This window comes from Arvicola amphibius, chromosome 13 (assembly GCF_903992535.2).
Source record: "Arvicola amphibius chromosome 13, mArvAmp1.2, whole genome shotgun sequence".
In the NCBI taxonomy this organism is placed as follows: domain Eukaryota; kingdom Metazoa; phylum Chordata; class Mammalia; order Rodentia; family Cricetidae; genus Arvicola; species Arvicola amphibius.
In genome coordinates, this window is record NC_052059.1 from 1,904,033 (window position 1) to 2,343,755 (window position 439,723).

Here is a 439,723-nt window from a genome sequence, read left to right on the forward strand (position 1 = left end):
TCCTGGCAAGGGTGCATTTTCCAGCAAGTGGAGAGAATCGAGGCTTGATAAAAAAAAAAAAAATATGTGGTGTGTTTACAAAAATAAAAATAGGGCACGGGGTAAGCAAATCCCACAAGCATCCCAGCATCCATGGACATCTCCTTTTGTCTGCGGGCCTCTGAACGGTGTCTACTGAGAGCTCTTGTAGCATGATGCACACACACAGAAGAATGAATGCATTGTGTGTTCACCTATTGTGTTCTCACACATATAGGTATACACTGTGAGACAGGAGACGCCAAATACTAACAAACTGTTGGCCCCAAGAACACAAAAATCTTGATATTTTTCATAAAGGAATGAAAAATGGGAAAGAGGAGTTGTGAGAAAAATGCATGGAATACATTGTCTCTGTATCTTAGACCAAAATAATATTGATATTAATAATTTTATTTTTTCCAAGTTCTAGGGCCAATATTATCTATATCACAGGATTACAATTTAACAAGATCATCTACAGGATATTAAGTTGAAGGTCATTTTTGATTCTGCTTTCTCAGCTACTCCTGAGTTGGGTGACCCCTGACCCATGAAAGACCACATGTGTACTCTGGGAAACCCTCGTCTCTAAAACCCTCCTAGAACAAAAGTCTCGAGCGCTGTAATGTAGAAGAAGAGGAAGCTGTGAAAACCCTAACCAAAGCTGTAACTGTTAAATAACATTAAGAATGGTGAGAGTCAAGATCCCAGAAGACAAAGCTCTCCTGTGGCTTCATTTCTTTTCATTTTTATAAATGCTGTAGTTAAGATAATTTTTAAAAAATCTCAATATAATATATGTGCCCACCAGTAGTTTAGTGACAAGAATATAAATAGTTTTGTACTTCTCAGAATGGGGGTGAAAAGGCCATCAACCACAGAGCCACCCCCCCCCCTCAACTGGGTGACAGTAATTGTGGTTTTGGAAAAAGAGGGGAATTAATTGTCCTTGCCTCATCTCCTCTTTTGATAGAAGTGTTTTAATGCTATAAAACAAAACAAAAACAAATAGACCAAAAAACAAAACAAGGGAAAAAACCATGAGGCTGTAGCTTACAGGAGCATATTCAATTATTTCAAAGATTGTTATCCTTTGGGCTTCCAGGCAAACCCGGAGGTTGAATACCGACAAGCCAGCAGTTTTCCAATAAAGTGCAGTATTATTGCAGTAGACTTTGTAATACAATTTATGCTGTCATTCATAAATAACAATGCCATATGTCAACCATATTGCTTACACAAGTAAAACCATCAGCGTGTCACTATTTGATTTATCTCAACAGCTTCTTCAAATGTTGAAGAGTAGATGCTGGAGGGGGTGTTTAGTGGGGGAACAACGCCCAAATTTTGAAATAAATAAGTGCATTGAAGCTTCTGCCTGCTTCTTTATCTGGCTTCCAAGGGTAAGAAACCGAGAAAAGTCCATCCAGGCCTAAAAAATAAAAATTAGGTTTTTATGTGAATCTTGCCCATGTAAAAGCATTTTGTGGTTCTTACTTGGACCTTCTGAGTGTATTTTAGGACACAAGCAATGTGTTTCTCAAGAAATTCCCAATCCTAGTGGTCAAATAATGGTCAAAGGCCTTTCTCAAACAACCCCTATCACTGACTGTAAAATAATTTTAAACCAAATGGGAATATTTGACCACAGGCAGATTTCACACAACTTATCTCTAGCACTGTAAAAGTAAGCTGGTCTTTTTTTTTTTTTCAACAGTTTGTCAATGCAAAGGTCAAGTGGATACAGGATGGGGCCAGTTTTTCACTATCCGAAGGATTCAGACGAGACACACCCCTCCACCCCCACCCAATCCAGCGTGAACACAGTCGTGACTTTTGTCTTCGCATCTCCGTCTTGCCCTCGAATGTGTGACAGGGATCATCAACCTTAGAATAAAGAACGTTTTTTTGGCTACCGCTCGCACCACACGTGTCCGTGGAGCCTGAAGATTCTGTATGAGTTTAGAAAAGCGGGAAAGAGGCGATCCTCAAAGAGATGCTCAGAGGGCCGCGAATTGCCACCAGACGATCTTGAGCACCAAGGTTTCTGAGAGCAGTCGTAGCCCCCCCACCCCCTTGCCAGACCAATCTCCAGCGATGAGGACGCGAGTGGAGAATCTGGTTCTTATCCGGAGAAGTCGGAGCGGGCGTGGCCAGGAGAGTCGACTTTAGACCTTGCTGCCTTGGAAGCCTAGTGAACCTGACTTGGGAAAAACCCTTCAACCCACTAGTCGCCATCTCTTCCTGCCCTAATAGAGCTCCGCTACCATGAAGATTTACTGGTCCGTTTGCCCTTCTGGCTTCGGCTTGTAGAAAACTTTCTGGGTGAACTACAACCACTATCTTCACGCCTGTTAGCAATTCCCAATCTGCGTGGGTTAATCACCCCTTGGCATTCCCGCCCGGCTTCACCCGTCCTTCTCCACCAGTTCTGTGTGCCCATTCGCCCTTGAACCCGCCTCTGGTTCAACCCAAAAGGCCCTAGACTGCAAATCGGCTCCGCACTGAGCCCTTCCGCTAGGAGGCCGCCTCTCAGAAACCACGCGGGACTGACGAGTCGTAAAGCAATTGCAGGGGCAATAAAAAGACATCTCGGTGGGTCTCCCCAGTTCCTTTCTTGTCCACCCCACCGTCCCCCAAGTGCCCGCCCGCCTGGAGAAACAATCAAACAAAAGCTCAAAAGCCAGGAAATGTCCAATTCACTTCCCTTAGAGTTTATTAATTGCCCACACCCATCGTAGGAAACTTGACTGTGTTAAGTGAGGCTCGGAAGGCACCTGGAGCTGGGAGACGCAGCCCTCCCTCCCGACAGCGGGAAGCCTGCCGCAACATCCCCAGGCGCCAAGTTCTGTGGCCTTTAGGCAGCTAAGCTGCAGCGTGGCCGTCGAGTTCCGGCCAGCTGGGAGTTGTCTGCGCCTTCTACCTCCCCGCGCCTTTGTTTGGGGGGCTAGAGGGCTGGGGTTACTGGAACAAACGTGAGGTCTGTAAATTTACTGCCGTCAGAGCCCCGGTTGCCTCCAGCATCGGTGTTTCCAAGGCTTACTGTATCTCTGTCTTCATACAAGGACCTCTTGCAGCGGAAAGTGCAGACCAGGGCTTGAGTTTTGGGAAGTGGCCCCGAAGACCAGTTCCACCATCAGAATAGAGTAACAGTCCACAGAAAGGGAAGGAATTATCATGAATACATCTATTACTCCCTGCTTTGGAAACCAGTACATTATTTTCTTCAATGCTCTGAAAATTGTTGTTTATTTAGGAAGTGTGACACAGTTATTGCGTTCTTAGAAAGTAGGGATTTAAAGGGGTTTGGGGTTGGCTCCCAAACAGCTTGAAAAAGAAACAGCGCACCTGGGGTCAGGCAGGTCATCACAATAACAAAAAGCGCGTCTACAAAATAAAAGGCCCTTTTATAAAGCAAGGCAATCCCGGAAATCCACAGCGAGCCTTCCTGATGACCAAGTAGCTAGGCCTATTCTCAGGTTTAATTGGCAGGCGGTTTATTGGCTCCTTATTGGTGTTGATTGAAATTTTGTTCCCCAGCCCTTTCTTTCAAGAATTAGCATCTCAAATCGATTTACCTGAGTCAATTATCTTTTTAGGGTCTGGGTTTGGTCATAAATTTGAATATTCATTAAACTCACTTTAAATAAATATTCCCTTCCCAGTCACCACCCAGACTTCTGTTATTTCCAAAGAAAGTGTTTTCTTTTTTCTTTTTCCTTCCTTCCTTCCTTCCTTCCTTCCTTCCTTTCTTTCTTCCTTTCTTTCTTTCTTTCTTTCTAGGTCTCCCATAAAAAGGAATTGATCAGGGAGCTATATTTGAATTAAGACATATTAAATCGATGACAGATACATATCATGCTGTGTTTAACAAGAGTTGTACAAGGAGGCGGGTTCCAGATTCCACACGGCTCTGCTGTAGCATTATCCACATTTTTACAGCCTTTCCTTCATGCCTCCATCCATTAAACCATTAAATTTCAGCAATTCAATAAAAACAAAGCAGTTATAATCTTGACGAAAAGCCATTTTGAAGGGGGTGGAGGCACCTATTTTATTGCACAATAAAATTGCTCAAAGGTCCATATCATATAAACTAGGTTGTGCTTATTTTCTTTATTCACTTTTTTGGGGGTTTTGCTTGTTTTTTGCTGATAACCTGCATTAGCAGCAGCGCGCTCTGAGCTGTCATTACTGCCAGTATGGACATTCATTGCCAAGAGGTTGAAATAAAAGGAAAATAATTTGAAATCTCCTTCAAGGAAATGAAGGCAGTGGTAATAATTCCCAACGCGGGATTTCCCTTATACGCCATCTATACAGATGGCACCGTTCTTCACCAACCTTTCCATGGTTGGCTCAGGATATTTAAGTGTCTGAAACAACTCATCATAGAAGTCTCCACCCCAAATACAGATGTGGATTTGATTATTGTCACTGTGTGTGTTTCTGCTCATGCTCTTCGCCTTTTCCCCAGATTTAAATTTCATTTAAGCTCAAAGAAGAAGGCATTTAGAATGTGATGGCATGATTGTCTTAGTTTGGTTGTCAGCTTTATAAGAGAAATGGCATTCCTAAGGTTCATAGGGAGGCTCCTGCAGCATGGTTCACACCGATGTCAATGGTGCTAGCAAATCAACTCTGGAAATAATACTTACTTCTTTTGAGGGCCAAGATCTGATGACAGCTTTTGGGGGGTTGATCTTTACTCCAACTGCAAATGAATTAAGCTTGAGCATGGTTGCTTATGTTCCTGCCCCCTACCTCCCACCCACCCCACTCTCCACCTCGGGATGTGGGGGGCTATCATATTCGACTCCTTATTACTACTTTATAGATGATTTTATTGAAAGGATCAAAATATTTTCACTCTAGTTTGAGCATTTTAGGACAGCACAAAGAATACTTTATTCAAATAAAAAACAAATGACACTTTGGAAGATTGAAACGCCCTAAAGGGGGGTGTCTCACATTTCTCCACCCCTCCAATGATGCAGGGACCTCTTATATTTTTCAAAAAGGTTTGGTGGCAAACATCCAAAGGGATAGCATTTGCTAAAAACCAGGGCGTGGGATCCTAGGTTTTTTTACTTTCAAGTATGGCATTTCGATTTAACAAGGAGGCAGCTTATTCTATTAATAAATAAATAGGCAAGATACTTACTGATTTTTTAAATAATTTATTTGGTCTATTCCAACTTGTGGTCCTTCTGGAGAAACTGAGTCACATTCTGGGCAGGAAGGAGACATTCTGCTTAAAGGATGTCTTTTATTTAATGGCTTAGGAGAAACGTTATTTGGCCCTCTCTGCCACGGTATCTCTGGGAGGCAAAAGTTAACGTCGCCTCCCCGCTCTATATTCCCATCTCACCGTCCCTCAGGGAGATACAGTTGGAAGTAGCAGATCTAGAACCCATGACCAGTGAGATTACATCCCGAGTCCGTTTCTTTGAACCATATTGGAGCTAAAATAGTCTAAGCAAAACTGTACCTTTGGGGGACGAGTTATTATATATTATTTTTACTTTGGTATTTTCCCAAGTTCCATCAAATTGTTTTGCAACCAATTACGTTTACTAATCGTTCTTATTCTGCCTCCAGTCTATACCCCACGTGGGCCCAGAGGAAGACGAGGTCCATATAAGAAGTTTCTGGCATTGCTACAGATACCATGGCAGGATGGTCACTCGGTCCAGAGATCAGCCGGGGATAATCCAAGAGAGAAGATAGAAAGTGTTCGGGTACTACCATCCTCAGATCCTTCCCCACCCCCACTCCAGTCGCTTTACCCCTGGTCGGGAGGTCCCTGGACCCCTCGCAATCGGATGCACTCTGGCCCGGAGCTAACAGACGCTCTACACCAGGCGCGTCGACCAAACATTCTGAGGGGACCGAGTACGCAGGCCAAGCGCAAACTTTCTGCTAGTGGAACTTGGGCGCCAGGGGTGGGGGGGTGGACCCGCATGCAGAGCTACTGGAGAGGAGGGGGCGCGAAGCGAAAGCGCAGGCGGTCTCGAGCACGGGGGCGGTTCCCCGCTGGGCCCAGAGCCTGAACCGGAGCCAATCGCGCAGCCGAGACAGCTGCCAATCACACGGCTCCCTCCAATCCCACCCGTGCCATTTCCAAAAACTCGGTCCCACTGTGCAGCTCAAATGTGGTGTTCACTCTGCCAATCGCTGGAGGATAGAAAGGGGACAAGAATAAGCAGTTAGGAGGCCAGGATACAAGAAGTTAAAGAGCGCCTAATATATACATGTTTTTGAAGGCGGACGGAGGGGAAAAAAGTGCCCCCAGCGAGGGTCTATGGGCCTGATTGTATAGTTATGATGGAGCCCCCTTTGAGCAAGAGGAACCCTCCAGCGCTGAGATTAGTGGATCTGGCATCGGCTCAGGCCCAACAGCTTCAGAATATGACAGGATTCCCGGTGCTGGCCGGCCCGCCCGCCCACTCCCAACTCCGCGCCGTCGCCGCGCATCTCCACCCGCGGGACCCAGACACTGACCCCGGCGCGGCCAGCACTGCGCTCGGACCCGAGCACATGGCACAGGCCAGTGGGCACGGCCCCAGCCCTCCCGCTCAGGCGCTCCAGGGACAGCCCCAGGCTCCCGCGCCCTCCGCCCGCTCCGCGGCCTCAGGGGCGCACCCGGGCGCCCGAACCCACCCCGACGGCGGGGGCAGCGGTGGCGCGCAGGCCTCGGCGCCCCCGCCTCCAGCCCCTCCTCTTCCTCCCTCCCAGTCCCCCTCTCCCCCTCCCCCGCCTCCTCCTTCTGCCCTCTCGGGCTACGCCGCCACCAACAGTGGCGGCGGCGGCAGCAGCGGCAAAGGCCACAGCAGGGACTTCGTCCTCCGGAGGGACCTTTCCGCCACGGCCCCCGCGGCGGCCATGCACGGGGCCCCGCTCGGAGGGGAGCAACGGTCCGGCAGCAGCTCCCCCCAGCATCCGACCCCGCCTCCCCACCCAGCCGGGATGTTCATCTCGGCCAGCGGCACCTACGCGGGCCGGGACGGTGGCGGCCCCGCGCTCTTTCCCGCGCTGCACGACTCTCCGGGGGCTCCTGGCGGTCACCCGCTCAACGGCCAGATGCGCCTGGGGCTGGCGGCCGCTGCTGCCGCTGCGGCCGAGCTGTACGGCCGCGCGGAGCCACCCTTCGCTCCGCGCTCAGGGGACGCGCACTACGGGGCGGTGGCAGCCGCCGCGGCCGCTGCCCTGCACGGCTACGGAGCCGTGAACTTAAACCTGAACCTGGCTGCGGCCGCGGCAGCCGCGGCGGCTGCGGGGCCCGGGCCCCACCTGCAGCACCACGCGCCGCCCCCGGCGCCACCGCCAGCGCCCGCTCCGCACCCGCACCACCCCCACCTCCCAGGGGCGGCCGGGGCCTTCCTGCGCTACATGCGGCAGCCAATCAAGCGGGAGCTCATCTGCAAGTGGCTGGACCCGGAGGAGCTGGCCGGGCCGCCGCCCGCGGTCAGCGGTGCCAAGCCCTGCTCCAAAACTTTCGGCACCATGCACGAGCTGGTGAACCACGTCACTGTGGAGCACGTGGGCGGCCCGGAGCAGAGCAGCCACGTCTGCTTCTGGGAGGACTGTCCACGCGAGGGCAAGCCCTTCAAGGCCAAGTACAAGCTCATCAACCACATCCGCGTGCACACCGGCGAGAAGCCCTTCCCCTGCCCGTTCCCGGGCTGCGGCAAGGTCTTCGCGCGCTCCGAGAACCTCAAGATCCACAAGCGCACTCATACAGGTGGGTGTTTGTCCCCGGCCTAGCCGCCGCCGCCGCCGCCTGCGCCGCCTCCTCGCCGCTGCTTTGCCTTCTGATCGCTTTCATTTTTCCCTCCTTCTGCTGCTTCTCCACATACGTATAACCCGGACATGTGACTTCTTTTTTTTTTCTCTCCCCCTCCCCCCCCCTTTTTTTTCTATGAATAAGTAATTCGATAGCACACACAGGCTCCGCGCTGGCCTCTCTCTTGGCGGAGTCTCCAGCGCGCACGCAGCCCCTGCGCCGGGACCGGCAAAGCGCTCCAGCCGCCACCGCCTCCGCCGCCGCCCGGGAGCAGCAGCAGCAGCAGAAGGAAGGCGCCCAAGACGGTCCGCAGCCCCCACGCGCCCAGCCCCGGGAGGTCCGGAGGCCCATGGGGAAGGGACCTCTGACTGGGGTCGCCCGGTGGCACCTTCCTTCCTCACGGGACGCAGGTCTCGAGCGACCGCTGCGTTGCCGAAATATGGCGTGGGAGGGGCGCGTAGAATTTGCGGTTTGGGGGCTGATCAATACGGTCTCACCCGGGAATCAAGGGTCCCGGTGCCACCGGGTCCAGTTGAGGAAGGCCTGAGGGAAAGAGTACAGCACCCTGGGACCTTAGGAGGCATCCAGCCATTCACACGCTCCTCACGGGAGCGCATCTCACACCAGTTCACACATTTCTGACTTCGTGCATACACTCCTGTGACACCACGACCTCCCTCACACGCACAGCCTCACTCAACACTTCATTTACACACCCGCACACACGTTCCGCCGGCCCTACCTAGAGTGTGTTGGGGCACTGGAGAAGTTGGCTTTTGTCCTTATAAAGAAGGTTTTGGCACCAGTGAGGGTGGTTTCCTGGGTCGGTAAGGCCTACCCCTCTGTGGAACTTGGGGAAAACTCTCAGAACCATGAGGATCCTCCTCCCATTGCAACCCACGTCGTGGCTCTGATGTTGAAGGCTGGGGCGTGGGACTAGAATGCACAGTCGTGCCAAGCGAAAGCGCTGTGGAGCGCGGGTGTAGTCAAGATTTATATGAGAGACAATATTACTCCTCCGAGGACACTTAGGTAACCCGAGTTTACATTCAGTAATCATTTGACTGATTTATCGGCGCATCTGGGACGAAGAGGCAGCCCGAAACATGGGCCCTTATGTAAGACCTACCGGCCTGAGGCCTTGAGGTCTTTATGAGAGCATCCTGGTTCGCAGCTCCAGGCCTTGCTTTTGCAGCCCTACACCTTGCAGGCCTCCCTGTGACTCGCAGGACCAGAAGGAGGATAGGATCGTCTAGAAGTACATTTTCCCTCGAGGCCTCTTTCCTCGCCCCCCCCCCCCTTCCCTTTCCGTAACTGGGATCAATTCTCCTTAATGACTTTTCCAAACGGAAACTTCCCACGAGACTCTCGTAAAAGCAACCAGGCCAGCTAAGGCAGCAGAATGCAAACACTTCCCCCACGCAGCCAGGGCTAAAGGGAACTTCAAAATGCTGTGCAGAAAGAAGGCTTTGGGCCCTCTCCACTTTCCCAGGCCGTGAGAGGCACAGTGGACCTTACCCTGGAGGCTGCTGGCAGCTGACCAAGGAGAAACTGACTGACAGACTCCCATCGTGGCTTTGGGTTCCCACAGGATAGGCTGCCCTCTGACCCTATCCGTGGCAGCAAGTGGTGGGATTTTCTTGCTGGTTACACGTAGTAGGATGATCACATTGCTTGTTCCCACTCCCAGAGGCTGCATGGACCCTTGCAGGTAGAGCTGGTGGGGCGCCCCTCGAGAGGGATGGATCCTGGCACCGCCAGATTCGGTTGTTTGGCTGTCCCCGGGCTTTCTGAGCCAATGGGCATTGTATCAAGAGATAGACCATCTCTACTTCCTTTCCTCGCTGCTACACTGCCTTCCCTTGTGGGGTTATCTGGGATCCCAGAACAGATGGATCAAAGGATTAATCCCTAGGCCACTCCTGAAGGTCTGTTTCCTGACCCACGTGCCGTACAGCTGCAGTTATAACCTGTGTCTGGCCGGTGTCTAGAGAGAGCTGGCAAGATCTAGGCAATATCTACAGAGCTCTTTGCTACAAGCGCCAAATCTCCAAAACTCTGTATAGTTCAATTTTGACATGACCCCTCTGTCAGCGTCTGTGACGGAAACACTGGGGTCGCCCAGCCCTTCTGGTTAGGCACTCCCAAGCCCCTAAGCAACATTGGCTGTTAAATTGTATCTGACTTCTTTTTCTTCCTCTCTCCAGCCCCTGTCCTTTATTCGCTAGCCTCTTCCTTCTTTCCACCCCCATCTCCTTCACTGAGTCCTGCTGCTTTTTCTCCAGTGGAATGGAGGAACCAGCAATATTCAACACTTGTTTTCCCACTGTAGGCTGCTCAGAAAAGTGAGAATTTTGAAAAGTGGTGTATTTGCTTGGAATGCATAAAACCACTTAACCCTTCATATTGAAGGGCTGCTTATATGTGTATATATACAATATATAACACATAGTATATATTTAAAGGATGATCTGTTAAATGGGGCTTACCTTGAACTTACAGTGTAATACAGAAATCCTGACAAATCCATGTTCTGATAGGAAGGGATTAATTAATCTGTAGAGAATTTTAAAGGTTGTGATTATCATTGTGAGTTGTGTATCCCTTCGATGGTGAGTTAATGTAGGAGGTACATTTCAAGAATAACTAATTTCCTTTTTAAACAGTATTCTGGAAAGTTATATTTTAGGCACCTAAATACTTTCAGCTGTATTATACTCTGGCATTGGGGCAGTTACCATTGGTGGAATATGAAAGAAAAAAGACCTCATTGAAATACTGGTATGGAGAAAATAAGATAATTACCCACAGAGGTTTATCTACTGTTATGCCTTTTTAAATATATTATCCAAAACAAAGAACATTTTCCTATGTTCTATGCTGGTTTTTTTGTTTTGTTTTGTTTTTTTAAAATCCTCTCAATGGAAAAATAGTATTAAAAACAGTATTATGGGATGACTTATTAATTTGGTGCCTGAATACATCAAGCTCATAAATACTGAGGTCAGAGGGAAGCTCAATTATAATATGACCTGTTGTCATCTTCTCTTTTTCATAAACACCAAGGTGGTTTGGCTAAATTTCCCTAGTTACAGCTTACTAAACAGTGTTGCTTTCTGGACATGTGGCCTATGTTTAAAGAGTTGTGTTTTGGGGGCTGATGGGTAAATTAAAAGAGGTGATAGGTCAAAGGACCTTGTTTTTTGTTTTTTTTTTTTTTTAAAAAAAATGGTTTTGCTTATTAAGGAGTGAAAAAAACTTGTCAGGTTAAGTGTCCTTAGGGCACAGGGTGGAGGCGTGTTTACTAGTGTCTGCTCCTTACACACCTTAAAGTTATAGGGGTTGTTGGTGGAACGCAGACACCAGTGGCCTGACCTCTGCCTAACCAACTTTGTAAAATCTCAGGATAAGATTGTGTGTTTCACAGGTGTCATTATTTCCAAAGAGAAGTGTGTTTAGTTTTTCTCCTTTCCTTTCCCACCAGTGAATCTAGGGAGAGTCTCAATAATATGCCATTATCATCCCTCTATGCCCCCAAGCTACTGTAAATTAGTATATATATATATATATGTGTGTGTGTGTGTGTGTGTGTGTGTGTGTGTGTTTTTCTTTTCCTGTGATTCTCATTTATAACCATTGTTTTGGAAATATGGTTTCATTGGTGTTTATCTTAACAGGGAATCTTCCACTTATGTTCAGACCTTGAGGGAGTATGTGTGTGTGTGTGTGTGTGGTGTGTGTGTGGTGTGTGTGTGTGTGTGGTGTGTGTGTGTGTCCTTGAGGGAGTGTGTGTGTGTGGTGTGTGTGTGTGTGTGTGTGTGTGTGTGTGTGGTGTGTGTGTGTGTGGTGGCCTTCAGAGGCACACACACCCTCGACTTCACATTTCACTCTGACCCTTCTGGTGCTCCCCAAATCCAAGCAAAGCCTCCAGGCCAGTGGACACAGGCCAGTCCTGGCAGTGTCTGGAGTACCGCAGTTAGGAATAAAGCTGGGAGTTGCTCTTGGGGCAAGGGGGACAGGGATGTACCCCTACCTCTGTTCTAAGATTGCATCAAATGAGAGGTCTCTGGGAAGCCATTGTTAAACTCTCCTGTGTTTCCTTACAGGGGAAAAGCCTTTCAAATGTGAATTTGACGGCTGCGACAGGAAGTTTGCCAACAGCAGTGATCGGAAGAAGCACTCCCATGTCCACACCAGCGACAAGCCGTACTACTGTAAGATTCGAGGGTGTGATAAATCCTATACCCACCCGAGCTCTCTGAGGAAGCACATGAAGATTCACTGCAAGTCCCCCCCACCTTCTCCAGGAGCCCTTGGCTACTCATCAGTGGGGACTCCAGTGGGTGACACTTTGTCCCCTGTGCTGGACCCAACCAGGAGTCGATCCAGCACTCTGTCCCCTCAGGTGACCAACCTCAATGAGTGGTATGTTTGCCAGGCCAGTGGGGCCCCCAGCCACCTCCACACACCTTCCAGCAACGGAACCACCTCTGAGTCTGAAGACGAGGAAATGTACGGGAATCCTGAAGTCGTGCGGACGATACATTAGAATGATTATAATAAGTGAGATAGTAAGTGGGAGTCCTTGGACCGTATCCTAACCTGAGACAATGCGGAGCCTGAGACAAGCTGGTGACTCAGACTTGCAACCGGGTCTAATTAGCCCTATTTATTCAGTATGAAACCCTATGGTGTTTATACATTTAATTAATTTAATTAAGATATTTGGGTTTTTTTTCCCTCTTTCTCCTTAAAAAAAAGAAAAAGAAAAAGAAAACAGGACTGGAGATGCAATTCAGTGCTAGAGTGCTTGCCTAGCATGCATAAGGCCCTGGGTTCACTCTCTAGCACTGAGAAAAAAAAGAAGTAAACAAATAAAAAGCAACCAAGCTGGACTTGCCCATCGCAGTAGGACAGACCTGGAGGCAGAGTCTAGTAGGGAAAATTAGTGGAGAAATTGAGATACACTACCAATACAGTGTGTGTGTGTGTGTGTGTGTGTGTGTGTGTGTGTGTGTGTGTGTGTGGAGTATACTATTAAGCAAGAGAAAAAAGAACATTAAGTCAGACCTTAACACATCAACCAGGCTCTCTCCGTGTTCCGGAGTGCCTCTCAGATGCCTTTGACACCATAATGAGGGCTGCTTTTGAGCCTTCTAGAGACCTGATTCTGCAAAGGCCTCTTGATTGTAAAACACACTTGCTGCACTGACAACAGATCCGGGACTGTGCCTGTATCCAAAAGTCTTTGTATAAAAAACAAACAAAAACAAAACTTTAATTTCTAATATTTATCATTTTAATTCCTATGCTTTTATTACCAATCTCACCGTGACATGATATTTTTATACAGGATTGTTCCTTCAGTATCTTTCCTTGTGTGATTTCAAAAAAAAAAATGAATGAAACCGAAAAACAAGCCAAGTACAGCCACCTTGATCTATCTCCCTCTATCATGCTACTGTGATTGTTCAAGCAGAAATAGAGAAGAGGAGCTGCTGAGACAGACAACTGGGAAACTGTGATCTTTTGTAAACTAGAAGTAATCCAAGTGCTTTCTTTTCCCTCTGCTGGGCTGTGTTTTGTTTTTAAATTGGGAATTTCAGATGCTGCCTCTCGCTGCATCCTAACCTGTTGGGTAATAAGTCATGAGTTATGTTTGACCATGAGTATTTTTGGGGGGTGCCAGCATGCACAGTTAAGGCTGAGGAGGTGTTACGGCTGCATTCTGCCTATTTTTTTTTAAAGGTTTTTTTTCTCTAGACAGGCCAACTATCTTTTTATACTACTGTGTCAACCTTTCTTAAAAGTTATTTTTAATGCATTTTCCACATGTGCCATGAGCACTAAACCCTCTTCCATCTGAAAATGACAACGTGAAATGTATGATTTCCATTGCAAGAGGAGGGGCTCCTATACACATTAGGTTTTTTAAAAGGGTTTATAGTTACCACCAAACACTGATGAGTGTGTGACCTTTGCCAGAGCTGTCAGGCCAGGATACAAAGGGTCAAGGACCTAGGACAATAACTCTTGGTCAATTTGTGTTCAGTTGGTACAACACATCTCCTGTGCAAACTGTAGCCCAGCAGAAACATCACACACATATACTAAAGAGCACTAATTTACCCTCAGAGACCTTGAAGACACCCCCTCTTCCCCAGGATTTGTAGAAATCTGTTTTGTGTGCTGTGAGTGGTTGATGTAGTCTTGTCATTGTTAATAAGTGTCTGTGAATACTTTTATTTGTACAGGTTTTTTAATTAATTTATTTTTAAAGATCCTTTTCTTTTTCTGGAAGAGTTCAAAGCACACCAAAGAAATATATTATACATTTTGGTGAAAGATTGTCATTTATGATCCATGGTTTATTTAAGAAAAAAAAAGAAAAGGAAAGTGGGAAAATATAAAATATATTTTTAAGCTTACTTGAATGGACAAGGTAATGTGAAAACCCAAGACTCTTCCTGCATGTCGTTTTGCCTCGTGTTGATGAGATTATAGTTTATAGATATATTACTAGGACAATGCATGGTGCTGTTATGTGGACACCTTTCAATGTTTGTCTTCAGATTGTTACAGTAAATACAACACATGCAGACCCTCCTCGACAAAGAGAAAGACCTACAACTTGAATATAAAATAATTCTACATTTTAAAAGCTTATTTGATTTTTTTCCCCGTTATTCACTTTCAAAGTCCTTTCAAATAGAAAAAAAATAAGGTATGAACTTGGGTGGGATAACTTATGTACTGTAAATTTGTTAGGACAAAATATTCCTGATGTATGAGTTGTTTTATTTATACAACTTTTTCCCATGGTAGTTTGCACTATTCTTTACCATGCTACAGGTTTATTTATTATGAAACAAAGGAATGTGTATTTTATGTATTTTGCCATGCATAGGTTAACTCTGCCACAGATTTATTGGTTCCTGATGCACCGAAAATAAAAACCTTAAAAGTGTGTACGTCCATTAGAGAGAAGGCAAGCGTGGTGGTTGAATGACAAAGGTAATAAAGGTATTCTTCCTATGGATTGCTCCATTTGACCCAGTGACAATATCTCTATCATTCTTTTAAAACAGAACAGTCCCTATGGTAGTGAACAGTGCCCTTCCCTGGTCTCTTATCAGCCCCTGAAGGGGTGGGGGAGAGGAAGCAGCCTGGCTTACTTACAGTTTAATCTAGAGCAGTGGTTCTCAACCTTCCTAATGCTGTGACCCTTTAATACAGTCCCTCATGTTGTGGTGACCTCAACCACAAAATTATTTTTGTTGCTACTTCATAACTGTAGTGTTACTACTGTTATGAATCAAAATGTAAATATTTGTGTTTTCTGTTGGTCTTGGCAACCCCTGTGGAAGGGGTCACAACCCACAGGTTGAAAACCACTGATCTAGAAATCCCAAGAAATCTATGAAAACAAATTCCTGCAGGTTACAAGCACAGATCTCGGGGCCAGTTCCAGTTGTTAAAATCAGGAGTGCTCTTTGGTGCGTAGCTTCCATTTTAAAAGGAAGAAAAGAGACAATTTTGAGAACAAAATAAAGTGGGCAGTGAGAAACTTTCAGACATAAGGGAGATGACAGCAAACCGCTCAGGAACGATTTATAATTATGGAATGGAACTGACTAGTGGATACCAAATCAGCTCATAGCAGGTCATGGGGCTAGGGTGAGGAGAAGATAAAATTACAATTTTAGTTTATTTTGGGGGGTGTATCTTGAGCTCAGCATTTTAGGGCAGGTGTTAAGCAATTCTTTCATGGCAACAAAATATTCCAGCGGCTCAAATTGATATGTTTGGCAATGCATGCTAGCAAGCCTGGCTGTTTACTTGTTTCTGTGTTCACTACTACAAAACAGATAAAAGGCAAGTATTTAAAAAACAATTGGTAGTCCCATCAATAAGCCTTTCTCCAAAAGGTTATAGTGGCTTTTCAAAGTCAGGTCTGTTAAATGTAGGAAAGGTGAAACAGGTTGCCAAGAGTTGTTTTAAGCCCGATGACAATAACCAGCACACGAATGGGAAAACTTACAGCTCTCTAATGAAGTTTCTTGTGAAAAGAAGGGGGACACAAAGCCACCAAGACATGAATCATTCATGGGAAATATAAAAGATAAAAGATATCTGACAGAGAGCAGAGCCTTGTATAGAGTGTATAAAACAAGTTTCCCCTTCTTATTTTCTGCTTTAAAACGCACAATCTCCCACTCCCAGTGTCCTCTGTCCAGTCTATAGAGTTAAAATTGACCACTGCTCGTCCTGAGCCACTTCAAAGTAATTTAGTCCAGAACGGAAGGCTTGGCGCTTGGACAATCTTCATGGTGTGTTAAGATTTCTATGGCAATTGGCAAGCAAGACGTTCCCATCTGAATATGTCTCAAAGAAAGCCACTTACTGACACTAAGTTGGCTATCATCAAAGACTTCATCTTCCCTCTGCAAAAAAAAAAAAAAAAAAAAAAAAAAAAAAAAAAAAAAAGTGGCCTTTGCAAACACTAAATCGGTCACCTTTGTTTCCCAGGCCAGGAGGCTCCTCAAACACATGGTTCTTCCTCGTTTATATATTTCTCCTATTCAGATGTTCCTTAGTAAAATGAATGCCAGGAAAGGCTAAGGTGCTTAGAAAGAGCTTACAGGGTGGGAATTATATTCTCTTGAGTTGGAGGTGGCCACACAAGTGCCCTGGGGCCTGAAAACCTTGCAAGCTGGGTCCAACTGTCTGCCCACTGAATAGTTAGATTACAGTCTCATAATTGGTGTATTTCATTTTGTGGGAGCTTTTGGAGTCTTGTGCTTTTCTGAGTCATCTGGATCTGTGCTGTGACTTGAGGGTGGCTGGCCACCACTAATGCTTGGAACTACGTCAGAGGAGGGGCAGGAGAGATGATTGCATTTCTCAAGTGGTCACCTTAAATCAGAGAAAAGGAAACCAACCCATCACTAGGCAGACAAAACAACCCACAGATTTAAGGATCCATCCATCTGCCGGTGGTTTACCCACACACCACCCGTGACCTCAAGGACCTTCCAGGTCTGGAAGGACGAAGGAGAACCTCAGAGAAAGCACCCTGGGGTGGCCAGCACACTTCCCCTCCCTGTGAACAAAACCTCTTAGAGACCTCACGCCCACGCAGGAACATCTCAGAGCACACATTCACACACCACCTAAGAGCCTAATCAGGCGGGGAGAAGTTCAAAGGCATGTTCTTTGAAATTCAAACTAGTGTTTTTATGGTACATCCACAGAGAGAGTCAGAATTACTATGGCAATGGGCAGGGCCATGAGAGTCGCTGGCAGGCTGTCCACAGCAATTTGAGACACTCTATTAAGATACAGTTGCAGTGACCCTTACCTTCATGGCCAGTTAGTTCAGTCAATTCTCACCTCATCAGAAACACATGGGCAAAGATTATAAATATATGATATATATGTGCATATCATATATATTAGCTTTTTTGTTGTTAACGATGATTCCCCTATAGAACCTCCTGGCCTGAAAGAAAGGAGAAAGAATGGAGAGAGGAGAGAAAGCGCAGTGGGGGTGGGGTAGTGATGTCACAGAGTGCGGGGGGGGGGGGGAGAGGCAGGGGCGCCTGATCCCCAGTACCTCTTCGTTCTATCCCCACCTAAGCACTTTTATTTGCAGAGCGATTGTTCTTTGTTTATTTAATACAAGTACTGTGTGAATAGTGAAAAATAAACACGATGAAAAATAACCAAACAGATGATTCCTCGGAGTGAAAAAGCCCGGACTTAATAAAAGTGCGAAGCAGTCACCGCTCAATGAGAAACGCTTTGAAGTGGAACTTATTATAAGAGGGATACTTCAGGGTTGCCTTAACGACGCCGCTGAATCGAAAGCGCTCGCCTTTGTCAGCGATTTGTTCTCCTTTGCTGGGGTGCCCAGAGAAATTACTTACATGGGCTGCCTTAACATGCGGCCTGCAAATCAGTAACTTTGCAGCTCAGACTTGCAGACGCCACTGGGCCACCGACAAAAAGAAGTCAGAGGGGAAATGCACCAACCTTTCAGGCCGTGGCTCTGGGGATGGGGCTCATGGGCCGTGTTGGGACGGCAGATAAGAAGTTGTTTTACAACCAGGCCCCCCCACTCTAGCTCCCTGTCCCTCACTGGGAGCAGGTCCTGGGGCCTCTGTCCCTAGGTGATCCAGGCTCCTGCGGCTCCCGGGCCCTCCAGCGAGGGGCGCTCTTGGGTACGCGGGCCCAGCGCCGTATTTTCCCAGCAGTAAGGGCCATATTTAATAAGGGTCGTTTATCACCCAGGCGCTTTGAAGGGTCGCCTCCAGCCCTGTGCCCATTAGAAAGGCGGAGGTGACATTTAAACTCCGTTTTCAAGGATCGCGGGGAGATTTCATTGAAAAGGCAAACTCGTTTGTCTTAGGAGCCTGGAAACAACCCCCTTCTCCCTCCTTTTGACCACATGGCATAACTCAAAAACAATAGTTCAAAAGTGAAATGGCATCGTGGTGTTCACTGGGAGACAGGCCCCCATCTAGCACCAGAGAAAGGGGTAGTCCTCAAGACAATGTGCTTTTTGTGTCCAACTCTGTCACGAGGATTGTGCTGTTTGCTTTGGAGGCTGCGCCTGTTATACTGGCCTGAAAGTGCTTGTGTTAAACAAGAGTTATGAGTCATCCAAAACAACAAACATTTTGATTTTCTTTGCCTAAAGGGCTTTCCCTGGCTATGGGCACCGTGAAAAAATAATGTCCTTGCTGAGAAAGGAGCACCAGTAGATGCATTACAAGTGGGCGCGTTAAATATTGAATGACACAGGGCAGGAGCTTGTCGAGGGGCACTCAGCCTTAAAGTCTTCCTTCAACTTTGTCTTTGGTGGCGGCTGAACTATTTAAGATGGTATTAATTAAGGCAGCTTCGGAGGCTGTGGAGCCCAGCGGCCCCTGGGCCACGCTCTGTCAATGGGCCTGTGTCCCCAGGCTCTGCTTAGGGGTTGGCTGAAATGTCACTTCTCATTTGCAGGCTGAAGAGAAGTGACCATCCTACATTGAGGGCCTAGGGAACGCCGTCAGCAGCTGTGGTTAAAAGAGTTTAGGGTCTGGGGTGAAGGGAGGGGAGACGGGGACAAAATCCAAGCAGCTGTTCAGAAAGAGGAGGAGGGTGAACCCCGTGCCCTCTTTGGGCACAAGAGCCACTTGGGTCTCGCAGGGTTTGGATACCCCTACTTTTTAAATCCTTCCTGGGTGGGGGAAATTAAAACACCAGCCTTGAAAAAAAAATCCAGTAACCATTCTGGCTCCTATAAAGAAAGACAAAAGCTTGGTGCAAACAGGTTTCTTAACTAGGCCTTCCTGTTCCCTCTACATCCCTTTAACAGGTCACAAATAAATAAAGGCCCCAGCACCCCAACCAAGGTTCTGCAGGTGGAGAAACTGACGTCTCAAGGAAAGCTGTGAAATCATCTCCATCAGTGCTCTCTGAGGAATGAAGGCCGAGACCAAAGGCCCAAACAGAAGCCAGGTTCTTTTTAAGCTGGGCCCACACCCAAACCCAAAGAGAAATTTATTTCAGCGTCTGGAAATTTCTAGAAAGGAGAAAAGAAAAAAATGGGGAAGGGGAGGAAAGAAGACTATGGGCAACTGATTGTGAGATAATTGAATCCATGCTTCAAGAATAGGTTGAGTACGGCTTCTCAAAAGAGAGAGACAAGAGTTGGCTGGCTGGAGAGGCCAGGGCATGCGGGTACATGGACTTTTGCAGCCTGAAGCGTTCTCCTCCTTCCCCTATCTCAGGGTGTGTAGTGCCATCTGGGCTCAGGCCTTCCCTTTCACGGCAAGGCCCCTGGCAGGTGGAAGGATGCGGTCATTCTTTCCTGTCTGGGCCTGAGTGATTTGGACTCTTGCTGTCGTTCAGAGGAGCTTAGTATCCTTAACTGGAGATCTATTTGCAGCGTTTGATTTTTCCATCTTGGATGTGCTCCCTCCATCCACTCCGAGGGCTCTGTCTGACCTTTTGGATAAGGAAGGTCGCATTTCCCACCAAGAGCCCCTGCTGCAAAAACCAGAAGGAGCCTGTACCCTTTCACCGCTAGAAGGGCTGTGCTCTGAGGAAAGGGAGAGAACGGGAGAACTTAATCGCCCTAAAAAGCAGGCCTAGGCTTTCCAATCCTTTGGGACGAGGAGGTAACACTGGGGCAAAGGTCTGTCTGATTGGGTCAGGGCTGGGATAGGGGGTGGGGTAGAGGTGTCTCTTGTACAAAACTGAGGACCGAGGCTGCTAGGCCTGAGCTCCTATCCCAATGACATTTTTTTTTTTTTTTTGCACTTTTACTCATTTTTCTACTTTGGTCTCTCTACTTCTATAAAACAGGTTCCAAGGCCGGGTAAGGAACGAAAAAAGGTGGCCTTTTGACATGAAACACACCCAAGCACAACTCACACACACACACCAGCCTCGCCCCCCGTCAGTGCACTGGGCACTCACTTGGGTTCCAGGCGCCGTGCCAAGAGCGCGCGGGCACCCTGCATGGCACACTGGCTGAAGTTCCTGAAAGAAGTGGCGGGGGTGGGGTAAGGAAGGAGGGGTGGGCGGCAGTGAAGGCAGCCGACTGCTGGCGGAGCGTACAAGTTCTGTGCTCAACTTCGCCGCTCTTAAAGAGACCCGGGATCCCTCTGGAAAGGCCCTCGGGAGCCGGCGGCAGGGCTGGGAGAGGCGTGGGTAAGCTGGTCTGCGCGGGGTGCGGACGGTGGGACACGAGGGCGCGGCAGGAGGAGGGCGCGAGGGTGCCCGCGGCCAGCCCAGCGCTCGGAGAAAGTCAGCCCGGAGCAGCTGTGACTTCACCTATTAGCCCCGATGTCTTTCGGAGGAGCCTGGTGGAGTTAAACAGCCCACAATGGGCGCTCTGGGGCGCCTCCAGCCTGACCTCCACCCGGGTTTAATAGTTTCATAGGAACGTCATTAAATCAATTACTTAGTGAGCACATCATCATTTATTTGTAATTAGCAGCGAGGAACGCGTTCTCTCCCCCAGCCCGCGGCCCGGGTCCCAGCGGGGTTGGCGAGTTGTGCAAGCACTTTTGTTTGCTTGAGTGTTGACTCCCGGCATTATTCGGCCGGGGTAATCTTTACATCTTAATCTAGCATTCAGGGGGCGAAGGGAAAACAAACAGGGCGCAGGCCGGAGGCCAGCCCTGCATTCCCAGCCTTGTCCCATAATTCAGCCTTTGCAGGATGCGCGGGCCACACTTCTGCAGCCTCCTCTCCTCTCCCAGGGGGCAGGAAGAGGAAGGAGGCAGACCAGAGGAACCCGGGAGGAAAGTGGCCACGGGAGAGGAGAACCAGAGGCCTGCAAAGCTAGTCCAAAAGGAAATCGGCCGGACTTGTGCACGTGTGCGGGCGGCGCTGGAGGGGGAACCCGTGCGTGTGTGCACGTGTGCTTTTGAGCGTGCGGGCAGGTTGTGCGTGGCATTCTATGCAACTGGGCACAGAGAGATGGGACTGCGAGCCGGAGCAGAGGTGCCGGCCTGGCAGTGCTTGGAGACAGCTCGCTGGGTGTCGCCGTAGCAAAAGTGTTATGATTTGGAGGCCGCAGCCCCAGACGCAGCTTGGTCACGGCTTCCAAATGAAGTGGGGGTAAGGTTAGCGAAGACAGGGGATGCCATGAAAGTCAGACCAGAACCTGCGCGTGCGAAGAGACGCGAGGAGCGGCCCAGTGAGGAGTCGTGTTCCCTTTCACTACACACAACAACTCTGGCCAAGTACCGGGCCGTCTAAGCAGTTCCGGCTGCTAGAGCCAGGATGGTAAGCGACACGCCCCTGCATCCTTGCCGCAGTCCCGCACTCGGATCCAAGTTGGATCGCTCAACTTCTGTAAAGGATTCCAGCTCAGGAAATGGAGGAGGCCCCGGGAGCCAGGGGTCACTGACAATCGGGCTGGATTCCCAAAGTGTGAATAACCATAGTTAGGGAAAGGCCCCTTGGCACACACACTTCATCCGTACAGCTATCTGTGCGAGTGCTTGGAGAAGATGTGGTGGCTAGTGGCCTCTGGGCATCTTTCTGGCCAGTTATCTAGGTACTCGCTCTGGGAACATGAGTTTTCTTAATTTCTATACTAGTGGACTGGTTCGTTTAGGATGCTGTGTGGGATAGCTGTTGTCCTGACAGGCATATTTCAGAATTTAGAGAGCTGTTACTCTGACCGGCTCAAGGAGAGCCTAGGCTTCAAGGGTCATTCTGGAGCAGGGGTACAGAGTTACTCCGGGCCTTTCTGCTCTGCTAGCTGTCTGGGTAGACACACGTGTGAGACTGTTAACACTCTCTGCACAATGGCTCACCTTGATAGAGACCCTGTCCTAGAGCCAATAACAAGGTTTTGGCTCCTAGGCGGCTCCTATTTCAGTTTCCTCTCCTGGCTTTCCCCTCCTTTCCTCTGGTTTCATACTTATGTTCCTCTTACCAATCTTTTTTTTTTTCTTTCCTCTTCTTTTCTTTCCTAAGTTGACTCAGATCATGCTGCTCTCTACCTCAGACCCTCAGGAATTCTTTGCCTGTTGGACACAGCATGAGCAAAGGCCAGGGGGCTGCTGGGATCCTGTTTCAAATGGGCTTTCCTCCAGCCTCCCTGGATGGCTGAGACTTACTGGGTTGTTGGACTGCTGAGGACCAACCTGTTATCTGGGAACCCAGCTCAACCTGGCAAACAGAAATCCATCCAGCTGTCAATCATCTGGAAGAAGAAGGTTTTAAAATATAAAAAGCATGTTTTCACTTTGCACGCTTCTCTACTCAGATGCATCTAGGCCTAAGCACTGTGGCCAGACTTCCAGAATTACCAGGAAAGATAAGTGGGCAGCAAAACAGGACTTTCTTGAAACTCCCTAGAACTCCAGCATGGCAACACGAAGTCTCCAAGTATGTTGTGCATTCTTCTGCTCCAGTGTGTGAAACATGTTTGAGTATAAAATGTACATATCAAGTCACACACATACACACACACACACACACACACACACAGCATATGTAAGTCAAATTGTTGGGGTAGTAAGATCAGGAGTTCAAGGGTAGCTGGGACTAGCTGAAACCTTGTCTCTAAAAATAAGAATAAAAGTAATAAAGGAGAAGGTCATTCTGTACAACCTAGGCTGACCTTAAATATCAGGCACCCAGGAGCTGAGATTGTGGGTGTGTTCCTGTAACCCCTGGAAACCTTTATATATATATAATGTATTTTATATTCATTTGGTGCTTTGCCTGCATGTATGTCGTGTAAGGGTGTCAGGTCCCCTGGAACTGTGAGTTACAGACAGGTGTAACCTGCAATGTGGGTGCTGGGAATTGAACCCAGGTCCTCTGGAAGAGCAGTCAGTGTTCTTAACTGTTGAGGCATCTATCCAGCACCCCCCCCCCCCCCCCACACACACACACCTTTTTGAAGATTGGTTTTCATGTATTCCTGGTTGGCCTCAAACTGACCACATTAGGGCAACGTTGAACTTATGATCCTTTGCTTTCAGACGTCCACCAACACTTCCAGTTTATTAGGCCCTGGGGATTGAATTTAGGACTTCATGCTTGGAAGGCAAAGCTGCTTTCTTCTTCTTCTTCTTCTTCTTCTTCTTCTTCTTCTTCTTCTTCTTCTTCTTCTTCTTCTTCTTCCTCCTCCTCCTCCTCCTCCTCCTCCTCCTCCTTCTCCTCCTCCTCCTTCTCTTCCTTCTCCTCTTCTCTTCCTCCTTTCTCCTCTTTTTTCTTTTCTTCTCTTCCTCCTCCTCCTCTTCCTCCTCCTCCTATTCCTCCTCCTCCTCCTCCTCCTCCTCCTCCTCCTCCTCCTCCACCTTATTCCTCTTTTTGGTTTTTCAAGACAGGGTTTCTCTCTGTAGCTTTGGAGCCTGTTCTGGAACTTGCTCTGTAGACCAGGTTGACCTCAAACTCACTCAGGTCCACCTGCCTCTCAAGTGCTGGGATCAAAGATGTGTGCCACCGCTGCCCAGCCCTGCCCAGCAAGGAAGTCAAGGATTCTAATGTCCAAGCTACAAACCAGCTCCAAGAAACTGTTGGTTTTTGTTTATTTTGTTTGTTTAATTTTTTTGTTGTTTAATTCTAACCTTGCAGAAGAGCAGGGCCCACACATTCTGGATCTGACTAGACTTAGGATAGCCTTGAATGAAGCAGGACGGAAAAAGACTACATCTAAAATTAAATTAAATTGAAATGTAATTCACCCTTCGTCTGTCTTCCTACTCTCCACCCCCTCTCCAGCCTCCTACGCTGTTTAATAAAGCAGCATCCTTTGGAGAAAGGAAGGCAAATCTGGGAAGCATTTTACAAACTGGCAGGGAATTTGGTGCAGTCGTTGGTTTAGAAAATCCGATGCTGCCTGTGAGGTTTCCTTGGTGACAGTCACATTGTGGATCTCTCTTTGGGATCCAAGTCCTACAGTGTTGAACTTGTGGTCCAGCTCTCTTCTGTGACATTCTAGTCTGACTCCACTTTTATGGGGCAACCCTATGCTGTCCCACTGGGTGGCCCCATCAGTGGGAGCCCCCCCCCCCCCCCCGTGAGCATCTTTCAGTCCTTCCCCCTCATTTCCCTTGGATCCTTACCATTGGGTGCCTTGGCCTCCAAACAATGAGGCATCATCCTGACAGACTGCCACTTCCTCCAGAGGCTGATAGTCTCTGGCTTTGGATCTCATCCTCCTGCCTAGTACAGAGTAGAGCTGGTACTGACATCTTTTAAAGTTCAAAGCCAGGCCAACACTTGCGCAACTGGACCCTAGATTCTAGGTGATGTGGTTTTGGTTAATGACATATACACAAAGGTTTAGGGATAGTTAGTCTCCTCTACGGATGGAGGCAAAGCAGCTTTGGCTTATTTGGTTATTACATCAACTAATCTTAAGGGGCCAGGATTAAGAAACCTGCAGCCAGAGAAATAACTGACCTGCTAGGATGAGAAACTTCTAGATGGGCTCAGGCCTCAGACCCTGAGGTTTCAGTGGCTCCCTACTTAAACCTGAGGGGAGGAATGAAGAATGGCTCCAGGAAAGCATTTCTGGGAGGCAGTGAGGCAGGAGACAAGCAGTTCCAGGCAAACCCCTGCCCTTGAGCTGAGGCTATCCATCCCTCCCTCCCTGCTCTCCGTCCTACTGCAGGCATCAACACTAGGTCCTTTATAAATCTTTTATATTTATTCTAAGAAAGCAGGGCACTGGAGTGATCCAGAGACTTTGGAAATGTGTCTTCAAAGAGCTCAGGGTCTTCGCTCTACAAGGAGACTGTAATATGTGTGTGTGTTCAACACCCTCCTCCCATTGAGTGGAGCAGGAAAGTTGGGAAAACACATCATAAGAAGGGTCATTCTTGGGTTCCTTAAATTATTTTTGAGATTGCAACGAGATTTTATTTATTCACTAAGCCTTTATTTTTGTCTTTATTTCTGTGCATATGTGTGGTGGGGGATATGTGCACCTGAGCACCTGAGTGCAGATGTTCTCAGAGGTCACAGGCCCTAGAACTGGAGTTACACATTGTGTGTGTGTAAATAAATATACATTAGCATTTACTTGTTTGTTGTGTGCGAACCTGTATCTAGACATGCGTGCCATAGTGTGGGGAAATCAGAGGACAACTTGTCTTACTTCCATTGTGTGGGTTCTGGGGCTCAAGCTCAGGTCATCAGGTACCTCCTGAGCCATTTTACCAGCTCCTGAAATTAGGTTTTAATGTGATGGTTTCCGTGGACCACCTGAATCCATTTCAGTTATTTTCTCTTGTGTAGTTCAATAGCATTGAATATATTCACAGGGCTTTGAACTCATCACCACCCTCTATATTAGCAACTTTTCTGTTGGAGGCAGGGTTTTACTCTATAGCTCAGGTTGGCCTTGAACTTCGGATCTCCCTCCTTCTGCCTCTAGAGTGTTTAGTTACAGGCCTGTGCTACCACACCTGGTTTAAACAGTGATGGAGATTGAACCCAGCTTCATGCACGCTATGCAAATGCCACTAACTGAGCTACCACCCTCAGCTCCCTCAACAGCTTCTTCATATTTTGGCTGAATCACTGCAGTTTTGAAGCAGTGCTCCCCACTATCATCCTGCTTTCTTTCTGTCCCAGTTTCAGTCCTTTAGGGAGTTCATACAATGTGTCTCCTTTCTGGAGGGATCTGATACAATGTGTCTCCTTTCTCCGCTGGCTTATTTCACTTAACACAATGCCCTCCTCTCATCCATGTTATAGCACGCATCAGCACCTTGATCTTTTCAAAGAATTTTTCTTTAAAAATTTGTTTTGTTTGTATGTGAGCATAGGTTTGTATGTGAGCATAGGGTTGTGAGCATAGAGCTGTGTGTGAGCATAGGGTTGTGTGTGAGCATAGGGTTATGTTGAGCATAGGGTTGTGTGTGAGCATAGGGTTGTGTTGAGCATAGGGTTGTGTTGAGCATAGGGTTGTGTTGAGCATGGAATTGTATGTTAGCATAGGGTTTTGTGTGAGCATAGGGTTGTGTGGGAGCAGAGGGTTGTATGTGAGCATAGGGTTGTGTGTGAGCAGAGGGGTGTGTTGAGCATAGCGTTGTATGTGAGGATAGGGTTGTGTGTGAGCATAGAGCTGTATGGGAGCATAGACTATATGTGAGCATAGGGTTGTGTGTGAGCATAGGGTTGTGTTGATCATAGGGTTTTATGTGAGCATAGGTTTGTATGTGAGCATAGGTTTTTGTGTGACCATAGGGTTGTGTGTGAGCATAGAGCTGTATATGAGCATAGGATTGTGTGGGTGCATAGGCTTATATGTGAGCTAAGGCATGTGAGAGGAGGTCAGAGGACAACCTGAGGATATCAGTTCTCTTTATTCATTTTATTTGGTTCTGGGATCTAATCAAGTCATCAGGCTTAGCAACATGGACCTTTACCTGGTGAGCCATCTGCTTTTGGCTGTTGATGTTGTTATTAATGACTGAATAGTCTTCTATCACATGGATATCATCAGCTGTTGTTCTCTATAGTGTCAGGATTAAGGATGTGTGCCAACACACCTGACTGATATTTATATTGTTGTCAGGAACTCCACTCAAAGTGCTTGTTTTTTAAAGAAAGTAAATTGTGACATAGGAACACAAGTACCTAAAGGAGCAACCAAGTAAGCTTGCAGAATTATGCTGCCCAAAGTGGAAACAGCCCAAGTACTTATAACCAAAAGAACAATAGAGCAGATGGATCTCTGTGAGTTTGAGGACAGCCTACATTGTGAGTTCCAGGACAGCCAGAGCTACGTAGGGAAACGCTGTCTCAGATAGATAGAAAGAAAGAAAGGAAGAAAGAAAGAAAGAAAGAAAGAAAGAAAGAAAGAAAGAAACATAGATACATAGATAGATACATAGATGGATACATAGGGAAACAATGTCTCAGATAGATAGAAAGATAGATAGATAGATAGATAGATAGATAGATAGATGATAGATAGATAGATAGATAGATAGATAGATAGATGATAGATACAGAGAGAGAGAGAGAGAGAGAGAGAGAGAGATAGGTAGACAGACAGGAAGGAAGGAAGGAAGGAAGGAAGGAAGGAAGGAAGGAAGGAAGGAAGGAAGGAAGGAAGGAAAGAAAAGGAAAAGAATATAAATAGTATGTAAGTACCAGATTTCTCACTTGGATCTGGTTTTCCAAGGTCAGCAAGTGCAACTAGAATTCAAAGGTGGGAAAAATATCAACTTCCAGTCCTGTGGCAATCCCATCTTCATGTGTATGAATGAGTGGTGTGTGTGTGTGTGTGTGTGTGTGTGTGTGTGTGTGTCCAGACCTACCAGCCTCTCTGCTTTAGAGGAGCTATTAACACATTAATATTATCAATGGCAGGCAGCGTGTTAGCCATTAGGGATTTATGAAAACATCTGAAGCGAGTCGTTTTGGAGCGCTGATTTGTTTTATGGTAGTTTGACATTTTATGACAGGTTCTTTTGCCAACAAAATGAGTGCATAAGAATCATATGCAGCTCCCTAGACGGAGACTGCTGCCCTGTCTGCCCTGCGAATTTGTGTTCCAGATCCCTGGGGACAGTTCTGTGATTTGCAGACAACTACTGACCCTTTGCTGAAGGGCCAGTCCTGGAATAAGATAGGAGTGTGCCGCAACCCCCTGCCTTCTCCAGTCATTCCCCTCAGTCTGAGAGCACCGATTCAAAAGCCAGAAAATCTGAACACTTCCCTGGCTGTTGCCCACTCCCTTGTCCCTTGTCCTCCCTCTTTCCTTCTGATTTCCCTTCTGATTTCCCAAGTTTCCTTTTGTTGTTGTTGTTCATGGTTTAAGACAGGGTCTCTATAGCCCAAGATGACCTGACCTTCACTGTGTGGCCCAGACAGGTCTCAAATTTGTGATCATTCTCCTGCTGGAGTGCTGGGATTATAAGGGATAATAATGGACTACCAAGTCCATCTTAATTGTGAGCATTCGTAGGCACAAATTCTCTGTTTGGGGCTGAAGCAGTTTGAACCTTCTCTAGAAGAGGCCCAAGAACGGGTCACTGGAGGAAAGGGAAAGTGTGAGCCCCAGCAACCTCGTGACTGGCTAGCTCTCGCTTCAAACATGCACTCTACACCATGACTCCTGCCCCCCCATCCACCAAAGAGGAAGATCAGCAAGGGTGGTTTACAGGGAAGAACACTCCCATTGACCTGCTTGACTGGGATTTGTGTAGCCTCCCCAAGTGTCCACCTCTGGGACCTGAGATGGTTTTGGAAAGTTTCCTCTTAACCTTCTCAGGAAGCAGGGTTTGTAATATTTCACAGCAGCTGTTTAGTATTTCCCTACCTAGTTATTAAACAGAAAGGGAGTAAATTAAAATGGCAAAGTAAAATGAAATAAAAGGCGTCTTTTCTTTCCGTAAAGAGACAGCACCTAATTAAGAAATACTTGAATCCCACAAAAATGCAGACTCTCAGGGGTGACATAAAACTTCTCCTTTTTAAATCAGAAACAAAACCTAGAAAATTAGGGACAGACCCAAGAGGTAGTCCTTTAAAACAAAAAGCTCCCTCCTGTTGGGACTTCTGACTTTTTTTCTCCATTCCTTTTAACCTCTCCTGGTTAGTCCTGGGTGAGTACTAAACACAAACAAGTTTGAAGTTTTCTGAGCTGTTCCCATCTAAGCAACCAGCCAGCTCATCCTCACTGCTAGGCCGATAGCTTTTCTTCCTACTTGTCAGAGCCACTTCATAGTGGAATCCCTGCTTCTCTCCTTCTTTCTTGCTGCTCTGTCCCTCCACCCAAGGCCTTGGCCCCTTCAGGCTCTAGGGCGTTCTCCTACTGAACTGTATTCCCAGCACCCTACACAATTTCCCCCAACTTCACACTGCAGAGGCAGAAATGGAGGTCCCCAGGTTCCAGCTTCTTAGGGTAAACAGTCAGAGAAAACCAGTTTTCCTTTTCAAGAATAAGGAGAAGCTTGTTTGCTGGCTTCTCCTTTGAAGATGGAGCCTGCATTTGGCTTTGGTTTCTACAGAGCAGAGCAGGCTCCCCTGAAGTGAGGGACTGAAGCAAAGCCTGGGGTCTCTTGCTGTGAAGCTGGCTGAGTGGGTCCTAGGTTCGGGATCCAGACCTTGAGCCCAATACTACCTTTTCTTCTCTAAAACTTGTAGGTAGAGCAGACTGCCAACATACCTGATCTCCTTTCATAAACATTTTGAAATACAAGTATTTCTGAGTAAAGCTTTGGGTAGGATTTCTAGGAAAGAGTTCACAGTACTAAAAATAATCAGATATCCACATATTTTGTACCTATAAGGGGGATTTCTTCTGCCTTCAGGATGTTTAGCAGGGGCCTTGGCCCCATGTATCTGCGCCAGGGACAGCCTGACTCTCTTCTACACCGAGATAATCAAAAGTATCACCAGGCACTGCCAATGTCCTCTGAAGGGCAAAATCACTGCCAATCAAAGACTCTGAGCGGGAGGCTTGCACATTATCAGAGCACTATTTGCAATCGTGGAATGTACGGGCCAACCTGGGAGCCCATCAACAGAGGGATGCATACAGACAATGAGGTCTGTGTACACAACGGAACCTCAATCAGCCATAACTCACAAAATGTCATTTGTAAGGAAATGGTTGCAACTGGAGATGTTATCATTAGGCAAATCAAGTGAACCTCGGAAGGACAACTACTGTGTGTTTTCTATTATTGTGGATGCTAGGTCTTATAGATCCGAACTGAAAGCAAAACTGAAACCAGGGGGACAAACGAATCAAGGGGAAGCTGTAGAAGGAGAGGGGAGGGAGCATGGGATGAAAGTACAGTCAAAGTATAATATATATTTGTATGACAATGTCCTTATACAGCCCAGTACTATGTGTAATGAATACAGGAAGGGAGGGAGGGAGGGAGGGAGGGAGGGAGGGAGGGAGGGAGGGAGGGAGGGAGGGAGAAAGAGACAGCTGACTCTGAGTGAGGACCAGAGATAGCTAATGTGACGAGAGATCAAATGAGCTAGAGAACACTTACACAAACCACAGTACCATGACATCAGTCAGCAGCACTGGAGCAAGTGTAGGACAGAAAGTCATGAGTGCCAAGACAGGAGGGTATAAAAGTCCAGAGACCCAGGAGAGGGTAAGGCTGGAGTTGTAGGCTTGGAGACCTTCATTAGGCATCAACAATGACAAGTTGGAGATCATGTAGGGATGTTATGTGACCAGGCAAGAGAAGGAAACTAGAACACAATCCTAAAGACATTTGAGGAGGAAGAGAATGAGCTGGAGAAGGACTTGGAAGGACTTCTCTGTGAGCTGGGCAGTAGACAAGGTGATGTTAAGACGTCAGGCTGTGCCAAGAAGAGTGAGTAGTCCTGGGGGCCTTCTCACGGAAAGCATTCAGCGTCCATAGATAGACAGTGTCTGTGTGCAGGGGAGCATGGATGGTTGGCCAAGGGGTGAAGTCAGAAAAGAAAATGATGCAGAAAATATCAGGAGGATGTCTGTGCTGGAGAGGCAGACTACAAGACTTTTGTCCCAACAGAAGCCCAAGGAGCACATTTTTAGGATGGTCCAACTGATCTGGAGGCAGGAGGAGAGACAGGGGCATAAGAGATTAGGGGAGCTGAGGTGAAAGCAGTGTAAAAAGAATAAAGTCCCAGGGCTGGAGAGATGGCTCAGTGGTTAAGAACACTGGCTGCTTTTCCAGAAAACCTAGGTTCAATTTCCAGCACCCACATGGCAGTTCACACCTACCTGCACTTCTGTTCCAGGATATCCAACACCCTCACACAGACACACATACAAGCAAAAATACCAATGTACATAAAATACAAATAAATTTTTTTAAAAATATAAAGTCCCCACATTAAGTGGAACCAGAGCCCATGTTGAGGGGGCTATGGGTTAAAATATTTTTCCTTCTTTTCCTGAGGTGAGATCACATTTAGCTGCATCAAACTCATCCTGTACCTGAGGATGACTCTGAATCCCTAATTCACCTGCCTGCACCTCCCAAGTACTGGAGTCACTTCATGGTAGACCAGTTCTCCACCAACTGAGCTACATCCTTAGCTTACTTTTTTTTTTATTGGAGTAAAAGTTTAGAACACAAATCTGCATCTTATCTGCACAATTCACTAGCATTGATTATTTTTGTAACATTGCACAATCACACTGCACGATTACCAAAACTTTGTGTGTGCATGTGTGTGCATGTGCGTGTATGCATATGTAAGTGTGTATGTGTGTGTGCGTGTGCATGTGTGTGCATGTACTTGTGTGTGTGTGTGTGTGTGTGTGGTGGGGGGTCATGAGGAGTCAGACCCAGGACAGTTCATGCTACCAATGAGATACATACCCACTCCTTTTGAGACAATGTCTCATGAAGTTACCCAGGTTGGCCTGACTTAGGTACCTTAGGTAGGACTTGAACTCATAATCCCTCTGACTCAGCCTCCGAAGGCAGGCCTTTTTTTCCATTTAAAACAAAAACTCTGGGGGCTGGAGATATGACTCAGAGGTTAAGAGCACTGGCTGCTCTTCCAGAGGTCCTGAGTTCAATTCCCAGCAACCACATGGTGGCTCACAACCATCTGTACTGAGATCTGACACCCTCCTCTAGTGTGCGGGCATACATCACAACAGAATGTTGTATACATAATAAATAAATAAATCTTAAAAAAAAAAAACCCACAAAAACTCTGTGACCAGTAAACAGCAATTTTTCCCAGCTCTCCTAACCCCTCCATCCAGAGGCTGATTTTAATAAGAGCAGAATTCTTCATCCCCAGTAAGAGGGAAGGGGTCCAGACTTCAGAAAGAGGCAAAGATCAGCGGCAATGTTTTGTCAATGGGAAGAAGAGAGTAGGAGCAGTCTGTGTGATGGTTTAGGATTATCTCCGAGAAGCCTAGGGTGGGGAAGAGAAGGCGTATGGAAGGGGACCCGGAGACGGCGTGACATGGTAATTTAGAGAGTATTAAAGTAAAACAAAGCTAGGAAAATTCTCAGGATTGATGGCCAAAGTCCAAAGCTCACTTACGATCTGTACATTTGAAATTAAAATGAGATTAGACAATAATGATGAAATTTAAAAATGTGAGGAGTTGGGGATGTAGGCCAGTTGGTGGTGTGCTTACCTAGCTCTCAGGAAGCCCTGGGTTCTATCCACAACACAGCATGTTCTGGGGGATATGGAGGATACCACTCAGGAGGTGGAGGATACCACTCAGGGGTGGAGGATACCACTCAGGGGTGGAGGATACCACTCAGGGGTGGAGGATACCACTCAGGGGTGGAGGATACCACTCAGGGGGTGGAGGATACCACTCAGGAGGTGGAGGATACCACTCGGGGGTGGAGGATACCACTCAGGAAGTGGAAGATACCACTCAGGAGGTGGAGGAGGCAGAAGGATCAATAGGTCAAGATCATCTTCAGCTACATAGTGAGTTAAAGTCCAGCCTAAGCCACGTGATATTCCATCTCAAAAAATATGATAAAATTATCTAATTTATCATTTAACTGTGTGTATGTGTGTTTGTGTAGGTCAGAGGTGAACACTGAGTGTTTTTTTCTAAATTGTTGTTAGCCTTATATTTTTAAAACAGGGTTTCTCAATGAACCTGGAGCTGGCCATTTTTTTCTGCTAAGCTGGCTGACTGGCAACCCCCTGGTATCCTCCCCCAAGACTGGGGCTACAAAGTACCTGCTACTATGGCTGGCTTTGTACCTAGGTCCTGGGGATCCAAACTCAGGTCCTCAAGCTTATGCAGCAAGAACTTTACCCACTGAGTCATTTTCCTAGCCCCATCTTAGCCCTTTTCAAGCAGACAATTCAACAGAATTGAAAACATTCATTCTCCAGAGCTAATCCCACATCAAAGACTATAACCAACAAACACAGTCCCTGGAAACTCCAGACTATGGGGTTTCCTCCAGAAATGTTTAGAGACTGATAGTGTGGTGTACAGTTACATGGAACTGGCAGGGGAGAAGGAAGGAAGGTATTGAGGAGCACCACATCTGGTTGCAATGGTGAACTACACACAACTCCACAGGCAAGCAGAAGTCTGAGAGGTCACTCAATGGTGACTCAGTGGTGTCTTTGGAATCCCAAAGATACTGTCTCCTCTCCCATGATTCCACAGGCAGCAGGAGTGACAACTCATTTTAAGTTAATAATTATTATGGTTCCCTATTGCTCCAGAACTCTCTACTGAATGTTCTACAGAAGGGTTTAAAATGGCCCCTTGGGTCTTCTTCCTCCTCCAAGCCATAGGCATGCAAAAACCATGTAGTTCCCTACAATCCCTGCACACCCTGCACCTAATTAGGTAAGAGAAGAGGCATATGGTGGTATACATGGGGAAAGAGGTGCACTTTCTATGAATAGCAGAGCGATGTGAACAGACAGGCTGGCAGATGATTACGCTCGATCTGATCACACAATATGGGCAGCCGCATTGTGTGAAAACCTGCAAAGCTTCAGGAACTTGCTAACGTCCTCCTTGCTTTCTGCTTCCCAGCCCCTGCTTCCCTTGCAAAGCTCAAGCTGAGGTGGGGGCTTCTCTTCACCACTCTGGGCTCTGCCCTGAAGTTTCCTCCTGGGAGCTTTTCATCACCCTGATCCATCTTTGGTAAGGCCAGCTAGTCCTTTTGAAGTAAAATGTTTTATTATTTACTATCCTTAGTTTCTTAAATTTTTAAAAAATTATCTTCCTTTTCTCTCTCTTCCCACCCCCTTCTCCTTCATGTGTGTGCCTGTGTGAAAACACACAGTGTAAACATGGAGGTCAGAGGACAATTTCAGGAACCAGTTCTCCTTCCATCCTGTGGATCCTAGGAATTGAATTCTGATCCTCAGATCTAGGGGCAAGAGACTTTGCCTGTGGAGCCCAGCCTGATCTGTTTGTTTGCTTTTGAGAACAGAATCTCTTGTAGCAGGCTGACTTTGAACTTGCTATGTAGCTGAGAATGACTCCTGCCCCAGCTACCCGAGTACTACCCAAGTACAGGCACGGACCACTATGCCTGTCTAAAATCACCCATTTTGCACAATAGGCTACTTTGTTGTGGGAACTCACCCTTTGTGTTGCGGTATCTGACTTCATGTGTGCATATGTGCATGTGTGTGCCTGTGTGCATGGGTGCCTTGTTGAATTACAAATTCGATTCTTAAAAGATACTCTGACACCATGCCACATGAGTACACTTTTTATTTTATTTTATTTTATTTTTTGGTTTTTCAAGACAGAGTTTCTCTGTGGCTTTGGAGCCTGTCCTGGAACTAGCTCTTGTAGACCAGGCTGGCCTCGAACTCACAGAGATCCGTCTGCCTCTGCCTCCCGAGTGCTGGGATTAAAGGCGTGCGCCACCACTGCCCGGCTGTGAGTACACTTTTGAAGAAACTATGACTCCATCTATTTTCCAAAGCACAGATGCCCTTGATAAGGAGACAGACATAGGGAAGGGATTTCTCTCTTAAGGATAAAGCTGAGGCCAGGCCTCTCTTGTGTTATAAAATACAAGATAATCAATTAATTGTAAGGAAACCTAAGCTCTTACAGCACCATGCTTTCAGTAATACTTTAGGAGACCCAGGAGGTCATCAGAAAAGCAGTTGCTTTGATGTCTAGAGCTAGAGGGCACTCAGTAGCACCTGGAATTGTGTACTGTATGTCGAGTTGTGTTTAACTTGAATTAATATTGCCACATGTGGCTGGTGGCCATATTGAATGGTACAGCTTTTGCTCATTGGTACAACTTACTAATGAACTACAAGTTTTTTCTTGCTTTTCTGTTTTGGCTTCTCAAGACAGGGTTTCTCTGTAGCTTTGGAGCCTGTCCTGGAACTCACTCTGTAGACCAGGCTGGCCTCATACTCACAGAGATCCACCTGCCTCTGCCTCCTGAGTGCTGGGATTAAAAGCATGTGCCACTTGCCGTCTGGCCAAACTTTTTCAATTAAGGTAATTTTAATTAAATCTACTCTGTGCCAGATTACTCCACTGTTTCTGGCTGTAATTAGTGAATAACTGAGTGACCCTGACTGTACATGTAGGGTTTATGTTTCTCCCTCAGCAAGAAGCTCTACAGTGGGCAGTGGAGGGCTAGATCAATGGCAAGAGAGGTTTTTGGGAGATGTTTGGTTTTCAAGTTCTGTTGTCATCCTGAGCAGTAGTTTTATCTTCACAGTTGTGAGATGGTTCAGTTAAATTAATTTAATTAAATTCTATCAGAAAGAGGAAGTAAGAAACATGGAAAAGCTGGAGATAGCTCTGTGTGAATGCTTGCCGAGTGTGCCAGGGACCCTGGGTTTGACTCCCAGTGTTACAGAGATAAACAAAGGTGATAAACAAAGGCAGAGAACCGGGCCGAACAGAGCACACCTGCACACATCATACCCCTCCAATCCTACAGCCCAACGTCTAGGAATTAATTCCAAATGGTAGCAGGCATAAATACAAAGTGATTTATGCACAATATTATACACATGGCATGATTTATGGTAATTAAAACCCAGAAATAACTCAAACACTTGTCAATAAGGGACTGTTTAGATAATCTATAATCCAGTTATACAGTCACATATCAAGCAGCAGCGAGGAAGCTCTGTGTGTTGGATTGCCAAGAATCAGGATTATTTAAAAATAAGAATAAGTAACACGGGGGGTGGTGCCATACAACTGTGACTTGGGACGTGGAAGCAAGGAGACCAGGAGTCTAAGGTCATCCTTGACCCACGTAGCAACCTCGAGGCCAGCCGGTGCTGTGTGAGATCCTGTCTCCAAAATAGTAAGTAGTAACAGTGAGAACAGAAAGACGCTGTTACAGAGTTACAAGGTTGCTACACATCTTTCCATGGAAGAGAGAAATGGAAGCACACAGACACACACTTATCAACTGTTGAAGGGCAACTAACAGCAAAGGCATTTTCTTTTAAAGGAGATGGGGAAGGGAGGTGGGTGTGGGAGTTACAGGTAGAAATGAGGCAAAGCCTTAGAAAAACACAGAACGGCAGCCTCACCTGGACTTTCCTCATCTGTTGAGGAGAGCTGGGTCACAGGCTTCTCCCCAGAAGCAAGGAGTGGAGCCATGTTACTCGAGGCACCTGACCATCTGAACACAGACTGAATGGAGCATCTAAGGAGGAGGGGAAGGGACTGGCCATGGAGCAGGCATAAAGCACATGGGTTCACTATGGGCCCTACCAGCAGAGGAGGGGAGAGGGGCTCATGAGACCCGGGAAGGCTGGCACTGTCCGCTGTTCTGCAAACACTGCTCTCAGCTCCCATGAAAGAGGCCTCTGTGTTGCCAGTCAACAGGGAGGGGTCTGTGTCTGGGTCCTTTCTGTATATGGGAGGAAACCCAGTGACTGGCAGGTAAGACAGGTAGATGCAAGCCCTCGGTGGGTCTGAACAACCGCCTGACCTCTGCATTCTGCTACCACCTGACAAATAGCTCAGCACAGTCACTTATAAAAAAGTGCTTAGACACGGGTGGTGGTGGCGCACGCCTTTAATCCCAGCACTTGGGAGGCAGAGGCTGGTGGATCTCTGTGAGTTCGAGGCCAGCCTGGCCTACAAGAACTAGTTCCAGGACAGGCACCAAAGCTACATAGAAACCCTGTCTCAAAAATTTAAAAAAAAAGTGCTTAGTCATTTGATAGATTTGCAAGGTAGAAGCCAACAGATGAATGGATGGGCAAAACACATTTACATTTGTAGGGATTATTCATCTGCTAGAGAGGAATTCTGACTCCCTGTGACACTACTGAAAAACCCTGAGGATGCACTGCTAGTATATAAACCAGTCACAAAAGGGTCACGGCTCCCTGATTCTGCTTCTCTGGGGGACCTAGACTAAAGTCACAGAGGCAGGGAGTAAAGTGGCAGGGACAGGAATGGAAACTATTGTTTAGTGCTATAGAATGGAATAGCGGAATGGAAACTGTTGGTTACAGTTGCAGAATGGAATAGCGGAATGGTTACAGCTGTACTGATGGAAGGTTGTGTGGGGGGGGACATTGTCCTAAAAAAAGATAGCAGGGGTCATTGCCCTAAGGATGTTTGCGGAGAACCCACCCCACACCCCAACTATCTTGAGAACTATCTGTTAACGGAACCCGCCCCTTATTCCAACTATCTTGGAAAATGTTAATGGAATCACATGTTTCGGCTTACACCAGGGGTGCTGACTGATGACCTTCACTACCCTGGCAAAAGTTCCTACCCCTACCCCCACCCCATGCAAAGTTCCTCATTCAAGGGCTATATAAGCTGTAACCTTCACCCTAATAAAGGAGACCTTGACAAATAGAATCTTGCTTGGTCTCCTTCCTCTCTTCAGCCCATGTTCTTACAGGTAGCGCCCCTTCAGAGGACCCTGAATAGCTGACCCTGCCGGCGGGGTTACAGAAGGTGGGGATGGCTGTACAGAGTCAAGAATGTGAGCAGGAGAACTTAGCATTGAAAACAATTAACATGCTGTCCTAGTGTGCTTTATTATGCTTTTTAATTTAAAAAAATCATTTCTATTATTGTGTATCTACATAACAGGTTGTTAGGGGATGCTCTGTGCAGGCTATGGTACAAACATGGAGGACAGGTAACAACTGTGGAGTCAGGTTCTCTTCCTTTGTCTTTTTGTGGGTTCTGGGAACACTCAAATTTCAAACCATAACAATGCACATGAAATAATTAGGGTCATAAGATGGCTCAGTAACTGAGGGGCTTGCGGCCAATGTTGCTGACTTGAGTTTAACCCCTACAGAAGGAGAGAGCTGATTTCCCAAAAGTTATTATCTGACTCTACACGCACACCATGACACACTTACACATATACATGTAATAAACAAATATGAAAATAAACAAGATGAAATGTTAATAAAGAAGTCTTCATTAAGTAACTTTCTGGGTTTCAGACAGCATTCCAATAAGCCAGACAGAATGTTTGATCATTTTGCCTACAGTTGGTGACAGAAAGGAGAGTAAGGGGAACAGCATGGTTTAGACTCAGATCCTCCCCTAGCGCTTCAGTTTGGCAAAAGGGAAATCAGTTTCTTGAGTTACCAGGCACAGAAGTTGTGTATTGGCCGAGGAATCTGTGCAACTCTGTAGAGTGACCTGTTGGTCTCTGGCCGGACTTAACCTGCAACCACCAGGCTCCTGACTCTAAGCTGTTTGCCCTCTAAGACAAAGAGTGTCTTTTCTAAGTAGTTAACATAAATTCCACACATTTTGGTCCTTTTCTGCTTTGTTTTATGAGGCATCCAAAAGAGTCAGAAACGAAGAAAGGAAGAAAGGGGTGGCTAACGCCTAGCCATCACTTGAAAGTATGTTTTTGTCCTCAGAGAGTTTTTAATACGGTATATTGAAGAGCTGTCAGGAAGATGAAAAAAAGCAAAGACTTTTGATATTTAGTTTGAAACAAAGTGGAGAGACATGAGATTCGAATCTAACGAAGGGAAGAATTTCAAAAGAGAAACTGTGCCACATTTCCTGGTTTTGACTCTCACATATCAAACAAAGCCCAACTCAGATAATTGCTGCTGGCCTGTTGTCTCAGTGACACCAGGGAACATATGTTGACGCCAGAATTCTTCTGAGGCCCCTGTTACCTTTTGGTGTGCTTGCACAGTGCTCAGGGGACCTTGACCTCGCTTGGATGAGGTCAAGGGTATTTTCTGTATCCTCAAGTTGAGCTGTGTGCTTGGTATTCTAAACTTTCTTTGATAACATTCAGTCCTGGCCAGGCCTGTACACGTGATTCTAGCTGGAGAGCTGGGTAGAGCTGGGTGGCATACACCGAAAGAAATACAGTTTCTACTTAGGCACAAAGAACTCTCCTTTTGGCAAAGGAAGTAAGGTGATGAACTGGGAACCACACTAGACAGTACTGATTTTTCTATTAGAAAACAATGAAATAGTTTTCCTTGTGAAAAGCATACAGAATGAGTGGCATTTAGGCTAGGATATGAAGGATCAATAAAATCAGCAATGCAGGAAGATGGCTTAGTCAATAAAGCACTTGCTGGGAAAGACCTGAGTTTGGATCCCAAGTGTTCTGTAGATGCTGGACACAGGAGTAGATATTGCTAGGTCTAGCAGGTGGTATCAAGTGGTATTCATCAGCCAGTTAGCCCAGCTGAGAATGAGGTACAGACTCAGTGTCTCAGTTACTCTTCCATTGCTGTGACAAGATACTATCATCATCAAGGTAACTTATATGGAAAAATGATTGGGCTTATGGTTTCAGAAGGTTAGATTCCATGATGGAAGAGGAAAGGCATGGCAGCAGGAACAGCCGATCCACACAAAGTGTGGATCACATCTTTATGTACAAGTAGGAGGCAGGGGGGGAGAGAGAGAGAGAGAGAGAGAGAGAGAGAGAGAGAGAGAGAGAGAGAGAGCACACTGGGGGCGGTGGAAGCCGTCTTCAGGGACCTCCTTTAACAATGTCCACCTAATAACCCTTCCCAAACAGTTCCACCAACTGGGGACCAATTATTCAGACACATGAGCCTGGGGAGGGGAGCTTTCTTATTCAATTATAGTGAAAGACCCTGTCTCAAGAAAAACAATGTGAAGAGCAATTGAGGAGGACACACAACACTGACCCCTGACTGCCATATCACAGACATGAGAGCAGTCATGGGCAAGAATCAGGGAACAGTCCGGGCCCAAGAAGCACATGTAAGAATCCTGGGTTTGTGGATAGGACCACTGCATGGAGATGCAGGATGAGAGCTTTGGTAGGATGAAGAGCTAGGAGCATCTACGCGTGAGGGACACCTGCTGGTTAAGGTACCAAGGGAATGGTTAGTGATGCTCAGTATGCACGGTGACTATAGCAAGGTCCAACTGAGTGGGACAGCTTGTGTCTGCCCATCGGCTTCGCGGTTAAATGATTGTACTAGACTATATACCAAGTACTGTATGCATTTTACCTCATCTCCACAACTGCTCCATGAGGTACATCCTGGTTTTTACTCCCGTTTTACAGGTAAGGAAACTAAGGCACAGAAGTTGGCTTGTATAGGTATGAAGTAGTAGCACTGAGACTTTTAAAGAATTTTTGTTTTGTTTTGTTTCGTTTTAAGATAGAGTTTCTTTGTAACTGAACTGCCTGTCCTGGAACTCGCTCTGTAGACAGACTGACCTTAAATTCACAGAGATCTGTCTGCTTCTGCCTCCCAAGTGCAGGGATTAAAGGTGTGCGGTACCTCTGCCCAGGAGGAATATTTAAGACTTTTTTTTTTTTTTTTTTAGCATAGTGCCTTTAGTCCTAGAACTTGGGAGGCATAGGCAGATGGATCTCTGTGAGTTTCGGGCCAGCCTGGTCTATGTACTGCATTTTGACCCTGTCTCAAAAAATATTTATGTGTTTCTCTGTGTATTTACACTTCTGTCTATGCTCACAAAGGACAGAGGAGAACATTAGATACACCAGCATTGGAGGTGGCTGTGAGCCATCTGATATAGGTGCTAGGAACTGAACTTGGATACTCTGGAAGAAGACTTTAAAATAGTTTAAAAAACTAATAATAAACTCATCTTTTAAATAAATAAGATTTAAAAGCACTTATATATTTATAGTGTTGAATGCAATGGTTTATGTAAAGCAGCCGGCACTCCCCTCAGCCTTCAGGAGACACTGATCTCTCTTTCTTTGCCTCCTTCCACCTCTAGGCATTTCTTTAAAAAATAAATCTACTCTTATTATTTCTAAGTGTGTGTATCTCTGTGTGGCGGTGTGTGCATATGAGTGTAGGTGACCTCGAGGGGGTCCTCTGCAAAAGCAGCATGCAGAGCTCTGAACTGCTGAGACAGCTCTTCTGTCCCATCTCCAGACATTTCTATCCAAGCACAGTGGAGATTCTTCACAGGACAGCCATTCTTTTGCAACATCCAGGCCACAGCCATCTATGGCCAGAGCTGCTTATTTTTATTTATAGAGCCATTGCTAGTGACCACACCCTTTATTTAGGACTGCTTTCTTAGAAGGGGTATAATGATACACATCTATAATCCCAGAATTTGGGAGGCAGAGGCAAGGGGATCATTCATGAGTTCAAGGTCTACACAGTGAGTTCTATAGCGGCTAGGCCTACATAGTGGGATCATGTATAAAAAAGAAAAAAAGAAGAAAATAAAGAGAGAAAAGAAAACTTCAAAAAAAGAAAACTTCACTTTCATTATGCTAAAAACAAAAAAACCCCTCATAACTGACCATTTTGAGGTATTTATTTCACTAGAGTTGACTGCATTCAGAATGTTATAACAAAGATCTCTAACCCTGCCAGGCAGAGGTGGCACACAGCTTTCATTCCAGCTCTCAGGAGGTAGAGGCAGGCGGATCTCTGTGAGTTCAAGGCCAGCCTGGTCTACAGAGCTAGTTCCAGGCAGCTAGGGCTGTTACACAGAGAAACCCTGTCTTGAAAAACCAAGTAATAATAATAATAATAATAATAATAATAATAATAATAATAATAATAAAATAGAAACGTTTTTAAAAGATGTCTAGCCCCTAGGACATGTTGCACTCTATCCCTCACACCTCTGAAACCAGAACTTCTCTCTCCACTCGCTCCATAGCTCTCAGGTCCTCATTTGATTTTTCAAAAGACAATTTGGTGTCCTTGAAAGGCTAACTCTGCTCCCTGCTAACCTTATCTAGCAAGGTGTGTTTGAGTTTATACTATATTAGAGGCTGATCAGAATTGCTCTGCACTTTAAATTTAAAAACATAGTGCATGGGTACGTGACTGGAGCGTCCTGGGTATGAGCACCTGAGTACAGTGCCCCAGGGAACCAGAAAAAGGTGTTGGGCCCTGGAGCTGGAGTTAGAGGTGGTTGTCAGCCACTGCCAACCAAGCTCAGTTCTCTGCCAGAGCAGTGGGTTCTCTTAGATGTTGAGCCATCTCTCCAGCTCCTTTTCCTCTACACCAAATGTGTGACAATGATTAATACCCATCTTGAGTGCTTGCTGTCTGCTGGGCTTTATATACACACACGTGTGCCGAGTGCTCTGTTCTGTCATTTCTTTTGTTCCCGAACAGCTCCACTAGTGAGGAACTCTGCTACTGTCCCCATTTCACAGAGGGGGAAACAAAGGCATAGCTTAGGCAGCTTGGCCACAGAAGGGGTGGAGCCAGAACCATCAGTTCTGTCTGACTCTAAGATCCACACTCTCATCGGAAGTGGACTTCCTGTCGCTTCAACCCTTTGGGTTTTAGTGATTTATTTTCTTCATGTTCACCATCATTTCCAAACAAGCAGCACCTTTTACCTCTTCCTCCCATTCCCCAAACACCTGCCTGGCTCCTGTCTTCAGAATTTATGATGGTGGGTAGATGGGATGACATCTGGGTGACCTCCCACAGTGAGCTTGCCAAGGTTTCCTCTTCCAAACCAAATAGTGAGATCAAGCCCATTAGGGGGTGTCATTTTCTCACCCCTCCAAAAGCAGTTCGGTTGTTTCTGCTTGTCAGACACTTCTGTGGGTCTTTGCTAAGCCCCCATCCGTCATTGAGGCGTGTCAGTAAGTAAAAGGATTTACAGTGTTCCAGCAGCTGCCGAGTTACAGGCACATGCTCCGAACATGGTAGCGGCAGGACCTGCGCAGGGGGCCCAACAGACATCCAAGTTCCCCCAAATTAAGTCCAGGCCCCAAGACCAGAGAGGATTTTGGGAAAGAAGCTATTGTTCTATATTCAGAAGTGATCTGCCCCAGCTCAGCCGCTACCCTGGAGAAGCGAGGAAGGGACGGCATGTGCGTGGAGATGGCAGGCGCATAAACAGTTTTCTTGCTGAGGTATGGCCTTCTCTGCTCAACACAGAGCCCATCTGTCCAACGGTGTTTGAAATAACACCGCCGGACGGCCAGAAAGGAGTGTCCATTGTCACATGCACTTTTGTACAGCAGGCAGTCCACACAGGTCCCTGTAATTCAAATCAAAACAGCCTCTTCTGTGACAGAGAGGTGGGGAGAGAATGTGGCAGTTTGTGATTTCACCGACAGGGAGGATTGTTTTTCTAAGAATTTCTGCCAGTGGCTGTGGAGGACTCTTTGTGCATCTACGGGAGATCTCAAAATTTAGGCAGCTATCGGATTCCAAATTAAACACCTAGCTGCTGCTGCCTGCTTGCTGGAAAAGCAGTCGGTCCTACTGCTCTGTGCTCAAGAAAGCCTGGGATTTGATTGTCTTCTCTGCCTTCCTGTGGACATTCTCCTAAAAAGTTTGTCCAAGATCACAGACAAGACATCGGGGAGCAGCTGAGAGCTCAGGGAGTAGCTGCTCAAGATTCACAAATGAGGGTGGGGAGACGGGTGTGTGGATAAAGTGCAAACATGGGGAGCTGAGTTAGGAGTTGCAGCACCCACATAAGAAAAAGTGCCAGACAGGTAGAGATAGGAGGAGTCCTAGGGTTCTCTTGTCAGCTTGTCAAGGATGGGGAGCCCCAAGTTCAGGGAGACACCCTCAACAGGGAAGGGCGCTTGCCGCCTGATAACCTGGGATCATCCATCGGGTCTACACAGTCGAAGGAGAGAATCTACTCCTGAAAGTTGTCTTTTGCCATCCACACGACCACCACTGCACATGTGAAACCACCTACATACATACACGTGCCCACATATATTCACATATACAAGTAAATAAATAAACAAAATTTTTTAAGTGGTGGATGGTGATAGAGAAAGATACCCAGCATTAACTTTTGGCCTCCATGGGCACACATACATGTGCATACACATCCATACACCACACAGGCACACACATCCTTAAAAACAACTCAGAAGTGGTTGGTGTTGAGCCTCTAGTCTCAGATATCCTGGTGCAGATTATGACAACCTAGGCACATGGAGACTTCCTATTCCTACATGGAGTTTGTAGCTGGTCTTTTGCTATTTGTTTTTCTGAGATGAGCACCAAATGAATTATAACAAGCAAGGTCTCCTTTTTCAGAAACATGAACCTTAGCATCCTCATGGGAAAAAGAACAAAGATGGTGCCATCAGGACTTAGGCTCATGAATAATTTCTTATGGTCTGGTGTTGGAACTCAGCATGAGCTGTGAATCAGGAGGTCCATTCCCTACCCTGAATCCCTTCTATGACTGCAGAGGAGAATTCAGCATTTCATGCTTTAAAAATACAGAAAATAATTTCAAAACAAGACTGAGGTATAGTTCAGTTGGTCGAGCACTTGCCCAGAATACCAAAAAACCTGAAAACCTGAGTTTGATGCCCAGCAGTGAAGAAATGGGGCTTGGGGTGCACACCTATACCAACAGTCTGGAAGTAGAGACACTCAGAAATTCAAAGTCTTTCTCTGCTACAATGTAGCTTTGAGGCTATCTTGAGATACAAGAGACTTTCTCTCATAAAAGAAAAAGTTAAAAAGTAGTGATATGACTGTCTCCTTGAAGATTGCTAGAGATTATTTATGTCCTCAGAAAGACGTGATCCTGAGTGCCACTGAGTAAGTATCAGTTTCTTCAGTCAGGCTGACATCAAACTTCCCTCTGGATAGTCATGGAAGCTGAGGTTAGGGAAGAAGCATGAAGAGCAGAATGATGGGTAGGGCAGAAAAGAAGCACGTCCTTGTGGGCTGGAGAGATGGCTCAGGGGTAAAGAGCACTGACTGCTCTTTCAGAGGACCTGGGTTCAATTCCCAGCACCCACATGGCAGTTCACAACTGTCTGTAATTCCAGTTCCAGGAGACTTGACACCCATGGCCGAATAACAATACACATAAAGAAAAAAAAAAGAATCTTTCCTCTCTATTTTCCAACATCTCTATACCAGGATGTACAGAGAAAATGATGGCAGCTCTTAGCAAGAGAAGCCTGAAGCCCCTGCCATTCCTCTCACACTCAAGGCTATGGGGATCAGAGGCTCTTGGATACCCCATTCCTGTACACTCCCTTCAAATCTTTCATACAGTCGATGTGAATACACTGTGAAAGATGGAGATCATGGTGTCCTTTGAAAATCTGATAGGAGAAAATTCAAGGGTACACACAGAGACTTTTTGTCTCTATACTCCAAGGGTGAACATGAGTGCCCAATCCACCTCTGGTCTTCAGGATGATAAAATGCCTACATTAGATCAGAAGATTAATAAAAGAAAAGGATCAGGGAAGAAGTGAAGGCAAAGTCATCTGAATAAATCTAGCCACCAGGGTTAAAAAAATTCACGTGAAGGGTCTTTCACAGACTGTTTCTATAACCATCTGGGCTTGGAAACAGTTCAAATGCTGGGGATCCAGCTGAAAATACCCAAGTCAAAAAATTAGATCCAAAGAGTGGAGCAAATTGTGCTGGCCGAGCAGATTGCCAAGCTCCATGTTGTTTACTTTTTACAAAGTTTTGATGTTAACTTGGTCAGGATGATTATTTGATAAAGTCAGTTCAACTGTAAATTTAATTTCTGAGTCCCTCCATTCCAAACACATTCCAAAGAGAACCTCCTCTCATCCCTAGAATGTGCCTGGTGGAACGGGAAGAGTGCAGACCTTTGCTGTTCTAAGGATGTCCATGTTTTAGAGTTAATTAAAGGCTTGGGCCTTTAATTGCCTCTAAGGATGAGTGCCTGGTTCAGAGTCAGGTCTAATGAACTTGACTTCATTATAAATCCCAGACATACTTTCAAAATACCTGGATTACTAAAATAGCATGTACCCAGAACAAGATGAGGATAAAGGCCTTTCCAATCACTTCCGAACCAAAATAAAAATCAGATCTCAAAAGACTCAGCGGTGACAGAGGGACAGCACTGGGACTTCCTTGAAGAAAATGGGACCTCTGTGAATTTACTCTCAAGCCTCGCATCTTATGAAAGCTCTGTCTTGGTGAAAAACATAGCCTGGAGGCCAGTTGCCAGTTTTGTCAATGACCTGCCGGGTTGCTATATGTTTAAACTATTTCATAACAGATTACTTACCAACAGGAACAGAATGCCTTGGCACAGAATACCACCTTTGAGGGAGCTAATTCCACATTTCCCAATTATTTCTATGTCCTCCTAGCTCATATAGGTTTTCTTAAAGTCTATTAGCAAAACAGGGGAGCTAGATGTAGGCACTATTATGTTGCTCTCTGGTGTCTGCCAACCCCAAAGAAAGACCTAGACCTCAGAAAGGTGTGAGGTACAGAAGGAACAGAGAATGACGCCATGTCAGGGGAAAGAGAGATGGATGAAAGTCAGGGGCTGAAGGAAGAAGATGAATGAAGTAGTAGTCCACTTCTGTCAGCTCTCTTTCTCCCTTGACCAATGGGTGCTGCCCAACCAATTTTGGCTCATGGAGGCAAGTCATCCTCTGGGCTGTTCTTCTGGTTTATCTGAAATCCTCAAACACCTGTGATGGGAACCAGTAGTACCATCGAAGGCTGAACGTGGCATTCATTTTGAGGAAACCAGTGATGGCCAACTCTGTTCCCACCTTTCAGGTTAGCAGAATGGGGGAAACTCTCGTGGGATTTGGGTAGGGAATAAAGCCATTCTCCTGAGGGGAAGGGAGTGTCTCTTCGTAACTGCGGTGGTGCTAACAGCTCTGGCATTGTAAAGGAGAATTTTGTTTGTTTGCTCCTAGAAGCTCTTTGCACTAGGAGCAGAGGGCATTAAAGATGTTGACCCTTGGAAGCCCCATTAAGAAGATTTGTCTATCAGAAGGGGGAGAGAAAAGGGAGCAGGATTTATCAGCTCTACAGTTACTTGTCTAAGGGTGCTCCTGTTCCTATGAGGCTAGGATTTCCATCTCCCTAGAGATTTATATCACAAATGTATCAGATCTGTCAAGTCTTGATCATCGAGAGGATGCTCCATGAGTCCTGGGTGTAGGGGCTTGGAGGTGGCATGGCATAATGACAACAGTGCCATTGGTGTCTGAAACACCTCTTGACCTAAAAGAGGAGCTGTGCCCTCTCACCTTGTTGACATATCAGCCTACTCTGGCAGTACCCTGGCTACACCATGGGGTGTGGGTAGTTCATCCAGTCTATTAAATCTGGAGTTTTCCAATGTTCTGTCACTGACATTTTTGGGGGGTGGGTGGGGAGGTGGTAGTGGTGCTGGAGATCAAACCTGGAGGCTTAGTAAGGCAAGTGTCCTGCTGATACTCAAGGTCAAAGACAGAGTAGGTCGAGACTCTTATCCAGTGTTTTCTATGCTCTTGTCATTGTGAAAGAAAGAGGTCACAAAGCAAGGAATTAAGAGCAGGTTATTCCAGGGTCAAAGCGTGGGTTTGTAGGGTGAATGAAGGACTCTGAAGAGAGAGTGCCCAGGGATAGCTTTTTTTCTTTTTAAGAAAACTTTCCTTTCATTCACAAATTACCGCAGGCAGGGAAATAAGTGGAGAATTTCTGGAATGGGGAGGGGTTCCCATTTTTTTGTCATTCCCTGGAACTTCCAGGGGCAAAGAATGGATTCAGATCCATGACAGGAGGCAGCAAATTTGCAAGACTAATGAACTTTGCCATTATAATGAAGTGAAGGGTGGTGAGAGGTGATCTCAGTCAGCTGTGTGGGTCTCAGCTGGTTTGGGGTAGTCCTCTAGAGTTTCTCTGTGCCCTGGCTGTCCTGGAACTCCACTCTATAGACAAAGCTGGCCCCAAATTTAAAGAGATCTGCCTGCCTCTGTCTCCCAAGTGCTGGGATTAAAGGTGTGAGCCTCTACCACCCAGCTTATTTTTAAATGAACAGAAGGAGTACAGGTAGGAAATGAGAGAAAAGAAGAGACTGTTACCTTGTTCTCTTTTCCCCTTCTCTCTGACCATGTCAGAAAAGCATGTCTTAGAGTTGCAAAAACTATACCAGACCAGATTAGGTAAGAGATGAAAGGAAAACAAGTCAGAATACATTTCAGATACAACTAGTTCATAGATTTTTAAAGCTACTTTAATCTATTTAATTTTTTATTGTTTTTATTGAGCTATACATTTTTCTTCACTCCCCTTCCTTCCTCTTCTCTCCTCTCCTGCCCTTTCCCATGACCCTTATGCTCCCAGTTTACTCAGGAGATCTTGTCTTTTTCTCCTTCCTATGTAGATCCATGTGTGTCTCTCTTAGGGTCCTCTTTGTTGTCTAGGTTCTCTGGGGTTGTGGCCTGTAGGCTGGTTTTTCTTTGCTTTATGTCTAAAAGCCACTTATGTGTGAACACATATTTGTCTTTCTGGGTCTGGGTTACCTCACTCAATATGGTTTTTTTATAGATCCATCCATTTGCCTGCACATTTCAAGATGTCACTGTTTTCTTTCCGCTGAGTAATACTCCACTGTATAAATGTACCACATTTTCTTTATCCATTCTTCAGTTGAGGGGCATCTAAGTGCCCCACTGGGCACTTCTTACTTTTATCCCAGGTATCGTCCTCACAGGTGAGACTGGACCAGGCTCACTGATGTGAAAACATAAAGCTGATTCTTAGTGAAAAGGAGCCTCCAAAAGGTGTGATTCCCACGGGGAGGTGTGTGCGTGTGTGTGCGCGCATGCGTAGGTACAAGCACTCCCTTACCCTTCTTCCAGTTAGCCTGTCTTTGAACTTGTGGTCTTTGAGTCTTTCTCCATTTGAACTCTTCTTCCCTAGAGTTCAGTCCATCAGTGGAAACAGTAGTGATTCGGCTTCATCACTGGTCCTGCCTTAACAGGCTTTTTGAGAAAACTGATTGGGTTATAGTCACTGTAGTCAGGTTAGGTTGTTCACACTGACCTCATGCGCTCTCTCTCTCTCTCTTTTTTAAATACAGCCTTTTCTTTTTTTTAAAAAAAAGATTTATTTATTATGTATACAATGTTCTGTTAACATATATACACCAGAAGAGACACCAGATCTCATTATAGATGGTTGTGAGCCACCATGTGGTTGCTGGGAATTGAACTCAGGACCTCTGGAAGAACAGCTAATGCTCTTAACCTCTGAGCCATCTCTCCAGCTCCCATGCTCTGTCTCTTTTTGGTCCCCCCACCTTTGTTTTTTTAAGGCAAAGCTGTTTTATATTAGTGGAGCCACAGAAAAACTTACAAAATGAGAGGGGCTATCAGCTCAGTTTCCAGTTGCTGTGATACAATACTCTGACAAACAGCAACTCAAGGGAGAAAGGACTGAATTCACAATTTCAGGTTACATCCCATTACTGCTGGGGAAGTCAAGGCAACAGGCACTTGAAGCAGCCAGTCACATGACTTCCTCAGTCAAGGGCAGAGAGAGAAAGAATGCATTCCTGCTACTGCTCAGCTCACTTTCTCCACTCATCTATAGTCCAGGACCCAAACACAAGGAAGGGGGCCACCCACAGCGGTCTGGGTCTCCCCACATCAATTAATGAATGTAATTAAAACAGTCCCCTACAGACACGCCCACAGGCCAACCTGACATCCATCATCAGTCCTTCCCAGGTGATTCTAGACTGTGTCAAACTGACAATTAAAACCAACCATCATGAGACAAACTATCCCGGTTGCTGGAAGGAAATGGAAATACTTATGTGTGTGTGGCTGGTGTTGGCTGTGGGAAAGCGTTTACCTGTAATCAGCAAGTTGGGTGAGATGGGAAATGGAGAGCCAGTCTTGGCCGTTCTGAGAGTGTACATCTTCTTATGACATAACCACAGTCCAAAGTCAACTAATACCATTTTGGGTTGCACCTTCTACATTTGTGAAACAAGTAGCTTGGGCCGTTCCATCCTGGTTATTGTGCGGGGTGTCTGGGTTTTTATAAGCCTTGCTGTGCAGGGACAGGCACCAGGGGCAAGAGATGAGTCCTTACAAGGAAAAGCTGGGGGAACTGTGGGGCCTGTGGGCTGGAAAGCCTAAAGTCTTCCTACACCTCTCTGAAGAAGCATATTGATACTCGCCGTGGTCCTTGTATGGTCTCATATCCTGCAGCTCAATGGTCAGCAGGTCCATCCTGGCTGCATCCTTGGAGACTTGCCTCCTTCTGCCTGGTGAAACGGACAGTTTGGCTCTGTAAGAATTGCGTGGAAAGGGCAGTACGTGTCCAGTAAGCTTTCCGCTCTGTGAGCACAGAGTGGAGCCAGGTTTCCAGTTGACGATGGCAGGTTTCCCTTGTTGCCATTACAAGAATTTCTGTCAGTGAAATGCTGGCAACAGTTATATCCAGTGACGCAGGTTTTAATCAGAAAATTTAATTTTGTTCACCATTCATGGAGCGTGCATGGTGAGAAATGTTGCTTACCACATGCACTTCCAGCACTCTGCTCTGTGCAAAAGGCATTTTAATTTATTTCACACCTTTCTTAGCAACAATACCCCGTGCACTTGCTGGCAACAAGCGGCTGGAATTGCTCAAGAAGCCACCGAGGAGGATGCTCTTCAGTTCACTCAGGGATGCTTATTTGGAGCAATTAAAAGAAGAAGCTTTGATAGTGTGTTTGTAAGGCAGATGCTCCGCTGGCCAGGATAGCAGCGCTTATCAGAGAACCCAGTGCTCCGAGCTGTGGTCTCTATAAGGGTTTGCTTCCCTGATTGACAGTTTCTGCCTCAGCTAACTCTGTTTCCCCAGGTGGCTTGTAGCCTTTGGAAGAGTTATCTGTTGTGAAAATGTCCACACATCTTTCACACGAAGAGCATACACGTGTGATAGCCAGCAACAGCAAGGGAGGGGCAGGTCAGACTCTGGTAGGGATTTGTCTCAGTCATTCTTGATCAGAGAACTAAAGTCAGACCCACACCAATTCATGCAGGGAGGAGAATAGGCAGGCACACAGCTAACTGTCCCTGGGAGACCGACAGATGCCGCCTGTGGACAAGTTTGATAGGTCCCAAGGGTGTAAGAACAATTTCTTTAGAACAAGAAGCAGGACCATATGTTGGGGTATTGCCACCAGCTGAGAGCAAGGTAGGGCCTGATCAGAGCAGGAAGCAGTATAGAGGGGGAGGCGGAGTCAGAGGGGAGGCGGAGTCAGAGCGGAGATGGCGTCAGAGAGGAGGCGGAGTCAGAGCGGAGATGGAGTCAGAGAGGAGGTAGAGTCAGAGAGGAGATGGAGTCAGAGAGGAGGTGGAGTCAGAGAGGAGGTAGAGTCAGAGAGGAGATGGAGTCAGAGAGGAGGTGGAGTCAGAGAGGAGGTGGAGTCAGAGAGGAGGTAGAGTCAGAGAGGAGATGGAGTCAGAGAGGAGGTGGAGTCAGAGAGGAGGTGGAGTCAGAGAGGAGGTAGAGTCAGAGAGGAGATGGAGTCAGAGAGGAGGTGGAGTCAGAGCGGAGGTGGAGTCAGAGAGGAGGTAGAGTCAGAGAGGAGATGGAGTCAGAGAGGAGGTGGAGTCAGAGAGGAGGTAGAGTCAGAGAGGAGGTGGAGTGAGAGGGGAGATGGAGTCAGATAGGAGGTAGAGTCAGAGAAAAGGCGGAGTCAGAGAGAAGGCGGAGTCAGAGGGGGGAGGCAGAATCAGAGGGGATGCCAGGACTAGGTTTGGCCAAGAAGCCTATGGAGGCGGGAGTAATGAGCTGCAGAACTGAGCATGTCAAGTGAATGAGGTCTACAAAACACAGCTAGAGAAGACCCTGTTCTCTGTGTGGCTCCGGTCTGCTGGGCCCTCTCTCCATGCTCCTTCTCGTCCTTTCCCGGCAGGCTATGTGATGAAGCGTCCATCCCTTCACCTCCATCCCTTCTCTCCTCACCGCCCTTCACTTCTTCCCAGGTATCTGAATCACTTCACCAAGCTTTCTCCGCATTTGCCCCTGTGTTTGAGAGGAGGCACTGGTGGCTCAAATGGGAGCCTCCACACGCTGTCCTGAACACAGGACCGACTGCAGAACCCTAGTGAGGCTCCTCCTGGGCCTGGAGGGTGCACAGGCAGAGCTGGGGCGGCTCCACTAAGTCATCTACATGCAATGCCATACTGAATCCTGCTCAACCCAAGGAGGATGAGCTGCTTGATCTAAAGGAATGTGTAGGCGTGGGGCGGGGGGTAGGCTGGAGAGATGATTTCATGGGTGTCCTTGGTGTCCTTGCAGAGAACCCAGGTTCACTTTCCAGCATACAACCATCTGTAACCCCAGTTTCAGGGAATGTGATACACTGTTCTGACCTTCATGAGCACCAGGAACATGGTGCACATACTAACATTAAGGCAAAACATTCATACATGAAGTAAAATGAAAATATTATTTAAATACATATTTAATTAATACGTTAATTTTAAATAATATCTAAATATAATTTAAATTATATGAATTTAAATTTAATGTGTTTATATGCATAAATATATCATATATGTATTTTGTAAATATATGTTGTGATATACAATTAAATATATAATATAGATTATTATAAATTATATGTATAAGTATATTATAAATATACTTTCAAAATATATTATATATTTTAATATATAAATTTAAATGTATAATATATACATCATATGATGTAGGCCATGAGGCCAAATCCAGACCTTAGCGGACTACTTCTGAAGCAGCACTCTTCCCGCCACAGGGCGGGCCCTCTGTACAAGCACCTTCTCTCAGGAGTGGGGCATTTAGGGATTCTAGGAGCTGGGCGGCTGACTTGGATAAGAGCAAGTAATTTTTATCGCTGAACCGTCTCTCCCCATTCATTCACCGCTTTGGGGGTGGGGAGGAGAAGGAGGGAGAGAGAAAGAGCGAGAGAGCGAGCCTGTGCCTGTCCTGGGAAGCACAGGCGCGGGGAGGTTCTTTCCTTCTACCATGTGGGTCTAAGGGTCATCAGGCTTGGATGCCAACACCTTTACCCACCAAGCCATCTCACTGGCCCAGAACTCAATGCATTATTAACTCATTCATTCAACAAAAGCTGACCAGGGGCAGGCATCACGCTAGGCGACAGGGACCAAGAAAGAAATGAACTTTCTGCCTCTGGTTGAGTTCCAGCCTCATAAGCATTTGGTACAGAGAAGCGAAGTAGTGCGCGCCCGTCCTGTTCTACTTAATTCTTCCTTACTTAACCCATCACCGCTCTGTCCCCTCGCTACTGCACTGTGTGAAGAAGCCATCCCATCCCTGTGTTCCCTACCCAGGACATTTCAAGTGAGAAGAGCCGGTGGGTGGAGGCCCTACGGCTCCCGCCCTGGGCGGTGGGGCTGTTTCATCTCTGTTCCTCACTTGAGAAGCTGCAGGCATTTGGACATGAGGACAGTGCACACTTGAATTCTGGAATGTCTTTGAAGGCTAGCCTATAACACGCTGCCTGGAAGTGGAAATGATCCTACAAACAGTGAGTCACGGACACCCCGTGTCCCCGGCATGAGAGCCAGGTGTATAAACAGAGCAGCGGTCCTCCACCCTGCAAGGCGCCTAGGAGTCTTTGGGGGACACAGAACGGGGGTCTTGAAGGATTCCTTTCCCTTTCTTTCTTTTCTTTTTTGTTTCTTGGTTGTTTGTTATTGTTGCTTGGTTCTGCCTGGTGTTCTCATCGTCCCACCGGATAAACACTGACACTGAGGCCCAGGAATACTAGCATGCGGGACAAGGTCTCCCAGCATTTCACAGTCGTACATAGCCAAATTCTTGGATACTTCCCTTTTTTTTTTTTTTTTTTTTTTGATGGCCTCCCCAGTGCCCCTCCTTTCAGAGGAGGCTGGCTCTTGGCTAATTTGCATGTTTGTTTTAAGAGATAATGAAGAGTAGAAGGAAGAAATGGAGTAAGATCAAAGTAAGGAAAACTTAAACTGAATCCTGGCTTTCACAGCCAACAGAATTACTGCATAGACAAAAGGGCTCTGGCTTAGCTCAAAACACCTGCCTCCGGGTCAGTAACACATCGCTCTGCAGGCACACAACAGAATCTCAACAGACTGAGTGAAAGTATCTTCTAAAATGTATTTTGAAGGTAATTAAGCTAGGAAAGGAATGGCCAAACGTGTGTGTGTGTGTGTGTGTGTGTGTGTGTGTGTGTGTGTGTAGGGGGAGGGGGCTCTTCTGGCCTAAGGCAAATAACTGTGATCAAAGCTTCCTGCATCTCTTGGGGAGGTCCTGGGCCTCAGGGAACAGCTAGCCCAGGACCAGGCCCTCTGGTCAAAGAGACTAAAGCCCTGGAGAGCCCCTACCCTCTTTTCTTAGTGACCCACAAGTAAGCGGGCAAACCCTGGGGCTACGGGGTGGGGGTGGGGGTGGGGGGTGGCCAGAGAGCAGTGAGAACACGTGTTCCCTGTGCTGTTTACTGAGACACTCCCAGGACCCCCAGCTGTAGAAACCTATGCATGGCCGGAGTCTACTAAGACCCTCAAATCAGACAGATGAGCTCTCAGCCACTGGCTGGCCTCTGCTTTTTATCTGAACTGGCAGCATTCAGTCCCGCTGACTTGATGGCTTCAGTTGAGACACAGGAAGGTTCAGTATTTTGTGTATAGCGTAAGTTTATAAGACAAATAAACACAGAGAATATTAGTTCTGAAGCATGACCACGCCACCAAGGGAGTCACACCTTCTTTTCTGGGAAATTTCTACACCAGTGTGCCTGAATGTGAGGTTCTAGTTCCCTCTCTCTTCAGCCTGGAGTAGAAAGGGGATTGTGTATGAAATTAAAGCTCAGGTCAAGTGAGAGGAATTGTTCAACTCCTCTGTGGCCTCAAACTTTATTACCGAAAGCTCAGGTCTTAATGCTTCCACCACAAAAATCACACTTCATCTCTGGAGGTTCTACAGCTTGGTTTGGTTGTTTGTCTCTCAAATCTGCAAAGCAAAAGCTGATCAGAGTTTTATTTCATGAATCTATGATGAGACTCAGAGATTGATATCTGTAAAAAGACTACCAGATATTTAGGCAGAGGCAGGTAGATCTCTGAGTTCGAGGTCAGCCTGGACTTCAGAATGAGTTTCAGGACAGTCAGGGCTACACGAAGAAACCCTGCCTCAAAAAACAAAACTAACCTAAACTAAACTAAACTAAAAATAAGAATAAGGCCAGGCAGTAGTGGCACACTCCTTTAATCCACAGAGGCAAGTGGATCTCTGTGAGTCAGCCTGGTCAATAAAGTGAGTTCCAAGACAGCCAGCACTGTTTCATAGAGAAACCCTGTCTCAAAAATTAAAAAATTAAAAAAAGAACAAAATAAACTACCATATTTAAACAAGCAAACAACAACAACAACTGGGTATTGTGATGCTGTCTCAGGTTAACCTGAGACTCCTGGGCTCCACTAATGTTCCGGCCTCAGCGTCCTGCACAGCTGGGACTACAGGCACCTGCCCCGTAGCACTAGACAAGTCTCTCTTTAATTTTTGGGTTTCCCAGCTATCTTATTCATCCTGGCCTTGAACTCATGGTGATCCCCCTGCCTCAGTTTCCTGAGTGCTGGGATTATAGGAATATGCGATCACGTCTCATCCAATAGACAATTCTAATATGCAGACAAGGTATACCCAGCCCATTGGTACAGATGACCTCAGAAGCCTTTGTTTGGCCTCCCAGTGCATGGTTTATATAGTTGAAAACTTAAATACAAATACTGAGAAAATCTACTCTACTAAGATTTAAAAAAATTAAAAACTCTTAATCTACTGAACAATCCCTTCTTACAAAATTCAGAGGTCACAAATCTACTTCACTAGTAGGCTTGGACCCAAGTCCAACAAAGTATTTTGGGCAGGTGTTATAAGTCTATAAAAATTACATTTTTCCCCACATTTTAATAAACTCAAGTGGGTTTTAAGTCCACCACAAAACACAGATTTACTTTTTGCCCTTGAGAATCAAAAGGCAGTCAAAGCTTTTGATTTACAGGAGAAAATTTTAGAACTCAAAAGGACCAAAGAGGAATTTGTACACTGAAGACAGATGAGAAGCATTGGGAGGACATGGTTCACAAGCCTGTATAAGCCTCTAATCTCAGCATTTTGGAGCTGAGGTAGGAGGACTGACATTGAGAGTCCAGCTCCAAAGATCAGGCCTCTGTCTCAAAAAAATAAAATAAAATAAAATTAGGGAGAAGATACTAAGTTACTAAGATATTAAGTTACCAAGATACTAAGCTGTTAGTTTGGGATGACAACACCCTGCATGAGCAAGTGAGCAGGGGGGGAGGGAGGGAGAGAGGGAGGAAGAATACAAACCCAGCCTTGAGGTATAGAAGGAAACCTTTAATGGGGGGGGCACATTGTAGAAACTTTAAGGGACAGACAGGGCAGGCCTAACTCCCTAGCAGTGTCTCCCTGGGAAACCAACTCTTGCAATACTGCTCAGCTTTTTTGGAGGTGGATTTTATTTTCTCGGGAAGCCTAGTGCCCACTCCTAGAATGGCAGCGTGCCTCTGTGTGCTTCAACACTGGCTGCAGCAGCAGAGGGTGTGGAGGTAGAAAAACCTAGCCTGCAAAAGGCAGGAAACAGAAATACTGCCTGCGTTTGGGATCTGGATCAGAAATCCCAATCAAAAGTGCACCGTGGCCGACAGAAACATGCATTTCCAAAGATATTTATTTGAAAGTTTGGAAGAAAGCAAAGCTCATGCCCTGGGGGCTCCTGGGAGTATATACAAAATACAATAATTAAATTAAGTCCAGCAGTTAAAATTTCTCATAAAAAGAAAGAGCTGGAGAGCTTCCCAATGGGGAATGCTTGACTTGAAAGAAAGGTTCTACTCCATGGCCCGAAGGTCAACAAACTGGGGCTCCATGAGAATGTATAAAATTTCTTAGAGCCGGTCTTCGCTCTTTGTTTTGTTGAAAGAAAATAAAAGAGTAAAAAGGGACAAGTTTTGAAAATTTGAAAAAAAATGAAGGCGCTGTCCTAAAATCATCGGGATTTTTATGAACGCCACACTGGAGGCTGTGAAAACACGGCCCTTTTCTGAGCACTAATCAGACACACATGCTCTTCAAGAAGGACGCTTCTGAACAAATCTCCTCAGAATACGCACATTTTCAGACTTGCAAATTCAGGTCGAATTCACTTGCCAGTTAATTCTGAACGTATTTGCCTTTAATATTTCAATATTCTCATAAATACATTTCACATCTTGAAATGCCTTACATGATACAAAGACTGGGTGCAGGTGTGTGTGTGTGTGTGTGTTTCATGAAGCAAAGTTATTAGAATGATCTTGTTGGGCTCTATTCTAAAACGAAATATTTATCACAATTTGAAAATGTCTTTTTGGAGGGGAGGGGGGTAAGATAGGGTTTCTCTGTATAACAGCTCTGGCTGTCCTGGAATTCACTTTTTAAGCCAGGTTGGTTTTGAACTCACAGAGATCAGCCTGCCTCTGCCTCCCGAGTTCTGGGATTAAAAGTGTGTGCCATCGCCACCCAGCGAAAATGTCAGTTTTTAAATAATGATCATTTGTTATTGTTTCTGGTACTGTCTTCACCCAAAAGGAATAAAATTAAGATGGAAACCAAATTTCATAAGCTTGATATAAATATATTTATGCCTTAATAAGTAATACATAAATTATATTTTATAGAGATATAGAAGATTTCTATCCAGGGAAGCCTGATCACTTCTGAGCATCTTTCTGGGCTCCTACATATGCATCACACGATGCTCTCAGCCTCTGCTAAAGCATTATGAAGACAGCATGATTGGATTACCACATTAGGAAGAGCAACAATATTTAATTTACTGGATAATTAGTGATCTTATTGTCATTTCGCCTTTGATTCTCAAAGTACGGCATTAGCTGTCCCCGGCACTCAGGGTCTCTCCAGTAAAACGGGCGCAGAGCACAGCTGGTGCCAAGTTCACAGTAAATGCCGGATTGTGGAATGTTCTCTAGGCAGCGGGGACTTCAGCTAGAATTACCTCCAAAATACGAGCTCAGAATTGGGGGCTGGGGTGGGGTTGCCTAATTCTCTTGCTTTCCTCTCCGGCCCTTGGAATTTGTGCTTTTGGAATTCTGAAGGTGGGTGGGCCTTAAGGTAAAATTCTGAGGAAGAAGAGCCAGCCAACTGTGATTTCTCAGAGGGGTGAGGTGGAAGGAAGCCAGAAGACACAAAAAATTTTGAAAGCCTTGGGAGATGAGGTGGCAGGGGTCTGTGAGCCCGGGAGAAGCAAGCACAGCTGTTGTCCTTGGGGTCGGAGTCCTGACACTGTCTCCCAGGACTGTTTTCATAGAAGACACAAGAAGTTCTCTAGCGATTCAGCTCAGCCCTGGTGGTAAATCCTGCAAGGGTGGGGGAACGGTGTGTTTGTAGGGTGACTGTCTCTGCTGTCTGTCTGTTTTCGAATGACAGTTGTTTGAACCGAAATCAGTTCAGATGTCTTTACTGGCCTTGGAGGGAAGCTGTGGTGGGAAGGGAAGCTTCTGCTTCTGTTTGTGTTGCTTCAGGAAGATCCTCGGGGCTGCCTCACACTGCAGATTTGTTGAAGAGATATTTAATGAGGAATTGAGAATCAATCTGTGTCGGGAGTGTGTGGTTTGCTGGAGTGACCTTCAGACTTGTCGTAAGTGTGGTTCTGTCTGCGATACAACCTTGAGCGAGACAACAGTCCCTCGGGGCTCAGTGTCACTAGTCCTGAGGCAGTGCTAGTTTTTTCTATGTGGATGGTGCCCCCTTTCAGCCAGGACTGGTACCGTATGGGCCCCAAGGGCTTCAGTTTCTATGAAATCAGGAGCTTGGACAAAATGATGGAATTTAAGTTTATAGTCAAACATCTCTGGCGTTGTAATTAAGTCCCACAACCTATGAACCAGTCTAGGAGGTTGCTGCAGCCTATGAACCAGTCTAGGAGGTTGCTGCAGCCTATGAACCAGTCTAGGAGGTTGCTGGAGCCTATGAACCAGTCTAGGAGGTTGCTGCAGCCTATGAACCAGTCTAGGAGGTTGCTGCAGCCTATGAACCAGTCTAGGAGGTTGCTACCAGAGCCGTGAGGCTCTCCTGGAATGTGCACAGATGTCAGATCAATGTATTCTTCAGATTCATTAATAGAAATCAAAGCACACCTGTAAACCCATTTCTGGGGAGGAAAGGCAGGAGGATCACTCACCAGCAGTTTAGCAAATTGTGAGCCAGTTGGCTACGTACATGGTTAAACCCTGACTCAAAACAACAACATAAATCCTGTGAACCAATGCCTAGGAAAGAAAGAAGGGTGAAGGATGAAAATGTAGGGAAGGACCCAAGTCAGCCCCACTGAAGTTCGGGAAAATACATAACACATCAGGAAACCTCTGCCCAAACACAGCCCACACACATGCAAATGCAAGGCTGCAGGTCACTCTGGGCCCTACAGCTGTGTGGATGCTGGAGGTGCTGGCAGCTGAAGGCCATGTCTCCTCAGCTGGTCAAATGGGGGAATCCTCAAAGGGCCACTTTCATGGTGTCTCTCTCTGATTGCCATATCTTCATGGCAACACTTGGAACTAATGTTTCCTCTAAGAAAACTGAGGCCCAGAGAGTGTCCAGCCTGAATGTAACGTAACTGATTAGTGAGGAAGCCAGGACCAGAAGTTAAGTGGTGAGGAGAGACTCAAGCCCTGGTTTTAACAAATATACTTTTTATGGAGCTCATACCTGGGGGTGAGGAAGAAGAGCAGGAAAGCGTTTAGAGAGGCATAACAATGTCCACTATGTGTACTGTGTGGGGACAGACATGCCTAAGTCAGTCCTCCAGTAACTGTCCAGTCCAATGTACTGGGAGAGAGGCAGAGGAGAAGGCTGTGGAGGAACTGGAGAACCCTCACAGACAGGCATGTCTGGGAAGGTTAGCTGTCTTGAGGATAACGCCAAGGGAGGTTGGAAACTCATGCAGGAAAATTCGTGCTGTTAGAGAGGCAGGTGTTGCAGCACCTAGTGCGTGGGGGCCAGGGTGCTGGAGCTTGGAGTTCACCGGCAACCCATTGTCTCAGGGGAGCATGGGAGAAGCATCATAGGGCTCCCGTGAAACTCCAGTTCCTGGTAATTCTGTCATGGAGTTTAGACCATTAGTATTTCTCTCTCTCTCTCTCTCTCTCTCTCCTCTCTCTCTCTCTCCTCTCTCTCTCTCCTCTCTCTCTCTCTCTCTCTCTCTCTGTGTGTGTGTGTGTGTGTGTGTGTGTGTGCGTGTGTGCTTGTGTGTGTATACATGGAGGTCTGAAGTTTACTTTATCTGAAGGGTACCTTATCCAGGCAGGGTCTTTCTTGTTTCTGCCTCTATATGATGTATTATACATTAGGCATCCCAACCCCTCTGCCTCGGCTACCCCACCTCTCCTGTTTACCCCTCCTATATACAGCCAAAGGGGTGCTGAGTTAGGTTCCAGGGATCAAACTCGGTTCATCGGTTTTGCTCTAGCAAGCGCGGTTATGAGCTGAGCCATGTACTCATCGCCCCCCTCTACTGAAAAGAAGCCAGCCAGGGCTCACATTGACTTTCCCTTCTTCCCTCCAGGTGCTTAGGAGATGTGAAGCCAGAAGCCCAGAGTGTGAGTTCCCCTGGCGATACTGCTCAGAGCCACCTAAGCCAGAACATTCTTTGTCTTTGTGATGCTATTTGTGTATCTAAATAACAAAAGCAATTTCCTTCATTGTTTAAGAGAAAAGACAAAACAAAACTGGGCTAAATCAGTTATTTGGCATCCTGGAGACTAAAAGTCCTGCTTGCTTCCTCTGCTTCCCGCCTTCAGCAGAGAGTATGACAAACATGACACATACTTGGCCACCCTTGCATTTCTCTCTTTAAACACTACTTCCTTCTCCTGTGTGTGAGTGTGGGCATGTGTGTGTGCGCGCGCGCGTGTGCATGTGTGTGCACGTGAGTATGTGTACATGTGTGTGTGTGCACGCATGTGTGTGCGTGCGCGCGCGTGTGCATGTGTGTGTGCATGTGTGTATGCGTGTGAGCGTGCGTGTGTGTGGTCTCAGAGACAACTTATAAAAGTTCTCTCCTTCCATCATGTAGGTCTCAGGGGCCAAACTCAGTCCTCACACTTGGAGACAAGGATCTTTCCTGCTGAGCCATCTCACCAGTTACTGCTTGCTTTCTGGTCACAAGAGGGAATTTTGTCTACTGGTTTTGTGATTAGTGTGATGATTTTTTGTTTTCTGTGCAGTTCCTCCCATGCCCAAGACTAGGGAACATGTCTGTTTTGTTTTTGTTTTTTTGTATGCTTACAACGATGTAAGAATGAGCTTGCGGAGAGGGACGAGCATGTTGGGGCCTTTAATCCCAGGAGTGGCAGACAGATCTCTATGAGTTTAAGCTCTGCCTGATCTACAAGTTCCAGGCCAGTCAGGGCCACAAACAGACCCTGTTTCATCCCCCCACACACACACACACCCCGCTCCCACCCTCAGCCCCCAGAGTTGACTGAGATCAATGGAGAGCCCACCATGGTCTCTGAGTTCCATTACATAAGGGACCATCAATGTTGTCTTTAACTTAGTGGGCCGCAGTTCTGTCTGTTTACGCCTTCAGGTGGTTCTCAAGTAAAAGGTCACATATAAGATAGACACCTCACTTCGGCCAGTCTCTAGTTGTGGCTGAGCACTGCAGTTCCCTGTGTGCGGTCAGGGAGGAAAAGGAGGCACCAGGCCAGCATTCCCTAGGCAAGTCTGTAGAGCCATGTGCACACCATGGAAGGGCCAACCTCATATCTTAGACGGCAGGTTGGCACGGCTTGACTTTCATGCTGCAGTCTGCCATCTGCGCAGAGGAAGAAAGAGTTTGGGTTGATGGATTTCCAAACGTTTTAAATTCTTTGTTTTTGGTTTTTTTGTGACAGGGTTCCTCTGTGTAGCTTTGGAGCCTGTCCTGGAACTCTCTCTGTAGACCATGCTGGCTTCAAGCTCACAGAGATCTGCCTGATTCTGTCTCCCAGGTGCTGGGATTAAAGGTATGCACCACCACCGCATGGCTACATTTTAAATTCTTAATTCAAACTTCTGTTCTTATAATAACTGTGTTTTAATATATAAACACTATTTTTGGGTGGTTGTTTCTTCCTGGACATCCAACAGACTTATTTTTATTATATTTTATTTTTTGAGACAGGGTCTCACTACGTAGCCCTAGCTGACCTGGTACTCGCAGAGGTTCACCAGCCTCTGCCTCCCAAGTGCTGGGATTAAAGGCTGAGCCACCAAACTCAGCCTACACAGGCATTTTAGCCTGAAGAGAATCTATCAGTGGATAGCCCTGTGACTTTTGGACAGCTGTCTGGCATCCAGTGAACTCAACAGATATTGGCTGAATATTAATTTAGTTGAATGTTCCTGAGGACAGATTCCCCACTAAAAACTTCAGGGGAATATACTAACTCAGCAAAGTTCTGCTTCTCTCTTACCCTGGGGATTAGAATTTGTGGTGTTCTCTCACAGATGTGCAAAGAAATCCAAAGTTGCTGCGTCCAGGGGAATTTTAACCGGAAAGCTGTCTGCTTTGGAGTAAATGTCCCTTTTCCATGATTCAGATCCCGAGTTAGGAATCTGAACGCCTTGACTGAATGGTCGAAAAGGCAGCAGACCTGAATCCTCCCAGGTTCCCTGGCCCACAAATCAGGTCATCTTTAAAAGGAGTAGAACTCAGAACCAGTACAGCAGAACCCAGAGGACTCGCCAGGCATTGGAGGCTCCCCCAGAATTTGTCTTCACCGTGGCCCAGAAACAAGCGTTGGTGTTTTTGACACACCCAGACGACGGGTCCCCAGTACCGGCTATGGGCCCCACGCAGGTGTCCGGCCTGTGTGCGGGGTGCGCAGGGGCCCAGGAGCCCCGAGAGAGACGTTATTGTTACACTGTAACGAGTCTGATTAACACGCTTCTGACACTTTCTCTTAGTTTCTCCGGCTCCTAGCAACCGTGCACAAAGGCGAGGGATTGTCCCTGGCTCCGCGGGGACACGGGGCAGCCTTTGATCTTGTACCATTACAGCCTGGCTGCGTGACAGGCTCGCGGAGTCCGGGAGGCCTGCAGTCCTGGACACTGGGCCACTGGAATCCCCCCACTGCGGCCCGGGCCTGGCCCCGACGGCCACCGCTCCCCCAATTCCCAGTACCGCTACACGCGTGTAACTCATCGCCAAGGGCAGGGCAGCAGCCTCCGAAAGGTGTCCGGAGCCTGCTGGTCTCAGCCCCAGGGCAATGCCCGCACGTTGATCGCAGGCGGTGGGAGGCGCGGGACGGAACACCTACACGTGTATCCTGATCCTAAGCGGCACGCAGGTACCAGGCTCGCCCTACCCTTCCCGTAGGAAGCAGCAAAAGGAATAACCAGCCGATCAGTCACGATGAAAAAAAGAAAGGAAAAAAATAATATAATAATATATAATAACTTACGTACATAAAGGAAGAACACAGTTACATAGTTCCCCTAAATGTAATAACCAGCTTAGATGAAACTGAGTGGATCGCCACAAACTGAGCAGCGGGGAGGACTTCGCTGTCTTTCCAGCGCTTGCTTTGTGTCACTGGCAATTCTTATGGATTTTGAAGGAGTTGTGCCGTCAAATAATTGCTGGAATCTAAACAAACCGTCTCCACTGACGACAAAAGTCATCACCGACAGAAGAGCGAAAAGCTGCTGGGTCCCACTGCGTAAGTTTTACAGGCACTAAGCTGGGTATCCGAAAGTAATTTCCTTTCCAGTTGGGTCGCTTTCTTAGCCCAGGCCTCAGTTTAAAACAGAGTGGGGGGGGGGGGAAAAAGAAGAGCTAGGCTTTAGCATTTCAATGTTAGGGTCAGGTAATTACTTCCCCTAAATTGCAAAGTGAAGACCTTGCAGGGGGCGCCCCCGGGAGATAGGTCGTTGTTCCCAAATCCTGCATTTACAGACCCGTCCTGTGACCTCCGCCAGTATTAATATTCACAAGTTCCCGTGGAAAAAAATCTTATGACCGGTTTTGTTCCTTCCATTGCTTTTCTAACACTAGAGGGTAAAAATAAAAACCCAGAGGATTCAGATTGCAAAATAAATGTAAGCTCTAAAAGCAGAATGTCCTGAAAAAAAGAAAAGAAAAGAAGAAGGGAGGGGGTGGAGAGCCGGTATTCTTTCCTCTCCCTGTGGCAACTTAGAAAATTCCACAGTCTCTAAAGAAAGTCAGTTTTCCCTAACTCCCACAAAACTATTGAAAGCAAGGTGTTCCAGGCGATAATGACTTCTATTTTAGAGAGCGGAACACCGCATGGTTGGTTCTATTGACCCAGCAAAATATGCCAAGCAACAAGAGACTTTCAAATTCAAACTATAGGCGGTGAAGTCTTCATTCCCCGGACACAATTTCCCGGCTATTCCCGGCTTGTCTCTCGAGCAGTGGGAGCCAGCGCGGCCGGCCGGGTGGACAACTGAAGGCTCGAGAAACTCCCTAACGTGTGTCCTAGCCCGGGCCTCATCCGGCGGGAATTCCCCTCACCCTTTCAATAAAACATGACTGTACAGATACAATCCTCTATACATTAAAATGAGTTTGTCACAGATTGTCATTAAGACCTCAGTAAAACAATGAAGACATTATTGGGTACTCCCCCCTCCCCCGGGCAAGGTATTAAAGGAATAAAGCAATCTACACCACACGGGTCCTATTGAGATTAATGGAAAAATTATGCAAAAAAATCGCAATTTCATTTTCCCGTGACGAGGCTTTGCGTCGATCCAGTCAGTCTTGCTTCGCACCTGATGATTTATTAAACTAATCTGCGGCGATCAACCGCTGATGTTCTCAGCTCAATCTTGTCCTGGCTCATTTTCTAAGTAATTGTTTCTCATTAGTTCTGATAATGTTTTAATAGTGTTATCCATAATTTAGCCCCCTAGAATTAATAACAAGGGGGGGAGCAATAGGGCAAAGTGGCTGTCATGAGTGACAGAAAAATATAAACAGGTATGCTTCTTTTTAATTAATCTGATGAGCAGCCAAGTCCCCTTCCTGTGTGCCCTTCCCAGCACAGAAGATGAAGGCCCACTTCATTTCCCAGGGTTTAGAGAACTCCCTCAGCCTTGGCTGCATTTCTGCAAGCCCTGCTCTGTCACCTACTCATGGTACCAGGGATGTGGGTGGAAGAACCGGGGAATCTGCCTCTTAGCTTCTTTATGTTTTAAGATTCTATCTCTCAGGGAATGAGGTTCTGTGGGACTCCGGTAGACACTAACCTCTCTTCTAGGGCCCTTGTTAGGGTATCTGCTCAGAGAACTGGCAATTGGCCCACATCTTTATCTCCTGTGGGCCTCAGTCTTGTGATCCTACCCCAGATGGGATCTCTTGGTTACAAAGATGATCAACCTCATGTCTGAGAAGGCTTTGCCAAGTAGGTGGTTTTGAGCTGGGTATGGTGGTGCAAGGCTATAATCTCAGTACTTAGGAGGATGATGCAGGGGGAGACCTGTGAGTTTGAGGCTAGTCCAGGATACATATCAAGATTCAGAATCAAAATCAAAACCAGAACCAAACGAAGTGCTTTTGTATGAACAAGGAAGTTGGTGATAAGGACTCAGAGATAATCCAACACAGCAGAGACCTAGCAGTCCATGGCCCTGTTGCTGTGGACTGGGAGGACTCACGAGGCCCAGCTCTTAGCACCACTTTGAAAGATCGCTTTCTTTGAGGACTCTACGGCTTCTACCATATACAGGTGGGGCTTCCTCGGAGGGAGGCCCTTGCTTGTGGAGGCTTGGGGGCTGAGGCATTGCTGAGTGGAGGCCAGGACATGTACCCTCCAATCCTTTTACAGCCAAAGGCTATCTGAACCAGTGCTGTTTCTGACACCAGTATGTGTGTGTGCACGTGTGTGTGTGTGCGCGCTTGTGTTGACAGGTATATCAAGGCCCTCCAGTCTCTGCTGGCTTGTGAACAGTCTTTCTAAGTCTTTGTTTTAAGGGAGAAGCGTGGACCCCCATGGTTCTAGCTTACTCTGTGTACACTTGACTTCATGATTCCAGATGCAGCATGGGGAGTTGGGGATGCTCCTCACCCAGAAATGCTGTCCACTGCCCCTGTCCGCTGTCCTGAAGCACCATCTGCCGGACGACAGCTCCTTCTTTCCACTTTCTGGGGTAGCAAGAGGTGGCCCAGGTGAGGCATGATGACTTCTTAACAAGGGGCTTCATAGGGTAGGGGAGACACAGGGTCCAGAGCAGGCAGGCCTCATCTCTGTTTACAAACTAGCCCCTCAGGGTTCCTGCTTGTGAATATTCACGTCTCAAGAACATGTTTCTCCAGATCTATCAGGTCTGCATCTGGTTCAGCCACATGCCAGTCAGAGCGTGGTCTTCCCCTTCCTACCTGGCAACTGGGGTTGATGGTGGTGGCAATGGTTTCTGGCCTGGCATTGCTGTGATGGTATGGCATTCACCTCCGAGGGTGAAAAGCAGACCCCGATGGGGCACCAGAAGGGCCTAAGGAGGGGGGAGAAAAACGAAAGTGGAAAAACAACTGTTTTCTATTTACAAATTTAAATAAACAGAACAGCCTTCCCCCGCGGTGTTTGTCTAAGAGGAGCAGCCACGCCGCTGAGTAGGTCATGAAAAGGTTGGTGTGGAGTTTTAAACTTCCCATTCTGCTAATTTCTTAAAGAACAGGAGTCCAGAGTCTCCGCACAAAAGCTCATGATTTTAATGAGGAAGAGAAACAAAATCTCCGCTTGTTGGTGTTTCAAACTTCATTGGCGTCCTCTGGCAGGCACAAGTTGATCCTCTGAGGCTTCAATACCCTTTCGCCTCCAGTGGAAGGGTACCGTGCTGAATAGGGAACAATGGCTGGTTGTTATGTTTGTTTACCCTTCCCCCAAGCTGGGTTAACCTCTTCAAAACAGCTTTCCTAAGCCCGTTAACCACACCACCCATATGACCCACAGCCTCATCTCTAATGTGATGCAAATCTCAGGGGGCCATATGCACCGGCCTGTGGCTTTGTGTCCTCTGGACGTACAAGTTTATGGCTGAGGGAGTCCTATCTTGGCCCTACGTTTACAGGGGGGGGAAATGGCCTCAATGGCAAACAGTTAAGCAGGAAGATAAAGGGGAGAATGAACGGTCTTGTTTTCCCTGCATTCATTTTTTTTTAATTGCCAGTAACTGTTGACCTCAAGTATTCGCTCAAGATGAGAGCATTCGGGGTCACCATATGGATAGAACATTTGAGGGGGCAGTGGCTCCCCCTGGAATCAGTTCTGAAAGTTGATTTTTTTTAGAAACTGTCTTTTATAAACCGACATGATACCTGACATTTTCAATGTTATCTTTGTCATTTTATCTGATTACTCAGAGTGCTGATAATCTTGATTTTGATATTATTCTTTAAGAACTTAGCCTCAAAGTTATCTGTGGCGTCCACTGTACAAATGCATAATATTGGAGATATTTCCTAATAAAAGAAGAATGGGGGAGAGTATACACAGACCAGAATACCTGTTTCATTGAGGACTTAACTTCTCCCCACCCATCCTTCCTCCCCATGAAACAATAAACCCATATTTATAACACATTAATAGACAACAGTAAAGCCATGAACTTAGATTCCAAGGGAAGAAAATTTATTGTTAGAAAAACTGGTCAGTAAGACACAGGAGGAGGGCGGGAGTCATGACGAACATGAACTGTAAATGAAACAAGGTTTCATTTGATCGGGCATGCTAGCACGCTGCCCTGGGTACCGCGACCCACTGTATCCATTCAGCCCGCCTGAGGAGGGCTTCATTTAACAGATCATTTTTCCTTGATGGATGTGGCAAGCGTAACAATGTTGTGGGCCTGCTTCAGTAATGGCATGTCGATCATACTTCCTCGGAAAGTAAAGGCTCCCTGGAAAACAGAATACAAACTTCCTGAAAGAATGCTCGAAAATTATAGGCTTCTTTTCTTGCGTGCACTCTTGTATGGCGAGAACATTTTAGATACCACCTGAGTGATGCTGACTTTCCTGCCCAGCTTTTGAGAAAAACCAGAGCAAATTGCAGGGGACAGATTTCTTTTTATCCTCCTACAGAGGCAAGGAAGTGGGAAAAAAAAATCCTTCAGCATTTTAACAGAGAGGAAAAAAAAAAAAAAAACACACCAGACACAAAACATGGCAAACTGTTCCTGTCACTCTTAAAAAAAAAAAAAAAAAAAAAATCAAACAGAAAACAGCTGTGGAAGAAAAATTTAAATATTTCCTTATTTCATTTTGAAATATTGTGTGGGACTCTGAAGCAGGGTATGCGCTCTGGTGAGTGATTACTGTTTATAAAAAGTCCATTATCAGCTTAATGTATGCTTCCTTCTCACCAGACTCAGTGAAGCTGTTATTCCAGGGTGAGGAGAAAATAGGAGGTTGACTCTAGTGAACCAAACGAGGCCATGCTGCTGGGCCGCATCAATGACAAAGCGGGCACTCTCTGTTGGCCACACGGGGAGGTGCCTCTGCCCCCCCAACCTCTGCGCACCCCCATATTGCAAATTCTTTACTTCTTAAACCTTCTGTAAACACCCACTCAATGTGGTGTGTGATAGGAGTCCTGTTCTAAGTTAGGACACTGGGGCCTACAGTAGTGAACCTTCCAAAGTTACATGACTGGGAAGGGTTAGGGTTACAGGTAGCCCCAAGCCACCCAACTTCAAGTCTTCACTGGAATCAACAGGACAATTCACCAGACAGAACGCAGCACCCAGATCCTGCTGCGTCACAAGTATCAGTGTTTCCGTTGGCTTTGAGTTTTGTTGTTTCTCCCTAACACAGGCTACCCTTCGATTCGCGGCAATCTTCCTGCTTTGGTCTTGGGAGGGATAGCATTACAGGTATGAGCTACCAAATCTGGTTTTATGTCCTTTGTGTGTTGGTTTTGAGACAGGGTCTCATCATGTAGCCCCAGCCTAGAACTTGTTATGTAGACAGAGCTGGCTTTGAACTCAGAACAGTTCTCTCTGCCTCCTGAGTGCTGGGAGTAAATGCATGGGCTACTGTGCCTGGTTTTTTTCAATAGGTTTTTAAAAATTGTCTTTGAAGTGCTAGAGATGAAACTCAGACCCTTCTAGTCAATGGCTCTACCCCTGAACCACACCAGTCCAGTCTGGTCACTTGTTCTCAAGGATGTGCCAAGAGAGACAGCAGGTGCCTCTGGAGATCTGGAGGTGGAGCCATCCTAACCCTCGAGAGTTCATTTGTATATAGCACAGCTCATTCCCTGTTTCATAAGGCAAAGTACAGCTTGTCAATAGTCGGCGTTGCCCTTGCTGTTCCTTCCTGCACAGGACTTCTGGGACGGACATGCTGGGAACAGCCATGAGGGTTCTGAGAGAGGCACAAAGGGTGTACTCATAGGAAGGAAGTAAACAACTCGTAGCAGACAATCCTTGGTGATAAGCTTCAGATTTTACCTTCCAATAGAGAGAGATTTAAAAGCCTACATAACAAGAATTTTTCCAGGAATGTCTGACCCTCTTAGCCTCAGAATAATGAACCCGACTCTTAGGCACATCTGTGTGACATAAATCCTGTATTTGGGTCACTTTCTGATTCTCTCTCTTTTACCATTTTTACCTTCAATTGGCCTTTGGCCCGGTCCATATACCCGAGAGCTAATTTGGGCCATCTAGGACCATGATGAATTTCATGAATCTGGGTGGGGAGGTTCCCCAGGTTAGCATTCCACGGAGATCAGGGCTTGGGTCCCATGCTGTTTTACAAGGCAATAGTCTAGTTTTCCCATTGGAGAAAATGGGGACACACAAAGGCCTCTTGGAGCACCGCCCACAAGTGGATTATGGCCCCTGTAAAACAGTACATCTGTCCTTCCAAGGTTTAGCCAACAGGCTGAAGAGAGAACGTTAGCATAGATGCACATGAAATAAAACAAACAAAAGAATGATGAGCCCTGGATCAAAAGAGATGTCTTTTGGACCACGTCTCCTGAAATTGTATCGCCTTCTAGATAAGCACACTGGAGATGAGAAATACTTCCAGCAGTTTTTCAAGAGAGAAAGAACATTTCTTTCTTTTGTGGAGGCATATCTGGTTTGATTTCTTTTATTATAGGGGGAAAACAAGATGTAGCATCCTTGTTCTCTTTCCTTTATCACTGCAAATTGAGGACTTCAGTGTCCAGAAATGTAGGAACTGGCAAGAAAATCCACATGCCTTCATACATCAATTCATAATATGCCTGTTGTTATTGCTATTGTTTTATAATATATATAGGTTTATCTGAACAATGTAAACAGTCTGGTGGTAAGGACTTTTTTTTTTTTAAATGCAACTGGTCAAAAAGCTATGTCGATTTTCAGGGGCAGTTTGAAGATGATGGAGAAGTTTCCATTTCACTGGCTGATGCTTTTTTTGGAAAATTGACATCCCATTTCAAAAAATGTGAGAAACATCTATCATCTTGAAGATTTAGGTTACAATTTTGTTTTAAGAGCCTTTAAGGCACCAGAGATGTGGCTCAGTGATGAAGAAGAAGCTTCTGCGGAGGACAGAGTTTGATTCCCAGCACCCGTATGGTGCTTCACAATGTCGGTAACTCTAGTTCCAGGGGGCCCAAAACCTTCTGGCCTCTGCAGGTACTGCATTCGCAGCAGGCACACACATCCATGGAGGCAAACAGGGTTTCTCTGTGAGGTTTTGGAGCCTGTCCTGGAACTAGATATGGCCTCAAACTCACAGAGATCCGCCTGCTTCTGCCTCCCGAGTGTTGGGATTAAAGGTGTGCGCCACCACAGCCTGGCGAGGAAATCATTCTTACACATAAAAGTAAATAAATCCTTTTAAAATGCTTTTAAACAAGACTGTGCTTGTAACCAAATACTTTAAGAACCACACTGACAAGATAAGAACAGCTATAATCTTTCGAACAGTTACTAATCCCTGAGCCACAGCTGCAGCTTTGCGTACTTTGCTTCATAAATACCGCCCACAACAGCAGTTAGGAGGAGATACTATCATTCATCCTGTGAAAAATAGATTTTGGAGGCTGAGAAAGAGGCTTGGTCTGTAAAGTGCTTGTTTCATAAGCAGAGGATCTGAGTGCAATCTCCAACACTCGGGAAAGAGGTCAACAAAGCTGCAAGTACCTGTAATTCCAGCAATGGGGAGGCCGAGACGAGTGGACCCCTGGGGAAGGCAGGCCAGTCAGTCTAGCTGAAATGGTTCAGCACTCCAGGATCCACAAGACATCCCGTCTCAAACACTAAGGTAGAGAGCAATAGAAGACACCTGTCGGGGACCTCAGGCCTTGATGGGCAACAGCACAAACACTTTAAAACCTTTTCCGCTTCATTTTGGTTGAAAGCGTACACTAGAAAAACAACCTGATACAGTCGGACACATTACCAACACCCACAGTACTGTGCTATAGCGCTCCGGATCTATTTTGCAAAATTAAAATTGTACCCAGCAAGCAACTCCCCTTTGCCCCCAGCCTTGTTGCCCTGCTTCCCCGACCTCTGTTCCCAAGACTTTTTTTTTTTTTTTTTTTTTTTTTTTATCCATTCTCACCCTATAATATAACTGAAGAACCTGGTACAAATCCATCCTGGAGCTTATTAGGATAGAATGAAAACAAAACATGTTTGTTTTCTAAAGATTTATTTTAAATTACATACATGTGTGTACACCTGTGTGTGGGTCTATGCTCAGGAGTACAGGTACTCATGGAACTAGGAAGACGGTACTGGAGCCCTTCGAGCTAGGGTTATAGGTGGTTGTGAGCTGCCTGACGTGGGTTCTGGAAACCAGAACTCAGGCTCTCTGCAAGAGCAGTGTACACTCTCAACCAGTGACCCACCTCTCTAGCCTCAAAACATGTTTACCTGATTCAAATCTTGTGTGTTCTTAAAAGCCTTTGGATTGAAAAATGTGCTAAGCATGTTCGGTGATTAGCCGAATCAGACTCTCACACAAATAACCAGTCTGATGTGGCTGTGTTATTTGTGTTGGAGGGGGTGTGTTAAATTACAGTTTCCAGGCTCAGTACACAGGGTTAGGATGCTGAAAGCCTGGAGGTTGGCCAGGGATTGTGTCGCAATTCCAATGCACTCCTGAGTTTGCGACCTTGAGTTTTTGCTGAAGTGACCAGGTTGTAAGTAGAAGCTTACAAAGTGTGAGACCCCTCGTGACCCCGTGACCTCTTACAACGTGTCCTCGTGGTGCTCAGCCATGGGCTTTTCTCAGGCCAGTCATTAGTCACCGATCATCCATCCATTGTGGGCAGAGTAGCCTGTGCCAGGCCCTGGGGAACAGGAGGGGAAAGACTGCACCCCTACCTTCTATGAGCTTCCAGTCCTGGGAGCAGAGAAGCAGTCAATGCCTCATGTTGGAAGGCGCAGAGATCTATGGATCTACAGTGGCTTTTCCCCAGGCGGCACCGTCCTCACCAAGTTGCACGCTCCATAGCTATGAGGCTGTGCATTCAGCGATCATCGCACACATCCCATGACAGCGGCCCTAGGACTCAAACCCTGCAGACCTTCATTCTAGAGGGACTGATGGCATCATCCATCCTTGTAGATCCCCAGTCAGTGGCTTGGCACTTATTGCATACAGGTCTGCGATTTAGAGTCCAGAAGTGGGTGGGGGCTGACATCATGGTAGAGTTCCTGTCATCTGTATGGTGTGTGTGTGTGGGGGGTAGATCTTGTGACTCGCTGAAGTCATTCCTGTGAGAAAAGGGCACTAAGCGCTGGGGATGTAGCTCAACAGTGAAGCAGTACCCTCCACTACCCTAGCATATGAGATCCCCAGCACCACAACCCAGAGTGGCCCTGAAGTTACAGGAACCACCTCCTTGACTGAAGCCTTTCAGGATGGATGTTTCCTTGGGGAAGTGGTGGGATGGGTTGCATCTATGGGAAGGGATCAATTTCTGGCACTCAGCACCTGTACTTTTTGGTATGTTTTTTCTCCTCTAGAGCACTAACAGACCAGTTTGCTAGACACTGACGCTATTACTCTCTCTTCTTCTGCACCAAGGTGGAACCTGGCCTCAGGCACTTGGAGGCAAGTCCTCTGACTTAGAGCTACATACCCAGCTCATGAATGGGAGGAAACAAAAAAAGGAGGGAGAGAGGGGGAAGGGGAGAAGAGAGGAGAGAGAGAGAAAGAGAGAGAGAGAGAGAGAGAGAGAGAGAGAGAGATTGAGATTGTGTTTGTGTGTCCCCTTGTCATAGTTATTTGTGAGCTAGAGAGGGAAGGGACAACAGGGGTTTAGTGGGATGAGAAGAAACTCAAGTCCTACTGGTTGTCACTGGGCCTTTATTTTATTCTTTATTTTGGACAACAGGGAGGGCCTGCGGTTGTTTGAGCGAACTTTGCTACTGTACATGATCGCTGGGTCCATAAGTCACTCTGACACACGCAGTGAGGGTCCATACCAACTGGTCTCAGGAACCCGGAATCTTGCCTCTCTCCCTGTCAAACTGTGTGGGACCCTGGTTCACCTCAGGTCCTTTACTATTTGGTGTAGTGAGAGCCTACAGCATGCGTGGTGTAGTTAGGTGGGGGATTTGCTACAGCAGGGAATAAGGTGTATGTGTCCCTGACCTCATGAAGCTTTCACCTAATGCAAGAAAAGGCATTAAATGACCATCTATAGGAACGATAAAACACAAACGGTATATGTACATCCAATAGGAAAGCAGGTACAATGGGGAAGCACACTCAACAGGGAACTTGGTAAAAGATCTGGTGTCTCTTTGGTAAGTACACTCAAGTAGAGACATGAAGGATATTAACAATTATTGGAGGGGGGCAAGAAAAAAGTAACCAGGGCACAGGGCAGTCAGTTCCCCAGTGGGACCCAGAGCTGGGTTACCCATGGGACAACAGAAAATGAAGTTAGAAACTATCTGCAAGTTTCATTTTCCACCTGTGATCATCCCCGGGTTTGGAAACATTCACTGGCTAGCTGACCAATACCTAAGTCTCCAGCAGGACAATGGCTGACCTCAAAACTTTAATGTTGACGTGAAGTGAGGTTAACTAGTGTCAATGACTTAACCATTCAAGGGAAATCAAGTACATCCCTTTTGTGGTACTTAAGGGTCAAGGAAATCAGAGAGAAGGCACCATCAAAATGGGGGCAGTTCAGGCAAGAGAGAGCTTTGAGGAACAGGTGGGATTTTTATTTTTGTTTTAGTTTGTTTCTATTTTTATTTCGTTGAGACAGGGTGGAACTCATTCTGTAGACCAGGCTGGCCTCAAACTCAGAAATCTGCCTGCCTCTTCCTCTGCCTCTGAGTTGAGACTAAAGGGTGTACTGCTAACCCTGGTAAGGAGCAGCTGGGTTTGTTTGTGTTGTGTTTTGGAACAGGTGTTTGTTAAAAGTCAAGTTTCGAAGGTCAGTTGTCAGATGGCTGTGTGGAGGGATTTGGGGAAATGGCAGACTACACATTCAGAAGCAGGCGAGGGGTCAGAATTCTCTGCTGTGCAGGAGCCCCACATCTCTGGTCACCAGAGACTCCTCAGGCAAGGCAAAGGAAAGGTCCCAAGGATCACGGATCAGCGGTGCAGTCCTGGAACCTCAGGCCTTTGAAAGAGCACAGTGTAGGATACAAATGGCTGAAGGCTTCTTTAGGGTCTGAGGAAAGGGGACAAATGTCCAAATTCAAGTGGTCCAGATGAGAGGTCATGGTTCTGATAACTCACTAGCTGATGGGCTTGTCTGGGACAAAACTCCTGATCCTGCAGATGCCGGGGGCTGGTGATGCTCTGTCCTAGGTGCCTGCATCACCAATACCTGTTCTTTCTGGGACCATGGGGAGGAGGGTAACCTTTTTTCCTGTGAGCCCTACTCCCCCAATCAGGAACCTAACCACTGGATAGCTAAGGGCTGGCTGCTCAACAGGACCCTCAGGAACAGGCTCCCTGGTTTTTGTCCCCCTGGCTAGCACTAGGAGAGGCAATGGGAAGATTCCCTTAGCAACTGCATTAGCTACCATACCAATACATTCGAGTAAACCGCATCCCCAGCAAATCCCACAGCCAAACCTGGAGGACGGCAATATTATTAGAAAGATCCATCACCAAAAAAGATTTTTTTCCTTTTTTGTTTTACTGTTATTGTTGGTATAGAAATTTGAACCAGGCCCATACACGCTAAGTGTTCTCCCACTGTGTGACACTTCTGGTTCCAAGAGTGTTCATTTTGACTGTCCCTTTTCCACTTTGTTTTGTTTTTTGAAACAGAGTTTCTTTGTGTAGCCTTGGCTGTCCTGGAACTCACCATGTAGATCAGGCTGGCCTCGAACTCAGATCTGCCTGCCTCTGCCTCCTAAGGGCTAGGATGGAAGGGATGTATCACCAGACCAGGTTGATGGTATTTTTATGCTTTTACAAAATGTTTTCTGTATTTGAGACAAAGTCTTGCTATGTTTACCAGGTTGGCCTCAGATCCAGAGCAAACCTCTTCCTCAGGGCTCTTTTCTAAGTCATTTCTAATTTGCAATGTGATGAAGGTATCATTTCAAGTTTTAATTTTAACTTTAAATCTTACTTATTACTCTCTCTCTCTGTGTGTGTGTGTGTGTGTGTGTGTGTGTGTGTGTGTGTGAATTCAGACAGGTGACCTTCCACCCAGCCTCTGATAGGCAATCCATCTAAATGGTGCTAAGTGTATAACAGATCTGATGGAGGTCAGCTGTCGCCTGACTGGGAATGCAGGAGAACCTGGGTGGTGGCAACTTGCTGAGCACCTCGGGAAGGTCCTTCAGCTTCTGACGAAGCTAAGCTCAGAGAGGCTTTAAGAGCCCAGCTCCCACAGTTTTCCAAGTTAAAGCCTGGAGAAGGCCCCCCAGCCTTTCCATCCCTTCTCTATTGCTCCATGGCTTTCAAAATTCATAGCAAAGAACCACGGATGTGAAACAGAACACAGGTGTGTGATCTCTACACAGCTCTAGTCAGACCTTGCTTTCAAGGGTACTGGGCATGTGCACCACAGAGCCCCTCTAGGGACTACCTCCAAACAGAGAGAGAACATGATCCATGGTAGACACACTCCGGTTGTAATCCTTAGTCTGTTGCTGTCATTCACAGGAAAAAAGGTTGTGATTTTGTGGGGTTTCCCTTAAGGCCACTTGTTGTAGAGGTTTGGGTCTGCGCTTGAATCCGCAGGTACCTGATCTCCGTGCACGATCTCCCACAAACGCAGGTACTGTAACAGACTCGAGTCTTCATCTCTAAATCGTGCCCATAAGGTTGCAAAGATTAAAGAAAGCCTACAGTGGCCTTACAGGCTCTCTGCCAGTGATATGACTCAGGGGTTAAGAGCACTGGCTGCTCTCTAAGAGATCCTGGGTTCAGTTCCCGGTACCCACATGGCAGTTCACAGCTGTCTACATCTGTAGTATCATGGGACCCAAATCACTCTTCTGGTGGGCAGCAGAGAAGAAGACAAATCACTCATTGCATAAAATAAATAAATCTTTAAAAAAAGAAATAAGGAAAAGAAACTAGAGTCAGGAGGGCTAGTTCTTTGACAGAGCATCAGTTGGAAGACAGATAGATTTACAAGAATTTAGAAAGGTAGAGAAAATGCTCACTGATTCCCAGAATCAGAACAATGGCCAACGGTCAAAACGGGTTAAATTCTAAGAATCTGGAAGGGAACGAGCAGGGGATGAGTGGACAGAGTGAGCTCACAGTTAGTTTTGTAAAGAAGAAGCGTGAAATTACTCAGTTCTCACCCTGTGCAGAAAATGAAAAAAATCTGTGTGTCATCCTGGGTAAGATCAACTCAGGTCCTCACTGGCAGGTTTAGGAGTCAGAGAAGTAAGGATTCTGGAAGGCGGCTTTGGAAGGCGCTAGGTTAGAAAGGTTGAAGCAAATGTGCAGGGGAGCTGAGGTGAGCATGACCTGAGGCTCCGGGACGCTGGTAAAACCCTGCACTCCCAGCACTCTGGAGGTGGAGGCAGGAGGACCAGAGTTCAGGGTCATCCTCAGCTAATTAGTGAGTAACCAGGCAATCAACCAAACCATACTTCATGTCAAAATAAGCCACAGCTGCTGATCCCAGTTAGTAAATGCCACGATACCCCAATGTTTGGCTAAGATCAATAATGTTAAGGTCTTAGGTTTATTCTCTTTTTGAAATCTGATATAAATGGGCTACCATGAACTAAAAAATAATTTAAGATTATTAGAATACTAATGTCTTTTTTAAAGTACAGCAGATGGGGAAATAGTCTTTTAATTTTTCTAGACGACCACAAGAAGTCAATATTGTGGATACTGTGGTGGCCACATCAGTACTCAGGGGATCATTTGAGTTTGAAGCCATCCTGTTCTTCATAGTGAGGTCTAGGTCAGATGGGGATAAACAAAAAAGCCCTGTCTCAAAGGCAAAAACAAAACCCAGCAATTTATTTTCAGCACAGTTGAAAATTTGTAAGAAGCTGGCTCAATAGTGTTTCCTAAGCGTGTTTTAAGCACCCATTTCCGTCTAGCAAGCCACAGGGAGACGTGGAGGCAGCAGACAGAATTCTTGGCTCTCTAGGAAGGTGAGACTCTTCCACGTTTCCTCCATCAAGTCCTACTAAAGTAGAAAAGACAGAGAATTCTGGAAATGCTTGACTTAGATTTTTACTAAAATAAAATGTCATTTGTTAGCTTTTAACATAAACAAGAACAACAACATATCTCCATAAAACACCAAAAGCCAGGGCTGGAGAGACGGTACGTCAGCTAAGACCCCTTAAGTGCTCTTGCAGAGGACCAAGTCTGGCTTCCAGTGTCCACACCAGGCAGCTCACAAGTACCTGTAACTCCAGCTCCAGGGTACCTGGAACCTCTAACCCTCGTGGGCACTGAGCTCACACACACACATAATGAAAAGTAAACCTAAAAGCACCAATAGTTTAGAGAATTCCTTGGACTTCTCTTCTATAGTCAGTTAAAAGATTGAGACGACGATGGTGTATGCAGGTAGAGGGGTGAGACATGAAGTAAGATTTTCAAAAAGGAGGAAGTGAGGAAGGGCAGTGATGAGAGGAAGGGCGAAGACCACACAGACGGCATGTCTACAGAGCTAGCGTCTAAGAGGGAGAAAGAGGGCAGACACTCGAGGAGCAAAATGGCCCTTTCCTGGCCCTGTGTATCCTTGCTGGGAGTGCAGCATCTGAGTGATGAAACCCTGGGTGGCACGAGGCTCCTCCAGCCTTACTGTGACCCTCTCCAATCTACCCTGGGCGTATGGAATAGGTTAGAGTGAACTGAGCCAATCAAAAGCCTTCCAGGGCAGGGTGGATGGACAGGACAGGGTCAGGACAGGCCTGGGAGGAAAGGGGCAGAACCACGTGGGGTCTGATAGCAGGGAGAGTGGGGTGACCACCTGCAGTCCACTTCTTCCTTGTTGGTTCTTGTTTCAAGATCAGAAGGCGCTTGTCTGTGCAGAATTCTGAACTGCCCCTATGAATCCTTTTAAGAGTCTATCTGGGGGTTGAGGAGACTCAGGAGGAGGCGCAGTGGGTGAAGTCTTTCTGCACAAGTATGAGGAGCTGAATCCAGATCCTGAGCACCCATGTAAAAGCTGGGTGCTGTGAGCTGTGGTATCCCCAGGGCTGGGGAGATAGAGCTGTGAAGACAGGAGTCGGGGTAGGGGTGTCTGCTGTGTCTGCTGGCCATCTAGCTAGCCTAGCAAAAGGGCAAACTCCAGGCTCAGTGAGAGAAGACCTCTCAAAAACTAAGGTAGAGAATAAGAGAGGACGATGCCTGATACTGACCCCTGACCTCGACACATGCGCACACCAGTGTGCACAGCAGCACAATACCCACGCACAGACAGGCAGACATCACACACACAGCATGCACACACACATATAAATCACCTCCAGTCTGTCATTCATGCGAGTGTTCACTGTTACCCAGAAGAAAACATATTTGCACTATTTTATTGAAGAACGGGGGTCACAGCTTTATAACCACATTGGATATGAGTGATTTCCAAACAGATCTGACTATAAGATATATTTAAGAAAGTGTTCAGATGTGGGAAGATATAAATACAGAGTAAAGCTATTTGGATTATAGTACCTTTAAGAATTAGCTTTAACGAATCATATTAAAGATGAAGTCAACAAGTTAAAGTTACCAGACAACCTATGCAAAATGAAAACAAACTAAAACTAACAAAATAAAAATCCCCCTATCCCTTCGTGCTGGACTGGCCCTTTGCCTTTAAAAACAAGGCGAGTTAAGAGCAGCATGGGAATTCGACTACCGTGGTTTGGTGTGTTTTTCTTTTTTTAATTGTAACTTAGTGTGTACCAAATTTGCCGCAAGCCATTGGTACACTCAGATTTCCTAGGGCTGGGCTTTTTGGAGTGGATATTACGGCATATAGCTCTGGAAACTCTAAATGAACAGGGACACAAAGGGAAAAGCAGTTACCGGGAATCGCAGGAGTACGTTTCCGCCCCATCTTTCATTCTGACCCGGATTCACTGAGCACTACTCGGATTGTTGTTCAGAAATAGACGGCAAAGGCTGTGGGTGGTGGGATGGGTGGCTGGGCGGCAATGGGGACACACTGTCATCTATTAGCGGTTCAGTTCTTTCAGCCGACAAAGACAACAAGCCAATCTTTAGATGGTTTATTTGATCTGTGTGAAAGAGTGGCCGTGGCTTTCTGGCACTTGAACAAGCAGGAACTGTATTTTTGGGTGGAGTGATTTCTCCCGAGTTCTCATCTGGACCGGACTGTGTTTCTTTTGTAAAGCTCCGCATTCGGAAACATCAAGGAAAGGTGCAGCGGCGGACCTAAGGAAAGCACTTCTTTCCGTAGTTGGGAGGGGATGATTTGGTGCAGCTGGCTGCTTTTGAGATAAAAAGGAACCAACCAACTTCTCCTTTCTGCTCTAATAAGAGAGTTCTTGTAGCTGATATCCCCGCATAGGAAGTGTTTACGAATGTCGGCTCAAGAGTCTGCGCTACTGCGCCTTCCTGAGCGAAACAGGAACGTTCCAGTTCTGTGTCATATTTACGATCCTCACGTCACTGCTGACCTCGCCTTTGACCTTTATAATTGTTAATGGGATCTAGATCCTGAATGAGAGCGCCCCCCCCCCCCCCATTGGTGCTTAGTCAGCTCGTGACGCTGTCATGAATGAAGACTGCTAAAAATGTTCAAACAAAATCCTTCCAAGCTGACCTGATGCACTCAGGGCCATGACGGATTAAAGAGAAAGAGGGATCGCTGGAAAACTGAATCAAACTCAGGGCTGCAGCCAGACACCGCAAGAATATGTCTGTTCTAACAAAGAACATCAAAAGCTCATCCTAAGTACATATTTTGCTAGTCCTCCGTACCTTTCCACACTAGAAAGAAGCGCAACTCTTATGCTAAGGTTTCTTTTGGCCGTACTTGCTCCGGCAGTACGTATACTAAAACTGTAAAGATACAGAGATTAGCATTGCCCTTGCGCAAATTCCTGAAGCATCCCATATTTTTAAAAGTTCAAAAGATTTCCTTTGATCGGTGATCATTTCAGAAAAGCAATGGGCTGTTTCTTCGAGCTGTCATTTTTGTCTAGTAAGCAATGAACAAGAAGAAAGACTTAGCAGCAACATTGAACGAATACATATGTGGTAGGTACCTAATTCTGTGTAATTAACAGCTTCTGAAATCCCAACAGTAACTAAGGATTTGAGAAGTTTCCATTGTAATTATCCAGTGTTCACATTATGTAAAATTCTTACTGGATTAAAAACAGAAAACAAGAAAACCATGTTTCTTCATTAAGCCAACACTAACTCCAGTTCCGAATGAAGAATTTCCAAATATTTAAAAAACCACCACTATGAAAAAGTCATTGATTTTATATAAGCATTTGATAAAGATTTTAGATATATATAAGAATAATTTTAAAGAAAATCCTTTATACATTCCAAGCAAATCATATGAAAATGATTTATGGCAGCTGAAGTATTTTACCAGGTATTACCAGAAGAACTACCGTGCAGTTGTCTCTCAGAATGCATTTTTCTGGAAGGAAGGGGGCATCTGTCTGGTTAATAATGGAGGTGAACACGTCAGTTAAATGACAAATATTTTACTTCCTGAGAATTAAAACAGAAATAGAGTTTATGCTGAAAGAGCTTTCCCTAACAGATCCGAATAAGAGAGACCAAGCTACAGTTCCAAATATCAGTCTCTTGCTCCCGATCTTATTACCAGGGGGGCTCTGTCAGGTAAGGGTACTCAGTGTACCTGTCGAACACTAAGAGACAAGGCGGGTGAAGTATCATTGTGTTTCTAAGGCAAACTGTTTCCCCATGTTCTCATTATAAGCGCATGAGAGTTGATTTCCACAGAACTTCTAACAGAAAAGAACCCTGAGTGACCAAAACCTGAGCCCCAACAACTCACCTACTCAGGACACAGCCTTCCCGTGGTGGCTGCCATTTAGAGACAGGAAGAAAAAGTAGGACTTTCGCTATCATCACTTTAGAAAACATAAGTGACCCGGTATGAACTGCCAACCCCAGCCACGCTTCCGTCTCCAAGCAGAAAGGACGCAATTGAAGGCCAGGGGTGGGAGAAGAGGCAAAGCTACATCACATTGCCTTCTTGGACCCTTTCTCCTTAGAGGAATTAATTAAATGAAATTTTCATCAGAGGAGAGGGACAGGGCCTCAGGGAAAATTCATGAACACCTCACCAGGATGCAAGCCATCTATTTCCCATCCTTGGGAGTCATCTGTGCTTTGGACAAAATATCCGGGGGTTCGTATTTTTCATAAATGGCACACATTGGAACTAAAACAGATTAGATGTTTGTTGGAGGTGATATTTCCTACAACTGGGCGCTTATTTATCTAAGATCTCTGCCAAAAGAACCCACGCGATTTAAACCGCAAGAACCCGTCAAGATCCAGAGGCGCCTACCTGTGATCCCTGCGTTTGAGGCCAGCCGGTTTACAGGCATGGTGAAAGAATCGTGCTAACCGGATAAAATAACCATATGTCCCTACTGGAGGCTCCATTACTTGAGTCATTTAAACCTCGCTGGACAAAAAGCACCAGGCCCATTTGCTGTAGGAAACAACCCTCCACAAAGTGGACAGAGAAGAAATGACCTAATAGGTAATGCCCTCTGCTCCAATTTCTATGGTTCTGTGTTAAGAAAAGCTGGCCTGCCACATATGTGAAAGCTTATGCCCCAATTATACCCCAACAAGAGGGCCACTGCTTATTTGAAGAATGAAAAGAAAACAGCCCAGAACTTAACATTTACATCACCATTATCAAAGTCTTGGGCAATTTTCCCTAAGGAATAATATTTTCAAAATATAATGGAAAAGAGGGATTGCCGTCTTCATTTGGGAGCCTAACTGACGGGAAAGGGGGGGTTTCTGGTCTGACTTTTGTTTGGGAGCTAGTGAAGTGAAGTGAAGTGTTTGCAAGGCCAGGCATCTACTTTCAGTAGGGTTCAGGTGGAACAACTCATAGAGGCAGAGCCAGCCCACACTGGATCTGTGTGCCATCTCAAGGCAACACGTTCTGCCTCAGTTTCCCGTTTCAATAAGCAGTGATCGCTTGCACATTGCCAGCTGGTATGAGGCAGAACTGAGGGAAGTGTGTGTCCATGTGTGCGCGTGTGTGTGCGCGTGTGTACGTGTGTGAGTGTGTGCGCGTGTGAACAGGCAGATGTGTGGGAGAGATGTGGATGGAGTTGTTTGTATGTGTCAGTGAAGGAGTAACAAGGATTTTCTTTCTATGTAACTATGCTCATTTCCAGGCAAGCTTCATTTTTGGGTTGAAATGTATAAACGGAAATAAAGTACAATGTCAACTTAAAATTAATTTTTCTGTGAAATGCAGAATTTTTTTTGATGGTCATCATTGATATGAAATTTTAAAAAATGCTATGTGTCATTAAATTGGTGTAATGTCCAAATGGAATTGTTCCTAGATTCTAGATCCTAGAACTTCAGGCTTTGTATATTAAGTGTGAATCTGTATGAATGTGGGGGGGGGGGCGGGCATATGCCTGTTCATGGTTGAAGGCAGACATCTATAGGCAATGACCTACTTAATATTGTTACCCACTTGAACAAGTGTTGCGATGTTCAGGTGTCCTTGGTGCCAGGGAACGTGCAAAGGGCACTTCTCACATGACTGTCACAGGTCCACCACTGAAAACCAGCTTTTGCTTCTCCTCTGCTGTCTTTCTATGTTTATTTGTTTATTTATTTATTTATTTATTTATTCATTCATTCATTCATTTAACACTCAGAACTTTCACATTCTTTCTCTCCTAAGCAATTTTGTACGGGAGGCAAGACAACGCCATTCCTTACAGAAGGCTCGGGCTGAGGTGAGAGATTAGATTATCTCTAGGATAGTTTTATAAATGCAACCCCCCCCATCTCTCTGAAAAAGAGGCAAACGGTATTACTGCAAATAACCTTTAAGATAATTAACCGGCAATGCTGCAATAGCATAAAACCTTCCTTCAGGCGACACCTAATTTAAGTGTTACTGGCACAAAGTGGGGACAGATTGCGCATTACCACCGCAATATTTACATAGCAGAAACCCACAGAGCGGGAAACGCAGGCTCAATGAAGCACTAAATTAGAACAACCGCACTCAGTGTTAATTTGCCTTCCATTCTTTCCAAACCTCAGGTCCAGAAATCAGTACAAATCCATCTACCCCTCCCACCCTAAATGACTAAACCTGAGGAGACAGTAGTACTTCTTTTTTCTAGTCCCCCCCCCATTATAATAACGTGAAATTTATTTCTTTGCTCGCCGAGAGCCATGTGGCCAAACTGTGTTTATCTCGTTACGATGCACTCTCACCTTGGTCTGAGATTCTTTTCATACAAGCGCTGCTCAATAGACTGCACAGGAGAAACTAACAAGACTTAACTTTTTCTAAGGCTGCCAACACAGCGTACAGACAAGATACGGATTACTGAGATATTTAGGGAAAGGGGTAGGTATCCGCCTTCAGGGATTTTTCTCAATGATAAATCTTATTTCCATCTCACATTTCCCCTTCCTTCTGCCACACGCAATGACTTCTCCTTAAACACTCATAGGTACTACTTTTCCTCATCCCTGTATTTTAAACTCCAGCATCACCGAGGCACTGACAAAACATTTACCTTTCCCAGTTGCTGGTGCTCTTTGAAGGCAGCGATCAGCTCTTCAGCCCACTGAATTTTTTCCAGGGTCGGAGTAAATTGTTCTTGCACCACCGCGATCTGGTTAGGGTGGATCACCTGTTTACCTGCAAGGAGAGGAACCGCACTGGAGGCTCGGGGACAAACCAAGTGTGCCCAGCTTGGGACATCCCTGGATGCCTCACAGAGTGGGTGCTGGAGAATGGAAACAGTACAAAATAAAACCCACAATCAGACAAGCTTTTCCAGAAAACCACGTAAGAACAAATACCAGTATGGGGGTAACAACAAAATAGATTTATAGAAGTGCCACTATGTAGTAGAAAAATCTCTTATTTTAGTTACAGGTGGCTGGACGAGGCAGCTTGTTGAATAACTACTTTGCCTGCGATTTTTAACTGGAGAATATATCTGTAAATTATCCATTATTTTGAGTAGAATGAAATTAAATGAGAATTCTCTCGAACTGTATAAGGTGTCTCTTCTGCTTGTTTGGGAGGATTGTGTTGCTTCCTATAGTTCTTATACCAACAAGGTGTCAATTGTTAAGCTTCTCCACAGATGTTATGACTATATTAATACCAAACACTACCTTATGATAATCTGTGTAATTTTCTTTCTGAGCATGTCATTTTTAACATGTGCATTTTAATGAAAATATATCTAGAGTTGTAAAATAAGAGGCAGATTTGAATACTGTGGCATCTAGATAATTTTAAAAATTTTTAAATAATAAGACTACAGAAAATTTAGCTTCCAAAAATATATTCAGAGCTTCCCTTTTTTTCTTATAGTACGTGAGTTGGTTTGTCTTCAAATTACAAGAAATCATATCTATGTAGAAATACCTTCAAAAAAATCTCTGATTCTTTTTGAAGTTTAAGGATTTTAAATAAAAGCATCATCTATATACAAGTCTCAAAGGATTCTATGCAATTATAACACTGTTAATAAAAAACCCTCAATTTAACAATTGGGGAAGTATGCTATTTAATCAGGTCATTAATAAAATGCAATATAATTTAATGTCACAGTGATGAGATTATGCTGCATTACATGATAAAGTTATGAACACAAATTGCCTCTTTAAAACTGATGTACATGTAATGGCTGCTAACTGTATCTCTTGCCACATTAATTTGCTTTGCTTTTGAAACAATTGTTTCAATATTTAACCACTACAAATTACAGCCCAGATGTTTTATAAGAAACCAGTTTCTGTTACTACCCTTATTCTGTGGAGTAAAGGAACAATGTAAAAATAGTAAAACAGGGATTTTTTTTCTTTTGTGATAATGTTTCAATAGTCAATAGATAATATGTTTCAGGCCCTGGCAGAGTTGAAACATTCCATTTTACCGTTTCATTCCTGCCTGTCAGTGTCAAAGAAAAATGTTAGGCACCTATGCAAATAAAGGTACTTCAAACTATTGGAAGACTAATTTTTGGAGACAAAATAACAGGAGCTACAAATTTGAACTCTTTTCAAATAGTAGGTATTCATTCCACATTTAATTAATTTAATAGTTGTAATAATATTATTTAAAAAGCTTGTCAGTGCCCAGTAGTCATTTCCTAATTGTTAGCCCGGGATTTTATAATTTATGTACATAATTTACACTGCTGTGCAAAAAGGCGGATTTCACGGAAACTTTTGGGACAGGCACTGTAACATGAAGAGCAAACAACCAGCTCGCTAGATTCTCATGAAATCTCCCAACAGCTGTGAAGTACCTATATTTGAATAAGAGGCCACTGTGAAGCTCTATGCTGGGTTTTACAGTGTACGTACACTGGCATGCCAAGGCTGCTTTCGTCACTGCATACATTCCGATGACCGATAGCGGGCTTTACTGCCGTGTGGGAACGAAGCAAATATTTTATCCAGAAGGCTTGTTATTGACAAGGTACCAAGAGGGTGCAAAATTGGACGGCATTAAAATTTATGACCGTGAGATCCTTTTTACAGGGACCACTTGATAGATCTTGCTTTAAATCAATACCTGTCAAGTCTTTTAGGTAACTGTATGATGGTGTCATTTCTGTCTTCTACAAAAGAGGCAAAAAAAGAAACAAAAAAAGAAAACGAGAAAAAGAAAACCTATATTGCTTTTCATATTTATAATCTTGCCTCACAGCATGTAGTACCATAGTAACTGCAATGGCTGAGGGAGTAGGGAGGGCATTCTCCCGAGTTTTAGTTTGGGTGTCTTTTTATTACTTAAAAAAAAAAATCCTAAAGTTAACAGCTATGTCAACGGATTGATTTTAGATCAGTCAATGTGAGTGGGGATCCCACGCGTAACGACAGCAAAATACAAACTATAGCCCACTGTTTGGTGTGATGGTAACTTCTTTTGGAGGGAGGAAATGGGAGAAATGATATAGTTTTATTACATTCTCCTAAAATAAAACTAAATATGTGTATGGACACGTTTATATTTTTGTTTTGAAGTACAGACAACCTGGCCTGTACCAGTGTTACATTACATGACACTGCCATTGATTTTTAAGTCCTTTGACCACCTGCTTCAGACAAATACTGTACAGTTGCTGACAGTATTTCATCTTCTCCCTCCTCCCTTTCATCTTCTGTTTCTTCTTTCCCTTCCTTACACAAGGCTTAAGGTATCACAACAAAATCCTCAAACCATACTCTAAGATAATGAGCAGCATAAAATACTCAGTGAGGGTGTAAGTCTTAAAAAAATGCTATACATAGTCTCTTCTGACTACCTTTTATTAGTATGTAGAAATATAGTTGTGGCAACAAAGCTTTTCTCTCAAAATCAGTAAGTATGTGCAGCGTGTGGCCCCCAGCTTACAGCTTCTGTCACTTGGATGCACAATGGGCACGGTGCCCTCGGTGCCTCCCTGCACCCTGGCATCCATCTTCCTGTGATTTAATGCTCCCCGTTGGGCAGAAACAATAGTGCCAGGTCCATAAGTTCTTCGTGCTGAGCTGGGCACAGTCTAGACATTTAAACCGGATTTGAAATAGCTTGTCTTTTGAGATTGAATTGGGGACCAATTTAATTCAGTTCTGTATCTTGAGAAACCTTTGAGCCCCAGAGGAAGCTGGAAAAACATCAACCCAAGAACATGAAGGTCTGGTGGCTGAGGCCAGGGCGCTCTTTCCTATGGAATTAGCTCCCACTTCAGAGCAACATCTGGCTGCCTGGCAGCTAATGCCACATGTTATAGGCCAACAACATCAGGGTCTATTAGGTAGATTTCATGGAGTTCTTTTTCAGCTTTCCCATTTGGGCCTCATCCTAACTGGCCACTGGAAGAAGGCAAGGACAGGCATGCCCCGTGTGCTGATTAGCAGGAGGATTCCCCCCCCCCTCTCGGTCTATATTAAATATAAGGAGAAATTACTAACAGCTGAAATCATTGGACAACATTTCTATGCATGGGATCATATGCTCTTAAGCTTAAAAAATTAGGCATTCAGGTTTATTTTAGTGCTCTGCTAGATACAAAAACAGATGTCAGGATTATTTTATTTTAAGTCTTTCCATTTTGTTTCAGGATAAGAGATCCTCTGCTAATATACCTTTTTCATTTCAAGGTATGTTGTGAGACTTTCAGCTAAATTCTGACTAGGTATAGTACCTTCTGGTACTATATCTTTAAAAGGGAATAACATCCTTTCCTCCCCTCCTTCCCACCTTCCTTCCTTTCCTCCTCCTCCTCCTTGCTGGGTATATTTATAGCTATCAATCTTAGCACTTTCACCATAAGGATAAACAAGAGAAAGAGAGAATACTGGGGTGTGTGTGTGTGTGTGTGTGTGTGTGGTGTGTGTGTGTGTGTGTGTGTGTGTAACACTCATGTGCATGTTTGCATGCAACTGCACAGGATTATTTATGCATAAGAATTCTACTAAGGTTTCCAAAAGACAGAGTTCTGTTTGCAAAACGTGATTTTCAGTTGTTCCTTGGCCTCCTGGGGGACAGGAGGGATGAGCACACCGATGACCGTCAGTGCCTGTACCACGCAGGCCTGTGAGAGACTCACGGACCCGGTGCCAGCCAGTACCCGTAGACGTTGGCAGGTACACAGACTTTAGGAAAAGGGCTTTAAGTGTCCTGATACTTTTTAAAAATAAGCTATAAGTAAAAATCAAATCATAGGCAATATCATCAATTAAAAATGAAATAATACTTTAACTATTTTAGGAACATTTTCTTATGTTGCGTCAATCTAAATTTCTGACCGTTATTCACTCTAAAACCCTCCCATAATAGCCTCATCCCTGGCCTGGGTCAGCTCAAACTACACTGAAATGCTTAGTAAGATGTGGGGGAGTAACAAATGCAAAGAAAAAATTGAAACGAGTGTTGTGTTTTATAATTTGGAGAGAGAGAGAGAGCGAGAGCCACCCACCAACCCAGGTAGTAATTATGTGACTTCTGCTCTGTGCACCATCTCCTGTTACAGGTCATGCGGTGAGCAGACGTCTCTTTTTCCTGGGATGCCTGCTAATGTACACACTTAAGACAGCACCAGGCATCATACCAGTGAAGCCCATAGCGGCGGCCTCTCTTGACTGCTTGAGAAGCCCATCTCCATCCCGGAAGTCAATGTACACAAGATCTATGGCTTGTAGGCCAAAGGCCTTCGCTATGACGACAATCTTCTGCCGGGCATAGAGGATGTCTTGGGTGTCCTTGTTGCTTGTTGCACCTGTAAGTGGGACATGCATAGAAAAGTGAGACCTTGCCCTTGGAAGCAAAACCAGACACACGTACTATAGGAACCAGGTTATAAAGGCGTGTGCATTTCCCTGGGACTGCATCCCAGAAAAGCAATTATTAAAACGCACAGGAAGACAGGTGTATGGGGAAGGAATGTTGAATGGCGCACGTGTCTAGTGAACTGGCACACTTTTCAATATAATCACTTGTACATGCGCCGGGGAAAGGCCCCTCCTCCGTACCCGGAGGTGGAAGCGGGGTCACGGCGACCTGATTCTCCTCCTCTGTGTTATCACTTGGAGAGTGTCAGGCCAAACGCAAAACTACACGTATCTGGGAGGCCACGTGTGGGGAAATGGCTCACTTCTTAGGAATGGCATGTCTTGTCACATTTGTCCTCAAAGACGTCCTGAGCCCGCGCTCTGGGGTTTGGTTGGAGCACTTGGGAAATGAGAAATACTCTCCTTTTGGGAGAGGCAGAAAGTGCCTGTCTACCTCTTGTAGCACACTTAGCTACGGGGCACAAGAAGAGTCTCCTGAGAAGATCTGTGTCAACATAAAATTTTCTTTTTCACCCTGAGGGGACGGAGTGTGTCACTGCTTAAAGTCAGGCTACAATACTAGGAAAAGTGTCCCCAGAACCCTGGGACGTGGGTCTGAAGATGCCTTCTGTAATGTTGGCCTCCAGTCTCCAACAGTGGAAATGCCCAGAGAAGAGTATAGCACTCAAGGGGGGAAACACATCACTGGGCAATGGCAGGGCCAGGAAATGTTTAACAATAAATGTTCTGAAATATATGCTAAGGCAAATTTATAATCTATCTTAAAAAATATTTGCCTGCTACATTTAATGTAGAAGACACTGTATTGGGGCCAACGGGACAGCACTTCAGCATTCTGCTTGGAGGCCCAGATCCTGAACTGACGTGAGGACAAAATGTTTAACCCAGCATCGGACTGTTGTTGCTAGTAGAAGCCAAGTAGACCCCTCATGTTCCTGAGCATGCTTGAGGCTGCAAGGGGCTTTTATTAGTTACTTTATAAATGAGCGGACATAATGACGCAGGACTCTGGGAGCAGGAAATAGAGCCCTAAATTATCGGGAAGTGGTGGTCAGTGAGTTGTCATGAAAAGCCATGGTCAGGACTGGGAAACATGCATTGTTATGCAAATGTCCCTTCGTGAGGGGGCAAAGAAAAAAATTACACACACACACACACACACACACACACAGAGGGTAGGGTGGGGTGGGGTTAGGGGAGAGAGAGAGAGAGATCTTCAACACCTATGCTGGCTCGGAAATCTTCTCCTCCGAAAACGACTGCATCTAGGAACAGACCCACTTGAGGCCCAACCTTCAGGGTCTCTTCACACACTGCCTGGAAAGGAACACAACACAGTCTCAGAGGCTGGGAGCCAGTGTACCAGTGATACAAAGGATCTGGATGTTAACACAGTTTGGCTGAAACAAACTGAGCCCTTCCCCAAAGCTTTAGTGTGCCCCGGATAAGTACCTCATACACATTTGCTTTGCCTGGTGTTTACGTTAATATAGCCATCACTATTTATTACATAGCTAGAATGCTCAAATTAGAGGCCACCCAATTTTCTAGATTACTTGGAGTGAACTTTTTTTTTAGCTTCTATTATAAGTAATTTATGTTTCTCCAGAATTTGTTTTTGCTTTAAGTGACAATTAAATAGTAAACATAAAGCCACGGGGGGGGGGGGGGGGAAGAATTTTTGAAATCCATCTAATTGAATTATTTGCATTAGGGTCAAGTAAAATGGTTTCAGGCTTAAAGTCAGGCAGTGCAAAAACCTACAACTTCGGAGGGGAAATAAAAACGCTACGGGTCACCCAGGGAGTGGAACAAAGCAACTCTGACCGTCCAGATGAAAGTAAAGACGAATCCCGTTCATGGAGGTGGAACTGTGGGTCTTGGGCCTGCGAAGTTGCTAACATTTGTGTGGATGGGAACGGGATGAAGGAAGTGGTGGGGATACTGTTGATTAATTTCAGGCATTGTGGGAGTTCCTAAATACATTACTGAATAAAATGGCAAAATTGTGGTTTGAAATTAAATCACTGTATGTATCTGATTCCAGCTCAGGGATGTTTGTGCTTCTGATTATGTTCTGGGGGTGGTAGGGTGGGCTGTAGCACTCTGTGGTTAGTCATGAGACAGGCGTGAAGCAGCCCCCCCAAAATTTGCACTCGGCCCTCCTGCACGCCCCTGTGGGTCTGTAAAACTCCCCGAGCATCTGCTTGTATGTTCTCCACTGCAGACCATCTAACTTTTATTAGTGATTTTTTTCCCCCCTGCCCTCTGGAGTGGAAGAAAATAAAACAAAACATTAAAACATCAAGGACTAGAAAATCTGGGAAGAGGGTACAGGGGGTTGCTAGACAGTCATTTGAAGGTCAGGTGGACCGGGAGGCACATTCTGGGAAATGATCTAGAGGCCAACAGATCAGGGAGACAGACGAGCTGGCTCTGAGTCTGGTAAGACAGGTAGTTTAATGTAACCACACGGCCACACAGTGGCTGAGAACTGGCTCAGCTCATCTTCTTAAATGTGTGTTAGAAGACACTATGTTTGAAACACGACAAAGTGAAACAAGAGACTATACGTTACTTATATATGTGAACTATAAACAATAATCTTATCTGCCAGAGAGTAAGGATGATTAGTACACTACAGAGAGGCCCGGGCGTTTGAGGATGGATTTAATTCATAAAGGTGACAAAATAAAATATCCATGTACATTTAATCTATACATGTAATAATTCAAAACATAGTTCATTCTGTGATTTATATATATATATATGTATAAACTCCAGGAACACATAAATGTTTTATTTAGATATTTGAGACAGACAAGGCCTTCTTTTTAAACTGGTTTCTTTGTCTTCTAAGATTGACAATCCAAGATAATGTTTGGAGTAGGATAGATAAGACATGGTATAAATACCTTTCTTTGTTTACAAATCTTCAAAAAAATTTTAAGTAGATGTTCAAATAAAAAAAAAAAACAGTTCCCTTTAGGTAATTAAAATAAAATGCTAACTTACATCACCACATTATGGCTTTCTTACCTTGAAATTGAGCAAGCCCATTGCAGTCTCCACAAAGGGGATTAAATTCATTGGCTGTTCAAGTTTTCGGCCTTTTAAGTGGAATGAAAATTTGTCTGAAAACTAAAATCAGAAGTGTCATAGGTGATTAGCGACAAGCACAGAAGTTCAACCCCTGAAATGCAGACACAGGAGCAGGGCTGAAGCCTTTGACCTGAGGAACTAATATCCCAGCCTCCTTCATCCGCACAAAGGAACGGGGAGGGGGGGAAGCAAAAGCAGAGAAACTAAAGGTAACAAAGTTCCCCGGAAACCAGAGGGTGAAATCTCAAACACCACAATCCGCCTTCCTCCAGAGGAAATAATGTGAGGCCTAGGAGTTAGAAGGGAGGAGAGACTCCCGGGTTTAAATGGTTCCCTGGAAAACATATTTACCCAGGACCCCTCACCCTCTCCTCTCCACTAAAGGCAAATGGCAGGCACGGGGGAACAAAGCTTAGAGCTCTACCTGCCCTTCTGTTTTTGTTTCGAACCCAACACCGACACACGTGCGATGTGCAGCGTTTGGCTGCCTTCTACGTACATAAAATCGGTATCATTCGTTATAGTGCCATTACCCTTTGTTCGGGAGGGTTTTCTTCATAATTTTTTTTAAAGCTTACCTAGGAAGACCTTAAAAAGGAAGTTTAATTCTTTGAAGACCAAAGCTTGCCAATTTTTTCCATGAGACCAGTTCACAGCTAGCTCTGTGCTGCCAGTGGGGTAGCCCAAATTCCAAAATCTATCATCTGGAAACATACAAAAGCTCTCTCGCAGATCCCCCACACCCCCCGTTTCAAAAAAGGGGGGGTAGCCCCACAATCTAAATTGTAAATCTATTGTGTCTATCTAGATCTAATAAGATGTGGGAAGATAAAAAAAGAGAGAGAAAGAAACACAGGTATAATAAAGATATTTTTGTAAATAAAGTTGAAAACATATATATCCATTTAAATTTAAGGAATATTCAGCCATTAATGGATATCAAAGGAAAAGGGAATTTTAATCATCTCTCCATTCAGTCTCAGTTGGGTAAATCATATCTAAGAGATTTGCATAAATATAAACCATCAAAGACTTTTCATCTTCAAAGGGGGTTTCAAGACCCTATAAGCTTTGTACTGTAATCATCACAGGTCACCACCCTGCAGGAATAAGGCTGCTATGGCAACATAAAAAACTAATGCTTAAGGCTTAGCATAATATTCTCACTAATAGAAAGGAAACTCATTTTAAAAGCTGGCAGCCTATTTACCAGAGGCAGGATTAAAGGTGTTATTTCCCCTTTACCTGCCCCCTCCTTGCCTGTGCGCCCCCCCCTAAAAAAAACCTAATCACTGGGATCTTTAAAAAGCTTTTCAGCGATTTGCAGTAACTTTACAATTAGGCTAAAATAAATCACAGCTTTCAGTAATGAAGAATGATTCCCATTGCTCGCTGCCCCTCCCTCTGAGCCGGCGTCACCAGCACCTCTCTCCTCAGTAACTTTCAGGGAAGGAACAATCCACTACCACAGCCCGGGGAAAGAGGAGGCTGACGGGATGGGGCAGCCCGTATGGTACTAGATGCTGGGAAAATAAAACATAATTTATGTCACAATTAAACTTGAAAACAAGTAGTGAAATATTGGTGGTTTGAGTGTTAAATACATAGCTATGGGTTTTCTTTTCTCATTAAAAAGAAAAAGAAAAAAAGAAAGAAAAAGAAGAAGAAGAAAGAAAACTCCGAAGGCTACTTGGACCGTTCTCTGGGATAGTCATTATAACTACAAAAATCGTAAAGTTTACAAGTAGGTAAATCTTTTACAAGATATCCCCTGTTCTTAATGAACAAAACCTCTAATGCCTTTTGCTTTATAGCCAATAGGGGCATTTAAAAATAAAATATGCTGGCCCCTCCCCCTTCCTCATCCCCTTCTTTCTTAAAAAATTGCATTAAGTACTAACACAAAAGGTAACTAGTGGAGAAGTTTCAATTAATTTTTTCAAAAGGAGACGATTAAATGTTTCCGGCCTGGTAAAGTGTTCATTTCATCGAGGTGGAGGGGACTGGGGAGGGGGGGAGCGTGAGGAAAAGAAGGGGGAAAATTACAAAGAGATTGGGGAGGAGATGAAGTAGCAGGGCTCAGCAATTCTTTCAGTCCCAGTGCACACCCAATAGCGTGTTGGAAGAATGCACACTGTTGGGATTTGTGGGAGAATTGTCCCGCGACAAAAGAGGCAGAGTTACGCTTGTTACAGCCCAATAAGCCGTGCCAGTCAGACAAGAGCCCACACTAACGACAAAAGGCGAGCAGGCGATTCTCACACAAAAGAAAACAAGCAAGCCGGTCTTTCAGTTGTGCGTCAGGCTTGGGGTTTTACGCTCCGCACACATACAAGCGGAGAGGAAAATAAACAGCCCCGGAGACTTCTGCTAGCTACAAGTCCTATTTCACAGTGCCCCTCACATCCACGGATCTGAAACGGCGACGACAGGAAGCTCGGCTCCAGGTTGGGGAGAACCACCGGTGACGCGGTGTTAATAAGCATTAACGAAGAAGCTAACGGGAAGAGGACTTCGGAGTTCTCCATCAGCTTAACACTTGTCTGGATGGGGTGGGAGCCCTCAGGACATTAATATGCTCTACACCCCTGTCTCTCTAGGTAACTAAGGCTAACTTGGTGAGATCTCTGGTTAACTAAGTAAACACAAGCCCCTGATGAGCAGGTCTTTGAGAGAGCTCCAATGTACAGCTGCCAACACAAATACCATGGCATCTAAATGTGTAACAGTTCTCGGGCTTCAGTAGCTGCGGTCAGAGAGTAAAGGAGAGGATAAATCGACTTTTCATATCTTATATTCAACTAGTAGATCCCAAAATATTATCACTGCAATATGGAACCAATATAAAAATTGAGATAGTTTCCATTTTTCTTTCTCCACTTGGAAAGAATACTAACTTTCTAAACTCAGGCATGTGTGCGTTTCACTCTGAGCTGTGCACACCTCAACTGCACAGGCCACATTTCAAGTGGCAGGTGATCCACGTATTGACAGTAAAGATGAAGCATACCCAGATGGATTAAAAATGTGAGCAGTTGGGGCTGGAGAGATGGCTCAGTGGTTAAGAGCACTGGCTGCTCTTCTGGTGGGTCTGGGTTCAATTCCCAGCACCCACATGGCAGCTCACAACCATCTATAACTTCAGGGGGTCTGACACCTTCATAGATGCATGCATGCAGGCAGGACACCAAAGCTTATTTTTAAAAAATACATTGTTAATTTTTTTTTTAAGTGAGCAGTTTCACCAGGTATGACAGCTACTCACAGTATTACTATGGCTAGGGGCACAGCCTTCAGGATAATATGAGATATGGCTTTGAATGCCCCACCAGCCATTCAGCCTAGTTCATTCCCAAAGGTTCTGCTCCAAGTGGTATAATAAAATGGCATTTTATTCAAGGGGCTTGCAGAATAATAGTAACTCCCTATTCAATACCCCCTCCCCGAATCTCACAATTAAAACAATCATAGCATAATTGAGCCCATTTCAAAGTTTTCTTAAGTAATTTGACATGCCAACCACTTTACATTTCAGGCTTTTATTGGCTGAAAAGTCTGTCATGAAATGCAAACACACCTGACAGTAATTTAAAAAGGGGCGCACCAGAGAGCTGTTCAGGAAATAATATCTGAGCTAATTAAAACCACGAGTTAAAAGCTTCCTGTTTCTTCCTCCAGTTGCCCTAAGGAGTGACCTTTCCTTTTTCTGCTTTGGGTTCTTTGCTTCGCATGCAGCTAGAGGTCCTCACTGCCTGTGATGGCTCCAGAGAGCCTTGGCCAGAACCATCTACATCATGGCTCCCCCAAGCACAAGCCACGCCTGGCTTCCCAGCGGCAGGGTGGATGGATGCTCAGGCAAGTGAGTGTCCAGGAACTGACTTGTGAGGGCTACAGGGGCAGCTGCAGTGACCACAGATCCGGTCAGAAAGCAAAAGCAGTTGTTTCCAAAGGAGAGCCCTTGGGAGAAGCGTGTTGGGGAAAGTGGGATTCTTGGGGAAGGAAATAGTAGATTTACTACCCGCTTTTCACAACTCCTTCTCCTTCTTTCTTGAGTAAAGATCTCATGTAGCCCAGGCTGGCCTCAAACCTGAGGATGACCTTGAACTTCTGATCTTCCTGTCTCTATTTCCTGAGTGCTGGGGTTATATGATTTTAGGTGATGCTGTGTGGTACCTAACCAGGCCTTCTGCATGTTAGGCAAGCACTCTTCCAATGGAGCTACATCCAGCCCCATGTTCTTCTTGTCTCTGGGAGTCTTTCTCTTTTCTCACGGACCTGACACACGACAAGCAAGTGCTCTATGCATGAGTTATAGCGTGAGCTATGTGTGTACTTCTCTAAACCGATGCCATCCCCACCCAGCCCTAGTGAAGACTCCTTCGCTGGCCCTGAGCCACACAGCAAAGCACAGCTTACCCACTGGATTTCTTCGGGACCTTCCACCTTTGGTAGCATCACACTAGAGGGAAGAACTCGGGCCTGCAGGATGGTCTCCAGGTCAGCTTCAGCCAGACCACTGGACACTGAGTTGACTCTCACACACTTTTCTGTTGGGCCCAGGTCAAAGTCTTCGAGAGTTCTTACTATTCTCAGTCGAGCTTCATCCTGTGAACATTGAGAAACATGTACCTAAATGTTAAGGAAGACCCCAGGAACAGTCCCGGAACTCTGATGGACACTGTGATGAGAAGAGAAAACGGTAGTGGAAACAAACCATCCACACTCATAAGGGAGCGAATGATTTCTATGCATCATTCAAGACGGTTGGAACACAAGGGGGATATACCATCGTGCATACTGGCTGTGTACCTCTGAATGGCAGAGCAATGTGCTCATTCGTGTACTTTCTACTTGAGGGGGTAAAATAATTCACTGACTGGGCATGGACTGTGCGCTAACCATGGTTCCAAGTCTTTCCCCCCTTTTCTTCACTTCTAGTCTTAGAAGCTAGATGCCACTGGAGTTGTGGCACTAGCATCTGTCAGGACAGTCGACATGCAAGCCCTTGCACTTCTGCTCCCCGGGTATCACACTTTTTTTTTTTAAAAAAAGGATTCATCTGTGTTATTATTTTTTTTATGTTTTTTTCGTGACCAAGTTTGCATCTTGACATTCAATTAAGAAGGGGTTTACAGGAATCTGACATTCATGAAAAGTTCCCACTAATTCAGAGGGAACCAGTAATATCACTAAGAAATCCTTTCATGGAGTGCTTGACAAACAGACTGTTTTCTTTCATTTGACAGTCTCTTGCTGCAGCTATGAGAAGCTGAAAGTCACATTTGAATTATCCCAAGAAAAACCGTATGAAACCGAATATGTACCAGCTTTGAGCTGGAGGTGAAGACTGTGGGGTGGGTGGGGGCAAAGTGAGAACACACTGAGAGGGAAGGGCTGGTGATGAGAGAAAGGGAGTTCTTAGGGCCATTCTTTACCGCCAATTCTAGTTTCAAAAATAAAGTCCTCCATCTTGCCAACAGCCCTCAACAAATTCTCACTGCCAGAAGGAACACTCATCAAAGGTAGCTTCATTTGGGAAGAATGTTTATTATACCAATAAAACTTTAAAGCATCTAATACTGATGAATGCATTAAAAAAAAGAGGTGCTGGAGCTGGAAGTGTGGCTCAGTGGTTAAGAGCACTCAGTAATCTTGCAGAGGATCCAGGTTTAGTTCCCAGAATCCACTTGGTGGCCGCAGAGGGATACAGTCCGCTGGCCTCCATGGGCACTAGTCACAAACATGGCGCACATATATATACACATACACATATACACACATAAGCAAACATTCAAACACATAAAATTACATAAATCTTTGAAAAAACTGACAATATGTAGCCATTTGAATAGCAACACATATCTTAGAAAAGAGCTCCCCAAAGCATAGATAACCATGAATTATTTGGTGTGCATAGTAAGCATACCTTTAACCCTAGCACTCAGGAGACAGAGGCAAGCAGATCACTGAGTTCAAGGCCAGCTTGGTATACATAGCGAGTTTCATGCTAGCAGAGTTACATGGTAAGAGCCTATTTAAAACAAAAAGTGGTCGAATTATTTAAGCCAACATAAAGTCTAACCCCAAAGAGACAACCCAAGACAGTTGATTTAAACCAGACATAAGAAAGAATAGAAATCAGGAAGGCTTCCAATTGGGGCCTGAGCTAAACAGTGTTATGAGAGTGTAGCTTAGCATTATCAGCACAGGGGAAACAGCACCCAGAACAAATTTAGGATGTCTCTGTGCAAACCTGATTTACAGAGTGTTGGCTGTGCATAGGTAGGCTGGATTTAGGCAAAAGCAAGAGAAAGCATATGAGATGACGCAGCCAATAGTGACTCGAGTCCACACGATGCGTGGCCAGTATTTAATGTTTCAGATTTGTCTTTAATTACATACGCATGTGTTGTAGGACGTATGTACACACAAATGCCCTAAGAGGTAAGTGGCATCAGACTCCCCTGAAGATGGAGTCACGGGCGGCTGTGAACCACACTTGATGAGGGTATGGGAACCAAAGTCAAGGCCTCTTCAAGAGAAGGATGAGCTCTTAACCTCTGAGCCCCTCTCCAGTACCCACCCTTGCCCAAACCGTTGTTTCAGAGTAGAGTCCACTTAGGTACTCCATGTATTGTGGCTGCAGAGGCTAACGGGGATGTACGGATGACCGAGCACAGGAGTCGGCCCAATAGCAGGGTTCGAAGGCTGTCTGTCGTACCAGGAGGGGTTCCTCTGCCTTCAGAAGTGCTTGTTTTCAGATCCATAGCCTCAGAGAACCTAAAAAACCAGATCATGCTGCACACCGTCCAGAGAGTTACTAGGTCTGGATAGTCTGGATTTGCAAACATTCTAACTTCTGGATTCTCACCCTATAACAGGTCAGCCTTGCAGAAGATCCACCAAAACACTGACTGGGAAAATAAAAAGTAATTCTCTAGGTTGTTTAAGGGTAAAAATATTATGCCGTCAAGCTAAGTATGGTGGCGCACTCAGGAAGCTGAGGGAGGAGGATATCAGGTTTTAGGCCAGCCTGGTCTACATTACAAGACCCTGTCTTTAAAAAGAAAAGACTGAACAACATGTCTACCAAACGTGTGTGCTTGATGACGCAGAACCCCTGGCAAATCTCTAAACTGCTTCTCTGGTGTCAAACAGAACTGGACCCTTAAGCTGCATGGTTTTTTTTCCTTTGGATCTGAAGAGAAAGGTTTCTTCAGAGCTCATGTCCCAAGCCTGTTTGTGATTTTTCATCTGAAGTCAGATTGCCATGGTTTCCGCACATTCCGGCTGACTTCGTAAAACTCAATCCTTGTGAAATTGGCTGCAAACGAAGCCTCTAACTCCTGTTTCTAGGCATAATCTGATTAGTCCGCTTCATGTTATAATAATGAGCAGCCAGCACTCGGCATTTTCTTCCTTTTTGTTTTTTTTGGCTCAGAATAAACAGGGCGCTCTTTCCTGGCATGGTGGCGTACCTTTCCAAAGAGAGAGAGGATGGCGTTTGAGGTATATTGCCACACAACACCTTATTAACAGGCTGCTGATTGCTACAATCAACGAGGAGCGGATCCCTCTGGTACGTATCCCAAAAAATATCCAACAACCTTACTGAATTTACACCAACCAACAAGTGTGTGGATTTTTTTATTATTATTTTAATGGTAAAATATGTCACTGTGCTAGTAAATACACCCAAGCCATCTGTTGGGCTGTGAGGAAGGCGGCTTCTAAGAACAATTAGTGGTGTGTTTTCTCTGAGTTCTGTCCACCCGGTGGTAAGGAGAAAGACGTTCTGCGGTGCTCTGTTCGTTTGACTTCTCCGTACCATCTTCACCATTCCCTTCCCTTCACACATCTTTTTCTCCAGCCTTACTCCTCCCACCATCTCCATCTTCAGGTGGGTTAATAAGAGGTCTCCAGGCGCCTGTCACACTCCCTCAGTGGGGTGCTCAGAGTGACTTTCAGACATTTTGAAAGGAAGATGCTTTGTGGAGGAAGAACGCTTCGGGGAGGGAAACCTGGTCTCAGGGAGGCTGAGGAGGGATCACGCTGCAAACGGCACAGCCTCGTTAATGGGTCCTCTCAGAACTGATAAGCTTGAAGGCTGAATGGATCCTGGAAGTGTTCACTTAGTGCCATTGGGTCCTCTGTTTCATGTCTGACTGCAGATTTCACGTGGCTTTCAGACAAGTTGGGATGGAGCGGAATCTTCCAAGGCCCCTGCTCTGAAAAGTGGCCTTCCCAAAGCTCCTGCAACTGGTCGATATTCCGTGCCACAGGCTACTTGGTGCAGTGGACCAGAAGCTAATAAAACTGTCCTTATGCATAAGCCACAGTACTATGTGACCGTGTCTGGGCCAGGAACCAAGGCGTGCTATGATTTCAGATCCTGGATTCCTGTCACCTGGGTAGGAGACACGCTCTGGTGACGTAAGGAAGTGGATAAATCAACCATCCCCAAGACTCCGGCCTCTGAAACTAAGGGAGAAAATCTGCGTGCAGTTGGTTCAGTTGGCACCCATTAGAGCTAATAACTAACCATCCTCGCGAGTTTCTAGCTCAGAACGAGGAGATCTGCAAAGAAAACAACATCCGTCCACTTTTACACTCCAGTGGAAGGGGTGGTCCCTCGCGGCGGGGCGGCACAGTCTCGCCATCTGGAGAATAAATCGAGTGTGAAGTACAGTATAGTTTGGGACCAAGCTCCGTGGCGGCCGCTCAGCAGTCAGTTCATTAGCCCCAAACTTCCAGGGATTAGAGGAGCATCAATTCTACTGTCGGATAGGATGAGACAGACAGGGCACGGGATTCAAGACGCATCGAGACATCCAGGAGCCCCCTTGGGTTTATTTATAGAACCACCGAGTATAAACACACTCAAATACGTGCCTTAAATAACAGCATCATCACAGTTCCCTAACATCTGAATTAACACCTTCCCTCTGCGCTCCCCCTCCTGTCCCCCCCATACACACAAACTGTGAACGTTAAAGTACACCCTTTACCAGACGGGGCAAAGCTTGCCTCCACTAGACGCTGAGATCCGGTAATTAAGAAGTAGGAAGGACCTTCTAGACTCGGGGGAGATGTACAGCCTTTGTAATTAAAAAGCACATATAAAATTAATATTTTCATTCCATAGAGAGAAATGCCATGTCTTACATTCCAAAGCAGTAGGAAATTTTTCTTTTTCTAGATCGACCCCTCTTAACCCGTTTCTACTGCATCTCACTTGTAGTGATGTTACAGGTGTGGACTCTTCCAAGTTTTGAGCATAAGGTCTTGATATCAGCTTCTTTATATTAAAATTGTCAAGGTCAAGTTTAGCTTAAAACAAAACAAAAACATCAAAAAAAAAAAAAAAACCCCAACAACTCTGTGCGAACTGTTCCATTTAAAGACCTCCTTTTTCATCTGCTTTCCAGAGACACAGAGTAAAAAGCGGAAATGCCTGCAACACAACATAGGTCATCGTCAGGAGACCATAGTGCATCTCTTTATAAACATACAGACTTCATCGTCACAGGGGTCACTAAGAGGGATTGTAGTAACTGAACTGAAAAGCATGTTCCTCGATTCTTGCAAGCTGGCAGTGTGTTTCATGAGGCAAGAGACAGTGTGGGCATTTAATACGGCATTAATTGTACAAAATAATGAGTTTTGTTCCAACTTTTCAGAGGTGCACAGGGCATATTTTGACCATATGACTTTCTAGTTCATGGGTTTTTGTTGTTGTTGTTGTGGAAAAGAAATCTTGGGTTGTTTCCTGAAAGGAAAAAAAAAAAAAGGAAGGAAAGAAGGAAGGGAAAAAAAAGAAAACCTTGCATTGATGACATTCTGTGTCTTAACTGGCTTAAAATTTTATGTCTTGACTCATCCTACAGCCTTCTACGTGTCATCCCTATTTACTGTGAAACGACAGATTTTGATACAGGAGAGTTTTTGATGTGTTAATCATGAAAGATACATTAAGACAAGGCTTACGGCAAAAAAAAAATAATTACAAACCATCTTTCAAGAACCAAGAAGGCTCAGGAAGCTTATGGTATGTACTGAAATTTCTCATCTCGGAGATTTAATCAACTCTACAACAGGCAAACACAACATACAAACACAATGAGGACATTCAAAACTCCATAAGAAGAATTAGCATTTCTAACAGAGCCAGCCAGAGAGGCTCTGCGGTCAAAGGTCCCTGCTGCCAAGATGGAGGACGTAAGACTGATCCCCCAAACCAGGTGATGGGCACTGGCTCTGTCAGGTTGTCCTTTGACCTAAGTGGGGTGTGCTCCGCATGCACCCCCCTCCCCACATCATCAAGAGTAAAAGACTTAAAAGTATTTCCAAAAGATACTAGAACCGTGGCTTTGAGTGACACAAGCTTTTACATGTACCTCACGTCAAGGCGTGAAGACTAGACATTTGTGTGTTTTACTGTATATGACTGTCACTAAAAAAACAGAAAACACACAATAAACAAATATCTATCTCCAGTCAATGATAAGCATGTGGTAGGAGAGAGGGAAGAGTGGGGCTGTTTGCAACTTACATGGAAATACATTTTAAAAGATGAGCTGATGACAGACAAGAGGACAGACGAAGACAGGCAGAGCTGTGTGCTAGAGGGAAAACACAGCAGAGAACATTTGGCATTCATTGTATAATCTTTCAAATTTTCTAATGTTCAAAATTCCGGTGATAAAATTGAGAAAAAATATTGTGAAAAGATTTCTAAAATTTCCATATTTGGAAATTTTTAACATAGTCAGTGACTGACTATGTTTGTTAAAAACAAACACAACCTCACAAGTCTCCTTGACATTTGTGTCTATCTGAGTATCCCCACAATAAAATGTTTAAGAATAACAACTTTCACTTTGTTATCTGAGGAAACAATTTGTAGACAACTATTTGTGAGTTTTTGGTGGGTTTGCTTTTTGTTTGGTTTTGGGTGTTGTTGTTTGGTTTCTTTTTTCTTTTTCTTTTTTCTTTTTTTTTGGTTTTTCAAGACAGGGTTTCTCTGCAGCTTTTTTAGAGCCTGTCCTGGAACTAGCTCTTGTAGACCAGGCTGGCCTCGAACTCACAGAGATCCGCCTGCCTCTGCCTCCCGAGTGCTGGGATTAAAGGTGTGTGCCACCACCGCCCGGCTCTTTTTTCTTTTTGAAGATTTAATAAGCACTACATGTATGTCTGGTGTTCTCAGAGGCAAGAAGGTGGCGGCACTGAATTCTTTGCGGCTGGAGTGTGGGTGATCATGGGTCATCAGGATGGTGCTGGGAACCCAATCCAGGTCCTCTGCAAGAGCCACAAGTGTCCCTAACCACTGAACCCTAGTTCCAGTCCCTTGGTAATGCTTTAATGAGGCAAGCTTCATACAATGTAGTTCACCCACTTTTTCTTTCTGCATATTTGCTTTGCTTTGGAACTCAGAGACATAATATAAAACCTTCCGTAAATGGCTTCTTTCATATGTGGTCATGTGTCAGGACTGGCTCGTGCTCCGTCATCTGTCAGCACCTTTTACTGCCAAACAATATCCCATCGTGTTAACACGGCACGTTATACTTAACTATCATCAACTAATGACATTTAGGTTGCTTTCTAATTTGGGGCTGTTATGGGACATGTTCTATGAATACTTGTGAACCCCTCCTTTTTATAATGTTCACATACACTTTTAATTCTCTTGGGTTTGTATTTAAAAGAAATGTGACCCCTGGGTCACATAGTAACCGTACGCTCAGCATTCGGAGGAACCGTCAGCTGGTTCACAAAGTAACCTTACCGATTTAGTAGTCCCATACGGCAGTATATGGCTAGTGATAAGGGCCATAGGATTAGATGTGAAGTAGGGTTTAGCTAGTGGAACAAAACCTGCCACCCATAGGCAGGGATGGCCCTTCCCACAGAGCCCGAGAGGAGCAAGGGAGGCTGGGATTGGGCTTGGAGACTCTTAAAACTAAAAATTTCAATAGCGGCAGCAGAAGGAACATCCCCGAGGAGGGAGCCGGAATGGACAGATGGGATGACTTCAAGAGGACAGGCACTTGCCATGGACGAGCCTGAGAATCTAAGTTCAAGTCTTAGAATCCACAGTGGAAGGAGAAAATGACTCCTGAAAGCTGTGCTCTGACTTCCATGTGGGTGCTGTGACACGCACACGCATGCACACACACTCACACACATGCACATACACACACGCACACACACATACTCACACGCACTCACACACGCACACACTCACACACATGCACATACACACACGCACACACACATACTCACACGCACTCACACACGCACACACTCACACACATGCACATACACACACGCACACACACACAGACACGCACACACACACATACACGCACACACATGGAAACGCACACACACTCTCGCAACACACTCACATGCGTGCACACATACACACACACACACAAAAACCAAGTAGGTGACCCACATATATGAAGGAAGTCAAGGGAGGGGAGCCCTGCCTACTGGCAGAGGGCTGTACAGAGAGACAAACAAGTCTACTAGAGCAGAAGAGAATTAGCTGAAGAGCTAAGAGGACATGAATTCACAGGTGCACCCTAAGGTCGCTCTGGACCAGGTGCCCTGTGTCCAGGACTGCACTTGGGGAGGTCTGTCCTTGGTCAGGGCCCTGCTCAGTCCCACCCACATTGAAGCACCTTCCTTTGGGAGGGTCTGAAGGCCTAGAATGACTCACTGCCATTCACCTACTGTTTGGGGACTCCAGTCCAGCCCACTGACACAGCAGAGTGGGTGGCCAGCCACCTCCCTGAGCACACCTGCTAATTGGTCTCCCTCCACCCGGCCCCTGGCAGACTGAGAAGGTGTCTCTCTTCCCCAACTGGTACAAAGTACCGCTGGAGCCAAGCTGCCCTCTCCCTTTCCTGGTATTTATATTTCACGACTTCTCTGGGTTACAGGAGGTAATTAACTGTTTTGGTTTAAAAGCCCTCCTGCTGGGTCGCAGTCTGCGTGGGAGAATCAAAGTAAACAAGCAAAAGGGAACCGCGTCATCAAAGGCCTCCGCACCTACCTTTCTTCATTATGTGAAGGGAAACGCGGCATTTGCTGCAGGTGCTGCAGATCGCCGGTCGGGGCAGGATCCCCGTGCTTCCGTTCTTTTTCATGGTAAACCAAGAGTGATCGGTTCATAATTTAATGAGGCAGGCTTACCAAGGGTCCAAACACACAGGAGATAACAGGCACATCACCTGTGCCCTGCCTGAACATTTGTAACTGATGCTGGCAACACTTTCTGCCAGGTGACCTCCTCCAGCTACATTGTGGGAGGAGGGTTAAACGTCTCCTCTCCGTGTGCACATCAAGAACCAGTTACTGGGGCTGGGCGCCTGGCTCATTTGGTAGAAGTATTTGCCTAGCATTGCTGAGGTCCTGACTCCAACCTTCACACACTGAGTGTGGTGGGGTTCACGGGTAATCCCAGCTGTCAGGAGGCAGACAGGGAAGGTAGGAAGTTCAAGGTCATCCTAAGCCACACAGCAAGTTTCTTGCCAATTTGCGTTACATGAGATTCTGGGTTTTTGTTTGCTTGCTTGTTTGTTTTAGGGTTCTCTGTGTAGTCCTGGCTGTCCTGGTACTCACTCTGTAAACCCAGCTGGATTCGAACTCACAGACATCCACCTGCCTCTGCCCCCTGAGTGCTGGGATTAAAGATGTGCACCACCACCAACCAGTTTGAGGCCAGCCTGGTCTACAGAGGGAGTTCAGGACAGCCAGGTCTACACAGAAAAAAATCAACCAACCAACCAAATTCTAAAAATTTATTTATTATGATTGTGTGTATGTGCATGATGGGATGGAGCTATTTCTCCCCTTCAACTTTTTAGTCGTTCTGGGGGTTGAACTGAGGTCCCCAGGTTCGTGCAAGTACCTTCACCTACTAAGCCATCTTGCCAGCCCAAAACCAACTTTTTTTTTAATTAAAGTCTAGCTTACTCCTATATAGGAAGACATGATTCTCTACCCATCACCAAGGCTTGGAGGCATACTGGGCCACATTTTTCTCTGGCTGTCCATGGTGGGTTATGAACAAACAATGACATTGGGGTCAGAAAATCCTGTCTCTATGTCAGCCACTTCAGCAACACCTCAAGTGCCAACACAAAGAAACCAGAGTCCATCAGTAGGGAGTTGCAGCACTATACCGGGAGGAGTAAAAACACCCGGCGGCTTGGCACAAGCAGCCTTGCCACAAAGCAAAGCCGGCTAAGCTCACTGCAGTGACTTGCCTCTGACTCCCTCTCTTCCCAGAGCGGAACACCAAGTGACAACAACTTGAGTCTGTTAGTCATTTGTCTTCCTAGCAGCCAGGAAGGAAGAAAATTTGGTCGAGCAACATGGGCATCAGCAGAAGCCACAGGAGAACAGCTATTTCTACCAGTGCGTTAAACTGGACCGTGACTCTCCTGAGCAGCTGCTCACACGGACTAGACTTTAGAGCTAAAAAGAAATTAATAAAAAGACAAAACAAAACAAACAAACAAAAACACTGCCTCCGTCAAACAAACAAACAAAAACTTCCAGACAAGAGAGTGTCTGAGACAGAGTCTCACGTACCCAGACTGATCTCAAGGTTCCTGTGTAACAGAGAGTGACTTTCAACTCCCCGCTTCCACCTCCCGAGAGCTGGGGTATCACAGGTTGAGTATTTCTGAATGTTAGACAAGCACTCATGTTAACCCTGCTTAGCTTGGGGCCTTTGAAACCTGGTCGTGCTGGAGAGCCTTGGATGCCCTGGAATTCACTATGTAGCCCGGACTCAAAACTGTGGCGATCCTTTGCTAACCGACTCTGGAAAATTGGAACTGCGAGCCTACACCACCACACCTAGCTTACTTTGGTCCTTTCACATGACACATGTACAGGCATTTAAACATTTTTACATTTATTTAACGTGCATACTTGTCTGTGTGTGAGCAAGTGTGGGTGCCTTGACATACACATGGTCAGACTCAGGTCATCGGGCATAACAGTGATCCAACTTATCTGCTGAGCCATCTTACCAACCAAATACTTTAAAGAGTCTTACACTCTTCTAGAATAAATTGATAGGTATTTTAAAGGGTTGTACTTTTCCATCTCATTCATTTTTTTCTTAAAATCAACCATGAAAGAGATGAAAAATAACAGGGGGTGGCTGATGGTGATGACCTCAAATCCTTTTGTTCGTTTGCTCGTTTTTGTTTTTCGAGAAAGAATTTCCTCTGCAGTCCTGGCTGTCCTGGAACTCCTCTGTAGATCAGACAGGCCTCAAACTTGAAGATCTGCCTGCCTCTGCCTCTGGGATTAAAGGGGGTGCATCACCCCGTTTTTTTTTTCGAGTATTTCCAGACTGGTCTCTAACTCACCACATGGGGTTATACAGCCAAGGACAAGGATGACCCTGAACTCCTGATCCTCCTCCTCCCTTCATTTCTGCAGCACTGGCTGGAAGAACTTGACCCGATTTAGGAGGAGCTGGGGATCTAGCCCAAACATGCTGGGGCAAGCAGAGAGGGTATCAACTGGGCTACATGCCTGGCTCTCCAAAAATAATTTCTTTATCTATGTTGTATATCGGAGTGGGGGAGCTCGAGTGTGCAACAGCCGGCATGTAGAGGTAAGAAAACAACTTTGGGGAGCTGGTTCTCTCCTTCCATTACATGGATTCCAGGGATCCAACTCAGGCTGTGGTGTGAAGCACCTGAACCCAATGAACCATCTCTCTATATTTGCTTCATTTTTTTTTTTCCGTTAAAGAGGGAAATTTTGTGGTCTGGTCACCACAGAGGGCCGCTCTCTGGGGACCACCTACACAGGCAGCGGCTTTGCTTCCTAGTCTGCAAACGGGTATTGTAGAGGTGGCAGGAGCCACATTACTGAGTGCACCAACTCCCACGCACGGGATCGTCTCTAATTAAACCCCCCGCCCCCGTGAATGCTAACAAAACAATAACGGGCCGGCAGCGCAGTTGGTTCCCCCCTTGCTTTCCACCTTTCCCGTGCCAGCCCTTCTCATCCATTTCTCGGCAGCTTTGCTCCCTCGCTGGTGCCAGCCAGGCAGGCGTACTGCGCAACCACTTGGGTTTTCTTTCCTCTTTCTGCGCCCAGTAAATTTTCATAAAGCGTTTAACGTGCGAACAAGTAGGTTAATTTCCCGAGTGGCGAACTCAGAGCTGGGCACCACTGCCGCGATTTGGCTTCTGAGGCCAGGGCCTCGGCCCCAGCAGCCAGAAACCTTGCCAGATCCTTCTCTGAACAGCCCCAGGTGCGATTTAGCAGAACAGATTGTGCGGACGCTGGATGGCCCGTGTCACAATAAAACGGTATCCTTTCTTCCTGTGAGAAGAAGGTGGAAGCCTCTTGGGCTGGCGGTTCTGCCAGCAGAGGCCCTGGACATGTAGGACAGGGGAAAGGCGTCCCATCTGGCCACACACACCTGGCCTCAAGAACATCAAAGTCCTAACAACATCAGAGGTCCCCACTAGCCCCTGCCATATCGCGTCGTTTTCTCTAACTGTAAGCGGAGCAGGAAACCCAACGGTTTACATTAATATGCAAAAGATGGAATAATCACAAGGAAAACTGCAAACTCTTTGAGACTGGCCTCTAATATACACCTGGCTGGACTCTGCATCACACCTTGATGGGGAGTGACCTGGGAAGAGGACAGTGACTCTGTTTTGACATTTAGGTGTTGGCTCGCCCAGCAACGGCCAGGCTGCTGGAGGAAGGCTCTGTGGAGAGACGCCAGGCTTCACAGCTAGCCGTGCAAAGCTCAGAAATGAGAACAGCCTGTTCCCTGACGAGAGTAACATTAGTGAATCTTAGAAAAGACCAGCCTGGAAGCCAAAGTCCCCAGTGACAGCGACTTTACTCTTAGTGATAAACAACTCATGAATAGAACAGTGGAGTCCCCATGCCCATGGCTCTGGAATAAAACATGCAGATGCTTTTTAACTTATGATAGGGTTCAATCCTTAAACAGATAAGTTAAAAAGGTCAGATACTTGGGAGGCCGAGGCAAGAAGGATGTCAGGAGTTCGAGGTCAGCCTGGGTTATAAAGTGGGGCACTAAACAAGTAGTCTTATGTAAAAAATGCAATTCCTAGCCCTAACCTACAGCCCATCCCATTCCAGGAGCATGGCACGCTGTAGAGTTGGCTGTTTCCTCTGAGGGTCATAAGGCCGACTAGAAACTCTTCTCACTGCCTTCCTAGCAGTCCTGGAGAAGAGTCAGGGCATATTTGGTTATCCACAACCACCTCAAAACAGAGAGGTTCTGGGAACCGAACGCAGGTCATCAGGTGGGGTGGCAACTGCCGAGCCAGTAGTGAACGTACATTTATGCTCATGACACACAGCGATAGCAGCACGGGGCGCTTGCTTGCATCTAGGCAGATCAGAGCGCAGAGGAAGAGGCATGTTCAACTGGCCTCATCTTTGTTTTAAAATTCAGTCTGGGACCTCAGCTTGGAGTAGGATGACGTGCAGGCTGGTGTGGAAGACTGGAAGCTGGAGTTCCATCCTCACCACCACATAACACTGGGCATGGTAGGTTCGTGTGAACTGAGCCTCAGTTGTGAAAATGCCTCCATAAGATCAGGCTGTAGGCAAGACATTTTATTTTAGGCAAGGTAGGGCATTTTACTAATTAGTGGTTGACGTGGGAGGGCCCAGCCCATTGTGGGCAGTGACATTCCTGGGCAGATGGTCCTGGGTTCTATAAGGAAGCAGGCTGAGCATGCCAAGAGGAGCAAGCCAGTAAGCAGCACCCTTTATGGCCTCTGCTTCTGCTCCTGCCTCCAGGCTCCTGCCCTCTTTGAGTTCCTGTCCTGACTTCCTTTCATAATCAACTGCGATATAGAAATATAAGTCAAATAGATCCTTTCTTTCCCCAAGTTGCTTTGGCCAAGGCGGTTCATCACAGCAACAGAAACCCTAACTAAGACAGTGGTTTATGCCTGTAATCCCAGCACTCTGGAAATAGAGACAGGATGATCAGAGATATTCAAGGTCAGCTTCGGCTATATAGAGTAAATTTGAGACCCAGTGTCAAAAAGGGAGGGGGGGGGTAACAACAGAGTTTGATGCAGGTAACGGTAAAGTATTACAGTCAAATGACCTAATACCGGCTGTGTGCAGGATCCATGCATCTATTGGTGCTGATCTGACCTTTAAAGGTGCAAGTATCTTTTTGCCTTCTAGGTTGGCATTTTGAGAAGCCAGAGATTCAATGAGTACTCATCTCGCTTCTGAATCTGTTACCCCTAATTTTTTTACAAAATTATTTATTACATATACAGTGTTCTGCCTACACCCAGTCTTTATTTTTTTGTTTTTCTTTTTTTGTTTGTTTTTTTCGAGACAGGGTTTCCCTGTAGTTTCTAGAGCCTGTCCTGGAACTAGCTCTTGTAGACCAGGCTGGCCTCGAACTCAGAGATCCGCCTGCCTCTGCCTCCCGAGTGCTGGGATTAAAGGCGTGCGCCACCACCGCCCGGCCTTACACCCAGTCTTAAAACAAGAGTAAACATTATAGGTGACAGGGAAGGCAGAGGTTTGTTCAAAAGCATGCAGGTCATCTAGCTTAGAGTAGGCAGCGCATACAGCAGAAACAATGACTCCCAGTCCACCTCTGACTTAAGGTCAGGGAGTTCACACTTGTTTTTGCTCCTCAAGGCCAAATAATAGGACATTTGGCCAAAGGTGTGGTTACTGGATGTTTTGAGAAGGAGGTGATTGTTTGTCCTTTGAACCATGGTAAGGAAGTCTTTTGCCATCCCCTATTTGCTTTGGGTAAAAAGGGCTATAAGAAATACATTTAGGGCTGCTTCAGTATTCACTCAGAGCTTTCCAGAGTTTCTCACTCCACTATTCAGGTGCTGTCCGACAGGCTAACTGATCCCGACAAGATGCTGCCCCAACAAAGTCGAAGGTGAGAGCAATTCTGCGGCAATGGTGTGGATAATCCTTTTGCTCACTGTGAATATGCATTGCTCTCCATGGTTTAATAAAGGGCCAACTGGCCAATGGCTGGGCAGGAAGAGGCTAAGTGTGAGAGCCAGACCGAGAGAACACTGGGGAGAAGACAGGCAGAGTCATTGGCCAGACACAGAGGAAGCAGGAGATGAACATGCCTTGCTGAAAAGGGTGCCACCACATGGAAGAGCATAGACAAGAAGTATGGGTTAAGTTGTAAGAGCTAGTTAGTAACAAGCCTAAGCTATCAGCCAATGATTTATAATTAATGAAAAAGTCTCCGCATCAGTTACTGGGGAGCCAGCAGTCCCAAAGGAAAACCCCACCTACACAGCTCCTGAAGGTTGTCCTGGAACTTCCGCTACACTCACAGTGTAGAAATTATTCCTGCACTCACACACATACACACAGAGAAAAACAGAGACAGAGGAGACAGACAGACAGACAGACAGGAGGCAAATACTTCCACAGATAGAAGTCAGCCATCCAAAAAAAAAAAAAAAATGTTTGCATGCTAAAATTGGATTGTGAAAGAGAAGACCACAATTTGTTGTTACTTAAAAACCACTCATTTGGAAAGAAATGATCCAATGTTGTCATAAACACTGTGACGATAAGCTGCTCAGCCTCCACTGTGAGCTATAAACTGATGCACACCATACTCTGAAACCAAAACAGGGGCTGGAGAGGGGCGGGGCAGTTAAGGGCACCTGCTGCTCCTGTAGAGGACTTAGGCTTGATTTCCATGTTTGGGGCTCACGACTGCCTGGAACTCCAGTTCCAGAGCATTCCACACCTTCTGGCCTTTGCAGGTACCCACATTCATGAGCACACACACATAAATATGTAAAAATAGAATACTTAAAACTGAAATGGAAGGTATGCAGGGAGAGCGATCTTCTAAACATGTGCTGAGAGCTCTGAGAACAGGCAAATATATTCTAAATATGCCACAAGATTGCTCAGTGAAACTGAAACGCCTGAAAGGACAAGGTCGACTAAGAATGGGGCTGGAGTGATTGCTCAGCAGGTAAGACCACCGACTGCTCTTCCAGAGGACCCAGGTTCAATTCCCAGCACCCACTGGTACCTAACAGCCACCTGTAACTCCCAGTTTCAGGAGATTTGGTCTCCTTTCTTTCTAGGCCTCTGAGGAACCAGTCATGCACATGGAACATATATAAACACATTCAGACAAAACACTCATACACACATGCGCACACACACAAAGAAACCCCCCTCCAAAAAAAACCAGTTTTTATTGAGGATCTTGCACAGAAACCAAGTCATCAAAATAAAGTTATTGAAGAAACATTAAAATGAAGCCCCTTATGCTGATAGTGGGGTGGTTCTATGCAAACAAAAGAAACAAAACAAAAAGCTTTTACCAAAAGAGAACCATAAATCTCATATTTGCATTCGATAATATCAGTGTTTTAGAGGTATGTTTTTGTTTTTAGTATTCTTAAGGCCAACTGCGATGCCAATAGGAAAAGAGAGATTTGGAGCTTTGTGGGAAAGCTACCTATCTTCTGATAGGAATATCATAACTATACATCACTCATCTGTATTAGTCTCCCACGGCTGCTATAACACCACCGTGTAAAGACACCTGCTGCCAAGCAGGATGTCCTGAGTTCAATCCTTGGAACCCACGTGGTAGAAAGACAGATCTGACTCCTGCCAGTCGTCCCCTGGCTTCCACAGAAGCATGTGAACACCTTCCCAGCCCACCCCACCCCTAATAAATAAAAGGTAATATTGAAAGTTTTAAAGAACAAGAAATTTACTCTCATGGTTCCGCAGGCCAAAAGTTTGAGCTCTAGGTATTCCCCTCCCCCCAAGAAAACCTCATGCCTTTTCCACAACTGAGCCATCTCTTAAGGCCCCTGGTCTTGAGACCCTGGTCCTTCTGCCTCTATCTTCCAAGCTCTGGGATTATAATAAGCATGTGCCACCATGCACAATAGATCCAGTCATTTTTAAACAAGAAGATAAAGGTCCCAGGGAGATCAACAAAAGACTTGAGGTCATACTGAAGGCACAGCCAGGACTAGAATCCAGGCCAATGGAAGTTCAGCCAAGTGCTTGTTCCATACCATGTGATATGTGGCACAGAAAGGGACACAAAGCCTGACCCTGGTAGACTTGGCATAACTCCTTGGTAATATCCAAGGAGACTGGTAACTCAAAGAATAAGGTTAGTGACTGTTTGAGGGTTTCTATTGATGTGATAGAATATTATGGCCAAAAGCAACTTGGGGAAAAATGGGTTTATTCACCTTACAGCTTAAAAGTCCATCACTGAGAAAAACCATGGCAGGATTTCTGGTCAGGAACCTCTAGGCACTGAAGCAGAAGCCACTAGGTATAGACAGAAGTTTCTGTCCTGCCTGGTCCTGCAGCAGTTCAGTCTTAAACACACAGAGGCTTATATTAATTATAAACTGTTTGGCCTATTAGCTCAGGCTTATTATTAACTAGCTCTTACAACTTAAATTAACCCATAATTCTTATCTGTGTTTAGCCATGTACCTTTTCTCAGTGCAGCATTCTCCTCTTGCTTCCTCTGTGTCTGGGTGGCAACTGACACTCTTTCCTCTTCTCAGAATTCTCTTAGTCTGGTTGCCCTACTTATACTTCCTGCCTGGCTACTGGCCAATCAACGTTTAAACCAATATGAGTGATAAGACTCACAGTGTACAAGAACTTTATGCCACAGCAATTAGGAGTACTACTTACTTTCTCTTGCCTGCTTTCTTATGCACCCCAGGACTACCTGCTCAGGAGTGGTACAGCCCACAGTGAACCGGTTCCTCCCATGTTAATCCTCAATCAAGAAAATGTACCCCTGGGTCAATCTGGTGGGGGTATTTCCTCAGTTGAGTTTCCATCTTCCAAAATGACTTTATCTTGTGCCAACTGGACACAGAACTAGCCAGCACAAGTGATGTTGGCTGAGTGTGAGTTCCCTGCACATGGCTCTCTGAACTCATGACGCTTGAGCACACCAATTAAATAGCACCTCTAACACTGCTGGGCTCTGGGCTGCTGTCACACTCGGGAGCTAACTGGGACCAAGGTTGCTTTGTTCAGCTCCTGATTCTTCACCACACCCTTAGAGGAAAGGAAGAGTAACTGAAACAATTGTCTGACTGTCATCATTTGAAGCCAAAGTACCCCCTGGGCTGGAAAGCCGAGTCTCCTCATCTCCCAGACCTTGACTAATTGGGCAGGTACCCAGCATCCACAACGATAGCCTTAGGAACAAACTTGGTTTTGCTTAAAACTCATCACTGTGTAAGAAATGAAGTGTTATCTCTTAGGAGGAGTAAAGCCACCAGCCACCCACTCGGAGACGAGAGAGGCATTTTCTGGTTGACGCAGAGAGAGAGAAAGACCCAGATGGCGGATCCTTTTGGCATAGACTTCTCTGCTCAGGCTGTCTAATGTGCTTCCTCGCTGAGTTAATTCTGCCTGTATCAGAACCATCACGGAAGTTTGCTTGTTTGTGGGGAAAGACAAAAACAGAAAGGCTTTCCTCTAAAGCAGTCCCACCTTCCTCCTTAGGCATCAGGGTGCCCTGTTGACAAAAAGAGGTAACCAAGGTGACCTGGATCCTCTGGTGTAAAAAGCCTTGAAACCAGGTCCCGTGAAGGAGTCAAGAGAATGCCTTCCTTGAGAACAGGACAGGGGCCTGCTACTTGGGCCAGAACTGATGCCTAATGAAAGGTTCAAACCTTATTTTTAAAACAGGTTTTGGCATGTAGGAGGGAGCATGTTGCATTACTGCTGGCTGCAGAGTAAGTCCCTGGGGCCCACCCTGTCTTCTTTCATGAGGAATCCCTGCCAATCTGGGATCTGTGAACTGCTTCTGCCAGCCAATCTCTAATTTAGCATATGTACAGAGCCAGTTTTTGGACAGCATGACGGAGCCTGGCACCTCTGCAGCTAGCTCTCTGTATCTGCAGCACTTCCAGTGAAACAGGAACAGCTAGCAGGATAGCAACAAACCACAACATGAAAAAGGCTTTCTAAATCCACAGATAAACCCTGGGTATATTTTATATATGTGTGCATGTGTCTGTGTCTCCCTCCTGCTTCCCAACATAAACTTCCCCCATGCCTTCCCTCGTGGTCTTTCATTTAGATTTTTCAATCTGGGATGTACTTAGCCAAAGCCAGCACTGACGAAGATAAAACCCTGCTCCCCACTGAGAACATCTCATTTTTAAAATGTAAAAATGTTGCTCTTTACAGAATAGGGACATTTCCCTCTTAATGAGCTTCAAGATACACCCAAATCGTTTGCAACTAGCAAATGACACCGTTTTGGGGTACTTACCAATAATTCCCATGGGTGAAAAGCCAGTTTGATGAGAGGCCTATGCTAGTGGAATCTATAGGCTGGGGTCAAAATGGGGGCTGCTTCTGAGGGCACAGCTGTCACAGTCATGGGAAAATCATTTGCCTACCCTTTGACATTTGCCATGATCCTCCCCAGAAAACCCGCATCTGTGGTTTGTTTGATGGGCTAGCTGAGAGTGAGGGACAGTTGGACTTTTTCTATGTACATATAAAATACAATCTCTAAGTTAAGGGGAAATAGAACCGTGCCAATTTCTCAAGCTGGTTTCTTCCGAAGCATGCATTTGTCGAATTTGGACTATTCCATGATCTCTGCCCTCTTGTCCAACTGGGCATCACCAGTGCAGAGGAAGTGGACCTTCCCAAGGATGTCACCACCCCAACACCCACAGCTTCTGTTGGGATAATATGTCTGAGCCCTGCATGGATCACTATAAATATTTCACAATTATGGCTGGTGGCGAGCCTCACACGTAACGCAGAAGCCAGGCTTGATGGCTCAGCCCTGGTGTGGCCTCCCCAGGTGGCAGGGGCTGAGAGCAGAGTGGGCAGTGTGGTTGGCAGGGGGGTGGAAGTACCTGCTGCCAGTCATTCTGAGTAGCCCCAAGGCTGATTAGTGACAAAGGCTGTCAGGCTCCTGAGGGGAGGGCCTGGCCAGCTCCTTTCCACAGCAGTTATGACGGGCATGGAGTCCTGAGGCGGAGACCGGGGACTGCGTGTGTTTGTGGCTATACACTTCATCTGTAAGACCACCTGCCTAGTCTCACTGGAGGACTGCCATTAAGGGATGTCTGATGGCACTAGGGTCTCCCACCCCTCAGGGGCTCCACCCAAGCCAGACAGCAAGGCTGGGCAGCAGTGCTGGGGATTAGACGGGATCGATACGTGTGTAGGAATACTGTCACGGACAATTGAAGAGACTCACACATCACCCCGCAGGGAACTGCTATGAACTGAAGTCCATGGTCAATGACTCTCACGGAACCCCAGGTCCTGGCTGGTCTGCCTGGGTGTAGCCTAAGACAAGCTCTGTGACATTGTGATTATTAGCATGGCAGTGACTACAACACATGCTTCTAGGGCTGGTTTCCAAAATAAAAAATAGCTACCTAATGTGGGATTCACCTCTGTATGCTGTGAATGTGTTTTGTTGCCATTGGTTGATAAAGAAGCTGCTTTGGGCCTATGGAAGGGCAAAACAGAGCAAGGAGAAAATTTCAAGCAGAGATAGGGGAAAGAAGGCGGTGGTGTCGGAGAAAGACTCCATGTAGCCGCCAAAGAAAAAAGATGCCTGCCCCGGAGCCTTATGGGTAAACCGTGAGCCTCGTGGTAAAATACAAAATAATAGGAATGGGTTAATTTAAGATGTAAGAGTAGTTAATAAAAAGCCTGAGCTAATGGGCCAAGCAGTTTTTTAATTAATATAGCTTCTGTGTGATTATTTCCAGTCTCGGCTACTGGGAAATGAAAGAGCAGCCTTCACCTACAGAATAGCACACCAACATGAGGCAACTTTGTGACTCTCCAGGCAGTGAGATGTCTCTGTCAATTCTAGAGTTTTGGAAGTTATTTATGATGCACTTCGGTTAACTTAATTAATATTATATCCTCTGGGGTTTGTTTTTGGGGGGTTTCTCATACAGCCAGGGTTGATGTTGAACTATATTTGGAGGATGACCTGATCCTTCTTATTCTATCGAAGGTTTCAGATTCTTCTTCTTCCTTTAAAAGATTTGTTTATTTTATGTATATGAATGTTTTGTCTGCAAGTACACCTACACACCAGATCAGGATCCCACTACAGATGGTTGTGAGCCACCATGTGGTTGCTGGGAATTGAACTCAGGTCCTCTGGAAGAGCAGCTGGTGCTCTTAACTGCTGAGCCATCTCTCCAGCCCCCTAGACTCTTCTTAAGAGAGTGTCTTGCTATGCAATTCAGGCTGTCTGATTCCAAGCGTATACTACCACATCACCACCCCCCACCCTCACACACGCTTGAACCATGAGAAGACCCTTCACTAAAAGTTCTTGTTTGCTGAGCATGAGGACCTGAGTTCAGTTCTCTGGAACCCATGTGGTAGGAGACACTGCTTGTAGATGCCTGCAAGTTGCCCTCTCCTGTGCTGGTTAGCTTTCTGCCAACGTGACATAAGCTAGAGTCCCTTGGGAAGTGGGAGTCTCAAATCTGTAGAGCTCTTCCTTGATTAGTGATTGATATGGCAGGGCCCAGATCACTCAGGGTAGCACCAAACCTGGGCAAGGGATCCTGAATTACATACAAAGGCAGGTTAAGCGAGCACTGAGGGGCAAGCCAGCAATCAGCATTCCCGCATGGCTTCTGCAATCAGCTCCGGTATCCAGGTTTCTGTGTCCAGGTTCCTGCCTCGGCTTCCCGTGCTGACATCTCCTGATGATGGATGGTTGTGTGGAAGTTGAAATGGAAACCTAGAAAGTCTTCCAGAAGTTGCTTTGGTCCTCGTTTTATCGTAGAAACCCTAGCAAGACACCTTCACATGATCTCCATGGCATGGACATGCCTCACACACACTAAACACAGGTCTTTTTTTTTTTTTTTAAAGTACTTCAGTCTTATCAAGCTAAGCAAAAGACAGCAGTTAGGGTGTAATTGAGAGTTCACTTACAGGATTCATCATTCCGGTGATGCAGTTCAATTTTCCCAGCGAAAAGAAAAACATTCAAACCCAGAACTACTATGCGTTGGGTTGAAATGTCTGGGCAGCAGTATTAATGAAGGCCCTCCAGGACAGTGCCACTGGGAGAGACGTGGAGATCTGGGGGACCGGGAGAGATGGCTCAGACATGAGGGGCTAGCATGCAAACAAAGCTGGGAGGCTGAACACTGGGGTGAGGGCAATCTCTTCTTCTCTTCTCTAAACCGACTACTGGTGATCCCACCTACAAAACACCTGTTACTGAAGACAAGAGTCTGGTAGACTGGTACCTGAACTTGGCCAGCCATCACAAGAGCATCCTTCCACATTAGTCAGGATATAACCTTCTCGCTTACGGGTCTGTGGGTATCCCTGCTCCCCACACCAACTGCGGATCTGTAAGGATTTACAGTCCCCACCCCCGCCCAGGAATCCATCTGCATAGAATGCAGATGCTGAGCCCCTGTGGATGGTGAGCAGAAAGGGGGTAAAAGGGACGGAGGGAGTTAGTCCCATCCACCTTAGCGTTCGGTTCAGGTTCTTCTAGGGTGCCTGAGACACCATTTCAACTATAGCCAACAGATAGCAACCTATGCTCCCCCCAATTACGGCCACTCTCTCACCCAGTGCTGTCTTTAAACATTCACCTAGTGTGCCTGTGGGGATGTTACTTCTCAAGGTGGGCTTGAACTCATGAACCAACATCGTGGCATGCTGAACTAACAGCAGTCACAAATATTCACGCCCCAGACTCAGGAAAGTCAATTCCTCCCATTGCTAAGCATCTGACAAATCTCTCTGGTCATCATCGTACATTTATAGAATTAGTTAAACAGGAAATCATTTCTCATAGAGCTCTCATAGAGCAGTAAGAATGCAGGTCTGTGGCAAGAGTTTGTTTAATGTGACCAAGGCCTTGGGTTCTCTTCACAGCACCACCACAGGGCAGGGGGAGAGCTCAGCTAATAATGAGTAATATCTTCATGGTCCCTTACTGACAGAGTACTTTCACATACATTTATCTTTACCCCTGGGAGATTGGTGCTATATGGGCCTCACCGACAGATCAGGGCTCTAAGGGATGAAGAGACGTTCCTGCTGTCAGGCTTTGTCTCCAGCTCCTGGCTGGTCAGCCCACACTCCTCGGCGTCCATTGCTGGTGACCAGCCCCAACCTGAAGTCACACAAATGTGTCCATCCAATAAGCCACTAAAACATTTCTGCTTACGGAAAAGCTCTGTCAAAGGCGATGCCCCTACACATGGCCAGACACCCTCTCTCCCTTTTCTCTTATCTTTCTTGAGTGCAGAGGGTTTTGTTTGAGTCTGTGGGAGGCCTGGGAGGAAGGGAGGGTTGTGAATACATCCCATAACACAAAGACTTCCATTCCAATAAATAATTAGGAAGAAGTTCAAGGCTGCTTCCTCAGCTGATCCTCACCGGGTTAATCTGAGCCAACTCTGGATTAAATACTTCTGCTCAGTGGTTTTGACAGTCTCAGCCAGGCACACCCTGATGAAACTGGAGATGCAGAAAATGGTTTCTGATGGAGTGAGGAGATGAAATAGTTAGGGAGCAAGTCAACCAAGTGCTTGAACTTACCGGTGCAGACTGAGAGAAACAGGAAACAAAAAGAGGCAGGTGCACTCACATGAGTGTGAACACCCATGAATGATGGGGGATGTGTGTGAATGCGTGGGAGAGAGCGTGCATGTATCTAAGTGATGTAAGTGGAAAGGCGGGGCTGGGATGATGCTAATTAATTAGACTTGAAGTTCTTGGCAGCAAGAGGTATGTTTATAAACAGATTTCACTGAAACATACCTTTCCAACTATTGACGATCTTATCTGCCAGAAACAATCTCTGGGATAATTATTCTGTGCTTGCTGCGGTCCAAAAGTGAGGAGAGGGAGACACTAGCTAGTGAATATAACCACCCTCCACTCTACTATATAGCTCTGCACAGAGACAACACTTCCAGAACTCAGCTAATGAAATAAGGCCAACACAAAGCAATTTGTACAGGGGTTGGATGGCAGGGTGTTAGTCAGGGGCTTTGGGGCTGGAATCTCAGAGAAATCAGAGACAGAAGAAACAACAGAATCCTAATCAGTCAGGAATCCTTTACGAAGATAAAATCAATACTTCTGCAGATGAGCCGAATCATCATCCTGGGGCCCTTTGCAAGGAAGAGACTAGAGGGTGTACCCGATTAATGAGCAATCAAGCCATGCAAGGAAAGACATGAGATCCAACAAACAAAAGTTCCAACCCTGAATAAGACCTAAGGACTTCCCTCGATGAAAAGAAGGAAAGCCAACAGCTCAGATCACATCAGAGAAAAGAACTGGAGGAATTTATTGATAATAACGTTTAGCACTGAAAAGAAATGAGCTACAAAGACAGGGTGCGTGGGAGGGAGACACAGAGGAACCTTAAATGTAAAGCTAAAGAAATCACATGAAAATGCATTACATTATCTGATTTTAGCTTGATGACATTTTAGAAAAGACAAAAATTATAGCCCTCAATGGTTGCCATAGGTGAGATTGTTTACATAGTTATGTTATGCAGTGACTATTAATATAACTACATGTTAATATTCAAATATGTGGAGGATGGTGGTAGGGAAAAGGTAAGAGTTCACTTCTCTTCTTACAGAGATGGAAGTCATGAGTATCTTAAGAAACAGGTGATAAATAGCAGCAAGGGCATGCATGAGTTCCCTCTATGAGCACGAAGCTCTTCTGGCTAATTTTATGCAATGAGTGAACTGGGCTAGGGGCCCAGGTAGCTGGCAAAACTTTATTTCTAGGTGTGTCTCTGAAGGAAGCTATGGAAGAGATTAGCATTTCTCTCACCACTGTGGGTGGGCATCACCTAATCTGCTCAAGATGGAGAGCAGATAAAATCTCCTGTGTGTGTGTGTGTGTGTGTGTCCCTGTCTGTCTGTCCATCCGTCCGTCTGTCAGTCCCTGTCTGTATTCAGGCTGTCTGTGTCTGTTTTCAGGGACCAGGCTGACAGTAGATCTTCTTTTTGTTTAAGATTTATGTGTATATATGTGAGTATGTCACATGTATCCAGGTGCCTGAGAAGCCAGAGAGTATCAGATTCCCTGGAGCTGGAGTTACTGAAGACTGTGAGTTTGAGGCCAGCCTGGTCTACAGATCAAGTTCCAAGACAGCCAGGGCTACACAAACCCTATCTTAAAAAAACCAAAACAAAAACAAACAAAAATTCCTAATATTCTCTCAGTTCAAATAGTCTCTCACCCCCACACCCCCATAACATACATTAAAGATAAATAAACATTGAACAGACAAGCTCTACTTCCAAGGATGTTCAATATATTAATACAAGCTGATTCCTTTTTAGGGAATGTATGGTCACAATGAAAACTATGCCTGGGGGGGAAATGGCCACCAAGGATGAAGCAGGTTCTACAGCAACGGCACTGGTGGATTCAGTGCTGACTTGACTGAGGAAGAATAGCAGCTGCCTGCACACCACGGGTCCTTGTCTGCATCGCCGTGTTCCGTGAATCTTTGCCTGAGCATCATCCCATTACCAGTAGGTAAGAGGAAAAGAAAGCCTACCTGTGGCATTCAGACCAGGAAGGCCTGGGCCTTTGATCTTCCTTGGGGCCTGTCTAGTCCAGTCACTGTAATCAAATACCCGAGTCTAGAGAGCTTGGTAATGAAAAACATCAATTTCTCACAGTTTTGGAGGCTGGGAAATCTAAGACCAAAGTGGACCCATTCATTCCCTGGTTCAGGGACTGTGCCTTCCCACTGTGTCCTCACAGAGCAGAGGGGACAGGGAACACTAATAAAATGAGGTTACCTCATTCACAAGGGCTCCACCCTCATGCTATAGCCACCTCTCGAAGGCCACACCTCCAAACGCGGTCACACTGAATATTAGTTTCCAACCCAAGGACTTTTAAAATGCAAACATTCAAAGCACAGCAAGCTCCTAGCCCCAGCACTTCCTGCCCTAGCACAGCCAGCAAAATGAAAGGCACAACCATATTAGAAGTCACTCCTGAAGATGCTGGGTGGGCGGATGTGTATCTATATCTCAGGGAGGCAGAGGCAGGTGGATCTCTGAAAGATTATAGCCAGCTTGCTCTACATAGTAAGCCCCAGGCCAGTTAGAGAGCTCCTGTCAAAAAGAATGAAGATAAAAGTCAAGCATCCTCAAAATCATCTCTTCAGCCAGTCCTCCTCCCCACTTTTGCTTTTTGTAACTGGGTCTCATGTAGCCCAGGATGGCTACAAAGTCACAAAGTAGCCCAGGCTGGCCTTGAGCTCCCGATCTTCTGACAAGTACTAGGATCACAGGAATGTGCCGCCACACCCAGCTTGATATTGGAATTCTTCAAGAAAAAAGTCTTTTTAAAAACTCATTTTAACAATCACTTTTGACATCGTTAAGTTGAAAAGTTAAGAGTGGAAAGAATTGCCTTCTGGGTAGTTAAAATCAAAACAAACCAGTGTGGGCTACTATATATCTTGGGGTGGACCAGGGTAAACTAAAAGGTGGTGGGGACCAACTCTGCTATAATGCTGTGGTTTGAATATTTGTGTCCTTCCCAAATCCATGAGCTGAAACCTCATATCCGGTATGATAGCATTTGGAGGTGTGACCTCTGAGAGGTGACGAGGTCATGAGGGTGGTACACTTATGAATAAAGTCAGTGTCCTTATAAAACAGACCCCAAAGAGTTCTCGGAGCAAGACAAAGAAAATCTCTTTTCTCTGCAAAGCAAAGTATTTAGAATGGGCCGGTGCTAGCAGCTGAAGATGGAAAGGCTTGGGATGCGGGGGTATTGTGGTCCATGGTGACAACCCAAATGCCTACTTGAGCAGTCTGTAGGGCTACCATGTTGTTTCCAAAGAGTGGGAGACAATGGGGGCAGCCCTGTAGCCCAGGTTATTAACAATAAGACATACCATATACTTTCTACATGCCAGGTACCATGTTGGTATTGTATGGACACCTGCTAATTGAATCCTCACACCTCCTGTATATGAAAAGCTTGTCACTATCCCCATTTCACAGAGGCACAGAGACAGAACCTGAGTTTGTCTGGCTGGTTCTTATCCCTTCCCATCAGCCCGTAACACATACTCCCCATGAGCACTGAAGACCTTAGCACCAACAACTGAGGGGACATGGTTTGTGGTCAGCTAACAACGGGCAATAAAAAGCATGCCAGAATTGTACAGCGCTCTGTAATCTGACCTGGCCCCCTAAAGGTCAGGATATTTAGCAAATAGGGGAGAAAAAATATGATCATATTATTCCCCCCCACACACACACACCCTGGGACACTACGTTTTTTAAAAAATACATTTTCATGTAAAATTTTAAGAAACTATGCTGACTTTACCATTCCTAATCCAAAAAGAAGAAACCACAGTCTTCTCTCCTAAGGTATAGACCAGCAAACAGACACACAGTTGGCCCCTTGCATAGAAAATGCATGGGGTCACAATCTGATCAACCTGTTAGGCATGCAGGAAACAGAGATGATGTAGTATGTCCTTCTATATATGTGCTGCTTTTATTGGTTAATGAATAAAGCTGCTTTGGCCTATGGCAGGGCAGCATATAGCCAGGCTGGAAGAGAAATAGAGAGAATAGGAAGAGTCAAAGAGATGCCATGTAGCTACTGAAGGAGAAAGATGCTGGAATCTTTCCAGTAGTCCATGGCCTCATGGTGATACATAGATTAATAGAAATGGGTTAATTTAAGATGTAAGAGTTAGTTAATAAGAAGCCTGAGATAATAGGCCAAACAGTGTTGTAACGAATATAGTTTCTATGTGATTATTTGGGTCTGGGTGGCCAGGAAGCAAGAAAGCAGCCTCTGCTTACAAAATGGCACCCAACATGGGGTGGTATCTTCAAGTCTATTGGGTGAAGGAGTTCCCACAGCCAATTTGTTGGCATACAAAAGAGTTTCACAATAGACCAGAATGAAATATAACAAAGATTTATTTATTTGGGGATAAACCCACAGAAAGAGTAGCGATCCTCAGTCCTCTGTGCACTGGGAATTGGAACTGAATCCAGCAGCCAAGAGGCCCATGCAAGTTTTTCATCTGCATTTATAGCACATGAGACCACACCCAAAGTGGGCCAGTATCTTAAAGGCAATTGGCTCAGCACAGAGCTGAACTGATATCAGGAGAATCTGATGTCATAGCCTTGGCACTACAGGGACTCTCTCCTCCTCTCTGACCCCCCAAGGCAATCACCATCCTTGGGTGTACTAACAGCAGCTATGCAAAGATCCGAGTCATTCTGTAGCTGGTGGCATGAGTCATGGGGCCCCAATTGAGTGGCTTACTTCATCTATCTTTTCACCATTGACATCAGTGGTGATAGGAACTGGGGGGGTCCCCCTTTGAGCTGTCCCTATCCTGCATGTCTAGGTAGAAGGGCAGGCAACAGTCACTCTGTCCAAGACTTATACAAGACTTGCCCACAAATAGCTGGGCATGGTGGCAAACATCTATAATTCCAGCACCTGAGAAACAGAGGTAGGTGGATCAGAGTCTGAGGCCAGCCTGGTCTACTGAACAAATCCCAGAGCAGTCAGGGCTACATCGAGAAAAATCTGCCTCAAAAAAACAAAAACAAAGAAAAAGACTTGCCCACAAGCAATGAATCATGCCCAGGACTTCATCTTTTTGTGTGTGTGAGCACACGTGTGTATGGATGCACTGCATGTGTGTGGAGGATATAAGCCAACGCCTGTGTCTTCTCCTTACATTTTGAGGCTGGGTCTCTCACTGGACCTGTGACTCGCTGATTTGGTTAGATTAGCTGACTGGTAAACTCCAGAGATTTCTCCTGTCTCCTAGCATTGGGATTACATCACCACGCTCAGATATTATTATATAGGTGCTGAGAATGGAACTCAGGTCTCCACATGTGTGTGACAAGCACTTTACTGACTGAGCCCCTCCCATGACAAGCTCCTTCTGATTCTTAAACCCCCAAAGATTATTTTTCCATTGCTAGGGCTCAAACCCATGGCCTCACGGGTGCTAAGCATACACTCTGTCACTAAGCTTCATGAGAAGCCGCAGGCCCAGGCCTTTCTCACCATATAGCATCTCCACTGAAATCTGTACTCAAGACCACAGGAGAAGCCAATTTCTACAATTCTGTAATCCCAAACCTCTGCACATTGGGCTATCAATTATTGCAGCAGTGCAAAGGGCTCTCGTTAGCTGTGGCGTCTCTAATAGATGTAAGTCCTCAAACCTGTAACAACACAACAATATACCATAGGGTTTGGGGAGTCAGAATGGTGTGGAGTTTAGGAAGGTAACTGGAATCTCTTTCATGCCTTCCCTCCCCCAAACCTGGGGCACTACACAGGGATGATAGATCACACCATGAAGTCAGTAACGGCTTCACACACTTCAGCTTGAGTTTTGCCGTCAGGTGCCAAACCTGTGGTACAGAGTTTTGGTTTTCAGAGCTCGTAGGACTTGGGAATAGAAGCTGGAGTACTATGGACTCACATCACTCCAAGAGGTTTGAAAGGACTCATCAGCCAGTGGGGCATCACCACCCTGCCACTGAAAAGGTGGTTCTCCTCTAGAGTTGTCTAGTGGCACTTCTGTTTCTCTATAGGCTTCAGTGAGGCCTGTGGCCTCTCAGTTATATCCCAGATAACAAAACGTAACAGGCCCATGGAAACCTGGGTCTGGCCGAGGGCCTGTCTATGCCAGGGATGTTTCAGAAAGAGTTCCAACTGGACCCCAGGGGGCAGCCCGCATCAAGGGCAGCTGGAAAGCCATGTGGGATGAAGTGTGGCACCTGTGCCCAGGGCGATCAGGAATATCTTAAAACCCGAGTGGAGAGCTCGTGCCCTGGGTTCCCAACAGGCAGCTAATTTCGCCTGCCATTTCTAGTCTTTCTCTGGCTCCAGTTGCTTCTCGGCTTCCTCTTTTGCCTCAGATGGGCAGGCTTCCAGAGCTGTCAGATTTTCTTCTGCCCAAGTTAACAGGGACATTGATTTTGGAGGAAGGGCCTGCCTTCCTCCCACCCGCGTCCTTGCCTGGCTCCTGGCTGAGCCTGGCCACCGCTACGGCATTGTCTGGTTCTATTAGTACTGCCTGGCTGAGGCCTCCCTTCCCAGGTGGCCCTGGTGGCTCTGGCCTCCCTTACTTGGCATGTTGACATGCATTTTTGGTCTCCTAGGGTGAGACTGCTTACCTGGATAATGGGCGCTTGACCCCCTGGATCCCAAAGTGGACTTCTGTACCACAGCAGGTCTTGCATCTGTTTCCACAGCTATCGCCAGGAGGGAGTCATAGCAATGTGACCTTGCTTGGATGACTTGGAGATTGATGGAAATCAAGGCACTTAAGGGGTTCTAATGGCTTTCAACATAGGGATCTTAGGGGGTCTACTGTATCCATGAAAGAAACTCGGTGTTCCTTTCAGAGGTGGAGTGTGACCCTTCCAAATTTTTTTCATCTGGCATAGAATCGTAGGTATTGGTTTCTCTGAAGAATTTTCCCACACTGACAGGAAGTAAAATTTTACAGAAAAAAAAGAAAACTAGAAAGGCCTTCAGAGAATAAGCCCATTGTTGCTGCAGTAGCAGAGAAGGAGATGGGTTTTGAAAAGAGGAAGTCTTCGTCACACGGCACATGTCACCCTCATTCCTCCTCTTTCCTCTCTGCCCACAGTGCCAGTCTGTGCACGCCCACCCCTCTCAGCCAACTCCAACCCACTGTTCTCCCTTTACTGTGACCTTTTGTAGATAGTTTTGCTACAGTAGCCAAGACTGACCTCAAACTCACAGTCCCTCTGCCTCCCAAATGCCAGGATTACAAGTGTGCACGCCACACCTGCTCAGAATGGTCTTTCTACGGTATGTATGCCTGCTGTTTCGGCTTATCTGCTTTATACTACACCTTAGAATACACCTAAAAGTCCTTACTGTGGCTCACGACTCTGTGTCACCCAGCTCCTACCCAGCTCCCGAGCCTCATCTTGCAGCCCCTGAGCACTAGGTACCCCTGAACTTATCCTTGTCATGATGCCTTCTCTGTCCCTGGGCTGCTGAACAAAGTTCTCCCTCCCATCTACTCCTACGTCCCTCTGAAGCCCTTACTACATCTAGCCCAGTCCTCAGACCCTTGTTCAAATGTCACTTGCACAGAACTCTCATCTAGCAGGGGTCCTGCCTTCTGTCTCCATTGCCTTCTGTGTTGGGTCTCCCATCACTATGAAAAACAAGCTACTGCATATGCAATTGGGTGACAATGGACCACTGTCTGTTGCACCAGCCATGAGGTCCTAGAAAGAGAGGTTGGTTGCTTACAGCAGAGACACTTGCACTGACAGCTGCCTGTTGTCACATGGTGGCTGCTCAATCATGTAACGACTTACAGAATGGCTTATTTGCCTACCCGGTATGTCTTTCCCAATAGGGTTACTGCTGTGAAGTGAACTCCTGCTACTGCAGGGTGGAACAGGAATCTCCACTTGCCAGGAAGACCTGGAAGGTTCCTGAGAATCCTGAACACAATAGTCTGGAGCAGAGGGGCGACGTCCCACTGCCTGAAGACAAGTTGTCTTGGTGGCTTCCTCTGGCTTCGTGTTTCTCCCCAAAGCTCCTGTACAATGGCTGACTGGCATGTCTTCCCTGACTTCTCATGTTGGCCAAGACGAACGTGCCACATTGGTGATAATGTCAGTAAACTCTGAGGCTGCCAAGGAATGCAGCAAGTGAGGGCCAAGAGGAAGCCGGCGGGGCCGCAAACACTGGAGCCCTGGAAATCGTCTCATTAAGAGAGGTGCCAGCCGCCACACCCTGGATGGAAGGGCGTAATTGCTGAAAACAGCTAATCACTAACAGCATGACAGCACAGGGTCTATAGTCCTTTTCTCCACTTCAGGATCTGTGCCCCAGCCCCCTTCCCCGGAGGGGAAAAGGTGCCAAAAAAGGAAGCCAGGCACGATGACATGGCTCCTGCCTTTTCACACACAGGGAGTTCCTACCCTTGGGCTTTCCCGAGATACTTTGGGACACATCTCCTTGTTGCTAAGATTGAATTCCAATGCTTCTGTCCAAAGAAAGTACTCCGGGCTCCAGAGAGATGCTCCTGAAATCCAGCTTGGATGAGGATTGTTGTCTGAATGACACTGGCCTTTCCCAAGAAAGCAACCCTGGGCTTTCAGGAGAACATGTGTGGAAACAGAGACCGAACCCTTATTGGGTCCCTCCTGAGTAACTGGCCCACAAAATGAGCAAAAATAAATGCCCTCATAGATTTGCTGGACTTTGTGTGCTGGGAATTGACTGAGGGCTTCCTACACTCAAAGAACTTCCTAGGCAAGTTGTTTTACCACCAAGCCACATTCCCAGCCATTTCTTTGCTAAATCACATTTATTATAAGTATATTTATGGTAATTCACTAAGTAAGTGGATAGCTTCTTCTAGCAAATGTCCAAATATCAAAACAGGAAGTGTCATGGTTCTTCAGGAGATGTGCCTGTTCAAAGTTGGGAAACACAGGGTTGGGGAGACAGCCCAGTGGTCAGAGTGCTCGCTGTGAAGTGGGAATGCCGGAACTCGTAACCCCAGCACCCACAGAAAATGCCAACTAGGCATGGTGGCCACCTGTAACTCCAGCTTTTGGAAGATGAAGATGGGATCCCTAGAACAAACAAACTAGACAAGCTTTTATTGGAGCGGTCTGGGTTCTGCTCTTTTAAGTTAAACATGATACTTAATGTCATAATCGCTGAAAAACAAAGGTTTTCTTGATCCATTTTGTGTATGAGTATGTGTGCATATGCGTACCTCTCTATGTGCAAGTGTGTGCACCTATATATGTACAGACAGAGGCCTCTTTCACTGAACCTAAAGCCCCTCATTCATAATAGACTACATGTGCAGCCAGCTCCTATGATCCATCTGCCTCTATTCCTGGTAATGGGTTTATAGGCATGGTGGCCATACCTGGTTTTCACTATGAATTTGAACTCAAGTCTTCATGCTTCTGCAACAAATGTATTACCCACCATCTCCCAAGCCCTATGTATTCCTTTTTTTAAAGCACTTTGGCAACATTTAAAAAGACCATAAATGGACTGGAAAGATGGCTCAGTGCTTAAGAGCACTTATTGCTCTTCCAGGGGACCCAAGTTCAGTTCCCAGCACCGACATCTAGTAGCTCATGACTATCCATAACCTCCAGGAGATCCTACACTTTCTCCTGGCTTCCACAGGCGCCCACACACATTCACAAACATATACACCTAAGTAAAAATAGGGAAAATTTAAAAAGCCATAAAATGTTTCTACCTACTGATATGGTAATCCCAATCTAATAAATATGTTCTAAAAGAAGTAAGTAGCTAGGCACACTGGCACACACGGGAACTCCAACACTATGAAAGTGGGGGCAGAAGGACAAGGAAGCCAAAGCCATTTCAGCTACATAATGAGTTTCAGGCCAGCCAGGGCTAAAACCATATACACAAAGTCCGTTATTGTGAAATGCATCAAAATTTGTTATCCTACAAATTATAATAAAAACTAGAGGCAGTTTATACACTCCGCGGTTGGAGCGCGGTTAACTAAATGGTTAAAGTCAAAAGATTTGACTTTTATTATACATATGTCAAAATAACAAGGATTTTTGTTTGTTTATTTGTTTGTTTGTTTTCAACACAGGGTTTCTCCGTGTATCTCTGGCTGTCCTTGAACTCACTCTGTAGACCAGGCTGGCCTTGAACCCACCTGTCTCTGCCTCCCTCAGTGCTGGGATTAAAGGCATGCTCCACTACTGCCCCGGATAACAAGGATTTTTGTAGCAATTTAAAAAGTAAAGATACTGGCCAAATGGCTTAGCAGGTAAAGGTACTTGCCGCCAAGTCTGATGATATAAATTCAATCCCACATGGTGGAAGGGAGAAGAACTCCCACAAACTGTTCTTTGACTGCCACATGTATGTCATGGCATATGCATATGTACACGTTAATTAAACGTATTAATTTTTAAATTTAATTAATTTATTTTATATCCCAACCACATTTCCCCCTCCCTCCTCTCCTATCCTTTCCCCCATTTCATTTCCCCAAATGTAAAATTTTTAAGAAGATACACTGTAACAATTCAAACATGTAACCTTTATGAAAATTCACTGTAACCAGTCAAATATGTAACCTTTAAGACGATACACCGTAACCAGTCAAACATGTAACCTTTAAAGATACACTGTAACCAGTCAAACATGTAACCTTTAAGACGATACACTATAACCAGTCAAACATGTAACCTTTAAGGCTACAAGAGGATTGAGACAGCTCAACAGGACTGACTATATCAGAGTAAGTTTTGTGTGAAATTGATGGACAGAGAATGATTTCTTTCCTTTCAAAGGGTTTTAAAAATTGATTACCGAGTGTATTTATGATATGATGGAGGAACATGTGTATGAAAGTTAAAGGAAATGTCATGACGTGTGTTCCCTCTTTCCGACACATGAATCATAGCGGGCCTTGCAACACAGAGACCTTCCCACTAAGCCGACATTTCTGTAAACTTAAACTCTATTTTATGTGTATGGGTGTTTTGCCTATGTGTATGCCTGTGTGCTACAGGTGTGCTAGATGTGCAGGAAGCTCAGAAGAGGGCCTCAGATCCCCTGGGACTGGAGTCTCAGGTGACTGTGAGCAGCCATGTGGGTGCTGGGAATTGAACCCTCGTCCTCTGACCGTCCTCATCCAGTGCTCTTAACTGCGCTGCCATCTCTCCACACTCACCCCCAGCTCTCCTCCAAGGAAATAGTCCTTACTGCTGCTAAAAGCAATGGAAATTATAAACTTTAAGCATCTGACAAGACTTGTCTACAAAAATAAGGGCACCTGCTGGGCTGTTTTGATGATTAAATACGTTAATGGGTGAAAATGCACCTAGGTGTGACCCTGGAGTGCTGGAAGACTTCTCTCCTGGTCCTCTCTTTCTCACCCTCTCCTCCTCCTGGCACCAGCATCCCGAGGGGGCAGGATCAACATTGGGCATGTTGTTGTGCTAGGAGATCAACTTCCTGTCTGGCCCTCGCTCTTTCTCAGCAAGAGTGTTTTCTTTGCTGTTCTTTGTTTTTAACTCATACCTTCAGGAGCTCCACAGGCTCTGGCCACTTGCAGTTCCCAACGCCCTTTAAAATTAACTTGTTCTTTTCTTTTTAGTTAAAACAGTTTTTAAAAGCATTATTAACAGCGCGGCAGTTCTGGAAGACAATAAACACAGAATCAGCAGCAGTCCCAGCACCGGAGTTAAACAGAGTAGTGACTGGAGAGATGGCTCCATTGGTAAGAGCTTGCTGCATCAGTACAAGGACCTGAACTTGCATCCCTGGTACCCAGCTGTAGTGGCACGCAGCTATCATGCCAGCACTGAGGAAACACAGACTAGAGGATCCCTGGGAATCGGTGACCAGTCAGTCTAGCTGAATCCATGAGTTCCAGGTTCAGCGGGTCACCTGATCTCAAAGACTAAGGTGGATGGTGATGGAGGAAGACACTAGACGTCAACCTCTGGCACACATGCTCACACATTTGCACATATTAGTACACATGCAGATGTGTACACACACACATATGCACATACTCATGTACATAGGAACACTCACATTCATATGCATACACACATGTACACGCATACACGCACACACACCTGCACATAGGAGCACTTACAAGCATGCACGCATGCATGCACATGCGCGCACACACACACACACACACATATGACAGTGACTCAGATACTCTGCATTCACAGCAATATTCTTCCAAGTAACCAAAGATGGAAATAACCCAAGTGTGATAGTGAGCTCTCCACTTCTACAGCGACAGAGGACCAATAACCAGCTTTTGTAAGAGGCGAGCTTCATGGTTATAGAAACTCCAGTTCGTGACTGGCACTGGTGCTTTGGCCTGTGTTACGGTAGCTGGTAATGATGGCAGGGTAGGTAAAGCACAATTGCTGACCTATTGCCAGGAAAAAGAGAAGACGAGGAGGGGATGGTACCAGCATTCAGGCACGGCCACCTGCCTGCCCTCTGGAACGGAGCCACAGCAGGACCTGTCATCCTCAGTCACCAAGGTGTAACACTGACCGACTGCCTCTTGTCATCCTCAGTCACCAAGGTGCAACACTGACCGACTGCCTCATGTCAGGAGAAGCAAGCGCCTTCTCTCCCCTCTCCTTTACCTTTTACTCACTCAGAGGCCACCTCTGCACACCCCCCACCCCCACTGAATCTCTCTTGTGGGATCTGTTGTGTGGTATGACTTTGTGGAACCCCTTTGCTCCGTTCCACCAAGGTACCTTCCACCACTAAATTATTACAGATGGGAGTCCCACAGTTCCCTGCCCTTGGCTGAAAATCTTCCGCACATCCCCACCATTCAAAATGTCTAACCCCTCCCCCCCCCAAAACAACCACTCTACAGTCTGAGTCTTTCACACACATCACCAAATGCCCAGGCCCATCTGGGATAAACAGTGAGTTCAAGGTCAGCCTGGATAGCTTAGTGAGACCCCTGTAAAAAGTAAAGAGAAGCTAGGAGGATACAGCTAAGCATGTGAGGCTATAGGTTCATTCCCCAGGACCACACCCATACGTACACAAAAACACCACTAACAGGCTAAACATGACGTTTTACAGACTTTACAACACTTCTTCAAAGCGTATGGTGTTAATAACGGCAACCTTCCTCTGAGCTAATACAGTAACACAGTTTGTCAAGTGCTATACTGACATCTTAGTCGGTCCTTTCTAAGGTGATGCCTTAGGATGAAGGCAGCACATAAATCTTGGGTATGGTAGCTGGTCCAGGAGAAAGACTGTTGGGAGAGTAGCCTTTCAATTTCCTAATCTGCACTGCGGTAGGATCACTCTGGGCTTCAAGGAGAGGTGGCAAAAACAGGTGCAAGGGGAATGTGTGTGGGGGTGGGGACTGAAGCCTGGACACAGCAGGGAAGTAAAGAAAACAGAAGGAAACCAGCAACCTGTACAGGAGTTCAGTGTCAAATCCTAGTCTTTGGGAGCCCTTGGGAGCCCTTGAGAGCCACATGGTCCAACCTCTTGCTGTGGATGCACCCTGCTGTGCTTTGATAGGGGATTCCTTTGCTTCCCATCATGCACTGCTCCCTCTTGGACAGTTTTCATGCCTGAGGAGGCATGAACAAATGTGTGCGCAACCCAGATAGGGTGCCAAGGGCAGAAGAAACAAAGGGTTGCTCACAAGTCTGCATGGTGACCCACGAAGCTGAACTGACTTATTTCTGCAGCACAAATAATAAGAACCCAGCGGTAGATATTAGGATTCAACCTGAAGATCAGAAAAGCAAAGCAGCCAACCACTGGCTCTTACCTCTATCTCAAACTGAAATGGTGATTCTGCCTCCATGAACCCTCAGAATGAGATTGAGCATGAGACCTGTCTCTTTCTGTTTTATATTCCTCTCTAGTGTTGGGATTAAAGACTTGCACCACCACTTCCCAGCCTCTATGGCTAGCTAGTGTGGCTGCTGCTGGGATTAAAGGCGTGTGCAACCACTGCCTGGCCTATATGATTGACTAGTGTGGCTGCTTTGCACTAACAAGCTTTATTTATTAAAACATAAATAAGATATCATATTTCACCTTTTGTCTTAAATAAAAAGAAAGATATAAGAAAAACTATATACAGTAAGTATAATGACTATATACAATATATACAGGCAATATATGCATCAACAATGTCTAGCTCATTTGCATTTGACAAATTCAGAGAAAATACTCCATATCTGTCTTATCTTGGTGAGTCAAAGTCTCGTACCTAATTTTCTTTCTATCATAACTTGCTTTCTGCATTAGGCAAAGAAGGAAAATTATAACTATGGCTAGCTAGTCTTCAACTCCCTCAGAGAACCAAGAAGGAAATAATATTAACTGAGAAAGCAGAAAATGCAAGCAAGCAACTTCCAAAAAAAAATGTGAGAAATGACAGAAACAGCTGGCTGCCTGGACAGCCACCCAAATTTTCTCTTCAATGTTGGAACATCCATCTTCAGCCTACATATCTGACAGATTTTTCTGTGAAGCAGGATGTTGCAGGAGCTCCTTCTGCTCCTTCAGCCAATAGCCGCTGAGATACCAGCCTATTGGGGCGTGGTCTCTCTTTTTAAAAATGCGGCCACTCCCCTCCACTCTCTCTCTAGCTTACGGCTCCGCTTCTGGCGATTTATTAACTTCCCTTCCCAGCATTCTGTTCTGTCTACTCCGCCCACCTAAGGGCTGGCCAATCAAATGGGCCAGGCAGTTTCTGTATTAACCAATGAGAACCCTCCATCAGCAGGATATTTTGAAGGGCTGTCCTTCCTTATCTTGACAATGCTTGGCAATCACTTTCTTTTGTGTCCTGCTTGTCCAGTTAGGACAGCTGACTGTCAGCAGTTGAGGCAAGGACATTTTCTTTTTTTTTTCTTTTTTTTCTATTTTTTTATTTATTTTTTTTTTTTATTTTTTATTTTTTGGTTTTTCGAGACAGGGTTTCCCTGTGGTTTCTAGAGCCTGTCCTGGAACTAGCTCTTGTAGACCAGGCTGGCCTCGAACTCAGAGATCCGCCTGCCTCTGCCTCCCGAGTGCTGGGATTAAAGGCGTGCGCCACCACCGCCTGGCTCAAGGACATTTTCTTGACCAGTGGCTTACATTTGCTACAAAGAAAGTAAACTCCATCTGAAGTTTCTTCAATACCCATCATCTTCTCTGAAGTAGATTGGTGCTGCCGGGAGCAGACATGTCTCATTGTTATAAAAAAAAGAACCTATGTTATTAAAACACCTCAAGTGCCATATTCTGTAGATCTCTGAAGTGTTTGAAGATGACCTATCTATCTAAAATATATGTTTGACCTTGAAAACACACCTAATGTCACTACAAGTTTGATTGTAATAGGTGATTAAACTACTAACCTATAATTCTTAATATCCTAAACAGTTGGTAATAATAATTTTTAAGGACTAGAAATTTGCATTACATTGTTAAATGAGTTATATAGGTACAATACCTTGAACAAGATTAGAAATGTATCTACAGTATGTTCTAACAAAATTAATCTCAATTTTGTATCAATATACAAAATTTGTATACAATATACAAAAGTCCAATCCAATGTAAAACATTTAAAACTAGTGGTTGCTTTTTAAAAGTAGATTCAATAATCTACCCTTTTATACTGTCATATCTATATTCCCCTTTTTGTCTAAAATAAAAAAAAATCACTATATACTTCCAACAGCATGGGTGAGGGCTGCTTACAGGATCGTGTGTGCACTTGTTGGCAGTTACACCACCAAGCACACACCCAACACCCCTAGCAACAAGCAATGCCTCTAAGACAATGGGCAAACACAGGGACGTTAGTAGCGCCAGTCCTGTGACTGTCACCAGTGCATAACCACAGCTGTTGATGTCAAGACAGCCACGGCCACACCATGCACAGGGGACAGTTCCCCCACACCTACTGTGAAGTTAACATTAACTGTCATTTGACAGCTCTAGAGTCCCCTCGCAGACGAGCCTGCGGGCATGATTGGGGTGGCAAGATCCACTGGAGTGTAGGTGGTGCCATTCCATAAGCGCCACTTCCCAGACAGAGAAAACTGGCTGAGAACCAGCTTATATTGCTCTCTGCTAACTGACTACAGAGATACCCCCACCTCAAGCTCCTGCTACCATGACGGACTCTCTCTAGAACTGAGAACCAAAACAAAGCCTGCTTTCCTTAAGTTGCTTGTGTTGGGTATTTTGTCCCAACATCACAAAGCTGAAATTTTATATCCAAGTTCTTTGCTGATGAGAGCTGTTTCCAATTTGCCTGTACAGAACCAGGCTTTTCTTTGAGGATGAGCAGAAAGTTCCATATTTCAGCTGTTCCTTGTCCTCTGGTCTATAGTTAGTATAGAACTCAACTCTAATCTCCAGAAGTGATGGGTTACTCTTGGGTTCTGTCTCAGGGTTTCTATTGCTGTGAAGAAATACCACGACCAAAAAGCAAGCTGGGGAGGAAAGGGTTTATTTGGCTTACACTTCCACATTGCTACCACTGAAGTCAGGGTAGGAACTCAAACAGGGCTGGAACCTGGAGGCGGGAGCTGATGCAGAGGCCATGGAGGTGTGTTGCTTACTGTCTTGCTCCCCATGGCTTGCTCAGCCTGCTTTCTTATAAAACCCAGGACCACCAACACAGGGATGGCATCACCCACAACGGGTTGGGCCCTCTCCCATTGGTCTCTAATTGAGAAAAATGTCTTACAGCTGGATCTCATGGAGGCATTTCCTCAACTAAGGTTCCTTCCTCTCTGACGACTCTAGCTTATATCAAGCTGACTCACAAAACTAGCCACTACAGGTTCCTTTAATCTCACACTATTCTGCAGCTCAGGCTACCATGAAAACCCCAAGACTGTGACTAGAGACATCCCTGTGATGTCCAAACTCAATAGCAAACTATCTGACAATTCATGCACAAATGACCTGAAGGCTAGTTCCTTTGATTGCTGATCATATCAACCCAAGGACCAATCCCCAAGATCAACACATGAAACAGAGAGAAAGAAAAAACAGTTATGGGGTAACTGTGGTGATTGGCGTTAACTGTCAAGTGGCAGAATCTAAAATCACCTAACAGATGGGTCTCTGGGCACTGCTGTGGGGGATTATCTAGACTATGTCCCACCCACTGTGGATAGCACCATTCCATGGGCTGAGATCCTGGACTGTGGAAAAGCAAGAAAATGGGCCAGCCGCACACATTCCATGGCTCTTTGCTTTCTGATTGTGGATACCATGTGACCAGCCCCTGTTACCTAAACTCCCTGCCATTATAGACTGTACCTCAAACTGTAAGACAAAATAAACAAGGTTTTCTTAAGTCACTTGTGTAGATGGAGCGGCAGGGCTGCATCCCACCACCCAGCTAGCTTTACACCCAAAATAATTACATTACATGGAAACTGTATTCATTTAAACACTGTTTGGCCCATTAGTTTTAGCCTCTTATTGGCTAATTTTCACATCTTGACTAACCCATATTTAGTAATCTGTGTAGCACCACGAGGGGGTGGCTTATCAGGAGAGACCTTAACCTGCATCCGGACTCAAAGAGAGGAGAGGCATGGCGACTGCCTGAAGCATCTGCCTTCTTTCTCCCACAATTATGTTCTGTCTACTCTGCCTACCTATGTTCTGACCTATCAGGCCAAGCAGTTTTCTTTATTAATTAACCAATGAAACAACAGATATACAGATGACCCCCCTCCATCACACTTGTTTATTTACTTACTTATTATTTATTTATTGTTTTTTGTTTTTGAGACAAGATTTCTTTGTGTAGCCCTGGCTGTCTTGGAACCTTCTCTGTAGATCAGGCTGGCCTTGAACTCACAGAGATCTGCCTGCCTCTGCCTCCCGAGTGCTGGGGTTAAAGGTGTTCGCCATCACTGCCTGGCTACAGATGCATTTTCATAGTGTGCACATAACTCCAGGTGGATTTTTACTTTCTCCCTTACATAATAGGAAGCACGAGCCTGAGTTCATGCCAGGAAGAAGAATAAGATCCAATGTTATCGATGACGGATAGTAACTGTTGGCAAGAAGGGCTGAGCTGCTCCTGACTGGCCTAGCCAGACTGGGCTTTTGAGCTGGGATGATTTCCCTTAGATGTATTTAATTGCCTGACAGTTGCCTGCAGAGAAGGAAGGAAGATCTTGAGACTTCACCACAATCAGGCCATTCCTATGTCCACTGAGAACAAGCCACGTATCCTGGAAGCACTGGGAATTGGCAACACAGACCAGCCCCTGCCATTGTGGGTCCTCCACTAAAGACAGGCACTGTCACGCATCGTCACAGAGGAGAACATACAAAGGACACACAAAACCTAGATATAGAGAAACAATGGTATGTGAGGTCATGGAAGGCCTTCTGGAAGGGATGCTCCCACTAGGACCCGAGGACGCTGGGCAGAAGAAAGGTCACAGGTGGATCCTGAAGCAGAGAGGGAATGATAAATCTCACATTCCACCTGAGTACTTGGGGTCAGAGACTAATCATTTATTCGGTCATTTCTATGTGCACTCAGTTAAGAAGGAGCTGCCTGCAGCAGAAAGCGATGCACACATATAGCAGTGCATTATCTGTGTTTTAATAAATAAAGCTTGTCTGAAGATCAGAAAGCAAAGCAGCCATACTAGTCAGCCATACAGGCCAGGCAGTGGTGGTGCACACCTTTAATCCCAGGACTCCGGAGACAGAGGCAGAGGACCTCCGTGAGTTCAAGATCACCCTGGGCAACACAGAACTGAAACTGTCTAAAAGAGAAACAGAGCTCACTCAGAGGTGATTCCAGCACTTGGGAATCAAACGCCTTTAATCCCAGCACCAGGGAGGTAGAGACAGGAACGCTATGGCTGGGTGGAGAGACAAGAGGTCACCAGAGTTTGGAGCCTGAGGTTGGAGGAGACCATTGCAGGATCACCCTTTTGGTCTGGAGATTTGGTAGAGGTAAAAGGCCTCTCTAGTGGCTTGGCTGTTTTGCTTTTCTGACATTCGGGTTGAACCCCAATATCTGGATTAAAGGCGTGTGCCACCACTGCCTGGTTCATTTAAAATGGATCTCTGTGAGTTTGAGGCCAGCCTGGTCTGCAAAGCAAGTTCCAGAACAGCCAGAGCTGTTACACAGAGAATCCTTGTCCCAACGAACCCTCCCCCACAGAGATATGTTTTAAAATGAACCTCATAGTGTGAGCTCAGACTCTGAGAGGCCAGCATCTACCAGTGGGGATGAATTGGGGCTACTGACCAGGCCCAGATTTGGTTCCAGGCCTCCCCTGAGAGTAAGGGTGACCGATCCCAAAGTCCCATCTCTGGCTCCCCTTACGCCCTCCCCTTCTCCCCTTATTCCTCAAAGCAGTTACTCCTACTGGGCCTGACATTCTTTTTTAAAAACAGTTGTATTTTATTTTCATGTGTGAGTGCTTGTGTGTGAGCATGGACATGCCACAGCACGTGTGCAGAGGTCAGAGAACAACTTGTAAGGGGCAGGTCTCTTCACCATGTGGGTTCTAGGGAAGGAAGTCAAGTTGTCCAGCTTGGTGCCAGGCGCCTTACCCTCTAAGCTAGCTCACTGGCCCAGGGATCAGGGGAAAACTCCAATGACCATATCCTGCCCATATTTGGGCTCCTTCTCAACAAGGTGGCAAGAAGATAATCCTGGCTGGATTAAGCCTAAAGGAACTTCAATGATTCAGGTGAATATTCCCAAAACCCAGCACCAATCCATGCCGTCAGGTTCAAGGAATACCAGCAGGCCCAGGAACGAATGGCTGCAGGATCATGAGGACCCATCTCTCAGGTGACATCATTGGGAGACTTGAAATTTCCTCTGTTTGCCTTGGCTTATGTCATAATCACGGGTGGAGCTAATTGCTCTGGCTCATAGAATGCAGTGCACTGATTGGCTGTCCTGGGTCCCAGAATCAGGGATGAGGCTGTAGCCCCGTTAAGAAAGTACTTGAATAGTACTCATTGGGTTTTAACACCCAGGCATCACAGAAGAGCGGACATGATAGCCTGTCCTGTAATCCCAACATCTGGGAGATCTCTATGAGTTCAAAGCCAACCTGGTCTGCAAGGAGAGTCCCAGGCCACCCAGGGCTGCATATTAGATCAAGCTCAGGGATGGTTATAGTGGTGCAGGCCTTTAATCCCAACCCCCAGGAGGCAAAGGCAGTCAGATCTGTGTGAGTTCCAGGCCAGCCAGAGCTGCCTAGCAAGATCCTAGCTCAGAAAACAGAAATGCATTCTGGATATGAAACCCCATTGCTAGGGTGCTTGCCTGACATGTACGGAGCCGCGTGTTTTATCCTCAGCATTACAGATAACTGCAATCTCAGTATGGAAAACTATCTGTTACATAGTGACTTTGACAATAGACTGAGATATGCAAGAGTCTGTCAAGAACAAAAAACAAAACCCAGCTAAGAGATTGTGGCAGTATGGATGAAAACAGGGTCCCAGAGGCTCATAGGGAGTGGTACTGCTAAGAAGTGTGGCTTTGTTGGGGGAAGTATGTCACTGGGTGTGGGTGAGATTTTAAATGCTCAAGCCAGGTCCAATGTTACCTCCCTCTTCCTGCTGCCAGCTGATCCTAATGTAAAACTCTCAGCTACCAACTCAGTACCCTGCCTGCCTGCATGCCACCATTCTCCCCACCATGAAAATGGACTAAACCTCTGAACTACAAGCCAGCCCCAACTGAATGTTTCCATTTATGAGAGTTGTCGTGATCATAGCGATAAAACCCTAACTAAGACAGAAACCAAACTTCTCTATCCATTCATATTCTTTCCAGGGGTGTTTTAGCAGAAGCCAGTGACTTAAACCCAAAGACTCTCAGCTGCGTGTTTCTATCACGTTGGGTAGCATCCCTTGGCTGTGTCTTCCACATAAGCAAACACATAAACCTGCACCAGAAAACCAGGGCATCGGTATGATGGCTGATTGAGATTGCCACCTTGGACCATGTGCTGGCTATGCAAAGGATTATCTACCTCGATACCTGTACGATTGACCCCCTATGATTATCTACACCATGGCACATCCTTCCCTGCTTCTGATGCGATTACCTTCCTCGGCGGTGAGGCTGATGCCCACGCAAGAACTTGTAAGCTACACATGTGACTGACCGATGCCCACACAATTATCTAGCACAATGATAGTGCCAGTGATTGATGCCGGTGTGATTATCCGCTAAGAAGATACCCATGCAAACGAAAACTGGCAAGTCTTGAAAGCTCTAATAACAACCCTCAGAGGCATAGGAAAGCCAGTTACGAAGATGAACGGCCACCCATACACCAGCAGGCCTCTGTGTGTACGTTCACATGGTTTTGCACACATATGTGGGTGAGGAGTCCCATTTTCATGCAGTAGTTATTTAAAAGAAAACCCAGGGCTGGGGTAAGATGTTACGTGTCCTTGCTGTCAAGCATGACAACCTCAGTTCGATCCCTGGAACCCACATAGCAGGAGAGAAGCAGCTGCTAAGAGTTGTTCTCTGACTTACGTAAGCACACCTGATTCTGGAGGTGGAAGTTAACCTGTAAGCCCCATCTTCCCAAGGGCAGATGTCCTCCTCAATGCTGGGGGCTGTGTTCTTGGGAAATAACAAGCCAAATATTTTTGCTCCCCTAAACAAGTTTGTTTGCGCCGGAAGTTTTTGACTGGATGTGGGCAGGAGGTAGGTAGGCAGGAAATACGTCAGGATGTCTGCTTGCCCCAGATTGGATCTGATGGAAATACAAAGGCCTTGTGGGTTTTGCCTTTTTAAGCCTCTGCAAAATGTGACTTGTCACCATTTCCTGGGAACCCAGGAATGGACCTGGCCAGAGTCCATCATCCTGGCTGGTATTTAATTAAAACTTGCTTCACATTTGGCTCAAAAATTGTGGAACTGATTTTTGTTGAGAAAATCTCAGATTTAACAGGGGCTGATCAAAGAAAAAGCATTACTAACTTCACTGCAAACAGACCTTCTGTTCACCCTGTGGTATGCATTTCTGTGACTGTTTGGCTCAAGCTGACCAACGCAGACAGACAGACAGTAAGGAATAACTGACAGTAACAATCCTGCCACTGGGAGTGGGGTGCAGGCGCATCTGTCTGCAGGGCCCCACTCCCAACAGCCCAGTCCCAGGAACAGATAAGGCCATATTCACAGCTCACTTCTCAGCCCCCAGTGCCCGCCCCCACCAAGAGAGCACTGGCCTCTGAGTCATGGCAAATACAGCCATTTATCTCCCTTCCTTTCTCCAATTCATTGTTCTTACTGTTGAGAAAAGCATGCAATATCCCCCATAGAATTTAATGTTTCTCTTTGTTATTATTTTAAAAACAAAACAAAAACCCTGCTAATCCATGAAGAGTCTCTTCCCGGGTAATGTTAATTCAGCTGCCTGTTTTATAATAGGATTATGTTTTCCAGGATTTAAAAATCCCACGTGTTAACTACCAAATAGACTTCTACAACTGCCATAAAGGTCTAATTTAATCCCCACTGGCATTAGGGAAATGGCTGAGGTACAATTTATGCCTAACTACACTTAACACCCTACAGCCTCCAATAAATATATAACATTTCTTTTGAAGTTATAAAGGGAAACCGTTCAGTAGGATAACTGGGTCTCATGAGTCCAATCACGCAATATCTCTAAGGCAGAACAAATGTTGTTTACATGCGGCAAGGATTATGGGGAAAGTTTGTTTAACAGATTAATGCATGTTTACCCGTATTTATGCGACCTTCTACATTATGCAAATTCAAGTTAAAATGATCTTCATCTCTTTCATTTGAAAATAATTACAGAGGGAGTCGGCTTACTTGGTCTGTTACCATTTAGTTTAAGAACCTAATTAGCTTAGGATACATTTCAGAATAAACACCGCACCCAACTCAGGCAGAAGGCGAATGCCACATTCTACATTACAAATCAGGAGGGCAGTTTGGTGAGTGGGTGAGAAAGGATGAAGGAGGGGGAAGACCTGAGGGCCAACGACAAGGTTTAACAGATTCCTTTTTGTCTGTTAATTTTTTTTTTTTTTTTTTTTTTTTTTTTTTAATGCATTGGACATGAAAGGTCCTCACAGGCATGTCAAATTTAGGCACAATGAAACAGATGATATATTTCCTCTCAGGTTTGCCCCTTCCTCCCCTCCCCCTTCAGACAGGTGACGATGGGGAAGGTGCTTGAGGAGCCACACGGAAAGGAAAACGCTGGCAAGCGCCCACGCAACGTGAAGGAGGGCAAAATAAGGATGCTGACATGCCATGACTCAAAGAGGACTTAGCACAGGGAAGCTGAGCGTGAATCTCGGGGCCGTCCAACCTCGCAAAGATGCAAATGGCAGTGGAACCCAGAAAACAGTAGGGCTCTGTTTACCCTTTCAGACAGGGTGCAAACTGCTAATCAGGCTCCATTGCTGGGCCGGCCACTTTGTTTATCAATAAACAGGAAGACAGTTAGACTATAATTTTCCTGCCTCGCACTGGTGGCCAAGAGGAAATGCTGGCAGCTTGATAGCGCTGGGTTCCAGTTGCACAGAAACCCAATTATTATTGGACTGATGTATGGGTGTTTGCAAGTAGCACAGGCACGACACACATGTCCACAAAACCATGTGAGACGTATTGGCAGTGATCACTCCTGGTGACGCATGGACTAAGGAGAGCTGTCAAAATAGGCCCGGGCCTCCAAGAGCTCAGCTGCAGGAGCCTTGTTTCAAAACACACACTCACACACATACACACCAGAAGTGAGTTAAGATGGCAGACATGGGAGAATCGTTCATGTGGCAATATAATGCAACACAAACTTTGTTTAATTAAAACCAAACAGCAAAGAGGCAATAAACACAACTCTGAAATGGGAGACTTTATTGGAATATGATGTAATCGCTACCGCATGCTCTGTTACCACGGAATGTCCGTGTGCCGAGTTATTCTAATGTCATCAGAGCTGACATTTCAGGAACAATGTGTTCCTGAAACACATGATCTCAAATCTAAAGTATGCAAAAGATCCTAAACCAAACATAAAACAAAAATGTGGTCTTACACATGTTCCTGTTCAGGCCTTTGAACAGGCCAAACTGTTCCTTCAGTTCTCTTTCATTTGGTCTTTATAAATGCACTTGTGAGAAATGAAGATGAGGTGGTACATGACTTTAATTCCAGATCTCTGTGAGTTCACGGCCAGCCTGGTCTACAAAGCAAGTTCCAGTGTCACACAATGAGACTCTGCCTCAAAAACAAACAATACACACTTTAAACACATGTAAATCGCTAACCAGGCATGAAAATACACAATACAAATGGGACCACAGTCTTCACAAGATGGTGCTTCTGTTAACATTGGATTAACCCATACATGAATAATAATGAAAATACATTGATACATTGATCACACAGAATATTTACCAGATACTTGCTGTGTAACTTTTAGGTAGGAGACACTCTGGCAAATTGTGGGAACACAATGGAATTCTCTTTACAGAGCCAAGAGACTAGAAGGAATACTTTCCTTCTAGTAGACACTGAATAACCCATTACAGATGCATGGGGCTGCTGGATCGTAGCTTGCCTACTTTGTTTTTTTTTTTTTTAAAGACAGGGTCCCATGTAGCCCAAAGCTGGTCTCCAACTTGCTCTCCAGGGAGACCAAGGACGACACTAAAGTACCAGTGACCAAGCAATGGGATAACAAGCATGTACCATCCTGGCTTTATGCAACAGTAGGGACCAAAGGCAGTGCTTTATGTATGTTAAACAAGCAGTTACTGATCCACATCCTCAGCCCTAACCAACCAGTGTTCACTTCAGTTCAGCCCACAGCCACCATCCTGGCTGTCTGAGATGAGAAACACCAGTCCACTGTACTAGGGCATGTGCGTAAGTGAAAATTCAAAGCTCTGCATGGCTCTGTTACTAACCGTATGTTCTGGACTGGGGACTTCCTGGGGACTCGTTAGCTGTGTTACCTTGAACAAGTTTGTGAACCTCTCTGTCTTCTCCTATGCCTGCCTGTCACTGAGAATGATACGAGCTTCTGGGAGAATGGCGTGAGCTGATTGATCCATGCACGACGCTTAGAAACTATGCTAGCAAACAGTACTTGCTGGTTCGCTGGAATCACCCTCCAACAACCTTCAGCACCACGGTCAGCTCCAGAACTCTAGGAGACCTAGGAAACTGCCTTCAGCTTGGGCCTGGGTCTGGGTAAAGGGACCACCACCCTCCAGCTCACTCCAGAAAGGGGATGTGGTAGTGCTTGGAACTCTCCCGAGTCTCAAAGTTGAAGACTAATGACTAATCAATCCCTGAGCCACTCAAATTGACGCCAAGTTGGGGTCTTTCATATCTACCTCAGCTTTGACTGGGGAAAGGATTTTCCTTATTGACTGGCCTTGATCCTTTTCTTTGCAGCCCCTGAAGCATCTAAGTATGCACAATTCCAGAAAAGAGATGCTCTCGACATCACACCCCATTTCCTGCAGACTTCTATCACAATGCAGTGGGGATTAGACCAAGAGGATGAAATGATGCGTGAGCGGCCTATCAGTATTCAAAAGCTAGCTTTCTCTTTCTACCCAGTGAGGCACTAAGCAATTACCCTTAGTGGAGAAACCTGAGGTATCTTTAAGAAACCCATTCTCTCCAGTAGTAATGATGCAAATCTCTAATCCCAGTACTCCAGAGGCAGAGGCAGGTGGATCTCTGCTGTGGAATAATCCTTTTGTATACTCTAAAGATTTGCCACATGAATTAGCTTACTAAAAAGCTGATTGGCCGATAGGAATTTCAGGGCAGAGAGAATGATGGGAAGAAGAAGGACTGAGTCAGGAGACACCAGCCAGATGCCCAGTAAGCAGGATGTGTAGAAAATGAGGTAACAAGCCATGAGCCATGTCGTAGAGGGTAGATAAGAAATATGCATTAATGTAAATGTAAGAGTTAGGTAGTAACAAGCCTGAGCTATAGGCTGAGCATTTATAATTAATGTTAAGTCTCCACGCCGGTTATTTGTGAAGTGGCTTGCAGGACAGAAACTTCCTCCTACAGATCTCTGTTAGTTCAAAGCCAGCCTGGTCTACATAGTTCCCAGATAACCAGGCTATGCAGAAATACCCTGTCTCAAAAAACAAACAAAAAATGATGAAAGGAAGGAAGGAAGAAAGGAAGGAAAGAAGGAAGGAAGGAAGGAAGGAAGGAAGGAAGGAAGGAAGGAAGGAAGCCATTCTATCAAGTCAGTTATCTGGCTCATCTTTCTCCTTTTGGAATGTCCTTTGTGCCTAATCAATAACTCATCCAAGAATATACTGAATTCTGTGAACAGAAATGGCTGTGACCCCAGGGACCCAGTTACTGTCTTCTAGAATTTAAGATCACTAAATAGTAAGCACAACTGCATCATCTGTGGAAGATTTAAAAATGTGTATTTGAAAGAAACAGCAGGACACATCTTTAGTAAAAAGACAGGCTTCCTTTGGATCGATCATTGTCTTGGCACTTGTCCTTGACAAAATACTCCTCATTTCTTTTACCAAAGAAAGCATTTTCCTCACCCTATTATGTCAAACCATAGGGCTGGAGAGAGAGTTCAGCAGGTAAGAGGGCTGGCTGCTCTTCCAAAGGATCCAGATTCAGGTCCCAGCACTAACATGGCAGCTCACAACCACCTGTAACTCTAGTTCTAGAGGATTCAACATCCTCTTCTGGCATCCATGGGTACCAGGAACACAAGTGATGTACAAACACACATGAAGGCAAAAGACCGATATGTGCCAGCAGTGGTGGTGCACGTCTTTAGTTCCAGCACTCAGGAGGCAGAGGCAGACAGATCTCTGTGAGTTGGAGGTCAGCCTGGTCTACAGAGCAAGTTCTAGGACAGGCTCCAGAGCTACACTGAGAAACCCTGTCTTGAAAAAGAGAGAGACCTATACATATAAAAATAAGTTAACTGAATTAAATTAAAATTAAATTAGTAAACTAAACAAATATCTTGGGTCTACTTTGTGAAAATCTGTTATCCTTGTCTCATGGTAAAAAGGAATAAAAAGCAAAGGCTTTAACTAGTACAGTGTGTGTGGGCACATGCATGTGGAGGTCACAGGTTGACATCAGGCGTCCTCAGCTGTTTTCACCTTGGGCTTTGTGATGGGGTCTCACTCTAGAGCTCGTTGGCTAACCAGGCTTGCCATCAAGCCCCAGGTGCCCTCCTGACTCTTCCTCTCCAGGACTGGGGCTCATGCTCAGGCTGCCCATCCAGTCCTGGGTGCCTTCTTTCCCTGCTCATCCCTGCTGTTGCTGCCACAGCTTGTCTCTTCCTGCTCGCCTTGCTCTCCCTCCTCCTTCTTCCAATGTGGGGTGGAACTCAAGTCCCCTCTGTGTGCTGTGGTTAGCATTAATGAATAAAGAAACTGCCGTGGCCTGTTGATAGGGCAGAACTTAGGCAGGCGGAGAAAACTAAACAGAATGCTGGGAGGAGGAAGAGTCATGGATCCACTGGAGACAGATGCTGGGAATTTTACCCAGGAAGCCACTGCCATGCAGCAATACACAGATTAATAGAAATGGCTTAAATTAATATGTAAGAGTTAGCCAATAAGAAGTTAGAGCTAATGGGCCAAACAGTGTTTTAATTAATACAGTTTCTGTGTGGTTATTTTGGGGCTAAGTTAGCCGGGCAGCCAGGACAAACAAGCAACCTGGCTCTCCATGCAACAACCTGCTTTCAAAATCACCTTGCAAACTGAGCCATGTCCCCAGTCCCTTTTCAATCTCAATTTTTTAGCTAAAACTCAGAGATGTGCTTCATTGGCCAGCCCTGGGCTATCAAGTCAGAAGCATGGGATTGTGGGTCATCACCAGTCTTAATTGGATTCCTAGGAATTACAGGAGAAGAATAACTAACTATTTAAGGGCTTCATCTCTTTGTGGAGAGACTGTTGAACTCACTAAGAGATCTCAGAGTATGATGGCTTTTTGGTAAGACACCAGGACTTAAGAACAAACCAGAGCAGGAGGGAAAGAGGGTTGTTTGGTTTTGTTGTTGTTCACAATTATTCCTCGGAGGCAAGATTATTTAAGGTTTATAGGGTATTAACGAATGACTGGAAACACTTGACTGCTTGCATAAAAACCTGCATAGGTTTTTATTTCAGAACCTTTAAGGATCAAAAAGACCTTGCCGAGTTCCTGAGCACAGTTCAGCTTTCCATACTGTTCTGAAAAGACTCCCAGATACCCCAATTGCTATTGAAGAAATCTCCAAAGCTCTTAAATCTTTTAATAAATGCAAGGCACCTGGGAGTGGACCTTCCCTTCCTAATCCACACCACTATTGAAGAGGAGCTGGCTCTCTGTGCCCCTTCGCACGTTTAATGACTCAAACACATCCTCCTGCTTTCTCCCTGTGGGGAGAACACACCTAGCCACTCTCATTTATTCCAGCGAAACTGACAATGCTCAAGAATCTAAAATATAGCCAAATGGATCCATGTTCTTGGACAGAGTGTGTGTGTGTGTGTGTGTGTGTGTGTGTGTGTGTGTGTGTGTGTGTGTGTGTGTACAAGAGAGGAAGGATCGTGAGACTGAATACATATTCTTAGGGTGAAAAAGGGTCTGTCTGGCAATGAAAACCATTATAGAGGAACTCAAGAATTAATTGTTTTATTTAAAATATTTGTTTGTTGGTGTGGGAAGTCCTTCTGTCTATGTGTTGCTTTTATTGGTTAATGAATTAAAAAAAACTGCTTTGGGCCTGTAGCAGGGCAGAACAGAGCTAGGCAGGGGGAACTAAACTGAATGCTGGGAGAAAGAAGGCAGAGTCAGGAGATGCCATGTAGCCTCGCTGGAGAGGGAACCTTGCCTGTAAGCCACAGCCATGTGGTGATACACAGATTAATGGAGATGGGTTAATTTAAGATATAAGTTAGCCAGAAATATGCTTAAGCTATTGGCCAAACAGTATTGCAAATAATAAAGTTCCTGAGTGATTTTTTGGGGGCTGAGCCGCCAGGAATGAATAAAAGGACCTCCTTACAATGATTTATTTATGTGTATGTAGGTAAACCTGTATGACTTTATGTGTGCACTGTGCATACAGGAGTGTGTGACCGGAGTTACAGGCAGCTGTGAGCCTCCCTGTTGATGCTGGGAACTGACTGTGTCCTCTGCAAGAGAAGCAAGTATTTTTAACCACGGAGCCTCTCTCCAGCCCAAGAATTAACTGGCTTTAATTGGTATGTGTGCAAAGTGTAGTGGCGTGCACCTTTAATTCCAGCACTTGGGAGGCAGGAGCAGGCAGATCTTTGCAAGTTCAAGGCCAGCCTGGTCTACACTGCTGGCATTCTAGGACAACCAGAGCTACGTAGTGAGACCCTGTCTCAAAAAAATAAGGTCTGTGCTGACTGGACTCGTAGCTCAATGGTAGGGCACTTGACCAGCATGAGGGTCCCCCAGTTCAGCCCCAGAACTACAAAAGGAAAACAGAAACAAAAGAGCAACAGAAAAGCAAAGCAGCCAAGCCACTAGAAATCTATGAAATCTTCAGACTGAAAGAGAACCAGTTCCTGTCTCATCCAACCTTATATTCCTCTCTAGTACTGGGATTAAATGCATGCACCACCTCCCAGCCTCTATGGCTAACTAGTGTGGCTGCTGGGATTTAAGGTATGTACAAACACTGGCTGGCCTGTATGGCTGACTAATGTGACTGCTTTGCCCTGACCTTCAGGCAAGCTTTATTTATTTAAACACAAATAATATACCGCTATAGGGTTTATTTTGGTTCATGGTCGGAAGGTGTAGTCCTCATGGCGGGGAGGTCACGGTGGTAAGAGCTTGAGGCAGCCGGTTACATGACATCCACAAGAAAGTGACAGAGAGGGACAATGGTGCTTGGCTTTCTTTCTCCTTTCCATGAAGTCCAGGACCCTAGCCCCTACAATGGTGTTGCTCACATTTAGGGTGTGTGTGTGGGGGGGGGAGGTTCTCCCACCTTAATTAGTCCATTCTACAAACCTGCTCACTGACACACCCACAAGTATACCTTCCCTGGGTGACTCCAGACTCAAGACTCCTCAGCCTGTCAAGTTGACAGTCACTATCAGCCGTGGCAGGAACCTTAAACCAGTGTGACCTTGGCTGGCACAGGATAGCTCATGACAAGCAATCACACTGGCAAATGGGTAGACTCTGGGATTACCCACCGGGTCAGGGTATTGGAAGAACCTCTGTGGAAATTCCTGTTTGGGAAAGAGGAATTCTGGAAGAACTCAGTATGGGTACACAGATATGAACCTGCTTTAGGCTTCCAGGGTGCCCTGTTACCCCAGACAGACACACAAAAACCTGAAAGAGTAGCCTGGTGATGTGTTTCCCCAGGGCTGCTGAAGTCCTAATAGGTGATTAGAAGGCAGAACTGATTAATCTCTCGGACTATATCACCACACTTGCTTTTCAAGGCGGAGACCATTCAGTTGGAGCCTCCAGCTCAGCCCTGCCATGATCCTGGAGGTTCCATTCCTCTCTCTCTCTCTCTCTCTCTCTCTCTCTCTCTCTCTCTCTCTCTCTCTCTCTCTCTCTCTCTCTCTGACCTTGTTCCTATAGACTGGAATTTTGAATCACAACTATTTAATCTTTGACAGTATCACCATCAGCCGACACCTCCTCCAAGACAGAGGTCAGGAAACCACATGGCTCCTGTCTGTCACAGCACCTGGTTGAAAATTTTCATACATTTAAATAATTAAATGTAAATACTTAGTAAATCTAAATGACTGTTTAAATCAGTGCTTGGTGAACAGCAGCCCGGTATCGTGACTCTAGTCCTCGGCTCAAGCCTTCTCAGCCACATGCGGTGTCGTGACGATTTCCCAGAGTTCTGTTCACTGGTACTTGGTACTGCTGTCTGTCAAGCAGTGGATTAGACATCCCTGTATCTCCTTACACAGTAAGGAAAGAGGAAGACTGAGCCTTTTCCATCACCCACACTTGAGAAGGTGAGTGAGCCTGAACTGGTAGCACCATTCTTGACATGAAGGAGCTACTTAAGCACAAATTGGATTAGCAGGGCAGGATTAGGGTCTGCTGGGAGGTAGTACACACTCAAATGCTTATCTCTGGAAACTCCTATTGTTTTCAGGATCAGCACAGTCTGTAGAGAACCAGGCAAGTGAAAGTCTATAGAGAAGTGGTCAGTCAACTAGCAAAAATAAATAATAAATGAGATGCAAAATGATATGTTTACACTTCAATAATGCTCAAGAAGATGAATTATATCATAGTTCAGCATGGCAAAACCATAACCAGAAATAAAGCTTTAATACAGATTTTCTTATAAATAAATTCACTAAAAATGGGAACTCAGATGTACATGGATGCACACGTCTGTAGGGATAGAAGTAGGGTCAGGAGTTTAAGATTATTATCAGCTGCGATGAGAGTTCCAGACTAACCTGGGGCTACATGAAATCCTACCTAGAAATAAACTCTATTCTTTCCACCAGGAAGAATATTCAAATAAGAAAAATGATTAATAAATAACTTCAGATTCAGTGGTGGTACACTCCTTCAATCCCAACATTCAGGATGTAGATGGAGCATGTAGACCTCTGTAGTTGGAGCCTAGCCTGGTCTCCATAGAGTTCCAAGACATCTCCATCTCAAAACAAGTGTCTGGCAACCCATTTCTGGGACCCTCTCGCCCTGCAGCAGGAACTTTGCTTGCTTGCCAGAGAGAGAGAGAGAGAGAGAGAGAGAGAAACAAGGCAGAAAATACAGTTGGCAGAAAGCTAGAGAGAGAGAGAGAGAGAAACAAGGCAGAAAATACAGTTGGCAGAAAGCTTGCCCTGCATGCATGAAGCCCTAGATTTGATTCTAACACTGCTAAAAATAAACAAAAACAAAATCCAAGTCTTATCTACCTGCCTTCTGTTTGGGGTGATGGGGAAGTACACAGTAAGAGTATGTTTAGTGGGGTCTATTGGGAATGTACCTCTATTCTGATAATGGATTTGACAAAAATCTAACAGCTTCATGAAGAGACTGGATTTTTGGTTTTGGATGACTGAATAACAATATCCCCAGGATAAATCACAAGCACGGCCCTCAGGATGCCTCAGTTTCCCTGTCTGTAACAGGAATGTGGGTGCGGCGCCTCTTTGAGCTGTCGTGTAATTGACGGTGTCTGGTATTGTGTCAGCACCGCTTAAATATTGGTTAAATAAACTCAAACAGAGGCTCCCAGTGATGGCTTGGCTCTAACCTCTCTAACAGCTCCATAGCAAACTTGTTAGATCTTCATATGGCAAGCTTGTCAAACGCGTAGATGATTTGAGTGTCAGATGATGGAACCAGAATCCAAAACAGCCCTGAGACGCTAGCAATGAAGTGCCGTGCACGAGACAGAGCTAAAACCCCTTTTGTGCTTTTGCTGTGTCTGTGACAAATCAGGGTGACAACAGATACGGAAGGAAAGTTGAGGTACACGCCGCCAGTGGGGAACAAGGTAACGGGGCGCTAAAGTGGGCAGACACGGCGGCAGCCACAGCGGCAATGGATGATATGGTGAACTCCACTCACTTTTACTTTTTATAACGTCCAGGATCCGGGTCAGCTATACCCACAGTGGGCGAGCCTCCCACGCTCACAAGGACCCTCCACAATCAGCCCCAGAAGCTCATTTCCAAACCTCTAGATCCCGGCAAGCTGACCAATCTAACCATCACATCTAGAAAGAATTTTAACAACAAAACAAACACTATCAAACCCTGTGCTGGCTTACCAGGCTTTTCTATGGATTTTTTTGTTTTGTTTTGTTTTCTGATTTTGTTTTTCAAGACAGGGTTTCTCTGTGTGTAGCCCTAGTCATCCTGGAACTCACTCTGTAGATCAGGCTGGCCTCAAACTCAAGAAATCCGCTTACATCTGCCTCCTGGTATTAAAGGCCTGCACCACCAGCGCCTTGGGTTTCTGTGGCTTTTTAAAGGGAGCTCTAGTTTACTCTAAACTCCATTTGTAAAAAAAGTATGGTTAGCAATCAATGCACTATTCAACTGTAATGAGAACGGAGTGTCCAAATAAAGACACCACCAGGTGTTATCTCTGTCATCCACAAGCATGAGGCCCAGCTGTCAACTAAGCACCACCCACATTCCAGAGTCAGTGCTCCCCACCCCCACCCTGCCTTCAGTGACTCAGCCACAACAGCCCCACCATCATTAAAGGTCAATACCACACTTTCCACCTTCTCCCTAGCTGTGTTCCCCTCCGCGCACGCTCCACACCCCAATACAGCCTGCCATCACGACCTGGTCTGTAGCTGTCTCTATCCTGCCCAGAGGAGGCCATTTTGTACCCCTCCCTCTCCCCAGTAAATCTCTTGGATGAGGTCTGTTGTGAGATGTGGTTTTTTTTCAGTATCTCTTGGCCCACATCTCCAAGATCCTCTTTGGTTGCAAATCCTTTCACCAGTCCTCTAGTGAAAAGCAGAGTGTGGTGGCGGGTTTGTAATCCCGGCACTGAGGATGTTATGCCCAGATCACGGAGCCCCCCCCAAAACCAAACCAACTAGGAGACCAAGTCCTGTGTGTAAAAGCAAAGACCCTTTATTCTTACACAAGTTCGCAAACTCGGACCCTCCTGTGTCTAACATGGCAAGATCAGAGAACCCCCAGCTCAGTTGGGGTTGGGTTTTTATATTAGCAAAGGTAGGGGTGAGGGATTTCTAAGGTTCAGGACCCCTGATTGGCTGGCATTTGTCGAGGGGTGTCCTGGTGAAAAGAGATGGGTGTGTGCTGGCAGGTGATCCTGTCTACAATGGTTGGAACGTTAGGAATTTCCTTTGGATGGTCTGTTCCTGGGTGGTGCCTGGGTGGTCTCAGTTTGTGGTCTTTCTTGGAACCAGGTATTGCCTTAGGGAAAACTACTGAGACTCAGGCCTCTGTTGAGCTTGTCATGGCTGGGTCCTACAAGGAGACAGAGATAGGCAGATCCCTGGGACTCCCTTACCAGCCTGCCTCTCTTTGTTTGCTAACCAACAAACTGTCTCAGAAAACCAGGAGGAGCCTACCTGAGGAAGGACACTCAAAGTTGACATCTGCTATCTACACACGTGTGCGCAAGCAAGCATGCATGAAGCTGGGCATAAAAGCACATTGGCGTCCAACTCGGGCATTTGGGAGCCTTCAGCTCCAGTTCCCACACTGCGTGGCAAGGATTCGGCCTTGGGCTCTTGATTGCTTCAGAGCAGTTTCCCAGACTAGCCTGTCCCAGCCCCGCTTGTACGGAGCAAAGGACGTGTGTGTGACTCGGTTTGGCCGAGCGGTTATTGCCCTAGCGACCTACTGGCAGGGAACGGTCATTTCAGGTAAAATTTCTTTTGATTAAAAAAAAAAAAAAAAAAAAAAAATGTCTGACCATATCACCGTTGAAAGCTTCTGCAGTCTATTTAATTGTACTATGGTAGAAATATTACAGGATACATATGATATTCCCATAACTTGGATGTTTATAGGGCTTGCAATTTTTCTCGTATTTGGTTTCTCCCTTACATGGTTTGAAAATAGAAAAATGATAAAGTCCTTACAGAATGAAACCAGGATTCTTAGGTCAGAGGTTGAATGCTTAAGAAAGGGCACAACTGTTTTGAGTAACAACTTTAAGTCGGTCGAGGTATTTGCAAAAACAATTCAGACGGACACCAAGAAAGAGTTTGAAGGTCTCAAGGAAGGGAATAAGGCTTTGTCTGATATGACTCGGTCAAATGAGCAAAATTTAGAAAAACTACAGTCTGATATTAAGGAGAGACTCATTGCTGCGGAGGAGAGAACAGCTGATTTGGATCGTAAACTTCAGTCCCTGTCTGAAACATTATCAGAGAGAATTAAAACTGCTGAATGTGAAAATCGGACTTTGTCTAAAGGATATGACAGATTGGCTGACAGATTGTCAATACAAGAAGGCACAATTCAGGCCATGAAAATTCTATCCAAGGATGAGACACTAACTCTACTGGACAAACTTCATGTTTTGGAATCCTCCATGAAGGCCTTGGAGCATAATTCTGGACAGGAGATCCAGGCCTTACAGAAGGCAATAGTAAGCAGATTAGAAAAGATTGAGGAAATTATAGAACAGGAGCAAACGGTACAAAGGCGAAATTTAACTCCGTCAATGAGTAAAACTCTCCGGGATAATTTCCATAAAGTTCTACCTGCCTTTCCAATAGTAACGTCAGAAAAGGTGACTGGTTCCAAAAACCCTAAAGTCATCAAGGAATATACATGGGAACCCGTCCGTATGAATGATCTCAAAGAAATTAAACAAGCCATTATGAACTTTGGGCTACATTCGTCCTTTGTTAGAGAGATGCTCAAAACTTGGTCTATAAGCAATAAGGCAACGCCTCATGATTGGGTACAATTAGTATCAGCTGTTCTAGAGAGTGGGTCACAATTAAATTGGAAATGCATGTTCAGACAAGAGGCTAAACTTTTAGAACAGCAGGAAAGAGCAAAGGGAATTGAGATCTCCCTAGATCAAATTCTAGGTGAAGGACTTTTCTCCGATCCTCTGGAACAAGCGAATTATGATGAACACACCTTATCCATATGTACTACAGCAGCTTTAAAGGCTTGGGACAGGGTTCAAGACCCAGGACAGAGACTGGAATCATATATCAGAGTTAAACAGGGTCAGAGAGAACCCTTTAGTGATTTTTTACAAAGGCTAACTAAAGCTGTACAGATAGGGATATCTGACCCAGAAGCAAGACGTATAATAATTGAATCTTTGGCTTATGAGAATGCCAATGTGGAGTGTAAAAGGATCCTGGGGCCTTTAAAGATGAGATCAGCGCCCTTGGACGAATGGGTCTTACATACAATGAATGTTGAATCATTTGACTATGGCACTGAAGCATGGGTCGAAGAAGCAATTTCTAATGCAAAAAGGAGGCATCAAGTTACCAAATGTTTTAATTGTGGCAAGATGGGACATATTAAAAGGAATTGCAGACAACGGATTTTCAGAAATAATAATAATAATAATAACAACAACAATAATAATAATAATAACAATAATAATAATAATGCCTCTTCTAGAAATAACAGACGTAGGAGGACTCAGCCTTCAGGTATATGTAGGAGATGTGGAAAAGGCAGACACTGGACAAATGAGTGCAGGTCAACAAGAGATAGACAAGGCAACCTGTTGCCACTGGGAAACTCAATGGGGGGCCTCTCGCAGGCCCCCATGACGAATGTGGTCCAGTCATTTCCGGTTACTGCCGAGAACATGCCTCATCAAGAAAATTAGAAAGCCCCATGCCTGCTGTTAAAAGCAAAAATGGCCTGAAAGATGAGTTACGTGTATTTTGGCAGACTTTTATAAATGAACAAAGACCAAAGTTAAGAGTATGTGTAAATGGCGTTTTTATTACTGGCCTACTGGACACAGGTGCGGATGTAAGTATCATTACTCCAGAATCTTGGCATCCGTATTGGCCTCTTCAGGATGTAAATGTTCAGTTCCTGGGAATTGGAACCCTATCTCAAGTAAAGCAGAGCACGAGATGGGTTGAATGCATAGGGCCAGAAGGACAAATAGGAAAATTAAGGCCATATGTAGCCAATATTGCAGTGAACTTATGGGGCCGTGACTTGTTGCAGCAATGGAATACCCAAATTAACATTCCTGCTGCTTCTAGAGCCTATATCACCGAGGGAAATATTAAAAGATATTACAGAAGGCAGAAACCGGCTGTTCGGGCTGTACAAGAATGCAAAGCAATTGATGGCCCTTCAGAGATACGAACAGCACTGCCTCTAAAATGGTTGACTGAGAAACCAATATGGACAAAGCAATGGCCTTTAGCTGAGGAAAAGTTGCAGGCTTTAGAACAGCTGGTACAAGAGCAATTAGATGCTCGACATATAGAAGAATCTACCAGCCCTTGGAATTCTCCTGTATTTGTTGTTAAGAAAAAATCTGGTAAGTGGAGAATGGTGACAGATCTCAGGGCTATCAATAAGGTTATTCAACCTATGGGCTCTCTGCAATCTGGAATTCCTCTGCCATCTTTATTACCAAAAGGATGGCCTCTCATAGTAATTGATTTAAAGGATTGTTTCTTCACTATACCTTTACAAGAAAAGGACAGAGAAAAGTTTGCCTTCACAGTGCCTACTTATAATAACTCTCAACCTACAAGGAGATACCAGTGGACCGTCCTCCCACAGGGCATGTTGAACTCTCCCACCCTGTGCCAATATTTTGTAAATCAACCATTGCAAATAATACGCAAGCAATTTCCCAAGTCGATAATTTATCATTACATGGATGATATTCTGTTATCTGATTCAAACATGGCTACTTTAGAAAGACTGTTTGAAGAAGTAAAAATACTTTTACCTAAATGGGGATTGCAGATTGCTCCTGAAAAAATTCAGAGAGGAGATTCTGTTAATTATCTAGGTTATAAAATAGGTTTACAAAAAATTAAGACACAAAAAGCACAAATTAGGAGAGATCGGTTACGGACTCTCAATGACTTTCAAAGGTTGTTAGGAGACATTTCCAGCTTACGACCAGCTGTTGGCATAACACCTGATATGATAATTCATTTAAATAAAACCTTGGATGGTGAAAAAGACTTAAACAGTCCCAGAGAATTAACAGCTGAAGCAGAAAAGGAGCTGAGAATGATTGAAGAGAAATTACAAGAGACACATGTGGACAGGGTGAATCCAGAGCTCAGTTGTATTCTCGTCATATTGCCTTCCAAAATTTCTCCTACAGGAATTTTAATGCAGAGAGATGATATTATCTTAGAATGGATCTTTTTACCACATAAACCAAGTAAGAAAATAAAAACTTATGTGGAAAAAGTCTCTGAATTAATTATAAAAGGCAAATTGAGACTTCGTCAACTAGCAGGCATAGACCCAGCAGAAATTATAGTGCCTTTCACTGCTGATGAACTAAAAAAATTGTGGGAAGATAACGAACCATGGCAAAGAGCTTGCGCTAATTTTTTGGGAGAAATCAATAACAACTATCCGAAAAGCAAGAGGCTTAACTTTATAAAGAGAACTTCTTGGATTCTCCCTCGAATCATCCGTGATGCTCCGATAACTGGAGCACGTACATTTTATACTGATGCTAATAAATCAGGGAAAGCAGGTTACAAATCAGAAGATTTGAGTAAGGTGGAACAAAGCCCTTATGATTCTGTCCAGAAGGCAGAATTATATGCCATTCTTATGGTGGTAAGGGATTTTAAAGAACCGCTTAATATAGTTACTGATTCACAATATGCAGAAAGAGTAATCTTACATATTGAAACTGCTGAATTTATACCTGATGATACAGAACTAACCTCATTGTTTATCCAGGTACAAGACATGATCAGGAACAGGCTTTGCCCTATGTATATAACACACATCAGATCCCATACGGGTCTGCCAGGTCCTCTAGCAAAAGGTAATGCAGAAATTGATCAATTGTTGATTGGTAGTGTGCTGCAGGCCTCTGAATTTCATAAAAAACATCATGTCAATAGCAAAGGCTTGAAGAAAGAGTTTTCTATTACATGGCAACAAGCTAAGGAAATTGTAAAGAAATGCCCTACTTGCTCTTTTTATAACCAAACACCACTGCCTGCAGGGGCTAATCCAAAGGGCACTCAAAGGAATGAAATCTGGCAGATGGATGTGTTTCACTTTGCAGAATTTGGCAAATTAAAATATGTACACCACACCATTGACACTTATTCAGGTTTTCAATGGGCAACTGCTTTAAGCTCAGAAAAAGCTGATTCAGTAATCACTCATTTATTAGAAGTTATGGCCATCATGGGTATACCTACACAAATAAAGACGGATAATGGTCCAGCTTATGTTTCTAGGAAAATGAAACAGTTTTTTGCTTATTACAATATTAAGCATGTTACAGGTATACCATACAATCCTACAGGTCAAGCAGTCATAGAAAGATCAAATAGAACTATAAAGGACATGTTAAACAAACAGAAAGGGGTGGAAAATACCCCTAGAAATAGGTTACATAGTGCTTTATTAACCTTGAATTTTCTCAACGCTAATGAGAAGGGGACAACGGCTGCAGAAAGACATTGGATAATGGAAAAGTCTGCTGAATTAAATCAACCAGTTTATTTCAAGGATGTGCTGACCTCGCAGTGGAAGCCAGGAGATGTGCTGCGTTGGGGAAGGGGTTTTGCTCTTGTCTCCACAGGAGAGGAAAAATTGTGGATACCGTCAAAATTAATAAAGGTTCGGTTTGAAGAGAAGAAGCCCCTTGGAAAAGAAAAATAATTCATTCACAAGGATGATGATCATACTGATGGTAAGAAAAGCATATAGGTTGGGGGCAGGGTTCTTTTCTTATCTCCACAGGAAACCACTCATCTTCAAAGAACTTAAGGGACCCTGGATATTTAAATACTGATTCATGGACACTAGTTACAACCTAATATGGATCAACACAGAACCCGAATATGTTTAGTAAGTATAAAACTTTTTTTACATATATACTGTGCCTTTATTTATATGTATATAGAGCTGGTTTTGGAGTTGGACTATGGCTCAGTTCTTCTTCAATTCCAAGCCTGTTTATAAGAGATATCTCAGAGTTTCTGTCTCAGGTCAGGAGCCATGAAATGGGACAGAATAATAATAGTAATAATAATAATAATAATAATAATAATGATGATGATGATGATGATGATGATACTTGATAAACTTTCTTTGCCTTTCCTCATATCTGTCTGTCTTTATTATACCTTTCATCGAATATATATGTCTGTATATGTCTTTGTAGATAATGTTTACCTTTCCTGTAACAAACAACAAATTTTCCTTCAGTAATCTTTGAAGTTTCCAGGATGAAGATGGGGCCCCACAACATCAATTTCACCTGGTTACTATGACGTCATGTTTTTAATAGCGCTAAAATTAGACCTTTTTTTGGTTTTTTTTTTTGGTACCAACTACACAAGACAGTTTCAAATGGTGTACAATTTTGACAACACTTTGGCCGGACCTCCTCAAAACACTCAGAGGCTAGTTACAATTTCCTCGACAAAATGTTATTCTGGGAATTTTACCATCATTTGCTTTCATGGAACCCCCTGAGAAGAACGTCGCCCCCATGTCAGCTAGAAGCAATCTTAGAGGACGACGCCCCCTCTCCCAACAGAGTTTGCCCTCTGGTTTAGGGACATCATTTAGTAGATGGTATAGGGTTGAGGGGATGGGGGAGGTATTATATGGACTCAGGGGTGTTTATGAAAAAAAAAAGGGGGGGGGATTACCTGGTTTGATGGGATGATTAGTATTTGTGAATTATTGTTATTAGAAAATTGCATTGGTGTTGATTCTTGTATATTGAACATTGTATGTGAGTATGCTTCTACCTCTATTGTATGAGAGTATGCTTCTACCTCTGTTTAAAACAATTGTTATATTGAGATATTTATCATATTGCAATGTACATTTCTACCTCTGATATTATTTGTATAATGACATTGTTTACGTTTGGGGATATTGTCCTCATTTATTGCACAGTTGTTTTTCAGGTTTTTTAGATACATAGAAATTATATTTAGTATAGATAGTATAATCTTCGACCTCTTTGAAGAGCTGTAGAACATGGCCTTTAATCTAACCTAGAGTTTGGTACTTATGAGACACAATCACTCCTGGCAACACCACTCTACTCCCGAGAGAATGTTGAGCACCAAAGACACTCCACTGGGAGCTTGTCTTCTTCTTTGGCAGAAGTGGCCTTTAGGCAAAGAAAAAGCCCATACCTCGACCACTGTGCCTCTCCTGAGAGAGAGGCCAGACGCGATGGAGCTCCAGCCCAAGATGGACGTACGCTAGAATCTACCTGGTAAGGCACCACTTTGTGGTGCTATACAGATTATTAGATATGGGTTAGTCAAGATGTGAGTAAGAGGCTGGAAGTAATGGGCCAGGCAGTATTTAAAAGAATACAATTTGTGTGTTGTTATTTCGGGGCATAAGCTAGCTGGTGGCCGAGAGCCGGGCAGGACGAAAAGCAGGCCTGCCCGCAATTCCACACTACAGCACATGCCTTCAACTCCAGCATGGCTCTGTGAGTTTGGGGCCAGCCTGGCCAGTATAAGTTCCAGGACACCCAGGGCTATGTAGTGAGATCTTGTCTCAAACAACAAACATACCCACACATCACACACACACACACACACACACACACACACACACACGCACGCACACACATGCACACGTTTATACAAAAAAGTATAAACGCACGCTGAATGAACGTGGGAGTCAAGATGGCAACTGTGGCTTGCTCATCCCCTCAGGTTTCTAACTGGTAGCTCAACTGTTGCTATCTAGGCACACAATGGCTGAGCGCACAGATACACACACAGATGTAAGGCAGGAAGGAGACACATACTTTCATGAGAGGGACAGAAAAGATCCTCAGGCGGGTCTCAGAGGACAGCCTCAAGACTGGAGAAGAAATATAATTGGAACTTGATCCAGGCTTCCGGGCGCTACTGGGCTGCTGTGCTGGCTGAAATAAACATCCCTCCAATTGCAATTGCTACGGGCTATATCTGACCCATTTCCTGTAGGAAGTCAAGCTACTTGCAGGTACTTTATCTACTTTTCTCCCATAATAATCCCCAGCCCTGACAAAAGGAGATATTGTCAACTCCGTCAACTCCATGGGTTAGATAAGAAATTGAGGCAAAGAAGCACAGCGAATTCCCTGAGGTTACACAGAACTGGAATTACAACCTGGTATCTAATCTGAGCGCACACTACGCGAGTTTTGAGAGGGGTATACTAGAATCACTTTAGAGTCTTAAAAAAAAAAATCTAGTCTATTTACTTAAATCTCTAGGAGAAAGATTAATTGTATTAATTATACACCAAAGACATTGAGTAGACGCTTTAGATTCTACATGTTTATTCTAATCTTTTCCTAAAGACTTGGGAAGTTTGGATTTCATCATTAAGAAGATATGGGAAATTAACTCTTTTTTTTTTAATTAAGGCAAATATTTGTTTGCTAGACTCTCCAAGGAAAGTAATTATTCTGGAAAGCAGTACAGTTCAGACAGGCTCCTTCAGATCATGGGGAGTAAGACGCTACCCCGACAGCAGGAATCCAGATGGCCTAGGGACTCAATAGGTAAACAAAGGGTGGAGAAAGCATGTTTTTAACCAAAGCATTTGCATGCATACATAAATTATTATTATACAGATTTACATATTTCACCTAATTACCAAACAAATGCATGTTCATTACTTGAAATCTTGAAAATAAGCCGGCTCTGGTGGCATGCACCTTTAATCCCAGGATTTGGGAGGCAGAGGCAAGTAGATTTCTGAGGCCAGCCTGGTCTACAGAGTGGGTTCCAGGACAGCCAGGGCAACACAGAAAAACCCATCTCAAAATAAATAAATAAATAGAAAGTTCAGCAAAAAATGGGGAGCTGGAGAGATGGCTCAGCAGTTAAGAGCACTGGCTTCACTTCCAGAGGTCCTGGGTTAAGTTCCCAGCACCCACATGGTGGCTAATAAGTCCTGAAAGATCTGATGCCCTCTTCTGGTTTCTGTGGATACTGCATGCACATGGTGCAGACAAACATGCAGGCAAAACATATATTAAAAAAATAAAAATAAATAAACCAAAAGTATCTACTATTCAACTACCAGGTAAGAAACCTCTGTGCCTAGTCTGGTGTTGCTATTCTGTAATCCCAGGCTTGGGGGGCTGAAGCAGAAAGATTGCAAGTTGGAAGTCAGCTTGGGAAATAATTAGAGCCTGTCTTATAAGTTTTAAAATTAAAACCAGTTTGGTTTTTTTAATGAGGGAAGATCAGAAGCACCCCCATCTACCTGTTTATAAACTAGTCAGGCCAGAAGCCACAAGCAGCTCTGAGTTCTGTGAGCATCTCCTTAAGTAAGTAGGAGAAATAATCACTCATCGGTGGAAAACCACCTTACATGTTCTTGGTCATCTGTCTCAGACAACCTGAGACCAAAATTCAATATAAAGGGCTGGACAGGTGGCTTAGAGGTCAAGAGCACTGGGTGCCCTTTCAGAGGTCCTGAGTTCAATTCCCACCAACCACATGGTGACTCACAACCATGTGTAATGAGATCTGGTGCCCTCTTCTGGCCTGCAGGGTTATATGCATGCAAGCAGAACACTGTATACATAATAAATAAATCTTAAAAAAGGAAGGAAGGAAGGAAGGAAGGAAGGAAGGAAGGAAGGAAGGAAGGAAGGAAGGAAGGAAGAGGAAGGAAGGAAGGAAGGAAGAAAGAAGCCCCTAAGCCAAGCGATGTTACACCTTTGATCTTCAGGAGGCAGAGGCAGGTCAATCTGAGTTTGAGAGCAGTTTGGTTTACAAAGCAAGTTACAGAACAGCCAGGACTGTACAGAGAGATTCTGTCTCTAAATAAATTAATAAATAAAATAACTTTTTAAAAAAGGAAGAAGAAATAAATTTCTTCATTGTATTCAGTTGCTTTGAGAATCTTTTACCATGATTCTAGAAGCATCTAATTTATATAGGTCAACCACTACCACAGAGCAAAATAGATTACCTCTCTATTTATACGTACACCAGTCACAGATACTGAATGTCAAGATTTCAAGATATATTTTGACGAATGTGTCCCTTCTTTCAGATAAGACACGTAAGAGAGAGCTAGAACCAATATAAAGTACTGAGTCCAAATACCCTAACCATCAAGGAAGGCTGAGGTTGACACTTTGTCAACAGCGAATGATGCTGGCTCAAGAGCCCCGAATTCTAGCCCAGCATCCCTCCCTTCGCCGGAAAACCAGGCCAGTACCTTTTTGTTCTCGGCCACTCCATCCTCACAGTCCAGCACCGCACAATCTACTTTCAGGGATGGAATCTTCTTAATTTTCTTCTCGTCATTCCCAGGCACATACAGCACTGCCCTTCGAGGGATATACTTGTGAGTGGACAAGGAGCTATACCCAGGCCTGCAGATACTGGCCACGGTGGATGCCTTCCTGAAAGAGAAGTTACTAGGGTTAGTTCAAAATGGAATTCTGCACTTATACGGGTGCTGGAGAGAAGGCTCAGTGGCTAAGAGCACTGGCTGCTCTTCCAGAGAACCCAGGTTCAACTCCCAGCACCTGCGCACAGCTGCGTGTAAGTCCAGTTCTAGGGGATCTGACATCAGTGCACATAAAATAAAGCTAAATAAATTTTAAAAAATAAATAAATTTGTGAATGAACTCTTTATTCATTCATTCATTTTGGCTTTTTAAAAATATTTAAATTTTTAAATTATGTGTATATGGTGGTGGAATGGGGTAACAGGAGGCCAGAAGAGGTCTTTGGGGTCCCCTGACGCTGAAGGGGGTTGTGAGCCACCAGAATTGATGCTAGGAACTGAATTCAGGCCTCTGCAGGAGCCGCATGCACTCTTAAGTGCGAAGCCATTTCTCTTACCCTATTTTGGCTTTTTTGTTTGTTTTCAAGACAAAATCCCACTATGTAGTTCTGGCTATCCTAAAACTCACTACATAGACCAGGCTGGCCTTGAACTCACAAAGATTCACCTGCCTCTGCCTCTAGAGCTCAGGGATTAAAGGTGTGTGCCAACGTCCCCACCTAATTTTTTGGCTTTTTGAGCTAGGTCTTGTTCAATAGTCTTGGCTCATCACTGTGGTACCCAGGCTGATCTCAAACTCAGGGCAAACCCTGGGGAATCTGAGTCACATACTTACTATATGTTTAGATTCACATACTCAGTTTTCAATATTAAGAATAAGAAACTGTACAAAGAAACAGGAAAATAAGGCCCTGTGTGAAGAAAAAGCAAGCCAGTGGAAGCCAGTTCTGAAAAATTCCTGATGGCAGTTCCATTAGGTACAACTATCATGCTCTGAGGTTTTTGCTGTTCGTTTGTTTTTCCTTGGCAAGCCCTTGTTCTAGAACCCAAATGGGCTTGGGACTCAAGAGCTTCCTGCTTCGCCCTCCAGGTTCTGGGGCTTGCTGTTGCAGCAACAGCATCAACCTCTTTCTCACAGCAGGGATCAAAACACAGCCCCTAATATTTGGAGAATATGGCCCTGTTATGATCTACCCTGAGTCCATCAGGCAGTGTGCAGATCGTTACAAACATATACACAGCTAAGACATGACTGAGAAGTCCACTTGAGGCCTTCAGTGGATTCCAGAATTCCAGGGCTCAGCACAGCGGGTCATGCCTAGAATCCCAGTATTCAAGAGACTGAAACCAGGTTACAGATGCAGTTCAGTGGGTCGAGTGTTTACCTGGCATGCACAAAACCTTAGACTGATTCCCAACAATGCATAAACAAGACATGGTAGTTTACCCCTGCAATCCTACTACCTAGGAAGCGATATTGTCTTGAACTGATCACATATGGCTACATAAGAGGCCAGTCAGGTCTAGAGATTGAAGGAGGGGTGGGGGAGAGGTGGAGAGTCTTGAGTTTGAATCCATCCTAGGACACACACACACACACACACACACACACACACACAAACCCTCCCTTTCAAAACAGAAACAATAAACTGGATTTTGGAGTTCCAAAATATCTAAGCCTTCAAGACTCTACAATGATGCATGCCCATAATTCTAGCACTAGAGAGGCAAAGACAGAAGCATCCCTAGAACTTGCTAGCCAGCTAATCTATTCAAATCTGTGAGCTTCAAGTTCAGTAAGAGACCACCTCTCAAAAAATAAAGCAGACAGCACCCAAGAAGACCCTGACCTCCATGCCCCACCACACAGACACAAGGTTCACCTCTTACTCTCAGAGTTAAGGTAGCACTGTGATTTAAGGTAGCTCTGTGATTTAAGGTAGCACTGTCTTTTTCAACACAACTGTGGGGGAAGGAAGCAAAGAAAGGTAAGGAAAGTCAGAAGTTGTTGGTCCAGGGTTCAAACTTGTGACTAAAAGATGGATAAACCCTGGAGGCTATACTAGCAATATATCGTATACTTCCAACTTATTAAGAGAGTAGATTTTAATTATTCTCATCAAATATGCATTAGCTATGAGAGGTAATGGATGTGCCGATTATTTAAGGTGTAATTGCATAATGCCTATCTACATCAGAGCATTATGGTGTACACTTTCAATCTACAGTATCATCAATTTTGCTTCAATAAAGCTGAAAAATATTTACCAAGATATCCAATGTTAAATGAAGAAACATCTTAGTTATAAGTTATTATTTATTTATTTATTATCTCTGTGTGTGAGTGTGGGAGGGCACAGGCGTAGAAGGAAAACTTTTGGGAGGCGTTTTTCTCCTTCTACCTTTATGTAGTTGTGGAGATCAAACTCAGGCCATCGGGCTCACCCAGCAAGCCCTTTACCCCCTGAGCCATCTCTCTGGTCCCCCTGAGCTGGTGCTTTTAAATGGAAGATAAAACATTATAAATGCATTGTATCTTAACTTAGTAAAATATCCAATGAGAAACACCTAGAATGAAGTTCTATGAAATCTGACTAGGGATTGCTCTAGACTGTAGAGGCAATAAGACTATTACTTTCTGCCTTCGCGTGTTTCCCTTATCTTAAACATTTATCAGAAAGGACGCCACACTCCTTTCTCATTCCTTTTATAACTGGCTGAGAACAAACTAACAAAAGCATTCCAAAAGTTCAGAACGGCAGTAAAACATAGTAGAAAACATAAAGCCAATTGATTTGAAATTCTATTTATCCTAAGGTCCTGACTGACAGAGGCTGAAGGAAAACCAAACATCAGGATGTATACATCAAGTACAAAAGGGACCTCCTGCTGCATTCTCATCCAGGTCCTGAAGACACTGCACGCAGCCCCATGGTGGCCCTTACCAGGTACCTGGTCTAGGTCTCTGCAGTATGGAAAGGCCCCAGGCTACAGTACACTAAGCATTGTGGGTGGTGAGGTGTCCCCAAAGCAACAGCATGTCCAGAGAGGGCTATCCAATAGAATGGCTCATGAAACGGGGACAGGAAGGCTCAAGGCTGGAATACAAAGGGGATGGGGAGGGAGGGAAAGGGTAGGACATGTTTGAAATAAAAAGTGCAGGGGATCTGAGTTTCAGGTTCTACTGTGGACTCTATGATCTCTAGGGGCCTCAGAACACGGCAGTCTTGGCTCCACAGAGTACAGAGGTTCCTGCAAGTCTCCTCTCTCTTTCTCCCCCATCCCTGGCTACTCCCAAATCTGTCCTGTGTTTGAGCTGTGTTCAGCGTGGGTACTGCTATGACCACAACCACAATAGGTGACAAGATCAAACTTACTTTATCTTCCACGCTTGGAGTTACGGCCTCTTCACAGCCAACATGTAAATGTATTCAAGCAATATGCAAAGCATGAGTTGAAAATAATGTGGGAGCCTTATGGTGAGTTCTCTCCACTGAGCTACCCTTTTTGGAGGTGACATTTCAGAGAGAGGCCCCTCCTGGCCTGACTCATCTTCTGCTGTCCTCCCTCCCCTTACCTAGTTACCTATTTCTGTATCTAGGCCCCAGGGGTAGGGGGCTCTCAACCTAAGAATCAATAAAACCACTATGCCTGGGAGCTTTTACAAACTTATCAGATTCAATCAGGAATGTTCGTGCACACCTGTAGCCCCAGCATGAGGATCAGTAGTCCATGCTCAGCCAACCTGGATAGGCTACACGAAGACTCTGTCTTAATAAAAGCATAACAAAAATCATCAACTCAGGGGCTGAGCATGATGGAGGATACATTTAATCCCAGCACACATGAGGGAGGTAGATTTCAGTGAGTCCCAAAGCAACCCAGTCTACATGGAGAGTTCCAGACCAGCCAGAGCTACAAGTGAGGCTCTGTCTCCAAAAACAAAACAAACAAAAGGGTGGTGGTGAGAACACAGGCAATCCCAGCACTCGGAAGGCAGAGGCAGGCGGATCTCTGATTTCAAAGCCAGCCTGGTCTACAGAGTTACTTCCAGGACAACCAGAGCTGTTATATAGAAAAACACTGTCTTTAAAAAATTAAAAACAAAAACCAACAAACCTGTCCAAATAAATCTCCTTTGGAGGAACTCCCAACTCTGCTTCATACTGGCTCATTCTGGAATTTCTTTGGAGGCAAAGTCAAGCATCTGCCTTAACCCTGGAGTTCCCACAGCTACATACAGGTAAGTGGAGTTTCGGGCTGTCTCCTGCACAGACAATCACATCATCGGTGCAGGGTGAGACAACATACAGTTAAGTGTACGTGCTAGGACAGTGTGTGGAAGCCGCCCTGATATAAGAGCTTCTGTTCAACAAACTGAGCCACAGATGAAGGGAAGGCACGTGCCTATAATCCCAGCTCCTAGGAGGAAGAAGGAAGAACATTGCCACTTCAGTGCCGGCCTATGCTACATAGTAAGTTTCAGGCAAATCAGAGTCATATAACAAGGTACTGTCTCAAAAATAATAATTAAAGAAAATAGGGTGGAGGGGGCCTGGGGAGACAGCTCAGCCTGTAGAGTGTGTATCTCCCAGTCACAAGAAGCTGAGTTCAGCCTCCAGAGCGCATGTCAAAATGCCAGGCATGGAGGTGCACCCTTGCCACCCCAGTGCTAGGGAGGCAGGGACCAAAGGGTTCCTGGGAATCACTGTCCATCCAGCGAAGCCTACTTGGTGAGCTCCAGGTCTAGACCGTTTCCAAGGAAACGGAAGGCATTCCTGAGAACAACATCCAAGGCTGTCTTCTAGCTTCTGTGCTTGTGCAACACACATGCATGCATCCTCACACATACTACACATAAAAAACCAAGGGTGGGCATGGAGCCCAGGGGGGTAGAACATTTGCCTAGTGTGTTCAAGACTCTAGTCCCATTCCTAGCACTGATGTGAAACGAAAAAAGCTGAGTTCTCGTCTTGTCCGGCCTGTGTGTTAAGTGACGGTAAGAGCCCGTCAGTCGGTGCGTCTTTTCTACCCTCCACATGACAGCAAAGCTCACCTATTAATTTCCGCTCGGCTTAAGCTATTAATAGCCAGGCATCTACGCCAGCATCTATAATTGAGGCCCCGCTTATGTTCTCACTCCGCTAAGTTCTCAAGTGCCCACGAGAGACTCCATCCCTCCTTTGAAAAGCTGTTTTGGTTACTATGGCAACAGCGCGCAGACCAGGGGGAGTGTTCCGAGGATGGAAGAGCCACACGACAGCTATCTGTCCTCCTACGGGCAGACAAGACCCTTCTCAAGATGTGTATATAAGCCGCAGATAAACGTGTGACTGGTTCAGAAAAGCTGAGAAAATATTCCTAATATAAACCCCTCCCCGTGAACAAAAGAGTACCTCTCTAAGCTCCATTAGGACCAAAATGAAGAAGTCGTGTGTCCAAAGCAGACACATACAGGGTGGTAGTGGGAGACCCACATGGGGTTCCCTTCTGATGCATGTCCCGCGGGCCCTGCCTGGAGGCCTCTCTGGTAATCCATGTGCCAAGCAGGACCTGGAGGGCTGTGTTTCCCTGCTGCTCTACTCTGGGCTGTCAGGGAAGCCCCTAGGAAAGTAGGGTGAAGGGCAGACACAACAAACTGCAGCAGCATACTTTACGTGACGCGTGGTCTCACTACGTAGCCCCGGCCGGCCTCAGAGTCATGTGGACCCTTCTACGTGCTGGGATTACAGGCATGAGTTCTCACACCCGGCTTTAGTAACTACGGTGTGACATCTGAAGCCCCACTTCCTCGGACGACAAGGACACAAAGGGGCAAAGCTAGTTCCTGTGAGTGACCCTGATGCAAGGAGTCTCTGCCTACACAAAAGGAGAAAGGCAACAAATACCACGCCAAGAGTTACACGTGCCCTTTATAGGCATGGAGGAAGCTCGAAGAGACAAGGGATACATAGTCCTGATCTAGAAGATAGCTAGAGAAGTCAGAGTCACAGACAGAGGTGTGCAGCCTGGGCCTTTGAGCCCTGCATTTCAGACGGTTAGGCAGGAGGATGACCAGGTCAAGGCCAGCCTGGGCTATATATTAAAGCCATCTCAACACACACACATAGACACACACACACAGATAAACATACACACACCTAACCCCACACACATATACACACACACACACACAGACATACCTAACCCCACACACATATACACACACAGACATACACACACATAGACATACACACACCTAACCCCCCCACACATACACAGACACATACACACACAGACAGACACACACCTAACCCTACACACATATACACACACACAGACACATACACAGACAGACACACACCTAACCCCACACACATATATACACACACAGACAGACACACACCTAACCCTACACACATATACACACACAGACATACACACAGACAGACACACACCTAACCCTACACACATATACACACACACAGACACATATACAGACAGACACACACCTAACCCCACACACATATATACACACACACAGACACATACACACACAGACAGACACACACCTAACCCTACACACATATACACACACACAGACACATACACAGACAGACACACACCTAACCCCACACACATATATACACACAGAGATACATACACACACAGACAGACACACACCTAACCCCACACACATATATACACACACAGATACATACACACACAGACAGACACACACCTAACCCCCCCCACACACATACACACACACACACACACATACCACAATACGCTGGATAATATAACCCCCACACCCCAGCACACATCCTCCCCACACACTTACATATATCCACACCTACACAGACCATCTACACACACACATCACACACTAAAGCAAACCAAAATCCAGAAAGCAGAAAGGTAGGGGGGAGGAGGAAGAAAGGTATGAACTGTTCGTTAAAGGGTGTGGAGTCTCTGCTTGAGGAAAAACTAAAGTTTAGGAGATGGAGGGTGGACAACAGCAACAGCCGCACATTTAAAATATTCTTAAACCACTGTATGACTAAAAATGGATAGGATGGTTTGTTTTAATGCTCTGTATATTTTATCATAAAAATAAGACAAAGAGCTTCAGGGCTGGGACTACATAACTCAGTAGTAGAGCATTGGTCTAACATTGGTGAGGTCCTGGGTACAGTCTCAGTTATTGCCTAATAACAACAACAATATTAATAGTAGAGATGAGCATGGGGCAAGAACCTATTGTCTGTCCTAGCTACACAAGAGCCTGAGGCAGGAGCCCAGGAATTAAAGTCCCGCCTAGACAATGTAACATCTCAAAAAGAACAGTACCAAATCTGTTTGGCTTGCTTGGTGCATCCACACCCCTTGCCAACACATGCACAGGGCTATTCAAATTCAGCATCAAGCACGAAGATAATAAACACAGCCTGCCAGAGGCCAGCCCTCCTTGAGGAAGGGCTATGGGCTGCACCATCATGGTGACCTTCCAGGAGTACCTCATGGTCTCCCAGGGAGTCCGTCAGGCGTGGCCACAAAGCTCTAGGTGTCCAGGTGAGAGCATGGATTGGGAAAAGCAGCAAGCTGGAGGAACAGGGAAAGCTCCATACAACCGCGCTGATCATGAGTGCATCCCATGGGGATCCAGGCTTGCAGCCTGTCTTTACTAAGGAAAGCATGGGTCGTTTCCAGGGTGGCTCAACATCAGAGAGCTTGGTAGCTCCTCTGAGGGCAAAGAGGAACATCTGTGCAAAGCAAGGGTGAGGGGGGAAGGACAGACCAGCCCAGTGCAAGGAGGCTGAGGAAGTCAAGGGCAGCTGAGAGTAGAGTGGGAGGAGAAGAAAAAGGATGAGGGAGGATGAAGATGGGTGGCAGAAGGGAGGCCTGCTGGGCTGATTGCAAAGTACAAGTCAGGGAGGAAAGGGGAGGTGCTGGAGTAGGGGTGGGGTGAAGAGAGGAGTGTACACTTGAGTGTGTGTGTGTGTGTATGCATGTGAGTGTATGCTTGCATACACTTGAGTGTGCGTGTGTGTATATGTGCATGAGAGTGTACACTTGCATGACTACTTGCTTTATGCTGGGGACTGACAAAAACACATACCATTAGTGGTTACTCTCCTTAATCCTGCACTTCCTTGTTCTTGCTGAGAGAAGGAACAGAATTTTATGTGAGTGGAAAACTGGAAGATTTTGTTTGTTTGTTTTTGTTTTTGTTTGCCCCTGGTGTGACATGGTGTCGAGAGAGAAACATCCTAGTTCAGCATCTATCTCCAGCCCCAGCACTTAGGAACCAGTGGCCGTCAGGTCTCTTGAGTTCGAGACCTGCCCAATCTACATAGAGCAGTCCATGCCAACCAGGGCTACTTAGTGAGATGCTATCTCAATAAAAAAAAAAAAAAGATGGGGCAATCTCACATCTTCACCCGAAATGTGAAGAACACAATACAGGGAGCATCTGTTCTTTCTGGGGCTCCTGAAAACACAAAGGGCCCCAAAAGGATGTCACCCCACCGATGCCTGCCCCTAGAGATGTTTCTGCTTCTGCCTTCCCCAAGCTGGGATTGACAGCATATCCCACCGTGAGCAGCAAGATGTCAGGCCTCAACAGAGCATTGTTAATACCCACGGCGGGTTTTTTGGGACTCAGCCTGAAAGACTAAATGACGGATTCTCAAGGGTCACCCAGTTGCAAAGGAACTGGAGCACAGTTGCATCAGGCATGTCAAAGAGCTTGGCCAATTGTCATTAGAAACCTAAAGGACCTGCCAGTCAAGCTTCCCTTTGTCTCAACAGAGACCATTCACAGCTTTGGATCTGGAAACTCAGGAAGTCACTAAAAGAGATAAAGATTTCCACAACTCGCTCAAGAAGAACGTTCGGAACAGACCTAGCTCAATTGTTCAGTGTTCTGATCACCAAGATCTCATTATAAAACTTAGAGCAGAAGAAGCAGCATTTAGTAGCGAATATTATCAAAAGCCAATGTTGAGTATGGGAAATCATGTTCCCATAGCAACACCAAGGTTATCCACTAGCCAGGAGTGGCAGGCACAACTGTAGTTCACTGAACTGAGAAGCCAGGGAATCACTCTAACCTGGAGTCTAAGTGTTCAAGGCCAGCCTGGGCAACTACTAAGACTTTTCCCCAAAAACCAAAAATGGTAAAAGAACTTGCTGCCCAGCCTAAGGACTTGGTTCCACCCCTGAACCCCTATGGTAGGAGAGAATCAACTCCCTCAAATCGTCCTCTGACCTCTGCATGCTTGACACAGCGTGCATACACACACACACACACACACACACACACACACGTATGTAATCAAATAATTAAAATAAGGAAGTTGAGTAAAATAAACATGTGTGCAGCTGGCACAGGCCTACAATCCCAGCACTTGGGAGACACGGGCTTGAGGTCAAGCCCCTCCACATATCGAATTCCAGGCCAGCAAGGGGCATAAACTCAAACAAACCAAAGCCAAATAAACACACGAATAAATAATAACACCTCCGCTATAGAAATGAGGTGTGGATCAAATTATATCACGTATATAAAGCAATGTATAAAGTAAAAAAAATCAATTAAAAGACATTTTTAAATAAAAATAAATATTCACGAAACTCTTCCTACTTAAGAGATTTCATTAGCACTGAATGTACTGAGGGTAAAAGGAACAGTTAAAGCCAAGAGGGTCGTTTCCTGGGTAATTCAGAACTTTAATGGGGAATAAGCAAATGTATAGTGGTATATTATTTGTATTTTAATAAATAAATCTTGCCTGAAGATCAGAGGCAAAGCCAAAGCCACTAGAGGTCAGGTAATGGTAGACACACACTTTTAATCCTAGGATTTGGGAGACAGAGGCAGATGGATCTCTGTGAGTTCAAGGCTACCATGGGCCTGTAGGCTAAAGATGGGTGCTCCAATGTTACAGAAGACCTTTGGGTGACTCTCCAGGCAGCAAAATGTCTTGGTCAATTCTAGAGTTTTGAAAGTTACTTACAATATACTTCCTGCTTACTTAGGTCATATTATATCCTTGTGGTGTCTTTGATGGAGTTGAAGACTAGATAGTTACAGTTTTCCTTGGTTATGATAAAAAATAAAGTAGATATAAACCTTAGACTCACAAAGATAGATGATAGAGTATTTTTCTTAGTTTGCCAAATGTAAATGGGCTAAATATTATAACTATAATTCTTGCTTGATAACTGTTTTGTACATGTAATTTTACTATGTTAAAGTTAAAACCTTCTTTTTTCATTAGACAGAAAAAGGAAGATGATATGGGATGTCCTTCTGTCTAGTGTACGTGATGCTTTTATTGGTTGATGAATAAATCTGTTTTGACTTAGCAGAGTAAAGCCAGGCAGGAAATTTGAACAGAGATATAGAGAGCGAGTAGGCGGACTCAAGGAGACACCATGTAGATGCCGAAGGCGAAAAATGTCAGAACCTTACCACTAAGTCAAACCTCGTGGCAATACACAGATTAATAGAAATGGATTATTTTAAGATATAAGAGCTAGCTAGGAATATGCCTGAGTCATCAAGTAAACAATGTAATTAATATAGTTTGTTTCTATATATTTGGGTCTACACAGCCAGGAAACAAAAGCACAGTCTCTGTTTACACAAATGTGAGCTACAAAAGTTTGTTTTTAAACTTTTAAGGCCAAAAAGTATGGGGGTCCCCTTTTTCCTCAAGGTCCTCTGACCACCAGTCCACGAGGACAAAGGGACAGAAGCAATGACAGAAAGCATTGATGGCTATGAACACAGAACAGCCTTCCGGGAGAAAAGCTCCAGTGACACAGCTCAACTTTATTTCCGAATATAGAGGATGTGTAGGATTGGTAGCCTGAGCCAACCCTAATTTGCATTAAGCAGCACACTCCTATCATAAGGCTCCTAGTACAAGTCTCCGTTGTCATCTGTGGAAGCACGGTCCAGTCACAGTGTTCCCAGCGGGGGTGGGAGGAGCTTCTGAAGGGTTACACTAGAGATACATGGGCATCCTGGCCTAGAGACATCCTCCAGGTAAGGCTAGGCAGAGAACAGGAAGCCCTTTGCCCAGGCGTGGGGCCAGTCCTCCATGTTACTGGGCTGGGAGAGAGCTGCCAGGCCATGGTAAACTGCAACCTCTGACCAGCAGGGACTCCCAGCCAGAAAGGACAACTGTAGACCTAACAGATGCAGCCATGGGTTCTTCCATTTTTTAAATCTCATGTACCTCAGGTTAGTCTCAAACTCAACAGGCAGCCAAGGATGACTTTAAACTTCTAATCCCCCTGCCTCTGCCTTCCAAGCACTTGGACCACGCTGTGTGCCGCTATGCCCTGTTTATATACAGCGCTTGGGATGGAACCCTGGTCTTCAGGAGTACTGAGCAAGCACTCCGCCAACTAAGCTACGGCAGCCCAGACTGATCCTATCACAGTTCTATGGAGTTCAAAGGCTGCTACATGTGTCAAATTAATGCCTCCCGTGACTGGTTTCTTTGATAGAGAAAAATAATGAAGGCAGAATTCTTTTTCATTCCAGAAAGGGGGGGAAATGGTCCTGCAATTTTGAGAAAATGGTTCTTCCACTTAAAAAAAATAATAATAATAACTGTCATGAAGCTGATCTTGGTTAGTGAAATCTCTGGTTCCTTTTCAGATTGCTCAAAAATTCCTTTCAAGTGTCAATCTCAATGAAAAGGAGGCCAAAAAGCTACATAGTTTTGAATTTTGATATCTTCGCTGGCCACAGTCCCTAGAGAATTCTGGCCTGTAGATTTTTGGGAGGGTATAATATTGTGCACTCACTCTCTGTTTTCCTCTCTCTCCCAACAATTTTTTAGAAAGAATACAGCCTGAGTCTAATTGCTAGACCCATATCACACACACGGAACCCACGAATACAAGCTGAGATCTAAAATCACGTGATACAGCTTTGATTGTGTGGGACCCACAATAAGATTAAGACTGTTTCTTCCTTTGTAATTATTCAGAGCTAAGTGTGATGAAATTAAAATGAAACTTATGGTTGTGAATAAGAAGTATCTTTATAATATAAAGAGACTTTGTTTTGTCTTCAATGTTTAATAGACTACAGGAACTCACTTTCTCCATCTCTGTCTAAGGCAAGGTCTCCTGGAACCTGCTCTAATTTTAAGAACAGCTAAGGGTGTGTGTGTGTGTGTGTGTGCATGTGTGTGTGTATTTATTCAGAATGTGATAATATTCTATAAAGTCTATAAAATAGTGTATAAAGCTATCCTGCATCTTGTCTAATACTGAAACTATCTTCCTTTGGAGTGGCTAATGAAAGGCTAAGAGGTAGTTACTGTTGGGTGACAAGGCTAGACCCTGGAGGTTGGAAAGCCTTTGCTGGTTTTCTCTTTTCCCTTCAGACAGAGTCTCCTGTAGCACAGGGTGGCCTCAAACTCTTTAGCTGAGGATGACCTTGAACTCCTGGTCTTCCTACCCACCACCCCAGTGCTGAGATTATAGGCACGTGCTACCAATCCAGGTTTATGTGACAGTCCTTTCTGCCTATGAGGCAAGCATTCCAGCTGAGCTACATGCCCTGGCCTTGCTGCTCGTTCTCAGGGTACCAAAGTCCCCTCTCCCTGCGTTGTAGAAACTGAAGCAGAACACAGAGGAGACTGTGAGCTACAAAGGAAGAAGCATGAAATACCTATTAGGACCACACTGCTTCCAGCTCCTGCCTGCCTGATAAAGTTCACAATTACTTCAGTGTCTCCTCGTCCTGTTTTTCCATCAAGGCCCTCTCTTTCCCACTTCTTTGGTGTCTTTCATCTCTCTTGCCGACTTCATAATCTCAACCGGCAACTGGATCATCAAGATGGAGGTGTTTCAATGACCAACTGTCTCTCCAAATTAGTCTTACTCTGACCCCAGGTCCTGGTGAGTTTAGCTCCTTTTAAGTCTGGCACGAATGGATCTATAACCCAATCCCTCAGCCATGAGGAACCCTGCAGAATGCCAAAACTGTCACGGGCAAACCGTTCCTTCCCAGGTAGTTTCCATTAGATCTCTGGACGCTACTACAAGTCTGAGCTGCCAAAGGATCTGGAGGACTGTTCTCCCCTACGAGGGCATGGACGCAATTTGCAAATCCCACCACTAAGGAAGCACAAAGCCAGTCTGATCACCATAGGGCAGTATGGGCTACCTAAGTCCTTGTCTCCGGCAGTCAAACAAACATGCAATCGAGCAACCTTTCACACATGTCTTCCCTGACATCTGACATTTTAAAGAAAAACAGAGTCAAGACATACAGCCTACCATAGCTTAGGCAGATTCCTAGCAAAACCAACAGACTTCCATGACAGCCCAAGGGCCCAGGAGAGTGGAAATAATATTCAATTATAAAATACCAATATTTGCACAGTAGTTCCCACTAATTAAGAAAGAAAGATAGACACTGTTTGTTATAAACACCACCGGGTCCAGAACAAACCTGAGAGCTCACCACAGAGCGACACCAAGCAAGCCCTTGAGACAGAACGGCTTTGCAAAGCAGGTCGTCAGGACAGCTGAGAGCCTGCGTTTTTGTCACGCGGCTCTTAATCCTCCTTACGGCACCGACATTTTAATCATTTGTTCTGAGCATCTTCCTCAAACAATTAGCACTAATGAATGACCAGAATACCTTGGATCATATATGTCTAATTGCAGTCAAGAGCCCTTCTTGTCTGCATGTACATTTCAATTTACCTCTGGGGATAATGTTTGTTAATTGTGTTTCTTTATGTGGCAAGGAAGAGAAAGGCTTCTCAGGCAAAAAGGAACCGAGCGTTCCCTCTTTCCCTTTGTTCCCACAAGAAGCTAAAGTCACTTCAAGAGGCACTTAATCCCATCATCCGCGGTTACAATTGCCTTGCAGCATCAATCAAAAGGAATCTCAAGTAAAATGATGCAGCTATATTGTGTAATTAAAAGCAATTCAGGTAGTTATTACTGGGGCCCTTTACAGGTCCAAATACTTAAAATGGCCCTGCAGGGATCCAAAACACCCAAGTGTTTTAAATTTGGTCAGCAACATTCTCTCCCTAGAAAGGGAAAAATATGCAAGAGGGAAAAAAAAAGAAAGGGAAAAAAAGATCAAAATCAAAACAAAAAGCCCACTAACTGTATCTTCTTATCTTCTTCTATTGTGAACTGTAAAAAAAAAAGAGGGAAGAAAAGAATCAAAGACAAAATACCCACAACTCCCAGCTACAAAATAAAACAAACTGGTCAGGAAGGAATGAAACAAAGAAATGTGATGTTTTCCAAATCAAACAGCTGTCTGCACCCAACTTCAGTACTCAAGAAGAAAACATGTGTAATGATGAAAGATTCAAGCTGAGTCTCTTCAACGGGAACATACCACACAGGCTTGATAGATGAAAGTAGAAACGTCCTCAAAATTCAAGTTTATTAAAAAGAGAGAGCAAATTTCTGGTGTATCCATGCCTACTTACAAAAGCAAGAGGGTGACAAACTTTTTTCTTTTTCTTTTCTTTTTTTTTTTTAACTTAGCATAGATTTCTAAACAGATTCAGGTTATTTCCAAAAATAAATTAAACCTAAGCATTTAGATTTTTTTTTTTTTTGGTTTCATAACCAATGAGAGCCACCATATTGACAGAGGTGGAAAACGGGCATAATTCTCTGGCTTTAATGCTCGACTAAGTTACAATGCAGCTCAACAGATGTGAGGCAAGCTGTTGAAATAGCCGCGTCTGGGCTGCAACAGCTTCCTCTTCTATATTCCAAAACTGGGGAAAAGAATGTCCGAGAAAAGTGCTAAGCAAGTACCTTTTGGGGCTGCTGAACAAGGCAGACCCTTTCCAGAAAGACACAAGGACGATCTTGGCAAAAGGCATTCTGGGAGCAGGGGGCAGCCACAAGGCTGCACCTGTGCCTCACAGGGGAGACAATGAAGGCAGCATCCTTAGGTACAATTAGCAGATATTATAACCATGCCCTGAAAACTACTATGTGGGAACACATGAGGGTCCAGCGTGCACATCCGAATCAAAACATGGAAGGATTTAAACACGGGACCAACCTCAGTTTCCAAATAAATTTCCCAGCAACGTAAGTCAGTACAATGCTGCCGACGAGTGTGAAAGCACACCCCAGAAGCTTAGCCTTGGGCTGGGCACGGTGACCAGCCTCGTTAAACCCAGCCCTGTCCAGGCAGAGGCAGAGGCAGAGGCTCTCTGGGTTCCAGATCAGCATGGCTGGTCTACACAGTGAGTTCCAGGCCAGGCAGGACTGGAGTAAGGGCCTTGTCTTGAAAGAAAAAAGAAAGCTCAGCCATACACAAATAACATAAAATGACAGAACAGACTGATTATGTTTCTATTTTTCTTCTCCTTGCCATGCTTTCTCTGAGAACATGACAAACCATACTGTTAGGGACGCTGCTGGTCCGCCTGGTTCTGTGCTGAGGGTTAAGCATGTCCCACCGGACTTAAGCCTTCTAGTTAGTCTGCCATGAGGCAGCCTTCAGATTTCCTCTGGAATCGGGGCAACTGGTTGCTATGTTTTGATGGCCCTTATTCTCTGGCAGGCTGGGGAGTGACACCCTCCCAGGAATGGGGACGAGACAGTGGGTGAGGGAGAGCTGGTGGTCCCTCTGCCTCTCTCCGACCACACTTGCAGGGTAAATCATCTCATGCATGGACAGCGGTAGGTGCGTCTTTGCTACAGTGGTCCCAACTATAGGAACTGCTCCATTGCCTACACCCCCCCACACCACCGGTTGCTTTTAGATTAAGAACTGTAGGTATTTTTCTCTTAGGAAAAGAATGTGAACATCTAAGGAGACATTTTAGGAATACTTGAAACTGAGTTACAGACGAGAGGGGAACACAGATGCACTAGGGAGGAATCACAGTGACCTTTACCACCATTTCCACTGACAGGTGCCTTATCAGTATCGCACACACGTCTTTCCTTTGTCACTCCGGGTCTCTGCACCACCCTCTGTCCCCGATGCTCTCGGGGGAACCCCTCAGGAAAGTGCCCAATACAGGCAGCCAGTAGCAGTCCCGCGACGGGGGGGGGGGGGGGCGGGGGGGGCGGCTTCAATTCCTGCCATAGATCCATGTCTTTCCTTTGTCACTCCGGGTCTCTGCACCACCCTCTGTCCCCGATGCTCTCGGAGAACCCCTCAGGGAAGTGCCCACTACAGGCAGCCAGTAGCAGTCCCGCGACCGGGGGTAGGCGGGGGGCTTCAATTCCTGCCATCGATCCAGCTGCTGCGCATGCTGCTTAAACACCGCCGGATCAAGCGGGAGAGCAGAATGTGGAAATTCAGCTCTAATTCCTGTGATTACAATTTGTCCCAAGCAGCCAACACCTCCAGGGGTAGTCTACAGGCAACCGAGCTACAGATTAAATAAATAAATAAATCTCAGTTTGAAAGTTGCAGAATCTATATACGCGCACCTTCCAGACACGGGTTACTAACGAGCCTTCCACCGAATTTGTGTGGACCAGCACAAATTGTGCAAGGGCAGCACGCAGAACGCACAGGTCAGAGGGGAAAGGACCCAACAGAATCCAGGCAGCAGCAAAGATGTCTTAGACCAGAGGCTCTGAGGGGGATTTTTCTGGCTAGAGACCTCTCCACACCTAAACCAATGAATCTGTGTGGCTTGCAGAACCTATCCCATCTCAGCTTGTACAGGGGAGAGTCGAGCAGGAGAATTGAGTTTGGTTTGTTTGATTTATTTTTTGGCAGGGTCTCTTAGATGAAGGCTGGCTTGAATTCTCTAAGCCAATAAGGATGACCTTGAACTTCGGATCCGCCTGCCTCCTTCCTTTCTTCACCAAATATGAAAATTGGAATGAACGCTTCTGAATCAGACAGCTTCTACAGGGATCACCATAGGCATGTGGGCAGAATGCTAGCCTTCCCAGTCATGACCAAAGGAGATTTCAGTTCTGCCCTGCCAGGAGCCTCTCCAGGAAGTGCGGGTATCCTTCAGGCTTCCGCTGTAGCTTCTAGGGGTGTACCAGCAAGCATGCTCCTTAGACAGCAGGCGGGGTATGCAACACACGCAAACATGACTACATGTTGTCTTTTCTTCCTCATATTCCTGCTTTTTATTTTATTTTTTTAAATTTACTTTGTCTTGCTTTTTTTGAGACAGGATTTGTCTATGTAGCCCTGGCTATCCTGGAACATACTCTATAGACCAGGCTGGCTTCAAACTCAAAAGATCCACCTGCCTCTGCTTCTTGAGTACTGGGATTAAAGGCGTGAGCCACCACCACCCAGCCAGGCTCATTTTTTTAAAAATACCATTTGCTGATAACTTTTTCACCCTTTATTTACTGAGTATTCAAGTGTTGAAAATAAAAGTAACCCTATATTGTAAGAATTTAAGTTGATGTTCTGGTACAGGGTTTGCTCAGCATCGTGCTTGAGGCCCCCGGTTCTGTTTGCAGCACCCCCAAGAAAACACAAGGTTTTAAGGTAGACATGATGGTGCACTCCTATACTGTAGCACACTGGACACTGAGAGGAGCTACAGAACAAGATCCTGTCTCAAAATACAAAAGAGACGAACCAAAAAAAAATGCCATAAATTCTGAGAATAATGTCTCTCTGTGCTGGGTGACGGTGGCACATGCCTTTAATCACAGTGGAGGCAGGAGCATCTCTGAGTTCAAGGTCAGCCTGCTCTAAGGAGTTCCAGAACAGCAAGGACTACACAGAGAAACCCTGTCTCAAAAACAACAAACAAATAAACAAACAAAAAAGTCAAATGTATCTTCCTCAGAGTTAAAATAAAAATTTTAAATTTTATTCATGGGTCAGGCTGCTCTTCCCAAGATCTCAGTTCAATTCCCAGCACCCACATCAGGTAACCCCAGCTCCAGAGGGATCTCACACTTCTGATCTCTGTGGACACCTGTATCATGTGCACATATCCTCTACATATACATAATTAAAATAATAAAAATAAATTTGCCTTCAAGGTTTACACCCAGTTCTAGGTCAGCCAGGGAGACATAGCTAAGTTCCCGTCTCAAACAAACAAGCAATGTCTGTGTTTGTGTGTGTGTGTGTGTGTGTGTGTGTCTGCACATCTGTGTGCCTATATATCTCTCTGTGTACCTCTGTGTATGTCTAGCTATTTCTGTCTCTCTGCCTCTGTGAGCATGTGTCTCTCTGTATGTGTCTCTTTCTGCCTCCAGCTCTCTGTCTCTCTCTGCTCTCTGTGTGCATGTGCTTCTCTCTGCCTCTGTCTGTCCCTCTCTGTGTCTCTCTGTGTATATGTAAGTATGTGTCTCTCTGTGTATATTGTGTGTGTCTGTGTCTCTGCCTCTCTCTGTCTCTGTGTATGTCTCCCTCTATGTCTCTCACTCTGTGTCTCTCTGTTTTTCTCTCATTCTTTATATGTCTCTGTGTGGTCTCTGTGTCTCGTGTCTCTCTCCCTCTCCCTCTCTCTCTCTCTCTCTCTGTCTCTCTGTCTGTCTCTCTCTGTCTCTCTGCTTCTGCCTCTATCTGTCTCTGTCTCTGTCTCTGTCTCTCTCTCTCTCTCACATCACATCAATTCACTGAGCCAGCAGCTTCAGTCTTTTACAGATTGAAACTGAGCGACTCAGAAGTCAACGTCTAATGTCTACTCTCAGCTTTTGGTTTTGGCTGTTCTTGTTTCATGCATACATACAGCACAGAATCAATCTGTTGAGTCTGGATGGCGGCTCTGCCGAGTTTCCTTACACTGAACAAGTTTATCGGCATTGAGGTTTGTTGACTGACTGCACTTCTTGTGAATTGTGAGGACAAATCAGGCATCCCCCAGAGAAACGTCACTTTTCAACAGCCTGGAAACCCTTAACATTCTTCCTGAAACACGTCACAACCACAACCCACACAACTGAAGACAAATGAACACACACACAGACACACACAATGTTTTGATCAACACAACGAAGCTGCAAGGAAACTCTCCCAGGAATAGCTAGTCAATCTACACAATTGATTTGTTCTTCTGAGGAGCCATTCATTTTCCCCATCCCTGACGGAGCTGTTTCCATGAATCATGAAGGTTTAGCTATGAAGATAAAGGGGGATATTTCAATCAGGGAATACCCTTGATGGTTTAATTAAAGAATTTTTGCATCTCACTTACACAGCACTGTGCCTTAAGTACTGCATGGCATTTATTTAAAATGTCCCAAAGGCAATTAAGCCCTTGATTAACAATAAAAATTTCTTCCTTAACTTCATTCTCAATTACCATGAAGCTCATTTTTCATTGCCTGAAACTCACAGCGTACAGTACTCAACGGATTCCACATGCATATAAATCCACAAGCCACACACACACAAACCCACTTTAAAAAGCATCCATACACACAGAAACCCTTTCAAACAGTCAGACCTAGCTGGGCCACAGCTTGTATCTGCGGTCATCTTCGACTTAGAGCCTGAGCACATCTAAGCTGTGATGCTCGCTCTGGTTACGGAGAACCAAGGACTTGAACTCCATTCTTAACTCTGAGGGATCACAGTTTTTTGAGCTCATGGAGGGAGAGGGGTTGATGAGTATTATCCTTGCCCATGGAGCCCCTCAAAGTCTGCCACATAGAAAAAGAAAGACCCTTGAACCTTGTTCTAAGAGGTTAGGGAAAGGGAAAGAAAGAATGGGCCAAAACAAAGTTCTGGAATCTAGTCAGCCTGCGGGTGGTTGAGGTTCAGATGCAGTTTATGAGTTGGTCGTGTTCGTGGACCCGTGTTGAAGTTCAGGGCACAGCTCCGGCTTGGCTGTCAGGGGGTCCTGGTTTCCATCTCCAGCACAGTTCACACACACAAATAACAGAGCTTATCAAGATGACAGCACCCCCCCACACACACACACACAAAACCCCCCGTGTGAGGGTCTCAACACAAGGTTAGTAAGACCAAGCACCTCGCCACACCTGGAAAACCAACACACAGGCGATAGGACTTGTATTCGCCACCGGACCCCTCCCTCTTCTCCAGACCTGAACTGCTGGGGCTTTCTCTGTGAGCTTTTATCAGCCCTAAATTGGTATCTGTGCATATTCATCTACATCTAAAAAGAAAGGAATTTCAAAAGGGCCTTGCCTTTCATTTTAATATTTGACTTTTTTTTTGTTTGGTATTTGATTGACTCAACAGTGAGAACCCAGAAAAACACCTTGAACATCAAACGGTTAACAGGGGGTCAAACAACCTTCCTCGAGCCTAGGATCCACGGTGGGGCTTACGGGGCGGGGAGGGAGCTTCAGGGTCCCAGAGGGGACTTCTCAGAGGCGGCGACTGTGAATTCCGCCTTGGGGGTGGGGTGGGGTGAAGAACAAATTTGTGAGGCTGCACGGGCTGCTGTGAGGTGAGGAACCCAGGTGGGGCCCATCATTTTCATCTCAATTAACACTTCAAGTCCTTTCTCTGCAAATGTTGCTCACACCTCTGAGACCTCTCTGTTTATTTCCTGCACGTGGGGAATTCCCAGGTATAAACACTAGTTGTTTAGCAAAACAGTGCCGCCCAGGGCCCCCACATTTTCTACCAGCAAACCCCTTCCCTCGTTATCTCCTGATAAGATCTGTTTACACTTTTCAAACTATCTTAGCAATGTATGAAACCTAAGGAATTATTCTATTCCAAATGACATTCTTCGTTTCAAAAGACCCTTTAAGACAACAAATATATTGAAAAGACAATTAAATTACATTTTATATTAACTATTATTTATTTAAGTACCTATACTATACTGGGGCAGTGTGTTAAGTGGCTAGTACCTGCGCTACATTAAGGCAAACAAATCTAAATTCTCAATAGTAGTTTTTCAGGTGTGTGCCGCTGCCCCTGGCTTTTCATTTATATATTGACATAATTACATGGAAGAAGGAATAATGATCTCTTATCATCACAGGGTTCATGTAGAGGAATTGGTAAGTGGGAACTGTCTATAAAGATGGTTAAACTTTAGGAATAAAATTGATAGTAAATCCTTCTGAAGTTAAAAAACCATCATCTATCATTTTCAAAGAACTCTTTATTGAGGGCTCAGGATAGCTCAGCATGCAAAGACGTTTTCCACCAAGCCAGACAACTTCAGCTCAATCTGAGACCCACAGGACAGAACCCACACCTGCAGGTTATCCTCCGGCCTAGCACACACACACGGTATTTAGTGAGTCCTTTACTTGCATCAGCTCAATCTTTGCAACAGTCCTATGAAGTTGGTACTGTTATTGTTGCCTGTTGTACGCATGGAGACACTGCTAATTGTATTTGTAAGTTTTCTACCATTCCGTCCTGGAAGGAAGTTGTCTCTCGCACTGCACACACCAACACACCAGCACGTTCTCTTGCACTGTGCAGAGAAACTTCAAACAAACAAGACCCAGGGCTGAGGTGATGAGGAACCTGGGATAGATGGCCTGAAGGAAGCCATGTAAAAAAAAAACAAACAAACAAAACAGCTGTGGCAAAGTACTTGTGTAACCCCAGCATCCCTGCCTGAGGATGAGCAGTAGAGACAGCAGAGACTCGGGTTTGCAGGCTGGCCTGAAGACCCTGCATCAACAAGGTGGAGGACAGACTCCCAAGGTTACCCACATTGTGTGCACTGTGCACCAGTGTCTGCTATATTCTCTCTCTCTCTCTCTCTCTCTCTCTCTCTCTCTCTCTCTCTCTCTCTCTCTCTCTCTCTCTCTCTCTCTCTCTCTCTCTCTCTCTCTCTCTCTCTCTCTCTCTCTCTCTCTCTCTCTCTCTCTCTCTCTCTCTCTCTCTCAAAAAGGTTCAGGTGAAGAACAGAGAGCAAACAGTGACTCTAGTTGTAGCAATTATTTAGAACAAAACTTGGAAAACGTTTTATCTTAAATGACCAGAAGGAGCATTTTAGCTCTTTAGGGCCTGAGAGAAGAGAGTGCTGACTACGGAGAAGTATCGCCCATCAGAGAGGAAGGGTACAGGCGTCCTTTATATACACATTTAGAAGTAAAATTGGTGCAACTTTTGGTAATATTCTATAAGAAAAAAATGAGAATCTACTTTAGGGGATAGTATTTTGTTTAATTGGGGTTCAAAGGTAATGGGCCCATTAAGTCATCCACCTGGACAAAACCATTCTTAGGCTCAGGCTGTATAGGAACAGTTAGGTGTGGGTGTGCAGGGCTGGGGAACGGCTTAGTCCGCCAACCGTTTCGTCTAGCAAGTGCAAGGTCCTGGCTCCAGTCGCTAACACCGCGCACAACAAATAGTAAACCACCTGAACTAGAATACCTGTCTCCAGGTTTAGCCACAGTCAGATGTGTACACCCTGGAGTCCCATTGCAGAGAAAGAGGATGTAGGTGACAGAGGGAGAGGCCCCAGCCACAATCACAGCAACAGAGCAGAAGGGTCAGCGTGGAGGCCTTGAGAACCCCAGCCCAATGCGTGAACCTTGTCAGTGCGCTGTGAGCAACAGGCTTGTAGCCCCCACCCCACTCCACTCTCCCCATTGAGCTGGGAGGTTGGCAGGGGTGGGGTGTGGACGGGGGACACAGCACTGTTCTCACATTCTGTATTTTTAAAACTCGGAGTTTCTCTCACTTTCCTTATCCTTCCGATCCTGATGTCGATACATTTCTTTTGGGGGCAAGTTCTAAGGGATCAGTTTTGTGTTTCTAAGTATAGCACATATTTCATCCTTTTAAAACACAAAACCCAGAAACCGTCTTTTGTGGGCTCCCCGCTCTTTGTGTGATCACAGGGGAGGGGAGGGGAGGGGAGAGGGGAGAGGTGAGGAGGAGGCGGTTGGCGCACAAAGGTCCAGGCTGCATTTGACTACAAAAATGCAGAGCATGGGAGCAGGGCAGAGAAATGAATCCAAAACCCCACAAACACACGAGCTTATTTTCCTTTTAACAGATTAAGGATCGTAGGTCTTCATGCTTACTCAGATGGAACAAGAAAAGATTTTAACCTCTTTGCCTCGTCCCCTTTGAGTCTGAACAAAATAAAAACCCGAGTGCATTGAAAACATCCATTATCATTCTCTTCTTCCCTTCAGGAGCCGCGACAACATCTGGTGAGGGACTCGGGGTTATGTCATAGTCCAGAATAGTCGCGGGGAAGCCACGGCAGAAGCCCGGAACCAGAACACCAGGCGGAAGTTCAGTTTCCCTTCCTTCCTGTGACAACAGGCCTAATGGGGACGGGGCCTGGCCACTGAGGATTAAATTCCAGTTCCAGCTGCTAGGGAGGAAGGGAGCCACACACCCTGCAAACTCACATGTGTCCAACCTATGGCTTTTGAGGGAAAGGACCACCGTTTCCAAATTAGCCCACTGGTCTCTGAGTGAATGTCCACAATGAACTGGGAACAAACAGTGCCCTCAGAAGTAGTTAGACAACACGCAGAACATAGATGTTGGTGGTAAACAAAGTGAGGAAAACCGGCTAAAGGGGAAGTGAACACAGTAAAATGGGAAGAATTCTGAGTGATCAAATTACAAAGAAGGGTTGCTTCCCACCAAGTCTCAGCAGCTTTCCCTCTGCTGAGACAATTTCGGACCAACTCTATGCCTTTCCATGACAGGGTCACGTTCCCAGGAACTATAATTTCTTACTGGTTTCCTTCTCTCTGCTCATTCCCACAGCATAATATATCATTTGGGGTTGTAGGATCTCAAACATCAATAGAAAGGGCTGAGGAGGTGGCTCAGTGGGTAGAGTGGACAAGCGTGAGGACCTGAGTTCAAATCCCCAGAACCCACATAAAAACCAGCCATAGCCATGTGTGCCTGTGACCCCAGTGCTGGGAGATGAAAACAGGTGGACCCTGGGAGCTCCTACAGCGAGGTGGGAAGTGGAGCCAGGAAATTCCCAGAACCCCATGGGCCAGCTAGAATAACAAACAACAAAGAACAGTAAGAACCTCTGTCCACCAGGAAAATACAGATACCTAGGGCTGTCTTCTGACCTCTACTGTTGAACATCCCCACCCCAATAAAAATGTGAGGACCTGATTTCCAGTCCCAAGACTATAGGCAGCAGGGCGGGCAGAGGGGAGGTGGGTGGTGGTGGTGGTGGTGGTGCACGCTTTCAATCCCAACACCTGGGAGGCAGCGGCTAGCAGGCCTCTGTGAGTTTGAAGCCAGCCTGGTCTATAGAATGAGTTCCAGGACAGCAAGGTTATATAGTGAGACCCTGGCTCAAAAAACAAACAAACAAACAAACAAACAAACAGCAGCAATCCCAGTGCTGGGAAGGCAGAATCTGAAGGTTCCCTGGCTCAGTGGCCAGTCTGGTGTAACTGGTGAGTTCCAGGCCAGGGAAAGACCGACCGTCACAAAGACACAAGTTAATGACCGCTGAAGACATGGAAGGTTGTCTTTCTGGGCTCTGCAAGAATATGTAGCCATGGGAACCTCTGTTCAAACAAACCAAAAGACAGACGAACAAAAACTCTACACTCAGGTCCTTCCCTGCAGATGCCTCGCAGAGCCCGGTACTTCAAAAGCTGCCATCACCTCGACCTCCAATGCAGAGGGAGCTAAGGGCCAGATCTCCTTATGGAACTCAAGTATCAGGCCCTGGGGTGCTCCAGCAGGACAGGAGCAGTGCGGTCTGTCACCCTCTGTCCTCGGCTGGACACACAGAGGTAGAGGGACAGTACGGGTCTCGTTGGCACCTTTGGGGGTCTCCCTCCATTGGCACCCAAGAGTCTACGGTCATCCATGTTCCATGCTTTGGACATGTCCTGAGACCCGTTCTGCCCAACACGGCCCCACTGTGCCCTCTCTCCACCCAGCGTCGAGACGCACACAAGGCCTCCTCTTCGGTCATCATCACCTGGCCAATGGCTTGTGATCTGCTCTTCCTGTGAAATCACCTTAAGTTTGGTGTCGACGCTTTGAAGCACCCTTCTCTAGTCACCACCTGTGTTTTCTGTTTCGCTGACGAATAAAAATGGTCCCCACTTCCCCCTTCCCCCAGTGCTAGGATCAAATCCAGAGCCTTGGGAAGACCAGGCAAGTGCTCTACCACCGAGCTACATCTCAGCTCTTGTTTTATTTTGAGACACACTCTCACTATAAAGCTCAGGCCTTGAACTTGAGATGTAGCTGAGGATGACTTTGAACTTCCGATCCTCCCGTCAGGACCTCGTGAATGGTAGGGTGACAGGGGAATACCAGCACGCCTCCTTTACCAGCACATTCTTATTTATGCTCATGATATATGTATGATGTGTGTGTATATATGCACATGTGTCCATGTGCCGTGGCGCCCGTGTGGAGGTCAAAGGACAACCTAGGGTATCTGTCCTCGCACCTTGTGTGCGACAGGGTCTCTCTGTTGTTCACTGCTGCCTGCACTAAGCTGGCGGGGGCTCTGTCTCCCACCTTGTCATAGGATAAGAGATGCATGCTACAATGCCCCATTCTTTGTGGGGTCTGGGGATTCAAACTCAAGCCCTAACATCTGTATAGTGAGGACTCTGCTCACTGAGATATCCCCAACCTGATCTCAACTTTTAGACAAGGCTTTATCGGGTCTATATTTACTTTACCTAATCTATAAATAAGTCTTCCAACTCCTATTTATTTTTCTTTAAATAGTGCAACTTTCCAGTATCTGGCCAATATCAGTGAAAATATAATGAAGTCAAGGCTGCTCCCCTCAGCCTCCATTCCTGCAAGGGAACCCTGGGTAAGGAGTTTTCCCCTTCTGTGTTTTTAGCCTACTGGTGGCCTCCTGAGACCTTTGACTGTGGTCTCTGTGTCCCTCAGCTTCCCTAAAGAACTATCTTTGTCTGTTCTGCTGAGGCTTCTTGAACACCCCCATCTCACCGCATCCATGGCTCGCCACAGCACCCTGGCTTAGCCATGCCTGTCCTGCGAGGAGACCTATCTCAGAGTCTCACTGTCCCAAAGACACTCACGATGAGCAGAGCAACCAAGATGCTTTCTGCCCCCTTTAGCATCCGACAGAGCCAGGCACACCTACCTGAGGACCCATCACTAGCCTCCTCCAGGGCCTTCCAGAACCTCAGCATGCTCTACCTGGTGTTTGCCACAGTGACAGTCACAATGATAGGGACATCAATGTGAGAAAGTGAGGTCCTACAGCCCAGTGTAGAAGTCACTTCTCAGTGCTCCTTGGGTCTGGCTCTGGGGATTAAGTACTTAAAAGAAGACAAGGAGAAGCCCTAGCAGCCCTCAGCCCCACCCCTCCACCCAGCAGCAGGTCCAGTGACAGACAGTATTAACCAGCTAGGCCAATGCTGGCAGCACTAACTGGGGACACCACACCATGACAGCAACGGAGGTGACTTGTGGTGGTAACACACACACCCATCACATGGCAGAAGCTGAAAGCTGGCCCTCCTTTTGCCCTAATGTTAGCAACAGAAGAAACACTTTGCTAACTGAAAGAGGGAAAAAAAAATATTTTCTTTCTGTTTTTTTGAAACAGGGTCTCACGTAGCCCAGACTGACCTCAGACTGACTGTGTTTTAACTTCTGATCTGGCCTTCTTCCTCCTGAATGCTGGGTGTACAGGCATGCACCACAAGCACTTGGTTCTAGATGATGCTGAGGACCGAACCCAGGGCCATGTGCATGTTGGACAATCGCTGTACCGACATTGCCAGCCCTAAAGAGTCTCCCCAGATGACTATGGAGTGCCTCACCGACGAACTAAAGGCTGTCACACTTTCTTTGCTCCTCTTAGGAGGGCGACGATATGTCCTCCTGCTTCTCCTCTTTATGTTCACTTCTGAAGCCCATCAAAGCCAGCTGACACGCAGTCCCCAAACAGATACATGAGTCCAGAGGCACACAGTTCAGCGACCAGGGGTAGCATGCAGAGAAACACACTGACGGCGACTGCCATCCACCAATCCTTGTGTTTTCTTTCCTTAAATGCAACCAATACTCAAACAGGTGGCTAACAAAAGGGGCTGATCTGCAAGGGTGTGGAAGAAAGGCTTCGTAGCTGACCTATAAGCAGAGGGTCTTTGGGCTAAGATTGCATATACATTATCTCCATATGAATAGCTCAGTACATTTGCCGGTCAGCGACAATGTGCCAAGCATATCATAGTGTACAAAGACACCTCTCCCAGCTTTAGAATTCACACTTAGAAAAGACAAAGGAGCCCGCGTCATTCTTCCCAGAGCGGCTTGTTCACAAGGCAGCCTTTCATCCGGCCTTCCAGGAAGGAGGCACTTCAGTGGCCCCTTGCGTTCTGCTCTCCCGGGCTCTGTGAGCAAGGCTGGACAGCTCTTCCAGGATAGGACTGCTCAAAGCAGGCAGAACAAGTGTTTCTAAATAGATTAGAAACTGCTCTATTTGCCTTCTCCTGTAGTGAGAAGGGCTCAGTGATGGGAACGGAATGAGCTTTGGAGGCTACCCATCACAAAACGCAGTGAAAGACACACAGTGGGGCCTGTAATGTCAACGCTAATATGGGAAGACACACAGTGGGGCCTGTAATGTCAACGCTAATATGGGAAGACACACAGTGGGGCCTGTAATGTCAACGCTAATATGGGAAGACACACAGTGGGGCCTGTAATGTCAACGCTAATATGGGAAAACACACAGTGGGGCCTGTAATGTAAACACTAATCTACTCTGCAAATAAAACTGACATGTGTCGTTCCCTGGGAGACGCGTCCAGGGATAGGAGAGCAGTTTTCTAAGCATGGTGCATGTCTATAGTCTCAGCACTTAGAAGGCTGAGAAGGGAAGATTGCTAGGAGTTCCAGGCCAGCCTGGGCTACAGAGTGAGACAGTCTCAAAAGTCAAAGGAGGAAAAGAGAGAGGAGGGTAGAGGAAGGAAAGGCAGAATTCATTCCATTTCCCCTCGCTTTCCGAGATAAGTGACCAGAGGAGTATAGGGCTGGGATTATAAAGGAGAGGTTTTCCACACGTCCCTCTTTTGTCTGAAGAAGACTTGCCATCCCAGAAAAAGTCTGAAGCGTGCTCAATTTGATGGGCTTTCTTTCTTCTCAACAATGACCATGCTGATTTCTTGAAAAAAAAAAGCAGTATTTGGCCACGGGTTGGGGGTGGGGTGGAGGTAAATCTACTAGGGGAAACACTTAAAAATATCTGTGTTGCGGCTCAGTGGTAGAGCATTGTGCCTAAGATCTGTGAGATCCTAGGTTTGATTTCTGAACCCCAAAACAGAAAGTCGGCGGCTATGTCTCAAACCAGCAACTGAGGCAGAGAGCTTCTCTGGTCTGGTGAGGCCTTCAAGGGAGGAACTTCCCAGGGGGATGAAGCTCTGACACGCATAGAGCCTTACAATGATTTGGGGAAAATAGAGGGCACAGAAAAAAAAATTGGGTAACATCCTTGTCTCTCGGGGTGACTGATGGAAATTAGAATGTTAGTAACTGATGTCCTAGGGAAAGGGAGAGGACACGGGAAGGGAGAGAGGTTGCCATGGAGTGTGTACTGTGGGCCAGGACACTTAGGAACTGAACCCTCTTACCCAGCCTGAACTGCAGAGAAAAATGAGCGACCTCCTGAGTTCCCACTACAACACAGCAATGCTTCTGCAGGCTCCTCAGTCAGCATTCCACCTTGGGAAGCTGACCAGTTACAGCTCCCTTACACTCCAAGAACTAAGCCCCCAGACTGAGGCCAAAGCAGGCTGCGCTCTGGCACTCAAGAGTTAACGCTGGTTACTGAATGCTGAAGATACCAAGATACATCTTGTGTACAAATGTCATCCACCTGTAACTGCAAAAAGCCATAACATTAAACTACAGTGAAGCTGACAAAGTCGGCGTTTATAAACAGTATTTGGAAAGTGAATGAGTTCATCTTTTGGTTTTTAATCCAGAAACACTATAAAAAAAAAAAAAAAACAAGAAATCAAATATACAATAGTAAGTTGTTCAAAGTTGTAACTGGCTGTTAAGCATTTAGAAGGACTAGAACAACCATCAGGCTAACACACTCTGAAATGAATTTTTTAAATCTCACATAAAACATGTTGGTGTATAAATCCATGAAAAGCAACCCGAGCTACTTACAACTGAAAACACGCCTCAAATGGCAAAAAGGGCTCCCTCTGTACAGACCCGAGCTCCCTCCTAAGTTCAGATTGCTATTAACCTGTTGCTCCGAGCGCATGTGCAGTGCCTGGATTAACCCGAGCAGAAAGCAACAGCTCTGAAAACAGATCAGGGTATCCAGGGAGTAAGCCGAAAATGAAGGGGGGGATTCACACAACACCACAATGTCTCCCTGGGGGTCGTTCCGGTCCATCAGAACCGAAATCCAACTTTTCAAAGCACCTAAATGTATGGCTACCAAATAGACTTTGCATTTGCAATAAATAAATATACACATTTCCCAAACCAGCTTTTAAAATACAGTAGGCGTGACTGCGTTTTTACACTAAGCACTTTATCCCCCCCCCCCCAACTACCTCTAGATCAAAACAACCAAAGCTAACCAAAGCTAACTGGCTTTCTTCAGAACACCCCTTCATCTCTCTGACAGACTCTCAACAAACAAAAAGGTTGGTAAATAAAAGAGAACAAATGACTATAGCCTGGGGTTCCTACCTGGCCCTGCTCATCCCCAGTCAGCCCCAGCTCCCTCTCAAAAAAATAGTGAAAGTTCACACTTTCCCCCATTGGAGAGTCTTCCCCAGAAACTTACCAAACTGTGAGTCTCTGAGAAAGAGGCTGGTCCAAGGATCTTTCAAATAAAAAGCCAGAAAGGACAAAGCACCGGACTTATTACTCTTGGGTCTTTCCTTCTTTGACAAGACTTTGTTTCTGCCTCTGGGCCAACAGCACCTTCCTAAGTCAGGGTCCCAGATAACAGTCATGTTGGAAGCACAGCCTCTTGCCTGTCAAGGATTAGAGCGCTGTGCTGGACACACTCCTCCTCATCATAGCCAAGTAGGCCCCATAAATGCTAGCACTCAGCAGGGAGCACCCCGGAACTTTAAGCCTCAGCAGCAGCTAAGAAGAGAATATCATACATTTACTGAAATTATCTGTTGCACCAAAGAAGAGAGGGAATTAATCAGAGCTCCCTTTTTCCGCAGTGGTTGATTGAGCTACTCATCCCAATCCCTTTTTAAATAAGACTCTGGTGGAGAATGCCCCTGACAGATATACCCTAGAAAGGTACACAAGAACACTTTTTCTTTTACGACCCATTAAAGACGATTTTGAAAACTGTTCCTGAATATAAGTTCAGGGCAGTGAGACATCACAAACTTTTTTTAAAAAAGTTTTCTTTGACCTTTTATGTTTGTAACTATATACACTCAGTCAATGCTCACCCTGTCACACACACACACACACACACACACGCCCCAAAGTAACAGTAAAGACGGTCTGGATGAAATCCTCAGAGCCACGCTTATCAATGCAGACAGGTGGTAGTTTCTTAAACCAGAAAGTCTGGCCAAGGTAAGTCTGGGAAGCCATTCTTTTTAGCATCTTCTCCTAATCCTGGCTGCCTATGACAAAAGTAACTTCACCGCCTGAATCATTTTCCTCGAAGTGTTTGTTGATTCCACGCTTTGAATAAATATGTAAAAGTACATTTTACCATAGGAAATAAACACACAGGTTTATAACTAAAGACTTGAAAAGCAAGGGCGTGTGGGGGGGGGGGGGAGGGATGAAGGGAGCCAAGGGCTGAGCCTAAATGTAGTATTTTTATTGACTTCTTAGAAACCAAATAACCTGGCATATTAGTGTGTGCATTCTCCGGCAGACATTCAGCCCCATTGTACTGCTCCGAGCAGAATAAAGGGAAACCCTACTGTTTGAAAGCCGGCGGAACATCCCCACAACAGGACACAACTGTTCCCTCATGCATGAATGGGCCGGAGATGAAAGGAGGGATGGGCTTCTGAGGTAGAGCCAAAAACAAAGACAACAAAAGTCCTGACCGCGAGGGAATGACACGACTCAGCGCGGCCAAGGGGGCGGCAGAAAAGAGCGAGACAATGTGGAGGACAGCTAGGTGACACGGGGGAGAATTGAAAAATCTACACAAGTGTCTTTTCTCTCCGCCCTGCGTGAAAAACAATTAAATGGGGGTTCATCTAGCATTAAAAACAAAAACACCGAACCTAGAACCATCCTCACGCTCATTTACGCTCACCCTTTTAACTTTCCATTCAGCAAAGAATTTCCATTTCTGTGACCGTTTACAAGATCCGTGTGTACGGTGGCGCTGCCCAGAGGCCAAGGGATATGAAAATCATGTGCGTACATGGATGGGAATGTGGGCTCCAGGGTCACGTGAGAAATGGGTTCGCGGATAGTTATACAGGGAAACCCAACTAAAATATTTTCTTCTTTCCTCACGTTATAGTAAGATATCTGATATAAATTTGGAGTTGAATTTTACGTGGCAATAGCTACAAACACTTGGGCTTTAAGTCACTTTATTCTCATCCCAGATATTGCCAAGATATTATTGGTTAACAATGCAGAAGAACGAAGGCATTTGTGGTACTTCTCGGGGAATGCAGTCATGGGGATGGACCGAAGAACATAATTACTTTTTGATGTTTCTGTTTTTCTTAAACTGAGGCCCACATGCCCACACTTTACTAACGTTGAGCCTTGCTAAAGAAATACTTGGGGAGAAGATCCTGTTACCCCAATACATTAAAATCCACTGGATTTTTTTTTCTCTGTTAGTCCAGCCTGGGAAAGTCACACCATGCTTTAAATCTCACTCCTAAGCATCACCCCTAGCTTGAAAGATGTGCAATCTCACACAAGACCTAAGAAGCAGTTATTGACCCTGTCAGAACACCTGATTAATGGATAAACGCTGTAATTGATTAGCACAGAAGTGCGAATTAAACCGGAGCAGGGCATCAATAATGGGCCTCCGACGAGGTATTGGACTGAAAATGTAAAACAAGGGCCTGTGGCTCAGTCTCATCAAAGGAACGCTTTTCTTAAACCCTCCCCACCCCCCCAACACACACACACCCAAAAGAAAAAAAAAAGCAGGGGAAGGAAGCTCCGTGTCCTGGTCTCTGTGGTCCTGTAATCCTTCCTTGAGGGAGGAGTGCTGTGGGAAGCTACCAGCACACAATATGGGAAAGTGGCCACCACCTTCAAACACCAAGCCGGGCAGAATGGGGCGGTTAAAGATTCCCACTCAGGAAGCTGACTCACAGGGATGGCCTGGTCAGCCTGGACTCTCCTCGGAGACTATCTCAAAATTAAAAGTCAAGCAAATTCCTGGAGAGGTAGGAAGCAGGGCTCACCGGAATACTGCCTCCCTCTGCATACAGAAGTGGGATTTTAGACATTCACTCATTTGGTTAGTGCTTAGTCCAGACAGGTTTTTCTTCTGCATTATTCTGGACTAGAGAGTGCAAAGATGATCAAGTTTTGTTTGACTTTTTGAAACAGGGTCTCTCTACGTATCCCTGACTGTCCTGGAACTCACTATAGAGACCAGGTTGCACTCAAACCCAGAAATCTGCCTGCCTCTGCTTCCTGAGTGCTGGGATTAAAAGGCGTGCACCACCATGCCTGGCCCATAAATCTTAAGGTAGACTATGCAGACTCACTCCTATCTAGACTATTCAGAAACACTGGACAACCTTAAGTAAAAATAAAACTAAAGGAGTTGGGGAGTGGGCTCAGCAGGTAGAGCACTTAGGGAACAGACAAGAGGACAAGAATTTGCACACCCAGCACCCACATAAAAAGCTGGGTGCAGTAGTGGAAGCCTCTACTCCCTCGTCCCGTCCTGCAGAATTAATGCCAAAGTGAGCCTGTCTCAAAAAAACAAGGTGGCTAGCAATCCAGGAAGAGGTCAGACGTCCGCCTATGACCTTCACACACACACAAATGCCTCCACACCCACGTGCACAATAAAATTAGGGCCAACCAGATGCCTCGCTGGATAAGGTCTGATGCTAAAGTTTCTTCCCAGGGAGACGTAAGCAAGGTATACCTTCCCTCCTATGGTCCCAAACAGGAGTGAGGGACAATCCCACCAACATTTTCTCTGGGCTTTCTATAAATTTACTGGGCTTCCTTATAGAGAGCACGGAGGAGGAACTACTTACTGTCTGAGGGTCAAAAATTCACACCGGAAAGACCAGGCAGAGATGAGAGAATTCTTATAACCACACAGATGGAGTCGCGTCCCCCTGCGTCCCCCTCTCCCCAACCCCCCACCCTTAGGCTTCCCTAGCCATTACACTAGACTCCAGTTCCTGGCCAATGCAACCTGCAATTAGGGCAGATTTGCGTACAACATGTGGTAAGGATACATGTGGATACTCAGGTGAGGTCCTATGACTCTACCCCCACCCAACACCTGCTCCACGAGGGGTAGAAACCATCAGGTACACCCAGCTGGGTGGTCGTTTGCAATCCTGCACAGCTGAACTCCTAGAGATGGCGATTTTCTCACTCTGAACAGCTTTATATGAGGCGCTTGCCACCAAACCTGATGACCTGAGTTCAATCCCAGGAACCCACATGACAGAAAGAGAGAACCAAGTCCCAAAATAGTCCTTTAACTCCCACATGTGTGCCATGGCACTGGCAGGTGTGCTTATGGACTCTCAAACATATTACACACATGTTAATATCAAATAACCATCATTATAATTTAAAAAATAAAGTGTCTCCATGTGTGGCATTGAAGAGGAAAGGAGAACCTGTAAGCACCAGAAACAGTAGAACCCCAGAACTCAGAGAGAAAGCCTCAGACGGCTCTTGGCCCTGGAAACAGAACTAGGCCTGGATGTCAATACCCACTGTGGCAGAAGGTATGAGCATAGGTCCACACAAGGAAAAGGGGGAACTGAATTAAACTGGACCTCCTAAGAAGAAGATATGATACACTGTCCAGAAAAAGCAACCAGAAGAAGCGTGACCATCAAGGAAATCAAAGCAAATCAGGGGAGGGGAAGGGCTTGCTTCAGCTTACACTTCCAGGTCAGAGATCATCACTGAGGGACTCCAGGGCAGGAACTCCAGCAGGATCTGAAGCAGAGATCATGGAGGAATGTGGCTTGCTGGCTGGCGCTCAGGGCCACCTTCCCAAAGACAAAGGCCCTCACAGCATGCTGTACCCTCCCTCGTTGTCGGAACAGCCCAAGAAGGGATCCTGGGAGGGAAATTCTGAGCGCTTGTAAGAAAAGGCCGAGAAAACAAGAATTTTGTGACTTCACAAAACACGGACGTGGTCTAGGAATGTGTTCTCGTGCCCCTCCAGGTGTAGCAGATGGCAGTTCCCTCCAGACTATTTGTTACAACTGGCGACCGTTGTTTCTACGCCTCTAAAGAAATAACACGTTTTTGTCACGTGCAGCTTGTCCTTGTGATTGGACACTTTACTCAAGGGACTCTTCTTAACCCTTGGAGTGGAAACTGTCTGATGCTCTGAATAAAGGTGGTTCTGCATGAGAGCTTAGTCTGCCTCATTTTCAGACTCCACCTACCAGGTCCAAACGCCTCCAGCACAGTAAAGAGCATGTCACCCATCAAGACAATCTCTGCTGATCTGGCAAAGCTTCAGCCAGGTCTCCTTCTGGCCAGCTGACTCCAGGTAGCCAGTAACAACACAGTAACACAGTAACAACAAGTTAGCCAGGGAAAGTGTCAGTTTGATAGCATCTAGAAGCCCCCAGGAGACAAGACTCTGGCTGGCCCCTGAGAGATTACGTAGATTGGGATTGCCTCTGGGCATGTCTGTGGGTGATAACCTCCATCAACAAATGCCCAGAACACTAATCTCCATCATCCTTTGCTTCCTGATCATAAAATAGACGGTGTGTGACACCTGCCTTGGGCCTTGCAAGCATGAGGAGCTGAGTTCAGCACTCTGAACCCTCACTTAAAACGGGATTGTGTTATTTACCTGTAAACTCAGTCCTAAGTAGGGGCAGACAGGAGGAACCCTGGGGAAGGCTGGTCACTCAGCCTAGGCTAATAGATGACCTCCAAGCCAATGAAAGGCCATGTCTCAAAAATGGGGTAAACAGTCTCTTTAATTAATTTACTTTTATGTGTGCGGCTGTTTTGCCTGAATGTATATCTGTGCACCATGTTCATGCCTGGGGAACCACAGGGACTAGAAAAGACATCAGCTCCCTTGGGACAGGAATTACAGACAACTACGAGCTACCCAGTGAACTCTGGGTCCTAAGATCCGGACAAACAGCCAGTCCTCTGAACCCCTGAGCCATCTCTCAGCCCAGATAGTATTTGTTTCGGAGGATGTCGCTGGCATTTATCCTATGACCTTCACACACACACACACACACACACACACACACACCTATGTACACACAGTTATTAACACTAGGAAGAAGGAATGGTAACTACCAAAAAATAGAACATTATCTGAAAATAAGACATTAATTTCTGGGCTGGAGGAGGGCGCAGAGGCTGAGAATGCTTGCTGCTCTTGCAGAGGGCCTGGCTCCCCAACTCGGACACAGCAGTTCACACATCTGTATTACCAGTTCCGGGGCATCTGACAGCCCTCTGTCCCCCTTAGACACCAGGCACACATGCGATACACGTACAGACACGCAAGCAAAACATTCCTGCATATAAAAAAGTAAATTTTTAGAAAACATTAATTTGAGATGAAACCACACAGAAGTTTTAGATTAAAAAAAAAAAAGTCAAATAGCCAGGCAGCACTAGGGAGGCAGAGGCAGGCGGATCTCTGCGAGTTTGAGGCCAGCATAGTCTACAAGAGCTAGTTCCAGGAGAGGCTCCAAAGCTACAGGGAAACCTGTCCCCCAAAGCAAAACAAAAACAAAAAACAAAAAAGTCAAATTACTGAAATTAATAAGCAAAAGAGTAGATCAGACACGAGAAAAGAACCAAGGAAGTACAGAATGAACGTGTGTACGTACATGGGTGCGTGCGTGCGTGAGTGCGTGTGCGTGCGTGTAGGCGTGCATACGGGCACATACCGAGTCAGGAGATGGAAAACTTGAGGCTAAGGAACTAGAATGGCAGCATGAGCCATGGCAGCCAGCGTCAGAGAGCAGCAAGCGCTGAGGACTAAGACTGAACAGGAAAGTATTTAAGCACATCCATGAGCTGCATAAACTTACACATCAACGCCGGTGCAGTAATTCTTTCCATGCAGCTAAACACTCTGTTCCTAAGCAGCAAAACAAGCCGGAACTTAGCAGAATGTTTGCAAAGTACTAAGAAAACAGCCTGTGACCTTGAGTTCCGAATAGAGGGCAAGACGCTAGAGACAGCTCAGGCGGAGTCTACACTGGGCACGTGAGAGGTCCTGGGTTCGAGACCCGGAAAATCAAGATCTAGGAAGTCACAAGAGACTGTATGCTACCAAATTTACTGAATCGAAACTCAACACAGACAGACTCAAACTGAGCCACATGTGGTGCCTACTTGCTGAGGAAAGAAGATTGAGTCAGAGTCCAGCCTGGGCTATACATGAGCCTCTGTCTGCTTGCATACATAAGACCCCAGGTTCAGTGCTTAAATGCCCCAGATGCAGAATAAAAACAGAAAAATCCACAACCCAGACCACAGAGGCATGGGCACCTGCAAGCCCCTAAGTTTTACTAGCGGTCTGATTCTTCCCTCAGGCTCCAGTGCCATGGGCAGTCACTAGCTAGCTTTTTCATTTGGTTCCCATTGTCTTTTCCCAGAGTTTGCTGACGGTCAGTCTTTCAGACAAAAGCCCTAATGCACAGATGTGCACATAGCCTAGAAAGCAACAAGTTCAGAACAGAAATCAGCAGGAGAGGGACCTTAAAAATAAAGCTGATGGGTCTGGGAAGACGGTTTAGTGGGTGAAATGTTTACTGTGTGTAGGAGCAACCCCTACCATGTTAAAGCTGGACATGACCACTCGTACTGCAGGGAAGGAAGGGGAAGGTGGTGGTGATCGGTGCATCCTGGGTGCTCCAGATCAAAGGGTCTCACCATCCAACCTACCTAAATAGGAAGTTTCATGTTCAGTGAGAGGCCCCATACCAAGGTTAGGCTGCAAGATCGTTCCACAGGTGAAGGGACCTGCCAAGCCAAGAACCTGCATTCCACTTCTGGGACCCACAAGGTAGGAAGTTGTTCTCTGACCTCCACATGCGCACTGTGACATACGTATATTTGCATGAGCATGCACACATTCACAATCACACGCGAATAAGTAATGTAATTTAAAAGACTGTTAGGTCAGGCACAGTGGCTCATGACTTTAATCCCAGCACTTGAAAGGCAGAAGCAGGCAGATCTCTGTGAGTCTGAGGTCAGCCTGGTCTACATAGTGAGTTCCAGGACAGCCAGAGCTACATAGTAAGAACCTGTCCTGACAAAACTAGAAACAAACAAATAAATAAATTTTAAAAGAAACAACCAAGGTAGAGAAGCAATTTTGAGGAAAACACCCTAACATTACCTTCTAACCTCTACCCACAATACCCATACCCACACATGGGTTCACACACATACATACACAACACACACACACTAAAATGGAAACAATGGTATAGGGACAGGTTAACATACAAGAAGAATAAAACATTTATTTTATTTAATAATAGTTTTACATGACATAGACGACGTAGAAGCTGTCTTAGTTTGGATTTTCATTGCTGTGAGGAGACACCATGGCCACGGCCACTCTTACAAAGGAAAACATTTAATCGACGTGACTCACTTACAGTGTCAGAAGGTCAGTTATCATTATGATGGGCACACGGCTGTGTGCAGGCAGACATAGTGCTGGAGCTGAGAGTGTTACATCTTGCAGACAACAGGAAGTAGACTGACTGTCACACTGAGGGAAGCTTGAGCAAAAGAGACCTCAAAGCCTGCCCCCACAGTGACACACTCCCTCCAACAGGGCCACACCTCCTAAGAATGCCAATTTCTTTGGGGGCCGTTTTGTTTCAAACCACCACAGGAGACTTCAGAAAGGATCACCCCAAAGATCTTTAAATTGGGGACGCTAGGCTGAGAGAGGTTTCAAGGCTAGAATTTCTGGAAAGGAACAATTAGTTCTTTCCTTCGTTGTGGAATAAAATGTTGGTTTAACTATGTAAAGATGTGCTGCTTTTGTTTATGCTGCGTTAGTTTCACTGTGAAGATGTGATGCTGTTTCACTTTGCCTGCCTAAGGCACCTGATTGGTCTAATAAAAAAAAAAACTGGACAGCACCAGGCCTTTAATCCCAGCACTGGGGAGGCAGGCAGGAGGATCTCTGTGAGTTAAAGACCAGCCTCGTCTACAGAGCGAGTTCCAGGACAGCTAGGGTTGTTACACAGAGAAACCCTGTCTCAAAACAAAACAAAACAAAACAAACAGCAAATAGCTAGGCAGAGGAGGGATAGGTGGGACTGGGGTAGAGAGAAAAGGAGAGCCAGCCAGCCCACTAGGACTGGGGTCCAGCCAACCAGGCAGGGGTCAGCCAGACACAGAGGAAGCAGGAAAGTGGGGCATACAGAATGAGGGGAAGGTAAAAAGCCCCACAGCAAAATGTAAATGAAGAGAAACAGGTTAAATTAAGTTATAAGAGCTAGTGAGGGGCTGGAGAGATGGCTCAGTGGTTAAGAACATCGCCTTCTCTTCCAAAGGTCCTGAGTTCAATTCCAGGCAACCACATGGTAGCTCACAACCATCTGTAATGAGGTCTGGTGCCCTCTTCTGGCCTGCAGGAATACACGCAGACAAAATATTGTATGCATAATAAATAAATAAATATTTAGAAAAAAAAGAGCTAGTGAGACAAGCATAAGATAAGGCTGGGGATTCATAATTAATATGTCTCTGTGTCATGATTTGGGGGCTGGCAGTCCAAGAAAGGCACCTACTTTTCTTTCTTTTTCTTTATTTCTTTTTATTTTCTTTCTTTCAAGTTTTTTTTTAAGACAGGGTCTCCCTGTGTAGACCTGTCTGTCCTAGAACTATAAAACTAGCTCTTGGGGGCTGGAGAGATGGCTCAGCGGTTAAGAGCATTGCCTGCTCTTCCAAAGGTCCTGAGTTCAATTCCCAGCAACCACATGGTGGCTCACAACCATCTGTAATGAGGTCTGGTGCCTTCTTCTGACCTACAGGCATACACACAGACAGAATATTGTATACATAATAAAAATAAATATAAAAAAAACTAGCTTTTGTAGACCAGGCTAGCCTCGAACTCAGAGATCCACCTGCCTCTGCCTCCCAAGCACTGCAATTAAAGGCATGCACCACCATAGCCTGTCAACAATTTCTTCTTTTCCGCCTTAAAGAACAAATAATTTACATGACAGCTGATGTTCTTCTTTTGCGGCCTGGGGTGTATCGCGGAGCCGGAGGAAGGGAGACCCAGGACTCGACCACGTGCGTGGGAGGATTGTTTATTAAGGGAAGCGGGGTGCTCCACAGTGCGGGTCAAGGGAGGGAGGAAAAAGAAAGGGGGAGAAAGATAGAGAGATAGAGAGAGAGAGAGAGAGAGAGGGAGGGAGGGAGGGAGGGAGGGAGGGAGGGGGAGAGAGAGAGAGAGAGAGAGAGAGAGAGGGAGGGCGCGTGTGCACACGCAAAAGGGGGCAGTGAAAAGAGAGAGAGGGAAGAGATTCAGGATGACTCCAAGAGACCAGAGGTCGCTGGGAGTGGCCGTGGAAAGGGGCGGGGACCAAAAGAATAACAACAGCAAAATTGGAGAGAGGCTGCAGAGGAACATGATCACGAGGAACACAGATTTTACGGCAGGTGTGCGACTCACACCTGTGACCCTAGCCCTTGGAGACTGAGGCTCAGGCCAGCTTGAGCTGCGTGGCAAGCAGCTGATGAGGTGCCGAGTTTGACAATCAGAATTCCCAGAACCCCCATGACAGAAGGAGAAAACCAGGCCCACACATGCACCACAGCACACGTGCTCACTGGCACACACGAGGTCGCATGGGAGCTCACGCCTATAATCACAGAGCACACGTGCTCACTGGCACACTCGAGGTCGCGTGGGAGCTCACGCCTATAATCAAAGCGTTTTGGAGACAGAAGGCAAAGGAGCCGTTCATGATTGCATTCAGCTGCACCAAGGCCGTAGTCTGGATGACGTGAGACCCTGGCTCAAAACAAAGAGAAATCCGAGGGCAGAGGACAGATTTCCGGCACGGAGAACAAACAAACAAAATTTTATATGACCAATTTCATACATTCCCTATTGTGAGTGGAACTTATGGGGAGCCACATGCTGGCTCAGTTGCAAAGGGCACCTCGGGAGGCTGGTGAGCTAGGAGGGAGGCAAAGGGTTAGGGGTGGGAGGTCAGAGGTCACATAAAACATCAGAAAGGGCATTATAGCAAAAGAAAAGAGATTCGGGAGGGGGGGGAGGGCTTGGCAAACAGCATCCCTTGAAACACCGCCCCCTTATACCTCTTCCTGACTAGATGAAAACTCGCAAACTCCCTCGTTCTTTGACTTTGTCTTCCAGCGTCTCAATGACAAAAACTACCGCGCGGTATAAATAATAACAGCTTTATTATTCCCCAGCTCCACTGGGGCAGAGAAAGGTAGCAGAAGGTCCAGAAAGAACAAATGCTCCATCTTCCCGGTGACCGCCCAGTCCAGAATGCAACCCCGCTGCACCCTGCTGCGTGGCTCTGAGCCTCCGGATGGGTGGAGGGAGGCCATCCAATCTCAAATCTCCTTAAAAGAAAACCGACAAGTAGGTAGGCAAATTCAGCTACTGCAAGGGCAGCCGAGCTCCCTTCTCCTTCCCCACAGGCCCTTTGCAGCAGCCCACTGGAGCCCTGAAGGATGCTCTCCCACAGTTCCTTTTAAAGTGAAAGAACCGGCACAAAATAAACGCAGACAGACTTAGGGTTAAGAGGGCTGGGGATTCTCTAGGAGCTAACAGTTTATAAGGGGCCACAACCCTTTCCAGTTTGCAGCCCTGGAGGACACTCAGGGCCTTTGCATCTCGAAGCCCCAGACCTCACCCTGTAGTTTTTCAAAGAAAAAAAAATCCCCCTGAGAATAAGAGAGGCAACCCGAGAGAGAAGAGAAACTCTGCTTAGCCCTAAATGTCCACAGGAAGGGACATGGAAAAGACAGAACCTTTCCAGAACGTGTTTCTGCAGGCAAGTGGAAGGCAAGAAACCGACTTTACGAAAGAGTTTGTCCTAACTTATTTTCCCTTTCTGTGTTATATTTAATTTTCTAGAGGCCTGGTCTTAATGATATCGTGGCTTATTTCCCAACTGTGGTTCAGTACGCATAGAGTTCTGTTGGAGCTACGTCTAAGTCTACGGTCTTGTGCCTTTGTTCCTTCCTTGTGCAATGACCACTACTATCTCTCCTGCGGAACTCGGACTTTCTGTCTTCCTGTCCTTCTCTGTCATTGTGGTAAACACCATGAGCAAAGGCAACTCGGGGAGGAAAGGGTTTATTCAGATTGCCGATTACAGCCCACCGAGAGAGAGGCCAAGGCAGGAGCCGGCAGAAAAAGCTGAGGTGGAATGAGGGCCCCCAGCCTTGCTAGTCAGCTGCTTTTCCTGTGCAGCCCAGGGCCACAGTCTTGGAATGGTACAGCCCACAAGTGGGCTGTCCCTGCCTCCATTGATTAGAAAATGCCCCCACAGACAAGCCCACAGGCCAATACAAGGGGAGCAATTCCAGGACTGAAGCTCCCACTCTCTGGGTGGACTGAAGCTCCCACTCTCCGGGTAGGCTAAGTAGAGAACTGAAGTGAACTGTGATACCCCCCTTCCTACACTCTCCTCCTTCCCCAACTCCTAGGAATCATCGTTCTGAGTCCCACTATATAAACTGAAGCTACTCTAGATCTCTTAGGTAAGGACAGCCATGCAGTAGCCCCCCACTGTGACTCAGCATACTTCATTCCACATCCACTGTATTGTAGCGGGGATCAGACTTTTAAAGGTAGAACAATATTTCACTGTCTATCTCTGCCATATTGTGATTATTCATCTATTGGACAGTTGTGGTACAGCTACTTTTGGGCCATGTGGATTAGAGTCTAGGGACTTGGAGTGTTTGAGCCCCTGCTTTCAGTCCGCTGGGTGTGGAGCTGAGGTTCTGAAATGACTTAGTTAAGTAGGTCACCTAAGCTTTCCCACCAAGGAGGACTGAAGATGGTTCTAAGATCCCCTGTAAGGGAAGACCTGTACCTACAGAACTGTGGTTCTCAACCTGTGGGCTGTGACCCCAAAGACAGAGGTCACATATCAGAGAACTACATATCAGATATTTACATTATGATGCATAACAGTCGCAAAATTACAGCTATGAAGTAGCAACAAAATAATTTTATGGTTGGGGGTTCACAACATGAGTTAAGAGCACTGACTGCTCTTCCAGAGGACGCTGATTCAATTCCTAGCACCCACATGGCAGCTCACAACCGTCTGTAACTCCAGTTCCAGGGGACCCAACACCCTCACACAGGCATATATGCAGGTAAAACATAATGCATATAAAATAAAAATAAATTATTAAAATTATAATAAAATAAAATCTTTTTTATTGTTGTTTTCAAGACAGGGTTTCCTGTATAGTCCTGGCTGTCCTGAACTCACTTGAGATCTGCCTTCCTCTGCCTCCCAAGTGCTAGGACCGAAGGTGTGCACCACCACACCCCGCATAACAAATCTTAAAAGAGAAAAAAGAAGCACAGCAACAACAAAACTCAATAAGATGGGACAAGAAAATGTTCCCCCATCTCTACTTCCTTCCAAGCTAATTTCGTCAATTTAAACAAAAGAAGTTGCTGTGAGCTGAGCGTTAACCCAGGACATGAAACTGGCCCTTCAGAGTTTGTACCTCATTGAGCTCCTCATTCAACACATCCCTGGTTTTCCCTCTCACAGGTGATGCTATGATCGCAATACCTACCAGCAAAGGGAATGCAAACGTTAATAAACGGGTGTGATGGCCACAGTTAACGTTCGGATCCAGGGCCCATCGTGACCATGACTCCAGGAAACCAAGGAGCTGTTTCCACAGTCAGAACAGGGTCTTAAACATTCAGCGAATGCCCTCACTCAGTCACCAGACTTCCAAGAAGACAAGGAAGACATCAAAGCAATATTAAAAACAAGCCACCTTTCCCCTACGGGTCAGATAAGTAGAAAAACACATCTCCAGGCTCGAGGGAATGATTGACAACCCATATTCAGAGAAAAGATGGGAAAGTCGTTAGCAAGACAAAGAAGCGTCTACTTTCTCTGAGGGCTGGAGAATTTACACAAGTGGCAGGAACCCAAACAGCTTCCGCAGGTGCTGGCCACCTGCACATAGAAGCCACTTTCTCCAGAGCCCTCCGCGACTGCAGGTGCCACGCGGCAGACTTCTCCAGCTCGGGTTCTGCTTCACGAACTGAGAATTGACGCGTATCACAGGTGTCAAGATTTGTTGTTGCTGCTATGTTTTGCTTTGTTGGATAAAAGTAGAGAGTGTTCCAGCCACCAGATAGGAAAAGACTGAGCCAAATTTTCTTTCTACACTAAGCTCAACAGAAAAGCTTTGGTGTGTGTGTCGGGGTGGGGCGGAGGGGCACAGAAAAAATGCTTTCCATAAACGGTGGATAAATAGCAGGGCAACATAGCTCAAACTGTTAATCCCAGCACTCAGGAGGCAGACGCAGGTGGATCTCTGTGAGTTCAAGGCCAGCCTGGCTACAAAGCGAGGACCAAGACAGCAGAACTTTTCCACAGAGAAACCCTGTCTCACACCATACACACAAGGGTAACACAGAGTCACACACAACATACATGGGTAACACAGAGTCCCACACCACACACACGGGTAACACAGAGTCCCACACCACACACACAGGTAACACAGTCACACACCACACATGAATAACACAGAGTCACACACCACACACGGGTAACACAGAGTCATACCACACACACACACACACACACACACACGTGTCATCTTTCTGAACTTAGATAATGATAAGAACCTGTATAATAGGCAAGCCCTTTCTTAATGACAGCTATGCATCAAAACATTGAGAGTCACAAAGTGAGAACATGTGACATCATGCTAGGAGGTGTCAGGCAATGCAATAAAGATGGCCGAAGGTGAGGGCACAGGAAACACAGGAGGGGGAAGAATGTACATGGCAGCCCCCCAAATAAAAGCAACTTCATAGTCTTGGGCAGGAACCTGTGCCCATGTCTGCTGCTAGAATGAAATGAGATGCTCTCTGTGGTCTGGAGCAGCAAGTGTCCCACAAATGGCCACTGTGAGATTGCTGTTGCGAACTATTGGTAACCTCCCGAATGGGGGTCACATCTGTCCGTGTACCGCTAACTGCACCCACTGAGGTAACAGTGTTCGGGCCTGTGGCTGTCCCGTACCTAGACCAACATACGTCTCACACCCCTGAGCCAGTGTCACCTGCCTCTGACCTAAGAATCTTGACAATCAGAGCTGGAGAAAGCACCACCTTCATCACAGTGCACATTGTGTTGTTTGTCTTCGAGACAGGGTTTCTCTGTCGCTTTAGAGCTTTGGAGCCTCAAACTCACAGAGATCCGCCTGCCTCTGCCTCCCGAGTGCTGAGATTATGAATGGGTTCTTTTAAATGTCTCCCTGCTGTGTTCTGAAAGGGACATTTCATGCCCCACCCATACCTTAAAACCAAGACAGAAAAGCTTTCTGATGTCTCTCCGTGAGAACATTCATTAGTCATGTTGGCAGCCAGACACTTGGATTAAGGACTGGCCTATTGCACCCACAAACTCTGTCTCCATATTTATTTTTCTAGTATTAGAGATTGAATCTAGAACCTTACGCCTACATTCTAGGCAAGTGCTCTACCACCAAAATGTGTCCCAGGCCCCCAAGCCCTCACCTCTACTTATTTATTTATTCATTCTTTTACTTATTTGTTTATTTATATTTTTGAGACAAGGTTGCTATGTAGCCCTGGTTAGCCTGGAACTCGTTATTGTAGATCGATCAATAGGGCCTTGAATTTACTTCTTTTTATTTATTTATTTTTTTATTTATGTTTGAGTAACGGCATGCACCACTAGGCTATTTACTAGTGTGGTGTGTGTGTGTGTGTGTGTGTGTGTGTGTGTGTGTGTGTGTGTGTTTGGGAGTGGTTTTAGTTTTTGTTTTGAGACTATGCAGCCTCGGCTAGCTGCTACTTGCTATGCAGGAGCAAACTGGCCTGCCTCTGCTCCCAAGTACTAGTCCACTTCTGCCCTACTTCTTATCTTGAAAAAGGGTCTCACTAAGTTGCCTGACCTTGAATTCACCCTATAACTCAAGCAGGCCTGTATCCTCCCTCCTGCCTCCATCTTCCCAAAGTTAAGGTTACAGGCTTGTGCTACTGGGACCCTGCTTCATCCACAACATTTTTCAAGCTGCAACCATCGGTGTCTTTAAACATTCCGGTGTGAACAGCCCATGGAGTTTCCTAGACTTGTGTCAGCTTTGGAACAGTGAAAGACTCGTGTTAACCCGCAGGCCAGTCATCACCTGCCTTTATTTTGGGTCCCAGGCCTAACCAAGGTGTTTACAAGTCAGTATTTATCACCTTCCTCAGAGATATTTTTACACCATCTTGTTGCTTTTTTTTTTTCTGTGAAAGAGAAAGAGACAAATAAGGCTCAAGCCCATTTGCTTTTGAATGGCTGCAATTTAAGACAGAAAACCATGGTAACATGAAGCCTGTTTTACAAACCACAATATTTAAAAAACTTCTTCCATAGCAATGATGAAGGGGGGACTTACTTCTAAAAATGACTCTTTCATGGAACATCAGGGTTAGTTTCTGAGTGGCACGTTTTTAAAACATTTAATCAGTAGACGGAATGTATGTCAACACCTTCTGGCGTGCGCTATGAAATCGGAACCTTGTCAACAGCAACAGAAAGAGGTGACACACTTGGGACCCAGAGCTCTTATGCCGACACACAGTAATAATATAATTTTAAAATTTATCATCTGTTTAGCTGCAAGCAACAATTAATCTTTTTGACAATTTGTACAATGCTTTAAATAACACCTGGGAAGAGAAACACCATGCTCCAATTTTTACCTGCGCTGTCTTCCAGGGCTTTTCAGCTACACATGCCTACAAAGCCACACATAATAAATTCTATGATTAGGATTAAAATGTTGGCAAAAAAAAAAAAAAAAACCGATTTCCCTTGTCACTGAACGCCCCTTCTTGCCTCAGTTAATAACGTTACTTAACATGGGAATGGGAAGTGAGAGCATGTCCCTGAGGACATACGGGCCTCGGAGGGTTCATTTCTGTCATGTCAAATGACATTCTATTCCCAGAGCATTTAACCTACGACTTCACATAACTACTCTTCAGTCGGATGTGCCTCTGATGAGGCCCCAGAAATGTCAACGATCCCTCAACCGGCAATTCCATCAAGGCAATCAACGTAGGGCATCAAATCTGATGATTTTTTAAAAACACCAGAGGACAAACATGACTTCAAATGTTTAGGACCATGTGAGGGCATATACGTTGTAAGGATTTGTGCATCATGTGCCCTGTGAGATTTCCTGAGATCTAGCTTTAGGCCACGTGTGTGTGTGTCTGTGTGTCTATGTGTGTCTGTTTCTATGTCTGTGTGTATCTGTGTCTATGTGTGTGTCTGTATATCTGTTTGTCTGTGTATGTGTGTGTCTCTGTGTGTACCTGTGTGTGTCTGTGTATGTCTATGTGTGTCTCTGTGTGTGTCTGTATCTGTGTGTGTCTCTGTCTGTATCTGTGTGTGTCTCTGTCTGTATATGTGTGTATCTGTGTCTGTGTGTGTCTTTGTCTGTCTGAGTCTATGTGTGTCTCTGTGTATCTGTGTATCTATGTGTGTGTGTGCAGTGTCTGTGTGTGTCTGTGTGTATGTCTGTGTGTGTCTGTATCTGTGTGTGTCTGTGTCTATGTGTGTCTCTCTGTGTCTATGTCTGTGTATGTGTGTGCCTGCACATGAGAGAGACAGAGACAGAGAGCAAGCTAAAAAACTAATCTAATTTCATTTTTATTTTACTTTTTGGGGTTTTGAGACAAGATCTCACCGTATAACTCTGGCTGGCCAGGAACTCACCGAGACCCACCTGCCTCTGCCTCCCAAGTACTAGGACTAAAGGCGTGCACCACCATTCCTAGCAAACAGAGGTAATTTTAAAGTGTGTTTTGTTTTGTTAATTTCAAAACAAACAGAATGTGTGGGGAAGCCAGGAAAAGGGGTGGTACCTGGAGAGACATCAACCAGTGAACAGAAGGACCAGAAGGATACGAGTTAGATCCCCAGCACTGGAGACAAGCAGACAGGACCACCTGAGGTTCACTGGGCAGACAGCCTAGCCTATTAGCGAGCCCCCCAGCCCCACACCCATCCTGTCCTAGAGAAGTAAGTACTCTTACTCAAAAACCAAGGAGGATGGTGCTAAGAGGTGGCTGGGTGGTAAAGAGCACTGGCTGCTCACAGCCATCTGTAACTCCAGTTCCAGGAGCCTCCCATGCCCACTCCTGGCCTCTGTTGTACCAGGCACGCAAGTGGTGTGCAGATATACATGCAGGTGAAACATCCAATACATAAAATTAAAGTGAAAACAGAAAAACAAGACAGCTGTCTCCTGAGGAATAGCATTGGAGGTTGGTCTCTGAACTCCACACAAGTGCAAGTGCATCCTCATGAACACGTGTGCACATGCACACACGTGTGAAGGAAGGAAATGGAGAAGTGAGGAAACATAGATGTTCTTTGTTCACAGATATTACCTCCTTTTCTCCCTTTTATTTTTGGCCTGAGCCATTGTTCCAGCTTTATTTTATTTTATTTTATTTATTTTATTTTTGAGACAGGATCTCTCTATGTAGCCCTGGCTGTCCTGGAACTCACTATGTAGACCAGACTGGCCTAGAACTCACAGAGATCTGCCTGCATGCCTCTGTCTCTTGAGTGCTGAGATTAAAGTCATGCTCCATTATGCCTGGCAAGCCCTATTTTACGTGAGTGTGTGTGTGTGTGTGTGTGTGTGTGGTGTGTGTGTGTGTGTGTGGCATGTGCTTATAGCATGTGCCTGTAAATTCAGGTACCCTCGGAGGCCAGAAGTGAGTGTAAGATCCCCTGGAATTAGCTGCAGGCTGCTGTGAACTGCCTGATATGGGTGCCGGGAACTGTACTACTGTAGAAGAGCTGCAGGCGCTCCTAACCACGGAGCCGTCTCCCCAGTCCTGGGGTGGTTTGCTGCTCCTGTTTCTGAAGCAGGGCTTCCTGTATCCCGAGTAGCCAGGAACTCCCTACGTAGTTGAGGCTGACCCTCAGGTCTGATTCTCTTTCCTCCACAAGCTGGCTTCAGACTCCAGTGATCCTCTTTCCACAGACTAAGTGCTGAGATCGCAGGGGTGGGCCCCCACCACTGCATCTGCTCTAAATTCTACCTATCAAAGAGTATCAACGTCTAAGGCCTGAGCCAGAGCGTCTCAGCTAGTGGGGAAGTATCCACGGTGCATGGGCAAAAGAACCGCTCCTAAGAAACGTGTTTATTACTGTGGCCCCTCCCAGCATGGAGTGATGCACCAAGATCTCAGAAAGCTCCTCCCAGATTGTGCTCCTCAGGTAATTAACAGCACACACCCCAACCCAGGGAAAGGCATGCATGAGGCTGGCTGGTCCCCAAGTGTTAAGACAGCCGTTCACTAGGTGGAGAGCTAGGTGCCCGGCTGCTGAATGCCAACTGATCCTCTTTCAAAGACACACTAATGTTCCCCTGCCGTGTCTGCCCCAGTGCGCGAAGCAGGTGAGAGGAAGGGCAACGGAGGCTTTGGCTACAGTTGTACCACACGCATGCTCACAGCCGACACGCGTGTGCTTTTTGGTCCAGTACTCCATGTCCCATGTTTCCTTGCAGCCAATTTGTCATGATTCCCGTGTTGGTTTGCGGAGTGGGGTGAGGAGACGCGTGTTGGAGGGAGGACAGAGCGGCCACTGATGCCACGTGAGCTTGATTCTACTGCAGTCGTTGAAAAGCCTCCCGTGGAAGGAGGGGCTGCTCTGCTGACGGCGCTGACGCAGCCACAAACCCGCTTAGCTTCCTTCCAGTTATTTTATTGCGTTAACCCGTCTTTTGTGCCGGCTGCTGCAGAGAACCTATTGTCAATCCGGGCAATTACAACTTTTGTGTCTCCCTCCCATCCCTCCCCTCTTCGGTACGGTGACATCAAAGTGGCCAGTTCAGTAGAGGCTGGCTTCAGCTGTTAAATCCAACCTGAGATTCAGGTTGAAATGACAGACTCCTACAGGAAAGGAACTAGCGTAAATCAGAGAGACGCCGGCCCTGCCTTGAGAGTCTTAAGATAATCTTCCTTAAACCTCTTGTACTGGGTCGCCAAGTCAAAGCCTGGCTAGATGTTCCTGTATCTCCATGCCTAGATCCCTGCAAACAAGAGACCGTGAACCCAAAAGGCTGGGATTTCCCTCGGTCCTGCCTCTGCTGAAAAGCACAGGAGGATCTGTGCAAACCAGAGACCGTGAGAGGTCCGCTGCCGAGGCAGCAGCAAGGGTCCCAGTGAAGGCTGCAGCGGATAAGCAGGGTCCCGGCTGGGAGGCTTGATGGACAGGATGAAGCCCAGGGCATCTTTCTCCATGAGCCCGTAAGCTGTCATCTCTTCCAGAGGAATGAGGAGGCATGAATGAATATATATGCACGCATGCTGGCGATCCCAGGGCCTTAGCCTTGTGTGCAGTGTGCAGGCTATTTCTACCCCCTAGAGGTTTCTGAGGACCCTAGTGGGGGCCGGACTATGAGTGATACAAAGATGAACAAGGAGAAGCAGAAGCTGTCTCACAAGTACTTTTACAATGTGGGCACATACTGCTTGCTCCTCAGCCCTCAGAATGTAAGACAGGGTGATCACGTGACCTGTGATTCCCTCCTCCAGCCAAGAAAAGGGGGAAATGCAGAATAACAAAATTGGCTGCATCTAAATGTTCAAAGAAGTCATACCCGTGTGGTAGCCAAAAGATGAAAATGACCCAAATATCCATAGTTGGATGAATGGATAAACAAAACGTAGGCCCTGCTCTCACAAGAGAACAGCACAGGAAGGGCAATGATATAAAAAGAAATGGCAGTAGGCATCGTGCGCAGACGACCTGCGGAGACACCACAGCGAGTGACGGTGGAGAGATGGTCACTGGGGAACAGCTCCTGATGCACCAACCTGAGTTCTGAGAATGGACCCCAGCACCCACAGGAAGAGACGGGCGTGGCTGCGCACGTGCCTGTCATGTGAAAACTATGGGAAGACAGAGAGAGGAGGATGGCTGGGCCTTGCTGACCACTAGCCTAGCTCTAGGTTCAGCAAGAGATCCCAATGCAAAAGAATAAGGCAGAGAATGATAATAGAGCCTCCTGATGTCCTTCTCTGGTCTTCACATGCACACAGGTACGGGCATCCATACACGCACACATAAATGCTACAGATACACATCATACACACACGCATATGCACAAAGACGTTATGCTAAGCGGAAGAAGCCAGACCTTTCAAGGTTACAATCCTATACCAATTGCATGAAATGACCAGAATATATCAAACTCCTGAGTCGGAAAATAAACTAGTAGTTGAAGAGGACCCAAGTTTGATTCCCAGCAACCACATTGAGCAACTCACAAACGCCTGTCCATCTGGATCAAAGGGATCTGACCGGCACCTGCACCCACCCCCATGCCAACACACACATTATTTAGTAGAATAAAGCTTTACAAAGAAAGAGAGGGAGGGAGAGAGGGAGGGAAGGAGGGAGGGATTGGCGATTGCCCTGGGAAGGTAAGACGTGGGAATGAATGGCAATGGCAGCAAGAGTTTGGGGGAAAGGAAGGTGCTCTAGAATCAGAGTGGTACCACCTCACAACTCTGTGAGCACACAAAAAGTCATGGAACTCCACCTCAGTAAAGCTGTGGTTACTACGACAGCTACAGCAATATAGGGCAAACCATGGCTTAAGAAGCATGGGCTGGAGAGATGGCTCAGCGGCTAAGAGCATTGCCTGTTCTTCCAAAGGTCCTGAGTTCAATTCCCAGCAACCACATGGTGGCTCACAACCATCTGTAATGAGATCTGGTGCCCTCTTCTGGCCTGCAAACATACAGACAGAATATTGTATACATAATAAATAAATGCATATTAAAAAAAAAAAAGAACAAAGCTAAACACAGAGCTGGATGCAGTGGGGGTCTCTGTAATGTTAGCCCTCCAGAGGTAAACAAGCCTGGGCCATCAAGAGAGGTCCTGTCTCTAAAAAACAAAAAGAACATACTACAGTCTCTAAGCCCCTCATGTAGTCCAGGCTAGCCTCAAAGTCCCTGTGTAGCTGAGGTTGGCTCTGAACTCCCCATTGCCTCTGCCTCTCAGAGCCAGTATTCTAGGCATGTGCCACTTCGCCACACCAGCTCACTGAAAATGAGAACAGAAAGAAAAGAAGAAGCCCTTGGATGCTCCACTTACTTTCCTGTCTCCTGGCTCTGAGTTTTCACTTTCTGCAACCATCAGGACACAGTGCACAGCAGCTGCACCCTAAGCACCCAGGGCTTGGAGCTCTGTGAAGCAGGTTTTCAGGTCTCCTGGATCCTACACAATCCAGTTCTCCTGTGCCCTTTGCCCAAGCAATCACCGTGTTTCAGCCCTACAGTGTTTCCCTGTTACACTGTGATGTGAGGGTGGAGATTTTTGTCTCTTTTCCCAGCACATAGAAGGGACTCACCAGGTGGCTGGGGACAGAAGTCCCAATTTGCTCTGAAGGAACCTACAATCTAATTAATGTTCCCACTTCTGCACTGTAGTATGAGGTAGTGAAGAGATTGCATTGAAACAAACACAAACATGCAAATGCCAAATTTTTCTTTTTAGGCTAAAATTGGCCAAAGGATGGCAATTCCAGATAGCATAATCTAATAACCATCACAGGACAAACTATCTTTAGAGCCCTGTGATGCTGGTTTTTTAAGAGTGACAAAACATTTCTTAGTGAGTTTAACCCAGCAAGCTGGGGTACAGAACATCGATGGCCAAAGCGGTCGCAAGCCTGGGGCCTTAAATTCTCTGTCACAACGTGGCCAAGGAGTGAGCTGACTGAACATAGGTTAACTAAGGAAACATGAGAAAGAACTTCCTGGAGTGAGGGGGTCCAAAGGAGGACTGCCATGTTGCTGGGCCCAGCATCCTTAAGGGCCTTGTAGAATGAATACAGATGAGTTAATTGCTTATTAGGGACATCACAGGCAAAGTCAATTAGAAGTCTACACATCCATTCTATGTATGCTCCCCTCATCCAATCAGAGGAGTGATCTAACGATCATGAAGAAAGATCATTAGACTGTAGGTTCCTTAAAAAAACAAATGGGTCCTTTCTATGTGCTGGCTCTAGGAAAAACAGACAGAATCTCTGTTGACTGGGGTTCTTTCCCACCAGCTCCCACAGCCATTCAGTCCCAAAGAAACACACAGAGGTCTACATTCATTATAAACTGGTTGGCCTAGTAGCTCAGGCTTCTTATGAACTAATTCTTACATCTTACATTCACCCATTATTCTTATCTATGTTAGCCATGTGGCTTGGTACCTTTCATCAGTGAGGCATTCTCATCTTGCTTCCTTTGTGACAACTACAGACTGACTCCTTCCTCTTCCCAGAATTCTTCTGTTCTCATTGCCCCGCCTATACTTCCTGCCTGGCTACTGGCCAATCAGCATTTTACTAAAATACAAGTAACAAATCTTTACAAGGTACAAGATCATTGTCCCACAGCAAATCTCCATCACCCCACAGACCCTTCCTCCAGTGAGAGGAATGGTCACACACCATCCACCATGAGCTGCAGCCTTACTGCCTAGGAGAAGCTTGCCCCCTTAAGGCTTCACTATTTCAGTAAACTAAATTATTTTTAATTTAATCTTATTACTTTTATATTTATGGTTTTTGCCTGCATTATATCTGTGCATCACATGAATACAGGACCCATGGAAGCCAGGAAAGGGCGCTGGATCCTCTGGGATAATAGTTACAAAGAGTTGTGAGCTGCTGTGTGTGTGTGTGTGTGTGTGTGTGTGTGTGTGTGTGTGCTGGGAACCAAACCTGGGTCCTCTGCAAGAACAGCCAGTGTGCTGAACCACTGAACTGTCTCTCCAGCCCCACACAAAATTATTTTTGAGTGGAGCTGAAGGCTCCTTTGAATATTCACCTACAGAGGGGCTGGGAAGTTAGCTCAATGGTTCAAAATACAGGTTGCTCTTGCAGAGGATCCGAGTTCAATTTCCAGCACCCACATGGTGGCTCACAACCACCTGTAATTTCAATTCTTCTGACTACCATGGGCATGTGACACACATCCATACATGCACATAAAACATTTATACATTATTTTTTTAAAAAAAATCACCTACAGAGATGTAATGAGAGAACCATTCTGATCAGGCCTCCACCCCACCCCCCAAAAAAAAAGAAAAGAAAAGAAAAAAATTAAAGTTTCTACAAAAGGGTCAGTTTGTGCCTGAAAATTGGTCTATGCAGTTTATTTATCACAACTCTAGGGCAATTTAAATATCCATCAAGAAGCAGCCAGGAGGTACTACCTTTATTCCTGCAGTGGGGAGGAGGAGGTGGATGTGGAAGTTAGAGGCCAGCCTGGTCTGCACAGTGACTCCCAGGCTAGCCAGGATGCCATAATGAGACCCTTTCTTAAAAAATAAATAATGATTTAGGCCACAAAAGCAAGATGGAATGCCTTTAAACTCAAGAGTTCCCAAACATCCCTGGCTGTCTATCAGCAATGTATCCAGGGAGCTTCGCTAGAGGAGGCTACCATGTTGGAATTCTGGAGGGGCCAGCAAGAGCAGGTCAGTCACTCAAAGCAAGTGATCAGAGAGTTAATCAGGAGAGATAGTAGCTCTCAAAGTGCCTATTAACCCACGCTTTTCAGCCCTGAGTCTCTAGCACCCTGCTGCCCCTAACCAAACAAAACACTGGGGAGCAGCTTTTGTTCAAGGAGGAGGTGGACAGCTTTGCCGGAATGGGTTTTTGTTTGTTTGTTTGTTATTCAAATAACTTCTCTCCCTGCCAAAATGGAAGGGGGAAATGACAGAACTATGTGATTAATGATTTTTTTTAATAGAGATCATGGGTTGAACTGTAAAGTGGGGTCTGAAAGGCGGATTTTCATATGCAAGTTTGATATGAATTCTTTCAAAAAGTTGCACTGGGGAACCCAAATCAAACGTCAGGACTGTCTGCCTCAACATCCCGGAAGCCTAGTTAGGCAGCTCTGGAACATTCTCAGGTCACTGGCACCTAGAAATGGACATCGAGTCCACCAAGGGGTGGTGGGTTAGTCGCTGGACTCTGTCCTGCCAGGACCTGCGTGATCTCAAGATGAGATCTAAAACACTTCCACAGGTCCCATGCTACAGGTGGGAACACTGCTGGCTGAGGAAAGGCCGGAATCACAGAAACAACGGAAAAGTTGGGGGTGGGGGGAGAAAACTTAGAACTAGTTTTTAATGTTCCCTTTAATCAGCTCTTAGGCGGGGCCAGAAGCTGAAATGAAATCATTCATTGTGATTCATTGTGGTTCTCAACCTTCCCGATGCTTCGACCCTTTAATATAAATCTCATCTTGCGGAGATCCCCAATCATAAAATTATTTTGTTGCTACCTCGGGACTGTAAATTTGCTACTGTTATGAACAGTAACTATCTGGGTTTTCCGACGTCTTAGGCGAACCCTATGAAAGGGTCGTTCAGCCCCCGCCCCCTCAAAAAGGGCAGCGACAGGCAGTAAAGCTTAGGTAATCAGAATACCAAGGAGCTTGCCTGGGACCGTCAGGCCTTGGATTTAACAATAAAACAAAGATGGCGTCAAAGGACCAAAATGCAGGCAAGCTTCCATTGCATAATAAGAGAGGTGGTAAAACTTTTCACTGGGGTGGGAGGAGGAGGAGGCTGGGGACAAACCGGAGAGATAAAGTGCTACTTAACACAACAATGTGACCAGCATTTAGGCCCCATGCAAATTCCCTTCCCAGAGCTTTCAAATGGAATGCAATTTACTACTCAGAGGATGTAACCTTTCTGAGTCCAGAGAGCTAATTAATAAAACCGTCTAACAAGAATGCAGGGTTAATCACCATCCCTTTCCTGGGCTATTTCAACTGAGTTCTTTACTTTTCTCTGTTGAACAAAATCTCAGGTGTTGCAACAGTCAAGAGCTCCCTATCTTCACCAGAGGCCAGCTGGGGGTTCTGGTAGAGAGGAAGCTCACCGTTAAGAAACCGCTGAGAAGGTTGAGGCCGCTCTTGGGAGCTTGCTCTGCGGTGGGCAGAAATCTCAACTGTAAACACAGAGCCAGGTCCTACCTCGACTATTCAAGAGTTGCAGTCGCTGAAGCCATCCTTAGAAATCTCACTCTGGTTTGCTGATACTATTGGGCAAGTGGGATTTGAACCATGTCTTTCTGTGAAGCGTGAACTAAATGGCAGGTCCGTTTTTATCTTCCGTTGCTTTCTGGTTTTGTTTTCCCCTGAGCATGTCCGAGCTAGACAGTTTTTGTTTTTCACTGATATCATGAGAGATTTGAGCTGGATTAATCCCTTTAGGACCATCTGCTAAATACTTTCCAGGAAATATCCAAATCGTCCTGTAAGCAGTGTACACCCATGGTCACTCTGAGCTGTCTCTCGAAGAAGGGCAGGACTCAGAATGGTTCTAAGTCCAAACTCAAGAATGGTCCAGATCCATGGTTCAGTAACAAGACTTAAAAGTTCAAGACACTTTAAGAGACCTTGGTGTGGCGACAGCTTCTGTGAATTTGGATCCAGACCCAAGCACCCTTGCTGGAACCCCACATTACCGCTATGTATGTGTATTTTCTAAAGGTGGGCGCAGTGATACTGGAGAGTGTCTTTATGGAGAGTCCCTGCAAGCTGCGTGGTCAGACCAAGTCACCTGGGCCCGAGAGAGTCCTAGAAAGGGCAGGTACCTTCCAGGTACCTGTCCTTTCCCCAGCATGAATGATGGTGTTGAGCAATTTTGGAAAAGTAGCTCATCCTCCAAAATGCGCCTGCCAAAACATCCAGAAGAATGTGATTTAGTCCGTCAAAGGCCTTTGCCTTTCTGACTTAACAAACTGTGCCTCACAAGGCCTAGCTGAGGCAGGATGAGCCTCTGCTTTCTCTTGAGGCCACCACTTTCTCCTTCCCAGCTCACTTGCTTGCTTTTCTTAAAGCAATGCCAAGTTTGCATACTAGAGAAAAAAAAAAGAACGTAAAGAAAAGCCAAGTGAGTGGTGTCATTAGCAAATGCAAATATGCTAATTCAGATAAAAATATAATCCACCAAGTCCAACTTGTCATATGCAAAATAATTTTAATGACATATTTGAAAAGTGTCAGTGCCAGGAAGGCAGCACATTTAAGGCAAGCTTGCAAAGTCTACGGAATCACAGACTGTAGGACCCTGTGACTATCTTAATTTTAAAAATTCAGTTTACAAATATATACCAATATTTTTCTCACTTTTAATCACTCCCCTACTGTTTCAGCATAAGAGTTAAAATAACCTAAACAGCGTCTTGAAACACACTCAGCAAGTCTTCTGCACGGATGTGGAAAGCGGCAACAAAAAAAGTAAGAAGAAAAACAATTGTTCAAAATCACGGGAAATAGTATCAGACAGTTTCTAGGGTCTAGGGACTGATAATTTTTCCTGGGAAATTTTTACTTTAAAGCAACTCTAAATGAAAACGCATATAATTAAGGGAAAGACCATCGCTTCAAACAGATTGACTGTCTTTAACAAGAGGCTCTCCTTCTAGCTACTCAGATATGCTATATTTTCTAATTATCACCTTTTAAGGGCCATCTGGGCCCATTCCTCCCCATCAGGGGGCAATTCCATTTGCATTGTTCCCGGGCTTAGTCATGATCAAGCAGTCTGGTGGTAAAGTTCATTAGAAATGAGAACAGACGCATTCAACCCAACCCAGTAAACCAGGTATCGGATCCTCGGGCGCCCGCAGGAGAGATGGGAAATGCGCCATCCGAGTTCCCACAGAACTGCACATTTTATCCAATTGCTTCAAGAAAACATTCAGCCTGGTCCCTGACCAGGTACGTAATGAAAACTTGATTAAGCCTCCTCACACGGCAAAAATATTTCTCAATTAAGGCAACACAACTACAGTCCCTTATGTCTTTCGGTTGAAAAGTCCATTAAAAGCCCTTTAATGGTTCCCTCATTGAGACCACCATTCACAAGCAGTATACTACTTCCTGTAGAGAACACACAAGAATTATCCTAATTGTCATTCTCCGCGAAGTGAATGCACATTACAGGAAGAAGCGTGTCGGATCCACGGAGAAGAGTTTCAAAGAGCATTCAGCCCCCCCCCCTTTGTCTTTGTCAGGGACCGTCCGGTACATTGGAAAGCTCTCGTGCTTGTGTGCCAAAGTTACTCTTGGCCCGGGGACGTGCTGGCCGGTGCCGGGTAGCTCTGGCAGCTGCTCCACCATAGAACTGATTGTAAAAAAAAAAAAAAAAAAAAGCTAATTCAGGGCAGACCTGTGGAAGGCTCCCTCCCTCTAAAGGTCTGACACATAAAACTCAGGAAATCGTTACCTGCCTCATCTTGAAACTTCTGCGCCTGCCTTGCAAAGGCCATCTTAATCCTCGACGCCAGCCTCAGGAGATGGAGGAAGCGGGCCCCCTGCGGAGCGCCACCGCCCCTCAGCTATACCTTAGTCTTGCAAATGACGACAGCTGCAACCGGGCCCTAATCTATGCAAGGCAGGTGTAGCCCCGGGCTCTCTACCAGTGACCCTTTGGAGCTATTAGGGCTGAAAAGTTAAGGAGTTACTGTTCAAAAGGACTATTCTTAGCCCCTCGTTACTGAGGTCACTATAAGCTCTTACGCAAACCGCGGCTTCCCTCCCGTTTGTACCTCGGTTCTCTCCCGGGCCCTTACCGGGGTCATCCTGACCCAGCTGGGAGCTCATTCCCAACCGGCGTCTCGCATTTGGTGCTACCAAAGTGGAAAAAGTGGGTCTGTGGAATGTTCATGTACGGCTTTAGAAACTTATCCTCGGGGCCGGAGAGATGGCTCAGTAGTTAACAGCACCCAAGTGGCGATTCATGGCCATCTTTAACTCCAGTTTTAGGGGATCCAAGGCTGGCTTCTGGCTTCCCCCAGAGTTAGGTACACAAGTAGTGTACAGTTACATATACAAATAAAAGCTGTGTTTTGCTTTTACTTTTAAGGTTATAACACAAACTTTTAAAATAATTTTAAAAGTTTAATCATAAGTGGTTTTCTAATGTAAATTTTAATCCATGTACAGATGTTCGCCTAGGAGTGTTCTTGTGAGTCGCGGCCTGTCTGATGCTCCCTCCCCTCAGTGGCAAATCCCATGTGTGTGCTGAGAACTGAATCCAGGCCTGTCAAAGAACAGTCAGGGTTCTTAACCCAATCTAGGTCCCTTTATAAAAGTTTGTGGTTGGTTTGTTTGGAGGTAAAATAAAATAAACCCTGACCCTAAAATCAACTCTGACGATGTTATGTTACTAATGATTTCAGAAGGAAGTTGTCTACAGATTAAGACAGTGATTCTCAACCTGTGGGTCTCGACCCCTTTGGGAATCCCATATCAGATACCCTGCATATCAGGTATTTACATTACGACGTATAACAGTACCAAGAGTACAGTCATGAAGTAGCAACGATATTTTTTTATGGTTGGGGGTCACCACATGAGGAACTGTATTAAAAGGTCCCTGCATTAGGAGGGTTGAGAGCCACTTAGGACCTAAGAGTTAATGAGCAAAAATGAGTCAGCATTGCTTAGGGGATGAAGGAGTAGCTAACACCATATCACTCTCACGGAGCCAACAATAACTAACTCAAGCCTCGGCCCTTTCTTATTCTCTCTTTCTATGAATGTGATAAAAAATTGTATCTAGCCCAGCGGTGGTGGCACACACCTTTAATCCCAGCACTAGGGAGACAGAGGCAGGTGGATCTCTGAGTTCGAGGCCAGCCTGGTCTACAGCGTGAGATCCAGGACAGCCAAGGCTACACGCAGAAACACTGTCTCGGAAAAGTCAGTGTCCCCCAAAGAACTATGCAAACACAGCTCTAAGATGACTGTCCAGACAGACTGTGTGCCGAACCGCTACGGTTGTGAGCCTGTCTGGCAACTGAACCTGGGTTGCTTGCTTGTGCAAGTTCTGCTTGTGTAGATTCTGAAGGCAGTTCAAGCTCTTGAAGAACTCAGAACTCGGCCAGGTGTGGTGGCGTGGGTCCCTAATCCCTGCACTCAGGAGGCAGAGGCAGGCAGATCTCTGTGAGTTCGAGGCCAGCCTGGTCTACAGCGAGTTCCAGGAATTCCAGGACAGTCAGGGCTGTTACGCAGAGAAACCCTGTCTCGAAAAAACAAAATAAAAACAACAAAAAACTTCAGAACTTTCTCACGGTGGCGATGGAGGGAAGGTCTCCCCCAGTCCCTTCCTGGATGAATAACAGCCCCACACAAACCCTCGTAGGTAGCAGAGGGGAGGAGGAAGAGAAAGCTACTCTCAGACAGGACTCCAGGCCTCCTCACACCGATAGCAATGAGGTCATGCTAACCACCAAAATGCAGGAGAGCACTGTGTGCAAGGGGCTGGCCTTCTTAGGGCACTATCATCTTCTCTTGTTTATGGGGAAGATTCATTTCTTTCTCCCCACCTAGAGGAATGGAGATTGGCCCAGAGGTTGCTTTGAGTCATCTGGGTGTTTCTATTGAGGTCACTGAAAACCCAGAATCTTTCTGTACAGGGAGAGACTGTCCTTAAATGTCTTCCTCTAAAGCTCAGATGTAAGATACATTTTAGAAATCTGGAAGCCACTATGTATAATTTGAAATAATATTTTCAAACATTTGAGTTTTTCTAAAGGATTATTTTAATTCCTCCCTTAATTCTAAAAATCCATTTCATATTTTTCTGCCCTTTACTTCCAGAAAACACATAATAAGCTTTTTTGTCTTTTTCAGTTCTCACAGAACTGTTGAGTTTTTATAAAAGTATAAAATTTGAAACACGCATAAAAAGACTGTAACTGTACCACCAGCACCAGGCTATACTTCTGTACCCATTACTACCAGCAATTTCACAAGGAGTACATTTTCCTGAGTCGAGCGATGTTTTTAGCAACAAGACTCCCATGGGTTTTAATGGAAGTCACACCGCTAAAACTCCATGCCTCACTTTGAAAATTTAAGAGTAATTGCTAAGTCCCCCTTAGAGGGTCATAGAAATATTAAAAACCAAAGTATTTTGCTAAGAACTCCAATTATGCCTGAAGGCTTACATCAGATTTTATAAAATGATTGGTCACATATATAATGTACTCTAATACCATTTTATTGGCTGGCTGTTTTCTTCATAAAAGAAGGTCTCTGTGAAGTCCTCGGAACAGGAACACGCAATACAGTGAGCTTCAATTCCAGTGTTCATTTAAACCCATAGCTCCATCTTAAAGGGGTGGGAGGCATGAGGACATAAATGGCCTTGGGGGTATTTTATCTTGTTATTTATCATCCCCAAGGGGATCATTTAGTTCCCTGCATCCCCAGGATGGTAGACTTTCAGAAATACATTAAACTGTGGAACATAACCAACCTGCCCTGGCAGGAGAGTCTTCCTGAGAGCCCACCAGCCAGGAAGACCACATACCCCCTATACAAATGAGCCTGTGGTAGTCTTGGTCTGCCGGCCCCTGGCTTGGGAAAACATCACTTCCTCTCCAGAAGCAAGGAGCTTCATTGACTCAAAGACAATGCAGCGTATCTGTTTTCATTGTTTCCAAATATTTTTTAAGGTTTATTTATTTATTTTATTCTGTCTGCATGTATGTCTGCACACCACACCAGAAGGGGGCACCAGATCTCACTATAGATGCTTGTGAGCCACCATGTGGTTGCTGGGAATTGAACTCAGGACCTCTGGAAGAGCAGCCAGTGCTCTCAACCTCTGAGCCATCTCTCCAGCCCTCCAAATATTTTCAAATATAACAGAAGCTGCAAGGATGGAAGGAAAATAAATAAATGAAATCTTACATACCCCAGATCTAATCGATTATCAGCCTTGTTGTTCATGCCCCCTGAGACAGTAAATATAAGCCTATCTCAATTCTGTTGTCCTTTGTTTATGAAACATGCAGCCCAGACTGGCCTCCAATTCCCAAGATGACTTGAACTTCTACTCTCCCCAACCCCCACCCCTGCCCCCTAGCTTGGCTAACAGATGTGTGCTAGGCAAGCAAGCTGCTAACACATCCTCAGTTAATCTCACCTTTCTCCTGAAGGATAGACTGACTCTTGAAAATCTTAAAATGTTGTAACTCTGATCAAAAATAACCACAAAAGAAACATGAAAATTTGTGGAAAAACTCAAACGGTCTTTTCTTCCTTTCAGGGGATAGGAAGGAGCATATATGTCAGGACACGGCAAAGCAACATGTAAAGTGTCATGCCTCAACGGGCCACTTGGGTGCCAGACCCAGGCTCAATGCCAATGGACGAAGGTGTCTGGCCAGTAAGAGAAACCCAAGAGGTCCATCCTAGCGGCATCAGCTGGACCCTGACCTGAATCTTGGCATGTGTGCTCTCATGGAATACGGGTCTTCCATAGCGGGAGACAATCAACGGGCCCAAAGAATACGCTCTGACCTACCCTGGTGTACTGTTCTATGATAGAACAATTCAAGGTCTTACACCTCTACAAAACTTGGTGTTTTGCCTTTGTGTATGTCTGTATGAGGGCGCTCGATTTCCGAGAACTGAAGTTGTAACAGTTGTGAGCTGCCGGGTGGGTGCTGGGAACCTGGGTCCTCTGGAAGAGCAGTCAGTGTTCCTAACCTCTGAGCCATCTCTCCGGCCCTTGTTCTTGTTCTTTTTTTCAATCCTACAGGACAACTCTGCTATCCTCAACAGGGCAACTGTTCACTTTCTGGCTAATTCACGACCATTACCCTGGAAGTGGCATCTAGGGGGCAGACCCGCGTCTCAGGAAAGGTCTGTCTAAGAGACTGTAAGGCCAGACCGCCCGCTGAAGTCTGTGCAAACATCTCCTAGAGGCCTTGCTGAACTCACTTGACTACCATACCTCAGACCTTCTGATGCAGTAGCTTCCCAGGAGGGGCCTAGGGATTTGCTGTTCCTGCAGATTCTAGGTCGGGTCCTACACTGCCTCTGGACTGACCTGCCTAGGACCACACTCTGAGTAACACTGCTCCAGAAACTGGGTGTGATCGGGTATCATTTTTGCAAATCTGGAGGAAGACAGTGTCTCTTTGCTGTCCCTCCCTGCCTTAAGCGGCAGGGTCCTTTGCCAAGTGCCCCGTGAGAATTAGGAGTAAGGAAGCTTAACTGCAGGGGGGCAAGGATGAAGGGGAAGAGGCAGAAACCCATTCACTGTGTTCACTGCAAAATCCTTTCCAAATTTGCAGAGAAAAAAAAGTTAGTGGGCCAACGTTCAATCTGTGAAAATGTCAGCTGTCTTGTTCAGGCCAAGTCATGAATGCAAAAGTGTTCCGTGCAGACAGTAAAAAACATGGACTGAGTGCCCTAAATTGCTATATTAACAACTGCCACGAGAAGTTGACACGGCCACTTAATACTATTTAATGTATGCATACCAGACAACAATACACACCGCTTTAGGACCCTGTTTCTCACACCAGGACCTAGTGGGAAAACATCTTCTCTGAGTGGAGTTTAATAATAAGTACCTGGAAATTGGAGGCAGCTGTGGAATTCTCCCTACAATGGCTGGAGGAATCCACAGAAATGCTTGTCCTCCTCCCCTGCTTCCCACCCCTTTCCCATTTTGGAAAAAGGAGAAAAAATATGGTTCATATAAAGCGGGCTGCGGTTGCTCATTGCCCGGCGTTTGGACAGATGTGTCATTTGCAGACATAAGGGGCCTGTACATCGCCGCCCCTGCACAATTACTCAGATCACCATCTGAGGAGCCATAAGAGTGAGTCCTGAGCTGTCGCGTGAGGAAGACTTCAGCTGCAAACCGCCAGGACCCACGTTGCTGGGGAGGGACTCTGAGCCCAAACATTTCCAAAGGTCTCACAGTTCAGTTCTCCATTTAGAGCATGTGTCCTCGAGAGTTTAATTAGCTACACGACTTCAGCCAAAAGGCTCTTCAGAAAAAAAAGATTTATTTTATTGTATGCGTATGAGTGTTTTGCCTGCATGTATCTATGTGCACTGCGTGCATGCAGTGCCTGTGCCGGCCAGAAGAGGGCGTCAGATGCCCTGGAGCTGCACATAGAGGCAGTTGTGGGTGGCTGAACCCAGGTCCTCTCTGTAAAAGTGGCCGAGTGTTCTTAACTATGAAGCCATCTCCCCTCTTCTTTTTTCTAAGACTTTAAAGATTTGTTTTTGTTATTGATTCTATTATGTGGGGAGCGTATGTGCACATGACTGCAGGTGCACTGGAGGTCAAAGGTGTCAGATCTGGAGCTGGAGGTACAGGCCACTGTGAGCCACCAGACATGGGTGCTGGGGAGAATCCCCTGAAACAGCTACCAGTGCTCTCTGAGGTCCCACCTTCCTCAAAACCACTCTTTTCTAAGGAGCAGGATATGAAAAATACAGACCAGTTAAAATATTTTGAAGGAGAAAACGCATCGGCATGAATGTTAATTTTTTCTTAGTAGGACAGTTGTCTGCACATAGTAAGCCCTTCGTGAATACCCTGTCAGTGAATAGACGCTAACAATAATACCCTTTACTTTCTGCTTTGAAAGAGTTAACCTAAATTAAAATATCAGGAGAGAAGTATTTCACACCTGCTCTTACCACCTACTCTTCCTTTAATTATGCAAAAGATGATTGTAACAAACCCACTATGTAAATCTCTTCAAACAAAAAAAGATAATAATACTTTCCCGATGTGAGCTTGGTTGCAGAAAAGGCAAATTGGTGCATAATTAACAATTTGTTGGTGCAAATTCATCTGCATCTTTTAATTGGTGTTAATTAGATTAGGACTAAAATTTCTTTAATCCTCTATCTTGCCTTTTTTGATGCAAACTAACCTCCTCTGCTGGATGTCAAAGTTTCCTATTAATTACACCTTTGTACCAGGCGGGCTTCCCCAGCCACAGCTACTGAGGGCCCACACATACAGGCTGGGAGCCATTTTAAGAACCTGGGACCAAGCTTTTAGGAAAAATAAGTCGTAGTGAGAATTGACACTCAGAAGATCGCAAGAGGATGCCGGTGGGTTTGCTGGTCTCAGCAATCCTGAACCCCTGACCATCCCAGGCAGGAAGAGCTTGGGGCATTTGGTGGCTACATGGAAACAGCACTGGGTAACATAACCCTGTCACGGCGCGGATGTTGGAGCAGACCTGAAATAGCAGTGGCCAAATGAGTAGCCTTTTGGTGAAGAAGACAGCCTGCCTGTAAACCCCAAGAATAACCAATATGCTGGTTCCTTTTACTCCATATTATCCAGGGACCTCTGTGTAAAATACATTGTCTACCTGTCCCAGTGGAAAACGCACACCCATGCCTGGCATCTTCGGTGAATTAAACCCCACATTTCATATGGTTTCCTCCTACCACGGTGAGCATGTCGGGAGAAAAAGCCACAAAATGCGTTCAATATCTTTTATGGCAATGTGACCTGAAATAAAGTTTTATGTAGTCAAGGATTCTGATAGCTCTTTATCCATTGCCTTCCTCTAGCTACGCAAGGGTGATGATTAAAACCTGATGTGTGCTGGGGAAAAAAAAAAGAGGCCGTAAAACATTTTATGAACAAATAAAACAGTAGCCATTAAGTTCTGCTGTGATGTCTGAGTAGATATTCAGCACAAAACACGGTAAAACAACTGTAAACTGAGTGTGATCAAATGTAATTACAATGACTTGTCTCTAGTGAGTGACAGGAACTAAATACAGTCACAGACTTCTCCAAAATTACTTTGGGCAAAGAACCAAGAGAACACTATATCCTTTCTTCACGAAAGGCATTTTGCCAAATAAATCGCAAACACACAAGCTTTAATAACCACGGCCAAAAAAGCACTTGGGAACTCATTATGGAAATGTTTAAAACACAGGCACATATGCGCGTGCGTGCTCACATGGACACACACACACATGCACATGTGCTCATATTTGATAATAAAAAAGACATAATGTAATCCCCCTGAAAAAGCCAAGTTTGAGATTTTTAATTGGTGCTCCGCTCAAGTAAACCCAGAGAGTGATAAGCAATTACAAGCTCTCCCCACCCTCCCCCAGTCTAGGGGCATTTGGCTGCCTTTCCTGCCATCTTTGGAGAGGCTGTAAGGAAACCTACTCGAAGATTATTATGCAGCTAAAAGTAAACAATGGATTCTGAAACAACCTGGTTTCTTCCCAACATGTTGGCCAGTGCAGGTGGAATCTCTCCCCCACTTTCTAACCTTTAACCGTATTCTAACTAAGACATCCTCTCTCCAGAAATAAAAAATCACCCCCCTAGAACAGGAGTTGAGGTTGCACAGAGACCATGGCTGCACTCCTAAGAAGCCCTAGCAGAACTCTGATATCTCAGCTCCTCTCCTAAAACTATGACAATACGTTATAGGTCACTTTGGGGTGTCTTCAAGAAAGAAGAGTTGGGTGTGGTGGCACACGTCTATAATCTCTGCACTCAGGTGACAGCGGCAGGAGCATGGACACAAACGTGAGGCTATTCATAAGTTCCAGATCAGCCAGGACTATACAGTGAGACTCTGTGTTGAAGATCAGAACAAGGGCCTGGAGAGACGGCTCAGCAGTCAAGAGCATGTGCGCTATTCTGCTCTTCCAGAAATTCCAAGTTTGGTTCCCAGCATGAAGAGCAGGCAGCTCACCACCACCTGTAAGTCTAGCGCCCGGAAAGTGGAAGATCAGCTGCCTCTGTCCTTGTGGATGCCAGCCCTCACATACACGTGTCCCCCTCATTAAAAATAAATCTTTTAAGAAAAACAAAAGGTATAACTCTAATTCCATCCCACTTATACACCAGACGACACATTCAAACTTCTGTTTCATCGCAATACTTTTTATGTTTCTATAGCTGACCAATGCATAATTAAAATCTGGTATATACCGGGTTGGTGAGATGGTGAGATGAGGTGCCAGCCACTACACCTAACAGCCTCAGGAGTCACAGGGTGGAAGGAGAGAACTAACTTGGGCAGATTGTCCTCTGATAGGTGTGCTTTGCAGCTACTCACCTGTGTATGCACACACACAAAATAAGCAAACATAATAAAAATTAATTAAAAGATATGTTTGATGATGTATTTGGCTGTATAAGGGAATAAAGTACTGACAAACACTAAACCCCGGATGAACCATGAAAATATTATATCAAAAAGGAAGCCAGTGACGACAAGTTCACATACTGCCGGCTTCCGTTTGTATAAAAGGCTCCGAATGGGCAAACCCATGGAAACAGAGAGTAGCTAAATGTTCCTGCCCAGAGCTGAGGGTTTTGGAGGAGATGAAGAGTGGCTGCCTCCTTTGGGGTTGAAAAAACATGGATGTAAATAAAATTGATCATGACAATGGTTGTTCAACGTTGTAATATGCTAAAAGTCGTGAAATTGACTTGTATGTACATTTTACAGAGATGAATTGCAAAGTTCATAAATTATAATTATAAAGTATAATATTTTCCCACAAAGCTAGTATATGCACAAAGGATATAATACATATAGCATGCATGTATAGATGTATATAATAGAAACCATTTGCAGCTTATAATGTTGTAATAGACTGGGCCCTGCTTCTTTAACGGGACAATGAAGGTCAATTCAAGGTCAACCACAAAGACTGAAGAGAGCTCCCATCTCTAGATTTAAGATGTGTTGGCCCTAGTCAGGTGTGGTGGTGCACACTCACTGCCTTTAATCCTAGCACTCAGGAGGCAAACGTGAACCTCCGAGTTTGCACTCTGCCTGGTACACAAGTTCCAGGACTGCCCCAGGGCTACAAAGAGAAACACTGCCCCAAAAATCCAAAAGCAAACAAACAAAAGACGTATTGGCCCATGAAGAATATTAAGATAACTCATTCCACACTGTCAGAGTTAGGGAGACCAAGAATGGGGGAAAGACGAGAGAGTTTAAATTTAGTTGTGAGGTAACCAGCTCCCTCCTGCTACTTCTGGCCCACCCGCCTAACCTCTGCAAGGGCTTATTTTTTCTTTTCTTCCTTCCTTCTCTTTCTTTTTTGCTTTGACAGGGCCTCATGTAACTTGCTTGGATTCCCAATTCTCTTGCCTCCGAAGCATTGGGTTTACAGACAAACACCTGGCTCCATATTGTCTGCCCTTCCTTCTTTTCTTCCTTCCTTCCTTCTTCCCTCCTTCTCTTCCTTTCTCCCTCCCTCCCTCCCTTCCTTTCTCTCTTCCTTCTTTTCTCCTTCCTTCCCTTCCTTCCTTTTTTTCCTTCTAAAACATCTGTTGTGGGGATTTGAACTCAGGTCCTCAAGCTTGTACAGCAAGTACTCTTACCTGCTAAGCCATCTTTCCAGCCCCGCTAGATGTACTTTCACTAATTTTAGGCCTCATTAAAAGCCGGCTTAAGGGGCTGGAGAGATGGCAGCTCTTCCAGAGGTCCTGAGTTCAATTCCCAGCAATCACATGGTGGCCCACAACCATTTATAATGAGATCTGGTGCCCTCTTCTGGCCTGCAGGCATACATGCAGGCAGAACACTGTATAAATAATAAATCTTTGAGAGGGAGAGAGAAAGACAGAGAGAAAGAGCTGGCTTAACCTGTTCCTTTGCCAGGGGAGGAACCCTGACCTCAGCTACCTTACTCAAAGACAAACACACTTTTCCAGATCACTGGTGATGCTTCTACCAAATCTGCTCTTGTTCCTGTGTTCCAGTGACCTCCATGCTGCTCAATCCAGTGACCGATTCTCTTGCTCCAGAATATTTGTCTATTGGCAGCAGCAACACATGGCTCAGTTAGTCCCGCCCACCTCGCTGCTCTTCCTGGTTCCCCAGCAACACTCTTCCTCCTTAGCATCCCACGCCAACATCCCTAATTCTTCACACCTTCGTGTTGGAGTGCCCCGTTCAGAAAGGACACCACTCAGCCTCTCCACTCTGGCATCGTCTCTGGAGACAACCCGTACGTGCCTGAACCTCTTCCTCAAAAGCCAGGCCCTATACTCAGCCGCTTACTGACTTCCAGGCAGAATTCTAGCAGCTGCCTGAAATAGGCTAAATAGTTTCCAAGCTGAATGCCTGGCCTTGCTCCCACCAAAGGCTTCATCATCTCGGTAGAGAGCCACTGTTTCCTTCCCGGCGCCTGAGCCAAGAGCCTAAATGCTTCCCTGACTCCTCTTGCTGTTCATTCAATCCACCAAAAAATATGCTTGGTTCTTCCTCAAAACACACCCCAAATGTGTCCATTTCTTAGGCTACTTTGAGCCACCATCAACCAGTTCACGAAGGCTCAGGGCGTTCACCTCCTGCCTGGTCTCCCCGATACATATCTGTCGGATGAATGAATGACGGCTGCAAATCCCAGGAGCCATCGCCTGCCAACCCCCGGTCCACAGCCGCTTTATAGGGAACGAGCATAAAATCCAGGCAGTAGCAGCGCCCTCCACTGATCCCAGCACTCAGGAGGCAGAGGCAGGTAGATCTCCGTGAGTTCAAAGCCAGAAGGGTCTACAGAGTGAGTTCCAGGACAGCCAAGGCTACACAGGGAAATCCTATCTCGAACTGTGTCAAATAATCAAAAACCATACTCTCTCAACCAGTAGAAGATGCGGTGGGAACATGGGCTGTGAAGGTTGCTGGATATAAGGCCATGGAATTTGGACTCAGCTTGGAGGAACCTCTAGAAGTTTCCAGCCGGAGGAGACTGTATATGACTGCATTTTGGGAGGATGAATCCTTAATGGTGGGAAAGGTAGATTGGAACATTGATGAAAACAGACCAAAGGAGAAAAGCTAAAAAGAGAAAATGATTTCTGGAGTCCTGCTAGGAGGTGACAGAGTCATGAGCTCACCTATGGGAAGGGAAGTGTGGGTGACCTTCCTTTGGCCAGAATTCACCTCCCAGGCCTGTGCCACAGCCCCACAAACACATAGAAACTGGGCATGGGGATGTATCTAGGCATTTCAGTTTCAGTTGATTCCAGGTGTAGTCAAGTTGACAGAGAAGACAAGCTATCACAAGTCCACCCCTTGTGAGCCTGACACACAACCATCTCTCCTTATGTGGTGCTTAATTTCCAAATGAAAACAATAACCAGGACATACATAATTATACCTAACATGATGTAACTATCCAATGTACAATCACAAGTGCGCTGTATATTTAACCAGGTCATAATTATGCCTAACATGATAAGACTATCCCTTATATAATGGCAAACATTATAAATTTTAGAATAGGTGGCAATGTCCTTTAGGGACATTCTTTTATATCTCAAACTTAAATATGATAACTACTGATATTCTTCTAATTGATGTTAGAGAGCTGATTGTTGTGGAATAATCCTTTTGTGCACTGTGAATATGTATTATCCACACGGTTGATAAAGAGCTGACTAGCCAACAGCTAGGCAGGAAGAGGTTAGGCAAGAGAGCCAAACTGGGAGACCACTGGGAAGGAGGAGGGTAGCGTCACCAGCAAGACACGGAGGAAGCAGGAAATGGACATACCGTGCTGATAAAGGTCCTGCTATGTGGTAGAGCACAGATAAGAAATACGGGCTAATTTAAGTTACAAAGCTAGTTAGTAACAAGCCTAAGCTATCAGTCAAGCATCTATAATTAATAATAGCCTTGTTGGATCCTAGAGTCCAATCACCAAGGAGGAGTCGCCCCAAGAGACCATCTTTCACACCACAGCTGATGTAAAAGCATGAGGAGTTTATTAATTCTGTCATGACAGGGTCTTTCAGCATTAGAGAGGCCAGAAAGACCCGGAATAGCTGGTACAGGCTATTTTTAAAGGAAAAAGCCACAGAAGCATGGGGGTGTCTGGGGGTTGTTCTTTGGCTGTTATTATTGGCTTATTACCAATAATTGGCTAGAGAGCGATTGCCAGATCAGATGAGGTAAAAGGTCACTTTGACCCTGCTTCCCAGGGACTGAGTCAAAACATACGTGTGTGTGTGTGGGTAATTGTTCAGGAACTGAGTCAACATCTTAAAGGTTATCTTGCCCCAATTTCTGGAGAACATACGTGCATGTGTAGCTGTTAGGTCCTTGGTTCCCAGGGGAGAAGGGGGAGCATTATTGCTGGGACTGAGAGGGCTCAGAATGGTCAGAAATGGCTTCAGAATTGTCTTAAAGTTCTACAGCCTCTGTGTGGTTACTTGGGAGTCAGTTAAGTGGTGGTACAGAGAAAGTTCATCTACAAACTGATGATAACGAAATTGAGGGGGAAAACCACAAACATCTGTACAAACACACACTTAAGAAATTTGACCAAAACCCTCAGGTCAATTAGAGTCTTCTATTCGGCCTTTCCAAACATAACAGCCCTCACTCCACAGGTCAGGGAACCAATGTGAGAATTCTGCCAGATTCTGAGTATATCTATCCCAATTACACATTCTGGAACTGGGGAAAAAACTACAGGACCAAGTTTGAACCGACTGCGGCAGACTTCAAACTCCATTATCACCTGACCTCCATAGTCCCTACCTAAACTGGAGGGCCACAGTGTTTCTTGGGCATCAGTTCAGAACCAGTACCCAATAGATCCTGGAACCTCTGATTGTTTCCTTTCCCCCAGTGTACAGCTAATCTTGTAAAAGGCTGTGAGTCCCTTTGGTGAAGGACTAGGGAAACTGTGAGCAGTTTGTGTTTCAGGAAAAGATGCAATAACCAGGAAAGTGAACTTTGCTTTTGCTGAGGCTGTCTGTGGAGAGAAGCACAGGCCTTGGGCATGCTGGGTAACCACTCCACCCCTGAACAAACAGGACGGCGAACATCTAGGTATCCTTGTACACATGGAAGCTTCTAATGATTTCTAGATTCGACACTAGAACAATATGAAGGAAAAAAAATACCCCTATGGAAGCCCGACAAGCTGATTCCGCCCAGACAAGTCTTGCCCGTAAGAGCCCTGTCTCTAGGTGTGTAACAGCTGTTAGCTAGAACGCCAGGTCTTTGAAAGAGGAGCTCCTGCTAGCCATGCAATTGGTGGTATCTCTCAACAAATCAGAAAATCTTTCATGGTGAAGAAAACTAAACAGTGAATTGAAATTGCAACTCCACTCAACATGACCTTTGAAAAAGCAGGTGTTGGGCTGGAGAGATGGCTCAGCGGTTAAGGTTAAGAGCACTGGCTGCTCTTCCAGAGGTCCTGAGTTCAATTCCCAGTAACCACATGGTGGCTCACAACCATCTGTAATGACATCTGGTGCTCTCTTCTGACCTCCCGCAGACATGCAGGCAGAATACTATATATATAACAAATAAATAAAATACTTAAAAAAATTTTAAAAAGAAAGAAAAAGCAGGTGATCCAGGAGTTCCCATCATTTTGTTTGTTTTGTTGTTGCTCTTGTTTTTTGTTTTGGTTTGGGTTTTGGTTTTTTGAGACAAGGTTGTTTTTTGTGTGTGTGTGTGTGGTTTGTAGCCTTAGCCATTCTGGAACTAGCTTTATAGACCAAGCTGGCCTCAAACTCAGAGGTCTACCTGCCTCTGCCTCCCAAGTGCTGTGATTAAAAGTGTGCACCACCACGGCTAGGCAACACCTAGCGTTTGTAAGGGCTATGGATCCCTACCTCCATTCCAGATTTTCTTTTTTTTAAAAGTAGGATCTCATTAAGTTTCCCAAGCTGGTCTTGAACTCATGATTCTCTTGCCTCAGCCTCCTGAGTGCCAGGATTACAGGTGTGGACCAACATGCCCAGCTCCTAAAGATTCTTATAACGAGACTATGAAAAGAGATTGCCACAGCTTCACAAATGGGGACAGACAGTGATGGGGGAAGACATGCAGGCTGTCATGGGTTCCTCATAGCATCTGGGCACCTGTGCTCCTTTCATTGCTACCTTAAGATAGCATTAGTTTTGGCTCATGGTTTCAGAGGTTTCAGCCCAGAGGCCTTGGCCCTGTTGCTTCTGAGCTCATGCACTGTGGGGCAGAACACCAGGAGGAGCACGCAGTGAAACAAGGAGTATCGCCTCACAGCAGACAGAGAGCAAGTGACCGGAGGAGGCTGGCAACGAGGCACCCCCTTCACTTCTTCCATATATCCAGAGAGTGCGTGTTCACGTACGCATGTGCGCGGGTGCAGTGTTCGGGTGTGGAAACTGGAAACCTGCCAGGAACCAGTACTTTCCTTCTACCCTGAGGACTCCAAGAATCAAATTCAAGACATTAAGCTTGGGGGCAAGCACCTGTCTTCCGGGTCCCTCTTTATCTGCCTTTAACCAGGCCCACCTCCTTGTTTCCATGGTCTCGGAACAACATCAACAAACGATGAACTACAAATGGGTTGATCCTCTGATGAAGTCAGAGCCCTCAAGATCCAATCACTTCCCAAGCCCTATCAGTTTACCACCAAGCCTTTGAGAGACAAGGGTTCAGATTAAACGACACCAAGGTCCCTCCCAATCTGTAGCTCAGGCCCTAATGCTCAGATGTAGCTCAGTGCCAGAGCACAGGGCCCTGCGGCTGAGGATACCTCCTGAGGCTCCTCCTGCCCCCTCTTAGACCATCTTGTCCTGTCCTAAAGCCCTGGTTACTCTGAACCTAACTTCTGTGTTCTTCGCCAGTGTTGATGTCTTATCCAATTTATCAAGAACTTTGTATTCGTTTTCCTTAACAAACCCATGTCCTGGAATGGCTCCAACCCTGTGAACCTGGCCAGGTCACCACCAACTACACTGTGGATCCAGGATGGGGGTCCCTGCCCTGCACTCATTCTTACAGAGGGAGTTTAGACACAAGCATCAGGCAGCTTGACTCTACCTCCTCCTCTTTCTCTTGATAGTTCCCATTCATAAGTTCAAGCAGGGAAGAATATATCGATGGTGAAAGGGTTATTTTTGTTCATATTTTCTTTAATGAACAGCAAAGGGTACAAGTTTATTTCCTGTATGTCTACAGAACCCTTCTACCTACAACAGCCATAACTTCATATCTATATCAGCTCCTTCTGTTTAAGACAGACCATTTACCAATAGGAGTGTTACAAAGATTCTAGTTTCTAGAGGAAATTAAGGGTCGAATGACTAGACCATTAAAAAGGTAAATCTAAGAGAGAATAACTATAGGAACATGTAGTTAAAAAAAAAGTAGTAACTTTTAAAATGTTATTAAATGAATTGTATGACTTCATCAAGATTGTGTGCATGTGTATATGTGTTTGTGCACGCACGCATGCTAAAGGAGGTTGATGTCAGGTTGATGTCTTCTTCAAACACTTTCAAATCCCCCCCAATACACACACAACTAGGGTCGCACTAAGTAGCCTCCGTTTTCTGGATCTCACTATTAGGCCAGGCTGACCTTGAACCTGTGTCATTCCTTCTGCCCCTGCCTTTAGAGTGTTGGGATTACAGCTATGTGCCATCATACAATGATTTGGGACCTTGCATCCCCAAGAGCCCTAAAACTTCCCAAAATACGATTCCTAACACATCTTGCTTCTGCGTTCCCTCCCAATGGTCTTCATGAAGGCTGTTTCATTTAGGAAGACACTCCTTCCTAAAGCAGAATTCCAACCTGCGTTCAGCCAGCAGAAACTCAGGAGGGGCATAGGACAGTTGGACCCCAGGCACATCAGCATCCCTCTCAGAGATTCCTGGTTAGAAACAACAGGCACACGACCCACAGAAATGCTACCTCAGCATGCACAAACTCTGTTAGCACCATCTTTAAGGCAGCAGGGACGCTGCTTAGTTCTGTGAACGTATGGCCATCACTGGTAGCCTTTTAGTGGTAATGGAAATTTTCACATTAACATTGTAAATTCTGTACCATATTTTAACACCTGCTACATCACATGTAAATGCAGGGGGTAAAAAAAAAAAACCGCACAACTGCATAATGAAAAACCATTTGTTTTCCCTTTTCTAATCCCAGCAGGGACGGAGCCACCGCAAGCAACTCTGCAAACGTATGTGAGGTTAGGGACTTTGGAAAGAAACGCTGGCAGGCACCTCATGGCCCAAATCATTGTCTCAAAATAATAATTTAAGGAAGAAAGGGGATAGGAACCCTTGGGAGGAAGCCCTGTGAGATCGGGGAGCATTCTATTGTAAAGTCGATTGTTTCTAGAATCATCTCTGAGAAGCTCATCCATCTCGGGGTCTGCTCCAGGTGGCAACTCCCACTGGGTCATCCCTCTGCCACCAGGGCCGTGCCATCGTGGTCTCAGCCGGCACCAGACCCCTCGCAGAACACGGAGGTTGGCAACAGCAATGACTTTTCTGGATGAGTCCGTGTTCATCCCCACCCCCCAGGCCTTTCCCAAATGTCTTCTCCTTGTCCCTCAGCCCCACTGCTACTACTCCCCGGGTGGGCTTCTCAACCCTGCTGTCTACGAACGTCCCAAAGCCCACAAGCTACCCGGGGGCTCCATCCAGGACTCTTCTACCAAGGAGACCCAGGCTGAGCCACGCCACCTACTTCAGTTCTGGCAACAGAAAGCCCTCAGCCAGGCCCTCCCTGGACAGATTTTGGAAATGATTAATCTCTCAGATTAAACTGAATGAGCTCAATATAAAAATATTTTTAAAAAACAGTAGGGTCGTTAAAGAGTGACAGATTTAAGCGCCATCTGGGCTCACTGGTCAGGGTGGCGCGAATTCCATCAAACGGCTGAACGGCGCACGATCTGAGAATCCCATCTGTTTTATCTAGCATGCATCCGTCCGACAGTTTGGCCATTTTGATGTTAGAGTTGTTTAAAGAAAACATTATTCTACGGACCTAGAACAATGCCTCCCCTAAACTCCCTGAATGAAAATGTACTCTTGATTATCACAATGCTTGACAGGAACTAAGCTCGGCTGGACTCTTAACGGTGGGCCCCTAAGCCATTCCAAATAGATCTCTTTTCACAAAACAGTTATTTCCACCGGTTTATTTTTGTAAACCTTTGGAGCCATATGTGGAGATGTTTCTTAGGGCTAGCCTGTGAAAGTTCACTTCGGGTTTTTTGTTTGTTTGCTTGTTTGGTCCCCACTGAAAACTATATTAATCAGATATTACAGCTTATAAAACAAAATATTTTTCTCTTTATGTTAATCCTTCTTCCTCTGGACCCCTCAACTAAAATATTTTTGTGAAAAATACTCAGGAAACACAGGCAGTTTTAGTTACTCTCGAGAAACATGCTTTTCCTCTCCTCTTTCTTTGAACACAGAGGGACGTCCCTAGTTTTTTCTCTGTCTGGCCTTTGCCACTTTGGAGCGCTTCCCTGCCTGCTTAGTCTGTAAAACAATTTCTAGAAACAGCATTTGGATTTCCCTGTGCCCAATACATGGCTCTGTTTCTGAAATGGTGGAGAAAAAATATATATATCCTAAACATATACGGTGGCTATCCCCTACAGCACATGTTTGTTTGTTTGTTTTTTGTCTTTAATAAAAGGAGGAAAAATTTTTTTAAAAGGAGTTTAGAAAGGTGGAAGGGTAATAGAACAGGATGTGTGTAACCAGTGCACATATGCACACGCATGAAGACGTCACAATGGGGTCATCTATCGGCAACATTCATAGATATTGTAAAAAAGAATAAATATATTTTACATATTTTAAGACATTTTAAAAGTACCCTATTTTAGCCAGGCTATCCTTTAACTGGAAAACATCATTCCTCTACGATATGATGATGAGAATTTTTGCTCATAAAGTACAGAAGGGGCAATTTTCCTATTTTACTGTATACTACAGATATGCGACACGTGGATCCTAAGCTACCATAAGACCAAGACTCAGGCACTTGGGAACCAAACGAGAGATTACCCATTCCCACCTTCTTGCATTATTGATTTTTGTCATCTTTTATAGGTGCCTTGAACAGCCACAGGGTCGCAACCACACCCTTTCAGCATTTGAAGGAGCGGATGAATTTGCTAACATATAAGTCACAGCAATTTTCTAAAAGCTGGCACAATATACCATATGAGGAACATATGGATTTATCATTTCTTTACCTTTAAAACCAAGCCAACAAATCCTACTGGAGAATCTGTCTATGATTATGGACAGCAGTGTCTGAAAAGGCACACCAAAGTGATGAGGTACTCTCTTTAATAATCACGACTATTACCTAACCTTCCCATGGAATGAGTACCGGAAAACAAAGTGACAGCCAGGCATGGTGTCACATGCCTTTAACCCCAGCAGAGGCCGACAGGTGGATTTCTGAGCTCAAAACCAGCTTGGTCTACATAATAAGTTCTAGGGTAGTCAGGGCTACACAGAGACCCTATCTCAATGCCTCCTAACCCCCCCCCAAAACTCTTTCTCCAAATCTCCCTTATTTGATTAAATAAAGAGGCACAATTTTATGTATCATTTTTAGAGTGGCATTTCAAAGATGGATTTGAAATACCAACCTCGGGGTATCACATGACCCCTGAGAAAAATCGTCTCTGCAGCAGACAGGTTTTCAAATGCAAAAGCAAACATTAAAATTGCTCAGAAACTTTGTTTTCCCAAAAAGCTACTCTGGCCAGTCAGGGCCCTAGACAGACATGAGAACTCTTGCATGGGGCAACTGGCCCCAGAGTCACGGCGGCATCCAGCTCACACTTAGCACATTGATTTATCCTAAGTGCTGGTGGCCAAGAGTTACAATCCATTTAGGTCACTTAACTAAAGCAAATGCTGGAACCATTGACTTTTTTTCCCCCTTTAAGTTTGGAAAATAAATCAAAAAGGGCTTTAGAAGGACCAAAGCTATTCAAGCCATCCCTGAAGAGTGAACTTGCACTGGTTATAAAACTTTCTTTACATTTGTGGGTTTTGTCCCTCTGTATGTCACCTGCAATTAAAAAAAATGGGTTCCTCCTTCGTGCTCCTGGCTCTGTCCCCCATTTCCTACCATATTCAGGCCTGCAACACTCTGCGGCTTGGCTTTAGTAAAAATGGAGCTGGTTAGGTTGTCTCTGAGAGGCGCCAGCTGGCTTCTGCACAACGGTGACAAGCTTTCTTTGTTTGTTGCTAATCCTTTTGGCTTACTTAATGTCCCTAAGTCCCACAGACACACACCGGGCACTTCCATCAGGTGGACACAGTATTGGCACTGGCAGCATGGTGCCCATGTCCTTAGGCATATTCCCAAGGGCACAGCCCCTTTCGGTGGGCACCGAGAGTAGAGGTCAGTTCCACTGGACATGAGCTGGTTCCATGGCCCAGCAGTGGAACGTGAGGACACACTCGGCCATGAGATGGAGTGTGGGCAGCCATGCAGGCTGCAGGAGAGAGGACAGCAGCAAGGAGGCAGGGAGAGCCACCGCAGAGTCTTTCTTCCTTGCTCAGGTAAAATGCCCCTAATCACACAGCCCTCGTTCAAGGATGCCAACTGGAAAACGGTATTATTTATACCCGTGTGTGTGGCTGGTATCAAATGACGCCTGTTTGCTCCAGTTTCATACATTGTTCAATCAGTGGTGCATATTTTTAGGGCTTACAAAGTAGCGGAAAATATTCCCCTTGGGGTTTTGCCTAAGTAACTCGATGTGAGCTAAGAGAAGCGGGGAGCTAGCGTGTTCCCTGACAAGCAGTTTGTATTTCGGTGTAGTTGAGCAATTTTGTGGAACCTAACTCTAAAGAAAATGCTCGGCATCTGCGTGCTGCCCAGCATATTTTTCTTTGCACCTACAGGGTACCACCTGAGGTCTTAGTACTGTGTTTGATGTCACTGAACAGCAGCCTGTTGAAAAGTAAAAAAAGCAAGAATGCACATTACAATTAAGGATGATGAACAAACAAAGAAGCATTCCCTGCAACCTGGTTTAAAAAAAAAATCTTAACCAGTGTCTCCTTAACTCTTGCCCAAACTCCTGTAACACTCAGGGTGCGTGGGGCAAAGAGTTTGTAAATGTGCTGTACTTTACAAATTATTAAATCAGACGGTGGCATTAGCCACTCGTCAGGCTGTCCAATAAATCTGTATTTCGAAATAAGGTGGCTTCCTTCTCAAATCTGTTACTAGCAATACTGATGAAAAAAGTAGGCCTTCTCTTTAAAAATCTTTGTCTTGTTATGACTATTGTCTGGAAAAAAACAATGTTTTAATGAACTGGACACATCTATTGCTTTAAAGCACAAATAAAACCAAATGGAAGAGACACAGCTAATCCAGTTCTGTGACCCCAGTAATTCCCAAGACACCAGAAGAAAGCTGGAAGCTATTTGGCTCAAGAGAATTGATAAAATTGTATTCCTTTTAAATTTTTTTAAAGTATTTTAAACTATTAAGAATCCACATAAGACTTCTAAAAAACATGAATGCTCACATCTAGGCAAGCTCCTGAAAACCATAAGACACAGTTCTTCTATCTGTGTGGGGCTAGGCATTCCATAACCCAGAACCTCTCAAACTTCTGGGGCTTTTAGGAAACACAACAGAACCAGAACAAAATGCTTTCTGAGAACAAAACCAACCGCAAGGAGAGGTCAGGGAGCCAACAGACCAGCAAAGCCCTTCTTCCCAATTTGGGGTCCTTCTCCCCCCAGCACTGATTGGTCTCCCAATAAATTCCACACTAGCTCCTCCCTTCAGCTGCCTCGGAAACACTTGAACGGCCTCGGCGCTCCACAGAAGTTTAGTTTGCTGATTGGGTCTGAAACAAAGGGAAACCAGCGGGGGCGCCGTTTATAAGGGGGCAGGGGGAGGCTGCCCCGCTATTGTGCTCCCGCGGTATCAGCAAGCTGTCAGTTCTATCTTAACGTCGTTAATAAGGCTGTTAACACATCAGACTTTGTTTTAGAGACCTTGAAAACACCAACAAACTATTAAACGACCCACCTGAAATAAAATAGTATCCACTTCGGAAAGCTCGAAAACATAGTGAGAACGAAAGAAATCAAGTCCTTTAAAATGAAAAGGCCCAAAGGAAGGAAAAACAAAGGAAGAACTGGCTGAAAATGTGTACAAAGTCCTCGAATCTCGGGACTCTTCTGTTTGATTATTTTGATCATGTTGTCTCTGGGTTGCAGGTGTTCAGAATCAAGAAGTTATATCAAGAAGAAACGACTCGGAGGAGCATATGCAAAACAGCATGACAGGCTTGGTAGAATATTTAAAATGAATATTTGACCTGACAGATTAAGAATAGTTAATTCTGTTGGGAAACAAAACAATCTTTTGATCTCAGAATTAAAGAATTAGGAAGCAATCCACTATAGAAGAGAAGCTCCTAATCCAAGACTTACTCAAAAAAAAAAAAAAAAAACCCAAAAAGCAAAAACAAACCCTTTTTCCTTTGCTCAACATTAGGAATTGAGACTGTTCAACAAAATAAAATGTTTGTGATTAAAATTAGGAGACCCAGCTTGATACTCAACATTCGACAATAAATATCATTAAAGGAGAAATTGCTTCATTTGAATTTTGTTATTTAAACAAAAGTTTTATTTAACTTTTCTTCTATTCAAACAATAAACTTCTTACAGGATGGTCTAGTAAATTTATAATTGATAGTAAGCTATCAACTCATTCATTGTAAAAAAATAATAATAAAGGAAAACTACCTCAAAAACCCACAATGTTCTGCAAGAAATTTTTAACCTTGTAAGTATCTGAGATCTAAAGACTGAATAGAGGCTTTCAGGATTGTGCTCAAGGCATCGATTTTCCAAACAGCTTTAACACAGCAGAATATATTGTTACATGTATGTGTTAATTTTATATAGCCCGTGATTTAAAGCAAGGATCATTTAATAACTCTTGCCAGCACCGCAGAGGAAAATTAAAAACATCATTTTTTTAAACAAGAAATTCAAAGTCAAATCACAGAGGAGAGTTATAGAGCTTTTAGAAAGAGGGTTAAAAAGGAAAAATTCTAGGAGTATTTAAATATTTGAACTGTCGAGCACAGCTGTTGGTAGGTGGCCAGCGGTGTGGTAGAGACTGAATGAAAAGACGAGAGAGATTGCTCACAAAGACATTAATGAGAGAACACAGGGGCATAAACCCAAGGGTGAATTTGGAGGCCACTCCAAAACCACTCCCGGCATCACACACAATTCGGCGATTGTATTCCCCACAGGTCGGAGGACCAATGAGCAGGAGCTGGTACAAGGCCAGGGGACTCAGGTGACAGCAGGAAAGCCTTAATCACCAGGCGTTTGTAGAAGGGGAAACTGAGGCAGTTACCCTGAAGGAGGACCAGGGGGAAACAGTACTTAGGTACTATCTCTAGCCCACTACCTTTCCCAAACACAATGTGGGCCTTGCTTCTCAGGCTTCCGACAACCTTTCATGTTTTAGATACACACATTTCAATCCGAGCATTTCAGTTGCTATAACAACTTCATAAATTTGTCCTCAGATGTCCCTTTTAATCATATCATTTTTAAAGAACTAGATGCTTCCATGGAGGGCCTCAATCGACTCCACTCCTACCTGCCTCGCGAGGAGCCTGAGATTGGCTTCTTTCTCTCCAACACCTGTAAGGCCACTTTCTCCTCCCTCTCCACAGGCCAAAGAGAGACTCTTTTAAAAATGTGTTTGTACACGGCCTTATTATCGAGTTTTTAAACCCAGGTGACAGGGTGGCCAGAACTGGTTTGGGGGGCTCACCGGGGAGAGACACTGCTGCTATGCTGGCCTGTGCAGTAGGCCCTGCCCAGACAGCTGTATTTCCCAGTACCAATTATTTATGCCACCAAACAGGTTTTTGGATAGAATGTTGGCAGTTTTAATTGGCTTCTGGTGACACACAGTACCTTTAAGATAGTACCTACCTTCAGATAGGAAAATAAAACCATCATCACGTGTAACTAATTCAATCTCGTGCATGAATTTTAAAGCTATTCTGAGATGTTTTCGGCAAGGCCAATAAAGAAGAAAGCACAGAGCCCTGGCATCCGCAAAGGAATTACTTTTGCCAACATCAACCACCAAAACAATGGGAAACAGGACACCAACAGCAAGCAGGACGGGGGTGTAAAAAAATTCAAGCCAGGCTCTTTGCATATGTAGTGAAACCTAAGGCCCTTCCCTAGTGAGCAGGGAAATACACAGATAAGAAGACAAAAGGCCTTGTTGGGGTTTTTCGGGTCACAATTTGAGGTTAAATACAGCAGATGGGAACCCGTGAGAGCTTCATGGAACTTGAGGATACTCCAGTGTAAAATCAGATGGGGAAGTAAGGGCCAGGAAGTCAGGGTGTCCAAGGATACTTCAATCTTCTACTGGCACTATCAGTTTAATATATACCAAAATTAAAATGCAAGGTAAACAGCATGCAACTACATAAATACTGCTTATATTTAAGGAAGGGCCCCAAATTGACTCAATATAAAAAGTTAAAACTTTTACTTCAAAAAATACTGGCGACTTTTTTTTTTTTTTTTGGTGTAGCCACTGGGGAGGGGGGATCTCTTTTAATTATGTCAAAAGCAAAGAGAAGGGGGTAGGTTCTCTACCTTTGAATACTAAATGAGGGAACAGCCGCATCAAAGACTTCCCTTGATCTGTTTTGCCTGAAAAATTAATAGGCTTTACCAAGCCTTCGAATTGCAGAAAGCTCGAATTGCAAAAATCTCAAAGTGCAAAAAAAGGAAGCGTGGTGACACCCACAGTCCCGGGGACAAAATGCAGCCAAGAGGGAGCTTGCAGTTGGAGGGTTCGGTTGTTTCATTTTGGGAAGGGTACTTTCTGTTTTTGTTTTTCTTTCCTCCACAAGGCAGATCAGACCTTCCTCTGACACGTCAAGGACTAACCAACCGTTCCCCACGTCTTCCCCCACCTTCCCTCTGCCTCCTCTCTCCCCTGTCATCTCCCTACCCTGCCTGTGGCGGATGCAGGAGGCTGGCGGGGGCACAGTGGGAAGGCCTGGCCACCCAACTCCGCAGCTTCCAAAGGCAGGAGGACTGGAGAGGCCGGCGTTCCTACCAGGCCTCCTCCCTTTCTGTCTTCTCTCCCGGAAGGGGAGGTGGGACCAGGACCTCAAAGGGGGAAGTTTGGGGTGCCTGGAGGGACTTCTCCAGTTCACACTCCTCCTGGCAGCAGATGGCCCGCGAAGGTGGATATTTGTAGCTTCTCTTTTAAAGAAACCCCACGGAAATCTCACTTCTGGGATAAACGTCTGGGTCTTAGAAAAGAGAGAGTAGGGAGGGGTATGGGACAGTCTCTGTCCAGGCTTCTGATGCACGATTCAAACCCTCATCCCAAGGTGTCTTGGTGGCCACCCTGGTACAGCAGGGCTGGGAGGTTTTAGATGAGCTCGAAGCCCCCCCTCCCCCCATCCCGATCAACAGCAGGAAAGGGGGAAGAGAAAAGCCCAAGCAAACGTGGCGGTGGAGGAGATCCCTGTAAACACGTTCACTTGGCTGAGGGGATAGGGAGTGGGCTGGGGAGATGGTGCTAAAACCCCTATTTACAGATGAATAGCAGCAGAGCTGCTCAATTCTCTCAGTGACAAATCTTAATTGCTCAAAACAAAGCAGGTTTCCAAGGGCCTGGCACTTCGAAGGCCCCATCTTTGCCTGTAACTCGCAGAACAAAGCTCCACATCCAGTATTTCCATTAAAAAATAAATAAACCAAGGCAAAGGTAAAAATTAGGTTTACCTTAATCTGTTTCCTTGGGTTTAATTTCTTCTCACCTCCCAGACTAAACCTACACAATGCTACCACGACAATCCATTTCTTTTACCGTGAGATGGGAGAGACCTATGTCTTGTTTCTTAAAAGGTGGATCAAAATCTGATTTTCAAAGAACAACATTACTAAGCAATTACATGGGAAATCTAGAAGGCCTTCTGAGAGAGCTATCAAAAGACAATATTTGTCTAGAATCTGAGCACTAACGACCCTGACACAGCAAAACCATTGTATTTTCCACAACTTTTGTTTTGCTCCATACAGCTGTGTTTTCACAGATGCCAAGCCATGTGTCTCCACCAAAAGGTTTAGCCCTCCCTTCAGAAGCGAATGCTGATCAAAGGTTCAGACGCAGAAATACAAGCTCCCTTTCCCCTCTGGAACATGTTTTTATTTTTCCGCAGTGGCTGCAAACCAGAATTCCCATCTGCTGTCCTGCAGCACCCAGGTTAACCTTAGCAGTGGGGCTCGGAGCCCTGCTATCTCAGCTAAGGAGGACAGAGATGAGGCGAGCCAGCATGCGCCAACGAGAGCCCCTCCCCAAGATGTCCACTCCGCTCAGAGAGAATTGACCCAGACAGGAGCCGAATCCATTTTAGGTGACGTTAGAAATGAATTTTTCCTCTCCTCAAACGTCAGGACAGATTTATGAAGTTGGGATGGGTTTTGCTTTGATTGCACACCAGCTCGCAGAAAGAAAACCGCGTGCGGTCTTTCGCCCATCGCCTTCTACTCCAGCAACGTGCAACGTGAATATGCAACTGACGCTTGGCTCATTCGAATTTGTCTAACAATAGAAAAATAATGTCAATCTCAAATATATCATACCTTACGTTTCCTAAGCTACAGTTCTGAATGGAAATGTTCTCAGACATCCCCCCGACCTGTTATTCTTTTTAATAACCCCCTCGCCCTCACTTCCCATTCTTTTCACTGGCCATATCTTTGAAATGACTAAAATAGAAACAAGTTAGTTTCTGTATGCAAAAATGGGTTGGTTCACTGCCGGGTACGCGAGCGCTCCAGAGAGGAGCGAACTCACAGCAAAGAAACGGACAGGCTTTTAAGCCCTTGGAAGGTATTTTTGCCAGGTTCTTAAGATCATTGGGTGAAATGAATTGGAAAGGGACGTGTGTCTGTCTACCTACATCTCTACAGACAGCGGTTAGGGCGACGGATGGAGGGAGACATGACGGATACAAAGCGTTGGCCAGTCCCTCCTGAGATTTTTACAGGCTCCGAAGTGGGAAGTGGCAGGGACTGGTCTGAACACCAGTGTGTGAGTGCCATCTAGTGGCCAGCTTCGAACTACAGCACGGTCGCCGCACCTAGGGTAGGTAGGCTGACCTACCCCTCTCTCCACAAGGATTCCACTCTCTCTAGCATTCCCAGTCCTCGAGTGCACTCGCTGCGACTTTTGTTGTCCTGATTACAAAATAAACTTGAAGCTGCTTAAGAGGCTCACCGGGAAGGCTAAATCGGCCATGTCTACGAAGGAACTATTTTGGCCACACCTGAAGGACCGACTGTATGAAAATAGAGCCCTGGCGTTCACAGCTACCCTTCCTGAGAAAAAGCTCCCTCTTGGGCACTCATACACAGACCTCTTAGGGTCCTCCACACGGTAAAAGTACAGTGACCACTCATGCAGCTGGACTCATGGGCAACCAGGAAGGAAACTCAGCCATTTCTCCTACTCCAAATGCCGAGACTGTAAGCCCCACAGCAGAGCAGCCACAATATGTCCTTTCCTGGGACGACAGGACCCTCTCCCCCAGCTTTGCCGAGCCCAGCTCTGAGTGTGGTTCATGACTGGGTAGCAGGTGGTCCCAGAATCCCCTGCCAGCCACTAGAGACCACCGTTCTGTCTTCGTTCTATGAGCCCCGCCTTGGTGGACGCCCGGAACAGCATACAATCAGGACAGGAACGAACTGCGGGACCTTTGCTCCTAGTCACCACATCCAGAGTCACAGACCCCGCCGGAAGGAGGGAAATTCTTGTAACAGACCAGCCATTGTCTCTGGAGCAGAGATGGTCCCACAGCCTAGAAAGACACTCTCGTGCATCTGCCCATTCCCTAAGCTGGCCTCAGTAGGATAGGAGACAGTGTCATCCCAAAGTGCCTGGCTCCCAGGCAACCAAGAAGAACCAGGGTTCAGTGCACACTCGCTGACAGAAAGGAAGACCATGAGTAAGTAAGTACTCATGGCCTGAGGTACCCAAGGGCCGTGAGTCTTGGCTATATACCCACTTCTCTCCAGCGCAAAAAAAGTAATCATTAAAGTCATTGTATTTGGGGGCCTTTGATCACAGCCCTCAGACACATATTCTGGTTTATGTACTAGTTGTCAGTATGGATGAAGTGGGTACCTCTAGCCCACAGGGTTAGAGCATTGTACTTGAACCTGCCCAGGAGAAGCAAAACTGTAAGCCCATCTATGACAGCTGTGCCGGGCCACAGTGAGATCCCAAGGTAAAAAAGCCAGAGGTGGTACAGTAGTTTGTGTCTGTAACCTCGCAACCCAAGAGGCAGAAGCAGGAGGGTCAAGAGTTGAAGGCCAGTTGGAGCTACAGAGCAAGATGGGGCCAGCTTCAGTTGCTCAGTGAAACCTTGCCTCAAAAAGGAAAAACAAGGCTGGGGTGATAACTCAGCAGGTAGGAGTGTGGCTCGCTCTTCTAGGGGCCAGAGTTCAAGTCCAAGCAACTACATGTGTGAAAACCACTCATAAACATAAAATAAAAATAAGTAAATCTTTAAAACTATGTGTACGCCCCCGTAATCACGGACACTAGCTTGGCTGTTCAGCTACACTATGTGAGAAGCTGTTTTATCATTCTCTCCTTTGTCTGGTGTTCCACGGGCTCTTCGGTTTATTCTTCCTCTAAGCTAGTGTTTAATTATTTATTTTTGCTTTTATTTTTGTGAGGGGTATGTGCATTTGAAAGCCAGAGAACAACCTGAGGTATCAAACCTCAGGAGACACCCATCTTTTGGGGGACACGGGAGACAAAGTATTTCATTGGCCCAGAGCCTGAAAAGCGGAACAGGGTGACTGGCAAGCGAACCCCAGGAGTCTGCCAGCCCTCCCTCCCAGGGCTGGGATTACAAGGGTGCACCACGACCGCTGGGTTTTTTCTAAACATGAGTTCTGGGGATGAAACCTTACAAGCCCTTACCAACTAAGTATACCTCTTCCATCATTCTTTTTGGATACTTTATTTTGTTTTGTTTAAAATTTTTTTCTTAATTTTTATTTTTCGGTATATGGGTTCCCTGCCTGCATAACATCTGTGCACCATTTACCTGACACAGAGAGATGGCTCAGCAGTTAGGAGCACCGACAGCTCTTCCAGAGGTCCTGAGTTCAATTCCCAGCAACCACGTGGTAGCTCACAACCACCTGTAAAGAGATCTGGTACCCTCATCTAGCCTGCACGCACATGTGCAGGCAGAACACTGTATACACAATAAATGAATAAATCTTTTTTTAAGATTTATTTATTTATTAAGCATACAATGTACTGCTGGCAAGGAAGGCACCAGATCTCATTACAGATGGTTGTGAGCCACCATTTGGTTGCTGGGAGTTGAACTCGGGACCTCTGGAAGAGCAGCCAATGCTCTTACCCTCTGAGCCATCTCTCCAGCCCATGAATAAATCTTTAAAAAAAGAAAAAGAGCCGGGCAGTGGTGGCGCACGCCTTTAATCCCAGCACTCGGGAGGCAGAGGCAGGCGGATCTCTGTGAGTTCGAGGCCAGCCTGGTCTACAAGAGCTAGTTCCAGGACAGGCTCTAAAAAAGCTGCAGAGAAACCCTGTCTCGAAAAACCAAAAAAAAAAAAAAGGGGGGGGGGGGTCAGAGAAAAAAAGAAAAAGAAACCAGAAGAGGGCATGGATCCCTTGGGACTGGAGTCATTGGCCATTATTAGCCGTCGTGTGCGTGCTGAGAACTGAACCCGGGCCTTATGGGAGAGCAGCCAGTGTCCTTAGCTGCTGAACCAATCTCTCCAGCCCCATTATTGAAAGAGACATCATTATTTCAGGCACCACGACAGGACCAGCAACGAAGCCTCAGCTGGAAATCATGGCGTGGGAACTAAGGGAGGGTTGATAACAGGTCTGGGACCCCAGGGTTCTGATGCTCCTTGATCTCATGCTTGCTTCTCTCAGGAAGTGTTCTTTATTCCTGGAGCCAGCATTAGAACACAGGCTTCTTAGCTTGTGGCTGCTTATCCCTGCTCTTTAAAGAAAGGTTCGTGCAGGCTGGCTCTTAACTCAAAGACAGAGCATTTGAAGGATCAAAAGTCCTGGGTTCTATCTCCAGTTCCCTAGACAATGAGAGTGTTGAAGTGCTACATCCACCATGACACTTTCGTTCTGGAACACCCACATCCCACTCTGGAATACCCACACCCCATTCTAGAACACCCACACCCATATCCCATTCTGGAACACCTACACCCCACTCTGGAACACCCACATCCCACTCAGGAACACCCACACCCCATTCTGGAACACATACACCCCACTCTGGAACACCCACACCCTGTTCTAGAACACCCAATCCCATTCTGGAACACCCACATCCCACTCTGGAACACCCACACCCCATTCTGGAACACCCACATCCCATTCCGGAACACCCACACCCCATTTTGGAACACCCACATTCTTTTCGGAACACCCACACCCCATTCTGGAACACCCACACCCCATTCTGAAACACCCATATCACATTCTGGAATACCCACATCCTTTTCGGAACACCTACAGATACTCCCAGCTGCCTTTATGGGTATCTAAAAACCCAGAGTCTACAACCCAAGGCTCCTTCCTCACAACCTGATCCCATGAAAGTTTCTGCTCTCGCCCTCCACCTCCCACACACAAACCCTTTCCCTTCAGCAAGGATTTTCTCTCTCAACAGCCCAGGCCTCTGTCACTTGTTTACAATGACCCATCTTCCCCAGGGCCACCCTCTACTGTAAGCATGCGCAAAGTCTACTCATCCTGAGAGTATTATAGTCACATGTCACTTCATGGAGATACTTTGTAAGACACGGGCCATTAGCTACTTCATCATTGTTCAAAACCTCATATGAATACACCTACGGTAACTACACTGTACCAAGGCAATTTAACTTATGGGACAACTATTCTATGTGTGGTCCGTAGCCTACAGACCCTCATCATCCTGTAACCCATGCCTGTTACTGCACCCATGTTCATGACTGCAACTCTTCCCATGTTCCGATCAGCCACGTCAGTGGCCAGCACAATCCTTCTTACAGAAAGGTAGTCATCGCTTGGCTGTGACTGATTTATACAGAAAAGCTGTTCCAAGGGCAATCTTGTCTCCAGAACCCTAGAGCCTGTCTGTTCCAAGGCAGATGCATGGCACAGGTGGCATTGCTAGGATGCTTAGAGCCCTTTTCCACCTCATCTACTGACGTCTACACTGTGCCATCCCCTACTTCATCCAGTGTCTACCCTAAATCTCTTCCTTACCACATCCACTCTATACCTCTTCCCCACCTCAACTACGCATGTTATTCTACACCCCTCTCCCATATCACCTATTTGTGTCTACTCTATGTCCTCATCTAAGACCAGTGGCTATGGCAACGCTGGGATCCCAGGTTTTGCCAGAGAGGTCTACACATATACAGTCTCTATACATATATACAACATATATACATGTACACTCTAGGTACATATATACTACATATGCACACATATGCTCTATAGACATATACACACTATACACATATATACACTCTGTATATATATATACATGTACACTCTATATACATATATACTACATATGCGCTCCATATACACATACACACTATATACATATATACTCTATTTACATATATACTATATACACATATACTATATATACACATATACACTCTATATACATATATACTATATACACATATATATACTCTATATACTATATACACACACACACACATATATATATATACTCTATACACACACATATAATTTTGTGAGAGTTACATTGTTGTTAGTTGGTTGGAGACAGTCTCATGCTGCTACCTAGGCTAGCCTGGATCTTATAGCAGTCCTCTTGTCTCTGCTCCCAAGTGCTGGAATTACTGGCATGTGTCACCATGGCTAGCCAGAGGGTTTACTTTAACGGGGACATCAGAGGGTGCAAAGAGAAATGTCACCCACAAGCAAAGCAGAATACAGGGACTGCATTGGCAGCCATCAGCTAAGATGAGTGTAGGTGAGGGCTGGGTTGTCACAGAGAAAGGGACACCAGGTGAGCTGATCTCACCACACCACAGGTGGGAGGGGGCTCAACAGGCAGAAGAAACAGAGCTAGCCATGCAAATAGAGATAGGAGTCCCAGAGGTGGCCCTCCAAGGGAAGGCTCTGCATGCAACTGAAGTCAAGGAGATAGAACGGAATAGAGAAAAGTCTGGAAAGACAAGCTGGGGTCTGAATGGAAAGAACACTACACAGCTATGGACAGTCTTCTTGTGTGTGTGTGCGTGTGTGTGTGTGTGCGTCCACACATGACATGTGGAACTCAGAGTACTTCTTGTGGGAGCCGGTTCTCTCCTTCCAGGGATCTAACTCCAGCCATCAGGTTTTGGCAGCAAGCACCTTTACCTACTAAGCCATTTCACTGGTCCCAAGAAACGTGGGGACAGTTTCTATGTTGCTGGTCAGGGAAAGTCTCCCCGGGCCAACACCTGAGGCTTCTACTATTGTCTTGTTGTTTCCCTCTTTCATAAAGAACCACTCAGCGTTCAGTTCCAGACCATCTCTGCCCTTCCCCCCTTTCTAGTGGCAAATTCGTAAAACCTGCCAGAGAAACGGCTGTATTACCCAGGCATTCCTTGTGTCCACTTCACTGTGACTGCAGCTAGCCTGTCTACCCTCATGACACGGCTTTTAAGGATGCCCTGTTCTTCACAGGCTGCACCCGGACCATCATATCTTCCATTAAAAATGATCTCTATGCATTACTGTCTTAGCTCAAAGTGAGCTGGCACCGACAACAAAGGGTGCTATAAACAGAACAATATAAATATAAATATAAACAGAACATAACGCGGCTGGAAAACATGAGTGAAACTGTGGTTTGAAAGGAAAAAAAAAAAAAAAAAAAACAACCACTGTTTAGTGCCCAGAAACAGGGCAGACTGTGTAGCATCTGTGTGGGGACACAGGGCTGATACATCACTGCATCTTGCTACAGTGTAGCATCTGTGTGGGGACACAGGGCTGATACATCACTGCATCTTGCTACAGTGTAGCATCTGTGTGGGGACACAGGGATGATACATCACTGCATCTTGCTACAGTGTAGCATCTGTGTGGGGACACAGGGCTGATACATCACTGCATCTTGCTACAGTGTAGCATCTGTGTGGGGACACAGGGCTGATACATCACTGCATCTTGCTACAGGAGCAGAATCCATGTCCATCTGGACGCAGTGCTACCACCCGAGAATAGCCACCCCATCCCCGGGCTTTTAATTTGCATTCAACTTGAAAATATGTGCATTTGGGCATCCTAGAAATTTGCTTTACTCATTTAACTCTCCTCTAATCATTAATAGCTTTAACTGGGGAGGTTGGTTAGATCTTATGAATGAAATACAAACATAAACATATACACATCCTTATGTTCAAACATAGAGCATTTCAAAGTCCAGCCTGCAAATGTAAAACCATGTGACATATAAGATGGAGCCGGGAATGTTATTTCTATGCATTTGTAAAAACTGCTCATTTTTAAATAGCTAGATGACTCATTTTCAGTTATTAATAGAAGGAAGTAGTGAGAGCAAATTTGTCTAGAACATCAGTACAGGCTTATCGAGAGTCTAACCATCAGAAATGGCATTGCTGCCTTTCCCAGGCTTCCATGTGTCTGCAGGGGCCAGAGGAACCATTAGCTGTCATTCCTCGGAAGCCAGCCACCTTGTCTTTTGACAGTGTCTCTAACTGACCTAGAGCTCACCAAGTGGGGTAGGCTGGCTAGGCAGCTAGCCCCAGGGTCTACCTGTGCCTGGCTTCCCAGGGCTAGGATTATAACCATTCACATGGGGTTCTGGGGACCAAACACAGGTTCTCATGCTCGTATACCATAACAAGCGAGCCATATTCCTAGACACTCTTTCCTTAAGATTTACTTTTATTTATTTATTTTTGTTGTTCCTGCTGCTGTTGTTTTGAGACAGGGTTTTACTGTGTATCCCTGGCTGTCCTGGAATTCACTCTGTAGACTAGACTGGCTTCGAACTCTCAGACAGTCAACTACCTATGCCTCCCAAGGGCTGGAATTAGAGGCGTGCACCACCATACCTGGCTAGATCTATTTTTATTTTTAAGTGCACATATGAGAATGTGTCTGTGGTGAAGGGTGTTGTACAGACATGTGAGTACAATTGCCTGTGGAAGCCAGAAGAGGGTGCTAGACTCCCTGCCGTTTGAGTTATAGATGGTTGTGTTGACTTATGTGGGTGCTGGGAGCGGAATGAGTCCTCGCCAAGGGATGTACATACCCCGAACCATTGTCTTTCCAGCAGACCTGCCTCCTCTTCAAGACAAGCTATGTAGCCCTGACTGGCTCAGAGCTCACACAGAGCCCAGGCTGGCCTCGAGATCACAGCTTCAACCTCTCAAATGCTGGAATCCCAAGTGTGAGCCGCTACACACGACTTCTATGAAAATCTCAGGCTGCCGGTACTTCCGGCAATGCAATCCGCTCTGAGACATATATTTGTAATAAACCAGAGCCCCCAAGAGGGAACACGAGCAATCCCATGAATTAGATCATCATCATAATGTGTAGATAGTAAGAGCAGTCTCAGACGCCATGCCTGACAAGAATACTGCTTAGAATGGAAAGAACAGTGAACCGCCAGCTATGGCCTCAGTAATTAACTGTCACCTGCATAGTCATCTTAGAATCCAGGTAGAAACTGGGATAGCCAAGCCATACACAGCTACTGTGCGCTCAAGCCTATGGAACAGTCCGTGGTGCTGGGATTTTTGTCTCAGGACTGTAGAGTTAAAGGCATAGTCCTGCCAATTGTGAGGTGCCCTCTCTCACACAGACCACCCACAACCATGGATTTTCCATCTGGTGAACAAAACAGACAGCTCCCTAATTATTTCTGAAAAGGATTTTTCCCCGGTAACATACTTTTCTTTATTTGTCTGTGACCTGGAACTTAACAGAAAGCCCAACGCATGCCAACTTCATTTCTTGTACTGAAACATCCTATTTTATTGTTTTAACTGTTGTTTGGGCTTTTGTTGTTGTTGTTGTTGTGTTTTTTGTTTTTGGTTTTTTTTTTTTTTTGGCTCTAAGATAGAAATCACTACCCCAAGATCCAGCGCACCAAACACAATTCCCAACACACTCCCAACCAACAACTGTTTTCTTTGAGCAGAGAACACCCTGTTTAAACACGAACTGCTGAAGTGTTGCGCTCACAACCAACAGGATGGGAAACGAAGGGAAATTATTTGCAACCATTCTCAACTGGGCACCCATACTGCTAGTGTCAAAATCTATGGCTTTTCCAACAGGACGGCCACCTCTGCCAAAAGCATGCTCAGAAATGCCAACTGTAATTAAAATCTGGCACCTGTCTTGGGCGCCAAATTTGCTTCGAATGTCTCCATGATGAAATGTGTCTCGGCTTTGGAGGATGCACGATATTTCATACCCTCTGCCCTTTGGAAAAACACTCGAACGGGAAAATAACTGACGGCTGTTATCCCCAAAACACTCTTCTCCCTGTCTTAACTCTGAGGAGTCTTCTCTGCTTTCTTCCTCGGAATCCGTTTAATTGGTCCCAAGAGAATCGGTATATACCCTTCCCTACATTTCGTTTTTACAATCCTTAGGGAAAACGGGCACCTGGCACCTTCTTTCTCCTCAGGGTTGCTTTTGGGGAGTTGCAGTATGACATGAACCAATTGCACAAGAGTTACATACTACTGAACCGAGACACAGCTTGCCTTCCCTAAGCAGGCCTTTTAGAGAAGGAAATACGTGCGCACGTATGTGCGCATGTGCATGTGCACATGCATGTGTGTGCATGTGTGTGTGTGCGTGCATGTGTGTTTGAATGAATGCAGAGCCTCACATACTTTCCCACTCCTACACCAAGAGCAATACATCTATTTTATTTGGTTAGTTTTTAAAATAGAATTTCACTCTGTAGCCAAAGATGGCCTCAAACTCATGACAATCCTCACCCTACTGAAATTACAGGCGTGTGCTCAATGCTCAGCTTTGCAGCTGAACAAAAATCTCGATTCGTTACACATTGTCCTTTCTTGTGCTGTCTCCCCATAAGCTTGTGTTCGTTAACTATTTTGCTGAACTCCAAATCATACTAAGGGTTTTGTGTGTGGTTTTGCTTGTTAAAGGATCTGTAACATTTCTCATGAAGGCATTCCAGAGCTGGGGAGATGGCTTAGTGGGTTAAGCACTTGCCACACAAGCAGGAAAACCTGAGTTCAAATCCCCAGCACTCACATGGCAGAACTCCTATGAGATCACAAACTCGGATATGCAGTGTCAGCAAGAGACCCCCATCTCAGACAAGGCTGAAGGCAGGGCTGATACCCAGGTTGTCCTCTGGCCTCCATATGTGGTGCACTGTGCTTTACATACGCCCACATTCACATACACAAACACAGACAATGCACACACATGCAAAGATTTAAAAAAAACACAAAACCCTTAGTTTCACAAGAGCCTCCTAGGCCCTGAACCTCTAACTCAACATAAGTGAAGGCAGAGAGGTCTGAGGCTCATGTGAGCAGCATGGTGCTAACATTCCTGCCCAAGGGACCAAAGTGCCAGCGTGTATAGATGGTCACAGAGCACCTCCACCCGGTCAGAAGGGAGCTTCACATCAACTGTGAGACAAGTGGCTAGCTCTGGTGTGCGGTCAGTGTTTGGAGATGTTGGTTCGCACCGACATGCCAAAACTGCCCATAAAGTTTAATCTTGAATCAGTGAGTGTAGTTAGTGACAGACTGACCAGAATTAGCCATAGAGGTTTTGGAGGACCCAGGATACATATAGAGAGACACAGGAAGTAGTAGGGAGGGTCTTAGAAAAATTCAAAGTCTTTTTGGATCAAGGAAGGAGAGAGAGAGGTCACTGGTTGCTTCTCTGCCTCTTCTCTGATCAATCAGGTTTCTACCCCAATATCTGACTTCTGAGTTTTATTTAATAGAACAATATAAGCAAATGCTTCAGACGGCAAATCACCACAAATGAGGGAGCAGGGAGGATGCCCTTCTCGGGCCAGCGTGGCACTCAGCCTTTGTCCTTTCTGAGGCTTTCCTCCTCCTTGAGAAGCACACCTTGCCCACTCTGAGCTCCCATGGCTCCTTGCTCTATATCATAAATTAAAATGGGAGAAAGGGTGGCACAACTGCTTAAAGTACATTTGACTTACCGCTACACACAGAACATGTGTAAAATGATCAATGTGGGACAAGGTCCTGATTAAACCATTTCATCAAGAAATTCCTTCATGGCCTTTAATCACAGCACTCAAGAGGTAAAAGCAGGGGGTTCTCTGTGAGTTCAAGGCCAGCCTGGTCTACATAGTGAATTCCAGGTCACATAAGGCTATAGCGTGAGACCCCGTCAGAATGCATGAATGAATGAAAGGATAAAAGGGAGGGAGGGAGGGAGGGAGAGAGGGAGGGAGGGAGGGAGGGAGGGAGGGAATGGTATTGCCTTCGTAGAGCTCTGTATTGTCTTTAGTTCTTTCGTCTTGCTTTCTTTGCTTTCTTCTTCCTTCCTTCCTTCCTTCCTTCCTTCCTGCCTTCCGTACGCAGAATTGTGGCCTGGGGAGACAGTTCAGTGGTTAGGAGCACTCACTGCTCTTGAAGGGGGCTCAGGTTCAGTTTCCAGCCCCCACCTGAGGCTTATAACCCACCTGTAACTCCAGTACAGGGGATCCAAAGCTCTCTTCTAGCCTGTGTGGGCACCAGGAATACATATGCACATAAAATAAAAATAAACAAGTCCTTAAAAAGAAAAATAAATAAATAACCTTATTGGCAGGCATGGTGTTCTAAGCCATTAACTCCAACTGTTTAATCTCAGGAGGCAGAGACAGGCCATCCAGAACTGCAGAGTGAGTGAGGCCTTCTCAAAAACAACCATCAACCACACCCCTCCCGAATTACAAAAGGCAGATGGGCACTCAGGATCATTCACAAAAGCCCCCTTGAGCCCCACCATGCCCTGAGCCAGTGTGTTCATGGAAAAGAGAGTCCTGTTCACACCTGGGGATTTCCTGACTGCAGGTAAAAAGACTCCACATTTCTTTCTGCTACAACTGTCCACACCTCCTTAGAGAAAGTGCCATCAGCCATACATGGTGGCTCACTCCTGTAATTCCTGTACTTGGGAGGCTGAGGCAGAAGGACCACTGAGCCCACCTTTAATCCAAGTACTCAGAAGGCACAAAAGTAATGCACAGACATGGGTGTAGACAAAATACCCAGATACATAAAAAAATCAGAAACAAAAGAAATTGTGTGATGGGTCCTAACAATAGAGTATCTAATCAATTTTCTTTATTTTATTTTTTTAAGAATTTGGTCATTGGGAGCTGGAGAGATGGCTCAGAGGTTAAGAGCACTGGCTGCTCTTCCAGAGGTCCTGAGTTCAATTCCCAGCAACCACATAGTGGCTCACAACCATCTGTACTGAGATCTGGTGCCCTCCTTTGGCCTGCAGGCATACATGCAGACAGAATACTGTATACATAGTAAATAAATAAATAAATAATAATTTCTGGTCATGAACTCATCAGTCTATTCACAATTCACCCAAGGTTGAGAACCACAGTGTAAAATACGCATGCTTCATGATCTACTCTGCAGAACACAGGTGAGGGGAGGTGGTGGCTATGGGCCCTGGTCCCCACGACTTACAGACTGAATGTCAAAGTCATAATTACCAACAAAAACACGAGACTGACACCATCCCCTACAAAGTCTCAGGAATGTACATTCTCTTGCTCATCAATATGATTTCTTTCTGTTTCCATCTCATTGAAAATGGGGAGTTGACAGAAGATACGAGGATATGGGTAATTAATATTGTAGGTGCCAAAGATGGAGAATTCAAGTTACGCTCAGGAAGAGACTCTATGGCTCTGGCTTCTCGCTCTAAGATGGCATTCGATTCACAGATGTTTAAGTAATGAGATGGAACAAGCTATGGGACAATGCTTTTACCCTGTAAAGATTTGGTTTTTGTACTTGTTTAATAAAACACTGATTGGCCAGTAGCCAGGCAGGAAGTAGAGGCAGGACAACGAGAATGCTGGGAAGAGGGACGCACAGTCTGCAATTGTGACCCAGATGCACAGGATGCAGGATGTGACTGCCTCGCCAAAAAAGGTACCAAGCCACGTGGTTAACACCGACAAAAATGATGGGTTAATATAAGTTATAAAAAATAATTAATAAGAAGCCTGAGCTACTGGGCCAACCAGTTTATAATTAATGTAGACCTCTGTGTGATTCTTTGGGACTAAATAGCTGTGGGACTGGGCAGGACAGAAACCTCAGCCAACAATGAGAATCCAGCCTACCCCTTCCTTCCTCCCTGTCTCTATTCTCTCTCTTTTTTCTCCCTTTCCCTGTCCTTCAACAGTGTCTGCCTATGTCGCCTAGCCTAACCTCTGACTTGTAACCTCCCACTTCTGCCTGCCAAGAACTGGAACCACCATCACGCTCAGTTTGGCCTTCACTTTCTGTAATTTTTTTCTTCTTTTGTCTGACAAAATTTTTAAAGAAACAAACTGGCATTTTTCAGTCTAATAAAGGAAAAATATATATAATGTCAATGCCAAACTATAAATAGCTTTTATTTATTTGGGTTTTCACCTACATTCATTTAAAATTCATCTTAATCTATATGACTACTCATTTTTATTTTTAATTTTTTTGTGTCTATTAGTGTTTTGCCTCGGGAAGTTTTGAGTCTCCTGAAACTGGAGTTACAGCCAGATCTGAGCTGCCATGTGGGTGCTGGGTTGAACCAGGTCCTCTGGAAGGGCGGGGGTCAGTGCTCCTCCCAGCTCTGCTACCCATTTTTAAAATGTGGTGAACAGTCTCCTGCGTTGTTCTGGGGTAGCACCAACTGTGAATAGTGTTACCACAGGCTTACACCCGAGAACTGAGGAGACCCTGTGGGACTGAAGACTTCAGAGAATGATCGGGTATTTTACACACTGTCCACAGGGTAAGTGTGCTCCAAAGTCTAAGGTGTGGTGTCACGTGCTATAATCGCAGCACTTGGGAGGCAGAGACAAGAGGATCTCAACAACTTCGAGGTCAGCCTGGGCTATATTGAGACACTTTGTTTCAAAGACAAGAGCAAGACCAACTAAGGAAGAAACATTGTTAGAAATACGAGAGGTACCTGGCAGCCACAGAGTGTGCTAAGTTTTCCCATAAAAAGAACCTTCTAGAAATGTATGAACAGTTCAGACTGTCGCTTCCTATGACTCGCTCACACCCAGGAACTAGTGAGCCTACCAATGTGAGGCTTCGTATGAGTATTGTGCTGGTTAAGACTGACTGTCAATTTGACACCAACTAGAATCGCCTAGGAGACAAACCTTTGGGCAGTGAGGGAGTTTCCAGACTGGGCTAACTGAGGTGGGAGGACCCATCCCAGCTGTGGGTGGAGCCCCACCACACAATGGGGTCCTAGACAAAAAAAAAAAAAAAAAGCAAACTGAGCACAGCCCCTCCCCCTTCCTTCCCCCTCCCTTTTCCCCTCCCCCTCCATCTCCTGACTGCAGATGACTTCACGCAACCATTCACCTCGCATTCCGTCACCACGGCTGCCTTGCCACTTGCCTGTTACACACACAGGCACTCAAGTACTTACTTCTGAGTACAGGGAACTCCTTTAGGGATGAGTACACGCATGTACACTCTAGGGTCGTACTTGGCCAGGTATTTATAGTTACGGTTAGTGATATTCATGAACAATAGACACTAAAGGCAGACCAGTTTCTCTGGCTCATTCTGATGGGAACTAAGACCTACAGGCCATGATGCACACTGTCTGGCAATAAATGACACTATGTGCACACGGAGTGACAGCCCCACTCTCCTGGACAGTCCTAGTGGACACTGGTACCTTCAGGATCAACATTAACCTCACCGTTTCATTCCCCAAAGCATCAGGGTCTTAAGTGCGTAAGGTCACCTGGATCACAAGCAAAACCATCATTGTTTAACTTTTAACATTCATTTGTGTGTGTGTGTGTGTGTGTGTGTGTGTGCGCGCGCATGCAAGCACACACAAGTGTGCAGGTACGTGTGGCACAGCACACATATGGAAGTCAGAAGATAGCATTCAAGGGTCTGTTCTCACCTACCACATGGATTCCAGGGACAGAACTCAGGTCTTCTGGCCTGGTTGCAAGCGCCTTTACCTGCTCGGCCATCTCACCAGCCTGAGACTATTGGTTTTCTTACTCCTTCACCACCTGGATATGAGGGACGTTTCAAAATGCCATGGCTTATGTCACAAGATTACAATGAGTAAAATAGTAAATCCAAGCCTAGATGTAGCTCAGTTGGCAAAGCACTTAGCTAGCACGCACAAAGCCTTGGGTTCATTCTCTAGCACTAATAAACTGTCACGGTATACACTGTGTCTTAGTCAATGTTCTGTTGCTGAGAAGAGACACCATGACTCCGGCAACTCTCATACGGGAAAAACATCTAATTGGGGTGGCTTACATTTTCAGAAGTTTAGTCCATTATTGCCATGGTGCGACATGGTGGCACACAGCAAACATGCTGAGAAGCTGAGTGTCCTACATCTTGACTTGCAGACCATAGGAAGTAGTCTAAGGCACTGGCCATGGTTTGAGCATGTATGAGACCTCAATGCCCACCTCCACAGTGACACCCTTCCTCCAACAAGGCCACGCCCATTCCAACAAAGCCACACCTCCTAACAGTGTCCCTCCCTTTAGCAGCTGTTTTCTTTCAAACCACCACAACCTATAACCTCAGCACTCAGGAAGGTCAGAAATTCAAGGTTGTTCTCAGCTACACAGCAAGTCTAAGGTCAGTCTGGGATACATGAGACCCTATCTAGAGAAAGGAAGGAAGGAAGGAAGGAAGGAAGGAAGGAAGGAAGGAAGGAAGGAAGGAAGGAAGTCAACTAAGCTTCTACAAGACCCTTGATAATTCTTAGTAGTTAAGGGTGCCTACAGGTAACCAAATAATGGGAAATTATATCAATAACCTTACAACAGGGCTAAAAGGCCTTTGCCTTAGAAAATATAACAAGAAGAAATGTGTTGTAAAATATTCCTTTACACTGTGTGAAGATGTGTCACTGGGATTGGTTTAATAAAGAGCTAAACAGGCAGGCAGGATTTTCAGGGCAGAGAGAATACTGGGAAGAAGAAGGCAGTCATCAGCCAGACAGAGAGGAAGCAACATGGGCAGTACACAGTAAAGATAATAAAGTCACAAGACAAAAAGTAGATTGAGCAGGGTGGTGGTGGCGCGCGGCGCTCAGGAGGCAGAAACAGGCAGATCTCTGTGAGTTTGAAGCCAGCCTGGTCTACAGAGAAAGTTCCAGGACAGACTCCAAAGCTACAGAGAAACCCTGTCTTGAAAAATCAAAAAGTAAATTGATAAAAATAGGTTAAGTTGTAAGAGCTAGTTAGTAATAAGCCTAAGCTATCAGTCAAGCTTTTATAATTAATATATCTCTGTGTAGTTATTTGGAAGCTTGCTGTTAGGACAGAAAAATCCACCTACAGGAATATGAGCAGCATCCATACAAAATGAGTTTCTTCAATCGGGACTATGTTGGAGTCCACTTCCTCTAACTTGCCTGTATTTCCAGCTACTTTGAAAACTAGGGTTCACTTAAATCCAGGAGTTCAAGGCCAGCCTGGGCAACATAGCAAGACTCCACCTTAGAATTAAATTAGTCAGCACGTTGTGTAGGGGTTATTCCAAGCTCAAAGACATCTTTTCTCACTCATTAACCAGTCATTCCTCATTCCCTCCTCTGCCAATGCCAGGCAGCCATTACCTGTTTGGCTGTTTTTCAAGTTTCTATTTCTAAGCTGATATCTCTTTCTGATCTGATCATTCATGGTATGTATATTTTCTATTAACTCTTTGAACATATTTATGATAGATGCTTTAAAATCATTGCGTGCTACTTGCAATATCCAGATCATCTTGAGTTTGGATCTTGCAATGGCTCCTCCTTCTTTGTCCTGTTGATTTTTCACAGGACACCGGTCACTACAATTGACCTTCTGCGCATACTCCAGAGGTCATTCCCTCCGAAGGGTCATTTCTGCTCCAACACAGAGTTAACATCCTAAACATGGACACAAAACTGCTCCCCTTGTATTGGGCAGTACGTGGTCATGCTTAGTTTTACATCAGGTTCCCTGGAAGCCACATAGTTCAGTGGCCAGCCATGAATTGCCCTCCAGCACTTTGAATTGCCTAGAATCAAAAAAAAATATTTCCCATCCAGTAAAATCAGCCAGGTAAAGATGTCTGCTGCCAGGCCTCGGACGACTTGAGTCCCATCCCCTCAGCACACCTAATCGAGAGAGAGGCAGCCCTCTGACAGACACGCACCACACAGAGACCTCCCATACATAAGTAAATGTAATAGGATATTGGAAAGCAGATTTTATTCGTGTAATCTGTACAGGGAGCACAACCGCCTTACTCCCCACTCATAAGAACTACCTCACTTTTCTTCACACCTGGATCATGACTGTGGTATATGACAACATCAGTTTAACGGGTTTCCTTAAAAATCCTGTTTTATGTGTATGTGTGTGTGTTTTATAAAATCCTCTTTAGGGACTGGAGAGATGGCTCAGCAGTCGAGAACAGTGGCTGCTTTTGGAGAGGTACCAGGGTTTGGCACCCACATTGCTGCTTACGTCATCTGTAACTCTGGTTTGAGGGGATCCATGTCCTCTTCTAGTCTCCGAGGATACTTTCCTTACGTGGTGCCCTTACACACCTGCAGGCAAAACACTTATGCATAAAGTAACAACGACTTTTAAAAAAAATTTAAAGAAGAGTTAATTTCCTTTTTAAAATTTTATTTTTAATTGATTTGTTTATTTATTTAATGTACATTGGTTTTTACCCACATGTATGTCTACAGGAGGGTGTCAGATGCTCTGGAACTGGAATTACGGACGGTTACAAGCTGCCATGTGGGAATTGAACCCAGGTCCATCCAAAACAGGAGCTTGTGCTCTTAACCACTGAGCCATCTCTCCAGGTCCAACAGTAGCCTTTTTGAGAGCCTTCTGGAAGGTGCCGAACTAAAGGGCTACAAGGCTTGTGGCTCCTTGAACAGGACTCAGACACAGGAGTTGGGTCAGCTCCTGCCCCTCCCTTGTCTGTAAGTTCAGACTAGACTCTCGTGTTTCTTATTTGTAAAATGGGTGAAGAGATCCCCTTCTCAGCAGAGCATCATCGAATGTAAAGCAGGGTGCGTGGCATATCCGGAGACTCAGTGTAGTCTTTCCAGGTACAAGAATAGATCCGGGAGGAGGGCGGGTCGGGTCAAGAAGAACAGTACAGGGCACCCGGGGACAGGAGCACTCAGCTGGAACGGGAGGTCACAGGGGAAAGGGGCAAGAAAAAAAGGAAAGAAGAGAATGGAGAGGCCAAAAATAATGTCTTTGAACTAGGTAAGATTCCATCAAACACTGCTGGCTTCAGAACTACCTTCGTGAAAACCTGGGGAGACCGTGAAGCTCATCCTTGGCACTCTCTCTGCCCCAACCCTGCGGCTTTGAGCACTTCTCTGAGCCCTTGTGGCTCCTGCCTGGCGCCTGAGTTACAGCCAGACCTGCTTTTCAGGGAGCATACGAGCCAGAGGCCCCAAGATCTCACAAATGTTGTGTTGCCCACACTGTATGAGGAAATTAAGAGGAGGAAGAAGGGAAAACTAAGCAGTTTAAGGAGATTTTATTTTATTAATAATAGCATCATTATTTGGCTTCATTATGTGTTTATTATTGTCTGTGTGTAATGTGTGTAATGTGTGTGCATACCACAGTGTGGGTCAGAGGAGTTGATTCTCCCCTTCAGCCTCTGCATAGGTTAAGGGGATTGAACTCAGACTTGTGCAGCAAGCACCTTTATCCACCGAGTTATTTCACTGTTCCGATTATTCTTGTTTGGAGACAAGAGTTTACCATGCATTTCTAGAACTCATTGTGTAGCCCAGCCTGGCCTTGACTTTGTGATCCTCCTAAGTGCTAGAAGCCTCAGGCCAGGCTTTTAGAACAGCATTTTAGTCCCTCTGAAAAGGGTCCTGCTCCTGAAACAGAGACAGTGGGTTTACTCCCAGCATTCAGATGTGCGTCTGCTTGAGAGAAGCAGGCGCCGTGCTGCCCAAGATGCCCAAGATGCCCGTGATGCCTGAGCACCTCTGCACTGGACTCACACATGACCTTTCTGACCTGGTTACTCTGAATGAGAGTCAGAGCAAGCCACTCTTTTTTTTTTTTTTTTTTTTTTTTTTTTTTTTTTTTTTTTTTTTTTTTTTTTGGTTTTTCGAGACAGGGTTTCTCTGCAGCTTTAGAGCCTGTCCTGGAGCTAGCTCTTGTAGACCAGGCTGGTCTCGAACTCACAGAGATCCGCCTGCCTCTGCCTCCCGAGTGCTGGGATTAAAGGCATGCGCCACCACGGCCTGGCCCGCAAGCCACTCTTGAAGCCATAAAAGCACCTCTAAGTCAGAGGGCGCTTGAACTCCGGAGACCTAAGGGAGGATCATAAAAGCCCAGTGGAAAGCAAGGTCCCCACAAGGAACTGGGCTTGAAACTTAAAACAGGGACCTGCAGCAGAGATGGCAGAGCCCAGGGGCACAGTGGTTTCAACCATAGCAGGGATAGTGGTGTAGTTCATTTGGTAGTGCACTAGCCTGGCGTGCATCAAGCCTTAGGTCTAACTCCCAGACTATGTAAATCCAGTGCACTCCTGTAATGGCAACATTTGGGAAGAAAAGGTAAGAGAATCAGAAGTTTAATGCTATCCTTGGCTTTATGTAGTGAATCTGAGGCTAGCCTGGGCTACAAGAGACCCTGTCTTAAACACACACACACACACATACATATTCACATACACATACATACATACATGTGCATACCATTCACACACACATGCACATTCACATATACAAACATATACGCATATACATACCATTCACACACACATGCACATTCACATACACACACATATACACGTGTACAATACCATTCACACACACACGCACTTCCTATGCAGAGTCACACCATCCCACATGTGTGCTGTGAGAAGAATCAGACCTGGAGACAAAGGGCAGTTATATCTCCAGGAGCCTACAGCTGCCCTGTGCAGCCCCCTGCAGACATGCACCAGAACCCAGGAGCCAACAGCTGCCCTGTGCAGCCCCCTGCAGCCATGCACCAGAACCCAGGAGCCTACAGCTGCCCTGTGCAGCCCCCTGCAGCCATGCACCAGAACCCAGGAGCCTACAGCTGCCCTGTGCAGACCCCTGCAGCCATGCACCAGAACCTAGACGCCTACAGCTGCCCTGCGCCAGCCCCCTGCAGGCATGCACCAGAACCCAGAAGCCTACAGCTGCCCTGTGCAGCCCCCTGCAGCATGAACCAGAACCCACATCCAGAAAGGACAAGCGGTGACGTCTCTGGGTCTGACGGGGCTGCAGGGAAACCGATGCCTTCACTGCTACGTGGACCCGGAAGCAAGAGGACCTCCCACCACACAGCAGGACCTCAGGGGAGACAGTGGGGGTCAGGCAGGGGTAACACTGCTAACACACCTAGCTCCCTTCCACCCACCCCCTGGAGGAGGGGGGTTGGACAGACAGGGATGGGTAGGGACCACGTGGGCAGAGATTTGAGCTCTTGTTAGGAAGCTTTGCCTAGACACACGTCCTGACAGCCAGTTAGCTTGCAGATGAGTGGTCCTCACGTTGTAGTGACCCCAACCATGAAATTACCTCGCTGCTAGCTCATGACTGTAATGTTGCTACTGTTATGCATCATAATGTAAATATCTGATATGTGTCCCCCAAAGGGGATTGTGACCCAGGGGTTAAGAACTACTGTGGAGGTACTGCTTTTGACCCACAGAAGGAGCCCTGGATTCTCACTTCATCTTTTTGGTTTTCTTCATGGTTTCAGTTAATGAACCACCTGGGAGCTGGCAAGATGAGCTGAGCAGGAGAAGACTTTCACTGCCAAGCCTGATACCTGAACCTGGGCTTGATTCATAGGGCCTAGCTACATGGCAGCGGGAGAGACCCAACCCCTGCAGGTTGTCCTCTAACCTGCCTGTGCATGGGCACGCACACACGCACGCAGACACACAAGAACTCATGTGCTCACACCCACAATAGAGATAAATAAATGTAATTTAAATTCCTTTTAATTAGGAAAAAATAAGACCCCCTCTTGGGTTTAAAAACCTGGAACTGGGTTAGCCACTGTCAGGACCAATTGCCAGTCCCACAGGTCCCACATAGCAATGATGTACCCTAGGTGCTGTTTACACATTAAAAACCTTATCAGCTACGACACTTAAAACCATTGTGATAGCTGACCTTCTTCTCCACTAACAAAAACAACCACACATTTAAATAGTTTTTATGCTGGCAACACCATTCCCCCACCCATAGATGCAAACAGAGAAATCACCTTGTCACAACAAGCAGTAAATAATGGGCCCTGTGCCCGCCACACTTAAAGGTCCTTTCAGATAACCTAAGACTTGAAACTCTGTTACAAAAGGAATGCTGCCCAGGGCCTGAAGCTCAGGTTCACAAGCCTGTCCTGCCTTCCTGCTGGCCCTCCACGCTTATAAAGGATGCGGTTCAGGAGGAGAGGCAGCTGGTCCTCTCTTCCCAGGCTGCTAACGGTTTCACATAAAATGAGCTCCCACGATTTTACAACCACCCTGCTGCGACTTCCCAGGTGACAGGCCACGGGGAAAGGAGGAGGACTGTCTTCTCCACCTGGTCCCTGACCTCCCCAAGTGCTAGGGACGCTTCCATTTGGTGTGTCAGATATACTGATGTGCTTGGCCTCTGGTTAATAAGCACAGAGCTCTACCCTGTGACTGGGGAGACCAGGAGTAAATCAGCAAGTCCTCTCTAGAGAGAGGGGGGTTTGAATTCACTTCCTAAATCGAGGGCTGTAAAGCTGAGGGAGTCACTGGGCCTTTGTATTCCCACTTAAGTATGTGGGCGGATGTCAGCTGATCTTGCGTTTTGAGAAGTAATTAGAAGAAAATGTTAAAGTGTACATTCCGACCGCATAAGGCAGCTTTGTACCCGTGCTCACGGCCCAAGAAGCGCTGTAACTCACAGGGCTGATCATGGGAGCCGCACAAGGGAAAGAGGCCCCTATGGTTCTGTAAACCTTGTGTTTTAATATGTGTACATTTATATGAAGTTTTAACAACACATAACACACCAAACACAGGGCCAATGAGTGCTTTCAAAAGAAAACACCTCCTAGAAGCCTTTAAAACAAAGCTGACTACCAGAAAATACACGGAATCTTGAATTTGGATGTATCTGACTTTTGTAGGCTATTTGCAACGAGAGCGTTTCTGGCCAGAGACCATTTAGCAACATACTTTGTTTGGGAAAAGGAAACCTAAAAGTCATACAAAGTAGAAATAAGTTTTCAACTTTCAAAAGCAGCTGACAGCCCCCCACCCGGCCAAAGGCTCGCTAACAGAGGTGGCTGCAGACCTGACCACCTGAGTTGGATCCCAGGGATCCACAGTAGAGAAAAGAACTCAGAGTGAGAATGTCCTCTGACGGCCCACGTGTGTGCAAGCACACACCTGCAAACACGAGGGTGAGCACACACATACACAGAGTACTCCTACTCTCATACACACACACACACACACACATGCGTGCGCGCAAGCTCACACCCATACACTTTTAAGGTAACGTCTTTATTTCTAAGAAATGACCAATACAGCCAGGGGGTGGTGGTGCACACCTTTAATCCCAGCACTCGGGAGGCAGAGGCAGGCAGGTCTCTGAGTTTCAGGCCAGCCTGGTCTACATAGTAAGTTCCAGGACAGCCAGGACTAGAGAAATCTCATCTCAAAAAAAAAACCCAAAACAGTTCAGTATGACATATTTGAACTAGTTTTAACACTTTAAAAAATTCAAATTCACATAAAACAAAATGCCATATAAGTTACTTATATATGGGGCTGGAGAGATGGTTCAGTGGTTAAGAGCTCTGGCTGTTCTTCCAAAGGTCCTGAGTTCAATTCCCAGCAACCACATGGTGGCTCACAACCATCTGTAATGAGATTTGATGCCCTCTTCTGGCCTGCAGGGATACATGCAGGCAGAGCTCTGTATACATAATAAATAAAATAAAATTTAAAAAAGTTACTTATATATGTATGTCTTGGCATGCACACCCTTAAGCTTTTAAAACACAACTTAAACTCTCTCACACGGTCTCCCCTTTTATGACCACAGATCTTCCAGCATCATTAGTCATGAACTTAGAAGTGGTGAAAAGTAACCCAGCTGCCAGAAATTATTTACTTTGTAGCACAAACGACTAAGGATGTAACACCCACTAACCGACTTGCAGGGGAAAAGGCAGGGTTAATTTATTCTGCCTGCCATGGGCTTTACCTTCTGCTCAAACAAGACTTGTTGCCACGTTTAACCCTTTCTTTGCACACTTTTGGGAATGAGACAAAAGAAAGAACAGAGAAAAGGAGAAAAGGGGGAAAAGCCAACATTTGTGAATCCCAAATTTGTTAGTGCCATTGAGTGTAAGAATTAAAAAAAAAAAATCATAGACCCTGAGTTTCGGTTAGGTTTTGGTGGTTAGTGGGACTGGGGACTTTGAACATTTTAGACCCATGAATGGTCCATCCCTACACCATACCCCAGCCCACGATTAGTGTTAAAGTGGGGATCACAGCACACACCACGTAGTCCACGTATTTCTTTATCCACAGTGTAGCTTCAGGGGCCTCTTGCCAACCACAGAGCCATGAGCAGTAAGTCCCAAGTCCTAACTGGATGATCCTTCTGGCAGAGTGACGACAGAGGCTGGCTTATTAGTCCCCACTTATAGAAGCCCTTTGTAACTACAGCCCAGGAATGTCATCTGTCTTGAATTATGTCCACCTGGGATTATGTCCCGATGACCAACACTGGCAGAACGCTGGGACCTGAGAACTCTGCTGCTTTGGTGATTGACATTTAAACTGTTTGAAGTTCCTAATTAAGGCCTCTTAACAAATTAACTGCAGATGCAGGAAGTTAAGTGTGCGGTTGTGCAGTGTACAGAGATCCGAAGTCACCTGAGAGCTGCAAGCAACTAGAACCAGTTCAATGCAGCGAGCTCATTAGCGCAAGAGCCTGCTGCTCCTGGCGCAAACACTGTGGCGCTGGTTCATTTAGCTTCACCAGAGCACGGGAGGTTGAGCGTTGAGGCGTTGGAACTCAGGGCCTCCTGCATATTAGGGGATGTTCTACCACTACACAGCATCCCTGCATCCCCAGTGTTATGAATGTAAGGTAAAAGAGAAAGGCACCAGATTGAAATGCCGTGCAAATACCACTTAGATCACCCATTAGAACAGACTGTTGACTTGACAAGCCCCCAGATCACCGTGGAACAACCTCTGGGCACACCCAGGACAGTTTCTTGACAGGTTAATTGAGGTGGAGCAGCACCCATTCTGTGGGCTGGAGTCAGTTGCTGAATAACAAGGAGAAAGTCAGAGAAGCACTAACATTGACCTCTCGCTGCTTCCCAACAAGATGATCAGACACTTCACCGTGCTTCCCCCCCATAATGGGTGGTCCCCTCAAACAGCGAACCCAGACAAACCCTTCCTTCCTCATGTTGTTTCTCACTGACCCCAGTCATGACAAGGCAGCGCCTCAACCAGGCTTCAGAATGAAGAGCCAGCCTGGTGGGGTGGGTGAGGGGGTGAATCATCTCCCCCCCTTGCCTGGCAGAAGTCCTGAGAAGCAGTGGTGTCACCTCAACCTGCTTGCTCCGCGTCACAGCCAAGCCCTGGGCTGAGTCACCACCATACTCTACACTGTCCTGTATTAACTCCTGTGGGCCACGCGGTTCTCTCTTCCAGGAGCCCCCTTTCCTCTCTGCCAGCCTTTAAAGTCAGCTCCCAAGAGGATGGTCCAGAAACCCTACCCCTGTGTCCCCACAGCATCTGAGCTTATCCCTGTGTGACTGTTCATCTCAATTGTCAACCTGGTGACATCTGGAAACACCCAAGAGACAGGCCCCTGGGCACGCCTGTGAGGGACTATCTTAACTAGGTTAACAGAGTGGGAAGTCTGTGGATGGCACTATTCTCTGGGCTGAGAACCTGAACTGTATTAAAAAAAAAAAAAAAAAAAAACGAGCAAGCATAAGCATTCCTCTCTCTCTCTCTCTCTCTCTCTCTCTCTCTCTAAAATAATCGTCTATCTTTTCATGTGTGTGAGTTTTGCCTACATGTATGACAACTGTACACACACCATGTGTGTAGTGCCTACGGAGGCTAGGGGAAGATGTCAGATCCCCTGGGGCTGTAGTTACACATGGTTTTGAGATGCCATGGTGTGCTGGGAATTGAACTGGGTCACCTGGAAGGGCAGCCAGTCTTCTTGACTGCTCAGCTACTTCCCCAGCCCCTCCGTTTCTTCACTGTGCAATGTGGCTACAGCCTCAAAACTTGGCTGCTGTCTTTGTCATGATGACCGCCATTTCAAAGTGTGAATCAGAACAAAGCATTTCTCTGGTAAGTTACTATGGCCAGGGCATTCTACTGCAGCAACAGGAACAGTGATGGAGGCATTCTTTCTTGCCACATGCCCCAACGCAGCCAATTTAGTCAACACTAAGACCTACCCACAGGCTACGTGGGCTGCTGGGAGACTAAGAAACAATCACGACAGAAATACTCATTGAAGCTGGTGCAGCAGCGCACGCCAGCACTTGGGAGGCAGAGGCAAGCTGATCTATGTGAGTTCAAGGCCAGCCTGGTCTAAAAATGAGTTCCTGGACAGCCAGTTCTTCTCAACAGTGCCTCTCCTCACACTACACTTGAAAGGTCAGCGGTTAACCAGGAGTGGTGGGTGGCTCTCAGGAGGCTGAGGCCGGCAGATCCCCATGAGCTCATAGGCATTCTGGGATACTCCTGAGACCCTGCCTCAGGAGCTGGGAGATTGGTCAGTGGGTAATCTTGCACTCACTGCTTGAATCCAGATTCCCAGGACCCACGGGAAGACCCAAATACAGTAGCACATGTCTGTCAGCCTAATGCTCCCACTGTGAGATGGGAATCAAAGACAGGAGAAGCACCTAGAAGCCCGTGGGCCGGCTAGAAGCCTGTGGGAAGCAAAGGTAGAATAGGAAGTTTAACACCATCCTTGGCTTTACGTGGTGAGTCTGAGGCTAGCCTCAGGAAGAGGCAGAATCAAGAAAAGACCCTCTCTGTCTCAAAACAAGGTAGGAGGTAAGAACTGACTCCCTAAAGTTGTGCTTATGTGTGCTGTGGTATACACACACACACACACACCACATGCCCACATTCACAAACACACACACACATTCCTCCCACACCCATAGTCATACACACATGTCCCCCCAACACGTGCACACACACACACACACACACACAACAGTGAACGCCGTCAAAAAGGATGGAAACATCTTACATGAGACCATGCACGAAATACACAGCCTCTGGTGTCTGGAAGAGAAGGTTCTGCACATTGCTCTCCACCTGAGCAGCCACCTCAAGAGTGACCAGAACCTGGGGCACAATTCTCTTCAATTCTCTTCCTTTAAAAGAATGTATGAATGAGAGCCTGAATGATAAAGAGACATGTGCTGAAAACAGCTCTCTCTGAGGATGTGTTCTAGAATTGTTTGGTGACAAGCTGTTCTAGGAAATACTGTTCTCATTCTCCTGCACAATAAAGCCAATAATGAGTTCTTTAAAAAAAAAAAAAACAAACAAACAAACAGTGCTGTCCTTAGAAATATAACAAGTTTAAAAATTGCTTTTCGAGAGAAAAAACCACATCAAGCAAGAAGCCATATGGTTGCGAAGATGAAAAGATAAATTTCTTATCCCCCATTAACAATAATCCTGGAAATACTCACATTCTCACTAATTCCTCCCCAGACAGGATACTCATTAATAGCGTGCACCTGGGTCAACAGCACCATTTCCATCTCCGAAAGCCTTCCGTGGGCTGGTGCCTGAGATCCCTGTTCTCACACCTTAGGTGTTTGTGCAGCCTACAACCTGCTAATCCCTGCTGATCCCTGGTTGGCGGCAGCCACCAGGCCAGGCTCAGAGGCAGGCTGGTCAGCAGCGGCTCAGCCCAGTCCTGGGAGGGGACAGCTGTGTCAATATGATGTCCTGTCCTCAATGCGCTTACAGCCCAATGACCATCACACACACAACATAAGCCCACACGGGGCCTTGAGCCCAGCAGGCTGTGCCACGCCACCCACATGAGTGTGGGCTTCTTCCACAGCCACAGTTAGGATTCAAAAGCAGGAACGGACAAAGTCATCCATCCACACTCCCCATTGTGTCCTGTTCCAGAAACCAAGAAGGCAAACCAACCAGGAGACAACCCCGGGATCTGGCCGCCAATCTGTGAAGTGCTTGCCTTGCAAGCATTAGGACCTGAGTTCAATCCCCTGTCCCCATGTGGAAGTGTCACATGTAGCCACACGGAGTGGCACGCACTTGGAATCTCAGCATTCCCTGGAGTTTGCTGGCCAGCAGGCTTTAGCCTGATTGGTGAGCTCCAGTCCAATGAGAGCCTCTGTCTCAAAGGAAGTGAGTGGGCCTTTCCAAGGATGACGCCTGAGTGTGTGACCCCTGCATGTATGTGCACGCGTGCCCACACACCTGTGTGAACACACACATACAAAAATGGCAATTTCACAATGAAAGCGAACCCTGTTCCCACCGTACTAAGACACAGCTCCACGGAAAGACCGTTGTTTTTGTTTTGTTTTGTTTTGAGTGCCGGTGTAGAGCTCGCTCTGCTGTTGAGATGCACCAAGTTCATATCACAGCCACTGTTAGTGCACCTTCTAGACACCGAGTGGGCCCTGCCGTGAAGGGCGGAAGAGCTGCCCAGAAATTCTGAAGCAAACGGGAAGGCTGGAGAGGCACCTTGGGTCACACTGAGTCAGATGGCCAGCGCATGCTCTCGGACACCTTGGGGCTGGGCTAAGCCACATGAGGCATTTCTAAAGGTCCCATCGCTCAACCGTGAAGATCAACAGCGTAGTTTGCACCAACCTCTGATTTATTCTTTGGAAAACTCTTTGACAAAGGGAAGAATACTGTGGAATCTGCAAACAGCCCTGGCCTGTGTTCAAGAACTCAAGCCAAGAAAGAAACTTCAGATTTGACATCCTAAATTACCAGGAATGTTTAGACAAATCTATAATCTAGGAAAACATACAGACACCCACACTCATACACAGAAAGTTTGCCTCTCCACCTTCTCACGTCGAACCGATAATTAGTAACAAATTCTGCTTACTGTGGCCATATGAGGAGGTGTTCATTCAAGAAGTCTTTTACCCGTGCCCATTGTGTGCCTGGCACTGTGTACTAGGCACAAGTAGGAAGGGGTGAACCCTGAGTTTACGATGTATGAGAAGAGCCAAGAAGGAAGTGCACAATTCACACCTCAGGGTAAACCCTGGAGTGAGGCAGAGTGGGATGCTGGGGGGGGAGACGGGAGGGGAGGGAGGACTTGCCCCAGGGTGGTGCTGGGGGGGGAGACGGGAGGGGAGGGAGGACTTGCCCCAGGGTGGTGCTGAGGGGAGAGAGACAGGAGGGGAGGACTTGCCCCAGGGTGGTGCTGAGGGGAGAGAGACAGGAGGGGAGGACTTGCCCCAGGGTGGTGCTGAGGGGAGAGACAGGAGGGGAGGACTTGCCCCAGGGTGGTGCTGAGGGGGGAGAGAGAGACGGGAGGGGAGGACTTGCCCCAGGGTGGTGCTGAGGGGGGAGAGAGAGACGGGAGGGGAGGACTTGCCCCGAGGGTGGTGCTGAGGGGGGGGGGGAGAGATGGGAGGGGAGGACTTGCCCCGAGGGTGGTGCTGAGGGGAGAGAGACGGGAGGGGAGGACTTGCCCCGAGGGTGGTGCTGAGGTGGGGGGAGAGACGGGAGGGGAGGGGAGGACTTGCCCCAGGGTGGTGCTGAGGGGAGAGAGATGGGAGGGGAGGACTTGCCCCAGGGTGGTGCTGAGGGGAGAGAGATGGGAGGGGAGGACTTGCCCCGAGGGTGGTGCTTTACACAGGTGTCTAGTTTCCCTTTGTGTATGAATGTTCTGTTGATTTTTAATAGGGTTCATTTGTTTATTTATTTTATGTGTATGGGTGTTGTGTCTGCCTGTGTGTCTGTGCACCGCTCACAGAAGCCAGAGGGCATCAGTTTTCCTGGAGCTGGTTTAGAGATGGTTGTGAGCCACCATGTGGGTGTTGGGAATTAAACCTGAGTCCTGTGGAAGAACAGCCAGTGCTCTTAACCACTCACTCTTCTCATGCGCAGACACCACAGCCACCATCCGGTGCTTCTTCCCATCTAAGCGGACACAGGAGGCGCAGAGGGATGAACCGGTGTGCCTTTATGAGTGATTTGGAGAAACAGCATGGCGCTCTCACCTCACAGCAACCAGAACAGCTATATGAGACAGCAGGAAGCAGCAAGAGCTACTGAGGATGGAGAGGCCTGGGCCGCAGTGCGTTGTGGGTATGACGGAAAGTGGAGCCGAAGTGAACAAGTTGGATGGTTCCTCATGAGTTATTCCCAAAGATACCAGACGACCCAGGAATTCCACTCCTACACACCCCAAAAGGCCTCTCAGTTAAGAGGGGTCCACGGGACCGGGCATGGTAGTGCACACCTGAAATTCTAGCCTGGGAGTTGGATGTAGGAGAATCAGAAGTTCAAGGCTGTCTTCAGGTGTACTCTAAGATTGAGGCCAGCCTGGGCTAAATAAAACTCCACAAAAAAAAAAAGAAAGAAAAAAAGAAAGAAAAAAAAAAAACCACAACCAGGGCAAACGATTTGAAAGTTACTCAAATAACTGAGTAACCTTGGGTAAATGAATGTCAAACATTCACAAATGCCACACGGCAGAAACGATTCAAGCGTTCATCAGCTGATGAAAGATTAACAAATGAAATGGCGTGCTATTCAGCCACAAAAAAAGAACTCAAGACCGATGCACACTATAGCAGAAAGGAGCCCCCCAAGGCAACAATATTCTAAGGCAATGTGGTAGCAGAACCAAATCTAGACGACAGATGAGATACATTTTTAAAGATTTCTTTTTTTTTTTTCCTTTGAGACGGGGTCTCTCTATGTAGTTAGTCCTGGCTGTCCTGGAACTCACTCTGTAGTCCAGGCTGACCTCGAACTCAGAGATCTGCCTGCCTCTGTCTCCTGAGTGCGCCACCCACAAAACAGGGGCCTTTGAAGGCTGGAAACATGACTGCCAGAAGAAGGCAGCAGAAACAACGGGGCCTGGAAGAGGAACACAGTTCCAAGACAGGAAGAACGTGAGCAAAGCAGGGGTCAGAGGAGTGTGTGGCCGGATGGCTGAGTGTGCCCCACGGATGTGCGGTTGGATGGCTGAGTGTGCCCCGAGGAGTGTGCGGTAGGATGGCTGAGTGTGCCCCCAGGAGTGTGTGGCCAGATGGGTGAGTGTGCCCCCAGGAGTGTGTGGCTGGATGGCTGAGTGTGTCCTGAGGAGTGTGTGGCTGGATGGGTGAGTTGCCCCCAGGAGTGTGTGGTTGGACGGCTGCATGTGGTTGGATGAGCAGGGTGCAAGGTGCGGCAACCCACTGCACCCATGCACACAGGAGGTGGGGGAGCAGGGGAGGAGTACTTTTGACGTGTGCACATCAAACCGGGGAGCAGCGAAGCTGCAGGGAGAGGCTTCTTCGTGGCCCACAGCAGTTGGCATGTCACTGGAACACTCAGTAAAGCCCCCATGTTCCTGATTCACATGGGTAGACGCTGCTGATCCAAACTATCAATCCCACCAGGCAAGGAGTCCAACTCAACTACATGCCTAACCCAGCAACTGCTTTCCTAACAACGCAATGTCACTTTGTAGTTTCGGGAGTTTTAAAAGCAACAGAATAAGCAGGCTACATCCCTGATGTGGATATCTCTGTCCTGGAGGGAGAGCAAACAGACAAGCAAGACATAAACACTTGATACTTCTGAAAGAGGAAGTGATGGGGAAAGCGAGGCAGGATAGGGAGAGGGTAGAGGCAGCGGCGGAGGATGGTGGGCAAGGGGCTTTGTCACACGAAAGTCATGGAAGACCTCCCTGATTGGTGTGCGCTGAGACCTAAGGAGCGAAATGAGCCAGGCTCGCACATGGCACAGCGGGGCAGCCCAGGACCCTAGACGGAAGGTCATGGGGTACCAAGGGCGACTTAAGTCTCTTTTAAGGCTTAAAATTCAAGCGGACCATTTACAGGCCAGTGTAGACCCATTCCTCTCCCCTCCGTGTGTCTTTCGTTTGTCTTAAAGAACGAACAGAAAAACCTCTTCCCTAGCTTAAGAAAAGCAGCCTGTTTGCGAGGGCGCGGCCCACGACTGCAGAGATCCGCTACATCTCCCGTTGCTAGAGCGCCCTCCAGTGTCTTAGCAATGAACTACACTTGGAGTGGGGGCTGGAGACTCCATTTTTTTATGTTAAACTTTTAGTTTGGACCCCAAACTAATGTGAGCAAGTCAGTCTGCTCCCAAATGCCAGTGTGGGATTAGATAAGAAGACAAGATAACTTTACACGCCTTTACACAAGCCTCTGTTCCCTCTAACCAAAGCAAAAACGTATGTGCCTGACGATGTTTTAAAGACCCGTATAAAAAGGTGTACAGAGGGGCACATATGAGAGGGGAAAGAGGACATTTTAGAAATAAAGAAGGGCTCCGTTTCGTTGTTTCTTTCTGAGACGGGACCTCATGCAGCCCAAGCTTGCCTCAAGCTCATCCTGTAAGCTGATCTCGAACTCCTGATCCTCCTGCTTCTAACTTCCCAGTGATGAGACGGCAGGTGTTTGGCGCCTCAATTAGAACTGAGTTGAATACGGAATGCAGTCTGCAACTAAACTGTGACTTAAGCTGGTAAAATGGCTCGGTAGGTACCGGGATTTACCGCCAAGCCTGCTGACCTGAGTCCAACGCCCCCACCCACCCACAGGGAAAGACAGAAGCCACTCCTGCAAACTAGCCTCTACTTTACACAAGTGTTCCAGTGTAGGTGTTCAGATGCACACACACACACACAGGCACACACACACCACACACACTTACACACCACACACACCACAATACACACCACTCACACAAATACACACACACACCATACACACAGACACATATACACACTACTCACACAGACACATACACACACCACACAGGCACCACACACATAGACACACAGACACATACACCACACAGGTACACACACCACGCACATAGACACATACACAGACACATACACACACCACGCAGACACACACACACCACACACTCACACAACACACACACAACACACACAACACACACATAGACACACACTCACACCAACCCACCCACACCATACATACACTCACACACCATACACGCACACCACACACTCACACACACTCAAACCACACTCATACACACATACACCACACACACACACCACAGACACTCACACAACACACAAAACAGACACATACACTACACACACCACAATCATACCCACACCATACACATGCTGAATTGTTGAAATATCATTTAAAAAGAGAAAGCCATCAAGATGGCCGTACATAAACATGTTGGCCTCCGAGCTCAGTGGCCTGAGTTCACTCCCTAGAACGTACATGGCAGAAAGAGAAATGACTCCCGAGGGTTAACCTCTGACCCCTACACCTGAGCTCCGCCATCAGCACCCGTGCACACGACTCACACAGATACATACAATTAAATAAGAATTGTAATTAGCCAGGTATGGCAGTATACAACTTTAATCTCAGCACTTGGGAGGCAGGGGATCTCCGTGAGTTTGAGGCCAGCATAGTCTACAGGCCAGTCAGCGCAATACCTGTCTCATAAACCAAACCAAACCAAAGAATTGTAACTCTTAGAAAATGAATAAATTAAATGTGGCTCTCATGGAGGGGCAGTGGGCTAATAAAGTGGAGAGCAATTGTTGTCATTTAAAGTTTTCAGTACTGGAAGGTCCCAGGAGTCAATATCTGAAGTGTCCTGCGGCCACATGCAGGACACCAGCCACTCCCAGCAGCATGCAGAGTGCTTCTTAAAACCACGGAGACATTGACTTTTGGCTCTTTATTATTAATGGGCACCTCCGTGGATCATATCATATATATGTATATATATACATTATTGATTTTATTGAGCTCTACATTTTTCTCTGCTCCCCTCCCTGCCTCTCCCCTCCCCTTAAACCCTCTCCCAAGGTCCCCATGCTCCCAATTTACTCGGAAGATCTTGCCTTTTTCTACTTCCCATGTAGATTAGATTTGTGTATGTCTCTCTTAGTGTCCTCATTGTTGTCTAGGTTCTCTGGGATTGTGATTTATGGGCTGGTTTTCTTTGCCTTATGTTTAAAAAACACCTATGAGTGAGTACATATGATAATTGTCTTTCTGGGTCTGTGTTACCTTACTCAAAATGATGTTTTCTAGATCCACCCATTTGTCTGCAAATTTCAAGATGTCACTATTTTTTTCTGCTGTGTAGTACTCCATTGTGTAAATGTACCACATTTTCCTTATCCATTCTTCAGTCGAGGGGCATTTAGGTTGTTTCCAAGTTCTGGCTATGACAAACAATGCAGCTATGAACATAATTGAGCACATGTCCTTGTGGTACAATTGAGCATCCTTTGGATATATACCCAAAAGTGGTATTACTGGGTCTTGAGGAAGGTTGTTTCCCAATTTTCTGAAAAATCACCACACTGACATCCAAAGGGGCTGTACCAGTTTGCACTCCCACCAGCAATGGAGAAGTGTTCCCTTTACCCCCCAACCTCTCCAGCATAAGTTATCATCAGTGTTTTTGATCTTGGCCATTCTTACAGGTGTAAGATGGAATCTCAGAGTTGTTTTGATTTGCATTTCTTTAATGACTAAGGATGTTGAGCATTTCCTTAAGTGTCTTTCAGCCATTTGAGATTCCTCTGTTGAGAGTTCTCTGTTTAGGTCTGTACGCCATTTTTATTGGATTATTTGTTCTTTTGATGACCAATTTCTTGAGTTCTTTGTATATTTTGGAGATCAGCCCTCTGTCTGATGTGGGGTTAGTGAAGATCTTTTCCCATTCTGTAGGCTGTCGTTTTGTCTTGTTGACCATGCCCTTTGCTTTACAGAAGCGTCTCAGTTTCAGGAGGTCCTGTTTATTAATTGTTTCTCTCAGTGTCTGTGCTGCTGGGGTTCTATTTAGGAAGTGGTCTCCTGTGCCAATGTGTTCAAGTGTACTTCCCACTTTCTCTTCTATGAGGTTCAGTGTGGCTGGCTTTATGTTGAGGTCTTTCATCCATTTGGACTTGAGTTTTGTGCATGGTGATAGACGTGGGTCTATTTTCGTTCTTCTACATGCTGTTATCCAGTATTGCCAGCACCATTTGTTAAATATGCTTTCTTTTTACAATTTGATATTTTTTTGCTTTTTCATGGTGGCATATAAACAACCATAACCAGCTATAATTGGTAATCTGGAGTAAACTCACTCCCATCCACTCAGATTTTTGCTTCTTTGTCAAAAACCAGGTGTTCGAAAATGTGTGGATTAATATCCCAAAATATCAGCATCAATCCATTCATAGGGCAGAACCCTCATGACCTAATTACCTCTTAAAGTCCCACTCTTAACACAGTTGCTTTGGGATTGGTTTCATTCCCAGCACATGACTTTGAGGGACGCATTCAAACCACGGCAACAAGCTATAAAAGCAACATGAAATAAACTGAACCCGCTTGAATGGCAGTGGATTTATATTCATACCCAAGTGACCTATATGAAAACACAAATACCACTTCCTCTATAATATCTTTATTACCTAATAAAATTCTTAATGTAACCTGTTGAGAACAAGAATGAGCCGAACACACAGCCGCTGCTTTCTGTGGCAGCCAAAAGGTTCTGTCTTACAATTAGCAACTCTTTTTCCCCTTAATAAAATTCATCAGACATACCAAGGGCCCCTCCCCCAAGGAGCCCAGTGTACCCCAGCTTTCTCTCTGCATCTTCTAAACCCACATTTCTGGCCTGCTGTGGTAGTGCTCAACTCTTGGGAGACAGAGGCAGGGTAGTCTCTGTGAATTTAGGGCCAGCCTGAACTACATAAATTTATGTAAATTATAGCGATATATTACTGAGTTTGTAACACATACACACACACACACACTTAAAACAACGATGGTAGCAAAAGGAGAAAAATAAAGACAGATACATAGAAGCCGTTGGAACATGGTCCGAGAACAGAAGTATGGGAATTCTGAGGGCTTGTGGGAAAACTCTAAAACAAAAGTCTTGTGGCCTCAGTGACTTCAAAACACAGAATTGTTCTTGGAATCTGAGTGGATGGGAGTAAGTTTACTCCAGATTACCAATTATAGCTGGTTATGGTAGTTTATATGCCACCATGAAAAAGCATGTTTTTGCCACACATGTACGGCTTGGCCTTGTGACTGTACGCTTTACTCAGGTGACCCTACTAATCCCCAGAGGATAAAACCGTCTGATGCTCGGAATAAAGCTGGCTATCTCGTGAGACTTTAGTCAGCCTCATTTATTGACTCCATTCTCCCAAGTCCGGCCGCTTCTGAAGTGGGGGGCAGTAAGTGACATCTCTGTACCTCCCTGAAGGAAGTAGTATTATTCAAAAGTAGATTAGATCCATGACAACGTAAACAGTAATATACAGTTAGCAGCATATGGCCACCTATTAAAAAAAAGTTCTGATGCACACTGCAGCAGGGGCGAGGCCTCAGATGTCACCCAAAGCAAAGGAAGCCACACACAGAGGGGTGGACACTACACAAGTGTATCCAGACACCAGGAGATCTCCACTCAGCAGGGATGGAGGCAACAGAAAATGCCGGGAGCAAACAGGGCTGATAGCTGCACATTACCAACACAGCTATGAACTCTACACTCAAAACGGCTAAAATGGGAAACTGTGTGCACACGTATGTGCATAAGTCTCCTAAAAGTGACTTATTTTTATTTTATGTGTGCAAATGTCCAACAGGGCCAGAGAAGGCATCAGAGAGGGGGATACATTTCTGAAATTGGAGTGGTTATGAGCCACCATACCAGTGCTAGGAATTGAACCCAAGTCCTTAGCAAGAGTAGTAAGTGTTCTTAACTACTGAGCTATCTCTCCAATCTCAAGACTCAAGATTCTTTAGATGTTAATTCCTCTGACTTACTGTATGGACTCAATGCAACACTGACCAAGTCCCAGGAGGTTAGTCTATGGTATAGAGAAAAGTTGGCTAGAACAACTGAAGGGGTCAGAGATATACAACACTGTTGACCTTCCAAAAGAAAGGATGAGGGAGGGGACTCTCAAGATCCACAAATGATAAGCTGGATTTCATTAAAATCAGAATTGTTTTCTCTTTGAAATCCACTCTTTAGAGAATGCTGAAAAAGCCACAGACTGGAGAAAATATTTCCAAAATACAAATCTGATGAAGGACTTGTAGCTGATCTATACCAACAAGGTGAAACTCAAACAGCAAGCAAGCAGCCTGAAGGACAGGACTGACCCAAGGGTGTCCTTCTCTTTCTGAACTCCCCCCTCCCGGCCCATCCAACAGCAAATACTGCAGACACTAAGATATCTGTTAACTCAACTCTGACATTTTCCAGCTCGAGCTAGTGAGCACCACACTCCACATACTTAGGGCTCAGTTCCTCATGTTGCCCCTCCTTCAGATGCAAACAAAAGCTAGGGTGTTTGTCTTGCGTTTCTGACTGACTGACCGTAAGTCAGGGGTTCCTAAGACTCCACTCTTTAGATGTGACTCATTTGCTACGGCAGCTCCCAGAACTCTTGGAAACTGGCTACTATAAGACACATTTGAAAGGATCCAGATGAACGTCCAGATGGAAGGATGCACGGGGCAGGGTGTGGGGGAGGGGCGGGAGCTTCTGTGCCCTCTCTTAAGTACACCTCCCTCCAGAAAGCTGCATGTGTTCAGCAATCTGGATGCTCTCCAAACCCCGGCCTTTCGGATTTTGATGGATGCATCCTTGCACAGACGTGATTGATCACCTCACTGGTCACTTGGAATCAACTCAGTCTTTACTCGCCCCAGAGGTGGGGGAATGACACATTTCCCATGGGCTATAGTTAGTGTTTTAGTTAGGTTTTATATGGCAGTCATAAAACATTATAACCAAAAGCAACTTGGGGGTGAGGTTAAACTTTTAAAACTCTCACACTCCATCGCTGAGGGAACTCAAGGCAGGAACTGGGACAGAGCCATGAAGGTATGCTGCTGACTAGCTTGTTCTCCCTGGATTGCTTGGACAGCTTTCTTTCTTCTCTTTTTTTCTTTTTTCTTTTTTTAGATTTGTTTGTTATGTATACAGTGTTCAGCTTGCCTGTATACATACACCTGCCTGCCAGAAGAGGGCAGATGTCTTATACAACCTGCCCAGGGTGGCACCACTCACCCACATGAATTGTTAGTTAAGAAAATGCCCATAGGCCGGGCGCACGCCTTTAATCCCAGCACTCGGGAGGCAGAGGCAGGCGGATCTCTGTGAGTTCGAGACCAGCCTGGTCTACAAGAGCTAGTTCCAGGACAGGCTCTAAAGCTGTAGAGAAACCCTGTCTCGAAAAACCAAAAAAAAAAAAAAAAAAAAAAAAAGAAAAAAAGAAAATGCCCATAGGCCAGCCTTGTAGAGACAACTGTGGTTACCTCTTCTCAGGAAACTCCAGCTGTGTCAAGCTGATGAAATACCAGCACAGGCCCACTTTAAAGTCGGGTCCTCCAATCACGCTGTGGGTTTTCTGAGAAGGCCCACACCCAGTAGAGCACCCAGATACTCAGGTCACTCTGGAGAGTCCAGTAGCTGAGGGCTCTGTTCCAGGAAACAGGGACCGAAACCAAATACACATAGCTTCTTCTACCACAGGACTACACACACCCCAATTCAGAAGTCGGCAAAGGAGCTGGACAAATTTACAAATATACACAGATGGCAAATCAGTACAAAAGCCCAACCCCAGTGACACACCTCCTCCGAAAGGCCACATCTCCTAATCTCCCCCCAAACTGTTCCAACAAGCATTCAAATATCCGAGCTCATGGGGCCATTTTCACGCAAACCACCCCAGCATCGTTTGAGGAGGTTTCAGAACAGCTGGATGCCCTTTAACCATTGAAACAAGCAAACTGAAAACAAGATACTACAACCACACACCCATTAGAGCAGCTGGATGCTCTCTCTCTACCAACCAAGACGAATGATGAGTTTGCACAGCAACAGGCCTCTCGTACACTGGTAAAGCAACGCGTTTTCGTACATAGCTAAACACCATCTTCCCAAACAACTCAACAGTCACATTCCTAGGTAAGCATGTCTGTGCATTGAACACAAACATAGAGAGGGCTTAGGCACGATCAACAAAAACCAGAAGCAACCAAAATGTCCTTCAACGGATAATAATAAGACAATAAGAAGAAGAAGAATGTATAAATCAGTTGCGGTATAGCATACAATGGAATAGTACTTGGCAGTAAAAAGAAATGAATCATTAAGTCATGAGAGACATGAAGGAATTTTACATGCATATTATTAAGTAAAAGAATCCAAACCTAAAGAGACTGTACACCATATGGTTCCAATTCTATGACGTTCCAAATGAGATGGATCAGCAGTAAAAGTATACGAGGCCAGCCTGGTCTACAAGGGCTAGTTCCAGGACAGGCTCCAAAGCTACAGAGAAACCCTGTCTCAAAAAAACAAAAAAAAACAAAACAAAACAAAACAAAGTATATGTGACAACCTGATTTTTATCCCTGGAGCCTATGGTGGAAGAGAATCGACTCCTGAAAGTTGTCCTCTGACCTCCACCCATAAACACACACACAATAAACAAAGTAAATGTGAAAACTAAATTATCTCTCGAGTGGAGGCTACAGACTCTGAACAAGCACTAACTGTATACAAATGCACACAAGGGCGGAGGGTAAGGTGCTGACCCAAGGGATTCCAGAAATAAGTGGAGCCCTTAAGGGAGAGAAAACGGGCACCATCCTCTAGGGGATGGGCTTCTTCCGATCCCATGGGTGTGATGACAATTCCGTAAATGCGCGCTGAGTTGAACAATTAGGTGACTGCATGGCAGACAGCAGGAGCCGGTTTCTAATGTAGGAGTGGGATTTACAAACAAGCCCCGGAAGTGGTAGACTGGTCCCTTTAGCGATGCATTAGAGCTGGAGACGTCATAAGAACTCGTGTGTGGTTTGATAAATGTTTACAAATGTTTCTGTATAACAATTTTCTGTTTTGCTTTTGTTTTTGAAGATAGGGTTTCTTTGTGTAGCCTTGGCTGTCCTAGAACTAGCTCTGTAGACCAGGTTAGTCTTGAACTCACAGAGTTATCTGTCTTTACCTCCCACGTGCTGGGATTAAAGGAGTGTGCCACCACTGCCCAGCTTCTATATATCCATTTTATAGGTTATATGTGCATGTGTGGTACATATGTGTGTTTGTGTGTATTTGTGCTTTTCTCTGTGTGTGTGTTTGCATGAGCATGGCATGTGTCTGTGGTGTGTGTGATGTATGTGTGGTATATGTGTGATGTATGTGTATGTGTGTGGTGATGTGGGATACCCCTTTGTATGCTGTGGATATGTTTTATTACCATTGGTTAATAAAGAAGCTGCTTTGGCCTATGGCAGGACAGATTATAGCTAGGTGGGAAATCCAAATAGAAAGAGGAAGAAAGAAGGCAGAGTCAGAGATGCTAGCAACCACTGGAGAAGCAAGATGTGAGGGAATAAGCTTTGAGCCTCGTGGTAAAATATAGAATAATAGAAAAGAGTTCATTTAAGTTGCAAGAGCTAGCTAATAATAAGTCTGAGCTAATAGGCCAAACAGTTTATAATTAAGTCTCAGAGTGGTTATGTGGGAACTGGCAGGCAAGTGGGGTAGAAACTTCCAGTTACAGTGTGGTGTGTGTGTGTGTGTGTGTGTGTGTTCACATTCCCTTTTATGTTTCTTGGCTCTGTCAAGTGAATTACACTCCCTCCCTTGAAGGCGGGGTAATTTGTATATATCCAGCATGGCCAGTCAACATCATGGATAACAGGACAGTCTAGGACTCAACAGGGCAAACACTGGAGGGTTGGGAATAGGGATCAAGACTGGAGGTCTAGAATGGCCCCTGCCTGCCCAGCAGTGGTTCAGAACCACCAGAAGTAGCTCACTGCTCCAAAGCTGAAGCTCAGTCCAACAGACAGAAATAAGGTATGGCAGATGTGTTCACTTCCTCCCGTGTGTTCACTAAGACCCACACTATTTAACACAACTGAACTCAAAGAGTCCAGGACCCAGAGATGCAAAGATGTGGTATGGAGAGGAAGAAAAAAAACATTTCCTAGAAGTGGTGACTGCAGGGGGTCAGTGCTGAGCAAACCATAGAACCTGGCCCTTTCTCACCTCAGAAAAGGAACCCCTGGGCAGGCCTGGGAATCCTCTTCTATCTGCCACCCTGGTTCCAAGAGTGATTTCCTGAGCCAGGGTGCAAACCACAGGTTTGGAGACAGTGGGTTGCCTAAGGCCATGTGTGTCCTAACTATGGGTCAGGTGTGAATCTTGAAACACAAGAAAAAGATGTAAAAATTGCTAGATCATGAACCTTGGCTTCATAACTCCGTGGGCCTCTGACACAGTCATTTGGGCTCTCTGAGCCTGTTCTTCATCGTAAACACGACACCCTACTTCTTCAGAAGGTGGTAAGGGGGAACCACAGGAGACGTGTGATTAGCAGATGGGCACACCAGGTCACATCAGCAGTTCTCAAAGTGGAAGTCCCTGACACACGAGTGTTCCTGACTTGTGACAGCCTACTGATTTTTTTTTTTTTACCAGCTAGTATTGCTATGTAGACTAGGCTGGCCTCAAACTTGCTATGGAGACACGTGTAGCCTTGAACCTGTGTCCTCCTGCCTCTTCTTCCCAAGTTCTGGAATTCCTTTCAAATGTTTACTCCAAAGCTGGTGACATGAGACTCTCATATTAAACCAAAGAAAATCTCAAGCCATACAAAACAATTATGCTCTTTCCATCTAAAACAACAACAACAACAACAACAAAAAAAAAAACCCAAAAAGGTCAGTGTTTGTTATGAACAAATTTTGGCAGAAGCTCTTTGGATGAGTCAGTGGGTACAGAGACCGAACATTAGGGAACACCTCTGTGCTTCACATAGGAAACAGGTGTGTTGTCGCCCAGGAGGCCAGCGTCTCAGCTACTCCTGAGCCTCCCTAGAAAGCTTGGCGCGTCAGGTGCAGGCGGCTGACAGCCCTGCCAATCCGGCAACACTTGCACCCACCGACCGGGTCCATGCAAAACCCTCCCTCTGGGAGGCAGCAGCCGCAGCGACCTTGGCAGAGGTCAAGCGCGGAAGGCACAGAGGCTGCGGGCTAGAGTGCCCGTGCAGGCTCAAGATAGCGCTCTGGCCGCCGCCTTCGCGCGTGGCGGGGACTGGGGACCTGAACTCACAGCCTGGGCAGCGCCGCCGCTCCGCGGACCGCGTTCCGCAGCACACACAACGCCATCTTCTCGACGTATCGCCCCGCCCCCGCCCCGCCCCGCCCCGCCCCGCCCCAGCGGGACGCGGACACGCCCGCCAGTATTAGCCCCGCCCAACCTCTGCAGCCAGGCCCCGCCGCGCCGCCAATCTTCCCAACGCCACGCCCCTCCACCGCTGGCCACGCCTCTTCCCTGCTCCTCCTTTGCTCTGGTCCCTCACCTAGGCGCCAGAGGTTCCTCATTTCTCACCTCCCTTTGTGGACAGTTTGGTGACCCAACCCGACTCTCGCAGCGCTTCTGAAGCGAGTTAGGAAAACTTGGATTTTTTTAGGCAGAACATACTCAGATTTCCCAGAGTTTTCTTTTATTTCTATTTCCGTTCTCAAGGTGTCCCTGAGACAGTCGGTGAGCCTGCCCTGGTGAGTGGTCAAAGCGAATGGGCTACCTATTAGTGCACGCTGGGGACTCACACACGGTCCTTCCTTCATTCTGCAGCGAGGCTTCCAGAAGCCGAGAGAAGCTTAGGGTTCCAGCAGGCGGCGGCGTGCCCAGCCGCCTGTCTTCCCTATTCCAATGGAGTCCCATCTACTGTCTGGTACTTTCTACCCTCCTCCCTTCCTTCTAGTTCTGCAGTTTGCACTACAGTTCCATTACTGCTGAATTTACACTTGAAAATGTTGCGGGAAGCAAAAACAGACTCGAGAAGCCCTGTGCAGCCAGAAGGGGAACATGGATGCCAAATATCTGCAGAACAGAGGTATTGTATGTGATACCAACAGGGCAGACTGCTCAACCCCTCTGTGAGGCCCCCACACCCACCCCAGGCCTCTCCTGCCTGCATCCAATAAGGTCCACTCCACTTTCCTGTCTCCGTTGCGACCCCAGCCTGTGCCCTTTCAGTCATGTTAGAGCTTGAGGCAAAAGAAATATCTGGAACACTCCTCCTGCCTCTAATTTACTCACCGATATTTTGTACTAAGAGTCAAAAGCAAACCTTTGTCCTTGAATAAATACACGTCTCTACAGCCATCCCAGAATAAAAATGCAGTACTGGACGTCTCTGAGTTTTCATTTCTTGTGTCTCCTAAAATCACGTAAAAGCTCCAGTTACACACACACACACACACACACACACACACACACACGAACGAGGTACATGATCTAAATGCCTTTTTAAATAATAGGCTTGGGAGTAGAATTTAGGGCCTCATCACGCCACTGAGCACTCTACCACTGAGCTACATACACCCTGGCCCCCAGACTGGTGAAATCTTAGCGCTGTATTCCACAAATACAGATGTGCTAGATGGAAGTGAGTTCTATTTTCACCACGTGGCCTCATAATTATCGTGAAAACTCACTCAAAGCCCACTGTTAATTGTCTCGGGATTTCTAGCTTTTGTATCGGCTCCATACGGACTCGTCCTTCTAGGACACGTCGGCTGAAAATACCTTATCCACCTCACTGTTTGCTGTAACATTTAAATAACTTTCCAGGGGGAAAGGGCAGACCCATTAGGAAAATGAAGCCCTTTATTCTTTAGTTAGGAACCCCAAAAGCTCTTTATCGCAACCCATTCTTTCCTTCCTTTTGCTGTCTGGCCGGATGTAGGGTTTTCTCACCAAAGTTGAGTCTCAAAGGCTGAGCAGCAGCCGGTGTCATTGGTTTCAAACTTCAGAATGGCGCACTTAGAAAGAGGCCCTATTAGAAGTTCTGTGGAATGGTTTTTTAAGCAGTGGCACAGATAGAACTTGGCTCTGAGATCATTGCTGCCTCCTGCTGCTAAGATACAAAACCCTCCCAGCCGCGCTCCCGGGCCGCGCTGCCTTTGATAAGGGTGACGGGCCGCGGCTGGCTCCTTGGGGAGAGAGGAAGAGACGTCTCTCAGATTTAGGCCAAATGCAGAATAACTAACGGCCGCGTCGTGAGCCTGCCGGGCCTTAGCTCCCTCTCTTTAAGCTGAGGAAGTTAGACTACATAACCTTTAAAATATCCTTTGGCTCCGGAAGGCCGGGAGTCTGATTTTATGACTTCACGGTTTTCCAGTCTCGGTTGTGCTGCAACGGCCCCTAGGATCAGAAGCTTGGTGGTGCCTTCTAGGCCACCGTCTCTGCTTTGACGCTGTAACTCTTCGAGTACTTACCTATCGATCTAATTTGTATTTACTTATTTTGGATTTTCGAGACATGGTCTCATACAGCCCAGGCTGGCCTCTTACTCACTGTATAGTTGAGGCTGGACGTGAACCTCCCAATGCTCCTGTCTGCACCTTTCCAAATGTTGGGATTATGTGTTGGTTTATGAAATGCTGGCCGTTGAACCCAGGGCTTGTGCGTACTAGGCAAGCGCTCTGCCGACTGAGCTCCTTCCCCAGCTTCAGTTTCTGGATTTCCAAGCGTGGTCAAGTGAATACTAGCCTCCAAAGATGGTGGCTTCCTAACCGCTAGAGTCAGAGCGTGTCACTCAGCAGGTGTAAGGAAAGATCTTGGGATGGGAAGATTACCCTGGATCATTTGGGAGGCCCAATGTCATTGTAAGTATCCCCCTAAGGAGGCAACAGAATCAAATCGTCCAAAGTTACAGAGAACCCCTGTCTCGAAAAAGACAAAAAAAAAAAAAAAAAAAAAAAAAAACCCACAAAACAAACAAATACCCATACTCATAAATAAATTAGTTTGGCAGTGATGGTGTGTAGAAGAAAGTGGCGGGGCTGTGTCCCCGCCACCCGGCCGCCGGCTAGCTTTATACCTGAAATAATTACACGGAAACTGTATTCTTTTAAAACACTGCCTGGCCCATAGTTTTAGCCTCTTATTGGCTAATTCTCACATCTTCCTTTAACCCATATTTAGTAATCTGTGTAGCACCACGAGGTGTGGCTTACCAGGAGAGATCTTAACCTGCGTCCATCTCGGAGAGGAGAAGCACGGAGACTCACTATGGAGACTGCCTGAAGCGTCTCCCCCACTCTACTTCCTTGTTCCCACAATTCTGTTCTGTCTACTCCACCTACCTAATTTTCTGTCTCTTAAAGGGCCAAGGCAGTTTTCTTTATTAATTAACCAATGAAAGAAACATAGATAACTCTCCTCCATCATTTCCCCTTTTTCTGTTTAAACAAAAAAGAAAGGCTTCAACTTTAACATAGCAAAATTACATATAACAAAACAGTTATCAAGCAAGTATTACAGTTACAATATTTAAATCTATTTTATCTTTTATCATAACTAAGGAAATCTATAACTATCTATTTATTCTTCAACTCCATCAAAGACTCCAGAAGGATATAATATTACCTAAACAAACAAGTCATTTGCAACTTTTAAACTCTAGAAATGACAGAGACAACTCGCTGCCTAGACAGTCACCCAAAGTTCCTCTGTACGGTTGGGGCATCCATCTTCAGCCTTCAGGCCCATAGTGTCCAGCAGACTTTTTCATGAAGCAGGAAATTCCAAAGACAGTTCAGTCACTTTCTGCTGTGTCCTGCAGAACGTCTCGCAGACTCTTTCATGAATCAGGAACCCCAAAAGGCCATCTCACCTTTAGGCAAGTTCAGCAGTCCTCTTTCTGTGGGTTCCTTGTGTCCAGTTTATGCAACAGTCCAGCCAAGAGCAGTTTCTTGCCCAAATGGCTAACAAACTCCATAAGTAGCCTCTTCGATGCCCATCTTCCTCTCGAAGTAGATTGGTGCTGCCAGGAGCAGACGTGTCTCATGATCATGAAAAACCCTAAGTTATTAAAACATTTAAAATGCCATATTCTGCAGTCTTTGAAAGATATGAAGAATGCCTATCTGAAATATATCTATGCACATCTAGAAAATCTAACATGACTACAAGCTTGACTATTATCGATGATTATCCATTAACAACCTATATTTCCTAATTATACATTACAGTTTTTAAAATGAACTACACAATCAAAATAGCTTAATCAAGATCAGAAATACATATACATATAACAAATTGACCTTAAAATCCATACCAATGCAAATTATTCATATCTATATCATATCCCCCTTTAAATGTAAAAGAACATTTATAAACAACATTTGGGAAAATGGGCGCAGTTATTTCTCTCCAAACTGCTTCCTGCTGAATGGGGGCGCTGTTACTTAGGTCTTTCATGGTGTAACCTGTGTGCTAGGTTCATCTCAGTCGGCAGTTGAGCGAAGTAATTTTTTGAGGGTGTTCACAGCAACCTTTCAGGAGGGCGTGGTCTATCATACCATATTGGGATAGAAGCAATCCACAGAGTCTCATCCTCTGTGAAAACAAAAGAAGAAACTCTTTTCCAAAGCATCATGTTCTTAGATCCAAATTCTGAAGTCATACCATTAAGATGTCCATTCTGGTCTAGCCTGGCAGCCCATATAATGAAATGTCTCTCTGTACTTAGCTCCTTTACAGTCAAAAATTTTAAAGAAAACACAATAAAATACATCATCCAGACTCTCTGTGAATTTTTCATTTTTACGTGGCTTATTTTTACTCTATCACTTACTTTATTTTGTCTCTTTAAAGACTTTACCCCTTTTTTAAGGCATTAACTTTATTTTTTATATTCTTTTTCTCTCTCTCAAGCCTACATACATTTATCCAACATTGTGACTCATTTAAAAGTCTTTTATGTCTGAATCTGTCCTATTGTGAATCTGTAATTCTTCTACTATCGAGAAACATGTTTGATTTGCGCCTTTACATCGCTAAGGGCTTAAGACTCTAAGCTGTGCCAATCCTAGGTCAAAAACAGGTACTGTGAGCTTGCCATGCCCAGTCCAACATGGCGGAGCCGCTTGTGACTCTGAATCAGTTGCACCTCTGAGCTGCAGAGCCACTGGACTGTTCTGGATGTTGGCTCCACCTCTCTCCAATTTCAAAATGGAGGGTGCACCATTTTCTAGTAGCTTTGGGGCTGCCAGGTAGGAGCCGCACTCAGCACTTTAACTCCGAGACTGAGCATGCAGCACAGAAACTCTTTTCATACAAGTTACCGCCAAATCTGAGACACAGAGCACTGCGCAGTCTGCAGACATCTCTCTCTGTATGGCGGCAGGAATCTGCCATGTTCTCCCGCTCGCCTAAGCCTGATTCCGCCATCTGCTCAGGTGCAGGCAGGGAGCAGGGAGCCATTGGCACGGTCTCAGCGCACTCTCCTTCTGATCCCAAGCGGGAACACAAATATCCAGGCCCATAAAAGCCACTGAAATGCTTTATAGCCAGAGTTTGCACTGGCGGCACAGCACCAGGAAGCCACGTTTTAAAATGACTCAGCTTTTTCTCTGTCGCTATTGCCGAAACAGGAAATCTCTGTACGGCACGTCCAGGCAAACAGCAAAAAGCTGTGTTAAACTCTCTCTCTCCTTTATTTAAAGCCCTCTCAGGTTTTTAAATGGATTTAGTCACCACGTTGGAGCGCCAATCTGTAGAAGAAAGTGGCGGGGCTGTGTCCCCGCCACCCGGCCGCCGGCTAGCTTTATACCTGAAATAATTACACGGAAACTGTATTCTTTTAAAACACTGCCTGGCCCATAGTTTTAGCCTCTTATTGGCTAATTCTCACATCTTCCTTTAACCCATATTTAGTAATCTGTGTAGCACCACGAGGTGTGGCTTACCAGGAGAGATCTTAACCTGCGTCCATCTCGGAGAGGAGAAGCACGGAGACTCACTATGGAGACTGCCTGAAGCGTCTCCCCCACTCTACTTCCTTGTTCCCACAATTCTGTTCTGTCTACTCCACCTACCTAATTTTCTGTCTCTTAAAGGGCCAAGGCAGTTTTCTTTATTAATTAACCAATGAAAGAAACATAGATAACTCTCCTCCATCAATGGTGCGTGCCTTTAATCCCAGCACTTGGGAGGTAGAGGCAGGCAGATCTCTGCAAGTTCAAGGCCAGACTTGGTCTACAGAGTGAGTTCCAGGACAGCCAGAGCTGTTACACAGAAAAATCCTGGCTCAGAAAAAAAATAAAATAATTAAAATATTTAAAAAAAAACACATTTAGAAAAACAAACATTTTTTAGAGAACATTGTGTGTCAGCCGCCGTTGATGGGAATACAGTAATGGATGCAGAAATGATGTGGCTTTCACTTGACCACAGAGACAAGTCCAAGAAATGCTTTGTTCCTTAGACAAGGGGAAACAAAATAGAGGGTCCCAGAGAACCCTCAGACTCACAAGCAGTGCCAAGGCTGTCTCAGCTGGGTGGGCTTCACTCCTGGGTCAGGATCATTTGTACCATGTGGACAGAGGTACAGAGAGTCACAAATGGGATTAAAGAGCAGCTTGGAGCAATTAGATCACATGAGGTCCCAAATACCTCATTTATCAGGATGAATCCAAATTTGACTCCTATTGCTAAAAGAAGAAATAAAAAGCAAGATACATATTTCTTACAAGCCGACCTGGGGGCGTTATCATGCTGTCTATTATCAGCAATGAGCAGATTTGATTCCCTTCCAAACAAGACTGGCAGAGCCTGCAGGATCTGTCAGAGTCAGGCTAATCCTCCAATCATCTGTCTGCCCCATGACGGTAATAGAAAAGTGTTGGTAATAAGGAGGTTAACAATCTTCTTATCTGGCGCATTAAAGATAATTCCACACAACCCAGAGGGTCTTACCCAAGCAACCTCCATCATGTGGCTCAGCCTTACATACTGCCGGGCAACACTTCCACCAGGGCTGCCGGCTGCCAGTGTTGCAAAGTAAGTCACGGGTCCCTGCTCATATCAACACACAGGCCAGACTTCAGGAGTTCTTAGGACATCACGGGACAGAAAACTCATCAGCTACAACCACGGAAGATGGTATTGCACACTGCACATGCCAAGGCCAGGGGCCAGTTAGTGAGCTCAGCTTCCTGAAGGTCACCCTGCAGGTCTCCTTCATTCCATCTTATTATCTGGATGATTTAAATGTACTGTTTTGAGTAACTAATGCATACATAGAGCGTTTTTTTTTAAATAGCAAAAAGGACATAGAGAAAACCTTGCCACTCCTTATCTCCAGGTACTTATTGCTCCGTCCCCTGGCAGGTGGCTTTCCTCAGAATTATTTTATTCTTTCAGAGAGAAAAGACAAACCGATCTCCAGGTTTGAGGCAGGCCTGGTCTACAGTCAAGGCTACACAGAGAAACACTGTTTCAAAAAACTAAACTAAAAGCAAAAAGAAACAAAAAACCCACCTAGGGAGTTTGACTGAGACCTGTGACTCAGTTAAGCAAATTAAAGCTGACACAGAGAAGAAACACTGTACTTGCTTGGAATCCTAAAGTGGTCAGATTCAGAGCAGCAGTAGGATGAGGGCTGGCAGGGAGAAACAACAGTCCTCACTTGGTAAGTGTGCTGGCGACTCAGACGGGCAGAGTGAAGCCACTTGCTTATTTCCCACGTTGCACAGCTGGGGAGTCAGCCTAGGAGAAGGCAGAAAAGGCTAGCATGCCCAATTTGGTACAGAACGGTGGTTTTTGGAATCTTGATGGCGTTTCCCTGCTCCCGGAATCCTTTGTTGGCAGAGTTCTTCAGGGAGGTCAGTCTTTCCAGTGAGCTGATGTAGGTCCCAACTCAAACTCCTCATCTTCCAAGGGCTCAAGGACCTTTCCCTTTGCTACACATGGGCTCAGTCAACATAGCAGATTTCTGTATCTTTCCAACACTAGATAGATAAACTAAAACAGGCCCAACCCAGCAGGCAGCCTTGGTGAGCTGGGGAAGACAGGCTTAGTGATTCATTGTTGAGCTCAATATGCATCTCAAACTGAGGATGGACAGAATGATTTGTTTTTTGGCAGGGGCAAGAGAAGAGGTGGGGAGGCCATGCTTCATGGAAAATACTTTAAGTGTGAAAAGATGGAAAAGTTCTACAGGTAAATGTTGATGATGGTTACCCAACAATATGAATATGTGTGTGTGTGTGTGTGTGTGTGTGTGTGTGTGTGGTGCTTAGGATCAAACCCAGGGTCTTTTGCACACTAAGCAAGCACTCTACTCCTGAGACCTACCCCTAACCCCACTGTGTGACATTTTGTTTGTATTCTGAATTTATCTGAAGATCAGAGTGCAGAGCTAAGTCAGTAGTCAGCCATAGAGGCCAGGCAGTAGTGACACACACCTTTAATCCCAGCACTTGGGAGACAGAGGCAGATGGATCTCTGTTACTTCCAGGCCACCCTGTGCTACACAAGATTGATCCAGTCTAAAAGATAAACAGAGCCAGGTGGTGGTGGCCCACACCTTTAATCCCAGTACTTGGGAGTCACACATCTTTAATCCCAACACTAGGGAGGTGGAAACAGGAAGGAATATGGCTGGGCAGAGAGAGGAAGATAAGGCGGAAGAAGGTAAAGCTCAACACATTGAGTCTGAGGATTCAGTCTGAAGTTTCTTAAAAACAGCATTTAGTCTGAGGGTCCATGGAGACAGGATCTTGCCCACTTTGGTTTGAGGATTTGATAGACACGAAAGGGCTCTCTAATGGTTGACTGCTCTGCTTCTCTGATCTCCAGACAAGCTTTATTTGTTAGATCACAAACAAAATATCACCACACAGCCCCCAAAAATGTAAACAATGTCCTAGAACTGTCCACTTGAAAATGAGGCTGGGACTTGGGCTCGGAGAAGTACTTGCCTAGAATGTGCAAAGCCCTGGGTTCAGTCTCCAGCATGGCATAAACCGAGCAGGGTAATGACTGTAATCCCAGCACCCAGAAAGAAGATTGAGGTAGAAGAATGAATTCTAGGTCATCCCCAGCTACATAAGGAATTCAGTGCTTAGCCTACATAAGACACTGTTTCAACAAGGGGGGGGGGGGCAGAATTAAAGTGGTTTGATTTGTAATGAACATCACAAAAGAAACTATGAATCTTAGATTTTTATTTCACTTTCTCAAAAAAATATAAAAGAAGAAATACAGTTCTTGCCATGATAGCACACGCCTTTAACCCCAGAACTTGGGAGGGAGAGGCAGAGGCAGGCAGATCTCTGAGTTCAAAGTCAGCCTGGTCTACATAGAGTGTTCCAGAACAGCCAGGACTACACAGAGAAACCCTGCCTCAAAGAGAGACAGGGAGAGAGAGAGAGAGAGAGAGAGAGAGAGAGAGAGAGAGAGAGAGAGAGAGAGAGAGAGAGAGAGAGACAGAGACAGACAGAGAGACAGAGACTATAATGCAATGTATTACTTTTTTTACTGACAATGTGTCTTGGAGAGGTTTTTACAAAACAAAGCAAAAATACCTTAACAAAAACAATCTAGGGGAGAGATGGTTTGCTTTATCTCACAATTCCAGGTTACAGTCCACCTGGTTATCATTACAGGGAAGTCAAAGCAGGGACCTGAAGCAGCTGGTCACAACCACAGTTAGGAGCAGAGGGAACAATTAAGACTCAGCTGGCTTTCTCTCTCTGCTCATACAATTCGGGATTCAAAGCAATGCTACCACCACAGTGGGCTAGGTCTTCTCAAATCAGTTAGCATAATCAAGACCAGCCTCCCACAGACATGACCACAGGCCTAGCTGGTCCACATAATCTCTCCCCGAGACTCCTCCCAGATGACTCTAGACCGTGTCAGGTGGATAACTAACATGAACCCCCTCAGGCACTAGCTCAGTGATTAAGACAGCTCTTTCAGAGATCCAAGTTCAGCTCCCAGCACCCATGTCAGCCAGCTCCCTTGAAACTCTAGCTCCAGGGAATCCAGTTCCTTTGTATGGCTTCTGAGGACATGGGCATATATTTGCACACATAAATAAAAACACATCCTTTAGAAAAAATAAAGACTACCAACCACCACACATGTGTTTTAGGCATGGGGATATTCATATTTTTGTACAAAAGAGAAGAAGAAAATATGCACATAGAATAGAACAGCAAACCTAGAGAAAGTGAGAAAATGACTGTAGGCTTCAGAGATGCTGGATTCCCTATCTGATTCAAGCTTTTTTCCCCCTTTGAGATAAAGTCTCCTGCAGCCCTGGGTAGCTTAGAATTCACTCGGTAACCGGGTTGGCCTTGAACTCATAGAGACTGACCTGCCTCTGCCTCCTGGGTGCTGGGATCAAAGGCATGCGCCACCACACCTGGCTCTAATTCAAACTTTTTTACCCTGGTAAACGTGGAAAATATTTTCACACCATACGTTTTTTAAAATAAGATTATAGCTGTGACGTTTGCCTGTTTTACGCAGTCCTCGGCTTAAAGTTTGCAAAATCTAGTTCTCACTTCTTTCTCCTGTTCTTCATCTTCTTAGTTAAAAGCTTTTAACTTATTGACCTCAGCATTTCTGCTACATCCATTGCCAGGATCAAATCCTTATTCTTTTCAAAAGCATTCCTTTAACCCGAGGTCAAAACCAATGTGAAATATGAGGAGGTTATAAAAAGACTAAAATCTAGAACAGCCACAACCCCGATGTACTTTATCCAAATTTTTACAACTTTGAAGTGCACTGGCTACAGAAAGAAGGCAGGGTTTTATGTTCCAGCCAGAGGAACCAAACACAAGAAAGAATGAAGCAGTATCCTTTCTCAATTCCATAGCCAACTTCTTAACCCAAAACTCAGAGAAAAGAAAGACAGAGACGGGGGAGCAGGCAAGCAGAACCAACAAAAATGAACGGTTGTCATTGTTTATTTAGAAAACAATTCCCTGAGGTCTCTTTTTTTCCCCCAAGGAAAAAATTATTTCCTCAGCTTACTTTCTAGAAGAGGAATGTGGATGAATAAGTGGACCCAGACAATGCCTGCACTCGGGGTTGTGGGGAAGTGGAACCACGCTTAGTGGCTCACGGCTGGCATAGTTTCCTGTCTGGCCTTGTCTGATCTTGTCCCACTTCTCTAAGGTTCCGGGGGGCCATGAACTGTGTCCTGCCTGAATGGCCCAGAGTGAGAGGTTCCAGCTGGAGATGATTGGCTTCTGGAACACGCATATCCAAGCATAGAGCTTTGACTCTGGGTGGGAGAATGGATGGACGACCACACCCACACTATTGTCCTGTGGTCAGTACAGTGGCAGAACGCCTCGACTGCGAGCCAGTTCCAGCTGTAGACCTGAAGAAGCCTTGCATGCTTCAGCACGTTCTGCCTCCATTCCAGCAAGGAAAGCCTGTGTCATCAAAACCCACAATGTCCAGGAGGAAGAGAAGCCCATGAAGAGTGGCCACACACACCTGCAGCGGAACAAAACTGTTTCAACAGCTTCAGCTGCCCCAGCCTGGAGCCCAGCCTAGCCCAGGTCAGTCGACCTTCTGCAGAGAGATTACATCAACAAAGGTAAACACTGACTGCAGGAAGCCCTGGAGGTCTGGAGAGCAGTTATGCCTCTCTCTGAGCCTTAATGCTCACCCCATAAGGGCTTTCAAGGATTGTGGTTCTATACCTCAGGTGGGGAGGGACATGTGTCTGGTCTGAACAGCATGTTTCTCTTTGGATTTGCCTCTCTGCCATGGGACTATTCCCATCACCACTTGCCCGGCTGCCATGATAGACCCAGGCCTGTGATTCGGCTGTGTGGAGTCCGTGTTGGGTATGGAGTTGAGCACTTGGTGAACATGGGCTCTCTTCTCCCACATCAAAAGCCTTAAAGGCAACTGTAAGTCTGACAGTATTTCCATCTAGACTGCTTTTGGGAAAAAGTTTGGGCAAGACTAAAGTCAATACAGGAAAAAGGTGGGGGAGGGAAAAGATAGCGAGCTGAGCCGCCGCCTCCCTCCCTGCTTTCTACCTGTGGGTGCCACGTGACAGCCACCTCCCGCCCCTGCCTCCACATCATCTCCAACATGATGGACTATACCATACATAAAACTGTGATCCAAATTAAAGCCCCCATTTCCCCATTTCAGTCGCTCCTGTTGGGTATTTTGTCAACAGCAATGGAAGAAGGTAACAAACGCCTTGGTCCTGCTTCCGCGTGTGGCTTTAACCTAACCAAGTGGGTGGGAGGGAAGCAGCCCGTGCTGAAAGCGCTGTTTCCATTTATGCAGAAAGCTAGCCAGAGAAGCAGAGACACTGGCATGTTTGGACGTTAGAAAGCGTCACAAGATGGGGCCTTTACGTGGTACTGTTAGCATCCAGGCACACCGGGCCCCCGCTGCTTGGGGACCTGGCAGAGTGTGTTACCTGCGCGGATAGCCAGCAGTTCCCTGGCTCTGTACGCAGGTGCAGGAGGTCTGGCTAAGATGAAGCTCCGCCCACTCCTGCTCTCTCTTTCCAGTTGCTCCTCTGAAGAGGCAGGCAGGTCTTTGCCTCTCTCTCTCTCTCTCTCTCTCTCTCTCTCTCTCTCTCTCTCTCTCTCTCTCTCTCTCTCTCTCTCTCTCTCCCTCCCTCTCCCCCTCCTCCTCTCCCTCTCTCTTTTCTTCCACCACTCCTGTCCCCAGTAGCTAGTCCTCCTCCTCCCCTCTCCCCCTTTCCATTCCCTTTCTCTCAATAAACTTTCCACATAAGCTTTGTCTGCACGAGGTGTCTGTCTCTCACCCACCGTGGGACTCCTTGGACCCACCAAACTCCAATCTCGCACCGCATCATAGATACTACTATAGACCAGGTGCTGTGATCTCCACTTGACCATCGCCCACCTTTGTCTGGGGCTAAGGAGGCATCTTTTGACCTTCTTCTCTACTCAAAAGCTGGAAGACTGTAGATCCTCTCTGTGGGCTCTTTGATCATGGTCTGAACAGGAACTTAATAATTGGCAGCCCAGAAGGAGGAGAAAACGTCAAAATCGAGCGCTCAGATCCCTTGTGGCAACTAAGCATAGCACTGAGTGGAAACAGAAGTAGCCAGAACAGAGAGACGGCAAAGCTCTGTCATACATGGGCTGAGATTCCTGCAGCCGGCAGCAGAGGGGCCTGACTCTGCAGCTTCAGCTTGTCATAGGGCGGTTCAAAGCCACACAACGGTATGTTACAGAGTTTCTCGCATTCTTTGCTTGCCATCGCTTCTTTCTTCAATAGGAATGTTTGCTTCTGTACTATTCTTTGATACTCTGTGAAGATGTGTGATTGGTTTAATAAAAAGCTAAACAGCCAATAGCTAGGCAGGAGGTATAAGCAGGAGGTCAGGACACAGAGAGAACTCTGGGAAGAAGAAAGGCGGGGTTACAAGCCAGATACAGAGGGAGCAAGACGTGCAGGAGGACAGGTAAAAGCCACGAGTCATGCGGCAGCATGTAGATGAACAAAAATAGGTTAAGTTATAAGAGCTAGTGGGACGAGCCTAAGCTATAGGCCAAGTTTCATAATTAATAACAAGTCTTGGTGTCATTCTTTTGTGAGATGGTGACCCAAACAAAAATTCATCTTAAGAAGTAACTTGAATTATGTATTTTCCTGATTGTAGTAGAGTTGCCTGATGTGGGATTCCCCTCTGTATGCTGTGAATATGTTTTATTATCATTGGTTAATAAAGAAGCTGCTATTTCCTATGGCAGGGCAGAACAGAGCTAGGCTGGGAAACTAAACTGAATGCTGGGAGAACGAAGAGAGAGTTAGAGAGACGCCATGTAGAAGCCAAAGGAGAAAGACACCCACCTGGAACATTACTGGTAAACTATGAGCCTCATGATAAAATATCAAATAATAGAAATGGGTTAATTCTATTATTAGAATTATCTAAGATGTAAGAGTTAGTTAATAAGAAGCCTGAACTAATAGGCCAAGCAGTGTTTTAATAACACAGCTTCTGTGTGATTATTTTGGGCCTGGGAAACAGCCGAGCAGCCTCCGCCTACAACTGCCCGTGTGTGTTTCTTTTCAACAAAGTCAATTACCTGCAGAAGCTGAGTCTTTGTCCCTTCTAACCTGAAGGAGTTCGTTCCAAACACCATCCATGTCAAACTCACCTACACCCAGACACCAGATTAACTACAGGAAATCCTTCCCTGGGGCCAATCCCCAGTTTTGATTAAAACAGACAGAACAGCAGCAGTGGAGACATTCCTCAGAGACAGAGGTTTGGCCGAGCGTGGCTCTCCTGAAGGGTGGCCACTGCAGTTGGACGAGTCCTCCCAGTGACCCCAGGTTCATGGAGACCGTGCTGATTTGACTTCTTGTCCCGTGCAATGTGAGCATGAGGCACATGTGTGAGCTGACGGACGTGCCTTGGGCACCTCTTCAATCTAGAGCCACTCGGCTGTTCAGGCAGCTGGTGACTGAGAAACGGCTCAGTGAGACAGGTTCGCTGTGACCCTTGGTCTCCGCACGTTCTATCTCCTGTGCACATCTTTCCCACTTGGCTGGAGGTCCCAGCCCAGTTACGGCTTGGGCAACTTTGTCTGGTCACCGTCACCATCTCCTTTGGTGAAAAGGGTCTCAGGCTTGTTCCCCTCTCTCAGTCAGCGTCTCAGATGGAATCTTCAAAGTGGACTATAGGTAAGTTCCTTCTGGGGTTCTGGGAGCAAGATGCTGTGCACAGGAGGCTCCCGTCTGTCAGTCTGGCCGCCAATAGTGTCTTCTTCCCACAGCTGTCACGTCATGATTCTGAGGAAAAAAAGAAAGAACAACAAGCTATTCTTTATGATGTCTAGAAAATCTAAGCCTAGGAAATCTGTTAAGATTGGGATAGCTGTTACAACATTGGAAGGGGTAGAGGGAATTGTTTCAGCATCTGTCCTTGGTTAAGAGAATTTCACATGTATTTATTCATAGATAACTATAGCAACCAAAGGTTAACTATTTGAATGTAAATGCAAGGCAGAAAGGATTAAAGGTAGATTTTGCCAATTTCTCAGGGCTTTGAAGACAGGCTGCCTCTTCCAGGGCAAGGGGGCCACTCCTAGACACAGCATGAGAATCTGCTCTTGCCTTAGGGGCGTCTTTACCCACTGCCATCTTGAGTCAGGTGTTGGGAGATGCCAAGCCTCCAGGGACTTGCCTGGGAGGCGTGAAGGATACATTTGGGGATTGCTGGAGCTTGGAGCCTGCAGGGGTACCCTAAGGCACTGGGGTACCCAAGTGTTACAAAGGAGCCATTGCTGCAAGCCAGGCTGGGACGAATCGCTCCAAAAGCATCCAATTAGCCACAACCCTGAGTCCGGATGAGGGAGGAGGTGGGTCTCAGTGGGGCAATCGCTCTGCCCCCGTCAAGGTGAAGTGGGTTGCCGTCCTGTCCATACCGAGCCATGGACTGTTGTGACTCACCTAGCTCATACCACTCACTCTGACACACAGGAGGGTGGCTAGGACGCTCACCTGAAGTAGAAATGAGCCATGTCAGGAGGCCTGAGATGAAGCCGTGAGGAGCTCGTGGGGTCGGGGAAGCAGCCTGCAGATCCAGCAGGGAGGCTCTGTCAGGGCACATCATGGCCAGGCAGCAGGTTGTTTCAACATTGTTTCTCCGAGGTTATTAGTAAGGGCTGCACTGGGGGGTAAGAGATGATCCGTCTATTAGCTGGGCTCCAGAGACGCTTTGATTAGGGCCTTTGTCATCTGAGTTGATCCTGGGGAGATGAGACATGGAGCGTCGTTTCTAAGTCAAATTTCTGAGCGTACTCATTTCTTTCTCCCAACAGGTCCCAAGAGGTGGCCTCTACCACTTTTCATGTTTATTTAACCCCAGAGGTGTCTTTTAGCGACAGCAATGCTTTGTCTGCACAATAAAATCTTCATTTCCACAGTTGCTTTTAAAACATGCCCACCAGGGGCTGGAGAGATGGCTCAGTGATTAAGAGCACTGGCTGCTCTTCCAGAGGACCCAGGTTCAAAACCCAGCATCCACACGGCAGCTCACACTTGCCTCTAACTCCAGTTCCAGGGCACCTAACACCCTCACACAGATTTACATGCAGACAAAACACCACTGGGCATAAGATGAAAATAATTTTTAAATTTACTCCTTAAAAATACACACCAAAATTGAGAATAAATATTTATTAATATTGTCAGTTAAACAAGTATCCAAATAAGAGGTGTCAAGAACCTCGGGTAAAAGAAAGGAGATTCAGGGGTAATTGAGAGCGGTGTCCCCTTGAGATGACAGGTGTCTTATTTTTCTCTATATCCTATTGTGCAATTTGAATTGTGAGCCATGTGCAGCAACTGTCTCCTCAAAAGGGAAAATAAATCTAAGAATCCAAGCTGACTGTTCAACCTTAAACCTTCACGAGAAAGGGGACCGAGCTCGGTTTTTTGAAGCGCCCTCCCTCACCCTCCGTGTTCCAGGAACTATGCACAATTCCTTTAAGGAGCGAGTAAGCCTGCTTGGGAGTTAGAAAATGCGTCTAATCCCTCCCTCCCCGTGCGTTGGACAGAAGCGTGGCAAGAAGGGCCATCTGTTTTCCTTGAGTGCGTAGTGACCCGGCATTCTGATTTCAATTAGCCTCTTTGTGGCTTTGTGTTCGGGCTGGTTCCGTGGGTAATGGTTCACACAAAGTGTAGAGAGAAGCCGGCCACATTACGCGGCTGCCGATTTGTTTTCACAACTGTGAACCAACGTAGAGCAAGCGTGTGAGACAATGCTGCGGGTGCACAATGCAATTTTATGGAATCAAAATGGCATGTTCTGGAATCTGAGAGCTAAAGAAAATAGTGAGAGGGTTCCTTTCATTAACTGAACTATTTAAATTCGGAATACTTATTATTTAAATGCCAATTTCAGCCATCAAATGTACGCCTATCACGGAAAATGTATCGTGGTGGGGCTCCATGTTGACTTGCTGGTAGACATCTTGAGTCATTGGCCATGACTGCCCAAGGAAGAAGCATCCTCTGTGGTTTCTCAGCACAGACAGACAAACACAGCACAGGAAGCTATGGAGTTATCATCAGACTCTGGAACCTCCAGAAATGTGCTGAAGTGGTTGATGCTAATGTCAAACCAGGATTGGTCCTGCTTGTATGGATGACCTCCTCTCTGACCCAAGTCCCAGGGATCTACTGACCTTCCTGCCACCCTGACTATGTAAGTCCCCAGTCAGCAGGTGCGGCGACCCATGGTCTTTGTAAGGCTATTGATCATGATCAATGCATATGGCCTATACCAGTCTTTGCTAACAGTGGCCAGAAGAAACAGTAAGACTTTATAAAGCAAAGTAACTCACTAGTGAGAAAAATCAAATAACCACTGAGTGAGTTCACAAACAAAAAGCAGAAACGACCATCAGGTATGAGGCAGTGACCACGGTGCTCAAGTGAGCAGGCAGAAGGGAGCCAGCGGACTCCCACGCAGTGAAAGAATAGTGATCTTTTTACCTTTAGCATTTAGACCTAAGACTACACAGGGAAGGTTACAAACAAAAAAGGAAGACAGTTCTATCTATGTAAAACACAGACAAGCAGGGACTGGAGAGGAGGCTCAAGTCCAGGCAACAGCAATCAGAGACAACTCAGCCCCGGAGGCCCCTCCGTCCTCCTCTGACCGCAGAGAGCACCAGGCACACCCTAAGTGCTCCCAAGATGACTCAGTGGATAAAAGCACTTGCTAGGAAGGTTGGACACCTGAGTTTGATCCCCACGATTCACATGGCAGAAGGAGTCCTCTGACTTCCACGCTTAAGGTTTGGCATGCTTGTACCCAACACATACATATTAACACAGAAAGTAAAAGTGTAATTCAAAACTTTTAAAAAAGATTTATTTATGTACTTTATGTATATGGTGTTTTTCTGTATGCACATCTACACACCAGAAGGGGGTGCCAGATCCAATGGGACTACAGTTACAGAAGGTTGTGAGCCACCATGTTAGTGCTGGGAATTGAACTTAGGACGTCCGAAAGAGCAGCCAGTGCTCTTAACCACTGAGCCATCCCTGTGTCCCCATAATTTAAAATTTTTGACAAAAGACACGCTTTGAGGTTTATGTTTATTGTGGTGCTGGGGATCAGACCCAGAGTCTAGCGCATGCTAAGCAAATGCTCAACCTCTGAGCTGCACCCTGCAGCAAACGCTCTTGGTTTGCAGCAAGCAGAAGAAACGGACTCTGTTGACACAATGAATTCTTTATTTGTGTCTGTAGATGGTGGAATCATCTTGTACTTAATTAACACGCAGCTTTACATTGAGAAAACTTTTTCAAATGTGTACTTTTCCTCCTGTAACCAAATAGATGGTGACCATAATCTGAGCCTACAGCAAAGTCAACGGTGAACGCATGCTTTGCTTTTAAAAGTATGTCTATCTATTTTTTAAATTTTATGTCTATGAGGGTTTTGCTTGTATGCATGTATGTATAATGTGTGCCTGCCTGGTGCCCTCGGAGGCCAGAAGGGGGCGCTGGATCCCCTGGAACTAGAGTTACAGAGGGCTGGCGGCAGAAAGTAGGTCTTTATAAGACTTTGTAAAGTTGATATTAAAAACAACAACAACAAAGAAAGAATCCTTTAGGGTCTGTAATGCGTTGTGGTTACTGGTGTTGTGTAATTTTCGACAATGTCTGTAAAGATGTCTGGACACTGTAAGGCGTGACAGCATAGCCCTGGATGGACAACCTTCAGGTCACGTGACTGCTGCTGGGTGTCCACGCGGCACACCTTCCAAGTATCACCGTGCTCACTCACCTTGAAATCGTACCATTCCCTAAACAGCACACTCTGGGGTCTCTCCTTTAATTAGAGCCCTTGCGTTGCATAAGACTTAAAATGCAAGAGCTGAGCTTCGTTAACTCCGTGTCAAGTCCATTCCACTTACTGGTATTGTTTAAATTATTAGTCTAAAGCGAGGGCTTAAAAATAGCATAACTAAGAAAATTTTGAAGTGACATGAAAAGATTCGGAGGCATGTATTTTCAATTCAGAATGCAAGCGGTTACCCCCTGTGTCCACGTTGCCATAGCAACCGAAACAGGCAAATCAGAGAACCCTGTCCCCAAAGAGCTTACTCATAACGTCATGGGGGGGGGTGGTGGTTGCAGGGGGCACCTAGCACAGAACTCCACAGGAAAAGATCTTTACAATGAGGGTTTATAAAAACATTTCCAAACCTATAACCAAGGTTCATTATTTTAAAAAATGATGTAGCTGGGTGTGGTGGCACGCCTTTCATCCCAGCACTCAGGAAGCAGGGGCAGGTGGATCTCTGAGAGTATGAGGTCCGCCAAGTCTACGCAGGGAGTTCTAGCAAAACCAGGGCTGCATAGAGAGACCCTTTCTAAAAAACAGACAGACAAACAACAAGAATAGCAAAATGAATCAAAACAGCTGTCGAGCTGCCACAGCAGGCTGAGGGTGCCCAGCACCAAGCCCTCTTACCTGGGCACACATGCAACCCTCCCCCAGAAATAAACAAAAAAGCAGAGTCCTTCTGAGTTATTTTTGTGTGGTGTGTGCCTGTGGGTAGCACGCCTGTGTGTGCCAGAGGCCAGACATCAGGCGTCCTCTGATGTTCTCAATATTTTTAAAAAATATTTCTTATGGGTAGGATTGTTAGTCCTGAGATTTGTCAGAGAAAAACCAGTTCCACTGTGACCTTGGGCCAAATTAAAGCAAGGTTTATGAAAATATTTTACACTGACCAAGATGGACATTGGTCAGGACCACTCCTAGAGCTACCCCAGACTGATCCCGAGATGCATGTTGTCCGGGCTATAAAGACAAAATCCATACATACTTTCCCATGAGGCTTTGTTTTCAAGAACTACAACTCCCAGCATCCCAGAAAGTTACCTGGTCCTTGGGTTAATTTGAGATATAACAATGATGTTTGCCAGCATATACGTATGAACGTTACAGGCATGACTGGCACCCGCAGAGGTCAGAAGAGGGCGGGCATTAGCTTCCCTGGAAGGACAGTTAAAACCGGTTGTGAGACAAGGTCACTCCCTGTGCATGGAGCGCATTAACCAAACAGCCTGGCTGGCCAGCGAGCTCCCCGGGATTCACCTGCCTCTATCCTATCCTCCCAGCCTTAGGGTTACAGGCAAGCAGGGCCAGATTATGCGAGTCCTCGGGATCCGACCACAAGTCTTCACCTTTACCACGGAGCCATCTATCTCCCCAGTCCCGTGTTGCTCTTCTCCTTCCTGATCAATGCTGGCTACGTCAGAAGCAGGACTTCTCAGAGAAACAACAGCACTCCCCCTTCACCCCAACCAGCATGCACATGTGTGTGAACACCAAAAGAGCAGTCTGGCCATGGATACAGCATGGCTACCCCATTGCCTTGTTTGCTACTAGGTATGAAAACCTGGTCAGAGGAGGGCCCACCTTTCATCCATAACGGAGTCTCTACAGGTAGGTCAGATAATGTCACTAGGGAGTGACCAAAATGTGGGTCTGCTGGGACACCTGGTTCAGTGAACAGTTTTAACCTGAGTGTTGAAAGGATGCTGGCAAACCAAACCAATCCAAACCAAAACCCTCAGAGAGGGGTCAAGATGCGTGCTGCCAAGTTAGGTGATCTGAATGACTGGCGGGTGGTTCACAACCCACCCCAACTCCAGTTCAATCCCCAGGCTCCACATGGCCGGAAGGGGAACCAGCTTCCCAAGGCTGTCTGTCCTCTGACCTCACCTGTACTGTGGCACAGAGAATCCCCCGCCCAGAATAAATACATGTACAAAAGAAGAGAGAATTTGTCCATTGTTCCCTAGACACAGCACCATGAAAATGAAGTGTATTGTGATGGGCTGGAGAAACAGGCTGTCTGAGTTATCTACACTCATGATGCTACTGTGAGGATATTTTGAGGTACGGCTTGTAAAGAGATAATGAAGGTCAAGTTACTTCACACAGACCCTAATCTAGTCAGAACAGAGTCTTTCTAAGAGGGAATCTCGACAGGCACACCAGGGATGTACATTAACAGAAAATGTCAATGTTATCCCCAGGAGTTAGAGGGTGGAAGGGCACTTGCTTACCAAGCTGGAGGCCCTAGGTGTGATTCCTCAGCATGGGAAAGAAACAGAAAAGTGACCACACCAAGAGGGGCCTCAAGAAGAACCAAGCCATCTACAGACGCACACCCTGAATCCACCGGATCTTGTCTGATCTTGAGAGAATCTAGCCCACTGACACCTTCCCAGCTCTGAGGGAAACATCTCTGCTGCTCAAGGTCACTCTGTCATTTAACATCCAGTCCCTGATGTCCTGTTACGGCAGACGTATCCAACCAATACCTCCAGACAAGAAAGACCTGTGTTAAAGCTGCTGCTGGTTTGTTTTCACATCTGAGAATAAGACTTTTGAGGAAAGGCATTAGAATGAGCCTGGGGGGTTGGAGAGATGACTCAGTGGTTAAGAGCCGTGGCTGCTTTTCCAGGGGACAGAGGTTCAATCCCCACCATCCACATGGCAACTCACAACTGTCTGTAACCCTAGTTCCAGAGGATCCAACAGCCTCACACAGATATACATGCAGGCAAAACACCAATGCTCATAAAATTTTTAAAAAATTAAAATTAAAAAAGGAAATTAAGCCTGGGGCGTCACACGTAGAGTTCTCTACCCGAGTTCTACCTGGAGGCTTCCTTTTTACCTTTAATTTTGAGGTCTAGTCTTACTAAGTTACTCAGGCTGCCTTGGGCTTTAGTAGCCCAGGAAGGTGTTCAGCTTTTCCACCCTCTCGTTTACCTCTTGAGAAGCTGGGATCAGGCCAGCAGCACTGGGTGCTTTGGATACCGTGGGATTCATGGCACATAGAACTCTGAGGCAGATGCACGTGAAATGCTATTAGGTTCTCTTCTGGTCGCCAACCCGAATGCATTGGAATGAGCTGTTGCAGCAGAACAAATCCTCATGACTGAAGCTGAAAGTCGCCCTGAGTCTGTGTGCTTTAGAATGTTAATACTATGTTCCGCTACACTATGGTGAAGACTTTTTCTAATTTCCTAAACTAAAGGGCTCCTGAGCACACACAGTTTGGTGTGGCTGGGGCGTCAGAGGTCAGCCACTGCACAGGGTGCGTGTGCTTGAAGCCCCTTCTGTCACACGCGTCATAGGAGGAGCGCGTGATGAGCCAGCTGGCTGCAGAGGTCTTAGGAGGTGCACGGCAAGCCCCGGCGGTGAGGCAGATACAGACTGGAGGGCTGGAGGTGGAGGGAGGTGTCCCAGTTCCCTGAAGCTCCAGCAGGGGTGAAGCAGGGGAGGGCATCCCTCTGTTGGATGAGGCAGGTCTGGAGGGCTGAGGTCCACTGAGCTTGCAGGCCGTGAGGATCCTTCAGGCTGTCCAGCAAGCTGGTGGCTGCAGCTGGAGGAGGATGGAATGGTTAAGAGGGTGAAACGGAATCAAAGGTCCTGGTGAGAAGAGACACGGACTGGGGAAGGACTTCAGCCTGCTGTATAGCATGTCCTCCACCAGTGCTAGGCCATGTCTGCGGCGTTTCTTTGGGATTCTATTCAGTGTCCCTTGGGACAGAGTCACATGTATAAGACCTAAGAAAGCACAGACTGAGATGTACCCACGGGCTGAGGTCCCAGGAGCACTTCCAGCAGAAGGCTAAGGACATGACATGGCAGAGGGAAGGAGGGAGGGTTTTGTGCTGTTTTTTTTTTTCAAACCAAGCAGAAAATTAGGCATATTTAAAAACTGCAAGGAACAGCACTGAATGCAGACAAGAGACCAGTGAAGGAAAGCAGAGTCTAGCCAGAAAGTTGGGCAACCTTCATGTAGCACTGGGCAGGAGGACAAAGTGCACAGGCACCTTCATCAGTTTTCCCGACAGCCTTGCGAAATCCTGTCTTTAGAGATGACTCAGAGAGAAAAAAGCATTTATCAGAACACTTCCGGCAGGAACATACCTCAGTCAGTTGCTGCCAGGCTTTTACACATGCCTGGTCCCTTTGGGATAGCTCATGGATGACCCCTGCATTCTCAGGGGCTTCCATCACCCACAAAGGGTCTACAGGTACTGTGGGCTCACCAGCAGCACGTCTCCAACAAGGCAGCTCACCCCTGTGGTCCTGTCCAGACTGCGGCTTTCCCCACTGCCCTTCTTCACTGTTTCCTTATCCTTCTCTCTTCATAATGATCCCTCCATGCATTTTTTGGATGGGGGGAATGGAGGATGACATAGCCTCACATTCTGTAGCCTAGACTGGCCTTGAACTCACAGAAATCCTCTTGCTTCAACTCCTCAAGTGCTGGGATGACAAGCATGAGCTACCATGCTTGGCTCAAAAATTTCTTTTAAAAGTTTGTCTGTGTTATTTGCACATGAGTGCAGGTGTCTGCAGAGGCCAGAGGAGGGTGCTGGATCCTCTGGAGCTGGAATTACAAGTGCCTTTGACATGGGTGCTAGGCACCAAACTTGGATCCTCTACATGAGCAGTGGGTGCTCTTAACCACAGAGCCATCTCTCACCCTTTAAATTTTCTAATACTTTTACAGGCTGAACATCCCTAACCTGAAATCCTAAATTGTGCGTGTGGTGCTGGGAACCTAAACTAGGACCTCAGTATTCGTTAGGCAAGCACTCTACCACCAAGCTACACCCCCAACTTGTGCTTTTATTGGTTAATGAACAAAGCTATTTTGGTTAGTGGCTTAGCAGAACAGAACAAGGCGGGAATTCCAAGCAGAGAGAGGAGAAAAGAAGGCGGAGTCAGTAAGATACCATGTAGCTGCCACAGAAGATAGACAGAACCTTACTGGTAAGCCCCAATCACATGGCGATACACAGATTAATAGAAATGGGTTAATTTAAGATATAAGAGCTAGCCAATAAGAAGTGTGAGCTAATAGGCCAAGGAGTATTATAATAATAGTTTCTGTGTGATTATTTTGGGTCTGGGTGGCTGGGAACATATGGGTAGTCTCTGCCAACAGAATGGCACCCTACAAATTGGCATGCCAACGTGGCATAACTACATCCACGTAAAACCTGAGAAAGTTTGAAAAGAAATTCTAGGCACAGGAAAGCAGAGTTGAGTGTAACTTCTTGGTGACATTTTTTTTCAGGGGCTGTTTGCTGGCGGTGAACAGGGGCACCATGGCTCCTTTAAGAGAGGTCTTCCTGATTCAGCGTTAGCAGCAAAAAACTGTGTGACCTGGCTTCCTGGTTCGTGTGCCAGCCCAAACTCTGGCTCTTTCGGGAGGCTGAGCACTTAAATGGGGTGTGTGAGCAGTGTGTTACAAACTGCTTAAGGGTGACACCAACCCACTGCGACCTGGATCTGGAGTGGAGAGAATGGCCCTCAGAGGCAGGGAATGTGCCTCTACCACGTTGGACTGGGTGGAACAAGCAATCAGGACCACGGAGTTGGTCCAAGCCACACCTGCTTAGTGTTAAAAAAAAAGAGGCACTCCTGGTTAGAAAATAATTACAAATACGCAATAAAGACAGATTCAGATAAATAGGACTTCTAAATGAGTCACAATGTTTATAAATATACATAGGCTTGGGAGAGAGAAGAAATATATATAAAAAGAAGTAAATGGTTTAAAAAAGTAAAGTCTTTAAAGAGACAGTACAACCAGTCATAGATTAAGAGTTAAAAAAAAGCCATGTGAAGATGGAATATACAGAGTCTGGATTATGTATATTATTGTGTTTTCCTTAAATTTCTGATTGTGAATGAGCAAAGTACAGAGAGAGGCTTCTAAGCTAAACCAACATATATATTTTTTTTTGGTTTTTCGAGACAGGGTTTCACTGTAGTTACTAGAGCCTGTCCTGGAACTAGCTCTTGTAGACCAGGCTGGCCTCGAACTCAGAGATCCGCCTGCCTCTGCCTCCCGAGTGCTGGGATTAAAGGCGTGCGCCACCGCCGCCCGGCCCAACATATATATTTTAAAGGTATCTTGATTTCAAAATTTGGGTCTAAGGATATGTTGCTTTGGAAAAGAGGTTCTGCGTTTGTTTCTACAGAGGATGAGAACCTGTAGACGGAACAAGACCACCCTAAAGGTCTCTGTGAACCCCCCAAAATTACTTGCCCAACAAAAAGCAGAAAGCAGTTTGGAGAGATCTATGCCCAAATTCCCTAAATGATTGCTTATGTTGGATACTTTACATTGGTATGGATCTTGGTTTATTGATACAAATTTAAGGTCAATTTTGTTATATGTATATTTCTGCTCTTGACTAAGGTATTGTGTTTATGCAGCTCACTTAAAAATGTAATGTATAATACAGGTTAATTTATAGTCATCTATAATAGTCAAGCTTATAGTCATGTTGTTTTCTAGATATTTAGATATATTTTAGATAATCTTCAAAACTTTCAAAGACCTACAAAATATGTTATTTAAAATGTTTTAAGAAGGGCTGGAGAGATGGCTCAGAGGTTAAGAGCACTGACTGCTCTTCCAGAGGTCCTGAGTTCAATTCCCGGCAACCACATGGTGGCTCACAACCATCTGTAATGGGGTCTGGTGCCCTCTTCTGGCCTGCAGGCATGGAGGCTGAACACTGTGTACATAATAAATAAATAAATCTTTAAAAAAACATATAGTTTTGTGTGATTATTTCAGGTCTGGGTGGCTGGGAAATGAATGAGCAGCCTTCGCCTGTACCCAACTCAGAATTTCAAACCTTTACAACACTGATAATAGTTTTGGATTCCGGACTCTGAGACTAAGGAGTGTCAACTGGATAAAGGTAATGCAAACATTTTAAAATCTGGAACAAGCCCTTTAGACGGGGGTTACTAGGCCTGAAAGTCACTTCTCTCCTACAGAGTGTGTATGAAATGTGGCTGGTTTACACAGAACACCAAGAACAGACTAAAACATCCAGTTAACTGTGCTGATATCTGTTCACTGCAGCAAAATGAAAAACCAGTACCCCAGGCTAGCCTTACCTTCCCAGGCTGGGATTCAAGTGTGCGCCTGGTCTAGCTGGTGTGTAACATCTCTGCAAGAAGGCCTGCAACTGAGTGAGTTAGGAACCTTTGTTCAGGTTTAAAGCCGGCGTCTGATGTGTTCTCATAAGCGAAGGCATTCACAGACACAGATTCATATCTCTGAAACCACTTCAGATTTCTGTATAAACAGATTCAAACTTGCCAGATGTATCTAAACAAAGCATTAGTGATTTCCTAATCATAGGACAAGAATTATTTGTGAAATTTAAATTAAACCACTGCGATCATGGGGACAAAGGCGTGCTAACTACTGCGAATGTGCAGAACACAGAGCCTAACCCATACTGTGTGCAAGGAAGTTCAGGCCGGCCTCCAACGTCACCCTTCACTTCCACTACAGACTTTAGGGAGGTGCGCCATTACACCCGATGACTTAAAAAAAAAAAATCACTACACTTTGGACCTAAGTCAAGAATATAAATTATTACTAGTAACAATATAAGGCCCCCATTTAAGTACTAAATGCGTTGTTTATATGGCATGATGATAATTTGTATCATTCTTTTAGAGTGGAAATTCAGATCTGACAAAACCCAAAAGGCTAAAATTTCACTTAGGTGGAAACTGAAAAAGTATTATATTAATAGTATTCAACACCACCAGACAAAATATCTATGTAAATCACTTCAAACACCTGTGGTCAAGAGATTCATGTTCATAGAATCTTCTTAAATATACAACAGGGAATAATGCAATGAAGACATTTTTACAATATTTATTAAGATAACAAATTTATAAATTCAAAGACTCAGAGGCACATAGTTTAAAAGGCCAATACCATGGGAATAATGAAGTCAACACAGAAGAGTAAGAAGATATGAACAATTACAACCAATACAAGATTTTTAAAAGCCACATTCCCCCCAATGAACATGTCACAGGAATCATCCTTCAAAATTACCATGATAAAAAGTTATTTCCTTCAAAGAAAAATAATTCTTTCCACCTACCGAGCCTAGAAAATCCTATTTACAACAGCAAACTGTCCAGTCTCATCAGTATTATGGCCTCCTCTAATCTGCCATTAGAAGTATTGAAAAGTTTATAGCTATCATATTTACAAATGCACACAATATTTAAATCTGCTCCTCATTGAGAACAACTGATACAGACCTAACCCAATCACAATACGAATGCTTTAGTGTTGAGTACATCATGTGGGCACAGGTGCACGGGGAGAGGGGGACTTAGCAGTGCTGTGTCTGAAGGATCACTAGGCCAACAAGTCTGAGAGAACTCAAGGTAGCCACAAAACAGGTCTCTGCTGATGAACGGGCACACGGGCTTCTTCAGTCAACTTTCACCACACTGTATATTTTGGTGACAAACCAAAAGCATGCAAAGAAGCCAATTGTTCCTAGAAAACAAAACAAAACAAATTACGTCCCTTTCAAGAGAAGTTCATTAGTTTAGACCAAAAAAGCAGATTAAGGTGACTGGGTCCTCTAAAAAGAACAAAACTTTTCAGTTTTGATGGCCAAGAATATAACACAGCTCCATGAGCTTTCCTTCTGAGGAACATGAAATAAATTCCTTACAAAAACATGCAGAATTTCTTATATTGTAAAATTATCTAAGTTTTCCATAACATACATTATTCCTTTTTTTGGGGAGGTGGAGGTGGGAAACGAGGTTCTGTGTAGCCCGGGTGGTCCCTGAATTTAAGAGATCTGTCTGCCTCTGCCTCCTGAGCGCTGGGATTAAAGGCCTGCACCACTACCAGCGGCCCAGCTGTTTTCCTTTCTATATACACCAATGAATTAAAAAGTAAAAAGTATATCATACCACGATTTCCATTTAAGAATATTTTTATCACTAACAGAAACTGCTACCATTTTTACCAGAGTCACAGGATAATAAGATAGGATTTCCCCCCCGAGACAAGGTTTGTCTGGCTGTCCTGGAACTCGCTCTGTAGACCAGGTTGGCCTCAAACTCACAGGGCTCCACCTGTTTCTGCCTCCCGAGTTCTGGGATACAGTGCGCATGACCACCACCACCCGGTGACGGGATGTTTTCCGAGTCTAGCTGCTAGGAATTAACAGCAGACAGTGAGCTGCAGCGAGACAGTCCAGAGCTTCTGCACCCCATGCAAGTAACGTCAGTAGGGAACGAACCAGCAGCAGACAGGCAGAGGGCTCTGCGCGGCACTCAGCTCAAATACTGTACACTGGGCACGGTGAAAGGTAACTGTGCTTGTTGTTGTTGTTGGGGTTGAACACAGCCTCTCAGAGAGTGGGCACACACTCGATCACTCAGTCATATCCTCAGCTACACACACACACACCCTTTTTTCTCTGACACAGGGTCTCACTAAGTCATCCGGTTGGGTCTTGGACTCTTGAGTAGACAGGAGTATAGGCCTGCACCACCAACCACCATCCCACTCCAAATCCACTTCCTGACCACAGGAAAGAGACGCCTGCATCAACCACACTGCTACATAACAACACCTGCCTCCATCCGTCTAAAACCTGAAGAATCTGAGCTACATGGACACATTCTTTCAGCATAACAAAAATAAAGCTCAAAGGAATCTCGGTAGTCTGGTCAAAATCAAATCTATTTCCTGTGATATGACGTGATATTCTTTTAAATCAAAGTTTTTCAAGTTACTTTATTATGACTGTATATTGTGTGGGTTTGGTGTGGAATACTTTTCTCCTTCCACCACTGGCTCTGAGGATCTCTCAGGCTCCAGTAGCAAGTGCTTCTATCCCTTGAGGCATCTCACCAGCCACACAAAAGCTCCTTAACCTGTGTGCTGTGGCTATACGGCAGTGGTTTTCAACCCTATGATTCCTAACAGTAGCAAAATTAGAGCTGTGAAGTAGCAACAAAGTAACCTTCTGGTTGGGGTCAGCACAGCACAGAAAACTGCATTAAAGGGTTGCAGCGTTAGTAAGGCTGAGAATCACTGTGCTATGTGACCATGCAATTCAGTGCAGGCTAGGAAAAATCTGGTAACAGTAAAAGGTTTCCAAATGTATAATGAGCAAAAATTAATTCAAGACCAAATACATAATGAAACTGCGCTGTTGTGCCACAGCACCCTGCACTACAGCCGCAAGCACAGCACGCTCTCAGTATCGCACGCATGTGCCATCGTGCCACGCACCACCAATGAGCACAGTCTGGAACACCAGCTCATTATCAGCTGCTGCGTCTCTGTTCTCATACAAATGCGATTCTTTCATTGTGGAAAACAAAGGCTTCTGATGTTTTCTCACCAGTATTTCTCAACATATCGTGTGAGTGTATGTTTGAATTATAGCCCATTAGACAAACAAGCACATCTACTTCACGAATACACTGTAGAAACAGTTTGGAACTCTGAAGCCCCCCCCCAAAAGCCTCTAGCAGACCTCTTCCTACAAGTGCAGCTCACGAGCACAAGCAGCCCCGCTCATTCAAACACGACCAGGCTCTGGGACTAAAGCTGTCGCATGGCACCAAGGCACACATGGAAGCCCAGCCTGCACCGTGTGTGTCCCTGCTTCCAGTTTTGCGTTTTCACCTTTCTGAGCTGCAACTATGAGCAAGCGTGCCAAACGTCGCTGATCTGGGGATGCTGAGGACGCGTCAGTAAGGGGCAGTGGGTAGCAGAAACATTCATAAAGGAGAAATACATACACTAAGCCATATTAAAAGCATTGTTTATGTCTTACCTGTAAAAAGAAAGAAGATCAACACCATGATCATAGTGTAACCGAAGTAGAGGATGGTGCTCGCCGTCCCGGTGATCTGCAGTTTTGAGAAGAAGTAGTGTATGGCATAGATTAAGAAATAGACCGCAGTGAAGCCGCTGGTGAGGAAGGAGCGCCACTGCCAGTGGTAGTCCTGGTGGAGAGGGGAGAAAGAACAATTACTTCCTAATACTGAAGTCACAAAGTAACAGCCTTCACTGGAAGCCCTAACCTAATTTCTGCCTCAGTTACAGTTGCTGCTGACTGCACTCCTTGTATTCTCTACCACATTACAGGTGCCTAGAGGCACACTCTTATTTGCTGTATAGCTACTTAAAAATGTATGAGAAAATATCCAACCGCTTACGAATAACAAAGGATCAGACTATATTTTAAGGTTTATGATTCTGAAAGAAAAGCAATGTGCAAAAATCTTTTGACAGTTCAAAATTAATATTCATTTTATTATAGCTCAGTCAACTCTACACAAGAGCAATTTCCTATTAAGTCTGGTTGACACTGATTTTCAATTATGACACACATAATCCCAGCAAGGCAGGTGGCTAAGACAGCTGTTCTCACTTCACATAAAATGTCTCTAGCACAGCACAGCATCTTTTTTTTTTAGAAAAAGACACCTTTCCAACCCCTGCCACAATTGGGGCACATGTGAAACAACCCTGTGCTTCAAAAATCAAGCTAAGAGCTGAGTCTACATTCAGGAGGCTGAGACCAGCCCCTCTGCTGGTCCATCCAGGCCACATGATTACAGTGAGACAATGTCAAAAAGAAAAAAAAAAAAAAAACAAAAAACAAAACAACCACAAATAAAATAAGGAAAACAACATCAGGATAAAAGCACACAAAAACAAAATCTGACTATGGCTAATTGAAGAATTCATCCATGTTTCAGAATGCTAACACCTCCACATAAAGCCAGCAAGGGCAAGGGATGCACACGTGCGTGGTGCTGACAACCAAGGCCAGAGGCTTGCACACACTAGGCTAATTCTGTCACCGAGCTCCACTCAGCCCCGATACGTTTTTTTTTTTTTGGTTTTTTCGAGACAGGGTTTCTCTGTAGCTTTGGAGCCTGTCCTGGAACTAGCTCTTGTAGACCAGGCTGGTCTCGAACTCACAGAGATCCGCCTGCCTCTGCCTCCCGAGTGCTGGGATTAAAGGCGTGCGCCACCGCCGCCCGGCCCGATACGTTTTTATATGCCAACAACGAACAAAGAACACAAAAATACTAGAAATACCTTTCAAAAAGGATTTGAAACATTTATATGCCAAAAAGTATAAAACATCACAACATAAATGACAGAAAATTTAAATAAATGTTAAATACATGCTTGTTTTTTTTAATATTTATTTGTTATGTATACAATATTCTGTCAGTGTGTGTGCCTGCAGGTCAGAAGAGGGCACCAGACCTCATTACAGATGGTTGTGAGCCACCATGTGGTTGCCGGGAATTGAACTCAGGACCTTTGGAAAAGCAGCCAGTGCTCTTAACCGCCGAGCCATCTCTCCAGCCCCATGCTTGTTTTTTTTAAGCTGGAAAATTTAACACTTAAGATGATAATATTCTCCACAGTAATCTGGATCAATGGAGACCCTACCAGGAGGTTAAAGATCAGGGCTCAGACAGCACTGTATACCCACTACACGACTGTGCCACAGAGCCAAGGAGCTGAGGAAGAATGAGGTAACTGGAATCTGTATGCGGCTGCTGGAAACAAACTGAAGCCTCCAGGACTTGAAGCAAAGAATCATCACATGGCAATGCAATCCAAAAGAACACCCCAAAACTAAAACATTTAAATACTCTTGGTAGGTGTTTACAGCAGCATTGTTTACAACAGTCAGAATGTGGAAAACACAGGCCTGCCGGTAGATGAATGTATACGCTGATGTTACACATCAGGTGCATGTTATTCAATTGCAGGAGGAATACAGCACAAAAATATCTGGAGAAGACCCCTTACAAAGTATTTCTTGTGCATGCATGGTGTGTGGGCCTAGAGCACATGCGTAAGACATGAACACATCAGAGGACAACCCTGACTGTAGACTGGGTTTTCTTTTCAGGGACTCAAGTCGTCAGATGCTTTATCTGGCTGAGCCATCTCTTTGGCTCCAGAATCTTTTCTGCTTATTTGGTTTTTCAAGACAGGGTTTCTCAGTAGCTATGGAGTCTGTCCTGGAACTAGCTCTGTAGACCAGCCTGGCCTTGAACTCACAGAGATCTGCCCCCGAGTGCTGGGATTAAAGGTGTGAGCCACTACCGCCCAGCCTGCACTTTTTTTTTTTTTTTGGGGGGGGGGGGGGGGGGGGACAGGACAGGATTTCTCTGGACAGGAGTTCCTGGCTGTCCTGGAACTCAAAGATTCACCTGCCTCAACCTCTGAGCTTTGGGATTACAAAGACATGTCACACAGTGTTCTCTTTTAGAGACAGAAAGCAGACCAGTGGAAGGAGGAATGGATAGTCAATGCTTATAGAGTTTCTGTGTGTAGAAAGAATAAAAATATCTTAGAATCAGACAAGAGGAGAGAGTTTCACAAAGCATGCTAAGTCCCAGTCATTTTTTTGAACTTTCAAAACATGAATTAAACCTAAATGGACAAATAAAAACATAACAAAAGACTCAGTTTAACCCATTTTATCTGCACAGAAAGTAACACGGAAAGAGTGGATCTAATGCTCTGTCACACTTGTCGAACTTGCAACTGCAGCCCTCCACAAAATAGTAAACCGCGAGGGGCAGACTATCGGTAACTCAAACACTTGTCTTGAGCATGAATTCTGTAGACAACATCATCTTGCAATGTTCAAAGGCTCGGATACAAAGATGCTATCACTGTGGTGTTGCTACCAATTACAACTCCTTACAAGGTAATTATTCAAACTTTTCAATGAACACTGTCACTCAACTACTTATCTTTTTAAGAAAAACAAAATGGTTTTTCCAGACAGAGTTTCTCTAGTATCAGCTCTGGCTATCTTGGAACTCGCTTTGTAGAACAGGCTGGCTTTGAACTCAGAGATCCACCTGGCTCTGCTTCTAGAGAGTAAAGGCACGCACCACCATTGCCCAGATTAGAAATATTTATTATATATGCATATGGGTGTGCCTGTCTGAGTGTGCACCTCCTGTGTGCAGGTGCCTGAGGAGGTCAGAAGAGGGCATAGCATCCCTTAGAACTGGAGTTACAGGTAGTTGGTTTTTAAGTCACCTGATGTGGGTGCTAGGAACTCAACCCAGTCCTCTGCAAGAGCAAGTGCTCTTTCCACTGAGCCATCTCTCCAGGCCCCAACTACTTATTTTTACCAATTTTTTTTTTTTTTTTTTTTTTTTTTTTGGTTTTTCGAGACAGGGTTTCCCTGTAGTTTCTAGAGCCTGTCCTGGAACTAGCTCTTGTAGACCAGGCTGGCCTCGAACTCAGAGATCCGCCTGCCTCTGCCTCCCGAGTGCTGGGATTAAAGGCGTGCGCCACCACCGCCCGGCTTTACCAATTTTTAAAACCCAGAAACATCTATAAGAATATTAATTTTAAAGTCAGATAGTCATAAAAGTCAAATCCAGTATACTATAATATTCTTGGGAAATTAACCGTCTAGAATCTCTACTAATAACCTTTAAATAAATACAGTGAAAAAAGAATATGATCTTGATCCAATCCTACAAAAGCCTTCTTTTGATTTGTGAGTAGAGGTCAATTTCTTTGATAATAAACATGTATGTAGAAAAATTATCTCAATAATATTCAAGTTGAAATATGCCAAAGTTATAATACTGCCTACAAATTAACATTGAATACTGCTAACACGTACCTCTGCACACAGGTGGAAATAGCAAAGAAGTATAGTTGCTTCAGAACATGTAATAACCAAAATGATAAACACCAGAAACAGGAAGCCAAACATGTAATACATCTGATGTGACCTGTAATCAAACATGTCAGGACACATGATATAAATATTTTGACACAAGAAATGACATTGTTCATTCTGTTTTGAACTAGGAAGGTTTTCTTTTCTTCTCCACGAGGTATACAAGATAATTCTGCACAGGTCTGATGACAGGGGCTGAGACAAGGAAGGATGCGGTGGCGATGCCATCAGGTTTTAGCCTCCTGCTCAGGCAGACCCTGACACCACTATTCAGGAAAATGTGTCAAGCCTGTGTTTGCGTCAGAAGTGTTTGAGAAAAACACGACGAAAAGACAAAGTCAAACTAGGAAAAAAAAAACCACATTAGCACATAAGGTTTTAGAATTTGGAAAGTTATTCTAACCATTTACAAAGCTCCAGTTTATTCCAATTTCATGCTACCTCAGATCTTGGTACACTTGTAATATGTGTCATATGATAAAGGTGATCACAACACACTACCCCCACTCACACTGCAATAGAGAGGCTTAAAATGACAATAAGTTTCCATGGCGTGGGGGCACATACCTTTAATCTCACCATCTGGGAGACAGAGGCAGACAATCTCTATGAGTTCAAGCCCAGCCTGGTCTACATAGCAAGTTCCAGGCCGGTCAGGGATACATAGAGAAGCACTACTTCAAAAAAAAAAAAAAAAAAAAAAAAGACTTTCCCACAGGAACAGGAAACAGGGAATGCAGGATCTGGGTGATGCATAGAATTCCAGGTCATGGAAATCAGACTCCTTTCCACCCCCAGCCTCTTCCCATGAGCTCCTGGCTGCTTCTCTCTGAGCAGTACAATTACTTAAGAACATGGAAGGACCTGGGCTGAGCTTCTGCCACAGAGCGGCCGATACAATCACTCAACCTCCTAAGCCTCATTTTCTTTTCTGGAAAATGAGGACAGAATCCTGAAAGAATTAGCACGAGTAAGAAACACAGCCTTAAGTCAGCATGAGCTACTGTCACTACTCCACTGTCTGCTGCTCACATCTGTAACCAACACAGCAGTCCCTCCACAGCAATGGTGACGAGGAGGGGACTTTGTCCTCAGCTTACCAAATGCTATTCAGAATGAAGAAGAGCTGTATAAAGATGCAGCCGAAGGGCAAAATCCCCCCCATGATGATACCAGGCAAGGGCTTGGTGTAGAATGACTGTTCAGGAATCTGACGAGGAATCTGATTGGTTCGAACTGGGTGTTCAATGGCCTTCAGAGAAAAAAAAGATTTATAATTAAGTAGCTATTAAAATACTCTCTGCACAATCTTTTCTTTCTTCTTAGTTTCTACATTAATACTACTTGAGTCCATTTAAGTCATCAAACTGAAGCATGTAATTAGAAGCAATGAGTTAGAATTGCCAGGTGTAAGGCCTGACTCTGAACAGGCCAAGGCTCGCTCTAGTGCTTATCTACTAACCTGTGGCTTCACTCAAAGTAAGAAATAAGCCCTTTAGTAAGGCAAACCCTGGATTTTCATTTTAATTATATACTTAACTAAAGAAATCAGTCTGAAATTTCATCTTTTTTTTAATATTAGGAAGTGGGCTAAAATAAAATAACCTTATCACACACCCTCCATTCAGTGATTTAAGACCGTAAGGGAGAACTACCGCAAACAAAAAGAAAACCAAAGGAACCTATGCCCAGGTGTGGTGGTGCACACCTGTACTCTAAGCATCAGGAGGGAGAAATGCAAAACTCAGGCTTGCTACAGAGAACCACATTCCCAACACCATTATTTCATGAACTTGTGAAGCCTCGGTCTTAAGGGTAAGTTTACACCCTGTGACATTTTCATGTTATCTTTAAGACAGAAGCTTCCTCAGCTGAAACCACTGAAGTTACATTCTTACATTCTCCTGAAAGTTAAACTTACATTCTTCTTAAAGCCAAAGTATGCACCAATAAACGTCAAAGGCACGGATATGCAGAACCAAAGGGCCAAGATGGCAACCAGGGTGCCGAAAGGAATGGCAGCCGAAGAGCCTTCTCCCCAGAGGATCAGGTTCATGATAAAGAAGTCAGCAAACACAATCCTGAAAGACAGTCAGAAACAAAATGAAGGGACAGTAACCTGTGATTTAAGTTACAACATTAGTGACTTAGGATAGAAATTAAAAACAGTAGAATTTCTGAGTCATAGGGTTCAAAGAATTTAAAACTTTACTACAAACTGCAAAACTGTTCTTTCAGCAGCTTTGACCAATTCAAACTCCAACCAGCAGCTGGTTTCACAACAGCTGGAACTGTGGGAACTTGGATTTCTAAGGATGACTGCAGTGCGCTGCCTGGCCCTGGCGTCACATCTGCGCTGGCTGGCTAGGCCCCTGCTCAATTTTCATTTGGGCTACATGTTTTCTGCAAAGTACTTGTGCATTATTTTATATTCCAGTCACAATTTCTCACTAAACACCATGTTTCTTTCCCCTTGTGCTCTTACTGAATTTAAACATAAGCATGTGTTATTATATTTCCACCAAGGCTTTCTGAGCCCATTTCTCAATTAGCAATAACTGATCCTCAGACAGACAGCACTGCCTATGGAACTGCCACTGCTCAAAGCTTCCAAGTGTATTTTTTAGAACAAGGCTGTTAATCATGAAATATACACTTTACAGCATTTTTCCACGCCGGGGATGGAACCTACATCCTTGCATGCAATACCTAGCATATGGAAGGATGTAGGTCCAATGCCCAGCACAGACAAAGAGCTCTGAGCAGTGGTCTCTCCCCACTCCCTTAGTTTTTCTGAGACAGGGTTTCTCTGTGTAGACCAGGCTGGCGTTGAGCTCCGAGATCAGCCTGCCTCTGCCTCCCAAGGGCTGGGATTAAAGATGTGCACCATCGCCTGGCAAGACCCAGTCTTCTAAGAAGAGCGCGCAGTATCGGGGAAGAGCTGGGTGCACGCCTAGGACACAGGAGAGAGAGCAGCAGATGTCTGACTTGGTGACAGTCACAAGCGACCAAGACAACGAGTGCGAAATATGCAGACTGGCCCAGAACACAGACGGCTGACATGCATGTGGAGTGTCTGCTTCCGGTGCTGGTCCACCAGAAATGTGCAGACCATAGGGGATACTAGATGAGAACGGAAGCAGCTCTCAAGAAAGCCCAGGCTGTTGGATCTGTTGTGTCTGTTAAGTTTTGGGACACATCACTCTATATAATGGAATATACCAACTATCGGAATATATCTGATGAAAACCACACACTGGCTTGTCTGGGCACCCTGTGATCAACACTGTATGGCAACTGCTGTAGTGTCAGAGCAACTGCTGTAGACTGAGACAGAAAGACATGGTCAAGGGAGGTGCTGGCTCGCCTATCCTCCCTCAGACACTACAAAAACTTACAAGAAAGCAAGCGTTTCTATCATCTACTTGTAATTTTTGTATAAAAGATACGTGTCACTTAGCACAAGTTCACTAAATATTCATGCTATCCGTTTTCAAAATGTAAATGCTTTGTCACCGGACTTAGGGACCTAAGGGCTGAAAAGGCTGGGGGAAGTCACAGCAAGCGTCACTCACCCGGGACAGAGGAACGACGTCAAGAGAACGTTTGTCTTCCACTTCTCGCCCCCAAAGGCTATCGAAGAAAACAAAAGCATAAGAGTCTGTCAGCAGCATGAGCGGCTCACCAGGAAGAGACCTCCACACGTATGCAATGATGCCTGTTATTAAATGTCCCACCGTGTGTGGGCAAGTTCAGTATTTGAGGCTAAGCCACCCAGATCTGGTCTGTCTTACTGATGCCACAAAACGAACATCCCCTTTAAAGCCTAGGTCAACATCAATGACCATGCCTGGGTATGGAAACCACACAAGGAGGATTCTTGCTCATCTGTGGTCTGTTTTGGAGTCTGTTCCACAACCTTCAAACCTAATTTGCAATATATTTAAATTCCTGCATAGGTGTGAATATCCAGGTCTCTCCGATACAGTGGTTTCCGGGGATGGGGGCACAGGGAGCTGTGTGACGTCAGGACACCAAGAGAAAGGGCTCTAGCCTTCTGACAGAACGAATCTGCTCATACAATTTCTACTTTCCTTTGCTCCTCTCTAATTTTTTCTTCCACTTAAAAATATCAAATTATGAGCTATGCAGAGTAAAAAGTGACATTTCTTCTCTGTTCCCATGAAACTGGGTGTGAAGAGTTCTCTTTCTGATTTGAAAGAAGTTTTAGTACATTTTATAGGCAAGTATACATACTACTTACCTTAAAGGAAAATGACAAAATTAAATTCATATCAATTAAAAACATTTGATATGAATTCAGTTACTGTAGACTGAATTTACTATGGAGTTTAGTAAAAACACAACTCCAAACTTCAAAATACTTTGTCTTTAAATTTATTTTATGTGTATGAGGGCCTTGCCTGCATGCATGTATGTGCACTATGTTCATGCCTGGAGTAGCAGATGTTTGTGAGCCACCATGTGAATGCTGGCAACGGAGGCTTAACCACCGAGCCACCTCTCTAGTGCCTCAAAACATTTTTAAAGAACAAGCAACTACATAGCAAGATGTTACTCTGATTTAGAGAAAAAAATCCTTTTATCAAACAGCGTTCTTCTGCCGGGACCATGTGACATAACCTCCCGGAAGGGAGGTGTGAGGGGTGGAGAGACATCACCACGAGAAGGGAGGGAGCTGTGGGCTGAGAGAGAGGTGCAGAAGAGTAGCGCCTGGTTAGGAACTCACAGAAAACCTCTATGGTCAAAATCGGGCTGGTATGACAGGCGGGGTCCTGACTGTATCTCACATGTCCTGTCCTCGAGTGAAGAGCACAAGAAGAGTAAGAACAGGACTTGGGAAGTAACCCTGAACCCCATCTAGCCCAGCGCACAGTAACAGGGCCTGATGGAATCAAATCTAGCTGGTATTTCTACTTTAGCCTGAGATCACCCAACACCCACGTCATGGTCACCCAGGGAAGCTCTTCCTCTCAGGAGACGACAGGGAACTACAGACAGGGCTTCAGCATCCTAAGCAGGGCCCACTGTCATTCTCTGACCTTGACAAACTAAGCCCTAAACTGCCAAGGACACCTCTGGCCCTGGCCCTGGCCCTTTGTTCTCTGAACTTTGCTTTACTTCTGAAGAGAAGAGACAAAGTAATGACACACACATTACTTCCTCAGGACTCCCCCAAAAGCGACATCTTTGTTTACTGTAGTTTATAAATGTTAAATTGGTATGTTGTTCTGTTTAACCCAAAAGGCTAAGGCTTTAAAGGAAAAGGGTGAAGGGACGGCCGAGAAGCAACATCACAATGGCTTATGCTACTGTCAAAGCATTTGAGAGGTGTTTCTGGTGTAGCAAAGAAACCACTCTACAGGCTCCTATCTAGACACCTGGGATACCTGTCCAGGACTGCCTGTCTGCCGCCCGCTAGCCCAATGGTGGCAGACTAAACTGCAGTGTACTTGTCCAGGCACTGCCAATCCACCGCCCTGACCACGCCCCCCCCAGAACCACAGCGGTGGCAGAATCAGTAGCAGTCACCATGGCCTTCACTTACACTTGTAGAACCTGGCAGCCACGTAGCCAGCAGGTGTGCCCAGCAGCACCCACAGCACCACAGCACACGTCATCAGGGCTCCTCGATTGGCAGGGGACAAGAATCCCAGACAGGCAAAAACTAAGAAGCAACCATTAAACGTTGTAAATGTTATTACTCTGCTTATGTTGTGAAATGGTAGAACTTTTTTACATGAGAAAACAAATACAACCTCATGAAAAACAGACACAGCCTTATGCAGTTAGCAATGGCTAACACATTGCATGCACATGATCCCACACGAAGCCAGCTTCACTGGGGAGTCTGATGGGGTCCAGAAGATTCCATAAGTAGTTCCTGATAAATCCATAAAGAAGAGCTCTGTCCTCAAGCACCATTTCTAGGTTGAGTCCATCTTGGTTCTCTTAGGACTTGCTAAGATTTTTAGTGATGTTTTCTCCAGGCCTACCTGGAGAATACTTATTCTAGGACGTCTAACACTCTTATAAATCCTAGCCCTATCTGTCAAAGCCACTATCTCCTTAGTTGTTCCTACATTAAAGTAACAACAGCAACGATGACTAGTGAACAGAATAAGCCTAGCAACCTGAGTGTAAAGCCCAGAGGTGTGAACTGTGGCTTTCAAACTTACTCAGATGCCAGGCATTTAGAAATGACAGTTATTCCCACTATAAAAATATGCAGCCAGGCAGTGGTGGTGCACACCTTTAATCCCAGCCCTCTGGAGGCAGAGGCAGGTGGATCTTAAAACAAAACAAACAAACACAAAACAAAATGCAGTAATTTTACTAACAAAAAATTACTACTGTTCATGGCGGCTCACACTGTATCCCAGTACTAGGGAGCAGGAACAGGGGTGCTACTACAAATTTGAGCCAGCATGGTCTACATAGTGAGATTCTAAGCCAGCTCAGAATACAAAGTTAACACCCTGTCTTAAAAAGTAAGTTTAAACAAGACTAAATTATATCATTATGTACTTGACCTGTAACCAAACAAGATCATATGTTCCCTAGAAAAAATGTAAAATGTCACCTGTGGACTTTTTGTTTGTTTGTTTTTTGAGACGGGCTCTCTGTGAAACCCTGGTTGTACTGGAACTTGGTCTGTAGCACAGGCCGACTCAAACTCACAGATGTCTGCCTGCCTCTGCTCCAGCTGTGACTGAAGGCCTGCTCCCCGGATTCCGTCAGTGACAACATTTGTCACTTTCCACAGTCGCTGACTCAACAAGTAAACCCACCGCTACAAATATAGACAATGCAGAAAAGTCCACTCATAGACATTCTCCCTTGCAGAAAAGAACAGGGAAAAAAAAAAACGGAACTAATGCAACCCCAGGGAGCAGTCCCAGAGTGACCCTGCATCTCACCAGTCCTCCTGAAGGAGATCTATTTCACTGATAAAACTTTCTGCAATAAAGTTTCTCAAGATCCCCAGGGGCCTCGAGGAGACCTTGTATTATGGAACACTATCCTAAACTTCCCCATGAGAAAACACTACAAAAACTTCCTTTCTCACCCCTAGTTCCTTCTATTTTCTACCCTGATGTCAGAGATCCATGGACTCTTAGCTGACTGCTCCTTCCTTTGGAGTTGGATAAAATAGCCAAATTGAGTGGGGCTGGCTCCAGATAGGTCTCTAAGGGCCTGCACATCAGTAGCCGGGTTGGAAGATACCCCATCAGCCTCTGGGATGCTCAGAGACAAAGCACAGAGTTTGAAAGTCAAAAGGGCTCTTAGCACAGCTACTTCACATAGGAAAACTTACTTCTAAATACTATTCAGACAAAGAATTTTCTTTTTAATAGTCATGTAAAACTTACACAGAGTTACAAAAGTCATAATTAAAATCTGTGTCCCGGATCCTAGAAAGACCGACAGCAGCATCCCCTTTCTTGGAGGCCGGAATATATCACCATGAACTAGTTTCCAGCCAAATTCTTCCTGGGCATCCTCCTACAAAAACAGAGAACTCAGTTCAGCATGTCACATGGTAACATTTTTGTTTGTTTCCCATTGAATATGCTGCTATTCGTTTTTCAAACTTATGTTAATTACTTCAGTTATGAAGCCTAGAACGTAAGCATGGGGTTTTAAACAGCTTTCTAGAATTGTTTCTAAAGGAGTGTTGTGTACTGAAGTCATCAGGAAATGCCTACCACCCCCAAGCCCTCTGAGATCCTCAACACTGTCAAGAAAAAGACTGCGGATGGAGAGACTTTACACAGACAACGTGACTCCTACCTAACTGTGGGAGACCACGTTTGCACTGCAGCCCCCACTGCATCTGCCTTACACGTATGTACTGAATTAACAGCTCTACCTGACTAGACATGATAAACAGAACTACAAAATTCTCGTCCTCCCAAGTCCCCTCCAGATGAAAACGCCACCTTCCAACTGCTCAGCCTCCAAACCTGAGTCTCCTCCTGTCACATCACAACATGCCCACAGACCCACACTTCATCCTGCTCCTTGGCTCACGTCACAACATCTTACTTGGTCCATCTGGTTACACTAAACAGGACTGTTTGTTTCTGCCCTTGTTCCATTCATCCGATCCCCAATACAGCCAGAGGGACCCTTCTAACCACACAAGTGGCTGGACCAGAAACTTGGGGTCACCCACTAGCCCTCTCTGGCGTCCGAATTCTCTAGTGTGAGCTATTCAGTCTGCTCCACCCAGCACTTAAAATACCCCTGGATGTATCTGTCCCACCTTTCATCCTGGGGAGATCTATAACACCCTCTGCACGGGACTCTGCATTTCCAATCTCACCCTGCCTCCCTCACACAGTTCTCCAGATAACAAATGCACACAGCAGCATCACTGCTGTCTCAAATTCTTCAGCAGTTTCTCCACGACCTTTCTTCTCTGCGCAGCTTCTGCGTCCCTGAGAACGAGCCTCTGCTGGCCGCCCCTCCTGACAGTCCCCCAGGTCCATCTGAATCCCTTTTAAACCCTTATTCTTCTAAGAAGTAGACAGTGCTACTGCTAATACATCAAATTTTTATTTTTAAGTAAATATAAATCAGTTGAAATTTAAAGTATCTTAAAGTTATATGTAGAGAGAGAACAGGCTGAGTCAGAGAGACACCATGAAGCTGGCTTAGGAGACAGATGCTGGAACCTTATGGGTAGGCCACAACCTTGTGGTGATACATAGATTAATAGAAATAGGTTAATTTAAGATGCAAAAGTTAGTTAATAAGAAGCCTGAGCTAACAGGCCAAACAGTATCATAATTAATATAGTCTCTGTGTGATTATTCGGGTCTGGCAGCCGGAAAATTAAGCACAGTTTCCTTCTACATATATGTAGGTATGATTCCAGTTCAAGGTAACAGTTATGACCAAGGTATGTCCTGTTTTGTACAAAACACTTTACATGCATTTTGGTATTAATACTTCCAAGACATTACAAAGACTGCAAAGTTGAAGTATTATTAAAACATACACGATCTCTTAAGAGAGTAAATAAAATTTTACCTGGGATTCATTTAATAAAACTAGAGGATGGGGAGTAGGAGGTTAGGATCTACAGATCAGTTGTGTGAACATGAGCTGAAAGAGGCCGGTTTGCTGGTCTCTGCTCTGTGAATGTTTGTTTAACACACAAGAGGCTGAGAACTACACGCTCCTCTTTTCAGCTGAGTTAGTGTTAAATAAAGGACTGCTTCAGTTCACTTTTTATTTATTGAATAGACATTGTAAAGACAAAGTGTGGACTGGAGCGATGGCTCAGTGGTTAAGAGCAATGACTGTTCCTCCAGAGGACCCAGGTTCATTTCCCAGCATCCACATGGCAGCTCACAGCTGTCTCTAACTCCAGTTCCAGAGGACCCAACACCCATGGCAAAATAGCAATGCACATAAAATAAATTTTAAAAACCTGAAATTAAAACTAAAACAAAACAAAAAAATACAACGAAGTGTGTGGTGGCACAGACCCCATCTCAAAAATAAACAAACAAAGCGGCAATAGACAAAAGCCCCAAAGCAACAACGAAGAACTGCTAAATTTTGCCCAAAGTACAGGGGCTTCTTGTACTGGAAAAGAACCTATGTGATTAGGTTTTTATTACCTTACAGGGAGAATTTACTATAAAATGGATTGCGTGCGCACACACGCCCTGCGACCTTGTTTCTTTAATTCTATGATCATTTTGAAGCTTTTTTTCAACCTATAGTCAGAGCTTGCTCACTGTTGTTAGTAAGTATTTAGTATTCTATTGTGTGGACTTTCCTTCCACAGGGTACACCGCTCTGCATTATCACTAGTCATCCAAGTGTGTGAGTGTGTGTGTGAGTGTGAGTGTGTGTGTGTGTGTGTGAGTGTGTGTGAGTGTGTGTGTGTTCTCTCAATCGTCCAACACAGACAGAGCCAAGTGAACCAACAACACTGCAATGTGCATGTTCCTGGTTGTGAATGATTTTCTAATTAATCATCTACTATTATTTTTATTATCATTATTAGTGTGTGCGTGTGCATACGTGCATGTGGAGACCAGAGGACAGACAACCTTCAGGAGTGGTTCTCAGGATGAACGCCAGCGTTTTCAGCGTGTCCTGTATTTATTATGTCATTTGCCCGGGCACTTCTTTCCTTTTCAGACAAATACCAACTTTATCCTAACACCATTTATCAAATACTCTGCTTGCCCATGTTCATGTCCAGACAGAAGGTGTTTCCTTGTCAACCCCGCTCATCTCTCTGTGAACTGTTTCCATTTACTTACAGTCTGCTAAGTCACCGCCACAAAAACTGCTCCTGTGTAGATCTGCTTGTGGCAAAAGTGTCTCTCAGTTCAGATATGCAAAGAATTCATTTCATTTAAATGTTTGGGGAATACTTTAATCTATGAATTTTCTGTTTTCTGTCTTGGAAAAATTTTAGCTCTTATTTTTTCATATATTTCAGGTTCTGCAACTGAAGGTTTCCATATCTGAAGTCTCTGTGGTATCTAAAGACTAAATGAAATGTTTCCACTTACCGTAGAGTCCATCTGGTTATATCTGGCAATATCTTTATGCAGCGTGCGTAACATAATCATAGCTACCATCCCAGACAAGAAGAGGACAATAACCAAGGAATTCATTATGCTGTGGGGACAAGCACATCAGGACAGAACTGCAGCTTAGGCACAGAACAGTGGACATTAAATCACCCCAATCAGGGTGGTGGCCGTTCTCACTTTTAATCCCCACACTCGAGAGGCAGAAGCAGGCAAATCTCTGAGCTCGAGGCCAATCTAGTCTATAGAAAGAGGTCTCGGACATCTAGGGCTACAAAGAAAAAGATCGTCTCGAAAAACCAAAAACACCACCAAAAAAACCCCCTCACTTCAATCAAAATACCCCCCCTCCATAGGGCTTCTCTGTGTGGCTCTGGCTTGTACTGGAATCGCTTTGTAGCCCAGGGTGGCCTTGAACTCACAAAGATCCACCTGTCTCTGCCTCCCCAGTGCTGGGATTAAAAGTGTGTGCCACCACCGTCTGACTCAAAATTTCTTAAAATTCAACAAACTCAATGTGCTGTGTTCTTTCAAGGACATATTTTCATATATCCGCCATCATCCTCCCTCCCTCCGTCCCTCCCTCCCTCCCTCTCCCCTCTCCCTTGACCCCACCTCAGCTTTGCTACATTACCCAGCTTTACTGCAACTCTGTAATCCTCCTGCCTCAGTCTTCTAAGTGACTAAACACTAGTCACTGTTGCTGCAGAGTGATTCCTGGGCCACCCTACACAAGCACTTTACTACTCAACTACAAATCCATAGCCTCTGCTGTTTCGCATAAAAATAATTTCATGGTTGAGGAAGTGTATTGAAGTACCACAGCGTTAGGAAGGCTGAACCACTGGCATAAATTCAGAAGGATCTGGATTACATTACTAACCACACTGACCTGGGCTAGAGAGGGAATGAAATGCTCACAGGGACAAGGGTTGACCCAAGTGAAAGCCAAAAGCAGACTGACCGCACTCTTACCTAAACCACTGAATGTGGGTGTGAGGCATGGACTCCAAAATATAGTCCCATCTCGATGCCCATCTGATCTCTTTCTTTTCCTGGAGGGAAGAAAGACACCCTGAGCACTGCCTGACAAGGAATATCAGGAAGTTCACTCTCCTAGTCAGTCAACACCTACACTGTTGACAGTACCTGATTACTAGTGAGAATGCCGTAATTTTAGATTTATTCAAATCTAGTGCAAATAGAATGAAACCAAGCAGTAAATTAAAACACACAAACAACAAACCCAAGAAGACTGGCAAGAATTTCAGCAATACCTATATGTCTGTGTTTTTAAAAGTCCAGTTCTAAATTATAGCTAGTACAAGTGGATTTTTAATACCAAAGTGTGGAGTTATATTTAGTTTGAGAAAAATCACACTCAACATCTGGTAAATGACTAATAGACCACGGTTATAACCCAGGCACACAACATCTGGTAAATGCCACTCATACTAGGGTTTTACCCAAAAGCACAGACTGGCCTTGAAAACTAAATACTGTACACGGGACATTAAGCACCATGACTCTATCAGCTAGTGAAACAAGAATTGAAGAGCAGACGTGGAACACTTCCCCACACTCCTGACAGCCACCTCCTCTCTCGGCATCTCTCCACTTCAGCTGGGGCCCTTATGCTCACATGAAGAGGATGGAGGTCCCACAAGCTCCTGACACGCCAGACACTTCCTATCACCTTCTACCTGTTCCCCACAACACATCTTACACGCATCTCTTGACTGTAACACACACAAAGCACGCTTCTTTGATTTCCTCTATCGTTTCATTTAAACTAAGATTTAGTTTTAGGAATAATTATGTTGTTTGGTGCACTGACAGGCTATTCTAAAACGCAGCTCATTAAAAGCTTATCTATCTGATCATTAGTATTTTTAATTAGGTTAAGTGGCACATAAAGATTGAAAGCAAACTCACCTCAAAACTAATGGAGTAAGTGTAGGCAATTCTGATCTCCCCAGAAGCCTTGTTACTGATGTCCATGGGGGGTCCGGAGCAGTCTGGTTTATCTATGTGGGTGTGTTTGAAGCTGTGGGAAGAAACATTTTGGCAAGATAATGATAAAGTTCACTTTAGAAAATGAGGTAAAATACAGGTCATAAGTTTTCTCTGTATTTCATAATGCGGTTGGCCATTAAAGATGACATCATTCGTGCCACACTCCAAACCTTGTCTCAAATTTGACTCTCTGTGTGTGTGTGTGTTTTGGTTGTGGGACACTTTTGTAGTCCGGCCTCTCCTCCCACTGTGGAACCAAGGGCCTGACCTCAGGTCATCCCTGGAAAACACTTTTACAGCCGAGCCACCTCACTGGTCTGCACACCTCACTTCACGGCACGGGAATAATGGGCTTGGCTACACGTTCAATTATAAACAAAAGTCTGAACAACTCCGCGAGAAACAACACTGAAGGCCTACTCCCCTCTCAAGATGGGCCTGGCCGTGCTGCTCACGCTGGTTTTGATGTCTGGACTAAACGACCCTCCTGCTTCACTCATGTGCTGGGACCGTGAGCACAAGTCACTGTACTGGGTCACACAATCTCAGGGGAGTGTAAACTAGCGGCCGTTTCAGTGCGCCACACACTGCTTTACACTAATGTGTAAAAGCACGGCTGATTCAGTGCAGGAAAAGTCATGGAAAAAAAATACAACCCACAACCAAAACAAGTACTTTTTCCCCCTTGAGACAAGGTTTCTCTGTGCAGCCCTGGCTGTCATGGAACTCACTCTGTAGACCAGGCTGGCCTCAAACTCAGAGATCTGCCTGCCTCTGCCTCACAGGTACTGGGATTAAAGTTTGCACCACTATGCCTGGATCAAAACAGGTACTTTTAAGCTGACACCGAACAACCTTAGAAAAACTCCCTTGAGCCGGGCGGTGGTGGCGCACGCCTTTAATCCCAGCACTCGGGAGGCAGAGGCAGACGGATCTCTGTAAGTTCGAGGCCAGCCTGGTCTACAAGAGCTAGTTCCAGGACAGGCTCCAAAGCCACAGAGAAACTCTGTCTCGAAAAAACAAAAAAACAAAACAAAAAAAAAAACCAAAAACAAAAACAAAAAACAAAACAAACAAAACAAAAACAAAAAAAACAAAACTCCCTTGCAAAGGCTGGCATGGAGACTTTAAAACGATGGTTCCAACCGTCACATGGGCCTGAGAGCAGGAAAGCTATCTGTCACCCAAGAGATGTTCTTTCCACTACAAAGGGGACATTGTGCCAACCACTCAGTGCCTACTACAACAAACCAAAATGGTGTGAAGATTCCTGGAGGAAAAACAAAACAGAACGCAGAAGAAAGGCGTCTCAATTTGACCAATTCCCCATTACAGAGAAATAATAATTACTGTTTCTCTGTACTGACTATAAACATCTCAGAAAACAGAATACTGAAGGGAGTGCTCACTGTAATGAATCCGCAAATGTCAGAATAATGATTAAGGAATAAGTGCTTGGTCTCAAAATACTTACTTAGATCTAAGTTTCACTGGTATCTGTTGTTGAGGTATGTATCTCACCTCAATCCTCCTGCCTTAGCCTCCCAAAGTGCTAGGATTAGAAGTGCGAGCCACCACACATGGTTGCAATAGATTTTTTTAAACCTAGTTGTATATTTACCTTTTTGGTTCAAGTTTAGCAGCTACTAATCTTGCTCCCATGGACCCAGTTTCAACAACATGATAATGTATTTTGATGTCAACATGATTGAAGATGTAGAAAGTATCTCTCTCATGGAATTCTGACTGTGAAATAGAACTTAAAGTTAAAGGGAGAACACTGCGTATGGGAGACTCAATCAAGCACAGTACTTCACAGATTACTATATTAACAAATACGTTCAGATACAATTTAAACTTGCCCTAGTACACGCTAAGGTTTTAAGTTTGAAGTCCTTATAAGCCAAAATGATGTGTAGAAGGTAAATGATGCTTTCTAAGGTCTTAATTTTACATAAAACTAATAAATATCTGCTCAAACTAGGTAACTAATATTTTCTAGCTTTTCACTTACAATACAATGTTAAGAAGAAATAATAACATGAACATGCAGAATCACCCACATTTTAATAGCACCTTCTCTCCAGACTCTATAACCTGTTTCAATGAATATCCTGACCACTCAAGTGCCTCTGCTCAACTTCACATGAGGATTAATCAATAGAATGAGATTCATGCTAACTTATCAGATCATATCCATTAGGTTGTCTGAGTACACAAAAACCTTAGATATCCAATATTAGCAGTAACAAACCAATACAGAATTGGCGACTATTACATATTGATCTTAATAATTTCGTGTCAATATCTCTGTCCTTAGTACTCCATTTTCATCATAAGACAAACAGGTCTTACAAAAAGTATATTCTCAAGGTTCTGCAATTTAACTCTGAACTTATGGAGAAGCCTCTGAAAATCCAAAACCTGCATGATTTGATGCATGAGACTCACGCATCGCATGTCCCTCCTCAGAGCCCCTCCTACTGCTAGCATTCTTTTTCTTACTTTTCCGTACAGAAGGTTGACGACTCTACCGTCTGCGAGTGGGCGTGTGTGGTCAGGAGTCAGTCATCTCCTTTGTGCACGTGGGCCCTGAGATTGAACTCGGGTCGCCACGCACCTTCACCTACTGAGCCATCACACTGGCCCTCAATCTAACTTCTTTTTTAAATTAAAAATTCTTTTAAACATTTATTTTTAGTGGGAGCATAGTGGTGCAGGCCTTTAATCCCAGCACTCAGGAGGCAGAGGCAGGCAGATCTCTGAGTATTACGTACCATGTGTGTCTTGAGAGCCAGTGCTCTCGCAGGCTAGAAGAGGTCTCCCAGAACTACAGCGCTAGGCTCTGGAGCACCTGACATGGTGCTAAGGCTCAAACTCAAAAGCATTACCATCCCTCCAGCCACAGAACGTAATTTTTAACTGAGTTAGAATAAAGACTTAGACCTTAACACAGAACTTATTATAAGAGACTGTAAATGTTGAACTGAATCTGCATTATTCTAATTCTAGAGTTAAATTTGCACAGTTTTAATCCACCTTAAATTTAAGATGTAAGTAGTGTACTCAAGAACATTGAACTGTATTCATTCTACGCCTGTAGCAATTCTATTTAAAAATCAAATTCTTCTAAAAAGCAGTGCATAGTTTACCACAGACTTACACTAATAACACAGGCATCTTTTGCATGGCCTTTATCTGTAATGTAACAGCCGATAGGAAATCCAGGATTACAGAACCTCTGACCATCTTCAACATCGTAACACCACGTTACAGGCATATTATCCACAATCCTATGCACGGAGGTAAAAGTCAAGTTAGGAGAGAGCCTAGTAAACACAACTCAGTACTGCTTAGATCAACGTCATCGTTTTATAAAATATAAACATTTCTAAATGTCTTTATTTTGGTTTGGTTTTTATCTACACAGTTTCTCTGTGGAGCCCTGGCTGTCGTGGAACTCACTTTGTAGACGAGGCTGGCCTTGAACTCAGGGATCCGCCTGCCTCCGCCCGGCTTTTAAATGTCTTAAGATTCCAAATTAAAAAATGCTTTGATGAAAGCTATGATACACTACGTAAGAGTGCACTTTACAGAGGCTTTGCAACTACAATGCAGACAGGAAAGGCGTGCTGCAGACCAGCGTGCTGCAGCTCTGAATTTAATGACATCGTCTAGGTGCCCGGGCATGACTTCCCCTTCAACAGAGCACCTGAAGCTTGGACAAGGTGCAGAACAATGCATCTGGCTCCTTAGGAGCTTATTAAGCAGACATAAATGGTGTTTATTATAGCGACTCAACAGAAAGACAAAGAATACAACTCCAGGATGAAATTTAACTAAAGGGTGAAGAAAATGAGTGGAAATTGCAGTGTTTTCTGTTAAAACTCATAAATCCAAGTGATTTGTAAAGAAAAAAAACATTGCTATAAAGCAAGAGAAGAAAATATTTCAAACTTTATAGTGAAAAAAGCATTAAAAGAATAACGAAGTTCTGTAGCATTGTGAAGCTGCATGATAGCCCAGGCGTGGGGTCCTCTATGCTTAGAACACACTGCAGGGTACAAAATAAAAAACTAGTCAAAATATACTAGCTGTATTACAGTCATAAGACTACACTCCAGGGCATGTTTTATTTTGTAATTAATGCGTGCACTAGGAAGTAAAATTATGACTCTATATTCACCCAAGGTATATGTTAATGACCTAATAAAACATGTCTTGTCATATTTAAGTGCTACTTAATAGCACTCTGTGTACCAAATTTTAGAATCACCTATACTATTAAACTGTTTATTATTATACCCAAAAGACTGTAATATTATAAAATATTAGAAACATAAAACAATGCTATATAAATAATTCAGAGTTTTATGGGGAACTAAATAATCAGTCAGTTGCTTTAGACAGAAATGAAATATACCCAGCGAGTACAGACAGGCGACAACAAAGAAAACGCCACATCCAAGTGGAGTGCTGGTGGCAGTAAGGAGTGAATTACGTACAGCGAGGAGGCAAATAGGTTTTAAAAACAAACATTTCACTTATTTGTAATTTATTTAATGCCTCGATGTTAATAGCTAAAGTATTAGAATGTACTAAACAGAAAGAGAAACCCTTTGAAATAAATGTAAGAAAAATTTAAGAATATCATTCAAAATACTTTCCTAAGTCAGGAAGCAGCGTTTAATTTCTAACATAAAATAACTCAACCCTATCCCCAATTTGCCACAGGTAAAAAAGAGTGCGGAAGAAGAATCCAAGGGTAACAGTGGGGTGACTGGTCCCAACTGTCTACCAGAAAGAATTCATTTAGTGTAGAGAAGGCTTCCCCCTCTACATTCCAGGGCCTCTGTGGGAAACACTGCCACCAACAGAACTTTATTATAAAGATGTGCTTACTTTCCCAATAATTCAGAAGCTTTTGATTAGACTGCAATAACCAAAATTGTAGCCAAAGGGACTGAAACTTGGCCATGAAGTGCTACTGTGTGGCTTCTGTCAGAGGACCTCTGCAGTTCTGGAAACCGCACTCCACTCCCCCTTGTTGGACTGGCAGACTCTGAGAAGTGTGCTAAAGTTAGCTTCAACTCTCTTCCAATACATATGCTGCATATGCGGTTCTACGTCATTAAACCCTGGAAAAGTCAAGGCGACTAGCTGAAGAGTACAGCTCAGCAGCACAGTGCTTGTTCAGCATGAGTAAGACCCTGTACTTGGTCTTCAGTAACGCATGTGCCCCACCCCCTCCAGCTCCCGCCCAAGAAGGCAAACGGACAGAGCAGACCGCACAGCTGAAGGAGTTCAGGTACCAGCATGGGGATCCAAAACAGGCTCTAGAATGATGGAGCTGCTCTGGCTATGGATAAAGTCAGCCCCAAAGATCTCAAACCCACCTTTAAATGACCCAAATAAAAATGGAAAGGTACTCAATTAAGAAACTATATCCCATTAACCTTTCTTTATAATGAGGATGATGAAATTATGTATATGGATACAATGCTCTGTAGAAAAAAAAATCACCATTCATTCACCATTCATTCATGGAATTCATACAACTGTATGAACGAATGAAGTATAAACATACAAAGGAATCTAACCTGGAGTTTCTTTAAACAAAGGAAGCACACAACAGAATGAAGAGCACAATAACATGTCAACTTTGTTATTTTCTAACGACATCTGCCCTTTCATACACTCACAAATGCAAAAATCCAAAAGCATGCACGACAAACAGTGCTACCCAGGAGGGCGGAGAATGAACAGCTGGCAGCGTTAGTCGACTCTTACTAGTACTTAATAGTTTTCTGTACCACTTGTGGGTTTTCTGCAAGCATACATGCTTAATTTAGAAAATAACTTGGTACAATGAAATGACTCACTCCATTCACAGTAAGACTCCGTAAGAGTTCAGTACTCCTGAAGGTCTTTCCAATTCCGAGGGACACCTTTCATTTCTGCCAATTACGTCTGAAGTCAAGTTACTAGTCTAACCCTTCTCAAACAGAAACATACTCTACTCAGTTTCAGTAGCCCCACCACCGAGAAACAATGTTTCTAAAACCAGTGACCAGGGACTTAAGGACTAAGGCCTAGAATTACTAGTCTCCAAATTCTTGTTCATGACGCGGACTTGATATCAAACTTTCCCAGTTTAACACAAAACTATTTTTACCAGCACTTTTCCAGTTGACTTTTAGAAGCAGTCATTTGCTGGCAACTGCCTTTATAAACTGCTTAGTAAATTTCACTAGTGAATGCCTTGTAACTTTGTAAACTACTTTAAATAGCCTTTCTTCTTATAACATATCCTGGCATTAAGGCAGGACCTAGAGTTATCTCTAAGATTAGCCAAAGATTTCTCAGTACCTTCCTGTATGGATGCTGCTGAGAAATAAAATCTCATGTTATCTCTATCTATAGTACTAGGATAGAACCAAGTAAAGGCCTACCTACCACATTCTGCCACCAAACCACACACCCACCCTAGTCTTTAGAGTCTCAACAGTACTCTCAGAACAGAATGGTACGAGAGACCTAAAATAACCACAGGCCTGAGGTCTGTTCTTCACTCAACAAATGAGCCACTGCTAGAACAGATGGAGGTGAAAAGGGCTAAGAGAAACACAACTCTAAATATTGTTTTAAGTATGAAGAATAATTTGCAGGAAAGAAAACAACCAAGGAGAAATGGCTCCCGGCTCACACTGGTCTCGCGATGCATCTGCACAGCAGCTCAGGTAGTAAAGCTCTTGGTTTCAGGGCCTCTCAGAGCCAGTGGAAGGTGCGCCAGGTCTGCGCCTGCCAGCACGAATGGATGCAGGCTCCAGGACCGCCCCGCCTAGGAATCCTTCGCTCTCTAAGCCTGGCACACAGGAACTGAGCAGACGAGTGGTGAGCGGCTCTAGCCATTGTACCCCAAGTCTGAACTGGGGCTCAAGCCCCTCGTTTTCCTGGGAGGAAAACTTTCCAGCTTGAGACACCAACACCAAGTTCAAGGAGTGAAGAAAAGAGAATGCTAGTAACCAGTAGCAACTTAGTTTCTCTAAAGGAAAAATGTCTATACACCATGAATCTAATCTACATGGAACACAGGCGTGTGTAAGCAAAATGATCTTGAAAAGGGTGGATCTGGAGAGCCGTCAATGTCTTTTACATTTGAATACTGGACAGTAAGTGTATAATACTTAAGAACAAAACAAAATGCTTTTGATTTCAACACAAACTGGTAAACTTGTAAACGCTGCTTGGTTAAAAAGCATGAAGGAGCTGTAATCTGTAAGAAGGTGCTACTGGCAAACGTTGAATGTTTTTGCTAATGCTCCTCCTCTTTTCCCCACAGCACCGACGTGTTCTGTCTCAACCACACACAGCCACAGGAGGCAGTGCAGCACAGCACCTACACGATCGCGATCTAAGCACGGGAACAGTACTTTATGCTCTAGCACTGCTCTGGCATGGACACAGTCACCTACTTTGCTGTTTCTGTAGCCTCCAACTTACTCTCCACAGACACTGAAATAGGAACTCCCCTCTGGAGCCCGACCACCCTCTCTACAGACACTGAAATAGGAATTCCCCTTCGGAGCCCCGACCACCCTCTCTGCAGACACTGGAATAGGAATTCCCCTCTGGAGCCCGACCGCCCTCTCTACAGACACTGGAATAGGAGCCCGACCGCCGGCCCGTCTCACCAGTGGTGCTGATAGTTCAGCAGCATGCTCTTTTTCAGGAAATCCAGCTTCTGTTTGTCTTCAGGCTTCTCCGTATTGTACGTTTTCGTGCAAACGAGCTTACAGTTTTCAACCTTATTAAATGTGAACTGCATAAAAAGAAAGCATTAACAAGAATTATCCAAAAAGACACAGGTTCTTCCTAAGATAACAGATAGTTTCTTAAGTCATCAATGTTGGTGATAAACATCTAACACCCACACAGCCCACTCAGTAACACTGAAACTTTGATCTGATTCTCATAGTTAAGTCTGTAACTTTTCTCATCACAAGTTCTTCTTTCCTCTTCTGATGACTTTAATTTACTCATCATCTCCATGTAAATAAATAAGATCTAGAAGAAAGGAAGGTAAAGCCGTTTCCCTAAAGCACGTTCTGAACTTCTGGAGTTGACAGTTTCTGTGCTAGCGTCCAAGTGGAGGTGTCAATCAAGTGTTTGACAGGAGACTTAGCATTGACCACAATGTCATATTTGAATATCTAAAATCAAAGCAGATATGACCTTTACTCAAGTTTAGACAGCTCATCTTTCAGGACTCTATTTATAAAAAGGTAAAATAAAGATCAGTAATTTTTTTAAATCAAATTTAAAAACTAGAGGTTCCTCCAATTTTGAGCCCAGAATTTACTTCATATATATATAAACAAACAACATTCACAGGACATTAATGACAGGTTCACTTCCTCCTGCAATGCAGTCCCAATACTCTTTTGTCCTCATTGCTCACTAGGCTCTGTATCACTTGTTCAAGTTGTACTTGTTTGTGTACCTTGAACACTCCAGGCAAGTTCACACCCGGGGACTGGCATTTGCTATCTGCTTCTAAAATACTTTCCCTAGGCATTCGTGTGGCTTAGTCCCTTACTTATTTTTAAGGTCTTTTACTTAAATGTCACCTTCTCAGCGAGACTTTTTAAATTTACATTTTTTAATGTCACCTCTCAGTAAGCCTATTTAAAATTGCAAATTCTCTGTCCACATTCTGTTTTATTTTCAGGAGTTCTTTCCAAGTAAGTGGCACACTAAACACTTCAGCTGTCTCCAGTCTCCTCCTCGTCACAAAGGCCAGAGATTTATTTAGTCCTGTCCACTGTTATATTCTCTATCTGGAATAGTGCCCGGGGTACACACAAATGGTTTACCCAGTAAATGAATGAATGAGTGTTCAGATGTGAAGGAGGTTTTATGATCCTCATAGTGTGTTACACTCTATTTTTCCTGACCTAAACAGATGTCACAGGAAAAAAGTGGCAGAGTAGATGATAGATGTGGAGTCTCCTCTGTTACTGGTTATCACTTTTGCTTTTACTGCAGATTTAAATAGGATAAAAACATCTGAAAATAGAGGACAGAAAATCAAAATGAAATGAAAATATATTGCTTAGCTGAGCGGTGATAGCACGTCTTTAATCCCAGCACTCAGGAGGCAGAAGTAAGTGAGCCTCTGAGCCCGAGGCCAGCATGGTCTAAAGAGTAAGTTCCAGGACAGTCAGGGACACACAGAGAAACCCTGACTCGTGTCACAGACACTAACTGACTCTTCTTTCCTACCTCTTCCTCTATCCTCTCTCTCTTTTCTTCTTTTCTTTCAGCTTTTGAAACAGGGTTTCTCTGTGTAGCCTTGGCTGTCCTCGAACTTGTTCTGTAAACCAGGCTGGCCTGGAACTCACAGAGATGCGTGTGTCTCTCTCTGCCTCCTGCATGCCGGGAGTAAAGGCGTGAGCCACCACTGCCCAGCTACTCTTTCCGTCTTTGAGACAGGTCTACCTCTGAGGACACTTGATCTTCCTGCTGGGATGACAGGCTGTGCTACCATGCTTGGCTTCGTGGTGCTGAGGGGAGATCCCAGGCTACTGTCCACGGTAAAGCACTGTACCAAGTCAGCAGTATCCAATTCCTCAAAAACACTTCTAGTGATTCAAAGAGAAAGACAAACAAAGACCAAAAACTACATTTAAAAAAAATCTCAAGCTGGGCGATGGTGGCGCACGCCTTTAATCCCAGCACTCGGGAGGTAGAGGCAGGCGGATCTCTGTGAGTTCGAGACCAGCCTGGTCTACAGAGCTAGTCCCAGGACAGGCTCCAAAGCCACAGAGAAACCTGTCTCGAAAAAAAAAAAAATCTCCTCAAAATACCAGTCGAGAAGCCCGGGCATGTCACACTTGGAAACAGAGGAAGGGAACAGACAGAAAGTGCAGCGACAACCTTCGCATGGCTAGAAAATGACAGCACGCTGCAAGGGACAGACGTCTCCAGACTGTGTCACAGCACGAGCCGTGTGGAAGCTCAGTCAGAAAGACCTGCCAATGACACACTACAGAGAGAAGGAAGTCTTTCCAAACCATGGCTTTAAGAAATCACTACTGGGGCTAGAGAGACGGCTCAGTGCTAAGGACCAGTCTTCCTGCCGGCACCAACAAAGCAGCTCACAGCCCCCGTAACTCCAGTTCCAAGGATCCCTTTGGGAATCAGGCACATAAATGGTGCACAGACATACATGCAGACAAAGCACACATGCATATAAAATAAGCTTAAAAAGAAGTGTGTGTGTGTGTGGGAGGGGGACAGCTCTTCACCGGTAAGGTTCAAGTTATTTGAGACAGTTCTCATAACAAAAAGAACCCCCCAAACTATTACTAAATAATTTTTATTTAACACTAAATACAAACCTTATATGGCGAAGGTTCAATTCTTTCCCCAAATAATACCTGACCAAGATTTTCAGATGGGCGTTTTCCTTCCGATGCTTGGCAAAAATCAAACCTGAGGAAAGAACATTAACATTTAAACAAAATAACCATGAGGTAAGCACCTCTGGACAATCTTGAACGACCCTGTATTTTATCAGCTCATTCAGCGAGGAGTACCCCAAACACCACAGGTCCCACCAGATCCAGAAACTCTCTATATTATATACAACTAAGGATTTGAAAAAAATTAAACATTGTAGCTTATCCTTGCAAAATTTAATTATAAAATTATTTATAATATAGCCTTATTTTTCAGGCATTTTTTCAGGATTAATCTTTTGTTGTAACTTTTTTTTGGAGACAGGTTTCTCTGTGTAGCCCTAGCTGTCCTAGAACTCTCTCTGTAGACCAGGCTGGCCTTCAACTCACAGAGAACCATCTGCCTCTGCCTTCCAATTCCTGGGATTAAAGGTGTGTACCACCACCACCCAGCTTGTTGTAATTTCTTAATGGATGTTAAGGATGACATTTCCAGAAGATGTACCAATTTATACTACCTCACCCAGATATGGCAGCCACCCATCCCTTCACTACGAGACCTTGGACTGGTGAAAACAGCACCCAGTCACCTCAGCCTCTCTTCTGTAATGGCCATGTATTACGAGCTAGCTTAGTGATGATCTGCTTCAATGGGACAGCCCAGTTTCAACTGTGCCACAGAAACTGCAGGGCATCCGTATCCACTGTGACACTGGCGTCATGACGGAGACAGGACAGTCGGCCGCTGAGAGGAGGATGCGTTTCAGGGATCAGACCCAGTCCGTGCTCCCACCAGGAACAAAGACTGAAGTAGACATGCTGACGCCTTAACAGACAGACACCAGACAAGGGCATCAAAGGCTCTGTGAAGCAGGCTGTCACCATCAACTCGGCTTCTGCACTCCTTTCTTACACTTAGATTATGGGGCAAATACTTTTCTGTATGGAAAAAACTGTGTTTCAGAACTCTTTGAGCCACGAAAAAATTTTTATGATTTTATTTTGTAAGCGAAGGTGTTTTGGCTGTATTGTCTGTGTGAGGGTGTTGGATCCCCTGGAACTGGAGTTACAGGCAGGTTGTGGTTGCCATGTGGGTACTGGGAATTGAACCCAGGTCCTCTGGGAGAGCAGCCAGTGCTCTTAACCATGGAGCCATCTCTCCAGCCCGAGCAACAGAGAAATTTTAACTCCATCAGAATCTAGGAACTATGTAACAGCCAATATGGAATACAGCAGTTCAATGACTACAGGGATTTTTATGCAGAACATTTTATAACACAACTTGAAAACTGGAATACTGGGTAAAGTATCATGCACAAGCCTGGCAACCTCACTATAATTAGCTAAGCCATGCAGTGGTGGATGGAAAACCCTGACCCCACAAACATACCCACACATGAGATAATAAGAAGCAATAACTTTAAATAAGTAACTAGCAAACAACTGGGCTCTACATAATTCTTACGAGTTACAAGAAGGACTAAACTGACTGCATATGAACTGACATGAAAGAGAACCCTGCTGAGAAAGGTGCAAATCAAATACAAACTCACTCCTGCTTAAAATAAAACTATACAAGTATGGATATATACATTTAAAAATCCCGAGGAAAAGATGTCCCAGAGACAAAATAGTGGTTCTTTCTGAGGACAATGTGAAGCAGAATTCTCTTCAAAAATATCTAGGAAGCCAGATGTTTTCCAGCACTGGGGGACAGAGGCTGGCGGATCTCTGTCATCTGCAGAGTGAGTAGAGCGAGGGCTGTGCAGAACACGGGCTCCAGCCCAGCACCCACATGGTGACTTGTCTCCATCTCTAACACCACTTCCAGAGCACCTGATGTATTCTTCTGCCCCCAAACCAGGCATACGTGTGGGACACAGACATTCAGGTAGTCAAATCACCCATACACATAAATAAAAATCTAAAAAGGAACAAAATTAATTTTTTTATAATCAGGTAAAAAAGGAAAATCTGTGTTTGGCTGATCCATCTGTTATGCTACAAAGCGACATAAGAGGAACAGCCCAGTTCTTCAGGCAGAATCTGCTTCTGTGTGCCCATGCTGCCACCACATGTGTGCAGGTCCCCATGAAGGCCCCAAGAGGTATGGGACCCTCTGCACCTGGAGCCACCAGTGAGTGCTGGAACTGACCCGGGTCCTCTGGAGGAACACATGTGCTCTGAGCTACTGAGTCATCTCTCCAGCTCCAGAACAGCACGTGTTACTTCAAAGTGTTCTGAGCTGGGTGTGGTGTCTTCTTGCAATCACAACACTGAGAGGCTGAGACGGGAGATTTGCCAAGAGTTCGAAGCCAGAACGAGTAAGACCCTGTCTCCACCATCTCTACCCAAATCTTTAGGCCCTCAGCATTTAGGAAATGAGTATAAATTTATTTCTGTAGGGAAATTAAAAGTTCTAAACACAGAATTGTGATGCGTCACATAAAAGTTTATACAAAAACCAAGCAGGAAACTTACGCTGTATATTCATAAGGAAGAACAGATTCCACGGAGTCAAGTCGGTTAACAAACAGCTCTATCTCAGCCTGAAATGAGGAAGCATAGGATTAGAACATGAACCCTGAAGACAGCACAGGTCATGCTCCAACTATTAAACCACTCTCTCATAAATATTCAATTAATGAATTATATGCATTTAAAACATACCTATGTAACTTTTACAGATGTGTCTCCAGTATTTCTAATGCTTTTTAAATTCTAAATTTTCTATAATATTAAATAAGGTATTTCAAAACATTTGTCTCGTTGTTTTAAAAGTCTGCTTTCTAAATTCAGCAGCTTCATTCTACAGCACAGAAGTAGTTTCTATTTCTAGGGAAGGAGAGACGATTAAGAGGGTGCAGTGCTCTTGCCGAGGACCAGAGTTCAGTCCCCAGCACCGGGCCAGTTCAGCTCATAGCCTCAATCCAGCTCTAAAGGACAAGGCGCCCTCTCCCAGCCTCTGGAGCACACGCACACACATATGCACAGATCCTAAATAAAAATAAAATGTACCTATTAGAAAGTAATTTCTGTTCCACAACAACCAGAGCTAGTCTCAACAACCAAACAAATAAACAAACATAAGAAAAAAACTTTTGCTGAGCACACACCTTTAACCCTAGAACTTGGGAGGCAGAGCAGGTAGAACTCTAAATTCAAGGCCAGACTGGTCTACAAAGTTAATTCTAGAACAGTCAGGGCTACAGAGAAATCTTGTCTCAAACAAAACAGCAATTTCTCCCTTAAAACACACCACAACCAAGAAATGCTGCCACAGTGGTTGGATTTTCTCTACTAGCCACATTGTAAATAGAATCCCACGCATTATGTGCCCAGGAGACGACCACGCGGTCTAATGCTGCAGGACTTTGCGATCAGTGGAGAATGATGCACTACAATTAGTAACCAGATCAAGTTCAACACAAAGGAGAGGGAGAAACACTAACTCAACCTCTTAGGAAACACCTTTCTACTAAAGCTTTCAAAATTGCTCCTAGATATAGATGTAGCTTCCCAGAAAGCCATCTGAGTCCTGAAACACTTTTGGGGCTAACAAATATTGAGACAAATCTCTTCATTGAGTCAAGACTGCTGTGGCTACTGTGGATGAGATCAAGAGGGTGCCAGGAATGGCGTAAAGCTGCACGGCCGTTCCGATTTCACCAGTACTCAATACTTGCTACTACCCCCCACTTACCAAAAAGCAAAACAAGATACGTAATGTGCAATTTAACAGGCCAATAGGGCCAACAAGACAGCTCGGTAGGGAAAACTGCTTGCTCACTATCCAGATCAACTTCTGAGGACTGTCCCTGAATTCTGCATGCTTGCCTCTCCCTGTCACTAGGGGAAGAGTAAAACAGAGCAGATCAAAGTATAGACTGTGGGTCAGACTGCCTGGGCTACAAACCTTGGCAATCGCTTATTAGCTGTGTGGTCTGGGACAGATTAACAAGTCAGTTTCCCCATGGATGCTTCAGTTTCCTTATCGGCAAAATGGTGGTAATATTCATCTTGGAGGGTCATGTTTAAAGTATTTTAAACAGTACCTAAGAGAATGAGAAGATACAGACAAAAAAGACTGATACTACAAACAGGTAGAGAGTCTGATAAATCACTGTGTTCATCAGCTAAACTCCTAAAGGCAGTACTAACCTTTGTAAACAAGTTTCACTGGAAAACTCTGTACTTCTACTTAAGAAATAGCAACTCAAAAGCCACACTGGCTTTCACCGCCCAATGTAAGTCTCTCTGCATAAAAATATGCCAATGGTCATCAGCAAACAAGATAGCAGGACGTGACAGGTCAGCATCACAGAATGTTTGAGTAATTAAAGTCAAACATACGCAACCACTGTGAAGGCAAAACTTCTAGCTGATGGTTTACTTGGTTAAAAGACTCTTTACTAACATTGCTATAAAGACATACCTAAATTCAAATACCTAAAAACATCTAATAAAGAAAGGAAGGTCTCTAAATCTAATTCAGGCTCATCTCCAGATTTATCCTACATGACTCCAGATTTCTTTCTCTAAGACTTTCTAAGTTTTCAGAACTACAGACCTACAATGCTATCACATAATGCAAGTCAACTGCCATCATTAGGCATATCCTTTCCCAACCTTGTCTTGGGAAGCAAGGCTACCAAGGCTTAAATCCTCACTCTGCCCCCCACCTGGGTGGACAGGCAGTTCCTTTCTCGTGTCTACGTTTTCTCATTTGAAGAATGAGAACGATAACCCCGTTTCCTAGCAGTTTTTGAGAAGCTTCAGCAATGGCATGCCCAAGATGAAAGCTGAGGGCTTCCTACTGTGCAGCAACGTCCAACAGAACCCAGTGACAGAAGGTTCTTCATCTGCACTGTTGGACGTGACACCCTCTAGGCCATGGAAGCTACTGAAAGTAGTTAGGTTATACCAACCACTTAGAATGTGGTCAGTTACTGGAGCTGAATAAACCGAATTCTTAACTTGTATTTAATGCTAGTTGAAGTTAAATGGCCAAAGGAGGCCAATGGCTTCTAAATTGGGCAGAAGTAATAGAATATCAAGCTGCTTGGTGCCATTTATATAAATAATCTCTTTGTATACTTAACGTTTTCACTCCAGTCACCAGAGTGACTGTTCCAGAAAAAACAGCCCTCATTTTATTAGTCCATCCCAGGGCTGCAAACTTTTCCTATAAAGAAACAGAGAAAACCGTTTAGGGCCTGTAGCACCCACTGGCCTAATCCCCATGGTGTAAAAGCAGCCCAGACAACTGGGAACTGAGGACATGCCTGAGGTCCAGTAAGCTGAATGGTCTCTAAAAAAAACAACAACAACAAAAAATATGTTCATGAGATTCTCAATCATTACTAAATAATTTTCTTCTTTCCTCCTCAACCACCTAAAAGCGTAAAAAACAATCTGTCGCTTGAGAGCCAGCCTTCTGAGAACAGGCAGTGAGCAGGGCTGGACTCCGTTTGCTTGTAAGCCTCATCTTTAGAGGAAACCCCGAAAACTGGAAGGTTGCAATCCTTTCAGTTGCCCCCTTTACCACGCCAGCTGGTTTCCCCAGGACTCTGCTACACTCATACGACACTTTCAACAGACGTGTTATCAAGCAGAACTATAGCAAACTTCACAGCTCAAACACCAAAGTGTCCTAGTATTATAGAATGCCAAAGGTCCTTTTGAGCAACCTCTCTCTGTCCCTGTGTAGAAATTCTTCAAAGAGAAGAATTTCCCAAAGTTAAATGCTCATCCTCAAGTATACGTTGCTTCTTTTCAAACATTCTTTCTAAATTTGTCCAAGACCAAATTAATTTATTTAGTCCAAATAAACTTAATGGACTCAGGCTCTCTCATAGAACTTGTTTTTGGAACAGGGTCCCATGTAGCCCAACTGGACTTGACCTGTCTGTAGAGCCAAGGATGACCTTCAACTCCGGATTCTCCTGCTCCTCTCCCAAATGCTTGGGATTACACTTTCTGAAACTGTCGCCCTGTTAGCATTACATCCATTACAGCTCTAACACTACCAATTTTATTGGCATTTTTATCATAGATTTAATATTACCAATAAGTTAAAACATTTCCTGTATTTTCCTTGCTATATTTAACATCTTAATTAGCTTCAGGTGCCAGTCCTGGGATTTACGGGAAAAAATACCCACCATCTACAGCTACCCACTTCCTTAAACCCATACCTGTCTAAATTCCAATTTAAAATAGCCTTAGAAATCAGGTTTACTAATCTTCCTTTGTTTTTGTTTTTTGAGACAAGGTTACTGTGTAGCAGCCCTAGCTGTCCTGGAACTAGCTCTGTAGACCAGGCTGACCTTGAGCTCACAGAGATCCGCCTGCCTGCCTGCCTGCCTCTGCCTCTCAAGTGCTGGGATTAAAGGTGTGTGCCACCACCATCCCACCTAGCTCCTTCTAAAATTGTACATTTTTTTGTTCTGAGTTAGGGTTTCGCTATGTGTTGGAGGAGGGCTGCTTGTTTTTTCAGGGGCTGCTCAGCCCCGAAAAAAACACAGAAACTGTATTAATTAAATCACTGCTTGGCCCATTAGCTCTAGCTTCCTTTTGGCTATTACATCTTAATTTAACCCATTTCTATTAATCTGTATATCGCCACGTGGCTGTGGCTTACCAGCAAGGTTAGCTGTCTGTCTCTAGTGGGGCTACACGGCTTCTCCTGACTCCGCCCTTCTTTCTCCCAGCATTCAGTTTAGTCTTCTCCGCCTAGCTCTGTTCTACTCTATCACAGGTCCAAAACAGCTTCTTTATTAACCAATGGTATTCACAGCATACAGAGGGGAATCCCACATCAGTCATGGAGCTAAAGCAGATCCTGAACTCACGATCTTCCTCCTCTACCTCCTAAGCACTGAGATCATTGACAAGCGCCATACCCCTGGCTCAGGGTAGGTCTTCCACTAACTCTAGCCGCCAGGAAAGCTTCTGCTTCTAGAACAGTGTCATTTAAACCAGTTGTTTCCACCTAAACGCACCTGACTCTGCTGCTCACTAAGGTTCACTCCGGTTCTTGTCCCACTCTCGAAAGTTATGTGCATCTTACTAGTTTTTGCTAACCATGCACTTGGCATCTTATCTAATAGCAAACCCTCCATTAAATTTACCTTCTCTGCCAACTTTTCCTGATCTAGCAAAGTAGCCTCAAATTGTACACATAGGGAAGATGTTGATAATGCCTCTATGCAGTATGTTGGTTCTGCTTTGAGATACAAAAGTCTGTAATTATCAAGAGTTTTCCATAAAAACTTCCAAAAACAGTATTCCTCACAAATCTCCCACCTAAAGACAAAGCTCATTTTACCACTGCACATAAGTAAGAAGCACTAGACGGCTGTGGAGACACGACTCAGGAGCACATGCTCTTCTTCCTTGGGAGCTGAGTGCAGTTCCTAGAACCACTCGGGGTGGCACACACCTGCCTGCAGAGCAAGCTCCAGGTGATCTGATGCCTCTGCTGGTCTCTGCAGGTACCCATGGCACATACCCACACATTAAACAATTAAATCTTAAGACTTTAGGTCCAGTCTCAATAAATATGTCATCTTGTACAATTAATGACCTTGAATGTAAAGACTAAATGAGGCAATAATAAAAGAAAATGGTATATACAGAAGATGGTCCATAGCTCCATAGCTGACATGCAATTATAAATTAAATGAATAAATATGTATACTTGTTGTCTGTTAGTCTGAACATCTTGAGCTTGGATAAAGATTCACTAGTATATGGATAACCCTGGGTTTCTGTAGGAGGTCCTGTAGCAGTAGAAGCAGAAATGACTGTACATGCTGGGTCACTGCTTCTGCACAGCCATTGATAAGATCTCAGCTATTCAGTGGGTTTCTTAAGCTTTTCTGCTTGTGACTATAGCCAATAAAGTTTTTACACAATACTGAGTGAGTAATGGGTACAGAGAATAAGAATATAAATAAAACATTAATTGTCAGAGCAATTATTTGGTATAATGTTATTATGTCAATTACTGAAAATGAAAGCAAATTTGCATGCTCATGAGGGGAGGTACTTGCCATTTTTAACATAAAAAATAAAATAAATTATGGGGGCTGGAGAGGTGGCTGAGGTTAAGAGCACTGGTTGCTCTTCCAGAGGACCAGGTTCAGTTCCTACCACCCATTCAGCGGCTCACAACCATCTGTAACTACTGCTCCAGGGGTATCCAATCCCTCTTTTGGCCTCTGTAGGCAGTACAGGCACACAGTGCTGACATATTTGCATATGTTAGGGAGAGTTACTCAGTCTCTGTGGGGTTTAACTTTCTCATTATTAAAACAGCAAGCACTATAACGAGTGGCATTTAGGTAATGGGCGTGGGTGGGATGAATATGATCAAAATATATAAACAAATGGAAACGTCACATATATTGTACATAGTATGAAAAGCCACTGGTGGAGCGTGGTGGTGCACACCTCTAATCCCAGTGTTTAGGAGGCCAGCCTGTTCTGTGCAGCTAGTTCCAAGCCAGCCAGGGCTACAGAGTAGAGAAAAGCTTGCTGTTCTACAATGATCCCAAATGCCAAGGGCACACTGAAGATACTGCCTTGATTCATTGGACCTATGCAATATCAGCCAATGTTCATCTTAATTTCAGACCTACTCCCAAGAGTTCACTTTTAGGAAGCTGTGCTGGGGAATTGGGCCCTTTCTTTTCTGGTATCAAGTCTTCAAAACAGACTTATCCAGGAAGGAAAGTGGGACTAAATATTTAACTTTTCCTATTAAGTTTGGCAAGAATGACTCTATTATTGTACTTAAAGAAATCTTCTATGAATCCCTGGGAAAAAATTTGCATGGCAATTTCTTTTTTAATCTAATTTAGAGTGCGCGGGTATCTCTTCTAAATCCATCTTCCTAGTGCATGCTTCTATTTTCTGTTTCAGTCAGTCAGTCCCAGCTGTGGTCAGAACTGTTTTACGGTCAAGCTGAAGTGCTTTTTGCCTCGGCCTTTGTTCTGCTTCCTCCCACTGCCACCACTCAGCTCCACCTAACACCTACAGTGGGGAAAGGGCCTCAGAGAGGAGGCACAGCTTGTATAAGGATCAAAGCAAACAGCCAGGCCGTCATAAAAGGGTCTAAAATACAATGGGGAAGGCCACAGAAGATCCAACTGCCTAATGTCAGAGAAGTGGACCGATGTAAGTCTTAATGCAGACACGATAAAAAAAAAAAAAATCTTAGTAGGAAGTTGTTAAGTCGAAATTCCTGCTACAAGAAAAGATGGGAGTGTTTTATGTTCACGGAAGTTATCTATTTACTCAAGGGTATTTCCTCATATCTCCAAAAATAAATTTCCAATTTTAGAGTGTATCACAGAATGGAATATAAATCTGACCACGGAGCCGGTGATGTGTACACTTGTAATCCTAGCACTCAGGAGGTGGAGACAGGAGGCCCAAGAGTTCAAGGCCAGCCTCATACATTCGGATTACAAGGCCAACCTGGACTATACAACGCCCTGTCTAAAAATACCCTAAAAAGAAAAAAAATTCAAAATTCTTTACATAGACACATAACTTTTGGGGGGGACTAACATCAATCCTGGAAGTCTTGGTTCCCAGGAGGCAGAGCAGCACAGAAGGAAAATGCACAGGGCATCCCAGAGCGGTGAGAAGCCAGAGCTCCCGGGCTTACCTGCTTTTTGGCTGAACTCTCTGCCTCTGTGAACTGAATTAAGTGTATAATCACTAAATTGTACTGAGTTTCCATTGTTCCCCATCTAAAAATCCACAATGGTTATGGAGACTGACTGAGTTACTATGTGTCCAGAACACAGAAATGCTACACACAGCAATCATTACCATTATTAGCAGAGGACATCTAGTAGGCCTGCCCTTTATGGAAATTGTTCTTTCTTTTTAATTTTTTTTTCTTTTAAGCTAAGCTCTCACTGTGCAGCCCTGGCTGGTCTGGAACATGCTATGTAGGTACAACAGGCTGGCCTCAAACTCAGCTCTGCCTGCCTCTGTCTGCCAATCCTGGGATGAAAGCAGTGCCCCACCACACCCAGCAGTTTACAACAGAGAAGGAAGGAGCTGGTCGCCACAGGAACTAGAAAACTCACTAGAAGCCAAGGTGGCAGATGTGTGTAAGGAGAACAGGCAGTTTAAGAAACCAGGTGTGAGACCAGCAGTGCAGGCCAGCGAGTTCCTGGAGGACCCAGGGTACACATGCAGGTTTACTTTGCTGTAATGTGGCATGCATGCTGTGACTTTGTTTCGTGTGCTTAGCTATACAGCTTTGGAAGGAAGAACTGGTAAAATGTTTATTTACTGTGGCTGACTCTTCCCAACGCCAATCCTGAAATACCACCCACACACTCCTAGGTTTCCAGAAGGTAAGAATCCACGCTTTTATTCCAGAGAAAACTATGAGGGTATGAAACCAGAAAATGCCAGTCAGTAAATGCTACCCACTTAAAACAATAAATACACACATAAACTGATTTTTGTTTCAGTACTTAAAACTTCATACTACTTCAGTCAAATGCTAGAGACAGTCTGCTCTGCTCAGAGCAACACACAGGCCTGCCTTCTTAAATCTGACTCATTCCATATTTGAAGGCAACTAAACTGAAACAATCTATAGTTTCTAAAAATAACTCCAAGAAAGGAAGGTTAAAAGGATGAATGAGAAAGCTTTCATTTTATCAGGGTTGCTGAACTAATCGTATTTGAGCTTTGCTGTTGTTAGCCACTAGGGGGTAGAGTTGGTCATTGTTCTTTACAGTACAGGGAAGAATTTCAATTTTTCTTCTTTAAATCTCGCTCTCTCTCTCTCTCTCTCTCTCTCTCTCTCTGTGTGTGTGTGTGTGTGTGTGTGAGAGAGAGAGAGAGAGAGAGAGAGAGAGAGAGAGAGAGAGAGAGCGAGCTTTTGGTGGGACCCAGAGACAGAGAGAGACAGAGAGAGACCTTTCGAGGGTAGGTTCTCTCCTCCATGTGTGACCCAGATCCCAGAGATTGAATCAGATTGTCAGGCTCATTGGCAAGTGTCTTTTTTTTTTTTTTTTGAGATAGGTCTTTTTAGTCTTGGAGCTCATTATGTAGACAAGGCTGGCCTGGAACTCACAGAGATCCGCCTGCCTCTGCTGCCCAAGTGCTGGGATTAAAGGTGTGCGTGTGCCACCAAAGCAAACCTTACTCTTTCCCCTAAGAATATATCTCTCCAGTGTTTTGAGAGCTTGTGCTACTTTAGTTCTTAGGTCTGAACTGACATTAAGGAGCCAGCTACTGACAGTTAAACCATGAAGGTGAACTGTCACTCACCTTTAGTCACAGCCAGTGCCGTCCACTCACTCCACTGAGACTGGTCCACAGCAGCTACCTGAGTTAAGACTTTCCTAATGGTGGGAACTGCACACCTCACCCTGTGCAGATCCACTCGCTCTGAGCATACAGCCACGTATCCTTCCATGGAGGAGAGGCTGCAGGAACAGAATCCATGGTGCAGGCCTTTGTTGTTATGGTCTTAAAACTAACAAAATAAGGCACAGACATGAGGAAGGAAAACCAGACACCTCAACAGCACTGAAAGCGACACATGAAAAATGTTTCCAGAAATGGGGCTATAGATCAGTGGTAGAGCACATGGCTAGTATATACAAGTCCCTGGGCTCAATTCTTAACACATACCCCCCACACAAGGGTATCTCAGGTATTATCATATAGTTATTAAATGTATAACTAAGCTGTACCTGGTAGCAGTACTCTATTGTAATCCCAACAATAGGTAGGATAAAGCTGAAATATTTTGTACTCGAGGTCTGGAAAGCAAATCCCCATTTCAACAACTCAGAAATAAATATTAGCAGTGGGATGCTGTTTGTGAGGAGGACCAAACCTGAGTCTGGTTCCCAGTTCCCAAGTCAGTGGTTCACAACCACCTGTGCTCCAGCTCTAGTGGGTCTGAGCCCTGTGCCCTCAGGTGCTCACACACAGGCACACAGGCACAACTTAAGGGGCTGGCGAGATGATTTTACCGGCCGCTCTTCTGGAGGATCCAGGTTCTATCCAACATCCACAAAGTGCTAACAAGTGTCTGTAATTTCAGTTCCAAGATATTTGATGTAGACTCCCTAGGTACACAGCATGCACATGACACAGACACACATGAAAGCAAACACTCATACACAGACAATAAAATTAAAAAATAAGATTTACAGCCAGGCAGCAGTGGTGCATGCCTTTAATCCCTGCAGAGGCAGGCAGATCTCTATAAGTTAGAAGCCAGCCTCATTGGCAAAGTGAGTTCCAAGAAAGCCAGGAGGGTTAGACAGAGAGACCCTGTCTCGAAAAACCAGGAAAAAAAAAGTTACATTTAAGAATATACAAATAGGAGCTGGAGAGACGGATCAGTCATTAAGAGCCCAGCACTACTGTTCTACAGGTCCTGAGTTCAATTCCCAGTACCCACCCATCTGGTAGCTACAACTAATTGTAACTCCAGCTCCAGGGGAATCTGACACCTTTGGCCTCCACAGGCAAACTCATAGGCATCTGCACACAAACACAGTTAAAGGTAAAATAAATCTTGACAAAAAACAATCCACGCTAAGTACATTTCAACAAACGTAAAAAACTGAAACCAAACAAAATGCCTGACAAATATAAATGGTTAAGCAAGTCACAGACAGCATACAGTTAATAAAAAGCTCCCATCTCTAACAGAAACAAGAATGCACACATCGTGATCACATAGGTATTTAAATGTACATATATGTACATATATGGTATTATGCTAAGATAGAGTAAACCAGGATAATTCAGTATTCATGAAAGCTAAGATCATAAATGAGAATTAGAGTAGCATAAACAGGATTTTATGTTCAGTGGACTCCTGTTTCTCTGCCAGGAAATTAAACATAAAACTGTTGTCGTTGAGACAAGGTCTCTCTTCATAGTCCTGGTGGCCCTGGAACTCATGTAGCTAGACTGGCCTTAAACTCAAGAGATGAGCTTGTCTCTGCCTCTGGAATTAACGGTGTGCCCAGCCACAAGGCTCATACAACAATTTTAGGTTGACAAAGTATCCACAGCCTCAGTCTCCAAATCCATCCTGAGTGAATGCAGGACGAGGACTGGAGGGCCATTCTGCACGTGCTCCACTCTGCACACATGCAGTGCAAAGACGATGCTTCCTCCAAGTCAAACATAAGAAGCAAACATGACTGTCCCTGTGCTATAGAGCAAAAAAAGCAGAAATAAGAGAAACAGTATCGAAGACTTCTCTGTTCACTTCTGATGTTTAAGTAAGTCCCTCTGTCCTCTTAAGAAATGCAGGATGGGTGGTCTGAACCTTCCGCTCTCCTGTCCCAATTCCTGCGTTGAAACGAAGACCCTCAGGTAAAGGTACTGACCCTCAGGTAAAGGTACTATGAAGGGGATGACCAGGTCTGGGGGCAGGGCACGGTCAAGAAGGTTTAGTGTCCTCGAAGTGGCCTAAAGAAACTCTTTCATCCTTTCCACATGAAGACACCTGCATATAGACCAGGAAGATGAACCCTCACCAGACCCTGACTCTCCTAAACCATAGCTTTCCAGCCTCCCAACTGTGAAATGAATCTGTCAGGAAGAGAGGGAAGGGGTACTCAAAACAAGCAGTTGCCATCCTGACTGGGGTAATAAAAATTTCACTATGAGAATACCTCCCCAGTGAGAGAAAAGGGAAGAAGCTTAAATTCTCACCGACAAGCTGAGGGAGACCAGCAACACGCCCTTGTTCCCCTTGGCCAACAGAGAGCAGCTGAAAATCCAGACATCCAGGATGTGATGTCTTGCCTAGTTTATCCCCACATCTATCAAAGCTAAAAACCTCAAAGGACCTGAAAACTTTCCACAAAGATACTTAAAGACCTCGTGAGAGAAAAAGTAATTCAGCTTATAGACCACCTATAAATTCCCTCACACTCGTCTCATCCCAAACGCTCCCTCGTCTGTTCTTTAGGGACCTGGACACACACCTTCCACATCAGACCTCATCAATCTCTTCATAAGCTTCTACTCTCCAGCGGTGGCTGGAGAGGCCGGGAAGGTTCTTTCCTCTCTGAGGCACTACGAAGACAACACACATTCACTCACAGGCTGGGTACACGGTTGTAAAGGTGGGCTGCTGAGATATCTAAAGAAAAAACCTAGTGTGCCTACAAGACTGGATCTCACTTTGGGTCTGAACTCTTCACGAGCAAGCAGAGGCAGAGTACCACAGTTAAATGCTGCCGACTGTTAGCCTGAGTTGTGTCTGCATGTATGCCTGCAGGTCAGAAGAGGGCATCAGATCTCACTACAGATAGTTGAGATACCATGTGTTTGCTGGGAAGAGAACTCAGGACCTCTGGTAGAACAGCCAGCACGCTTGACCAGACTCACAGGCATTTTCACAGCCACAGGTTTGTTTGTTTCTTTTGAAGACTAATGTGGTTGTGCCAACGTGACACTGTATAGCTGGCACATTTAAACCGAGAGAGGAACAGCAAAATGCAGTGAAAACTTTAACAGCCTCCCTAACGCACAACTGCGGTAAAGCTAACAGTCATAAAATAAACACCAGCTTTAAAAAGTTAGTAAATGAGCCAATTTGCAGATTGTAAACGTTTTCTGAACTATTATTTGAACTGTTAAAATGAACGGTTTCAAGGAGATCCTCGATCCTGCAAATGGTTAAGTTTCAGTAACTTAACGAAATAATGGTGTATTGTGATGCTCTACACCTAATAACATAAAAACCGCTATCAGCTGGTAAACCGAAACACCTGTAGGCAAATGTTCTATGAAGCCAACACTTTCAAGACGGATTCTTTCTTTCGCCGTATGCTTCTTTAAAGTATTTAAAACTATCTCGGAGAAACCCACTTGGGGTTTCTTAAATATGTTTACAGAGATTTTTTAAAAATAACATTTAAAGGCCAGGAATTAAGCGTCTCGATAACTAGTCTTTACTAACGCAGTTTTGATGAGAGAATGTGTCACGATCCACAGGTTAAGTAAGCGACTGCTAATCTTCAAGTGAGACACCAAAGTCCTAGCGAGAATAAATCGTCGTAACCAGGAATTCCAGAAAAGTACAATGACACGAGAAGCCATACAAGGAAAGGTTACTCTAAGTTGTCGCTCGGCTGGGAGCGCCCCACGGGGCGGGCGGCAGGTCACCCCGGGAGCTGCGTGCAGGCCAGTCCAAGGGCGATCGGCTCGCCGCCGGAGCAGTGCCTGCGACCCGGCGGGGGCGAGGGGGACGAGGGGGACAAGTCGCCCGAGCGCTCAGCGCACCTTTGGGAAGCGGCCCCGAGGGGCACGGCCCCTGCCCGCCCAGCCAGCCTAGCCCGCCCGCCGCCGCTCCGGAACGCGACCCCACCCACAGCTACGCCCCCTCCGCGGGCGGCCCGCCGGGCCTCCCCCACCTTGCACTCGTCGGTCTTCTTCTCCTCGGTGCAGAAGTTCACCGGCGCCAGGCCGGGCAGGTAGAAGGCGCTGCCCGGGTGCGGGCCCGGGACCGTCCCCAGCAGGAGCAGCGACAGCAGCAACAGCCGCGGGCCCGGCGCGGGCGGCGACGCGGACGGCCTGGCGCTCATGCCGGCGGCTGCGAGAGAACGGCGGCCGAACCGAGGGGGACGACGAGGGCGGAGGGGGTCGGGCGGGCTCGGAGATCACCTGAAGGCCCGAGCGCGGAGAAGGCCGGCCCGCAACGGCTAGTTCCGGTTGCGCTCCCAGACGCCGCGGGCCCCGCGACGGAAACCGAAGCGGGCCTCCACGGAGCATGCGCGGCGCCGCGTGCACATGCCCAGTGCGGGCGCCGCCAGCGCAGCGGGCCGCTTCCGGGCGGGGCGGGGCGGGGAGGAGATCCGCGTTCCGGGTTTCCAGCTCTCCGGCTGGGGCGACTTCCGGCTGCGCGCTTCCGAGTCTCACGGTCAGGTTTTGGAGTCCTACTTGGCGCTTCTCGGGCGCTCGGCTCGGGACTGATGAACCAATAAGTACTTCAGGTGGAGACCGAGTCGGTGGACGAGGGAAAGTTCGAATATTTTTCAGGGAGTAAATATTTTCCCATAAAAGCCTTTGTCTCCTCCCGCCCGGCGGAGCTTTAGACTTCACCCGAACTCCTCCCCGAAGTGCGTCATTTTAGAGTGTAAAGCAAACATTAGCAGCCCTGCGTGACCGTAACCCCCGAGTTAAGAAAGGGCGGGTTCAGAAAGCAGGTAAATTCATGGGCTATCAAAATCCTGTGGGTGTGCACGTATTCCCCCCAAGGAAGGTTTATAACTAACCTGACTTTCAATGGATCTAGCACCCTGTAGAAAGCCACGGACGCAAACCAGAAAGAGCTAACAGCAAAGGCGGTTTGCACCGGCTGAGCGCGCTACGACCTAGCTATGCGACCCTTGAAGGCACGCGAGTTCATCTAGAGAGAAAGGAGAGTAGGAAGAATACAAAAGGATGCTCTTCCAACCGAGTGGGAACGAGGAAATGAAAAAACCTAGGAATATAATTCTTCCGCGAGATGCTGACCGCTTTTACAACACAAGGAGCCGTGAAGTGTGTCCACACACGCCCTGTCTCCAATACACCACCAGAATGAACTTTGGGCTGGGCGCGTCATGACAGCTTCCATTGTGGAAAGAAGCAGCTGCTGTCTCCAACAACAAAAGGGGGCTTACGTATTTTTCTGATACTACCAAACTTAGACCTTCACTGTCGCAGCTTCTGCCCCAACCTTGTCATTACTATCCCACCTCAGATAACAGCACCTTTGCCTCAAACCTCATTCCCTAAAGCCCACATGCTGTTCTCGGGGCCACCGAATTATAGACTGAGTCCTTTGGTGGTCCCCAAGCTCAGAACTACCCTCAGGCCACTGTGCGGGTCTCCTCTGCTTCTATGTGTGTGAGAGGAATTGAGTGGTTGTTCCTCGATTCCACCGGTGCCCCCACGATATCCATGTTGGGAATGTGTTTATTTGTTCACCGTCCCACTTCCCACGGACGCAGGGGCCTGGTGTCTGCAATTTCCACCTCTATAACCCGGGCCTAGAGAACCGAAGACGAAGCTAACTAGAAATTGCGCGGTCCTGGTGGGCGGACGACATAGGCTCTAGATCTGAATTTAGAGTGGCAGACTTTCGGCGCTGAAGTCTGAAGTTTTCCAGATACATTTAACCCGCTCTTTCACAGAGCAAGAAAAGCCTAAGACGGAGAACGGCTTCCACGGTGGTGGCCTGGGCTACTCCGTAACGCTGAACCCACGGTGACTTGTGGGCTTTTTTTTCCCTCCAGTCCCCGCCACTGTCATACTCTGGGCAAAGTAGACACAGGAAAAACAAAAACGGAAACGGTATCGGGATTGGGGACAAGTGATGGCCCAGAGCGCTGACGGGGCGTACGCACAGCCCGTGCACCAACGCCTCTTTATTTTGACACGTCACCGCGCCAGGCCGCCTTTTGGTTGGTAGGCCCCTACTTCCGGATCCGGTCTTCTCGGAGCAACGCTTCCCCTGCGGTTCCCTAGGTTACCGGGGGCGGGGCGGGTCGATCCAGGGTTGGGGAGCTGCTGGTTGGCGACCACTGTTGGAAGAAGAGTTCCCTTCCAAACTAGTATAAAGGGAAAGTTCCTCTGCGTTATCCCCACGGACGGTGATGCTCTTTTCCTCGGACTACTGATAACTCTGGCTGGAGCAAAACCCGAGGAATGTGATTTTCTCCCATGCTGCACACTGCAGTTGTCAATTCGGAGAAGCTGAGGGAAGGGTACTTTTATCAATAATGGATACGAAGTTTCAGTACAGAATGATGGAAAGTGTGTGGGAGCGATGAAGTGGTGGCTGCACAATTCAGCGTACCATGTCTCTGAGCTTTGCACTCAAAATGGTTAAACTCAAATTTTATTATGTATAGTTTACCACAGTTAAATAAAAATCCAGAATTCCTCTTTTCACCACTTTTCTCTGTTGTGATAATTTAGACGTCATTTTTCTAAGTTTCTCACATTGTATGAATAGAACGGCCAGATTTAGCAAGTAAATGTACAGATAGCCATGTCGTGTCAAATGTTTTGATGTCAGATGACCAGTGACTAAATAGTACTTGGTGCACACACATATTATTTGATCATCCTACTCAGGGGTCATGTGTAAATTGATAAGAAAATGGCTTACAGTTGAAAGAAGTGGGCATTATATATTATTGGCTACACATCTGTAAATGAAAGCATCTTCAAGATTTTTCTAGAAGGGGGAAAAAAAGAAACCAAAAACGATTGTCATTCCTTTCCTGACAGAGTATGTCGTCAGAATATCATACCCAAGACACACCATTTGGGCAGAGTGGAGCCGGATGGGCTAGGCCTTCAACCCTGTCTACTTGGGAGGCTGAGATAAGGATCAGAAGTCCAAGAACTGCCCAAGCTGCAGATCCCTGAGTTCTGGGGACAGCTTGGGCAACTTACTGAGGCTGTGTCTTAAGAAGTTAAAACAACAAAAAAAAGACGGGGTGAGGGTAAATGGTGTAGTGCTTGCCTAGCATGTGTTAGTGTTCGGTCCTAGGTCCAGCCTCTAGAACACACACATACACCACACACACACACCAGTAGCAAGCAGGAGATGAATTATTTGGCAAAGAGAACCAGTAACTTTTCTAACCAGAAAGATTCTCAACTGAGAAAAATCTCCATAATAAACTCTAGCCATCAACTCTAATCACCACATTTCCTCATTGCTGTCCCAATGTACAGCCATGTCTACACAGTGTGCTGCTGCTTGTTGGATCAAACCCTTCCTAACTACTCACGTCTACACAGTGTGCTGCTGCTTGTTGGATCAAACCCTTCCTAACTACTCACGTCTACACAGTGTGCTGCTGCTTGTTGGATCAAACCCTTCCTAACTACTCACGTCTACACAGTGTGCTGTTTGTTAACAGCAGAATTCGTGTAAGGACAGCTGCTTCATTTGGTTTTCATTTATTTTCTGTGATGCCCCTATTGGCCAGAGGTTTCTGTCCCACCTGATCCCTCAGCCATTCAGTCCCAATAAAACACACAGAGGTCTACTACATTAATTATAAACTGTTTGACCTAGTAGCTTGGGCTTCTTATTAATTCTTTCTTACATCTTAAATTAGCCCATTATTCTTGTCTGTGTTAGCTACGTGGCTTGGTACCTTTTTTGGTGAGGCAGTCACATCTTGCTTGCTCTGTGGCTGGCTTCCTCTTTGTCTGGGTGATGACTGCAGACTGACCCTTTCCTCTTCCCAGAATTCTCCTGTTTCCATTGCCCTGCCTCTACTTCCTGCCTGGCCACTGGCCAATCTGCGTTTATTTAAAATGCAAGTGACAGGGTACAGACCATTGTCCCACAGCAAGCCCCCATACATAAAAACATGAATAAATATGTCTTCTCTCAAATTGCTAATTTCTAGTTGTTGGTAAAAAGAAAATCCACTCTCTTTAGTATAACTTGGAAGTAAACCTGGCTTTGAACAAATAAACTATAAACACTGACCAGAGAGGTCAGTATCAAGTTATGAGATCTTAAATGGGGCAGGACGTGGTGATGCACACTTTTAATCCCAACACTTGGGAGGCAGAGGTAGGTGGATCTCTGTGAATAAGGCCACTATGGTCTACAGAGTGAGTTCCAAGTCAGCCTGGACTATCTATTTAGCTAAAACTTGTCTCAAAAGAAAACAAAGATATGAAGAATGATCCTAGCGTTAGTCTTGCTTCACATTTCTGTGACAGAATACCTGTGAAAAACAGCTTAATTGAGGAAAGATCCCCAACGCCAAGGCCTCCAGCTGTCTGAAGCATCCTGCATTGTGTTGCTGCAGCTTCAGACAGAAAGAAGGTGCCGCATGGGAGCCACGGGAGACTCTGGGTAAGGGCTCTCTCTTAGAGATGGCTTTCAGGGTTTGAGCCTGAGCTGCACGGTCTGGGGGAATAATCTAAGGGGCTCTTGTCAGGAAACAGGTGTAATTCTTAAGAGTTCTGACATTATTATCCTTTGACTGACTAATAAGGCAAGCCGTGTGCCACTTAAAAGTCTACTCCAATCTGAGGCTGAGTGTTGGAATTTGCCCAGCTACAGTAAGTAACACCAATGGTAAGTAACACATCTGATCCAAATGGAAGGCAGATGAGCGCAAGGTTGCCACTGTGATTGGTCCAAAAGCAGCAGCCTACAAGGGACGGTGTTTGTTGATCATTTGTGCTTTGGATGTTTTGCGTGCTGCTTAGACACTATCACCACCTGGTCCCGTCTTTTCCTTGATGCATCTAAAACTATCAGACCACTGAATCAATGCCAACACTCAATCTCAGATTGGGATTGTTTTTACTGATTTTTAAGTGATTCATCTTATTTTTTATTATTGATTATTGTTGAGCTCTACATTTTTCTCTGCTTCCCTTCCTGCCCTCCCCTTCAACCCTCCCCCAAGGTCCTCATGCTCCCAATTTATGTGCTGTTGTAAACAACATAAGACAGAATGGTAGTTTCTTACAGGGTTACACATACACTTATTATGTGACCTGGAGATTTCACTTGTGGGCATTGAAACCCCAGAGAAACTAAAACTCACACAGGCACAAACTTTACACACGACGACGACCTGTGGTACCTTTACTCATAACCACCCAAGCTGGAGACAATCAGAGTCTCCTCCAAGCTGTAAATAAACTCCCAGGTATTCATATAATGTTATATTCATTGTCTTAGTCTGCTTTCTATTTCTGGTATAAAGACCATGACCAAAAGCAACTTGGGGAGGAAAGGGTTTATTTTATTGTATGGCTTACAGGTTACAGACTATCATCAGCAGAAGCCAAAACAGGAATCTGGAGGCAGGATCTGAAGCTAAGACCATGGAGGAGTAATAGTTACTAGATTCTCCCCATGGAGCGCTTGGTCTGCTTTCTAATAATACCCAGGACCACCTGTGGAGGGGGTGCCTCCCTTCCAACTGGCTGGGTCCTTCTTTATCATTAACAATTAAGAACACGCCTCTCAGCCTTGCTTTTAGGACAATCTGATGAAGGTGTTTTCTCAGTAGAGGTTCCCTTTCCCACTTGACTCTAGCTTGTTATCAAGATGACAACAAGAACAAACAAACAAAAACCAACCAGGACATTAGTCATCACTAAAAAGGACTGGCCATTACTGCACACCACATCCTGAAGACTCTCTTATACAGGATGGGAAAGAGTACAGTCCTGGTAGGCTGCAAACGCTAACCTTAGTCACATGACTTCCCCCCCCCCCCCCACCTCCCGGGACAGGACCTCACTATGTAGTCCTGGACTGCCTGGAACTCAGTATAAGCAGGCTGGATTCAAATTCATAAAGAACTGCCTGCCTCTGCTTCCCAAGTGCTAGGATTAAATGCATGCACCACCACCACCGCAGCCGACAACACGCTAATGTGATAGACTTGACAACCAGAGAGCAGATAAGGAGTTCTTGTAATGAGTCTTTCTCTGTCCCGCTAGGCAGCTCCCAAGTAATGACTAAGAGACTTATTAATTATGAAAGCTTGACCTTTAGCTTAGGCTTGTTTTTAACTAGTTCTTATAACTTAAATCAACCCATATTAATTTTTATTAATCTATGTTCTACCATGTGGCTTTTACCTTTATCCCATTCTGTGTGTCCAACTCATTCTGCATCTCCTTTGCACCAAGGTTCATCTCCTCCTTCCTCTCTCCATGTCCAGAAGTCCCACCTCGACCTCCCGCCTAGCTATGGCCTGTTCACCTCTTTATTACACCAGTCACAGCAATACATCTCCACACAGTGTACAAATATCCCACAACATTTACCCTTTTTGTCTAAACAAAAGTAAAGGTTTTAACACTAATACAGTAAGACTATGTATAATAAGAACAATTATCAAGTAAGAATTACATTTATAATGTCTAGTCCATTTGTATTTGGCAAATTTGGAGAAATTACTTTATATCTATCCTATTTTGGTTAGTCAAAAGTTTTGTACCTAATTTACCTTCTATCCTAACTTGCATTACCAACTCAAATCTATCTTTTTAGTCTTAATTTTTTTTAGATAAACAACTTAAGCTTTTAAATCTCTCAACCTTACTAAATACTTTATACCTCTTTTGTGTGTTTCTCTTCTGAATTTGGTAACAAGGAAAACTGTATCACTGTCTAGTTTTTAACCCCATCAAAGACCCCAGAGGAATACCCGAGAGAACATCAGGTGCAAAGCAAGCAGTTTCCAAACTAAGAAATGACAAAGACATCTTGTAGTAGGAGCTGCTTGTTCATTTCTGACACCCAGCCCCAAAATAACCGCACAGAAACTGTATTAATTAAATCACTGCTTGGCCAATTAGCTCTAGCTTCTTTTTTATTTTTTTATAAAAGGACTGTGTATTCTAAATCCAAAAACTCAATAATAACCAATTACTTAGTTTTAAAATTTACAGTTCCTGGTTATGAAGACCACAATACTTTATGCATCTTCCAAGCTGGCAGACAGTATCTTTCAATTAACCATGGGTGGTGTCGTCTTCTATAAAATCTTTGGCCATCTCTTCTGTGATCACATCAATGTGACTGACCTTATTTCTGAACTTTACACCATAGAATTTGTTAGCTGACTCCAGCAGTTCAGGCCTAAAAGTAGTGGTGATAAACTGGGCATGCACAGCTAGTTCCATGATCATATCTGACACAGCTTCTCTGTGCTGAGCCTACAATGCTTGGTCAATCTCACTGAACAAGTAAAAAGAAGCAGGGTCACATTTCTGAATGGCAAGATCAGAGCGAGGGCCACCAGGGAGCTGCTGCATTTCTCTCCTTTCTCCTCGCTTTCCTGTGAACGACGCCCTGATTGCGACTCAGGCAAACGGGTTGACTGACAGAACACTGCTCTGTGAGCCATTAGTTCTAGCTTCTTATTGGCTAACTCTTACATCTTAATTTAATCTATTTCTAGTAATCTGTGTATCGCCACGAGGCTGTGGCTTACCAGGTAAAGTTCTGTCCAGCTCCAGTGGGGCTACATGGCATCTCCTGACTCCACCTCCTTTCTCACAGCATTTAGTTTTTCCCACCTAGTTCTGTTCTACCCTAGTTTCTTTATTAACTAATCATATTCACAGCATAAAGAGGGGAATCCCACATCACCTCCTCTTTTCTGCCTAAATAAAAAGGAAGTTCTTAACTTTAACATAGTAAAATTGAATATAACAAAACAGGTATGAAACAAGAATTACAGTTACAATATTTATATCTACTTTATCTTTTATCATAACTGAGGAAAACTATAACTATCTATTCTTCAACTCCATCAAAGACTCCAGAAGGACAGACTATTACCTATGTTAACAGGCAGTGCATTGTAATCACAGTTACTTTCCATTCATGACTTGGCCAAGCTATTTATAATACAAGACTTGACTTCTTAGGATAGGATAATTATTGAAATATTTATCGCGTTTCTTGCTTGACATTATTTATGCTGGTTGTAATTCTAATTTTTATACTTGATATTTGTTCTCATTGTATATAATTTTGTATTAGGCTTAAAACTCTCTTATTTAAACAAAAAGGGGAGGTGCTGTAGAAAAATCCTCCAGTTAGTAGTCTTTAAGTTACCTGTCCACTTGGGCGTGGCCTCTTATACTATAATTGTTGTTGTAAAGTGCACGCTTTCTCTCTCTTCCAGCTGCTAGATTCCCTGTTTCAGCAGAGGACTGTGATCTGGGAGTCTACCCCTAAATAAATGACCCTTTATTATATTAAATTCTGAGCTAGTGTGGGTTTCTTTTTAGCTTCCCTCTTCAACATCTGGCTGTCTGGACAGTCACCCAAGGTTCCTCTGACAAACTTTCTTGTGAAGCAGGAATTTTGAAAGACTGTCCTACCAAAGTTTGATAATCACTTTTATTTGTGTCCTGCTTTTACAGTTTGGACAGCATACTGTCATTAATCAAGTCAAGGGCAATTTTCTTGCCCAAGTGGCTAGTTGCCACAATAAAAGCAAACTTCATATGGAGTTGATGCCGACCATCCTTCTCTGAAGTAGATCGGTGCTGCCATGAGCAGACGTGTCTTACTGTCACACAAATCCTTAGGTCATTAAAATATTTTAAATGCCATATTCTGTAGGTCTCCGAAGTGTAAGAAGATCATCTGTCTATCTAAAATACATCTGTTTGACCTTGAAAACATACCTAACATGGCCACAAATTTATTTGATGTCTAATTTTTAAATGAGCTGCCCAGGTACAATACCTTAAACAAGAGTAGAAACATATATATGTATGTCTATACACACACACAAATAACATTAAATTTGTATTGGTATACAAAATCTATACCAATGTAAAATATTTGAGATTAATAGTTGCTTTTTAGTTTATAGTAGATAATAATATACCCTTTATCCTAACATTTCTTTTCTTTTCTTTTCTTTTTTTGTTTTGTTTTGCTTTTCGAGACAGGGTTTCTCTGTAGCTTTGGAGCTTGTCCTGGAACTAGCTCTTGTAGAACAGGTTGGTCTTGAACTCACAGAGATCCCAAGTGCTGGGATAAAGGCGTCACTGCCAAGCTATCCTAACATTTCTATATCCCTCTTTTTTTCTTTCAGAAAGAGATCCTTGAATCTAACCTCCATTGCTTAGTTTCCTCCCTTACCAAGGCCAGTAACAATTTGTTACCAACCCCCGAAATGATACAAACATACACATCCCACCAAACAACCAAAACCACACACTCCACCTCTTGGAAATGTGGGCATCTTATTCTTAAAATTGCTTCCTGCTGCTTGGAAACTATGGAATCTTTAGGGGATCCTGAGAAAACTGGCTGTATTATGTTTAGTTTAGTCTTCGTGTGATGGGAAAGTGTAGAACTTACCTGAAGTCTTGGCTGGAGAGATAGTCTGTGGGGCGGACTATCTCAGCCAGCAGCTTTGAAGCTGTTCTGGATGAAGAGTCCTGGGGAAACTGCAACAGAGGCGTCTGAGAGGCTGGGTCACCTGCCACTTGTGTTCACTGCTGTCTGGTTTTTTTTTGTTCTGAGAACACGAACTTTAAAGATAACACATACCTGTATTAACACAAGCATGGGCTGTGCAGTGTACAGAAGTCAGCTAAAGATGAATTTTTTTTGTTCTATGCTTGAAGAGGTAAAAGGCATCTGATCTGTTATCTTTTAAATCTGTCTGGACTGTATAACCCAACCTCTATCCCTGCCACATGAAAGAACAGCATATATCAGTCATGAGGATTCTGTAGCCAACATTTATCATATTTCATCCAGTCTCAGGGCTGTTCCCGTGTTGAGGGGTCAGTTTACACATCACCTGTCCTGTAGTCTTTCTTGGCTTTTCCCCTCCATCTGAAGCCAAGATCCTCAGGAGGTCTCCCCCAATCAAATTTGATCTTTATTAATTTTGAAGAGAACCATAACTTTTTGTTTCCTATGAAAACAAAGGCATAACCTCTCCCTCAGCATAACATATTTTTTACTTCCATTTTGAAGTTAAGACATCCTTAAAATATATAAAATAATTTAGCAGTTTCCATAATCCAATGTCTCCCAAAGGCTATTGGTTTTTTATTCACTAGCATTCAAAAAGTCAGAATCAACAAAACAACATACAGGCTCCAGACACCCCGTGTATTTCCCATCCTTAGATGGCTTATTTTTCTATATTACTTACTCTCTCTTTAAAGACTTTATTTAGGGAGGGAGGGGGGAGGAGGAGGGAAGGAGATGGAAATTTTTAAATATAAAAAAAAATAAACCATGAGAAAAAAAATAAAAAATAAAAAAAAATAAATAAAAAAATAAATAAATAAAAAAAAAAAAAGAAAAAAAAGACTTTATTTATTTTGGTTTTTTGAGACAGGGTTTCTCTGCAGTTTTGAAACCTGTCCTGGAACTAGCTCTTGTAAACCAGGCTGGCCTTGAACTCAGAGATCCGCCTGTCTCTGCCTCCCGAGTGCTGGGATTAAAGGTGTGCGCCACCACTGCCTGGCTATTTTTAAAGTATTTTTTCTTATTTATTTATTTATTTATTTATTTATTTATTTATTTATTTATTTTTTGGTTTTTTTTGAGACAGGGTTTCCCTGTAGTTTCTAGAGCCTGTCCTGGAACTAGCTCTTGTAGACCAGGCTGGCCTTGAACTCAGAGATCCGCCTGCCTCTGCCTCCCGAGTGCTGGGATTAAAGGTGTGCACCACCACCGCCTGGCTATTTTTAAAGTATTTTTTCTATGACTGTCTACACCCATTTGCTTTCTTTTTTCTTCATCATCTAAGCGCACTTTTAAACATACTGAACCTTTTTTAGAGTTTCCTGTGTCTGGATCTAGCTTTTCTAGCACCTGCAGTGTTCTTTGACTACGTGAGACAAATCTTAAAGTGCTATGTCAGCCACCACGTGGCTCGGCTTAGCACGTGGTGCTGGCAGCTGGCTCTATATGTCATCAAGCACTGGCCTGCCTGAGAGACTGCAGGACTAGGAATCCACATGCAGCTCCTTCTCTGGAACTTTTCTTAGCTTTCTCAGGCCCTATGTTTGGATATTCAAGACTCCATGTTGAGCATGTAACATATGTAAGGAGTCTTTCTCTGTCTCGCCAGCCAGTTCCCATGTAATGACCAGACACTTATTATTAATTACAAAAGTTTGGCCTTTAGCTCAGGCTTGTTTTTAATTAGCTCTTGCAACTTAAATTAACCCATATTTTATTAATCTACATTCTATCATGAGTTCTCACTGACAGATATAACTACTTATAAAGGGACAGCCATGGGCACTATTCTTGGTGATAGTACTGCTATTATGTAAGCAGATGTGGATACGGAAAATATTAATCTTTGTATGTGTTAAGACTTGGACAAAGACATTTTATAGCTGGCTATGGAGGTATTTGATGCGGGGTTCCCCTCTGTATGCTGTGAATTCCATTGGTTAATAAAAACGCTGCTTTCAGCCAATGGCTTAACAGAGTAAAGCCAGGCAGGAAATCTGAATAGAGATGTAGAGAGAGTAGGCGGAGCCAGGGAGAGGCATTTAGTCACTGGAGGAGAAAGACGCCTGTGTGCTGATACTGGCAAACCACAAGCCTCATGGTAAAATATGAAATAATTGAAATGGGTTAATTTAAGATATAGGAGTTAGCCAAAAATCCACTTAAGTGATCGGCAGTGTTGTAATTAATACAGTTCTAGGGCTTATTTCTGATCTGGGCATCCAGGAACGAAGACGCAGTCTCCATTAACAGGTACTGACTTGTAGAAAGAAGCAGCGGGGCTGTGTCCCGCCACCCGGCTAGCTTTGCCCAAAATAATTACACGGAAACTGTATTCTTTTAAACACTGCCTGGCCCATTATCTGTAGCCTCTTATTGGTTAATTCTCATATCTTCCTTTAACCCATATTTAGTAATCCGTGTAGCACCACGAGGGGTGGCTTACCAGGAGAGATCTTAACCTGCGTCCATCTTGGAGAGGAGAAGCATGGCGACTGCCTATGGCGACTGCCTGAAGCTTCTCCCCAACTCTGCTTCCTTTTTCCCACAATTTTGTTCTGTCTACTCCACCTACCTAATTTTCTATCCTATTAAAGGGCCAAGGCAGTTTCTTTATTAGCCAATGAAATTAACACATAGACACTCCTCCATCACTGACTTTATAATCCCAGCACTGGGGAGGCTGGAGCAAAAGCATGAGTTCAAGAGTAGCCACATGAGAAAACTGTCTCAGAAATAGAGACGCTTAAAAGTCAAAAAATACATAAATGCATATAAAAGACTGGAAGACCACATATGTGAAAACATTCAGACAATTTTTTTTTTTTGGCTCTGCTAGGGACCAAGCGCAGAGCCTTGTGCATGCTAGGCATCAAGCGCAGAGCCTTGTGCATGCTAGGCAAGAGTTCTACCCCTGGACCACAGTGCAGCCATGACAGAGTTATTTCTGGCCATCAAACAAAGGTGATTTTCTCTGTGCTAAAAAACAGTGAACCTAGCCCTCCCTGGTAAAGAGATCTTATACAGATAGCTAATATGCGTGTCTTTTTGCATATGTGCACATGCAAGTGTATCTTACTATAGGAAGCTTGAATCATGCCTGTGATTTTATCAATTCAGCTTTTGCAAATAATAGAGTATCTCTGTGTTCTTGGAAAGGTTGTTTCTTTTGCAGTTACGAGGATCACAGAGCTCTCATCTCTGGACACTTTGGGCTTCGTTATGGGCCAGAGGGTAGACGACACCAGCCCTGGCTGTGACTTTGCATCTGTCATTAGCATCCATTACCGCGCAAGCATGATGATGCGATCGAAGACTAAGTACCTGATTCTCGCTCCTCTCAACCCCTGTGTGTAGTTAATACTCTCATCAAGTATTAAGCATCAGGAGGCTTCCAGAGGCCCCAGGAGTGGCACTGGCCTATTTGATTTCGCTTTGTGAAAGAAATCAGAGTTATATTAGATGCAGTAGACAAATTGTTGTACTCAGAGACGTAGAGGAAAGCCTTAAGTCAAATTTATCGGGCTGATTTCAGCTTTCACGACTGAAGTCTGAGATTCTGAGGGTAAACCTCTTCTGCAGACCAGCTACCCCAGCTACCACTCACTTCCAGGGTCCCACCTCCCCTTTCAGTCAGGACCACCAGCAGAAAGGGAGGCCACAGGCACTGGACAGGCCCTCGGTGCTCTCAGAGCCACAGCTACCAGCAGACCTCTGACTGCAGTCTGGAGTTTGGTGGTGAGTATGCTGTGCCCTGGAGGGCAAGGCTGTTACCACAGGAGGCTCTGACACGCACTTCAGATTTCTGAGAGGGGTTTGCCTTTGGTTCCCAGTAATAGTTCCAGAACTCAAAACGAAACCAAACAATTTGTGTGCTGAAACTCCACAGCCCTCCAAATAGATGCATAAGCAAATGCACAGAAAGTGGCAGAAGGGAAGGCACCACTTCGTGAAAACAGGGAGCAAGGGAACCCCTAAATTTGCCAGAAATCTTAAGGTTTTTAATTTTTAAGATTACATCTGTATGTATGTAGGGATGGGGGCACATCCTGACAGGTCTGTAGAGCTCAAAGGACAACTTGCAGAAGTCACGTCTCTTCTCCCATCATGTGAGTTCCAGGGGTGGTGACAGAACTCAGCAGGCTTTACCTGCAGGTACCTTTACCTGCTCAGCTACCTTCCTGAGTCGTCTGAGGTGCCCTGGTTCCTTTCTGGCTGCGCTCCAACCTGGCTGGGTAATTTATAAACCAGTTTATCGGACTCGTCATTCTAGCACCCGGAGGCCCAGAACAGGTGTCAGGTGTCTGTTCAGGGTCTCCACGTTCTGCCATCACATGGCGGAAGAGCAAGGAAATGAGACAGGTAAGGAAGAGTGGAGCCCACTCCCCTGGTATCTAACCCACTCCAGGTATAGGACAGAGGTCTTGTGATCCTGATGCCCCTTAAACAGCCTACTTCTTGATACCGCTACAAAAGCAACTCCTTTTCAGCATGAGCTGATGGCGATATTAAAGTCAGAACATATTCAGACGGATTTGACAGAGGTCCCAGGGATGCAGTTACACGTGATTTACTGAACTACTGACTTGTGAAGGAAAAAAGAGGGACAGAAAGTTCAGTGAGTAGGGGGTCTCAGACGATACATAGCAACAGCCTCTGTCTTAGTTACTGTTCTGTTGCTGTGATGAGACCCGTGACCAGGTAACTTAGCGAACATGTGGGCTCACAGTTTCAGAGGGTTCAAGCCCATGACAGGGAGCAGGCAGCAGGCAGCAGCCATGGCACTGGAGCAGTAACTGAGAGCCCGTATGTGGATCAGCAAACAGGAAGACGCAGAGCACACTGGAAATGGCTTCGTCTCTTTAAACCTCAAAGCCCACCTTCAGTGACCTCCTCCAACAAGGCCGCACCTCCGGATCCTTCCCAAACAGTCTCATCACATGGGGACAAAGTACCCCAAAACATGAGCCTATGGGGGCCATTCTCATCCAAACCACTACAAGACGGTGGCATGTCCCTTTAATCCCAGCACTTGGGAGGCTGAGCCAGGTGGATCTCTGTGAGTTTGAGGCCAGCTGATCTAGACTGAGTTCCAGGCCAGCCAGAGCTACACAGTGAGGCACTGTCTTAAAAAAAAAAAAACCCACAAAGCAACCAGCTCCCCAGGGAGAGCACTGAATAGGAAGGTAGCTTGAAATTTTGGAAAAGAAGCATATGCGATGCTGCGGCTGGAAGTGACGGTCTAGAGGCGCCCACGCAGCTGCCAGGCGGGATTATAGCTGTTCTTCTTCCCGAGTGAATGCAGAGTAGAAACATCTGGAAACGAACCCTGCAGAACCTGGAGATGGGGTCCCAGCTGGGACCAATGCAGGCAGGACTCGGACTCAGAGCAGTTCCCACCCGTGTCACGTCTGGATTTCAGGTGAAGGGTCAGGGGAGGCTACGAGGCTGCCTGAGAAAAAAACCCTGCTCAACCTGAGTCCTCCCTAGGCCGGCGGCAGCGTCTCCTGATCTAGAAAGCACCGTGAAGGAACAAGCTTAGGTTCACGAGTGCCTGTGGAGGAGGAGGAGAGGCGAAGACACGGCTCGGTGTCTCTGAGGAAGTCAGGCAGGGCGACGGTACGTCGGCATAACAAACCCCACAGGAAGTGCAAAGTGAAACAGAGAGTTGGTAGCAGAATGATCCCGAGCATCTGCGAAGATTTTAGAGGGCTCAGTCGCTGGGCGACTCCGTGAAGTCTTTGTGTGGCCAAGGCGTGTAGAGGCTTTGGCTTGAGGACCCGAAGCCGTGGCCACTGGGACCAGACACAGCCCTGACGGTGGAGAGTCACAAAGACGACAAGAAATGGGAAAGGACACTTGGTGCGAATCAGTGAGGGTGCGAGTTCAGATCCCCAAGGCCCAGGAGAAAGCAGGGTGTGGCTGCAAGTGCCTGCGATCCCAGTGCTCGGGAGGACGGGCGGAGGATTGCTTGGGTTTGCTCTCTGCCAGCACGACTTAGAACTTCAGGTTTAGTGAGGGATCCATCTCAAGGGATTAAAGCAAGGAGTGATGGAGAAGGACATTTGGTGGCTCCTCTGGACTCTGACACAAGTGTGCCAAGTCACACACAAATTTAAGTTCTAAGAGCAGTGTGGAGCTTTCTGTTTGCCAAAACCATTTGCTTTCTTCAATGAATTTATCAATGAACTCTTGGGGTAGTAGTTTCTTGTAGCAAGCTTTCCTGTTGGACTCCCTTTGAACCACCAGCCCACATGATATGGAGATTTCTTATTAATTACGAAAGCTTGGGATTTTTCCCAATGAGTGCTTATAACTTAACCCACATTTTTAAAAATCTATGTTCTGCCATGTGGTTCGTTACCTCTTCTTAGTACGGTACATCTGACTTGCTCCAAGTCTGCAGGCAAAATTGTGCATCTAGAAGCCTCGTCCCAGTTCCCCTCTCTCTTCCCAGAAGTCTGCGTATTCACTTCTGCCTTGCTATTGGCCACTTAGCACTTTATTAAAGCAATCAGAAGGTGCCTTAGGTAGAGACACATTTTTATGGTATAAACAAATATTCTGCAACCATTCTTGCTTTGTAGCCTCAGCTGTTTCCTGACTCCTGGGCTCACATGATCCTCCTGTCTCAGCCTTTCAAGCCTTGAACTGCAGGTGCCTGCCACCGTGCCCATTCATTTAATTCGCTTCTGAGTTCTTTGCATGGATCTGTTCAGTACTAAACTGAAGGGAAATTTCCTAAGTTTGAGGATGTCCTCACATCAGCTCAGAACAGGACTGGGGCTCCCAGCAGAGTGGTGGACACAGAGCTAATAGGCCCCCTTTTATATACAACCTATCAGCTCAGAGAACACTGTTGAAGAAATGACTTGGACGTAGACTCAGAATGTCTACAAGCTGTATTGGGCATTATCACTTATTGCGATAATGTGCTGGCTTGGTGTCGCCGTGACAAAATACGCATCTAATCAACTCAGGAGAGAAAGGTTTATCCTGGCTCACAGTTCTGGAGGGTCCAGCTGTGGTCGCTGGGTCTCGTGGCTGTGGGACTGCACTGAGGCGGAATGTCACTACAAGGAGTTCATGGTGGAAGAAAGCTGCGTATGTCACACTGGCTAGGAAGCAGAAGGAGAAAAAGACATGGCTGGGGATAAAATATATCCTCCAAAGTCACCCCCCTGCCAAGGATCTACTTTCTCAAGGTAGGCCCTGTTTCCTTGTTTCCACCACCTTCCAAAAATGCCACAAAATAATTTATGAGTCCATCAGTGGATTAACCTACTGATTGGGCCCTAACACAATCAGCCTTAATACCACCAACACCTGGGGAGAAAGCCTTTAACACATGAGCATTTGGTGTTAATTTATAGCCAAACCATGAGAGCCATTTAAAGGATTTCAAAAAACAAGCAACACATTTATGGATGTCTCTTACAAAGGCAACTCTAGGAGCTCAGCCATTAAGAATTCCAGCTGCTCTTGGAGAGGAACTGGGCTTGGTTCCCAGCAACCAACACAATGGCTAACAACCATTTGTAAGTCTAGTTCCGGGAGAGTCAATGTTCTCTTCTGGCCTCCACAGATATCAGGCATGTATATGGTGCACAAACATGAATGCAGGAGAAATATCCACACATGTAAAATAAAAATAAGTAACAAATCCTTAAAAAGTTATAACAGTTTTATTAGTAGCCATCCAAAACTTGGAAGCAGCAAGGTGTCTCATGCTAGATGAATGGACAAGCAAATTACAGCTGTCCATAAAAAGGAATGTTACCTAGCAACAAAGAGAAATGACCCATTGAGTTGTGCGAAGACAAGGAGGAAAACCTCAAACCTGTGGTACTGAGTGAGAGAAGCCAACCTGCAAAGGCTGCATCTGGAATGAATCTCACTAAACGACACTGTGGGGACGGCAGAGTCACCATCTTGTACGATGTAAAGTGAGTCCTAATGAAATGACAGGAGAATGCTCTCGCATTCTCTGTGAAGCTTTGTCACTTGCACTGGCTTAATAAAATGCTGACTGGCCAGTAGTCAGGCAGGAGGTATAGACAGACTAGGAGAATTCTAGGAAGAAGGCAGCAAAGACAGAGTCACCAGCCAGATGCAGAGGAAGCAAGATAAGAATGTTTCACCGAGAAAACGTACCAAGCCACATGGCTAAACAAAGACAAGAATTATGGGTTAATTTAAGTTAATAGTAAGCCTGAGCTAAAAGGCCAAACAGTTTATAATCAGTGTAAGCCTTTGTGTTTTTCTTTGAGACTGAACGGCCACAGGACCGGATGGGACAGAAACTTCAGTCTAGAGACTCTAGTAAGAGGATGTGGCTGGGGAGATGGCTCGGTAGCTAAGAGCACTGGCTGCTCTTCCAGAGGACCTGGGTTTGATACCCAGCACCACATGTCACAGTCCAGGTCCAGGGGATCCAAAGTCCTCTTCTGGCCTCTATCAGTATGCATGATGTGCTGCACAGACATATATTCGGGCAAAAGCTTACACACATAAAATAAAAATAAACAAAATACCCCAAAAATTAAAAGAAAGAATATGTGCCTATGCTTCATCCACTGTAAGAAACAAGTCACACTTCTGCAAGCAGCCAGTGAGAGGTTAGCCGGAAAGGCTGGCTGTTTTTCTCAGCAAACCAAAAACGGCTCCTAAAATGATAAACAAATAAAATAAAGTTTCAACGCTGGAAAGACGGCTCAGAAGAGAAAAGTACTTGCTACTATGCCTGACAACCTGAGTTCCAGTCTTGGAGCTCACACAGTGGAAGGAGAGAACCAACTCCCACAGATTGTCCTCTGACCTCGGCACGCATGTGATGGCGCACATCCCTGGTGCAGGAGAATGGCTGTATTCTGTCAATCATGTTTTAAATAAATGCTGATTGGCCAGTAGCCAGGCAGGAAGTATAGGCGGGACAACCAGACAGGAAGTAGAGGGGGGCAATGAGGAGTATTCTGGAAAGAAGGAAGCTCTTCCCCAGTCCTGCCCAGACACGGAAGAAGGAAGATGTGACCTACCCTGCCGAAAAAGGTACCAAGCCACGTGACTAACATATACTAGAATAATAGGTTAATATAAGTTATAAGAGCTAATACGAAGCCTGAGCTAATGGGCCAATCAGTTTATAACTTATGGAGATGTCTGTGTGATTTTCTCTGGGACTAAACAGCTGGGGGACCAGGCAGAACAGAAACCCCAACAAGTAGGCCCTCATGTTAAACATCCCAACAAATAAATTAATGTGAAAAATAGTCTAAAAAGAGAATTTCCATAATCTAAGAACAAATGTCTCTGTGCCACTTCCCAAAGTGGGTGTGGGTTAGTCACCCCAAAGAACAACCAGATCAGAGCCCAGCTGCCCAAGACTGGCACTTGGTGACAAGATGTGGACAGAGAAGGAGCCTTGCACAGACTCTGCCACTCCTAGAGCTCACTGCCACTGACATGGTGGCTGGGCCTGAACTCTCTGTGTGCGTCCCAGTCCCAAGGCTGCCCAGCTCTCCATAGCCCTGACCACTCAAGGATGTCTAGGAAGATGAGGAGGGGAGGTGAAGAAGAGGAGAGAGAGAGGAGCACATGAAAGGACTGAGGGAAGCCATAAGATGCAGAGCCTGCATGGGAAGACTCGGGGATGAGGAAAAAAGCAATTCATCCACACAGAATCTGTCAGGTCCATGCTGCAGGGTGATGAGAATTTACCCAAATCAAGGGAGGCTGTGGTCTTCTCTGTTCTAGCTCTGAGCTTTGTTCTAGCAAAGGAGATAGACAACCCATCAACTGGACGGGCTGACAAGCCCAATAACTCTATTCCATCTTTTTCTGTTCCTCTAAGAAAGATCTTTGCTCACGATGAAAGTGACCAGCAATGTTGATATGTAGGGGCACTCTCTGAACTAGAAATGACCAACCCAATCACAAGAGGTGTTTTCAGAAAGTTCTTTGATGTGGGAGTCCCCTCTGTGTGCTCTGATTACCATTAATGAATAAAGAAACTGCTTTGGACCTATAGCAAGGCAGAACCTAGGTAGACAGGGAAAGCTAGACTGAATGCAGGGAGGTAGGAGGCAGAGTCAGAGAGACGCCATGGAGCCACTGCCAGAGTCAGACATGCCGAAACTATGCTGGTAGGCCACTACATCGTGGTGATTAATGGAGATTAATGGAGATGGGTTAAATTAAGAAGTAAGAGTTAGCCAACAAGAAGCTAGAGCTAATGAACAAAGCAGTGATTTAATTAGTACAGCTTCTGTGTGATTATTTCGGGGCTGAGCAGCAGGGAACCAACAAGCAGCCCTCCTTCTTACAGCTCTTCATGTTTGTCTGGCTTCAGTGGACTCATTCAATGTAGTGTGAGCAGGAAAGAGTAACTGTGATATTTTACACTGGAGACCTTCAGTAGACAACGTTTAAAGAATGCTCCTTCACACACGATACAATTGTCATAAGTACCTACAGCAAAGAGTGGTCTGGCCTCACACAGGAAACCACTCTTAGGAGTTTCAAGTCTCTTCTTTGTCTTCTTGCAAATGTGGACCTCATGAAAGGTGCTGAAGGAACCAACATGGTGACTGCTGAGAGGGCCAGGTGCTCTGAGCCCTGGGGTCCTTTGCTTTATTTACTGAGTGTTTGGGACACCCCAAAGGTATTCTCTGCACTCGATACACAGCAATGCTTTTTAAAGTGATATTTTCTTTCTCCTTGTAATGAATATTTCAGAATAAACTTTGTTATTTGATGCTACACATTTTTATTTAGCTAAAAGGTTTTGCTATGCAGCTGGCTAATTTTCCCTGCCCCTTTCTCCCAACCCCCCATCCCCAAGACCCTGCTTCCTGCGGCTTAGGCTGGCCTTATGTTTACTCAGTAGATGAGGATTTCTTTGAACTCCTGATTCACCATCCTCACCGTCCTCAGTGCTGGGACTATGGGCCTGTGCCACCTTGCCCAGCCTGACTTCCATTCTGATAGGTTTCCAACCCAGGACAAAGGACTGAGGCGCCTATTTAACACATCAAAGCGGACCTTGCTCCTGGGTCCCTCAGTCCCTACCTGTTATGGGGTCCTCCAGGCTGGCTTACCCTACCCCGGACCCTAACCTTCTCCAGCCCAGGGACTGGGCAGCCCTTCCCTCTATAACCCAACCATTTTGGCTACCTGGCTCTTTCATCTACTCTCTTTGGGCCTCTTGGCTGCTGCTGCACCTGGTTCCCCTCTCTGCCCGCTCGCTCCCCCCCCCCATGGCTCAGGGCCCTGTCCACTCTGGATTCTCCCAGACGTCCCTGCCTCTGGCTACGCTCTCCCACACAGCTATAATAAACTTTCTCCCCCACCTAGGAGCGGCCACATCTTTCCTTTCGTAGCTCTTTCTCGTTCACCTTCTTTGTTTCCAGACACTGACTCTGAGTTGTGCCAAGGAAAGCTGAGCCTTGTGAGCCTTGTGAACCATGTTGTTCAGGATCTGGTGAGCAAGCTTAGCTTACTCAGATTAGTGGTCCAGCTGCTAGAGGTGGTGTTTGCTTATGGTTAGGAAATCTCTTGTTGATTTAGACATTTGGGGTTTTTTTTTTGTCATTCACCACCTGTTTGTGGGTGGCTTTTATGACTGATGCCAAATTCCCTATTTTACACATTAACTTACATTTCACACTTGACATTTAGTGAAGGAAGCTGAGCTGTTATTTCTCTCGCTCAAGAGCAGCAGTTCCTGAAGGCTAAGGTGCTGTCTGATAATCCAGAGCCAACAGAATCACTAGAGAAATGAGCTCTGAAAAGCCAGGCAATTACCTGAAATTAGATCAATCCTGTTGCTAAACCGCCTCCAGCAAGCCAAGCATGGGATAATCCTGTGTTCTAGAAAATTAAAAACAAAAAGCAAAGCTTTTGCAACAGGCAAGTGTAGTGAATCCCTAATGTCTCCAGCCCCTCTTCCGCTTTTCTTGATTACTTTTCCAACTTGGGAGAGGATGAGGCAAAGCTTGAGGACAGGTCATTCAGGGTCCAGGAAAGGACGACCCAGTTTAAAAACCGCCCTTCTGAATAAATTGATGTCGCTTTAAGATCACTAAATGACATCTGAGAAATCAGCGACTTTATTCCGGGACATAGTGGGCAGATATGTTCCCAAAACAACCCATTTGTTCTCGATGCTCTACTTTTCCATCGCAGCCTCAGCCCGGGCATCCTGGGGATTAAGCTTCCCCCAAGCAAAGGGCAATAAAAGAAGCGATGTAAACTCGAGGGGCTCTGGGAAGAGGCCCCACGGACTCTGGGAAGAGGCCCCTAGCCTCTGGAACTCTCCCTCCAGGACTATGAGATCAGCCCATCAGACGAACTCCGTATAGTTATCTGACACCTGCTAAGGAAATTTATGAGCCTGGAGTCCAAGTTTATATATATTTTGAGATAGGGTCTCACACAGCTCAGGCTAGTCTCCAACTTCCTATGTAACCCAGGCTCCCAGGCTGACCTTGAACTGCAGGCATTATAGGTTGGCCTCATCTATCAATCTCAAATGATAATTTTGATAACTGGATCATAATGAGATACAATCCTTGTAGTGTGTTCTGGTTTGCTTTCTCCTGCTGATAAACACTAACCAAAACCAACTCAGGGGGGAAGGACTTATTGGGTATAACACGTCTTGATCACAGTTGATCGTTAAGGGGAGTCAGGGCAGGAATGAAAGCGGGAGCAGAGCAGAGGTCACGGAGGTGCACTGCTTGCTAATTTGTCCCCAATCCCCCTGGCTCGCTATGCTACTTTTCCTCTACAACCCTGGAACGCCTGCCCAGGGGTGGTACTACCCACAATGCACTGGGCCCCGCCACATGACTCCTGAATTAAGATTCTCTTTCCAGATGACCGTAGCTTTGTCAATTTGGCAAAAACAAACAAACAAACAAACCCTAACCATCACATAATACCACAGCACGGGGAGAAGGAGACAGGAGCACCAACGAGGCTTGGAGGCTCATGGCCTAAACAAAAAAAACACCAGCTCTGGGCTCAGTGAGACACCCTGCCTCAAAGAAACACAGGCACAGAGTGATGCAGGAGGGGCCTCCCTGCGGACTCAGCATGCCCACAGACACACACAAGTGCACACACCTCACCTCCACACACACAAAAGTCGAGTTTCCCTGTGATTGCAGCTGTGTGCAGATCACAGGTCCAGACGAACAACGGCCCGTGTGGAGGCACATGATCTCTGGTGAGGATGTTTCAAACACTGTCCACTAGTTTTGCCTTAATTTCATTATAGTTGGAGAAGGGGGGAGAGTAAGCTGTATTTCTGCAGCACTACAGAAGGTACCTGAAAGAAGTGAGTGAACACCACCTTAGAAAACCAGGCTGACATTTTCCCACAGGGGTCCAGAATGACCTCCGCAGAGCCTGGCCCCATTCTGGGAATGAGTGGAGCTGAGAGCTTTCAGAATTCCAGCGGGTTGTTTAGGGGTAGATGGCAGGGTAACCCTTAGGACATCCTGTCTGCGGCCGGAACATTACTGGGTGGGAACAGACATGCCTTAGCTACCAGCTAGGACTAGCATTTCTGCCCTTCTATAACTGGCCAGCGTAACAGTCTGGTGAGGGACCAGAAGCCCAGATTAAGGAGAATCCTGATGGGACGAGAGCGGGCTTGCAAAGGTGTGGCTTGTGTAATGTATCCCACGTGGGAGTAGCTCCCTAAGGGCTGGTGTGGCAGCAGCTGCATTCTGCATACACCTTCATCTGTGTGATCAGCACAGGACTAAAGGCCCCCCAGAACTGGACGGAAGCAGGGGCTGACCACAGTCGCAGCTGGGACGTTTACACGGACAGTGGCTTCCTTCCCGCTCTGTCTGCTAGCGGAGGCCTCTGTGCTTTCACGGGGAACAGGGACAGAGAAGGGATTTGGTACTTGGACCCGGGAGGTATTCGATCCCTAAACACCTTTTAGTATTGGTGTTTTACTGCTGCACAGTGCTTGTAGAAACTCATGTGTATCCACAAAGGGCGGGACCCAAGACTTCAGAACCCTCTGGTGAGAATGCTAGGCACCCAGAAAACAGAACACGGTGTTGTTCTCATTTCAAACGTGAGAGGCCCAAACTCAAAGAGAACAAGGGTTCTCCTCAGCTTGTGAAGTCACTGTGTTTTTATAAATAGGTTTTTGGTTCGACTTACTGCATGAACTAGGTTCCTGTTTTTGGTTTGTTAAGAATATGGTGTGTAAATGGGGGAGGGGCAAGCAGACATGGTTTAAATGAAGACTGAGGGTGGAGAATGAGCCAAAACTAAGGATATGTGGAAGAGAGGCGCCTGGGAACCCGCTACTTGGCAAGGGATGGTGGTGCATACCTTTAATCGGGAGGCAGAGGCAGGAAGGTCTCTGTGAGTTAGAGGCCAGCCTGGTCTACATAGCATTCTCGGTCAGCCAGTGATACATAGTAAGACCTTATCTTTTTTTTTTTTTTTTAAGTACAAAGTATTAGGGTTTTTTTTTTCTTTTTAACTTTTTAAGCAAGGAGAAGACACTGCTGGCTCAAGACAGCAGCCAGTTCAAGCCTGAACAGGCTAGGAACAGGCTAGGAAAGGCAGAAGACCCACAGCAAGCTTGACTTGGCTCTGTCTCTGGAGACTCAGTGTTTTGAGTGACCATATATTAGTCCTCTGATCAACAGTGGGGTTGCAGGCCAGGAGGTAACTCTCCCAAGATTCCTACAGGAAAGGGTTTGGGCTTCCTTGGTGACACCATCGCCATAGAAACGGGTGTCCTTTCATTTGGTCTGTATCGCCTCTCCTGCTTGGACCTCCTGTGCAGAGGTGGAATTAATTCACTGAAGGCACCACTCAGCCATGTGCCTGCCAGTTTACTAAGGGTTGGGGGACCCAAAAGCGAGTCTAAGGGCGATCAGTCATGGATCTTAAGGACCTGGGTTTGACCAGGTTGGTCTTTGAGGAACAAGCCTGTGTGCCCATATCCAGTGCTTGGCTTCATCTCTGCCATTCTGTCATCTAACACAAGGAATAAAGACATCCGGGCGCACTGTGGTTTGCTGTGAAGATGAACCTGTTCTAAGTGCCTCCTTTGTTTGGCTGGGGGTGGGGGAGACAAGCTGGGTGTATGGGAGGCCTCTGGAGGCCAAGGTCTGGCTCCTACTCGGCCCTGACCCTGCTTCCTGATTTTCCTCCAGGTTCCATGGTGTTGCTTGAATTTAAATTAATTCAGCTTGAGCTACCCAGCTCAAAAGCTATCCACTTTTCTGGTTCTGAAAGGCATGTGACTATCCGTTCTTTGAACTCCATACTTTGCTGGTCCCTGGAGAAATGTCATCTGCTGATGGCTCTTTTATTTCAAACTTGTCTCTTTTCTGAAGGCTCCTTCTAAGCGACCTGGCTTGACAAGCATTCATTGTGCTCCAGGCTTGAAACAGTTGCTGTAATTTGTGGTGTTTAGGTCGAGGGTTCCAGGGAAGTAGGATGCTGTTTGCTGAACTCTGGTGCTGTGCTTGGCCCCTTGGCAAGGGCAGGGAGAGATGCAGTCAAGGCTCTTTAAGAAGGGAGTTGCCCCCATCTCTGAGGAAGCAGGGTGTGATTCGGTATGTCTGCATGCTCAAAAGTCTACCTTACCCAGTAGTACATAAACTCTCAGAATCTGGTTAGACTGGAAAAATTCTGATGGGGGAGGGGACTGTATGAGAGTAGCCTGGGAATAACGCTTAGTAACGTCTCTGCCGACACCAACGCTGCTGTCCTGTGGGCCATGCTGAGAAGCCAAATGCTGTGTCATCGTCCTTGAGGGGGCTTCTTCCAGTCTTCTCATCCTGCCTCTCCCTCAGTGCTGGGTATGGGCACTGCTGAAAACACTTTCTGTCATCGCAAGACAAAGCAGCCAAATAGTTTCCTTCTGTCCCACCTAACACAGGGCATTACAGAGAATTCCTACACATCGAGGATAATCAAGTAGAAAACGCAAAGGAAAAGGGTTTAACCGGATAAAGAGAAAAGGGTCCTAATAGGAAAAAGAGAAAAGGGTCCTAACCGGATAAAGGTGCCGTATTCAAGTCAGTGGTCGAGTTTATCATTCCATAATAGTGTGGAGGCAGCTGGTATTTTAAAGAAAAAAAAAATATGAAGCTAAAGTCTTATCTCACACAACACACAAAATAAAAAAATTCTCGTTAAGTAAAGTTATTTCAGAAAAGTTATCACAGAATTCAGAATTCAAAGGGAATACAAGAGGCTTATTTTATGATCTCATAGGGGAAAGATTTTCTAAACATGAATTAGAGTTCAAAGGTCATAAAAATGACAGACTTGGGCTCTTGAAAACTTTCTATATGATACATAGCAATAAGCAAAAATGAGACCAGGAAACAGTGCCAGAAGGCTGGCTCAGTGGTTAAGAGCACACGCTGCCTCGCAGAGGCCCTAGTTCAGTTCTCTGCATCCACGGCTCACTCCAGCTCCGGGAGATCTGATACCTTGAGCCTTTAGCCTCTATGGACACTCGTACTCAAATGTGTACACACACACACACACACACACACCTAAAATAATAAATCTTAAATGCTATTTTAAATGTTTAAATTATTTAAATAAATAGGATTTCTGTTGCTGTGAAGAGACACCACGACCATAGATAGCAACTTAGGGAGAAACATTTACAGTCAACACACAGAAGACTCTATCCTTGACCTCAATTTTACTCTCATCCAAGAAACTGGGTATTTTTCTGCCCATACGACTAGCAAAACTTTAAAAATAGGTAATATCCTGGATTTCTTAGCAGAACGCACATGTTAATTGCCCTCTGTCACCGTGAAAACATAAGGAAGGTGGGGGCTGAGAGTGAAGTCAGCAGGCCCCCGCCAGCAAGCCTGGCGAGCCTGACCCACAGGAGAGCCGCTCCGCAGGAAGTTCTCTGACTGCACACATGCCATGGCACAGCACTCCCCACAACAACCCCAACTACATTGAAAACTCCTTTAGGTCTCAGATGCGGAGGTTTCAGCCTGTGGTCAGCTGGCCTGTCACTTCCGGCCTGCCTGTGGTGAGGAAGTACATCATGGCAGGAACACACTGCAGAGAAAGCTGCTCACCTCATGGGGGTCGTCAGCAAGCAAAAGAAAGAGACAGAAGAGACCAGTGGGTATGTGGTGTCTTCCAGTAGCGCCTCAAGGGCATGCCCCAGCTGACCTGACCTATTAGGCCCCCATCTCCCAGTAGCACCTCTAACCCAGATCCCAACTAAAGCAAGGCCACTACTCCGATCTGATCCTCCGCAGCCACGGTCAGAGAGCTGGAGCTGGCGGTGGTGTGAAGGGTCACAATGCACTCAGACTCTGGGGATGCTTAAATCTTCTGTGGCTACTCTTTATTTGGGTATCATTTAGCAACAAGGAGCAAACTAAAATGTCTAAAATTAAGGGAAAACAATACCTATTGGTTTTAGAATATAAAACCAGAAAAAAAAAGACTACAAATCACCAGCAAAGCCATCACTTCCGCTGAGTAAAACCATTTGAGAATGTGGCCATGTTAGGGATCACCATGTTTTGATGCTTCATTCTGGCACTCAGACCCCATAAAATGGTGTTTTATGAAACTCTCTCCAAATATAATACCATTAGCTGACTGGCTTATTCTCCTAAGTCCAACGTTCAAAGCACAACTGCTTGCAAAGCTGCTATAGGAAAACTATGACAGAACACCCGGCTACCAACAGATGCTTAATGCAACAGAAACTTTAGATAAGGACTAAAAGACTTCCACCGAACAGCGCCTTCACGTGGCTGCCAGGCTATCACCTGCTTGAGTCAGATCAATAACCCTGGGGGCGTCAAGAGCATCTGGTGTCTCCATTTGCTTCTGCACCGAGGTTGGACAGAGCTGCAGTAAGTGATGTCTATTCCCGTCATTCTTCCTCAAGCAAAGGCAGGGGCTTCCCGAAGCCAGGCTTTCTCCTAGGCTCACATCCAGAGAGCTGCCACTGCTGCTTCCCCAGTGCCCCTTTCCCGGCTGCATCCATCCCCTTAGCACGTCTGTATTATTCATTGGGAGGTCACATTCATTTCACAAAGTGCCCTGGGATTGGGACGCTTTTCCAACCCATTTGTGTTTGGCTGACTCTCATTACTGAAGCTATGCCCCTGAGTGCTAATGAGAGCTACCTTGTACAGGGTAGCAAATACATTAGCTTCAGAGGGGCTGAGTCCTCCGGGACTTTTAGAGAACACCCAGAGTTCTGTATGTGAAGAAAATAGGTCCACACTGAGCAGATGACCTGTCCAGCTCACAGCTATTGGAGTCTGGTATGTTTCCAGAAACAAAGCTGGATTCACTCCAACGCTCTATCAGGCTGATTTAGGGGCATTAGAACACTGTAATACACACAGTGATGTCTGTTAGGGGCATTAGAACACTGTACACACAGTGACAGTTGTTAGGGGCATTAGAACACTGTACACACAGTGACAGTTGTTAGGGGCATTAGAACACTGTACACACAGTGATGGCTGTTAGGGGCATTAGAACACTGTACACACAGTGATGTCTGTTAGGGGCATTGGAACACTGTACACACAGTGATGGCTGTTAGGGGCATTGGAACACTGTACACACAGTGATGGCTGTTAGGGGCATTGGAACACTGTACACACAGTGACAGTTGTTAGGGGCATTGGAACACTGTACACACAGTGATGGCTGTTAGGGGCATTGGAACACTGTACACACAGTGATGTCTGTTAGGGGCATTGGAACACTGTGATACACACAGACAGACAGTGAGGTCACACTTTCCCTAATGTTTACAGACTGATTAGCATAGAGATAAGTTTCCCCTGAAGCCATGCAAACTGCTCCAGTTGCCTAAGAAGGTCTAGCCCTCTTCCATTTTGTAGGACTACCTCTGTGAGGGAGTCAGTTTGCCTCCCCAGCATGGAAGTACAACCCTCCAAATGGCCAAGTCTAATGGAGGTGCCTACAGTAGTTGCACTAACTATCCTTGCCCCTACTAGGACCAGGACCAGACCCTCTTTAACACTGAGTCAAAGCCAGTGTGAGCTCCATGCTCTCCTCCATTATAAACACATGGGGGGGGGGGATAACTGTAGACCAGTGCACAGAGTGCGGATGGTTTCCCAGTGAGTGGAAAAGAAACATTCAGTGAAGATAGCAAAAGTAAGTCAGGTAGATTCAGGGTGTAGAAGAATATGCCCTCCTCTAGGCTAGCGTTTGTTTGTTGGATGTTAGAGCAAACCTTATTACAAGGTGAGGAAGCAGGATTATAGTGTGGCATGATACAGGGTACTGTTTCCTTGCAGGTCTCCTGAACTAGTTCTAAGATGCTTACGCTCACAGCCAGTGAAGTCCCCAACCAGGGAGAATGTTTGGTTGGATTTGACTCCTCTGTAGTAAGGTGCAGTGGATCCAGACATAACCAGCACTCCTGACCTAAGTCTGAGTTCAGAGTTCGAAAGGCAACAGACCTTCCTCACATGTCTAGAACTGAGGGAGGAGCTTCGGCTGGAATGGGGGTGTCTCAGTCACTGTTCTGTTGCTGTGAAGAAACACGTGACCAAGGCACCTTGCGAAAGAAAGTGTTTAACTGGGGGGGCTTGCTTACAGTTGTAGAGGTTTAGTGCATTTCCATCATGGCAGGAATGGTGGCAGACGGACAGGCGCTGGAGCAGCAGCTGAGAGCTACATCCTGATCCATAGGTAGAGAGGGACAGACAAAGAGAGACAAAGACATGGGCAGAAAGAGATGGAGACAGAACTGGGCTTGGCTTGGGCCACCAGTGGCACACTTCCTCCAACAAGGCCACACCTTCTAATCCTTCTAATCCTATCAGAGTTCTACTCCCTGGTGACCAAGCATTCAGTTATGAGTCTACGAGGGCCATTCTTATTCAAACCATGACTAGGGGTGTGAGTCTATGCTCTCTGGTAGTAGAGACAGGTATGAAAAGTGAGACAGAACTTTGATTCCCTCTTGGGATTGGGAAGATCATACCAAGAGGGTCCAGTGGAAGCTACCCTCTTGGATAGGTATTTTTTTTTTCTGGATAGCAAATGAATCCCCTGGGTCCTTTCCAATGGTGTAAAGCCAGGTTTTCCCTGTGACTCAATGGTAGGTGCCCATCCTGGTCCAAGCCCTGACCTCAATGGTCATGAGAGTTACATCTTCCAGTGTTACAGGTTGAAGGGAGTTTCTCCCTTTCTCTCTGATATAGGGGTCTTTGTGTTCCTAGGAAGATCCTGTTTCACAGCCCCAAGCTACCCAGTAATAATTACCATTTCCTCGACACAAGAATGGACCATTGCAGGCCAAGCACAGAACTGAAAGGTTTGAAGCCCCCTCCTCAAGGCAAAAGAGCCACAACCCATCCTCTTACATCCCTGTTTTTGCCCTAGCTCCCTAAGAGGCAGGGCCATGAGGGCACAAAGTTCCAACCAGAAAGTAGATTGCCCATCCAAAGTCAGGCTGAAGAGTCTTTTCATTTTCTGTCTTTCTCAGTTCCCAAGTTCAGATTTCCTATCTATGGGGGTTATAGGCCCATCTCCTTGGAAGGAAGCAAAGAAATGTGATACCTAAATTTAAGGGACCCAGATCAACCTTACCTTTCGGGAACCAGAAAGTCCATCGGCCATTGCCATCCTGAGGTCTCCTTTAGTTAGGTGTGATGAGCCCAAGAGATGACAGCGGCCGCTTTGACAGCAGCTGAGGTGGTGACAGTGATGAGTAGGATCCCTTCAGGACCGACCGGTTCCAGGGTCTGGGTAGGGTTCACACTATCCAAACTGCGTCTCCTGGATGGGCCCAGTGAATGGGAGGTCATCTACAAACCGAAGCAGGGCACTTTGTGGATACTTTTGTCTAAATTCCAAGCGATCTGCACTCGGCTTCATCAAACAATGCTGGTGACTTTTTGAACATGTGTGACAACCAAGTCCATGTGAGTTGACTGGCAAACCTACCCTCATACGGGTTGGCAGGCTGGGTCCAGGAGGCAGAAGAAAGCATCAGCACACAGCTTCCTTCCCAGAGCAACAGGCTTAGGGGCTGTTAGGGCTCAGTACCTGGGGCTTTGCTGTCTGGCAATGATTGTCTGCCTGGCCCCTGAGCCCAGTTTCATGCTTTCTAGCCAGATCCTATCTCTCTCCTCAGTCAGCTGCGAACAAAGCGGCCCAGGTAGGCTGGTGTGTATCCAAGACAGCTTCCTCCCCATCCTCATCTGCATGCCTGGTTTCCCATACGTGCAATTACTCCTCGAAAACAGGAAGAGATATGGTAGCATCTGCCTTCTGGCTTCTCTCCTGAGAAAGTCCAGCTCTCCTGGTGATACTTTTGGTTTCTCCAAACATTCTGACTAGGACCCTGACTCCCAGGGATGGAGCACAAGTTTTTCGACCATGGGGGTGGATGAAGGGCAAGGGTCAGCCAATGGTCAGCATAGGGAGCTGACCCGAGTGTGTGGGAGAGCTGGTCTGCCGTAACCACCTGGGGTTCCAACGATACTTCAGGGGGGTATTCTATTTTATAATAAGAGTTCAGAGTTTTCTTGGTGAGAAGCAGATACCATAACCGTCTTCATCTAAGAAGCCCTCTCAGAAATGCTTTATCAAACATTTCAAAGAGGGTTTGGGGTAAAGCAAAATCCCTCCCATCACAAATGACAAACGGACTTAAAGTGACAGAGATAAACAATACAAGTGCAAACAACAGCCACGACAAGACAGATGACAGGCGGCCACAACCACTCACTCCCCTAACCAACCAGGGTCTTCAATGACGTCTCACGCGGAACCTCTGTCCTAACTGGATGGCACGTGTTACAGACTGCCCTTAGCTCTGGAGGTGTTCGACCAGGTGACTTCCACAGTCCTCTGCCTCTGGAGCATGTGGCAGAGACCAGTCAGAACGGGTTTTCCCAGAGCCTTAGGACATCTCAGGTACCACTCACTCCCTAGGGGTCCTCCCCAGTCAGTGCTCTCTTCCCTGATCCTGGGGGTCCCAGGCCCCTAAGAGTCAGAGACCAGTCTCTGTGGATCTTCTCGGGGCTCCTCAGTGTCAGGGTCCAGTCTCTGTGGATCTCCCAGGGGCCTTCACCATGTTGTGGGGCCCACAGAGATCCACATCCAGTGACTGGACCCTGACTCTTCATCAGGGTCTTTGTCAGAGAAGACCAGAAACTCAATACAGTGTTATGAATCCACTGAAAGTCTTTATTCCAGCCAGCTGGTGCCTACGCCTAGGTATTTAAGACTCAAGTGCAGTCCCAGGCCTTTCTCGTGGCCCATATTTAAGCAAGAAAACCACATCCTGGTATAAAGTCCATAAGATCCCCTTCCTGGAGCTGTAAGCTAAGCAGCTATGCCAAAATATGTAATCAGCAAAAACAGTGAGGCCAGGCTGAGCACCGCAAAGAGCCCGAATCACAGGCTTGAGCTGCTTCTCCTCCCAGAACCGTTTTTCTTCATCCCCACTTACAAGACCAAGCTCATCTGAGCTATCAAACTGGTCACCATTGTCAGCTTGCAGCTCTTGTCATGGTTGTTTGCTGTGTGGCTGAAAGAAATCACAGGAGTGAGGTCCAGGTTTAGAGAGAGAGGCTGTTTCAAGGGAATAAGATGGAGAACAGCAGACACCCAATGTCCCCTTTAGGCCTCCGTCCACATGCACATGGGCACACACACACAAACAGTTCTGTTAAGTATAATGTAATTAAGCCGGGCGGTGGTGGCACACGCCTTTAATCCCAGCACTCGGGAGGCAGAGGCAGGCGGATCTCTGAGTTCGAGACCAGCCTGGTCTACAAGAGCTAGCTCCAGGACAGGCTCTAGAAACTACAGGGAAACCCTGTCTCGAAAAACCAAAAAAAAAAATAAATAAATAAATAAAGTATAATGTAATTAACACGCCATTTAAAACAACTGGCTGGCGAGGGGGCTCAGAGGGTGAAGGCACCTGCTGCCAAGGACACGGGTCTGAGTTTTATTCCTGGGATCTACACAGTAGGAGAGAACTAATTCCTCTGACCTCTACATATGTGCCATGACTTGCACATGCACACTGCATACACAAACTAAGTAAAATAGAATCCATTTTTAAACCAGTGATTTTTGTTTCTGCTACAGTTAGACGCATACAACCATCACCACCATCTGGTCTAGGGCATCTCCACTGCTCCCAACCTTCTGTCTACTAGTAGTCCAGCCTGGCCCCACCCAAACTTCAGGCAACCACCAACTGGCATTGTTCTGTACAGACCTCTGGTAGACACTTTCCTTAAGGGATCAGCCCATGCAGTCACATCTCTGTACAGTCTTTCCACTGCTGCATGGATCAACGCATGCAATCACATCTCTGTACAGTCTTTCCACTGCTGCATGGATCAACACATGCAATCACATCTCTGTACAGTCTTTCCACTGCTGCATGGATGAGCGCGTGCAATCACATCTCTGTATGGTCTTTCCACTCCTGCATGGATCAGCTCATGCAGTCACATCTCTGTACAGTGTTTCCACTGCTGCATGGATCAGAGCATCTTTAGTGGCACGTCTATTGTTTGCTCTCTCTTCCCACCATGTGCCACACGTGAGAAGCCCTGGGTTCCCATGCTTCTCACCGGCCTAGAACACGGCAGTGTCCGGCAGGACTCAGTGTGTGCGTCCCCTCTGTGTCACTGCGGTGAAAATACAGGCGCACACAGCTGAGCGAGAGGCTCAGAGCACCGGCCGCTCCTCCAGGGGTGCAATTCCCAGCCCCCACACGGTGGTCCATCTAAAACAGGAAACGGAAGACTAGGAAGAGGCTAGGAATCTGGAGACCTACTCCCTCCAACTAGACTCCACCTCTGTAAGTTTCTAGGATCTCCTAAAAACAGTGCCGCTAGCTGGGCACCAAGCTCCAAACAGACAGTATAAAGATGCCCTGTTCCCTCGCGTCTTTGGGAGACCACAGACATGTGCTTTATACCGACTATTGGGTCAACCCCCCCACACCCCCCCACTCCACCCCCCCATGCCTAGTCTAACGTCTGACCCCTCATTAATGATGCATGAACTCTGCATGTCACTGAGGGCAGGAAACCTGGCAGTCCACACATATGCAGACTTCACTGTGCCTACGTCTTAAAGGGTGAGGCTGAGAGACAAGGGCCAGTATTTCCACCCCGGACCTGTGACTGCACATTGTGAAAGGAACTGGATTACTTTATTTTTGAAAAATCCCAAAGCTGAGAGAATTTTACCTGTTCACATTTTAGGTTGATTAAAATCCATTTACTCTTTTCTCTTTCTGTCCATCAGTCATGCTGTATTTTTGTATCAATTTATAGGCAATGGTATGCATTTATTTATTTATTCTTCAAAGATAGGGTTTCTCTGTGTATGCTGGGCTGTCCTAGAACTCTCTTTATAGACTAGGCTGGCCTTGAACTCAGAGATCCACCTGTCTCTGGCTCCCAAATGCTGGGATTAAAGGCGTGCACCACCACAGCCTGGCTGGGATCCTTCTCTTTAACTGTTTTGTTGGCAGGATGAAGAGACTGCTCAGTGGTTAGGAGCACCGATTACTCTCACAGAAGACCCAAGGCTTAGATAGCATTTATTTCTATTGCTGCAAAGAGATACCGTGACCATGGCAACTCTTACAAAGAAACATTTAATTGAGACTGGCTTATAGTTCAAAGGTTTAGTCTATTATTGTCAAGGCTTGAAGCATGGCAGCCTGCAGGCAGATGTGCTGGAGAAGGAGCTGAGAGTTCTACATCTTGATCAGCAGGCAGTGGGAAGAGTCAGGCGGAGCGAGTCAGGGGAGCCTGGTTTGAGCATCCCTCCAGTGACATACTTCCCCCAGCAAGGCCACACTCCTCACAGTGCTAATCCCTACGGGCCTACGGGGGCCATGTCATCAAACCACCACAACCCAGGTGTGGATGCCAGCATCTCACGTAGCCGCTCACAACCCTTGGTAATTCCAGGTCCGGGCATCTGTCACCATCTTCTGACCTCCTTGGGCATACATATTGTGTAAACACATACATGCAGGCAAAACACTCATGCACATAAAATAAAATCAATAAATCTAAAACTAGGTAAACACCTTATTAGCTAGGTTCAATATTTGTTTCTTCTAATGTAAAGTTTGCTTTCAGCAAGATACATCTCTAAAAACGTCCACCTGTCATTTGGACAATGCACATCTACCTGTCAGAAACTGGATTCGTGATGAAAGAAGTCTAGGCTTTTCTTTTAAAAATTTATCATTATGTGTGTGTGTGTGTGTGTGTGTTCAGGTGCGCTTGCCTGTGGTGTACACGTGACGATGAGACACTGGGTGTCTTCTATCACTCTCTCTGTGGTGTACACGTGACGATGAGACACTGGTGTCTTCTATCACTCTCTATGTGGTGTACACGTGACGATGAGACACTGGTGTCTTCTATCACTCTCTCTGTGGTGTACACGTGACGATGAGACACTGGTGTCTTCTATCACTCTCTATGTGGTGTACACGTGAAGATGAGACACTGGTGTCTTCTATCACTCTCTATGTGGTGTACACGTGACGATGAGACACTGGTGTCTTCTATCACTCTCTCTGTGGTGTACACGTGATGAGACACTGGTGTCTTCTATCACTCTCTATGTGGTGTACACGTGAAGATGAGACACTGGTGTCTTCTATCACTCTCTATGTGGTGTACACGTGACGATGAGACACTGGTGTCTTCTATCACTCTCTCTGTGGTGTACACGTGACGATGAGACACTGGTGTCTTCTATCACTCTCTATCATATTTTTTTTTTTTTTTGGTTTTTCGAGACAGGGTTTCTCTGTGGCTTTAGACCCTGTCCTGGAACTAGCTCTTGTAGACCAGGCTGGTCTCGAACTCACAGAGATCCGCCTGCCTCTGCCTCCCGAGTGCTGGGATTAAAGGCGTGCGCCACCACCGCCCGGCTCTCTATCATATTTTTAAAGACAGCCTCTCTCACTGAATCCGGAACTCACTGTTCAGCGACACTGGGTGGCAGGGAGTCCCTGGAATACAGCCAGGGCTGGGGTTGTCACGGTGCCAGGGCTGGGGTCACGGTGCCAAGCCACTGTACGTGGCTTCTCCACGGGTGCTGGAGATGCCACTCAGGTTCTCGTGCTCGGACAGCAAGCACTTGACCCACGGAATCATCAGCCCAGCCCTCTTCTTTATGGATCTGCATACTTCCTACTGCCCTGCAGAGCTTAGAAATTACAAGTGGCTCCAGTTATAGGATATGGTTTAAAACAACTTCAGTACCAAATGCTCATGTGATCACTTAAAAAATGATAGAGAATATTTAGTTCAACGAGTAAACAGAATAGTGGGCTTGAAGGTGATCTGGCATTTTGATCACAGCACCTGTATCAATAATCTAAATGTAACCTGAATCCAGAGGACATTTCTGCATCTGCGAGGAAAGAAATACAGTAAAATACCACAAACTTCCATACTCTGCAAGGTCCTCTAGCGCCCTCTTCTGATTTAATGTGGTACTGCATGCCAGGCTGAAGTTGATGCCCCCTCACCTTGGGTTTTGTGAGGGTCTCCTCCCAAAAGGCCACGCCCATGTTAAAGACTGCAGGCTGAGGACTAAGAACTTCAGACTGTGGAGAGCTCGGGTTACCTTGGGCTGTTTTCAGTCCCCTTACGTTACAGACCCATCTGACCTAACACCCTTGCGGCTACTAAGTGAAAGCTTTGGAACGCCTGAACAGACCTCTAGGCTACAGCAACCCAAAGGCTAAGAACGCCATGAGAGTGCAGGTCACACTGCCTTTAGCACGACATGAGACCCAGAGCAGAGATGGTCCCATTTTGCAGTAACCCACTTACCCAATGTCTCCACCAATGGACTGAGAAGTGCTTTAAGTGGGCTTTTCTGGACCTACTGACAACATAACATCGTCGCCATGTTGAACAGGTATTTGAGGTACTGAGACGAATCCATCTCCACGGCCTTAGTCACCATGCTGACTCCAGAATAACTGTTCCTTACTCCCTTTGAGATGTAGGCTACATTGTCTGTAGAAAGAGTTCTGAAGTCAACGGAACATTTTCCTGGGGTAATGTTTGTAAATGCACAAAATAAAATAAAAAACAAACAGAATCACTGTATTGAAATGCAGAGACACTGGTACTGAGATGCCGAATTAACAAATTTGTTGTTTAACACCTTATTAGACAATCAGTAACTTATAATTTCAAAGTTATGACAATATTTTCAGATCTCTGTAGCAACAGTCACCTGGCATGTAAACACCTGCGGTTCTGTCCCTGTGAAAGCGTGGGGAGGCTTGCTGCCGACGTCCGGCACGTAAACACCTGCGGTTCTGTCACTGTGAAAGCGTGGGGAGGCTTGCTGCCGACGTCCTGACAGCTGAGAATGAAGGTGCACCACATGCAAACAGGGTGCGGAGCCTCTGGAGTTCTTCCTGCCTCCTCCAGCTCCCAGTGACCCCAGGGCAGCCATGGTACATGGCTAGAAGGCTCCAACCTCTGCTCTGTCCTCACACTGCCACCTCTGTCACTTTCATTCTGACACAGGACACCCTTAACTGTCCCCCAGGAAACAAGCCACCTCCAGGCACTGTGGTCGCACCTTCTTTCCTGCTGTGAACAGGAAGGAAGCTCTTGCTGCTGAGCAGGAGCCAACAGCCAGACAACAGTGTCAGGCAGCTTGACACACCGTGAGACCAACCCCAGGCTCCCAGGCTCCCAGAGACCAAGGCAAAGGAGAGGGCACGTGGACGGGAAGGGTCAGGCACCTCTTACTGAGCCTTGTGGAACTTGGGTTAGGTCTGGGATGCTGGAAGGATGAGAGCCATCAGAACAAGTTCAGACGATGGGACCTGAACAAGGTGAAACAGAACCACAAAAGGTGTTTCATACTTAGTTAAAAAATTAAAAGCACTGTTCGGGCTAGTTCGACCTCTCACCCTCCCTCCCTCCCTCCCTCCCTCCCTCCCTCCCTCCCTCCCTCCCTCCCTCCTTGTTCAGTGTGACATACCTAGGATCGTCATGGGGGAAAAGGACCTCAATAAGAAAATGCCCACACAAGACTAGTCTTTGGCAACTCTGGGGCATCTTCTTGACTAATGATCGATGTGGGAGGGTCTATCTCACTATGGACATGCCACTCCCAGGCAGGTGGCCCAGCAATGTATAACAAAGCAGGCTGAGCAAGTCACAAGGAAGGAGCTGGTTCATGCCTCCAGGCACCTGCCCTGCTTGATGGCTATGAGGCATAAAATGAAATAAACCTTTTCCTCCCCAAAGTTGGTTTGGGTCAGAGTTTTCGTTATAGCAACGGAAAGCAAACTAAAATTCAATAAAGCATCCCACATTTAGAACCAGTGGATTAATCTGAATCCTAAAAGTAAATAAGAAATTGCCTTGTGGAACCAATAATACTATGAAAATTACAATTAACTGATCACAGGATGAAAAAAGCCCCTGCTTTAGTGCCGTGCAGCTCGTTTCATTCTACACAAATAAGAACTCTAGAAGCCAATAAGGAAAAAAAAGCCAAACACTCACAGATGAGAAAGTCCGATGGCTCTTAACACACAAAAATGTTTAATGTGACCTTTATACAAAAAATACAGGGACTGGGGCGCAGCTCAGAGTAGAATGCCTGCCTTCCATGCATGAAGCCCTGGGTTCCATCCCCAGCACTGCATAGAAGAAAAAGCATAAATTAACAAGTCCTCTGTGATGACACTTCCGCCTGTGCGGTTGGCACAGGTCACAGCATCTGGTGGACGGAGAGTGGACAAGCTGTTCTCGGAGGTAGCAGGAAACAGCTTCGCCATTTTGGAGGTGATCCCAGTAGTATTTACGGAAATTTCAATCAAGTACATGGACCTTTTGAAGTCTTCTGAAAATCCACTTCTGTCTGAGCGTGCGCAAACTGTTTTGGTGAGATTGACTGCTCCGTTGCTGGCAGAAAACGGGGACCAGCCGAAGTATCTGTAAGTGCACCCTCATAGTGAAACTCAACTGTGGAAAGAAAGGGGGGGGGACGAACATTTACCCAGGGGGAGGACAAACAAGGTCCCCCTTACCTTCTAGGTTCTGTGCTGATACCGGATAACAAGAGGCAGATTAGTAAGAACAAATAGCTTTTTATAACATATAGCACGAGAGCCTCAATAAGGAAAATGGAGACACAAACACAAGCTTTGCCAAGCCTAAGTACTTTTAGATCGAGGAAGAGCAGAGAGAGCGAGAGAAAGGGATGGGTACAGAGACTGCAAGGGCTGTCTGGACCTCTCGCACCGTCCCTTTCTGGCTGTGAGGAAAACATCTCCCAGCTGAGAGCCTCCTGGGCTCCTCCAGGGGAAGGGCAGCGTCCTCCTTCTACACTGGATTTTGACCGACATGCTCAAGTGGCAAGGTGCACATTTGAGGATAAGCTTTCTGACCCCATCGTCACTGTGCACTGTTGTGTAGGCTGCGAGAGGGAAACACTCGAGCGTGCTCACACACGCACAAACCACCCTGCAAGCACACACTGTGCTGACACACCCGTTAGCAATACCCATGCCTGGCAGGAGGAGCGTGTAGCATCGCTCACCGTGTGACCTACACAACAAGCACATTTCATTTCTGTGATTTAAACAGAGCGTGGAAGCCCGAGGCTGATGTCAGAAGTCTTCCTCCATCTTCCTCCACCTCCCTTCTCCAGGCACGACTCTCGCTGAACTGGCGCTCACCTGACTGCATCTGCCCGGCACCAGGACGACAGGAGAAGCTGCCACACATGGGCCCGTCGAGCACCCTGCTCATACAGCCGGCTCTCCCCAGCCTGAGGAAGCTTTTGAAAAGACTTACTTTTCAGTTTTATTTTATGTGGATGAGTGCTGGCTGTGTGTACACAGGTGCACTATGTGTGTGCCTGGTGCCAGTGGAAGGTAGAAGAGGGCACTGGATTCCGCGAGACTAGAGTGACAGGTGTTTGTGAACCGCCAAATGTAAGTGGATGGAACGGGAGACCTCTGGATGAACAGCAGAGATCCTAACTGCTGAGCCAGCTCTCAGCACTAAAGCTTTTATTTTTTTTAAGTTTTTGAGATAGGGTCTCACTGTCTAGCCCTAGCTGGCCTAGAACTTGCTCTGTAGACCAGGTGTCCCCAAATCAGAACCGCCTCCTCCTGCCTCTTGAGTGCTGGGATTAACCCATCACGCTGCGCTCTGGACAGTCTTTATTAACCTATTTCTGAGGTGGTGATTCTGTGGCTGTGGCTACATGGCAAGCACATAGCTCAGGCTGACCTTGACTGAAGCCCAGCTCCACGTGTCATCAGACTCCACCGGCAAGTCCTAGAGGTGCAGTGTGACCCATATACTTCACCCAGTTTAAAGACCAGATCCTCGTGCCCATTCAAAACGCTCGACAGAGCTGTGCTCTCCCAATGATGGGCATTGCCTTGTCTCGGGTTCCCTGAGAATTTAGTTCCGTCTGTTTCTCAGTGATAATCTAAGAAGATTGTCAGGTCTGGTGGCTCAGGTGTGTGCTCCCAGCTACTCAGGGGACCAAGGCAGGAGGATCACAAACTCAACACCCGCTTGGGCTACAGAGAAAGTTCAAGACGGTCTGAGCAACCAAGAAACTATGTTTGCTTTTCCCCTCTGGCTGGCACTCTCCAGAGGCCCTTTGCTTCTGCAGGTCTGCCCTGGGCTATCAGTCACTCTGCCTGTACCAGAGATGGGTCTTCCCTGGTTTACTGCTGCGGTTCCTTTCCACTTTACTGCCTCATGCATGTCAGGAAAGTGCTATATCATTAAGCTATACCCCAGCACTTTATTAACTAAAAATAATTTTCTTTGCAAAGGACCCACATGGAGTTCACTTCAGAGACACACTGCTGTCAGTGCCTGGGTGGGGGGTCATGTACTAAATATGGGTTAAAGCAAGATATGAGAATCAACCAATAAGAAGCTACAGATAACGGGCCAGGGGCCTGGCAGTATTTAAATGCATACAGTTTCCGTGTAATTATTTTGGGTAAAGCTAGCCGGGTGGCGGGACACAGCCCCGCCGCTCCTTCTACAACAGGTAAGTGGCCGAGAGTGTGGGCTTAGGCCTGCAGTTAATTCTTGGCTCACTTCTTACAAGCTCTGTGACCCCAAATGGTATGCTCAGAAAGAAACAGCTTTCTCCTTTATAAACGGCAATCTATAGTCATTCAATGGGATTGTTAAGAATATTTTTTTAAAGATTTTAAATTTATTTTAGCTGGGTAATGGTGGTGCACACCTTTAATCCCAACACGTGGAAGGCAGAGGCAGGCAGATCTCTGAGTTTGAGGCCAGTCTTGTCTACAGGGCGAGTTCCAGGACAAATGGAGCTACACAGAGAAACCTTGTCTTGAAAAACAAATTAAATTTAAAAAAATTAAAATCTATTTTATGTATATGGGTATTTTGTCTGCATGTCTGTATGTGTCCCATGTGTATGCAGCACCTGTGTTCAGCACATGTTGTGTACTGTGTAGACATGTATGTGGGGGCCTAAAGTGGGAGTCAGGCTGTACTGTAGAGTTATAGACTGTGAACTGTTATGTGGGTGCTCGGAACCAAATCCAAGGCATCTGCAAGAACAGAAAGTTCTCTTAACTGGTGAGCAGCTGCCCAGTCTGCTGTCACTAATTTATGAAAGAAAGTTTGTAATGGGTTTCCCTAGCACACTGATAAGCTAACACGACGCTATTCTCATGATTAAAATAGCTAGCCAATCACACTAACAATACAGCTAACCTTGAACACCAAAGAGAATCTGCCATGTTCCCACAGTGACACTGTAATGCTCTCCTTCTACCACCAGGAGGCATATGATGGCCCCAAAGTATTGAGAAAGTCAGTCTGGAGCTTTCTCGGGGAGGGTTTAAAGTTGCTTTCCTGGGCCCCTCAGGTCTACTCTGAGCCTTCATTTCTGTTTGAACTGGTCTCTAAAGGCCAGACTTTATCTGTGGCAGCAATAGCTGCTAACTGCATGCATGTCTGCTAGGCTGCGAGCATGCACACTGCACTGGTGTGCACATACACGGAAGTATATTCTTGATATTCAGTATATTTCAGGGTAGAGCAGAACCATAGTGAGGAAAAACCACAGAGAAGCAGACCTAGCCCAGGAGGAGGCTATGCAAGTCTCAACTTGAGACATCCTCACACCACGGGGACACACATACTGTACACAAGGAAATTCGTCCCTCCCCCGCTCCCCATGCACTGGAAGGGGGACCTGAGCTCATCAGCACTAGGAACAGTGTCCCAGACACACTGGAGCCCTGCTGGCCTCTAGAAGGGTCTGCATGGCTTTTTTTTTTTTTTTTTTTAAAGAAGCACCACGGACTGAATAAACGTCCCCAGGCACATGAACCTTGGTTGGATGCCCTGGCTGACATGAGCCGCAGAAGGAAGGAGTAGGCAGCTACGCGGTGAACTGTGGGCCCTGAGTAGTTCTGGGGAACTGTGACCCGAGTAGAGCCCTGACAGGAAGCCCCTCTACTCGAGTTACCTCAGTAAGGATACAGCCAAAGCCACTGTAGCTCTCCAGTGAGGTAACAGAGGGCAAAAGCTTGGGCTTAGCAGCTCAAGGAATTCTGTGCCGTACATCCAGATTTTGCGAGCCCCAAAGAAGGGGAAGCTGCCTCCTTGACTGTGGTCTTTTTTTTTTTATTTATTTATTATTTATTATACAACGTTCTGTCTGTGTGTATGCCTGCAGGCCAGAAGAGGGCACCAGACCCCATTATTGATGGTTGTGAGCCACCATGTGGTTGCTGGGAATTGAACTCAGGACCTTTGGAAGAGCAGGCAATGCTCTTAACCTCTGAGCCATCTCTCCAGCCCCCTTGACTGTGGTCTTAAAGAAGAGCAGGTCACACTAGGAGCAAGGCAGAAGCGTGAGACAAGGGGTGTACTACAGGTGGCTATGCTTGAGGAAGGGGTTTTCTGTGAGGAAGCTGGTGGCCACTGGGAGCTCTGGGGGGCATCTCATCTCACTGCATGCCCAGCAGGAGAGTGTGACAGACCTGACTCCATCGGTCTGGATGCTGGCTTTAGCCTGCGTGTATGTTCTTCTTTATGACTGCATAACAATCCACCCTTCATTTTGTCAGGGAGAAGAGCATGTGATGCCACGGTGTGCCTAGGGAAGGTCGGAGGACAGACAACTTACGGAAGTTAGTTCTCTCCTTCCATATGGAAACTGAATTCAGACCCTCAGGCTTGGGAGAAGAAAGTATCTTCACTAGCTGCACCTCCTTGGTGGGCGCATTTCATCCGTTCTGTAAGGAGCACGGACGTCTTTTACAGTCAAAAAGTTGTCCTAAGGGACTGGAGAGCTGGCTCAGCGGCTCAGAGTACTTGCTGCGCTTGTAAAGAACCCGAGATTGATTCCCAGAACCCACATGGTAGGACACAACCACCAGTAACTCCAGAACAAGGAGATCTGATGTCTTCTGACCTCTATGATCACATATGATACACACCTACATGAATACATAAAATTATAAAATAACATTTTAAAAAGTCGCCTTATTTTTAAATTGTTTTTATTGAGCTATATATTTTCCTCTGCTCCCCTCCCTTCCTCTCCCTTTCCCTCCTACTCTCTCCCATGATCCCCATGCTCCCAATTTACTCGGGAGATTTTGTCTTTTTCTACTTCCCATGTAGATTAGATCCATATATGTCTCTCTTAGGATCCTCATTGTTGTCTAAGTTCTCTGGGATTGTCAATTGTAGGTTGGTTTTCTTTGCTTTGTGTCTAAAAGTCACTTATTAGTGAGTACATATGATATTTGTCTTTCTGGGTCTGGGTTACCTCACTCAAAATGATGTCTTCTAGATCAATCCATTTGCCTGCAAATTTCAAGATGTCGTTATTTTCTCTGCTGTATAGTACTCCATTGTGTAAATGTACCACATTTTCCTTATTCATTCTTCTGTTAAGGGGCATTTAGGTTGTTTCCAGGGTCTGGCTATGACAAACAATGCTGCTTTGAACATAGCTGAGCACATGTCCTTGTGGCACGATTGAGCATCCTTTGTATATATACCCAAAATTGGTATTACTGGGTCTTGAGGAAAGTTGTTTCCTAATTTTCTGAGAAATTACCATACTGATTTCCAAAGGGGCTGTACCAGCTTGCACTCCCACCAGCAATGCAAGAGTGTTCCCTTTACCCCCCAACCTCTCCAGCATAAGTCATCATCAGTGTTTTTGATCTTGGCCATTCTTACAGGTGTAAGATGAAATCTCAGAGTTGTTTTGATTTGCATTTCTCTGATGGCTAAGGATGTTGAACATTTTCTTAAGTGTCTTTCAGCCATTTTAGATTCCTCTGTTGAGAGTTCTCTGTTTAGGTCTGTACCCCATTTTTTATTGGATTATTTGGGGTTTTTTTGATGACCAATTTCTTGAGTTCTTTGTATATTTTGGAGATCAGACCTCTGATCTGATGTGGGGTTATGAAGATTTTTTCCCATTCTGTAGGCTGTCCTTTTGTCTTGTTGACTGTGTCCTTTGCTTTACAGAAGCGTCTCAGTTTCAGAAAGTCCCATTTATTGTTTCTCTCAGTGTCTGTGCCAATGCGTTCAAGTGTACCTCCCACTCTCTCTTTTTATTTATTTATTTATTTATTTATTTATTTATTTATTTATTTATTTATTTATTATGTATACAATATTTTGTCTGTGTGTATGCCTTCAGGCCAGAAGAGGGCACCAGACCCCATTACAGATGGTTGTGAGCTACCATGTGGCTGCTGGGAATTGAACTCAGGACCTTAGGAAGAGCAGGCAATGCTCTTAACCTCTGAGCCATCTCTCAAGCCCCCCCCCCCCACTTTCTCTTCTATGAGGTTCAGTGTGGTTGATTTTATGTTGATGTCTTTGGTCCACTTGCCCTTGAATAAAAAGTTGCTTTAAAATTTGCATCTTGAAGTTGGAAAGATGACTCTATGGCTAAGAGCCATGAACTGATTTGCAGAGGACCCAAGCTCAGTTCACAGCACCCATGTTGAGTGGCTCGCAATGGCCTGCAACTCCAGCTCCAGGGGATCCAGGGCATCCAAGTTTGGACGTATCACAGCTAGTCCTAGCTAAGCTGGATACAGACCAGTGTGATGTGGAAACAGAGGAGACAAGAAATTGGGTCACCAGCACATCTCATTCCGATTTCAGCGTGGGGGGCATCACGCACATGATATAGGAGCACAGAAGCAGCCAGTCCTGCAGGGAGGGGTGGGAAGGAGCAGTGGTTTGAACAAAAACATCCCCCATAGACCCATAGGGAGTGGCACTATTAGGAGGTGTGCTTTGCTGGAGGAAGTGTGTCACTAGGGGGCAGGCTCAGTGTGGCAGGTAATTAATTAAATGTTTTCCTTTACAAGAATTCCTGTGGTCATGGTGTCTCTTCACGGCAATAAAACCCTAACCAAGACAGAAGTTGGTACCAGGAGTAGGATCTCCTGCTATTGGTCTGACCAGGCTTTTGTTCGGAGGAGTGTGGACCTTGGGACTGTGGATTAGAAAACCTTGAAGTGCTGCTTAGTGGGCCACCCAACAGGAACACAGAAGACGGTGGTGCTGAGGGTGATTCAAACGGTGAGGGTCTGGCCCAAGAGGTTTCGGAAACGAATGTTACTCTGTGGTCCAGAAACTATTATTGTGATATTTCAGTGAAGAGTGTGGCTGCTTTCTGCCCTCGTCTGAAGTCTACCTGTGGCTAAAGTGAGGAGTTTTAGATTCACAGCACTGGCAGGGGAAATTTCAAAACAGCCTAGTATACTTTCTGTGGTATGGTTACTAGTGTTTAATAAAGCTTTATAATGAAAAGGAGCAAGCTGAGCAAATAAAAATACAAAAGGTACAGTCCAAGAAGAACAAGGGGCACCAAGAAGTGGAATGGAGCTAAGCCCTGTGTTCAAAGAGATAGACAGATTAAAGAAAGTCTGCTGTTAAATGGGATCAACAGAGTGGAGACCTCAGGGAAAGACCCCACCACACAAAGTTTCCAACTTTTGCAAAGGAATTAAAGAAAGGTAAAAGCAAATTAGAGCTGGGTGTGGTGGTGCATACCTTTAATCTCAGCACTGGGAAGGCAGACGCAGGGGTATTTCAGAGTTCAAGGCAAACCTGGATTACAGAGTGAGTTTCAAGACAGCCAAGCTTAGGCAGAGAAAGAAACCACAATGGAGGAAATCACTGAATACAGAAAGCAGGCGAAGACATGCCTGAATGAGGGCCAAGTTCCAGCCCCAGCAAGCAGCAGAACTTGGAAACATCAGCCACATGGTCTGGCTTTAGAAAGAAGAAAGGAGTTATGGAATCTCCCTCCGTGACTAAGGAAAGCTGCTGAAGCCAGGCACATGTCATGGGTGTCCCTGCATGGAGGCCCAGAGAGGCCATTGCGTGAGGCTGTGAAGTTGAAGCCTGGATTACCTTGGAGACCCCAAATGCTGGAGATGCCAGAACCATGGGATACCTGCTGAGGAGAGCTGCTAACAGGGAGTGGAACCAGCCCAAGAGAGAGAAGTGTGCTGCAGTCAACAAAGCTGAAGGAGTTGGAGATCTGAGGAACACTCTGACATCACACGTGGAGATGCAGACTTTGGAGTTGGTCTAGCTGGTCTTCGGTCGTGCTTTGGTCTAGGATTTCTTCACTATGCTCGCTTTTGAACAGTAAGGTATATCCTGTGCCACTGTATGTTGGAAATACGTGACCTGCTTTTTCATTTTGATTTTACAGGGGGACTCAGAAGAGACTTTGGACTTTTATTTATTTTTTTAAGTATTTATTTATTATGTATTCAGCATTTCTTCCATGTATGTCTACAGGCCAGAAGAGGGCACCAGACCCCATTACAGATGGTTGTGAGCCACCATATGGTTGCTGGGACTTGAACTCGGGACCTTTGGAAGAGCAGGCAATGCTCTTAACCTCTGAGCCATCTCTCTAGCCCCGACTTTGGACTTTTAAACAACTTTGAGACTGATAGACTATGGCAGACTCTTGAATTTGGACCAAATGCTGTTTTCACACAAGCCTACGGGGGCCAGGGACAGAATGTGGTGGTTTGGATGAACAGTTCCCACAGACACACAGGGAATGGCGCTACTAAGAAGCGTGGCCTTGTTGAGTGGGTGAGGAAGTGTGTCACTGGGGTTGGGTTTTGAGGTCTCAGATGCTCAAGCCAGGCCCAGTGAGGCATTCTCTTCCTGCTGTCTGTGGATCCGGATGCAGAACTCTCAGCTCCTTCTCCAGCACCATGTCTGCTGTGTGCTGCCATCCTTCCTGCCATGATAATAATGGACTGAACCCCTGAACTGTAAGAGTTGCCGTGGTCATGGTGTCTCTTCACCTCAGTAAACAACCATAACTAAGACAGGAGGAGGACAGGGAATTTACATCTGGTGGCCGTTTGTATCCCAGGTACAGCCCATGTGCACGCTCCCCTCATGAAGGTCCTCTGAGGGGTGGGAGCTAACTCACACTCAGGAGTGTGGGCAGTGGGAGGTGCCATGCCATAGTAGGAAGGATTCAGCTATAATCCAACTGAAGTTTTATAAGGGAGCCGCGGCCACCAGCAACTCTTTTGGAAACCAACAGGACTTTCTGGTGGCAGGTGGGATAGAGAAGCTCCGACTTCTAAAGGGGGCGCCCAGCCGCAGGGGCTGAAGGGCAAGCAAGTAGGGGTCCCACAGAGAACTCTGCAGATTTCCAGTCAGCAAGTGAAATGCACTAGAACCCTAAAGTCTGACAACCCAAGTGCCCGAGAGGTCAAAACTGATTCACTTTATTATTATCCTGCACCGTTGTGGAATAACATTTTCCTACACTGAAGATGTCTTATTCTGAGTGGTCTAATAAAAAGCTGAATGGCCAATAGCTGGCAGAATTTTCAGGCACATATGATGGTGGGAAGAAGAAGGGGGGTTGCCAGGAGTCACAGAGGGAGCAAGATATGCTGAAGACAGGTAAAGCCACAAACCACGTGGCAATATGTAGATTAATAGAAATGGGTTAGCTGAAGTTGTAAGAGCTCTTTAGTAACAAGCCTAAACTGCGGCTGAGCTTTTATAATTAATAATAAGTCTCTGTGTCATTACTGGGGAGCTGGTGGTCCTGACGTGAAGGTCCAACCACCGTGGAGTCAGGCGCACAGCTAAGAAACCAGATGAAAGGCCAAGTCACAGCTTGAGCTTTGGGTTGTGTTTTCTTTAAACATCGAAGCCCCTCGTGCCCCTGTAGCCATGAGCCTTCACCTGATGAAGACTGTAGTTCTGGGCAGGCAACATCTGCCCCAGCTCGGTGCTTACTGTAAGGCAACTGCCGACGTCAGCAGCCAGAACACAGGCTGCTGGGAAGCCAACGCTAAAACCCCACTTTTGTCCCCAGTAGGCAGCAGGTCCCCCAGTACTGAAATGAGCCCTGGGGAGTGACGGGGCCTTTCTAACCCGTGACTCCTGGCCAGCATCTACGTTTACCCTTGTGGGTTGTCACAGAGAGCTGGGTCAGTCTGCTCGGCCGGGTGACAGAGTGCCACAGACTCGGCTACTTCCACCAAGACATGCGTCTCCTCGCGTCCTGGAACCTGCATGCCCCTCGGCCAAACAGGTGGAGCTGGCCCCCTCTGAGGCCACCTTTTCTGGGTCTCTGTCCATCATTCCCAGTGTCCTGGTCTTCTCTTCTTACTATCAACATCAACCTACGAAATCTGGCTCCATCCGACTTTTTTTTTTTTTAATTTCTTCTTTTATACACATTCTCAGGTTGTTGGAATTTGGATGTCAATGTGGAAATGGGGGAAGGGAGGACCATGTATGGTGCTGGAAGTAATAAAGAAACTGTAGGAATATCTAGCTCCTCTTTAAGAATCAGGGGCTAGCCTATGTCAGCCCTCAGAGGAGGACATCTTCCCAACCCATCCCCCACCAATATGGGGTTTGTCCTAGCTCAGGTCCCCTCTGAGGGAAGGAATCCCTAGCCTATGTAGCTCTAGCACCAGCTAAGACCTACAGTCCCCTGGACCAATGTGTGTGGTTCTGGGCACAGGAAGCATTATTTGCACCTCAGCAGCCCTGGCAGGAGGCTCCCACCTGCTCCAGGCAGTGGAGATTCTGTCTCCAGAAGGCAGGCACTATACTGTCAAGCACAGAAAGGTACGGCTAATCCTTATCAACTCTGCATTCCCAGGGGCAGCTTCACCTCAGGCACAGATGCTAGGGTCCCACCGCAAACCAGTGAGCATCCGGAAGCCTCCTGGAGCTTCCATTTCAAGAGCCAGGGCACAGGTGGAAGCTGTACCCAGAATGCTTCTTGTGAAAAACGCCCACCTGTCCTGGGAGCTGGGAATCCCCGGGGTTCGTCTGCAGAGGGTTCCTGGGTAGTTTCCTGTTTCAACCCCATAGCCGGGGGGGGGGGGGGAATTTCTGCTTTTTGCTTCTCTGAACTCTAAGCTGAGGTATGCATGTTCTTGACATGGGATTTTTCTGGTTAAAGGAAAGTCCTGTGTCCTTAAGAATGCTTCTCTGTAGATCTTGAAAAAGTCAGATCAAATGTCACTTCCCATGAGAAAGCCTGTGACGTCCCACTATCCTGCACTACTCGGCTGGAACTCGCGAGCTGCAGTCTGCACTGATCTGCTCTGTGCCTCCACCACAAGTCCTCTCTGCCGTGTTCTTCCTTAATGTGCTCGGCGAGGTTTGGAGAATATGAGAAGCCAAGACTGAAAGCCATAACAGGGCACTGTCATTTGCTCGGAGCTAGATCTTTGGGGCCACCACCAGGATATTTTCTGGTACCCAGGAGTGTGGGTCTTAGAGCACAGGACTCTATCATGAAGTGAAGAACACACCCAGGCTTCCGAGATGCCAGCAGTAACACAGCACCTGGAGCAGTTCTGATAAAACGTGGTCTTCCCCAAGAGCTACTACATTAAAAGTGTGGCCCAGAGGTGGGAGTTTTGGGAACAATTAGTTGACAGACATATGAAGGCACATCTGGGTGGCAGTGGGTGCTGCCTGGCTGTGAGGAAGCCTTTAGAAGCATCTTTGTCTAGGTACCTTCTTACACTTCTAGCTCTGCTCCCCGATTTATTTTCCTTCTCTGTTGATTAAATTCAAAATGCTAAAGGTATAGTCAACAATTAAAAAAAAACTATTGTTTTACTCATGTTGTAGCATGAGATGTGCACAGAATTTAGTGATACCAGATATCAAAAGACCTCTGGCCAGAGTCCATCCCTTCTCCTCCTGCCCAGAGTCCGTCCCTTCTCCTCCTGCCCAGAGTCCATCCCTTCTCCTCCTGCCCAGAGTCCATCCCTTCTCCTCCTCCTGCCCAGAGTCCGTCCCTTCTCCTCCTGCCCAGAGTCCATCCCTTCTTCTGCCCAGATTCCATCCCTTCTCCTCCTGCCCAGAGTCCATCCCTTCTCCTCCTGCCCAGAGTCCATCCCTTCTCCTCCTCCTGCCCAGAGTCTGTCCCTTCTCCTCCTGCCCAGAGTCCATCCCTTCTCCTCCTCCTGCCCAGAGTCCGTCCCTTCTCCTCCTGCCCAGAGTCCATCCCTTCTCCTCCTGCCCAGAGTCCATCCCTTCTTCTCCTCCTGCCCAGAGTTCGTCCCTTCTCCTCCTGCCCAGAGTCCATCCCTTCTTCTGCCAAGATTCCATCCCTTCTCCTCCTGCCCAGAGTCCATCCCTTCTCCTCCTGCCCAGAGTCCATCCCTTCTCCTCCTCCTGCCCAGAGTCCGTCCCTTCTCCTCCTGCCCAGAGTCCATCCCTTCTTCTGCCCAGATTCCATCCCTTCTCCTCCTGCCCAGAGTCCATCCCTTCTCCTCCTGCCCAGAGTCCATCCCTTCTCCTCCTCCTGCCCAGAGTCTGTCCCTTCTCCTCCTGCCCAGAGTCCATCCCTTCTCCTCCTCCTGCCCAGAGTCCGTCCCTTCTCCTCCTGCCCAGAGTTCATCCCTTCTCCTCCTGCCCAGAGTCCATCCCTTCTCCTCCTCCTGCCCAGAGTCCGTCCCTTCTCCTCCTGCGCAGAGTCCATCCCTTCTTCTGCCCAGATTCCATCCCTTCTCCTCCTGCCCAGAGTCCATCCCTTCTCCTCCTCCTGCCCAGAGTCCATCCCTTCTCCTCCTCCTGCCCAGAGTCCGTCCCTTCTCCTCCTGCCCAGAGTCCATCCCTTCTCCTCCTCCTGCCCAGAGTTCATCCCTTCTCCTCCTGCCCAGAGTCCATCCCTTCTGCTCCTCCTGCCCAGAGTCCGTCCCTTCTCCTCCTGCCCAGAGTCCGTCCCTTCTCCTCCTCCTGCCCAGAATCCGTCCCTTCTCCTCCTGCCCAGAGTCCATCCCTTCTCCTCCTCCTGCCCAGAATCCATCCCTTCTCCTCCTGCCCAGACTCCATCCCTTCTCCTCCTCCTGCCCAGAGTCCGTCCCTTCTTCTCCTCCTGCCCAGAGTCCATTCCTTTTCCTCCTCCTGCCCAGAGTCCATCCCTTCTCCTCCTCCTGCCCAGAGTCCGTCCCTTCTCCTCCTGCCCAGAGTCCATCCCTTCTCCTCCTCCTGCCCAGAGTCCGTCCCTTCTCCTCCTGCCCAGAGTCCGTCCCTTCTCCTCCCCCTTCCTTCCACTCTCTCAGTGTATTAGCTACTTTCCGTTGCTGTAACCTAACCCCTGACAAACACCCTGAGGACAGAGGGGTTAGTTTTTGGCTACAGCGTGAGGGCATGTGGTCCACCACATCAGGTAAGGTGGGGTGGGGAGCATGTGGCGGCACCTGCAGCTATCAGGCAGATGAATCCCGGTGCTCAGCTGACATCCTCTCCCTCCCCTCTTCTTTTTCCAGTTCAGAACCCCAGCCTACAGTATGGTGTGCTGACATGCAGGGTGGGACTTCCACATTCAGTGAAATATATCTGGAAGCCCCTTAAAGACACACCAAGAGGTGTGTCTCTAGGTGATTCCGATGATGAAACTGATGATGAAGAGGAACCATCAGTCTCCAACTGACGATGAAGGGGAACCATCAGTCTCCAACTGACGATGAAGAGGAACAACCAGTCTCCAACTGACGATGAAGAGGAACAACCAGTCTCCAACTGATGATGAAGAGGAACAACCAGTCTCCAACTGATGATGAAGAGGAACAACCAGTCTCCAACTGATGATGAAGAGGAACAATTAGTCTCCAACTGATGCTGAAGAGGAACAACCAGTCTCCAACTGATGATGAAGAGTAACAACCAGTCTCCAACTGATGATGAAGAGTAACAACCAGTCTCCAACTGATGATGAAGAGGAACAACCAGTCTCCAACTGATGATGAAGAGGAACAACCAGTCTCCAACTGATGATGAAGGGGAACTATCAGTCTCCAACTGATGATGAAGAGGAACCATCAGTCTCCAACTGATGATGAAGGGGAACCATCAGTCTCCAACTGACGATGAAGAGGAACAACCAGTCTCCAACTGACGATGAAGAGGAACAACCAGTCTCCAACTGATGATGAAGAGGAACAACCAGTCTCCAACTGATGATGAAGAGGAACAATCAGTCTCCAACTGATGCTGAAGAGGAACAACCAGTCTCCAACTGATGATGAAGAGTAACAACCAGTCTCCAACTGATGATGAAGAGGAACAACCAGTCTCCAACTGATGATGAAGGGGAACTATCAGTCTCCAACTGATGATGAAGAGGAACCATCAGTCTCCAACTGATGATGAAGGGGAACCATCAGTCTCCAACTGACGATGAAGAGGAACAACCAGTCTCCAACTGATGATGAAGAGGAACAACCAGTCTCCAACTGATGATGAAGAGGAACAACCAGTCTCCAACTGATGATGAAGGGGAACTATCAGTCTCCAACTGATGATGAAGAGGAACCATCAGTCTCCAACTGATGATGAAGGGGAACCATCAGTCTCCAACTGACGATGAAGAGGAACAACCAGTCTCCAACTGACGATGAAGAGGAACAACCAGTCTCCAACTGATGATGAAGAGGAACAACCAGTCTCCAACTGATGATGAAGAGGAACCATCAGTCTCCAACTGACGATGAAGGGGAACCATCAGTCTCCAACTGACGATGAAGAGGAACAACCAGTCTCCAACTGACGATGAAGAGGAACAACCAGTCTCCAACTGATGATGAAGAGGAACAACCAGTCTCCAACTGGTGATGAAGAGGAACAACCAGTCTCCAACTGATGATGAAGAGGAACAACCAGTCTCCAACTGGTGATGAAGAGGAACAACCAGTCTCCAACTGGTGATGAAGAGGAACAACCAGTCTCCAACTGATGATGAAGAGGAACAACCAGTCTCCAATTGATGATGAAGAGGAACAACCAGTCTCCAACTGATGCTGAAGAGGAACAACCAGTCTCCAACTGGCAATGAAGAGGAACCATCACACTCTGTCTCCAACAGAGGATGAAGATGAAACATCACACTCTTGTTTTATCCTGTCTCTGTCCTTTGCTGCTTCTCTTCATTCTAGAAAATTTAGCTCCACCCCAGCTCCTGTCCTGTCTTGCTCCAGCACTCCAGAGTCTTCTCAGATATGCAGTTCAATAATTTCAAGCTGTTTTTCAAATCATTTCTTTCAAACACACCTAGAATTCTCAAGATTCTTTCTTTCCCCGACTTACACAAGGTTGGTGGTTCCTTGAGACTGTTCTCCATTGGGACTCCTCTAGCTGATGGCCCTCATTAGGGCTAGGACATCTCCATAACTGTCTTTTTTTTTTCTATATTCATTGGCTGCCTTTTGTGTAAGTGATCTGACTTAGCCTCTAGTTCTGTTTAGGAGCTAAACACAGATGAGTGCTTTATGACAGAGAGGTGCATTCAACAAATCCAAGTGCAGGCTCTATCATCAGGGGATCCACCAATGTCATCTCAACAGACAAGAAGCATGTGATGAAGCTGACCACGGATAAAATGTTCAGCACTCCAGGCACAGAAAGTTACACAACTGACTGAGAGCGCCTGCAGACCTGTACAATCACAGCTGACACTTCACTGCGAGGCACGTGACAGTAAAGAACTGACCCCTGCTACTACTCTATGCCTTGAGTTATGTGCCCATCAATGCAGCACAGTGACCAGGAGACTGAGGTACAATAACACAATGACGTCACTGTACACCTTGAGTTATGTGCCCATCAACGCAGCACAGTGACCAGGAGACTGAGGTACAATAACACAACGACGTCACTGTACACCTTGAGTTATGTGCCTATCAATGCAGCACAGTGACCAGGAGACTGAGGTGCAATAACACAATGACGTCACTGAAGCAGATGACATGCTGTACTCTGAAGAGCCAAGGAAAGAGCTGAAGATCTTACTGTGAGAGCCAGTGATGGCTGGACAAAAGGTTAATAAATAAAGTCATTAGGACAGTGCTAAGGTTGAACAGCATATGAAACGTCTCCACAGGCTCCTATGCTAAAGATCTGATTTCCAGCTGGGAACACTCTTCTGGGTGACACTGGAAATTCAGGCGCTGGAGCTCAGCTGAAGGAAGGACGACGGTGCAGTGTGACTCTAAAGGTGATCCTGTCCCTGGCTCTGCTTCTGCTTAACTTTCCCTCTCTGGTGACAAAGTTCTCTCTTGTAGAGGACTGTTTGTTTGTTCCCGGCTGCTCAGCCCCAAAATAATCACACAGAAACTATATTATTTGCAATACTGTTTGGCCAAAAGCTTAAGCGTATTTCTAGCTAACTCTTACATCTTAAACTAGCCCATCTCCATTAATCTGTGTATCGCCACGTGGCTGTGGCTTACTGTGTAACATTCCATCCCCAGCATCTGTCTCTGGTTAGGCTACATGGCTTATCTTGACTCTGCTTTCTTTCTCCCAGCATTCAGTTTAGTTCTCCCCGCCTAGCTCTACTCTACCCTATCACAGGCCAGCGCAGATTTCTTTATTAACCAATAGTATTCATAGCATACAGAGGGGAATCCCACATCAGTTCTCTGTTCATGTCACTCACCTGTGATGACTGATTAACATTCATCAATAACATGAGCCTCAAGAAAACAATGATCAGTGGAAACAGCCAGACTCCAAAGGCTCCAAAGTGTGTTTCCGTGCATAAGAAATGTGCAGAAAAGGTGAGTGTGTGGTACAGAAGCAGATGGAGAGGCTTGCTATGGCTGTGATGGAACTGAGCGACTGCAGAGTCTTTTGGGGAGGACGGGATGATGCGACAACTCTGCACTTGCTAAAAAGTACTGAATCACGCATGAAAAGTGCACTGGTGTGCACACTATCCCTTAATTCCACGTAATGGCAGAGTAGAATTGGGCCCACTTTCACACAGATACTCTGAGAATATTGGATAAAGAACAGCTTATGCGTCTCAAGTGAAGGATGCGGTCTACAGTGTCAAACCGCCTGCCCTGCAGCTGCTGGTCCTCGCCTGGGCTCCCTTGGCACTAACACCTGAGCGGACGCTCTTCTCGCTCAGATCAGAACTCTCCTGGGGCATCTCATGGCCCTCAGGACTGCAGTTCTAGCCTGGGCTCCCTTGGCACTAACACCTGAGCGGATGCTCTTCTCGCTCAGATCAGAACTCTCCTGGGGCATCTCATGGCCCTCAGGACTGCAGTTCTAGCCTGGGCTCCCTTGGCACTAACACCTGAGCGGACGCTCTTCTTGCTCAGATCAGAACTCTCCTGGGGCATCTCATGGCCCTCAGGACTGCAGCTCTAGCCTGGGCTCCCTTGGCACTAACACCTGAGCGGATGCTCTTCTCGCTCAGATCAGAACTCTCCTGGGGCATCTCATGTCCTCAGGACTGCAGCTCTATCGCTGATGTGCTTTGGCAGCTGTGAGATGTGCTCTCCAGAGCACTACAAGGAAGCTGACACCCACTGGAAGTCTACAAGTTGTGGAGGGGTAAAAGGCCAGAGGCAATCCTCGTTTCTGTGGGCCCTAGCATCTTCCTTCTTCCTCTCCTGCCTTCTCTTCAATCCCTTCCTGCCTTCCCCAGCCCCTGCTGACTCAGGTCGTTGGTACTATCTCCCAGGTAAGCCTTATTCTAGGGCTGGGTGACAGCAGTGGGCAGACTCACTCAATCTGGACTGTCCCTAGAGTTCTCAGACCACTGGGAGACAAGAGATAACAAAGTAATCATCTACACAGCAGGTGTCTGAAGGAAGAGAGCCTGATGTGGCAGTCTAACTACAGCGGGGATCCCTGCAGCCTTCTCAGCCATGGTGAGATGGGTGAGTGGTCAGGTGAGGAGCAGAGACGCTGGGCAGGGGTGGGCTGGAGGGGAGTGAAAGGTGGCACTGTTAGCTGGGGGACAAGTTGAGAGAGAGGGGTTAAGGGGAAAGGGGGTGTATTGTCCCTCTCCCAACAATCTCCTGATTGTTTCTCTTTCTACTAAAGTTGGTACCCAAGAAACTTGCAGTGTAAGTGAACTCAAGCACAGCAAGGCATGGGGACATGGGCCCCTTCCACCTGTTGCCACACATTCTCTGATCAAAACGAGACCTTGGTCTCACCTGTGGCAGGGAGGAGGCCACGGAGGCATGGTGTAGCTTATGCCTTTGGAAGCCTCGGGAAGACACTGTTGGCTGTCACAAGGCTCCTAAGGCTAGATCCGAGTCTACAAGAATCCCCTGCCCCCCTGAGCCATTGGGGCACCCTGTAGTCAGGCTAGATAGAGCTTGGGGTTTCAGAAAGCTTCAGAGAAGGCTGGGAAAGTTTCAGGTGGATGGGGGTGGGAACCCACTTTGGCACTGCCCCTCCAAAACCCCCCCAGAACCCTAGATTTAGAGCTCATCAAGTGTTCTGAGCACATCCCCCCCAGGCCGCCCCTCTTCTGTGGCTCCTTCTATTTTAGTTCTTCCTCTCCTGAGCTGTACATGAAAAGTACTATTGAAACACACACTCCCTCTCTCTCTCACACACATACACACAAGAAAGAGTTCTGAAAAATGTCAAACCACAGGTCCTTTCCCCAGCTCCTCTTTTAAGTTTCTAGGTTTATACTATTCCTGGCTGACCCCAAAGCAGACAGGGTCAAATGGGGCACCCTTGGGTGAACAAGGCAGAGATTTAGAAGAGTGTTCCAAGGCTAGTTTCATATAGTTCTTCTGAACTCGGAGGCAGGAGAGTATCCTCTTTATCATCAGTAAAACATGGGCCAGGAAGACAAGACCAGTCGCTGGGAGTGTGACAAGTCCAGCAGCCGAGAAACAGAGACTGGAGCCCAGTGTGAGGCCCAGGTCAAGCTCGGTCTGAGGGTATTGTCCTTTCACACACAGTTTTGTTCTAGGTCTTGAAGAGCCCCAGCCTGAGTCCTCTGAAAGGCCCCGATGCTGAGAATGGGCTTTCTTCCCCAGTCTGTGTCACTGTCTGTTCTGTTTTTTCGAAAATCGATGAATATGACAATAAAATGACCCCAAACCCAATACAACTGTTGAAGGAAACCATGACAGCCAGCAGCCTGGCCTTAGCTCGTAGTCTCCCTGTTCCACCCCAAGTGAAGGGATTACAGGTGAGAGTCACCATACCTGGCCTAAAATTCTTCTGAATGTGGTCTACAAAAATGTTTCCAAACACATTGTAACTAGATGAAATGGTAAATTTTATAGTGTATATACTGTCACAATTCTAAAAATTAAACTTACTGTGGAATTCAAAGCAAAGTTTGAATAAATTACACATATTTATAGTCTCCCCCTTCTTTTGAGACAGGCTGTCATCTTAATATGTATTCTCGGATGCTTCCTGAGATTACAGGTTGGGCTACCGCACCAGCCTCTCAGTTATTATTACTTTTTAATTACTATTATTGCCAGGGATAGTAGCTCATTCAACATGAGTTGGCTTAGGCTATATATTAAGTTCCAGGCCAGCCTGGGGTTCCAAGTCAGATCCTAACTGAAATAAGGAGAACTAAACATCATTATCTTATCACAACTGTGGGGGCACCAGATACCGATGCCAGGCTCTGCAAATGCTACAACGCTCTAACACTATCTATGTGTCTGTGTATGTGCACAGGAGTGCAAGTGTCTTCTGAGGCCAGAAGGTGTTTGATTCCCTGAAGCTGGAGCTACAGATGGGTGTGAGCTGCCCAACATGGGTGCTGGGAACTGAACTCAGGTCCTATACAAGAGCAGTGTGTGCTTTCAACTGCTGAGCCATTCCGCCAACACAAAGGTTTGTCTCACTTATGATTTCGTGTGAGCGTGTGTAAGTGAGAGGAGCCTGTGGAGCCCAGAAAAGGGTGCTGGGTTTCCTGGAGCTGGACCTACAGGCAGCTGTGATACAATGCTGGGAACCAAACTCAGGTTCTCTGAAAGAGCAGCGAGCTCTTAACTGCTGAGCCATTTCTCAGTCTGTCAGTTATTTCTGAAAATAGTCTTACCATACAGCCACAGGGAAAGGGCCCTGTTGGAAGAACACTGATCAATTATAAATGCCATCTCCAGGATCTCCCATCTGTGGCAATCTTACCATGTAGCTGGCTAGCACCGAGCTTACTACCCCCAATCCGCCTACAGAGTGCTACCCATCATGCCTCACTTTCTCTTCTTACTTTTGAGTTTCAAAAAACTTTCTTGGTATTGTTGTTTTGTTTGTTTTTTGAGATAATGTCTCTCTACATAGTGCTTGCTGTTCTAGAACTCACTATGTAGACCAAACTGGCTTCAAACTCATAGAGATATGCTTGTCTCTGCCTCCCAAGTGCTGGGATTGAAGGAGTGTGCCACCACAGCTGGCTTTCTTAGTGTTTTTAAAAGTCTCTAGAGGCCGGACCTAAACATGCTCCAGAGCACTGGAATTCAGTGTGGCTGCCCTGGAGAAAATGAGTGTGCGCTCACCAAATATGGGACAGGAATGTTCACGGCAGCACCATTCATTGTGACAGCCCCAGAGGAGACGCAATTCAGATGTTCTCAAACAGAGAGTAAAAAAGTAATTACTAGCACATCCAGGTAGGGGAATATGAGAAAAATGAGTGAATAAACCACAACTATTAACACTATGGACATCCACACCTGTCAGGGCTCAGACTGAGACACCCCATGAAGCACGATTAATAAAAACTCAGGGTCAGAAACTGGGGTTCCATCTGAAGATATGAAAAGCAAAACGGCCAGCCACTGGCTCTTACCTCAACCTCAGACCAAAAATGGTGATCCTGCCTCCTGGAACCTCAGAAGGAGACTGCTTCTGCGAGCTGTCTTCCCCCGTTTTATAATCCTCTCTAGTTCTGGGATTAAAGACATGCACCACTGTTATTAAAGGCATGCACTGCTCAGTTTCTATGGCAACTAGTGCGGCTACTGGGATTAAAGGCATGTGACATATGGCTATGGAGATTAAAGGTGTGTGTCATCGTGGCTACTGGGATTAAAGGTGTGTGTCATCGTGGCTACCAGGATTAAAGGTGTGTGTCATCGTGGCTACTGGGATTAAAGGTGTGTGTCATCGTGGCTACTGGGATTAAAGGTGTGTGTTACCATAACCTGGTCTGTAAGGCTGACAAGTGAGACTGTCTTACTCTTAGATCTTCAGTCTTTATTTATTAAAATATAGTTTAAATGTCACTACAACTCCAAATATGGCATCTTGGCAGCTGAGAAAGGCCCTTCCCTTCTCCTTTCTGTAAGAGAGAATTCTCTTACTCTGCTAGCCTTCATGAAAAAAGGTCATAAATCTCCATTCCCCACGCCCCTCCCCCAGGCCAAGAGGGTCTAGAGTCCAGACAGAATCATATCCTCGCCTTCTGTTCAACTGTACTTGACAACTGTCTATGGTACTTCAAAACAAAGACAATAATACCATCCCTGGGTATTAACCAAGAAACCAACAAAATCAGTGTGCGCGGGGGAGAGGGAGTGCTTACACTACCGTTTAGCATGGCCCCATTCATATAGCCAAGCTACAGAATCAACTGAGCTGCCCATCAGTGAGCAAAGAGACAAGACAAGTGTGGTAAGACCCGCCTCCATCATACATGCAATGGGGTCTTATTCACCCATGAAGAAAATCATACAGAAAAATGGATGAAGCAGATTACCATGTTAAATGTAATAAAACAAATTCAGAAAGACAAATGCCACATGTCACATATTTTCTTGCGTTTGCATAATCTTAAATTTAAAAAGACATAAAAGTATAAGGGGAATAATTTGGGAAGAAAGCAGGACCAGTGAGAGGTTAATATGAGTCAAGAACATTTTACTTACACACACACACACACACACACACACACACACACACACACTAAAACGTCATAATGGAACCATTTTTTTGTACAATGAATATACACTGCTTTTTTCTTTAAGACAGAGTCTCTAGCTCAGGCTGGCCTCAAACTTCCTCTGTAGCCAAGGATGGCCTTAAATTTCTTATCTTTCTGCCTCTGTCTACCAAATGACGGGACTGTAAGTGTGAAGCACCAGGCCCAACTTATGTGCTACTAGAACCCAGGGCTAGGCACACACAGTTTATGTGCTATTGAGACTGGAACCCAGGGCTAGGCACACACATCTGCCTAATAAAGGTTCTCTGACCTGCTAAAGGACAAAGGGCAAGGGAAGCTGGATGTGTTCTTCCTGCCTTCTCTAACGCTAGTACCTTGGGACAGTGTGTCCTGGAGGCCATCAAACTTCTCTGAGGCTGAACCCCCGTGACAGGAAAGCTGTAAAACAAAAAGAACATATGTTCGCTTCGAACACCCAGCCAGGCACCATGTGGCCTGGGGCATGCGGCTTCCTTACCCCAAGGCTCCGGCCTCTGAGCAAGCCTGTCCCATGGGCGCATCTCACGCCAAGTCCACCCTTTGTGTGCAGAGCAGGTCAGGGTCGGGGACTGAGCGGAGCCCAGGGATCTCCCCACATCTTGCTTTTCTGACTAAATTTCTCAGCGGGGCCTTTTCCTGTGAAATGTTCCCCAGCTGTCATCTTCGTCTGAACTTCTCAGACGGCATCTCCCCTTGATTTTCGGCCTATGTGGTGAGCACACAGGTCAGATCTGTAGCTTGAATCAAAGGCGGGTTTTTCTCTTGGCTCTTGCCCTGTTTGGTAACTTGAACACAATTAGAACTTTTCAAAATTACTGACTGACAGAGAAGGAGAAGTAACAACAGAACAAAACTGCCACTTTCTCTTGAGTACAAGGAAGAAAAACCAACAGGAAGAGACCCAGTCCCCTGGGGGGATGTGGCTGGGTTGGCAGTGCTACTGGGCAAGGCTTAACAGTGAATTTAAATTTCATGTTAGGGCTTTATAGTCAGCACATTTTAAAAAATTCTTTTTATTAGTTAAGAGCACTGGCTGCTCTTCCAGAGGACCAGAGTTCAATTCCCAGCACCCACAAGACAGTTCACACCTGTCTGTTAACTCGTTTCAAGGTTTCTGACACTCTTACATAAACATACATGCAGGCAAAACACCAATGAACACAGAATAAAAATAAATTACTTTAAAAAAATTAATCTATCCTGGACTCAGACTCACTCTGTAATTCAGGTTGGCTTTAAACTCTCAGCAATCCTCCTGTCCTAGCTTCTCCATAATATGAGTATACGACACCTGGCTTTTCTTTTTCTACTCCTCCTCCTATTATTACATTATTACTACTACTATTATTATTATTACTATTACTACTACTACTACTACTACATAAACAATGCTGTCCCTTGACTGGCAACTATCAGCCCCTTCCCAGACAAGGAGAGGAGGCAGAAATTGGGGCCACTGCTGCTGTCCCCGACAGGGCGTGAGGCGATCAGGGACACCCACTGAGGAGGTGACAGGCATCGGAAAGCTGACAGGAGTTAGGCTCTGAGGAGCTGAGATGGAAGGAGGCAAGAGACCCCAGAACAGACAGGTAGAGGGCTGGTGGGACGATTCCGTGGGTAACGGTGTTTGCTGCCAACCCCCAAAACATAACTGCAGTCCCCAGAACCCTGAAGTTTATACCTCCACACATGCACGCACACACACACACAATCACATTGTAAGAAAGGGACCAGTGCATGAGCTGCCACTGCAGATTCCAGAAGGCTGTGGTGTTATCATCTCTGGCTACCAGGGGTGACCAGAGGTGAAGGAGCGGCCATCTGACATCAGCGCTTGGAAGAGGACACCGCGGTGAGAGCCCAGCGCGACAAGCTTCCTGCGTGGAAGACCTAGAACCAAGTCCTTCATTCTCCAGCCTTAGAACTGTCTCTGGCTTTAAAGGCCCAGGGCACAACCCCTTGAGGTTCAAAGCAAATAGCCTCTGGCTCTGAGGGCCTAGAGCCTCAGTCCCTGGTTGTGACCCAAAGGCTCCGGGACACCAGGAGTAAGGAAGCCCAGCTTTGCCTGGTCTCCATTTCCACTCGGAGCATTAGAGACAAAGGCAGAGCTGGTTCAGTTTTCATTGTGGGGAGGAACAGGGAGGAACCTGCGTCTTGCTTTCTTTAATAGCATTTGCTGTAGAGCCCTCGGGCTGGTCTTGGTCTCAGGAATGCCAGCAGCAACCTGGCTGACTACAGGAGACTGTGCCTCTGGGCTCAAGCTTCACCATCTGAAACACACAGGCCTTAGACAGGAGTCTCCAGACTGCAACTCTTTCTGGTGACTCTTTGCAGGGGCTGGGGAGGGGGGATTTACACCCCCAGCTGCCGCTCTCACGTCACAGGCCACACAGGTCTCTGTGGCCTGAAGGTGCCCAGTTTCCACTTAACCTCCTGGCTCAGGACGACAGACTGTTTCTCTCTGGCGGCCTACCTAGCAGCAGGTCCAGAGCAGGTGCCCAGGAGACAGGACAGTGGCAGGTGTGGGAGGCAGGACTGGAGTAGTACCCACCCGCAACCCTTCATCATTAGCTGTCTCCCAAGCACCTCGTCTGTGCCAGCCTTAGGTCAAGCCTGGCAGGACAACAATGAGTGGAGCTGTCACCTCCATGGGTGGCCAAGAGCGGTCACTTAGTGCACACTAATATGGAGGCAGATCGTGGGAGGGCAGAAAGGGAACATCTATTCAGGTGGAGGTGGCCAAGGAAGATTGTTCCAAGCAAGGCTGTCTTGCTTGAAGAGAATGCACGCAGAGTTAAGCAGGATACACTAGAAGGAAAATGTGTGCCCTTACCTCAAAGGCAGGAATCTAGAGCCAGTAGAGCGATACTAGCATGTTCACGCTCATCACCGAAGGGTGGCTCTGACCATTCGAGTGCCTTGGCCTGGCTACCCTTGGCTCAGCCATTATCGCCCAGATAAACACTCACGGGCCCCGAGGCTTTTCTGCTCCTCTGCTCATTTTCTCATGGCCCTGTCTCTGTTTGCTTTGTCATGCTTAGTCTCTACAACGCGCCAGCATACACACTGCACATGTGTAACAAGCCCTCTAGCCAGGAGCTCCGGCACTCAGCATCCCGGCTGCGTCTGAGGTGGTCAGCAAGCCCTTACCTATAAGCCTTTTCTACCTGTGGGTCCAGGAGTTGGGAAATCCCAGCTGCCCTATTCACTTGCCCCATGAGACAGATATCTCCTGAACCGCTATCAGGCAGACACTGGGATTATCAAGGGACAAAAGACATAACTAGCAGGCTCTCAGTACAAATAAGAGGAAATAAGAAGGTCAGCGGCCTTCTGAGGCTAAGCTCCCCCACAGCCCACAGATACCGCCTGTCCCTCTATTATAAGGTCATGAGATATCATCAGATCTGGGAAACAAAATGGTGTCACATGCATAAGACCACATCTGGGGACCAGAGACCTTAATAAAAGCCATCAAGTATACCAGTCACCTACACCCACAGAAAGGACTTTAGGCAGGTAATCAATGAAACAGCAGAAGAAGAAGGAGCTAGGACAAGGATCTTCTGGGTGTTCACTAACCAAAACCTGGAGGCCAAAGCCAGAGACTAACATTAAAAGGACAGCCCCTCCACTGCCAGTCTAGGACCAGGGCAGTAGAGGAGCTGGGATTTCTCAAATCAAAGGGCCATACAAGTTTAGCCCTCTTTATCAGAGAGGCCATGGAGACTCCAGGGGTTGGACTTTAACCAGTAGACATTCTGCAAAGAGGAAGGTCACTGGAGAGAAAGTGGTCTCATTACTTTCATGAGAGGCCACATAGTCAACAGCTTACCACAAGATGCACAGTGGCAGGGAGGGCTAACGGAGTCGAGGGGTCCCCCAGTAACTCACACGGAGCCTCAGCTCTCCTCAAGAGAAAAAATATGAAAGATGCTAACTCTGGAGCCACCTACATGACCTTACACACCCAAAGGAAATCAGCCAAGACTGCAGTGACGGTGATAGTATAAAGGAAAGGGAGGGGCTGGAGCTAGGGACCCTACAGGCTATGTCGGCTCCAGTGCCCCAGTGGGCAGGGCTCAGGACGAACATCTCTGTCCACATCTTGTCCTGACCCAGTTCAGACAGCAGAGGCGGACCACCGATGCTCACAAAGACCCGCAAACGCCATGTCTAGGTGACCAGCCCCAGCCCTTTGTAAAGTGCCTTACCAGGTCCTCTAAGCACCCGTGGCTGTCAAGCTACAGGGAGTTGCCTTTCGTTTGCCCAGAATTAACCTAATTTGCAGTCAGTGCTGAAGGTGGGGTGTAAAGGCTGTGAACCAATCATAGGCTAGCAACTTCTCTTCAAAAGAACCCCAAAAGATAAAATTCAGATCCAGGGTCCATAGTTTCTGCTTAGGGAATTCCTGACAGCAGGTGTCCTCACAGAGCCTGGCCAGGCAACTCCTTGCTTGATTGCCATGGAAACCCTTTTAGGAGACTCTTCCACCAGGCATGATTTGCCTGGCTCTGAGTAAACAAAAGGTAGCTCAGCTTCTCTCTACTCAGCCCTACCTCGTTCTCCGTTCCCACCCAGGCTTCTGGAGCAGCCTCTCAACTGACTGGGTATGAGGCCTCCTCCTCCCTCAGATCTCTCCTGCCCGACACAGATCCAACCCTATTGATTCCTCTTCCCCTCCTGTTGCTGCAACTTCCCCCTTCCAGAACGACAGGGCTCTCCACATCTGCTGGCAGTGAGCTCCACTTCCAGCTCCAGCTGGACCAGAATGCTGCCTTCTGCCCTCCCCCAGACGGCAAGGAGCAGGAAACTCCTAAGAAGCAGCTGCAGGAGAGAGAGGAACTCTGCCCTCCCTCCCGAGGGCCGCAGTGACAGTCAGTGATTAAAGGTGGTTGCCTTTAACATAAGCGCGACTTCTCAGGAAAGGAAATGCTGGGGCAGGCAGGAAGTTAGGGGACTCAGTGTGTGCAGAGGGGTCGGCATATTTTCAAATGCTGTCCTTGCAGCAAAGATCAACGAAATGCAAAGCGGACAGATAAAACAGCATTAGCCTTTCATTGCATAGTGGGAAATCCCCAAATACCTCCTAGCTCCAGAAGTGAAATATAAACAGTGGCAACAAAATGTGGTTGTGCAGCTTCTGCTCGGGCCAGAAAGGCAGAAAAAGCAAACCAACAAGGTAAAGCCCGGTTTGCTATCTCCCATCTGAAACATATACCCTAATACTCAGGCCATCATCTGCCCTGCTACCCGCCACCCCACCAGGCACAAATCACTGCTAAGTGATCTACCCAACAAGGCACTAGACACACACGGACAAGGCAGGACTTCTCCACGTGTGCTTGCCTTCCAGGTGACACAGTGCACTGTTTGCTCCACTAAGCACACATATGTGAGGGCCTGGGAAGGAAGAGACTGTTTTCAGCAGGGGAGGCCCAGTTTCCATGCCCAGAGCCCTATGTCACCCTGATTCCATCTTAACTTAAAAAAAAAAAAAAAAAAAAAAAAGCCACAACAAGCAAAGGCCTGGGCAGCTGGTTCTCCCCGTCTGCCCACTTGGACTCCTGCAGAGGTACTTTATGTTCCTGCCTCACCTGGCAAAGCTCACTTAACTGCTCCTCTGGTCTCCACTCCAGCCTGGAGCTCAGGAGACATCCCCGACATTAGCTGCCTCACCAAGGACCACCACAGATCTAGAGTTCTAGAATGTTCCTCCTCGGGCTCTAAAATCCCTCTTGGGAAGCTTTCTCTTTGCCTGCATGTGTGTGTGTGTGTGTCTCACTGTGTGAGTGTTGGGGGTGGGGTTACACAAGTGAGCATGTGTGGAAGCCAGGATTCAACCTTGGGTGTCATTCCTGGTCCACCTTTTGTTCTCCTTGGGTTTAGTTTTCCTGAGTCTCTCACTGGCCTGACTCTCACCAGTTAGGCCAGGCTGTCTGGCTTCAAGTCCCAGGGATAAGTACACGACGCCGTGTACAGTAATTTTTTTCCTTCCTTCCTTCCTTCCTTCCTTCCTTCCTTCCTTTCTTCCTTCCTTTTTTGGTTTTTCAAGACAGGGTTTCTCTGTGTAACAGTTCTGAAACTCACTCTGTAGACCAGGCTGGCCTCAAACTCACAGAGATCCGCCTAAATCTGCCTCCCAAGTGCTGGGATTAAAGGTGTGTGCAATTTGCCCTGCCAGTATTTTTTCCTTAAAACGTAAGTTCTGGGTCTTGAACTCAGGGTGTTGCAAGGCAAGGCAAGCACCTTACCAACTAGTCATCCCTAGCCCTGATATTCTAAAATGACTGAAACCTGCAGTAAGTTAAAATAAGAAGGACTGGAGAGATGGCTCTGTGGTTAAAAGCACATATTGCTCTTGCAGAGGACCTGAGTTCAGTTTTGAGCATCCATGTCGAGAAGTTCCTGCAACTCCCGCTCCAGGGGATCTGGCGACCCCTTCTGGCCTTCTCAGGACCTGCACTCACATGCACATACTTTCACACACAGATACGTACATACCTATCATTAAAAATAAATCTCAAAAAAAGGAAAGTTAAGCAAAAAAAGTTTTAACATGTGTAAAAATGCTGCAATTATTTGGATGAGAAATGTTCCCCATAGGCTCAGATATTGAACACTTGGTCCCCAGTTGGTGGCAGTATTAGCAGAGGAAATAGAAGTTTTAGAAGGTGGAGGCCTGCTGAGGAAGTTTTAGAGCTTATAGCCTTGCCCTACTTCCAGCTCTCTCTCTCTGCTTCATGTTTACAGTTGAAATGTGCTCACTAGGCTTCCTGCTCTAGCCTCCCCTGCCATCACAGTTCCCATCTGGACCACAGTCTCTCGAGTCACCTCTGGTCATGGCATTCTGTCACAGCAACAGAAAGTAACTCATACAGATGCCTTCCAAAGGTGGCCAAGCAGGCACAGAAAACGCTCTGTGCCCTGTTTGTTACAGGGCTGTGCTCTGGAGCCAGTACGGTAGCACAGCAACCTGCACGAGAAGACGATGCCTCCCAGCTCGACCAAGCTCCATGACGTGCTGACACTGTAACTTCCTATTCTCAGAGTCTTTTTTTAAAAAATATTTATTTATTTATTTATTTATTTATTAAGTATACAATAGTCTGTCTGTGTGTATGCCTGAAGGCCAGAAGAGAGCACCAGACCTCATTGCAGATGGTTGTGAGCCACCATGTGGTTGCTGGGAATTGAACTCAGGACCTTTGGAAGAGCAGGCAATGCTCTTAATCACTGAGCCATCTCTCCAGCCCCCTCTCAGAGTCTTTATAAGACAAAGCTGAAAACCATTTCCACTCTAATGGTGAGCCCTCTCTACAGAATCACGATCCACGGAGAGGCCTTAAATCTACACAAGTCTCCCACTTGGCCATTTCATCTGGCCTGGGCCTTTGTAGAGTCTCTTCTTTTCCAAGCGAATAGGGATATTTAGGGTTAAGTTCTGTTTACTTAAGATGTACATTTTGTACCTTGTTTCAACAAAAAGTCTTACCTTTACAATGCAAATTTAGGATTGCTTGGCTATATAGATCACCTGGGATGATAAAAATGTAATAAAAAGACTGACCTAAGACCACTTATAAGTCAACAAGTGAAAAACCCAAAATGAAAGCTGTAAGATTTTGTTTTCATCTGTATTTTACTGTATGAATGTGCACAAATGTGCATCTTAGATCTACATGTAAACTTCTCTATATACATGTGTTTGGAGGTCATATACTTGTTACCTCATTGATATGGGAAAAAACAACTTATAAAGTAACCAAAATGCTTTTTCTTTACATTTATTTACTTATTATATATATATATATGTGTGTGTGTGTGTGTGTGTGTGTGTGTGTGTGTGTATCACAAAACATATGTGGAGGTCAGAGGACAACTTGCAAAATCTGCCATTTCAGGTACAGGACTGAACTCAGGTTGTTAATCTTTGCAAGAAACAAATTTGGTCCCTGAGCCATCTTGCCAGTCCCTAAATCCTTCTTAAATTTTAATAAAATGAAAATGTAATGTCCAGGTTTATATGGCTTATAAAGCTTTAAGTTCATGTTATGATAAATTCAATGCCACGTATGGTGTACCTGCCTATAATCCCTGCACTTGGAAGGTGGAGGACAGGACTAGGAGTTCAGCGCTAATGAGGTCATCTTGCCCGTATAAGATTCTGTCTCTGTCTCTCCCTACACACACACACACACACACACACACACACACACACACACACACAGATTGTAGGAACAAAATGTAGAGAACAAAACTCAAAGTGCCAGGAATGTTGCCTCTTAAGGAATATATCTTATAACAAAACCACCTGCTAGTTTTCTAAGAGGCGAGGCTGTCAAGCATAAGAAAAGCAAAATTCAATTTAAAAAATGGACTCTAGGCAAATATGGCCTAACAGTCCGTCCTTCTAGACCTGACCTCTCAGATTCTCTACTCTGACTGAAAGGGCCTTTCTGTCACTGCCTGCCACTCACCAGCACAGGACCAGACCAGAGCAAACGAATCAATCTCATCCTGGCAACAAGTGACCAAGACTAAAACACAGGATGGGTGATCAGCAATGCCTTCCAAGAAAATCGTTCAGAGACAAGGGATGAAGTTGTCAAACGAGACAACGACACACAGGAAGGAAGAAGGGAGGGAAAAAATGGAGTCAGTTATACCAGCCCTTCCAAAAGTAAGCAAAGCTGAAAGATTACAACAGGCTCTTTTCCATTAAATATTTATTTTATTTTATGTGCATAGTTTTTTAACCTTTATTTCTATTTTATGTGTATGGGTGGGTGTTTTACCTGCATGTTCGCCATGTGTATGTAGTGGTCATGGATACCAGAAGGGGGTATGCTGGATCCCCTGAGACTGTAGTTACAGTAGTTGTGAGCCACCATGTGGGTGTTAGGAATTTAACCAGGTCCTCTGGAAGAACGACCAGTGCTCTTAATCACTGAGCCATCTCTCCAGCCCCTTATGAGGATGAAACTGTACCATGGGTGTGTCGAAGGTCCTCAGAGTGAGGAGAGGGTGTTGGGTCCCAGAGAACTGGAGTTATAAACTGTTGAGAGTCACTAGACAGGCAATGGTTCTCAGCAGAAGGAAAAAGCAACAAGCTACATCTCCAGTCCCCAAGGTGACCTCACTAACAGGATCCCTTCTGACTCTGGCTTCGACATGCACTTTGCTTATTTCGTCCAGACACAGACATATTTCAGGATTTTCTCATGAGCTCTGATAGACGGCGAGCAATCCAAGGCCCTCAACAATGAGGAGTGGGCAAGAAAGACAGAGGTCATTCTACCAGTGTAACAGGAATCAAAGAGCCCCACTAGGCCTGCCAGCACCTCTCCCAGGGAGGGCCACATTCTACCAGTGTAACAGGAACCAAAGAGCCCACTCAGCCTGCCAGCACCTATCCCAGGGAGGGCCTCTGTGGCTTCTCTCTCAGCCAGCCCTTCACATGTGTGTCCCTAGCAACGAGAAGTTAAACTCCTCCCCTTCCCAGTTCTGCCGAAACTCTAAATAAGCCAGCCTCTGTTTACCAATTCCTATCTGGAGAGGGTGGAGGTGACAACAGGACACCTGAGACTCAGGAGCAGCCTGGTGAACAAAGACTCAAGAGTTCTGTGCTCTTTCACTCGGTCCTGATTGCGGAAGAGTCTTCTCCATCTTGAAAGAACTGAGCTTTTGTTAAAACTTAATTTAAGACTTTAAAAAGTGAATTATTATTGTTTGGGGTGCATGTAAGTCACTGCACACATGCAGAGGCCAGGGGACAATTTTGTAAAGTTAGTTCTCTCTACCCACTTTTATGTGGGCTTCAGGGATCAAATGAAGGTTGCTAAGCTCATGCGACAGGCATTATCCTCTGATAATCCTCATTGGCCTCCCTTTTAAGCTTTTTATTGTGACTTTGATTGAGTGATGTACCAAGGTAACACTTATCAATCATCTCAAATGCCTTTATCTTTTTAACAAATATCTCCATATCAAATTCTAAAAACTCTGAGATTTCTAGAAGGCACCCAAAAATTCAAGAGACCTATATTTGTATAACTGTATTATCAGTATGTGTTTCAAAATGATATGAGATTCCTAGAATCAGATAACAGCTTGTACGTTTTCAGTCATAATTGTAGTGATAATGTTGATTTCGTAAGAAACCTTCAAGAAATACAGTATTTCACTTTATATCCCACACTGGCCTCAAACTTGCAATCCACCTGCCTCCCAGTGCTAGGATTAAATCGTCAAGTCTGGCTGCACATCTGCCATAATATAATATCTAAAATGAATTCTCACAGTGCGGTCCCAAATTACAGAAAGCAGCTCCACTATCAAACTTCAGCAGCAAGGAGCACTAGGCCTCCCATATACCTCTGCAGCTCTCCATTTATCTGTCAATCACGTTCACAAGATTACCAATTCAACGCTATTCACGGGCTGGAGATGGCTTAGCGGTTAACAGCACTTCCTGGTATCCCAGAGGACCCCCAGTTCAGTTCCCAGAACACACACTGGGTGTCTCACAACCACCTGCAACTATAGCTAGAGGGATCTGCAGCCCTCTTCTGGCCTCCATGAGCTCTGCACTCATGTGGCTTACATTCATTCACACACACACACACACACACACACACACACACACACACACGCACACACGCACGCACGCACGCACGCACGCACGCACGCACATGAAATAAAAACACAACCCAGAACTCCAGGTTCCCCAGGCACGGTGGTGTACACCTTTAATCCCCAGCACTCAGGAGGCAGGAGCAGGCAGATGCGGATGCCGAAGTTGCAGGACAGCCAGGACTACGCAGAGACACCCTCGTTATAAAAGGAAAGAAATAACCACCCACAACCCAAACCCCGCGACCCTGAAGCCCCGCAAACACCAAACAATTAATCATTCCTAATTCTTAGGAGAAGCCCTGAGGGTTTCTACCACCATCCCCTCGGAGCCCTTCGTTTCCCAGCCTACCTTCCTTCCGCCGAGATCAGTCGGAGAAGAACGGCCGGGCCTTCTGGATCTGCTCCAGTCGATTCAGGATGAACTGGCTCGTGTCGATGAAGCGCTCGACGCAGTTCACCAAACAGACCTCGGCCCGGCTGTCCAGCTTGGGCCCCGGTTTGTCCATGCACTTCTCCCAGCACAGCTCAGTCATGTGATGGACCAGCAGCTGCAGCCGCTGCTTCTGCATCTCCACCTCCACGAAATGCTGCAGCTGCGGGTCTGCGGCGTCCAGGCTGCTCACCGGCGAAGACCAGGAGGCCTCCATGCCAGTGAGCAGCAGGGACCGGAAGTGCTCCTGGCAAGCCCCGCCTCCCACGTGCTGGTGGGGGGCGAGGGACCAGGAACCGGAAGTATTGTGGGCTGCCTCAGCCCCTGCGGGCTGCTCCGTCTGGCTCAGCTTCTCCTAAGTTCACACTGTTAGACTCCATGACGCTTTTCAGATCTTTAGTGAACAAACCGATGCTTCTATGCAGTGCCCGTCAAAATCAGGCTGAGTGACTATGAAGAAGACGATGGTTAAATCGATGGAGGTCCTGTTTTTGTGACCCTTGATTCATCCTAAACTCGTTGGCTTACATTCCCGAAGATAAAATTTGACTGGACTTTGAATTTTGAAGAAACAAAGAGGGCATTCTCTCTTCATCCACGGAAGCCCTACAGAGGGGCACTTACTGCTAACTGCACCCAGTTCTACCAGGTCCTCGTTGATGGCAATGTCTCCCTCCATTTTCAGCCAAGGACCGACCATACCTCAGTCATCCTCACCTCGACTCCTCGGCTTCGAGCAGAACATAGGGTCTTCGGGAGTGAGGAGCATTCTCAGGCCTCGTTGGTTCTGTTTTCGTGTGTTCCAGCATTCCCAAATGGGGGCGGAATGAAAGAGATGGCCCCAGGAATGGACAACGTGAACTTAACACACGTGTATAACTTCGGCCGCCCACACCTGGTGTCGCCTGCCCACTCGCTCCTGGTCTCTCCCTTGCGGAAAATGAGCACTGGACCTTCAGAACTTTAACTCCGAGAAAAGTTTGGTCAAAGATGGGAAGTAAGAAAAATTGAGGGGTCGCTAGAGGGCTGAGAGATGGTTTAGAGTTTAAGATGGTTTAAGAGTTTGGCGCTCTTGAAGAGGACCGAAATAGCTCCCAGACCCACTTGGCCGCTCACAACCGTCTGCAACTCCAGTTCCAGGGGGTTAGACACATCTTCTGAGTTCCGTGGGCACCAGGTCTTCGCAAACATACATGTGGGCAAGCACTTTTGGGTTTTTGGAAAAACATTTTTTAAAAAAAAATTTAAAAAAAAAACTAGGAAAATGTCACAGGAATGAGGTCACAAAGTTCTTCAATCTGGAGGAAATACAAGACAAGATACCCCAGCTGGACAGGTTTTTGGAGACTTTTATGCCATGATAGTAAGAAATACACTCATGGAAACCCTTTTCTTCTGTAGGCTGGGCTGTTTAAGTGATGAGGGATGAAACTCTCAGGCCACTCTCTACCTCCAGTTGCTCTATTTTCCTTCTTGTCCTTTTTGCATGTAATATTTTACATTATTTTAGAAACTCTGTGGATCACAGGCTAGCCCTGAACTTGATAGGAAGCCTAGGCTGGGACCAGATTCCCAGTCCTCCACTTCTGTCCCATGGAGTACTGGGGTTACAGGTGAACACCATCACGCTAGTCAGGGATCAAGAAATCCTACTTCTTATTTTTTCCTCGGTTCTGGTGACGGAATCCAGGGCTTCTACATGCTACTCAAGCACACTGTCATGGACCCACAGGCCCAGCTCTTTCCCCCGTTTAGATCGGTGAAATGGCAAACCGGAACCCTTTGGGCGCCATTTTGGAACACTTACTCTGGGCAGCTCTCCTCATCTGGGCTGGAATAAACGTTTTGTTCTCTCACTTGGTGTGCCTTGCCTGGACTCTTCAGACTGATGCACATGTACCTGCACAGACACAGGCACTTAGCCGTCCCTTTCGTACACATGCACTTGGGTGTGTACCTGGCTCACGTACACAGTGGCTACTCAGTCAGTGCTGCTGCATGAATAATGAGTGTACACAGGGTGAGGGGCACGCCATGACATCTTGCCTTTCTTGGGCTTCTTAGGTGGCACCACTTAACAAGGGCATGAAGGGCATTGCTTAGTGAAGCTTGTGTTTTGTGTGTCAGTCATCTTGAAAACCTGCTTCAGCTCTTCCTTATGTGCAGCGTAGGGAAGGAAATTTGCTGCAAAACAGATTTTTTTTTAAAAAATCTAAGTTATCTTTGACAGACCTGGTATTTGGGAGGCAACATTTAGGCTCCCAATTTACATATGGGAAAATTGGGTGTAATGGTCTCTGTCAGTAGGAGGCAAGTTCGGGGGCATGTTGACATATATTCTAGCCTACGGGAAACCAGTGCGTGTGGGAGGCTACGCCAAGTCACAGTGAACCATGCAGGTGCTATTCCAACCAGGCAGCAGAGCGGCTTGCTGGAGTATTGTGCGTCATTTAGGTTTCGGAGCAAGCCTCTGAAGAAACTGAAAAGAGCCACTCTTCAGTGACAACAGGGTCATAGCTGAGGCGCAGTCTTAATCAGTGGCTGTATGAAGTCCTTGTTTGTTAGCTACTGATATAGTAGGAAAAACCGTTTTCTGTGAAATGGAAAGAAGGAAGCTGTGGTGGCCAGAGGGCAGCCCAGCCTCTTTCTGCTGGTGAGCAGGCAATTTAATTTGCAAGAGAGTCAGCCCCTGCGAATGGCACCTCTTGGAGTCGTGCCTATCTGGGTTGCGAATGTGTCTTCCCAGCTCCGTTAAGGAGCCTTGCCCAAATCCCACACCCCAGGGAGTCTGGAGCCAGGGCCAGCTCCCTCTCCTTTTCTCCAGAAAGCTGAGCATATGTGAGTCCCCAGACAGCCCTTCATGCCTTATCTGGCTCATTGCTCCCAGTTAGAGCAGAGTAGATACTGCTCTTGAATTTCCTGATGCTGATGGCTCCGTTGTTACATACATGGTCTGAATCTCAGCCTGTGGGGGGCACAGAAATGGAGCTGAAATGAAACAGGCCTCCCAGGGCGACTTTCCTCCCTGCCAAGCGGCATCCTGTGGCAGGGACATAACTTGGCTGGTCCCCAGGCTTTTCGTTTGTTTTGTTTTTTAAGCAGGGGTATAAATGGAGGAAGCTGTAGAGTCTAGTACCACGAACGGATTCATTTCTACAGAAGGGCGGGCCCGTGTTTCACAGACAGGAGAGCGGCAGGCTGTCTGTTCAACAGGTCTGTGTGGCATCTCTGTGTGTTGATGCCCTTGGTGAGTTAGATAAGTTAGCAGGGACCTTCTTGGGTACCCGAAAGGCCTTTGATCAGATTGCAGATGCCCATCATCACCATGGCTCTTGGTTCCACCTCTTTCTGCCACTACTGTAGTGCTCTCCTAACCATGCCCTGCTCGGCATTGTGTCATCCCCAGAGTCACGTGCCACTGAGCAAAACCTGCTGCTGTATCCAGAGCAGTTCTCTGCATTGTATTTGGAGGAGCCACTTCAGAGGACTTCTGGGAGCCCGTTTAGTTCTTCCCACATGTGACTGTATTATTAATAATCTATTGCCCCTGAAGGGAACTGTACCTTATTACCCTTCCCAGTCACACTTCGATGGGTCTCAAAGGACAGGTGCTTTTTGTGGGAAGGGAATGACGAGAGAGTAACTTCATAGTAAGGCCTCCATGAGTCGCAGTTCCTAAGAGCAGAAGGGGATCCAGGGAGTGTGGAATATTTTGTCCTATTGAGGAAAGAATCATGAAGTGAGGTGCACGCAAAGCGGGGCCGAGGAGCATCCCTTTGGCAGGTTTGGGACAAGCGCTTACAGCACACTCTGATGGCTGGCCCTAGAGCTGATCATTGAGTAGCCTCTTTTCTGAGGTCTGTACCAACATCAAGAAGCAATGGAGCAGAAGCCCCCAGTTGAGAGTTGGGTGGCCCCCATCTGAGGCATCAGGTTCCACAAGCTTGGTGGTTTAGTAGCTCCGCTGTGACTATTCAACCCGTGCCAACCTTCCTCAACCCACAGCTGTCGTGAGGGCTCCACCCACTCCTCCTTGGGTGTGACTTTTCTGTGGCTTCCAGCAGGGCAGAGCATCCTGAGCTACTGTTTCATGCCAAATACTAAGGGAAAGAAAAAGCGGAGGTCTGTCCCCAGGCTCAGTTGGTTGGAGAAACAGAATACCTGAGTCCAATGAGTTCTTGTCCAGAGCCAGACAAGCAAAGAGGGACAGGGCGTAATTCCTGCCGAGGGCGGAGGCTCCAGAGGAGGGGCTGTGTGGCAAGACCTCCAGGGAGGAATAGAATAGCCTGTGGGAAGTGGGAAGGGGCTCAGGACGTCAGGCTGAGGAAGTAAACAGGGGCAATGAGTCAACACTGAGGGTCCCACAGAGCTGAGGCCAGTAGGTGGCATGTCATGAGGAGGAACCACAGGAAAAACCAAACGAGGGACTGCTGGAATGCTCTGTTGTCTCTGGTGGTTCTGAAATGGAATAGACAGCATAAGTGGCACACCCTAGGGAGTGAGGATTCCTCTAGGAGTGTGCGTGTATACGTGTGCATGCTCATGCACACACGGTGTACACCCACATGCATGCTAACATGACTTCCCTTGGAAGACAGTACATATAATAAAACTATAAGAAATTGATGGATGTTCTGTGGCAGAAGAGTAGGAAACCCTGGCTTTGCACTACAACTTCCAAGAGAGACATGGACAGATGTATACTCACCCAATCAAGGTACCAGAAGCAATGCCACCTAAGTCTAGTCCGGTGAGCCCGTGAGTTTGTTGGGCTTATTTACAACATCACTAAAAGAGGTTCCACTCAAACCTTGGTAACCTTCTCAAAACTGCATAGGATCCCCCCCCCTCACAGGAAGCTGGTGGAATATCTGGAATCTCAGGTGGGAGTATGATGACACCCCTCCTCCTGTGATGGAGCGTCTGCAGGCCTGGTCTACAGAGAAACTGCCGTGCTGGACACCCTTAGGGATGGAGTCAGTGAGGAGCTGCATGTAAGGCTATGGACCAGGACACTAAGGAGAGGCTGCCTGTGAAGCCTGCCTTTCACAGACAGCTTGTGGGTGGGGAGGTGTCCTGGTCACTGCTTTCACAGACAGCTTGTGGGTGGGGAGGTGTCCTGGTCACTGCTTTCACAGACAGCTTGTGGGTGGGGAGGTGTCCTGGTCACTGCTTTCACAGACAGCTTGTGGGTGGGGAGGTGTCCTGGTCACTGGCCATTGCAGTGAAGACACCACGGCCAAGACGAGCATTTAATCAGGGGCTTGCTTACAGTTTCGTGGGTTTAGTCCATTATCACCATGGTGAGGGCATGGTAGTGGGTACAACAGGCATAGCACCGGAGAAGCGGGTGAGAGCTACACCCTCATCCACAGGCAGAGAGACTAGGGCCTTTGAAATCTCAAACCACCCTCAGTGACACACCTCCTCCAACAAGGCCACACCTCTGAATCTTTGTAATCCTTTCAAACAGTGCCACTCCCTGGTGACCAAGCATTCAAATATATGTGAGTATGGGGGCCATTCTTATTGCCATCACCACAGGAAACACGTGTTTGGGAGCGCCAAGGAGGCACTGTACACCGCCATCTGGACTCTCAGACTTAGTGGGAAATGTAACTAGGGTTAGTTATGCAGTCATGTAATTTTTTTTTTTTTTTTTTTTTGGTTTTTCGAGACAGGGTTTCCCTGTAGTTTCTAGAGCCTGTCCTGGAACTAGCTCTTGTAGACCAGGCTGGCCTCGAACTCAGAGATCCGCCTGCCTCTGTCTCCCGAGTGCTGGGATTAAAGGCGTGAGCCACCACCACCCGGCACAGTCATGTAATTAAAATATTTTGGAATGTGTTTTCTCAAAATCCGATTCTAGCTTATTAGCATTTCTAAATTAAGAAACCATGAATATAGTGTTTAAGAAACAAGCTTGGTGCCTAAGAGATGCCCCAGTGGGCAAAGGTGTTTGCAGGAATCATGTAATATGGGGGGAGAGAATCATCTCTCCAAAGTTGCCCTCAGACCTGCACACATGCCATGGCATGTACTCATCCGTAACACGTGTGCAGGCACATCACGTGCACACACATACAGATTTTAAAAGGGACAGACTTAAGCCCCTCCTCCCTGGGTCCCCACAGCATCCTGGGCAGAACTGGGGAGGAGGCTTCTCACGCCCTCACGCCATACAGTCTGTGAGAACAGAAGGGTCTGTGGAGTGCTGAGTGTCTGTCATTGCAGGCTCTTACTTCAGATAGCTGCTACGGCTTGAGGACAGGCTGTCCTCAAATTCATACATGAGAGCCATAATGCTAGAACCTCACAGTGTGACCATGTTTAGGGATGCGGACTATAGAGATGTGAATTAAAACTAAGTCACTAGAATGGGGGATGGACACAGGCAGGTATGGAGGAAGACCACATGAGGGCACAGAGAGACACCATCTCTAGCAGAAACCAGCCCTGTGAGCACCTTTATCTGGGCTGCACAGCCTCTAGCACTGCAAGGACACTCCCCTTGCTGGAAGCCCCTCCATACTTGGAGACGACAGTCTGAGCTGACTGACAGGGCCTTGGAAAATGCTTTGACTTTTCTCTTGCTGTGGTTGGGATTAAACCCAGGCCTTGTACATGCTAGGCCAGTGCTCCACTACTGACCTCCTTCCACCCCCACCGTGTGTGTGTGTGTGTGTGTGTGTGTGTGTGTGTGTGTGTGAGAGAGAGAGAGAGAGAGAGAGAGAGAGACACGCATATGTGGCTGTGGATCAGTGGGGGGCACACGCGTGTGCAGATGTGTGACATTTAGAGTACGGTGATACATACTGGAGCCTGACCTTTTGGTGTCCTCTAGATACCCCGAATGCAAAGCTAGCTGGCTTCAGGGTCTGTTCTACGGTGCTCAGGTGTTTGGGTCCTACTGTGCTGTACGGCTCGGCTCTGTTCTCTCTCCAGGCCACGTTTGTGCCCTCCGTTTCCAGACTGAGTTTCTTCTAGCCTTGAGCTGACCTTTCTTGCCTGTTCATCCATGCTGTTCTGGTGAACACTTCTGCAGAAGTCTGTTAATCTTATTTCCCGTTGTATCCTTTTTCTCACTGCTGGCATTCACTCACTTCAGACATGGGTGTGGGGCATGTTGACAGGGCTAGCAGTAACCACAGTCCTTTGCAGACTCAGATGCACACCTGCTCTGGCAGAGGCTGCAGACCAGGCAATCTGGAAAGGTCAACTTCTTGCAAACAAACACTTGCCTCCCCTGTGAAGAGGTTCTGCTCTCCTGCCAGGCAGGTGTACTGAAGGGACCTTCTTCTGCATGGAGTACCGACAGATGGAGTCAGGGTATCCCCAGCAGGTCACTGGCGGCTTTGGATGTTGCCTTCATCTGTGCGATGAAGATGTTAGCAAGACCTCCGAGAACCAGGCGAACGGTGCATGCAAGAGCCGTAAGTGTGTCAGAGACCTGTTTCCCCAGGAATCCACAAAGCCATAGTAAGGAGCTTCACAAATTCATGTGATTTTGGCTCCCCTCATCTAAGATGTCAGAACTAGAATTTTGCTTTGGGCTCAATCTTAGCCAAAGTTCTGGGTCTGTCCCCTCATAAAACACTACATCTGTTAGGGACCATTTGCTAGCCGTGTGAGATGCCGGAGTTTGTGGTTTCAGATACTGCCATTCAATTTAAGAACAACTCCAGGAACACAGACCCAGGGACCTAGAAAGCATTCCCAGTGCCACTGGGGTTAGATAGTCTTGTGTTTGATTTGCCTGAAGTTGCTGTTTCCTATGCTGTCTGGCTAAACTGGGACCTCAGAGGCAGGTTTCCTTAGCTATCACGATAGTTAACCTTCCTCGTTGACTTGTGTGGATTTGGAATCACCATGGAAACGCCTCTGGGTATTCCAGCTGATAAGGGAAGATGGACCCTAAAAGTAGGCTGCACCATCCCACGGACTGGAGAGAGGAGGGGGGGAGGGGGAGGGAGAGGGGGAGGGGGGAGGGAGAGAGAGAGAGAGAGAGAGAGGGAGAGGGAGAGGGAGAGAGAGAGGATAGAGAGAGCGCTAGGCACCAGCATCCAGCTATTTCCTGATGGTGGCCAGTGCTCCTGCAGCTATGCCCTCCCCTCCTCAAACAGTGAGCCAGAATAAACTCTGAGGGTGCTTGTGACGGGTACGTTGTCAACAGCACCAGGTAACGGATACAGCCACAGGACATATTCACTATGGATAAATTCCTATTTCACTCTGGAATTTGCTTGTCTGAAAACGACCAATCTGCATCTGCACAGAGCCAATGGCCCTAATGCTTTTCTAGGCCCAGTCGAACAGCTTGCTGATGCTTCTCTCTGGTGGGCATCAACTAAAGTCTTCCTTTGTGGGTGCCATGGACCCGAAAGATCTCCATGTATCCTACAAGG

At 45.8% G+C, this 439,723-nt stretch overlaps 4 protein-coding genes, 1 long non-coding RNA gene and 1 pseudogene across 8 annotated transcripts; 3 read left to right on the forward strand and 3 right to left on the reverse strand.

The window, feature by feature from the left end:
- Positions 1 to 744: 744 nt before the first annotated feature.
- On the reverse strand, positions 745 to 288,545 carry Clybl (citramalyl-CoA lyase). 4 transcript variants are annotated; one of them, XR_006020670.1, is made up of 9 exons: positions 288,474 to 288,545; positions 163,665 to 163,851; positions 96,492 to 96,680; positions 92,013 to 92,114; positions 90,197 to 90,290; positions 88,733 to 88,900; positions 84,191 to 84,315; positions 71,156 to 71,271; positions 67,620 to 67,909 (listed from the first exon to the last, which is right to left on the reverse strand). XR_006020670.1 is itself a non-coding variant. In XM_042054112.1 (8 exons), the coding sequence occupies exons 1-8, from the start codon at positions 288,527 to 288,529 to the stop codon at positions 1,310 to 1,312; spliced, it is 1,065 nt and encodes a 354-aa protein (XP_041910046.1). In that variant the 5' UTR covers positions 288,530 to 288,545; the 3' UTR covers positions 745 to 1,309. The 4 variants fall into 4 exon arrangements, 3 of the variants coding, with proteins under 3 accessions (XP_041910046.1, XP_038166261.1, XP_041910047.1); XM_042054112.1 differs by lacking the exons at positions 67,620 to 67,909; positions 71,156 to 71,271 and adding an exon at positions 745 to 1,453; XM_038310333.1 differs by lacking the exon at positions 71,156 to 71,271.
- Zic5 (Zic family member 5) lies at positions 6,346 to 12,356 on the forward strand. The gene is made up of 2 exons (XM_038310332.2): positions 6,346 to 7,765; positions 11,914 to 12,356. The coding sequence occupies exons 1-2, from the start codon at positions 6,346 to 6,348 to the stop codon at positions 12,354 to 12,356; spliced, it is 1,863 nt and encodes a 620-aa protein (XP_038166260.1).
- Positions 80,433 to 80,523, forward strand: LOC119800554 (annotated as a pseudogene).
- Positions 288,546 to 314,940: 26,395 nt separating the features above from the next.
- On the reverse strand, positions 314,941 to 360,659 carry Tm9sf2 (transmembrane 9 superfamily member 2). The gene is made up of 17 exons (XM_038310179.2): positions 360,327 to 360,659; positions 347,371 to 347,438; positions 344,830 to 344,923; positions 342,121 to 342,248; positions 337,590 to 337,719; positions 336,048 to 336,172; positions 334,346 to 334,457; positions 333,386 to 333,465; positions 332,390 to 332,498; positions 329,219 to 329,351; positions 327,394 to 327,513; positions 325,400 to 325,457; positions 323,746 to 323,905; positions 322,925 to 323,076; positions 321,765 to 321,876; positions 317,910 to 318,081; positions 314,941 to 315,598 (listed from the first exon to the last, which is right to left on the reverse strand). The coding sequence occupies exons 1-17, from the start codon at positions 360,495 to 360,497 to the stop codon at positions 315,531 to 315,533; spliced, it is 1,992 nt and encodes a 663-aa protein (XP_038166107.1). The 5' UTR covers positions 360,498 to 360,659; the 3' UTR covers positions 314,941 to 315,530.
- A 106-nt stretch (positions 360,660 to 360,765) lies between these two features.
- LOC121676985 lies at positions 360,766 to 362,850 on the forward strand. The gene is made up of 2 exons (XR_006020669.1): positions 360,766 to 361,118; positions 361,208 to 362,850. It is a non-coding gene; the product is annotated as an uncharacterized LOC121676985 (long non-coding RNA).
- A 68,406-nt stretch (positions 362,851 to 431,256) lies between these two features.
- LOC119800511 (putative mitochondrial import inner membrane translocase subunit Tim8 A-B) lies at positions 431,257 to 431,538 on the reverse strand. The gene has a single exon (XM_038310705.1). It carries the CDS (start codon positions 431,536 to 431,538, stop codon positions 431,257 to 431,259), a length of 282 nt encoding a protein of 93 aa, XP_038166633.1.
- Between the last annotated feature and the right edge of the window lie 8,185 nt (positions 431,539 to 439,723).

Excerpts from the sequence above, each read along its gene's own strand:
- LOC119800511 (XM_038310705.1), bottom strand. The coding sequence starts at position 431,538 with ATGGAGGCCTCCTGGTCTTCGCCGGTGAGCAGCCTGGACGCCGCAGAC.
- Tm9sf2 (XM_038310179.2), bottom strand. The coding sequence starts at position 360,497 with ATGAGCGCCAGGCCGTCCGCGTCGCCGCCCGCGCCGGGCCCGCGGCTG. Across the intron at positions 344,924-347,370 it reads CTTCCTTATGAATATACAGC|GTTTGATTTTTGCCAAGCAT; the intron begins GTAAGTTTCCTG and ends TTCTTTCCTCAG. Across the intron at positions 315,599-317,909 it reads GATCTTCTTTCTTTTTACAG|GAACAATTGGCTTCTTTGCA; the intron begins GTAAGACATAAA and ends TTTGTTTTCTAG.
- Zic5 (XM_038310332.2), top strand. The coding sequence starts at position 6,346 with ATGATGGAGCCCCCTTTGAGCAAGAGGAACCCTCCAGCGCTGAGATTA. Across the intron at positions 7,766-11,913 it reads CCACAAGCGCACTCATACAG|GGGAAAAGCCTTTCAAATGT; the intron begins GTGGGTGTTTGT and ends GTTTCCTTACAG.
- Clybl (XM_042054112.1), bottom strand. The coding sequence starts at position 288,529 with ATGGCGTTGTGTGTGCTGCGGAACGCGGTCCGCGGAGCGGCGGCGCTG. Across the intron at positions 163,852-288,473 it reads GCGGCGGCGCTGCCCAGGCT|GAAGGCATCCACCGTGGCCA; the intron begins GTGAGTTCAGGT and ends CTTCTCTTTCAG. Across the intron at positions 90,291-92,012 it reads TGGGCTTGCTCAATTTCAAG|GCAGTGTGTGAAGAGACCCT; the intron begins GTAAGAAAGCCA and ends GTTCCTTTCCAG.